This window comes from Nomascus leucogenys, chromosome 19, assembly GCF_006542625.1.
Source record: "Nomascus leucogenys isolate Asia chromosome 19, Asia_NLE_v1, whole genome shotgun sequence".
NCBI classification, from domain to species: Eukaryota; Metazoa; Chordata; class Mammalia; order Primates; family Hylobatidae; genus Nomascus; species Nomascus leucogenys.
The window spans coordinates 73,379,643-73,939,415 of NC_044399.1; the positions used below are offsets into that span (position 1 = coordinate 73,379,643).

The 559,773-nt window shown below is 47.3% G+C and overlaps 7 protein-coding genes, 1 non-coding gene and 4 pseudogenes across 26 annotated transcripts in view; 7 read left to right on the top strand and 5 right to left on the bottom strand.

Annotated features, from left to right (window-relative positions):
* The window catches only part of SPNS3 (sphingolipid transporter 3 (putative)), a 54,931-nt gene extending 33,436 nt beyond the window's left edge, over positions 1-21,495 (bottom strand). For both annotated transcript variants that reach the window (XM_030799810.1, XM_030799809.1), the window contains exons 1-8: positions 21,016-21,495; positions 15,349-15,414; positions 9,903-10,039; positions 8,856-9,007; positions 8,095-8,161; positions 6,747-6,895; positions 5,656-5,808; positions 1,349-1,538 (exon numbers count right to left, since the gene is read on the bottom strand). In XM_030799810.1, the coding sequence (XP_030655670.1) occupies positions 1,349-1,538; positions 5,656-5,808; positions 6,747-6,895; positions 8,095-8,161; positions 8,856-9,007; positions 9,903-10,039; positions 15,349-15,414; positions 21,016-21,214 (1,113 nt within the window). In that variant the 5' untranslated portion in view covers positions 21,215-21,495. The remainder of the gene's footprint in view (positions 1-1,348; positions 1,539-5,655; positions 5,809-6,746; positions 6,896-8,094; positions 8,162-8,855; positions 9,008-9,902; positions 10,040-15,348; positions 15,415-21,015) is intronic.
* A 62,173-nt stretch (positions 21,496-83,668) lies between these two features.
* On the top strand, positions 83,669-180,967 carry UBE2G1 (ubiquitin conjugating enzyme E2 G1). The gene is made up of 6 exons (XM_030800357.1): positions 83,669-84,076; positions 142,621-142,723; positions 153,018-153,115; positions 161,007-161,185; positions 167,295-167,418; positions 177,710-180,967. Exons 1-5 carry the CDS (start codon positions 84,031-84,033, stop codon positions 167,379-167,381), a joined length of 513 nt encoding a protein of 170 aa, XP_030656217.1. The 5' UTR covers positions 83,669-84,030; the 3' UTR covers positions 167,382-167,418; positions 177,710-180,967.
* On the bottom strand, positions 146,523-148,244 carry LOC105738600 (annotated as a pseudogene). The gene has a single exon (XR_004027059.1). The product of XR_004027059.1 is annotated as a major facilitator superfamily domain-containing protein 1 pseudogene (transcript).
* On the top strand, positions 168,366-168,536 carry LOC115831674 (annotated as a pseudogene).
* A 5,624-nt stretch (positions 180,968-186,591) lies between the features above and the next one.
* Positions 186,592-290,895, top strand: ANKFY1 (ankyrin repeat and FYVE domain containing 1). 5 transcript variants are annotated; one of them, XM_030800358.1, is made up of 25 exons: positions 186,598-186,639; positions 208,340-208,532; positions 215,208-215,326; positions 234,665-234,800; positions 241,542-241,665; positions 243,386-243,535; positions 244,908-245,073; positions 255,833-256,037; positions 259,066-259,134; positions 259,357-259,556; positions 264,485-264,582; positions 269,162-269,390; positions 270,303-270,401; positions 270,666-270,819; positions 271,916-272,087; positions 272,901-273,019; positions 274,387-274,543; positions 275,209-275,409; positions 277,243-277,419; positions 280,759-280,906; positions 281,371-281,461; positions 282,142-282,284; positions 283,925-284,071; positions 285,484-285,574; positions 286,807-290,895. In XM_030800358.1, the coding sequence occupies exons 1-25, from the start codon at positions 186,630-186,632 to the stop codon at positions 286,937-286,939; spliced, it is 3,531 nt and encodes a 1,176-aa protein (XP_030656218.1). In that variant the 5' UTR covers positions 186,598-186,629; the 3' UTR covers positions 286,940-290,895. The 5 variants fall into 5 exon arrangements, with proteins under 5 accessions (XP_004091602.1, XP_030656218.1, XP_030656219.1 ...); XM_030800359.1 differs by having other exon boundaries at positions 271,919-272,087; XM_030800361.1 differs by having other exon boundaries at positions 271,919-272,087; positions 282,142-282,266.
* LOC105738601 lies at positions 226,647-229,175 on the bottom strand (annotated as a pseudogene).
* Positions 266,439-312,540, bottom strand: LOC100596045 (neuferricin). Of its 4 annotated transcripts, none has more exons than XM_030800362.1 (4): positions 311,703-312,307; positions 305,648-305,788; positions 299,666-299,852; positions 266,439-266,658 (listed from the first exon to the last, which is right to left on the bottom strand). In XM_030800362.1, the coding sequence occupies exons 1-4, from the start codon at positions 311,950-311,952 to the stop codon at positions 266,556-266,558; spliced, it is 681 nt and encodes a 226-aa protein (XP_030656222.1). In that variant the 5' UTR covers positions 311,953-312,307; the 3' UTR covers positions 266,439-266,555. The 4 variants fall into 4 exon arrangements, with proteins under 4 accessions (XP_030656222.1, XP_004091604.1, XP_030656223.1 ...); XM_004091556.3 differs by lacking the exons at positions 266,439-266,658; positions 311,703-312,307 and adding exons at positions 296,819-297,656; positions 312,397-312,540; XM_030800363.1 differs by lacking the exons at positions 266,439-266,658; positions 311,703-312,307 and adding exons at positions 296,826-297,656; positions 312,460-312,514.
* A 155-nt stretch (positions 312,541-312,695) lies between these two features.
* On the top strand, positions 312,696-448,846 carry ZZEF1 (zinc finger ZZ-type and EF-hand domain containing 1). 4 transcript variants are annotated; one of them, XM_030799531.1, is made up of 55 exons: positions 312,696-313,165; positions 330,525-330,669; positions 337,199-337,393; positions 339,910-340,081; positions 341,577-341,776; positions 344,514-344,724; positions 348,525-348,641; positions 349,517-349,695; positions 351,896-351,994; positions 357,603-357,694; positions 358,341-358,489; positions 363,481-363,592; positions 364,611-364,826; positions 365,955-366,055; positions 366,827-366,996; positions 367,631-367,764; positions 370,952-371,022; positions 371,968-372,082; positions 375,472-375,631; positions 376,535-376,656; positions 376,765-376,887; positions 377,764-377,930; positions 378,015-378,096; positions 378,845-379,046; positions 380,434-380,582; positions 382,269-382,509; positions 385,980-386,059; positions 386,701-386,794; positions 388,747-389,215; positions 390,690-390,854; positions 394,262-394,381; positions 395,401-395,562; positions 397,222-397,351; positions 399,381-399,519; positions 401,447-401,612; positions 402,557-402,819; positions 403,734-403,885; positions 409,198-409,348; positions 411,000-411,139; positions 419,100-419,377; positions 420,402-420,576; positions 421,136-421,268; positions 428,221-428,420; positions 430,519-430,638; positions 432,065-432,256; positions 433,608-433,708; positions 435,403-435,538; positions 435,645-436,004; positions 436,907-437,050; positions 438,820-438,988; positions 439,167-439,265; positions 439,739-439,904; positions 443,563-443,716; positions 444,366-444,437; positions 446,324-448,846. In XM_030799531.1, the coding sequence occupies exons 1-55, from the start codon at positions 312,812-312,814 to the stop codon at positions 446,402-446,404; spliced, it is 8,889 nt and encodes a 2,962-aa protein (XP_030655391.1). In that variant the 5' UTR covers positions 312,696-312,811; the 3' UTR covers positions 446,405-448,846. The 4 variants fall into 4 exon arrangements, 3 of the variants coding, with proteins under 3 accessions (XP_030655391.1, XP_030655392.1, XP_030655393.1); XM_030799532.1 differs by having other exon boundaries at positions 419,154-419,377; XR_004026947.1 differs by lacking the exons at positions 444,366-444,437; positions 446,324-448,846 and having other exon boundaries at positions 435,645-435,798.
* LOC115831659 lies at positions 339,673-339,773 on the bottom strand. The gene has a single exon (XR_004027178.1). It is a non-coding gene; the product is annotated as a small nucleolar RNA U13 (small nucleolar RNA).
* LOC100595692 lies at positions 447,394-448,850 on the top strand (annotated as a pseudogene). The gene has a single exon (XR_004026948.1). The product of XR_004026948.1 is annotated as an uncharacterized LOC100595692 (transcript).
* Positions 448,851-489,408: 40,558 nt separating this feature from the next.
* Positions 489,409-527,519, top strand: ATP2A3 (ATPase sarcoplasmic/endoplasmic reticulum Ca2+ transporting 3). Of its 6 annotated transcripts, XM_030799999.1 has the most exons (23): positions 489,409-489,692; positions 500,035-500,052; positions 500,314-500,396; positions 502,064-502,168; positions 502,358-502,496; positions 502,964-503,044; positions 503,139-503,224; positions 505,866-506,330; positions 508,548-508,636; positions 508,828-508,930; positions 510,120-510,251; positions 510,903-511,028; positions 511,981-512,199; positions 512,336-512,671; positions 515,996-516,216; positions 517,157-517,359; positions 518,357-518,442; positions 520,952-521,085; positions 521,847-521,964; positions 522,546-522,663; positions 523,018-523,118; positions 523,307-523,364; positions 525,952-526,102. In XM_030799999.1, the coding sequence occupies exons 1-23, from the start codon at positions 489,575-489,577 to the stop codon at positions 525,969-525,971; spliced, it is 3,159 nt and encodes a 1,052-aa protein (XP_030655859.1). In that variant the 5' UTR covers positions 489,409-489,574; the 3' UTR covers positions 525,972-526,102. The 6 variants fall into 6 exon arrangements, with proteins under 6 accessions (XP_030655859.1, XP_030655864.1, XP_030655862.1 ...); XM_030800004.1 differs by lacking the exon at positions 523,307-523,364 and having other exon boundaries at positions 523,033-523,105; positions 525,952-527,519; XM_030800002.1 differs by lacking the exons at positions 523,018-523,118; positions 523,307-523,364 and adding an exon at positions 526,592-527,519 and having other exon boundaries at positions 525,952-525,997.
* A 7,784-nt stretch (positions 527,520-535,303) lies between these two features.
* On the top strand, positions 535,304-556,549 carry P2RX1 (purinergic receptor P2X 1). Its single transcript, XM_003277847.4, has 12 exons — positions 535,304-535,708; positions 547,212-547,359; positions 547,650-547,721; positions 548,176-548,245; positions 548,559-548,655; positions 548,952-549,032; positions 549,240-549,381; positions 552,756-552,883; positions 554,115-554,205; positions 554,592-554,657; positions 555,032-555,133; positions 555,263-556,549. The coding sequence occupies exons 1-12, from the start codon at positions 535,572-535,574 to the stop codon at positions 555,326-555,328; spliced, it is 1,200 nt and encodes a 399-aa protein (XP_003277895.2). The 5' UTR covers positions 535,304-535,571; the 3' UTR covers positions 555,329-556,549.
* The last annotated feature ends 3,224 nt before the right edge of the window (positions 556,550-559,773 follow it).

Here is a 559,773-nt window from a genome sequence, read left to right on the forward strand (position 1 = left end):
GGACCAGACTGTTTAGTTCATGTGTGTGACTGAAGAAGCGATGGGCTCTGGCCGTGGGTGGGAGATGCAGCCAAACTAGTGTGAGGACAATAAAGTCGTGGCTGGTTTACTTTTCCAAAGTCCAACCTGGTTAACACGTGCAAGCGCATCTGTGTCTGCAGCCACAGGGCCCAGGGCCATGGAGCTGGGAAAGGAGGAGAGGTCTAGCCCCTCTGCTTGTGGCTGGGCTGGCATCATCTTCCCAGAATCAGTGGCCCTTTCCCATGTTGGGGGACAGGCAGGGCTGGGGCTCTGGGGAGCCAGGGACACGGCTGCACACAGGGACCCTCTGGCTCTGGTCCCACCCTTTGGGCTCCCTGTCTGTGGGCAGGCCCCATAAACCTCGGTGCCTCATGGGACCCAAACAGGTGCTGAGCCCAAGTGGGAACATGAATTCTGGTGTGAGGATAGAGTGGTAGGGGAAGGCTTTTGGAGGAAGCGGACTTTGAGTTGAGTCTTGCAGAAGGAGGATTTCAGGATGCACAAAAGAGGAACTGGTGCTCTTGGTGGAAGAAATGGGCACGTGCAAAGTCTGGGAAGTGTGTGTGCCCACACAGCTGGCATAGCCAGAGTGTGAGGCCCATGAAAGGGTGTGATGGGATGTGGATTTGGAACACTTGATATTACCATGATTATCGCCCTTAAAGCAGCATCTATATTGGCCATAAGCAATCTGGGCCTTGCTTCCCTCCTCTGTAACCTGGGGAGAACTGCTCTATTTTTTCTTGGGCCCACAATATACCCTGGCAACAAATGAGTCCTATTTTCTCAAACTAACACATTAACCCAATGCTCAGAGGACACCTTTTACAGTCAGAAAAGCTCAGGCTCAAATCCCAGTTCTGCCCCTTCCTCACTGTGGAACTCCTGGTAAGCTTCTCTCTCTTTTTTTTCCCCCAAGATGGACTCTTGCTCTGTCGCCCAGGCTGGAGTGTAGTGGCGCAATCTCAGCTCACCGCAACCTCTGCCTCCTGGGTTCAAGCGATTCTCCTGCCTCAGCCTCCCAAGCAGCTGAGATTACAGGTGCCTGCCACCATGCCCAACTAATTTTTTGTATTTTTAGTAGAGATGGGGTTTCGCCATATTGGCCAGGCTGGCCTTGACCTCCCAAAGTGCTAGGATTACAGACGTGAGCCACCGCGTCCAGCCAAGCTTCTCTTTCCTGATCTCTAAAATGGGGATAACAAGCTCTACCCAGAAGGAGTGATCAACAGAATGTACATAAAGGCCAGGCACAGCGTGAGCCTGTGGAAACAGGAGTTCCTCGCCCCCTGACCCTGTCCCCACCTCCAAAGAGGCTCTCACTTACATAGGAGGCCAGCAGGGTGGTCGGGGCCAGGACGAGAGCCAGGTAGAGGCAGGGGGCTGTGGCAAGCAGGCTGGAGGCGCAGATGAGGGGCTCAGCTCTTGGAATGACTTTCTTGTACCTCCTCGCAGCTTCTGCCCCCAAGATGACCCCAATGACGCCGGTCATGATGGTCAGTGACCCAAAAATCAGGCTGATGGGGAAGAGCACAGAGGGGTTGGTCAGCTGGGTGAGCTCAGCATAGGGACCCTTCACCCTGCTCCCAGCCCCAGGTCTAGCCTCTCGGCTCAAGTGCATGATCTGGTGTCTACAGGGAATATGGCTGTGGGCCCCTGACCTGACCGAGACCTTACCCACCCTCCTCACTGATGCTCCCAGGGCCTGGGGACCCTGACCAGGGACCAATGTCCCACTGCCCTCCCCCACCCCCTTTCCTGCCTCATCCCCTGTCTCATCCTGGGGATCCCACTGGCCATGTGGGTGATCACCCTGCACCCCAGGTCCCAGCCTGCCTCATCTTCATTGACCCTTACCCTTTCACCCCCCAAAACTGCCCCACTCAAAATCTGAATTCCAGGGTCCCACCCTGGCCCCAACTTTCTCTCTTTCCAGCTCCCAGTACTAAGAGGAATGGAGGGAAGCGAACACGTATTTACTGAGCCCCTGTGATACACCCGGCCCTTGTCTGGGCCCTCTACACGCCCTCCCTCCTGGAATCCCATCCTTCCACTCCCTGTCTTTGAACCCCTCTCAGGCAGCCCCTACCTGACTTCCGTCCCTTTCCCACCCACTTTTAGACCCACTTCTACTCTGTTTGGCTTCCCCTTGTACATCCTTCCTGTGGAGACCTGTCCCTCCAAAATAACCTCCACACAGGCTCCCCAAGAGTGCATTCTATAGTGGCAGGAGATCTGTGGTGGGAGGAGTTCAAGATCAGAAAGATCTTGTCTCTACAAAAAATTTTTAAATTATCCAGCCTTGGTGGCATGCACCTGTAGTCCCAGCTACTCAGGAGGCTGAGGCGGGAGGATCACTTGAGCTCAGAAGTTCGAGGCCACAGTGAGCTATGATCATACCACTGCACTCCAGCCTGGGCAACAGAGCAAGAATCTGTCTCTAAAAATAAAATCAAAAACACAGACCTGACCATGTCCCCGCCCACCTCCTGCCTAAAATTCTCCACCAGCTCTCAGACACCCACTAGATTTGTCCACAGTTCCATATGGTGTACATTGTTCTTCGTGATACGACTCTGGCTCACATCAACCCCAGGTCCCAGCTCTATTGTCTTCCCCCAAACTAGTTGCTCTCCCCTCCCGACTGCCCTCCACATACTTTCATTCCTCTGCCTAGAACACCCTTCACTAGTCTTTGACCTATCAAACTCCTACTCATCCTTCAAGACCCAGCACAGCCTACTCGGGGATGCCCTTCCTTTGTTCCCTTGCTGATCCCTTCACTCCCATCAGTTCCCACAGCACATTCTGCGTCTGTCATCAGATTCATTCACTGGCCTGGGAATCCCTAGAGAACAGTAACAGGTTTGGTTTCCTCTCTTGACTGTCTGCTGGACGCATAGAGGCCGGCACATGAGAGATGTGTGTTGAGCAAGTGAACTCACTGATTCCTCCTACGATTCGCAGATGGGTAGGTGAGCAAGGTGAGGCTGAGAAAGGTCAAGGCCAAGATTACCCAGCTGGTAAATTACAGACCAGGATTTGAATATACATCTTCACCCTCCTGGTCCATTCTGCAACCTCCAGCCCCCTTTTAAAGGAGCTCAAAGGGGCCAGGTGAGGTGGCTTACGGTTATAATCCCAGGACTTTGGGAGGCCAAGGTGGGTGGATCACTTGAGGAATTCAAGACCAGCCTGGCCAACCCAGCAAAACCCCATCTCTACTAAAAAAAATATATATATATATACAAAAATTAGCTGGGAATGGTGGTGGGCACCTGTAATCCCAGCATACTCGGGAGGTTGAGGCAGGAGAATCACCTGAATCCGGGAGGTGGAGGTTGCAGTGAGCTGAGATCGCACCACTGCACTCCAGCCTGGATAAGAGAGCGAGACTCTGTCTCAAAAACCAAACCAAACAAAACAAATAAAGGAGCTCAAAGGGAACGCTGAGACTGTGCCCAGCATGAACTCTTGAAAACACCAGTCTAACTAGGGTCTCTCCAGCCCCTCAGCAGCTCCCTGTTGCCCTCGGAGCAAGCTCCTGACCAGTGCTGATGGCTCTGTGGGACTGGTCCATGCTGACCGACGTAGCTTGCCCTCTCTTCTCCCACCCTCGCTTTGCACAAATGACCGAGAATTCTCTAAATCTCTACCAAAAGTACAAAAATTAGCTGGGCATGGTGGTGCGCACCTGTAGTCCCAGCTACTCGGGAGGCTGAGGCAGGAGAATCGCTTGAACCCGGGAGGCGGAGGTTGCAGTGAGCCGAGATTGTGCCACTGCACTCCAGCCTGGCAACACAGCAAGACTCTGTCTCAAATTTAAAAAAAGAAGAAGAAGAAGTGCTTTCCAAACCTTCGCAGCCTTCCACGCTGTGCGAGGTCTGGCTCAGCCCAGTCAAATGACCCAAATCCTGGGTGTATGCTGGCTGCCTCTGAGTCCTGGTCCGAGCTGACCTTGGCAGGTTCTCGAGTTATTCGTGAGACTTAGGATTGATTATTTAGACAGGCTGCCCGAAAAGGCACCCCCGCCAGCCCCTGAGTGGGAGGTGCAGCCAGAGGACATGCCCCAGCTACCAAGCCCTTCACGTTCCCTCTATCCACACAGGGCCTTCCCAGCATCACAGACTCACAGCCAAGAAAGCCCTTAATTATCTGTAAGTTCAGCCGGGCGCGGTGGCTCACGCCTGTAATTCCAGCACTTTGGGAAGCCGAGGCAGGCCAATCATTTGAGGTCAGGAGTTTGAGACCAGCCTGCCCAACATGATGAAACCCCATCTGTACTAAAAATACAAAAAAAAAAAATTAGCCAGGTGTGGTGGCACATGCCTGTAATCTTAGCTACTCGGGAGGCTGAGGTAGGAGAATCACTTGAACCCGAGAGGTGGAGATTGCAGTCAGCCAAGATTGTGCCATTGCACTCCAGCCTGGGCAACAAGAGTGAAACTCTGTCTCAAAATAAAATAAAATAAAATAAAAATAGCCAGGCATGGTGGCGTGTGCCTGTGGTCCCAGCTACTTGGGAGGTTGAGGTGGGAGGGTTGCTTAAGCCTGGGAGGTCGAGGCTGCAGCGAACTGTGTTTGTACCACTGCACTCCAGCCTGGTGACAGAATGAGACCTTGACTCAAAAAAGAAAGAAAAGAAAAGAGAGGGAGGGAGAGAGAGAGGAAGGAGGGGAGAGGGGGAGGGAGGGAGAGAGAAAGAAAGAAAGGGAAGGAGAGAAGAGGAGAAGAGAGGAGAGAAGAGAGAAAAGAGGAGGAAGGAGGAGCAGGACGAGGGAAGGAGAAGGCAGGCGTAGGTGCAGTCAGCAGAGGATGAGTGTCGCCAAAACCCTGGGGGAGGATGGGGCTCCAGGGAAGAAGGCACCATCCCCAGGAGCCCCCAGGACCCACCAGGACAGGGTCAGAGAGGAGGAGGGGACCACAAGGAGGCTGAAGAGCAGCCCTGGAAGCAGGGAGGTGGCTGGGGTGAAGGGTTCCGGGAGGAGGAGGAGAGAAGGAAGGGAGGATTGAAGGATGTCCTTGATTCAGCATCAAGTGGTCACTGGAGCTCTTGGAGAACAGGGTCAAAGGTGACAGGAACAGAAGCGGAGCCCAGCCGGGCAGCAGACAGCCAGGCAGGAAGCGGGAGATGGCGTGCCCTGAGGGCAGAGTGCCCACGCCTCCCCTCCCAGCAGCCTTTTCACACACATAAAATCCCAAAACCGCTAAGTGACGAGGCCTCCCAGGCCCCAGTTTGCCATCTGTAAAATGGGATGCCCTCACAGAAGATGCTACGGGCCCCTCTGAAGGGTGGCTGCCTAAAGTTCCTCTCATCCCACAGCCCCACACAAGCTTCACCCCCGTTTCCCGCCAGTGCCTTCTGGAGCCCACAGCAGCCCCAAGAGTGGGGAGATGGGGAATTCAGCCCAGAGAGGACAAGAGAGCTGGCCATGGGCACCCAGAGTGGCAGAGGCTCAGCCAGGGCCAGAGCCAGGCCTCCTGCTGCCATCTGGGTTCTGAGCTCCACTGTCTTCACACAGCACCACGTGCCCCACCCCAAGAAACTGAATTTTGGAGCTCAGAACCTCAGAATGTCCTCAGCAAGAGCCCCCAAGCCAGGCCAGGTGCCCCAGGGCCCCCGGACGCCCTCACCTGTCGGGGTTGCTGCACGGCTCCTGGAAGCAGGGAGGCTGCAGCCCGTGAACCATGCGCGCCTCGAGCAGAAACTTGGGGGCCCAGAACCCCAGGGCTCCAGTCACAAAGGCCATGGCGGTCACTCCGAGGGTCGACCACACGAAACTCCAGCTGCAAGACGAGGTGCCCCAGCTGCAGTCGGGAGAGGGCTGGGGCTGAAGGGGCCTGTCCACTCCTCCCCACTCCTGGGCAGTCTAGAAACTTTCCCATCTTGTCTCATTACCTTCAAGATTCCATAGGTAGCATTTGCTACCCCCTCTTTACAGATAGGCAAACTGAGGCTCCGAAGACGAAGACACTCAGGTTACCCCAAGCTCCAGCCTCCAGATCCTTCCTGGCAGCACCCTGAGCTCCAGCCTCCCCAACATTTCTGAGACCCCCCACCCACACACCTTGGCTCTCCTCCCTCCCTCCTCTCTGCAGGACCAAATCTCCCATCCTGAGAGGCCCCCATCCAGCATCACATTCTCCAGGAAGCTGTCCCTGCCTGCCCCATCTTCCTCTGAGCCCTCCCGACCAGTTTCACAGCTCAGTAACAGAACCGAGTCCTGTCCATGCCCTGCCTTACAGTAAATCATGAGGCCTGGAACCAGCAGTTGACTCCTGCCTGCCTCCCCCAGCATGGCTGGCACAGAGGATCACACATGCCATGAGGCTTGGAGAGGTGAGTGATGAATTCCCAGCATCCTCCCAGCAACTCGGAGAAGGGGGCAAGGCTGGAGAATTCCATCCATTCAATACAAAGGACAGTGAGGCTCTGAGTGCCAGGGCCAGGTTTTGGGCAGGGCAGCAGCAGAGGAAAGGCTGGGGCTCACGCCATCTCCCTCCCTCCCTGTCCATATTTCTGCCACATGGCAAGGTGATGGAGGCTGAGCCCTAAGGGAAAGAGGGGCACTTCAGTTGGTAAGTGCGATCTCAGAGGAAGAGGAGGGCTGTGAACACTGGGACAACCAGGGAGGGCTCCCTGGAGGTGGAGAGAGGGGGTCAGTGATGCTGGGGCAGACAAAGGGGTTTTTCCGTGCCTTGCAGGGGGTATCAGGGACACTCACTTTTTCCCCAGGTATCTGACGTCCTCACACCAGCTGCTCCTGGAGGCTCCCGCGACCCCCTCCCCCTGCGTCTCCGCAGCTCCCCGGGGTGGGTCTGGAACCAGCAGGATAAGCAGGATCAAGGCCACGGCCTCCAGGCAGGGCATGACCTGGGGACAGGAGGGCCCAGGAAGCTCAGGGCCGCATATTATCACGGCCCAAGAGACCCCCGGGGGCACCTGGCCACAGTATCAGCCAGTGGCTGACCTCTGGGGTCCAAGCCCTGGGGGTAGTGGGGGTGACCTGATTCCTGGATGCTGGTATCCACAGAGCAGGACGTACCACTGTTTCTCAGCCCTCACCACTGCAGCCTTCCCGGGGAGTGGAGTCTCTTTGGGACTTCATGTAACTCCCATCTTTCCAGTACAGACACCACTCTTTTGAGGTTAGTGGGCCTGAGATGGTTGAGAACAGGGACCCTCGCTACACTGGCCCTGCCTCCTGAGTACTTGCTGCCCCTAGAGCTGACCTTTCCCTGGCCCAGGCCTCCATCTGCCACACAGTCCTGCCCTGGCCTCCTCTCCTAGCGGCCCCTCTGCTCAAACCCCAAAGATGGGGATCTCACTACCCACCTTGGGGTAGTTTTCAAACAGCTCAAACCATGAGAAAGTTTATTCAAGCCAGGTCAGACCTGCCTCCCTGAAGCCCACCCCACCCCCAAGATTCCAAATCTGGCTTCAGCACTTCACACGCCAGCTCCCCAGCTCCCCAGCACTGGGCTGGCTCCACAGAGGTCTGAGTGCAGCCTGCATTCCCACCAAGCTGCGCTCCTAGAGCTGAGCTCAGCACCCTCCACTATGGAGTTCCTTCCTCTTCAGAATGGTCCCTCTCCGTGCCCATGTTGGAAACACAAGGGCTGCAGCCCCAGCGGGGCCTGCCCGGCATCTTCCTCAGCATCCTGCTCAACTGCTGAGCGAGCCTGGCCGCCAGCCCTCAGGGGCCTACTCTACACCCTGACCCTGCGGCTTGCAACTTCCATCTCTCATCTCACTGATCCTCGAGATGCCTTAGGTAGCATTTACTACCCCCACTTTACTGACAGGCAAACCGAGGCTCTGAAGGAGAAGGTGACCTGCTTGAGATCACGCAGCTGGTAAACTAAGCAGCCAGCTTTTGAGCCCAGGGCCACCACTTCCACAACCCATGCTCCCTGTGAGGCCCCAAATGTCCAAAGCTGCCAATGCCTGACCACCACCCTGCCCCCACAATGGCGCCGGGTGCTACGCCAAGTGGCTAAGGTCACCCAAGGCTGGAAAGTCCCTGCCGGTCCAGAGGGAAAGCAGAGGGAAGAAAAGGAAGCTGGACTCACTCGGAGGGCCCAGCGCCAGTTCCCAGTCAGCATCGTCACAGCCGACCCCAGCACGTAGCCCAGACCACTGCAACAGAGAGGCAAGGGCGATGGGCTGTGAGGGGAGGGAGGCAGAAGGCAGACCCCACCGCCAGCCTGACCCAGGGTTCCCCCCATGCCCCAGGGAGCTGGCTCTCTGTAGACTCAGAGCTGTTTCACTGAGGAAAGTAAGCCACGTGAGGCCCAGATGTCCGCTGCCCTTGGTCAAGTCACCAATGACCTCTGGCTCCTGGCCCACCCCCAGCACCACTCTCTCCACCTGTGGAAACACATACCCTCCACCCTCCTGCCCAAGGCTGGGCCCTGCTTGAGTCAGGCAAGTTCAGGAAACCTGGGTCAGAGGCCAGGGTCCTGACTGCAAATCCTGCTCCAGCCTAGCCTGTTGTGGGGTGCAGGGCCTGGCCCTGACACGCTTCCTCACCTTACCTCCCAGGGCCGGCCCCTCCCTGGGCGGGCCACACTGCCGAGTGTATGAATCCGTAGGGCACATCCTCATCACCTCTACTCCTCCCCCAGCCCATCAGCTGGTGTCACTGCCCCCGTTTACAGATGAGGAAACTGAGGCTGGGAGAGGTAGACTCACGTGGTAAGGAAGGGGTAGCATTGGGACTCAAATCCCAGCCCTCCTGGTTTGACCTCTCCTACCCACGTCCAGCCCCTGTTCTGACTCCTTTGGGCCTCAGTTTACCACCTGGGGAAGTAGACCCATGGGTGATACCAACCTTCCAACGGGGATGAAGATGTAGAAGATGGCAAGCACGCGGGTGCGCTGGTCCCTCACGAAGAGGTCGCCCAGGACGGTGGGCGCGATGGTGGAGTAGCTGGCCGAGCCAGTGCCCACAACGCCCCGGGACAGGAAGAAGAGCCAAGAATACTGGGCGAGCAGGCACAAGACCATGTGAGTTCCAGAAATCACCCACAGGGCTAGGGACCTGAGTGAGGGTTTGTCAGAGGAGCCAAGGGGACCTCATGACACAGGACCCCAGAGGAGGGAGAGGGGATCGGGGCTACAGACACCTCTCCACTCCAGGTTCCCACAGTCACACGTGTGTACCCTGCAGCTACCACCTGCACCCCTGCCCAGGGGACCCCTTTTCCTGGGTCCCACCATTGCTAACCAGGCCACTTCCCCAAGACAGCAGCTGTTACCCCCAGCCCCACCCCCAGCAGAGTCGGGCAGAAATGAAGCTGGTGTGGCAGTGAGAGGTAGGAGAGAGGAGGCCTCCTGTTAAGAAAGTCCACCGTTAAGAAAGTCCATCGGCTTGGCCGGGCACGGTGGCTCACTCCTGTAATCCCAACACTTTGGGAGGCCGAGGTGGGCGGATCACCTGAGGTCGGAAGTTCGAGACCAGCCTGGCCAACATGGTGAAACCCTGTCTCTACTAAAAAATACAAAAATTAGCTGGGCGTGGTGGCGCACACCTGGTATCCCAGCTACTCTGGAGGCTGAGACAGGAGAATCGCTTGAACTCGGGAGGCAGAGTTTGCAGTGAGTCGAGATCGCGCCATTGCCCTCCAGCCTGGGCAACAAGTGCGAAATTCTGTCTCGAAAAACAGAAAAAGTCCACCAGCTCTGCCCTATGCAGACTCAGGCTGGAGACTGGAGACTGTGCCCTCACCTCCTCTCCCAGCCCTCAGTGCAATCCCTGATCCAGTCACAGCCAGGAACGGAGCAGAATTGTCCCCACGCAGCTCTAACGGGGCTGGATCAGGGAGGAAGCAGGTGGGGTAGGGGCCTCAGGGGCCTGGGCAGGGGTATGGACACCTACCCGGGGGGAGATGAAGGAGCTAGAGAGGCCAGCTCCTGACCACAGCAAGATCCCGAAGCTCATGGTGGCCTTGCGGCTATGTCGGTCGCCCAGGTAGCCAAACACGGGTGCAGACAGCAGCAGGCAGCTGATGAAGACTGGAGGAGACACACAGGGGCAGCCTGGATCCCCCCATGACCGTGGCAGGGCAGACGGCCCAGCAGGCCTGGGGAAGGAGCCTGACTCAGTTGCCACAAGCTGGCATCTTGGCAGCGGGCCCAGGGTATGAGGAAGAAAAGATAAGGTGAACCTCACGGTGCGTGGCCAACATGCAGCCCCAGCCCAGAGTGTGGAGGCCTGAATCTGGCCCCAAACCCAAAGCCTGGCCAGCTCTGCCGCTTGCTCTGAGTGTCACCCCAACACTGGAGAGGTCACCATCCTCTCCCAGGATGGTGAAGGTGAGATGGGAAGTGAATGTGGAGGGTCAGGCATGGAGCAGATGCCGGTTTCCTGGCTTTACAAACACACGTGGCCCCTGTGAGCCTGGATATGGGGACAAGTCTGATTTTTCGTTCATGCATCTACTGGTGCAACGGGGAGCCGGGAAAGAGGGAAGTCAGCCTGGGCCTACTCTGAGCAGCAGATGAGGACACTTTAGAATGAGCACATCGGGCCAGGCGCGGTGGCTCACACCTGTAATCCCAGCACTTTGGGAGGCTGAGGTGGGCAGATTGCCTGAGCTCAGGAATTCAAGACCAGCCTGGGCAACATGGTGAAACCCCGTCTCTACTAAAAAAAAAAAAATACAAAAAAATTAGCCAGGCGTGATGGTGGGCGCCTGTAATCCCAGCTACTCGAGAGGCTGAGGCACGAGAATCACTTGAACCCGGGAGGCGGAGGTTGCAGTGAGCCCACATCACGCCACTGCACTCCAGCCTGGGTGACAGAGCAAGACTTAGTCTCAAAAAAAAAGGAAGAAAAAACAAAAAAGAATAAGCACATTGACTGTGAACTAGTGATGATTCCAGGAAGCCAAGAAAGAGTTGGTTTTCCTACATAGGTAAAATGTTCCCTGGACACAGCTGCATTTATACTTTTATTTTATTTTTTGAGACAAAGTCTCACTCTGTCACCCAGGCTGGAGTGCAGTGGTTCAATCTCAGCTCTCTGCAGCCTCTGCCTCCCGGCCTCAAGCCATCCTCCCACCTCAGCCTCCAGAGTAGTTGAGACTACAGGCACGTACCACCACACCTGGCTAATTTTTATAGTTTTTGTAGAGACAGGGTTTCAGCATCTTGCCCAGGCTGGTCTCAAACTCCTGGGCTCAAGGGATCCACCCACCTCGGCCTCCTAAAGTGCTGGGGTTACAGGCGTGGGCCACCACGCCTGGCCCACTGTCCATTTTTCTGTTGGGCTGTTGTTTGTTAATATGTTTGGGAAATAAGTTCCCATAGTCTTTTATATTTGTTTTAAGAATTAAAAACGCAACTTCTGGGACTAAGTTGGCTGAGTTTAAATCCTGGCTCGCCACTTTCTAGCTATGTGACCTTAGGCAGATTCCTTAACTCTTCATATTCCCCTTTCATCAGCAGTGCTATTCCCTCGTTTGGTTACTGAGAGGATTAAGTAAAATAAAGCACATAAAAGTTATCTGCATAACTTCATGTAAATGTCCAGTAAATGTTATCTATTATTATTACTGATTGCATAATTTCAATCACCATCATACAGAAGTGTTTAGCTTTGATGTAGTCAAATTTATTACTCTTCCAGAGGGGCAAGAGTTGTTCATATCTTGTTTATGCATATCTTCTTTATCCAAAAGTTATAAAACTATTTCCCAGCCAGGCGCGGTGGCTCACGCCTGTAATCCCAGCACTTTGGGAGGCCAAGGCGGGTGGATCACCCGAGGTCAGGAGTTCGAGACCAGCCGGGCCAACATGGTAAAATCCCATCTCTACTAAAAATACAGAAATTAGCTGAGCAAGGTGGCAGGCGCCTGTAATCCCAGCTACTGGGGAGGCTGAGGGAGAACTGCTTGAACCTGGGAGGTGGAGGTTGCAGTGAGCTGAGATCACACCACTGCACTCCAGCCTGTGTGACAGAGTGAGAGTCTCTCTCAAAAAAAACAAAAAGCAAACAAACAACAACAAATATATATATCCCCATATTCCTCACATGCAGGGATCACTTGCAGGCTGTTTTAAGTGCCTTAAACCTGCAGATGCTCTGTGAATCTGCAGATGCCCTTCCCAAGGGGAAAACAGACGCTCTTCATTCCCAACATCTCCTAATTCAAATCATTTCTGTGACATAGTGGGTGAAATGAATGCCCCCAGAGTTAAAAGACAGACTCTGGAGGCACACTTCCTGGATTCAAATCCCAGCTTCAGCAAGTCTCATAACTTCTCTGAGCCTCAGTTTCATCATCTGTAAAATGGACATAATAGTAAAACCTGCCTGGTGGGATTGTCGTGAAGATTAAATAAATTGATATTTAAAGCACTTAGAATCGTGCCCGACATGTGGTAAGGGCCAAGTCAGTGTTAGTTTTAAATATTATTAATGAATGAACTCACTCCAGCAGCCTCTCTGTCCCATGGGTGGGTGGAGGGAGCCTGACCACAGCCTCTTCTCACCTTCCACCCCTCTCTCTTTTTTTGTTTTTTTTTTTGAGACAGTCTCACTCTGTGGCCCAGTCTGGAGTGCAGTGGCATGATCTCAGCTCACTGCAACCTCCGCCTTCCGGGTTCAAGTGATCCTCCCGCCTCAGCCTCCCAAGTATCAGGGATTACAGGCACCTGCCACCACACCTGGCTAATTTTTGTATTTTTAGTAGAGACGAGGTTTCACCATGTTGGCCAGGCTGGTCTCAAACTCCCGACCTCAGGTGATCCACCCAGCCTCCCAAAGTGCTGGGATTACAGGCGTGAGCCACTGTGCCCAGCCCAACCCCTCTATCTCTTCACCACCCTCTCCCTCAGTCATCAGTTTCCTCTTCTTAGCAGCCCTGTGGACAGACAACAGGCTGGGTCTAGGGCCATAGCATGGCAACTGGAAAAGGTAAAGAGACTCATCTGAGGCCACCAGAGACCAGCCTGGTCATCAGGCCTCCAAGCCCACTGTCCTTTCATGAAATTTTTGAGCTGCTTCTGCAAAGATGACCCTTCTCTTCACCTACTCCCAAACACACACACACACACACACGCACGCACACACACACACACACACACACGCACGCACACACTCTTCTCCCTCTGTGGCCCAGGACTTGTAGTAATAATCTTGACCACTATGGTAAGAACCATATTATGGTAAGGATCAGTGTGGTGGCTCACGCCTGTAATCTCAACACTTTGGGAGGTCAAGGCTGGTGGACCACCTGAGGTCAGGAGTTCGAGACCAGCCTGGCCAACATGGTGAGACCCCCCCACCCACCATCTCTACTAAAAATACAAAAATCAGCCTGGCGTGATGGCAGGTGCCTGTAATCCCAGCTACTTGGGAGGCTGAGGCAGGAGAATCACTTGAACCCAGGAGGCAGAAGTTGCGGTGAGCTGAGATCGTGCCATTGCACTCCAGCCTGGCAATAAGAGTGAAACTCCGTCTCAAGAAAAAAAGAAAAAAAAAAGAACCAGTGAAGGGAAATGTTGACTAAACCACCATTATCTATTCAATCGAGAAGGTTGTGGGTGTTGAACCAAGATGGTCTCACTTTGGCTACAGATATGGCTGGAAGATCAGCATCAGCTGCTGCCTCTTGGCCACAAGATTGATGCACGTTCTAAAGCCATGACCTTCTAACTCTTGCTCACGTAACTCTTTTGTCTTTTTTTTTTCCTTTCTGTGGAGAATGGGGTCTCACTATATTGCACAAGCAGGTCTCGAACTCCTGGGCTCAAGCTATTCTCCCGCCTCTGCCTCCCTAAGAGCTGGGATTACAGGCGTGAGCCACTGCACCCGGCTCTCATCTCACTCTTAAAGAAGTTTCTAGAACTATGTACTCCTCCACACATTTTCAGCTAACGTTCTTATCCCAAGTTTGAATCGTTGCCAAGGGTGGGATTTCCAGCGTTGTTGTGTATTTTCTTTATCTGTATTTTCATCCAAACTCTTGGAGCTACAGGGTCGAGTTTATTCAGTTTATGGGAAATGTGTACAGTAGAATCTAAGTAATAATGCCTGTCGTCTTTTGCCAAAGCAATTAGACAGTCAAACTGATTATGAGAAAAATGTTGGCTTCATTTTCCTTCATTGAAACAAATGTGTTGACATGCATCCCTGAGACTGCTATCTCACTTTGAATTCTAATTCGTAGATAAATAGTAGACACTGCACACAGGAACAGCTAGATAAGGCTTGGCTCCTTGCCTGCGCTTGTGGCCTGGGGCAAATCTCCCCAGCACGTTTCTCCTGATGCTCTCTGCTTTGCTCCCAAGGTCCCTCCGGGAGAAGCCGAGCATCCACATGGGGGCCTCTGTTTGATACCCCGGAGGTTTTTACACCCAGAAGCAGCACATCCAGGATGCAGAGAGGAGTCCCTTTCTGCTTACCATGGTAGATAGGGAATTGTACAACAGAAGGAGAGGAAGGAGAACCACAGGCGAACCACAGGCCGACCACAGGCTTCCCCTCAGGCAGGTCATTTTAGGAAAAAAACATACAGGCTTGAGGATCTAGAAATAAATCAGTCTCTCAAAACTCTCTGTGTTCATGTAGCCCCTGGAAAGTGACTGTGTATCCCCAGGGACCCCTGTACCCCAGTTTGAGAGCCATGTTCCAAAGCCCTGAGATGACGGACTGTGAGGACCCTCAGTGCCTGCTGGTTACAGCCTGGGTGTGTGCACAGGCGTATCGTGTGTTGTGACCATGTGTGTGCACATGTGGGTGTGTGGATATGCACACTGTGGGTGTGTGTCACCATCCAGGCATCCACAAGGGAAAAGCTAATGCCTCATGACCCCAACCGCTCTGATGTTGTGATGGAACGTGTGGCTGCTCCCTGCTGCTGGATGTCAGGCTCTGTGTGGGCCCAGAGTCCATCTGAGCCCATGCGGGGGGATGCGTCTGTGTCTGTGTCTGTCTGTTGGACTTTGTGTGTCCCAGTAGTCAGATTTTTCAGGTCTGTGAGAGGAAAGCACACATCAGGATTTCTCAAACCCCAGCAAGCCTCTGGTGCACAGCTGAGCCTCACCCACACGAAAGGAAGGAATGACCAGCTCTACAGCCAGGACCTGAGGCTCAGGGACCTCTCCCAGCCCCACCTCCCCCTGCTCTCCTGCGGCACCCTACACTCAAACTACCGCGGCTGTTCCAGCCGAGACTGTCCCTCAGACCCACACCCCACCCACTCTCTGTGCCAGGGGACCCAGTGGGGCTGGATCTGGGCACAGAACATGAACCACAGAAAGAGCCCACCCCAGCATGAACCCAGGGCCCCGGCTGCAGAGCCAGGGCTCCTCCTTACCAGTCTGAAGCAAACCAGCATGGTTGTCACTGATCTGGAAAACCTCCTGTATATCCAGTAGCACTCCTGCAAACAGAGGGACAGTGCTCAGGAAACAGGAAGTAGCCCTCCTGGCCTCGAAAGGCAGCTGCTCCAGGTTTGGCACAGGGCCACAGCTAACCAGCACAGCACAGGGCATGGCACCCAAGCCCACTGTTCTCTCCCCCTCTCTCCCACACATGTGTACAACCACACACACAAGAACAGGCACACAGACAAACGTGTGCATTTCAAACACTCAAAGAAACAAGCATCCCTTGGCCGGGCGCGGTGGCTCACGCCTGTAATCTCAGCACTTTGGGAGGCCAAGGCGGGCGGATCACCTAAGGTCAGGAGTTCGAGACCAGCCATGGTTAACGTGGTGAAACCCTGTCTCTACTAAAAATACAAAAAATTAGCCGGACGTGGTGACGGGCGCCTGTAATCCCAGCTACTCGGGAGGCTGAGGCAGGAGAATTGCTTGAGCCTGGGAGGTGGAGGTTGCAGTGAGCCGAAATCGCGCCATTGCACTCCAGCCTGGGCAACAAGAGCCAAGCTCCGTCTCAAAAAAAAAAGAAAGAAAAAGAAAGAAACAAGCATCCCAAAGGCACAGACATTCACACACACACACCAACACACAAGCACGCAGCCACACGGCTCCTTCCCTCCTGTTCATATGGGAACACAGATATAAATAGATACCAACAGGCATTCCCAGAGAAACACACCTGCAGAGGCACAAATACACACACACACACACACAGGAACTCACACTCACAGACATGTACACCCAGACTCATACACCCAGGCACACAGACACATATGCAGTGAGATGTACCCATGAAGACACACCCAGAGGCCTGCCCGTGTATGCACAGGCTCAGGGCTGCCATCCACACTGCAGTCAGAGGGGCGGCAGCCTCCTGTCGCTGCGCAGTGCACAGCCCTTTACTTAGGCCGCTGTGTAAACACAAGTCCCTGGGGCTGTGCAGCACAGTGGCCTCACTCATGCACAGACACTGGACATGCACAGATAAACATGTACATACAAAGACGAACGTGTCCTGGCTTGCACACATGCACACAAGCCTGTTCTTCCAGAGGCACAGCAGTGGGCACCCAGCCTAATGTAGAGAGAGAAAGTGGGTCTCCCAGACACCAGGGCCTGTTTCCTGATAGCCTCTTGGTGTCTCAGAAAGGGTCTGGGTCTGCAGCACCTGCTCACGTGAGCCATGCGGCTCTGGCCCTTGTCATTATTATGAAGAAGACCAATCATCACTTTCATGAGTCAGGAGGTGACTGACAGCCAGGCCCTGAGCTGTACACTCGCAGTTGTCATCCTAAAAGGGGGGGACTCTCATTGCCCCCATTCTACAGATGAGGAAACAGAGGCTCTAGCGGCCCCAGGTTGCCCGTCTGAAGCTGGGGGAGCTGGGGCTCAAATCTCAGCCAGAGGCAGCCTGTCCATACACCCAGAACCACAGAAGGGGAGCAGAAGCCCCCAAGTGGGTCCCCGCAGAAACACCCACACCAAGAAAGCCCTGCGTGCGCTCCTCCAAGACCTGCCCCATGCACAAGAAGATCAAGGGATCAGAGGAGCAAAGCAAGAAATCTTTGTTTAGGGCGGGACGCGGTGGCTCATGCCTGTAATCCCAGCACTTTGGGAGGCCGAGGCCGGCACATCTTGAGGTCAGGAGATCAAGACCATCGTAGCTAACACAGTGAAATCCCATCTCTACTAAAAAACACAAAAAATTAGCCAGGTGTGGTGGCACAGGCCTGTAGTCCTAGCTACTCAGGAGGCTGAGGCAGGAGAATCGCTTGAACCTGGGAGGTGGAGGTTGCAGTGAGCTGAGATCGTGCCATTGCACTCCAGCCCTGGGCGGCAGAGTGAGACTCCATTTCCAACAAAAAAAAAAAAAAAGAAAAAAAAAGAAATCTTTGTTTAGACATTTAATTTGTCCCCACTTGCCACCACAACCTGGCAAACTGGTATGTCTTTTCCCCCTTTTAATATTTTATTTGTTTTTTTATTTTTATTTTATTTTATTTATTTTTATGAGACTGAATCTCACTCTTTCATCCAGGCTGAAGTGCAGTGATACGATCTCAGCTCACTGCAACCTCTGCCTCACGGGTTCAGGCAATTCTCCTGCCTCAGCCTCCCGAGTAGCTGGGATTACAGGTATCTGCCATCATGCTGGGCTAATTTTTGTATTTTTAGTAGAGACGGGGTTTCACCATGTTGGCCAGGCTGGTCTCGAACTCCTGACCTCAGGTGATCCACCTGCCTCGGCCTCTCAAAGTCTCCCTTTTATTATTTTAAATACAAAAAGAAGACAGTCATTGGAAAGAAAAAAAGTAGACAAGACAGGTAAGCAAAATAAATAGCTAAATGAAAACGCCCCAAATTGTGCCCATCTTCCATTTTCAGGAATGAGGACTCATCCCCTTGTTTTATCTCCTCCTGGGCTCCTCCCAGCCCCATGGTGCTCTAGAGGTGACCCAGAGCCAAGCGTGCACCCACCCTTGCTTTCACCTGTAGCCTACCACCCTGGCCCCATAAGAGCTGTTTCCTGCAAGAACCTTTTAGCTGTTTACCCGCACCAGTTCCCAGATGCCCAGCACAGTTTCACTTCTCCAGGTCTCTATCCCCACAGTAACCACAGCCCCCTTTCTTGCACATACAGAGGAAGTGCTGATGGGGAAGGGACCCGGACAGGCAAGACTCAGGGTCTTAGGGCCCAGCCAGGGACCTCCAGGGCTAGCGGCAGAGATAGTGGGTCCCCAGGCTCCTGGGTTCAGGGAGCTCCCCACTGGTGATTCCTGGCTCCCACCCACCTCTTCCTCCTTCCCGCCTTTGCGCGCCCTCGGCCCACACTCCAACTCAGGCCTCCTCAGCTTTGGCCTGACCCACTACAGCAGCCCCTGAATGGACTTCCTGGCTCATTTTGCCTCCATCAGGGCCTCAAATCCAATTATATGGCTCCCCATTGCCCAAGGCAGAAAGTGCAAGCTCCCAGTCTGGCACCCAAGCAGCTCTGCTCTCACCCTATACACCCCTTTGGGGTATTTTTGTTTCGTGTATTTTGTTTTGGCTTTTTGTCTTTAGAGGTTTGGGATAAGATCTTGCTCTGTCACTCAGGCTAGAGGGCTCACTGCAGCCTCAAGCAATCCTCCTGCTTCAGCCTCAAGCAATCCTCCTGCTTCAGCCTCCCGAGAGGCTGAAGACATCACTGTCTTCAGCCATCACTATCCCTGGCTAATTTTTTTAATTTTTTGTAGAGACAAGGTTTTTCTATGTTACCCAGGCTGGTCTCGAACTGCTGACCTCAAGTGAGGAGGAGAAGCTCCTGACCTCTGAGCTCCTCAAAGACCATGACCAGGTCTGGAGATGGCTCTGCAGCCCCTAGAGTTTCATGATTCCACAGCCACTCTCTGGCATGCTGAGCTGGTAACTGACAGATCGATGTCCAGGTCTCAGAGATGCCTGGCGGCTGCAGGCACCCTCCTGAGCTCCCAGCCCGGCCTGTGTCCCCCCCTTGTCTGGCCACACCTCTCTGCCTCGCAGGACTGCCATCAACCAGCCTCTATCTCTGCCCCATGAGATGGTCATTCTTGAGTTCAGGAACTACAAGTCCCATTTCCTCCCTGGGTCCGCAGCAGCCACCAGGGGGTCCTGCCCACAGTTAGTGCTCAGTTGGCCTTGAATGAATGAGTGAATGAATGAATGAATGAAAAGAAGAGCCAAGTGGAGCCTCAATCAGTTGTTGTCGTTATTGTTGCTGTTGTTGTTTGAGACAGAGTCTCGCTCTGTTGCCCAGGCTGGAGTGCAGTGGCACGATCTCAGCTCACTGCAACCTCTGCCTCCCGGGTTCAAGCAATTCTCCTGCCTCAGCCTCCCGAGTAGCTGGGATTACAGGCGCCCGCCACCACGCCTGAGTAATTTTTGTGTTTTTAGTAGAGACGGGGTTTCACCATGTTGGCCAGGCTGGTCTCGAATTCCTAACCTCAGGTGATCCACCCACCTCAGCCTCCCAAAGTGCTGGGATTACAGGCGTGAGCCACCGTGCCTGGCCCCCAATCAGTCTTGAATGAATGAATGAGTGAGTGAGTGAGTGAATGAGTGACAGAAGACCGAAGCAGGTTGAGCCCTGAGGCCTGCAAGAAGGAAGGCAGGATGTGCGCGGTTTGTGAGCAGCCTGTTGTCCCAGAAACACAGCCAGCAGGGGCTATTCTTGCCTGGCCCAGGCTCCCCTGTCCTCCACCCAGAACCTCGGGGCCTCTGCCTGGAAGTCCTCCCTGCTGTCCTCACCCACCCACCCCTCATTATGTCTCTGGCCCCACCCCCACTGTGCCCTCTCTTAATTTTTAAAAATATTTTTTATTTATTCTTTTTTTTTGAGACAGAGCCTTGCTCTGTCGCCCAGACTGGAGTACAATGGTGGGATCTCGGCTCACTGCAACATCGACCTCCCAAGTTCAAGCAATTATCTGCCTCAGCCTCCGCAGTAGCTGAGATTACAGGTGCCCGCTACCATGCTCGGCTAATTTTTGTAATTTTAGCAGAGACAGGGTTTCACCATATTGCCCAGGCTGGTCACAAACTCCACACTTCAAATGATCCGCCCAGCTTGGCCTCCCACAGTGCTGGGATTATAGGCCTGAGCCACCGCACCCGGCCCTAAAATATTTTTAATTTTTTAAAGAGACAGAGTCTCGGCTGGGCGCAGTGGCTCATGCCTATAATCCCAACACTTTGGGAGGCCGAGGCAGGCGGATCACCTGAGGTCTGGAGTTTGAGACAGCCAGGCATACACGGCAAAACCCCGTCTCTACTAAAAATACAAAAACTAGCCTGGCATGGTGGTGTGCGCCTGTAGTCCCAGCTACTCGGGAGGCTGAGATAGGAATCGCTTGAACCCAGGAGGCAGAAGTTGCAGTGAGCCGAGATCACGCCACTGCACTCCAGCCTGGGCAACAGAGTAAGACTCCATCTCAAGAAAAAAAAAGAAGGCCGGGCGTGGTGGCTCACGCCTGTAATCCCAGCACTTTGGGAGGCCAAGGCAGGCAGCTCACCTGAGGTCAGGAGTTCGAGACCAGCCTGACTAACACGGTAAAACCCCGTCCCTACTCCTCTACTCAAAATACAAAAATTAGCCGGACGTGGTGGTGCATGCCTGTAATCCCAGCTACTCGGGAGGCTGAGGCAGGAGAATCACTTGAACCCGGGAGGCGGAGGTTGCAGTGAGCTGAGATTGTGCAACTACACTCCAGCCTGGGCAACAGAGCGAGACTCTGCCTCAAAAAAATAAATAAATAGAGACAGAGTCTCACTATGTTGTGCAGGTTCGTCTCAAACTCCTGGGCTCAAGCAATCTTCCTGCCTCAGCCTCCCAGAGTGCTGGAATTACAAGCGGGAGCCACCACGCCCAGCCTGTGTCCCCTCTTAGTTGAGGCTGGATTGGGAACATCAGTTGGTCCTCCCCGATTCGGGCACAGCTGAAAACCACCTCCAGAAGTGAGAACACCAGAGGCGGGCCCAGGAGCAGAAAGATGGGTGATGGCTGGAAGGCCACCGCGGATCTGCAGCCCCTGGCTGGCGGGCAGAGCAGCAGGTACTGCCCAGGGTGGCCGTCCCCTCCTCACCTGCGATGATGAACCAGTTCATGTAGTTCAGGAGGTTGATGTAGCAGAGCACAGCGGCAGCCACATAGGCCCTCCACCGGGGCAGGCTCCACGGGGCGGGCGTGATGGGAGGGGGACACTGCCTGCCTGGCCCTGGGGACTGGCCCTGCAGCCCTCCTGGCCCAGGCTCAGGGCACTCCGCTGACATCCCCCCAGCCATGCTAACCTGCAGCTCCTCGCCTGAGACCGGCGCCGGGACGAAGCAACATCAGCTCAGGACCAAGTCACTTCCTGTGGGCTCCCAGGCTCCAAACCTCAAAGCAGCTGCCCTAACTGTTGGGCATCTTATCGCAGGTTCCTCCTGAGCCCACGGCAGGCTGACCAGTGCGATTTCCCCATTGTCAGCCTCTGAGACCTGCTACGGAGGAGAAGGGCTCCTGGCACCCCCACCCTGGGGGACTGGACAATTCTGTGGTCCCCTTGATCCAGCCTGCAGCTGCAGTGGCTGCAGTGAGGAAGGGAAGCTTCCAGGGCAGGAAATGAGACAAGACTCCCAGAATGCTGCTTGCTGTGAGATGGTCTAGCTGCCCCCATACAGGACTGTGAACCAACGCCTTGAAGCCGGGGCAAATGAGGAAGGCTGGGCGTTGGCCAAGACAGAAGCATTGCACTCGACTGCCAGGCAGGACGAGCACCTACCCAGGATCTAAGGTCCTTCCCGGAGAAACAAAGATAGCAGAGGGGGCTGCCCACAAGAAGACAGGCTGTGTGCAAAACTCATCAGTGGGGGCTAAATCTGGGGGGAAGACTTCAGCAAAGGGCTGGGTGTCAGCATGGTCACGAAGCATCTCTTGATAGATTGCTTATTAGTAACAAGAGGAAAAAGAGTAACTATACAGTAGAGGAATCAGACATCTTGACCAAGGGGTTAAAATAAATCACCTGTGAGAGGCAGGAGGGTGTCATGTGCCTCCAGATGTGAAGGTCTTCGCAGGTCACAGCATCATCTATGTGGCATTCCAGCCAGGAAGGCACAACATGAATCTCATCATGAGAAGACGTCAGCCGGACGCGGTGGCTCACACCTGTAATCCTAACACTGGGAGGTCAAGGCAGGAGGATCATCTGAGCCCAGAAGTTTGTGACCAGCCTGGGCACCATGACGAAACCCCATTGCTACAAAAATACCAAAAAAAAAAAAAATTAAAAAAAAAATAGCCGGGTGTGGTGTGTGTGTCTATAGTCCCAGCTACTTGGGAGGCTGAGGCAGGAAGGATTGCCTTAGCCTGGGAAGTCGAAGCTGAAGTGAGCTGTGTCCGTGCCACTGCACTCCAGGCTGGGTGACAAAGCAAGACCCCATCCCCCAAAAAAAATTTTCTTTTAATTTTTAAAACGACAAAACATCAGACAAGCCCAAATTGAGAAACACTATTTCTTTAAAGGGACTGTGTATTCAAAAATGTCAGAGTCATGAAAGACTAAGACAGACTGAGGGAGCCGAGCGCGGTGGTTCACACCTGTTATCCCACCACTTTGGGAGGCCAAGGAGGGTGGATCACCTGAGGTCGGCAGTTCGAGACCAGCCTGACCAACGTGGAGAAACCCTGTCTCTACTAAAAATACAAAATTAACTGGGCATGGTGGTGCATGCCTGTGATCCCAGCTACTGGGGAGGCTGAGGCAGCAGAATTGCTTGAACCCAGGAGGCAGAGGTTGCGGTGAGCCGAGATCAAGCCATTACACTCCAGCCTGGGCAACAAGAGCAAAACTCTGTCTCAAAAAAAAAAAAAAATTCTGAGGGGCTGTTTTGGATTAAAAGAGACATAAGAGACAAGACTGGCTGGGCTCAGTGGTTCATGCCTGTAATCCCAGCACTTTGGGAGGCCGAGGCGGGCGGATCACAAGGTCAGGAGTTCGAGACCAGTCTGGCCAACATAGTTGAAACCCTGTCTCTACTAAAAATACACAAAAAATTAGCCGGGTGTGGTGGTGTGTACCTGTAATCCCAGCTACTCAGGAGGCTGAGGCAGGAGAATCACGTGAACCCAGGAGGCAGAGGTTGCAGTGAGCCAAGATCATGCCACTGCACTCCAGCCTGGGCGACATAACAAGACTCTGTCTCAAAAAAAAATAAAAATAAAAAAGACAATAAGACAATTAAGGGCAGCACAGGATCCCAGCCTCGCTCCTGTACTACGTCAATTGATAAAACCGAATCAGGAAGAAATAGCATATCAGCATCCGTGAACTACGGTTATGTAAGTAAATAAGTAAATATCCTTATCTGAAGTATCTAGGGGTACAGGGCCGTGATGTATGCCACTCATTCTCATATGGTTCAGGAAAAAATATTAGCTATGTATAGTAAGAAAGCAAATGGGGCAAATATTAATAACAGATGAATCTGGGTAAAGATTATAAGGGTTTCTTCGTACTATATGATAAACTTTCGATAAGTTATAAATTATATCTAAACAAAAAGTTAAAGCATAAAATGACAAACCAATTTAAAAATGGGTGAAGAGCCGGGCATAGTGGCATGGACCTGTAGTCCCAGCTACTCTGGAGGCTGAGATGGGAGGATCACTTGAGCCTGGGAGGTTGAGGCCACAGTGAGCTATAATCGTGCCACTGTACTCCAGCTTGGGCAACAGAGTGAGACCCCACCTCTAAAGAAAAAAAACATCAGGGGGACAAAAATGGGCCAAGGAGTTGAATAGACATTTCTCTGAAGATATACAGGTGACCGACAAGCACATAAAAAGATGTTCAGGCCAGGCACAGTAACTCACGCCTGTAATCCCAGCACTTTAGGAGGCTCAGGTGGGCGGATCACAAGGTCAGGAGTTCAAGACCAGCCTGGCCAACATAGTGAAACTCCATATCTACTAAAAATACAAAAATTAGCTGGGCGTGGTAGCATGTGCCTGTAATCCCAGCTATTTAGGAGGCTGAGGCAGGAGAAATGCTTGAACCTGGGTGGCAGAGGTTGCGGTGAGCTGAGATCACACCACTGCACTCTAGCCTGGGTGACAGAGCGAGACTCCATCTCGGAAGAAAAAAAAAAAATGTTCAACACTGCAAGTCATTAGGAAAATGCAGATTGAAGCCACCATAAGATATCAGTTCATACCCACTAAGATGGCTATAATTTTAAAAAGAGAGAGAGAGGAAATAACAAATGTTGATGGAGAGATTGAAAGCCTCATGCATTGCTGGGAATGTGAAATAAGGCAGCCACAGTGGAACACAGTTTGGCAGTTCCTCCAAAGGTTAAACATAAAATTACCATATGGCCCTGCAATTCCAATCCTAGGTATATATCCAAAAGAACTGAAAACAGGCCAGGTGCAGTGGCTCACACCTGTAATCCCAGCACTTTGGGAGGCCGAGGCAGGTGGATCACGAAGTCAGGAGTTTAAGACCAGACTGGCCAAGACAGTGAAACCTCGTCTCTACTAAAACTACAAAAAAATTATCCAGGCATGGTGGCAGGCGCCTGTAATCCCAGCTACTCGGGAGGCTGAGGCAGGAGAATCGCTTGAACCCAGGTGGCAGAGATTGCAGTGAGCCTAGATTGCACCACTGCACTCCAGCCTGGGCAACAGAGTAAGACTCTGTCTCAAAAAAAGAATTGAAAACAAAGACTTTTCTGGGCCTCTAATCTCAGCACTTTGGGAGGCCGAGGCGGGCAGATGACAAGGTCAGGAGATCGAGACCATCCTGGCTAACACGGTGAAACCCTACCTCTATTAAAAATACAAAAAGTTAGCCGAGCATGGTGATGGGCGCCTATAGTCCCAGCTGCTCGGGAGGCTGAGGCAGGAGAATGGCATGAACTCAGGAGGCGGAGCTTGCAGTGAGCCGAGATCACACCACTGCACTCCAGCCTGGGCGACAGGGCGAGATTCCATCTCAAAAAAATAAAAAGAATTTGAAATCAACCTGACCAACATGGTGAAACCCCGTCTCTACTAAAAAATCCAAAAAATTTAGCCAGGCCTGGTGGCGCACACCTGTATCCCAGCTACTAGGGAGGCTGAGGCATGAGAATTGTTTGAACCCTGGAGGCAGAAGTTACAAAGAGCCACGATCAGACCACTGTACTCTAGCTTGGGCAACAGAGCAACTTTGTCCCTTTGTCTCAAAAAAAGAAAACAAAAAAAGAAAACAAAGACTCAAACAAATACTTGTACATAAATGTTCATTGCAGCACTGTTCATAACAGCCAAAAGGTGGAAACAGCTTAAACGCCCATCTGATAAATCGGTCAAGAAAATGTGGCATAATCATACAATGGAATAGTATCCAGTCATAAAGAGGAAGGAAGTACTGATTCAAGCTACAACACACATAGACCTCAAAAACATTATGCTGGCCGGGCACGGTGGCTCACGCCTGTAATCCCAGCACTTTGGGAGGCCGAGGCAGGCGGATCACCTGAGGTCAGGAGTTCGAGACCAGGCTGATCAACATGATGAGACCCCATCTCTACTAAAAATGCAAAAATAATCCGGGTGTGGTGGCACTGCACTTGTAATCCCAGCTACTCAGAAGGCTGAGGCAGGAGAATCACTTGAACCTAGGAGGCGGAGGTTGCAGTGAGTCGAGATTGTGCCACTGCACTCCAACCTGGGCGACAGAGTGAGACTCCGTCTCGAAAAAAAAAAAAAAGAAAACGTTATGCCAAGTGAAAGACACCAGACACAAAAGGCCACATATTGTATGATTCCATTTATAGAAAATATCCTGCATAGGTATATTCACAGAAACAGAAAGTAAATGGTTCCCAGGGGCTAAGAGGAGAGGAAAATGCTTAATGGGAAGAGAGTCCCCTTGGAGATCGATGAAAATGTTTCACAACTAGATAGAGGTGATGGTGTCACAACACTCTGAATGTACTAAATGCCACTGAATTATATCCTTTAAAATGGTTACAATTTTAAGTAATGTAATTACCTCAACTTTTAAAAAACATTAAAGGAGCCGGGCTTGATGGCTCGTGCCTGTAGTTTCAGCTACTTGAGAGGCGGAGGTAAGAGGATTGCTTGAGCCCAGGAGTTTGAGAACAACCTGGGCAACATAGCAAGATCCTATTTCTTAAAAAAAAAAAAAAAAAAAGTTAAAGCAAACAAACAAAAAAGTAGGAGCTTTACAGTCTGACCGGCCTGGATTCAAAATCAAATTTTGCTGTTTTCTAGTTGTGTGCCTCAGGCAAGTCTCTAACCTCTCTGAGCCTCAGAGTTCTCATTTGTTTTCTTGTTTAGAGGCAGAGTCGCCCCAGGCTGGAGAGCAACAGTGCAATCTCAGCTCACTGCAACCTCCGCCTCCTGGGTTCAAGCCATTCTCCTGCCTCAGCCTCCCGAATAGCTGGGACTACCGGTACGCACCGCCATGCCCGGCTAATTTTTTGTATTTTTAGTAAAGACAGAGTTTTGCCATGCTGACCAGGCTGGTCTCAAATTCCTGACTTCAGGTGATCTGCCTGCCTCGCCCTCCCAAAGTGCTAGGATTACAGGCATGAGCCACCATGCCTGGATAATTTTTTGTATTTTTAGTAGAGACAGGCTTTCACCATGCTGACTAGGCTGGTCTCGAACTCCTGACTTCAGGTGATCTGCCTGCCTCGGCCTCCCAAAGTGCTGGGATTAAGGCATGAGCCACTGTGCCCAACCAGCGTTCTCATCTGTGATAGAGAACAATAAGATGGGTTGGGTGTTGTGGCTTACGCCTGTAATCCCAGCACTTTGGGAGGCCAAGGCAGGCAGATTACCTGAGGTCAGGATTTCGAAACCAGTCTGGCCAACATGGTGAAACCCCATCTCTACTAAAAATACAAAAAATTGGCCGGCGTGCTGGTGGGTGCCTGCAATCCCAGCTACTCAGGAGGCTGAGGCAGGAGAATCACTTGAACCCAGGAGGCGGAGGTTGCAGTGAGCCGAGATCGTGCCACTGTACTCCAGCCTGGGCTACAAGAGCAAGACTCAGTCAGTCTCAAAAAAGAGAATAATATGATGGTGTTTCAGGGGTTAATTGTGAGGATGAACTAATATAGATATACATACTGTTTCCAACATAGAGCCTGACGTGATAAGCACGGAGTGTAGAGTATTGTTATTGTGGTGGTGATAATGATGACGATGTCCTTGGCACCCACTGCCTGGTTCAGCCGCATACCATCTCGGCGACCACCCACATGGGGTCTGCAGTTGGTGAAAGAAGGGGAAGTTCAAGATCATCCATGTGCACATGCAGGCGGTCTCACATCCTGCTTCAGATCCTGTCTCCGCAGCTAGAATGACTGCTCACTGGCCATAGGATCTCAGGCAGATCACCCAACCTCTCTCTATCTCAATTTTCTCACCTACAAAATGGGGATGGCCAGGCACAGTGGCTCGTGAATGTCATCCCATTACTTTGGGAGGCCGGGACAGGCAGATCGCTTGAGTTCAGGAGTTGGAGATCAGCCTGGGCAACATGGCAAAACCCCGTCTCTACTAAAAATACAAAAATTAAGGCCGGTCGTGGTGGCTCAAGCCTGTAATCCCAGCACTTTGGGAGGCTGAGATGGGTGGATCAGCTGAGGTCAGGAGTTCGAGACCAGCCTGACCAACATGGTGAAACCCCATCTCTACTAAAAAAAAAAAAATTTTTAATAAAAATACAAATACAAAAATTAGCCAAGGATGGTGGTGCATGCCTGTAATCCCAGGATCACCTGAGCCCAGGAGATCAAGACTGCAGTGAGCTGTAATCGCACCACTGCACTCCTGCTTGGGCGACAGAGTAAGACCCTGTCTTGAAAATAAATAAATATAAAACAAATAAAATGGGGATAAAAATAGTACATACCTCATGGGACTGTTGTGGCTTGAATACGCTGATGTTTGAAAAGTGCCTAGAACTATGCTTGGTATGGAGGAAGTATTGTGAGTGTTAAATATAACGGGGTTTTCCCCAGCACATGTAGATGAAACTTTGTTCTCAGCCCCTGCCCTCAGAGCCAGAGTAGTGTGCAGAGCTATATCCACAAGTGTGAGTGCATGAGGAGGAGGTGGGCACACAAGCACCCACACCCCTACTCACACACACTCATGCAAACCACACAGCAGTGAGGACCTTGGCAGCCCCCACCCAGCAGCTGCTGCCCCAAACAGGACCTTTCCAGGGTCCAGCCCTCACCTTTACCCAACAAGAAAGAGACGCTGTGGTGGTTTTCAGAGCCAGTCAGGGACTAGGGAGGGGTTCGTGAGGCCAGAACTCCCAGGAGTTGGGCAAGTCAGGGAGGCTGGGTGTTAGCCAGGAGAGCAGCATTAGAATATATACAACTGGCCAGGTGCGGTGGCTCACACCTGTAAAACCAGCTATGGGGAGGCTGAGGTGAGGATGGCTTGAGGCCAGGAGTTCGAGGCTGCAGTGAGCTATGATCATGCCACTGCACTCCAGCCTAGGCAACAGAGCAAGACCCTGTCTCCAAAAAAAAAAAAGAAAAAAAGCCATCATGCTGAGTGAAATTACCCAGATGCAAAAGACAAATATTGATTGTATGATTCTACTTATATGAGATTTATAGAATAAGTGAATTTTTAAATTATTTATTTTATTTATTTATTTATTTCTTATTGAGACAGAGTCTCGCTCTGTCGCCCAGGCTGGAGTGTAATGGCATGATTTCAGCTCACTGCAACCTCCACCTCCCGAGTTCAAGCGATTCTCCTGCCTCAGCCTCCCGAGTAGCTGGGATTACAGGCACATGCCCCCCACGCCCAGCTAATTTTTGCATTTTTAGTAGAGATGGGGTTTTGCCATGTTGGCCAGGCTGGTCTCGAACTTCTGACCTCAGGTGATCTTCCTGCCTTGGCTTCCCAAGGTGCTGGGATTACAAGCCTGAGCCACCACACCTGGCCATTTATTTATTTATTTATTTATGAATGACAAGGTCTGGCTCTGTCACCCAGGCTGGAGTACAGTGGCACAATCTCAGCTCATTGCAATCTCCTTCTCCCAGGTTCAATCCGTCCTCCCACCTCAGCCTCCTGAGTAGCTGGGACTACAGGCACATGCCACCATGCTGGCTAATTTTTGCATTTCTTGTAGAGACAGGGTTTCACCATGTTGCCAAGGCTGGTCTCAAACTCGTGAGCTCAGGCAATCTGCCCACCTCAGGCCTTTCAAGGTACTAGGATTACAGATGAGAGCCATGGCGCCTGGACTACAATACGCGAATTTACAAAGACCAAAAGTAGAAGAGAGGTTAGGAGGGACTGAATGGGGGCGAGTGAGAAATTGGGTTATTGCTTAATGGGTACAGAGTTTCAGTTGGGGGATGATGAAAAAGTTTCACAGATGGAGGGTGGTAATGGTTGCCCAACAATGTGAGTGCATTTAATGCTTCTTAGCTATACACTTAAAAATGGTTAAACTGAGGCCAGGCGCAGGGGCTCATGCCTGTAATCCCAGCACTTTGGGAGGCCGAAGCAGGCGGATCACCTGAGGTCAGGAGTTCGAGACTGGCCTGATCAAAACGGTGAAACCCCGTGTCTACTAAAAATACAAAAATTAGCCGGGTGCGGTGGCTCACGCCTGTAATCCCAGCACTTTAGGAGGCCGAAGTGGGTGGATCACGAGGTCAGGAGATTGAGACCATCCTGGCCAACATGGTGAAACCTCGTCTCTACTAAAAATACAAAAACAAAATTAGCTGGGTGTGGTGGTGGGCACCTGTAGTCCCAGCTACTCGGGAGGCTGAGGCGGGAGAATGGCGTGAACCTGGGAGGTGGAGCTTGCGGTGAGCTGAGATTACACCACTGCACTCCAGCCTGGGTGACAGAGCGAGACTCCATCAAAAGAATATATATATATATATACAAAATACAAAAATCAGCTGGGCGTGGTGGCACGCACCTGTAATCCCAGCTACTTGGGAAGCTGAGGCAGGAGAATCGCTTGAACTCAGGAGGCGGAGGTTGCAGTGAGCCGAGATCGCATCACTGCACCCCAGTAAGGGCGACAGAGCGAGACTCTGTTTCAAAAAAAAAAAAAAAAGGCTAAATTGTAAATTCTATATTATTTTACCACAATAAAAAAAAGTAAATGGGGTTATTGTAACATCAAAACAGTGGCAACATTCCAGATTCCCAGCTTCAAGGGCTGGTTACATAAATTATGGTACCTCCAGGCCGGGCGCCGTGGCTCACGCCTGTAATCCCAGCACTTTGGGAGGCCGAGGCAAGTGGATCACCTGAAGTCGGGAGTTCAAGACCATCCTGACCAACATGGAGAAACCCCGTCTCTGCTAAAAATACAAAATTAGCTGGGCGTGGTGGCGCATGCCTGTAATCTCAGTGATTTGGGAGGTTGAGGCAGGAGAATCACTTGAACCTGGGAGGTGGAGGTTGCCGTGAGCTGAGATCCTGCCATTGCACTCCAGCCTGGGCAACAAGAGCAAAACTCCATCTCAAAAAAAAATAAATTAATTAAATTAATAAATAAACTATGGGACCTCCCTACACGAGGCACCAGACAGCCCTGTGCGTGATGTTAGTCTATGTTGATCTGAAAGGCATTCAGAATTTGATGGTGAAAAATAGACAAGAGCCTCCAAAATCCATGTCCAGGATAATTCCATTCAGGTAAAAATAATAAAAATACATAAAAGAAAAACTTGTGAACTGGCCAGTCATAGCTTATTTGGCTGCTTTTTCTCGTGAATTCTGATACAGAAGCTTATTGGGGGCCAGGCACAGTGGCTCACGCCTGTAATCCCAGCATGTTGGGAGGCCAGGGCGGGCAGATCACCTGAGGTCAGGAGATCGAGACCAGCCTGGCCAACATGGTGGAACCCCGTCTCTACTAAAAATACAAAAAAATTAGCCGGGCATGGTGGTGGTGCCTGCAATCCCAGCTACTTGGGTGGCTGAGGCAGGAGAATCCCTTGAACCCAGTAGACAGAGGTTGCAGTGAGCCAAGATCGCACCATTGCACTCCAGCCTGGGCAACAAGAGCAAAATTTCATCTCAAAAAAAAAAAAAAAAAAAAAAAAGCTCATTTGAGATGATTTTTAGTGGAGACCCTTCCAGAGTGGCTCCCATTAGAGTTTAAATTTATGTCCTTCTTTTTTTAACAAAAGAAATGTCCAGCCTCACAGAATAGGACGTGACAGGCTGGACACAGTGGTTCACAGCTGTAATTCCAACAGTTTGGGAGGCCAAGGTGAGAGGATTGTTTGAATCCAGGAGTTTGAGACCAGCCTGGGCAACATAGTGAGACCCTCATCACTGCAAAAAAAAAAGAAAAAATTAGACAGGCATGGCGGTAGTGTGCCTGTGGTCCCAGCTACTCAGGAGGTTGAGGCAGGAGGATTGCAGGATTGCTTGAGCCAAAGAGGTTGAGGCTGTAGTGAGCTGTGATTGTGTCACTGTACTCCAGCCTCAGTGACAGAGCAAGACCCTTACTAAAAAAAAAAAAAAAAAAAGAATAGAAGGTCACAGGAAGTCACTCAGGAATCACATTTTTTTTCTTTTTGAGACGGAGTCTCACTCTGTCGCCCAGGCTGGAGTGCAGTGGCACGATCTCTGCTCACTGCAAGCTCTGCCTCCCGGGTTCACGCCATTCTCCTGCCTCAGCCTCCCGAGTAGCTGGGACTACAGGCGCCCGCCACCACGCCCAGCTAATTTTTTGTATTTTTAGTAGAGATGGGGTTTTACCATGTTGGCCAGGATGGTCTCAAACTCCTGACCTCATGATTCACCTGCCTCGCCCTCCCAAAGTGCTGGGATTACAGGCGTGAGCCACCGCACCCGGCCAGGAATCACTCTTCAGAAATCCCCAGAGAGTCATCTTTTATGTGATGAATCAATAAGGATGCTTTTGGCTGCAAGTAACAACAGAAGTAACAGCAGCCAAACCAGGACATTCATTCATTCTCTTGCACTGCAAATCAAGAAGTAGGCAGTTTCAGGGTTGATTAACTCAGTGGCTCCATGACATCATAAAAAACTCAGTGTTTTTCATCTTTCCTCTCTGAAATCTTTATCGTGTTGGCCTTTGATTACTTAATTAATTGCTATAAAACAAATCCCCCCCAGAACTCATGGCTTTAAACAACAGTAGTCATTTATCTCTTGCATTTTTCAGTGGTCAGGAATTCGGGAGCAGCTGAGATGCAGGACTATGGCTCAGGGTCTCTTGTTGCAGTGAAGGGCTGCAGTCCCCTGAAGGCTTGACTGGGGCTGGGAGCTCTGTTTCTAAGGGGCCTCACTCACATGGCTGGCAAGTTGGTGCTGCCTGTTGACTCCTGTCTAGATGGGTCCCTCCACAGGACTGCCTGAGCATCCTCACAGTATGGTGGCTAGTTTCCTGCAGGGGGAACAATGCATTAGGGACCAAGGCAGAAACTGCAACATCTTTTTTTTTTTTTTTTTTTTTTTTTTGAGACAGAGCCTTGCTCTGTCACCCAGGATATAGTGCACTGGCACAATCTGCACTCACTGCAACCTCAGCCCTTGGGTTCAAGCGATTCTCCCACCTCAGCCTCCTGAGTCACTGGGATTACAGGTGCATGCCACCACGCCCGGCTAGTTTTTGTATTTTTAGTAGAGACAGGGTTTCACCATGTTGGCCAGGCTGGTCTTGAACTCCTGACCTCAGGTGATCCACCTGCCTCGGCCTCTCAAAGTGCTGGGATTACAGGCGTGAGCCACTGCGTCCAGCCTGCATCTTTCCTGAACTGGACTCCTAGGTCTGTACTCAGCTGTATTCCGTTGGCTACACAGGCCAGTCTGTGCTCTGTGCTCCCACACTCTCTGCTGCCCCTCCGCGTGGAAGGGCATGAATACCAGTGAAAGCCTGCGGGAGATCTTTTAAAAAGAAAAGATTTATGTATTTTATTCAAGCCAATTTTTGTTTTGTTTTGTTTTTGAGATGTTGTTTTGCTCTTGTCGCCCAGGCTGGAATGCAGTGGTGCAATCTCAGCTCACTGCAACCTCCGCCTCCCGGGTTCAAGCAATTCTCCTGCCTTGGCCTCCCAAAAGTAGCTGGGATTACAGTCGCCTGCCAGCACGCCCAGGTCATTTTTGTATTTTTAGTAGAGATGGGGTTTCTCCATGTTGGCCAGGCTGGTCTCGAACACCTGACCTCAGGTGATACACCCGCTTCAGCCTCCCAAAGTGCTGGGATTACCAGCCTGAGCCACCACGCCCTGCCATGAGATCTTCTTGCAGGCTGGCTACCACAGTCTCCGTCTTGAGGCTTGTCGTCTCACATATAAGAAGGTAGGAGATTCATCCTAAAATGTGTTCATGTGTACTTATTAGAGAGGAAAATCTGTCCTAGAAATTCCCCCGCTGGGGCTCCCTCACAGCCCACTGGCCAGGTTGAGTCACACGTCGGTGCCACGTCTGCAGGAGAAGCTGGGAAGGTGGGTGCCAGGGAAGTCCACCTCTGTCTCTGAGGAAGAATGGGAAAGAAAGGGGCCACGGGGTGGCCAGGCACGGTGGCTCACGCCTGTAATCCCAGCACTTTAGGAGGCCGAGACGGGCGGATCACTTGAGGTCAGGAGTTTGAGACCAGCCTGGCCAACAAGGTGAAACCCTGTCTCTAGTAAAAATATAAAAATTAGCCAGGCGTGGTGGCAGGTGCCAGTAATGTCAGCTCCTTGGGAGGCTGAGGCAAGAGAATCGCTTGAACCCAGGAGGCAGAGGTTGCAATGAGCCAAGATTGTGCCATTGCACTCCAGCCTGGGGAGACAAGAACAAGACTTTGTCTCAAAAAAAAAAAAAAAGAAAGAAAGAAAGAAAGTGGCCACGGGATAAGAAGACCATGTCTTCGCAGATGGCTAACCACCTCCCAGCCTTGATGCTTGCAAGGCTGAAACGAGCTCCTGGTGTGGATTTCCAAAGAGGAAGGGAAAATTTTAAGTTCTAGATCTAGAAGGTGGCAGATGTCAGAAGCTGTCCTAACCCAGGCCTCCTGGAGCTAGGAGTCATCCTAGGTGGTGGAAAGTGTGCAGGAAATAGAGCCGCTGAACCCTGAGAACAGCAAGCTTGACATCTCAAGCCTGGAACCCTTCTCGCTGAGGTTAGCACGATTTCAAAAAGCATCATTACCACCAAGTCCTGGGGACTGGTTACAACCGGGCTTCAATGGCGACACCATGTGGTCACGATGGGAAATAGCAGTCATGACCTGTGCCCCGCATGGTGTGGGCTCTCAAAGCTCCTGGGTGATACAGGGTGGTCGCAAGATCCTGAATGGTTTTTGTTTGTTTGTTTTTTGAGACAGGGTCTCACTCTATCAACCAGGCTGGAGTGCAGTAGCAGTGATCACAGCTCACTGCAGCCTCTATCTCCTGGGCTCAAGCGATCCACCTGCCTTGGCCTCCCAAAGTGCTGGGATTACAGGCGTGAGCCACCACGCCTGGCCCTGGATTTCTTTTTAATAAGGCATACACAGGCCCGGCGTGGTGGCTCACGCCTGTAATCCCAGCACTTTGGGAGACCGAGGAGGGCGAATCACGAGGTCAGGAGTTCGAGACCAGCCTGACCAACATGGTGAAACCACGCCTCTACTAAAAATACAAAAATTAGCCAGGCATGGTGGCACACGCCTGTAGTCCCAGCTACTTTGGAGGCTGAGGCAGGAGAATTGCTTGAACCCGGGAGGTAGAGGGTGCAATGAGGCAAGATTGCGACGTTGCACTCCAGCCTGGGCGACAGAGCGAGACTCCGTCTAAAATAATAATAATAATAATAATAAGGCATACACAAGCATGAACAATCAATTGGGAAAATTAGAGTTATGATCATATTTTAGACCACGTTGTGGAACTGACCATATTTATAAAGTATGTACATATAGCGAAAGTGTGGAAGGCTATATCTCAAAGGCTTAACAGTGTACTTATCTCAGGCTCATAGAACTATAGGTAAACTTTTTTCCTTTATTTCTTTTTTCTATCACTACATGCCAGTAATAATAATAGCAAACACTAACAGCGCCTGTGAATTGGCAATGATCATTATGCTGGCCGGGCGCTGTGGTTCACACCTGGAATCACAGCACTTTGGGAGGCCGAGGCAGGTGGATTACGAGGTCAGAAGTTTGAGATCAGCCTGGCCAATATGGTGAAACCCCATCTCTACTAAAAATACAAAAATTAGCTGGGCTGGGTGGTGCGCGCCTGTAGTCCCAGCTGTTCAGGAGGCTGAGGCATGAGAATCACTTGAACCCGGGAGGCGGAGGTTGCAGTGAGCTAAGATCATGCCACTGCACTCCAGCCTGGGCAACAGAGCAAGACTCCGTCTCAAAAAAAAAAAATTGGCCTGGCGCGGTGGCTCACGCCTGTAATCCCAGCACTTTGGGAGGCCGAGGCGGGTGGACCGTGAGGTCAGGAGATCGAGACCATCCTGGCTAACACAGTGAAACCCCGTCTCTACTAAGAGTACAAAAAATTAGCCGGGCGTGGTGGCGGGCGCCTATAGTCCCAGCTACTTGGGAGGCTGAGGCAGGAGAATGGCGTGAACCCGGGAGGCAGAGCTTGCAGTGAGCCAAGACTACACCACTGCACTCCAGCCTGGGCGACAGAGCGAGACTCTGTCTCAAAAAAAAAAAAAAAAAAAAAAAAAAAACACCACAAGACAGCAGTGTGGAAAATCTCCCCTTTCCTTTGGAATCTATAAATACAGGGACCCACGGTTATTAGGGACCTAGCTTTGGTGAACAATGGGCCAAAACTGGGAACAGAGATTGGAATGAGAGGGCCTGGCAAACTGAGGGGAAGCTGGGAAAAGAGAAGCAAGGAAAGAAAGGGAATAGGAAAGAGGAAGTGGACAGAGATAGATGAAAAGGAGGAAGAGAATGCTCCAAACTCCCTCCATCCCCAGCTCTCTGAACTTTCAACACTCACCCCATGGGCCTGTTGATGCCACTTCCTACTGGTGCAAACTTCAAGCATCACCTCCTCCAGGAAGCTGCCAGGTTTGGCTAAGCCTTTTGGCTTGGCTTATCTTTATTACGATATTTGCTGCTCATCATTAGGGTTTTCTGTGTCCTCCACTTGTCAGTGAGGCTCTCGAGGGAAAGGAGGCCTTTCTGCCTCCCACTGGCCCAGGCCTTGTCGAGAGCAGGAAGACAAAACAGGTGCTCTGAATGAGTGAATAAATCTAGCTTCTCAGGCCATCAGCCTCACCAACCTGGGAGTAATAGTAGGCTCTGAATTTCGACAAAGGATGCTCTGGCCTACATCAGTAAAACAGCTAGAACTGTATCCTCATTCAAAAATATGGGCTGGGTGCAGTGGCTCACTCCTGTAATCCCAGAACTTTAGGAGGCCGAGGAGGGCAGATCACGAGGTCAGGAGATCGAAACCATTCTGGCTAACACGGTGAAACCCCGTCTCTACTAAAAATACAAAAAAAATTAGCCAGGCGTGGTGGTGGGCGCCTGTAGTCCCAGCTACTCGGGAGGCTGAGGCAGGAGAATGGCATGAACGCAGGAGGTGGAGCTTGCAGTGAGCCGAGATCACACCACTGCACTCCAGCCTGGGCGACAGAGCAAGACTCTGTCTCCAAAAAAAAAAAAAAAAACAAACCCCCCCCCCACCCCACAAAAACTAGCCAGGTGTGATGGCATGTGCCTGTAATCCCAGCTACTTAAGAGGCTGAGGTGGGAGAATCGTTTGAACCTGGGAGGTGGAGTTGCAGTGAGCTGACATCGTGCACCACTGCATTCCAGCCTGGGTGGCAGAGCAAGACCGTGTCTCAAAAAAAAAAAAAAGAAAAAGAAAATCTTGCCTTCGCGTGGAATAGTCTTTCAAATGCATGGCCCCGGATGCTCTCTGTACACAGGGGCATCTCTGTGGAGCAGCCAGTGTCTTGCAGGGATCCAGGGTTGTAGTGTTGACACCCCCTCTCCCTTTCCTTAGACTAAGGACCAAGGAGCAGAGGACAACCTGCGTGGTGGACCAGTGCTACAAACTGCATCGCTCTGCTCTCCAGCACCAGAGGTTTGCACCAACCAAGGCTGAGGGCCTCGCTCTCTCCTTATTTAGGGTGAATTCTTGGCAACCTAGACCCCTCATGTGAATAGGCAACGTCTGTTTCCCGCATATACCTAACCATAAGTGAAGGCCATGGGAGGGCACAGCTGAGACTCCAGCCTCAACCCTCACTACCAAGGAAAGAACTTCAAGATCCAGGGGACGAGCTCAGGCTTTATCCCAGCTCTGCCTCCCTATGCTCCTAGCTGCAGCTGCAACACCCATTTCACCAGACAGAAGAGGGAGTCCCTGGCCCCAGCTCCAGGTTACACCATCTCACCACAAGCCCCTGGAAAGAAAAGGCCCTTACAGCCAAGAGAGCAGGCCCCAAGAAGGCACCTGCCTCTGTCTTGACTACACTCACCTGGGAGCTAAGGAAGCAAGGCGATGGCCATGGCCCCGTAACGGGCAGCTTGAGCTAGTTGTCTATTGCTGCGTAGCAAATTACCCCAAAATTTAGGGGCTTAAAACAATAATAAGAATTTTATTATTATAAAAATGATGCACCTGGCCGGACGCAGTGGCTCGTGCCTGTAATCCCAGCACATTGGGAGGCCGAGGAGGGTGGATCACGAGTTCAAGACCAGCCTGACAAACATGGAGAAATCCCGTCTCTACTAAAAATACAAAATTAGCTGGGCGTGGTGGCACATGCCTGTAATCCCAGCTACTAAGAAAGCTGAGGCAGGAGAATCACTTGAACCCAGGAGGTGGAGGTTGCAGTGAGCTGAGATCATGCCATTGCACTCCAGCCTGGGCAACAACAGCGAAGTTCTGTCTCAAAAAAATAAAAATAAAAATAAAAAGATATACCACAGGCTAGGCATGGTGGCTCACGCCTATAATCCTAGCACTTTGGGAGGCTGAGGCGGGTGGATCACCTGAGGTCAGGAGTTTGAGATCAGCCTGGCCAACATGGTGAAACCCCGTCTCTATTAAAAATACAAAAAAATTAGCCAGATGTGGTGGCGGGCACCTGTAGTCCCAGCTACTCAGGAGACTGAGGCAGGAGAATGGCATGAATCTGGGAGGCGGAGCTTGCAGTGAGCCAAGATCATGCCACTACACTCCAGCCTGGGCGACAGAGCCAGACTCCGTCTCAAAAAAAAAAAAAAAAAAAAAAAAAAGAATCCCTTGAACCCAGAAGGCGGAGGTTGCAGTGAGCTGAGATCCTGCCATTGCACACCAGCCTGGGCAACAAGAGCAAAACTCTGTCTCAAAAAAAAAACAAAAGGATTGTAAATTATATACCTGATAAGGGACTGGTATGTATTATCAATAAAGAACTTTTACAACTCAATAATAAAAAGAAGCTGGGCGTGGTGGCTCACACCTGTAATCTCAGCACTTTGGGAGGCTGAAAAGGGCAGATCACCTGAGGTCAGGAGTTTGAGACCAGCATGACCAACATGGTGAAACCCCATCTCTACCAAAAATACAAAAATTAGCCAGGCGTGGTGCCGGGTGCCTGTAATCCCAGCTACTCAAGAGGTTGAGGCAGGAGAATCGCTTTACGCTGGGAGATGGAGGTTGCAGTGAGCTGAGACTGTGCCATTGCACTCCAGCCTGGGCAATAGAGTGAGACTCCATCTCAAAAAAAACAAACAAAAAAAAATGACCTAAGACAAGCACAATGAGATCCCGCCTCACACTCACAGGACAGCTAGAATCAAAATGACAGAATAGCAAGTGCCAGGGGAGTTATGGGAATTGGAAGCCGTGTGCATTGCTGGTGGGAATATAACATAGCGTAGCTACTTTGGAAAATGATCTGGCAGCTTCTCAAACAATAAAACGTAGAGTTACCGTATGACCCAGCAACTCCACTCCTCGGATATATAACCAAGAGAAATAAAAATATATGTCTACATAGGCCAGGTGCAGTGGCTCACGCCTGTAATCCCAGCATTTTGGGAAGCCAAGGCAGGTGGATCACTTGAGGTCAGGAGTTCAAGACCAGCCTGGCCAACATGGTGAAACCTCATCTCTACTAAAAATGCAAAAAATTAGCTGGGTGTGGTGGTGCACACCTGTGATCCCAGCTACTTGGGAGGCTGAGGCAGGAGAATCGCTTGAACTAGGGAAGTGGAGGTTGCAGTGAGCCAAGATTGTGCCACTCCACTCCAGCCTGGGTGACAGGGCAAGACTCTGTCTTAAATAAATAAATAAATAAATAAATAAAATAACATAAAAATATATGTCTACATAAAACTTTGTACACAACTGTTCATAGCAGCATTATTCATAATTGCCCAAAGGTGGAAGCAACCCAAATGTCCATCCATGGGCAAATGAATAAACAAAACATGGCATGTGCATACAATGGAATATCATTTGAAAATGAAGGAATGGGCCAGGCGCAGTGGCTCATGCCTGTAATCCCAGCTCTTTGGGAGGCCGAGGCGGACAGATCACAAGGTCAGGAGATCGAGACCATCCTGGCTAACACGGTGAAACCCCGTCTATACTAAAAAATACAAAAAATTAGCCGGGCGTGGTAGTGGGCGCCTGTAATCCCAGCTACTCGGGAGGCTGAGGCAGGAGAATTGCTTGAACTCTGGAGGCAGAGGTTACAGTGAGCCAAGATTGTGCCATTGCACTCCAGCCTGGGTGACAGAGTGAAACTCCAAAATAAAAGAAAGAAAGCAGGAAGGCAGGAGAGAGAGAGACAGAGAAAGAGAGACAGAGAGAGAGAGAAGGGAGGGAGGGGTGAGGGAGGGAGGGAGACAAACAGAGACAGAGACAGAGAGAAAGAGGAAGGAAGGAAGGGAGGGAGGGAGGCAAAAAAGAGAAATAGAGAAAGAGAAAAAAGAAAAGAAAGAAAGAAAGAAAGAAAGAAAAAGAAAGAAAGAAAGAAAGAAAGAAAGAAAGAAAGAAAGAAAGAAAGAAAGAAAGAAAGAAAGAAAGAAAGAAAGAAAGAAAGAAAAAGAAAGGAAAGCAAGCAAGCAGACAGGCAGGCAGGCAGGTCGGCACTGAGGCTTCTCCACGGCATGCAGTGATGTGACTGGACAAACTCAAGTTTCTGGCAGCCCTCAAGGCAAGTCCCAGGTCTGATACCCAGTGGCCACCAGGTGGCGCTGAAGGCTAAGATGAGAACATTCACTAAGGGGCCGTTCCGTGGCAGGGCCCAAGCGTCCATCAAGAGACTCCAAAAACACTTGGCTTCAGCGTATGTCTTCTAGGGGCGACCTTGAAGTGGGGGGAGGGGTCTCCAGTGACAGGCATCAGGCATAGGACCAGGGGCTGGACCCTGCGTTGTCTCTGGCCTCAGTCTTCTCATCTGTCCATTGGGTGTGGATTCACAGTCCAGGTTTCTCTAGCTTAGACCCTTCCTCTGTGGGCAGAATCACGGCAGGAGGAAGGCGGACGGAAAAGGGGAAGAGGCTCAACTTTCCTCCTCTCTTCTGCTCTCCAGGGCCCTTCCCTTGGGGCAGGGACATGTGGCTTCCCGGGTGTGTTCCTGGTGCCCACACATCAAGAACTCACCACTGACAGGCTATAAGCATTATCATTCTGCTGTGATGAGGTGGAAACAATTGTATCCCCATCGTCATCTTGCAGGGCTCGGGGAACTCGTGGAAGAGGTGGGGAGGTGGCAAAATGTATCTTTTTTATTTTTCTTTTTTTCTTTTCTTTTTTTTTTTTTTTTTTTTGTGAGATGGCGTTTCGCTGTTGTTGCCCAGGCTGGAGTGCAATGGCGCGATCTTGGCTCACCGCAACCTCCGCCTCCCTGGTTCAAGTGATTCTCCTGCCTCAGCCTCCCAAGTAGCTGAGATTACAGGTGCCTGCCACTACACGCTGTTAATTTTGTATTTTTAGTAGAGGTGGGGTTTCTCCATGTTGGTCAGGCTGGTCTCAAACTCCCGACCTCAGGTGATCCCCCCGCCTCGGCCTCCCAAAGTGCTAGGATTACAGGCGTGAGGCACCGCACCCAGCCGGAAATGTATTTTTTTAAACAAACAAATGTTAAAACCGCTATTAGGTCAGGGGCCAAAAAAAAAAAAAAAACAGGCCATTAGCCATGCTTCCAGCAAGCCAGAGTTCACAGACCCTTGATAGAGAGGAAAACTCATGATAAGCCACTTGGGATCCCAAGTATTCATTTAAGAGAGGAGACTCAGGGAAAGATGCTGACCCATGAAGGTCATCACTTTCCTTCCTTAATGCAAAACACACACGTACAAAAAACACGGTCCACCATCTGCTGCGCATGCGTCCAAGGGTGAGATCTGCTTGGCCCAGACACCCAAGACCGCAAATCACCAGCAAGAATGCATTTTACTGCACACATCAAAGGTTGAAATGGATAAAGTTGGCCGGGCGTGGTGGCTCACGCCTGTAATCCCAGCACTTTGGGAGGCCGAGGCGTGTGGATCACTTGAGGTCTGGAGTTCAAGACCAGCCTGGGCAACATGGCAAAACCCTGTCTCTACTAAAAATACAAAAGTTAGGCCAGGCGCGGTGGCTCACGCCTGTAATCCCAGCACTTTGGGAGGCCAAGGTGGGTGGATCATAATGTCAAGAGTTAGAGACCAGCCTGGCCAATATGGTGAAACCCCGTCTCTACTAAAAAAAATACAAAAATTAGCTGGGCATGGTGGCGCACGCCTGCAATCCCAGCTACTCGGGAGGCTGAGGCAGGAGAATCGCTTGAACCTGGGAGGCAGAGGTTGCAATGAGCTGAGAGCACACCACTGCACTCCAGCCGGGGCAACAGAGAGAGATTCTGTCTCAAAAATAATGATAATACAAAAATTAACCAGGTGTGGTGGCAGGTGCCTGTAATCCCAGCTATTCAAGAGGCTGATATGGGAGTATTGCTTGAGCCCAGGAGGTCAAGGCTGCAGTGAGCCATGATCACACTACTGCACTCCAGCCGGGTGACAGAGTGAGACCCTGTCTCAAAAATAAATAAAAATAAATTAGCTGAGCATGGTGGTACACACCTGTAGTTCCAGCTTCTCGGGGGACTGATGTGGGGGAATTCCTTGAGCCCAGGAGGTTGTTGAGGCTGCAGTGAGCCATGAGACTCGGTGACAAAGCAAGATCCTATCTCAAAAAAAAAAAGTGGAAGCACCTCGTATGCCCAGCTGAAGCATAGATAAACAAATTGAGGTGCTTCTGATGTATCCACACAGTGGAGTGGGCGTAAAAAGGAATCAAGTACTGCAACATGCTACCACTTGAATGAACCTTGAAAACATTAGGTGAAGTGAAAGAAGCCACTCAGAAAGGGCCAGATTATTATTATTATTTTTTTTTTTTTTTGAGACAGAGTCTTACTCTGTCACCCAGGCTGGAGTGCAATGGCGCAATCTCAGCTCACTGCAACTTCCCAGGTTCAAGTGATTCTCCTGCCTCAGCCTCCCAAGTAGCTGGGGTTACAGGCACGCACCACCATGCCCGGCTAATTTTTGTATATTTTTTAGTAGAGACAGGGTTTCACCATGTTAGCCAGGCTGGTCTCGAACTACTGAGTTCAGGTGATCTGCCTGCCTCGGCCTCCCAAAGTGCTGGGATTACAGGCATGAGCCACTGCACATGGCCAAGGCCAGATATTATGTGATTCCATATATATATATATATATATATATGTCATATATATATATATATATATATATATATATATATGTCAGCGTTATTGAAATACAATGTGCATACAGATTCCTTTAAGGTGTACAATTCAATGTTTTTTGGCATACTCACAGATTGGTACAACCATCACCGCAATCAACTTTAAAACATTTTCAGCTGGGATCGGTGGCTCATGTCTGTAATCCCAGCACTTTGGGAGGCCAAGGCAGGTGGATCACTTGAGCTCAGGAGTTCGAGACCAGCCTAACCAACATGGTGAAACCCCATCTCTACTAAAAATACAAAAATTAGCTAGGTATGTTGGCGGGTGCCTGTAGTCCCAGCTACTCAGGAGGCTGAGGCAGGAGAATCTCTTGAACCCGGGAGATGGAGGTTGCAGTGAGCCAAGATCACGCCACTGTAATCCAGCCTGGGCAACAGAGTGAGACTCCATCTCAAAAAAAAAAAAAAAAAAAAAAAAATTCATCACTCAAAAAAAACCCTGTGCCGCAGGCGCGGTGGCTCAAGCTGTAATCCAGCACTTGGGAGCCGAGCGGGTGGATCACGAGGTCAGGAGATCGAGACCATCCTGGCTAACACGGTGAACCCCGTCTCTACTAAAATTACAAAAAAATTAGCCGGGCGTGTTGGTGGGCGCCTGTGGTCCAGCTACTCGGGGCTGAGGCAGGAGAATGGCGTGATCCAGGAGGTGGAGGTTGCGGTGAGCTGAGATCGCGCCACCGCACTCCACCTGGGGACAGAGAAAGACTCCGTCTCAAAAAAAAAAAAAAAAAAAAAAAAAAAAAAAAAAAAAAAACCCTGTGCCCATTAGCAGTCACTCTCTACCTTCCCCCAACTTTTCCTCCCTCCCTGCCCCTGGCAACGGCCAACCTACTTTCTGTCTCTGTGGATTTGCCTGTTCTGGACATTGTATATCAATGGAATTATACAATATCTGGCCTTTTAAGAGTGGCTCCTGGCTGGGTGTGTGGCTCATGCCTGTAATCCCAGCACTTTGGGAGGCCGAGGAGGTGGATCACCTGAGGTCAGGAGTTCGAGACCAGCCTGACCAATATGGTGAAACCCTATCTCTAATAAAAATGCAAAAATTAGCCGGACATGGTGGCGGGTGCCTGTAGTTCCAGCTACTGGGGAGGCGGAGACAGAAGAATTGCTTGAACCTGGGAGGCAGAGGTTGCAGTGAGCCGAGATTGTGCCACTGCACTCCAGCCTGGGCCACAGAATGAGACTCCGTCTCAAAAAATAAAAAATAAAAAAAAAAGAGTGGCTCTTTTCACTTGCCATCACGTTCTCAAGTTTCATCCATGTTACAGCATGTCAGTATGATTCCTTTGCGTGGCCTAATCCTATTCCACTGTGTGGATACACCGTAATTTGTTGAGCCATTCTTTTGTTGGACAGATGAGTTGCTTCAATTTTTTTGCCATTACGAATAATTGCTGCTACAAACATTCACGTCAAAGTTTTTGTGTGAGCGTGTGTTCAATTTACTGGGTATATCCCTAGAAGGGGAATTGTCAGAGCAAATGGCAGTTCTACATTTAACTGCTCAAGGACCTACCGGACTATTTCCCAAAGAGGCTGCACCTGTTTTGATTCCCACCAGCAGCCTGCGAGGGTTTTGATTTCTTCAAATCGTTGCAATCATTTTAAAAATTATTTCTTTTTTATTCTAACCATCCTAGTGGGTGTGAATTGGTATCTCACTGTGGTTTTGATTTGCAGTTCCCTGATCATTTATGATGTTATATCTTCTTCAGAAAGAAACGTCTATTCAAGGCCGTGCGTGGTGGCTCACGCCTGTAATCCCAGCACTTTGGGAGGCCGAGGCAGGTGGATCAGGGGTCAGGAGTTCAAGACCAGCCTGGCCAAGATAGTGAAACCCCGTCTCTACAAAAAATACAAAAATTTGCCAGGCGTGGTGGCGGGCGCCTATAATCCCAGCTACTCAGGAGGCTGAGGCAGGGAATTGCTTAAACCTGGGAGATGGAGGTTGCAGTGAGCTGAGATCGCAGCACTGCACTGCAGCCTGGGTGACACAGCGAGAGTCCATCTCAAAAAACAAAAAACAAACAAACAAAAGAAATGTACATTCAAATATTTTGGCCATTTTTAAATTGGATTATTTGGGTTTTTATTGCTGAGTTTGAAGAGTTGTTTGTTTTTTGTTTTTTTTTTTCCTGAGACAGAGTCTCGCTCTGTCACCCAGGCTGGAGTGCAGTGGCAAGATCTCAGTTCACTGCAACCTCCGCCTCCCAGGTTCAAGTGATTCTCCTGCCTCAGCCTCCCAAGTAGCTGGGATTACAGGCACATGCCACTACGCCCAGCTAACTTTGGTAATTTTTGTAGAGATGGGGTTTCGCCATGTTTGCCAGGCTGGTCTCAAACTCCTGACCTCAGGTGATCCACCCACCTCAACCTCTCAAAGTGCTGGGATTACAGGCATGAGCCACTGTGCCTGACCAAGAGACTTTTTAATATATATTCCAGATACACATTTCTTATCAGCTACACGATTTGCAGAAATGTTCTCCCATTCTTCTGTGGGTTGTCTTTTCATTTGATATTTGCTTTATATGTGTTGAACATATATTATTAGATAATACATCTTGAGAATTGTTTCACCTTACTTTCTTTTTTGACAGAGAGACACGAGGTCTCCTTATGTTGCCCAGGCTGGCCTTGAACTCTTGGCCTCAAGCAATCCTGCCTCGGCTTCCTAAGTAGCTGGGACTACAGGTGTGTGCCACTGTACCCAGCTGAGGTTGCTTCAGCTTAGTAGGTTGTTCCTGTAATTATGATGTAAACACTATTGTTTTCCCTGATAACTATTTTTTGTCTTAAATACTATTTAGTTTGATATGTATATAGATACACTAGCTTTCTCTTGGTGAGTATTTTCTAGCCATTGACATTCAGCCTTCCATATCCTTGTTCGATGTGTGTCTTTTATAAACAGCATGAATCTAGATTTTTTTAAAAATCCAATCTGACAGCCAATCTGGCCAAGTTGGTGCATTTGCAATTGCCGTGACTCAGGCTAACCAGTGGCGCCTGCAATCTGCCATGGGCCAGACAGGAGGAGGGAAAGGAGCCGTCATTTGTCAGTTGTTGGTTTTGTGACACGCCTTGTGCGACATGTCCCACAGATGGCCTTGCTCAGAGCTCATGCTGTGTTGACATAAACATCATTGCCGTTTTTATTTATTTATTTATTTATTTTGAGACAGAGTTTTGCTCTTGTTGCCCAGGCTGGAGTGCAAAGGCACAATCTCAGCTCACTGCAAACCTCCGCCTCCCAGGTTCAAGTGATTCTCCTGCCTCAGCCTCCCGAGTAGCTGGGATTACAGGCATGTGCTGCCACCCCCGGCTAATCTTTGTACTTTTAGTAGAGTCGGGGTTTCACCATGTTGGTCAGGCTTGTCTCGAACTACTGACCTCAGGTGATCCATCTGACTTGGCCTCCCAGAGTGCTGGGATTACAGGCATGAGCCACCCCACCCAGCCTTAATTTTTTTTTTTTTTTTTATAGAGACAGAATCTCACTCTGTCACCTCATCCAGAGCACAGTGGCACAATCATAGCTCGCTGCAGCCTCAAACTTGTGGCCTCAAATGATTCTCCTGCCTCAGCCTCCCAAGTAGCTAGAACTACAGGTATGTGCCAGCATGACAGGCTAGATTCTTTAATTGTTTTGTAGAGACAAAGTCTTGCTATGTTGCCCAGGCTAGTCTCAAACTCCTAGCCTCAAGCCATCCTCCCACTAGGCCTCCAAAAATGTTGAGATAACAGCTGTGAGTAACAGGACCAGCCTGGGGGCTGTTTCTAAAACTGAATCAGAATATGGACTTGTAAGTGGAGATTTTTTTTAATGTAATGCTTGAAAATATCCAGCCAGGCGCGATGGCTCACTCTTGTAATCCCATCACTTTGGGAGGTGGAGGCTGGAACATCACTTGAACTCAAGAATTCGAGACCAGCCTGGGCAACACAATGAGACCCCCATCTCTAAAAATTAAAAATTAAGCCGGGCGCGGTGGCTCATGCCTGGAATCCAAGCACTTTGGGAGGCCGAGGTGGGTGGATCACTTGAGTTCAGGAGTTCGAGACAGGCCTGACCAACATGGTGAAACCCTGTCTCTACTAAAAATAAAAAAAAATTAGCCGAGCATGGCAGTGCACGTCTGTAATCCCAGCTACTCGGGAGGCTGAGGCAGGATAATCACTTGAACCCGGGAGGCGGAGGTTGCAGTGAGCTGAGATCACGCCATTGCACTCCAGCCTGGGCAATAAGAGCAAAAACTGTGTCACAAAAACAAACAAACAAAAAAACTCTGGTCTTCCACACAGCCGGCTTTGGGTGAATTACTCTTTCTCCATTGCAATTTCCCCGTCTTGATGAATCGGCTGTCTAGGCAGCAGGCAAGGTGAACCCATTGGGCAGTTACACAACCAGCTTTCCATTTTGCAAACAGTCTAATGATCTTTACTTAGATTTTAAAAATCCAGTTTGACAATGATTATCTAATATATTTTTTTCATATCAAACATTTCTATCCAGCGGGAATCTTTGAACTGGATTTTTCCAACATTATCTCCCTTTGCAGCAAATTTGAAATAAAAAATTTTAACCTGTGGTCATATGTCTTCTCATATCCTCTCTTCCCACCACTTCTGACACATACCTACACTTTTATTATTATTATTATTATTATTTTATTTATTTATTTTGAGATGGAGTTTTCGCTCTTGTTGCCCAGGCTGGAGTGCAGTGGTGCGATCTTGGCTCACTGCAACCTTCACCTCTCAGGTTCAAGCGATTTTCCTGCCTCAGCCTCCCAAGTAGCTGGGATTACAGGCACCAGCCACCACACCCGGCTAATTTTTGTATTTTTAGTAGAGATGGGGTTTCAGCATGTTGGCCAGGCTGGTCTTGAACTCCTGACCTCAAGTGATCTGCCCACCTCAGCATCCCAAAGTGCTGGGATTACAGGCGTGAGCCATCTGCCCAGCCAGAACTACACTTTTAGAGAGAGCCACTCACAAGAGAAAATTGGGCAAGAAAAAAAACTAAAGTTTTCAATGAAGAAACTAGAGGGTGGGGGTGCGGAGGCATATCCACAGCCTTATCTTTTTTTAAATATTTCTGAAAGATCCCCCAATGTTCCTTTAACAGTTTCCTGGCACTCCTTAAACCCTGGTGGCCTAAGGCCGGGTGCGGTGGCTCATGCCTGTAAGTACAACACTTTGGGAGGCCGAGGTGGCAGAACACCTGAGGTCAGAAGTTCGAGACCATCCTGACCAACATGGTGAAACCCCGTCTCTACTAAAAATACAAAAATTAGCCGGGCGTGGTGGCAGGCATGTGTAATCCCAGCTACTCAAGAGGCTGAGGCAGGAGAATCGCTTGAACCTGGAAGGCGGAAGTTGCAGTGAGCCGAGATCGTGCCACTGCACTCCAGCCAGGGCGACAGAGTGAAACCCTGTCTCAAAAAAAAGAAAAAAGAAAAGAAAAGAAAAATGGCCAGGCACGGTGGCTCATGCCTGTAATCCCAGCACTTTGGGAGGCCGAGGCGGGCGGATCACAAGATCAGGAGATCAAGGCCATCCTGGCTAACACGGTGAAACCCCATCTCTACTAAAAACACACACACACACACACACACACACACACACACACACACAAATTAGCCGGGCGTGGTGGCACGCACCTGTAATCCCAGCTACTCAAGAGGCTGAGGCAAGAGAATCGCTTGAACCCCGGAGGTGGAGGTTGCAGTGAGCTAAGATCGCGCCATTGCACTCTGGCCTGGGCGACAGAGCGAGACTCTGTCTCAAAAAAAAAAACAACAACAAAAAAAACCAGGTGGCCTAAAGGGCACCCCACCTCCTCCCGCCCCCTGCCCCACATGGCACGTAAAAAGGGGAAGAAAAACTCAAAAGCCCAAGTATTCAGCAGTCTCTGCCAATGGCATATCAAAAGAGAGGTAAAAGATCCGCAACCAAATGAGATTTGATTTACATAAGTCTCATTTTGATCATATTTTCTCCAGCGTCTTACCCCACCCTGGACTCCCCCGGCAGGTATCCCAAGCCCCTCCCCTCCAGTTTACCCCTAACCCACCTTGAGGGCCTGGGCTCCCGGTTCCCTCCCTCAAAGGATCCGTCATCTTTCAGACCCTCCCTGAGAGCAGAGACTGCTTTACACCGCCTGGAATCCAGTCCAGCAGGTGGTGTCAGGAACTATAACCGATGGCATGTTCGCCACCACTGGGGTCCTGCAGGCAGAGCCAGAACCGGCCACTGGGACCCAAGCCCTCTGCGCGCCGCCCAGACCCATGCTGAGAGCCTGTAACTCCAGGACCCTCATCTAGAAGCTCCTGGAAGTTGGCCCAGAAGCGTCTGCCCAGCACCCACCCACCGACCCCAGCCACGTCCAGTGGGAGCACAGGAAACGTCCCAGGGTCTGCGGAGAGATCCTACAGATCGTTTCTCTCTCCCATCTGCTTTCTTTTTTTGTTTGTTTGTTTTGTTTTGTTTTTTGAGAGGGAGTCTCGCTCTTGTTGCCCAGGCTGCAGTGCAATGGTGCGATCTCAGCTCACTGCAACCTCCGCCTCCCGGATTGCAGCGATTCTCCTGCCTCAGCCTCCCGAGTAGCTGGGATTACAGGCATGTGCCACCACACCTGGCTAATTTTTTGCATTTTTAGTAGAGATGGGGTTTCACCATGTTGGCCAGGCTGAGCTCCTGACCTCAGGTGATCACTTGCCTTGGCCTCCCAAAGTGCTGGGATTACAGGCGTGAGCCACTGCCCCGGCCTCCATCTGCCTTCTTTGTCATTGTCATTAACTGCTGAGGATACCTTTTGTCAACGGTAGAAAGTTATGCAAATAACCAAAGCTGGTATTGTTATTACTAAGAGGCGCTTGGTTTCAAAATCACTTTGAATATTCTAGCACCGAATCTTGTCTGTCCTGTGCCTGGGGGCCTGCACACTCTGTCTTTTTCCTCCTGTGTGAACGGCAGGGTTGAGGCCTTCCTGTTCGCGAAGTGAGTGGTTTGCCAAGCTACCTGGAGTGTACATAGAACTTGAACTTTGGAGTCAGACTGGCAAAGGCTGGCTGCTTCCCCCGCGCCTTGGTTACTGTTTGCCCTTACGCAAGTCATTTGGCTTCTTAGAGTCTCAGTTTTGTCATTTGTGGAAGAGGAGTGAACACCCTCCTTAGAGACAGCTGCCATGGTGACCATCTGCGAGCTGATGGAGGTAGAGTTCCTGGGGCCCTTTAGGGTGGCAATTGTGCCGGTGCTCCAAAGGACCAGGACCAGGTGGCCGTGGCTGTCTGGAACTGCTACGGAAGAACTGGCAAGGCTGCCAGATTTCACAAATAAAAATACATACACACGGTTAAATTTGAATTTCAAATAAGCAGCTAAATTTTGTTGTATAATTATATCCCATGCAGTATTTGGAATATACTTATACTGAAAAATTAGTCGGGCGTGATGGCTCATGCCTGTAATCCCATCACTTTGGGGGCCCAAGGCGGGCAGATCACCTGAGGCCAGGAGTTCGAGACCAGCCTGGCAAACATGACGAAACCCTATCTCTACTAAAAATACCAGAATTGACCGGTGTGGTGCCGCACATCTGTATTGCCACCTACTTGGGAAGCTGAGGAACGAGAATTGCTTGAATCCGGGAGGCAGAGGTTGCAGTGAGCCTCGATCGTGCCACTGCACTCCAGCCTGGGCAACAGAGTAAGGCTCTGTTTCTAATCATAATAATCATCATAATAATAATTCCTTATCTGAAATTAAATTTAACTAAGTGTCCTTTTTGCTTTCTTTCTTTTTTTTTTTTTGATACAGAGTCTCACCCTGTCACCCAGGCTGGAGTACAGTGGCGTAATCATGGTTCACTGCAGCCTCGATCTCCTGGGGTCAAGTGATCCTCCCATCTCAGCCTCCCAAGTGCGTAAGACTACAGGTGCAAGCTACCATTCCAGGCTAATTTTTTTTTTAAATTTTTGGTAGAGACGGGGTTTCACCGTGTTGCCCAGGCTGGTAACTGGTGTTACTGTATTTTATCTGGCAATCCTAAGAAAAGAGGTTAAAGTGCTTACAGTGGGCGTTCTTGCTGCCTCTGAGAGATCTCTTCATTTGGGATTGGGAACTCTGGGAGACAGAGGGCAACAGCCACTGGAAGAAACATGGGCCAGGGAGGCCGAGGCAGGAGAATCGCTTGAACCTGAGAGGCAGAGGTTGCAGTGAGTCAAGATCGAGCCACTGCACTCCAGCCTGGGTGTCAGAGCGAGACTCTGTCTCAAGAAAGAAAGAAAGGCCGGGCGTGGTGGTTCAACACCTGTAATCCCAGCACTTTGGGAGGCTGAGGCGGGAGGATCACAAGTTCAGGAGATCGAGACCATCCTGGCTAACACAGCGAAACCCTGTCTCTACTAAAAATACAAAAAGTTAGCTGGGTGTGGTGGCGGGCGCCTGTAGTCCCAGCTACTCCGGAGGCTGAGGCAGGAGAATGGCGTGAACCCAGGAGGCGGAGCTTGCAGTGAGCTGAGATCACACCACTGCACTCCAGTCTGGGTGACAGAGCAAGACTCCGTCTCAAAAAAAAAAAAAAAGAAAAGAAAAGAAAAGAAAAGAAAACATGGGCCAAAGGAGGAGAAGGAGAGAAGGATCTAGAATACCAAGGCCTGGAGAAGGCAATGACCTCCTGGCCTGGTTCACTACCTGCTGATCTCAAGCCAGCAGCAAACACTCTGGAAGCCTGGATGGGGGCTAGGCTTAGCTGGACCCAGCTCTCCAGCCTCCAGCCTACATACTGCCCCTTCCATCAGTCAGGAGCCTACTCCCCAGCCCACCCATCCCTGAGCCAAGAGACAGCATGGAAGAAGCTACACCAAGGTGGGAAACCTGGAGCAAAGCTAGCTCTGTGTTAATTAGCCTCCAAGGAACCAGATTGCAGGAGGCCAGGAGCAGGACACACCCCAGAAGTAGTTTAACTTGCTGTGGCCAGACTGGCCACATTCACATCCTGGGTTGGACATGTGACTACTCCATTCCTTTAGCCTCTGGGAGGACATTCATCCAACAAACATTTCTTCATGTCCTTTGTCCATCCCACAGACCACCTCCAACTCACCCACCATCCCCCTGAAACTCTCCCCCCTCTCCCAGGGGTCACCTGTCTGCTTCTCTCCCTCTTCTACCTCACCCCATTGTCCCCAGTGGGGCCACCTCTCAGGATCTCTGGGTCCATCCCACTGCTCGGCTCACTCATTTTCACTCTCCCGACCTGCTGCATCCTCCTCCCCACTCCCCATCGGTTCCAGCTCAGTTCCAATAAAAGCAGGTCTCATCTTGCCATTCCCCTGCTGCAAATCTGCCCGTTTTGCATTGGAGGGTAAGTCCCAGCCCTCAGGGAGAGAAAAGCAGGACAAACCAGGATGTCTGAGTAAAACATGCCTCTTCCAGTCTCCCCAGACAAATGTTACTCATCCCAGATGAGGGGCTGCGGGAGACAGCTCCTGGGAGGGCCGAGGGTCCAGGCTGCCAGGCCATCTCGTCTGCAGGGTGGGGAGTAGAGACACAGTGCCTCAGCCTGGGGCCAGGGCCGAAGCCACTCCACTTACAGACTGGTCTCTGGGTTTCTATCGCAGACGCTCAATCTGGTTTTTTTGGGGATGGAGTTTCACTCTTGTTGCCCAGGCTAAAGTACAGTGACTTGATCTCAGCTCACTGCAACCTTCACCTCCCCAGTTCAAGCGATTCTCCTGCCTCAGCCTCCTGAGTAGCTGGGATTATACGTGTGTACCACCATGCCCGACTAATTTTGTATTTTTAGTAGAGATGGGGTTTCACCGTGTTGGTCAGGCTGGTTTCAAACCTCCGGACTCAGGTGATGCACCTGCCTTGGCCTTCCAAAGTGCTGGGATTACAGGTGTGAGCCACTGCACCTGGCCAATCTTATTCATAATATGAAAAATGTATATTAAGGGGGAGGGGGATGTTTTATTTATTATTATTATTATTATTATTTTATTTTTTTTTTTTTTGAGACAGAGTTTTGCCTTTGTTGCCCAGGCTGGAGTGCAATGCAATGGTGCCATCTTGGCTCACCGCAACCTCCACCTCCCAGATTGTTCAAGCAATTCTCCTGCCTCAGCCTCCCAAGTAGCTGGGGTTATAGGCATGTGCCACCACATCTGGCTAATTTTGTATTTTTAGTAGAGACGGGGTTTCTCCATGTGGGTCATACTGGTCTCAAACTCCCGACCTCAGGTGATCTGCCCGCCTTGGCCTCCCAAAGTGCTAGGCTTACAGGTGTGAGCCACAGTGCCCAGCCTCTTATTTTATTTATTTATTTATTTTGAGATGGAGTCTTGCTCTGTCGCCCAGCCTGGAGTGCAGTGGCGTGATCTCGGCTCACTGCAACCTCCGCCTCCTGGGTTCAAGCAATTTTTGCCTCGGCCTCCCAGTAGCTGGGATTACATGTGCCCACCACCATGCCCGGCTAATTTTTGTATTTTTAGCAGAGATGGAGTTTCACCATCTTGGCTGGGTTGGTCTTGAACTCCTGACCTCATGATCGACCCCCCCCCCCCCCCACAATTTTTGTATTTTTAGTAGAGATGGGGTTTCACCAAGATGCCCAGGCTCGTCTTGAACTCCTGACCTCAGGTAATCCGCCCGCCTCGGCCTCCCGAAGTTCTGGGATTACAGGGGTGAGCCACTGCACCCACCTGGGGGATGTTTTTAAAATGTACATTAAAACTATGAGCAAGAACATTCCACTTATCAGATTGGCAAAACAAACAAAACAAAATCATTCAAGTGGGTGAAGGTGTCTGTTCTTTGTTTTTTTGTTTGTTTGTTTGCTTGAGACAGGTCTCCCTCTGTCACCCAGGCTGGAGTGCAGCGGCACAATCATGGCTCACTGTAGCTTGAACTTCTGTGCTCCAGAGATCCTCTTACCTCAGCCTCCCGGGTAGCTGGGTAGCAGGGACCACAGGCGCGCGCCCACCACGCCCAGCTAATTTTTGTATTTTTTGTAGAGATGGGGTTTTGCCGTGTTGCTCAGGCTGGGGATGAAGGGTGTCTGAAACAGGCACTGCCACACCTTGTTTGTTGGTGGGAAAGTTAATTGGTACATGGGGCAAACTGGTAATATCTATCAAAAAATGAAATACACAAACTCTTTGTTCTAGTAATCCCACTTTCAGAAATTTACATTACAGGTACACAGGTAACCCAAGATATATATAATATGCACCAGGACAGTCATTGCAGCTGTTTTCTTTCTTTTTTTTCTCTTTTTTTGAGACGGAGTTTCACTTTTGTTGCCCAGGCTAGAGTGCAATGGCGCGATCTCGGCTCACTGCAACCTCTGCCTTCCGGGTTCAAGCGATTCTCCTGCCTCAGCCTCGCGAGTAGCTGCGATTACAGGCATGCGCCACCACGCCTGGCTAATATTTTTTTTTGTATTTTTAGTAGAGACGGGGTTTCTCCATGTTGGTTAGGCTGGTCTCGAACTCCCGACCTCAGGTGATCCGTCCACCTCAGCCTCCCTAAGTGCTGGGATTATCAGCATGAGCCACCGCTCCTGGCTGCAGCATTGTTTTTTGTTTGTTTGTTTGTTTGTTTGTTTGTTTTTTCTGAGACTGAGTCTTGCTCTGTCGCCCAGGCTGGAGTGCAGTGGTGCGATCTGAGCTCACTGCAAGCTCCGCCTCCCGGGTTCATGCCATTCTCTTGCAGCATTGTTTTCATAGCTAAAGTTTGGAACTACATGGCAGCTGGTTAAATAAATTATGCTACAACCATCCAATTAAATATTATGTACTATTACAAAGAATGAGGCAACTAGGTACTAAAATTAAGTCATCTTAGTTAAGATATATTATATGCAAAAGTAAAGTGCCAAACAGTAAATATAGCATGTAAAGTTGGTGATTTAAAAACAGGTAGGGGGCCAGGCATGGTGGTTCATGCCTGTAGTCCCAGCAGATCATGAGGTCAGGAGTTCGAGACCAGCCTGGCCAATATGGTGAAACCTCGTCTATACTAAAAATACAAAAATATTAACCGGGCATTGTGGCATGCACCTGTAGTCCCAGCTACTCTGGAGGCTGAGGCAGAAGAATCACTTGTGCCCAGGAGGCCGAGGTTGCAGTGAGCCATCATGCCACTGCACTCCAGCTTGGGCAACAGAGTAAGACTCCGTCTTAAAAAAACAAACAAACAAAAAAAGCATGTGACTGGGCACGGTGGCTCACACCTGTAATCCCACCACTTTGGGAGGCAAAAGTGGGTGGATTGCTTGGGCTTAGGAGTTTGAGACCAGCCTGGGCAACATGGTGAAACCTTGTCTCTGAAAAAAAAAAAAAAATTAGCCAGGTGTGATGGTGTGCACCTGTAGTCCCAGCCACTTGGGAGGCTGAGGTGGAAGGATTGCTTGAGCTCAGGAGGTAGAGGTTGCAGTGAGCCAAGACTCCAACCTGGGTAATAGAGCAAGATTCTGTCTCAAAAAAAAAAAAAAAAATTATAGGCTGGGCGTGGTGGCTCATGCCTGTAATTCCAGCACTTTGGGAGGCTGAGGCAGGTGGATCACGAGGTCAAGAGATGGAGACCATCCTGGCCAACATGGTGAAACCCAGTCTCTACTAAAAATACAAAAATTAGCTGGGTGTGGTGGCACATGCCTGTAGTCCCAGCTACTCGGGAGGCTGAGGCAGGAGAATCACCCGAACCCAGGAGGCAGAGGTTGCAGTGAGCCGAGATTGAGCCACTGCACTCCAGCCTGGTGACAGAGCGAGACTCTGTCTCAAAAAAAAAAGTTATACACACACACACACACACACACACACACGCACGCACACACACGTAAATGTTACATATGTATAAAATGTCTCTAGAAAGATAAATAAGAAAGAGGTAACAACAGTGTGTGTCCTAGGGTGAAGTACTGTGAGACCAGGGATAGCAGTGGGAGGGAGACTGACTTTTTGGTGCCTTTTGACTTTTATGCATATATCTCTTATATATACATGAAATATGTATTTCATATTTTATATGTAAAAAGTATATATGCATATGTAAATAATTTTTTTAAAAGCAAGCAACTTTTCTCCCGCAGTGTTCCACTAGAGAAGGTGATGAACATATTAAATAGCTGCATGGCCCTGGGCCAGGTCCTCCCTCTCCCTGGACCTCAGTTTCTCGTTTAGACAATGGGAGTTTTGGATCAGGAGACTATTCCTACACTCTTCCTAAATTTTACTTCTAATCAGCCAAATGAATACTTGTGCAGTGACCATAAGATAACATTTGGCCAGGCGCGGTGGCTCACGCCTGTAATCCCAGCACTTTAGGAGGCCGAGGCGGGCGGATCATGAGGTCAGGAGTTCGAGACCAGCCTGGCCAACATGGTGAAACCCCGTCTCTACTAAAAATACAACAATTATTTGGGTATGGTGGCATGCTTGTAATCCCAGCCACTCAGGAGGCTGAGGCAGGAGAATCACTTGAACTCAGGAGGTGGAGGTTGCAGTGAGCCGAGATTGTGCCACTGCACTCTAGCCTAGGCGACACATCCAGACTCCACCTGCGGAAATAAAAAAAAAAAAAAAAAAAAAAAAATGCCGGGCGCGGTGGCTCACACCTGTAATCCTAGCACTTTGGGAGGCCGAGGCAGGCAGATTGCCTGAGCTCAGGAGTTCAGACCAGCCTGGGCAACACGGTGAAACCCCGTTTCTACTAAAATAAAAAAAACCTAGCTGGGTATGGCGCTGTGCACCTGTAGTCCCAGCTACTCGGGAGGCTGAGGCAGAATTGCTTGAACCCAGGAGGCAGAGGTTGCAGTGAGCAGAGATTGAGCCACTGCACTCTAGCCTGGCGACAGAGCGAGATTCCATCTAAAAAAAAAAAAAGAAAATATTTGATGGCATGCAGGGGGGATAATATAAAATGACATTGTTCAAACCAGGATGCAGTGCCCATCACCTGAGGGACAGGGTCATTTTTCTGGCCTGAAGCAGGAGCCCATAGGCAAAGCTGCATCTGCCTGGGCTTGTGGAGCCTGCCGGGGCCCTGCCAGCTCCTGTCGGCTCCCCAGGCCTTGGCAGCTTCTCCTGCCTCTGCCCACTGAGGCCCTAGGCTGGCCCAGGGGCGGAGCTGAAGCCTGGCCTGTCTCTGGCTTCCTCCTTACTCTATCAGGCTCTGCCTAGTTTACCTGTCTGCCTGGACTCTCCTCCCCGCCTTCCTTTGCCCATTCAAAGGAGGTAGCTCTTGCACCATGCTAAAGCTGGGATCCTACCCAGCTCCTTTCCTGAGCCAGGTCTATGCAGGTGGCTGGGAGACCCGAGATGCCCGGCCACAGCAATCAGAGGCCTCAGAGTACACACAAGACCCAGCCTCAGCAGGAAGCCACCTTGTTCCAAAGTACCGGGTCTTCCTCTTAATATAGTACCGGGTCTTCCTCTTAATATAGTACTGGGTCTTTCTCTTAATATTTGAAGCCAAAGGAAAAATACATGGGAATCAGAGGAGTCAAAACTGGACACATTTCTTGCTCCTCATTCCCCCTTCTTTTCATCCTAAGTTTGGAATCAGGACTTGAGTTCTTGTCCTAAATTAGCCCTGGCTCCCTGAAGAAGTCACTCCCCTTCTTGGGGCCTCATCTGCAAGAAGAGGGGCTTGGGCCCAGACAGCTACGTATTAACAGATGTCCCCAGGTGGTTCCAATGCAGCTCCTCAGTGACAGGCTTTTTTTTTTTTTTTTTTTTTTCCAGACGGAGTCTCGCTCTTGCGCCCGGCCGGCGTGTAGTGGCGTGATCTCGGCCCACTGCAACCTCCACCTCCCAGGTTCAAGCAATTCTCCTGCCTCAGCCTCCTGAGTAGCTGGGATTACAGGCATGCATCACCACGCCCAGCTAATTTTGTTTTTGTATTTTTAGTAGAGACGGGGTTTCACTGTGTTAGCCAGGATGGGCTCTATCTCTTGACCTTGTGATCTGCCCGCCTCAGCCTCCCAAAGTACTGGGATTGCAGATGTGAGCCACCACGCCCAGCCTCTAGTGACAGGCTTTAAGAAGCAGCTGCGGCTGGGCATGGTGGCTCACACCTGTAATCTCAGCACTTTGGGAGACTGAGGCAGACAGATCACTTAAGGTCAGGAGTTCGAGCCCAGCCTGGCCAACACGGTGAAACCCTGTCTCTATTAAAAATACAAAAATTAGCCAGGCGTAGTGGTGGGCGCCTGTAATCCCAGCTACTGTGGAGGCTGAGGCAAGAGAATTGCTTGAACCCGGGAGGCGGAGGTTGCAGTGAGCTAAGATCATGCCATTGTGCTCCAGCCTGGGCAACAGAGAGACTGTCTCAAAAAAAAAAAAAAAAAAAAAAAAAAAAAAAAAGATAAAGGGCAAAAGGGCAAACCCAGTGGGTTGCAACAACTGGAATAAATCTTAAAATAATTATGCCAGCTTGGGCAACATAGTCAGACCCCTGTCTCTACAAAACATTTCAAAATTAGCCAGCTGTGGTGGTATGTGCTGGTAGTCCCAGCTACCTGGGAGGCTAAAGCAGGAGGATTGCTTGAGGAATGTGAGGCTGCAGTAAGCCATGATTTTACCACTATACTCCAGCCTGGGAGACAGCAAGACTCTGTCTCAATAATAATAATAAATTAATTAAAAATAAATAAATGGCCAGGCACAATGGCTCACGCCTGTAATCCCAGCATTTTGGGAGGCCAAGGTGGGTGGATCATGAGGTCAGGAGTTTGAGACCAGCCTGGCCAACATAGTGAAACCCCCATCTCTACTAAAAATACAAAAATTAGCCGGGTGTGATGGCGAGTGCCTGTAGTCCCAGCTACTCAGGAGGCTGAGGCAGGAGAATCGATTGAACCCGAGAAGCAGAGGTTGCAGTGAGCCAAGATTGAACCACTGCACTCCAGCCTGGCAACAGAGCGAGACTCCATCTCAAAAAAAGTAAATAAATGAACTACAAATAAATAAATAAATACAATAATTATGCTGAGTGAAAGAAGACCAAAGAGAGTACATACGTTTGCTTTCATTTACAAAAAATTCTAGAAAGTGACAGAACGGGGATCAGAAAGTGGCTGGAGTGAAAGGAAAGAGAGAAAGATTACAGCAAGGCACAAAGAAACTTTTAGGTGTGATGGAGAGGTTTATTATCTTAATTGAGTGATGTTTTCATGAGTGTTTACATATGTCAAAACTCATAAGTTGTATGTCAATTATCAGGTCATTTTAAAAGGTGATTATTAATGAACATGTGTTGAGCATACCCTAAATGCAGCCAGACACTGAAGTTGCTTGTGGAAATCAACTGGATGCTTTTTTTTTTGAGTTGGAGTCTTGCCCTGTTGCTCAGGCTGGAGTGCAGTGGCATGATGGCTCACTGCAACCTCTCCCTCCTGGGTTCAAGCAATTCTCCTAACTCAGCCTCCCAAGTAGCTGGGATTGCAGGCACTCACCACCACACCCTGCTAATTTTTGTATTTTTTGGTAGGGACGAGGTTTCACCATGTTGGCCAGGCTGGTCTCAAACTCCTGACCTCAAGTGACCCACCAGCCTCGGCCTGTAATCTCAAATCGGCTGGGATTACAGGCATGAGCTGCTGCGCCTGCCCGTAGATGCTTTTAAGAACAAAGAAAAAGGCCGGGCGCGGTGGCTCATGCCTGTAATCCCAGCACTTTGGGAGGCCGAGGTGGGTGGATCACGAAGGCAGGAGATCAAGACCATCCTGGCCAACACGGTGAAACCCCGTCTCTACTAAAAATACAAAACAAAATTAGCCAGGCATGGTGGCGGGCGCCTGTAGTCCCAGCTACTCGGGAGGCTGAGGCAGGAGAATGGTGTGAACCCCGGAGGCGGAGCTTGCAGTGAGCCAAGATCGCACCACTGCACTCCAGCCTGGGCGACAGAGCAAGACTCTGTCTCAAAAAAAAAAAAAAAAAAAAAAAAAAAACCGAGAACAAAGAAAAGAAAACCCAACTTGAAGTGAGATAAACAATAATAAAATGTACTATCTCATCTACCTGGAAAACCAGAGGCTATAGGTACAGTTTGACTGCTCCCCTCCTAGTACCAGACCCTATATTGAGCTACATCATGGAAGCCTCATAATTGTCAGGGAACTTAGCTACAAATAACAGAATCTACTCTAACTAGTTTAAGCAGCCAAAAAATGTTATTTAAAGATATAAATGACTCACACAGTCTCTGAGAGGGATAGAGAATCGGGCTTGGAGGCTACTTGGCCAGGAACAATACCCAAATTTTGCTCCTGGACTTTATCAGCACAGCCTCTGCTTTTTGCCATCAATAGGCATTGCAGCTCAAAAGTGGAAAGAGTCTCTCTACTCCCGGGGCCTCCACTCCCACTGCCCTCAAAAGCTCTGTGCCAGCTGGGCGCGGTGCCTCACGCCAGTAATCCCAGCACTTTGGAAGGCCGAGGCGGGTGGATCACAAGATCAGGAGATTGAGACCATCTTGGCTAACACAGTGAAACCCCGTCTCTACCAAAAATACAAAAAATTAGCCAGGCGTGCTGGTGGGCACCTGTAGCCCCAGCTACTTGGGAGGCTGAGGTAGGAGAACCGCTTGGACCCAGGAGGCAGAGGTTGCAATGAGCCAAGATCATGCCACTGCACTCTAGCCTGGGTGATAGAGAAACTCTGTCTGAAAACAAACAAAAGAAACAAACAAAAAAACCTCTGTGTCTCTACAGCATTCTCATCCTCGTACAGCTCACCTCTGAATGGATATCAGCTGCATCTGATTGGATGCGCCTACACTGTATGCCTGAGTGCTAGCTACCTGGGAAGCTACGTACAAGAGTCTGTCTTCTACCTTGGGGAGGCAGAACTCATCATGTCTTGACATAGAATGGGTTTTCAAAAAGATTCTAAATGGCCAGATGTGGTGTCTCACACCTGTAATCCCAGCACTTTGGGAGGCAGAGGTGGGCAGATCTCTTGAGGTCAAGAGTTTGAGACCAGCCTGGCCAACATGGTGAAAACCCATCTCTACTAAAAATACAAAAATTAGCTGGGCGTGGTGGCACACACCTGTAATCCCAGCTACTCAGGAGGCTGAGGCAAGAGAATCCCTTGAACCCAGGAGACGGAGGTTGCAGTGAGCTGAGATCGCACTACTGCACTCCAGCCTGGGCAACAGACAGAGACTGTCTCAAAAAAAAAAAAAAGATGCTGGGTGATGATAATATTAAAAAGGTCCACTATAAACCCTATTACAGATTATCCCAGCCTGGGCAACATGGAGAACTCCATCTCCACAAAAAATACAACATTTAGCCAGGCGTGGTGGCAAGTGCCTGTAGTCGCAGCTACTCGGGGGACTGAGGCTAGAGAATCGCTTGAACCCCAGGGGGTCGAGGTTGCAGTGAACTATGTTCCTGCCACAGCACTCCAGCCTGAGTGACAGAGCGAGACCCTGTCTCAAAACAAAACAAAGAAAACAAAAAAAAAAGAAAGAAAAACTAGGTAACAAAGAAAAATCAGAATGATGTACCTCTTAATGGAAGTACCCAATACCGCATATGAAAGAGTCTAGGAAGAAAATCAACCCCAAAGGTGATCAAGCTGCTAGATCCAACTACTGCTTTACACGAAATAAAGAAAATAAGAATGTTAAATGATACCATGAGGGCACAATCAGTAAAACCCAGATTCTATTTGTTTTTTTCTATTTGCTTGTTTGTTTTCTGAGATGGAGTTTCACTCATCGCCCAGACTAGAGTGCAGTGGCGCCATCTCGGCTCACTGCAACCTCTGCCTCCCCGGTTCAAATGATTCTCTTGCCTCAGCCTCCCAAATAGCTGGGATTACAGGCACCCACCACCAAGCCTGGCTAATTTTATGTATTTTTAGTAGAGATGGGGTTTCACCATGTTAGCCAGGCTGGTCTGGAACTCCTGACTTTGGGTGATCCGCCCACCTCGGCCTCCCAGAGTGCTGGGATTACAGGCGTGAGCCACCACGCCCGGCCTTAAATCCAGATTTTAGGAAACTGTATAGGAACACATGACAAATATTCTTTAATAAATTGCAAGGAAAACAGAAAGATTTTAGAACAGGAAACCTAGTGATTAAAAGAAACTTAAGAGACATATTAACCAACCAAAACATATGGATCTTTTTTATTTTTAATTTTCTGAGATGGAGTTTCGCTCTTGTTGCCCAGGCTGGCGTGAAATGGCGCGATCTCGGCTCACTGCAACCTCTGCCTCCTAGGTTCAAGCGATTCTCCTGCCTCAGCCTCCTGAGTAACTGGGATTACAGGCAGCTGCCACCACGCCCGGCTAATTTTGTATTTTTAGTAGAGATGGGGTTTCTCCATGTTGGTCAGGATGGTCTCAAACTCCTGAACTCAGGTGATCCACCCGCCTCAGCCACCCAAAGTGCTGGGATTACAGGTGTGAGCCACCGCGCCCGACCGATGGATCTTTTTCAGATCATGATTCAAACAAACCGTAAATAGAATGATGATGACGATGCTGAGACAGTGGGAATATTTGAACACTGAATATTTGATTATATTAAGGAATTATTTCACACCTGTAATCCTAGCATTTTGGGAGGTCAAGGCACTTGAGCCCAGGAGTTCAAGACCAATGTGAGAAACATGGTGAAAACCTATTTCTACAAAAAATACAAAAATTAGCCGGGTGTGGTGGCATGCACCTGTCGTCCCAGCTGCTTGGGAGGCTGAAGTGGGAGGATCATTTGAGTCTAGAAGGTGGAGGCTGCAGTGAATTTTGATCATGCCACTGCACCCCAGCCTGGTTAATAGGGCGAGACCCTTTCTCCAAAAAAAGAGATAGAGACCAGGCCCGGTGGCTCATGCCTGTAATCCCAGCACTTTGGGAGGCCAAGGCAGGAGGATCATGAAGTCAGGAGTTCAAGACCAGCCTGACCAACATGGTGAAACCCCGTCTCTACTAAAAATACAAAAATTAGCCGGGCATGGTGGTGCCTGCCTCTAATCCCGGCTACTCAGGAGACTGAGGCAGGAGAATTGCTTGAACCCGGGAGGTGGAGGTTGCAGTGAGCCAAGATCATGCCACTGAACTCCATGAACTCCAGCCTGGGTGACAGAGCGAGACTCCATCTCAAAAAAAAAAAAAAAAAAAGAAGAAGAGATGGAATTTCTGGGGGCTGGAAGAATGGAAGGATATTACTACTACTCCCTCAATTCTTACAATGCTGGCAAAGCCGACTCCAGCCCGAGAAAGCTGTTGCCTTCAGAGAGGTGCAGAGGGTAGTATTGACAGCAGGGCACCTTGGTAAGCCTGGGGCCATGCGTCATTCGCTGCAGTTCCTTTGGAAGAATTAATGTTATTGCTTTGATGATATGGTTATATCAACATACACATTTCCAAGGCCAGGCGTGGTGACTCATGTCTGTAATCCCAGAGTTTTGGGAGGCCAAAGTGGGAGGATAGCTTGAGCTCAGGAGTTCAGGATCAACCTGAGCAACACAGCAAGTCCCCATCTCTAAAAAACAAAAAAAAGGAGGCGGGGCACGGTGGCTCACGCCTGTAATCCCAGCACTTTGGGAAGCTGAGGCAGGTGAATCACAAGGTCAGGAGTTCGAGACCAGCCTGGCCAATATGGTGAAACCCCGTCTCTACTAAAAATACAAAAATTAGCCCGGCATGGTGGCAGGCGTCTGTAGTCCCAGCTACTCACGAGGCTGAGGCATGAGAATTGCTTGAACCCGAGAGGCAGAGGTTGCAGTGAGCCAAGATGGCACCACTGCACTCCAGCCTGGGCAACAGAGTGAGACTCTGTCTCAAAAAAAAAAAAAGGCCAGGCGTGGTGGCTCACGCCAGTAATCCCAGCACTTTGGGAGGTCGAGGCAGGTGGATCACGAGGTCAGGAGTTCAAGACCAGCCTGGCCAAGATGGTGAAACCCCGTCTCTACTAAAAATACAAAAAAAAAAAAAAAAAAAAAATTAGCCAGGTTTGGTGGCAGGTGCCTGCCTGTATTCCCAGCTACTTGGGAGGCTGAGGCAGAGAATTGCTTGAACCCAGGAGGCGGGGTTTGCAGTGAGCTGAGATCGCACCACTGCACTCCAGCCTGGGAAACAGAGCAAGACTCTGTCTCAAAAAAAAAAGAATTAGCTAGGCGAGGTGTTGTGCACTCACATTCCTAGCTATTTGAGAAGCTGAGATGGGAGGATCCCTTGAGCCCAGGAGTTGGTTACAGTGATCCATAAGCACACCACTGCATTCCAGCTTAGGTGACACAGCAAGACCCCATCTCTAAAACAAAAATAATACACACTTCCAAAGTAGAGCTAAACAGAATAACCAGATGTACTTACGCTTGTTGGGGGGTTGGGGAAGGACATGGAGTGTTTATGGGGACTCTGTCAAAGATAAATAGTCACGGGTTTGCTCTTGTGCAATTCAACACGCCCTATTCAGAGTAACGCGCCGTGCGGGAAACACCATTCAACATAAGCCCTGCGGAAGAACTAAAGTACCGGCCGGGCCCAGTGGCTCAAGCCTGTAATCCAGCACTTTGGGGGGCCAAGGCGGGCGGATCACGAGGTCAGGAGATCGAGACCATCCTGGCTAACATGGTGAAACCCCGTCTCTACTAAAAATACAAAAAATTAGCCGGGCGTGGTGGCGGGCGCCTGTGGTCCCAGCTACTCGGGAGGCTGAGGCAGGAGAATGGCGTGAACCCGGGAGGCGGAGCTTGCAGTGAGCCGAGATCGCACCGCTGCACTCCAGCCTGGGCGACAGAGCAAGACTCCCTCTCAAACAAACAGACAAAAAAAAGAACTAAACTACAGTTTCTTTCTTTTTTTTTTTTTGAGACGGAGTCTTGCTCTGTCACCCAGGCTGGAGTGCAGCGGCGCGATCTCGGCTCACTGCAAGCTCCGCCTCCCGGGTTCACGCCATTCTCCTGCCTCAGCCTCTCCGAGTAGCTGGGACTACAGGCGCCCGCCACCATGCCCGTCTAATTTTTTTTTTGTATTTTTAGTAGAGACGGGGTTTCACCGTGGTCTTGATCTCCTGACCTTGTGATCCGCCCGCCTCGGCCTCCCAAAGTGCTGGGATTACAAGCGTGAGCCACCGCGCCCGGCCTTAAACTACAGTTTCTATCTCAATCAGAATCTCTAAGGCAGTGGGTTAAATGCCTTTGATTTTCTTCAGGAATGACAGCTGCCTCTTAAGGGCAAGATTGCAAGATTTTTATGTCTTCATGTAGGGCAGGAAATTAGGTCCTGAATGCTACAAGATTGCCTGTCACTGCCAGCTTTTTCTCATTTGCACATACCTGCTGAATGAATGTATGAAAAATAAGTGAATGAATGAATAAGCAAATGATTGTCTGAAGGAGCAAATAAGTGAATTTTTAACCATATCAGGAATAAAATGGGGTCATTACATATGGGCTCCTTTTGCTCCTCTGGGAAGAAAGCAATTCTTTTTTTTGAGATGAAGTCTCGCTCTGTCGCCTGGGCTGGAGCTCAATGGCATGATCTTGGCTCACTGCAACCTCCGCCTCCCGGATTCAAGCGATCCACCTGCCACAGCCTCCCGAGTAGGTGGGACTATAGGCGTGCGCCACTACGCCCAGCTAATTTTTGTATTTTTAGTAGAGACAGGGTTTCACCACGTTGTTTGGCCAGGATGGTCTTGATCTCTTGACCATGTGATCTGCCCGCCTTGGCCTCCCAAAGTGCTGGGATTACAGGCATGAGCTACTGTGCACGGCAGAAAGCAATTCTTTAAAAATTGGACCTGGCTGGGCATGGTGGCTCATACCTGTAATCCCAGCACTTTGGGAGGCCAAGGCAGGCAGATCATGAGGTCAGGAGTTCGAGACCAGCCTAGCCAAAATGGTGAAACCCTGTCTCTATTAAAAATACAAAAATTAGCTGGGCATGGTGGCACACACCTGTAGTCCCAGCTACTTGGGAGGCTGAGGCAGGAGAATCACTTGAACCCAGGAGTCGAAGGTCGTGGTGAGCCAAGATCCCACCACTGCACTCCAGCCTGGGCAACAGAGTGAGACTCCATCTTAAAAAAAAAAACAAAACAAAAAAAACTAGCCAGGCGTGGTGGCTTGCACCTGTGATCCCAGCTACTCAGGAGGCTGAGGCAGAGAATTGCCTGAACCCAGGAGGCAGAGGTTGAAGTGAACCAAGATCGTGCCACTGCACTCCAGCCCGGGTGACAGAGCAAGACTCCATCTCAAAAAAAAAAAAAAAAAATTGGACTCGATGGCCAGGCGTAGTTGCTCACGGCTGTAATCCCAGCACTTTGGGAGGCTGAGGCGGGCAGATCATGAGGTCAGGTGATCGAGACCATCCTGGCTAATGCGGTGAAACCCCGTCTCTACTAAAAATACAAAAAATTAGCTGGGCGTGGTGGTGGGCCCCTGTAGTTCCAGCTACTCGGGAGGCTCAGGCAGGAGAATGGTGTGAACCCGAGAGGTGGAGCTTGCAGTGAGCCAAGATCAGGCCACTGCACTTCAGCCTGGGTGACAGAGCGAGACTCCATCTCAAAAAAAAAAAAAAAAGCTGGGCGCGGGTGGCTCATGCCTGTAATCCCAGCACTTTGGGAGGCCAAGGTGGGCAGATCACGAGGTCAGGAGATCGAGACCATCCTGGCTAACATGGTGAAACCCTGTCTCTACTAAAAATACAAAAAATTAGCCGGGCGTGGTCATGGGCACCTGTAGTCCCAGCTACTCGGGAGGCTGAGGCAGGAGAATGGCGTGAACCCGGGAGGCGGAGCTTGCAGTGAGCCGAGATCCTGCCACTGCACTCCAGCCTGGGTGACAGAGCGAGACTCCATCTCAAAAAAAAAAAAGAGAAAAAAATGATCTGCTGCTTAGAAATGTTAAGTTTGGCCAGGTGTGGTGGCTCACACCTGTAATCCTAACACTTTGGAAGGCCAAGGCAGGCAGATCACTTGAGGTCAGGAGTTCAAGACCAGCCTGGGCAACACAGTGAAACCCTGTGTTTACTAAAGATACAAAAAATTAGCTGGGCGTGGTGGCTAGCACCTGTAATCCCAGCTAGTTGGGAGGCTAAGGCAGGAGAATCGCTTGAACCCGGGAGGTGGAGGTTGCAGTGAGCTGAGATGGTGCCATTGCACTCCAGCCTGGGTGACGAGAGTGAGACTCTGTAAAAAAAAAGAAAGAAAGAAAGAAAGAAAGAAAGAAAGAAAGAAAGAAAGAAAGAAAGAAAGAAAGAGAGAGATGTTAAATTCAGAAGGCACAGCTCTCAGGATTTGAACCATTAAGGAATCAGCTCACAGCCTCTTCATACTCATCAAACTGTGGGTTCCTTTATCCTTGTGTATTTGCATGGGCCCCTGTAAAGAATGGGCAAGGGCGGGTGCCGTGGCTTACGCTTGTAATCCCAGCACTTTGGGAAGCTAAGGCGGGTGGATCACATGAGTTCAGGAGTTCGAGACCAGCCTGGCCAACATGGTGATACCCCGTCTCTACTAAAAATACAAAAATTAGCTAGGCATGGTGGCACACGGCTGTAGTCCCAGCTATTCAGGAGGCTGAGGCAGGACAATCGCTTGAACCTGGGAGGTGGGGGTTGCAGTGAACCAAGATCTCACCACTGCACTCCATCCTGGGTGACAGAGTGAGACTACCTCTCAAAAAAAAAAAAAAAAAAAAAACAGCCGGGCGCTGTGGCTCACGGCTGGGCACGATGGCTCACGCCTGTAATCCCAGCACTCTGGGATGCCGAGGTGGGTGGATCACCTGAGATCGGGAGTTCCAGACCACCCTGACCAACATGGAGAAACCCCGTCTCTACCAAAAATACAAAATTGGCTGGGTATGGTGGCCTGTAATCCCAGCTGCTTGAGAGGCTGAGGCAGGAGAATTGCTTGAACCCAGGAGGTGGAGGTTGCGGTGAACCGGAGATCGCACCACTGCACTCCTGCCTGGGTAACAAGAGCGAAAACAAAAACAAAAACAAAAAACAAACAAAAGAATGGGCAAAAGGTCTTGGGATTCCCGAAAAGGGCTGATTTAGGTCTAGGTGGGGTGAGGTATTAAAGGAATTTAATGTATAAGATGATATCTGTGAGGCCCCTGGCTCTACAAAAAAAAATCTAAAAATTAGCCAGGTGTGGTGGCGAATGGCTGTAGTCCCAGCTATTCCAGAGGCTGAGGTGGGAGGATCGTTGGAGCCCAGGAGGCCAAGGCTGCAGTGAGCTATGATGGTGCCACTGTACTACAGCCTAGGTGACAGAGTGAGATCGTGTCTCCAAAAAAAAAAAAAAAAAAGACAATATTTATGTTAAGCCTTAAAGGACAAAGCAAGAAGGGAATTTCTGAGCTACTATGGCATGCCAAGTATTCTGCCGAGCCTTTGTCAGCATTTTCTCATTTAATCTTCACAGTAATCCCGTAAGGTTGTATTCCCCTTTTATTACATGACAAAGCTGAATTGGCAGGCAGGAAGTGAGGCTGTCAATATTTCAGAGCCAGCCTTTAGTCTCAGCGCTGCCATTTGGGGAAAGGAGACTGGTAAATTGGCAATTTCCGCACAGGTACTGTTTCTCACCAGCCAGTGCTGGGCAATCAATGAAAAACCAGAAACCTGTTAGCCCCAGCAGGGACCGACCCCCTGTGCCAGGAGGCGGAGGAAGCCTTGGCTGTCATCACAGCAGCCAGAAAGGGCACCACCACTCTTCGGCTTCTGCAGTCTGGGCCGACACCAAGAGTCTGGACTTCTCTGCTCACAGCTTGTCTATGAACCTGGAAGAGTGGCGTCAAATGCCGACGTCCTGAGCCACAGGCTCAGGGCAGTCCCAGGCTGGGGGATGCCATTCCCACATTGTGACTGCTTTTTTTTTGAGACAGTTTTGCTCTTGTTGCCCAGGCTAGAGTGCAACGGCATGATCTCCGCTCACCACAATCTCTACCTCCCGGGTTCAAGCGATTCTCCTGCCTCAGCCTCCTGAGTAGCTGGGACTACAGGCGCCTGTCACCACACCCGGCTAATTTTTTTTGTATTTTTTAGTAGAGACAGGGTTTCACCGTGTTGGCCAGGATGGTCTACGATCTCCTGACCTTGTGATCCGCCCGCCTCGGCCTCCCAAAGTGCTGGGATTACAGGCGTGAGCCACCGCGCCTGGCCTTTTTTTTTTTTAATTGAAAAAGTATGGCTGGGCATGGTGGTTCATGCTTGTAATCCCAGCACTTTGGGAGGCCGAGGCGGGTGGTTCACGAGGTCAGCAGTTTGAGACCAGCCTGGCCAACATGGTGAAACCCTGTCTCTACTAAAAATACAAAAATTAGCTGGGCATGGTGGGGGGCACCTGTAATGCCAGCTACTTGGGAGGCTGAGGCAGGAGAATCGCTTGAACCGGGAGGCAGAAGTTGCAGTGAGCCGAGATTGCACCACTGCACTCCAGCCTGGGCAACAGAGCTAGGATCCGTCTCCAAAAAAAAAAAAAAAAAAAAAAAAAAAAAAGTATAAACGAAGGCCGGGCACGGTGGCTCATGCCTGTAATCCCAGCACTATGGGAGGCTGTGGGGGGTGGATCACGAGGTCAGGAGTTCTGAGACCAGACTGCCCAATATGGTGAAACCCCGTCTTTACTAAAAATACAAAAATTAGCCGGGCAGCCGGGCGCAGTGGCTCATTCCTGTAATCCCAGCACTTTGGGAGGCCAAGGCAGGTGGATCACCTGACGTCAGGAGTTCGAGACCAGCCTGGCCAACATGGTGAAACCCACCCCCTCCAACTAAAAATAAAAAATTAGCCAGGCATGGTGGCACATCCTTGTAATCCCAGCTACTTGGGAGGCTGAGGCAGGAGAATCACTTGAACCCGGGAGGCAGACATTGCAGTGAGCCCAGATCATGCCATTGCACTCCAGCCTGGGCAACAAGAGCGAAACTCCATCTCAAAAAAAAAAAAAAAAGGCCGGGCGCAGTGGCTCACGCCTGGAATCCTAGCAGTTTGGGTGGCGGAGGCGGGTGGATCAACTGAAGTCAGGAGTTCGAGACCAGCCTTACCAATATGGTGAAACCCCGTCTCTACTAAAAATACAAAAATTACGGGCTGGGTGCGGTGGCTCACGCCTGTAATCCCAGCACTTTGGGAGGACCAGGTGGACGGATCACGAGGTCAGGAGATCAAGACCATCCTCGCTAACATGGTGAAACCCTGTCTCTACTAAAAATACAAAAAATTAGCCGGGCATGGTGGCGGGCGCCTGTAGTCCCAGCTACTCGGGAGGCTGAGGCAGGAGAATGGCGTGAACCCAGGAGGCGGAGCTTGCAGTGAGCCGAGATTGCACCATTGCACTCCAGCCTGGGTGACAGAGCAAGACTCCATCACAAAAAAAATAAAAATAAAAATACAAAAACTAGCAGGGCTTGCTGGCGTGCACCTGTAGGCCCAGCTACTTGGGAGGCTGAGGCAGGAGAATCACTTGACCCGAGAGTCGGAGGTTGCAGTGAGCCAAGATCGCGCCACTGCACTCCAGCCTGGACGGCAGAGTGAGACTCCGTCTCAAAAAAAAAAAAAGAATGCCTGAGCTACCAAGACAATTAGGCTAGGAGGCTCTAAACCTGTACTGTTCAGCGTCATAACCACTAGTCACGTGAGCACCTGAGATGTCCTTTTTTTTGTTTATTTTTGACATAGAGTCTGGCTCCCAGGTTCAAGCGATGCTCCTCCCTCAGCCTCCCGAGTAGCTGGGATTACAGGCGCCCACCACCACGCCTAGCTAATTTTTTGTATTTGTAGTAGAGATGGAGTTTCACTAATTTGGCCGGGCTGGTCTCCAAGTCCTGAGCTTGGGCAATCTGCCTGCCTTGGCTTCCCAAAGTGCTGGGATTACGGGTGTGAGCCACCACACCTGGCCTATTTTCCTTTAATTATTATTATTATTATTATTATTATTATTATATCTACAAAAAGTTAGTAAAGTTAATAGAGGCTTACTCTGTGGTGTCAAGAACACAGAATAAGCCTCTGTTAACTTTACTCTTTATTTTAGATTAAAAAAAAAGAACGTGAGGCACACTATTTGGTACTACCCTCTGCCAGGTACACAAACTCAAATACCCAAATTACATAAGCAGAGTCCTATACTTATCTGGGAGAATTACCCTGTTATTAATTTTTATTTATTTATTTTATTTTATTTTATTTTATTTTATTTTATTTTTTTGAGGCAGTGTTTTGCACTTGTTGCCCAGGCTAGAGTGCGATGGCGTCATCTCAGCTCACCACAACCTCCACCTCCCGGGTTCAAGCAATTCTCCTGCCTCAGCCTCCCAAGTAGCTGGGATTACAGGCATGTGCCACCACGTCCGGCTAATTTTTTTTTGTATTTTTAGTAGAGATGGGGTTTCTCCATGTTGTTCAGGCTGGTCTCGAACTCCTGACCTCAGGTGATCTGCCCACCTCGGCCTCCCAAAGTGCTGGGATTAAAGGCGTGAGCCACCACGCCCGGCCCCTGTTATTAATTTTATAGGATTCATGAGTTCATTCAAGAGATATTTGTTAGGTGCTACTGTATAGCATCATTATATTAAGCTCTGAGAACAAAGACATGAAAGAGAGTCCCACCATCACAAGCTTATACACAGAAAAGAAAAATAATCAATTGCAATCCTGCATGACAAATGCTAGGATAAGAGATGTAATACAAGCTGGAAGTAGGAAACAGCGAAGATAAGATTAGTTTAGAGATTGCCGGAGGTATTCTGGAGGAAGTTGCTTCTTTCAAGGATCTGAAAGATGGATTTGTAGGTATTAACCACATACAGACTGGGCGCGGTGGCTCATGCCTGTAATCCCAGCACTTTGGGAGGCCGAGGCAGGCGGATCACGAGGTCAGGAGATCGACACCATCCTGGCTAAAACAGTGAAACCCCGTCTCTACTAAAAACACAAAAAATTAGCCGGGCGAGGTGGCGGGCGCCTGTAGTCCCAGCTACTCGGGAGGCTGAGGCAGGAGAATGGCGTGAACCCCAGCGGGGGAGCTTGCAGTGAGCCGAGATCGCGCCATTGCACTCCAGCCTGGGCGACAGCAAGACTCTGTCTCAAAAAACAAAAACAAAAACAAAAAAAAAACACATACATCTAGCAGAAAAGAGTGCTATTTGTTTGTTTTTGAGACGGAGTCTCGCTCTGTTGCCAGGCTGGAGTGCAATGGCGCGATCTCAGCTCACTGCAACCTCCGCCTCCAGGGTTCAAGCGATTCTCCTGCTTCAGCCTCCCGAGTAGCAGGTGTGTACCACCACGCCTGGCTAATTTTTGTATTTTCGGTAGAGACGGGGTTTCACCATGTTGGCCAGTATGGTCTCCATCTCTTGACCTCATGATCCCCTGCCCCTGTCTCGTCCTCCCAAAGTGCTGGGATTACAGGTGTAAGCCAGCGCCCCTGGCCCAGAAAAGAGTGTTTTAAGCTATTGGAACACCAAATGGAAAGACCTTTTGGGGGAAGGAAAGAAGTGTAGTGTGTCAGAAGTAGAGTGTGTCAGGATGAGGCTAGAGCATCCCTGGAGACTAGGTTGTGAAGGGCAGGCATTTAAACCAAAATGGGGTCAGGCGCGGTGCCTCACACCTATAATCCCAGCACTGTGGGAGACTGAGGCAGGCGATCACTTGGGGTCAGGAATTCGAGATCAGCCTGGCAAATATGGTGAAACCCTGTCTCTACTAAAAATACAAAAAATTAGCTGGCCATGGTGGCGGGCGCCTGTAGTCCCAGCTACTTGGGAGGCTGAGGCAGGAGAATCACTAGAACCTGGGAGGCGGAGGTTGCGGTGAGCCGAGATCCTGCCATTGCACTCCAGCCTGGGCGACTAAGTGAGATTCCTTCTCAAAAAAAGAAAAAGAAAGAAAGAAAAAAGAAAAGAAACAGGGTTTCAACCGGGTATGGTATGGTGGCTCACACCTATAATCCCAGCACTTTGGGAGGCCAAGGTGGGTGGATCACAAGGTCAGGAGTTTGAGACCAGCCTGGCCAACATGGCGAAACTCCATCTCTACTAACAATATAAAAATTAGCCACGCGTGGTGGCACCTGCCTGTAGTTCCAGCTACTTGGGAGGCTGAGGCAGGAGAATAGCTTGAACCCGGGAGGCGGAGGTTCTGGTGAGCCGAGATCAGGCCACTGCACCACTGCACTCCAGCCTGGGCAACAGAGGAAGACTACATCTCAAAAAAAAAAAAAAATGGTCAGGATGGGTGGCTGGAAACCGAGAATTGGGGTGTGGTGTGGTTTTGGGTGACAAGACTGTCTCATGGGAGAGGCCATGTCTCATAGAGAGGCCAGCTGGTGGGAAGGGGAGGAGAGGAAGTCAAGTGGTGACAGGCAGGGGTACTGGATGGGTCATCCACGTGGGTCATTAGGTCCCCAAGGCAGGAAGGGCTGGAGTAGAAGGAAGAGAAGGGCTGTGAGGCAGGAACCAAAGTTTGTGATGAGTGTGTCTGCAGGTCACAGCACCAAAGGGGAGTAACAAGTGCTGCAGCTGGATGGCATTAACCTCAAACGAGCTAGGGGCTGGCTGGGCTTGGTAGATCATACCTGTAATCCCCAAAATTTGGGAGGCCAAGAATGGGCAGATCGCTTGAGGCCAGAAGTTCGACCAGCCTGGCCAACATGGTGAAACACCGTCTCTACTGAAAATACAAACATTAGCCATGCGTCATGGTGGGCATCTGTAATCCCAGCTGCTCGGGAGGCTGAGGCAGGAGAATCGGTTGAACCTAGGAGGCAGAGGCTGCAGTGAGCCAAGATCGCGGCACTGCACTCCAGCCACAGTGACAGAGTGAGACTCAGTCTCAAAAAAAAAGGTCCGGGCACGGTGGCTCACGTCTGTAATCCCAGCACTTTGGGAGGCCGAGGCGTGCGGATCACCTGGGATCAGGTGTTCGAGACCAGCCTGGCCAACACGGTGAAACCCCATCTCTACTAAAAATACAAAAATTAGCTGGGCATGGTGGTGAGTGCCTGTAATCCCAGCTACTCAGGAGGCTGAGGCAGGAGAATCGCTGGAACCCGGGAGGCAGAGGCTGCAGTGAGCAGAGATCATGCCACGGTACTCCAGCCTGGGTGACAGAGCAAGACTCCATCTCAAAAAAATAAATAAATAAAAATAAAGGCCGGGTGCAGTGGCTCACGCCTGTAATCCCAGCACTTTGGGAGGCCGAGGCAGGCAGATTACCTGAGGTCAGGAGTTTGAGAGCATCCTGGGCAACATGGTGAAACCCCAACTTCACTAAAATACAAAAATTAGCTGGGCATGGTGGCACACGTCTGTAATCCCAGCTATTTGTGAGGCTGAGGCAGGAGAATCGCTTGAACTCAGGAAGCAAAGGTTGCAGTGAGCTGAGATCACGCCACTGCACTCCAGCCTGGGTGACAGAGCAAGACTCCATCTCAAAAAACAGAAACAAACAAAAAAGCAAGGGCCCAGGTGCAGTAAACCCAACACTCTGGGAGGCCGAGAGGGAAAAGATGGCTTGAGGCCAGGAGTTTGAGAACCTGTTTCTTTTTTATTTTTTTATTTTTTGAGACAGAGTCTCACTCTGTTGCCCAGGCTGGTGCAATTTCAGCTCACTGCAACCTCCGCCTCCTGGTTTCAAGTGATTCTCCTGCCTCAGCCTCCAGAGTAGTTGGAAATACAGGTGAGCCACCACGCCCAGCTAATGTTTGTATTTTCAGTAGAGGCGGGGTTTCACCATGTTGGCCAGGCTGGTCGAACTTCTGGCCTCAAGCGATCTGCCCATTCTTGGCCTCCCAAATTTTGGGGATTACAGGTATGATCTACCAAGCCCAGCCAGCCCCTAGCTCGTTTGAGGTTAATGCCATCCAGCTGCAGCACTTGTTACTCCCCTTTGGTGCTGTGACCTGCAGACACACTCATCACGAACTTTGGTTCCTGCCTCACAGCCCTTCTCTTCCTTCTACTCCAGCCCTCCTCCTTGGGGACCTAATGACCCACGTGGATGACCCATCCAGTACCCCTGCCTGTCACCACTTGACTTCCTTTCCTCCCTTCCCACCAGCTGGCCTATGTTCACATGAGACAGTCTTGTCACCCAAAACCACACCACCCCCTGATTCTCAGTTTCCAGCCACCCACCCTGACCACCATTTCTTATCCTTCCAGCTTACTTGATTTAGTGTTCACACCACGCAACTCTTCCACCTCAACAGGACCCCGTTCTGTGTACCATTTTTCACTATCCATCATTTCCCTTCTGTTTTGTCTTCCTTCTCTTCCAAGCTTAGAGAATAGTCCATTACTACAACCCTTCTCTGCATACACCCTCAACCAACTCAGTTGTTTGTCTCCCTCTCTCTCCATTTTACTTGCCTGGCTGATCCTCAAGCCTGAATGAACCCAACTACCAGTCATAACTGCACCTGAGCAACTGAACATTACTGGAAAAAAAAATAAGAAAAACCTCAACTGGACCTACAGGTTGCACTTTCAGTTCATGACCACAAACCTCAAATAAACTCCCAGCATTGAAACCTCCACCTCCTTGCCTTATACTCAACCTTCAGCCTACGCTGCTCTGACAGCCCTCAACACTGCTCCATCAACAACCTCCATCAGGGTCAGCAGCAACTTCCCGGTTTCAGAAGTCAGAGCACACCTCTCAGCCTTCGTCTTTCTCTACTTCTCAGCAGCATGGAGTTGTTGATCATTCCTTCCTTCTGGGAACACTTTCTCATCTTGGCTTTTGGGAAACCACACCAAGTTTCTCTCCTCTTTTGTCTTTTCTTTCTCAGCCTCCATTGCTGGCTCCTTCTCCATCTGACCTCTAAATCTTGGGGTGCTTCAGGGCTAATTTTTAGGTCTTTTTATTGTTATTTTTTATTTTATTTTTATTTATTTCTTTATTTGTTGGAGACAGAGTCTCACTCTGTTGCCCAGGCTGGAGTGCAATGGCGCGATCTCAGCTCACTGCAACCTCCGCCTCCCGGGTTCCAGCGATTCTCCTGTCTCAGCTTCCTGAGTAGCTGGGATTACAGGCACGTGCCAACACACCTGGCTAATTTTTGTATTTTTAGTAGAGAAGGGGTTTCACCATGTTGGCCAGGCTGGTCTCGAACTCCTGACCCCAAGTGATCCACCCACCTCAGCCTCCCAAAGTGCTGGGATTACAGGCGTGAGCCACAGTGCCCGGCCTATTTTTTATTTTTTATTATTTTTATGTTTTTTGAGATGGAGTCTCGCTCTGTCACCCAGGCTGGAGTGCAATGGTGTGATCTTGGCTCACTGCACCCTCCGCCTCCCAGGTTCAAATGATTCTCTCGCCTTATCCTTCCGAGTAGCTGGGAGTACAGGCGCCTGCCACCACACCTGGCTAATTTTGTATTTTTAGTAAAGACAGGGTTGCACCATGCTTGCCAGGCCTGTCTCGAACTCCTGATCTCAGGTGATCCACCTGCCTCAGCCTCCCAGAGTGCTGGGATTACAGGTGTGAGCCACAGCACCTGGCCTATTTTTATTTATTTATTTATTTTTTTACAGATATTGTCTTACTGTGTCACTCAGGCTGGAGTGTGGTGGTGCCATCATAGCTCACTGTAGCCTTAAACTCCTGGGCTCAAGCGATCCTCTTGCCTTAGTCTCCTGAGTAGCTAGGACTACAGGCATGCGCCACCATGCCTAGGGAAATTGTTTTCATTTTTTTGTAGAGAGGGAGTCTTACTATGCCACTATGTTGCCCGGGCTGCTTTTTTGTTTTGTTTTTAAACATCATTACACATTCTCCCCAGGAAACCTAACACTGACCTCTACAAATTTATGTCTGTAGCTTTGGTCTCTTCACTGAGCTTGTCTTATTAGCATATGCTAATTTGACACCTCTGATTGGACGTCTAATAAACAGACAAAACATAACTCATCCAAAATAGATGACTTGGTATCACTCCAAACCCTATTCTCTTCCCCATTTTGAAATCAAACCAGTTATTCCAGAAGTCATAAACCCAGGAATCATCCTTGATTCTTCCCTTCCCCACCACCCACATTTATTAGCAAGACCTTTCCATTTAAATTCAAAGCAGTATTTCAAATCCTTTCCCATTCCACTCTCCTGACAAATTTTATCATCCTTGCCTCTATTCTGGTTCAAACCATCAGGAACTTTGCCTCATCTTCTGTGATAGACTTCTAACTCGTCTTCTAGCAATCTTTTTTATTTTTTTCCCTCTTTTTTTCTTTCCATTTTTTTTAGAGACGGGGGTCTCACCATGTTGCCCAGGCTGGTCTCGAATTCCTGGGCTCAAGCACTCCTCCCACTACAGCTTCCCAAAGTGCTGAGATTACAGGCGTGAGCCACTACAACCCGCCCTCTTTTTAATAAATAACAAAATGAGATTTAAAAAATGTAAATCTGGTGGCCAGGCGTGGTGGCTCACGCCTGTATTCCCTGCACTTTGGGAGGCTGAGGCAGGCGGATTATAAGGTCAGGAGATTGAGACCATCCTGGCCAACATGGTGAAACCCCGTCTCTACTAAAAATACAAAAATTAGCTGGGTGTGGTGGTGCATGCCTGTAATCCCAGCTACTTGGGAGGCTAAGGCAGGACAATAACTTGAACCTGAGAGGTGGAGGTTGCAGTCAGCACCACTGCATTCCAGCATGGCAACAGAGCAAGACTTCGTCTAAAAAAAAAAAAAAAAAAAGGCCAGCACAGTGGCTTACGCCTGTAATCCCAGCACTTTGGGAGGATCATGAGGTCAGGAGATCAAGACAATCTTGGCTAACACAGTGATACCTCGTCTCTACTAAAAATACAAAAAAAAAAAAAAAAAAAAAATTAGCCGGGCATGGTGGCGGGCGCCTGTAGTCCCAGCTACTTGGGAAGCTGAGACAGGAAAATAGCGTGAACCCGGGAGGTGGAGCTTGCAGTGAGCCAAGATCACGCGACTGCACTCCTGCCTGGGCGACAGAGCGAGACTCCATCTCAAAAAAAAAGTAACTCTGGTGGGGCACAGAGACTCACGCCTATAATCCCAGCACTTTGGGAGGCTGAGGTGGGTGGATCACCTGAGGTCAGAAGTTCGAGGCCACCCTAGCCAACATGGTGAAACCCCGTCTCTACTAAAAATACAAAAATTAGTAGGGTGCGGTTTTGCACACCTGTAATCCTAGCTACTCAGGAAGCTGAGACAGGAGAATCACTTGAATCCAGGAGGCGGAGTATGCAGTGAGCCGAGATCACGTCATTGCACTCCAGCCTGGGCGACCAGAGTGAAACTCTGTCTCAAAGAAAGAAAGAAAAAAAAGTAATCCAGATCACTGTCCTCCCAAGGCTTTTATTTATTGCAACTAAACGAAATTCTGAACTCTTCACTGTGGTCCACAGGGTCCTCTGAGATGACACCTGCCTGCCTCTCCAACCTCCACTTGTAGCCGCTTTTTCATTAGGCTGTAATGGAGCTGCCCACCCATGCTGACCTCCTTTCTGCCATTATTATTATTATTATTTTTGAGATGGAGTTTTTGCTCTTGTTGCCCAGGCTGGAGTGCAATGGCATGATCTCGGCTCACTGCAACCTCCCCCTCCCGGGTTCAAGCGATTCTCCTGCCTCAGCCCGCCGAGAAGCTGGGAGTACAGGCACGCACCACCACGCCTGGCTAATTTTGTATTTTTAGTAGAGATGAGGTTTCTCCATGTTAGGCTGGTCTCGAACTTCCAACCTCAGGTGATCCGCCCACCTTGGCCTCCCAAAGTGCTGGGGTTACAGGCGTGAGCCACTGCGCCCGGCCTTATTTTTTTTAATTTTAAATTTATTTTTTATTATTTTAAAAAATGAGACGGCTGGGACTTACAGGTCGCAGGGGAGAGGGTGGGATGGGTCTCACGATGCTGCCCAGACTGGCCTCAAACCCCTGGGCTCAAGAAATCCTCCTGCCTCAGCTTCCCAAAGTGTTGGAATAACAGGCTTGAGCCACCGCATCCCACCCCACCCTTTCTAGTCTTTCTTTGTAGCAGCTGATAATTCTCAATTGAGAGTCTTTCCTACCAGTGGGCTTTAGCAGTAGCCATTTCCTCTGACTGGAATGCTCTTCCCCAGAATCATCAAATGGCATATCCTGTTTGTAATCCCATTCCAATTAAAATCTTTTCAAAAGCCTTCCCTATTTTATCTAGAACAGACCCTATTCCTCAGTTGTTCACTCACCCTATTCATTTCCATCTTATCACTTATCATAATCCAATGCTGATTTTTTTTTTTTTGGAAACAGGGTCTTGCTCTTTTGCCCAGGCTGGAGTGCAGTGGTGTGATCATGGCTCACTGCTGTCTCAACTTCCTGGGCTCGAGGGATCTTCCCACCTCAAGCCTCCTGAGTAGCTGGGATTACAGGCATGCACCACCATGCCTGGCTAATTTTTGTATTTTTAGTAGAGACGGGATTTCACCATGTTGGCCAGGCTGGTCTTGAACTCCTGACCTCAGGTGATCCACCCGCCTTGGCCTTCCAAATTGCTGGGATTATAGGCGCGAGCCACCACGCCTGGCTGTTGTTTACTTTTTGACTGTTCTGTCCCATTAGATGTTAGTGTCATGAGGTAGGAACCTGGTCAGTGTAGTTTACACCTAGACCTCGAGTCCTAGGATTGTGTCTAGCTCATAGTTGTTGCTCAGTAAATGTTTGTTAAATAAAGCAATACAGTTAGACAGTTGGGTGTGCAGGGGTTCATTCAGGCTTGAGGATCAGCCAGACACTAAAATGGAGAGAGAGGGAGACAAACAGCCAAGTTTGTTGAGGGTGTATGGAGAGAAGGGTTGTAGTAATGGACTACTCTCTAAGCTCAGAAGAGGAGGAAGAGAGAACAGGAAGGAAATGACGGATAGTAAAAAAGTGGTAAACAGGGCCGGACGCGGTGGCTCACGCCTCTAATCCCAGCACTTTGGGAGGCCGAGGAGGGCAGATCACGAAGTCAGGAGATTGAGACCATACTTGCTAACATGGTGAAACCCTATCTCTACCAATAAGACAAAAAAAATTAGCCAGGCATGGTGGCACGCGCCTATAGTCCCAGCTACTTGGGAGGCTGAGGCAGGAGAATCGCTTGAACCCGGGAGGCGGAGGCTGCAGCGAGCCGAAATCGCGCCCTGCACTCCAGCCTGGCTGACAGAGCGAGACTGTTTTAAAAAGAAAAGAAAAAAAAAAAGTGGTACACAGAATGGGGTTTTGTTGAGGTGGAAGAGCTGCGTGGTGTGAACACTAAAGCCAGTAAAGCTGGAAGGATAAGGAATGGTGGTCAGGGTGTGTGGCTTGAAACCAAGTATTGGGGTGTGGTGGAATTTTGGGTGGCGAGACTGTCCTACGGGAACGTGGAGAGACCAGCTGGTGCGAAGGGAAGGAGAGGAAGTCAAGTGGTGAGAGGCAGGGGTACCGGTTGGGTCATTCACATGGGTAATTAGGTCCCCAAGGTGGAGGGCTGGAGTAGAATAAAGAGAAGGGCTCTGAGGCAGGAGGAAAAAAGTCTGTGATGAATGGGTCTGCAGGTCACAGCACCAAAGGGGAGTGGCAAGTGCTGCAGCTGGATGGCATTAACCTCAAAAGCGATAGGGCCCAGGTGCAGTGGCTCACGCGTGTAATCCCAGCACTCTGGGAGGCCAAGGAGGAAGGATCGCTTGAGACCAGTTTGAGACCAGCCTAACCAACAAAGTGAGACCCACTCCTCAGACTTGGTCTGTCATACCAATGGCACCCAGTCACCTGGGTCAGGAGAGTCACCTGTTGTGCTCCCCGCTCTTTCCTATATCCGATAGATCACCAAGGCCTAGTCTTTGTTTTTTTGTTTTTTGTTTTTTTTTGAGATGGAGTTTCACTCTTGTTGCCCAGGCTGGAGTGCAATGGCACGATCTCAGCTCACAGCAACCTCCCCTTCCCGGGTTCAAGCAATTCTCCTGCTTCAGCCTCCCAAGTAGCAGCTGGGATTACAGGCATGCACCACCACGCCTGTCTAATTTTGCTTTTTTTTTTTTTTTTTTTTTTTGAGACAGAGTCTCTGTCGCCCAGGCTGGAGTGCAGTGGTGCGATCTCGGCTCACTGCAACCTCCGCCTTCTGGGTTCAAGCGATTCTCTTGCCTCAGCCTCCCAAGCAGCTGGGACTACTGTTAGCTGGCCACCAAGCCCAGCTAATTTTTGTATTTTTAGTAGAGACAGGGTTTCACTATGTTGGTGAGGCTGGTCTTGACCTCCTGACCTCGTGATCCACCTGCCTTGGCCTCCCAAAGTGCTAGGATTACAGGAGTGAACCACTGCCCTAGGCCCTAATTTTGTATTTTTAATAGAGATGGGGTTTCTCCATGTTGGTCAGGCTGGCCTCGAACTCCTGACCTCAGGTGATCTGCCCTCCTCATCTTCCCAAAGTGCTGGGATTACAGACGTGAGCCACCTTGCCCGGCCACCAAGGCCTAAATTGTTTTTTTTTTTTTTTGAGACGGAGTCTTGCTCTGTCACCCATGCTGGAGTGCAGTGGCGCGATCTTGGCTCACTGCAAGCTCCGCCTCCCGGGTTCGCTCCATTCTCCTGCCTCAGCCTCCCGACTCGCTGGGACTACAGGTGCCTGCTACCACGCCCAGCTAATTTTTTTGTATTTTTAGTAGAGACAGGGTTTCACCGTGTTAGCCAGGATGGTCTCGATATCCTGACCTCATGATCCACCCGCCTCGGCCTCCCAAAGTGCTGGGATTACAGGCGTGAGCCACCGCGCCCGGCTGGCCTAAATATTTTTATGGACACTCCTTAATCCAAGTCTTAGTTACTGCCACAATCTCCATAAGGGTCTCCAGGCTTTAAAAATTTTTATTAAAAAAAATACTTTGGGATGGGCATAGTGGCTCATGCCTGCAATTCCACCACTTTAGGAGGCTGAGGCTGCTGGATTACTTGAGCCCAGGAGTTCAAGACCAGCCTGGCCAACATGGTGAAACCCTGTCTCTACTGAAAATACAAAAATTCTCCAGGCATGGTGACACAGGCCTGTAATCCCTGCCACTCAGGAGGCTGACGCATGAGAATCACTTGAACCAGGGAGGTAGAGGTTGCAGTGAGCTCAGATTGTGCCACTGTACTCCAGCCTGGGTGACAGAGGGAGACTCTGTTTCAAAACAAAACAAAACACACTTTTTTGTAGCGATAGGGTCTTGCTCTGTCGCCCAGGCTAGTCTCCAACTCCTGGCCTCAAGTAATCCTCCTGTGTGGAGTTTCCAAAGAGCTGGGATTACAGATGTGAGCCACCACAGCCTGCAGGGCACTGGTCTCGACCCTCCCTTCCTCATCTATTCTCTGCAGCCACAGCAAAACATTCAAAATGCAAGTCTGCTATTTTTCTACTCCTAGTTAAAACTTTTCAGGGGCCTCCCACTGTTTGAGGATTAGGTTCAATTTCCAAACCTTTATCCAGCCCTGATCTTTCACCAGATTTGGAAATTATTACAAAAAATAAATCTTTTTTTTTTTTTTTTTTTTTAACAAAAAATAAATCTTAAGAAACTAGGAATAGGCCGGGCACAGTGGCTCTCGCCTATAATCCTAGCGCTTTGGGAGGCTGAGGCAGCCGGATTGCCTGAGCTCAGGAGTTCAAGACCAGCCTGGGCAACATGGTAAAACCCCATCTCTACTAAAATACGAAAGAAAATTAGCCTGGCCTGGAGGCGTGCGCCTGTAGTCCCAGCTAGTCAGGAGTCTGAGGCAGGAGAATTGCTTTAACCCGGGAACCTGGGACGTGGAGGTTGCAGTGGGCCAAGATGGCGCCACTGCACTCCAGCCTGGGCGACAGAACAAGACTCTATCTCAAAAAAGAAAGAAAGAAAGAAAGAAACTAGGAATAGAAGTAAATTTCCTTGATTTGCTAAAGTGAAACATCAAAATGGTCCCTTTGGTCTACCCGATAGGGGGCAGTGGTTCACACTTGTAATCCTAACACTTTGGGAGGCCGAGTTGGAAGGACTGCTTGAACCCAGGAGTTTGAGACCAGCCTAGGCAACACAGAGAGACCTCTGGCCCTTTTTTTTTTTTGAGACGGAGTCTCTCTCTGTCGGCCAGGCTGGAGTGCAGTGGCACCATCTTGGCTCACTGCAACCTCTGCCTCCCAGGTTCAAGCAATTCTCCTTTCTCAGCCTCCTGGGTAGCTGGGAGTACAGGCGTCTGCCACCAGGCCGGGCTAATTTTTGTATTTTTAGTAGAGACCAGGATTCACCATGTTGGCCAGGATGGTCTTGAACTTGTGACCTCAGGTGATCTGCCCACCTCGGCCTCTCAAAGTGCTGGGATTACAGGCATGAGCCACCGTGCCCCATCGAAACCCCCCGTCTCTATAAAGCAAATAAAAAAATAGCAGGGCATGGTGGTGTGTACCTGTAATCCCAGATACTAAGGAGACTCAGATGGGTGGATCCCTTAAGCCCAGGAGTTCCAAGCTGCAGTGAGCTATGGTCACTGCACTCCAGCCTGGGCGACAGAGAGAATTGCTGTCAATAAATGATAATAATAATAATAACAGGGCCGGTCGCGGTGGCTCAATAATAATAGGGCCGGACGCGGTGGCTTTTTTGGTGCACTCTTCATGTAAAGAGAATTATCATCATATATTGCCTCTATTTTGATGTTTGGTTAAAATGGGGCACACCAGTACTAACTTCGGCTTTCTAACAATTCCTACTTCGCACACCATGTGGCAGTGTTAGATGGCTTTTGGGCGCTCGCCAACGACTAGACATCTACCACTTCTTCTGGCCTCTTCGCTCCTACATCCACTGCTTTAATCCAGAGGCTGTATCTGACCCTCCGCGACCTCTTTGTCATGGCGTCCGCGGGGCGTCTACCAGTGGAGGCTTGGGCTGGCAGCCGGGCGTCGACCTTCCCAAAATGGCGGCGGCCGAGACAACTGCGCTCAAGGGGCGGGGTTCCGCCGCCGGGGGCGGGGCGGGAGGCCGAGGGGTCGGGCTAGCGGACGGGACGCTTCCCAAGTCGGCAGTCTCAGCGCGCCTGCGCTGAACGGCCCTGCGCGCAGTGAGGCAGTGGCGGGGGAAGGCACCGGTGGGGCCGACGGGCGGGTTGAAGGAGGGAAGCGGGCGAGCAAAGCCCCAGTGCGCGCCGCGGCAGCCCGGGCACCCTCCCCTTCCGGGCGTGAGTCGCTGTGAAAAGAGCTGAAGCGAACAGACTCGCACCGGCAGCGAGCCGCCGCTCCCGCCGCCTGAGCCCGGCCTCCCTCGGCTCCGGCGCTCCGGTCGCGGGGCCCGGGTTCCTCGGCACACCCCGCTCCAGCCGCCCCCAGAGCCTGTCCCCAGCCCTTCGGAAGCCCCGGCGCCAGCCCGGGCCCTCGGCAGGGAGGATGACGGAGCTGCAGTCGGCACTGCTACTGCGAAGACAGCTGGCAGGTGAGCAGGCGGGCGGCAGGGCGCCGGGCCCGGCCGCGATCGCGGACAGCCGCTGCCCAGTCCCTCTTCTCCTCCCCGGCCAGCGGCCGCACGGCCGAAGGGGCCCGGGCCTGCGAGGGTGGGGACCCCGAGGCTCCGGTCCCGGCCGGGCCCAGCCGTTCTCGCCCGGCTCTCGGAGGACATTGGGGGCGGGGACGCGACCCAGCTCCGGCCCAGGGACTGGGCCTGGCCCGCAGGGGGTCGGAGAGGAGGAGGCCCCCTCCCCCACCGTTCTGTTGGACGTTGCGGGGGAGGGGCTGTGTGCGGGTCCCCAGGCCGGGGCCGCCAGCTTGGAGGGGCGGGTCCCGGGCTCAGGTGCTGCTGGGGCCGCCGGACCTTCGGGGCTGGCTGGAGCGTCCGGACCCAGCACGGCTGCGAGTCCCAGGCTGGGTGTCTGAGCCGCGGGGGGCGAGGGCGGGCGGAAGGGACCGGCCCTGGCGCGATAGGTGAGGCGCACAAAACTTCTCCCCGGGCGGCGCTGGGTCCGCGGAGTTGGGGCCGACAACAAAAGCGCTGGCTTCGGCGGCCTCCACGCGGGCGCGCGGGTGCCGGAGACCCTGGCGGGGTGCGGATCGCCGCCTCGCCTGCCTCCGCCTGGCACGGGCTCCGGCTGCGCCGCCCGGCTGGGGGAGGGTAGGAGCGGGCCGCGGGGAGAGCCGCTCGCTGGCCGGCTCCGGGCTTTGTGCTCGCCGCAATTCCGGCTCCTGCGCAGGCCCGCAGACCCCGGAGCTGCGCCCGCAGGCTCTGGCCCGGGGCGGCGGCCGGGTCGGCCTCCCCGAAGAGCCTGCGGCCCCCCTCCCCCATTGTCCCGGCCTCCGGCCGTTTGCGGCTTCCAGGTTGACTTTTTAGGGGGTTGGCTCCTACTCTGCTAGGACTGTGTGCGCAGAGCATGCGCACTGGAGACGTCCGTGTGCGGAGTGGAAGGGGGGAGGCGGGTTGGTGGCTTCACAATGCAGCCCCACGTGCTGCCAGATTTAAAGAGAAATGAACCAGCACTTACCCCTGCTGTACAACGCCCGGCGTGTGTCATTTTCAGTTCAAGCGATCTTCCCCCTACCCACTCTAAAATCAGTAGCCTCTAGCCCTCAGCAGAAGCCAAAGACTGGAGTGATGAAATCTGTCTTTGAAATACATTTACTAAGAGTTTGAGGTGTTCGTTAAATCACCTTTATGGCTTCTTGAGGAAAAGGTTGTCAGGGGTTCTTACAGATTGTATAATTGGGTTTATTATTAGACCATGAGCAAGCAGGTTTGGACAAGTATTAAAGTTCTAGATGCTCAGGGGGAGTTAGCTTGCAGTGAATGGAGAAGTTCTAATGATACTACAGGATACTCATCAAAATTATGTACTGGAAAGGCACTGAGGCCAGGCGCGGTGGCTCACGCCTGTAATCCCAGCACTTTGGGAGGCCGAGGCGGGCGGATCACCTTAGGACAGGAATTCAAGGCCAGCCTGGCCAAAGTGGTGAAACCCCCGTCACTACTAAAAATACAAAAAATTATTTGGGCGTGGCGGAGGGCGCCTGTAATCCCAGCTACTCGGGAGGCTGAGGCAGGAGAATTGCTTGAATGCGGGAGGCATCGTTGCAGTGAGCTGAGATTGCGCCATTGCATTCCAGCCTGGGCAACAGAGCGAGACTCTGTTCAAAAAAAAGAAGGGCCGGGCGCAGTGGCTTACGCCTGTAATCCCAGCACTTTGGGAGGCCGAGGCGGGCGGATTACGAGATCAGGAGATCGAGACCATCCTGGCTAACACGGTGAAACCCTGTCTCTACTAAAAATACAAAAATCAGCCGGGCGTGGTGGCGGGCGCCTGTAGTCCCAGCTACTCGGGAGGCTGAGGCAGGTGAATGGTGTGAACCCAGGAGGCGGAGCTTGCAGTGAGCCGAGATCGCGCCACTGCACTCCAGTCTGGGAGACAGAGTGAGACTCCGTCTCGGAAAAAAAAAAAAAAAAAAAAAAGAACTTTATTGCTTTTTTTTTTTTTTTTTTTTTTCTGAGGCGGACTCTCACTCTGTCGCCCAGGCTGGAATGCAGTGGCGCGATCTCGGCTCACTGCAACCTCCGCCTCCTGGGTTCAAGTGATTCTCCTTCCTCAGCCTCCCGAGTAGCTGGAATCACAGGTGCGCGCCACCAAGCTCGGCTAATTTTTTGTATTTTTAGTAGAGACGGGATTTTACCGTGCTGGCCAGGCTGGTCTTGAACTCCTGACCTGGTGATCCGCCCGCCTGGGCCTCCCAAAGTGTTTTTTTCTTTTCTTTTCTTTTTTTTTTTTTTTTTTTTGAGACGGAGTCTTGCTCTGTCGCCCAGGCTGGAGTGCAGTGGTACAACCTCGGCTCACTGCAAGCTCTGCCTCCCGGGTTCACGCCATTCACCTGCCTCAGCCTCCCGAGTAGCTGGGACTACAGGTGCCTGCCACCACGCCCGGCTAATTTTTCTATTTTTAGTAGAGACAGGGTTTCACCGTGTTAGCCAGGATGGTCTGGATCGCCTGACCTCGTGATCTGCCCGTCTCGGCCTCCCAAAGTGCTGGGATTACAGGCGTGAGCCACCGCGCCCGGCCTCTCTGAATTCTTACATAATGGAAAAGATAAACATTTAAAAGGTGTGAAAGAAGTTATGCATTACTAAGAAAGTAAAATAAGATAGAACAATGTCAGCAGCAGCAATGTGTGAAAGGATTTCCTATCTGTGATTTTGATGGTCACTTGGTTCCGTTTTGCACTCTTTTTTTTTTTTTTTTTTTTTTTTTTTTTTTTTTGACTTCCTGTCCCCACGATCATCCTCTCCCCCCCCCCGTTCCGCCATCTCCTCCCCCCGATACCCCCCCACCCCGGCTAATTTTTGTTTTTATAACGGTCACCTTTGCCAATGCTCATCTCCTGTGATCCCCCCCCCCCCCTGATTACTTGACCCCCCCCCTGCACTCTTTTTTTGACAATGTATATAGCAAATATTAGTAAAACGTCCCAAAGCTCTTTCTTAGTGATTGACTTTCTGATGGGGCATACTAAAATACACTTTAAGATAGAGGAGAGAACAATTTAATTTGTATTTTTTCAGGCCTCATTGTAAAGTTACTTAGCTGCAGATTTAAGTTTTCCTGCCTTCTTGATCAGAAACAATGGGATTGTTTTTAATAATTTTTTAAAAATTTGAAGCATGTTAATTAACATGCTCAAAATGTACAAAGTAGTAGGGCAAGGCAAATGAATTTTAATTGAAATGTAAACATACCAAATTTATTGGAAAGATTTGATAACTACACACGGTGAAATAAAAGCCTTGTTTTATTTTATTTTTGAGGCAGAGTTTTACTTTGTTGCCCAAACTGGAGTGCAGTGGCGAGATCTTGGCTCAGGACAACTTCCGCCTCTGGGTTCAAGTGATTCTCCTGCCTCAGCTTCCGAGTTGCTGGGGTTACAGACGCCCACCACTGTGTCTGGCCAATTTTTGTATTTTTAATAGAGACAGGGTTTCACCATGTTGGCCAGGCTGGTCTCGAACTCCTGACTTCAGGTGATCCACCCACCTCGGCCTCCCAAAGTGCTGGAATTACAAGTGTGAGCCACCACCACCTTTCACCCAGGCTGGAGCGTAGTGACATAATCTCAGTTCACTGCAACCTCTGCCTCCCAGGTTCAAGCGATTCTGCTGCCCCCGGCCCCCGGCCCCCGGCCCCCAGTAGCTGAGATTACAGGCGTGTACTACCACGCCAGGCTAATTTTTGTATAAAATCTCCAAAAACTTAAAACAACAATGGCTACATTTATTGAACCTCTAGTCTGTCAATCCTTAAGGATTTAAATTAATTACTTGGTAGAATGTATCGGGTATGTTTTGTTGATAACTTAATCAAGAACCTGGTTACTTTCAGAATTGAACAAAATGATTCCTTGGGTTGTGGAGTTTCTCAGTCTTGGCGTTACTGACGTTTTGGGTTGAGTATTATTGTAGGGCCTGTTCTGTGCATTATAGAATGTTCAGCAGCATTCGTGGCCTTCACCCACTAGATGCCAGTAGCATACTCCCTTAGTTGTGACAACCATAAATGTCTCTATTGCCAAATGTCTCCTGAGGGACAAAATCATCCCAGATTGAAGATTACTGAGTTAAAATGTTTCAGAGAAGATCATTATGGCTAATTGTTAAGCAAATAAAGACACCTAACAGATTCATGAAATCAGATAGGTTGTATATTTCTCTGTGGATATTATTAGACTATGACTTACTCCTTTGCAAATTCAGCGGTGGCAATTCAAGTTTTGCAGTGCCTTATGTTAAACACTAAGAAATCCCTCAGCACAAGAGATACTTTTAAAACATTTTATCTTTTGAAAAGGTATTATAAGCATTGGTTAAAAATGCAAAGAGTACAAAAAAACATAGTCTTTTCATCCTGGCCACAAGTTTTTTTTTTTTTGAGACAGTCTTGCTCTGTCGCCCAGGCTGGAGTGCAGTGGCCCAGGCTGGAGTGCAGTGGCAGGATCTCCGCTAATTGCAACCTCTGCCTCCCAGGTTCAAGTGATTCTTGTGCCTCAGCCTCCCAAGTAGCTGGGATTACAGGTGCGTGCCACAATGCCCAGCTAATTTTTGTATTTTTTTTTTTTTTTTTTTGAGACGGAGTTGCTCTGTCCCAGCTGGAGGCAGTGGCCGATCCGCTCCTGCAAGCTCCGCCTCCCGGTCCGCCATTCCCTCCCCCTCCCGTGCTGACTCAGCCCCCCACCCCGGCTTTTTGTATTTTAGTAGAGACGGGTTACTGTGTTAGCCAGATGGTCTCGTCTCCTGACCTCGTGATCCCCCCTCGGCCCCAAGTGCTGGATTCAGGCTTGAGCACCGCCCGCATTTTTTTGTATTTTTAGTAGAGATGGGGTTTTTGCCATGTTGGCCAGGCTGGTCTTGAACTCCTGACCTCAGGTGATTCACCAGCCTCGGCCTACGAAAGTGCTGGAATTACAGGCATGAGCCATCATGCCTGGCTGACAAATGTGTCTTTTCAGAGAGGTTCTTGTATGTATGTTTATATAGGCTAACGTTTCCTGAGGACTAACATGTACCAGGCACTGTGCTGAGTACTTTCTGTATTTATTTTATTTTATTTTTATTTTTTTGAGATGGAGTCTCACTCTGTCACCCAGGCTGGAGTGCAGTGGTATAATCTCAGCTCACAGCAATCTCTGCCTCCTAGATTCAAGGGATTATCTTGCCTCAGTCTCTGTAGTAGCTGGGTTTACAGATGCCGGCGACCACGCCCAGCTAATTTTTGTATTTTTAGTAGAGATGGAGTTTCACCATGTTGGCCAGGCTGGTCTCGAACTCCTGACCTCGAGTGATCTGCCCGCCTTGGCCTCCCAAAGTGCTGGGATTACTGGCGTGAGCCATCATGCCTGGCTTCTTGCATTTTTTTTTTTCCCGACACAGAGTCTTGCTCTGTCGCCCAGTTTGGAGTGCAGTGGTGTGATCTTGGTTTACTGCAACCTCCGCCTCCTAAGTTCAAGTGATTCCCCTGCTTTAGCCTCCCAAGTAGCTGAGATTACAGGTGTCCACCACCACGCCCAGCTAATTTTTGTATTTTTAGTAGAGACAGGGTTTCGCCGTGGTGGCCAGGCTGATCTTGAACTCCTGACCTCAGGTGATCTGCCCACCTCGGCCTCCCAAAGTGGTGGGATTCACAGGCGTTAGCCACTGTGCCCAGCCTGTCTATTACATATATATATATATTTTTTTTTTTTTTTTTTTTTTTTTGAGACGGAGTCTTGCTCTGTCGCCCAGGCTGGAGTGCAGTGGCGCGATCTCGGCTCACTGCAAGCTCCACCTCCCGGGTTCATGCCATTCTCCTGCCTCAGCCTCCTGAGTAGCTGGGACTACAGGCGCCCGCCACCACCCCTGGATAATTTTTGTATTTTTAGTAGAGACGGAGTTTCACCATGTTGGCCAGGATGGTCTCCTTGGCCCGCCTCGGCCTCCCAAAGTGTTGGGATTACAGGCGTGAGCCACCGCGCCCGGTCTGATCGGAAGTTTTTATCAGTGCTGTTCCATTGATAGATTCTGGCCCTCATAGAAACTTCTGGAAGAAATACTGTAATGTATTGCTGTTGCTGTAGAGATGTCTACCTCTTTATAAAGTTATGTTCTAGATTTGCAACAAGCGGAAATATTTTATTTTACCTTTTAACCTTTATACCCATGTCCAGTGACTTAGAAAAACTGCTATTGCCGTATCTTTACTTTTTTTCCTTTAGCTTTTCTTATTTACTCTTCTATTGGCTCGGGATATGTTAAAAATATAAAAAACAAAGACCTTAAATTTTTACCTGGCAGCTGTTTGTTGTTTGTTTGCTTTAATCTTGTAAAACAAGATTGCTTTTAAGTAAGTTATCAAATAGGAATTTTAAGACAATGTTCTTTACGTCAGGAAACGCTGTTTTCATTTGCTTTTGAATGCACATGCATTTTCATTACATTGCATGTTCTGATGTAAGGTTTATATTTTCCAGGGTTTCTATGTTAAGACAAAGTGATGCTAGGCAAAGAGTTCTTTTTCCTTTTTTTTTTTTTTTGAGATGGAGTTTCGCTCTTGTGGCCCAGGCTGAAGTGCAGTGGCGCGATCTTGGCTCACCGCAACCTCTTGCCTCCCGGGTTCAAGCTATTCTCCCACTGCAGCCTCCTGAATAGCTGAGATTACAGGCATGGGCCACCACACCCGGCTAATTTTGTATTTTTAATAGAGACAGGGTTTCTCCATGTTGGTCAGGCTGGTCTCGAACTCCTGACGTCAGGTGATCCGCCTCCCTCAGCCTCCCAAAGTACTGGGATTACAGGCTTAGGCCACGCGCCCGGCCTAAGAGTTCTTTTTCAACTTGGTGCCAAAAGCATGAGCCATAAAAGGAAATATTAGTAAACTGGACATCATGAAAATTAAGAATTTTTACCTGTTAAGAGGATGCAAAGACAAGCTACAAACTGGAAGAACATTTGCAAATCACATATCTGGCAACTGATTGTATCTAGAATATATAAAGAACCCTCAACAGTTAAAAAAAAAAAAAAGTCAATTCAAAAAAATGGGCAAAATTAGCCAGGTGTGGTGGCTCTCATCTGTAGTTTCAGCTACTAGGGAGGCTCGAACAGGAGCATCACTTGAGATGGGGATTTTGAGGCTGCAGTGAGCTGTGACTGCACCACCGCTACACTCCAGCCTGGGCGACAGAGCAAGGCCCTGTCTAAAAAATAAGGGCAAAAGATACCAAGAGACATTTCACTGAAGAGGACATACAAATAGCAAATAAGTGAAAACATGTTCAACATTATTAGACATCAGGGAAATGCAAATTGAAACCACAGTAAGATATCACCACTTCCCTGTTAGAATAGTTCAAATTAAAAAAACTGTAACACTAAATGCCACCAGGGACTTGGAGAAACTTGAACTTTTATACATTGCTGGTGGGAATGTATAATTGTATATACACTATAGATAGAAAACAGCTTTTTTTTTTTTTTTCTTTTTTAAGAGACAGGGTCTTTCTCTATGTCTACATATATCTTTTTAAAAATTTTTATAAAAATAGAGACCGGGTCTTGCCGTGTTGCCCAGGCTGGTTTTGAACTCCTGGGCTCAAGCAGTCCTCCTGTCTTGGCCTCCCAGAATGTTGGGATTACAGGTGTGAGCCACCGCATCCAGCCTATTTTTTTTGTTTTTTTTTTGAGACGGAGTTCCGCTCTTGTTGCCCAGGCTGGAGTGCAGTGGCGGGATCTTGGCTAGATTGTCCTTCTTTATGGGTGGTCTTGGCACCTTTGTATAAAATTCTTGAAATGACAAAATTATAGTGATGGAGAATAGTGGTGTTCAGGGATTTAGGGACATGAGGGATATGTGGTATACAGCAACATGAGGGATCTTTGTGGTGATGAACAGTTTTGTATCTTGATAGTGATTACACACATCTGCAAATGTGATAAAATTGCATAGAGCTATACACACCCACACACACACCCACACACAAATGAGTGATGACATCTGAATACAGTAGTCCTCCCTTATCTGCATGGGATACTTTCCAAGACCTCCAGTGGATGCCTGAAACCACTGATAGTCCCGAACCTTGTGCTTTTTCCTATATATGCATACCTGTGATAGGGTTTAATTTATGTTAGTCACAGTAAGGTTAACGACAATAATAAAACAGAGCAATGATAACAGTATGCCAGCATTACTACTCTTGCACTTTGGGGCCATTATTAAGTAAAATAAGGGTTAGTTGAACCCAAGCACTGCTAAGTGATAGGCAGGAGGGACAGTGTGAGATTTCATCATGCTACTCAGAACAACACAAAATTTGAAACTTAGGAATTGTTTATTTTTTCTGTTATTTTCCATTTAATATTTTCAAACTGGGCTTGACCACGAGTAATTGAAAATGCCGATGGGGCGGGGGTGGGGGGACTATAAAGTATATGGATTGCACCACTGTCGATTTCTTGGGTTTGATATTGTGCTAGAGTTATACAGGATGTTAGCATTTGGGAGAAACTGGGTAAAGGTTACAGGAAACCTTTCTGCATATTTCCCCCTTGTCCTATGGGACTGTATTTCAGAATAAAAAGTTTATAAAAAAGTCACCTGTAACCATGCATTATTATCAATCCTTTTTCAAATAAAGAACTTAATATTTGTAGTTACAAACACAACTACATGGTTGCTCTATTAACATGTTCAAGGAACAGGAAGTTGAAATAGAGAAACCTGTAGTTTAAGACAGAAATTCCGTCTTAATTTTATTTTTTGTTATTTGTTACTTGATTTATTTTTGAGACAAAGTCTTGCTGTGTTGCTTAGGCTGGTCTTGAACTCCTGGGCTCAAGTGATCCTCTTGGCTTGGCCTCCCAAAGTGCTGGGATTACAGGCGTGAGCCACCATGCACAGCTACCATCTTAATTTTAAATAGCAGTCTTCATTTAAACTTGTGTGGTTGCTTGGAAAATGGAATAAAGGATCAGCATAAAAGTTTATTTATTGAGCCCTTATATGCTGTTGTATTGACATGCTGTGGGAACTCAAAGGTAATTGATGTGATATCCCTACCTTGAGGTGCTACATTTAGTAGCACTATATAAGCAAAGTTTTTTATTTATTTATTTATTTATTTATTTATTTATTTTTTGAGACAGAGTTTCGCTCTTGTCGCCCAGGCTGAAGTGCAGTAGCGCCATCTCGGCTCACTGCAACCTCTGCCTCCTGGGTTCAAGCGATTCTCCTGCCTCAGCCTCCCGAGTAGCTGGGGTTACAGGCGTGTGCCACCATGCACAGCTAATTTTTTGTATTTTTTAGTAGAGACGGGGTTTCTCCATGTTGGTCAGGCTGGTCTCGAACTCCCGACCTCAGGTGATCCGCCCGCTTCAGCCTCCCAAAGTGCCGGGATTACAGGCGTGAGCCACCGTGCCTGGCCTTTTTTTTTTTTCTTTTTTTTTAAGTGAAACAAGTTTATTAAGAAAGTAAAGGAATAAAGAATGGCTACTCTGCCAGGTGCGGTGGCTCTTGCCTGTAATCCCAGCACTTTGGGAGGCTGAGGCGGGCGGATCACCTGAGGTTGGGAGTTTGAGACCAGCCTGACCAACATGGAGAAACCCCATCTCTACTAGAAATACAGAATTAGCTGGGCATGGTGGTGCATGCCTGTAATCCCAGCTACTCAGGAGGCTGAGGCGGGAGAATTGCTTGAACCCGCGAGGTGGAGGTTGCAGTGAGCCAAGATCATGCCACTGCACTCCAGCCTGGGCAACAAGAAATTCCGTCTCAGAAAAAAAAAAAAAAGAATGGCTACTCCATAGGCAGAGCAGCCAGCAGTAAATGAATTTTTTTTTCTTTTTTTTTTTTTTTTTTTTTTTTGAGTTGGAGTTTCACTCTTGTTGCCCAGGCTGGAGTGCAGTGGTGCCATCTCAGCCCACTGCAACCTCCGCCTCCCAGATTCAAGCGATTCTCCCGCCTCAGTCTCAGAAGTAGCTGGGACTACAGGCGTGTGCCACCGCAACTGGCTAATTTTTGTATTTTTAGTAGAAACGGGGTTTCACCATGCTGGCCATGGCTAGTCTCAAACTCCTGACCTCAGGTGATACACCCGCCTCGGCCTCCCAAAGTGCTGGGGTTATAGGCTTGAGCCATTGCTCCCAGCCAGTAAATGAATTTCTAAGAAAATAGTCTGGCAGGCCGGGCTTAGTGACTCACGCCTGTAATCCCAGCACCTTGGGTGGCCGAGGCAGGTGGATCACCTGAGGTCAGGAGTTTGAGACTAGCCATGGCCAGCATGGTGAAACCCCATTTCTACTAAAAATACAAAAATTAGCCGGTCGTGGTTGCACATGCCTGTAGTCCCAGTTGCTTGTGAGGCAAATCACATCAAATCTTTGTTTTGTTTTGAGACAGGGTCTTGCTCTGTTGTCCAGACTAGAGTGCAGTGGCACCATCAAGGCCCGCTGCAGCCTCCACTTCCTCGGCTTGAGCAGTCCTCCTCCCGCCTTCGCTATAGCTGGGACTGTAGGCATGCTCCACCACACTTGGCTAATTTTTCCTTTTGATAAAGTCCTGCTCTGTCCCCCAGGCTGGAGTGCAGGGATGTGATGATGACCCACTGCAGAGCCTCAATCTCCCAGACCCAGGTGATCCTCCCACCTGACCTGCCTGAGGGGCTGTGACTACAGGCACGCGCCACCATGCTCAGCAAATTAAAACAAATTTTTTTTTGATAGAGACAGGGTTTTGCCATGTTGCCCAGGCTGGTCTTGAACTACTGGGTTCAAGCAGTCCTCCCACCTTGAACCAGTTGTCAAATCTTTTTTTTTCTTTCGAGATGGAGTCTCGCTCTGTCGCCCAGGCTGGAGTGCAGTGGCGCAATCTCGGCTCACTGCAAGCTCCGCCTCCCGGGTTCACGCCATTCTCCTGCCTCAGCCTCTCCGAGTAGCTGGGACTACAGGCGCCCGCCACCACGCCCGGCTAATTTTTTTTGTATTTTTAGTAGAGACGGGGTTTCACCGTGGTCTCGATCTCCTGACCTCGTGATCCGCCTGCCTCGGCCTCCCAAAGTGCTGGGATTACAAGCGTGAGCCACCGCGCCCGGCCAGTTGTCAAATCTTTGCCCCAGCCAAATATTTGAAGTAAATAAAGAAATTTGGGTAATTTATCTAGTCTAACCCTCCTAAATGCTGATGGAGCTGGCTAGTAGAAACAGTTTTATTTTCTGATAAAACTCGAGCCCTTTCCTTCTCAGCCTTCTCAGAGCGTATTTTTTTTTCTTTTGGGAATTCTTAACTTCCTTTGAGAATCTAGCAAGAGTTAAAAGATCTGAGAAAAGCACACATGCATAATTTGGTATGTAATTTCAGAGGGTTCTTTGATCTGTGGAGTGAAGCTCATTTATGCAGATCTAATGCTGTCTCTTAAATCAGCAAGTTTGATGCCTGTTTTGTGTGCTATCGGGATGCTGTTTTGGTGTTTCAGGAACTTGTAGTCTGTAGAAAAATAAAAGTTCCATAATACAGCTGCTTTAGGGTTGTTATTATAGAAAAAGTCAAGAGAAGCTGGCTTCTACCAGTCTGGTTCATGGAGGGCTTTGAGGAGGAGTTCATGACACTTGTGCTTGACCTTTAAAAGATCTGTCAAATTTGACACACAGAAAGAGGAAAATATTTAAGGCTGAGGGAAAAGAACAAGCAAGACAAGGTTTATGCTGAAAGAAGTTGTGTAGTTGGAGTATAGGATAAACTGAACTAGTGGGAAAACTATCTGAAAAGGTTGACATTTGTGGAAGACCTTAAAAATGCTGGGGTAGGCCAGGTGCATTGACTCACACCTGTAATCCCAGCACTTTGGGAGGCCGAGGCAGGAGGATCTCTTGAACCCAGCAGGCAGAGGTTGCAGTGAGCTGAGATCACGCCACTGCACTCCAGCCTGGGTGACTGAGTGAGACTCCGTCTCAAAAAAAAAGAAAAAAAAATTTGACTGGGCACGGTGGCTCACGCCTGTAATCCCAGCACTTTGGGAGGCCGAGGCGGGCGGATCACGAGGTCAGGAGATGGAGACCGTCCTGGCCAACACAGTGAAACCCCATCTCTACTAAAAATACAAAAATTAGCCAGGTGTGGTGGCACATGCCCGTAGTCCCAGCTACTCAGGAGGCTGAGGCAGGAGAATCGCTTGAACCCGGGAGTCGGAGGCTGCAGTGAGCCAAGATCGCCACTACGCTCCAGCCTGGTGACAGAACAAGACTCTGTCTAAAAAAAAAAAAAAAAAGCTGGGGTATGACACCATATATATATGGAGTTTCGTTGATTAACACTAGTTTATATTAGTTGATAATACAACATAGATACTTCATCACAATATTATAGACATTCTTCCCCCTTCTTACATTTTTTTTCTTTTCCATTTACTTGTTTAAGCAAGTGACGCTTGTTGAGACACCTTCAGTGTCTCATCAAGGTCCTTATTTTTTTTTCAAAGTTTTTGTTGTTGTTGTTGTTTTTGAGATGGAGCCTCACTCTGTCACCCAGGCTGGAGTGCAGTGGCGTGATCTCGGCTCACCATAGCCTCCGCCTCCCGGGTTCAAGCAATTCTCCTGCCTCAACCTCCTGGGTAGGTGGGACTACAGGCGCCCGCCACCACACCCGGCTAATTTTTTGTATTTTTAGTAGAGACGGGGTTTCACCGTGTTGGCCAGGATGGTCTCAATCTCCTGACCTCGTGATCCGCCTGCCTCGGCCTCGCAAAGTGCTGGGATTACAGGCGTGAGCCACCGCACCCGGCCACGCCCGGCTAATTTTTGTATTTTAGTAGAGATGGGGTTTCACCATGTTGCCCAGGCTGATCTTGAACTCCTGAGCTCAGGCAGTCTGCCTGCCTCGGCCTCCCAAAGTGCTAGGATTACAGGCGTGAGCCACCACGCCCGGCCTCATACTGCTGGATTCAAACATTTTCTCTGTAGGAATGGTGAAAACGTCATTATCAGGAAAATGATATAGCTGTATTATCTATAATACAGCCACCACGCCCACCCCCAAAATATTTTCTTTAATGAACAACTCTATCATGACTATAGCTTTTCTAACTCTGTATAATTTTAAAAATTACTACACAAATTAACATTGTTTTCTTTTTGGCTTTTCCTCCCACGTCTCTGAAGTCCCTGTCTGGTCCTCTGCCATAGCGGCCTTAAATTTCCTACCCAGCTTTCTGACCATAGTTTCCAAAAGAGAAAACTAAGTTTCACTTATTTGCAATAGCAGAACCAAGACAGCTAGACTTCATTAATCTTCAAACTTGTCCTTTAACAAACTTTAGGCCGGGTGCAGTGGCTCACGCCTGTAATCTCAGCACTTTGGGAGACTAAGGCAGGAGGATCGCTTGAGCCCAGGAATTGGAGGCTCCAGTGAGCCATGAGTGCATCACTGCCCTCCAGCTTGGTTGACACAGCAAAACCCCCATCTTAGAAAAACAATGTTTAAATTAGATCTACATAGAGAATGAATATAAAAATTAATGTTGATACGATGATCCCTTTTCCACTTAGGTCCTGGGGAGCCTGTGGGGTCATATGATCCTTTCATTTTGTCACTTTTTTTGAGGATATGTCAAATATATTTAAAAGACGGAGTTTCACCATGTTGGCCAGGTTGGTCTCTAACTCCTCACCTCACCCACCTCGGCCTTTCGACGTGCTGGGATTACAGGCGTGAGCCACTGCACCCGGCCAAGACCACCGCATTTTATACCACTGCACACTGTCTGTTAAACTGTGAAGTCTTTGTCACTTTTGGAAGGGGAACTAATAACTATTGGTGATGGCCACATCTGGTATTTTGAGTCTGTCTGTCATCTTTTGTGCTTTAGGATTCTAAAACTAAATTACTTAAGGTTTATATATAGAGAGTGTGTTATTCCGAGGTCTTCCTTAATACTCTTTCACCCTAGGTAAACAGAGGATTGTATTTCTCTATTTTTTTTGTATTTAGCAGTGGGTAAGGTTTATATTATCTTCATTAGTACTTTAGGCTGTGCTAATTTCTTTTTTCTGTTCATTCTTTTTTCTTCTTTTACTTGGCACTGACAAAGCTCAGAATAATTTCTGATTTTCAGACTGCTGTGAACATTTATGGTATGATAGTTCCCCCAGGAAAATACTGTATTTTCGCTGTCTTCTCTGGTTATTTCTGCATCTCTCCCTTAGGGTGACACCTTTGCTCTTCTTCTGCCCTTAGCATTTGCCAAATGGAAACAACAAAATTGTCGTTATCCAGTTTGGCTTATATTTAACTCTTGCAGGTGGAGCAGTGGCAGAGACAAGGGTATTGTGTTGCCTGCTACCCTCTTCAGCCTCTAAGCCATATGGTGTGGCTGTTGGGGAAGCAATACGACTGTGATAGGCTTTTTGTTTTTAAATAAACCTTTTTAGAAGAGTTTCAGATATACAGTAGAATTGTGAGATTAGTACAGTGAGCTTATATACCCTGCATTCAGTTTCTCTTACTTTTAACTCTTTCCCCCACCCCGCAACCCCCATGAGACAGTCTCCCTCTGTCGGCCAGGCTCACTGCAACCTCTGCCTCCTGGGCAGAGGTGATTCTCCTGTCTCAGAGTCCCAAGTAGCTGGGATTACAGGCGCGCACCACCACACCTGGCTAATTTGTTTTTTTTTTTTTTTTTTTACGGAGTCTCACTCTGTTGCCCAGGCTGGAGTGCAGTGGTGAGATCTCGGCTCACTGCAAGCCCTGCCTCCCAGGTTCACGCCACTCTCCTGCCTCAGCCTCCCCAATAGCTGGGACTACAGGCGCCTGCCACCATGCCTGGCTAGTTTTTTTGTATTTTTAGTAGAGATGGGGTTTCACCATGTTAGCCAGGATGGTCTCGACCTCCTGACCTTGTGATCTGCCCGCTTCGGCCTCCCAAAGTGCTGGGATTGCAGGCATGAGCCACCGCGCCCGGCCCACACCTGGCTAATTTTTGTATTTTTAGTAGAGACGGAGTTTTGCCATGTTGGCCATGCTGGTCTCAACCTCCTGACCTTGTGATCTGCCCGCCTCAGCCTCTGAAAGTGCTAGGATTACAGACGTGAGCCAACCTGCCCAGCCTCATACTATTTTTAAATGAGCTGGATTCAAACATTTTCTCTGTAGGAATGGCGAAGACATCATTATCAGGAAAATGATATAGCTGTATTATCTAAGAGTGATTTAAATAGATAAATTATAACCTAAATACGTCTTAAGTTGCTGGGTGCACATTTTTACAATTAGTTTAATTGGGAGACACTGTTCAGAGCCAGACGTTCTCTGAATTCTTTATTATTTATTTTGAAATGTTCAAGGTGATACTTAGTTTTAACTGCCTTGACAGTGTTGGTTTTTTGTTTTTTTTTTTGAGACAGTCTTGCTCTGTCGCCCAGGCTGGAGTGCAGTGGCACAATCTCAGCCTACTGCAGCCTCTGCCTCCCAGGTTCAAGCAATTCTCCCACCTCAGCCTCCCGAGTAGCTGGGATTACAGGCACACCACCATGCTCGGCTAATTTTTGTATTTTTTGTAGAGACGAGGTTTCACCATGTTGGCCAGGCTGGTCCTAAACTCCTGACCTCAGGTGATCCACCCTTCTCAGCCTCCCAAAGTGCTGGGATTACAGGTGTGAGTTACCACGCCTGGCCAACAATGTTCTAAGTTAGTTACATTAACCATAATATGTAAGATAGAAATTTGCTCGTTTGTATAGAAGAAGATTCTGAAAAAGTTTTAAGCACTGGGTGCAGTGACTTAACTTCTGTAATCCCAACATTTTGGGAGGCCGAGGCAGAAGGATTGCTTGAGTCCAGGAGTTTTGAGACCAGCCTGAGCAAGATGGTGAGGGCCCCTCTCTCCCACTTTGGAGGTATGCTATAAGTAACAGGCCTTTGAAACTCATTTTGGGTATTGTGAAGATGTTATATTACAGTGTCCTCTTATTTATTTAATTTGAGGTTAAATGTAATTTTTTTTTTTTTGAGACGGAGTCTTGTTCCGTCGCCGAGACTGGAGTGCAGTGGCGTGATCTCTGCTCACTGCAAGCTCCGCCTCCCGGGTTCATGCCATTCTCCTGCCTCAGCCTCCCAAGTAGCTGGGACTACTGGTGCATGCCACCACGCCCGGCTAATTTTTTGTATTTTTAGTAGAGACGGGGTTTCACCGTGTTAGCCAGGATGGTCTCAGTCTCCTGACCTTGTGATCCGCCTACCTCAGCCTCCCAAGCTGCTGGGATTACAGGCGTGAGCCACCGCGCCTGGCCAATTAAATGTATTTTATTTTTAGACAACTACGTGACGTGTTTTTCTTAAAAACAATGCCTCCATTCCAAATCAAAATAAATGAAGAGTTCAAGATGACATCACTTCCATTTGTTTTAAGTCCTGGTGTTGTGTGAATGACAAGCAGCAGCCAGTTATGATGGCAGGTGATCCAAAGTAATTGCCAAATTTGTTAACATTTTTCCATTTCTAAACCATCCTTAAAGAAAAACATATGTGGTGTCACACCATTCTCATGGTAGTCCTAGGCTGGAGTGCAGTGGTACAAATTTGGCTCACTGCAACCTCTACCTCCCAGGTTCAAGCAATTCTCCTGCCTCAGCATCCTGAGTAGCTGGGATTACAGGCATGTGCCACGACGTCTGTCTAATTTTTATATTTTAGTAGAGACAGGGTTTCACCATGTTGGTCAGGCTGGTCTTGAACTCTTGACCTCGTGATCTGCCCGCCTTGGCCTCCCACACTGCTGGGATTACAGGTGTGAGCCACTGTGCCCGGCCCTATTATTATTATTAATTAATTTTAATTTTTATTTTTTATTTTTTTTGAGACGGAGTCTTGTTGTGTCTCCCAGGCTGGAGTGCAGTGGCATGATCTCAGCTAACTGCAACCTCTGCCTCCCAGGTTCAAGTGATTCTTGTGCCTCAGCCTCCTGAGTAGCTGGAATTATAGGCACATGCCACCATGCCTGGCTAATTTTTGTATTTTTAGTAGTGATGGGGTTTCACCATGTTGGCCAGGCTGGTCTTGAACTGCCGACCTCATGATCTACCCACTTTGGCCTCCCAAAGTGCTGGGATTACAGGCGTGAGCCATTGCCCCCTGGCCCGTTTTTAATTTATTTTTAATTTAATTTACTTTTAATAGACGTCCTAATGTATATTATTTTTTCTTTACAGACAGGGTCTTGCTCCGTCACCTAGACTGGAGTGCAGTGGTGTGGTTATAGCTCACTGCAGCCTCAGCCTCCGGGGCTTAGGTGATCCTCCTGCCTCAGCCTCCCAAGTAGTTGGGACTACAGGTACACGCCATTGCGCCTGGCTAACTTTTAAAATTTCTCGGCCAGGCGTCCACTAATCTTAATCATTTCTAGCTTTTGATTTAAAGTGAGACCACTTGAACATTTAGAGGCCGTTCTAGGGTTATTATTTGACCTAATTTCAATATCGTTGTGTCTAGTACTGAGAATCAGGGAGACAGACAGGAACTGGTGGTTGGTGGAGTAGTCAGAACACACACAACGTTTATTAAGCTTGCTTTCTCATATGGGCACCATTCGTGGTGCCCCAAAACAATTACAGTAGAAAAACCAAAGATCATGGATCACAGATCATCATAACAAATATAGTAATAATGAAAAAAATTGGCCAGGCACAGTGGCTCACACCTGTTATCCTGTCACTTTGGGAGGCTGAGATGGGCAGATCACTTGAGGTCCAGAGTTTGAGACCAGCCTGGTCCACATGGTGAAAACCTGTATCTACTAAAAAAATACAAAAATTAGCCAGACATGGTGGCATTTGCCTGTAGTTGCAGCTTCTTGGGAGGCTGAGGCCTGAGAATCTCTCAAACCTAGGAGGTGGAGGTTGCAGTGAGTTGATATTGTGCCACTGCACTCCAGTCTGGGTGACAGAGCGAGACTCTATGTCCAAAAAAAAAAAAAAAAAGGAAGCAGGCCGGGCGCGGTGGCTCACGCCTGTATCCAGCACTTTGGGAGGCCGAGGCGGGCGGATCACGAGGTCAGGAGTTTGAGACCATCCTGGCTAACACGGTGAAACCCCGTCTCTACTAAAAATACAAAAAATTAGCCGGGCGCGGTGGCGGGCGCCTGTAGTCCCAGCTACTGGGGGGCTGAGGCAGGAGAATGGCGTGAACCGGGAGGCGGAGCTTGCAGTGAGCGAGATCGCGCCACTGCACTCTGGCTGGGTGAAAGAGCAAGACTCGTCTCAAAAAAAAAAAAAAAAAAAAAAAAAAAGGAAGCAATACTGTGAGAATTACTGAAATGTGACACAGAGACATCAAGTGAGCACATGATGTTGGAAAAATGGCACTGATAGACTTGCTTGATGAACCTTCAATTTGTTAAAAACACAGTAACTGAAGTGCATTAAAACAAGATGTGCCTGTGAATGAAACATAAATAAATTTTGTGTTTAATAGACTTGGGTTACATTTCCAGGATGTCTCATTATGTGTATGCAAATATTCCAAAATCTGAAATCCAGAATATTTTTGGTCCCAAACATGTTAGATAAGGGATACTCAACCTGTGGTACATTTATTATTTTTTTGAGCTGGAGTCACTCTGTTGCCCAGGGCTGGAGTGCAGTGGCATGATCCTGTGCTACATTATATCACTAGCACATAACACAATACTGGGCATATATAGATACTCAGCAAATATATTGTGAATGAATCACAGAGTTTAAGTTTCCTCTGTCTTCCTTTCTTGACTTCTATTGAAAATGTAAGCTGGAGCTGGGTGCAGTGGCTCACGCCTGTAATCCCAGCACTTTGGGAGGCCGAGGCGGGTGGATCACGAGGTCAGGAGTTCAAGACCAGCCTGGCCAACATAGTGAAACCCCGTCTCTACTAAAAATACAAAAATTAGCCAGGCATGATGGTGCAAACCTGTAGTCCCAGCCACTCGGGAGGCTGAGGCAAGAAGAATCGCTTGAACCCAGGAGGCAGAGGTTGCGGTGAGCCGAGATCATGCCACTGCACTCCAGCCTGGGCAACAGCGTGAGACTCTGTCTCAAAAAAAAAAAAAAAAAAAAAAAGAAGAAAATGTAAGCTGTATAGATGAGACTGCAGTAACTCATCTACTGTGAAGGACCATACAAAACAAGTGTATTAGCTATCTAATACATATTTATTTAGGATTATTTCGGTATAAGTCTGGATAAAGAGCAACAAAGGGTGTGGAGGGGAGGCTGTGTGGTTTTTACAGGTAAGGATTTAGGCTTTTACTCTGAGTGAGGCATTCATGGTTATTGTTAATTAGTACTAACATTTGATGTTTATTTAATTAGTATAAAAGGCTTTCAGAAGGTGGAAAGTATGAGTTAAAATTGGTCTTCAGATTACAGGTTGTAAATCAGATTGTATTTTAAGGTTAGTCATTTTTATAAGGAGGAAGTTGTTTAGCAATTCTGAATCCTATATTGTTGAAATATCAATAGCAGATGCTAGAATCCTATTAGTAATCCCAAGGTAAAATGAATTCTAAAAGTGCAATCTTGAATTATTCAACACTTGGTATCCAAATTATATGAAATATAATCATCCATTTTATGATTTTGAATAGAACTGTAGGTTGTTTTCTTAAATAAGAGTTGTTCTTCCTCCGCCTTCTCATTTTGAGTCCCTGGAATCTGTTCTATTTTTACTTGTGGATCTACATACTAAAGCTGTCTCTGATTTCATGCTCTGAAGATCAACAGGAGACCTTCTCTTGTAAGATGAGAATTGTGTAGTAGGTGACTATTAGAAGAGTAAACAACTCTTAAGTCTGTAAACGTTTTTCAGTAAATGCAGTGGAGTACCAGATATCTCTCGTTACTATGACTAAAGAAAGTTCAATGGTAAATTCGGTAGCTGTTTATTTGCCTTGATAAGTAATTGCTAGAAGTAATAGTAATTGTTTTTATAGTGTTACTGAAGGTTTATTTACTGTATGTGTGATTTTTAAAGTTTTAAAGGGATTAATGAAAGTGATATTTGTAAGTTACTGGAAATAAGCCAGGAATTGAATTTTTAAAAGTGCCTTTCAGAGTAAATTATATTTTCATTTTCTTTATAGAATGAAAGTGGAACAGTATTGTTTAAAATTCAAATTGAGCACCATTTGTACTTTTCAGGCCATTGGAATCTGCTCGAGGCTTGTGTGGGAAAGATTATTTGATGATTTATTAGATTACCTTTGGCTAAACATTGCAGAGAAGACTTGTTAACACCTTTTTCCCTCAAAAAAAGTAATAACCCCCTGAATCTAAAATAAAAGTTGGAAAAAAGTCATGAAAACTAAGTTGCTCATGAGGGCCTTGGACTTCCTTGTATTTCTGATTGCCCATTTGGTGCTGTCACTCTGCTTGTCCCTTCTGGGCTTCTTGCTTTAATGTGACATCATACCAGACTTGTAATTCTGAATTAATGTATTTGCAAAGCTCATTTAAAATTTTCAGTAATTCTGTTTGTAATTTGAAGTTTGATTCTTTATTTCTTAGCCACATAAACATTTTTGAATTTTGAATTGTGGGAAATTTCTGAAGGCAGGTAAAATACTTATTTTTTTAATACCTTAACTGTCATCCCTTTTATTTTTTATTTATTTTTTATATATTTAGGGACAGAGTCTCTGTAGCCCAGGCTGCAATGAGGTGGAACAGTCACAGCTCACTGCAGCCTCAAACCCCTGGGCTCAAGTGATCCTCCTGTCTCAGCCTCCCATGTAGCTAGGACTATACCACCACATGGTGCACCACCACACCCAGCTAATTTTTATGTTTATTTTTTGTAGAGATGGGGATTTCTCATTATGTTGCCCAGGCTGATCTCAAACCCCTGGCCTCAGCCTCCCAAAGTGCTAGTATTAGAGGTTTAAGTCACCGCACCTGGCTGAGAGCTTTTCTCTTTTCTTTTTTTTTTTTTTGAGAGCTTTTTTCATATGGAGTTTCACTCTTGTCGGCCAGGCTGGAGTGCAGTGGCGCGATCTCGGCTCACTGCAGCCTCCGCCTCCTGGATTCAGGAGATTCTCCTGCCTCAGCCTCCCGAGTAGCTGGCACTACAGGCCCCCGTCACCACGCCCAGCTAATTTTTTGTAGTTTTAGTAGAGACGGGGTTTCACTGTGTTAGTCAGGATGGTCTCAATGTCCTGACCTTGTGATCCGCCCGCCTCGGCCTCCCAAAGTGCTGAGATTACAGGCGCAGGCCACCATGCCGGGCCGGGCTTCTTGATTGTAGATTCTTTGAGGTACAGACTTACTTTGTATAACACTCAGTGTTAATAGCTCTAAGTACTTAACTCTTGATTGCTTTTTTTCTTGGTATACAGTTTATTCCTCCTGTGAACTTGCTTTACGATTGAGAATGACCTTGGCTCCTCCTTCAATAAGTGAAGGACTTAGTGCTATTAGAAACCTGTTGGAGTACCATTGTCTTTGTTTGCCTGTTTTTGTCTTTTAGCTAATAGTCATTGCTGTTTTTTTCCAGAAACATCTCCAGAGCTTTAGTCTCCAGAGTTTATACCTGTTGCAACTGAGGAGAAATCTACCAGTATAAATGTTTCTGCTCCTCTTGAAAAAAGGTTTGAAGAAGAGTATAATGAAATGCCACCCAAACCAACCTTCATATATATGAAAAGAGGGCTTGGACATTAAATTTTTTTTTTGAGATGGAGTCTCACTCTTTTCATCCAGGCTGGAGTCCAGTGTCGTGATCTTGGCTCACTGCAACCTCCGCCTCCTGGGTTCAAGCTGCCTCAGCCTCCCTTGTAGCTGGGACTACACCTCAGGTGACCCACCCACCTGGGCCTCCCAAAGTGCTGGGATTACAGATGTGAACTACCGCGCCTGGCCTGGACTTGTTATTAATATAAAATTTTAGAGCTTTTAAGCCATAGGATCATGTAAAAATTATCTTATATTGGCACTTTCAATTTAAAGTGCTGACAGATCACACGTAATCTTCAAATTGAATTCTACATTTAACAAATATTTGAGTGCCTACTTTTGTAAACATAGCAGTACATTAAAGAACAGGACATGAAAGTTTTGCTGGTACCAAGTTTTGCAGTTATTGCGGGAAGACAGATGGCAAACTAGATAATTAAGTTAAAATGTGGTGTATTAGGTAGTGATAAGTGCCCTGGAGAGAAAATAAAGCAGGGAAAGGGAATGAAAAGTTGAGGGTGGAGCACTGATGTCTTGAAGAGCTTTCCAGGCCAAGAGAAGAACAGTACAGGGGTGCTGTGGTGGGAGAGAGGCCTGGCAATGTCAGAGGAGCAGCAAAGGGTGTGAAGGGGAGGCTGAGTGGTTTTTTACAGGTAAGGATTTAGGCTTTTACTCAGAGTGAGGTAGCCGTGAGGTTTTTCAGCACTGGGGTGATATGACCTGATTTACATTTTAATGAGATCATTCTTGGCTTGCTATGCTGAGAATATAGACTGCACGGAGAGTCAGATGAGACATGATACTAGCTTGGACCTGTATTGGAGCCGAGAACAAAGTGGTTTAATTCTTGGGTGTATTTCCTAAATAGAGCTGTTGGAATTTGCTGGTGGAATAGAATTGTTTTCTTTTTCTTTTAGGCAGGATCTCGATTTGTTGCCCAGCAGGAGTTCAGTGGCACAAACATGGCTCACTGCAGCCTCAAACTCCTGGGCTCAAGTCTCAGCTTCCCCAGTAGCTGGGACTATAGGCATGCATCAGTGCGCCTGACTGTTTAATATTTTTTGTAGAAATGGGGTCTCACTTTGTTGTCCAGCCTGGCCTCCTAAAACGCTGGGATTACAGGTATGAGCTACTATGCCTGGCCTAGAAGGAACACAATATTTGGAGGGTAGTGTGTGTGAGAGAATGTGTCAAGGATGATTTCAGGGTTTTTGGCCTGAACATCTGAAAGGATGGAGTTGACATTAACTGAAATGGAAAAGAAAGACTGCAGGACAAGGAGGAGAGATTACCAGGGCCTCGGTTTTGAATATGCTACTTTTGATTCGCCTATTAGACATTGAAGTAGAGAAGTCACATAGGCAGCTTACTATATTTGATCTGGAATTCAGTGAGGAGGTTTGGCTTAGAGATATAAAGTGGGAAATTGTTAGCATATGGATTGCATAGAAACCATGAAGTTGGATGGGCTCAATAAGGGAGTAAATGTAGGTGGGTGAAGAAGATTGAGGACAAAGTCTTGGGACACACTGGCATTAAGAAGCCAGATAAGTAACCAGAAGCTAGTGAAGGAGTGTGAGCGGGGTCAGCGAGGTGTTAGAGGAGGCAAACCAGAATGCCGTGGCCTTTAAGCCAAGTGAAGAAAGCTTCAAGGGAAGAGAGATCAGCTGTGTCAAAAAAAGAGTTTGGGTAAGATAAGGACTGATCAGTGACCACTAGAGGTGAATGGTACTTTGAGAAAGGCAGTTGCACTGGATGGATTGGTATGAGCCTGAGAGAATGGAAGGAGAGCAAGTGGAGATAAGGAATGAAGACAACTCTTAAAGTTGTACCGTAAACGGGCGTTTTTTTTTGTTTGTTTTTTTTTGAGACGGAGTCTTGCTCTGTCGCCCAGGCTGGAGTGCAGTGGCGCAATCTCGGCTCACTGCAAGCTCCGCCTCCCGGGTTCACGCCATTCTCCTGCCTCAGCCTCTCCGAGTAGCTGGGACTACAGGCGCCCGCCACCACGCCCGGCTAATTTTTTGTATTTTTAGTAGAGACGGGGTTTCACCGTGGTCTCGATCTCCTGACCTCGTGATCCGCCCGCCTCGGCCTCCCAAAGTGCTGGGATTACAAGTGTGAGCCACCGCGCCCGGCCCCTGTAAAGGGGTGTTGAGAAATGGTGCAGTAACTGGAGGGCTTGTGGGCTTCATTTGTGTATGTGTCTGCGTGCGTGTGTGTGTAAAGTTGGAGAATTGCTAGTAGCATGCTTGATGCCGATGGGATTGAATTTAGTAGAGAGAAGAACTGATGACACAGGAGAGGGTAGGAATTTCTGGAGCAGTGTCTTTGAGGACATCTGAGTGGGAAGAATGAGATCAGATCTAATTACTGGCCAGTTTGGAAGCCTTATTAGGAGCAAGGGCAGTTGATCCAGAGCAACATGAGAGAAGGTAGAGAAGTAAATACATGGGCAGAGATTCAGGTTAGAGGATATGTCAGGTAAAATGGGGAGCATTTTCATACCTATGATTTTTGTGAGTATTAAGTTTAATACTTACAAAGGGATGATTACAGAACATAGTACTCAGTAAGTGTTGACTGAAATTGTTAAGTTTGTAATATTTATAAAGTTACAATGTGATTTACATGACCAGCTTCTTGCAGTGTGTGACTAATACTCTGAAAATACTGGCTTTTCATTTGAGCCAGATGGCTCAGTCAGTAATTTCTAGTTATGCCATCTTTTTTTTTTCTTGTAAAGACACGGGGCACCAAAGGTGCTACTCACACAGAACATCAACTTAAAACTCACCCTGGAAAGACAAGATTTTCATAGTTCTAATCAGAAACATTGTAATTTTGTTATGTTCATGTTATGGTTTTGAAGGTTTTGTTTTTTTGTTTTTTTTTTTTTTAATATGTGAATAAAGGGGCCGGGTGTGGAAGGCCGAAATGGAAGGGTCACTTGAGACCAGGAATTCAAGACCCGCCTGGTCAACATTGTGAGACCCCATCTCTATTTAAGAAAAAAATTAAAAAATAGTATGTTGGGTATTAGTTCGTTCTCATGCTACTATAAAGAATTGCCCGAGACTGGATAATTTATAAAGGAAAGAGGTTTAATTCACTCACAGTTCTGCATGGCTGGGGAGGCCTCTGGAAGCTTACAATCATGGCAGAAAGGGAAGCAAACAGCCTTCTTCAACATGGCGGCGGGAGAGAGAAGTGCAGTGCGAAGCGGGGAAAGGCACCTTATAAAACCATCAGATCTCGTGAGAACTCACTATCACGAGAAGAGCATGGGTGAATGCCCCCGTGATCTAATCACAGCCCATGAGGTCCCTCCCTCAACACGTGGGGATTACATTTAGGATTACATTTTAAGATGAGATTTTGGGCAGGAACACAGCCAAATCGTATCATGTGGATAAAAGTTCCTTTAGTAAAGTTGTAACATTGTCTATTGCAAAAGGGGATTTGTTTTCATCTTGGTTAGGACAAAAGTAGTAGAGAAATCACGTATTCATATATATGGTAATTGTAGTTTTAGGACCAGTTGTAAAGTTAGTGCAGATAAAGTGGGAACATTAGAAGGAGAGTTGGAACCGGGAGATACTTGGAAAATCTACTCAAACTCTCACTGGATTTAAGTATATTCCTATTTTGAAAATTCAGTAGCTATGTTCTCTAAGAACATCAGAACCTCAGTATCAGTTTAGGGCAAGATGGAGGATGGAAGGATGAAAGAGGGGATATAAAGAAGTTTTACTAGATTGGGCATGGTAGCTCATGCCTGTTACCCCAACATTTTGGGAGGCCAAGGTAGGAGGATCACTTGAGCCCAGGAATTTGAGACCTGCCTGGGCAACATAGAGGAGACCCTGTCTCTACAAACAGTTAAAAAAAGCCGTATGCACCTGTGTTCCCAGCTAATCAGGAAGCTGAGGTGAGAGGATAGCTTGAGCCAAGGCCAGGGCTGCAGTGAGCTATGACTGCACCACTGCACTCCAGCCCGTGCAACCCCAGGCTGAGAGAAGTGAGACTTCATCAAAAGAAGGAAAAGAAAAAGGAAAAGAGAGAAGGAATAAATTTTATTGTTATTTTAAGAAAATTTGGCTTTAACTTTTTTTTTTTGGTGATGCAGTTTTGCTCTTGTTGCCCAGGCTGGAGCACAATGGCATGATCTCGGCTCACTGCAACCTCCGCCTCCCGGGTTCAAGTGATTCTGCTGCCTTAGACTCCCGAGTAGCTGGCATTACAGGCATGGGCCACCACCTGCCTAATTTTGTATTTTTAATAGAGGCATGGTTTTTCCATGTTGGTCAGGCTGGTCTCGAACTCCCAACCTCAGGTGATCCGCCCAAAAGAGTTAAGAGAAGAGTTAGTTAAGAGCTTGAGCCAGGTGCAGTGGCTCATGCCTGTAATCCCAGCACTTTGGGAGGCCAAGGCAGGTGGATCATCTGAGGTCAGGAGTTCAAGACCAGCCTGGCCAACATGCTGAAACCCCATCTCTACTACATACAAAAAATTAGCCGGTCGTGGTGGCGGGTTCCTGTAATCCCAGCTACTCGGGAGGCTGAGGCGGGAGAATTGCTTGAACCCGGGAGTCGGAGGTTGCAGGGAGCCAAGATCGTACCACTGCACTCTAGCCTGGGCAACAAGAGTGAAATTCCATCTCAAAAAAAGAAGAGAAGTGCTTGGGTCTGAACCCACACATTCACACATTGAGGCTCCAGCAATTAGGCACTTAACCTCTATGCTATGTGGCCTTTCTAAAATAAAATAATAGTAAATATAACCCAAGAAGAAACTTAAAAGGTGTCAATCTTCCACAAACTCAGGTTTGATCTCTTGATTTAACATGATGTTAATGTTGAAAATAAAAAGCGTTCGTTGTTACTGTTGTTGAAAAATTTTCATAAAATGTAATATACATTCCTGATATTAAAAGGAAAGAATACTGGTAAAATAGAGGTGGATAATACCATTACTATGGTACTGTGACTGACTGAGCACTACTCCCGAGCAGTACCAGTCCCAGACATTTCCCCCGAGCAGGGAGTAGTGCTCGGTCAGTAGGCACTAGCATCGTCATTGTACAGGTCATTAAGATACTGGCCCCTTCCTTGGTTATCTAGCCGCTGAAGGGATAATTACGTTTGGCACAAAGAGGATGGTGCTGCAGCAGAACCTAGCTCTGGCGTTTTTTCGGATTGATCGGCGTCTGTTCTATACCTGCTGTTAAATATTTTGACTCTCACTCCAGATCATCAAATTGTTTTGAGAGTAAATCAGTTGAAGCATGCATACTGCCTAGCTAGACCAGTGTCTGAGATAAATATAATACAGAGTTTGCTATTATAATTTAGAATTTTTATTGAGTATACTCTGCTGTCTATGCACAGTTGGCTCAGGAAATGAATTGGGAAGCTTTTCTGTTTCATAGGATAGTTTAATAAAAGAATTACCTTTGAAATTACCTTTTACTTACTATGAAAATGTCTGGGACTGGTATTGGGAGTCAGTGGGGGGAGCTAACTGTGTAACTTATGTGAATCTTCAGAAGTCTTTGGAGTGTTTTCTAATTCTGTTAGATGCTTTTGACAATTTATATTTTCCGAGAAGATCATCCATTGTATCTGTGTTTAAAATTAAGCAGCTTAGGATTTACTGGAAATGTATTTTATACTTACTTTTATTTCTTCTCTATTATCTTACTTCCTTTTCAGTCCCTAATTTCATGTAATTGTTTTTTTAGTCTGGCTAATAGTTTTTCTGTTTTTTTCCCCCTCCCATCAAAATATAGCGCCTAAGTTTGTTTTTTTTTTTTTTTTTTTTTGAGATGGAGTCTCACTCTGTCGCCTAGGCTGCAGTGTAGTGGCGCGATCTGAGCTCACTGCAACCTCTGCCTCCCAGGTTCCAGCAGTTCTCCTGCCTCAGCCTCCTCAGTAGCTGGGACTACAGGCACGTGCCAGCACGCCTGGCTAGATTTTTGTATTTTTAGTAGAGATGGGTTTTCACCATGTTAGCCAGGATGGTCTTGATCTCCTGACCTCGTGATCCGACCGCCTCAGCCTCCCAAAGTGCTGGGATTACAGGCATGAGCCACCGTTCCTGGCTGCTCCTAGGTTTTAGAATTAATTCTGCAGGCTTCTATTCTCTTACTTGAGTAACTTTTAATTGCCTTATTTTTAAATGTTTGTTTTCTAATGTTGAGTTAAATGCTCATTTAATTCTTGCTCAGTTGAAGGTGTTTAGGCTGTGGCTCTTCCTCTGAGTATAGCTGTATTAGTGTACCAAAGATTTTTTTCTCTTCTTTTTCTTTTTTTTTTTTTTTGAGACCAAGTTTAGCTCTTGTTGCCCAGGCTGGAGTGCAATGGCGTGATTTCGGCTCATTGCAACCTCCACCTCCCGGGTTGAAGTGATCCTCCTGCCTCAGCCTCCCGAGTAGCTGGGATTACAGGCATGCGCCACCATACCCGGCTAACATTTGTATTTTTAGTAGAGTCAGGGTTTCACCATGTTGGCCAGGCTAGTTTCGAACCCCTGACCTTAGGTGATCCTCCCACCTCAACCTCCCAAAGTGCTAGGATTACAGGCGTGAGCCACCGCCCCCAGCCTTCTTTTTCCTTCTCTTTCTTTCTTTCTTTCTTTCTTTCTTTTTTACACAGATTAGTGTATGGTGGCGTGAACACGACTCATTGCATCCTTGACCTCCTGGGCTCAAGGGATCCTCCCACCTCAACCTCTCAAGTAGCTAGGACTGCAGGCACGTGCCAGGATGCCCTGCTAACTTTTTTTTTATTGTTTGTAGATACAGGGTTTTGCCATATTGTCCAGGCTGGTCTTGAACTCCTGAGCTCAAGCAGTCCACCTGCCTCAGCCTCCCAAAGTGCTGAGTTTACAGGTGTGAGCCACTAGGCCCAGTCGTACCAGAGATTTTTATATGGGCAGTTTTTATCATTGTTATTTTCTTGGTAACCTCTATTGATTTTGATTTACATTACTCCATTCAATTACTTGAAGTAATTTAAGGAGAGAGAGTACATAAATGTCAAGTCTACTGCATTAAGGGGAGTAGCTTAATTGTTTCATTGTCAGATTGTATAGGCTATTTCTACTTTCTTGAAATTTTTGAGGTGTTAATGGCCTAAATTGATGATCAGTTTTTATAACTGTTGCATAGAGACTTGATCTCATTCTTTCATATGTTCAGCCATTTTGTCGTTTATGTATTTGATCTTTCAGGAAATGATAATCCTCTTATATTCTTACTTCTGCCTAAAGGTTTTTCTTAAATTTCTTTGAAATTTTTGTTCTGGCCGGGCGTGGTGGCTCACATGTAATCCCAGCCTGGCCAAAATGATGAAACCTCCCCTCTACTAACAATACAAAAATTAGCCGGGTGTGGTGGTGCACGCCTGTAATCCCAGCTACTCTGGAGGCTGAGGCAGGAGAATCACTTGAACCTGGGAGGTGGAGGTTGCAGTGAGCCTTGCACCATTGTACTTCAGCCTGGGCGACAGAGCAAGACACTGTCTCAAAAAAAAAAAAAAGTTTTTGTTCTGACTATATATTATGAAAATTTTGGTATATATAGTTTTATAACATATCTTTATAGATTGTAATCTTGATCATTATAAAAAGTGACCCTTTTCTGCCTCCTTTAATATTCTTTCAGTTTGAATTCAACTGGTTTTAAAAGGGTGTTTATACTTGCTAGGTATACTTTTATCTAACCTTTTACTTTTAACTTCTCAAAGTCTCTATTTTAGGTTTGTCTCTTGTAGACCCTTGTAGTTGGATCAAGGTTAGTCTTGACTCAATTTGAGATGCTTTTAATCATTTACATTAATGTTATATATTTTGCTTTGCTTATATATTAGTGTATTTGTTTTGTTGTCATCTATATGTTTGCTTTTGGTTTTCTTTCTTTTCTTTTTGAGACAGTCTAGCTCTGTCACCCAGGCTGGAGTGCAGTGGCGTGATCTCGGGCTCACTGCAACCTCCGTCTCCCGGGTTCAAGCGATTCTCCTGCCTCAGCCTCCCGAGTAGCTGGAATTACAGGCGCTTGCCACCATGCCTGGCTAATTTTTGTATTTTTAGAAGAGACGGGATTTCACCATGTTGGCCAGGCTGGTCTCGAACTCCTGACCTCAAGTGATCCACCCGCCTTGGCCTCCCAAAGTGCTGGGATTATAGGCGTGAGCTACAGCGTCTGGCTTGGTTTTCTTCTTTTAAACTACATGGTTTGTTTTATTTGCTCTCCCTTCTCTCTCATTTTGTAAGTTATATACTGTATTTCGTTGTGTCTAAGATACCGTTGGTGGTTGTGTGCTTCGTTATTTTGTATACCATTAATACAGTTAAATGCTGTCAAAGAAACTATGACATCCCATTGACTGAAATATGCATGCTGATTTCAGATAGACAAAAATGTAAAAAAGGTACATCTTAGAATAGATTAAACATGGTGGTTTGTAGTTCTATGGGTAGTATAAAGCTATAGCTTTAATAGATTTAAATCTATTATGTTTATCAAATAGTTTTTTCAGGAGTGGTTGTTTGAGTGCTCTTATGTTTAAAAATGTCTGTTAGTGGCTTTCACAAGCAAAATGATGTTTTGGCTGGTTACAGAATTTTTGGGCTACATTTCCTTTTCTCTTAATACCCAGCAGACACTATTCCATTATCTTCTGGCATCTAGGGTTACTCTAGAGAAGTCTGGGGCCAGCCTGACTGTTTTTTTCCCTTTGTAGGTGACCTACTTCTGCCTGAGTATTGCTAGAATTCTTTCTTTATCCTTGAAGTTCAGTAACTTCATCAGGATATAACTCGGTCTTGATGTGATTCTCTATTACATTTTCCTGTTAAATGGTAAGCCATTCAAACTGCAGATTCAGGAATATTTTCTTATACACCTTTTAATGGGCATTCATTTTTATTTTTCTTTACTCAAGAAACATCAGTTTTATGATTGTTTATCTTCATTTCCTGTCTTCCATTTCATTACTTTTCTAAATGCTTCCTTTGTTCTTTTCTGCTGTGGTCGATGTAATTTTCTTGAGATTTTGTTTGATATCATGTTTGTTTTCATCAGTATCAGGTCGACTACTTCCTATATATGATGTGGTTTTCATTTTGCCAGTGGCTTCAGTGCTTCATTCGATTTTATATATTTATGTCTGTGAGTTGCTCTTTCAACTTGTCTCATTTATTTCCTCTTTTTAAAAAAACTTTTACTTAACAGTAAAAACAGGTAAAACCACCTGTAATCCCAGCACTTTGGGATGCTGAGGCAGGTAGATCACTTGAGGTCAGGAGTTCTAGACCAGCCTAGCCAACATGGTGAAAGCCGTCTCTACTAAAAATACAAAAATTAGCCGGGCGTGCTGGCGGGCGCCTGTAATCCTAGCTACTCGGGAGGCTGAGGCAGGAGAATCCATTTGAACTGGGGAGGCAGAAGTTGCAGTGAGCTGAGATTGTGCCACTGCACTCCAGCTTGGGCGACAGAGACTCCCTCTCAAAAACAAACAGGTAAAACCACGTTGTTTTTGAGAAGATGGGTTAAAACCAGTTACACAGTGACTAATATTAAAATTTACTCTCTAAGAAGTGATGAGTAAAATGGTTTTATCAAGTCTTGTGTTTTATTAATGGCATGAAATATAGAAAAGCAGGCTTAGAGATACTATTTTTTGCAGTTGGATAAACTTTTGTACACAGTAGAAATCTGATTTTGCCATGTGTTTTTTTGTTTATGAGGGAGAAGTGTTCAATGACTTTTTCCCAAAGATTTTTTTTTTCATTCAGTAAGTTACAAAATGTGCTAGAAAAATACAATGGAAATGTACCTTGCATGGTGGCTTATGCCTGTAATCCCAGCACTTTAGAAGCCCAAAGCAGGTGGATGGCTTGAGCCTAGGAGCCTAGGCTGCAGTGAGCCATGATCATGCCATTGCACTCCAGCCTGGGCAACAGAGTGAGACCCTGTCAAAAAAAAAAAAAACAAAAAAACCATGAAAATTATAACTGACATGTTCTGCCATTCATGTGCCACAATTCAAGACCTGCTATGTGATTTTCTCCTGAATGCCAGTCGCCTCTTTATTTTCTTCTGAAGAAATGAAGGTGATCAGTGATAAGCCCCCTGGTCTTCATTCAGGGTTGAAGGGAATAGTGAAAATTGTGAATGTGTGCAACTTGTGGTTACTAAGAGTGAGACTTGGACTGTGAATTAGGCAAAAGGTGTAAGTCTTCTACTTTTTTTTTTTTTTTTTTTTTTGAGATGGAGTCTCACTCTGTTACCCAGGCTGGAGTGCAGTGGTGCGATCTCGGCTCACTGCAACCTCTGCCTCCTGGGTTCAAGAGATTCTCCTGCCTCAGCCTCCTAAGTAGCTGGGACTACAGGCGCCTGCCACCACGCCCGGCTAATTTTTTGTATTTTTAGTAGAGATGGGGTTTCACTGTGTTAGACAGGATGGTCTTGATCTCCTGACCCTGTGATCTGCCCGCCTCAGCCTCCCAAAGTGCTGGGATTACAGGCGTGAGCCACCACACCTGGCCAGCGCCCAGCTAATTTTTGTATTTTTAGTAGAGATGGGGTTTCTCCATGTTGGCCAGGCTGGTCTCGAACTTCTGACCTCAGGTGATCCGCCCGCCTCGGCCTCCCAAAGTGCTGGGATCACAGACATGAGCCACTGCGCCTGGCCCGTCTTTTACATTTTACATATTTTAGCTGTTTAGGGAACAGGTTCTCCCATAAGTTTTTTTCTTCTCTTCTTTTTTTAAAATGATGGCTGAGATACAAACATTCTTTACATTACTTCTGATGTTAACAAAGGTCATTTCAGTAGACTTGCACATTTAGAGTATGCCAGCAACTTACTCAATATTGCAATAGGTGGAATTTACGGTCTGGCGTCTGAATTGTAGCTTATCCTCAACCATCAAAATTCCTACCCAAATTTCTTGTGTTCCAAACTTAAGAATTGTTGTGTTTCATTGCCAATAACATGGCTTTTTCCTAAAGTGATACATATTTTTAAGTAATTCATTTATTGGGCAAATATTTACTGCCAGCGACTGTCACAGGTCTTGGGGCTATATCAGTAAATAAACGAAAACCCTTGTTCTTATAGAGCTTGCTTTGTAGTCAGGGTAGGGGAGAGAAGAATTAATAGAAAGTGTAGGGTGCCGTGTGGAAACTAGAACAGGGAAAGAGGATAAAATAAGGAGTGTGTAAGGGGGTGGGGTTTCATTAAAAATAGGGTGACAGTGGACCGAGGAAGTCAGGTGAATGAGTGAATCATGCAGAGGTTAGGTAAGGCAAGCACAAAGGCCCTGAAGTGGGGCGGACCTGAACGCCGGAGGGAGGTGGCAGAGTGGTTAGCTGAAGTTTGGAGGGAGATGCTGGTTAAAGCCCCTGAGGTGGTAGAGCGGTTAGCTGAAGGTTGGAGAGAGATGCTGGTTAATTCTGAAGGACCCTATAGGCCATCACACAGGCCATTGCTCTGAGTGAGAATGGGAAGCCGTTGGTATAGTGACATGATGTGACTCACATTTTTCCAGGGTTACTTCTGCCTGCTGGGTTGAGAGTAGATACACTAGGGAAGGTATTTTCCATAGTACCGCAGCACACGCATTTTTATTAAACATTTATAGCTGAAATGAAACCTTCACCAACAATAACCCTATTTTATTTTTTGTTTCTGTTAGGAAAAATGAGTGCTGGTTATGTTCCACTAGATCTATTTCATGACTGTGTGACATACGGTTGAAAAACACTGCCAGATAGAATATAGCCTCTGACTTAGTGGACAAGAAGTAAAATTGAGGTTTGTGTATGAAAGCAAAGTGAACACAATGTAAAATAAAAAAAGAATAAAAACTTAAAAATCAACATTGTATATATGTATATATACTTAGCTTAAAAAAACCCAGATAATCAAATACCAGTGATTCAAGGGGACTAGTAGTGAACAATGCATTCAGTGAAAGGTAATGAATTCCCCAGAGGCAACTGCTTTTTAAAACCTTTTAGGTTCAGATCTCCTGGGGGCTTAACTCCATGCTTCTAAATAATATATTTATAGTGTTTATTTTTTTGGTTTATCAACTTTAGACATTCTCTGTTGACTTCTTGCTATGACAGATGTTTTCAGTCCCACTTCTCACTACTGACCTTCCTCGTACGACGGTCACTGAACTGGCGCCTCTCTGGGGTTCTGCCCAGAAGATTAGCCTTCCTCCTTCGCTGCAGCTCCTCTGTGAGTATTCTGCTCTCTGCTCCCTCCACTCTGCTTACTCAGTTCACGTTCTTCCATCCGTTTTCATCTTTCAGGGCCATGGGCAATCCACCTGGTCTTTTTAATATATTTTAAATTAAAAAGTTATTTTTTAATTTCTTTAGAAAAATTTATATAACTTCTTAGGAGGGAAGAGGAGATAAGCACACGTGCCCTCACTGACACCTTGAACTAGAAGACATGATTAGGCCAAAGCTTTTTGTTGTCAAAAGTGTGTAGTGTATGTGTTTTAAGAGGTAGATATATTCAGAATATCTTATCTTTTAAAAAATTGTAAATATTTCCCCATATCTTGAAATATTCTTGTAAAGTATTTTAAATAGATGCATAGCATTCTTTCATATGCTGGTACTATCATATTCCCCACATCTTGACTTCTGGGTTTTCAAATTATAGTTGTAAACCACTTAAATTATAATTAATGCTTCTGTGGATTTTCCTTATGAAAACATTTATACATAATCCTTGATTATTTCTCTTCGGATAAATTTCTGGTCATTTCTTAGTTAAGGAAAATAAATATTTTTGAGGTTCTTCATAAATATTACTGATCGCCTTCTAGAAAGGCTTTGCTAATTTGTATTTCCACTATTAACTGTATCAAAGTGCCACTTTTTATTGTGTTCTTCATACCACCAGGAACTTTAAAAAATGTTTGATTCTGCTAGGTAAAAGAAAATTATTTTAAAAATTCCCAAGAAAGGTGAACACCTTGACAGTTTGGAATTTGTGTGTGTGTGTGTGTGTTGTTTTAAAGGTTTATAAGAGTAATTATTTGCCTTTTAATTTTTTATGGCTATTTTGACATTTAGAAATTTTATTTTTCTGGGCAGGGCACAGTGGCTCATCTTGCCTGTAATCCCAGCACTTTGGAAGGCCAAGGTGGGTAGATCTGTTGAGGTCAGGAGTTTGAAACCAGCCTGGCCAACATGGTGAAACCCCGTCTCTAATAAATAAATAAATAAAATATATTTTATTTATTTGAGACGGAGTTTCATTCTTATTGTCCAGGCTGGAGTGCAATGGCGCGATCTTGGCTCACCGCAACCTCCGCCTCCCAGGTTCAAGCAATTCTCCTGCCTCAGCCTCCCAAGTAGCTGAGATTACAGGCATGTGCCACCATGCCTGGCTAATTTTGTATTTTTAGTGGAGACAGGGTTTCTCCATGTTGGTCAGGCTGGTCTTGAACTCCTGACCTCAGGTGATCCGCCCACCTTGGCCTCACAAAGTGCTGGGATTACAAGCGTGAGCCACTGCGCCTGGCCGAAATTTTATTCTTTTAAATCATCCAGTTAAGCTTTCCCATTTATTTATTTTTGACACTTAATGTTTTCCATTCCTAAAATCAAATAAGACTATGCAAAATTTGAAGATAGCTTTGAATTTGGAGTGGGGTATGGAAAAGCGCCTGGGAGAAACTTGGCGACAGTTGATTTAGAAACAGGTTTGGCTTGTGTTAAAAATCTGCCGATCATTTAGATTTTCGATTGTTGCTGTCTCCATGTCTCCTGTTGCCCCATACTATAGAAGGTGTTAAATTGTTAGACACTTCCATGAATGTACTTCATACGTGTAAAACTTTGTAGATGCATGACTCATGGCTCTGGGTAGTCTAGCTAAACTCGTCTTTTACGTCATACGTGTAAAACTTTGTAGATGCAATAACTCATTGCTCTGGGTAGTCTAGCTAAGCTAGTCTTTCCACTCAAAGAGCATGATACTTAAGCTTTCTCCTGGTGAGTCATGAATTGTCATCAGGGAATTCTCACTGTTTGGCTTAATTCCATTAGGAACTGCTACTGGTGATAGTTTAGTCCTTATTTAGTTTTAGTCTAAGAGAACCTTACTGACATTACTATAAATCTTTTAAAAAAAAAAAAAGCATACCTTTAAAAAAAGCCTAATGGCAATGGATTAGTCAAGATAGTAAGAAAAAGTTATACTGGAAAGAGAGAGATGGTTTATGAATTGGATACAAAAAATACATCAGTATTATTTTGAAGACAACCCTGATTTCAGTCGTGGTTGAAATCCTTAACCAACCACAAAAATGTCTTACATTTTAAATATATTAAAGTCCTTAAATAATGGAAATAGTATCTTCTAAGAAGTTGATTAATAGTGGAAAGAAGAGTCTCAGCGCCCCCCCGCCCTTTTTTTTTTGAGACAGAGTCTCATTCACCCAGGCTGGAGTGCAGTGGTGCCATCTCAGCTCACTGCAACCTCTACCTCCCAGGGTCAAGCAATCCTCCTGCCTCAGCCTCCCCAGTAGTTGAGACCACAGGCACATGCCACCATGCCCAGCTAATTCTTTTTTTTTTTTTTTTTGAGACGGAATCTTGCTCTGTCACCCAGGCTGGAGTGCAGTGGTGTGATCTCTGCTCACCGCAACCTCCGCCTCCCAGGTTCAAGCAATTCTCCTGCCTCAGCCTCCGGAGTAGCTGGGACTACAGGCACACGCCACCACACCTGACTCATTTTTTGTATTTTTGTAGAGACGGGGTTTCACCATGTTGCCCAGGCTGGTCTTGAACTCCTGAGTTCAGGCAGTCCGCCTGCCTCGGCCTCCCAGAGTGCTAAGATTACAGATGTGTCTTTTTTTTTTTTTTTGAAACGGAGTCTCTCTCTGTTGCCCAGGCTGGAGAGCAGTGGCGCGATTTCCGCTCACTGCAGCTCCGCCTCCTGGGTTCACGCCATTCTCCTGCCTCAGCCTCCCGAGTAGCTGGGACTACAGGCGCCTGCCACCACGCCCGGCTAATTTTGTTTTGTATTTTTAGTAGAGATGGGGTTTCACCATGTTAGCCAGGATGGTCTTGATTCCCTGACCCTGTGATCCACCCGCCTCGGCCTCCCAAAGTGCTGGGATTACAGGCGTGAGCCACCGCGCCTGGCCCACCATTGTCATTTTTTTAATGCAGCACAGAAGCTCATCAAGTGGCAGTCACATAATTTCCTAATTTATTTTTGAAAAAAACTTAGCTAAATTCCAATTTTCTATGTGCTTAGGTTTCTTTTATAAGTTTGAATAAATGTGTAAATAACTTCAGGGTTGTTTTATGGGTTCTTGTTACCTCACACAGATAAACTTGTAAATGGAATAAGATGTAGAGGAATGCAAAAGAAGCTAGGGAGCAAGCATGACAGCATCCTGTTATTTTATTGCCTTCTCCTCTGCAGTAGTCAGGGTACAGGGCACTGAATTCAGATCAGAATCATAGACTTTACTGTATCTCTTACTGGAGAAAATATTTAACTTATCTGACATTTACTAGGTCTATTAAATCACCCAAGGGAAGAACTTTTTTTGTATGCATAAGGTAGTAAAGGGCTTTTGCAAAAAATCCAGTATGTTGATATTTTGGACAACATAAAACAGTATGCACCTTGTACATTTACTTTAAAAATTAACTTGTGAAAAGCATTTCTCATTTTGTTTACTTAGTTTTTAAATAAAGCCAGACTAGTTTAGCTTAATATATGGGTTCTCAGCTGGGAGAACCAGATTAACCATCATTCTAGTCAAGGCTTTGAGTTTCCATTCTGTGAAATGATGACTTGCAACTTGATGGAATTTGATATTCTTTCCAAAACTAAGAAGTTTTGGTGATCCATTCGGAGTTATTTCTACTCTCTGTTTCTTTAACAGTGAGACTGAGAGTATCGGTCTACTTGCACTGCACGTGGGCCAAAATGGGCCTTTCATAGGAGAAGCTCTACACAAAGGAAAGGAGAAAGGGTTCCTGCAGAAGGAAGAGAAGGGCAGATTTGTTCTCAGAGGTCACTTAGATTAAGGCAAGGGTGGCAGATGGCTCATCATGGATTGATTTGGCGGGCGTGACTGCTGTATTGGGAGGAATCTTAAGTACGTGATAGGTTATTAATGGTGCTGTCTTTGGGTGTGGGCCACATCGAAGGCTTGAGGGTGATTCAGAGTAATGACACAGTCCATCTGTATTTTAGGATCTGCCACACAAGGAGGTAGGAATATGCTTGGCTTCTATTTGATGTGTCCCACATTTCTGATTTGTATATTGGACTTTTTAACTACTCCATTCTACTCTTCCCCCCTTCTCACTACTGTACTTAACTAAGTCTTAATAAACACACAAACCAGTAACTCCGCATCCCTCTTTATCCCGGAGTCGCTGTCAACCCCCATTCTATTTTCTGTCTCTGAATTTGATTTCTCAAGGTATTTTCTTTTCTTTTTCTTTCTTTCTTTTTTTTTTTTTTTTATTTGCAACAGAGTCTCGCTCTGTTGCGCAGGCTGGAGTGCAGTGGCGCGATCTTGGCTAACTACAACCTCTGCTTCCCGGTTCCAAGTGAATCTCCTGCCTTAGCCTCCCAAGTAGCTGGATGAGGGGTGCCCACCACTACGCCTGGCTATTTTTGTATTTTTGTATTTTTTTTGAGACAGAGTCTTGCTCTGTCACCCAGGCTGGAGTGCAGTGGCGCGATCTTGGCTCACTGCAACCTCCGCCTCCCGGGTTGAAGCGATTCTTCCTGCCTTGGCCTCCCAAGTAGCTGGGATTACAGGCATGAGCCACCATGCCTGGCTAATTTTGTATTTTTGATAGAAATGGGGTTTTGCCATGTTGGTCAGTCTGGCCTCGAACTCCTGAACTCAGGTGATCCGCCTGTCTCAGCCTCCCAAAGTACTGGGATTACAGGCGTGAGCCACTGCGCCTGGCCAATTTTTGTATTTTAGTAGAAACGTGGTTTTGCCATGTTGGCCTGGCTGGTTTCAAACTCCTGACCTCAGGTGATCCGCCCACCTTGGCCTCCCAAGTGCTGGGATTACGGGTGTGAGCCACTGCGCCTGGCCGCAAGGTATTTTCATGTAAGTGGACTCATACAATATTTATCCTTTTGTATCTGGCTTATTGCACTTGGCATAATATTTTCAAGTTCATTCATGTTGTAGGATGTGTCATAATTTCATTCCTTTTTAAAGCTGAGTAACATCCTGTTGTATGTATATACTACACATTTTGTTTATCCATTCATCTGTTGGTTGACACTTGGATTGTTTCCACGTGTTGACTGTTGTGAATAATGCTGCTTTGAACATTGGTGTACAAACATCTTGTTTGACCCCCTGCTTTAATTCTTTTGCATATATAACCAGAAGTGAAATTGCTGGATCATATGGTAATTCTAAGTTTTTGAGGACATGCCATACCGCCTTTCACAATGGTTGCATCCTCTTACATTCCCATTAGCAATGCACGGGGTTCTAATTTCTCTACATTCTTGTCAACACTTGTCATTTTCTGTGTGTGTTGAATAGCAATTCTAATTGGTGTGAAGTGGTATCTCATTGTGGTTTTGAATTTCTTCTATTATTAGTGATATCGACCATCTTTGCATTGTGCTGTTGACCAGACATCTTTCTATCTTTGGAGAAATGCCTATTCAAGTCGTTTGCCCATTTTTGCATTGGTTTTCTTGTTGTTATTGAGTTGTATGAGTTCTTTTTGTATTCTGGATATTAATCCTGTATCAGATATGTGATTTACAATATTTTTCCCATTTTTGGGGGGTTACTTTTGATGAACAAAAGTTTTAAATTTTGATCCAGATCATTTATTTTTTCTTTTGTCTCCATTGCTCTTGGTGTCATGTGCAAGAGTTTGTTGCCAAATCCAATGTCACAAAGATTTTCTCTTATTTTTTCACCTGACAGTTTTATAGTTTTAGCTCTTATGTTTAAGTTTTCAGTTCATTTAAAGTTAATTTTTGCAGATCATGTAAGGAAAGACTCCACCTTCGTTCTTTTGCTTATTGATATCCAGTTTCCCTAGCGTTGTTTATTGAAAGATTTTCTTTCCTCATTGAGTGGTCTAGTCAACCTTGTTGAAAATCAGTTGGCCATATATGCAAGCGTTTTATTTCTAGGCTTTTGTTTCATTGGTGTATATGTCTGTCTTTTTGCCAATACCACACTGTTTTGATTATTGTCGTTTTGTAGTAAGCCTTGGAATCAGGACATGTGAGTTCTCCAACTTTGTTCTTGTTTTCAAGAATGTCTTGGCGATTTGGAGTATGAATTTTAGGATGAGTTTTCCAAAAGTTGTTGGGATTTTGATACAGGGATTACATTGTATTTGTAAATTGCTTTGGGTGGATTTTTTTGTGTTTGAGGAAAAGATTCAGTTGTTTAGAAGTCTCTTAAGCTCTCTTTATTTTACTTGTCAGTCTTTCCAGCATATGTCTCTTTCATATATTCACTTATACAGAATAGTGTGTATATGTGTGATACATGCAATGTAAATATGTACAATTTTAAGAGTTATTTTAAAACAAATACCATGTAACTGCTAGCAGGTGAAGAAATAGTTGGTTGAAGTTTTAAAACTACTGAAATAGAGTTATGAATGATGAACTACATTGACACGTCATTACCCACAATCCCATCGTTTATATCAGGGTTCACTTTTGGTATTGTACATTCTATGGGTTTAGAGAAATATTTGATGTGTATCTACCATTACAGTATCATGCAGAATACTTTGATGGCCCTAAGAATCCTCTTGAGATTGGATTTTTGCAGATTTTAAACTAGGTTTTTTTTTTTTTTTTTGAGACGGAGTCTCACTCCATCCCCTAGGCTGGAGTGCAGTGGCGCAATTTTGGCTCACTGCAAGCTCTGCCTCCCGGCTTCGCTCCATTCTCCTGCCTCAGCCTCCTGAGTAGCTGGGACTACAGGCGCCTGGCTAATTTTTTTTTGTATTTTTAGTAGAGACTGGGTTTCACCGTATTAGCCAGGATGGTCTCGATCTCCTGACCTCGTGATCCGCCTGTCTCGGCCTCCCAAAGTGCTAGGATGACAGGCGTGAGCCACCACGCCTGGCCTTAAACTAGTTGTTGAGTATCCTATTCAACATGGTGGATTTTTCTAATTATTTTCTCAATCATTTAACTGGCTGGACATGGTGGCTCATGCCTGTGATCCCAGCATTTTGGGAGGCCGAGTTGGGAGGATCACTTGAACCCAGGAGATTGAGACCAGCCTGGACAATATAGTGAGACCCCCATCTCACTTTATAAATAAAGCAGTTGTTTCACTTATTTCCACATCACCTATATTTCCTGCAAACTATAGCAGTACTATCTAATAGAAACACAGGAACCACACATGAGAGCTTAATATGTGATTTTAAAATTGTAACCACATTTAGAAATGTAAAAAGATAGATAAAATTCATTTATTTAACTTAATATACCTAAAATATAATTTCAAGATGCATCCGTATAACTTTTTTTTCTCACAAAGTCTTCAAAAATCCAGTTTATATTTTGCATTTGCAGCACACGTCAACTAAGACTAGCCACTTCTTAGGTGCTCAGCAGCCACTTGCGACTAGTGGCTATTATATTAGAAAGTGCAGGTCTAAGAAGCTTGATTTGATTCAGTGTAAACATTTTGGGAGAGGGGCAAGAGTATGTCATAGATGAAGCTTGTGTATACCATTTTGTATCAAAGAAGAAGATACACATTCTTGGGTTAATGGTTCTAAATTTGAACAGTTACTTGGTGATTGCCAGATTTCTCCGTTGCCAAGATGCATTATCTCTTTGTACTGGTGAGTAATCTGTGGGATGATGCTGGGGCATTATATTCTGTTCTCCAGTGACCTTTTCACTTAATGGTTTTAGCATCCATTGATCATCCTTGCCTGGATTATTACATTAAGGGTTGCAAATGAAATGCTCTAAATATATCTATGTAACAAATTTCCACTCCTTTCTTCCATTCTATAAAGCATTAAAAATACTAGTTACTGGCCAGGTGCAGTGGCTCCTGTAATACCAGCACTTTGGGAGGCCGAGGTGGGCAGATTGCATGACCCACTTTGAGACCATGATGCCCATGGTGAAACCCTTCCTCTACAAAAAATACAAACGTGAACTGGGCATGGTGACATGTACCTATAGACCCCGCTACTCAGGAGGCTGAGGAGGATTGCCTGAGCCCAGGAGGCCAAGGCTTTAGTGAACCGTGATTGTGCCACTGCACTCCAGCCTGGGCGACAAAGCTGTTCTCTCAACCCAGTCTCCTTAGTAAGATCTAATAATTTTTCCTTTGGGAGATGACTTTCTCTAAACTTTGGAGGTCAGCAATAAATTGAAAGGGACTAGTTTCTTATCTGATTAATTCATTTTCGTTTTGATGAATTCATATGCCTTCTTAGGTTCTTCCTTAAAATCCTTAATTAAAGGAGTTTTGTCTTCATCATCACCCTCTATCAGAAACGGCATCAGTAATTGATATTTAATCTTATAGATTGTGATGAGTCCTTACTTTTCTTATACAGGTTGCTCTTAAGTATTACTGGGTTTTCAGAGTATACCAGAAAAGGCTTTAGCTTAACATCTCTCGATTTTTTAAATATAAAAGCAATGTTAGCCTGACACGTTTTCTTATCTTACAAAAGCACAAGATGACATTCTTTTTTTTTTTTTTTTTTTTTTTTGAGACGGAGTCTCGCTCTGTCGCCCAGGCTGGAGTGCAGTGGCGCAATTTCGGCTCACTGCAAGCTCCGCCTCCCGGATTCACACCATTCTCCTGCCTCAGCCTCTTCGAGTAGCTGGGACTACAGGCGCCCGCCACCACGCCTGGCTAATTTTTTGTATTTTTAGTAGAGATGGGGTTTCATCGTGGTCTCAATCTCCTGACCTCGTGATCTGCCCACCTCGGCCTCCCAAAGTGCTGGGATTACAAGCGTGAGCCACCGCGCCCGGCCAAGATGGCATTCTTTAAGAAAGGTCTATTTTTGTCAGTTATAAATTTGCTTTCCAATATTTCTATCTTTATTAGTAGTTTTCTGCAATTCATGGGGGGAAGTTTGTTGCACTCTCGCTATCAGCAGAAGCTAATTTATTTATCAATGATATTTAATGTTATGCATTTATGTACTGTTCTTAAACCTCTCAAACAATTCAAGGCTTGCTTTGCAACTCAGCTGCTCACCAAATTCTCCTGTTTCTCTCCTTTCACCTTCATAACTTTGGAGATAATAAATGCACATTGCTGTTGCCACACAGTGCTCAGTGGTTCCATGCTGCTTGTGGTTGTAAAGTTGTTGTATAAAGTATTAGTGTAATTGTTAGAAAAACACCATGCTATGCCCAAGTCATCAACATTGCCTTCATTTGTATTTCTCTTGCATAGAAGCAGTCTTATGTGTGACACAGGGGATATACTTACAGTCAGGGGCTCGGCTTTTGGTTCCCTTGCCTTAATGAACGCATTGCTTCCAATTTTTTCTTTCAATGTTTGTGCTTTCGTAGGCCTCTTACTTAGGTTCACCTGTATTTTCCCAGGACATCCCATTTTCTTAGAAGCCATTTTTACTTAATGTGGAGAAAATCATGTACAAGATGTCTTTCAGTAGAAGTTATATTTCATGCACAACATTTCTGATCATGCAGCAGGGCTCTCTTGCTTATGTGATTACAAGGAGAAGAAGCACATACAAAGAAATAGTTATTTGAATTAGAGAAATATAATCTCCTAATGCCATTTTAGGGAAGGGTTTGAGGAGGAGTTCAAGGCATGATAGGAAGATACAACAGAGAGTGAGTTAGTGTCCGTGTATCACAGGTACTTTGACGTAATCACACCTGTTGTTCCCCTTCGGAAGAAATCTTGGATTGGACCTGGCATGGTCTGCTGCTTACATTATTCTTTCTTTCTTATGTCAAGAAGTGGGTGGAGACTACTTAGAGGAATGAGGAATCAACACCATCTTAATATGTATTTGTGAGTAGAACATCTTGTATTTGTATTACCTGTTCCAGTTTTTAACTTTGTGCATTTTATGTGAATCTACTTATTATACTTGCATTAAAAGTAGTTTAATACTTGGTCGAATGTTAGAAACCTGTCATTCAGATTGTTGCATTTCAAAATGTAGACAAAGCTGTCATTCTGACTTGTTTGGCTTTTGAGTTTCATATCACACTTAGTCCAATCAAAATATAAAAGAGAAAAATTATGTTGCTAATTTTCGTTTTCAAATTTCAAACTTTTGCTTTAATTATAATAAAGTTTATAGACACATTTGAATGGCACACTAATAGCCTAGGAAAATTAGGGGTTTAAATGTAAATATTGCCTTCATCCCTTAGACTCTAAGTAATAGCAACAAACATTGTGCAGATTGGCTGGGCTCACCTGTAATCCCAGCACTTGGGTGGGCAGGGGGCGGGGGGCGAGCTCAGGAGTTCAAGACCAGTCTGGGCAACATAGGAAGACCTTGTCTCTACCAAAAATACAAAAAAAAAAAAAAAAAAAAAAAAGACAGACATAGTGATTTGTGCCTGTGGTCCCAGCTACTCAGGAGGCTGAGGTGGGAGGATTGCTTGAGCCCAGGAGGCAGAGGTCGCAAGAGCCATGAACACACCACTGCACTCCAGCCTGGGCCACAAAGTAAAACTCTGTCTCCAAAAAAATAAAAAAGGCCACAATGCTTAAAAAGCCCATCCAAATAATAAGAAAAAAGAGAATCGCTCAATGTAAAAAAAAGAGGTGGGGGAATAAAAATATATAACTGCACCAAAGATAAATTGCCAGTGGCAGAAGGATGCCCGGTGTTAGTCAGTGGTAAAAATACCCAGTGTTAGCAAGGCTGCAGGAAAAGAGTTGCCTACAATGTTTCTGGGATAATACATTGGAGTAAACATTTTGTGGCTTGATATATATGTTCCTTTGACTTACAGTTCAGTTTATAGTTTATATTCTAGATACACTTCCACAGATGTACAAGGAGAGTGCAAAGTATTCTTTTTAAATTAAATTAATTTTTTTTTTTAAGATGGGGTCTTGCTCTATTGTTCAGGCTGGAGTGCCATGGTGCGATCATACCTCACTGCAGCCTCAGACTCTCCTGGGCTCAAGAGATTCTCCCACTTCATCCACCAGAACAGTTGGGGCTACAGGTTTACACCGCCTGGCAATGGCAGCATTGTTTTTTCTTTTTATTTATTTTTAAAAATACTTTTATTTTTATTTATTTATTTATTTATTTATTTTTTGTTTTGTTTTTGAGAAGGAGTCTCACTCTGTCGCCCAGGCTGGAGTGCAGTGGCGTGATCTCGGTTCACTGCAAGCTCCGCCTCCTGGGTAAACGCCATTCTCCTGCCTCAGCCTCCCGAATAGCTGGGACTACAGGCACCTGCCACCGTGCCCGGCTAATTTTTTTTTATTTTTAGTAGAGACGGGGTTTCACTGTGTTAGCCAGGATGGTCTCAATCTCCTGACCTTGTGATCCTCCCGCCTCGGCCTCCCAAAGTGCTGGGATTACAGGCTTGAGCCACTGTGCCCGGCTTTTAAATACTTATAATTTATTTTTTTACTTTTCTTTCTGTTTTTTCACTCCTCTCACCTCATACCTAGGCAGCATTATTTATATTTGAGGGGGGGAAAAAAAGAGGTGTGATGGTGGAAACGAATTATCTAATGTTCAGACTATGTTAAGTGGCCATCAGTTATAGAAGGATGATTCCATTTCTGTATAGTATATGGTGGTATAGCCTAAATCTGAAAGAATACACAGCAAATTGTTAGCAGTGGTTGTCTTTGGAGAGCAAGAAGATAGAGTGTCTAATGCCTTCTATTTTATTTTCCTGTGTTACTTTAGGATACATGGCCTTTTTTCATAATTAAAAAAATCAAAGTATATAAAAGAGAGTTGAAAATCTTCTACTACTTAGTAATAACAACCACCACCTACAGATGCCTCCCGATGTTGGGCATCCTTGCATCTACCTTTCAGTGCATGCACGCAGGCTGAAATCTGGGGTTGTAATAGGTATGCCATTTAAATACTTTTAAGTTGCAAGTTGTGTATGAATGACAACCCAGCTAAGGTAATATTGAAGAAATTATTGACCTATAGATAGACATTTATCGCAAGAAGAGATTAATTTCTAAAAGAGCCCTAAAGTTGAGAGAAGAAAATTTATAAAAAACCTCTAAATAGTTTTGAGACTCTTGACAGAACCCACTGACTTCCTGATGTCCAGGATGAGGGAATAAACACATATGTATTCCTTAGTACCTCTCTCCCTTTCCCTCCATTCCCTTCCCGTTTTCTAACCATAAATATAGATATATTTAGTAATTTGTTAATTCTTTTTTAACGTAGAAATCCTGATAATGTAAAATTATGACAGTACAGAAAATAACAATGTAAAATCCTGACAATGTAAAAAACATATATAAATCCTGATAGTGTAAAAATAGGACCAACAGCAGCAAGAAAATAATACACACACACACACACACACACACACTTACTTGTGTGCCACTTGGCAATGACAGCATATATTATTAAATATATATATTTATATAAAAGCTTATAGAATTCATGGTGGTTTGGTTTTATTTATGCATTTACATGGGGTTGGTAACTACACTGGTCCCTTTCACCTGCATTTTTCTATTACAGAATTCTTTATTTTGATTCATTTCCCAGCATTTATTTCAAAAAGTACCATTTCTTAAGTCCTTAAAGTTTACAATACATGTGAATGTTTATTACCATCTTATTTTGACTTCCTGTTTGGACTTCTCTCTCTCTCTCTCTCTTTTTTTTTCAAGACAGGTGCCTAGGCTGGAGTGCAGCAGCATGCTTATAGCTCACTGCAGCCTCAACCTCTTGGGCTCTAGTGATCTGCCCACCTCAGCCTCCTGGGTGGCTGGCACCACAGGCGCTTGCCACCATGTCCAGCTAATTTTTGTATTTTTTGTAGAGATGGTGTCTCCCTGTGTTGTCCAGGCTGGTCTGGAGCTCCTGGGCTCAAGCATCCATTTGCCTGGGCCTCCTAAAGTGCTGGGATTACAGGCATGAGCCACTGTGCCTGGCTGCATTTCTCATTCTTTTTATCACATTCTTCTTCAGGATTCTGTATTTATTCACATCACTGTTACTTACCTACATTGAGTATTGTGGAGAAATCTGAGGCTAACCTGGTTGGTTCTACCCATCCACCTATACTGGACTTGTTTTTTCCCTTCCTGGGTATCCTTGATATTGTTTAACTTGAAAGTTCAGTGCCTCATTTGAGAGATGTTTTATTGTTTATTCTGTACCAGTTTTTTCTGAGTTGTGGGATATGTTTTCAATCCGTATATTTACTTATTATAGAAAGCTTTATAGATTTATGACATTTTAATATTCTGATCTCTTCAGGAATGCCAGTTTAGCTTATGTAAATCTCCCTTGTTTATTATCTTTACTCTTTAAAAGTATCTATTTATCTTTTCATTAGAAGTATAGTTTCTTACACTTAAAGACCATGATTTGTTTTTAGTTGTTTTTTGTCTGTTTTTCGCTTTCCTTTATGGTCTCCTGTTGCTGTATAATGTTTTCTTTCTGGTCTTCTTTTAAAAATATGTTTCTGTAATTTCTTTGAGACTGTTTTTCTGAAGTCTTTCTGGTTTTTTATATGTATTATTTGGTGGTTGAAATGAACTTAAAGTGAATTGGAAATTCAAGAATCTCATGACTGTGCTTGCTTCCTTCAGCAGCAGCATGCTTACGACTCACTGCAGTCTGAGAATCACTTTTTTGCCCTGTGTAATGTGGGGAAGGTAGAAGGACAGTTGAGAACCACTGGTGTATTCGAGGGGAAACTGATTAGGGACCAACTGGGATGTAAACTTAAAAATAGGGCTTTACAAATGAAGAAGGTGGCATTCTTAGTTGGAAGTGACAGGAATTCAACTAAAATAAATTTAGACAAAAAGGAAAACTGACTTTTAACTAAGTTCATAGAAGGGCAGGAGTAGTACCAGGTATAAGAAATCAAAACTCTGTTTGGATCTCTTCTTGTTGCTTATTCGTCCTTTTGGCTTCATTCTCCTTGAGGCTTGAATTGTGGCTATTGGCAGCTCTCAGGCCTTTATGGCACAGCTTCACCACTCTGAAAAACCAGTCCCTCCTGTGGCCTTGGGGTACCGGGGGCCTTGTTTGTCCACTAGAAACATAGTTGGGCGCGATGTTTGAAGCTGGGTAGTATTTTCCAAAAGAAGTATTTCAGGTATGGGCTTGTTGTCAAGATTCTGAAGAACACAGACGTATTCCTTTTATATCCTGTAGCCTAATTAATGAGCAATTTTAAAGGAAGAAAATGGACAACTAACATTTATTGTACCTTAAGCTGGGTCAGACTTTCGCATATACAATATCCTCTCTGTGTTGCAACGTTACCAAGGGCTTTACCGTCCTTTACTGATCAGGAAAATGAGACTCAAAAAATAGAAATGATCTGTTTAAGTTGTCCAGGCTAGTAATACATAATATCATGTGCTGTGCCCAGATTTCCAATGCGAAGTGACATTCAGAAGTCCCCAGGAATCATCTATATCAAATTTATTTGTATAAAATAGGCGAGATCAAAGTAAGCTGTTGGTGTGACCCTATAAACTAGTGTTAGGGCATAATTTCAGTATTGTGAAGAGTTCCTGCTGCAACAAATCTTGGCAGAGATGCATGCTTATGCTATTGTGTATAATTTATGCACAAGCAACAACATACTTAGGACTTAATATTGAAGAACCCTTACGCCTGTGATTGAAGAGGCTGTGATAAGCAGGGTGAAATATTGCAGGTAGCAGAATGTCAGTAAGTGTTATTTTAGGAATGTGGTCCAGAATTCTGCCAAGCAAATCCCTTTGGGAAGCATATTGACAAATTCTTTTTAAGAGATCATCTCTGATCTGTTTGGCTTGTCTGTTTCATTTTCCTTATGTTTTTGAAGCACAGTAAAATAAATTGGGTTGAATATTTTTTGTTTTGTTGTTTTTTGAGACAGGGTCTCTGTATTTCCCAGGCTGGAGTGCATTGGTGTGGTTTTGGCTCACTGCACTTTCTCCCTTCCAGACTCAAGCCGTCCTCTCACCTCAGCCTCCCGAGTAACTGGGACTATATAGGCACATGCCACCATGTCCGGCTAATTTTTTTTTTTTTCTTTTTGAGACGAAGTCTCGCTCATGTCGCCTAAGCTGTAGTGCAGTGATTCGATCTCAGCTCATTGCAACCTCCTTCTCCCAGGTTCAAGCGATTCTCCTGCCACAGCCTCCTGAATAGCTGGGATTAGAGGCACCCGCTACCACGCCTGGCTAATTTTTGTATTTTTAGTGGAGATGGGGTTTCACACCATTCTGGCCAGGCTTGTCTTGAACTCCTGACCTCAGGTTGTCCCCCCTGCCTCAGCCTCCCAAAGTGCTGGGATTACAGGCGTGAGCCACCACACCTGGACAGGGTATCACTATATTGCCAAGCTTGATCTCAAATTTCTAGGTCAAGCGATCCTCCTGCCTCGGCCTCCCAAAGTATTGGGATTAGAGGCCACTGAGCCTGGCCTTGAATTTTATTTTTTAAATTTTTTTTTACTTAAGAGATATGGTCTTGCTCCAAGCTGGAGTGCATTGGCACCTTCTTAGGTTACTGCAGCCTCAAACTCCCAGGCCCAAACAATCCTCCTGACTCAGCCTCTCCAGTAGCTAGGACTGAGTCTCTCTATGTTGCTGTTGCCTAGGCTGGTCTTGAACTCCTGGCCTTAAGCGATCCTCCCAGATTGGCCTCCCAAAGCACTGAGATTACAGGTATGAGCCAGTGGGCCTGGCCAAAAATGTTTTTGATTAGGAAATCAGCTAGTCTGTAGCCCATGTCGTGGTACAAATAAAAAATTCTAATTTTAAGCAAATTTTTAAAGTTTACCAGGAATTTGTAAAGATTATTAACTTGATGCATCTTAAAATCTAAAGAGGAAATAAACCTTTGTGATTGCTATACTTGACTTTTTTCAGTATGAATTGATGGAAGGTTGAAGGATGGGAACGTTTTTGCAGTTACTTTCGGTGACTTGGTTTGTGGCATTTTTATGTTTTAAGGTAACAGCAGTTTATTCCTCTGATAATAAGGTCAAAATTATTTTGACAAATTATCTCAATAGTTAGGAGTAATTATGTACTGTTTGGGTAAAAGGGTCTGTCTATCTATGATCTCAGAAGTTCAAAGTGAAGCTGCAGTAAAAATAGTTACTTTACAGACATACACCTTGCAGCCAACTGTGTTGTATAAATAAACTTGACAGGAACGTTCCCGGAGCAGGAGACCACAGTCACCTAGACACAAAGGAAAATCGTTACTAGGCTATAAACCTCAGTTTGTATTTGGTTTTGTAGAATCTTGGCAAAGTACACTTACAGTTAAAAGTAGCTTATTTTCTTCTTCTTCTTTTTTTTTTTTTTTGAGATAGAGTCTCGCACTGTCGCCCAGGCTGGAGTGCAGTGTCATGATCTCAGCTCACTGCAAGCTCTGCCTCCCGGGTTCACGCCATTCTCCTGACTCAGCCTCGAGTAGCTGGGACTACAGGCGCCTGCCACCACGCCCGGCTAATTTTTTGTATTTTTAGTAGAGACGGGGTTTCACCGTGTTAGCCAGGATGGTCTCGATCTCGTGACCTCATGATCCGCCCGCCTCAGCCTCCCAAAGTGCTAGGATTACAGGCATGAGCCACCGTGCCCGGCCAAAAGTAGCTTATTTTCTTAGTAGTCAAGTACAAAATGACATCTAGTTGGATCTTGGAATGTTATTCTGAGAATTTGTATTTTGCTGAGGTGTAGTGAAGGTTTCCTTTTAGGTAATGATCGACAATACTGAAAACATTATTTTAGGCTATATTAACTTTTTTTTAGATTAAAAAAAATCTTTTGAGGAAAAATTTAAATGCCCAATAATACCAAAGTAGACAGATAGGTATAATGGGCCTCCATGTACTCCCCCAGCCCCTGAAGTGATTAGGTCATGATCAGTCTCGTTTCACCTATCTTAGCCCTCTCCCTAATGACTGTGAAGTACATTCTAAACATGATCATTTGTCTGTAAATATTTCAGTATGTGTCTCTAAAAATGGTAGGAAAACCCCCAGCACAACACCATTGCCAAACTCAAGAAAGGAAACAACAATTTGTAGATATTGTCTAATGTCTCATTACTCTTTACATTTTCATTTGTGTCATAATCGTCATAAATTTAAAAAAGTTTGAATTCATTTCTCTCTTTTGTGCTCCTTGCAGTGTATTTGCTGAAGATTCTAGGTCTTGTTCTTTAGAATATCCTGCAGAGTAGATCTTGCTAATTGTGTCCCAGGGATGTCCTTGAACATGTTTCTCTGTTTCTGTTCTTTGTGAATTAGTTATTGTACTTAGGGGCTCAAACAGGTTAGGTTTGTGAGGTGAGATTACTTCATATGTGGTGGTTTGTTCATTTTTCAGGAGACTGTAATATCTGGTTGTCTTTTAAGATGCCTGGATTAAATGATAAAATGGCCAATGTTTCAGTTATTTTTCATTTTTTAGCTGGAGTATTTTTATAGAGAGAAACCTCATTTGATCAAATAGTAATTACTATTTTGCTTACTTGGTAATGTAATTTGTGTAATAAAAAAGGATCACACTAAATACTGATTCTTTCGCTTTTTGAAATTGGTTTTCAGAATAACAAAATGGTTTACCAGCATCCTGTAGTGGTAATAAATTAGTTTTTTGTTTTTGACTTCACAGTTATAAACTCATGGAATTAAACTTGCATATTTCAATCATTCATTGTTACTAACTTTATTGACACTCAAATTGTCCCATATTTGACCAATGGAGGCCTCTTCAAGCTGGCTCTTGAGTCCTTTTCACAATACCATAGTGTTACTTGATAGCTTCCTTTTTGTCTGCTATGTGTGAGATGAACCTGACATTTCTTGCTCTAGACCTCAAGTCAGCCATTTCTCTGAAGAGCCCTGGTCCGTTTAGTGATAAATTCATTTTAAGGAGACCACATTCTGGGCACTACTGGGCTGTTCATTTTTTCTAGACCTTTTCAGTGGACAGATCTGAGAACTATATATTTGAAAGCAATGCCATTTTATATTGATTCTTCCAATTCCGATTCAGAAATGCAGGGTTTTTACTTTTCATATGCTCTTTCTGTTCTGTTTTAGTCTTATTCTTGGTAATGACTCTATCTTAGCAAGTCTGCTCATGCATTATTTTCCATTACTTAACGCATAGAAATCATTACTCTCAAGGACATCTCCTTGTCCCTGGGTTTCCTTTATATTCATGACTTGTAGACCACTCACTGTGGCCCACAGTGATTTCCAGATTCATAGCATGCAAGCGTAACTCCCATTTAGCAGTCACCAGATACTCCAGGATTGACTGAGTTTTAAAAATTGAAGTATAACATGACAGGAAAGTACATACATATCACGGACAGCATGCCTCTGCCAGTACACCAGAAGTCCGTTCCATGCCTCTTCCCAGATACTACTCTCACTGCCCGCTCCAAAAGAGAGAGAGAGAGAGGGAGGGAGAGAAATACCATCATCCTGATTTGTAACACTGTTGGTTTTGCCTCCTTTAGAACTATAAACTTTTGTGTTTTAGCAGTCATGACTTTTGTGAGAAAGAGAGGTCTTTCTAGCCCTTTCCAACTCTTAATTGTGTCTCTAGATAGCATTCAGAAAATATGTTATCTTCATCTTTGGCATTCTCAAAACTCCTAATACCTTAGGAATATAAGTAGAAGGTCAAGCATGGTCACTTTTTGGTTTAGTTCCCCTTTTGATTTACAGAAGCTCTGTTTGTATTAGGAATTTTAAACTTCTCCCTATTTTGCAAATATTCTTTCCCAGTCATTTGTATTTAGACTTTATTGCTGTACCGCGCCTAAAGTATTTTGTGTAGTATTATTTGACTGTTGAGTTTTGTGTCCTGCATAGGAGGACCACCTCCGCTCAAAATGATGTGAAAAAACACAGTTCTATATTTTCTTTTAGTTAGGTTTTATACCTCTTTGTTTATATTTGTAATCTGTCTGGATTTGAATATAGTGTGAGGTATCCATATCAACATTTAAACACAGATAGGATGTTTTAACATCTTTCAGCCTTTTCCATTAAAATAAAACTTGCTTGAATTTCATTTACCCGTGAGTACTACACTTTTCCATCTACCGTCAAACTTTTTGAAAAAATTTCCACTTGGGTTTCTCCACTTCATCTTCTCTTTGTCCACTCAGCATTGCCTGCATGGATTCCACCTTACCTTCACACTGCCACTGCTTAGGCCGAGGGCAACTGTGGCGTTTTTTTTTTTTTTTTAATTGAATCCAGTGGACTGAATATGGACCCCTTCTTCCCTGAGCTGTATGTGTTTATCATCGTTGGATAGTTTCTCCTTTAAATGCATCTCCTTTAGTTTTAATAAAACGTTTTCTCGGCTTTTTTTTTTCTTTGAGATGGATTCTTCCTCTATCGCCCAGGCTGGAGTGCAGTGGCAGGATCTTGGTGACCTCTGCCTCCAGGGTTCAAGGGATTCTCCTGCCTCCCTAGTAGCTGGGACTACAGGCACCCACCACCACCCGGCTAATTTTTGTATTTTTAGTGGAGATGAGGTTTCACCATGTTGGCCAGGCTGGTCTCGAACTCCTGACCTCAGATGATCCACCCGCCTTGGCATCCCAAAGTGCCGGGATTACAGGCATGCCCGGTAGATTTCTTTTTAAAACAACGTATTTTTTGTCCCTAACAAAAGGCATTTAATACCAAGCCCATCACCATTTCTGCCCCTCTCTTGACAAACCAGTACCTCCTCCTATGTTTCTCATTTCAGTGAATAAACAGATTTCTACCCTTGCACAGAAATTTGGTGTCAAAAAAAAAAAAAAGCGGGGGAGGAATTCACATTATAGGTAACGGTGTTAAAGTGTACCACTCAGTGGTATTTAGTGTATTCACAATGTTGTGCAACCAACCACCAGCTCTCTCTAGTTTTAAAACTTTTTCATCACACCATTAAATCGCCACCCCTATACCCCTTAAGTAATTATGCCCCATTTCTCCCTTCCCTCATTGTCTAATCTACTTTCTGTCTCTCTGGATTTATCTGATACATTATATCTATTCTGGATATATCATATAAAATAAGTCATGTAACATGTGACTTTATATGTCTGGCTTCGTTAACTTAGCCTGATGTTACTGAGCTTCATATATTAGTACTTCATTTCTTTCTATGGCTGAATAGTATTTCATTGTATGTATATACTGCAGTTTATTCATTTGTCGATGGACGTTTGAGTTTCTGCCTTTTGATTATTACAGCAAATGCTACTACAAACATTCATGTACAGCTTGCTGTGTGGACAGATGTTAGATGTATACCCAGGAGGGGAATTGCTGGGTCATATGGTAACTCTGCTCAACTTTTTTTTATCATATGTCATTTTCCTTTTTTTAAAACAAAATTTATTTTTTAAACTGAGACAGGGTCTGGCTCTGTTGCCCAGGCTGGAGTGCCCTGGTGTCATCTTAGGTCACTGCAACCTCCGCGTCCTGGGCGCAAGTCATCTTCCCACCTCAGCCTCCCCGAGTAGCGGGGAGTGTAGGTGCACACCACCATGCCTGGCTAATTTTTCTACTTTGTTGTTTGTTTGTTTGTTTTTTTGGTAGAGACAGGGTTTTGCCATGTTGCCCAGGCTGGCATCAAACTCCTGAGCTCAAACGATCTGCCCACCTCAGCCTCCCAAAGTTTTGGGATTACAGCAGTGAGCCACCATGCCCAGCTCATGTCATTTTTGACTTACTACTTTAAGCCCCACTTCTTTAACATCACCAAGTTAGGTTGATTGATTCTATCTTCTAGATATCCCTGTTTTCTTCATTGTTTTGACTACTATATACTTGAGGTACACTTTTCAGGATTACTTGAATTGCTTGCTTTTTGTTTCTTTGTTCTCATCATGTCTTATTTATACAATCTTCTACATACTACAAGATTGGTTTTTGCAAATGTAAATCTCATGAGGTCACTCCATTGTTTAAAAGAAAAAGAAAAAAAGAACCACCCTTGAAAGGCTTATCATTGCCCTCTGGATAAAGTCCAAGCATGCAGGGCTTACAAAGGCCCTTTGCTGTCCAGCTTTTGCCATTCTGTTCAGTTTCAGCTGCTCCCCTGCCCCCTGCCGTTCCAGTCACATACTGATTGCCCTATTTCAAGTTTTTGTACATGCTCGTCTATCTAAAGTAGAGGTTCAGATTCTAAACCTTGAATTCCCTCACCCAAATCCTTTATTTCTTTTCTTTTTAGAAGGCTTTTCTTATTCTTCATGATTGTGTTATGTGCACTTCTTTTTGTGTGCCCTCAAATTCTTGTACTGCTGTTGGAGCACATTGTAATTGCCTGTTTACTTCTCTGGGGATCAGGAGCCGATGTTGATCGAGTGCCAGAAGATGTAGATAGACTGAAAGTACAATCAATAGGAATTTAGCAGAAGCCAAAAGATTATTTGATAAATTATTTAGGGAAGACTTCATGGAGGGGGCTAGTAATGATAGAGACCTTGAAGGAAGCATTCATGAAGGGATGGTAAGGTTCTATCACTTGAAGTGGATTAAGCCTGTTAAATATTCATGCATCTAGACCTAGGAAGATTCATGCTGGGGGCTGAAGCCATGACAAAAGTGAGACATTGGACATTTTTCAACATTGCTTTTGTATTACTTACATGGAACAAGCAAAGGACACAATTATGCCTGTAGAAGAAATGCATGGAAAGAATGGGCAAAAGATTTCAATAACTTGGGGGTTTTGACAAGAGTAAGAAGCAATGATATGCTTTATGGAACGTGTAAGGAAATTTTCAAGGGTAATTTTGACCATGTATACTAATTTCAGAGCTTACTCCACCTATATTTATAAACCCCGGACTTCTAGTGGAAAATGCAACAACTAGGTAATTTCTGGATATATTATAGAATCTTTCACAAGACTCTTGTGTACAGTGTTGTAGAAAATGGTCCAAGTAATGTAATGGTGTTTATCTAGAAAAAGGTTGGAAATGAGATCAGTCATGTAGAAAATAACTCCTCACAGTGCATTTGTGTGTGCTGCACTCTGTCCCTCAGTTGACAGGAAAGTGGGACTTTGTTTTTTAAAAGAATGTCGGCAACATAGTTGGCACTCAGTACACATACGCGTGCATAAACAAAATCACAATGAAAATGCTATTCCCTTCTTAATGTGTTTGCACTTTCAATATCTTTAAAAAGTATTTTAGGGCCGGGCGCAGTGGCTCACACCTGTAATCCCAGCACTTTGGGAGGCTGAGGCAGACGGATCATGAGGTCAGGAGATCGAGACCATCCTGGCTAACACGGTGAAACCTCGTCTCTACTAAAAATACAAAAAAAAATTAGCCGGGTGTGGTGGCGGGCACCTGTAGTCCCAGCTACTCGGGAGGCTGAGGCAGGAGAATGGCATGAACCCGGGAGGTGGAGCTTGCAGTGAGCCGAGATCGTGCCACTGCAGTCCTGCCTAGACAACAGAGCAAGACTCCGTCTCAAAAAAAAAAAAAAAAAAAAAAAGTATTTTAGATTAGCCACTTTAAAGTAAAAGTACATTTCTTGTGTTTTGAAATACAGCGCTGATTTTAACTATTTGTAAAAGTCTAGTTTCCCTGTTATGCAAAAATGTTAGACTTACACAAATCTCCCGTCAAATTTCAAGAAAAGAAGCACTTCATGTTTACACATAAATTTTTTATTTTTATTTTTGAGATGGAGTCTCGCATTGTCACCCAGGCTGGAATACAGTGGCATGGTCCTGGCTCACTGCAGCCTCTGCCTCCCAGTTCAAGTGATCCTCCTGCCTCAGCCTCCTCAAAGTGTTGAGATGACAGGTGTGAGCCACCACGCCCGGCCTAAATATGAATTTTCACTATTGGCTTTCTCATATTTTTTTTTTTTTTTTTTTTTTTTTTCACTATTGGCTTTCTCATATTTTGCTGGCATGTTGTTAAATCCTAGTTGTTGAGATAATACCATCTCTTGATTACCCCCAAAATTAATATCTCCTCAGTTACCTACACATTGGTTCAGTCCTTTGTAGCACTCTGAGTTATATTATACTGCCTTTCATCATTAGACAAAGCTGCTTGAGAATGATGGCAGGTAGCATACGAGAATTACACACCTGTTGAGACTCCCAGCAAGTCCTTTTCAAACCACTCTACTCCTGCCTGTTCTTTGTCCACACTTTCCAGTTTGAGCCAATGAGTACTCAGTTCCACTGGCCAGTAAAATGTGGTAATTTTGTGGGTGATTGATACATGCATTCACTATTGTGATTGTTGTTGTGTTGGTTCCTCTGGTGTGTATCAGTACTTATTAAATTGTGGGTTTTTTTTTATTTTTTGAGATGGAGTCTTGCTCTGTCACCCAGGCTGGAGTGCAATGGCGTGATCTTGGCTCAATGCAACATTTGCCTCCCGGGTTCAAGCAGTTCTCCTGCCTCAGCCTCCCGAGTAACTGGTATTACAGGCATGTGCCACTATGCCCGGCTAATTTTGTACTTTTAGTAGAGACGGGGTTTCTCCGTGTTGGTCAGGCTGGTCTCAAACTCTCGACCTCAGGTGATCCACCTGCCTCAGCCTCCCAAAGTGCTGGGATTACAGGTGTGAGCCACCATGCCCGGCCAAATTGTATAATTTAAGTCTGTGCAGTTCACTGAATGTCAGTTATACCTCATTAAAGTTGTTTAAACATTTCTCACATGATCTGCTCACCGTCAGTAGTAGGCCAGAACTGTATTAAAAGTCTGATGTCTCTGGAAATGTTTTGGGCTCTGTACCCCTGCTCACCTGCTCCTTAAGGTCCCTGTCTTGGCCTGTGTGCCCCCACCTTGCCAGTTCCTCGCCTCTCTTGTTTCCCACCCTGTCATCCCTTCTCCATGCCACAGCACTCTCTTTAGAAGAGGAGAACCTCACACCATGCTGCAGCCATTCCTGTATGCTCCAGCTACTACTCTTAAGCTGCTCCTCTGTCCCAGAAGCTGTGGCTCTCAGAGGGTCAACATATACAGACAAGACATATGGGACCCCTGCTCTCCTTGTGCTCAGAGATGGATGGGCACACAGGAGCACCAACTGTAGAAGCAGGTCCCCAAGACTACAGGGACAGGTCAAATAGGTGTACAAATGTTAGTATGAAGGAAAGTTATTAAGCTCACAGTACATTCCAATGAAAAGGTACGATTAGACACTCTGAAAATATACCCTAAAGACAGCAGCATAAGAATTGCCAACATGATTTGATTTCTGGGGCTCCCTCTCAATGAGAATCTCTGGGAGATGGGCCTGGATATCTGCATTTTAACAAGCTTCCTTAAAAGACCACTGTAGGGCCACCTAGAATGACAAGAGCCTGGCTGGATACCAGTAGAAGTTGATCTTCTGGATAGTTTGCTTTACCCAGGGCTTTCTTACAGTATAGACATGAAAATGTTTTGGCCATCAAGTAGCATTTTGCCTGGCAAGGTATATCTATTTAATGGTTTAAAACTTACATAAAACATGTACGCTCAAGTTCTGTAATTTATCTGTTGGATGAAAATTATGTGCTTAAATGTATTGATTAAACTTTTCTTTTTCCACAGAACTCAACAAAAATCCAGTGGAAGGCTTTTCTGCAGGTTTAATAGATGACAATGATCTCTACCGATGGGAAGTCCTTATTATTGGCCCTCCAGATACACTTTAGTAAGTATAATGGGACTGACATCTTCAAATGGAGCTCTTTTAATACATTGAATTAAAAACTATTTTGGCAGGCTGGGCGCGGTGGCTCACGCCTGTAATCCCAGCACTTTGGGAGGCCGAGGCGGGCCAATCATGAGGTCAGGAGTTCGAGACCAGCCTGGCCAATGTAGTGAAACCCCATCTCTACTAAAAATACAAAAATTAGCTGGGTGTGGTGGCAAGTGCCTGTAGTCCCAGCTACTCAGGAGGCTGAGGCAGGAGAATCACTTGAGCTCAGGAGGCAGGAGAGTTATATATTTTTTGGACATTTTAATTAAGAATGTATTATACACATCAATGTTTTAAGAAGGCTAAGGAGAATTTTCAAGATCGTCTATTTTCGTGGTTCTCTACTTGAGTCCCCACCGAATACTGGTTAGAATCTAGGTGTTCTTATTCCAAACTAAACTAATGGTCACTTTCTCCTAGTTTATTGAAAGTTATTGTTAGACTATATGATAATCCATTAACGGACTATTAATTGTTAAACCAATGGCTTAAGGAGAGACAACAATGTAGTGGTGTTAAAGAACAGTAGAAGAAGAGAAGTAGAATTTACAAATATTTCATGGAGTACATTTCTAGATGCAAAGACCACAGTCTTATTTTCTGCTCTGAGTGTTTGCAGACTAACTTAAATTTACTAGTATGTATTGTTTTGTAAGATGCATCTGCTGGCGTGGTGCATTGGCTCACGCCTGTAATCCCAGCACTTTGGGAGGCTAGAGGCGTGTGGATCACCTGTGGTCAGGAGTTCAAGACCAGCCTGGCCAACATGGTGAAACCCTGTCTCTACTAAAAATACAAAAATTAGCTGGGCATGGTGGCGCATGTAGTCCCAGCTGCTCAGGAGGCTGAGGCAGGAGAATCGCTTGAATCCAGGAGGCGGAGGTTGCAGTGAGCCAAGATCGCGCCACTGCGCACTCCAGCCTGGTGACAGAGCGAGACTCCATCTCAAAAAAGAAAACGAAACCGTCTCTGGTCTTTGGTATACATTTTTAAAAGTGTTGGTGGTCGAATTGAGATGTGAACCACAGCAATATTTCCGGCAGCTCCGCTGGACTGTGTATATGCTGCTGAGAATACTGCTGGTCACTTCTGGACGGTGCCTTCCTGGGATCAGTAGCCTTTGCTCAGGAAAGAGAGAGAGCATGTTCTAGGGCAGGACCTGAGAAAGGCAAAGGAAGGTACAGGGGAATGAAGAAAGGTTTGTTAGAAGTAAGCCTTTTAAAATGCTACCAAGAATCATGTACTTCATAGAATGCTTAAAAAATATTTGTTGTCGGCCGGGCGTAGTGGCTCACGAGGCTGAGGTGGGCAGGATCACCCGAGGTCGAGAGTTGGAGACCAGCCTGACCAACATGGAGAAACCCTGTCTCTACTAAAAATACAAAAAAATTAGCCAGGCGTGGTGGCGCATGCCTGTAATCCCAGCTACTCGGGAGGCTGAGGCAGGAGAATCGCTTGAACCCGGGAGGCAGAGGTTGCAGTGAGCCGGGATCGTGTCACGCACTCCAGCCTGGGCACCAAGAGCAAAACTCTGTCTAAAAAAAAAAAAAAAAGTTCTTAAAAAACTTCTTAACAGGAAGTAGTGAGGTTCTTGTAATTATTTCAGTGGAATGGAGAGAGTAGAGGCCATCTTGGAATTGTTTGAAGAGCGCTATTGGGAGTGAATATATATACCTTATGTATAAATAACTGCCTGTGAAGGGAAGTAGAGGCTTGTACTGGGGGGAGGGGTGTTACAGGATTGAAAATAAATTAGTATAGGCTCAGATGGTACCCAGACCTGAGTGATTAATTCACCACTTTATAATTAGATAATAGAAATACTGTACCGAAATTCTGTAAAAGCTGGTGTGATTATCTCGCTTTGCCATCATTAGCCCTCATTTAGTCACTAGAGGGCGCTCCACTCTCTTTTCAGTCTATGTGACTGATAACTGATACATTCAAGGGTTACTTTGAGACTCCTATATAGTTGCTACAAGTCTTAATTCAGTCATACTCATATTTATATAGCATTACATTTTTATTTTTATTAATGAGTCTTTCCAGTGCAGTAGTCTTTAAGGCCTTTCTATGAAATGTACATTCTGAAACTGGTGTGGTATACCAGCTGTTTTCAGACTGATTATCAAGCAGTATGGATAACCACTCATATCCACAGAAACTAAAATTTCAGGTAGAAGTGGCAATAGGTTTGTAGTACGGAAGTTTAGAGTGGGTACAGTGGCTCACGTCTGTAATCCCTACATTTTGGGAGGCCAAGGGTGGATCGCTTGAGCTCAGACGTTGGAGACCAGCTTGGGCTACATGGCAAAAGCCTGTCTCTACAAAAAAAATACAAAAATAAGTCAAGCATGGTGATGCATGCCTGCAGTCAGGAGGCTGAGGTGGGAGGATCGCTTGAGCCCAGGAGGTAGAGGCTGCAGTGAGCCAAGATTACGCTACTGCACTCTAGCTTGGGCAACAGAGCTAGACCCTGTCTTAAACAAACAAAACCAGAAAGTCTAAGAAACCTGGATATCACTATATCATTATAACATTTTATAAATTATTAATGAATGATGACTGTATAACTTTTATCTCTCTTTTCCTTTCATCACCAGTGGCTGGTCTGTTCAAGGAGTATGCCTTATGTATTTATTTTGTTTTTAAGCACTGGCAGTGATATGAAAAATTTGGAGAATCTTAAGATTATGTGTTTCGTAGTATTGCCTTGGGTAGATATAGAAAATGAAGAATCAGTTAACCAAAACTCTGAATTACATTCTTTTACAGTTGCAAAATTCTATTCCTGTTATAAATTATTTTCCAGTCCTGTGTGAGACGTAGAGGCAGAAGCCATCTCTGCTGTAATGAAGTTCTGAAGGGAATGAACCTAGTGCCTACATTGCTTAGAAATGGAATGATCAGTGGTAATGCCATGCCGTTTATCACGTAGTGTTCAAGAACATGGACTGTGGGGACTGCCTTTGGTTAGCTCTTTAACTCTACCACTCTTCTTAGTTGAGTGACTTTGAACAATTACTTAAATTTGGTCTTAGCAGTTTCATTTCTAAGGTAAAAACCCTATACTTAGGAAATGTTTCAAACGTTCAATGTTCTATTGCTTATAATAGCAAAAAAAAAAAAAAAATCTTATATTTTCCCCTTTTGCGGATTTGTTATTTATCTTTGTAAATGTCAATTATAATTCGAAGGACACTTTGTAGTTATTAATTAGACTATATGAAAAACTGTACAGACAGTTTGTACTATAATATTGTGTCCCTAAGAGATTAGGGTCCTCAGTAACAGAAGAATAAACTCAGAAGGGTCACTGCTCAGCAGTCCACATAACCACAGAGTAGAGCACAAGCTACTGGTTGTGAACAGAAAGAGACTTCATAAAAATATCTTCAGCCGGGCGCGGTGGCTCACGCCTGTACTCCATTATCTGGGCGTGGTGGCGGGCACCTGTAGTTCCAGCTACTCGGAAGGCTGAGGCCGGAAAATGGCATGAACCCGGGAGGCGGAGCTTGCAGTGAGCCGAGACCGTGCCACTGCACTCCAGCCTGGGTGACAGAGCGAGACTCCGTCTCAAAAAAAAAAAAAAAAAATCTTCACATATTTTCTAGCATTATGCCCTACCAGTAAGGGGAATGCCTATGACAATGCCATTTTTTTTTTCTGCTATAAGATAAAGAAAAGGCCGTATCCCTTAAATACATACTTAATGAAGATAATCTCAACAGAAGTTCCCGTGTTTTTCTTTTTTCACTCACTGTTCTTTTCTGAAGTTCACCTGGATGTTCCAGAGCAGTTTTCTAAACCTTTCATTGTTGATTGGCCTTTTGTAGAATTCTTCAGCAACACACAATACAGAAGACACAGGCTAAAATAGTTCTCACAAATACACTTCGAAATAGGTGTATTTGGATATAAATATAATTTGCCATTACATTATTTTTTTTTCTCATGACTAAACTCTAAATTTTTAAAAATGGAGATTTTCAAACCAGTGATGTGCAAAGCCCATTCTCATGACACAGTCATTTAAACTTACTAAGTATGGGAAAATTTTATTTCTTCCCTTTGTCTTGTGGAATAATTTAGGTTCTCACCCTGGGCATAATTCACAAAATAGAGTAAGACCACAGATAAAAGTGACATAGAAACACAGGCAATGAAGAAAACTTCTAAAAACAAATATCCCCCAATATTCAGTATCATCCGTCCCAGCAGTGATGGAAATGATGGCCCACCCAAGTTTCTGAATGGACTGCATGAAGCCATATGCAGTTCCCAGCTGATGGTCAGGAACTTCAGATGCCACTATTAGCCATAATGCACAGGCAAGCAATGAATAGGAGATTCCCAGAAGACACATAGCAACCCAAGGGCTCTACATCATAAAGGCCAGCATCATGTGGGACACAAGAGTGGCTGCGACCACACGCAGAACCCAGATGCCGTTCTTCCCCGTGTCATCCACGGGGAGCCCAAATACCAGGCGTGGGAGCTGATAAGACATATACAACACTGTTCATTGCACTTGCTGCCTGGAAAGAAAATCCAAATTTCTCTGTAAAGAAAACTTTCCCAGGTCCAATAAAAGGGAACATGGCAACACAATAGCAGACACAGATGATAAATATGGGCCACAGGGGTAAGGAGAAATCTTTCACATCAGTTAATTTAAAAACTTACCCTGTTTTTTTGTTCTTTATGAAGGATTCTTTCTGCTCTCAGATCTAAGTAAGCAAGAGCCAAGGAAGGCGCAGATTAGTGAAAGAATACATTTTATACCCCAATCTTAAGTGTGACCGCAGGGGTTGTGTGACCAGCAGAACCCCACAAAGCTTCAATCTTAGAATACAGCCAACTCATGAAGTTCATGTTTACTGTACTTCCAATTCTAGCCATGCTAAATTGTTGGAGTCCAGACACAGGTTTAATTCTTTTTCTTTAAACTAGCTCACAGCATATGTATCCTGGGCAACTGCTAAGCACTCCCCACCAATCCCAAACACAAATCTTTCAAATTCCATCAGCCAAAAAACATTAAATATTCCACCCAGAACAAAACAACCTGTCCAATGCAAATAGAACAGCTAAAAGTAATTGTGCCCCATCAGATTCCAAATACTCGGTCTTTTAAAAAGCCACCAAAGAAACACAAAACTACATTGGGCCAAGAATACCAGGCATATAGCAGCATGAATTTCATGGTGTTCACCTGCCTATTCTGTTTATCCTGAGTCTGAAGGGCAGCAGGATTATTATAGCAAAAATAGCTGCTGAAGCCAAGGAAGCACATCAATAACAGCATCAAAAGTCATAGCCAGGCGACTGGAGGCCACAGAAAGGCCAGCAGCACCCATGCTTTCTGATCCTTCTCCTCCATTGCGCCCGCGGGAGGCTGAGAGGCGAAAGGGGTGACAACTCCAGGACCTGGCAGAAAAGCAGTGCCCACGGAGCACAGCCAAGTCAGCGATCACATGACTCTAAATATCTTAGAATACTAGATAGTGAACTGTGGCGGATAAAATGAACAGACAAGAGACAGGTACAACAGGACTATAGATTAATAGAACAATGTTGAGCAGATTTCAGACGGCAGCATACAGCACGTTATTTAAATAAAATAAATATGGCAATGGTAGGATTTGATCCTTGTAAGATTTTTATAATTTAACACAAAAACAGTAAGGGAGGCCTCATGGAAAAAAATTGAACTAGGCCTGGGTTTTTAAACCCTTTCAAATGTGAAACTGCTGGTTACATATCTCTTTTTTTTTTGAAAACAGAGTCTCACTCTGTTGCTCACTGCAACCTCCGCCGCCTGGGTTCAAGCGATTCTCGTACCTCAGCTTCCCGAGTAGCTGGGATTATGGGCACCTGCCACAGTGCCTGGCTAATTTTTGTAGTTTTTAGTAGAGATGGGATTTCACCATCTCGGCCAGGCTGGTCTTGAACTCTTGACCTCATGATCCACTCGCCTCAGCCTCCCAAAGTGCTGGGATTACAGGTGTGAGCCACCGTGCCTGGCCTACATACCTCTTTTTAATATCATGGTAGTAATTGTACTATAGTATCTGTGATGAAGATAATACGTAATGAAAGATACTTTGAATTCGTTGATGCCTTTTTAAATTTTATTTTATTTATTTATTTATTATTATTATTTTTGGAGACGGAGTCTTGCTTTGTGGCCCAGGCTGGAGTGCAGTGGCACAATCTTGGCTCATTGCAACCTCTGCCTCCCAGGCTCAAGCCATTCTCCTGCTTCAGCCTCCTGAGTAGATGGGATTACAGGCACCTGCCATCACGCCCGGCTAATTTTTGCATTTTTAGTAGAGACAGGGTTTCACCATATTGGTCAGGTTGTTTTCGAACTCCTGACCTCAAGTGATCTGCCCACCTCAGCCTCCCAAAGTGCTGGGATTACAGGCGTGAGCCACCTTGCCTCGCCACAGTCACATCTTTCTATATTTGAAAAATAGTGGATATGTGACATGTTAATGTGTAGTCTACAGTGTTATTCTACTCTATGGATTTTGGGCTTTCTCTTTGCTAACTTGGCTGCTCGGTAGAAGTTTGCACTCACAAGTTGGGTACTAGTTAGTTAAGCATGAAGAAAAAGAAAAGCAGGTAGGCCAGGTGCGGTGGCTCACAAGGTCGGGAGTTCAAGACCAGCCTGGCCAACATAGTGAAACCCCGTCTCTACTGAAGATACAAAAATTAGCGGGACGTGGTGGCAGGTGCCAGTAATCCTAAGTACTCGGGAGGCTGAGGCAGGAGCATCTCTTCAACCCGGGAGGCAGAGGTTGCAGTGAGCCGAGATCACGCCACTGCACTGCAGCCTGGGCGACAGAGCAAGACTCCATCTCAAAAAAAAAAAAAAAAAAAAAAAAAAAAAAAAAGAAAAAGAGGGGAGAGGCAGGTAGAATTTCCACAGGTAAAATAGAAGAAGAGGGGTCCGCAGATAGAATAAAAACTCAGAAATACCATGGTTGCTTCAGAGTGGGCAAGGCCATTTTCAGATAGAGTGAAAATTGTGTGCTTTAAATTTTTAGGGCTACCCTTTTAGTTGAATTTGGTTGACATTTTAGAGATCGAAAACAATTTAGAGGGTCTAAGTCAGTTTTTCATGATGAGGATTCCAGTCAGCTATTATGAAGCTTTTGAGTGAATGTAACCAATCAGAAGTAAGTGACATGGGAAAGCTGACAATGTTGTCAAGGGATCAAGTGGCAAGTGGCTACCGGTAGAATCAAGTGCAGGGGCTTTGTGGCAGTGGCTTTGATGTCCTTTTACATAGACTCTCTCTCTCTCTCTTTTTTTTTTTTTGTTGAGACGGAGTCTCACTCTGGCACCCAGGCTGGAGTGCAAGTGGCACAATCTTGGCCCACTGCACCTGCCACTTCCCAGGTTCAAACAATTCTCCTACCTCAGCCTCCCAAGTAGCTGGGATTACAGGCGCACGCCACCACGTTTGGCTGTTTTCTGTAATTGTGGCTTTCAAACCCATAATTAGAAATATTTTACATCGGGCCGGGTGCGGTGGCTCACACTTGTAATCCCAGCACTTTGGGCGGCCAAGGCGGGTGGATCACGAGGTCAGGAGATCGAGACCACGGTGAAACCCCGTCTCTACTAAAAATAAAAAAAGTTAGCCGGGCGTGGTGGCGGGCGCCTGTAGTCCCAGCTGCTCGGAGAGGCTGAGGCAGGAGAATGGCGTGACTCCGGGAGGCGGAGCTTGCAGTGAGCCGAGATTGCGCCACTGCACTCCAGCCTGGGTGACACAGCGCGACTCCGTCTCAAAAAAAAAAAAAAAAAAAAAAAAAAGAAATATTTTACGTCATGACCCACTGCATACATATGTGTATATAGATTAGTGAATAAAACACATACATAGATTATATAGCTGAAACTACTTGTGATAAACTCTCATGTTTTCTATTTTTCTTAACAAAAAAACTTTGATAGTGACTCATTAAATTGCTTTTGCAGCCCTGTTTGAAAAACTAGTCCATATAATCAGTATATCCTAAGACCCATTTTGACACTAACTTACACAGAGCAACAGGGTCAGAAGATAAAGACTTAACTCTTGTTGGTGTAATGCACTCTTCACAGCAGCAATTCCAGTCTCTATTCCCTCAAGCCCCTCATGCTTCTTCCTTTCAATAGATAACCTCATCAGTTACGAAAAGTAAGGCCCTATGGTGGGCCTTACTTCATTTCTTCATTTCTTCTGAATATCTCTTAAAGCCCTTGTTTTGTACGGTTTCCCCATCTAGTCACTATCTTCAACTGTTAAATTTTTTGTATAAATTGTCCTGTTTATTTTGCTTAAGTACTTTACTACCCTATTCTTTAACTCTTTACAGCTTTTTTTCTATTGCTTTTTACTAAAAAAATTGTATTATCAAGGTCACTGACTTTTTTTACTCTGAGTCCTGTGGCATTTCCTAATTATTCAGAAATGTTTGGTGTTAATGATCTGTCTCTTTTTTAAAACTTAATCTGCACCTCCCCCATGTCTTATGATCAGAAAAAGCAATAAAAATTCATCCTTGCTTGTGAACAGTTCAAGCTATATTAAAATGAGCAGAGAGTAAAAGATCTCATAACACTACACTATTGTTAGTTAACTATTGTTATGTATTGATGTCCTGTTTCTGGACATTTTTCTATGTGTATACAAACACACCCCCAATTTTTCACTTTTTCTTTCCTTTCCTTTTTTCTTTTCCCAGGCTGGAGTGCAGTGCAGTGGCGCAATCACAGCTCTCTGAAGCCTCAACTTCTTGGGCTGAAGGGATCCCTCCCACCTCAGCCTCTCAAGTAGCTGGAATTACAGGCATGAGCCACTGTGTCCGGCCTCCCACTTTTTCTTTAAAGACAAATTAGCTTATTTTAGAAACACCTACTTTTAAAAATTTAACAATAGATTCCTCATATCATTCCATGACAACACTTACTACTGATATTTTCCTTGGTAGATATTTTCCTTCTGCCACTAAAACGATAAGCTCCACAGTGCTCTTTAATGCTTTGTTCTCTGTTGTATCCTTTTACGTAGACCAATGGTTAGAGTAACTGGGTAATCAACGTATATTTGTTTAGTGAACGAAAACCATTTAATGAGCTGAGAATTTCATTTCTCACTGATCTGAAACAACCATAATCATGATTCTAATGGTTGGACACATTGAACAACAGAAGAATCAGATGTGCAAATGGTATTGCAATAAAGAAATTTAAAGAGGTCAGTGTACTAGAGGGGACCTGGTGGCTAGTTTAGATTTTAGTCAAATAAAATCTTTCTAGAGGTAACATTTAAGCTGAGTACTGAATGGTAATCAGAAGGCAAAGAGAGAAAGGTATTTCAAACAGAGGAAACATTTAGTGCCAAGGCCACAAGACAGGAGTTTTGTATTTTTGCCCTTTAAGGCTGACTTGATCTCAGTGGTTTTAGTTAATGTATACAACTCATTGTATTGTTCTTTTGATGATTCCTTAAGAATGATTGCTAATTAAGTGTCAGTGATCTGGAGGTGCATTGTCTAAAATAGCAGTCACAGGGCATATTTCACGTGGCTGGTGGCTACATTGTTGGACAGCACAAATACAGAACATCTCCAACATGACAGTTCGGTTTTACAGTGCTGTTCTGGAAAGTCACTCTTGAGATTTTTTTCGCTGCTATACCCCTAGAGTTTGACACGTAAATGCCGAGTAAATATTTGTTAAATGATGAAATGAATAAATGGATAGATGGAGGCAGTATATCTGTTCCCAGACAAGGAAAAAGAAAATGTGCATAAGTTTTGAGATGAGAAAGGGTTTGATGTGTTTGAGGAACAGAAAGAAGACTGGCTAGAACAGAGAGGAATGATAGTTTGAAATCAACATAGAGAAATTGGTGATGTTAAACCTTCTGAATTTTGTATTAAGTGCACTGGGAAGTGATGGAAGGGTTTGTAGCATAGCAGTAATGTGATCTGATCTGATCTGGTCTGAATGTCTTTTTAGCAGATGATTTCATTTTACTGGCTCTCTTGAAAGTTTAATTAATGTGATAGCTATGACAGTTTATTAAACTACTTATTTGAGAAAGTAACTGCCTGTGGGAATCCAGATTATTTGTTTACTTCGTTTTTGGTGTTAGTGCTAGCACCCTTGTTTTGTATGTTTTAACACTTCTATACTTAAAAGCAGGAACTTATAGGCAAGAACTTCTTTTTGTTCTTTTTTCCAGTGAAGGTGGTGTTTTTAAGGCTCATCTTACTTTCCCAAAAGATTATCCCCTCCGACCTCCTAAAATGAAATTCATTACAGAAATCTGGCACCCAAATGGTAAGTTTATCTAGTTTTACTTTTACATTTGCAAATTTGATGGCCTGTCATTGAAGTGTTCAAGGTCAATAAGAAAGATCTGTTTCTCAGTGAAATTGCTTTGGCATTTTTGTACTGTGTTCATTGTGCACATGGCTGCGTACTAAAACCTTTAAAAGGAGGAGAGGCCAGGCGCAGTGGCTCACACCTGTAATCCCAGCACTTTGGAAGGCCAGGCAGGTGGATCACTTGAGGTCAAGAGTTGGAGACCAGCCTGGCAAACATGGCGAAACCCCGTCTCTACTCAAAATACAAAAATTAGTCAGGCATGGTGGCACATCCCTGTAATCCCAGCTACTTGGGAGGCTGAGGCACAAGAATCGCTTGAACCCGGGAGGTGCAGGTTGCAGTGAGCCAAGATCACACCACTGCACTCCAGCCTGGGCAGCAGAGTGAGACTGTGTCTCAAAAAAGAGAGAGAAGGAGAAACAGAGATCATGTGGAAAACGTTATTTTTTATTTATTTACTTAGTTTTCAGTTTGGTTTGAGACTCATATTTTAAACCAGAGGCACGGTTACTGAGGGATAACATCAATAGAGCTCCTATAATTGAGGGGATAATTATCAAGGTATTAGATGATTCACTGGCTATTACAAAGAACACGGAAATTGTGAAACCTGGTTCTGTAACTTAAAGTTTTTCATATTATTTTTATACTATGGACAACTCTTCTATGTATATTTGTAGGTGTAAGATTACTGGCAGTGTCATATGAAACAACATATTACATTTTTTAAGCCTGGAAATGATCTAGTATGGCTGTGCATGTAGTGATGACATTGACTTTTTTTACTTAAAGAAGAGCTACCACTTCAAATCCACATGGTGGCAGTTCTCCTGCCTAGCCAGCTGCCACTGGACTCTCTCCCCTGTATATAAGCCCCCAATAACTACGTCTTACTTAAAAATTAAAAAAAAAATTCTCTGTAAAGTAAAATAAAATCCCCAAAGTTTAAGCCAGATAAGCTGTATTTATAAAACAGTCTCTCTGAACTTTTGGCTTTGTTGTGTGTGATAGAACTTGCAGAGATTTCTTTTCTAATTATTTTGACTATGTAATCAGAGTTGTCTCTTTAGGCTATTATACTAATTTGCATTTGGCTTCTCATCATCAAGACTTCTGGGTGCAGGGAATAGAAACATACAGATTAGTTTAAGCTGGAATCAGTAAGACAGGAACGAATGATTGAATGAAGTTAAACAAGGATTTATCGGAAGGATATGGAATATGTAATAGAAGCCAAGGCTTGAAAAACAGATGGGCATTATGAGAGACCGGAACTGGCAAATGGAAAACTACTGGGAGCCAAGGGACTTAGCATATTTTGTTGCATCTAAGGCAGCAGCGATCATAAAAGATAGCTATTTTTCCTACCAGTAAGAAGGGGAAAATATTTCCAACATTTGATGGCAGAATGCATTAACCGTATTCCTGCATGATGCGGGAATGCGTGAATGGGTGACACTTGGCTCTTGTGCTTTGACTTTTCTTTTATCTCTTCCTAGGCTTTCGGCAGTTTCTTCTACCTTCACTTGCATTACTTGATTATAATAGGCAATCGTTTTGCACCTATTTCGAAGAAGATGTAACAGATTCTGAATGTTGGCTTCACCACAGACTAGCTGTGTAACTCTAGGCAAACCCTTTTGGAGCCTTAAGCTAGCTAGCTTGCCTCCCTTCCTCCCTCCCTCCCTCCCTCCCTCCCTCCCTCCCTCCGTCTCTCCTTCCCCCACTCTGCCCCTCCTTTTCCCCTTCCCTCCCTCTCTCCCTCCCTCCCTCCCTCCTTCCCCCACTCTGCCCCTCCTTTTCCCCTTCCCTCCCTCCCTCCTTCCCCCACTCTGCCCCTCCTTTTCCCCTTCCCTCCCTCTCTCACTCCCTCCCTCCCTCCCTCCCTCCTTCCCCCACTCTGCCCCTCCTTTTCCCCTTCCCTCCCTCTCTCCCTCCCTCCTTCCCCCACTCTGCCCCTCCTTTTCCCCTTCCCTCCCTCTCTCACTCCCTCCCTCCCTCACTTCCGTTTCTCCCATCCCGTCCTTTTTTTCTAAGACATGGTCTCACTCTGCCACCCAGGCTGCAGTGCAATGGCATGATCACAGCTCACTGCAGCCTTGACCTCCTGGGCTCAGGTGATCCTCCCAAGTAGCTGGGACGACAGGGACACGCCACCACACCCAGCTAATTTTTGTATTTTTTTTTATAAAGATGGGGTTTCACCATTTTGTTGGCCAGGCAGGTCCTGAACTCCTGGGCACAAGTGATCTGCCCACTTTGTCCTCCCAAAGTACTGGGATTACAGGCATGAGCTACCACGCCAGGCCTATGTTTTCTATCTGTGAAAATTAAATGGAAACATACATGTAAGCAAATACATGGGAGACTTCCCTTCTGGTAAGAAGAAAGATAGCAATCACCTAGGTAGTTTAAGAGGACAACTGATAAAATGGTGTTGTGTTTTGTTTTAAGGTTGAAGAGACTTTTTTTTTCCTTTTCGTTTCTTTTTTTTTTGAGACCGAGTCTCACTCTCTCGCCCAGGCTGGAATGCAGTGGGACAATCTTGGCTCACTGCAACCTCCGCCTCCACAGGGTTCAAGCAATTCTCCTGCCTCAGCTGCCTGAGTAGCTGGGATTACAGGTGTCCACCACCACGCCTGGCTAATTTTTGTATTTTTAGTAGAGTCGGGGTTTCACCATGTTGGACAGAGTGGTCTTGAACTCCTGACCTCAAGTGATATGCCTGCCTCAGCCTCCCAAAGTGCTGAGATTACAGGCGTGAGCCACCGTGCCCGGTCTTAGATGGAATTTTGAACAAAGATGATGCTTGGCTTGAACTTCATTCTTTAGGCTGTGAGGACTCGTTTAATTCATGACATTTAAAGCTGTACATAATAGTAAGTTGTCATGACAAAAAGAGAAAATGACAAAAAAATTAAAAAGCTATGTAATAGGTTTCTCTTATATTTTCCTTCTTGAAAGATTACACTCGTAGAAGATTGGAAGGGGAAGTCAGAGAGATAGCAGGGAGGTAGAGCATTTTAGCAATAATTTGAGTAAAAAACAATAAAAGCTTGAACTAAGAATAGTGTCGCAGGAAGGGTAATTTAGTTTCTTTGACTTGACTGCCAGAGGTGGATGGTAATGGAGAAGTAAGAGTTTAGGATTGACTGGCCATTTACAAAAATAATTACAGAGTGAAAACCATAATGAAATACCACTTTTTACCCACTAGGATTCTCATAATCAAAAAGATAATAACAAGTGTCAATGAGGAAGTAGAGAAATTAGAACTCCCATGCACTACAGGCAAGAAGGTAAATGGTGGGGATGTTTGGAGAAGAGCCTGGCAGTCCTTAAAAGGTTAAGCATAGTTACCTGTGCTTCCAGTCCTAGGAACCTAACCAAGAAAACTGAAAACACATGTCCAGAAAAACTTGAACACGAGTGTTCACAGCAGCATTTGTTATTCATAATAGCCAAAAAGTAGAAACAGCCCAAATGTCTGTCAGCTGATAAATAGAAAAACAAAATGTGGATCCATATAACGGAATATTATTTGGCAATAAAAAGAAATGAATTACATGATATTGTTTTCTAAAGAAAAGAAAGAAATGAAGTAGTGATACATGCTACAACATAGATGAACCTTGGAAACATTATATTAACAGAACAGTCAGTCGTAAAAGGTGACATAGTGTACGATTCCCTTTATGTGAAATGTAAAGAATAGGCAAATCCATAGAGACTGAAAGTGGGTTAGTGGTCCCTACTGTTGGAGGGGAAGTGGAGGTATTGAGGAATGGTTGCTAATTGGTACTGGGTTTCATTGTAGGGTGAAAAAATACTCTAAAATTGATTGTGGTACTGATTGTACAACTCTGTAGACATACTAGACAGAAACCATTAAATTGTGCTCTTCAAATAGGTAAATTGTATAGTAGGTGAATTATAGAGATGTTATAAAATTATTATAGGGGAATAGTTTTATGTGACTGACCTTACATATATTCAGTTTTTCTTGAGATATACTTGCTACATCCAGTTAGATAATTAGTTAAACCAATCCAGGGTTCAGCAATGAGCTTAAGGGCCTTGGAAGTTACTATATCAAGATGATAGATAACATGATAATGAATGGGTTAGTTTTCCTAGGGAAAATACAATTAATGTTGGAGATTAGGATAACATCAAAAGTCAAATTAAGGAAAATGAAAACTAGAAAGTGACTGAGAGAATGGTTCAAGAACCAGGGGAAAACGAGAGTACCACCGATGCCAGGGGAGGAAAATGTATCCAGCAAAGTGTTGTCATAGTATTAGTTGTCTTGGCCCAGAGGGGTGACTTCAGGTAGATGAAAGTACCCAGGAGAATAAATATGTTATCCAGACCACTTGTGGACACAGTTGTAGCATCCTGCTATGGAGAAGCCAGTTTCTAGGAGAATAAAGGAATACCAGAGTAGTGAGTAAATAGAGAAGATGAGGGTAAATCAGTTTTTCAAAATCCTAAATGCATGGCCTCAAGAAAAAGGAGATAGCTAGAAGTATATGCATTGTTTAGGTAGCTTAGTCTTGTTTGTTTGGTTTGGTTTGGGTTTTTTGTTTTGTTTTTTTTTTTTTTTTTTTTTTGAGACAGAGTCTCACTCTGTCACCCAGGCTGGAGTGCAGTGGCTCACTGCAACCTCTGCCTCCCAGGTTCAAGCAATTCACCTGCCTCAGCCTCCAGAGTAGCTGGGATTACAGGTGCGTGCCACCAAGCCCGGCTAATTCTTGTATTTTTATTAGAGATGGGTTCACCATGTTGGCCAGGCTGGTCTCGACCTGAGGTGATTCGCCCGCCTCAGCCTCCCAAAGTGCTGGGATTACAGGCCAGCCATACATTAGAGTGGGCCGAGCCACTGTGCCCGGCTCAGGTAGCTTAGTTCCGTCTCTAATGAACACTGAAATGAAAGAAAAAAGTAACAAGCGAAAATTATATGGGGAAAACTAAGAAACATTGTGGCAAGAGGAAAGTAAACATTAAGTACGTAACTGGCTAAAGGATAAGAACAGACCTTTCACAAAAGAGGAAAGACATACAGGTTATTTCCATGGAAAGTTGTCACCCCAAAAGCATTTAGAAAAGTGAATTAAACCAGATGTTATGTATGAAATTTAAACAGCATCAATAAAGGAAAATGTTCATCCTGAGGAGGCAATGAAATGGCCATCTCAGACTGCTGATGGCAGTATAAATTGATACAGTCCTTTAAAATATGGTTTGATAATAGGTATTAAGCCTAAAAATCTTCTCATTCTAAAATAAACGGTATGTTTAAAATGACATGAGAAGGTTAAAAATGTAAAAATCCTGGATTAGTGATAACTTGATTTTTTTTTTAAAAGGAAAATGGATCTTATATTGTGGTGGTAGAATTCTGTACACATACTTTTTTTTTTTTTTTTTTTTGAGACGGAGTCTCACTCTGTCGCCCAGACTGGAGTGCGGTGGCGCAGTCTCGGCTCACTGCAAGCTCCGCCTCCCTGGTTCATGCCATTCTCCTGCCTCAGCCTCTCCGAGTAGCTGGGACTACAGGCGCCCGCCACCACGCCCGGCTAATTTTTTGTATTTTTAGTAGAGACAGGGTTTCAGCGTGGTCTCGATCTCCTGACGTCGTGATCCGCCCGCCTCGGCCTCCCGAAGCGCTGGGATTACAAGCGTGAGCTACCGCGCCCAGCCCTGTACACATACTTAATAGCATGTTTTTAAAGAAAAATGACTTGGAAAAAAAATCCTTATTACACAATAAGTACAGAAAACTTTGTAAAATAGTAATACTCTATGAAATTTTTATGCTGAACTTTGTAGTGTTACAAGTTTCGATGTTATTCCTTTTTTTTTTTTTTTTTTGAGATGGAGTTTCGCCCATTGCCCAGGCTAGACTGCAGTGGTGTGATGTTGGCTCACGGCAACATCTGCCTCCCGGCTTCGAGCCATTCTCCTGCCCCAGCCTCCCAAGTAGCTGGGATTACAGGCATGCACCACAACAGCCAGGTCATTTTGTATTTTTAGTAGAGATGGGAGTCCTCCATGTTGGCCAGGCTGGTCTCAAACTCCTGACCGCAGGTGATCTGCCGTCCTCGGCCTCCCAAACTGCTGGGATTACAGGCGTGAGCCACCAAGGCCGGCCCTCGATGTTATTCTTGCCCTGATTCTATTTTAGTAAATGGATTTTACTAGCAGATAGGGATCGGTTGGGAAGAGGAACCTTAATTATAGAAAAACTCATACATAAAACATTGAAGGCACGGGCCTTGCCTGTCATATATTCACTGCTGTACTTCTCTGTCAGATGTGTGCCTGGCATGCAGTAGGCATTTAAAAAGTATTCGTCAGCCAGCGCAGGGGCTGTTTCCTGTAATCCCAGTTTGGGACCAGCCTGGGCAATATAGTAAGCCTATATCTCTACCAAAAAAAAAAAAAAAAAAAAAAAAAAAAAAAAAAAAAAGCCAGAAATGGTGCCATGTGCCTATGGTCCCAACTTACTTGGGAGGCTGAGGTGGGAGGATCGCTAGAGCCCAGGAGTTTGAGACCAGCTTGGTCAACATAGTGAGACCCCCCATCTCTACCCCCCCCAAAAAAAAAAAAGTCAGGTTAGACAGGCATCATGCCATGTGCCCGTGGTCCCAGCTACTTGGAGGGCTGAGGCAGGAGGATCGCTTGAGCCTGGGAGGTCAAGGCTGCATAGAACTGTGATCATACCACTACACTCTAGCCTGGGTGACAAAGTGAGACCCTGTCTCGAAAAAAACCAAAACAGCAACAACAGACAACACCAAAAAATAAGAATTTGTTGAATTAAGAGAGCAGTGATATTGATTGGTAGATACAAACTTTGATTCTGATTACCCAGAGTTCATAACAGCAGAAATACTGATGTTATGAAATGAAAAATAAGATTTAGCGTTATATTTATTCACAAATTTGTTAGACTTTATAGGATAAGTTAGGAATGAAATATACATAAGTATTGTCACTACTCAAATTCTTTTCTAAAATTTCTTCCTCAAAGTATGCTTTTAAAAAAAATTTACGGTGGGTAAATGTTGCCATAAAAGATTAGTTTCACACAATAGGGATTATTTATATGATGTATAAATGAATTAGTGGATTAGGACCTTTTTTAATAAGTAATATTTTACTTTTTGCCAAATCACTTAAACAGTTATGTCAATGCATGTCTCCTAAAAATAAGGATGTTTTCTTATTAAATGTGTTTATAGAAAGGAGGCCTCATGAGCATCATATATGTTGATGAGTTTTCATTGGCAGTATGGCATGTTTGTTTTGTGAATTTGAATATACTCCTTTCTCAAAAAATACAATTTTACCTTTATATGATTATAAAAATACATTTCTTAGGAAAGTCTCTGGGCCTTTGACTATCACCAATATAAGTCGGTAAGTTAGTGGAAACTAGGAGGCCATTACATAGAAACTCAGTTGCTGGTTTTTGGAAAAATATGCTTTCTGCAAATGAAGAACATATCCAGTAATTGCTATTTATTCATTTATTATGTTATACTTAGGACATGTAAATGTTAGTCACCATCTACGGGCTAGATATCTTCATGTTTTACATAAATGAAAAAGATAGCTTATATTCCTATTGGGTTTGTCAAATGGATCCTGTGTATTTAGTACAATCTATACTATAGTCTTCCTAAAAAGTCAACACATTCCATTTTGGACATTAACTTCTGTGTATATGTCATGTTTGATAAAGGTACTGTGTGAATCAGGCTCACATTTGTAATTGATATTTCATGTATAACCAAATTAGCAATATATGAAACAAGCCTCTTCTTGAATTTTGCAGTTGATAAAAATGGTGATGTGTGCATTTCTATTCTACATGAGCCTGGGGAAGATAAGTATGGTTATGAAAAGCCAGAGGAACGCTGGCTGCCTATCCACACTGTGGAAACCATCATGATTAGTGTCATTTCTATGCTGGCAGACCCTAATGGAGACTCACCTGCTAATGTTGATGCTGCGGTAAGGTGGTCACACGTCTTCCCTTCCCTTCACTGTCCCTTGTAATAAAACTTGAACTATAGTTAGTAGGTATGTAAGTATGCATGAATGTATGCATGCATGTGTGTGTGTATCTCTTTCCATAGTTCTTATTTTTGACAAAATAAATATAAATATTTATTTACGTATTTATTTTATTTTTTTGAGACAGGGTCTCTCTGTCACCTAGGCTGGAGTGCAGTGGCACAATCATAGGTCACTGCAACCTCAAACTCCTGGGCCCAAGTGGTCCTTCAGCCTTGGCTTCCCAAATTGTTCCGATTACATGTTGTGAGCCACCATGCCTGACCAAAAGTGCATATTTATTGTATACAACATGTTGTTTTGAAATATGGATATGTTGGCTGGGCGCGGGGGCTCACGCTTGTAATCCCAGCACTTTGGGAGGCCGAGGCGGGCAGATCACGAGGTCAGGAGATCGAGACCACGGTGAAACCCCGTCTCTACGAAAAATACAAAAAAATTAGCCGGGCGTGGTGGCGGGCGCCTGTAGTCCCAGCTACTCGGAGAGGCTGAGGCAGGAGAATGGCGTGAATCCACGAGGCGGAGCTTGCAGTGAGCCGAGATTGTGCCACCGCACTCCAGCCTGGGTGACAGAGCGAGATTCTGTCTCAAAAAAAAAAAAGAAATATGGATATGTTGTGGAATGGCTAATTTGTGCTAATTCACATATGCATTACCTCACATACTTACTAATTTTGTTGTGAGAACACTTAAATTCTCCTCTCAGCAGTTTTCAAGAATACTACGCGTTATTAGGATGTAAACTGTGACACCAAATTTAGAATTGGGGGTGGGATGGGCAGAGCAGAAGTGTAGTTTTTCAATGCAGTCAGATTTTTATCAGCTTAAAATGGCTTGTTTATGAAAACAATGAAATTTTTTTGTAAGCCTCATGGTAACCACAGAGCAAAATCCTACAGTAGTTAACACAAAAGATAAAAAGTAAGGAATTGGGGCTGGGCACGGTGGCTCACGACTAATCCCAGCACTGTGGGAGGCCGAGGCAGGTGGATCACGAGGTCAGGAGATTGAGACCATCCTGGCTAACACAGTGAAACCCTGTCTCCATTAAAAATACGAAAAATTAGCCGGGCGTGGTGGCGGGCGCCTGTAGTCCCAGCTACTTGGGAGGCTGAGGCAGGAGAATCACTTCAACCTGGGAGGCGGAGGTTGCAGTGAGCCGAGATCTGGACTCTAAAAACAAAAGCGATTGTCATACCTAAGACAATTTAATGCCTGATCTAAAGTTCATATTATTATCCCCAAGTTTTCAATTTTCAAAAGTTTCACATCTATAGAAAAAAATGTATTAGTTAAATGAACACCAGCATACCTTTCACCTAGGTTCACCAGTTGTAGAAATTTTGCAACTTTTTTTTCTAAACAGTTTGAGAGTAGTTTATAGATACCATAACCCTTCACCCCAAAATGTTTCAGGATCTGTTCCCTAAGAACAAGGCTGTCTTTCCATATACACAGTACAAGTCTGTGGTTGATGTAGTACTATTATTGTTTATACATATACAATCTATGTTCACATTGGATTGGCTTGTCCAGTATTCTTTATTGCTGCCACACCCCCATCCTGCAGTTTTTTTTCTTTTTAAATCCGGAGGCTAGTCTAGGAACCTCTGTTTTATTTGTGTTCAAGTTTTATTAGTCGGCTTTAATCTAGAATAGTTCCTAGTTCCTTAGCCTTCTCTCCTTCTTTGAAAAGCCCTTTGTTCTTATTCTTAGAACCTTTGTTAGTACTATATACCAAAGCCAGGGCATAAAATTTACCTTTCTTCTTAGGTTAATAACAACTTGGGTGGAATCTTATATATAGACTAAGACACTATAGATAACTCCCTTTGAAAGCTATGACTGAAATTAATAATAGAATTGAACTAAAAACTGGCAGAAAACTTTAATCAAGTATTAGTCTAAACAATGTAAGAGATGATAAGGGAGAAGGGGTGATAGTTGCATTAAAAGAAATCCTAGGGAATCATTTTGAGAGAGAACTGATGAATGTTTATGTGTTTCATGCTCAGCTATCAGCAGTTTTAATAATAAGATCAGAGTTGGCCAGGCACGGTGGCTCACACCTGTAATCCCAGCCCTTTGGGAGGCCGAGGCGGGCAGATCACAAGGTCAGGAGTTCGAGACCAGCCTGGCCATAGTGAAACCCCGTCTTTACTAAAAATACAAAAAAATTAGCCAGGTGTGGTGGCAGGCGCCTGTAATCCCAGCTACTTGGGAGGCTGAGGCACGGAGAATTGCTTGAACCTGGGAGGCAGAGCTTGCAGTGGGCCCAGATTGTGCCACTGCACTCCAGCCAGGGTAACGGTGTGAGACTCCCATCTCAAAAAAAAAAAAAAATCAGAGCTGACAAGTTGCCCTTTTTATTTTATGTATGTATTTATTTATTTTTGAGACAGAGTCTTGCTCTGACGCCCTGGCTGGAGTGCAGTGGTGTGATCTCACCTCACTGCAACCACAACCTCTGCCTTCCGTGTTCAAGCGATTCTCCTGCCTTAGCCTCCCAAGTAGCTGGTATTACAGACGTGCAGAACCACACCCAGCAATTTTTTTGTGTGTTTTTAGTAGAGATGGGGTTTCACCATATTGGCCAGGCTGGTTTCAAACTCCTGACCTCAAATGATCTGCCCGCCTTGGCCTCCCAAGGTGCTGGGATTATAAGCATGAGCTACTGCGCCCGGCCCTTTTATCTTAGAGAAGAGTAAATTAATAGCCAATAACCAAGACCATGAATATGCAAAAATTACTTTATTAACCCTTCAAAATAGCTGAATCTAAAAAGAGCCAAATGTACTGCCAGAGTAAAGTCATTCTCTTGATGCTAAACATTTTCCGAAGTGTTGAAATAGGCCTTAATGTGAGGTTGAAATATGCAAACATGAGTTCTAGTCCGAGTACCACAAATTGTGCAAAATCTATTCCTTTTTTTTCTTGAAACCCACTGGTTCTTCCTTCTGATTTAACTAGTTAGTTGTCTCATATTAAAACCAAAAACCATGACTTACAAACAGTTTACCATCCTTTTTTTTATTTTTATTTTTTTTTTTGAGACAAGAGTCTCTCACTGTTACTCAGGCTGGAGTGCAGTGGCACAATCTCAGCTCACTGCAACCTCTACTTCCCAAGTTCAAGCGATCCTCCTACCTCAGCCTCCTGAATAGTTGGAACTACAGGCACGCGCCACCGTGCCCGGCTAATTTTTTGTATTTTTAGTAGAGGTGGGGTTTCACCATGTTGGCCAGGATGGTCTTGATCTCTTGTTGTGATCCGCCTGCCTTGGCCTCCCAATGTGCTGGGATTACAGGCATGAGCCACCGCGCCCAGCCGCTTTGGCCCCAGATTTGATTGACTTTCTCAGCCTGCGGCTTAGCTGACTTGCTCAGATTACCCCTTCACTGCTCTTCTCAACTGAATCTTTTATTTCATGGATCCCATTTCTTCTTTTTCTTCTTGGTTGATTTCCTCCATCCTAGAGTAATGTCTTAGGGTATGTGGCAATTAAATCCTTAGTCTATTTATGATGTAAGGTGCTTTTATTCTTCCCTTATACTTGATTAATACTTTGTTTCTAATATTATAGGGAGAAAAAAATGTATATGGAATTTATATTTTATTATTGCTGATGCGAAAATTGATACTAGGCTGATTGTTTTCCATTTTTAGGTGACTTGTTCTTTTTTCCTTTTCTTTTTTTCCCCCATTGTATTTAGGTTCTTTTCTTTATGATTGGTCTTTGGAAGTTTCACAGAGTTGTGTGAACTCTTTTTCATTTGCCAAATTAACATTTGCTTTAATTTTAAAGATACCAGCCCTGGGAAATTTTCCTTTTAAATTATTTTGAGGCTGGGCATGGTGGCTTACGCCTGTAATCTCAGCACTTTGGGAGGCCGAGGCAGGTGAGTTACTTAAGGCCGGGAGTTTGAGACCAGCCTAGGCAACATGGTGAAACCCCATCTACAAAAAATACAAAAATTAGCCGGGTGTGGTGATGTGCACATATTGTCCTAGACGCTCCGGAGGCTGAGGTGGGGGGATTGATTGCATGAGCCCAGGTGTTGAAGCCTGCAGCGAGCTATGATCACCACTGCACTGCAGCCCAGGCAGTGGAGTCAGACGCTGTCTCAAAAAAAAAAGAAAAAGAAAAAAGAAGAGAAAAAGAAATGACAGTCTGGGGGTGGGGGCGGGGAAAGAAATGGTATTTATGTCACTCAAAGCTATATGACTATATGGATGACAAAGCAGATACTAAACTGAAGGTAAGGGTAAGGATTGGAGGAAGAGGTGTCATTTAAATTGCAAAATGAAGGAGTAATTGTTTTTGGCACCAATGCCCACACTAGCAGTTCTTTTATTTATTTTTTGGTTTTTTTGAGACAGATTCTCGCTCCGTCTCCCAGGCTGGAATGCAGTGGCATGATCTCGGCTCACTGCAACCTTTGCCTCTCCAGTTCAAGCGATTCTCTCACCTCAGCCTCCTGAGTAACAGGGATTATAGGCGCGTGCCACCATGCCTGGCTAAATTTTTTGTATTTTTAGTAGAGATGGGGTTTCACCATGTTGGCCAGTCTGCTCTTAAACTCCTGACCTCAGGTGATCCACCTGCCTCTGCGTCCTAAAGTGCTGAGATTACAGATGTGAGCCACCACACCCAGCCTAGCGGTTCTGATTATAGCATTCTTCAGTCTATTTATATAAAGTTTATAATTATTTTGGGAAAGTGTTAAAATTTTGGATATAGGTGAGGGAAAATGTTGAGAGTATACAGACTTCCAATTAATCTCTATTTTCAGGCCCCCCCCCCCACCTTTTTTTTTTTGGAGAGACGGACGCTCAGGCTGGAGTGCAGTGGCACGATATTGGCTCACTGCAATGTCTGCCTCCCAGGTTCAAGCAATTCTCCCACCTCAGCTTCCCAAGTAGCTGGGACTACAGGCGTGCACCACCACGTCCAGCTAATTTTTGTATCTTTTAGTTGAGATGGGGTTTCATCATGTTGGCCAGGCTGGTCTTGAAGTCCTGACCTCAGGTGATCCTGAGGTCCTGCCTCGGCCTCCCAAAGTGCTGAGATTATAGGCGTGAGCCACTTTGCACGGCCTCAGCCCCACTTTTTGTTCAGGCTCTTCTCAGATTTGCCATTTCCAAATTTTAGCTTCTTTAGGCCTCTGTTTAATAGACCCTTTTCCCTTTGTTTCCCCTCTCCTCCAACTCCTCTCTCTCCTTCCCTTCCCTTTCTTTCCCCTCCCTCATTACCCCACTGTTCTGTTCCATTTTTGCATGTCAGGCAGTGACAGTGATAATTGTCATATATTTTCCTCTACACTAGAAATGGTACTTAGTATCATCTCAGTATGATGCATCCCACCTATCTACCTTATGTTGCAGACACTTTTATGTTTATTTTCTGGTTGTTTCCGATAGGGAGAGTTGGTAATCCTTCAGATTACCAACTGAATGTCTTTTTTTGAGACGGAGTCTCACTCTTGTCACCCAGGTTGCAGTGCAGTGGCACCATCTCAGGTCACAGCAAGCTCCACTTCCCCGGTTCAAGCGATTTTCCTGCCTCAGCCTCCTGAGTAGCTGGGATTACAGGCATGTGCCACTACGCCTGGCTAATTTTTGTACTTTTACTTTCACCATACTGGTCGGGCTGGTCTCAAACTCCCGACCTCGTGATCAGCCCACCTCGGCCTCCCAACGTGCTGGGATTATAGACGTGAGCCACGGCCCCTGGCCTGAATGTCTTATTTGTATATTTTAGCTTTCTTTTTCAGTGTAATACAAAACTGTAAATGTTCTTTTGTGACCTTTTTCTTTTTTAAAGATAGTTTTTAATGTAGAGGTAATTTGCATAGGAGATTTCTGCCTGTATATCCTGGTTAGTGTCTTGCAAAAGTGTGTCTAACTGCTTTCTACCTTATCAACTCTATAATATTTTTGAAGTGTACAAATCACCAAGGGATTACATTCAAAATTAAAATAAATATTTGAGATTATAAAGGGGAGTTTGCATGAAATCACTTGATACTGCTTTTTTAATCTACAGAAAGAATGGAGGGAAGATAGAAATGGAGAATTTAAAAGAAAAGTTGCCCGCTGTGTAAGAAAAAGCCAAGAGACTGCTTTTGAGTGACATTTATTTAGCAGCTAGTAACTTCACTTATTTCAGGGTAAGTTTATTTTAAATATCATACTTTTGTTTTTTTGTAAATATCATATTAGTTTTTGGAAATTGTGTGATTTGGGTATTTGAATTACATTTTTTCATTGACTTCATTTTTTAATGGTATTATCCTGTAGTCTCATTCTCAAAACTACTGTATAATCTGCTTGCTTTTCTCCTAAGACACCCAGCTGCTTTTGACTAGATATTCTGCATTCATATGGTTAGTATGCTGGTGGTCTATTTCTTTTCACTGATGGTAAAGTTTCTAATGATAAGGTTCTTATTTCAGTTTAGTTTCTTTGTTTGACTTTTTGATCTAGCATCCTGATCACTTGGGCACTAATGTATCTTCATATACTGTATTATGTAGGGTATAGGCAAGACTATTAGTCATCTACCTATTCCTTTAAGGTTGGTCTTCTGGCCGGGCGTGGTGGCTCACGCCTGTAATCCCAGCACTTTGGGAAGCTGAGGCGGGTGGAACACCTGAGATCAGGAGTTTGAGACTAGCCTGGACAACATGGTGAAAACCCGCCTCTACTAAAAATACAAAAATTAGCTGGGCGTGGTGGCGTGCGCCTGTAATCCCAGCTACTCAGGAGGTTGAGGGAGGAGAATCGCTTGAACCTGGGAGGCGGAGGTTGCAGTGAGCCAAGATGGCACCATGGCACTACAGCCTGGACGACAGAGCAAGACTCTATCTCAGAAAAAACAAACAAAAAAAAGTTGGTCTTCTATCTCCTTGGTCTTTACAGATAGGGCCGGTAGTTAAAAACTTCCCTTTTATTGTATACCATCTGTCCACAGTTTTATATTAGGTCTAGAAAGGAGTCAAAGATGGAAGGCACCCATCCACCTTAGAAGAGGAAATAATATAGATTAGTTGCTCACATGTGGGTTATTTGGTCTCTTCTTTTAAAATTAAATATTGAAATGATAGAAACTGAAATGAAGACTATCCTTTCAGGGATCAATTCTATAGTTTGTTACTATAGAAGTTTTCTGAAGGTGTAGAGCACCAAAAGATACAACATTGAACTTGTTTCAAATTCAGCTGCTTTGATTCAGCAAGCTGCAACAGTTAAAAACATAGCAGAAAATTTTTATTGAGTATGTCTCTGAAAAAGGAATGGTTCTGCAAGTTGGTGAATAAGGTCTAAGAGTTGTCCAGCTACAGAAACAAGATGCCAGATGATTCGTTAAGACCTATTTGTAATATTTAAATTACTCAATAAAAGACCTATTGATTTGTGGGGGTTGAGGGAGAAACTGACATACACTGTCTGAAAAATCACAATCCATGGCACATCTTGAATCTACCTATTTTAAGAAAATGAACATTACCATTATCTTCTGTCCCCTACACTCCACTGCTTTCTTCTGTCCCTTTCTCATATTCCTAATTCTGGGTTTACTATTGCTTTTCTTCATAATTTTACCAAATTTGCATTTTTAAACAATGTATTTCATGATTTTGAACTGTTTATATGTGGAATGATAATGAGTGCATTCTTCTGTTACTTTTATTGCTTAATATTCTTCAAATTGATCTGTGTTGCAAATAGGTACATTTCACCTGTGTGCTATTACACTTGGTAAATTACTGCTTTACTCCTTATTCTCATTGCAGTTATTTTCTGAATTGGTGTAGGGGTGTTTTTTCTTTTTCTGTTATAGAGGGTGGCTATCCTTGTTTCCTGATTTGCATGTACCGTAAGAGGTTCTCTAGGGTATATACTTAGGGGTGGAATTGTTAAATCAAGGGTACACGTATGTCATTTTGACTAGATAATGCCAAATTGTTTTCTAAAGTGTTCCTTCTTTTCATAGTCCCATTGGCAAGGATAAAGATTCCCTTTGTGGCCGGGTGTGGTGGCTCACACCTGTAGTCCCAGCACTTTGGGAGGCCGAGGCGGGCGGATCACAAGGTCAGGAGTTCAAGACCAGCCTGGCCAATATGGTGAAACCCCGTCTCTACTAAAAATATAAAAAATTAGCCAGGCACAGTGGCGTGCGCCTGTTGTCCCAGTTACTCAGGAGGCTGAGGCAGGAGAATTGCTTGAACCCGGGAGGTGGAGGTTGCAGTGAGCCGAGATCGCACCACTGCACTCCAGCCTGTGCAACAAGAAAAAAACTCTGTTCCAAAAAAAAAATATTCCCAGCCGGGCATGGTGGCTCATGCCTGTAACCCAGCATTTTGGGAGGTTGGGATGGGCAGATCACTTACAAGACCAGCCTGGTCCATGTGGTTGAAACCCTGTCTCTACCAAGAAATATACCAAGGTGTAGTGGTGCACTCCTGTAGTCCCAGCTACTCAGGAGGCTGAGATGGGAGAATCACTTGAACCCAGGAGGCGGAGGTTGCAGTGAGCTGAGATCGCATCATTATACTCCAGCCTGGGCAACAGAGTGAGACTCCATCTCAAAAACAAGAAAAAAGCCCGGGCGCCGCAGCTCACACTTGTAATCCTAGCACTTGTGGGTGCTGAGGCAGGTGGATTACCTGATGATGGGAGTTCAAGACCAGCCTGGCCAACATGGTGAAACCTCGTCTCTACCAAATACACAAAAAATTAGCCATGTGCAGTGGCGCACACCTGTAATCCCAGCTACTCTGGAGGCTGAGGCAGGAGAATCAGTTGAACCCAGGAGGCGGAGGCTGCGATGAGCCGAGATCACACCACTGCACTCCAGCCTGGGCTACAGAGTGAGACTTCATCTCAAAAAAAAAAAAAAAAAAAAGTCTATCTATCTAAATCTGGATATTGTGGACTTAATATGAATTGCCCTAGTTACCAATGAAATTGCATATCGTTTCATGTGTTTGACCATTGAGATTTTCTCTGTGAAATGCATGTTCAGGTTTTTAGACTACTTTTTCGGTTTGTTGATTTGTGTACTTGTCCTTTTATTGTCTTTGGGGTGTCCTTTGGACAAATTGAGGTTCATATGTATATATAATTTTTTTTTTCTTTTGGGCAGAGTTTCGCTCTGTCGCTCAGGCTGGAGCGCAGTGGTGCAATCTCTGCCTCCCTGCAATCTCCGCCTCCTGGGTTCAAGCAATTCTCGTGCCTCAGCCTCCCAGAGTGCTGGGATTACAGGCATGAGCCACTGCACCTGGCCTGAGGTTCTTAATCTTAATGCAGGTGAATTTGTTAGTCTTTTCCTTTATGGATTTTACTTTTCGTTTCTTAGCTAGAGAGGCTGCTCTTTTTTAACCACCAAAAATCTGTTTTGTTTTGCTTTTCAGTGTTGAATCCACTGAAATTGATTTTTGTGTATGGTATGAGGTAGAGGTTGAACTTCATTCACCCCACTTTTCCCCTGATGTATAACTGTTGACTATACCATTTATTGACAAGTCCTTGCTTTCACCACTGGTGTAAAGTGCCTGGTATAAAGTGCCTGTTATGTTATACAATCAGATTTCCAACACATCAACCAGTACGTGTTGATCTGTTTTGGGCATTTTTTTTTTTGAGATGGAGTTTTGCTCTCATTGCCCAGGCTGGAGTGCAATGGCGTGATCTCAGCTCACTGCAACCTCTGCCTCCCAGGTTCAAGCAATTATCCTGCCTCAGCCTCCCAAGTAGCTGGGATTACAGGTGTGCCACCACTCCCGGCTTATTTGTATTTTTTAGTAGAGATGGGATTTCACCATGTTGGTCAGGCTGGCCTTGAAATCCTGACCTCAAGTGATCCACCTGCCTCGGCCTCCCACAGTGCTGGGATGACAGGCATGAGCCACTGTGCCTGGCCATGGGCTTTTATATTTTTCAATGGTTGGCTTATCTTAATTTTAATTTGTTGTTTTTGTGATTAAATGTATCAAATGCAAAGGTTTAAGTCAGAAGTAAAGCTAAAGTCTGTCCACCATTTATCCTGGTTTCATGTTTGATATCTCTAGTTTCTAGAAAAAATTTAGATGTGCTTTTAGATCTCCTTATTATAACCAGAAGTGCTCCCCTTTACTACCAGATACACCATGCGGTCTAAAAATTATTCCTATTTTCACCATCTTTTAAAAATCTGCTTAGGAAGTAAATGCCTCAGTAAGTACCTAAACCAACCATTAGTTGAACTAAAAGTGTAATCATTTAAAAATTGAATTAAATATACATCACACCAAAATCACTGATGTGTTCTAACAGTGGGTCTATATTTCACTCATCTGTCTGATATTCAGAGTATAGTATGCTAGCTTGTCCAGCCTGCAGCCTGCAGGCCACATGTATCCCAGGACAGCTTTGAATGCAGCCCAACACAAATTCGTAAAATTTCTTGAAACATTAAGATTTTTTTTTTCTTTTTTCTTTTTTAAGTTCATCAGCTGTGGTTAGTGTTAGTGTATTTTGTGTGGCCCAAGACAATTTGTCTTCCAGTATGGTTCAGAGAAGCCAAAAGATTGGGCACCCCTGCTGTAGACGAATCAAATGCTTAAATAAATGAGTCAGTCTTCTTTTTATTGAGACGTGCACCTAGTTTTTAAATGTCATTGCCATTACACAATTTATTTGTATTTAGCCTTTATACCATGGAAACCTGTTTTCCTTAGGCCGGGCACGGTGGCGCGTGCATGTAAGCCCAGCACTTTGGGAGGCCCAGATGGGTGGATCACTTGAGGTCAGGAGTTTAAGACCAGCCTGGCCAACATGGTGAAACCCCGTCTCCACTAAAAATACAAAAAGTAGCTGGGCGTAGTGGCAGGCGCCTGTAATTCCAGCTACTTGGGAGGCTGACGCCGGAGAATTACTTGAATCCCGGAGGTGGAGTCTGCAGGAGGCAGAGGCGGTGAGCCGAGGGAGTGAGACTCCATCTCAAAAAAAAAAAAAAAAAAAAAAAAAAGAAAAGAAAAGAAAAGATACCTATTTCCCCAAGGCCGGCTTTGTAGACTGAATAGTCAGCAGCCTCACCTGTCTCTTCTTGAAGGCTGGCTTTCCTCACAGCTTTGTCACTATGCACTTTCTGAGTATTTTTTGTGTTTTCAGTCATGTGATAGGACATAGATGTGAACGAAAACTCACTGTAAACACTTGAAAAATGTATACTCTGTCTGGGCTGAACTGAAAGTGAAATCAATTTAAGATTATTTGAAAATACATATTTATCTACATTCAAGTCCATGACCCACACATATTTTCTCAAAATGCATGGATTACTGTGGATGCCCCTTGGCCCAGGCTTTATCTCACGTTTTGTTAGTGTTTATACCTCGTCCTATATAGAGATTATTAGTACCTTTATGTTCTAATTCAGCTGTGGGGTAGGAAGAATAGAGAGGAAAAGGAAACAAATTCTCCCCTTGCCACAGATCAGAACCATGGCTACTTTGTATAGCACTGGACAGGAGGACTCTTTTCTGCATCAAGGCTAGAGGGACTGTATTGGTTCTTTATTGCTGCGTAACAAATTACTAAAACGTAGTGGCTTGAAACAACATTTATTATCTCATGATTTCCATGGCCATGGGATCTGGGTGTGACTTGGTTGACACCAGGTCTCTCATAAGGCTGTGGTCAAGGTGTTGACTCAGCTGGGGTGCATCTGCTGCCAAGCACGACTGAGTTCCTCCTCACTGCCTGTTGGCTGGAGTTCTCCCTCAGTCCTGTCTACTGAAGCCCTCTCCATAAGTCAATTCACAACATGGCAGTTGGCTTCATCAGAGGGATCAAGTGAGAGAGGGTGAGCCAGGTGTGGGTAGACTGCCTTGAGGGAGGCAGTCATTCCCAAGCTTCCGGGAACCTTGCCTGCTGTAAAGCACAGCTGAGTTCCCCTGTAGGAATCGCTGGTGCTTACCTGCATTCAGTGACTAGTGGATTAGTTGAGTGGAGTTGGGTTAGTACAAACTCTTGGTCAACTGGCTCTTTTGTCTTGTTTGGGAATTCTCGGGAAGGTCATTCTGACATAGTGTTAACCGAGGCCTTTGTTTCACCTGCCTTGAGTTAGTTCATCTTCTCCCTTTGTCTAAGCTTGCATCTCTCACTCTTGTTTTTGAGAGCACCTCCTGACAAACCTCAAATCTCTGCCTCAGAATCCGTTTCCTAGGGAACTTGACCCAGAATAAGTACTATGCATTGTGTAACTCAGCACAGTAAGGTAGAAGGCTGCCTGCCTGACTTAGTTGGAGATGTGGGGCATGAATCTATAGTTACTTCTCACTCATTTGCGAAGGCACTGTCCTCCTGGGGAAGGAAGGAACACATAGAATGCGATAGATACGTTATACTGGCCTGTAAAGAGCTGTTTGTCTAGCCAGGTAGACCAAGCATAAAATAAAGTAAGGTTAAACCACATTAAAAACTTAAGTGGAGGCCAGGGGCAGTGGCTCACGCCTGTAATCCCAGCACTTTGGGAGGCCGAGATCAGTGGGTGGGAGTTTGAGACCAACATGGCAAAACCGCTTCCTATTAAAAATACAAAAAAAAAAATTAGCTGGTACGGTGGTGCGCGACTAATCCCAGCTACTCGGGAGGCTGCGGCAGGAGAATCACTTCAACCTGGGAGGTGGAGATTGCACCACTGCACTCCAGCCTGGGCGACAGAGGGCGACTCTGTCTCCAAAAAAAGGCGGGGGTGGTGGGGGGGCTTCAGTGGGATTAGAAGCAGACCATGACTCACTTTGAGGTGGTTAGGATAGAGGTTAGAAGTAGGGCTGCTGGTGACATTGCAAGTCTCCAGAGTAGAGATGAAGATCTGTTTGATGTAGAGAGCAGTACTTACCAGGGCCAGGACAACAGCTTGGAGACTTAGGAGACTCTGCACAATTAGGGGACAGAAGGAAGAGACAGAGACTGGCTTGGTAACACGCAGCAGAGTTAGGAGAGTGAGTTCTCACAGAGAGCTCAGAAAGGAAGTCGGTGTTAGAGCTGCTCACCAATCTCGTGGTAGAAGAAGTTGAGCGGCACGGTCCCAGTGTGGGGGAAAGAGTCAGCGGACTGGTGATGGGGCAGGAGTACACTGGGTGGCTGTGTAGGGTGATTTGGAACTTTTGGAAGCATTTTTTTGTGAAGGGTAATGGGGAAAACTTAATTGGTATTGGCTGTTTTCACTTACGAGATCATTGAAACACTTAAGAGCATTGAAATACTTGCCTGTGATTGAAGAATTACTTTTATTTTTGTCATTAACATCAAAAAGTGGGTTCTATTTGGGAGCACATTGGTCTGTTTTATATATTTTTTAGATCTTTTTAAACGATTAGGTTTTGTAGCCATACGGAAAATTAAAGACTTGACTCTAGTTTTAGAAATATTAATAAATGGAATAAGACACTCAAGTTCTTTGGAGGTAAACCATCTCCGGATTTTTAGGTTAAAAAGCAGGCATAATTATGAGAAGATTTGAGGCAAATGACAGGTGCAATTGATATAATTTCAATTAATATTGAAACATAAATTCTGGGAGTGGATATGCTTAAAATGTAAATGACTTGCAAGTCAGCACCATTTATTTGCAGTGTTGTGCTGGTAATTCAGTTTCACATTTATCTTTCTGGAGAAAAGAATGATAAAACCAGCCTTTTCTGTACTGAGGCCTTGTCTCTATTTAGAATTTAGTATAACTTTTATTAAAAGGGAAGAGGGATAGATTTTCTTTTTCTTCTGCTGAACAGGGTAATGCTGTTTAAAACTGGATCTTTGCTATTAAAAGGCTAGGTCGGTCGCCTGATTTTGGTGGTTTTTTTTGTTTTTTTTTTTAAGACAGGAGTCTTGCTCTTTTGCCTAGGCTGAAGTGCAGTGGCGTCCTCCCCTGCCCTGTTCTGTTCCTTTTTCAAGACAAGGTCTCACTCTCACTATCACGCAGACTTCAGTGCAGTGGTACACTCATGTCTCACTGCAGCCTTGAACTCCTAGCTTCAAGTTATCCTCCCACCTCAGCCTCTCGAGTAGCTGGGACTACAGGCATGTGCCACCGTGGCTGGCTAATTATATTATTTACCGTAGAGACAAGGGTCTCCTGTTGCCCAGGTTGGTCTCGAACTCCTGGTGTCTGACAATCTTCCCACCTTGGCCTCCCAAAGTGCTGAGACTACAGGCAGGAGCCACTGTGCCTGGCCATCTCTTGGGTTTCAGTGTATGTCTTTTGATTTTCTAATGAAAATATGTATGTGCATATGTGTATCTGGTGAAGGTGGTATATTTGTTACTTAGTACATTTCATGCCTTGCTAAGGGCCATTTACATTGATTGGTACATGTCTTTTGGAAAGACATTTAGCAGTCGTTCTGCCTCTCAGGATCTTGTAGGGAGGTTGTCTAAACAGCTTTCTTTCTCCCCACAACAGAGCTTTTGGTATGGTTGCATTTGAGTGATTGTAAGATAGATAAATTCGGCCAGACGCGGTGGCTCACGCCTGTAATCCCAGCACTTTGGGAGGCCGAGGCGGGCGGATCATGAGGTCAGGAGATCGAGACCATCCTCGCTAACATGGTGAAACCCCGTCTCTACTAAAAATACAAAAAAGTAGCCGGGTGCAGTGGCGGGCGCCTGTAATCCCAGCTACTCGGGAGGCTGAGGCAGGAGAATGGCATGAACCCGGGAGGCGGAGCTTGCAGTGAGCCGAGATCACGCCACTGCACTCCAGCCTGGGCGACAGACCGAGACTCCGTCTCAAAAAAAAAAGGCCATCCTGGCTAACAGGATGAAACCCCATCTGTACTAAAAATACAATAAGTTAGCCGGGTGTGGTGGCAGGTGCCTGTAGATCCAGCTACTTGGGAGGCTGAGGCAGGAGAATGGCATGAACCTGAGAGGCGGAGCTTGCAGTGAGCCGAGATCGCGCCACTGCACTCCAGCCTGGGTGACAGAGCAAGATTCCGTCTCAAAAAAAAAAATTGATAAATTCATGTTGGGCTTTAGAAGGCATGCTGAATTTTGAACATGTCTGATGTGAGTTAAAATTTGCCATAACTCTTAAGTATATCTGGCTTCTCTGTGAGGAATTTAAAATTATATCCCTTGATTTCTTAGTCATCTTCTGTTTCTTTTGCCCAAAATTGTGCACGGCAATAGATTGTTTCTGAGTTCTTTGGAACTCTTGACTTAAAGATGTAATCCTAATAGGTGTTTCCTTTTCTGCTGTCCTTGGCGCCCCCACCCACCCCCCTTTCAAAGCACATATTAATATAATAAAGACTCTGAAAAGTCTAATAGTCAAATGAGACTTTTAAAGCTTTAACCACTGGGTGCAGTAGCACATGCCTGTAATCCCAATGCTTTGGGAGGCCGAGGTGGCAGCGTTGCTTGAGCCTGTAGTTCAAGACGAGCCTGGGTGACGTGGTGAGGACCCTGTTTCTGCGAAAAAAATTAAAAATTAGCTGGGCATGGTGATGTGTGCCTGTGGTCCCAGCTGCTTGGGAGGCTGAGGTGTGAAGGTCACTTGAGCCCAGAGGCTGCAGTGAGCCATGTTCATGCCACTACACTCCAGCATGAGGGACAGAGTGGGACCCTGTCTCAAATAACAAACAAAAACTTCAACCTAGTGTTTTTCTAACTTTTTGAACAGGAAACTCAGCCATTTATTGGCTACGTGAACTTAGCTTTAGAGGGGGAGACTCCTTCATAATGACGATTGTGAGCATTCGGAAAATGAGTTTGTAAAGCACTTAGCCCGCTGCTTGGCACATAAGAACTTGATGAGATGGTACTGCTTTTTATGTAGATGTGTTCTTGACTTATAGTCTAATTTGATGATATGAGGCCAACAGATTCAAAACGGTTAGAAACTGTAATTGGGATGGAGGGTCATTTGTGGCAGGCTTTGTGGAGAAAATGGGTTTGAAGGGAGCTATAGTGAGTTGGATAGAATTTAGCAAGTTGGGAAGTATGGCAATCTTAAGTTGTTTCTCTGAACATCCTCAAATGTTTGTAAATTTTCAAATCACTTGGCTTTTAAATCTTCTCTTATGGATTCTAGATTTAATATAAGCTGAAAGACATTTGAAGTATTAAAAAATCTAAATTAGCGCTGTCCAGTAGAATGTTCTGTGATGATAAAGATATAGCTATGCTGTTCAGCTTGCCAGTCACTAGCCACATGTGACTGTTGAGCACGTGGAATGTGGTTAGCATGACTCAGGAACTAAATTGTAAATTGTACTTAATGTCAATTAATTTACATTTAAAGTTAAATATACCCACTTGGCTGTGAGCTACCATAATAGATAGAAACAACGTGAGCTCAGAATGAAATTAAGGATTTGTTGCCAAATAAATCTAATATGGATAAAACCTACTTACAGTTAATTCTTTTGTAATTGATAAATTGACTATATAATGTTGTTTTTGTTGTTGTAGGTCTCCAATTGAGAAACATGGCACTGTTTTTCCTGCACTCTACCCACCTATTGCTGGACTTCTGTTGTACAAGTTGGCAAACACTGGCTGGAACTGGGCTGCAATAAAACATGCCAGTTATCAATGCTGACAAGAGCCTAACAAGTGCCAACTTACAGATGATTACGCATTTTGAATTCTAATGAACTGTTTTAACCTTCAGGAAGAATTGTAAAGACCTGTACATAGCACAACATGATCCGGATAATATATATACTGTTCATGTACATCCACAAATACACCTTGTACCAAATAATGCTTTCTTGTAGTAGAATAAGAATCGTGTAAATTCTAAAAGATTTTAGCAGGTTTTCTTTCCTATTCATTGTTTCTTATCAGTTTAAAAGGATTCCTTTAAGCATGTCAGATGAAAAGCAATTAGGATTAAAAGTTTCCATTTAATTTCCCTTAAACCATTGAGGCTTCATTAAACTCTTTTCACTTACTAAACTTTTGTATCTTCTTTGTTTTGACACACTCCCCTTTGCTTTTATCTCTTATCTGCCAGAATGTTCTCAAATGATTTAGTTCAAATACTGAAATACTTAATGAGCAATTACTTGATTTTTAATGATGACTTCGAAGGAGTCATCACTAGGTGCTTTGTCCTTTTTGTATTCTAGTTGCACCCACCTCTTGGATTGGATATAGCAATAACATTTATTGGCCGTTGTGAGCTCTTGATCCCAGTGACTACCCCCGAGAACTAAAAATAGATGGTTCTTAATTCAACTTAATGAAAATTTCCCCAAACAATAGCAAATCTGACTTTCCCCCCTTCAGTTGCCTGGTATTAAGGTTGGATAAATGAAGCATGCACAGCTACAGGCTTTCTACTTAACTTCTGGGTTTGCTATTACAAATGCTATTACTCTCATACCCTTCTTAGTCCTTCATATTTCTTTGCCTTTATTCTTCTATACTGCAGATTTTTCTCACCTATTGTACAAAGAAATTGCGATGTATATTTTCATGTAATTTGATTTTGGAATTCTGTCACCTTATGTAGTGAGTTCTTCCAAAATATAATTTTTTTTCAATAATTGTCAAGTTGTTGGCTTTTATTGTATTGAATGAAGGCTATAATACTGAATGCCAGAGAAGTGGTCTAGGAATATCTCAGGTTGATTCCTTATGCAAATGAACTTTTAATACTTGAAAATCACATGGCCATGGCAGTATATGTATTTGGTTCTATCTAGATTCTTACGTGAATCTAAAAGCATTACAGGGGTAAATGCTCTGCTACTTGACGTATAGATCCCGTCACTAACAATAGTACACTTGGATGTGATTAATGTTTGAGCTTAAATATATTTCATATCGTACAGTTTTCTAAAACAACTTGAGCAAATGGTAAAATGGACATGTGCAGTTTTAAAGGCAGGCCTGAGGCTCCTTTATGTTTGTTGTGAGGTTGTGTGTGGGAAGTAGTCTTTGGCTTATAAGGGATAGAACTTGAGACAGTAGCAGATGGGATGTGGTGTTTGATTGTGAGAATCAGTGAGAATTCATGCATCTCTGCCCTGTGGGGTTTGGAGAAACGCTTTGGCAGAAGAGTGAAAGAACTCCTGCCGAGAACCCAGACCTCTACAAACGTTGTATGTCCTTTTTAAAGCAGAAATAAAATGGTTGAGGATGTAGTCACAGGAGAGAGTGATTTTTTTCTAAATCCCTGCCTGTTCTCTACTCTGAAGCGTTAATAAAAACCCGTAAACATTATACAAACCCACAAACCTTATAAAAACTTGTGTGTTGTGACTGGAAGTTGATTCATTGGAACCCAGTTTTCTTTAAGAACTTTGTGACTTTGTTTCTTTTTTCAAAGACTCTGTAAAAATAGTTGCCCCAAAATGTCAGCACTGCACACCCTCCAGGGACTTGGAATGCAATCCTTTGTACTTTTTTTTTTTTTTTTTTTTTTAAAGAAACTGGGTCTCTCTGTCATCCAGGCTGGAGTGCAGTGGCAATGATTATAGCTAACTGCAGCTTTGACCTCCTGGGCTCAAGTGATCCTCCTGCCTCAGCCTCCTGAGTAGCTAGGACTACAGGTGTATGCCACCACGCCTGGCTAATAAAAAAAAATTTTTTTAAAGAGATGGGATCCCTCCCTTTTTAAATCAGAAATTGTTCACATGGTGGTTGCTTGTGGCAAAATGGAGTTAGAATTTTGCTCTCCTATTGCTGTAATTCTGCTAGCAATCTATTGAGGTGAAACTTGGGATCTGACTCTTCAGCAAGCAGCAAATGACCTAGTAACTCAGGGACAACTATTTTTGAACTTTAAGTGCCACTTTAATGCAGTTACTTTGATCAAACCATGTGGTTTTTTTTTAGGGCTAGCTCTACGGGAGTGGAAGTGAGAGCCAGGAATGAGTGCGTCTCTCTTCACGTGCTTTTCCACCTGCCCTGTGTTACACACTGAAACAGGCCTACATAGATGTTACGACTTCCCTTCCTCTGTCAGAGATGTCATCTGTGCCTTTCTCAGTGTTCATCTGATAATGTAAATTTAAATGCCTCTACATTTGATAGGAAACCCACACTCAGGTGACACTGAACCAGGTGGCTTTTGTTCCACCAGTGCCTCATCATTAATGTGAGGCGATTCTTCTCTGCTTTAGGAAAACGATTTTTTCCCCCTAAACTTGTGCCAACCATCAACAACATCTCCATAGATCTTATGGATTATAGAACTGTTGGCTGTTTCCTAAATTTATTCCAAGTTCTCGTAGAGGCATATAGATTTCAGTCTGTGCTCGTATGGGATAGATGATCTGAGTGGCTTTCTGGCCTCTTTTTTGAGTTTAAAATCCATATGAGGTTGACTTGTCATTCTAAGGTAACATGTTTGTGAGGTTATTCCACTAGTACTGTGATCACGTGGGTGTCAGTATCTTTAACGGCCTTCATTCTTGGTTGTGAAATTTTATTTGATATGCTCACTCACCCTCTGCAAATCTGCCCGCTTTGGGCTGTGGTGCCTGTGTATCTTTGCCCCTCTGGTCTCCAGTTGGTGGAATTACCTTTTTTGTACTGCCACTTCTCAGCATCTTTGAAATTTGACATAATGTTGCTTCATTTCAGTTTTTTTAGTTCTGTAATTTGTTGATTGTATTTAACTATGTGAGTTCTGTTGTGATGTTTACTGTATTGTAAAGCACCTCATTCATGTGATGGGTGCTCTATAAATCAATAAATGATGACTTAGAGGCTGTATCATGAGCTATTTTGGTTTTAGGATGCAGGTCTCAAAAGCAAGTTGTGGGACTCTTTCTGTATAAACAGCACATGATACCAAAGGGACCACAGGGAAACCTTGTATTTTACAAACTTTAAAGAAGGAACCAGAGAAGTTAACTTGCCTTCCAACCTGATAATGATGCTCTTCAGGTTTCCAGTACGTGGCCACGCACCATTTTAACTCAGAGTTTGTGTGCACTGTGATTTAGAACCTTCAAGTGAGCACTTATTAGAACATTATTGGGGATTTTGTCTTTGGCCTAAACTGGCTCTACCATAAAGATAAGCTAAAAGGTGAGGAACCCAGACTCAAATGTGAACTGGAAGAGACTGCAGGCACCATCTCAGTCACCACCTCTGTCCTCTAAGCAGATGGGAAAATGCCCCAATACTTGCCCAGGGGTCATTTAGTAAGTTACTGACAAAAGAGGCAAGACTGAGTCGAGGACCTTCTTTACAAGATACACAAGATACCAACATCCAGCTTTTTATCCTGAATCCTTAGAAATAGTTCATACAGAGTTAGTGTTAGGTGTTGAAAGCTTGTTTGTCCTTGATATAAATCGCTAGTGACTATTAAGGGCTCTTCCTTACAAACTCGGAGAAAGGAACATGGAGTCAGACCTCTTATTCAGCTAAATTATAAACAAGAAAATCCCCCGAGAGGAGTTTTGGGAAGATTAGGGATTATTTCTAGAGTGCAAATACCCGATAAATATATTTGGAATGAACTGTTGTGGAAGGGTCTAGACAATATCCCCAAACTTACATCAGTTTTAGACATAATCAGCTACTCAAAAGTATAGAGCCAAAATGTTTTATTTGCATGCTGCTTCAAATGCACATGAACAGGTTTTTGATGGTGTACGCAAGGCACTAGGCTTCCAGGAAAGATGGGGATCTCCCTCTCATGGGATAGGGCTAATAACCACCTTATCAAATTTAACCCTTTCTGCCTTGAGGAGGCCCAGAACCATCACTGGATTCAGTTCACAGATCAAATGATTTTCTGGGTATGGTATTTCTGGTTGTTCAATTTCGGATGTGTGTAATCTGGCTGCTGACGTAGGATTAGGCCTTTTGGCTTGTTGAGTTGACACTCCTCACTGAGCTTTAGTGAAATGATGAAAGAATTTTGAATTCTGTTGACACAGGTAAATAAACTGAAGGAAAAGCCTTTCACGAAAGGCAGCCAAACACATCTTCTAAGACATAGGAGCTGCACAGAAAGTCCTAGGCAAGAAACTTGATTTTTTTTCCTCTTCTTGGCAGTATCCAGTGTTCACAGTGACTTCCATTTATTCCCAACAAGAGCGCTGGAAATCAGGCTTTTCTGTTTGTTGAGCCTCTTTTGTAGCAAGCTTGTGCTATGTGTTTTTCCTAAAGGTGAAGCTTCCAAAGTAATCATTTCTCATGAGGAAACAGGCTCAGGTTAATTTGCCATCATAGAGCACACAAGTTGCATGGCTGGGATTCGGTTCCACCGCCTCCCTTACATACTGGGTGCTATTAGCCCTTCTTCACAGGTGAGGAAACCAGAGCTCAGGGACACCGACTTTTCTAGGGTCACAGAGCGTGGATGTGTTGAGACTGGTGCTTGAGCCAATTCATCGGACTAGCACTGGAGGTGTCCTCTTCCCGCCCTGCCATGATACCACACTGCCTCCTGAGTCTGTTCCCCTGTGCTCTTGAAGCTACAGTAGACAGCATTTATTCCCTTCCTGTTCTTCATGTTCCTTGTCTGAGACAACACCACACTAAGTTCCTCTGAATCTGACTGCAAAACCTGAAGTGGGTCTAAAATGAACCATGCTCCAGTGCTCAGCTTTTTCAAGGCGTCTGTATTTCTGGTTATAGCTAATGTCATAGCTCCATCCAAACCTGGTGGGTGTTGTAGTTTACTGAGTACTACGAGTGCTTTATTTCACAGGCTTTACTATGTTCTCTCTAACTCAGGGGTTATAGGCCAGTAAGAGTCCCCTCAAAAGACAAGGGCTGGCCGAGCGTGGTAGCTCATGCCTGTAATCCCAGCACTTTGGGAGGCTGAGGTGGGTGGGTCACGAGGTCAGGAGTTCGAGACCAGCCTCGCCAATATGGTGAAACCCCGTCTCTCCTAAAAATAAAAAATTAGCTGGGCGTGGTGGCGTGTGCCTGTAATCCCAGCTACTCAGGAGGCTGAGGCAGGAGAATCACTTGGACCCGAGAGGCAGAGGTTGCAGTGAACCAAGATTGCGCCACTGCACTCCAGCCTGGGCAACAGAGCAAGACTCCATCTCAAACAAAACAAAACAAAACAACAACAACAAAAAACAGACAAGGGCCCAAGGATACCATTAAGTCATTTCTAAGATGGGTACTTCAACCTCTGGTAGAGGGCTCCTTAGAGCGAGGTTGTGATGAAGAGGCATTCAAGCCCCTGAGTTGATCAATCCCTTCAGGCGAGTTCTTTGATCATGTGCATCTAGTCCAAGCACACTCTGAAAGGGCACACATTTGTGTGCTACTCAAAGGGAGAGGGTCTCTGGTTTTCATCAAATTCTCAAAGGGTGTCATGGCCCTCCAAATCTTTAGGAACCATGGATTCTAGTCCAATTTCCTCATCAAACAGATAGAATCTGAGATGCAGCATAAGGCTTGCAAGGACTTGCCCATCATCAACACAGCAAGTCAGCTGCAGAGCCAAACTTGAACTCAGGCCTCTTAACTCCCAGAACAGCACACCTCATCAAACATTTTGAGCGCCTGCTATATTCCAGACCCTAGGCTGGTGCTGCTGAGGTAATGACAGTCATCATGCAAAATCGGGGGTCAGCTGTGACAGTAATTTACAACAACTTTCATGTCGCTTTTACGTTATGGCCCAGGCAATATTTGCAGGGTACTCCACGATAAAAAGATGAGGCTGCTTGCATCCAGAGGAGCCTGGCCTGCCTGGCCACTCTGAAGGCCTCAAAGACTCACCATCGGGCACACCTATAAACCATTCTCAACAGAGAGGGACGCTTTGAGCGATGGCACTTCCATGGGAGGGGAAAGTTCTCCCCTGCCCTTTTTGTCTCAGTGTTGCTTGCTCAGTGCAGTCCCTCTAAGCACCTCCCTACCCACACCGTCTTCATGCCTTTCGTCTCCTGCCACAGCAAAAAGGCTTACATATTTCAACACCGTCTCTCATCTCCCAGGTACCTGTCAGCCAGAATTCCTACTCTTCCTCAAAAATTTAGTGCTTGACTCTATGTTCCCATGATCTAAGCTCCAAATTCCTCCTCCACTCCACCTCACTACCCACTAATGCTTATCCTTAACAGCACCTAAAGCTTCTCCAACTTTAAATCCTCCTTTTCGTTTCTGACACTCTTACTCTGTTCTCAGATCCTTCTTTTTAAATTTCTTATTTATTTTTAGAGACAGAGTCTTGCTCTGTCACACAGGCTGCAGTGCAGCGGCAGGATAGAGCTCACTGCAGTCCCAAGCTCCTGGACTCAAGCAATTCTCCAGCCTCAGCTTCCCAAGTAGCGACAACTAAAAGCCTGCACCACCAGGTATAGCTAATTCAGATCCTTCCTTCCAGACTTTTATCTCTTACTCCTGGCTGTCCTCCAAGGCCACCACTTTCCCCGCAATCCTGAACTATTGATGCATTCTTTTGATTCTCCCTTGAGTAAAAGTCTTTTTTGAAAAGTCTCATGCTGGGCCGGGCATGGTGGCTCATGCCTGTAATTTCAGTACTTTGGGAGGTTGGGGTGTGAGGACTGCTTGAGACTAGGAGTTCAAGACCAACCTGGCCAACACAGAGACTCCATCTCTGAAAAAAAAAAAAAAAAAAAAAAAAAAAAAGGTCTCATGCTGTTCAGCTGTGTTACTGTTTAGCCCTCCATTTTGCAATTGTCTAATTAATCGTATGATCCTCCCTACATTCACCAAAGATTTTAGCTCCTGATGCTCATTTCCTTTCCTACCTTGAAATCCCAACATCTAATTTTCCTGGCTTTTCACTTCCACTTCAGCCACTCTATTCCGTGGCTCTGTTCTGGACTTTCTTTTTTTTTTGAGACAGGGTCTCACTCTGTTGCCCAGATTGGAGTGCAGTGGCACAATCTCAGCTCACTGCAACCTCCGGCTCACTGCAACCTCTGCCTCTCGGGTTCAAGTGATTCTACTGCTCCAGCCTCCTGAGTAGCTGGGATTAAAGGCATGCACCATCACGCCCGGCTAATTTCTGTATTTTTAGTAGGGACGGGGTTTCACCATGTTGGCCAGGCTGGTCTTGAGCTCCTGACTTCAGGTGATTCACCCTCCTCGGCCTCCCAAAGTGCTGGGATTACAGGCGTGAGCCACCACGCCCGGCCTGTCCTGGACTTTTCTCATCTCCTAGTGCTACTTCACTATGAACCTGTTTGCCACTTTAACCACCAAGCTCTCACAACATTGCACTGCACTGGCTTTCAATTATTAGAGACCTGCAGTTTCGTGGCTCCTCCATCAGTCCCCAGCCAGTCTGTATCCCATGTTTGATGGCCTGGGCTGTCGTCTCATAGCACCCTCAATTTATTTTGGGCAATGCAATCCCAAGCCCTGGACAAATGCTATAATTCAAAATATCTGCTACTGCAGCCTGGTGGCTGAGTTCTAGAAAAAAGTGATCCATCAACACATACATGAGGCATATGAAACCAGGGCTTCCAACTTCAGCGTCCTCTTCCAAAGTTTCTTCGCTCTTCTTGGTCTCCTTCCTTGTCTCATAACTTCACCCATAAAATCGATGTCATCAAACGATCTCCCTGATTTTCTTCCCCCCTATATATCTGCACGCATGTTCTTGTTTTCTAACGTTTTAGTAGAATAACAGGTGACCTGCCTCTAGGCTATATTTAATCCGTTTTCCTGAGTTCTGCATCGCATGCAGAGCATCCCACCTCCCCAGGGACCTCTCCACTGGCTCCTTTCTCCCAGCCTCTCCTTTCTTTACAAACCTAAGGACCAACAAACCCCCTCTCTCGACCCTCTCATTGCCAAGCTTCTCCGGAGTAGTCTGCATTCGTTGTGTCATCCTTTTCGGTGCCCTGCCAAGGACGTGGAATATGACAGGGCTCAGTCAGTGCTTAATAAATCTCGAGCCTCGGCCGGGCGCGGTGGCTCAAGCCTGTAATCCCAGCACTTTGGGAGGCCGAGGTGGGTGGATCACGAGGTCAGGAGATCGAGACCATCCTGGCTAACACGGTGAAACCCCGTCTCTACTAAAAAATACAAAAAAATTAGCCGGGCGTGTTGGCGGGCGCCTGTGGTCCCAGCTACTCGGGAGGCTGAGGCAGGAGAATGGCGTGAACCCAGGAGGTGGAGGTTGCGGTGAGCCGAGATCGCGCCACCGCACTCCAGCCGGGGGGACAGAGAAAGACTCCATCTCAAAAAAAAAAAATAAATAAATCTCGAGCCTCAAAAACACCCGGTAAAAAGAAACCCGGCTCTCCGCTTCCCCCAGAGTCCAGCATCCCCCTCCGCTTTCATTCACCCACTTTCCGGCCCTCGGCTCCGCCCTTTGCCGCGCCTCCCGTGATTCTCGCGAGGCTTGGTGATTCCGTTCCGCACCGCTCCGGCTGAGCCGCGCACTTCTCGCGAGACTGCAGGCAGTGCCGGGCCAGACATGGCGGAAGGTAGGGTTTTTTGTGGAGCCGCGCGGGAAGACGCGGAGCTGTGGGGGCGCTGCTGGCCGTGCGAAGCTGCCGTGGGAGGGGAGGGCCGGGCGTGGTTGCATGGGGGCTCCGCGGGTCTCGCGAGCCTTCCTGTCTAGCCTCTCCTGAGCTTCTCGGGCCGGGGTCCGGAGCGCGGTTCCTATGACAACGCCCCTCCCGCGATGCCGACCCTGCGGGACTGCGGCCGGCTGCGGAGGCGGGCTGGCAGGTCCCGTGCCGGTGCTGCGTGCAGCCGCGGGGCCCCGAGGGCAGCAGGGGAGGTTCTTGATTGCCGGCGGTGCCGGGACGCCGGGGGAAGTAAGCCTTCTCCTTAGGAAATCGAAACTGCTGTCTTGGCACGTCCTGCTTCCGGAAGGGGTTCATCCCTCGCTTGCGGAAGAGCGTGGGACTCCTCGGGCTGGGGTGGGGTGAGGTGGGGTGGGGTGGGGGCGAGGCAGCGCCAAGCTTGCCCACGCCGCAGGCGGGCGCACTGGCGGCTCTGGCTCTGCAGCAACCCCTGCCTTCAGGCCAGGCGTACAGATGAAAACGGGAGGAAGGGGTTTGAGAGAAGGGAGTTGGCCAAGGTCACACTGCTCACAAGAGGGCTGCTCAAACCAGACCTCTGTGCCTTTGCCTCCCAGTCCAGTGCCTACCCTCTGGTCTGGTGCACTTTTCATGACATTGCAGCTTAAGGCACTCTGGTCTCTCAGTCTGCCTCTCTTAATGTAGCAGTAGTGAGAAGCCTTCATTGTGAAAGCCTTATTGTACACGTAGGAGGAAAGAAGGCCCAGAGACGGGGAGTTACCTGTCAGGAATCGTGCAGCGACATTGTTGGATCTGGGCAGCGTGGTTCTCCTCTTTACCCCATTATTGGAGAAGAATATTCCTTATTTGACCTTTGTTTATTGAGTGACTGCAGTGTGCTTGGCCACGACCTGTCCTGTTGGTTTTGAGCTTTGACTGAACCCGTCACTTGATGGATCTTAGATTTGGGCAGGACGTGACAGTTGGTCGGCTTTTCTCATTTGCATTAGACTTCAGATAACCTCGTGAAGGAGGCCTGGCGTGTGTATTTGCCCTTTATTGATAAAGGAATTTAGGCAAAGTTACAGAGATAGCTGGGACTGACACCCAGTTGGTTTTGGGGTGTGTGTGTGTGTTTTGAGACAGGATCTCGCTCTGTCCCACTGGCCGGAGTACAGTGGCGCGGTCATGGCTCACTGTAGCTTCAGCCTCCTGGGCTCAAGCGATCCTTCTGCCTCAGCCACCTGAGTAGCTGGGACCACGGGCGCTCGCCACCACACCCGGCTAATTAAAAAGGTGTGTGTGTGTGTGTGTGTGTGTGTGTAGACAAGGTCTTGGCCCCGTGTGGTGGCTCGCGCTAGTAATTTCAGCACTTTGGGAGGCTGAGGTGGGAGGATCGCTTGAGGCCAGGAGTTCAAGAGCAGCCTGGGCAACATGGCGAAACCTCGTATCTACAAAAAATACAAAAGTTAGCCAGGTGTGGTGGCACGTGTCTGTAATTCCAGGTACTCGGGAGGATGAGGCACGAGAATCGCTTGAACCCGGAAAACGGAGGTTACAGTGAGCTGAGATCGTGCCACTGCACTCCAGCCTGGAGTGAATGGAGTGGTGGCGGGTGCCTGTGGTCCCAGCAGTAATACTAGGGAGGTGGGAGGATCATTTGAATCCGGGAGTCGGAGGTTGCAGTGAACTGCATCAGCCTGGGCGACAGAGCAAGATCCTGTCTTAAAAAAGAGAGAGACTAGGTCTCACTGTGTCACCCAGGCTGGTCTCCAACTCTTGGGCTCAAGCAATCCATCCGCTTTGGCCTCTTAAAGTGCTGGGGTTACAGGTATGAGCCATCGCGCCTGGCAGGCAGCCAGTTTTTATCTTTGCTTTTTCTACCATATCCCTGGAGGGGGAAACTTTAGGTGAATATTGCCTGAAAGCAGAGGAGTAAGAAAAGGAGCAAAAACCCAAGGCATTCCCTGAAGTTACTTTTTGGGTAAATCACAGAATGTTGTTTTACACAGCAGACAGCTGTTGCTCACAGGAGTGAGGTGGGTAGAAAGGTTCAGGAAGGTCTTCTGTGAGGTAGTGGGTAGTCTGGCGCTTTTACACTAGGAAGGTAAGTTCGGTATTTTGGGAATACATTAACAAGGTTGAGATTGTGGAGGGCGGCTGGTTTTTCATTCAGCAGCTTTACTGAGCACGTGCTGTGCTTTGCAGTCGGGGTCCAGCCCTGAGGAGCTCATACAGGCTGAGTCAGCATACTCGTCATCCGGCAAGCGCCTTGAGAGACATCTCGCCAGTGGGGTATCTCTCCTTCAACACACGAAGAAGACATCCTTTCAGGGTTAAATTAGCAGGGGGGTAGCTAGGTAAGCAGTCATGAAGTTCTGACTTCACAGTCTTTCTTTCCTTCTCTTCCCCTTCCCTTCCTCTTTTCCTTTTGAGGGAGTCTCGCTCTGTTGCCCAGGCCGGAGTGCAATAGTGCAATCTCGGCTCACCGCAGCCTCCACCTCCTGGGTTCAAGCGATTCTCCCACCTCACCCTCCCAAGTAGTTGGGATTACAGGCATCTGCCATCATACCCGGCTAATTTTTGTAGAGATGGGGTTTCACTGTGTTGGCTAGGCTGGTCTTGAACTCCCGACCTCAGCTGATCTGCTGGCCTCGGCCTCCCAAAGTGCTGGGATTACCAGTGTGAGCCACCACACCCAGCCAGCCACAGTTTTTCTTTTACCTTTTTTGTGTCCCAACTTTTTGTTGGGATTTAAGCTTTTTAGAAACGATGTTGCAGACTTCAACTAGGAGGCATTCTGGGCCATTTAGCTCATTAACCTGAAGGTGCTTGCTATGCAAAGGAAGGCAAGATTAGGTAGAAAATGTTCCGTGGGATATTAATACTGCTTGTGTTTTAATCAGATTCTCAGAGCCTGCTATGCTTGTTTGGAGAGAGTTATTTAAATATAAATAAATAGCAGATATCTCTGTCTTATAACTTGAATGATCTGTAAACACTATGGGAACTTCCCTGATAATGGTTGGTTGGCCGTGTGAGAATGTGGGAGATAGTGCTTAGGAATAGTAAATAGGATCCTGAGAGACTGGGGATACAGCTTCTTATGGGACTTGTTTAGAGAACAACCTTCTTTCCTTCCGTCTATCCATGGCTATTCATTTGACCATATATATTTAGCTAAAGTCTGTCCTAAAATTAGTTTTATTCCCCAGCTCTACATCTCTGCGGCTGTCTAATCTAACCTTCATTTGTGGTACTTTTTTTTTTTTTTTTTTTTGAGACAGGATCTCACTCCGTCACCCAGGCTGGAGTACAATGGCGTGATCACAGCTCACTGCAATCTCCACCTCCCAGGCTCAAGTGATTCTCTCACTTCAGCCTCTCAAGTAGCTGGGAGTGCAGATGTGCATGCCACCACATCGGCTAATTTTTGTATTTTTTGTAGAGTTGGGGTTTTGTGATGTTGTCCAGGCTAGTCTTGAACTCCTGGGCTCAAGCCATTCACCTGCCTGGGCCTCCCAAAGTGCTGGGATTACAGGTGTGAGCCACCACTCCCAGCCTTAAGCTTCCTTTGTAATCCAAGTGAACTACTTCAAAAGGTTCCAATTAAAAGGTTGCTTTTAAATTTTCCTCCTAGATTTTGCTTTCTCACAGCCTAATTTCACAGTTTCTAGTGTTCCCTTTAAGACATCAGTCAGATCATGTCTCTCCCACTCTTCTTAATACTCCTGCCCCTCAATGCCCAACTCTCACAGTTCTCCATAACCTTAAAATATATTCCAATTCTCTGTTAAGTATTAACAGGGTGTGGGCCCCACTTAACACTTCGAGCTTATTCCCTACTTTCATTCACTGTGCCCCTGCCACACTGACTTTTTTCCTGTTCTTTGTGTGTGCCCAACATACTGCTACCTCTGCCTTTGTCCCTGCAGTTCCCTTGGCCTGGAACAGTCCTCCACTGTTTCTCCACACAACTGACCCACTTTATTCACTCAGTGTCTGTTCAGTTGTTATCTCATTAGAGAGCATCCCTCACTGGAATATAAATCCCATGAAGGCAGGAACTTGGTCTGTTTTGCTCACTCCTGTATCTCCCAGCTTAGAATCATGGCTGTGGTTGAAGGAATGTATGAATTTATTGAGCATCACCTGCTAGCCATCAAGAAAAGTTGCCTGGATACATCCTTAGCCTCTTGTCAAGCAAACTGGCTGGTCCACCTTTTTATTATGCTCTGGATAACATAAGTCTGCTAAGAGCTACCTAACCTACTTTTCATCTAGCCCATTTTTGTTTTAGCAACTAAAATAGAATGTTTAAGGCCGGGCACGGTGGCTCATGCCTGTAATCTCAACACTTTGGGAGGCTAAGGTGGGCAGATCACTTGAGGTCAGGAGTTCCAGAGCAGCCTGACCAACATGGTGAAACCCCATCTCTACTAAACATACAAAAATTAGCCAGGTGTGGTGGCATGTGCCTGTAATTCCAGCTGCTCAGGAGACTGAGTCAGGAGAATCACTTGAACCCGGGAGGTGGAGGTTGCAGTGATCCGAGGTCGTGCCACCGCACTCCAGCCTGAGCAAGAGACTGTCTCAAAAAATAATAATAAAAAAATAAAATGTAGTGTTTAAGAGCTCAGACTCTGCAGCTGGACATGGATTTAAATCCTAGTTTAAGCTGTGATCATAAGCAAGTCAGTTAATTGCTGTCAGTCTCAGTGTCCTCAGCTTTAAAAGGGGGATCATCTGTAGCTCACAAGTAGCTGTGGGGATGGTAGGATATTTCTCAGTTGCAGGAAGAGCCTTTTTCCACAGCGCCTAATGTTTCTTCCACAGCGACTGATGCTTTTCCCACAGCGCCTGATGCTTTCACCCTGGCGCACAGTCTTTCTCTTGAGCCTCCTCTAAAATCACTCTCCGTTTCTTTTCCTCAGTAAAAGTAAAAATTGAAAAAAATGTAATTTTTTTGTAAATTGTATATTGAACAGAAAATTTATCTTAAACTTTTGTTAACTTGATGGAATTTGATCAGAAAAATACTTTTGACAACAACCCAAGCAACATGGGGAAAACATTCCATGTCCTGGGTACTCATTGACCAACACAATAGTCACTAGCCACATGTGGCCACTTAAATTTGATTAAAATTAAATAAAATTTAAAATTAACTTCTCAATTGTGCTAGTCCTATTCCAAGTACTCTGTAGCCATGTGGCTAGTAGCTCCCCCTAATGGACAGCACAGATTAATAGAACACTTGCACCATTGCCAGAAGTGCTTTGGATAGTCCTGTTCCAGAAAATGCTTCATTAGTGGAGGTTGGTAGAAATAAGGAAAGAAGGAACTTTGCTGTTTCCACTTTTTTTTCTTTTTTTTTTGAGTCGGAGTCTGGCTCTGTCACCCACGCTGGAGTGCAGTGGCGCGATCTCGGCTCACTGCAAGCTCCCCTCCCGGGTTCACACCATTCTCCTGCCTCAGCCTCCCGAGTAGCTGGGACTACAGGTGCCCGCCACCAATCCTGGCTAATTTTTTGTATTTTCGGTAGAGATGAGGTTTCACCGTGTTAGCAAGGATAGTCTTGATCTCCTGACCTCGTGATCCGCCCACCTCGGCCTCCCAAAATGCTGGGATTACAGGCGTGAGCCACCGCGCCCGGCCCTACTTCTGAAATTTATCTGTTTATTGTTTTACTTATTGAACAGATGTCCCAGGTCATTGATAATTATATATAGTCCAGAGACCTCTCAAGGACGGTTCCTTTTATACCATTCTTTTCTTTTCTCTCCCTTTCCTGGTGACTACTGTCACCAGCTGTAGCTATTAGCTTTCTCCTTGTGAACTATTTTTACCGAGAAATAAAATTTATCCATTAGTGGATATGTCAAAGTAAAGCTACTGAATTGTGCTGAGATACACAGGATTCTGTCACTGGCAAGGTGATTTGCTGTAGGCAATTTGAGATACTATCATGATTTACAGCCTTGCTGAACAAAATGAGAAACTGCTATGTCCCCAGAATCTCCTGTTGAACCTGTGGTATTTATTGAACTCCATCTGGAGGAGGAGGAGATAACCATGGAATGGGTATAGAGGGAGAAGTAATTGGTAGTTAAATAAGAATAGCCAGAACTAAAGCTTATTCACTGGGAGTTCTGAAGTCTAGGAGGGGAGGTAAAAGAAATTGTATATGAGAAACGCCATTGTAAGGTGAAAGGTAAAAAATGCTTAGGAGTTACTTTGAAAACTCAGGGAGAGATTTTTTAAGGAAGTAATGGGGAATGTATTTTGGATAATCAGGGAAAGTCTTGTTACAGGAGACATTGCTTGAGCTGAGCTTTGAAAAATGGCCCTCCTTTGGACATGGGGACATGAGATTGAGGAGAGGTCACTGTTCTAGGTGGAAGGACTTAGTGGGATGTGAAGTTGGAAGAGTATGTTAAGGGCCAGATTATTAAGGGCATTGGTTCAGCATTTGGATTTTATTCTGAGACTCTGGAGCGATACTACTGAAAGGAATCAGCCACGGTAGCGACATAACAGGAATTGTGTGAGGCATGACGAAATGACTGCAGTGTAGAGGATGGATTGGGAAGAAAGGAAGTCAGAGAGCAAGCTGTAGCAGTTGATGGTGAGCCATTTGGTAGGGGCTGTGGGGCTGGTGAGGACTGATGGGAGAAAGACCACAGAACATATAAAAGACAGGACTTTTGAAACCTGGTTGAATGTTGATGGAGAGAATCAAACATGACTCAGGAATTCCAGGTCTGGATGACTCAGCCAAATGGCTGGGCTGCTAAGAGGTAGAGGAGGAATAGATTTGCGAACAAATATTTTGACCTCACTTTTGGACATATTTGCTTTGCCCGGTATACTTCTATGTGGTGATGTGTAAGTTAGAAGTGTTTCCAGTCAGGAGTTTGGGGTGGAAATGGCTAGTTAGCTAATATTTGTTGTGCATCTCTTATGAAACCAGCCCAATTGTCACTGCTATACAAGGTGAGCTTTTGTAAGATGTGTAAGTCATGCCACTGACTGTAATATGAGGCAGACGAACCTAACAGTTGAATTGCGTTCAGGAAAAACGTATTTTATGGTAGGTGCAAGCTACTATGCCAGAGATGACAAAATGAGCAAGACACAACCTTAACCTTAATGGAACTTGCAGAACAGAGAGGGGAAGGCAAAGTATTTCAAATAAGCATGCATGTTGTGCTTTCTAGTTATACCGGGTTTTCTTTTCTATATCCGTGATTAATGGCACTACTGTTAAGCCAGACTCTCAAGTCACTAACCAAAAAGTTATCCCCGACTCCCCCCCAGATCTGCATCAGTAACCAAATCCCCTGGATGCTGTACACCTCTCACATCTGTGCTTTCCTCTCTCCTTCATTCCATTAGTACATAGTTCTCAACCTGGAGAACTCCGCACAGTACAGTTACCTGGGAGCTTTTTTATTTTCTGGGACGGAGTCTCATTCTATCGCCCAGGCTGGAGTGCAGTGGCGCGATCTCAGCTCACTGCAAGCTCCACCTCCTGGGTTCACGCCATTCTCCTGCCTCAGCCTCCCGAGTAGCTGGGACTACAGGTGCCTGCCACCGCGCCTGGCTAATTTTTTGTATTTTTAATAAAGACGGGGTTTCACCATATTAGCCAGGATGGTCTCGATCTCCTCACCTCGTGATCCGCCTGCCTCGGCCTCCCAAAGTGCTGGGATTACAGGCGTGAGCCACCGAGCCCAGCCACCTGGGAGCTTTTAAACATCCAGATTTGTGGGCTGGGCACACAAATTGCCATTGCACTACAGCTTGGGCAACAAGAGTGAGACTCCGTTTCAAAAGAAAAAAAAAAGAAAAGTAGTAGTGGTGGTAATTAATCACCAGTGAAGAGCTTTTCTAATCTGATGCCAACAAGGAAGATAGTATTTTCTGGGAAGCTGACACTTTAATGAAATATTTTTTGTGGAAGATCCTAATATAAGCCTGGAACAAAAAATTATTCTTGTAGTTCTCCAAACAGAATGTTATCACAGCCTTTACAGTCATTTCTCTTTTATCTAATGGACAGAGTTAAAGCAGAATAGGTATAAAGTCATTTAGTCATTAAAGAATTACATGAAGAGACTGGGCACGGTGGCTTATGCCTGTAATCCCAGCACTTTGGGAGGCCGAGGCCAGGGGATCACCTGAGGTCAGGAGTTCAAGACCAGCCTGGCCAACATGGTGAAATCCTGTCTCTGCTAAAAATATAAAAAAATTAGCTGGGCATGGTGGCAGGCGCCTGTAATCCCAGCTGCTTCAGGAGGCTGAGGCAGGAGGATTGCTTGAACCCAGGAGGCAGAGGTTGCAGTGAGCCAAGATCACACCATTGCAGTCCAGTCTGGGCGACAAGAGAAACTCTGTCTCAAAAAAAAAAAAAAAAAAAAAAAAAAGAATTCCATGAAGAACACTAATTCATTGCTAAAGTTTTGGCTAGAATAGAAGAACTATAGCAGTGTAGAGAAAGAAATGCCAGGGTGGTGTTAATCTAAAAAGACTGAATACAGTGTGGGTTAGAACTGGAGTGGCCGGAGGGGAGTAGAGTGCGTTTGCGGTAGGAAATGGAAGGAGCTCATTTAATTCCTGGATTAATTAATGACTAATCTTGGTGTTCGGATATTGGAGCTGAAATCTGGCATCATGGTATTAATGGGATGGGTTCTGGCTTAAGATCACAAATCTTGAGTCTGTCTTCTGCTAATTGTGTGATTTTAGGCAACCCACTTAACCCAAGTGAATTTCACTGTTAGTATATTACTTTTTCAATATAGTTAGAATCTGAGATGATGAATGTGAAGAACTTAACTGCCATAGGAGACATAAAAAATGTTAATTCCCACTTTCTGTCTTATTGCAAAATATTACAGGAAAGTGTACATTTCCTTTTACTCCATAAAATGATGTTGACAGTAATCTAGCAAAAAGTTACTAGGGTATTAAAATCTTTTACTATACAGAATTTTTTGTTTGTAAGTATAGGTGTTTTAGTTTCATGTGGCTGCTGTAACAGATTCCCACAAGCTTGATGGCTTAAAACAACAGAAACGTGTTCTTATGATTCTGGAGGACAGAAGTCTGATTGAAATCAGTATCACTGGGCTCAAATCAAGGTCTCAGTAGGGCCTATTCCCTCTGGAGGCTCTAGGAGAAAATCTTTTTCCTGATTCTTCCACCTGCAAGAGGCTGCTGACATTCCTTGGCTATTGGCTGCATCATTCCAGTCTTCAAGGACAGCATCTTCAAATTTCTCTCTGTTCTGTGTTCACAAGACCTTCTACTCTGAGTGGGTCAAACTCCCTCTGTGCCTTCTTTTTTCTTTTTTTTTTGAGATGGAGTCTCACTCTGTGGTCCAGGCTGGAGTGCAGTGGTACGATCTTGGCTCATTGCAGCTCCTGCCTCCCAGGTTCAGGCGATTCTCCTGCCTCAGCCTCCCGAGTAGCTGGGACTACAGGCACCCACCACCACACCTGGCTAATTTTTGTATTTTTAGTAGAGATGGGGTTTCACCATGTTAGCCGGGATGGTCTCGACCTCCTGACCTCATGATCTGCCCGCCTTGGCCTCTCAAAGTGCTGGGATTACAGGCGTGAGCCACTGCGGCCGGCCCTCTGCTCCCTCTTACAAGGATACATGAACAGTTATGTGCTGCATAACGGTGTTTTGGTCAATGCAGAGACTTTTTTTTTTTTTTTTGTCATATAAGGTAACATTCACAGGTTCCAGGGATTAGGATATTAGTATCTTATGGGGGTGGGGGCATTTTTCTGCCTACCATGGTAGGTAAAGTCGTGTAATTTATTAAGTCAGAAGATTTCTGAAATTCCTCTGTGTGCAGTTTCTGAATGCTCAAAGACCATGCGTGCCACACGGTTCAAGATACTGCCAGTGAATAAGATGGTTTCTGTGCTCAAGAAACTTCTTAAGTGAATCAGAATGCCACATTAGGAAACTGGTACTTTTGTAGACAGTGGGGAACCAGCTGAAATTGTTTGGTTAGGTGAGCTGTGTTTTAGGAAGATTAATAACGATGTGTGTGGGATAGAATAGAGAGGTAGAAGGATGAGAAGGGCAACAGGAATGATGCTAAGGCCTCAAGGAAATGTTGATGTGATCAGCAAGGAATAGAAAGATGGCACGGTACATCCCAGAGGAAGGAGTTTATTGTTAGATTTATTGAGGTGTAATTGACAAACAATAAAATGTACCAATTTTAACTGTCAGTTGACAAATATATACATACAGTCATATAACCACCAGCACAACCATGCTAGAAGATTTCTATCACCGTAAAAAGTTCCCTTGAATTCCTTTGCAGTCAGTCCCATTCCCCTGGCTTCTGGCAATCACTGATTTGCTTTCTTTTGCTATAGTTTGCCTAGTATGGTTTGTTGTTGTTGTTGTTGTTGTTGTCTGGTTTTTCTGAGATGGAGTCTGGCTCTGTCGCCCAGGCTGGAGTGCAGTGGCTTGATCTGGGCTCACTGCAACCTCTGCCTCCCGGGTTCGAGCGATTCTCCTGCCTCAGCCTCCTCAGTAGCTGGGATTACAAATGTGTGCCACGCTGGTCCGGCTAATTTTTGTATTTTTAGTACAGACAGCGTTTCACCATGTTGGCCAGGCTGGTCTCGAACTCCTGACCTCAAGTGATCCTAGTTTGCCTACTATGAAACTACACTTTCATATGGGATCATACGGTATGTAGTCTTTTGTACCTGGCTCCTTTCACTCAGCATATTGCTTTTGAGATACATCTGTACCTCATGTGTCTGATATCAGTCCCTTCTGTTTTATTGCTGAGTGCTCTTCCGTTATATGGATGTGTGACAGTTGTGTCTGTTTACCAGCCAGACATTCCGGTTGTTTCCAGTTGTTATGAATAAAGCTTCATTGAACAATTAAATAGAATTCTTTGTGTTTATTTTGAGGAAATAACTGGGGGTGGAATTGTTGGCCATAAGGCAAGTATATGTTTAGCTTTATAAGAAACCATCAAACTGTTTTCCAGAATGGTCATGCCATTTTGCATTTCCATTAGCAATGTATCAGGCTTCTAGCTTCTAGTTCTCCAATTTGTTTGTTTGTTTGTCTGTTTTTTGTTACCCAGGCTGGGGTGCAGTGGTATGATCATAGCTCACTGCAGCCTCAAACTCCTGGGCTCAAGCAGTCCTTCCATCTCAGCCTCTCAAGTGGCTAGGACTACAGGTACACACCACCACATAAAATTTATGGCTAATTTTTAAAATTTTTTTGTGGAGACGGGAGTCTCACTCTGTTGCCCAGCTGTTCTCGAACTCCTAGCTTCAAGCTGTTCTCCTGCCTCAGCCTTCCAAACTTTTGGGATTATAGATGTGAACCACTGGGCTTGGCCTAGTTCTCCAAATCTTTGCCATAACTTTTTAATTTTAGCCATACTAGTGGGTGTGTAGTGGTAGTTCATTGTGATTTCAATTTGCATCTTAATTACTAATGATGCACATCTTTTCATGTGCTTATTTACTATACATTTATCTTGTTTGGTGAACTCTCCAGTTTTTTTGCCCTTTTTTATTGGGTTGTCTTATTGAGTTGTAAGAGTTCTTAATGTAATCTGTATAGAAGTGTTTTTTTTTAAGACGGAGTCTCATTCTGTTGCCCAGGGTGGAGTGCAGTGGTAGGATCTCAGCTCACTGCAACCTCTGTCTCCTGGATTCAGGTGATTCCCCTGCCTCATCCTCCCGAGTAGCTGGGACTACAGGCGCATGCCACTGTACCCAGCTAATTTTTGTGTTTTTGTAGAGACAGGGTTTTGCCATGTTGGCCAGGCTGGTCTCGAACTCCTGACCTCAAGTGATCCATCCACCTTGGCCTCCCAAAGTGCTGGGATTACAGGCGTGAGCCATCGTGCCCAGCCTTGTCTGCAAGTTTTTTGTTGGATGTTTTGTGCATATTTTCTCCCAGTCTGTGGCTTGCCTTTTTATTTTTTTATGACTTTTCAAGAACAGTTTTTAAAATTTGGTAAAGTCAAATTTAGCCATTTTTCTTCTGTAATTTTTTTTTTTAACAGTTTATCTTTGCTTAATCTGAGGTCACTAAGATTTTTTCTGTGTTTTAGTCTGGAAGTTCTGTAGTTTTTTGGTTTTTTTTTTTATTTTTATTTAATTTTTTAAAATTTTCCCTGTCAGTGATTTGAAGCTCATTTTTTAAAATTGTTGTTTCTTTTTGTTTTTGTTTTTAAAGAGATAGGAAGACAGGGTTTCCCAGGCTGGAGTGCAGTGGCTGTTCACAGATGTGATCATAGTGCTTTATAGCCTCAAACTCCTGGGCTCAAGTGATCCTTCCTCCCCAGCCTCCTGAGTAGCTGGGACTTCATCTGGCTCTAGAAAGGCTACAGTTGTAACCCCCACATAGATATGTGATTTTGAGTTAGTTTTTATATGTAGTGGTGTCTAGGAAGAGGGGTTTGCATTTTCATATGGATCTCCAATTGTTCTGTCCTATTGCTCTTTCTTCATTGAAATGCCTTCACACCATTGTCAGATCGTTTGTATATGTCAAAGTCTATTCCTGGATTCTGTTATTTTCCATTGCTCTGGATATCTATCTTGATGCCAGTATGATGCTGTCCTATTTACTGTAGCTTTATGTGCAGCCTTGAGTGAGGTAAATGCTAAACCTTTTTCTTTCCCCCGCCCAGAATTTTTTTGGCTATTCTAGGAACTTTGCATTTCCACCCAAATTTTAGAATCAGCTGCCTGTGGTTGTGCATGCCTGTAATCCCAGCAGTTTAAAAGACCGAAGTGGGAGGATCCCTTGAGGCCAGGAGTTCAAGACCAGCTTGGGCGCCATACTGAGACCCTGTCTGTGCAAAAAAATTGGCCAGATGTGGTGGTGCTCACCTGTAGTTCTAGCTGTTTGAGCCCAGGAGTTCGAGGCTGCAGTGAGTTATGATCAGGCCACTGCACCCCAGCCTGGGTGACAAAGGGAGACCCTGTTTTTAAGAAAAAAAAAATTTAGAATCATTCTTTCAAATTCTACAAACACAGTTGGCTGGGATTTTTATTGGGAAGGTATTGGATCTATAGACCAATTTGGAGAGACCTGACATCTTAACAATATTGAGCTATTGAGCCTTCCAGTCCCTGAGCGTAGCATATAACTCTCTGTTTATTTCAGTTGCCTTTCATTTCTGTCAGCAGTGTTTTATAGTTTCAGTGTGCATGCATTGCACATTTTGTTAAATTTATCTCTAAATATTTTGTATGTTTGGTATACTATTATAAATGCATTATCATAGCCTGTACATTGATAACCTAGAGCTTTGATAACATGAAATGAAGTAGGAAGAAGACTTTGATTTGAGGAAGATATGAAGTTTGATTTTGGACTTGTCGAGTTTATAGTACCAGTCAGTTATTCTTTCAGCAGGAGCTGTTGAAGGAAAGAGAGATTTGGGTCCATTTTTATAGCAGTGACAGTAAAGTATGGGTATGTATGAGACCACGTTCAAGGAAGAAAATTTAGAAAAAGTTCAGACGTAGGTCTGCACCTTGCAGCACTGTGCCGTTTTAGAAAGTGGGTAGTCAGAATAGGAGATGAAGGGTCTGTAACAAGGTTAGGAAGAAAGCTAAAGTATGGAGTTAGGAAGCCAAAACAAGAGTTTTAAGAATGGGGTGGTTGGCCGGGCGCGGTGGCTCAAGCCTGTAATCCCAGCACTTTGGGAGGCCGAGGCGGGCGGATCACGAGGTCAGGAGATCGAGACCATCCTGGCTAACACGGTGAAACCCCGTCTCTGCTAAAAATACAAAAAAAATTAGCCGGGCGAGGTGGCGGGCGCCTGTAGTCCCAGCTACTCGGGAGGCTGAGGCAGGAGAATGGCGTGAACCCCGGCGGGGCGGAGCCTGCAGTGAGCCGAGATCGCGCCACTGCACTCCAGCCTGGGGGACAGCAAGACTCCGTCTCAAAAAAAAATAAAAAAAAAAATAAAAAAAAAAATAAAGAATGGGGTGGTTGAGAGTCGGAGACTACAGAGAGGTTGAGGAGCTTGAAGAATAAGGAAAAGGTCATCAAAGTGGGTGATTTGATCATTGTGACTGTTTAGTAGAGTGATGTGGGTTGAAGCCAAGTTTCAGAAGGTTAGGGAGGTAAGGCAGGAAGTAGTGACTAAAGAGGACTCGTAAGAAATGGGTGGAGAAGGCAAAGCATATGATAGATTGGGCAGTCAAGAGCATAATTGTGTGGAAGAGATGTTTGTCTAGGGGTAGGAGGTGTTAGTGTGAGCCTGTTTCTGAGGGTGAGGAGCTAAGCTTGGAGAGAGGCATATCTTGAAGATGCAGTGGCTGCTGTTGTGGCTTAGGGTTTGGTAAGAAGTGAGAGGTTACAGAATTCTAGGCGTTCCAGATAAACTGCTTTCTTCCCTTTTCATTTGGCTCTGGGTGTCATTTTAACATCCTAATTCTTTAAAATCACCAGCAGGGGGACAGGGCTTGTATGGCCTTTCAGCCAAATCTGACCTGAGACCTGTCGACTTGTTTTTGTGCAGTCCTTAAGCTAAGAATTTATTTATATGTTATAGATGTAACATATAAAGATAACTTATAAATATTAGCTATATTTTAAATATTTTAACCTGGTTGAAGAAAAACCAATATATCATGATGTGAAAATTATATGAAATTCCATTTTCAGTGTTCATAAATAAAGTATTTTTAGGGAAACAGCCACATTCATTAATTTGTACTTTTGTGTTACAACTGGCAGAGTTGAGTAGTGCCACAGAGACTGTATGGCTCCCAAAGCCTGAAATATTTGCTATCTAGCCCTTTACAGAAAGTATGCCAACTCTTGACCTAGAAGGAAGAGTGTTCTAAAAATCATTCTTGGTTTCTCTTCTGAGTGTGCCATATAACTTCTGAAGAGGTAACTTGCTGATTAACTACTTTTTTGCAATAGACACTCTTTATTTTAGGCTATTCGTAATGAATGCAGATTTTTTTGTCTTAAGCATGTTTTGTTAACCCAAGAGTGATGAACTATCAGAAAGGATACTTATTGAAAGTCTGACCATAGACTGCACTCATGGAGAACAGATAGGTATTATTTGGAAAGAAACATGAGAAAATTGGAAGTTCCTGGCATTCTTCACTGATACTTAGCGTAGCTTTTTTGGTGAAACTCTAGGTTTTATCTATTATTTAAATTTCTAGGTTTGCTCTCCTCTCCTCTCTCCTCTCCTTTTTTGAGATAGAGTCTCGCTCTGTCACCCAGGCTGGAATGCAGTGGCATCATCTCTGGGACTACAGGCATGCGCCACCATGCCTGGCTAATTAAATTTCTAGGCTTGCTTTTCAAATGAAAGTTGGAAGGGGACGAAGAAAAAACCACGGCTGAAAACTGGCCACTTGATGAAGAATAAGTAGGCGGAGGAGTAGCAGCAGTGGTAAACCTTACTAAACCAGACACTGTTCCGAGTGATTTAACCTATCCTAATGACTTTACACATAGTTCTCTAAGACAGTGGTCCCCATTCTTTTTGGCACCAGAGACTGGTTTCGTGGAAGACAGTTTTTCCATAGATGGGGTAGGGAAGGGAGTATTTCAGGATGAAACTGTTCCACCTCAGATCATCAGGCATTAAGAGTCTCATAAGGAGCATGCAACCTAGATCCCTCGCATGCGCAGTTCACAGTAGGGTTCACGCTTCTGTGAGAATCTAATGCTGCTGCTAATCCGACAGGAGGCGAAGCTCAGGTGGTCATGCTGACTTGCCCGCAGCTCACCTCCTGCTGGGTGTGGCCCAGTTCCTAACATGCCACAAACTAGTACCCGTCCACGGCCTGGAGGTTGGGGACACCTGCTCTAAGATAATATCATTAGTCTCATTTTCCACGTGAGAAGACTGAAGCACAGAGAGGAGTAAGTAACTTGCCCAAGGTCACACAGCTAGTAAATGGGTAAGCTGGGGTCAAACCCAGTCAGTGAGGCTCTGGAATGAGTGCTGTGGGCTATCAGTGTGCAGGGAGAATCATGCAACACAGGACCGACTACCCCAGCTTGCCTTTCTAAGAACTGTAATAATAGCTAATATCTTTTGACCACCTACTGCAGGGCAGGTTGTATTCTAAGGTTATTACATGTATTAGTACTTTCAGTGTTTACAACATCCTTACAGATGAAGAGAATGAGTCACCTGCCTGAGGTGTATCAAAACTAGGCAGTAGTCAGTCTAGCCCTAGAACCTGTGCAGTGTAAATTCTCTCTCCATTATTGCTCAGAGTAATGTTGTACTTTTTCTTGTAAGAACTGTACAGCTTGGTGACACTTCAAGGACACATTTGCATTGCTGTTTGTAAGCAGACAGTATTCCCCACGGGCTGGTAATGTCTCAGCCATAGGCACTCCTCCATTATACTGTGAAATGGTATGGCAATTGAAGTAGCACTGATAAGTGCTCATAAGCTGCCTGAGTGCATTTGTGATCCTTTGGGTTTCCCCCAACAAAAGCTGCCGGGTGGGGGAGCATCTGTAATTTTGTGACTCAGAGCCCCAAATCATGCTAAAGCCCTGCTTTTATCTTGGCTCTTCTCTGCTCATTACCTTGGTAGTTTATATCTTGTGTCATTGTCCAGTCAGCTGCTACATATTTGAATCAGAAATTCTGTAGAGAGATTAGGGCTGTTGCTGTAGATTTTAGAATTTATGTGTATAACTGATATTTAAGGAAATGTGTATGGTTTCCTAGAGAGCAGAGGGGGAAGATGGCTGAAACAGAGCTTTCAGGATCTCCTCCATTTGAAGGCTTAGATAGAGGAGTCAGCAACTTTCCAGTCATTTTTTTTTTCTTTCTCTCTCTCTCTTTTTTTTTTTAAGACAGGGTCTTTCTCTGTCGCCCAGGCTGGAGTGCAGTGGTGTGATCTCAGCTCACCACAACCTCTACCTCCCACCAGGCTCAAGCGATCCTTCTGGTGCCCACCACCACCGCTGGCTCATTTTTGTATTTTTTTGCAGAGACGGGGTTTCACCATGTTGCCCAGGCTGGTCTCAAACTCATGGGCTTTAGAGATCCTCCTGCCTGGGCCCCCCAAAGTGCTGGGATTACAGGTGTGAACCACCACACCCAGCCTAGATTCCTCTTTTAACTCTTAAAAGAGGCACCTCCTAATCTGTCAAAATGCTTAGTGCATAAATATTTGCAGATTGACAGTTTAAGTGAAATGGAAATGGAAATGGAAATTCCCCAGCCAGCTATAGTCATGCTGAGTTGGAGTTCTTGAGGAGCAAAAGATTTAGGTTGGCTAGAATATGGTATGATTGAAACCAAGGTTAGAGGGTTCAGGGTGCTTGTGGAAGAAAAGGTTACCACTGCGGAAACCTGGAGGCTGTCTCTTGGCAAGTGGGATACAATTTTGTAGCCACCAGGTTGAACTAGCAAGATGTGATATATACTATAGCCATCGTTTTCAGCTGACTTGCATAGCAGCTGGTGAGTGGCTGACATTATTGTCGGTGAACTCTTGGAAAAGAGGGCGAGGCTTGGGCTCATAATTATTTGTATTTCTCATAGAGAAATGTACTGTGTTTATGTACTTTGTCTGTTTGACAAATTTGTTGACTGATACAAGCTTAAAAGGAGAATCTGACAAAGAAAATAAAAGATCGAAACCTTCTCTTGCATTTTCTGGGTCCAGTATGCCACAAACAAATACAGGCTTTATTTAAATCTTTTGAAGTAAGATGCTACTTTTCTGGAACATTTTCTTTACACTAGCTTAAACCAGGAGGTCTCCTGCCGCACTCCATTTGCATCCCCTATCAGAGTGTTCTCAGGGTTCACTGCGTTGGCATAATTGCCTGTCTTCTCTATTACTCATAACTTTTTTTCTTTGTTTGGTTGTTTTTTGTTGTTGTTGTTGTTTGTTTTTTGAGACGGACTGTCCTCTGTCACCCAGGATGGAGTGCAGTGGCACGATCTCGGCTCACTGCAACCTTCACCTCCTGGGTTCCAGCGATTCTTCTGCCTCAGCCTCCCGAGTGGCTGGGACTACAGTTGCATGCCACCACACCCAGATAATTTTTGTATTTTTAGTAGAGATGGGGTTTCACCATATTGGCCAGACTGATCTTGAACTCCTGACCTCATGATCTGCCCGCCTCAGCCTCCCAAAGTGCTGGGATTACAGGCATGAGCCACCAGACCCGGCTGGTTGGTTTTTTTTTTTTTGAGACAGGGTCTTGCTCTGTTGTCCAGGCTGGAGTACAGTGGCACAATCTCGGCTCTTTGCAGCCTGAACCTCCTAGGCTCAAGGGGATCCTCCTGCCTCAGCTTCCCAAGTATGCACACCTCTGGTCCTAGCTACTCTGGAGGCAGAGGCAGGGGGCTCGCTTGAGCCTGGGAGTGTAAGGCAACATAGCCCTGGCAACATAGCAAGGCCCATCTGTACAAAAAACTTAAAAATTTATAGCCAGGTGTGATGGCACACACTTGTGGTCCCAGGTACTAGGGAGGCTGAGTCAGGAGGATCACTTGAGCCCAGGAGTTTGAGACCAGGCCTGGCAACATAGTGATACCCCATCTCTACAAAAAATTCAAAATTTAGCTAAGCATAGTGGCAAGCACCTGTAGTCCTAGCTCCTCTGGAGGCTGAGGTGGGAAGATCACTTGAGTTCAGGAGTTTCAGGAGTTTGAGTTCAGGAGTTTGAGGCTGTGATGAGCTAGGATTGTGCCACTGCACTCCAGGCTGAGTGACAGAGACCCTATTTCTTTAAAAAGAAAAAGAAAAGATTGGGAAAGGATGTAGGGAAGCATGTGAAAGAGACAGAGAACCATAATCAGAGGATGGTATTGTGGTTGCTGAAATAAGAGAAGGGATGGACAGCAGTGTGATGTGGTATCAGAGGTCTAGGAGGAGAACCACTGGCAGGAGTCCATTGGACTTGGCAATTAGAAGGTCATGGGTGAGAGGAGTTTCAAGGGGATGGTGGGGACAGAAGAGGGAATGGCAGGTGAGACAATGGTGTATGGTAGCTAGAGATGGTGGGGCTGAGGATTTCAGATGTGATGTGGAAGTAGGGTGCTTTAATAGATAAGAGACTTAAACTGGCTCATATGCTGACTAGAACCACCCAGTTGAAAGAGACTGGAATTCGGAGATGGGGTGGTTGATGATAAAGCAAAGATCCTGAGGAGCAAGGAGAGTGATGAGATTTAGGGAGCACATAGGGGGATTACACTTGGGTAGGAAGGAGATACCCTTTCTGAGGAAGCAAAGGGGAGATGGGAACCATTGCTGGGACGGTGGGAGTTATTGGCAGTAGCTCAGTTTTCTCAGGGTGTTGGCATGGAATGAGGCAGGTTGGATGGGAGATGGACTTGAGGGCAGTGTCAAGAGTTGGAATGTCTGTGATGTGGAAGAGGGAGGGGTGAAGGGACCAAGGCCCAGAGGATGATTGTAGCAGCACTGTGGAGCCATAGAGACCTTGATTGATAAAGCTGCCAATTTGCATGGTTGTGTAAATCCCCTATCTCATCCATTCTCAAGACTCCAGGGCTCAGGCGAAGGAGAAGTTTCATGACTGCTTCCTCAGGGAAGCCTTTCCCAACCTTTTCAGTTAACTTGCTTTCTAGGCTCTCATAACTGTTTTTACCTTCTAGCTCTCTAATGTAGAGTTGTAGTTTTGCATTTGACTGTTGTAATTATTTTAATTATAAATTATAACAAAAGTTATTTGACTTATGGCTGGGCATGGTAGCTCATGCCTATAATGCCAACACTTTGGGAGGCCAAGGTGGGTGGATCACTTGAGGCCAGGAGTCTGAGACCAGCCTGGCCAACATGGCAAAACCCTGTCTCTACTAAAAATACAAAAATTAGCCGGGTGTGGTGGTACCCACCTGTCATCCCAGCTGCTTGGGGGGTTGAAGCAGGAGAATCGCTTGAACCCAGGAGACGGAGGTTGCAGTGATCCAAGATTGTGCCACTGCACTCTAGCCCAGGTGACAGAGTGAGACTCTGTCTCAAAAAAAAAAAAAGAAAAGAAAAAGTATTTATCTTTGTTTTTCTGAGTAACTCAGGGCTCCGAGGACAGGTATGTCAGAGTGCGCTTACCATCGTGCGGTGTCCAGCACCTAGTGGGCACTTGATAAATGCTTGTTGAATTTAATTAATCAAATACAGTGGTTCTCAACCTTTTAACCTGCCCCAACGCACCTGTGGAAGATGGCTTTCCTCCATCTGAACCATTACTGACTGCCCTGATCCTCACCTGAAGGAGGATAGGTGCCAGGGTTGGGGAGCGTGGTTAATGTGATTACAGGCCCTGGAATAAGAATGTTGGGCTCTTCCCATGTGCAACCTTCCTAATATGTTTGATACGCATCTTTTTGTTTGTATGTATTTTTAGAAAATGTTTATTGTTTTGTGTGCAAAAAAAATTAATAAAAATAAAAAATAAATAAAAAGAATGTTGGGCTCAGATCCCAGCCTGTCCTCTCACCAGCCTTGCAACCCAGGGGAAATCTGTAACCTCTCTGTGCCCCAGTGTCGTCCTCTATAAAATGGGGCTGGTATACAGCAGTACCTGCCTCATAGGCTTGTCATGAAGATGACATGAAGCTGGGCCCAGTGGGATGTGCCTGTGGTCCCAGCTGTGGGAGGCTGAGGCAGGGGGAACAGTTGAGTCCAGGAGTTTGAGTCTAGCCTGGGCAACATAGTGAGACCCTCATCTCTTTAAAAACAAAAAAAAGAGGCTGGGCGCGGTAGCTCATGCCTGTACTCCCAACACTTTGGGAGGCCGAGGTGGGTGGATCAAAAGGTGTGGAGTTTGAGACCATCCTGGCCAACATGGTGAAACCTCGTCTCTACTAAAAATACAAAAAATGAGCCGGGCATGGTGGCATGTGCCTGTAGTCCCAGCTACTCAGGAGGCTGAGGCAGGAGAATCGCTTGAACCCAGGAGGCGAAAGTTGCAGTGAGCCCAGATGGCACCACTGCACTCCAGCCTCATGACAGAGCAAGACTCCGTCTCAAAAAAAAAAAAAAAAAAAAAAAAAGAGAGATTAAATGAGGGAATTTATGTAAAGCTTTTAGAAGAACATGTGAAAAGTAGGAAATTGTTATTACTATTAGTGGTTTCAAAAAATCTGGGTGATTTTGGTAGCCTTTTCTCCTGGAGAATTCCTGGCTTTATGGTAAAGGATTTGCAGGGCAGGTGCCTGTCAGCATCTTTAGGTACATCTCTTCATTGTCATATACTGTATAATATTGAGCTTCTGAGAGGAGAAATCCCTGTAACCATGATGGTCTTCTTGGTTCAGTGACCAGCACCCTGAAACAAGGCCATTCTTTTTTTTTTTCTTTTTAATGAATATTTAAAAACATGGAGACAGTACATTGCCCAGGCTGGTCTCGAACTCCTGGGCTCAAGTGATTCCTCCTGCTTTGGCCTCCCAAAGTTTTGGGATTACAGATGTGAGCCACTGTACCCAGCCATCAAAGCCATTCTTGATCCTGTAGGACTATCACTAAGAAATAGTAGAACTGTCAAGTGGCCGATCACTTTGGGAGCTTTCCCATCTGTGGGATGAGGGACTAGTGAATGTCGCCTGCTTTACACCAGCCACGGTAAACTTGATTCCTTGTTTTCCTTACAGAGGAGGTGGCCAAGTTGGAGAAGCACTTGATGCTTCTACGACAAGAGTATGTCAAGCTGCAGAAGAAACTGGCAGAGACAGAGAAGCGCTGCACTCTCTTGGCTGCGCAGGCAAACAAGGAAAGCAGCAGCGAGTCCTTCATCAGCCGTCTGCTGGCCATCGTGGCAGCCCTCTACGAGCAGGAGCAGTATAGGTGAGCAGAGCTTCTGGATGCAGAAGGCCCTTTGGCCTTATTCCTGGGCCACACTACAGCTTTTCTCATTCACTGTCTTCCAAAATTTATTTCTCTCTAATGAGGATATTAGCAAATGTATTCCCTAGAATAGAAGCTCCTTGAGGCAAGATTTTTTTTTTTTTTTTTTTAATGAGACAGAGTCTTGCTGTGTTGCCCAGGCTGGAGTGCAGTGGCGAGATCTCGGCTCACTGCAGCCTCTGCTTCCTGGGTTCAAGTGATTCTCTTGCCTCAGCCTCCCGAGTAGCTGGGACTACAGGCGCAAACTACCGTGCTCGGCTAATTTTTTACATTTTTAGTAGAGACGGGGTTTCAACATGTTAGCCAGGATGGTCTCGATCTCCTGACCTCGTGGTCCGCCTGCCTCGGCCTCCCAGAGTGCTGGGATTACAGGCGTGAGCCACTATGCCGGGCCTGAGGCAAAATTTTTGTCTCTCGTTCACTGCTTATCTTCAGCAAAGAGTGTCATGGTGATAGCATTGCTAATCAAGCAGGAATTGGCTTTCATGTCTAGGAATTCAGAGGGCAAAGGTCCGTTTCTCTTGAGATGATCAAAGCAAAACAGTCTTGGAACTAGTTGGAGAGTGTATCATGATGGCTGAGGTTGAACTCTGGAGCCTGACAGCTTCTGTTAGAACTCAGGGCCGGGCGCGGTGGCTCACGCCTGTAATCCCAGCACTTTGGGAGGCCGAGGCGGGTGGATCACGAGGTCAGGAGATCATCCTGGCTAACACGGTGAAACCCTGTCTCTACAAAAAATATAAAAAATTAGCTGCGCATGGTGGTGGGCGCCTGTAGTCCCAGCTACTCAGGAGGCTGAGGCAGGAGAATGGTGTAAACCCGGGAGGCGGAGCTTGCAGTAAGCTGAGATTGTGCCACTGTACTCCAGCCTGGGTGATAGAGCGAGACTCCATCAGAAAAAAAAAAAGAAGCAGCTCAGCTGGCCACTTACTAGCTATGCGACTTCAATCTATATGACATACCTCAGGTTCCTGATCTGTCAAATGAGGTTACTACTGCTACTTATCTTCGGGCTGTTGTGAGGATCAAATCAATAAATGCATGTTAAGCACTTGGAACACTGCATAGCACATAGTAAGCGCTCAGTTGTTAGCTGTCGTTTTTCTTTTTAAAACTTAAAAAAATTGTTTTCACTGGTTATAGCAGCAATAGGATGTTAGCTTTTGTTATTAAGTGAGTTTTGAGGTAGATGTTAAAGGCTGGATAGGATTTAATAGGTAAAGACAGTGGTATTAGAAGTAAGGGCAGTAACTGAGAAAAGCCTCAAAGATGAGGAAATATGAGGATTTAGATGACAGAGAGGGGGCCAGTTTAGGGTACTTGCCCATGTAGAGGAGCAGTGAGAGGTGGGAAAAGCAGTGTAGATTGCATTAGGATGCTCAGGTGAGGAGTTTGGACTTGGTCTTCTAGGAAGTAGAGCTGTGTGTTTTCTAGTTTTGGGGACTGTCATAATCAGGGTGGTGTTTTAAGAAGATTAACATGTGGCTGGGCGCAGTGGCGCACGCCTGTAATCCCAGCAGTTTGGGAGGTCGAGGCAGGTGGATCACCTGAGGTCAGGAGTTTGAGACCAGCCTGACCAACACGGTGACACCCGTCTCTACTAAAACTACAAAAATTAGCTGGGTGTGGTGGTGGGTGCCTGTAATCCCAGCTACTTGGGAAGCTGAGGCAGGAGAATTGCTTGAATCTGGGAGGTGGAGGTTGCAGTGAGCTGAGATTGTGCCACTGCACTCCAGCCTGGGCGACAGAGCGAGACTCTGTCTCAAAAAAAAAAAAAAAAAAAAAATAAAGATTAACATGCTAATGTTGGCCAGGCATGGTGGCTCACGCCTGTAATCCCAGCACTTAGGAGGCCAAGGCGGCGGATCACCTGAGGTCAGGAGTTTAAGACCAGCCTGGCTAACATGGTGAAACCCTGTTTCTACTGAAACTAAAAAAAAATTAGCTGGGTGTTGTGGCAGGCGCCTGTAATCCCAGCTATTCGGGAGGCTGAGGCAGGAGAATTGCTTGAACCTGGGAAGTGGAGGTTGCAGTGAGCCGAGATTGCGCCACTGCACGCCAGCCTGGGCAACAAAGCGAGATGCTGTCTCAAAAAAAGGCATACTAATGTCATCTAGGTGAAATTGTAAAGAGAAAAGAGCAGGGTGAGCACCTGTGATGTTGCATATAGTCCAGAACAGCAATGATGAAAGACTGAATTGGGATGCTGGATATGGCAAAGAAACACAGATGTGAATATACATAAGAATGAAGGACTTGAGCCACTAGGGAGATAGAAGCTCAGTCTACATTAGACTTAGTAAAATTTTCAAATAATTATAACATTTTAAATAGATCGCTCAGACCTGTAATCCCAGCACTTTGGGAGGCCGAGGCAGGTGGATCACCCGAGGAGGTAAGGAGTTTGAGACCAGACTGACCAACATGAGGAAACCCCGTCTGTACTAAAAATACAAAAATTAGCCACATGTGGTGGCACACGTCTGTAATCGCAGCTACTCAGTAGGCTGAGGCAGAAGAATTGCTTCAACCTGGGAGGTGGAGGTTGCAGTCAGCCGAGATTGTGCCACTGCACTCCAGCCTGGGTGATTGAGTGAGACTGTCTTAAAAAAAATCAAAATTTTGAGGATGCAAATAACAATAAAATAACTCAGAATTCAAAACTGCTATCAACTTAGCCCTTTCTAAATAAAAGAATAATCTATTACAAAAAAAAGGAAATATATATTCTGAGTAAAGGATAGTTCCATAAATTGAATAGATGTAGCTTCTTGTAAAATATAATCCATCGTCTTTTTTTTCCTCTTCTTCCATGAACAAGTGAAAAGTTTGTTTCTTACTGGCCCAGGGAAGCCTAATGTTTTTCTGTTACAGACACATCTCTCCTACTCTTTGAGGCTCTTTCCTGTTAGAACTCCCATCATTTAGTTTCTCAATTGCTTATCAATTGATTAGTAATTTTATTTTGCATTCATTGTGTTGAAGTCCTTCTAGGAGACAATGGGAATGAGACTGGGCAGTTTTCTTCCTGTCACTTTTTAGCTAGTTATGGTATGATCTTAGGGCTCCCAACAAGTCTCCCTTCAGCTTCTAAAACCTGCCCTAGGCCGGGTGTGGTGGCTCACTCCTGTAATCCCAGAACTTTGGGAGGCCGAGGCAGGTGGATTGCTTGAGGCCAGGAGTTTGAGACCAGCGTGGCCAAGTGGTGAAACCCTGTCTCTACTAAAATTACAAAAATTAGCTGGCCTTAGTGGCACATGCCTGTAATCCCAGCCACTCAGGAGGCTGAGGCAGGAGAATTGCTTGAACCCGGAAGGCGGAGGTTGCAGTGAGCTGAGATCGTGCCAGTGCACTCCAGCCTGGGGGATGGAGTAAGACCCTGTCTAAAAAAAAAAAAAAAACAAGGCTGGGTGTGGTGGCTCACACCTGTAATCCCAGCACTTTTTGAGAAGTCGAGTTGGGTGGATCAGGAGTTCGAGACCAGCCTGACCAACGTGGTGAAACCCTGTCTCTACTAAAAATACAAAAATAAGCGGAGTGTGGTGGCACGCACCTGTAATCCCAGCTGCTCAGGAGGCTGAGGCAGGAGAATCGCTTGAACCTGGGAGGTGGAGGTTGTGGTGAGCCTGGATTGCACCACTGCACTCCAGCCTGGGCAACAAGAGTGAAACTCCGTCTCAAAAAAAAAAAAAAAAAAAAAAAAAGCCTGCTCTTTATCTAAAGAAGGTTGAAACTCTGTGTTATCTACGGTTGAATATCAGATGGGGAATGGAGTCTTCATAGGGGACTAAGCTGTCGAGATGTGGTAACTGAAACTGAGGAATCAATTTCTTTTTTTTTTTTTTTTTTTTTTTTTTTTTGAGACAGAGTCTCGCTCTTTCACCCAGGCTGGAGTGCAGTGGCGCGATCTCGGCTCACTGCAGGCTCCGCCCCCCGGGGTTCACGCCATTCTCCTGCCTCAGCCTCCCTTGTAGCTGGGACTACAGGCGCCTGCCACCTCACCCGGCTAATTTTTTGTATTTTTAGTAGAGACGGAGTTTCACCGTGTTAGCCAGGATGGTCTCGATCTCCTGACCTTGTGATCCGCCCTCCTTGGCCTCCCAAAGTGCTGGGATTACAGGCGTGAGCCACCGCGCCCGGCCGAGGAATCAATTTCTAAAGCAGGCATATTTTACCAACATAGGGGAAAAAATACCTTTATCCCATAACATGCATTTTGTTGAAAAATTTAAATAGTATTTTTATGTATCTCTTAGTAGCTGAAATGACTGATGTGTAGGTTTTAAAACTTTTTAAGTTGAGAAATGTGGAAGAAACTGGTAGCCTTTTTTATTTATTTTTATTTTTTTTATTTATAAATAAGAGACAGAGTCTCACTACGTTGCCCAGGCTGGTCTCAGACTCCTAGTCCTGGCCTCCCAAAGTGCTGGGATTACAGGTGTGTGCCACTGTGCCTGGCCTACATTTCAAGTTCAGGAGAACAGTTTTGTCCCATAAGGTAGTTAAAAACGATGGCTATGTGTAGTTATTTACTGTACTCATTCTTTTACCAGGCAAACCTATAGTTTTTCCTGTTGAAGTGTTTGAGAAACTAACAAGAAACTGTTCATCTCCTCTCCAGTTACAACATTCTGTTTTCCATGTTTTAAAAGGAAATACTCTTTAATTGAGTGGAATCAAGTTTTTTAAAAAAATTACTAGGTCCTTAATTGTTTCAACATAGAATCCTCATGGACGAGACTTGTCTGATTTTCTGGTTTTCATTTGTGTTTTAAAAAATTATTATTAGACATTATTGATGAAATCCTTATCTTTATTTCCCTTTGGTATGTCAGATTACAAAAGATAGAATTTTGACCTGACATTCATGAATGTGGTAGAAATTTTCTAGAAACATTAATTTTTGTAATTTTGTGGCTAAAAGTTATACTCATGGTTGAAACAGTACAGACTGAAAATCTAAGTTATTAGGATGTAATACTTTATAAATATATTTAGAGTTTAAAAATTATTTGTGCTTTGTAGGTAGCTTCTTGTTTTCATTAAATTTTTTACACTTTGTCACAGGATGTGCTGATACAGTTTGATATTCTGTTTTGCATAGAGTATTCTATTTCTTCTTTGACCATTAATAATGTTCTACTGTGTTAACAGCAGTTTGTAATAATTTGAAATAATAAATACTCTCTTAATCTTGTGATCTAATATCATTAGTTACAGCTTGGTCTTTAATAGAACTAGAATTGTTGATACTTTCAAATGATGATTAAGTGTATTCTAGACAATACTCTTGTAGCGTAGAGTGTGTCTGTCTCTGTCAAGCATTATATACAAACAATATTCTATTTGGGTTTCCTCTTTTTTTTTTTTTTTTTTTAAGACAGAGTCTTGCTCTGTCACCCAGGCTGGAGTGCAGTGGTGCGATCTCGGCTCACTGCAACCTCTCCCTCCTGGGTTCAAGCGATTCTTCTGCCTCAGCCTCCTGACCAACTGGGATTACAGGTGCCTGCTACCATGCTTGGCTAATTTTTGTATTTTTAGTAGAGATGGGGTTTCACTATGTTGGCCAGGATGGTCTCGATCTCCTAACCTCGTGATCTGCCCACCTTGGCCTCCCAAAGTGCTGAGATTTCAGGTGTGAGCCCCTATGCCTGGCTTGGGTTTCCTTTTAAGTGGATGGGTTAATTCATGTAATGGTATTTTTTTTTCTTTTTCTTTTTTTCCATATAGTGGTTTTTGTGTATTTAGTTTCCAAAGACTTTCCAACCTAGTAAATAATATGAAATATGAAAATAAAACATATAACTACAAGCAGGATGACAGTGACTTTGGATTCCTGCCAGCATAGCCATACGGCATGTGTTCATGTCAGCCTAGTGGGTCATCTTGACGTTTTTGTTAACTGCCCAGATGCTCTCCTCCGGTAGCATTTGACATTTCAGAGTTCAACATAAATATCTATTCAGGAAGATCTTTTCATATAATGACATGTGATAATTATGGAAACATGTTTTGAAAAGAAAGCTTTTTCTTCACCCCATTTTTTATAAGTAGTTGCGTAAAAAATGGTCAATATTAGGTCTGAATGTTTCTAGTGAGAACAGGAGCCCAGATACTGGGTTTTATGTTCATGACTGCTTGTTAGTTTGTTCACGGGTTTTCTGTTTAACCTTGCTTGAGCATTACTGTGGAGCATAGCAGCACTGTAGCCTCAGAGCTGTCATCACCATCTTTAACCTTTCTGTCTTTCTCTCCCTGATGGTTTAGCTTGTTTTAGTCTATATAAAATATCCTCTACTTTTTATGTGAATATTAATCATCCTACTTAACTTGTAGGTTCACCACCATAAGAATCCCATGAGAAGATGTATTTGAAAGCAGAGCATGCCATGTGAATTAAAGCCAGAATTTATCAATAGAAAACATTTCTAGCAACATATTATAAAGATGACTCATCAGAATTCAGTGCTAGCATATAGAAATAATTTTTCGCTGTAATTTTTTCTTTTGCAGATGTATGTTGATCAATACTCATGTGTTTATCAGCTATGAATCCTAGCTATACCTAGTAATGATGACATTTTTCTAATATATGTGGATCTTTTTCTTCATCAGCGATCTGAAGATAAAGGTTGGGGACAAGCACATCAGTGCTCACAAGTTTGTCCTGGCAGCCCGCAGTGACAGCTGGAGTCTGGCTAACTTGTCTTCCACTAAAGAGTTGGACCTGTCAGGTGAGCCTTTGAGTGATTAGGGACACAAAACTGCTATCGGAAGGGCTCTTGGCAGAAAGTTATGGTGTCTCATTTTGAAATATTTGTGATTTAATGAAAGTAAAATAATTTTCTTAGCAATTGGTGGCGACCACGAACTAGTTAAATAATTAATGAATCAGTAGGTTGTACTTTTAGGTACCTTGTATACCTAACTATTTAAGAGGTAATACCTGGCTAACAAATTGTAAATATTTGAGTATCTGCAGTGTCCTTATGATTTATAAAATGTAAATATTTTTCCGTACAGTCATTTCATGAAAAAGTATGCTGTAAATAAGGATTCATGTCCAGAAAAAATTTTTCCCTCAAGTCTAATAAAAAGTCCTGCTGTCAAATTGCTTAAAACTTCATACTAGATGCCAGAGGACTTTTTTTTTTTTTTGAGACAGAGTCTCACTCTGTTACCCAGGCTGGAGTGCGATAGTGATCTCAGCTCACTGCAACCTCCGCCTCCCATGTTCAAGTGATTCTCGTGCCTCAGCCTCCCGAGTAGCTAGGATTACAGGCACCCACCACCATGCCCAGCTAATTTTTGTATTTTTAGTAGAGACAGGGTTTCACCATGTTGGCTAGGCTGGTCTTGATCTCCTGACCTCAGGTGATCCACCCACCTTGGCCTCCCAAAGTGCTGGGATTACAGGCGTGAGCCACCATGTCTGGCCAAAGTACTTTTTCTAGTCTATCAGAACTGAACTCAGAACAGTTACTCCGAAGAATAACAATATTCTTTCTTTAACATCAAAGGATGACCATTAGCCTTCAGAATTTTGATAGGTATGGGTTACTGTGTGAGATGGTGGATATGTTAATTTGCTTCACCATAGTGCCCATTTTACTATATATGTATCCCACAGCATTGTGTCATATACCTTAAATATACACAATACAACTTATTTTTAAAAAAAGAATTTTAAGGCCGGGTATGGTGGCTCATGCCTGTAATCCTAGCACTTTGAGAGGCCAAGGTGGGAGGATCACTTGAGCCCAGGGAATTCAAGACTAGCCTGGGCAAGACCCTGTCTCTACAGCAAATTAAAAAAAAATTAGCTGGACAGGATGGCATGTGCTTGTAGTCCTTCAGCTGGGAATCTGAGGTGGATGGATTTCTTGAGCCAAGAGTTTGAGGCCACAGTGAGCTATGATGTCACCACTGCATTCTAGCCTGGGCAATAGAACAAGACCCTGTCTCAAAAAAAAAAAAAGAAAAGAAAAAATTAATAGCTACATTAGCCTGTTTAATGTTACTTGTTTTATATCACTTTTTTTGTGTAGGATTGAAGCAAATAGGGTGGCAAGTAGACTTGAAAACAGTCATTTTAAAAAGTTGACCTGAAGGTTGCATTTTCATTTAGTACTTGCCTGACTGCTATTGGAAAAAAAGGGGCAAAGAGCAAAATTTTAATTTAATTATAGTATTAATATTCATGAGAATTATATGGTGAGGAGAATGACAGGGATGTGTTCTGAGAATGTGTCATTACGTGGTTTTGCTGTGGGAACATCATAGAGTATAGTTACGCAAATCTACGTGGTATAGCCTACTACACACCTAGGCTATATGTTATAGTATGTTGCTTCTAGGCTACAACCCTGTACAGCATGTTACTGTGTAACCGTACAGCGTGTACAGCATTGTTACTGTGCTGGATGCCATAGGCAGCAGTAACACAGTGGTAAGTATGTGTATATCTAAACATAGAAAAGGTCAGTAAAAATACAATAGTGTAATTTTATGGGACCACCATCGTATCTGCAGTCTGTTGTTGAGCAAACATAGTTATGCTGCTCATGACTGTACTTGCCAAAGTGATTGTGTGAATTATATCTTTGTTCAGAAGGTTTGTCAGTTGAGAAGGTACTGTTTTCCATGCGCAGTGCCAGGAACACTGAGATGATTATAACACAGTCCCTGCCATACGGAGCCCATACTCTGCTGGAGGAAACAGGCCATTCACAAATCATTTCAGACCAGGGCTATCAATACAGAAATGTAGTTAGCTTGTATATAAGGTTGAGAAGAGACTAAGTTGGTGTGATAAAGGAAGGTTTCAGAGGTGGCTAATACCTGAGTAGTGTTGTAAAGGCTAAGTAGGCATTTATCTCATGGATTAAGGGGAACATATGTCAGTGTTTCCCAACTGTGAGCGAACTCTGTCTCTTTATGATAATTTCTAGGATTTAACTTGAGGTCCATAACTAAAAGTTGTAGATACAAATGCACATACACACCTACACATGTGCAGATGCCTGCATGCCAGTAACTAAAAACATCTGCCTAGGAAATAGTTTTTTACTGGGAGGGTACCAGTCCATGTGATTGAAATCGCTTTTTTTTTTTTTAAAGCATAATGTTTTGAAGCCATGTATCTTTGACCTCATATATAACAGAATTACGAAGACCTTATAAGATCATGTAGCGTTCTTCACAAAATGTATGATAGGATCTTGATTATATATGAACAGAATGTTTATGAAGACTAGAAGATAATAAATATATGGAAAATATTCGACTTTGTTAGAAAAAAGTTAAGAATAAGCTACCATCTTTTGAAATCTATATAATCAAACATTGGTGATCCTAGTAGCTGTGAGGCTTATGAAGGTGGTATTCTTGTACATTTGCCAGTGATGTTATAAATAGGTATGACAGTTCTAGAAAGCAGTTAGGCAGCTGAGCTGTGAAATATTCCTACTTTTTTTTTTTTCTTCATTATCTGACTTCTGGGGTACTGTCATAGGTAACTCAGCCAGTGTTAATGTTCCTCAGTTTTATTTTAATTGTGAAATATTGACTGCAACCAAAATGAATGAGAGTGGGAAAAATAAAACATCACTGCTCTCTGAAACAAAATGACCCAACACAGAAAATTACACTAAGAAATAAAAAACCAATTTTAACACTGAATTTAAAAATTTTGCTTTACACTGAATTTTGCTTTTTTAGTACATCCACACGTTCAGAGCTTTAATTCAGTGCTGTCTGGCCACAAGATTGCATCACTGTGAGTCAGGACATTTTCTCGAGTTTAGGAAAATGGAATGTTAATGTCTTTAAATGTCTCTAGACTCTCCTTCAGTTGTAAATAATAAGCATGTTTTGATTTTACTATAAAGTTTGCTTTCAGGAGTGATCCACTTCAAAGCAAATGGTTTTTATGGCTTTCATAGATCAGGCACCTGTGAAGATAGCAGATAGGAGAACGTAGCATTTTTACTTTTTATGACATTTTAATGAAATGTATCTTTGAAATGTGTTATGGGGGAAAGGTCCAAGGTGGTAGTGGCATGTGTGGACCTGTTCCTGTTGAATTGTGTGCTTTGCCCAGCAGTCCTGCTCATTGCCTAAACCTGGGGTTGCAGTTTCTGAGACTGCCTGGGAAGCCTGTGTGTTATGTGATACCTGGAAGCACTGACACTTCATGGCTGGCCAGCAATTTGAGGAAGATTGGAAATCGATTCTTGTAAACAGGTGTATAAATAGCATAAAAGCTATATTTTAAAGGCTTAAATGTTTTCCACAGCAACAGGCTTGATAAAATCATTTAATGAATGTATTGGTGTTTTGTTTTTTCAACATTAATTCATTCATATAAAAAATATTGAGTGGTAAGCGCTTCTCAAGGTGTTAGAGATACAAAGTGTACAAAATTAAATTCTTTTTTTTGAGATGGAGTCTCACTGTGTCGTCCAGGCTGGAGTGCAGTGGTGCAGTCTCGGCTCACTGCAAGCTCCGCCTCCCGGGTTCACGCCATTCTCCTGCCTCAGCCTCTCCCAGTAGCTGGGACTACAGGCGCCCGCCACCACGCCCGGCTAATTTTTTTGTATTTTTTAGTAGAGACGGGGTTTCACCGTGGTCTCGATCTCCTGACCTCGTGATCTGCCCGCCTCAGCCTCCCAAAGTGCTGGGATTATAAGCGTGAGCCACCACGCCCAGCCAAAATTAAATTCTTGCTTGCATGAAACTTACATCTTAAAACGTAAGAAAAACTCCACATTTTTCTTTTTGATGTTCTTGTCTAATTGATATTTCCTTCTTTTTTTTTTTTTTAAGACAGGATTTCACTCTGTCACCCAGGCTAGAGTGCCATGGTGCAATCACAGCTCACTGCAGCCTTGACCTCCTGGCCTCAGGTGATCCTCCCACCTCAGCCTCCCAAGTATCTGGGACCACAGGTGTGTGCTACCATGCCTGGCTCATTTTTTGTAGACATGGGATTTTGCCATGTTGCCCAGGCTGGTCTTGAACTCCTGGACTCAAGGAATCCTCCTGCCTTGGTCTCCCAAAGGCCTGTTGGGATTACAGGTGTGAGCCACTGCACACAGCCTTAATTATGAGAATTTTAGCATATGTTGATGAAATACAACAGGCATTATATACACTTTAAAGGTGTTTGGATATATGAATCATACCTTGTTCAAAAAAGTGAAATGTTTGTACCTGATGTGATCCACTGATGAAGGCACAATCACTTCTGTGGGGTTCTTTTTTGTTTTTGAAATAGGGTCTCACTGTGTCACCCAGGCTGGAATGCAGTCACAGTATCGCGGCTCATTGCAGCCTTGAACTCCTGGGCTCAAGAGATCCTCCCACCTCAGCCTCTCAAGTAGCGGGGAGTACAGGTGTGCACCACCGTCCCTGGCTAATTGTTTAATAGAGATGGGCTCTTGCTGTGTTGCCAAGGCTGGTCTCAAACTCCTGGGCTCAGATGATCCTCCTGCCTCGGCTACCCAAAGTGTTGGAATTTCAGGCATGAGCCACTCTGCCTGGCTCTCGTATAGGATTTTTGCCATTAATGCATAACCTCAGTCTAATCAGGAGAAAACATCAGACCCAAATTGAGGGACATTTCTCAAAATAATCAGCCAGAGTGTTTCTGAAACATGTCAAGGTTATGGAAAACAAGAATGGTTTAGGGAGGATTGCAGATTGGGTGAGGCCAACGCTGAATGCAGTGTGGAATCCTCAGTTGGATTCTGGCCATACAAAGGGTGTTACTGATAAAATTGGCAAAATAGGGCCTATAATTAGTTAATGGTATTGCTATTGTATGTATTACCTAGTTACCTAATTTTGATCATTGTACTATGGTTATATAAGCTGTGTTAATAATAGGGGAAGATGAGTAAAGGGCATATGGGGATGCTCTGCAGCTTTTCTCGAAGTATGAAAGTATCTGAAAATGTAAACAAAGTAGAAATTTGCTTTTTTAGTTCTTATTAAGATATCTTGAAATATAGGAAGTGATAGATATGTTAATTAGCTTATAACCATTTCATAGTGTATACATATATCAAAACATGTCATACATTAACTCTATATAATTTTTGTCTATTAAACCCTAATAAAAAAGAATAAAAGATAAAAGTTTATAAAGATACTGATTGACCAAGTGGGAAGAGAAAGAATATGACTGTTAGCTCAACAAAGCATAACAAATCTGAGTCCAAGGAAAGTATTATATTTACTTCTTGGTGAAGTAAAGCAGTTTGCTTCTAGCAAAATGATCTGTTTATGGCCTCTCTGTAGCACTTTACCAGTAGCAGCTGACACGATGAGAGGTTCCAGTGGATTAGAATGGCTGTTTTGAAGCTAGAGTTTGTTGCATACTTTCTCAAGCAAAGATCTTAACAGTTCCTTGGCATAAGGGCTCAGAGTATGAGTCATTCAGCTCTCCTGGAATGTGTCCTGGATAGTGTTAAGCCATTCCAAACAGCAGAAAGCATCCTTCTTTATTCCTTTTCACTCTGGTTGGGAAAGCTGTCCCCTGAAGCACCATGTGGAAAGCTTGCACTCTGCAATGGAAAGGGCATAGTTTCCCAAACTGTGTACTCGGGGAGCTGTGTGATATTTAAATTTTTAAGAGAAGCACAGCAATATTCAACGTCTGTTGGCTACTATGTGAACTACTAGGTTAAGGCTGTTCAGTTTCAGTGTTAAATCATACTGTGTTCCTTCGATGACATCCACGGGAAGTTTAGAATATGCTCACAAAAAAGAGTAAAAAAGAATATGCTCACAAATTCTTTGCTATTTCTCCCTTCAAAGGTGGATTCAAATTCTCCTCTTCAGTATAGGCTGATTCACCTCTAATGAATGGAGTGTGGTAGAAGTGACAGCATGTGACTTGAGAGATGGCTTCATCGAAGGCACTGTGGCTTCCTCCTTGCTCTCTCTTTTGGATTGCTCACTTTGGGGGAACATTAGCAGCCATGTCATGAAGACACTCAAACAGCCTTGTGGCCTCCTGCCAGCAGCTGAGTCCCATGCCCAAAGATTCTCTTAGAGCTCAAAATAATCTGTTTTATCTGTGGTTATATGCTTTACTTAATCCTGATACTGCTTTTGGGTTTTTCTCACCAATCTTTGGTTATGTTAAGTTTGTGTTGGTGTTGGCTTATTGCAGATTTGGTTTAGGTTCATTGTTCTTTTAATTTTTATTTATATTTAGCCAATTCAGTAATTTATTTTTATCTGTATTAAATCTTTCTTTGAAATTCCTTTGAATTATTTTTTCTTTTTGAGTTGAATTACTATCTTTTATCTCATTTTCTTTTTTTTTTGAGACGGAGCCTCACTCTGTCACCCAGGCTGGAGTGCAGTGGTGTGATCTCAGCTCACTGCAACCTCCACCTCCTGGGCTCAAGCGATTCTCCAGCTTCAGCCTCCTGAGTAGCTGGGATTACAGGTGCCCATCACCACGCCTGGCTAATTTTTGTATTTTTAGTAGAGATGGGGTTTTGCCATGTTGGCCATGCCGGTCTTGAACTCTTGACCTCAGGTGATCCACCCACTTCGGCCTTCCAAAGTGCTGGAATCACAGGTGTGAGCCACCGCGCCTGGCCTCATTTTCTGATAAGGTTAAGACTATGACTTTTTTTTTTTTTGAGACGGAGTCTTGCTCTGTGCCCCAGGCTGGAGTGCAGTGGCGCGATCTCGGCTCACTGCAAGCTCCGCCTCCTGGGTTCACGCCATTCTCCTGCCTCAGCCTCCCCAGTAGCTGGGACTACAGGCGCCCGCCAACACACCCGGCTAATTTTTTGTATTTTTTTAGTAGAGACGGGGTTTCACTGTGTTAGCCAGGATGGTCTCGATCTCCTGACCTCGTGATCCGCCCGCCTCGGCCTCCCAAAGTGCTGGGATTACAGGTTTGAGCCACCGCGCCCGGCCTATGACTTTTTTTTATAGTATGAATCTGGCTACATCGCAAATATTTTGGAAGGTACTGTTTTCATTGTGATCAATTTCTAAATAGTCTCTTGTAATAATAGCAAGTTTTTATATAGCAGTTACTATGTGGTGGTGGTGTTTTGAGTGCTTTATTATATATTAACTCCACACAGTTAGCAAGGATTGGAGCTGAGATTTGAACCCTAGGCAGTTTGGCTGCAGAATTTGTGCCATTAACCACAGTGCTGTGCTGCCTCTCAGTTTGGTTTCTTTTTCCTCCAAATTGAGGTGTAATGGAAGTACAGTAAACTGCCCACATTAAAAGTGTGCAATTGGATAAGTTTTGACATATGAATACACCTGTAAAGCCACCGCCACAATCAACATAAACATTTCCATCCTTGCTGGGTGTGGTGGCTCATGCCTGTAAATCCAGCACTTTGGGAGGCCAAGTTGGGTGGATCACTTGAGGTCAGGAGTTCGAGACCAGCCTGGCTAACATGGTGAAACCCCATCTCTACTAAAAATACAAAAAATTAGCTGAGCATGGTGGCACATGCCTGTAATCTCAGCTACTTGGGAGGCTGAGGCAGGAGATTGCTTGAACCTGGGAGGCAGAGGTTGCAGTGAGCTGAGATCGCGCCATTGCACTCCCGTCTGGACGACAAAGTGAGACTCTGTCTCAAGAAAAAAAAAAAAAAGTAACAAAAAACATTTCCATCCTTAAAGCTTTCCTCATGTCTCCTTGGAATCCATCCCTTTTGCCATCCACTTCTGCAGCTAAACGCTGATCTGCTTTCAGTCATTATAGATGAGTTTGCAGTTTCTAGGCTTTTATAGAAATGGAATCATAGAGCATAGAGTCCCTTTTGTCTGGCTTCTTTCACTTCTTTTAGCATATAGATTTTGACATTCACCCCACACCTTAGTATGTTGCTTTGTGTTTTAATTATTCATTCCTTGTTATTGTTGAATAGTATTCCATTGTATGAAAATACCACACTTTTTTTTTACGTTTACCTGTTGATGGACATTTGTGTTCTTTCTGGGTTTTATTAGAAAGAAAAGTACCAGCGTTCAGTTGTGTAAGGCCTTTGTGTAGACATGTTTTTACCTCTCTTGAGTAAATATCTAGGAGGGACTGTTTAATGTTAAGAAACTACCAAACTGTTTTCCAAAATGGATGTACCATTTTACATTCCCATTAGCCGTGGATATGAGAGCCCCGAGTGCTTCACATCCTGACTAATGCTTGGTGTGGGCAGGTTGTTTTGGTTTTTGTTTACAATTTTAGCCATTCTAATGGATACAGAGTGCGTGGCAGTTTTATTTTGCATTCCCCTGATAATGAATAATGCTGAGCCTTGTTTGTGTGTTATTGACAATTTGTATATTTTCTTATAAATTATTCACATCTTTGGCCTTTTCAAAACGTGGCATTGTATTGAGTTTTGAGTATTGAGTATTAACAGTTCTGTAGATAATTTAGATACAAGTCATTTGTCTGAAAGCAAGCATCCTTACTTTGTTCTTGATCTCAGGGAGACACAATGAGATCTTTTATCGTTTTGTATAGATCAGTTGTAGGTTTTTCTTGGATACACTTTATCAATTTGAATATTCCTGGTTTTCTAGATAAGTTACCTGAATTGGTTTTTGAGTTTTGCCAAACACTTTCTTTGACATCTATAGAAATGATTATATAATTTTTGATGAATTACAAATGTTAAACTAAGATTGCATTCCTGGGGTAAAACCTATTTGGTTATTATATATTACCCTTTTTTATGTATGTTGTTGGATCCTATTTGCCAACATTTTGTGAAAAATTTTACAACAGTAATCATGAGGGATATTGGTATGTAATTTTTTTTAATGTCTCTATCAGATTTTACTATTAGGGTTATATAGGCCTTATGTGATCCTTCATTGTCTATTTTCTGAAAATGTTTTCTAAGATTGATGTTATTGTTTATTTCTTGGATGTTTGGTAGAATTCACCATTGAAGTAATCTAAGTCCAGAATTTGCTTTCTGGGACGCTTTTTGAAAACAAATTTTTAAAATATGTATTCTATATAGATACAGGACTATTCAGATTTGTTTCTTCTGTGTCAGGTTTGGGAAGTTTTGTTTTTCAGAAATATGTCTATTTAAGTTGTTGAATTTGTTAATATGAACTTGTTTGTAGTTTTCTCCTTTTAATGTCTGTAGCAATAACACCTTTTTCATTCTTGGGTATTGGTGATTTATGTTCTCACTCTTTTTTTCTTGATAAGTCTATAGAAGTTTGGCATTTTTATTATCTTCTCAAAGAATGAGCTTTTGGCTTTGTTAATTTTCTCTATTGGTTGTTTTCTACGTTAGTGATTTCTTTTTTTTTTTTTTGAGACGGAGTCTCGCTGTGTCGCCCAGGCTGGAGTGCAGTGGCGCGATCTCAGCTCACTGCAACCTCTGCCTCCTGGGTTCAAGCAACTCTCCAGCCTCAGCCTCCTGAGTAGCTGGGATTGCAGGCATGCACCACTGCGTCCAGCTATATTTTATTTATTTCTGTCCTTTTTTTCTTTCTTTGGATTACTTTGCTCTCCCGTTCTCCTTTTTTCTCCCTAGTTTCTCAAAATTGTGGAACCTGAGATAATTTATTTTAGATCTTCTTTTTTAATACAAGTATTTAAAGCTTTGAATTTCCTTCTAAGCACTTCTCTAGCTGTGTCCTCTGAATTTTATAGTAGCTGGGACTATAAGCGCATGCCACCACACTCGGCTAATTAAAAAAAATTTTTTGTTGTAGAGACAGGGTCTCACTGTGTTGCCCTGGCTGGTCTCGAACTCTTTAGTCTCAAATTATCTTCCCACCTCGACCTCCCAAAGCTCTGGATTCACAGGCCATATTCACTATACATAGCCTAGTTCTATCAATTCCTTAAAGGGGAGTGTTAACATTTACTGTAATTTTAGAATTGTCTAGTTCTCCTTTTAATTTTTGTCAGTTTTTCTGCATATATTTTTAGCCTCTATTATGTACATTTACATTTATAATTATGACTTCCTAATGAATTGTTGCTTTTATCATTTTAAAATAATTTTTGCCAAGTGCAGTGGCTCATGCCTGTAATCCCACACTTTGGGAGGCTGAGGCAAGCGGATCCCTTGAGCCTAGGAGTTTGAGACCAGCCTGGGCAACATGGCAAAACCCCATCTCTTCCAAAAATGCAAAAAAATTAGCCAGGTGTGGTGACACGCACCTGTGGTCCCAGTTACTTAGAAGGCTGAGGTGGAGGATCACTTGCGCATGCAAGGCAGAGGTTGCAGTGAACTGAGATCATGCCACTGCACTCCAGCTGGGGTGACAGTGAGACCCTGTCTCAAAAAAAAATTATATAAATATAAATATATATATATACACACACACACACACAACAAAGCCATAGGAGAGGAACAAAAAGGGGAAACTCATCCCGTGCAGTTGCTGCTTCAAGTTTTGCCTCTCTCTCAGTTCACCTGCTCTGGTTGCCTTTTCCAAATCTTTAGGTCGTTGTTTTGTATTCTGTCCAGAGTTTTTAGCTATAATCAGTTAAAATGGGCTGGGTTGTTCCACTGCCGTAACAGAACTAGAACCTCTGTCCTTTTATTTCATTTTGACTCAGAGATTATTTAGAAATATGGTTTGAGGTTTAATTTTATTTCCAGGAGGTTATATTTAAGGATACATCCTTAAATTGACTAAAGAGGATGTTATTTATTGATAAAAATGATATGATCTACCAAGATTTTTTAATTTTATGAAGCAAAAACTTTTTTTTTTTTTTTTTTTGAGACATAATCTTGCTCTGTCCCCCAGGCTGGACTGCACTAATGTGATCTTGGGTCACTGCAACCTCCGCCTCCCAGCTTCAAGAGATTCTCCTACCTCAGCCTCCCGAGTAGCTGGGATTACAGGCGTGCACCACTATGCTCGGCTAAATTTTGTAGTTTTAGTAGAGAGGAGGTTTCGCCATAATTGGCCAGGCCGGTTTCAGACTCCTGACCTCAGGTGATCCGCCCGCCTCGGCCTCCCAAAGTGCTGGGATTACAGGTGTGAGCCACCACGCCCAGCCTAAAAACTTTTTTTTTCTTAAATATAAAACAAATCCTTTAATTTTTCAAGTGTTTAAAAAAACAATTTTATACTTAAGCCAGCCTTGAAGATAAGCACAAAATTTACCAGTTTACTTTAAAAAAAAAAATGACAACTCAAGCACCCACTCTGTGCATAGCACTATGCTAGGTGCAATAAAAGGGAATCTTAACCTTAGAAATATGAGTCCACTTTCTGGAATTGTATTATCTCCTTTCCCAGAGAGTAAAAATAAATAAAATCACCATTGTTTACTACAGATCTGCCCCAAACCACTTCTGGTTCACAGAAAAGCTAATTTCTGCCAAATTAAAGATGTAATAAACTCAGTTCCTGCTTTCCCAAAAATACGAAAGCAGAATTCCTTTTCACTAAAAAAAATAAACAGTTTTCCATGCAAGGACAGTTTGCTTCTAATAAGTATTAAAAAAAAATTTTTTTTTCCTCTAGCTTTTCTTTAAATTTTCTTCCTCTCATATTGCCTTTTCTTGTACAAGGCAAACCAGGTATCTTTTTATGCTGTTTTTCCTTTCCTAAGAAAAGTATTGCATCTTGAAGACAGGCCATTTCCAAGAGTAGTGATAAAAAATAACATTAAAAAAACTTCAAAGGTGAGTCACTTACATCACCTTGATGAAGTAAAAAAAATAAAAAGCAGATGGTACTAAGATAGCTAATTCCAAATATCTGTGTCTGAACAATTTTAAAAACTGTTTATTTTGTAACAGTGTACCCCTAGTCCAAGGTAACTACGTTTTAAAAAATTTTGGCCAAAAAATTTACAAAAACCCTCTCAGTTCAACCTAATAAAAGTGATATCTAGAAAATATGCCACATTATTAAGTCTGTCTTAAAAAGTTCAGATTCTAAAGCATTCCTGAGGCACAGTGTTCTGGAAGACAAATGTGCTTCTATTGGCGTTGTGTTAGATACAAAGCATCCGTGACAGGTACCTTTCTCCTGATGCTGTGGGATTGCGAGAGAAGAGTCAGACGTAGGCCCCCAGGGCTGCATGAAACTCTGTGAGACACTGTACCAGCTGCTGAAACTTGGGCCTCTCCCCTGGATCTAAGGCCTAGCAACAGGCCATCACAGCAAATGGCTCATCAGGACAGTCGATTGGCTGGGCTGTTCGATAACCATCTTTCAGGTATGCGGCCATCTCGAAGGGGTCAGTGTCCACGTAGGGCGTCTGGCCCAGAGTCATGAGTTCCCACAGCGTCACTCCAAAGGCCCACACATCACTAGTGCTAGAAAACTCGTTATTAACCAGACTTTCAAGAGCCATCCAACAAACTGGCCTGTTTTCATTGTCCCCCAGACAGTGATAGTCCATGAGGAACAAGTCTCTGGAGAGGGTGTTGTCCGTGATCTTAACTTGAAGTGTGTCATCAGTGATACAGTTCCTAGCAGCCAGGTCTTTGTGGATGACTTCTCTTGAGGTAGCTCATGCCACAGGCAATCTGAATAGCCACGTGTACCAGGCCTTATTGAGAAATTGCCTGTGGATTATTGGCCTCTACTAACTTGCACTGCCGTAAAAACAAGTTGAGATTCTACCAGTGCATGTAAGGCAATGTCACCATGGGCTTTTCTCTTTCTATACACATGAGTCATAGGAAGAAGATTTCTGTGATGAAGACCTCGCAGCTTATGACTTTCAGTGAGCATCATTGCCACCTGCATTTCAGAAGCTTGATCTTTAACTGTTTTGACAAATGCTTGTTTTTCTTTATTTGGATCTTTTTCATCTATTAAAATCCCATGGAAAATATGTCCAAGAGTACCTTCTTGGAGTACATCTTTTAGAGTTATCCTCTCCCTGGATATTGCTATATCCTTCACCTTGGCTTTGGCCTACAAAAGAGTGACACTTCTCAAGTCATTCTTCTCTATCTGCAAGGTAGGATAACCTGAGGAGCTGGTGATAGGAGTTGGGATTGTTGGGCGTGTCAGCTCTCGGATACTGAGTCGTCTGGGTGGATGGCTGAGACGGCCCTTGGGAACTACTGCTGGCACTAATGCTGTCATCCAGTTCAACCCTTTTCATACTATGAAGGTGCAAAACAGCTAATGTGATTGCTACGAGAAATATTAGTGCACAAGAAACCCTACCCTAATATAAAACACACACGTAGAAGTGGTTGGAGCTGCGTGTCAGGGCCATTTTTGGTGCACATTTTCCTTGGTTTAAAATTTAAGACGGTAAAACTCTTTGAAGAATTTACTACTGTCAAGTTGAGCTGCATTAGTATTATAACTTCAGAATCTACTTTGCCAGTACAGGAAAGCTCTACCCGAAACACTGTAAAGTGCGTGGAACTTCCCCCTGAACAGAAATGTTGCCCTGGGGCATGTCCATTGCCAAAACATTGTCCGCTTGGAATCCCAGCTTACATTCAACCTTGGACTTCGAGTGCCAGGTGAAGTGCAGTGTCTCACTGGGTACTAACAGATTAAAGGACAGCGTAGTGAATAAGATCATTTCTCACATAATAAAGTTGTGCATCAAGACCGATCCGCCGGCGCACCTCGTCCTCTCTCAGGTAGAGGCTCACGCTGGGCCCCGCGGCCGCGGACTGCAGCTCCAGGGGCCGCGGGGTGGTGGGGGCAGCAGCGATAGCAGCAGCAGGGGCGGCGGGGCCCTCTGGCCGCGGGGGGCCCCAGCCGCGCCTCCCCGCGCCTGGCCGCCCGCCGCACCGCTGCCTACCCCCGGCCCCGAGCCGCTCACAGCCCTGAGCCTAGGGCGGCTGCCCAATTCATCAAGCCGCTGGCCCGTGGCAGCCAGCAGCGGGTTCAGACCTCCAGAGCGCGCCGCCGCCTCCTTGGTGGCATCGTCCGGAGTAGGGGAAGCAAAAACTTTTATGTGAAGTAGATTAAGAAAATAATAGGGCTGGGCATGGTGGCTCACACCTGTAATCCCAGCACTTTGGGAGGCCACAGTGGGCAGATCACCTGAGGTCAGGAGTTCGAGACCAGCCTGACCAACATGGCGAAACCTCATCTCTACAAAAATACAAAAATTAGCTGGGTGTGGTGACGCACTTCTGTAGTCTCAGCTACTTGGGAGTCTGAGGCAGGAGAATCGCTTGAATTGGGAGATGGAGGTTGCAGTGAGCTGAGAATGTGCCACTGCACTCCAGCCTGGGTAACAGAGTGAGACTCTGACCCAAATAAAAAGAAAAGAAAAAAACAGTTGGAAACTCAGAGAATTTAATTAAACCAGAGTCATAATAGGAGATTCAAGACACCTTTCTCAGCTTTTTACAGATTAAAAATAGAGGATTTAAAAAACAAAGTCAGCCAGGTGCTGTGGTTTATGCTTGTAATCCCAGCACTTTGGGAGGCCAAGGCAGGGGGATTGCTTAAGGCCAAGAGTTCAAGGCCAGCCTGGGCAACATGACGAAACTCTTTCTCTCCTAAAAATGCAAAAATTAGCCAGGCACAGTGGTATGTGTCTATAGTCCCATTTACTCGGCAGGCTCAGGTGGGAGAATTGATTGAGCCTGGGAGGTCGAGGCTGTAGTGAGCTGTGATTGCACCATTGTACTCCAGCCTGGGCAACAGTGGTTCTGTCCCTAAATAAATAAAGTAAAAAACAAAGTCAGTTTACCCAGTATGTTTCATTTAATGGTTAATTGCATACAGATCAGTTTATTCCCATCCATTTCAGATGTCTTGGAAAACATTTATTTAAAATTCAAACCAACACAAAAAACTAGGCCACACAGAAAATCCTAAGGTCTCCAAAGTATATTTACATGCATCCTGGACTGCAGTGAAGCAAAGTCAGAAGTTTCAGTGTTATTTTACTTTTCATCCTTGAAGTCAGAGATTTTTCTGGCTTGCATGCTGGGCCTTCTGAGAGGATGATTACCTCCATCACGCAGGACTCGGAGGCCAACTGCTTTCTCTTCTGAGTCTACTCCTTTTAGAGAGAACTCCTGCTTTATGCAGTCATCTGACTTTTACAGCCACTTGCTTAAGTAGATTGGAAGCAGACAGTCTGGACGATTTACTCAAAATTACACAGTTGCAGCACACACCGTCCTTCCTGATCATTGTTCTCTGCCTACCCTTATACCACTGGCTGCTTCATCTGAGTCACAAAATGAATTTATTCTCAGTGTATTTTGTAGATGAGGGGAAGAGTCACGGCAGGAGTGGGAAAGCTTGTAAATCACTTGAACCTCATTTTGTTTCAAATATCAAGCCCTCCCAGGAAATCCCTACTGAAAGTAGTTACAACAATTTTTTTAATAATCTAGGTTTTTGTTTATTACTTGTACAGGTCAAGATTAACTGGGCAAGTGTGCAAATAGTATTTAAGAAACTGCTACTGTAGGGAAGGTGTTTGAGGGTGTTGGTGCTGGGGATTCTCAGCAGATAGGAACGAGCTGTCTTCGAGATCAGGCCATGTGAGAGTAGTAGGATGTGTTTTGGCATTTTTGGTTGCTGTGGACAAATCACATGGCCTACTTTTTTTTTTTTTTTTCATTAAGATGACTACTGAGGTATTGAACCCAATTTACAAAGCCTGCTTAAAAATTTGGCCTACTTCCAAGATCTACTGTGGTGATCTTAGCTGAAGCACCTCCTAAGTTGTTTAAATAAATCTAATTAGCTTTCTGTCTGGTGTTAAAATGTTTTCTCTTTTAAAACATTTTAAAAGTGCTATTACTGGCTGGGCATGGTGGCTCACGCCTGTAATCCCAGCACTTTGGGAGGCTGAAGCGGGTGGATCACCTGAGGTCAGGAGTTCAAGACCAGTCTGGCTAACATGGTGAAACCCCATCTTAACTAAAAATACAAAAAAATTAGCTGGGCATGGTGGCAGGTGCATGTAATCCCAGCTACATTGGGAGTCTGAGGCAGGAGAATCTCTTGAACCCAGGAGGCAGAGGTTGCAGTGAGCCCAGATCGCGCCACTGCACTCCAGCCTGGGTGAGGAGCAAAACTCTGTCTCAAAAAAAAAAAAAAAAAAAAGGTGCTATTACTCCATTATTCAGTGAGAAAAAAGAAAAACCTTAACATAGTAACTACAATATTATCATTTTAGTTTATTTCACTTTTTCTTTTTTCTTTTTTTTTTTTTTTACTTTTAATATCTGGTTGTTTTAGGAGATGGTGAATTAACCTGGTTGCAGGTAAGTCGGGGTCTTCAAGTCCACTCACTTGACATTGCCCCCTTCAAGCTCCTCCTTCCCACTTTAGTTGGAAAGGAGATTAATCAGAGCTAATGAGCCGATTCCTAATTATGAAGTTAATAAGGTGTTCCTGGTCCTTTTTGTACCTTTCCTAGGTAATCAAGAATCAAGTACAGTTTCTGAAACCTTAGTGAGCATCAGAGTCACATAGAGGACTTGTTAGGACACTTGCTGGGCCCCAGCTCTGGTTTCTTATTCAGCAGGTCTGGGGTAGGACTGAGAATCAGATTTCTAATCAGTTCTCAGATGAGGCTGCATCTCCTAGCCCAGGACAACACCGTGAGAATTACTTGCATTGACCATGATTTTAAGTATTCCTCTGACCATCACTCTTCTTACTCTGACTAATCAAGAGTTAACTCTGGTTGAAATAATAGTTTAGATATTTTATACTATGATTCTCATCCCAAGCATTTCCCCAAGTTGCTGTACAGTCTTTATTTTAACTTAAAAAGATTGCACAAGTAATGCATGCTCCTTAAATAAAAATAAAGCTAAAAGTAAAATTAAGCTAAAAGAAAAATTAGTTATAAATTCCACCTGGGTTGATATTTTAGTATATATCCTTCCAGTCTCTTGAGAGACAGACACACAAAAATGTGTGTCTGCCTCTCTATGTGTGTAGTGTGTAGTGTGTGTAGGTATTATATATATATGTATGCATGCATACACACACAAGTGTATCTTAACAAAAAGCAAGACCTATTTTTTTTGTTTTTTGTTTCTTTTTTTTTTGAGACAGGGTCTTGCTCTGTCACCCATGCTGGAGTGCAGTGGTGCAGTCACGGCTCAGTACTGCCTCAACCTCCCAGCTCAATTTCTTTTCCCACATTGGCCTCCTGAGTAGCTGGGACTACAGACACATGCCAACACTAATGGCATGTGCCCAGCTAATTTTTATATTTTTTGGTTTTGTTTAATTTTTTCTTATTTCTGTAGTTTTTGGGGAACAGGCGGTGTTTGGTTACATGGCTAAGTTCTTTAGTGGTGATTTCTGAGATTTTGGTGTAATTTTTGTATTTTTTGTAAAGATAGGGTTTCACCATGTTGCCCGCACTGGTCTTGAATTCCTGGGCTCAAGCCATCTGCCCACCTCGGCCTCCCAAAGCATTGAGATTACAGGTGTGAGCCACTGCACCCAGCCAATGAGATCTTATACAAGTGTTTTTAGCCTACTTTTCAAAAAGCCTATGTAGTAAATATCTTATGTTGAATATATATCTATCTAGTTTTTTTTTTTTTTTTTTGAGACGGAGTCTGGCTCTGTCGCCCAGGCTGGAGTGCAGTGGCGAAATCTCGGCTCACTGCAAGCTCCGCCTCCAGTGTTCACACCATTCTCCTGCCTCAGCCTCCTGAGTAGCTGGGACTACAGGCGCAGACCACTACGCCCGGCTAATTTTTTGTATTTTTAGTAGAGACGGGGTTTCACCGTGTTAGCCAGGATGGTCTTGATCTCCTGACCTCGTGATCCGCCCGCCTCGGCCTCCCAAAGTGCTGGGATTAGAGGCGTGAGCCACCGCGCCCGGCCATATCTATCAAGTTTTAATTGCATTTTTTCAGTGTGTATGTATATTGTAATTTATTTAATTAGTTCTCCATTGTTGGACTCTTAAGATTTTTGTTCTAGTTCTTCATTAATAATATTGTGCTGAACATCTTAGTACATTTTTCTATATCTGTCCAGTTATTTTCTTCAGATAATACCTACATATGTAGTTGCTGCGTGAAAGGTTATTTTCTTTAAAAAATCTTTGCTAGTCTGAGAGATAAAAAAAATGTACTCTGGTTTCAGTTTGTATTTGGTTATCAGTAAGGTTTATTAGCCATTATTTATTTTTGTGAATTACCTATTTATATCCATTGCCCATTTTTCCATTGGGTGTCCATCTTTTTATTTTTATTTGTAAGGTCTTTTTATTATAATGAATGTTAACTCAGGCTGGGTGAAGCAGCTCACGCCTGTAATCCTAACACTTTAGGAGGCTGAGGCAGGTGGATTGTTTGAGCCCAGGATTTCAAGACCCGGGCAACATGGCGAAACCGTCTCTACAAAAAATATAAAAATTAACCTGGCATGCTAGCACGCACCTGTGGTCCCAGCTACTCGGGAGGCTGAGGTGGAAGGACCACTTGAGCCCAGGGAGTTCGAGGCCTCAGTGAAGCATGATTGTGCCGCTGCATTCCAGCCTGGGTGACATAGTGAGACCCTGTCTCAAAAGAAAAAAAAAATAATGTTAACTCTTTGTCATATGTTTCAAATATTTTCCCCAATTTATTCGACATATCTTGAGTAGGTTTATTTCCTCACTCACTGCCCACTGCGAAACTTTAGAGTCAGATGCTGCCCAGACTGCTGAGTGACCTTTTTTTTGAGACGGAGTCTCCCTCTGTCACCCAGGCTGGAGTGCAGTGGCTCGATCTCTGCTCACTGCAACCTCCGTCTCCCAGGTTCAAGCGATTCTCCTGTCTCAGCCCCTGAGTAGCTGGGATTACAGGTGCGCACCACCAGGCCCGACTAATTTTTTTTGTATTTTTAGTAGAGATGGGGTTTCAGCATGTTGGTCAGGCTGGTCTTGAACTCCTGACCTCGTGATCTGCCCACCTCGGCCTCCCAAAGTGCTGGGATTACAGGCGTGAGCCACTGCACCTGGTCGAGTCCCCATTTTTAATAACTGTGTAATACTCCTTTAAGTTGGGTATACTGTCATTTACTTTATTAGCCTCAAATTTTAGGGATCCCTTGAGAAAGTTTTAAGCATGTCATTCTATGCCTTTTCAGTTGTTCTCTCTGCTTTCTTTAACCAGATGCTAACCCTGAGGTGACGATGACAATGCTTCGCTGGATCTATACAGATGAGTTGGAGTTCAGAGAGGATGATGTGTTCCTGACTGAACTGATGAAACTAGCAAATCGGTTTCAGCTACAGCTCCTCAGGGAGAGGCAAGTCACAGCAGATATATTCAAGCACCTCAGATGGTGGTGGCTGAGCTTTAATGATGCCGAGCTCTGGGAAAACAACTTCTTCTGCTAATGTGAATAACTTGGCAAGGTGTTCCTTTAAAGGCGATGCTGGGGACGGAATTTGTTACCTCCCTTGCTTTGTGTTATCTTGTAGCTAAATTTTGCTAAAGCTTTTGCTATTCTCTTTTCTTTCACTGGTCTGTTACCTGAAATTACATAATCTTATAAGCTGAAAAATTAAATATGAAATAATATAATCCAGTGTCCAAACTTTGAGCTTTCCTTCCCTTTCTGTTTCCCTTGACGTTTTACTCTATTTTCTGATATATCAAGTTGAATGAAATCCTTAATCATAGTCTCTTTGTTGGAAACAATGAGTGCCTAAATGAATATGTGAAAACTTTGTCCAAATAAGTGTCATAGCCGGTGTCCCAGAGATCTCACTTCATTTCAGTTACTGCATTTTAGGTTGTCAAGGAGATAGCATGCTGGGTTTTTATATTATATTTTCTCTGTTGCTCTCCCAAGTTGGCATTTTAGAACAACAGAAAACAAAACGTTCACTAAATAATGTCAGACGAGATGTCCGGGAGCGTCTGTCTATTGGAGCTGTGGCTCTTGGTAATCAGCTTGGTGATGGAGTGGCTTTTTACAGCATTTAGCGATCTTTTGTATTCCCTTGGGTGCGTAGAGGAATGGCTTTTCTGCTGGGTGAGTGAGGGGATGGTTTCAGTCATCAGGAGGCACTCCACCTGTTGCTGTGTTTTCCCCAGAGAGACTTTGCTGCCTAGAGCTGCTTGCTGTTTTTGTCTTGGGCTGGTGTTTTCCCAGGAGGGCTCACTGTGCCCCACATGAAATCAGTGGACGGCTTACTCCTGTCTGTTATTGATGTGGGTTTGAGTGCATTTTAATATCTAAATCCTATAAATAAAAAACAAAAGCAGGTCCACAATCTGTAGGCGCATACAGCATTAGGTTATTAGCAAAGCTGATTTCATTATTGAGGCCATTCAGTTAAGTCTTTCTTTCATTTGTTTGTTTGTTAATTTGTTTTGGTGAGTTTTGTTGAGAGTGAAATGAGACTGATTTTAATTAGATTATAATTTATGTCTTTATATTTTTTCCAGACTTCCTGAGCTTTCTCCTGTTGACCTTGTCAAACTTGCTTATGTAAATTAAATTGCTTTTGTAAAAATGTCTTGGGGTTGGAGTAGTTTAGATAATTGTAATCTGTGTAATGGATTCTTTAATTAAACTGTTTGTTGTTTGTTGACTGTAGGCTTCATAACTGTCATCATTACCAGATGCTTAATTTTGTATTGTTAGATATGAGTATTGAGTTATTATCTGTCATGGCTTTCTTAAGAGCTGGAATGGAAGACACCAGGACTGGAGTCAAGTGTTGGCTTTTAAAGGGTCACAGAGTGGCCCCTGCTGTCCTTGGAAGGAATTACATGCTGGAGATAAGGGTGCTAGCGACGGGTGCAGTTCAGTGTGAAGCAGTCGTTGCTCTTTTTGTAATATGGGGATCTCGCTGGTTTTGGAATGCTAGCACTAATTTGATGAAAAGGAAGATTTTATAGTAAGCATCAGGAAAATACTTTTTTTTCTTTTTTTTTTTCTACCATGGAGGGCACACTGAAGAAAATACTCTTAATTTTTTTTTTTTTTTTTTTTTTGAGACAGCCTCACCGTGTCACCCAGGCTGGAGTGCAATGGTGCAGTCTCAGCTCGCTGCGACTTCCGCCTCTAGGTTCAAGCGATTCTCCTGCCTCAGCCTCCTGAGTAGCTGGGATTATGGGTGCACGCCACCATGCCCGGCTAATTTTTATATTTTTAGTAGAGGCAGGGTTTTGCCATGTTGGCCAGTTGAACTCCTGACCTCAAGTGATCCTTCTGCCTCGGCCTCCCAAAGTGCTGGGATTACAGGCATGAACCACTGTACCCGGCTGTTTTAATTTTTTGTTTTTTGAGACAGAGTTTCACTCTTATCGCTCTGGCTGGAGTGCAATGGCACAATCTTGGCTCACTGCAACCTCCACCTCCCGATTCAAGCAATTCTCCTGCCTCGGCCTCCTGAGTAGCTGGGATTACAGGCGCCTGCCACCACGCCCGGCTGATTTTTCTATTTTTAGTAAAGACGGGATTTTTCCATGTTGGCCAGGTTAGTCTCAAACTCCTAGCCTCAGGTGATCCACCCACCTCAGCCTCCCAAAGTGCTGGGATTACAGGCGTGAGCTACTGTGCCTGGCTAATGTTTTTATTAATGTATACTAAAAAAAATGACAGTTAATTTTTTTCTCCTTACAAAGGTATAATACATGTTCAGTGTATGATATTTGGAAAATACAGAATGATATAAAGAAAAAAGTCATTTGTAACTAAATCATTGTTTACCTTCTGTCATTTTTCTTTTCAGTAATTTTTTTTCCCCCACATCCACTGAAGAGTGATATGAAAACTAGACAGGAGTTTGTGGGACGTTTAAATATATACTTGATTTTATACTTTAAAAGTCGCCAATATGGTGAAACCCCGTCTCTACTAAAAATACAAAAAAATTAGCCAGGCGTGGCGGTGGGCACCTGTAATCCCAGCTACTCGGGATGCTGAGGCAGGAGAATTGCTTGAACCTGGGAGGTGGAGGTTGTGGTGAGCCTGGATTGAGCCTTGTTGCTCCAGCCTGGGCAACATGAGTGAAACTCCGTCTCAAAAAAAAAAAAAAAAAAGATGTATTGTTTTTGTTTGTCTGTATCCTTTCTGTACTCTAAAGTTAAAAATAACAAAAAATTCCCTTCGGGTGAAAGTCTGTCTTGCTGTTTTCAAAGAGAATATAGGAACTGAGAATCTAAATTTCTAAATAAGATTACATGTTCTTTGGTTGTGTAAATCATGTCAGTTACTATTTATAATCTATCCAAATGGCACTCTGGAGATCCTAGAATTGGTGACAGTGAAATGTCTGCCAGCTTTAATAAAAGATCTGCCTTCATGAAACATATTTGAGTCCCTTGGCACAATGTCATTTGACAGTGAAAAGGAGGAGAATGGAATTTTCAGGTTCTCAGCATTTGTCTGTAAAAGTGCTTTGTAAAGTGCTCTACAAATGGGAGTTATTACTTCCTGAGATCATACTGTGTATTAGGCTGCCTGGTGTCAGGATGTTAGGAAGGCAGATTGAATATTAGTTGTAAAAATGGTAAAAGCTTCTGAAAGCTATCTGAAAACAGGTTTTTTTTTCTCCTGGAATGCTCTGATTTCATAGCTGAGGTTAGAGTGACTTTGTCAGACATTACTGTGGTGTGCTACAGGTTTGGAGAAACCAATGGTACAGAAAACTGAGGCTGAGAAATATAATGCTGTTGACTGGGTGTGGTGGCTCACACCTGTAATCCCAGCACTTTGGGAGGCCGAGGCGGGCGGATCATGAGGTCAGGAGATCGAGACAATCCTGGCTAACATGGGGAAACCCCATCTCTACTAAAAAAAAATATATATAAAAATTAGCTGGGTGTGGCAGCACGTGCCTGTAATCCCAGCTACTCGGGAGGCTAAGGCAGGAGAATCGCTTGAACCTGGGAGGCGGAGGTTGCAGTGAGCCAAGATCATGTCACTTCAGTCCAGCCTGGCGACAAAGCTAGACTCCGTCTCAAAAAAAAAAAAAAAGTGTGTTCTGCATTCTGCCCAGGTCTTTCTCATGACCGTCCTTCTTTCTTTTGCCATCACCCATTCCCATGGTCTTTTTCCATGTCTGTTACCTAAAGCCCATCTGTTAAGATTGGGAATTATCTGCTAGCTAGTTACGGTTAACAGTACTGAAATCCACTAATGTGGGTTATTAAAATTATGTGATTTCCTTTTGTGCTTTTTCCTTAGTAAAGGAATTTCAGGTTTTAGAGAAGAGAAGGGCTAGGAGAGGGACCTCAAACTTCCGAGCATATTTACTACATACCTCAAGCTGTGCTGAGTGTAACTAGTTCTCCATCTTGACAAACACACAAGTATTCCTCAAATATCTGAAGCAGAGTAACATCTTTATTTTACAGAGGAGGAGACAGGGGCACAGAGAGCTCAAGTAATTTGGCCCCTAAAATTTAATGGGTCTCCACTCAGGTCTTTGTTACCTCATTGTTTGTTTGCTCTGTCCACCACATTCTGTCTTTGTGATTAGAAAAGAGTTTTGGTGGAGGCTGCTGGCAGGGAAAACAATGGTGGGTGTCAGGAAGTCTCGTGAAACCATACTAGTCCTCTGTGACTGCCCTTGGAGGTGAACCTGATTTGGAGGGAGTTGTGGAGGCCAGGGAGGTGAAGGACTGTGCCCTGGCCGCCTTTTCCCCATGGGCCTGGTTTCATGGGAGACTCCCTAAGGCTTCCAGGAATTCCAGCACAGAGAAAGTGTGGTCTTTCCAATGCCGTATCTTCCAGACTACGATGTGGTCCTGCTTTTGCTACCAGAGACCTATTTGCCTGCCTTCAGCTCTCTCTTCTCTGATGCTCTTTTTTTGTTTGTTTTTTTTGAGACAGGGTCTCTGTCTGTCATCTAGGCAGGCGTACAGTGGTGTGATCACGGCTCACTGCAGCTTTGAACTCCTGGGCTCTCACTTCAGCCTCCTGAGTAGCTGGGACTACAGGCACATGCTACCATGCCCGCTTAATTTCTCAATTCTTTTGGTAGAGACAGGGTCTTGCTATATTGCCCAGGCTGGTCTTGAACTCGTGGCCACAAGTACTTCTCCTGCCTTGGCCTCCCAGAGTGCTGGGATTACAGGTGTGAGCCTCTGCACCTGGCCGTGTTTCCTTATTAATAATTCTGAAAGAGTCTTGTTTTTGTTATTTTTTTTTTTTTTTGAGACGGAGTCTCGCTCTGTCACCCAGGCACCCAGGCTGGAGTGCAGTGGCCCGATCTCGGCTCATTGCAAGCTCCGCCTCCCGGGTTCACGCCATTCTCCTGCCTCAGCCTCTCCGAGTAGCTGGGACTACAGGCGCCCGCCACCACGCCCGGCTAATTTTTTTTTGTATTTTTAGTAGAGACAGGGTTTCACCGTGGTCTCGATCTCCTGACCTCGTGATCCGCCCGCCTCGGCCTCCCAAAGTGCTGGGATTACAAGCGTGAGCCACCGCGCCCGGCCTTGTTTTTGTTATTACGTGGCTTTATGAGGACATCCATTGTAGCCAGTTTTTCTCTATTTTGGTGGACCGTGGTTTTGTTGTTATAGTAGAAATCTGATTTTTTTGGTGTGGGGGATTTACTATGATTTGGCTTTTTTTTCCAATTTTTTTTTTTTTTTTTTTGAGACGAGTCTTGCTCTGTCACCCAGGCTGGAGTGCAGTGGCACTGTCTCAGCTCACTGCAACCTCCGCCTCCCAGGTTCAAGCGATTCTTGTGCCTCAGCCTCCCAAGTATCTGGGACTACAGGCACACGTCACTACGCCCAGCTAATTTGTTTTTGTATTTTTAGTAGAGACGGGGTTTCACCATGTTGCCCAGGCTGGTCTGGAACTCCTGAGCTCAGGCAATCTGCCCGCCTCGGCCTCTCAAAGTGCTAGGATTATAGGTGTGAGCCACCATGCCTGGCCGATTTGGCTATTTTTTTCTAAACATTATAGATATTTCAGGTGGGTTTTTTCTTTCTTCTTTTTTTTTTGTTGATGGAGTCACTCTGCCGCCCAGGCTGGAGTGCAGTGGCGCAATCTCGGCTCACTGCAATCTCCGCCTCCTGGGTTCAAGCAGTTCTCCTGTCTCAGCCTTCCAAGTAGCTGGGACTACAGGCGCCTGCCACCATGCCTGGCTAATTTTTGTATTTTTAGTAGAGACAGGGTTTCACCTTGTTGGTAAGGCTGGTCTCAAGCTCCCGACCTCAGTTGATCCTAGGTGGGGCTTTTAAAATATAGCTTTATTGAGTTATAATTCACATATCATACACATTCATCTTATGGGGGAGTTTTTTTTTTGAGACAGAGTTTTGCTCTTGTTGCCCAGCCTGGAATGCAATGGCATGATCTCAGCTCACCGCAACCTCCGCCTCCTGGGTTCAAGCGATTCTCCTGCCTCAGCCTCCCGAGTAGCTGGGATTACAGGCATGTGCCACCACACCTGGCTAATTTTGTATTTTTAGTAGAGATGGGGTTCCTCCATGTTGGTCAGGCTGGTCTCAAACTGCCGACCTCAGGTTATCCACCCACCTCGGCCTCCCAAAGCGCTGGGATTATAGGCGTGAGCCACTGCACCTGGCCAGGAGAGCTTTTAAGGAGGTGTTAATTACTGAGCATAGAGCCTCGTATTTGAAACTATTTCTAAGACACACTGTTTGCATAATAACAGTTGTGCTAGTGGGAACTAAAGTGGTGTTCCATACAATTAAATTTTCTTTGAAGGACAGAGGTTGATCCATTTTGTGCTTGATTCGACAGTTATCTATGTGATCAGTGGGTGTCATATGTGTACTGTTAAGGCAGTTAGGGTTTTATGCCTAATCAGTTTATTTGCATGTTATTTTGATTCTGACCAGAACGGAGCAATGAAATATTAAATGAAATTCTAGTACTTTTTAAATATGGGAGACCAACTGTAATTTATTCATAACACTTTGCTTAACCTTACTTACCCCGTAGTGTTATTAATAGGACATAGCCAGCCAGTATGAAGATGATCGCTTTGGTTTGTTCGTTTGTGAATATATTTGTCCAGTAATATTGCTCATGATGAATACTCTCTTACAGATGTGAGAAGGGTGTTATGTCTCTAGTGAATGTCAGGAACTGTATTCGCTTCTACCAGACGGCAGAGGAGCTGAATGCCAGCACGCTGATGAACTACTGTGCAGAAATCATTGCAAGTCATTGGGTGAGTGAGGTTGAGGGTGTCGACAAAGCACTGTAGCTGGCAGTCAGGAGACCGCGGCTTGGGACGTAGTTCCATGGAAAGTGACCTCTTTGGCACCTAGTTTTCTCTTGTTACACAATTGAAGAATAGTTTGATTAGATGATCTATGAGACTCTTTTCACCTCAAAATCTGGTAGTTCTGTGATTTCAGAGCCGAAGGACAAAAGATAGCTCAGGTCTGGCCAGGCGCAGTGGCTCACGCCTTCAGTTCCAGCACTTTGGGAGGCCGAGGCGGGCAGACCACTTGAGGTCAGGAGTTCGAGACCAGCCTGGCCAACATGGCGAAACCCCATCTCTACCAAAAATACAAAAATTAGCTGGGCTCAGTGGTGCATGCCTGTAGTCCAAGCGACTCAGGAGACTGTGGCAGGAGAATCACATAAACCCGGGAGGCGGAGGTTGCAGTGAACTGAGATCGCGCCACTGCACTCCAGCCTGGGTGACAGAGCGAGACTCCATCTCCCGCCCTGCCAAAAAAGATAGCTCAGGTCCAGAAACAGGCTTGGAAGCATCGCCTGCCTTCACCCTCCATCTGTGGAAGCTACTGCTAAGCTGCAGGAATAGGGTGTGGCTCCACGGCCAGCAGGCCCTGCCGTTTCAGCAGTACAGTTTCAGAGCTTGCCCTTGCTCTCCTAATCAGGCGGAGAGCATCTTTCAGTTTAGATTTCCCTTTCTTAGGTTGTTTCATCATAAAGAACAGTGTTTACATTTTTTTTTTTTTGAGACTGAGTTTCACTCTTGTTGCCCAGGCTGGAGTGCAATGGCACGGTCTCAGCTCCCTGCAACCTCTGCCTGCCAGGTTCAAGTGATTCTCCTGCCTTGGCCTCCTGAGTAGCTGGGATTATAGGCATGCAGCTCCACGCCCGGCTAATTTTGTATTTTTAGTAGAGACGGGGGTTTCTCCGTATTGGTCAGGCTGGTCTCAAACTCCCAACCTCAGGTGATCAATCCGCCCACCTCGGCCTCCCAAAGTGCTGGGAGTACAGGCGTGAGCCACTGCCCCCGGCCAGTGTTTACATTTTGTTGTTGTTTGCAGTTTTAGAAAATTAGGGCTGGTGCTACCTTTTGCAAATTAGTTTCTGCGAATTGTTTGGTATTCAACAACACTGTGGGAAAAGCCTTAGAGTTTCAGAAAAGGCGGCTAAAAGAACTGGATTTTAAGGAATTGAAACAGGATTGGTAACCTTTCTTTTAAAATAGGTAGAAATATAGAGATCTGCAATAATAGGGACCAGCTGCGACTCAGTGGAGTGACTTGTTTGTGGAAGTTGGAATTGATTTTGTAATTGCCGTCTTTCGGGGGGTGGGAGGAGGACTCCCTGCTCTCATGTGAGGCTCCCTCGGGGTGCATGCATGGCTGGTGTTTTGCCACCTCACTGGGAGGCACAGTAGTGCTGGAGGAGAGTGAGGCTCCGAACGTCAGCCTTCTGGTTCCCCAGCCATTTAAGGACTGTCTGAACTTGAGCAAGTTATCTAATCTCCTTATGCCGTAATTTTTTCTTCTGTAAAATGGGGATGTTCAAGTACTTACCTCATTGGGTTTTGGGGAGAAATAAATGAGTTGGGAAAGGTTAAGCCCTCAAAGAAGGGCCTGACTGACGCATTTTAAGGGCTTACTAAATGCTGGTTGTGTTCATTGCCTTGTATCTGTTCTGCTTTTTACTGTGTTGTGAATTCTTAGGACGACCTGAGGAAGGAGGATTTCAGTAGCATGAGTGCTCAGTTGCTGTACAAAATGATCAAATCCAAGACGGAGTACCCATTACATAAAGCCATCAAAGTGGAGAGAGAAGACGTGGTCTTCCTTTATCTGATTGAAATGGATTCCCAGGTACTGTAGCTGCCTTTTCCATTCTTCATTTCCCGAAACTCTAACGCACTTGTCCTTCTCCATGGTAGTTCCCACTTCCTTCCGAGCCATGACTGGCACAGTCTTTAACGTACGGATTTCTACTAAATAGTTTGTTCAAAGCAATCTGAGCTTTTTCTAACATGTTTCTCAAAATTCTTCCAGCCTTAGCCCATTGCCCAATTTAAAAACCTCTTATATGCTTTTAGGTAGTTTTTTTTTTTTTAAACGCTTCTTAACTTCTAGGTGCCAAAATCTGTGTTGGTTTACTTTTGCTGCTATAATAAATTACCATAAACTTAATGGCTTAAAACAACACAAATATATTGCCTTACAGTTTTGTAGGTCAGAAATCCAGGACAGGAATCACTGGCCCAAAATCAAGGTGTCAGCAGGCTCTGCTTCTTTCCAGAGACTCAAGAGGAGAATCCATTTCCTGCTTATTCGGGTTTTTGGCAGAATTCAGATTCTTGCACTTACAGGATCGAGGTCCCCATTTTCTTGCTGGCCGTCAGCTGAGGGCCATTCCCACCTTCTAGAGCCTGCCACACATTCCTTAGCTCATAGCCCCCGGCTTTTGTCTTAAAAGCCAGCAGTGGTGGGTCAGGTGCTTCTTATTGTCACATCTCTCTGACTTACTCTTCTGGTTCCCTTTTTCACTTTGAAGGACTTGTGTGGTTAGATAAATCAGGCCCTCTGTGGTTAGATAGGTCGGGCCCTCTGTGGTTAGATAGGTCGGGCCTCCTGGATAATCTGGGATACTCTCCCCATCGCAAGGTCCTTAATCACATCCTCAAAGTGCCTTTTGCTGTGTAACGTGGCATGTTTACAGGTTCTGGGGATTAGGACATGTCCATCTTTGGGGGGCAATAATTCTGCCCACCATATGACCTTGAAAAAAATGTAATGACTCTTGACAGATGGGAGCGAAGTATGTTTTATCCCGGGTGTCCAGTGTATGGGGAGACATTAAACTGCTGGGAAGAATGAGATAGGAATGCCACCGCCTTTCCTGAAAACATTAGCTGTTCACCGTAAAACTCTCTGAGCCTCTGCCTGGCACTTGTGCCCCACAGCACTCTGTCCACATTTTCCTGGTGGCCCTTACATCGTCCCCCACGTTGTTTGTGTTGGCTGTGTGATCCCCATTAATTCTGTACTCCCTGAAAACATGTACCCTGAGGAAACCTGATAGAAGTTTGTCAATAAAGTTGAATTTGGGGAGGAAGCAGTGTTGGAGCACTTAAATTTGACATTTGTATAAGAGATGATATTTAAGGGTCAAGGTAGGAGAAATTAAAATAGGTCGTATTCTTTACTCACTGGGCACTAATTTACAAACTTGTTTGTGTAGCTCCCTGGGAAGCTGAATGAAGCGGATCATAACGGAGATCTGGCATTAGATCTAGCCCTTTCACGACGACTGGAGAGTATTGCCACCACGCTGGTTAGTCACAAAGCTGATGTGGACATGGTGGACAAGAGTGGCTGGAGCTTGTTACACAAAGGAATCCAAAGAGGTAGGAAGAAGTGTATATTTTTCCCTGCAGGCAATTTTATTTTTATCCGAATAATTTTTGAAGACTTTCTGACCTTGTTCCCCAAATTCTCAAAGCCTTCTGTAGTCTGTACTTACAGGCTACATGATTTAGAATTTGATCATTGGGTCAGAGGAAGCGCTCAAGAGCTGTTGCCTATGCCTTGTTAGTTTGGCCATTCACCATGCCAACAGGGCCCCAGGAAGAAAGGCTACGAAGATGGTACTTGTGTGAAGTACCTTTTACTTGTAAGCACTTGATATGTTTGCTTGTTCAATAGATCGCTTTCTACAGGAATTGTGCTAGGAAGGTTTTGCTTTTGTATCCTACCACAGATACAAGGATAGTAGCAAAACCATGTATGTTGAAACATGTTCTTAGCCTCAGGGTTTTCACTTTAACAGGCTAGGCCTCTATTATGATAAATTGATAGAGTTTCATTTTGTTCTAGCAGAGTTATTTGAAATTGTAGCTATACTTTGAATGCATTGTTAGTAGTTGGAAGAATACAGAAATGATAGACTTGAGAACAAAACATTTAAATGTTGTTTTTTTTTTTTGAGATGGAGTCTTGCTCTGTCGCCCAGGCTGGAGTACAGTGGCGCAATCTGGGCTCACTGCAAACTCTGCCTCCTGGGTTCACGCCATTCTCCTGCCTCAGCCTCCCCAGCAGCTGGGACTACAGGTGTCCGCCACCACGCCCAGCTAATTTTTTGTATTTTTAGTAGAGATGGGGTTTCACCGTGTTAGCCAGGATGGTCTCCATCTCCTGACCTGGTGATCCGCCCGCCTCGGCCTCCCAAAGTACTGAGATTAGAGGCGTGAGCCACTGCACCCGGCCAAAATATTTTAATATTAATGAATTAACTTGTCAAAGGAAAAAAAAATACTAGGTTTTTGTTTGTTTTTTTTCCATAGTCTTACTAATTGATGAGTCCCAAATGGATCCTGGCTGATTTTGCTTTGCAATGGTCATTTTAGACAGAGTGAAATCTGTATAGAGGTAGAGTTCCAGTGAGAAATGAAAGCTTTCCAAAGTGTCAAAGCGTTAGTTTTGTGGAGGGATGGTTGACTTGATTGAAGTACATTGCCATGACCACTTTTTTTTTATTTACATGTAGACATCAAAGAGCGAATCTGCTCGTGTTGTTCCATCTTAATCATCTATATTTTCCCTTTTTGATGATGCATTGTTATACCATTATTGTCTATGCTACATTTTTGCCGTTCACAAATTGCTCCTAGTTGGTGGAATGTAGTTACATCAAGTTGTGGTCCTGTGCCAGCTTTGTCTTTTTTGGGCCAAGGTTTTAAGACAAGTGTCCTTATAAGCCATGTGTTGGAGTGCTGAGCTTGCTGGCGGGTAGAGAGGAAAATTTTGCTCATCACTGGGTAGGAAATCCTTCGAGTATGTCAGTGTCAAGAGCAGATGCATTTTCCTCAAGCACCGTTATGTGCTGTGTAAAGCCAGTGGGTGCTTAGCACTGAGTGTTATTCAGTGGAGAAGTCTCCACCACGTAGGAAATGATTCTTTCCCACACTGTTTCGTGTCTGAGATGTTTATTTTGGAAACAGATACCCTGTTACTAAAAAAAAAAAAATCTGAGAATTTTGTTTCTTTCCTCCTAGGGAGTTAATTCTTATGTTTGATGATAAATCATCTTTGAGTTATTAAATATTTTGGTGATTGCTTAGCTACCAGAATTCCCAAGAATTAGTGATACATTTTTGATGTTTATTTTCAGATGATTTAATCTTCCACTCTGAGTTTATTAATTGCTTGCAAGTATGTGGATTACAGTGTGGGTATAATAAACTTGATTTTGCTAACTTTAGAGAGTGTTGCATATTACGGTAGACAGAGCACTGGCTTTATGAAGCTCGTATTTACCAAGGTTTGAATCTCAGCTCATCTGCTTACTCTGTGGCGTTGGACAACCCACATTCTAAGTCTTCCTTATCCATAAAGTGGGAATTACTTTTGCTTTATTGGTTTGTTCAGAGAATGCGAGGCAATGTTATTAGTACACCCAGCAGTGATTACCAGGGGAATGGCGGGGTCAACCCTGCCATTCATCCCTTGCCCCTGCATTGGAAATGCCATAACCATGTCCAGTTCCTGTAGGAGTTTTTTTCACTTTAACTGTTAACAGTGAAAGTCTTTAATATATGAGATTTCGGTTTAGTCTGAGCACACATTAGACTCTGTCAACAAAATAGTCAGTGATCATCCTAATAACCAAGTATAGCAGTCATTTTATCTAAAGAGTGGAACAGACAGGCAGTGTCTCGGGGGAGTCCACAGGGGGCACATGTTTGGCCAGAGGGATGCCATCTCCTTGGATTAGCCTGATTTGAGCAAGAAGATGAGTCTTCACTTTATAAAAACAGTTCTTCCTGAACTTTTTTACCTTAATAACCAACATCAGTCGGTGGGTTTCTTTTTTCTTTCTTTCTTTTTTTTTTTTTTTTTGTTGAGACAGAGTTTCGCTCCTGTCGCCCAGCAATGGCTCAGTCTCGGCTCACCGCAACCTCTGCCTCCCGGGTTCAAGCGATTCTCCTGCCTCAGCCTCCTGAGTAGCTAGGATTACAGGCATCCGCCACCACGCCCGGCTAATTTTGTATTTTTAGTAGGACGGGGTTTCTCCATGTTGGTCAGGCTGGTCTCGAACTCCCAACCTTAGGTGATCCGCCCGCCTTGGCCTCCCAGAGTGCTGGGATTAAAGGTGTGAGCCACTGCGCCTGGCTGACGGGTTTCTTCAGTAGGATGTTCCTGTTATTTTTAGTAAATTTGAAAATGATGCCACCAACTGGAGCAGCATGAAATATGGTTTGTATTAATTGAATAATGAAGGTTACTGGCTGAATAAAACTGTCAAGAAGCTGCACTGAAAGAAATATTATATATGGATTTTTTTAGTGTGAAGTTTTTTGTTAGGAATATTTTTATGTGGATGGATTGTAATAGTCATGCCTCATTTACCTGGCAGTGTCAGTGAATGAGGTGATGAAGTAACTGAAACTTTTTTTTTTTTTTTTAAATGAGAGAGGGACTTTATATGGATCAGTGATAACAGCTCAATCCTCCATTTGACAAAGAAGAAGGAGAAGGAAGAGGAAGAAAAAGAAAGTGGGATAAAGGATCAGAAAGAGAGGAAAATAGAAAAAATTAGAGTATGACTCCAGGGTAGACCTGTTTTGTTGTCACTGGGTTGGTTGGTTGGTCTGTTGTATTTTTCATATGTTTCGCCATGTTGGCCAGACTGGTCTCGAACTCCCAGCCTGAAGTGATCAACCCGCCTCGGCGCCCCAGAGTGCCGGGACCACAGGCGTGACCCACCACGTCGAGCCCCCACATTGCTTCTGGCCTCCGTGGTAGACCTCCCAGACGGGGCGGCCGGGCAGAGGCGCTCCTCACTTCCCAGACGGGGCGGCCGAGCAGAGGTGCTCCTCACTTCTTCCCAGACGGGGCGGCCGGGCAGAGGCGCTCCCCACATCCCAGACGGGGCGGCCGGGCAGAGGCGCTCCTCACTTCCCAGATGGGGCGGCCGGGCAGAGGTGCTCCTTGCTTCTTCCCAGACGGGGCGGCCGGGCAGAGGCGCTCCTCACTTCCCAGACGGGGCGGCCAGGCAGAGACGCTCCTCACTTCTTCCCAGATGGGGCGGCCGGGCAGAGGTGCTCCTTGCTTCTTCCCAGACGGGGCGGCCGGGCAGCGGTGCTCCTCATTTCTTCCCAGACGGGGCAGACGGGCAGAGGTGCTCCTCACTTGCCAGACGGGGCGATCGGATAGACGCGTTGCTCATTTCTTCCCAGACGGGGCGGCCGGGCAGAGGCGCTCCTCACTTCCCAGACGGGGCGGCCGGGCAGAGGCGCTCCCCACTTCTTCCCAGACGGGGCGGCCGGGCAGAGGCGCTCCCCACTTCTTCCCAGACGGGGCGGCCAGGCAGAGGTGCTCCTCACTTCCCAGACGATGGGTGGCCGGGCAGAGGCACTCCTCAGTTCCCAGACGATGGGTGGCCGGGCGGAGGCGCTCCTCACTTCTTCCCGGACGGGGCGGCCGGGCAGAGGCGCTCCTCCCTTCCCAGACAAGGGTGGCCGGGCAGAGGCGCTCCTCCCTTCCCAGACAATGGGTGGCCGGGCAGAGGCACTCCTCACTTCCCAGACGATGGGTGGCCGGGCAGAGGCACTCCTCACTTCCCAGACGGGGCGGCCGGGCAGAGGCGCTCCTCACTTCCCAGACGGGCGGCCGGGCAGAGGCGCTCCTCCCTTCCCAGACAATGGGTGGCCGGGCAGAGGCACTCCTCACTTCCCAGACGATGGGTGGCCGGGCAGAGGCGCTCCTCGCTTCCCAGACGGGGTGGCCGGGCAGAGGCGCTCCTCACTTCTTCCCGGACAGGGCGGCCGGGCAGAGGCGCTCCTCAGTTCTTCCCGATGGGCGCCGGGCAGAGGCGCTCCTCACTTCCCAGACGGGGCGGCCGGGCAGAGGCGCTCCTCACTTCCTCCCAGACGGGGCGGCCGGGCAGAGGCGCTCCTCACTTCCTCCCAGACGGGCGGCCGGGCAGAGGCGCTCCCCACTTCCCAGACTGGGCGGCCGGGCAGAGGCGCTCCTCACTTCCCAGACGATGGGTGGCCGGGCAGAGGCGCTCCTCACTTCTTCCCAGACGGGGCGGCCGGGCAGAGGCGCTCCTCACTTCTTCCCAGACGGGGCGGCCAGGCAGAGGCGCTCCTCACTTCCCAGACGATGGGTGGCCGGGCAGAGGCGCTCCTCACCTCCCAGACGATGGGTGGCCGGGCAGAGGCGCTCCTCACTTTCCAGATGGGGAGGCCGGGCAGAGGGGCGGCCGAGCAGAGACGCTCCCCACCTCCCAGACGGGGCAGGGGCTGCAATCCCAGCACCCTGGGAGGCCAAGGCAGGCGGCTGGGAGGCGGAGGCTGCCGCGAGCCAAGACCACGCCACCGCACTCCAGCCCGGGCAACACCGAGCACCGAGTGAGCGTCCGTCTGCAGTCCCAGCACCTCGGGAGGCCGAGGCAGGCAGAGCACTCGGGGTCAGGAGCTGGAGAGCAGCGTGGCCAAGATGGCGAAACCGCGCCTGCAGCCAAAGGAGAAAAAGCAGGCAGCGGTGGTGGCGTGCGGCAGCAGTCCCAGGCAGTCCGTGGTGCGGGGCAGCAGCGAGGCGGGTAGATTTCAGCCTGGGCCACAGAGGGAAAAGAAGAAAGAAAGAAAGAAAGAGAGAGAGAGAGAGAGAGGGAGGGAGGGAGGGAGGGAGGAAGGAAGGGAGGAAGGAAGGAAGGAAACGGAAACTTTTAAGCACCAGTTTTTATTTTAACTGTTTCTGATGATTTGAAATATTTCTAAAATGTGTTAACCATTTTCTTATTGACAGAAACCTTATAAACGGTGCTTGTGACATTTTCTGTTCCCTCCCTTTGTTCTGCTCTTCTGATATCAGTTGTCCTTTTCCTTTATGTACCCTCTGGGCTGACTTTCTTTTAATGTAAAACTTTATTCATTTTCTATTTTTAGTAATTTCTAAATAGCTTCTTTGTGTGGGGTGAATATATTTATATATATGTGTATGATTATAAGTAAAAAGAACTTTATATTTAGGTCTTATTAATAAAGTAAATCTGATCCAAAGTCTGTAATTCTTCTAAGAGAACTTAAGGATTTAAGATATAACATTTTTTTAATCATGCTATCCATCTGAATCCAATCATTCATAGGTTTTCATATACCTGTGCAGTATTGCCCAGTTTATCTTCTGTATGTTTGGTGTATTATACATTTTTCATTAACCTATCTTTTCTTAGCTTTACTGGTATTTATCTCTCTCTTTTTTTTTTTTAAGACAGAGTCTTGCTCTGTCGCCCAGGCTGGAGTGCAGTGCTGCAATCTCGGCTCACTACAACCTCTGCCTCCTGGGTTCAAGCGACTCTCCTGCCTCAGCCTCCCTAGTAGCTGGGATTACAGGCACGCGCTACTACGCTTGGCTAATTTTTGTATTTTTGTAGAGATTGGGTTTGCCATGTTGGCCAGGCTGGTTTCAAACCCCTGGCCTCAAGTGAACTGCCCGCCTCGGCCTCCCAAAGTGCTGGGATTACAGTCAGGAGCCGCTGCGCCCGGCCACTATGTATTTGTGTCTTAGTTTGGAATATATTTTAAGCTTAAAGGTAATGAAACTGCATTGCCCCTTCTCCCCTGAGTATCTCATATTTTGGACTTTTCATTAAGGCCCTTTGTCCTAATAATTCTAAAGTTTCTTTCTACTCCCAGAATGTAAGTGGTCGTCTCTAGGATATTTAGTTGTATTGCTAATATATTGTTGTCTTTATGTATTTTCTCCTATACCAAATCCATGTGGAGTTTGTTCACGCTACAGAGTAGGACTCCCTGTGTATATGTATAAATGGATAGCAAAGGCCTGACCTAGCCTAGCCCCCTATATACGTGTTACCTGCTGCCTGCAGTGCTTTACTGCCTCTGTACTGTGAAGAAATCTAAGCTTTGATACTGGTAAAGATTGCACCCTTCCGCACCCCTTACCCCACCCAAAACGGGAGCAGAAGAATGAAAATATTTCAAGAGAAGGGACTTACTGGAAAATTGTTAAGTTACCTGAAGTCATAATTCATTGAAATAAGAGCCTTTCTGGAAAAGTAGAACCCAATAGCCCTAACCAGTCAATCCATTTTCTTCCCAAACATTTCCCCAGGGTCTGTTTTGTATAAGACAGTGTGAATACCAAAAAAAAAAACAAACAAAAAAAAAACAGACACAGGCCAATCTAGCATCTGAGGCTTCTTGTCTGCCCCAGTACCAGAGCCCACATTCTCTAGCAAGATGGTCCCTTGGAAGAAAGCCTAGAGCAGATGGGAAGTGCTGAAACACAGACAATCGGCCTGGGTGCAGTGGCTCACGCCTGTCATCCCAGCACTTTGGGTGGCCAAGGTGGGAGGATCACTTGAGGCCAGGAGTTTGAGTCCAGCCTGGGCAACATAGTGAGACCTCATCTCTACAAAAATATTTTAAAATGAGCCAGGCAGGGTGGCATGCGCCTGTACCCCTAGCTACTTGGGAGGCTGAGGCAGGAGGATTTCTTGAGGCTGGGAGGCTGAGGTTGCAGTAAGCCATGATGGCACCACTGCACTTCAGCTTGACCAACAGAATGAGACCCTGTCTCAAAAAACCAAAAACCAAAACAAAAGCAAATGATTTTCTAATTTCATGCCCACTGAGAACCAGATGAAACCTGTATATTCAAATGAAAATGTGCACAGGAATACAGGTAACGGACCTGACAGAGCTTTACCGTTCCTGAAACCCCATTCTAGATATTCAGACTGTAGATATGTAGTAGAAGGAGATGAAATTATATCGTAAGATATGAAAGGAAAACTTTGGAAGAGAGAGAAAATCATCGTCTTGAGTTGTGATTCAAAGGAGTCTGCACTCACAATTCTAACAATTAGGAACTGAAGTGTCCTGATGCAAAGACAAAAGCAGATGCTGTGGAAAGAACACCATTGCCTGCGATCTGTAAATTAAAGAAGTTCCAAGGCAGCTTCGACAATCTAGCATTCATTGCAAGGTCACCCACACATTTAAGGAGTATAGTCAACTCTCATGGGACCAGCAAATCAAACTCTAGGACGTTGTTCTGTATGTTGAGGATCATCCATCTGAAGAAGGATGTGATTTGCAAGAAATTCATCCTGTAGATGAACTTGGTGAAATGGAGACGGAATCTGCAGAAAGTACCTCTGAATCCCAGCTCTTGGGTTAACTTGCTATCACCCATCAGAGTCACACATGGGGACTTCAAGTTGCAAGTTGCAGATGAGTTTGATTTGGAAGATGTTTAACTGAACCCTTGAAAGTCTCTCCAGGCCAGGCGCCGTGGCTCACGCCTGTAATCCCAACACTTTGGGAGGCTGAGGTGGGCGGATTGCTTGAGCCCAGGAGTTCAAGACCAGCTTGGGCAATGGTGGCAAAACCCATCTCTACCAAAAACACACAAAAATTAGCTGGGTATGTTTGCGTGCACCTGTAGTCCCAGCTACTCGGGAGGCTGAGCTGGGAGGATCAACTGAGCCCTGGAAGTTGAGGCTGCAGTGAGCCGTGCTGATGCCCCTGCACTTCAGCCTGGGTGACAGGGTGAGACCCCGTCTCAAAAAAAAAAAAACAAAAAACCCCCAAAACCCAACTTTCCCGATATGAGCTCATTGGTGCCACCTGGAGGCTACTGAGAGCAATTGCTTTCACCCAGCAAGGCGTGATGCCAGGTTTCTGTTCTGTGTGTTATGATGCTTTGCTATTCTTGCCTTGTTTTCTTAAGAAACATAAATTTTATATATATGTAGTGTGTTTGCATGTTTTAAATGTTAAATATAACTAAATCCAAGAAAGACTGAACTTTTAATCTTACAACAAATTTAATTGCTTAATCCTTGTCATCCTCCAAGTTAACTTGACAAGTATACTTTAACTGGTTTTTCACAAGTATTTTTTGACACTAAATAGCCACTTGTCAGATTGCTTAGTTCTGAGTTTAACCATGTATTTGTAGAACCAATCTAGAGTCAATTTCTCTTTACTAGTGTCTGACAAAGTATTTTCACAAATGTATACCATTAACATTTTCATCTTAAGTCTTGGCCTTTTGTCAACATGTCAAGGTAGTTTTTTTCACTCTTACAGAGCATAAATAGTCAAAGATGGTAAATGAAACTATTAAAATTAATGGATTTTGGCCAGACACAGTGGCTCATGCCTGTAATCCCAGCACTTTGGGAGGCTGAGACAGGTGGATCCCTTCAGCCCAGGGGTTGGAGACCAGCCTGGGCAATATGGTGAAACCCCATCTCTACTAAAAATATAAAAAATAAGCCAGGCATGGTGGCGTGCGTGCCTGTAGTCTCAGCTATTCAGGAGACTGAGGCAGGAGAATCCCCTGAGCCAAGAAGTTGAGTCTGCAGTGAGTCGTGATCATGCCACTGCACCGGCCTGGGTGACCGGGGTGCGACTTTGTCTCAAAAAATAAGAAGAAGAATGGATTTTCTGTAAGTTATTCAGCCTTTGTTGAGTCAGGATCTCTGTCTGTCACCCAGGCTAGAGTGCAGTGGCACAGTCATAGCCCACTGCAGTCTCGAACTCTGGGGCTCAAGCAGTCCTCCCACCTCAGCCTCCTGAGTAGCTGGAACCACAGGTGTTGTCACCACTCCTTGCTAAGTTTTTTTTGTAGAGATGGGGTCTCCCCATGTTGCCAGGCTGGTCTTGAACTCTTGGGCTCAAGCGATCCTGTCTCGGCCTTCCAAAGCCCTGGGATGTTATTCAGTCTTAATTTGATGTTTGTAAATTGTCCTAGGTAGACTCTTTTACCTGTAATACTCCAAGAGGTAAGTCAATGGAAGGGATTTAGAAAGAAATTTTGTTTCCACAACAAGGTTATTTACCATGTGAAAATTTTGTAAATAGTAATGTGTACAGATACTCTGTTCAAATATTTCATTGTAAACTTCTTGTTAAGTCAGTTATGCGTATATAATGAGATTACAAAACTAAAAAGAGGCCGGGCGCAGTGGCTCACATCTGTAATCCCAGCATTTTGGGAGGCTGAGGCAGGTGGTTTGCCTGAGCTCAGGAGTTTGAGACCAGCCTGTACATCATGGTGAAACCCCATCCCTACTAAAATACAAAAAATTAGCCAGGTGTGGTGGCACATGCCTGTAGTCCCAGCTGCTTGGGAGGCTGAGACATGAGAATTGCTTGAATTTCGGAGGCGGAAGTTGCAGTAAGCTGAGATTGCGCCACTGCACTCCAGCCTGGGTGACAGAGCAAGGCTCTGTCTGAAAAAAAAAAAAAAACAAAATCTAAAAAGAAAATAAATTTTATAATAATAAAACAGACATGGGATTACTCTGAGTAGGAACCTGTATGCATGTACAGCAAAAACAGACATGGGATTACTCTGAGTAGGAACCTGTATGCAAGTACAGCAGAATGGGGGTAGGTGTTGCTTAGTTAGGTACAAGCTGTGGTCAGGAAATAAGAAAGAGAGAGAGAGAAAGAGAGAGAGAAATTGTGTGGGGAGGGATCCTGGAAACCCTTTTGAGAGATGACCAAAAGAGGCCTTTGAAGAATAGAAGCCTAGTATTCTTTTTTTTTTTTTGGAGACGGAGTTTTGCTCTTATTCCCCATGCTGGAGTGCGATGGTGCGGTCTCAGCTCACTGCAACCTCCGCCCCCTAGGTTCAAGCGAATCTCGTGCCTCAGCCTCCCAAGTAGCTGGGATTACAGGCATGCACCACCACGCCCGGCTAGTTTTGTATTTGTAGTAGAGACGGGGTTTTTCCATGTTGGTCAGGCTGGTCTCGAACTCCCAACCCCAGGTGATCTGCCCGCCTCGGCCTCCCACAGTGTTGGGACGACAGGCGTGAGCCACTGCGCCTGGCCTAGCCTAGTATTCTTAAACAGTGAAAGGATACTGAGGTGAGGAGGCAGGACAAGTGATAACATGTAACCAAAAATTGAGCAAAGCCTTTTGAATTCGTCTGTAACTCCATGATCTTAATGATGAGTTTCCACTTACAAATGCCCCAAGAGGTTCCTTCAGACACATCTAGTTATCGCTCTCCTTTGTCTGCAGTCATTTTCTGCTGCCTCTTGAGGAAGCACTGGCCAGAATACTTTGCCCTGAGTGTTGTCATGTGTTACTGTTTCTTCTATTATTTCTTTTCAAGGAGATCTCTTTGCTGCCACTTTCCTCATTAAGAATGGGGCCTTGGTCAATGCTTCTACACTGGGTGCCCAGGAGACACCATTGCACCTTGTGGCCTTGTACAGTTCAAAGAAACACTCAGCAGATGTGATGTCTGAGATGGCGCAGATTGCAGAGGCCCTTCTGCAGGCTGGCGCCAACCCCAACATGCAGGACAGCAAGGGGAGGTAAGCTGGGGAGCAGACACTGTGCCCTTAGCACTGTTCTCAGACGATTATCTTACAGTAGCATGTAATTGGCATGTGGGGTGTTCATGTTCTTTAGTTTGGCATTATTCAGTCTTATTTTTATTAAAGTCACAGACATTGATGTGTAGTAGTAGTGTCACTACTAAATCCAGAGGCATTTGGGGAAAACATTTCTATCCTGGGTAACTGAAGTCTTCGAGGTTTTTTTGTGTGTGTTGTTTGTTTTTAATTGTGTCAGCATCTCACCCTGTCGCCCAGGCTGGAGCGCAGTGGTGTGATCTTGGCTCACTGCAGCCTCTATCTCCTGGGCACAGGTGATCCTCTCACCTCAGCCTCCTGAGTAGGTGAGACTACAGGCACACGCCACCCCCCCCACCTGGCTGATTTTTGTATTTTGGTGGAGACAGGGTTTTGCCATGTTGTCCAGGCTGGCCTTGAACTTCTGAGCTCAAGCAATCTGCCCACCTCGGTCTCCCAAAGTGTTGGGATTACGGGCGTGAGCCAGTCTTTGAGCTTTTTTTTTTGAGATGGAGTCTTGCTCTGTCACCCAGGCCGGACTGCAGTGGCGCTATCTTGGCTCACTGCAAGCTCCGCCTCCCGGGTTCACGCCATTCTCCTGCCTCAGCCTCCCGAGTAGCTGGGACTACAGGCACCTGCTACCGCGCCTGGCTAATTTTTTTTTTTTTTTTGTATTTTTAGTAGAGACGGGGTTTCACCGTGTTAGCCAGGATGGTCTCAATCTCCTGACCTCGTGATCCGCCCGCCTCGGCCTCCCAAAGTGCTGGGATTACAGGCGTGAGCCACTGCGCCTGGCCCAGTCTTCGAGCTTTTAAGCAATTTGTATCTTCATGTTTAAAGGAACCAGAATGGTCATCTACTCCAGTGCCTCCAAGGAAACCTTGTAGCATTTCTTAGAGTTGCTTGGATAGTTTGAAGAATATTGAGGTCTAATTGTTAGAAAATTCTAATTGTTAGAAAATTCTCTATATTAAACCCAATTTTACCTTCTCATAAACACTCCCACTTTATCTGCACAGCTTGCTACCTTTGTCCATAGCACAGCCCTTTGCATCTTTAACAATATTTACTGTGTTCATTTTGCCCCTTTCCAGAAATACTTAGTTGAGGATTCCTTGTGGTAGGATCTGAGAAAAGGCTACTTGTCTTGGGACAGTGGTGTGAGGGGCTGTGAAGGACAGTTAAGTCACCTGAATCACTGACCACAGTTGGGACCCGATTGTCATTAGAACATTCTCAGTATTTTATACCTTTGAAAAACCTCTCAAAAAAAAGATTTTTTGTAAAGTTTGGTTGTCAGATAGGAGAATGTATTTATGTGATAGATAAGTACGTAAATAAGATGTAGCTTCATGAAATCTCAATATCATGTGATAATTACCTTATTTCCTAAAATAATTGCATTCATTTCCCTGCTGTTGATTCCTTTATTTTTTTCCTCCAACGGCAATAGACTCGCTGTGTGTGTGTGTGTGTGTGTGTGTGTGTGTGTGTGTGTGTGTTAGATGCAGCCTTGGGCCCTGACTCGCAGTGTGTGTGTGTGTGTGTGTGTGTGTGTGTTTGTGTGTGTGTGTGTGTGTGTGGTAGGTGCAGCCTTGGCCTGACTCGCTGTGTGGTGAGTGGTGTGTGGGTGTAGGTGCAGCCTTGGGCCCTGATTCCCTGTGTGTGTGTATGGTAGGTGTGTGTGTGTGGGGGGGTAGGTGCAGCCTTGGGCCCTGCCTCGCAGTGTGTGTGTGTGTGTGTGTGTGTGTGTGTGTGTGTGGTAGATGCAGCCTTGGGCCCTGATTCCCAGTGTATGTGTGTGTTTGTGTTTGTGTGTGTGTGTGGTAGATGCAGCCTTGGGCCCTGACTCAAAGTGTGTGTTTTTGGGACGGGGGTGGGGGGGCGTGTGTGGTAGGTGCAGCCTTGGGCCCTGACTCGCTGTGTGGGTGAGTGGGTGTGTGGGTGTAGGTGCAGCCTTGGGCCCTGATCCCTGTGTGTGTGTGTGTTTGTGTGTGTGTGTGTGGTGCAGCCTTGGGCCCTGACTCGCTGTGTGGGTGAGTGGGTGTGTGGGTGTAGCTGCAGCCTTGGGCCCTGATCCCTGTGTGTGTGTGTGTTTGTGTGTGTGTGTGTGTGTGTGGTGCAGCCTTGGGCCCTGACTCTCAGTGTGTGTGTGTGTGTGTGTGTGTGTGTGTGGGGTAGGTGTGTGTGTGGGGGGGGTGGGTAGGTGCAGCCTTGGGCCCTGCCTCGCAGTGTGTGTGTGTGTGTGTGTGTGGTAGATGCAGCCTTGGGCCCTGACTCAAAGTGTGTGTTTTTGGGGCGGGGCGGGGGGCGCGTGGGTGTAGCTGCAGCCTTGGGCCCTGACTCGCTGTGTGTGTTTGCGGGGGGTGGGGGTAGATGATGCAGACTTGGACCTTGACTCACAGTGTGTGTGTGTAGGTGCGGCCTTGGGCCCTGACTCGCAGTGCGTGTGTGTGTGTGTGTGTGTGTGGGTGTGTGTGTGGGTGTGTGTGGTAGCTCTGCAGTGCCAGTCTCTCCTGCAGGGCCCCCGAGTGCTAAATGAAAGCAGTGAAAGGGGTTAAATGCAGCTTTCATCAGTTCTTTCCTGTTGCTGCTCTGAGTGTGTTTGAGAAGAACAGAAAATTGTGGGGGAGAGTTTCTTTTCAGAACTGATGGAGAAGAGATGAGGGAAAATCTGCACACCTGTGGCAGAAACTGCTGTTCTCAAGAAAACCCTTCTATGCCTTCAGGAAGGGGTCGGGATTGAGTTGGGGAGTATTTGAGATCGCTTCCTTGAGCTGATTCTTGTCCATTTTGGCCACTGAATAATGGTCACATATAAGCAGATCTGTTTTCAGGTTTTGATACTGGGTCATGGTTTTAGAAGCCTTGTAGAAATGTGGGATTTCTTGTGGGTGGTGATTCTGCCTGGGATTCTGGTTGCCTCTTGCCGTGAGTCGTCCTGAACAGGCCTGTCCTGAACTGACCCCAGTTCTTTTTGATCCTGCAGGACTCCTTTACACGTGTCCATCATGGCCAGGAATGAATATGTGTTCAGTCAGCTGCTGCAGTGTAAACAGTACGTAGGGAGACATGCACAAGTGAGAAGGCGGTTGTGAGGGGGGGATTGTGAGTGAAAAATCATTCTTTTTAAACATCTTTAGTGTTGCATATATTAAGAAATTAAAGTGAGCTAAAAATGTGTCATTGAAAAAGGATAAAGAGAAAGAACAAGGTTGTTGTCAGTATAGAGTGTCTCAAAAAGATTGTATGTGCTGTTGACATTGCTTCTGCTTTTCAGACTAGATTTAGAACTCAAAGACCACGAGGGCAGCACTGCTCTGTGGCTGGCAGTGCAGCATATCACAGTGTCTTCTAACCAGTCTGTGAACCCCTTCGAAGATGTCCCTGTGGTAAATGGGACTTCATTTGATGAGAACAGCTTTGCAGCCAGACTTATCCAGCGTGGCAGCCACACAGACGCACCTGACACGGCGACAGGTAAAGCACATGCCTCCCTAAGGGGCGACGCTGGGGTCTGCAGGCGCCAGGAAATGGCGTGTAAATGCTTTCACCCCAAATTTAGAAACTGAACGGCATACTATGAGGATAATTATTTTGTACTTAATTTTAAATGCAGTAAAAGCCTGGGTTGTCATTTTTAAAAATCCTGTGCTTCAAACAGTTGAGCAGCATCAAGTTCCTGAAACTAAAACTTCCATTCATTTAATGCGGTGACTCCCAGACTCTTTGGACTCAAGAATTTTTTTGACCGTCTTAAAAGTTGTACCCCAGAGAGCTTTTATTTAGGTGGGTTATAACTTCAGTATTTACCATATTAGACTACACTTTAGAACACTGTTTTAATGTATTTCCTTGATCTGACTAAATAAAATAACAGGGATATTTTAAGGAGAGAGATTTGGTGTAATTCAGTATTGAGTACTAGCAATGCATAAAACATGGGTAGGTGTCACTCACACAGGAAGAATTGACCAAAAAAAAAAAAAAAAGGATATTAAAACAGCCCTTTCCCTAAAGAAGTTAATAAATAAAAGTTGGCTGGGCGTGGTGGCTCACGCCTGTAATCCCAGCACTTTGGGAGGCCCAGGTGGGTGGATCACCTGAGGTCAGGAGTTTGAGACCAGGGTGGCCCCTTTAGAGACTGAAACCTGTCTCTACTAAAAAAACAAGTATCAGCTGGGCATGGCAGTGGGCTCCTGTAATCCCAGCTACTCAGGAGAGGCCGGAGAATCGCTTGAAACTGGGAGGCAGAGGTTGCAGTGAGCCGAGATCATGCCATTGCACTCCAGCCTGGGTGAGGAGACCGAAACTCCGTCTCAAAAAAAAAAAAAAAAAAGATAAGGCCGGGCGTGGTAGCTCATGCCTGTAATCCCAAAGCATGGTAGTTCACACCTGTAATCCTAGCACTTTGGGAGGCTGAGGCCGGTGGATCACCTGAGGTCAGGAGTTCCAGATCAGCCAGGCCAACGTGGTAAAAGCCTGTCTCTACTAAAAATGCAAAAATAGCTGGGCGTGGTGGCACGCACTGTAATCCCAGCACTTTGGGAGGCTGAGGCAGGCAGATCACCTGAGGTCAGGAGTTCGAGACCATCCTGGCCAACATGGTGAAACCCCGTCTCTACTAAAATACAAAAATTAGCTGGGCATGATGGCAATGCCTGTAATCCCAGCTACTGGGGAGGCTGAGGCAGGAGAATCGCTTGAATCCGGGAAGCGGAGGTTGCAGTGAGCCACGATAGTGGATTGCACTCTAGCCTGGGCGACAAGAGCAAAACTCCATCTCAAAAAAAAAAAAAGAGTCGCGTGGTGGCTCATGCCTGTACTCTGAGCTACTCAGGAGGCTGATGTGGGAGGATTGCTTGAGGCCAGGAGTTGGAGGCTGCAGTGAGCTATGATCACTCCACTGTACTTCAGCCCGGGTGACAGAGCAAGATCCTCTCTCTTAAACAACAAACAAAAGGCTTGAATGTTAGGCTCTTACGGAACTAGTTTTTATAAAAGTCTGACATGTGCTTGAAAAGAATATGCATTCTTTAATTGTAAGATGCAGCATCTCTATGTGCATTAAATCAAGCTTGTTCATTATGCTCTTCAGATCTTACATATTCTTATTAACTTTTGGACTGCTCAATCTGTCAGTTTCTGAGAGGTATATTAAAGTGTTTCATTGGTGATGATTTTGTCCATTTTTCTTGCCGGTTCTGTCAGTTGTACATGATAGAGTTTGAACTGTTGAGTCTAGACTCAGGATCGTTTTCCTATTGATAGGGTTCATTTTTTATTTTACGTGTCATCTTAGTCCACTAGTTTTTTTAATTTTTTAATTTTAAGGCTAGTCAGGTGAAGCAGTGGGAGTGAAGAAGGAACAAAGAAATCTGTAACTGGTTTTGATGAGTTGTAAACACCACTGCACCCGGACCAGCCAGTTCGTCCACTCGCTTTTAACGGTTTAGTGATGTTCTGGCAGTCACGGGTTATCTTTGTTCTATTGGGAAGTATAGAATTTAAGTCTTGTGTACAGTGGAATGACTGCAGGCATGAACATGGAATTCGGAGTCTCCAGATTAACCATCAACTAGGAGTCTCCAGATTAGAGCAACCATCAACTAGGAGTCTCCAGATTAACCATCAACTAGGAGTCTCCAGATTAGATTAACCATCAACTAGGAGTTTCCAGATTAGAGCAACCATCAACTAGGAGTCTCCAGATTAACCATCAACTAAGAGTCTCCAGATTAGAGCAACCATCAACTAGGAGTCTCCAGATTAACCATCAACTAGGAGTCTCCAGATTAGATTAACCATCAACTAGGAGTTTCCAGATTAGAGCAACCATCAACTAGGAGGCTCCAGATTAACCATCAACTAAGAGTCTCCAGATTAGAGCAACCATCAACTAGGAGTTCCAGATTAACCATCAACTAGGAGTTTCCAGATTAACCATCAACTAGGAGTTTCCAGAGATTAGAGCAACCATCAACTAGGAGTTCCAGATTAGAGCAACATCAACTAGGAGTTTCCAGATTAGAGCAACCATCAACTAGGAGTTTCCAGATTAGAGCAACCATCAACTAGGAGTTTCCAATAGAGTCTCCAGATTAACCATCAACTAAGAGTCTCCAGATTAGAGCAACCATCAACTAGGAGTCTCCAGATTAACCATCAACTAGGAGTTTCCAGATTAGAGCAACCATCAACTAGGAGTCTCCAGATTAACCATCAACTAGGAGTCTCCAGATTAACCATCAACTAGGAGTCTCCAGATTAGATAACCATCAACTAGGAGTTTCCAGATTAGAGCAACCATCAACTAGGAGTCTCCTCTCCAGATTAACCATCAACTAAGAGTCTCCAGATTAGAGCAACCATCAACTAGGAGTTCCAGATTAGAGAACAAACAGATCCAATAGAGAACCATCAACTAGGAGTCTCCAGATTAACCATCAACTAGGAGTTTCCAGATTAGAGCAACCATCAACTAGGAGTCTCCAGATTAACCATCAACTAGGAGTTTCCAGATTAGAGCACCATCAACTAGGAGTCTCCAGATTAACCATCAACTAGGAGTTTCCAGATTAGAGCAACCATCAACTAGGAGTCTCCAGATTAACCATCAACTAGGAGTTTCCAGATTAGAGCAACCATCAACTAGGAGTTCCAGATTAGAGTAACCATCAACTAGGAGTCTCCAGATTAGAGCAACCATCAACTAGGAGTCTCCAGATTAACCATCCCAGATTAGAGCAACCATCAACTAGGAGTCTCCAGATTAACCATCAACTAGGAGTCTCCAGATTAGAGCAGCCATCAACTAGGAGTCTCCAGATTAGAGCAGCCATCAACTAGGAGTTGGATTCCTGTCTCTGAGGGATAGGGAAAAACATGGTATGAAAGCAAAGTAGTACTTTGTCCCATTTCTTTTTGTTTGTTCGTTTCAAGACAGTCTTGCTCTGTTGCCTAGGCTGGAGTGCGGTGGGACTATCTCAGCTCACTGCAACCTCTGCCTCCCAGGTTCAAGTGATTCTCCTGCCTCAGCCTCCTGAGTAGCTGAGACTACAGGCATGTGCCACCAGGCCTGGCTAATTTTTATATTTTTAGTAGAGACAGGGTTTCACCATGTTGGTCAGGCTTGTCTCGAACTCCTGACCTCAAATTATCCACCCACCTCAGCCTCCCAAAGTGCTGGGATTACAGGCATCAAGCCACCGTGCCCAGCTGTCACAGTTCTTTATCTTGTTTTCCGTCCTGGTGTTTATTTAGAATTTCAAATAGTATAGCTGTTGACATGAGAGAGTTTGTTCATTTTTGGAAATGGATTTTAAAAGGCTGAGAAACACTGTTTTAGGGCTAAAACCATTTAGAGAGAAAAAAAAACTCATTTTTTTTCTTTCTAAGGTTTTTATTTAGAAAAGAGTGACAGTGCTAAGGAAAATATTTCTGAGCCAAGAACAAACATATTTAAAGCATTAGGAATAAAACTGAAGTATTTAAGGGGCATTTTCTAATAGGACTTAAAATGTTTTCAAAATGGTCATCCAGCCAAGTGGTTTTCAGCCAGGCACAATCCTGCCTTTACTGCCTGAGAACATTTGTCAACAATTGACAATTTCTTTTTTTTTTTCTTTGAGACAGAGTCTTGTTCTGTTGCCCAGGCTGGAGTGCAGTGGCACGATCTTGGCTCACTGCAACCTCTGCCTTCTGGGTTCAAGCAATTCCTGTGTCTCAGCCTCCCAAGTAGCTGGGATTACAGGCGTGCACCACCACGCCTGGCTAATTTTTGTATTTTTAGTAGAGACAGGTTTTCACCATGTTGGCCGGGCTGATCTCAAACTACTGGCATCAAGTGATCCGCCTGCCTCGGCCTCCGAAAGTGCTGGGATGACAGTTGTGAGCCACCGCACCTGGCCAACATCTATAGACATTTCTAATTGTCTTCAGTTCAGAGGATGCTGCCCAACATTGTGCAGTGTGCAGAACAGACCCCACAACAAAGAATTTATCCTGTCCAAAATGTCAGCAGCACCACTGTTGAGAAACCTTGCTCTAACCCACCCTCAGCAAGGAGACAGAACTTCCTTCCGGTCCTGGGCAGTGGCTAGTGGGAATCCCAGGGAGGAAGTGGATGTTCCAGCCCGGGCGTTTCCTAGCCTCTGTGTCCACATACAGAGAGTACCTGTGTGGACTTAAATGATACCTACTGTCTGGCGTGGGCCTACTGTCTGGCGTGGGCCTACTGTCTGGTGTGGGCCTACTGTCTGGCGTGGGCCTACTCTCTGGCGTGGGCCTACTGTCTGGCGTGGGCTTGCCAGTCATAGGGTGGCAGGGAAGAGCAAGGTGTTGTGCAGCGTGCAGCGTGACCGCATTTTGATGCAAACAGAAGAATCAGCATGCCCATTTTCTTCTAGGAAACTGTTTACTACAGCGGGCAGCTGGAGCAGGAAACGAGGCAGCAGCTCTTTTCCTGGCAACCAACGGTGCCCATGTCAACCACAGAAACAAGTGGGTAAGTGTGACGGGGCAGCCGGAGAAAACGGTGTTGATCTATGGAAGAAATGGCAGTGGTGGATATGTAGGAAAAGGGGGAATAGGTGTTTTTTTTCAGTTTTTATCAGAATAATACATGCATATCGTTAAAAAGCCAGAGTGAAACAGATTATTTTGTGTTTCTTCAAATATTGGTTGATTGATTCATTCAGCAGCCATTTCCTAAGTATTTGTTTAGGAAACAGTGCTTGTTCAGGTTATCAGGCCCTGAACTAGATGCTATGGACTTTAATAGAGGTTAGCAAACGCGTGCACAAACCTACGGCGATAGCATTTGATTCTTGATAACACTTCACATTTGCTTGGGTTTTCCTCTGTGGATTGTCATGTATGAGTCTATATCACACGCTAACAAGGTGGAATGTACGGTGTTATGAATAAAAGTGTTACCTTTGCGGTTGGACGTTACTGAGTTTACCAGCTTTCCCATTTCCTCCCTATGCAGTCTTCTTTTTTTTTTTTTTTCTTGAGACAGAGTTTTGCTCTTGTTGCCCAGGGCAGAGTGCAGTGGGGCAATCTCGGCTCACCACAACCTCTGCCTCCCAGATTCAAGCAATTCTCCTGCCTCAGCCTCTAGAATAGCTGGGATTACAGGGATGCACCACCACGCCCGGCTAATGTTGTGTTTTTTTTTTTTTTTTTCGTCAGAGATGTGGTTTCTCCACGTTGGTCAGGCTGGTCTCGAGCTCTCGACCTCAGGTGATTTGCCCACCGCGGCCTCCCAAAGTGCTGGGATTACAGGCACGAGCCACCATGCCTGGCCTATGTGGTCTTAATTTTAGTTTCCTCATCTATAAAATGGGGTTAATACTGATTTCATAGGGTGTGGTTAAGATGAAAGTAAATGATATAATTAAGTGCTTATTAGCATAATATCCGAGATATTAGGTACTATTTGATAGTTATTTTTACTTTATTATTTTCAGACCAGGAGGATGTGCTTGTCTTCAAGATCACATGTATTTTACAGTCACTTTCTGCTAGCAGCTTTAAGGCTATTATCTCTTTTAATTTTCACAGTGGACCTGGAAGCAGCATGTATCGTTAGGATTGCAGAAGCCTTTCCCACATCAATCAATTCTCTGTTTTGGAGTCAAGGACCTCGAGGTTCTGAGAGGTTAAGTGGCTTATAAATAATGAGGTGTTCACATTAAGACTCCGGCACAAGGCTATCTAGTTGCATACTCTCTCGACAGCACTGGGCAAGGCAGTAAACAGTGAGCTTGGTATCTGAGCCAGATGAGTGTCTCTTGGTACAGGACAGAGGGCAGTGCCATCCTTTCCACTGCTGACTCCACCGTGTGTCTGCACACAGCCAGCTCTCCAGCCAGGGTGACGGCATGGCCCTGTGCGCACCGGCCACAGTGACGGCATGGCCTCGTGCCGACCAGAGGCTGCTGCTTGTTTTGGGCTCAGCATCTCGTGCCCTCTCACCTTCTCCACGCCTCTGCTCTCGCCATCGTGTGTCTCTCTTTCTTTTCCTCCTGCATCATTAGCTTTGCCCACTATTCATTTCTAATAGCATAGAGACATGCTCTACTATCTCCTAACTTAAAATCCTCTGCTGGGTATGGTGGCTCACACCCGTAATCCCAAAACTTTGGGAGGCCGAGGTGGGCGGATCACCTGAGGTCAGGAGTTGGAGACCAGCCTGGCCAACATGGTGAAACCCTGTCCGTACTAAAAATACAAAAATTAGCTGGGCGAGGTGGCGGGGGCCTGTAATCCCAGCTACTCGGGAGGCTGAGGCAGGAGAATCGCTTGAACCCAGGAGGCGGAGGTTGCGGTGAGTGGAGATCACGCTGCTGCACTCCAGCCTGGGGGACACAGTGAGATTTTGTCTCAGAAAACAAAAAACAAAAACCTCCCTTGGGCCCACATTGTCTACCCGCTGTTGTTCCTTCTCTGAATACCCTTCATAGCAAAACTAGGTCAAACCCAAGCTGTAGAGACACGGGAGGACTCACTTGAAAGCACTGGAGAGCAGCACTGCAGAAGGGCCTGGAACACTGGCTTCCGCTGTGTGGGCTTTATCCTGTGGGGACAGAAGAGCCATTGGAGGGTTTTGGGCAGAGAAGTAGTGTGATTCTTCTGGAGCTGAGAAAACTGCCTGGGATGGCTGGCATGGTGGGCGTGCCGTGGAGTCCAGGCTGCAGCCAAGTGGGAATCATCTTGACAAGCAATGACCTGTCCTGTCCTCTCACACTGCATTTGGATCCAAAGGAACAGGTTTCACAGGAATTGCAGAATCAGTCTGTGACATGCATGCTTGAGGCTCCCAGAAGCGAGGGCAAGAGAGCTGTTAAAACTGCCGTGGTGCAAAAATGACATAATGGAATTTGGGAACTCGGAGGGGAAGCTTGGGAGGGCGGTGGGGGATAAAAGGGTGATACTGGGTACAGTGTAAACTGCTCAGGTGACAGGTGCACTGACATTAAGAAATCACCACCAAAGAACTTACCCGTGGAACCAGAAACCACCTGTACCCCAAAGACACTGAAAGACTAATTTTAAAAAAACAATTGTGGTGAACCGATGGAAAAAAACAGAGGAAACTGGCCAGAAGGAGGAACCTGTGTGGAGGGAATAAATTCCATTGTGATTTTTGAATTTCTACACATTTAGGTAGGGATGTCTAACAGGCAGTAGGAAAATTAGATGCAAAAATGGGGCTGGGGACCTGGGTTTGAGAGTCTCTTCCTTGTAGATAATGGCAGAAGCCATGGAGTAGATCAGCACACCCAATGAGAATGCATAGGAAGAAGGTCTGGAACAGAAGACAGCCCCGAGGAGGAGGGGGAGAAGGGGGAAGGGGGAAGGGGAAGGGGGAAGGGTAGAGGAGGGGGAGGAGCGGGGAGGAGGAGGAAGAGGAAATACTTGGGAGGGCTCACACTACAATTACATTTCCCCTGTGTGGGGAGGATTTGGGATGGGAAGCGCGCACTGTGGGTCAAGGCGTAAAAGCACTCAATCCTTATCTGCCACAGTGGAAAGTCCCACAGATAATGTTCAAAGCTGGAAAATCAAGAGGCAGCAATAAAAACATGTTAGTTAGAAATATGGAGAGTTACAAAACCCAGCTGGAAGAGTTAAAAGTGATTCCTGCTGGGAAAGGATAATTTTTTTTTTTAGGCTAGTCAAGTGAAGCAGTGGGAGTGAAGGAACAAATGAATCTGTAACTGGTTGTGATCAGTTAGTTGTAAACATCACTGCCAGGGATCTTGCTGATTTTTACAGTAAGCCTTGGAGAGTTCTTGCCTCTCTAAGTAATGATGATGTATAACTCTGATGAGGGCAGGCACCTTATGCAAGCGCCATACTGCAAGCAGAGTGGTACGTTCCGTTCATTTCCACTTGTTGGGGTGAAAACACTCCAGTGTGTGTTTTTACATACGGACATACACATAGACACGCCCAAATGCATGTGTGTGTGCATACATGTATTTTCCTGGGAGGATTCTGTCAATGGAGAGAAACATGAAATTGGTAATAATGATTCCAAATGTGAGGGGAAACTTCTTTTTAAATGCTGCATCAGGTACAGGTAATACCAATTAAAAATATTTTTAACTTTTAAAAGTAGGGGAAGGAGGTCTTGATCAGAGTTCAAGATGAGATTGATACGAGCAGGCCACAGAGACGGAGTGCAAGTGGGGCGCTAAAGAAGAAGCGACGGCCACAGCGTTAAGGCTGCTCATTGCTGGGGCTTAGCTCCGGGCGGTGGCTGCACGGCTCTCCCATTTGTTGTACTGTTTATTTTGGTGACACTTGTAGCTTGTTACTGTTCTGTTGTAATAAGCATATATTATTTTTATAATTATAAAAAAAGAATTATAAAACAAAGCGAAGGGTGGTTAAGGAGGACCTAGGAGGTGAAGTCAAGAAGCCAGTGCTTTCGGAAGATGCTTGGGGAAGACACTGAAGAAACTAAGGGTGGAACCAGGCGCAGTGCCTCTCGCCTGTAACCCCAGCTATTTGGGAAGCTGAGGCAAGAGGACTGCTTGAGGCTAGAAGTTTGAGTCCGGCCTGGGCAACACAGCGAGACTCCACCTCAAAAAAAAAATGGGCTGGGCACAGTGGCTCACGCCTGTAATCCCAGCACTTTGGGAGGCCGAGGCGGGCAGATCACAAGGTCAGGAGTTCGAGACCAGCCTGGCCAACATGGTGAAACCTGTCTGTACTAAAAATACAAAAATTAGCTGGGTGTGGTGGCATGTGCCTGTAATCCCAGCTACTCAGGAGGCTGAGGGAGGAGAATCGCTTGAACCCGGGAGGCGGAGGTTGCAGTGAGCCGAGATCTTGACGCTGCACTCCAGCCTGGGCGACAGAGTGAGACTCTGTCTCAAAACAAAAAAATAAAAATAAAAAAAAAGAAAAAGAAGATACTGAGAGTGATGGCTCAGGAGAAGGAGAACAGAAGTCAGGAGGGGCAGCTGGCGGCAGGATGAGCCAAGGACCCGAGGTTTTGCACTTAGGCTGCCACGCTCTTTGTGAAGGGAATTCCTGTGAGTGCTCAGGTTTTGGCCGTTTCCATTCAGGGAGAAACCCCGTTGCACACAGCGTGTCGGCATGGCCTGCCCAACCTCACGGCAGAGCTCCTGCAGCAAGGCGCCAACCCAAACCTGCAGACGGAGGAAGCTCTGCCTCTGCCAAAGGAGGCCGCATCCCTGACCAGCTTGGCGGACAGTGTCCATCTGCAGACACCGCTGCACATGGCGATCGCCTATAACCATCCGGACGTGGTGTCTGTCATCCTGGAGCAGAAGGGTAAGTACGTGGGAATACTGTCCATCCTTTTGACTTGGGGACAGCGGTTTAGGATCGTTAGTTACAGAGCTGATGTTTCTTTTGTTGGTGAGTTTTGTGTAGTTAGTTTCTTACCCCCCAAAAATCCTTTCAGGTCAAACTAGAGAAGCATGTAGTCTGGCTCTTGACTACTGCTTCCATGTGTGTGTTTTCAGGATGGGGCCTGCCCATTTCACTTGTTAGGTTAAGCTGGTAGTAATGTCTGTCCTATTTGAGTATTTCTCCAGGCCGTTTAGTGTAGGTCAAGCAAAGCTGTGCCTCGGTGTGAGCACTGTCTTTGAGAACCCTGCCGTGGCAGGCACCCCATGAGAGAGGGGCCAGAAAGAGGGGCCAAGGGCAGCCCCTGCGGGACAGAGGGCTGTTTCCCTCAGAAAGTCTCCCTCACGCCTTCTCTTGCCTGTCGTCAGGTTTATTTTGCTCTTGCCTCAATCCTTGTTAAGGACAGTGTTTTTTAGCATTGTCCTTCTGGAGGGAGGTTGGGTTTTAGGTACTGTGTGCCTGTTTTTTGGTCCTCACAGAAGTTTTAAGACTGTAGGAGGGAAAGTTTTAAGATTGTGTATTAGGAAACATCGTCAGGGTGTTGTTTTAGTCTTTTTAGTAATCAAGCGTGTTTCCGTAATGGAGTCCGTTTTCCTTATGTGAAGAGTCAGTGTTTTAAGCTTTAAAAAGATTCATTTTCCCCGTAAGTTTTGCTCCAAAATATCAGATTTCTGGGCTTCGAGTCCTGACAAGATTTATCTACTCTCTTTTTGTAGCATTGATCATATTATACCCAACAGGCAGTTTGAAACTGAGTTCTTACTCTACTGAATGCTTTAAATGTGATCCACAGATGGTGAAATCAAGTGTTCTTTTACTTTTTAAAACATTTAGCCAATGCTCTTCATGCCACCAACAACTTGCAGATCATTCCAGACTTCAGCCTCAAAGATTCCCGAGACCAGACTGTGCTGGGCCTGGCATTGTGGACTGGTAAGGCTGTGCCGGGGCCGCTGACGTCTGCAGACAGACAGCTGTCCAAAGTGGGGCCGGGTGGGAGAGAGGGAGCGAGAAAGAAAGAGGAGAGTGGGCTAATCATTTGGTTGTAAAATAACCTTTCTGTTTGAGTTAAGCCTGTTAGATCCAGTGGAAAACTGCTGGCTTTGAGAAGTTGGGAGGGTCTGGCTGTTGTAGTAAGATGTTGAGGAAGCGGGAAAAGCTGAACCTGGATTAGATCGGGGCTTGTTTGTTTCCCAGGCATGCACACGATCGCAGCCCAGCTGCTGGGCTCTGGAGCCTCCATCAATGACACCATGTCGGATGGGCAGACACTACTGCACATGGCCATACAGCGGCAGGACAGCAAGAGCGCACTCTTCCTCCTGGAGCACCAGGCAGATATAAATGTCAGGTAGGACGAAGCCGCGCTCTCCACCTAACACCAGGTAACAATTAATTGAGATGTCAAAAGCACAGCCTCGCTTGTAGAAAACTGTTTTTGTTTCATATTAGATAGAGGAAAGGAAACAGTAGCTCTAAAAACACACAAATGCGGTGTCGTCACTGCATATCATCAAAAGACTTGATTGTAATGGAGAAAAGGAACTGTCTTTTGCTCTTGTTTGAACCTTTCAGGACCAGTGCATAGTATTGCACAAGTCTCATTGTAAAAAACAATCTAAAATCAGAGTTTTTTTCCTTTGAGGCAGGATCTCACTCTTTTGCCCAGGCTGGAGTGCAGTGGCGCAATCTCGGCTCACTGCGGCCTCCGCCTACTGGGTCCAAGTGTTTCTTGTGCCTCAGCCTCCCAAGTAGCTGGGATTACAGGTGCCCACCACCACGCCCGGCTCATTTTTGTACTTTTAGTAGAGACGAGGTTTCACCATGTTGGCCAGGCTGGTCTCGAACTCCTGACCTCAAGTGATCTGCCTGCCTCGGCCTCCCAAAGTGCTGGGATTACAGTCATGAGCCACTGCGGCCACTCTAAAATCAGTTTTTAACAAGGAATTTCAGTTACAATGAAGAATGTTCCAACAAATGAGCCACCAACAAGGCTTGAGGGGGAAAAAGACATGGAGTCAAATTTTTATTGTGGTTGTATTTTCAAAAGAACTTACCTTTATCTCCAAATGACTGAATGACTGAGTGGGGGAAGGAAGGGTTTTTTCCTTTATCTCCAAGTGACTGAATGACTGAGTGGGGGAAGGAAGGTTTGTCAGGAGGGTTCTTGGAGTGGCATTTTATTAAGATGCTACAAAAAGTAATTATAAGATTTCAACACGCTGGGATGTTATCTTTGAGGGCAATAAGGTGACATGGTTATGTGTTCTAAAAAGGCAGAATGGACAGACACTATTTTCACATTTAATTTCCCTGAGAAAATATTTAATGAATGTGAGTGAATATGATTAGGGGTACAGAAGATTCTGGGCTCTGGAATGCCCAGAAGGGCACCTTCTGTGCTTTGAGTTCAACCACAAACGTTGGTTTGGGTGTGCATGTCCTAGCAGGACTCAGGACGGGGAGACAGCCCTCCAGCTGGCCATCAGAAACCAGCTTCCACTCGTAGTTGATGCCATATGCACCCGAGGAGCTGACATGTCTGTGCCAGATGAGAAGGGGAACCCCCCGCTGTGGCTTGCATTGGCAAACAGTCTGGAGGACATCGCATCCACTCTGGTGAGACGAGCACAGCATTAGCCTCTGTTTACAGATGGGGATATACTGTGTCAGAGATGGATCTGGTGCCTGCGTAGCTGTCACAGGAGCAAGAATCTGTCAAGTAACATAGTGGGACAAGGACAAGCAGGTGAAAGCACGTTAAAGAAACTTGCAGTTCAACATGGTCTTGGCCGACCTTTTGTTTTTAGGTCGTCTTTACCAAGAAAACTACCAAGAAGCAAGGGAATGCTGGCATTTCCTCAGGAGCCTTCTCCTGGGGTTGGTTGATTTGCTATGGGGTGTCCTCATTATCACCATAGTGATAATTTCCTCAATCTTAGGTTTATCTCCCTTGTTTGCAAGACAGGCAGGCCCCAAAAGTGAAGGCAAACCTGCACGTTCTCATTCAGCTCTCTGAAGGGCCTGCAGTGTGATATGAAGGCATTGTGCACCTGGAGGTTTCACCTAGTTGTTGAGATTACCTGTTAATTACAGGTGTGTGTTACTGAGGACCCGTTGGTGCATGTGTACACAGACACTTTGTGTTTTCTGCCCCTTCTAGAACTCAGCTCTAAAGGACACAAATTAAACATAACTTGTTTATACTTCCCAAGTCTGTCCCACAGGACCTAGTGCAAGAACTTGCACACAGCAAATTTTAATTAGTGTTTGTAAAATAATGAGTGATACAGACTAAAGTAATTATCATTTAATTATCAACCATAACTTATCTGAAAATGGATTTAATGCTATACATAGAGCTCAGACTTGGTAATAAAACTGTTTGCCTTTGTTCAGCAGTGTTTGTGAATAATCTATGTTTTTCTGCAGGTCAGACATGGCTGTGATGCCACATGCTGGGGTCCAGGACCTGGTGGGTGCCTTCAGACGCTCCTTCACAGAGCCATTGATGAAAACAACGAGCCCACCGCCTGCTTTCTTATTCGCAGGTCTGAGAGTCCCCAGTATCTCTCCACAGCTTTTTAGTGAGCTTGTTGCAAACTGGCTCTTTCCTTTTAAATCCGTATACAGTCTTGGCATGACAGTAGCCAGCTTGACTTTCACAGTTAAGGTTATCAGAGAGTGATATCAACAGTGGTTCTGTCATATCAAGTCAGCCAGGAGCCAGGCTCACTTGTGACAGGAGGAGCTCACAGGCCTGGATCAAAGAATCTGAAAGCTTGAGTCAGCGTCCTGCTTTGGGAGCTGCCTGAGCTCCTGTAGTCACGGCAGACCAGTTCAGACTGTGAAGCAGGAGGCTGTGGCTGGGGAGACCAGATGGTCTCTGCAGGACCCCACCGCGATGTGTGAGTCGTAACAGGCTCTATGGCCCCCTTGGAGTGTGGGATGTGTGGGAGCCAGGGTTATTCAGGAAGCCTTTACAGCAGTGGTTCTCAAACTTTATGGTTTTTTTTTTGTTTTGTTTTGTTTTTTTTTTTTTTTGAGACAGAGTCTTGCTCTCTCACCCAGGCTAGAGTGCAGTGGTGCCATCTCAGCTCACTGCAAGCTCTGCCTCCTGGGTTCATGCCATTCTCCTGCCTCAGCCCTGGGACTACAGGCGCCTGCCTCCACGCCCGGCTAATTTTTTTTGTATTTTTAGTAGAGACGGGGTTTCACCGTGTTAGCCAGGATGGTCTCGATCTCCTGACCTTGTGATCCACCCGCCTCGGCCTCCCAAAGTGTTGGGATTACAGGCGTGAGCCACCGTGCCTGGCTCAGACTTTATGGTTTTCAAACTTTCTTTTTGTATTTTCTAGTTTTATTTTTGAGATGGAGTCCCACTCTGTTACACAGGCTGGAGTACAATGGCACCATCTCAGCTCACTGCCACCACTGCCTCCTGGGTTCAAGTAATTCTCCTGCCTCAGCTTCCTGAGTAGCTGGGATGACAGGCGCGCACCACCACACCTGGTTAATTTTTGTGTTTTTAGCAGAGAGGGGGTTTCGTCATGTTGGCCAAGCTGGTCGTGGACTCCTGACCTGAGGTGATCCACCCGCCTTGGCCTCCCAAAGTGCTGGGATTAGAGGCATGAGCCACCGCATCCGGCTGGTTCTCAGACTTTAAATATACGCATATCCCCTGGGGAGTTTCTAACAATTCTGATGCCCGGGTTGCCCACCCCCAAGACCAGTCACAGAAGAATCTATGGGAGTGGAACCCCGACTCTGGTATTTGAGACCAGGGACCAATGACAGCAGACCCGGCCACAGCAGACGCTGTTGGATTGGATGAGGCTCCTGCTTTACATGTGTAATCAGCATGCCTATAGGCCACGTCCAAGCGTGGCGTTTTTTAAAATGTCCCCATTCCTTTCAGTGGCTGTGATGTGAACAGTCCCAGACAACCAGGCACCAATGGAGAAGGAGAGGAAGAGGCTAGAGATGGGCAGACCCCTTTGCATTTGGCAGCTTCTTGGGGGCTGGAAGAGACAGTACAGTGTCTTCTGGAGTTTGGTGCCAACGTGAATGCACAGGTGTGTCGTTTCTCTTTTCCAGGGAGACAGATGTAGCCCCAGCATGAGGGAAACCTCCTTCTGTGGCAAAGGACCTTGCACAGTCCCCAGTTCCAGGCGCTGCTGCTTCATGAACACACGGCCTCCCTAGCAACATTCATGATTTCAGGCTGACTGTGCTTCTCTGTACCTTTGTCCTTACTACAACAGGAGGAAGATTTGTTTCAGCCCTTTCTCTTTGCCTCCTAGTTCCCCTTAGTTACAGATTTCCTCTGAGAGTTCAGTCCCAAATTGCATACTGTATTTAGGAAAACATCCCAGTAGCTCACTTGAGCACCCGTTAGTTACGCCCTTTGATGCCTTTCAACATTCGAGCCTGTGCAGATCTCTATATAAGGCCCTGTGGCCAGATAAGGAGTGGTGGCTTAGAGCGGAGACTCACTGCAGATGTGTGAAACACGTGTTTGTGCCAGGCCCACGGCCACCACTGGGTCACTGGAACGTGGTGTAACAGGAAGTGACTTCCAGTCGTTTCTCTTTGGCCTCTTCAAAAGCTGAGTCACACACAGGGTGGTAGTATTGATCGATTCTCATAACTGAAATTTGATTTACAAGTTCTCCCCTTTCATATTTTTCCTGAGTTGTATCTTGCAATTGAACATTAAATTCTGTGCCTTGTTCCATAGGATGCAGAAGGAAGAACCCCCATCCACGTGGCCATCAGCAGCCAACACGGCGTCATCATTCAGCTGTTGGTTTCTCACCCCGATATCCATTTGAATGTACGAGACAGACAAGGGCTGACCCCGTTTGCCTGTGCCATGACTTTCAAGAACAACAAGTCAGCCGAGGCCATTCTCAAACGAGAGTCCGGGGCTGCTGAGCAGGTGAGTGAATAACACCTGACATTCTCCACATTGTCCTGGGCATCGCGGAACCTGGAGACTAGACAGATGTCACGACTAAACAGGTCTCCTCATGGAAAGAGCTTTGTTTTAAAATTGTACTCCTGTCCTAAAATGTGGCTGTTGAGATGTCCCATCAGTGCAGGATGAGATTTGGCTCCTCTGCCTGTATGTCAGTGCCTGACAATGCCAGCCTTAGATGGAAGCAGAGGCAGTGGGCTCCATCGCAGGAATTCTGTGGCATGTACAGTTGAGCTCATTCTTTGCTTTTGCTAGGCTGGTTAACTGTCCTAGTAAGGAATGTCTTTTAAAGAGCTTGTGTTGTGATGTTGGACTTGCTGAGTGTTTCCGAGGAGTTCAGTTACTCAGCAGGCTCGGCTGTCCTTGTTCTTTGTGGTTCTTTACCAGCTGATTTTAAATCTGGATGGTGAACTGTTGATCTGCAACAACCAGTTGGGTGGGAAATGACAATAACAACTGATCTGAGTGGGAGGGGGTGGGTTTATCACGTCAGTCCCACAGGAACTTGGCTCTCCAGCCAGCACCTAGAGTACTGGCGCGTTTATCAGTGGCATTCATGAAGGTGAGATGGAACTTGGGACTCGCATGAAGTGAGATCCTCATGTGGGTGGAGATGATTGCTTGGTGTCTTAGGCTTCTGTAACCACCATCTTCAGCATTTTCCCAAGTGTGACTGGATTGCATAGTTGGTGACCTCATGTTTGCTCAGGTGGTGTGAAATGGCCTCTCCCATTTCTTCTCTCCAGTGTGAAACTGAACTGCTGATGAAAGCGCTTTGTAGATCCACTGCTTATGAGACTGGCACGTGCCGTGGATGTGTGGGCCTGTGAGGCGGTGTGCCGCGTGTAGCATTGGGGTCTCCCTCACTGCCGCCTCCACACTCATGCTAAGACGGCTCTGGGAACTACAGTAGACAGTGTGGTTTGATTTCATTGAGCTCTGTTGGCTTTCCATCAGTGGAGCAAAGCCCAGGCCCTGCTGTTGGCTCCCTCCAGCGTTGTGTATCCCTCCCGCATTGTGTATCCCTCCCGCATTGTGTATCCCTCCCGCGTTGTGTATCCCTCCCGCGTTGTGTATCCCTCCAGCGTTGTGTATCCTCCCGCATTGTGTATCCCTCCCGCATTGTGTATCCCTCCCGCGTTGTGTATCCCTCCCGCGTTGTGTATCCCTCCCGCATTGTGTATCCCTCCCACGTTGTGTACCCCTCCCGCGTTGTGTACCCCTCTCGCATTGTGTATCCCTCCCGCGTTGTGTATCCCTCCCGCATTGTGTATAGAGCGTAGCTCAGTAAGAGGAAACTTGCTCCATGTTTCTGAACCCTTTGTTTGACTGCTCGGGTCAGGCCAGCAGTGCAGCTGGGGCATCAGGATGCTGGGTGCTTGTTTTAGCCAAAGCAAAGAGACTCCCAAGGCTTGTCTCCATTTTCCCTCTCCATGAGTTTCCTGATATCTTGGTGCTTTTGTTTCCCTATCCTTCAGATTGTCTTTTTCTTGGTTTTCCACATCCCGTTCCTACTGCAGGAGGCTGCCAGGGCAGTGTGGGTTACTGCAGCGGCTCCCTTCTCCTGACCACGTCGGTGTGGCCACGCACACCTGGTTCTGTGCACAGATGTGTAGAGCGGGTCTGTGGGTGGGTTGGGGGATGGCGTTTCGTGTTCATTCTTGGAAGAGGGTTTCCTAAGACTGAGGGAAGGTCTCCATCATGACCTCTCCAGTGGTCAGTTCAGCTTGAGATGAAGCTCAGGAGGTACTCTGAAAAGGGAACTAATATTTTGCTTTGCACTTGTTGCTGTAGGTGGATAACAAGGGCCGGAATTTCCTTCATGTGGCAGTTCAGAACTCTGATATTGAAAGTGTGCTGTTCCTGATCAGTGTCCACGCTAATGTGAATTCAAGAGTCCAGGATGCCTCCAAGTTGACCCCCTTGCACCTCGCTGTTCAAGCAGGCTCAGAAATTATTGTCCGCAATTTGGTAAGTGACACAGAAATACTGCGTGTAATAATATGTTGTCAAAGCATATTGTAGAGCTTGTGCAGAATCTCATCACAGGTGCTTTGCCCGGTGTTGTGAAAGCACCTGGGGAATCTGGGGAGCGAGGCTGGTGTACTCAGGAAAATGGTGTCAAGGGCTGCATGTCCTGAGTGCCCCATTGGGCTGCATGGGCTGCCAGATGCTATATGGGGCCCTGCCAGAAAGCAGGATTTCAATGGCAGAGGCAGGGCGGGAGCACAGAGGAAGTGGAGATCCACTTCTGTTCTCTGTCAGGCATTCAACTGGGACTTTGAAGTGAGCTGTCTCTCTTAATTTTCAAACCCACAGAGGGGTATGAGAAATGGTTTACATTTTACAAAGGAGAAAATGTAGGCCAAGAAAGAATTTTACCCCCCAAGGCCATCTAAGCTAGTAGTGCTGGATTTTAGCCTTTTCCATTGGATTCCAAAGGCTGCTTTTTCCACCTAGGCCGGGGAGGGTCTCAGCAAAGATGTGGAGATTGGGAAGTGCATGTGGTGTGTTTATGTAGGAAAGTTTCGTTGAAGTTTTAGTAGAGTTGAAAGAGCTGTGGTTAGAGGGGCAGGCAGAAAGCAGATCGTGGGGTGTCACATTTCAAACTGAGAACTGTGGGCAGCCAGTATCTTTTAGGCAGCGGAGAAACCATTGTAAATGTTTGAGCTGAGAGAACAAGGCCCAGAGCTGAGACAGGGCCTCATCATCTGGTCTGCTCCTCAGAACCAGCTGTCGCTGGTCCCTCCCGTCAGCCCCAGACACATGCTGCAGAACTGGCCGCCAGGGCACCTGAACAGCCTTTGGCGCCTTGGTGTAACTGTTTCTGAAAAGTACTTTTTAGAGAAGCCTTGTGACTTGATTGTGTTTGAGCTGAGGCAGCATTTGAAGAAGGCGCCTTGGGAGTGAGGCACACAGGTGTGGGGCGGGCTCACCAGTGACGAGACCGAGGGGAGGCCGTGGCAGTGAGTGTGAACTGAGGAATGAGGAGAGGTGGGTCTGATGGTGCCAGGAACAGACTGGATGTGGGGGAAACAGCCAAGGAGGCAGAGCTGAGTCCCAAAGTCGTAGGGAATTGGCCTCGTGTTCATCAGTCTTTATGCCTCTGTAGGGCTGGAGAAGGTTACGGTCCCTGACTAAGGTCCCCGCATTCCTGGGGCCCGGCATGACAGATGATAGGATTGCCCAGAAACCTAGAAACAGCAGGTCTTCCAGTGTCTGTTTGCTCTTTTCTCTTTGAATTGATGCTGCATCATGTTTGAACCTGTTCATACTGAAACCCCTTCCCCACCTCTCTCCTCCCAGTTAACCAGCTGTGGGGCCAGTTATGATCCCTAACATAGCACCAGGGACCATGAATATACATCTGTGAGACGTCCTGTATGGAGATTCCCATATCCACGCATATGTCTTATCGATCAGTGATTAGACTGGGCGCCCAGAGTTCTGGGGAGGCTGAGACTTAGAAGTCAGGGTCCTAACCAGAGCAGCTAAGCAGCGCCTAGATTTTCCCAGAGGCAGTGCCTGTACACACAGAGGAACCAGGGGTGGCCGTACACCTCAGCAGCGGCAAATTGGGTTCTGACTACAGACTACAGGTATTTTCTGTTTACAGCGATTGTTTTTTAAACTTTGTCAGAGGATGATGAATTTCAAATACTAAATGAATAGGTATTTTGTAAAGGTCCCTCCTGCTGTGTTGATTCTGTAATTCTTTGTGTCCCTTTTTTTCTTTTTCCTTTTTTTTTTTTGAGACGGAGTCTCGCTCTGTCACCCAGGCTGGAGTGCAGTGGCACGATCTCGGCTCACTGCAAGCTCCGCCTCCCAGGTTCACACCATTCTCCTGCCTCAGCCTCCTGAGTAGCTGGGACTACAGGCGCCTGCCACCACGCCCGGCTAATTTTTTGTATTTTTAGTAGAGACGGGGTTTCACCGTGGTCTCGATCTCCTGACCTCGTGATCCGCCTGCCTCGGCCTCCCAAAGTGCTGGGATTACAAGCATGAGCCACCGCGCCCGGCCTTCGTTTTTCTTTTTTGAGACATGGTCTTGCTCTGTTGCCCAGGCTGGAGTGCAGTGACCTGATCACAGCTCACTGCAGCCTCGACCTGCCAGGCTCAATCAATCCTCCCATCTCATCCTCCCGAGTAGCTGTGATTACAGGTACACACCATTACACCCAGCTAATTTTTAAATTTTCTGTAGAGACGAGGTTTTGCCATGTTACCTAGGTTGGTCTGGAACTTCTGGGCTCAGGCAGTCCACCCGCCTCAGTCTCCCAAAGTGCTGGGACTACAGGCCTGAGCCACTGCACCCGGCCTGTGTTCTTTCTTTTAAAAAACAGGCCGGGCGCAGTGGCTTATGCTGTAATCCCAGGACTTCGGGAGGCCAAGGTGGGAGGATCACTTGAGGCCAGGAGTTTGACACCAGTCTGGGCAACATAGCAAGACATTGTCTCTACAGATTTTTTTTTTTTTTTAATTAGCCAGGTATAGGGCCACATGCCTGTGGTCCTGGCTACTCAGGAGGCTGAGGTGGGCCAATCATCTAAGCCCAGGCGTTCAAGGCTGCAGTGAGCTATGATGGTACCACCGCACTCCAGCCTGGGTGACAAAGCAAGTTGCTGTCTCAAGAAATAATAAATAGAAAACAATAGTGAAATAGTACATACTCACTGTGGAAAAACTCAAAGCACGTAAGGAGGTGAAACAGATAGTGTCTCCCTTTGAGTCCCAGCTCTTCCGAGTATGGCATTTATGCCTTGAAACACCTTCCAAGTGCCGGTGTGCCTGCATGCTTGTGTGTACAGAGCTCTGTCTTCCCCAGATGGAATCGTACTATCTTCTAATTTGCAAGGTTTTTTAAACTTACGTGTCATCAACATCTTTCCATGTTAATCGATAAATATTTATCATCTTACTCTACTGTTTGTACCTATTACAATTTTTACAACCAAACCCCTTTGCCTTCAGGCTTTCCTACTCCAAGCAGTAGACACCCGTAGATAGTACAGCAGCCATCACTGCAGTCCTGCACAGCTTTTATACACGAAAGCCTTAGAAGTAGAGTTTCTGCATCCCAAGGAATGGCTCTTTAACATTTTGATAGGTAATTGCCAATTTGCCCTTGGCACAGGTTTTGCTGGTTTCTGCTTCAGCAGGAGTGTGTGTGAAGCTCTCACGCTCCCAGCTTTGTCAGCAGGGCAGGCCATCAGCCTCTGTGGGTGTCAGAAGACAAGCAGGCTTGGCCCCCATAAGGGGGATCTTGATTGCGGCAGAGAGACTGACTGTTCGTGTAATGAACTTCAACAGCTTCTTGCGGGAGCCAAAGTGAATGAATTAACCAAGCATCGCCAGACTGCCCTCCATCTTGCTGCCCAGCAGGACCTGCCCACCATCTGCTCAGTCCTCCTAGAGAATGGCGTGGACTTTGCTGCCGTGGATGAGAATGGAAACAATGGTAACTCCCGGTCATTCCTTAGTGGCTTGAACTATCCCTCCATTCTAGGGGTGGGGGTGCAGCGCACCCTTGGGTCTGCTTCCCCCTGGGGAGGTTGGCTTTTACAGGAGCAAAGCTGTGACAGGAAGTGCTCTGGGTAGGGCATCCAACCTGTGATTGCCCAGGCCTTGGGCAGCCTCCCCATCTGAGTGGGAGCCCTGGAAGCCTACACTGCCTCCTTGGGAAACTATTAAATCTCACCTTTGGGTAACTGCTGAAGCAGAAAGCACAGCACACAGCAATCATGAGATTGCATTTGTGACGCATTCTTGAGGGTGGTGAAGACCAGAAAGGATGGCTCTGTGCATGGCCAGTCGCTGCTGTGGCCGGGTGCCATTTACAGAGAGGTCTGTGAGGGTGAGGAGGAGTGGAGGTTTTTCTGCATGTGCTTCTGGGCTTGCATAGTAAGAGGATTTACTTCCCAGCTCTTCATCTTGCCGTCATGCACGGCCGGCTCAACAGCATCCGGGTTCTCCTGACAGAGTGCACAGTGGACGCCGAAGCCTTTAATCTCAGGTGAGTGTGTTGGGCCCGAGCAGGCCCCACGGCACCTGGCCTGCTGCTCAGAGCTGCTGGTTGCTGGTGTCTCCCATCAGCCCCAGGGAGGGGCTGCAAAACCAGCCTCTGGGGCACCTCACCAGCTTCGGGTACTTTATTTTGGTACTTTTGGTACCGGTATTTTTGTTTTAATAAAAAATGCTTCCTAAAAAAAAGTTTTTGCCGGGCGCAGTGGCTCACGCCTGTAATCCCAGCACTTTGGGAGGCCGAGGTGGGCGGATCACGAGGTCAGGAGATAGAGACCATCCTGACTAACACGGTGAAACCCCGTCTCTACTAAAAATACAAAAGATTATCTGGGCGAGGTGGCGGGCACCTGTAGTCCCAGATACTCGGGAGGCTGAAGCAGGAGAATGGCGTGAACCCGGGAGGCGGAGCTTGCAGTGAGCTGAGATCGCGCCACCGCACTCCAGCCTGGGCGACAGAGCGAGACTCCGTCTCAAAAACAAACAAAAAAACTTTTGTTATGCATACACTTAGGTTACAGTAAAATACAAAATAAGAAAAAGAAAAACTTTTGTGACCTGTTATGTGTCTTTTAGATTTAGCCACCATCACAGAGTTCAGAAAATTCTATTTATTTTGTGTGTGATGGCCATGGCAGATACATTCCTAACTTTTCCAACTTGTTTTATCAGAGGCCAGTCACCACTGCACATTTTGGGACAATATGGCAAGGAGAATGCAGCAGCCATCTTTGATCTCTTCCTAGAATGCATGCCGGAGTATCCTCTGGACAAGCCGGATGCAGACGGCAGCACGGGTGTGTACCGAGGGCTGGGTATGTCCCGTCTCACTTGCAGGCCCTGTTGTGGAGTCTGGAGTGTCTGATTTTAGTCACTGTCACATCTCATGGAGTCTGGGGTGTCTGATTTTAGACATTGTCACATCTCAAGTGCATCTAGCACTCTGAAACCATCCATACCCTTCTCCAAACAGGCCTGTCCACCTGTTTTTATTCCTCTCATTTGCCTTTTGTCCAGTCAAATAGGGCCCTACGCAAGCTCCCAAATTCTAGCAGAGGAAGAAAATGTAAGCATCTCACAGGATCTTCAAAAGGAAGAGATGTGCTAGAGTGTGTGTCGGCGTGCTCTGAGAAAGTGGCAGACTACCCAGACACACGGGGTGCCTTCTTATGCAGAGGGCTGCAGGACTCTCATGGCTGCTCTGGGTACCCGTGATCACTGTTCATTCGTGTGGCCCTCCTAGCTTTTCCGGTGACTCTCGCATTTGTTTTCTTGCCGAGGACTCACGGCAGCCCCATAGGGGAAGCAGTGCACATAGTTGTATCCCCGTTTTTCGGGTAAGGAAAAGTAACCCCATAAAACAAAACCAGATCTCTCATCCCAGCCCAGAGCCCTCTGCGCAGCTGTGTGGCTGCTGCATTCCCATTCACTCACCCGTTCTGGAGAGAGAGCCTCTGTGCTCTTGGCAGAAATGGAGTCACCATGGGGTTTTCTGAACCTTAACATGGGACCACAGATTTTATCACCATTTTCTCTTGGTCTTGAGAGGAGTTTGTGGCCTTTGCTACGTGCGCATTGTTTTTTAAGCTTCGGAGGAGTCAGCCCCTGGGAGGGAGTGAGCAGCACATACTCGGCAGCACCTTGCCTGGGAGCAGGGAAACAGGAACAGGCAGCAGGGAGGGGCTCCATGTCGAGGCCCCCGGTTTACAGAGACCTGGGTGCAGATGCCTGGCCCTGTCGCATTCTAGCAGGGTGACTGGGTGCATTCTCCCTCATAGGCCTGCTTCCTCATTTGATAGTGGGAAGAATAATCCTCATCTTACTGTATGATTTTCAGTTAAATGAAAGAAACCCAGGAAACCCGGCGTCTGGGAGAGGGAAGCAAAGGCAGCCGCAGTTGGCTGTAGTTGTTCACAGGGAAGGCCAGCAGGTTGGCCTGGCCAGAGCAGGGGTTCCCACGGGCTCCACGGGGTGGAAGAACTTTCTGGAGCATGTTCCTAATACTGATTTTTCTTCTCCATGTGTACGCAACTTGTAGGTTTAGATTTAGTTACATTGGGTGAAAAGCGCTTTGTCCTTTGTGGAGAAACCACTGTTTCATGCCAGAGGAAGGCAACTGAGACCACAGTAGATGATTCCCTCTGTGTTGAATCCCTCCTCACCTGCACGACCTCAGCTCTCTTGCAGCCCAAGCTCTACGTGGGAAAGGCTGCGTCTTGGAAACTGCAGCTGCTCTAGAATTCTTTGGCTTGTGGCCACATCCTTTATTGGAAGATGCTACAGGTTGTCCACAGAGTTCTCTCCAGAGCCTCGGGGCCCCTGTGTGTCTGTGGGGACTTTGTGAACAGATGTCCTCCCAGCGGTCTGTTCTGCCCTCGGCTGTCCTCCGCCCTCCGTCTGTGGCTGCTGGGCTGGGGTGGGTGGGAAGTAGCCCTGTGCGTGCTTTGTTTTCCAGTGCTGCTCCTGGCATACATGAAAGGGAACGCCAACTTGTGCCGCGCCATCGTCCGGTCAGGGGCTCGCCTCGGGGTGAATAACAACCAGGGAGTCAACATTTTCAACTACCAGGTCGCCACCAAGCAGCTTCTGTTTAGACTTCTAGGTGAGTGGCCTGCTTTCCGCTCTTACGGTGCAAGCACAGTCGCAGGGTTATTATCGCGATGTACTGTATTGGTGATCTTTCAATCTCATGATGCCTTCAGATCGGAACTGCTTGTTTCCTGGCAGTAGCTGGGACCATTTCTCTGAATAAGTGAAGGACTTTTGAGCAGTGTTGGGAAGGTCACTGTGAACAGTCTCTTTTCAAAGCACTCTGCCTTGTTCGTTTCCCACGCCCCACAACCTTCTAGAAATGCCGAAGCTCCAGGCAGGCCACCCTTCCTGTGTGTCCTGGCCACTTAGCTGCACACCTGTCCTCCTGAGACTGACTCAGATCCTCCAGAACCTTCAAAATGGCCTACTGCTCCAGCCCCTATCAGCTCTCCCTCCCCTGTGTCCCTTTTGTGGAAAGGAGTGCTTCCCTCCTGATTTCATGTTTGTGAATCTTTCCTCTTCCCTGCCGAGGTGACAGAAAGAATCAGAATGTCTCGAGTACCTGTGCTGTGTCATCACCCACAGTGGGGAGAGACAGGCAGGAAAACAAGCTGAGACATCCCTGGTAGCCATGTGATGGCGATGCAAAGGACCTGCCCAGGGGGCACAGCTGGTCTGTGGCAGAGCCGGGTTGAAGGACAGCATTTGTGACATCTGGTCTACTGCACCGTCCCTCTACCATGCACTTAGCATTTTAAAAGCTCAGCACTGGTGCCCATCACAGGGCCGGCAACACACACACATCCCACTACTCAGAAGAAACTGACGGGTTCACATGCTGCTCCGTCTCCATGAGCTCAGTGGACCTCTCTGTGTAGAGCAGTCAGACAGTGCCTGGCATAGAGAGTTCAGCCAGTAAATCCAAGTGATTGTCATTCCTGTCTGCACTGGTAACTCCTAACCTAGATGTGAAAACTTACTTGTTTCTCGTAGGTCGCTCTGCCCATGGTCCCACTGCAGACCCAGGCACTCTCTCCGGAAGCCTGGAAATCACCCGCGTCTTCTGCCTGCTCCCGCTCTCACTTCCCACACTTGTGTTCACTCACTGAGTTCAGATTCTGCCTCCTCAGTTTCTCATGTCTTAGTCCCATCCTCTGTCCCCCTGGCCAGCTTTTCTAGCTGTGTGGTCTCTGTAAGTAAAGCCATCCCTTACTACGTGTTTCCCCCACAGACACCACACTGGTTCACGTTGTTGACCACTGTTTCCTTCTCCCCAAGTCTCCCGGGCAAGGGCTGATTCTCCAGTCTCCTCGCGGAAGCTGGCCCTGAACCACTTAGAACCTATTGCTCCTTCGTCACCTATGTCACGTGGCAGTGTGTTGCCTCACTTACTGGTCTGTTTCCCTGCTCCCTCTAAGCCCTGGGGCTTGCCTGGCGCCGTCGCTGTTTGACGGGACTAGTCCTCTCCCCTGTGTGTTACAGATATGCTGTCCAAGGAGCCCCCATGGTGCGACGGCTCCTACTGCTATGAGTGCACTGCCAAGTTTGGAGTCACCACTCGCAAACATCACTGGTAAGACCCCAGCGTCACTGTCAAGGAGTGAGGGGACTTCTGCTGATGTCAATGCTTCCCCCCTTCTCCAGGATAGGCCAGGAACTTGCCTGGGTCCTGCACATTCATGGGCAAAACTTGACCAAATGGAGGGATGAGATGAGCACACCCAAGGATCTTACTGAGGAGAGATGTAGGGAGGCAGGGAGCCTGCAGACGGGTGGCTTTCCTGCTGGAAGCTGAAGGTGCACAGTTCCCAGGCAGCCTGCCAGGGCCGTGCCATCCTCCCTGACTTCCTGCCTGCAGCAAAGCTGAGATGAGCTACTGCCCTCGTGGTGTGCCTCAATATGGGCCACTTTGCCAAGAACTAAGGGGCTGTTCCCATTCAAATGAGATAGATAGGTCGGGTGTGGTGGCTCATGCCTGTAATCCCAGCACTTTGGGAGGCAGAGGCAGGCGGATCGCTTGAGGTCAGGAGTTCGAGACCAGTCTGGCCAACATGGCGAAACCCTGTCTCTACTAAAAATACAAAAATTAGCTGGGGGTCACAGCGGGCACCTGTAATCCCAGCTACTTGGGAGGCTGAGGCAAGAGGTTGCAGTGAGCTGAGATCACGCCACTGCACTCCATCGTGGGTGACAGAGCGAGACTTCATCTCAAAAAAGGAAAAAAAAAAAAGATAGTGCTGAGCTGCTCTCTTTTTGTTTGTTTTTGAGACAGAGTCTTGCTCTGTTACCCAGGCTGAGTACAGTGACACGAGCTCGGCTTACTGCAATCTCCACTTCCCGGGTTCAAGTGATTCTCATTCCTCAGCCCCCTGAGTAGCTGGGATTCAGGCATGCGCCACCACGCCTGGCTAATTTTTGTATTTTTAGTAGAGACAGGGTTTCACCATGTTGGCCAGGCTGATCTTGAAACTCCTGCCCTCAAGTGATGCGCCCGCCTCAGCCTCCCAAAGTTCTGGGATTACAGGTGTGAGCCACCATGCCTGGCCTGAGCTGCTCTTGATCTTCCAAAAAAAAAAAAAAAAAAAAAGCCTTCTTCAGTATTAACATAATGATTGACTAGAGTTTGGTTTTCGTAGACTAAAAATTCTACATGAATTGTGGTAACCTGGCTGGCAGTTGGCAGAGTTGCCAGAGTAGCATTGCAGGCGCCTTGTCTGCCAGGTCCTGCTGCGGTTGTCCTCACATGCCAGGAAGCAGAGTCTGTCGTTAGCGCTCCTCTCATACTTCCTTTCTTTGCTTCCACAGTCGTCACTGCGGACGTCTTCTTTGCCATAAATGCTCGACCAAGGAGATTCCTATTATAAAGTTTGATCTGAACAAGCCTGTACGAGTTTGCAACATTTGTTTTGATGTACTGACTCTGGGTGGGGTCTCTTAGTGAGCCCCCCGGAGGGTCCAGGCCATGTCCTTGGTCACCTCCCCAGCAGCTGCTCTGCTCACCAGCCTGACCCCACCCAGAGCAGGAGCTGGCGGGTGTCTTCCTGCGGCAATAGACTGGAACGATTAAGGACCATGGTGTGATAGATCCCATTTCAAATTATTCCGTATGATTGTCAGTGTGTGTGTCAAGACTGTGATCGATTTCACTAGATGTCTCACTAATCGGACCAGGCCATTTGGCTAAGTGGTAAATGTGATTAGGAATTAGACCCGTCCCCATTCTGCTAGCAACATACAAGGACACTTGGAAAACCATTTTCCCTTCCAGTAGCTTGGTGTCCATCCCAGAGCATTCATGAAGTCTTCCCGCCTGGGCTGACTGATGAGGCAGAGCCTCTCAGCGTAGGAAGCTGGCTACTTAATGAGCTGGTTTTACTCTAGGGTAAGTGGCTGTGGACTTTTCTGCACAGTGTTTTCATAAAAATAATAGGATCCTCTTGCCCTGAAGTCTTCTTTTCTTTTTAAGCTAAGCTGTATTTTTAGTGAGCTACCCCTTTTAAAAAGGTGAAATCTTTCTTAACAGGGTTCAAAGATGAGAGCTGAAAAATCGTGGCCTTAACAACTGAAAGCTTTACAGTGTTCATGCTACTGAGGTGTCAGGAGTGCAGCTGGGCCGCTTGACACCTCGTAGCAGCCGTCTCATTCTCTCGTCTTGCTGCGTCCTGTCTGTGGAGTCCTCAGTCACTCTGCCGCTGGAGGGTGCTGCAGGAAATGCACTTTTATTGTGCTGCACTTTTTATAGAGCTGCATTATTGGTGATTCCAATTTTAAAATCCATATTCAAAAATACTCTCACACATCCCTGCATCAGTGATTCTAATGATCAGCTTTGACTGGACCTCAGCTCACAAGAATCTCCAAGGAAAAACTCTACAGAGCATCTTTTAGAGCAAGAGGTTCATACAGGCCAAGTGATGAGAGGGGGAGTCACCAAGGCTTCAGCCCCAAGGGCATCTCCAGCCTCAGGCCGGCAGGTCCTATGTCCTTGACACAAACGCTTCTTGCCGAAATCCTCCCTAGTGATGCTGTGAGTGCTGTTGGTCCCAGTTCTGTGTAGCTTGCCCTGCCCCGTGAAGGGCCACCAGCCAAGGGCCCTGGCCACGTGTGCGCCACCTTGGTTTGGAAGTCTCTGGCTTGTGTGCTGGATGAGGCTGCCAGAACTTGTTGGGCGTTCGTCGCTGTTAGTACATATATTAACCGTGAGGTGTTAAACTTTTCTTTTGAAGGTTTGGCGAGTTTCTAAAAAAATGCACATTTAAAGAGAAGCATCTACCACTGCTTTAAAACAAAACACCTCTGAGATGAACAATATGTGTTATACTCAGAGGTTAACAATCTCAATCATACATACTGATTCTTTCAGACATTTAATAACCACTACATTTTTTTGCATTAATGAAGTTTGAATATATGTGTAAAGGGACTAAATATTTTTGCAACAGCCTGTTTTTTGTTCATTCTTTTCTGGATAGTGTGTCCTCTGTGTTGCAGTAGATTTATACATTCTGTTGCCTAAATATGTGTGTAAAATGAGCTGATAAACTGGAGTACTACTTTAAAAAAATTTCTGTGATTTATAAGATATATATGCTTTCTATGTTACTATAAGCTTGTGCACAATGTTTAAAAGAAAAAAAATGAATTAGAAGAGTTCCCCTGTCCCCCAGTCTGACATATTTCATACAGAATGTTTAAAACAAAAACTCTGCTAGTCTTGGCAAACATTTGGCCATGTGAGGCATGTGGTCAATTTCCATTTTCTATTACCTGAAAAGGGCCATAAGGAAGCAGGCAGGGCTTAGGTAGCTTGGCTACCTAAGTTAGGAAGTAGGAAAATCATGGTTCGGATATGAATTGAAGGGGTTGGTACATGGATACCTGTTCTTTAAAAGGAATGTGGGAGATGAGTCAAGGGTGAGGCCGACTGTTCTGCCCATGCCCTACCATACCAATTTCAATAACAATCTTGCCTATCATTGCACTTAGAATCTTAAGATCATGTTTAAAATATGTTGATTCAGCTTGTTTCTCAGCCTGAATCCAGGGATAGCAATGGTACTGACCAGCTCTGGACTGGCAGAACATTGAGTCCTGTTATCATTGGCTTCAGGGTGCATCCATGTCGATATAGGAAAAGCCTCTTTGCACAGACTTAGGCAGCCCCGACCACGCGGACACTCGCTGGGCTGCACTCAGCAGGCTCCTTGAGTGGGAGCTGTCCCAGTGGACTCCAACATGCACTGCCCTGGCTGGGACTAGGCATGCCTCCAGCCCTTCCCGTGCTCTCCCTGCTGTCAGCACTTGAGTACAAACCTTTCTAGCTGTTGTAAGTTTTCATCAGTAGCTTAAGTACTGGTAGCAAAAACTTAAATTCATTCAGAAAGTTGCCACTTCTGAATGAGTACAGCAGGAAAAATAAACTTTACTGAAACATAATTTGCTGCACCAGTCAACATTGTTATGCTGAATTTGCTCTTAACTGCCCTTTGCTCATCGCCAGATTTATTATCCAGTGTATTCTTAACAGTCTTTTGTTGTTGTTTTTAAAACAAAGGTACGGACCATGTGCTATATATAAATTGAATGGCTTAAACTAATTTGCTGTGATCCTGTAACACCTAAATTTCCCATAAACTTAAGTGCCTACACTTAGGACTTTCGAACTTTCAGTCATCTTTTTCGTGGTGTCTCACTGAACGATGTGTTAGAACATGTGTTCCATTTGGAGTTTTGGGCCTGTGCACAGTCAACCCCAATTACCAATTTAGTTGAGGCTGGATTCGATTGCTCAGTTCACCTGCCACGTTCTCTCCAAGGAGTGGGGTCTACATGACCTTTAGTCCTCTACCTCAGAGCCCCAAGTCATTTCTCACCACCCCGTTCTGTGTCCTCACTCTTGTCCCTGAATGGGTCCCTGTGTGGATCTCAGTGTGTGTGTTTTCTCCACTCCTCCCCGCTCATGTCCCACACCTGCCATATTGAACCGTTTCTGCACTAATCTTGTCCATGGGCACGGAGTGGAGGGAACGTCTTGGGAAAGGGGAGAGCCTTGACCTCCATCTAGGTTTCTTTTATCTGGAGAAAAAGAACACTTTTGAACTATGTAATGCTTGGCCCTAAAAGGCAAGCTAACTTCCCAGGTGACAGTAGCAGGAACAAGTAAGGGTAATACTTCCATGACAGACACTTGCTTCCCTTGGGACAAGTCCCAGAAGAACTACCTGAAGCACCAAAGCTCCCCACCCCAGCCTGGTGGCAGAGGAAGCAAGCGGCACCAACTCGCCAAAGGAACTTGGGAGCCACCTTCTCACTCTGTGGAAGTAATTTAGTGAAGAGCTGACTGGCAAGATAAAAACCCTAAAATTTCCAGAAGTTACAGATGCCTTAAAGACTTTCTTTGGAAGATCATTGCCTGTACAATTCCTTTTTTGTGTGGCATAAATAATATATTAACCTGTTACAACTGACCACATTGGTTTTCTGCAGCTAGGGAGTCTGGAGTCGACACTGCTAGCCTTGATGACTTGCCCTTTTTTGGCAGATGTGTGGAGTTGGCTGTTACGACATCCCTGTGTGATCCCAGAGGAGGGGCAGTAGCTGGGCAGGAACTGCAGGCACACATTTGGGTGGATCACCTGGCTTCCAGCCCCTTCGGGGCGGTGCTCAGTGTGGGGTGATGGTATCATAGAGGACCATGGCGCTTATCAGCATTGTTTCTTTGGAGTCTGTGTAATGGAATGTATTTTTCAAATACCGGTATTTGCATTTTCTGTAACAATTCCTTATAATAAAATGAAGTAAAATTGTGCATTTAAAGTGGAAACTTTAATAAGACATTTGTAGTTACTTCTAATACAGAAATACCAATAAGCATTAAAAACAAATTTTAGAAAACTCCTGACATGTGAATAAATTTCTTGACCAGCTGCCCTCCAGGAAAGTTTGAATTCCAACATTTTTCAGGAACATGCTGTTGACAGCGGTAAAAGTAGCTATTTTATGTATTTATTTTTAATTTTAAAAAGTTTCAGTAGGTTTTTGGGGTTCAGGTGGTGTTTGGTTACATAAAGTTCTTTAGTGGTGATTTCCGGGATTTTGGGGCACCCATCACCCAAGCAGTGTACACTGGACCCTTTTATCCCTCACCCCAACCCTTTCCCCTGAGTCCCCAAAGTCCATTGTATCATTCTTATGCCTTTACGTCCTCATGGCTTAGCTCCCGAAAAGTTATTTTAAACATAGTAGCTGCCTGAACTTACTGTGCTCTTAGCCCAGATTTCAGCTCATGGCACTGAGCGGGATCACTGAGGCAGTCTCAGTCACCGTCACCATCACCTGACCCCTCTGAAGTTCTCAAGAGGATCCACTCATGATGAGCTTTCTGCTGGCCAAGGCGTGAAGGGCGACTGGCACTGTGGGCTTCAGAGAATACTAAGGACGGTTTCAGGGCTTGCAAATTAAAATCTAGTGACCCATAAAGCCCCTGTACAAATCGTTACCAATCAAGCAGCTCACGTGGCCCTCACGCTTTCCTGAGCTAATGTATTCCCTTTTTCCTGTCTTCCATTTTGCCTACCCCTAGGTCAGACTAGCTGTGGTGATAGAGCTCATCAAGCTCATTCTCCAGTGGCTTTTCTCATAGTTAATATGCACTGTTAAGTGTTTCCACATGACAATCCCAAGTAATCCTCACAGCTACCCTTGAGGCAAACAGTGCTAACCACACTGTCACTGGTTATGATAAGCGAAGCACAAACAGTAACCAGGCACATCAACTTCCACACGTTTGCCCAGCCACAGAAAGCACTGGGTTTATCAACTTCTGCACGTTTGCCCAGCCAGGGAGAGCACTGGGTTTTAGTTCTGCTTTTTCATTCATTAGCTGAGAGTTCTGGGCGAGTTTCCTAACTTCTTTGTCTCTGTTTCCCTATCTACATAATGGGGGCGGACTGTAGTCCTTAACTTACAGGGTTGCCTGGAGGAAGGTGATCAGTAATGTGTCCTTCTCATCCAAGTACCCAGATTCTGGTGTGTGCACCGCAGGCTCTTCTGGCAGTATCTGCTGCCACCAGAAGAAATCTGGGGGCTCTGGCAGTAGCAAGTACTCTCAAGGGTAGGGTCCAGCCTGGGGTCGTTGCTCTTCTCTGAGGGGCACCCACAGACTTCTGAGCAGGCACAGTCCTAACCTCCCCACTGGGGCCAGCTTTCAGAGCACAGCTTTGCCTAGAGCAAGGTGAGTGTGGGGCGGGGCGGAGGTCACGCAGTGGCTCAGCTGTGACCAAAAAACCTCAGACTCTTCACTCTTAGATGTTTATAGAAAACTGTAATCTCAGAATGAAAAGGCAAATGTTGAAACTTCCTTCAAGATGACTATTTTTGGGTTTTGTTTGTTTTGGGACAGAGTCTCACTCTGTCGCCCACGCTGGAGTGCAGTGGTGTGATCTCGGCTCACTGCAGCCTCCACTTCCCCAGTAGCTAGGGCTGCAGGTGCGCACCACCACACCCAGCTAATTTTTGTATTTTAGTAGAGATGGGGTTTCACCATGTTGGCCAGGCTGGCCTCCATCGAACTCCTGGCTTCAAGAGATCCGCCCACCTTGGGCTCCCAAAGTGCCGGGATTATAAGCACCCGGCCTCCTTCACAGTGTTGGAGTGGAGTGCAGCTGCAAAGGCTTTGCCTTGACACTGTGCCCACTGGTGTGGCAGAGATCAGACTCGCATCACAAAGCCCAGCTCTGTCACCCGACGGTAGATGTGACTATTAGAAGAGGGGGAGAGATTTATGCCCCTTTTCTGGGCCATAAAATGGGAACTTCTCAAGGCAGACATAGAGATTAAATGAGAACAAGGTCTGGCCCAGCATAGTTGCCCAATATGTATGTTTTCTCCTTCCCTTCCTTCTGCCAGCAAGTCTAACTGCATGGTCAGCCTAAGCTGAGCTTCTCTGTGGCTTCCATCAGGGCCTTGCCCTTCCTCCCCCACGGTTTTGCTCAGGGCCACCTGGACTGGAGAGGGAAAGGCCAGGTGTTTCTCCAGTAATTACCAGCTTCTCATGGCTGAGCCCTTCAGGCCATTAAAATGACAACCTATTCTTGCTGAATCTAATTCTTTGCTGAATCCTTTGCCCTGACATGAGAGATGTGTTACCAGATTAAGTAGGAAGGTAAGTACCATAAGGTAAGTATCAAAAAGGAAATGAATTCTCAACTGAGCCAGGAACTGAGCAGGCTCCTGAAGCCAGCCAAGTCTGTCCCGGGGCCTGCGCGCAGGGGTCTTGCATCAGCCAGAGATGAGGTACCCTCTAGGCACGGCCAGAGCCCGCAGCTGGCTGGAATAACTAATGCTCCTTTTTGTTTGTTTTTTGAAGGATCAGAACATCTCCGGACCTGGCCCTCACACTCTCCCTGCATTCCTACCGCAAGGACAGCCTCTGGCTGCTCTACTGGGTTTATTCCACCATACTATAAGCCCCCTGAGGTCAGAAGCCTTGCTTCCTCCACCCACCAACCCTAACGTGATGCTTGGCACATAGTGGATGCTTGGTAAGTTATTTGCTGAATGACTAAGGAGGACTAAATCAGGGGCAGTAACTAATTTCCAGTTAGCCTGGAGTTGGGGGCTGTTTCTGGTTAATAGAGAAGTCTCAGCACTGAGCTCAGGGACTGCCTAGAACTCAGAAGAAAATCCTAATTTCAGCTCTTCTCCTTTCTGTCTGCTCCTGGTCCTGCCCCAGGGAGGGCAGAGACATACAGAAATATGGAGGAGTGAAAATGGCACCGAATCAGGCATCCATAGCTTTGAGTTCTAGGCTTAGCTCCATGCTCAGTGACTTAAGTTCTATGTGCCTTTGTTGCCTTATCTCCAAAAAGTGCGGTGGCTCATGCCTGTAATCCCAGCACTTTGGGAGGCTGAGGTGGGCAGATTGCTTGAGCCCAGGAGTTTGAGACCAGGCTGGGCAACAAGGTGAAACCCCATCTCTGCAAAAATAAAAAACTAGCCGGGCATGCTGGTATGTGCCCATAGTCCCAGCTACTCGGGAGGCTGAAGTGGGAGAATCTTTTTGAGCCTGGGAGGTCAAGGCTGCAGTGAGCTATGATCACGCCACTGCACCCCAGCCTGGGCAACAGAGTAAGACCCTGTCTCAAAAAATAAAAAAGAAACAACTCTGCACGAACTTCCCACATGCTAGGCGCGGTGACATGGGGTACAGCGCTGAGTAAAGTGGATTATAAGGGTACGGAGCTGAGTCACGTGGATATAGGGGTACAGCACTGAGTCACATGGATATAGGGGTATGGAGCTGAGTCGTGGATATAGGGGTATGGCACTGAGTAAAGTGGATTATAAGGGTACGGAGCTGAGTCATGTGGATATAGGGGTATGGCTCTGAGTCGTGGATATAGGGGTATGGTGCTGAGTCATGTGGATATAGGGGTATGGAGCTGAGTCACGTGGATATAGGGGTACGCACTGAGTCATGTGGATATAGGGGTATGGAGCTGAGTCATGTGGATATAGGGGGGGGTATGGGAGGCTGAGTCACGTGGATATAGGGGTATGGAGCTGAGTCACGTGGATATAGGGGTACGGCACTGAGTCATGTGGATATAGGGGTATGGAGCTGAGTCATGTGGATATAGGGGTACAGCACTGAGTCATGTGGATATAGGGGTATGGGCTGAGTCAGTGGATATAGGGGTATGGCGCTGAGTCATGTGGATATAGGGGTAGGGCTCTGAGTCATGTGGATATAGGGGTATGGTGCTGAGTCACGTGGATATAGGGGTATGGAGCTGAGTCATGTGGATATAGGGGTATGGAGCTGAATTACACTGAGGCTCTGTCCTCAGAGTGTCTGAGGTCCAGTGCAAGAGGCTGATAGGAAGTTCATGGTAAGAGCCCACTGTGGTATGAGCACAGTGCCATGGGAACAAGGAAAGTGCCTCTATAGCTCACTGCTGGCCCAACAGTTAATGAAGGCTCCCAAGAGGGGCCTGATTGAGCTGAATATTGAAGCAATACGGGGTGGATTAATTCAACGGAGGAAGAAGTGTCATTCCAGGAAAAAGAAACAGCTTGCGTGAACGCACTGCAGACGTAACGCAGTGAGAGGGAGGCTGGACAGGAGGTGCACATGGGAGGAGATGGGAAAGGTACAGGCCTAAGAGGAGAGAGGCCACAGAAGGGCCTCGTGTGGCACACAGCAGAGGAGCTGGCACTCAGTCCTTATAGATAAGGGGAGCCCCTGAGGAGGCTTAAATGGGGGATCCTTGATCATCTTTAAGAAAGACAGCTTGGCCAGGCACGGTGGCTCATGTGTGCAATCCTGGCACTTTGGGAGGACAAAGTGGGCGGATCACAAGGTCAGGATTTCGAGACCAGCCTGACCAACACAGTGAAACCCCGTCTCTACTAAGAATACAAAAATTAGCTGGGTACAGTGGCACGTGCCTGTAATCCCAGCTACTTGGGAGGCTGAGGCAGAAGAATTGCTTGAACCCAGGAAGTGGAGGTTGCAGTGAGCCAAGATCGTGCCACTGAGGTTGCAGTGAGCTGAGGTCGCGCCACTGCACTCCAGCCTGGGCAAAAGGGCAAGACTCCATCTCAAAAAAAAAAAAAAAAAAGAAAAAAGAAAGACGGCTCCCAGCAGTGTGGAGGAGGGATTGAGGGACTGGAGGGAGGGAGTACAGTCAGGATCCAAGTGAGAAATGACAGCCTAGGCCAGAGGAAGAGTACTAGGGACAGATAAGAGGGAAGGGAAAGGAGAGAATTAGGGAGGCAGAGCTCCCAGGACCTGCACGCGGGTTAGGAGGAGGGAAGGGAGGATGGAGTGTGGACTGCTGCTCGGATTCCGACTCTGCGTGTCGCTGGTGGTGCCGTTCACTTGGAGAACTAGAAGCAGCATGGGAAGGAAGAGGAAATGCTCGGGAAAGCTGCCTGGAGTAGAGGTGCAGGTTTGACAGTCTAAGTAACTGCCGGATTTGGAGTAAGAGGAACCAATGGGAAGGGGTTTGTGGAGGCAAAATGGGGTTCTCAAGGCAATTAAGAAGGAATGGGCAGAGGCAAAAAGGGAAGCAGGACAAAGCCCAGTGAGGGTTTCATGGAGGACCCCATGGTCCACAGTGTCCAGTGTGACAAAGCTTAGGTAAGAAATGGATGTGACCACGGGATGTGCCAATGCAGAATTTCTCCTGATTTTTAGAGCAAATGGGGCTGAAAAGCAAAGCTAGTGAGTATAAGCCAAAACTGGAGTTGAGGGAGTGTTTATGATGTGAGAGAAGTGAGCTGTTTGATGCATACCTGGGGGAAGATCCAGGAGGCGGGGAGAGGTTAAAGGTACAAGAGGGGCAGGTGAGGAAGATGGCGGGGGCAGGCAAAAGGAGCCATGAGCCAGAGCCCAAGTGTAAGGAACAGCTGTGGCCATAGGGGCAATGAGCCCGGGTCTGCCAGTGAGGGGACGGGGTAGTGATATGGGTCTGCCAGTGAAGGGGAGGCAGCCTCCATTTTCTAGTCTGTGAATCTGGAAAGCGATTTAGTGAAATGAATGATGGAGAAAAAGGAGACAGTGACAGAGAGGGAGGAAGCTAGTGGATGTTGAGGGTGAGACTGAGCGGGAAAGGGAGCTTGGTGGAAGCTCTGATGAGGTGATGCACAGAGGCCGTGGTGCTGTCTGTGGTAGTGCTGGTCCCACTTCTCTGTCTGAAGTAGGAACACTCCTTGCCCCCATCTACCTTAACAAGTAGGCAAGAGGTAACAGGTATGACATTTGCCAGATGACCCTGGACATACAAACCACTGGACAAGCAGCAAGCCCAGCCACCTTCAGTTTGCAGCCTTGCCCAAACTTTAATGTCATGCTAATCAGTTACCTTGTTAAAGCTGGGAAACCACCTTTTTTGCTCAAAATGCAGACTTCTGCCTTTGAAAACACACCACACCTGATTTTAAGTGCTTAAAGGAGAGAAAATGTAGTTGCTTTAAATTGTTGCTTTGTTCAGAGACATCTGGATTTGGTGTATCCATACAAGCAAAAGCTTTTCCAATTCCAGAATCAACCCACGCTAATTTGTTATTGCCTCTTACTGTGTTGGCCCAGCTGTAATCAACTCGGCAGGCTTTTGGTTGTAAATTCAAGTGGAAATTGAGTTGGTCTTATTTGTGCCTGTTGATATCTGAGGGCTGTGAGGAAGATGGCCAGTAGGTCAAAGGGAATAGTGGTGAAAAGCTGACCAGTACTGGGCAGGTGGCCGGCTGTCCCTCAGGCACCACAACGCCGAGCCACGGTAAGGGGCATGAGTCACATTTGCAGAATATAGCCAGAGTCCTTCCAGACCCTCCTGATTCACGCCAGGGGGCATCCCAGGGCACACAAGTGTCAAGGGCCTACTCAGGTGCTTGGCAGAGCTCTCTGTGTGTTATCAACAGAAAAGGCTACGACTTAGAGTGGGAAGGAGCATGTGATGGCTAGCGGTGGGCAGCCTGTGTACTCCGCCAAGTTTGGGTGGTCCAGGTCCCCACGATTTCTGTGTGGAGGGTTGTCCGGCATCTGGTCACTAGGGGGGCCGGTGGTTCTCACACACACGCAGCGGGGCTCCTTAGCACCTGGCTTATAAAGCTTCCTGGGGACGCCAATCCAGTCTCTGCTCACACCTCCACTAAGGATAGACGGAAAGAGGACTTCTTAAATGTGAGAACTCATGAGTCTCTGGGAAGGGGAGAGCAGGAAGCAGTGAGCCAGGCCTTCTGAAAAGTAGAAGCCTCCCAGAGTGTTTCCCAAGGCAGCAGGCTACAGCGCTCAGCCCCTGAGCCTTCATGCTCTCTCCTAGCATCCTCCAGCTTCCCCTGCAGGGCCAACACCACCTTCCCCAGGCTGAGGGCACAGTCCATGGTTCCTTTCACTGTGTTCCCCAGCCCCTGCCCTGCCCCTTCTTAGGAGGCAGCACCACGTTCCTGCACTGGTGGTTACAGCTGTGAAAGGGCTTCCCCTGCTGGCCTGTGAGCTTCTCAGAAGCAGTGTCTGGATGCGACTGTCCTCTTCCTTCCCCACTACAACCCAGCACAGGCCAGGGTCTTCACCTTCTTCTCTGGGGCACTTGGGTGGGGGTGGGCAATTGGCCACTGGCCCTTGGCCACCTGGGTCGGCCTTCTCTGGGAAGCCCTTGGCATAGAGTGTCGCTGCAAGCTGTCCCGTGCCCCACAGGTCCAGTCCTTGATGGCACTAAGGCTTCAGACATGGAGGATTCAGCTCTGGCCCAACAACCTGAGCAACCTCCTATCTTGGGCAGAGGGACCTTGCCCATCTCAGGCTACTGAGTTCAGTCTCTGATGGACTCACAGGCCTTGCAAAAAAGAAACTCAGGTTCTTGGAACTGATAGCTCGGACAGTTTCCGGTGCCTGTTGTCAGAGAAACTGCCACCCAGTGAGAAAACATCCTACTTCTAGCTTACCAAGAATAAGGCTGTCACCCAAATGCCTCCCTCTTCCACCCAGCCTCCATCCCATCACTGGTGATCTGTACTCCACACCTTGTCCCTGCCTTCGGCACTTGTTCCTCTCAGTCTAATGGGAGACACACACAGGTGAACAGAAAACAACAAACTGAGCTGAGGCACAGGGATAGGGCCCCTCAGTTCACTAGGGTGGCCCTGGAAGGGTTTTGGGGGGAAGGCAGAGCCTGAACTACTCAGTCATGAAAGCAAGAAGAGGTTCAGGAGACAGAGGGGAAGGCTGTGGGGAGGGAAAAGGAGGCAGGTCCCAAGGAAGCAAAGTCAAGCATCTGAACGCACGCAGGCCTCCTGGAGTCTCCTCCTCCTGGAGTCTCAGAGACCAGTGCTCTCTGAGGCTACCTGCATTCAGGCCTGTCACAGGAAGGCCCACACCTATCTTAGCTTCTCTCCATAAAGTGAGCAGGCCAGGTTCTCACAGTCCCCACTTTCTTGAGATGACACTGGAGAAGCTGTCTCTTCAAAGCTAGTGGCCAGGAAAGAAGGAGCTTTCCTTCCTGCTACCTTTGCCCTTGCTCCCCTCATTTAAGGCTGAGAACTCTGAATTTGCAGTGGTTTTTTTTGTTTGTTACTGTTTTTTTTGTTATGTTGCCCAGGCTGGACTCCAACTCCTGAGCTCAAGCGACCTGCCTGCCTCAGTCTCCCAAGTAGCCAGGACCACAGGTGTGGCCCACAAGCCACCATGCCCATCTCACCTGTTTTTAAGACAACAGTTGAAGCCATCACTGCATGTATCCTCCCCACCTCCTCGTCCCTCTCCTATAGATAGGCATGATTTGTGCTGTCAAACAGGAAACCAAAGCCCGTGGGTGGCTGAACAGGGCAAAGCAAGCAAGAAATCCTGCTTGTGCCTTCTCATTCCCGGGCCGAGGTTGTGTCAGCAGGATCTTTGGAGAATTTGGAAAAAATAAAAAGATGCCCAGGCCTCAAGTCCAAGTCTCAACCCATTCAGTTGAGTGGAGTGAGGTCTGACCATCCGTAATTTTGGCAATTCCCCAGAAGATCTAATATGCAGCCAAAGTTGAGAATTATTATCAGTATTTTTAAAAAGCTCCCCAGGGTTAACAATCAATTCCTGAATTCACTGAATACCGCAGGCAGGATGGCCTAGAGTTGGATTTGGGACAGGCAGAAAGGAGAAGAAGGGGAGCCTGCTTACCTCTTCTGAGAGCACCAGAGCCGGCTGCCCCTGGCTGAGCTCCACTCCGCGTTGCACGGCGGGAATGTCTGCTTCTCTTGCAGTTCTAGTTTGCTGGCCTCCAAGCCTCTGGTGATCACAGCTTCTACCTGGGTCAGTGCCAGGGTAGGCAGCCCATCCTCTCCATAGAACCGTCCTATCACCCTTCCTGTGATGACAGGAAGGCAGATGTGAGTGAGAGTGAGGGTGAGAGTGAATGGATACTTAGCTGCTGAGGCAGGTGTGGGAAGGCACAAGTTCCCAGGGTTTCTCACTTCAGTACTGCTGGTGCAGGTTTAATAAGAACTTCCATTGCAGGCACTCCTGGTGCCTTGCACACCAACCTTGTAACATCCTACAAGACCCCACGTGACTGCATCCCTGTTCTAGCTGTAGAGTCCTTTAGTACAGAAACTAGCAAACCTTTCTCACTTCCAGACAATGCTTCCCTGAGGGCAGAACCATGTGTGATTCATTTCTTGATGCTTCCATGTGCCTGGAGCACACGCTGGGTATTCAATTAATGTCTGATGAATGAATGGCTTATTGGCTAACATTTTTTAAATGTTTATTATAATAGAGATGGGGTCTCACTCTGTTGACCAGGCTAGTCTTGAACTCCTGGGCTCAAGTAATCCTCCACCTCAGCCTCTCAAAGTGCTGGGATTACAGGCATGAGCCACCATGCCCAGGCAGGCTAACATTTTTGCAGCTCCGTTTTCCCCAATATCAAATTATTTTGCTTTATACGGGTCATTTGTTGAACTCAAAATGTCTGGCACTATACTAGCATTACATATATATATATATATATATTTTATATTTTTTTTTTTTTTTTTTTTTTTTTTAGACGGAGTTTCACTTGTGTTGCCCAGACTGGAGTGCAATGGCATGATCTTGGCTCACCACAACCTCCGCCTCCCAGGTTCAAGCGATTCTCCTGCCTCAGCCTCCTGAGTAGCTGGGATTACAGGTGCCCGCCACCACACCCAGCTAATTTTTTGTATTTTTTAGTAGAGACGGGGTTTCTCCATGTTGGCCAGGCTGGTCTCGAACTCCCCACCTCAGGTGATCCACCTGCCTTGGCCTCCCAAAGTGCTGGGATTACAGGCATGAACCACACTGCTCCTGGCCACCAGTATTTTTTTACTCCTCCCAACAAACCTATGAGAGAAATAATTGTTCCCTTATTTGTAGGAGAGAGACTGGGAGGTTAAATAACTTGGGGTGGTCTACAAAGCTAGCGAATTAATCTGGCTCCAAGCCCATGCTCTCCCCTCCATTGCTCTCTTCTGGCTCAGTCCCTCAGGGGACATAAGTGAGTAAAAACTGGTTTTCCTTTAAAATGCCTATCAGAATGTTGCCTTATAGATGAGTCTCGCTCTATTGCTCAGGCTGGAGGGCAGTGGCTATTCACAGGCATGATCACAGCTCATTATGGCCTTGAACTTCTGGGCTCAAGCAATCCTCCCACCTCAGCCTGTTGAGTAGATGGGGATACAGGTATGAGTCACACTGTGCCCGGCTTTAAAATGCCTGTCAGAATTTGTAAAAGTCTAAGCTATGGCAGCAGCCAGCAAGTGGTCCACCAGCCTACAGGCCAGCAGGAAAAACAGGTCAGTTCTCTCAGTCCAGGGGTCCTAACGTAGCCCAGTCCTGAGGTGCAAATGGCCTTCAGAGGCAGCACCTGCCACAAGGCAAGAGAAGCAGAAAGGAAGCACTTGAGGGAGGTGCGACCGAGGAGGGAGCAACCCCTAAAAACTAGCTTTACCTTCGATTCTAGTGGCGCATATATTCAGCGCATCTGAGATTCAGCTCGTCTCTCAAGTCCAACGCCCTCCCTGACTTTCCCAAATCCATGTTGCCTCTAGCCTGTGACCTGGATTAGGAACCTGACTCCTCCTCCTCTACATCCACATCATACTCCCTTCCTTGCTGTCTGATCGGGTCCATCAGAAAACCTTGTCAGTCCTACCTCTGAACAGATCCTGATTCTGTTCACTCCTTTCCATTCCCACTGCCATCACCCTCCTCCAAACCACGGACTGTGACAGTGGCCTCCTAACTGCTCTCTGGTCAGCTCATGCCCTCCTAGAGTTCTCTGTCCATAAAACAACTAGGGGATCTTTTAAAAACATGAATCATACCATGGCACTCCGACGCCTGATTAAAACCCTTCAATGGCTTCTTAAAGCAGACAAAAATGCAAATTTCTTATCAAGACCTCTAAGGCCCTGTAACCATTTAACTGATTTGCTTCTTCAGCCTCTTACAAGCTATGTCCCCCCTTGTTCACTGGGGGCTCCAGCACACTGGCTTCCTTTCCACGTCTTGGCCATGCTTCCCCACTCCCCACCTTCGCACTGCTCTTCCCTGACCTGGGACACTCTCCTCAGGTCTCGGTGTGACTGCCTCCCACTCACCTGCCCAGTCTCAGCTTAACGGTCATTTTCTCCAAGAAGCCACTCCTGAGCATCTGCTCTAAAGGAGCCAGAACTCCCAAACATGTATCACATCACAGTTTGATGCATAGTCCTATCTGGAGTTGTTCAATCTGTTTACTTGTCTATGATGGATCTCTCTACTAGTGAGGCCCAGTACTCAGAACAGCTTAGCGCCGGGCGCAGTGGCTCACACCTGTAATCCCAGTACTTTGGGAGGCTGGGCCGGGCAGATCACTTGAGGGCAGGAGTTCGAGACCAGCCTGGCCAACATGGTGAAACCCTGTCTCTACTAAAAATACAAAAATTTGCCATACATGGTGGTGCATGCCTGTAATCCCAGCTACCCGGGAAGCTGAGGCAGGAGAATTGCTTGAACCCAGGAGTTGGAGGTTGCAGTGAGCCGCCATTGTGCCACTGCACTCCAGCCTGGGTGACAAAGCAAGACTCCATCTCAAAAAATATATAAATAAATAAAACAGCTTAGCATAGAGCATTCATTTTAAATACTTATTAGATGAATAAAGAAAGGAATCAGGGCCCGAGTCACAGGCCTGCAGTCTATGAGTTGGCCTGGCACAGAACTTCCCACTACGGGGGTTGGGGTGTCTGTGTTATATGGTGACAAGCCTGTCTTCAGTGAGTTTCTGACATGAGACCCAAAGAGAGGACAGTAGTAGCAGAGGCAACAGAGGAGGAGTCCTAGAATCTGTGTCATGAGAATGGTGATCACCAGTGGCTCCATCTCCAAGCCAATCCTGTATCCACAGCATAACCAAGGGCATCTTGTTTTCCCTTGAGGCCTGGCCATGTTGGCTGCCAAGATGGCTTCCTGGCTGTCCTCACTTCAGTATGTACCCTTACAATAAACCTTCATCCACTGATGTATCCTGAGGGTTTCTGGTAACCTGAAAGAGCCTAACATGGCCCCTATCCTACAGAATGAGCTAACAGGGGCAGGAACTGGACTCAATTCATCCCTGGTCCCCCTGAGGATGGAACCCGTAACTTATGAGTAGTAGGTATTCAATAAGATCCTGACAGCAACTCAAATCCTTCTGAGGCACTTCTCACCACATGCCCCACCCCATCCTCAACACATTATACATCATTCAAACAAGACCAGTTCACTTGTCACACCAAACACATCCAGAACACTTCTAGTGTGCTCTCAAATCTTAGTATGAAGTATTTGGCCTGGCATTCTTTGCCCATTTACAGGACTCTGTTCTTTTTTTTTTTTTTTTTTTTTTTGAGACAGGGTCTCACTCCGTCACCCAGGCTGGAATGCAGTGACATGATCTCAGCTTATTGCAACCTCTGCCTTCCAGGTTCAAGTGATTCTCATGCTTCAGCTTCCCGAGTAGCTGGGATTACAGGTGTGTCCCACCACACCCAGCTAATTTTTTGTATTTATAGTAGAGACATGGTTTTGCCATGTTGGTCAGGCTGGTCTTGAACTCCTGACCTCAGCTGATCCGACCACCTTGGCCTCCCAAAGTGCTGGGATTATAGGCATGAGCCACCGGTCTGGACTCCATTCTTATTCTTTTCTTTTCTTTTTTTTTTTGAGACGGAGTCTCACTCAGCCACCCAGGCTGGAGTGCAGTGGTGCGATCTTGGCTTACTGCAACCTCCGTCTTCAAGGTTTAAGCAATTCTCCCGTCTCAGCCTCCTGAGTAGCTGGGATTACAGGCACCCGCCATCATGCCCAGCTAATTTTTGTATTTTAGTAGAGACGGGGTTTCACCATGTTGACCAGGCTGGTCTTGAACTCCTGACCTCAGGTGATCTGCCCACCTCGGCCTCCCAAAGTGTTAGGATTACAGGTGTGAGCCACCACTCCTGGCTCTTATTCTTTTCTGTTGGGGTTTTTTTTTTTTTTTTTTTGAGACGGAGTCTTGCTCTGTCGCCCAGGCTGGAGTGCAGTGGCATGATCTTGGCTCACTGCAAGCTCTGCCTCCCGGGTTCACGCCATTCTCCTGCCTCAGCCTCCCGAGTAGCTGGGACCACAGGTGCCCGCCACCATGCCCGGCTAATTTTTTGTATTTTTAGTAGAGACGGGGTTTCACTGTGTTAGCCAGGATGGTCTCGATCTCCTGACCTCGTGATCCGCCCGCCTCGGGCTCCCAAAGTGCTGGGATTACAGGCGTGAGCCACCGCGCCCGGCCAGGTTTTCTTTTCTTTATTAACCCAGTAATGTTTCAATCTTGGTTTGGCAACTTCATTGGGAAAGGGAAGAACCCAGCCCTCTGAAGCGCAGGTGAGTAGAGGTCAGTACCTTCAATGGTAGACAGGGTTGTGGTCTCAAGACTGATCTTGGGCAGATGAGAGAAAATGAAGAAAGGCGTGCTGCAGAGGCCCACAATGGATGGACACAAACTTTAGATACTATGAAAAAGCCTTGACTGATTGGATGTGGAGGGAGCTGAGGTGTTAATAAAAATGCCAAGGTTCTCAGAAAAGGTAACTCAAATAGTGATGACAGAAGCAGAAATTCGGAGGCATTAAGGAAAGAATTCTTCCAAGTTAGACCTGTTTCGATGGGGAAGTGACAATGGTGTTCCTCAGGAAGTCAGTCATGCCCAAGTAGGACTCCAGTGAGAGGTGGGGGCTGCAGATAGATAGGAGAAAGGGCTACAACCATCCCAGTTGTCAGTACTTGTGAAGCAATCTAGTGTTTAGTGTCTTTCGTTGAGGCTGGAGTGCAGTGGCGCGATCTCAGCTCACTGCAACCTCCACCTCCTGGACTGAAGCGATTCTCCTGCCTCAGCCTCCTGAGTAGCTGGGACTACAGGTGCGTGCCATCACGCCCAAGTAATTTTTGTATTTTTTAGTAGAGACGGGTTCACCATGTTGGCCAGGCTGGTCTTGAACTCCTGACCTCAAGTGATCCACCCACCTCGGCCTCCCAAAGTGCTGGGATTACAGTCGTGAGCCACTGTGCCGGGCCTAGTGTTTAGAGTCTTTAACACTGCTTTAGGACACAGTTTGGTGTCGTCTCATTTGAGAAGCAAGTCCCTTATGTAGCATCAGTAAGTAGCAAGTGCAGTACCCTACACAGTGGTTTGATTAGCATAACTACCACCTGGGAGACAGCTCCCTCACGAAGTTTGTCTCCTCCAAGAGGACCAAATGAAAGGGAATTTGTCGAAACATAAATTCAGGCTTCAAGCCTTTCTGGCTGTGTGCTGAAGCCAGATGCATAGAGCACAGTGAGACAGGGAAGCTGCCCTTCTGGAGCTGGTTGTCAAGGATGGTGCAAGCAACCACTGGCTGTGGCGAAACTGAGGCCAAAGCAAGCAGCTTAGTAATCCTCTCCCAAGACTAACAGTGGGGGAAGCAGGTGCCCATCCATCTCCTTCTGGGCGGCTCATCCCTATTCTAACAACCAGAATTTAAAGTAAAACAAATCCATGGCTGTTTTTCAGATTTTAACCTTGAACCCAATCCCTAAAAAATCTCAGTCCCCTAAAAACACTGCAGACAATCAAATGATATGTATGACCTGTGGACTACTTACCAACGCATACATAATTCTTCTCATAGAATGAAAGCCAATTTTGAAGTGTCAGCATCTCAGCGGCTGACAAATCAGATATATCATCCACAAGGCCTGCTTCAGAATAGTCCCCAGTCACAAATGCTCTGGATGCATCTCGGCCTGAAAGAGAGAAGTTTCCATCAGATCCAGTTGTAAATGACTGATACTATACCCACTCAAGAATCTATTTTCTTTCTTTTTCTTTTTTTTTTGAGACGGAGTCTTGCTCTGTTGCCCAGGCCAGAATGCAGTGGCATGATTTCAGCTCACTGCAACCTCTGCCTTCCAGTTTCAAGCGATTCTCCTGCCTCAGCCTCCAGAGTAGCTGGGATTACAGGCGCCCGCCACCATGCCCGGCTAATTTTTGTATTTTTTTAGTAGAGATGGGGTTTCACCATGGTGGCCAGGCTTGTCCTGACCTCAGGTGATCCACCCACCTTGGCCCCCCAAAGTGCTGGGATTACAGGTGAGCCACCGCGCCCAGCAAGAATCTGCTTTCTGAGAAACGTCTCTTGACAGCCCTACTCCTTATCCCCAGGGAAATGGGGTCCCCACCACCTCCTCTGTGAAAGATGCTCCTAGACCTTGGACACACATCTCTTTGGCATTGGTCATATTCTTTCATTTACCTTCGGCAACACTTAACACAGCTGACCACTTCCCTTGGCCTGATTTGCCTCCTACTTCTCCAGCTCCTCACTGTCTACTAGCCTTAGGGGTCAATTACCGTCCACACCCTCACACTTGACAATCTTATCCACACCTGTGGTTTCAAAGCCCACCTACAGGCAAAGATAGCCACATCTGTATCTTTAGCTCAGATGTCTCCCAAGGCTCACTCACACCTGTGTATCCAACACCACTTAGATGTCTTACAGACATCACAAGATCAAAATGTTCACACTGGCTGGGTGTGGTGGCTTATGATCATAATCCCAGCTCCTCAAGAAGCCGAATAAGGAGGACTGCTTGAGCCCAGGGGTTTGAGCTATGACCATGCCACTTTACTCCAGCCTGGGTGATAGTGTGAGACCCCATCTCTCTTTAAAAAAAAAAAAAAGTCCACATTGAAATAATGATTATCAGCACCCTCGCAGCCAGGAAGCCTGTATCTACTCCAGTACTGCCTGTCTCAGTAAATGCCAACCAGTTGCTCAATCCAGGAATGCAGTTCTTTTTTTTTTTTTTGTGCGTGTGAGACGGAATTTTGCTCTTGTCGCCCAGGCTGGAATGCAAAGGCACAATCTTGGCTCACTGCATCCTCTGCCTCGTGGGTTCAAGCGATTTGCCTACCTCAGCCTCCCGAGTAGCTGGGGGGACTACAGGCGCACACCAACATGCCTGGCTCATTTTTGTAGTTTTAGTAGAGATGGGGTTTCACCATGTTGACCAGGCTGGTGTGGAACTCCTGACCTCAGGTGATCCACCCACCTTGGCCTCCCAAAGTGCTGGGATTACAAGTGTGAGCCACCACATCCAGCCTGGGGAAAGAAGTTACTATTTTTTTGAGACTGAGTCTCGCTCTGTCGCCCAGGCTGGAGTGCAATGGCGCAATCTCGGCTCAATGCAACCTCCACCTCCCAGGTTCAAGCCATTCTCCTGCCTCAGCCTCCTGAGTAGCTGGGACTACAGGTGCCCGCCACCACATCCAGCTAATTTTTGTATTTTTAGCAGAGACGGGGTTTTGCCAAGTTGGCCAGGCTGGTCTCGAACTCCTGACCTAAGGTAACGTTCCCACCTTTTTCTCCCAAAGTGCTGGCATTAGAGGCGTGAGCCACCATGCCTGGCCTGCAGTTCCTAACACTTCCTTCATTCCCTCACATCCAGTCTCCAAGTCCTGTTATTTTCTGCCTAAGTAGTGTTCTTGTGTCAGTCTGCCTGTCTCCACCCACATATAAGCAAGCCCAGGCTGCCATCCTTTCTCACCTGAACTCCTACAGTAAACCCCAAGGGAGACCTCCCCGCATTCATTCTTGCCCCACCAACCTGCTCTTCATACCACACTCAACTGATATTTTAAACACAAACTGATCACGTCATTCTCCTGCCAAAGAATCCTCAGAGGCTTCCTTCTGTTCTACGAGAATGTCCAAATTCCTTAACACGTCATTCATTGTCTTGCACCAGCTGCCACCAATGCTGCCTTGCCACATTTTTGTTTGTTTGTTTGTTTTTGAGACAGAGTTTTGCTCTTGTTGCCCAGGCTGGAGTGCAATGGCACAATCTCGGCTCACCGCAACCTCTGCCTCCTGGGTTTAAGCGATTCTCCTGCCTCACTCTCCTGAGTAGCTGGGATTACAGGCATGTGCCACCATGCCCGGCTAATTTTGTATTTTTAGTAGAGATGGGGTTTCTCCATGTTGGTCAGGCTGGTTTCGAACTCCCGAACTCAGGTGATCCGCCCACCTTGGCCTCCCAAAGTGTTGGGATTACAGGCGTAAGCCACCATGCCTGGCCATTCTTTATTGTTCACTTTGCTCCCTTCCTCTCCTCTTCGAATCGGTTACAGCCTCTGGTAACACCAGTACTTTTCCTTTTAACACTTTTCACCAAAATAATACATTAATTGTGTCATATCTATTTAATATCTATTTAATGTCTGTCTTTTCTACTAGTAAGTTTTATCAGGTAAGACAACACACCAAACTCATTTACTATGGATTCCCCAGTGTCTGGTACTGTGCCTGATCTTTAGTAAATTCCCAATAAATATCAAATGAATTAAATACATAGATTTTTTTCTTTTTTGAGATAGAGTCTCGCTCTATCACCCAGGCTGGAGTGCAGTGGTGCGATCTTGGCTCACTGCAACCTCTGCCTCCTCAGTTCAAGCGATTCTCCTGCCTCCACCTCCCAATTGGCTGAGACTACGGGCACGCACCACTGTGCCCAGCTCACACAAACATTTGTACATGAATGTTCATAGTAGCATTATTTATAACAGGCAAAAAAAGTAGAAAGAAACCAAAAATCCATCAACTGATAGATAAAATGTGGTATATCCATATTATTAGAATTATAATATCTATAGAATATTCTTCAGCCATAAAGGAATAATGCACTGCTACATGCTGATACACCATGGATGAACCCTTAAAACATGATGCTAGGTCAAAGAAGCCAGACACAAAAGGCCACATGTATGACTCCATGAAATGCCCACAATAGGCCAATCGACAGGAAAAGAAAGTAGATAGTGGTTGGCAAAGGAAGGAATGAGGAGTGACTACTAATAGATAGGTTTCTTTCTGGGGTGATAAGAATGTTCTAGAATTAGTGGTGACATTTTTACAAATTTCTGGCTATATTAAAAAAAAAAAAAACACTGGGCCAGGCGTGGTGGCTCAGGCCTGTAATCCCATCACTTTGGGAGGCTGAGGCTGGCAGATCACCAGATCAGGAGATCGAGACCATCCTGGCTAACACAGTGAAACCCCGTCTCTACTAAAAATACAAAAAATTAGCCGGGTGTGGTGGCGGACGCCTGTAGTCCCAGCTACTCGGGAGGCTGAGGCAGGAGAATGGCGTGAACCCAGGAGGCGGAGCTTGCAGTGAGCCAAGATCACGCCACTGCACTCTAGCCTGGGCGACAGAGCAAGACTCCATCTCAAAAAAACAAAAACAAACACAAACCAAAAAAACCACTGAATTTTGGTTCATACCTATAATCCCAGCACTGTGGGAGACCGAGGCAGGTGGATCACCTGAGGCCAGGATTTCCTGTCCAGCCTGGCCAACATGGCAAAACCCCATCTCTATTAAAAATAAAAAAAATCAGCCAGACATGGTGGCACACGCCTGTAAACCTAGCTCCTCGGGAGACTGGGGCACAAGAATATTGAACCCGGGAGGCAGAGGTTGCAGTGAGCCAAGATTGCGCCACCGCACTCCAGCCTGGGCTAAAGAACCAGTTTATCTCGAAAAATAAAAATAAATAAAAAGGCTGGGCGCGGTGGCTCACACCTGTAATCCCAACACTTTGGGCAGCTAAGGCGGGTGGATCACTTGAGCTCAGGAGTTCAAGACCGGCCTGGCCAACATGGCAAAAACCCATCTCTACAAAAAATACAAAAATTAGCTGGGCATGATGGTCCACACCTATGGTCCCAGCTACTTGGGAGGCTGAAGTGGAAGGATTGCTTGAGCTTGGGAGGCGGAGGTTGCAGTGAGCCGAGATCATGCTACTGCACGCCAGCCTGGGTGACAGAGGCAGACCCTGTCTCTAAACAACAAAAAACCCCACTGAATTGTATACTTTAAAGGACTTTACATCACGTGAATTACATCTCAATGAAAAATAAAATACTGAATAAACGAATAAGTGGACATAACTGCTTCCCAACTAGACTGTGTGGGCGGTGGGGAGCATGTTGCAGACATCTTGGATTCCACAGCCCCTGACGCAAGGTAGGTAGTGGTAAAGATGGTGAATGAATACCAGGAACACAGGAACTCAGTGGAAAACAGCACTCCAGAAATCGAAGGTTTTATGCCCATACCTGTACAAACATCCAACGACAGCTCCCATAGCACGCGGCAGGGCAGCGCAGCGAAAACTGCCTTCAACTAGCAGCGACAAAACACCTTGATTCCAGTCCCAGCTCTGCTTCTAACTCACTGTGTAGCCCTGAGTAAGTCCCTTCCCTTGCTGGACTATCTCAGGGGCTTTGCGAGACCAACTGGACTTCATTCCTTTTCTGTCAACCTTTGTATTTCTTTAGTACTCCCTAGACAGGGGGAAGTGGCTTGTATTTTAAGTATTAGAGGCAGCTTCCCAATTCCCCTAAGATAATGACAAGTGGAAAATGCTTATTTAATATCAGCCTAGTAGCCGATCTTAGGCTTGCCCTGCACTTGTTTTTTCTTTTTAAATTTTGGAGGTCAGTCCCGCTGGCTGGCAAGGCAACATCTGTAAAAAAGCACTAGGCTGGCCGGGCGCGGTGGCTCACGCCCGTAATCCCAGCACTCTGTGAGGCCGAGGCAGGCGGATCACAAGGTCAGGAGATCGAGGCCATCCTGGCTAACACGGTGAAACCCCGTCTCTATTAAAAATTCAAAAAATTAGCCAGGCGAGGTGGCGGGCGCCTGTAGTCCCAGCTACTTGGGAGGCTGAGGCAGGAGAATGGCGTGAACCCCGGAGGCGGAGCTTGCAGTGAGCCGAGATCGGGGCCACTGCACTCCAGCCCAGGCGACACAGCGAGACTCCATCTTAAAAAAAAAAAAAAAAAAAAAAAAAAAAAAAAAAAAAAAGCACTAGGCTGGTGGTCCGAGTCCATGTTCTGTCAGTATTCAGGTGTGAGGGTTTTAGGCAAATCACATCCTTTAACCCCCTCAGCTGTGACACAGGGACACCAGCATAAACTTAATTTGACAAACGTTCCTTGAGGCCTAACATACGCACAACTTTGTTCTACGTATCAAGGACTGTAAAGGTGACTGGACCCCTTTCCTGTGCCCTAACCTTCTAAGGAAGGCAAACAGGTGCATCTGTACTAGAAGCAGGAATGACTCAGACCAAATGTACTATATATGACAGGCCATAAAGGAATAAAGTATTGATGCATGCTCATAAACCATGGATGAACCTTTAAAACACAACGCTAAGGGGTAGGGGGAAGAAAGATTATTTCGGACCCGGGCATAATGAAGAGATGGTTGGAATTAGTAAGGAAACTGTGAGGGTAGGGGCGGGGCGGGATCTCATTTATCTGTGCCCTAAGAGCCCCCACAAAAGTCTGGCACACAGTCCGTATCCTTGGGCTTCCGACGGTGGGTAATGGGTAACGAGAGAGAAGACATGTTTCTCCAACATAAGTCACGCAGGGCGGTGGTGAATGACAGACCTGGCCCACAGTCCCGCCAGAGCCAGAAAGCCTAGAAGGATGGTGCATGCAGCTCGCCCCGCCCGCCGCGCGGGTTTGATGGATGTGGGGTGGGGTCGGGGGGGAAATAGATGAATGAACGAACGAACGACGCGCAGGCGGCTACTGGCTCGCGCCAGCGGAGGGAAAGGGGTAAGCAGCCTCGCTGATACCTGCGAAGCCGCTATAGTGGGACCCAGGCTCGTAGTGCCTCCGGCCGGAGGACACATCGTAGACGCGGCCGAGCAACGCCAAGTAGAGGCCCGGGTCCCCTGGGCCGCCGCGGTAGCGAGACAGCTCCTCCGGTATGAAAAGGCGAAAGCCAGCGCGGGGACCCCACCAGCCCATAAGCCGTGCTGCTATCACCGCTATTACGGCTACAGCCAGGCCCAACAAAAGCCCACGGCCTCCGAGCCTCAGCATCTATATAGCCGCACCCGCTCCGCACTTCCGAAGTTGCCGCCTCAATCTACAGCTAAGATGGCGGAGACGCCGAGCGTGACGTCATCGGCGCGCGCGCTCTCGCTCTCTCCCTCTCGCGCTACTGCGCGCGCTCCCTCTCTTAGTTTCTCTCGTTCTATCTGTATTCCTGGCACTGGCGAAAAGCTCGCCGTCTGCGACTTTTTCCTTGTACTTTTTTTTTTTTTTTTTCTGAGACAGAGTTTTAGCTCCTGTTGCCCAGGCTGGAGTGCAGTGGCAGAATCTCGGCTCACTGAAATCTCCGCCTCCCGCATTCAAGCGATTCTCCTGCTTCAGCCTCCCAAGTAGCTGGGATTACAGGCACACGCCCCCACGCCCGGCTAATATTTTGTATTTAGTAGAGACAGGGTTTCACCACGTTGGTCAGGCTGGTCTCGAACTCCTGACCTCAGGTGATCCACCCGTCTCGGTCTCCCAAAGTGCTGGGATTACAGGCGTGAGCCACCGCACCTGGCCCTTCTCGTACTTCTTGGCTTGCAGGTTGTCAGCCCTAACAAAGATGGCGGCAACGGAGGCTGCGGAATGACGTAGGTGTTGAGACAGACTCGTCCTCTGGGAAATCAAGGTTGCACACTTTGAGGGGGCGCTCCCCGCCTAGCTGTCGTGAGTTGGTAGAGGCCGCCTATCTACGTGACGGCGCCTTTGCGACAGCGGTCGTCGCTTGACGGCCAGGAAGCCGGAAGCCGCAGAGGCCGCCGTCGTCTCCTCCCCGTCCCCGCCCGCCGGCTGCTGTCGGAGGTTGACAGGTCGAGGCGGGGAGGCGGCGGCGGCTGCAGAGCCAGGCGCCCAAGACGGAGACCCCATGGGGAACGCTCCGAGTCACAGCAGTGAAGACGAAGCGGCAGCTGCCGGGGGCGAGGGCTGGGGCCCACACCAGGACTGGGCCGCGGTCTCGGGCACGACCCCCGGCCCGGGCCTCGCGGCTCCAGCGCTACCACCCGCCGCGGCGCTGCTGGAGCCGGCCAGGCTGCGAGAGGCTGCTGCTGCGTTGCTGCCCACACCCCCCTGCGAGTCGCTGGTGTCGAGGCATCGCGGCGCGTTGTTTCGCTGGCTGGAAGAGCGGCTGGGCCGCGGCGAAGAGTCCGTCACTCTGGAGCAGTTCCGGGAGCTGCTGGAGGCTCGCGGCGCCGGCTGCTCCAGCGAGCAGTTCGAGGAGGTCAGGGCCGGCAGGCGACTGCGGGGGTGGGGCAGGGCGGTCGCCCCCAGGGGACTGAAGGAAGAGGTGGGCATTTGCTTTGGAGAGGCCAGGCGGGGACGTCTATGAGGTGTTTCCAGCTTTTTACCAGGCGTTTGCTTCGTCTCTCTTTAACCTGTGTTAGAGGTCCGGAATGCCTGCATTAGGCCGTCCTTGCTCTGAAGAGCTGGACAAGCCCACATGTGTCTGTATGTTGTAATGCAGACCTTTGTGCAGTTGATTGACGCTACTCTCTGGAGATCTTTTATCAGGTTCTCGAACAGTTTGGAGAGAAAAGAGATGTAAGGATAGGAGGAGTGGCGCTGAAAACCATTTTTTATATTGTCCTGTCCAGGTTTTTACACAGCACCTTCCGAATTCAGTGTGGGCACCGAATAATTGTGGAAAGACAGTAGTAACACGCTGGAAAGGCTCACATTCTAAAACCTATCCTCCTCATGCAAAAACTAGCTTTTCCAAAATACATACTGGTTTGTAGATCCTTAAAGAACCATATATTAGACTCATTTAAACCTTCATAGGATCTGAAACTGATAGGCAAATACCAGGTTTCCTGTGAATACTTGTAATTATACAGTTCTTCATATAATCACCAAGATCATGTCTGCTAAATCATTAAGAGAGCAAATTGATTTGGCAACAAAATATTTTCCTTGCAAGGCATCTTGGGAGTTTATTTACTGGGCGCTTCACTTCGAGTTAAGAAGACTGATTCAGGGTTACCCAGTCAATCATTAGTAAAACAGGCTATCACCTAGATCTCTTGTTGTTTTTTTTTTTTTCTTTCTTTCAACTTTTATTTTCAATTCAGGCGTACATGTGCAGGATTTGGATTTGCAGATTTATTACATAGGTAAACGTGTGCCATGGTGGTTTACTCCACACATCATCCCATCACCCAGGTATTAAGCCCAGCATCCATTAGGTATTCTTCCTGATGCTCTCTCTCCCTCCACCCCCACCCTATTTTTTGTTTTTAATGTGTCACTACCTCCTTCCTGGGATCCTCTTTCTTTTAACTCCACGGTATAACCAAAAAGGTACTTATTTTGTGAAAATGAGTCAGCCAGAAACTTCAGTGGCCGTGAAGGGTGAGTACATAAAGCAGTAAACCAGCGGGTACTTGTAATGCCTTTAAAAGGTTCTGTTCATCTTAAAATCAGAGGCTTTTAAAATATTTTAAGAATGTCTTCCTATACATGGCCAGAATTCAGATAATGTAGTTTGTGTGTTTCTTACGAAAAAAGTACCTTTAAGGCATCCCAGCCCTTAAAAATAATAGTCATGGCCAGGCGCGTGGCTCACGCCCGTAATCCCGGCACTTTAGGAGGCTGAGGCGGGAGGATCATCTGAGGTCAGGAATTCGAGACCCGCCTGGCCAACGTGGTGAAACCCCATCTCTACTAAAAATACAAAAACTAGCTGGGCATGGTGGCGGGTGCCTGTAATCCCAGCTACTTGGGAGGCTGAGGTGGGACAACCGCTTGAACCCAGGAGGCAGAGGTTGCAGTGAGCTGAGATCACGCCACTGCACTCCAGCCTGGGCCACAGAGCGAGACTCTTGTCTCAAAAAAAAAAAATTCATATTAGTTAATGAAAGATCTTTTTTTTTTCCAAGAATACACATAGTTCCTTCCCTCTAGTATCTATGCGTATTGTGAGAATATGAAGTGGTAGTGGGAAGAACCATGCAAAACTGTTGAAGGAGCTGGCACTTTGCAGATTTGAGCAAAGGCAAATGGAGAGAAACACTGTTGACATTCTGAGAGTATCTGACAGAAATAGAACTTTATAGAGTTCATAGGAGTCCCTTAATAGAAGGTCAAGAAATACTCGAGGTGTGGTCTAGAAATCACTCAGTGGTTGTGGCGTTATTGTTCACTGAGCAAATGTTTATTGGGCGTATATTGAGTGCCACTCACTTGGATGACAGTGGACAAAGCAGATACTTGCTCTTAAAGAGTATGTAGTTGTGGTGGAAGAGACAGATATTAACCCAGTAATTATAAGATTTGGTGAGTGTTAATGGAGGGAAGGTATAAGGAATAAATAGCAAGTGTATTTAACCTCACTTAGGGCTCAAGCAAGACTTACCCGAGAACGTAACATTTCAGCCCACAGGGGAATGGTGAAAGCAGATAGTATTACAGGAGGTAGTAACAGCGTTTCAGGCAGAGGAAATTGTATCCACAAAAGTCCAAAGTCCGGAGAATCTGGAAGAAGTCTGGTATGGTGTATTAGGGATACACAGAACTTTTTCAAGGGACAGAAAACCTAATGCATCAGTGGTTTAAACATAAAAAGAAGCTACTTTCTTAGGAAAATGTCCAGGTAGGCAGTCCAGGGTTGATGTGGCAGTTTTATCATCATCAGGGACCTGGCTTCATCCATCTTGTGCTGTCATCCTCCACGGACATCTTCCACTTAGTAATTCTGTTGACTCCTGCCATCATTTTCCACATTCCAACAAGCAAGAAAGGGAAAAGGGAAGGAGAAGGAAGGAGCCATGCCCACTCTCTTATGGGCATAGCTTACATCCCATAGGCCAAAATTCAGTCACATGGCTGCAGTTACCTGCAGGAGAGGCTGGGAAAGATTCTTTTTCCATGGCCATATATTCAGCTAAAAATCAGGACTTAATTATTGAGGAAGGGGAGAGAAAATATTGAGTTATATTTGGCAGTCTTTGATTGACATAGCCAGGTCATAAGAGTTCTGTGAGTGAGGCTTAGCCAAAGTTTAAAAACCTGATTGTGATAATCTCACAGTGGCCACCCTCTCTCATGATAATCTCATGATGGCTGCTCTGTCTGTAAGGACTAGTAAGTTAGGACTAGCCAAAGAAGATAAGAATTAGCCATGCATTTGATTCTGTGCTTTAAGAATGTCTATCCTTAGACTTGAATAAGTATATACTTTTGTGTATACTTACACAGTTAATTCTGCGTTGTTAATCTACATCTAAGCTTTTGAGAATATACTGCTATATTTTACCGCAAGATGAACAGCTTGTGAAGTAATGTCTTTATAGTAGCAACTAAAATGACAACTTGTTTCCGTCATTCGTTTTTATAAGAGCTAACATTGGTAAAACAGATTGCCACGGGTGTGCACGGTTTATTATAATGCTGAGAGTTTCCAAGTGTTACATGTTTCTTCTTTGGCTTCCCAACCTACGCTGCCATTCGTGTCCACGCAGCTGTCTTGCTTTCACATTCCTGTGACCTCAGTTACTTGAGGAGGTGTTATAAAGAAGTTCTTGGAGTTGGACCATGGACCAAAGTCTGAAACATTATCATTTTATAGTACAACACACCTTTTCTCATGGTAGGTGTGGTCCAGGGAGAAGGGACTCTTTAGTTTGCTCACAAGGAGCAATATTTAATTGACTGCCATGTAGAGGGGAAATAGAATTAAAATTAAGTTCTTATTTCACATTAGAGGTTATAGATTAGATATTTATGCTCTTAGAGCATGATTCTAGAAAATCTTCTAGGGCAGAAAAACGTGCTGAGCACAGGATGATAGCAGATGGCCCTAAAGTGAAATTTCATAGGAATAGGTTGTATTTTATTAATTTGCCACATAGTTTTGGTGCCTACTTTGTGAAATTCGTGGGGTGGTAAGCTCTAAGGGGAGGGCCTTTTTGATTCATCTCTGTTCATCATCTTAGCACAGGCCTGGGTGGTTGCCAGTGCCCAGGTGCTTTGGGAGACTGTAGAAGTCGTAGTTCCCACACACTCAAACCTCATATTTTATATTCAGCCTGTAACCTTTTAATATTTCTTGACATTGAAGGAAACAGTTAAATATGTTTTTGTGAAAACTTTAAAAGGTTCTTAGTCACTTGGGTTTACAGGAAGTTTGTAGAAAAGCCCTATGTCCATCCTCATATTATTATGTGAAAAGTATTAATCAACTAATTTAGAATGGCTTTGAACCCAGGAACTGTGCCCGTAGGAATCTGCAGATGTGGTTATCTGCCCTTTTAAGACTATCGACTCTAAGAGCTGTGTGTGTGCACCATAAAGCAGCAGCAGGCTGCCAGCTTTTCTTGCCCTCAGCCGGGAGCCCTCTGCTCTCCACTACCCAAGGGACCAAATATGTATTTGCCTGAATCGGTTGAAGCCCACACATCAGCCTAACTCTCTCACCTAATTTACCTTTCCCCCACCTGCACCAGCCCTGTGCTAGCTAGTGGGATGCCTGCTTTGTTCCTAACTCCCTTACCTAATTTATCTTCCCCCCCGCACGAGCCCTGTGCTGGCTAGTGGGACGCCTGCATTGTCCTGTATGGACCTTGCTATCAGTTCTTGAAGATTCCCCACCTTGGCACTGTCACCTGGTCAGCACCACATCTTCTATGGCATGATTCAGATAGTGTCTCCATAATGGTGTTTTCAGCCCTACACCTGAGGCTCCTGCTATCTGTTCTGTACAGATCCTTTGGCACTTAGAGCATACCGTCTGGCCTTGTTATGCAGCTAGGCTGTGAGGCTGCCAGCCACCTGCCTGCACTACCATTGTACACAGGTGGTCTTTGGTAAGGGATGGCTGGCTGTGGATGGTGATGAGGCAGTACAGGAAAGATCCTTGGTGAGTGGAGATGATGATTATTATTATTTTGAGACAGTCTCTGTTGCCCAGGCTGGAGTGCAGTGGCACAATCTCGGCTCACTGCAAGCTCCGCCCCCCGGGTTCACACCATTCTCCTGCCTCAGCCTCCTGAGTAGCTGGGACTACAGGCGCCCACCACCATGCCCGGCTAATTTTTTGTATTTTTTAGTAAGAGACGGGGTTTCACCGTGTTAGCCAGGATGGTCTCGATCTCCTGACCTTGTGATCCGCCCGCCTTGGCCTCCCAAAGTGCTGGGATTACAGACGTGAGCCATCGTGCCTGGCCGAGTGGAGATTATTTTTGCTTACTTTGGCTTTGTGTGCTTTGTTGTGGGGGAGTTAATGGTATTGGTTTCTTTGGAGAAATTCATGACCTAGGAGAGCTATGGAGGAAAGGCCACAGCTCTTTTGTCTCTCCCTGATTTCCAAAATACCACCTCACCATGGTACTGCCTTGCTTTAGAAACTTCAGTGGCTCCCCATTGCCTTCAGAATCACATCTGACTAGTGGAGCAGCCTTTACCCTCTTATACCTTCTACCCTTGTCTCCCAGTGCTTTTTAAGCAGCCACTTTATTGTCCCGTTTCCCACGTATGTGGGAATTTTGTCCTTTGCTCTCCTTCTCCTCCTGTCTGCTCCCTGCTCCATCCTAAGCCCACTCCAATTTCAGGGACCACAGAGAAGCACTTACCAGCAGCATGGAGTTTGAGAAAGGCTTCACCAAAACAAGGCTTGAGAGGCCGGAAGAATTTGCCTGGCAAAGGAAGAAAGAGATTTTCTGTTTGAAAGGCACAGCATATGCAAATATACTGAAGTGAGAGGGCATGGCCCATTTTGGGAATGATACTTCAGCACCTAGTCTAGAGTCTGAACCGGCTGGGACCTTGGTACTCATTGCCTGCAAGCTGTCCCCTCTGTTCCCCCGAAAAGGGACCCCTTTCATAACAACCTGACGGGTGTGTAATTAGCCTGTAACAGCATCAGTGGGTATGCCATGTTATGAGTCTGCTCATTCTGCTGTTCTTTAAACTGAGCTTGGGAATTGGGCCTCGAGCCAACCTGCTTGTGAGCAAGTTCTAGTTCCACCATTCTCAAGCCAGATGACTTTGGTCAACTTACTTGACCAGAGTGTCTCAGTTACCTCACCCATAAAACCAGCTCACCTGCTCAGTGCTCAATAAGTGTTGTAATTGGTAGTGTTACTGTTTTCTATGGTTGTAGTTCAGTTCCAAGATGTTTATTCTAGCCTCTATAATGTCTTTTTTTTTTTTTTTTTTTGAGACGGAGTCTTACTCTGTCGCTCAGGCTGAAGTGCAGTGGCACAATACCGGCTCACTGCAACCTCCGCCTCCCAGTTTCAAGCGATTCTCCTGCCTCAGTCTCCCGATTAGCTGGGATTACAGGCACCTGCCCCCATGTCTGGCTAATTTCTGTATTTTTAGTAGAGACGGGGGTTTCACCATGTTAGCTGAGTGTGGTGACGTGCGCCTGTAGTCCCAGCTACTCGGGAGGCTGAGGCAGGAGAATCGCTTGAACCCGGGAGGCAGAGGTTGCAGTGAGCCGAGATCGCACCACTGCACTCCAGCCTGGCAACAGAGCAAGACACCGTCTCAAAAAAAAAAAAAAAAAAAAAAGAAAAATATCAGAGTACATTGTAACTGATGAGAAAAAGTATTACATTGTTTCTTGGATCTTTGATACCAATTATGTGTATACTAAGTCATGACGCAAAATATATTTTACTGGATCAGCCAATAAAAGTTGAGAAGCACTTGTTCTGAAGTTTATTGACAAACTAGAGGGATCCCAAAGGGGACAATCAGGATGGGAATGAGACTGAGACCATAGCAAATGGAGAGCTGGTGGAAAGAATGGAGAAGGGTTTGGTGGGAACTCTGAGGACCTGATCACTATTATCAGTGATCTGCAGGCTGTCTCTGGGCAGAAGGAGTAGATGTGTTCTGAATGGCCCCAGGGATGGTCACTTTGAGAAGGCAGGTTTCAGTTCACTAGAGGAAGAGAGTTACTGTCAGAACTGTCCAGAGGAGATGAGCTGGAAAGCATCACAGATGTGTGCAACAGAAGGTGGCTGAGCACTCTCAGAGACACTGGAGAATGGATTCAGGCTGTACAGAGGCACCTTTTTTTTTTTTTTTTTTTTTTTTTTTTTTTTTTAAGATGGAGTCTCACTCTGTTGCCCAGGCTGCAGTGCAGTGGTGATTTCAGCTCACTGCAACCTGTGCCTCCCGGGTTCAAGGAATTCTCCTGCCTCAGCCTCCTGAGTAGCTGGGACTACAGGTGCCCCTCACCATGCCAGGCTAATTTTTTTGTTTTTAGTAGAGATGGGGTTTCATCATGTTACCTAGGCTGGTCTTGAGCTCCTGGGCTCAAGTGATCCGCCTGCCTTGAGCTTCCGAAGTGCTGGGATTACAGGCATGAGCCAACGCATCTGGCACAAAGGCACATATTTTAAGAGATTTGTAGGTCCCACACATAAGAGAGCTTATGCAGATCTGGGGTGATCAGTGCCCTCCACCCTCAATAGTCTCCAGTGGCCCCATGGTGCCCTTACTGTAATAGCGGAACTCTTCATCCTGGGTCTGCCAGGTTCTTTTTATTCTGACCTCTAGCCCTCTCTTCCTCACCTGCCCTGTTGCTTTCCAGCCACACCAGGCAGGTCATAGTTCTCACTATCTGCCATACAGTCTTTATGTATGCTGACACTCTGTCCCCTCTACCTGAGATTGCCTCTCCCTCGCCATATACTTTCAAACTCCTAGTTATCCATTAAAGCACAGTTTAAGGGTTGTTTCTTTCTGGGCCATTTCCCCTAACGCCCCTCCCTGTCTTGGACTTCTCATCCCTGGAGTGTCTGTTGGCCCATGGTATAGTGGTTAATAGTGGCATCTGGAGTCAGTCCAGGGTTCAAATTCAAAATCCATCATGTACTAACCATATGCCTTAAAAAAAATACTTAACCTCTCTGTTCGCCACCAGCAAAAACGTAGTACCTACCTTTAGAGTTGTGGAAAATATGAGTTGATCCATGTGAAGGGCTTAGAACTCTGCCTGGTGCTCACTAACACTGGCTGTTGTAAATAGTTTATACTCTTACTTCTCGCATTGTAATTGTCTAGCCTGGGTGGTAGATAAAGACCCTGTCTCAAAAAGGAAAAAAAAAATAGCAAAAATGTCACTATTTTTATAGCCTTGGTTATATAGAATTTTTGTTAGCAATACACAGCAGGAGTTGTGTGGGAAGTTGGAGGTGCAGGGAGTGCTTGATTTGTGGAAGTTTTGGTGGAAGTGGGACTTGAGTGCTACCTTGAGATTTAGAGGGAGTGAGTCTCACTTCTAGAGTTGATAGGCGTTCACCTGGACAAAAGGTGCTGAAAGCAACTTTTATAGATGGAGGAAAGTAATGGAGCAAAGAGGTTTTAAGCATTTGGTCTCCAGATGGTAAGGAACTCCAGGGGTTATCTGGTCAAAGGAAGGGGAAGGGAGTTGTGGTGAAGAACATGAACCCTGAAGCCTTAGATGCAAACACTAGCTGTGTGACCTCAGGCAAGGTACCTGACCTCTCTGTACAACTATAAGATGGGGAGGTTAATACTACTGTTACTGTTATGAGGAATAAATGCCATTATAGCATATAAAATGCTCTGCTCAGTGCCTGGCATTTAACAAGTGCCCAAATATTGATTCAGACTTTCCAGGTCTGTGTGTCATTCCCAACCGAATGAATGATAGCTGTGCTAATCTCCTCAGACCTTGAGTCTTACAAATATCATTATTTTCTCAGTATGCTATAATGTGAACAAGTTGGGAAGTAGCTATTATCTGGTAGTGTAGTGTTCCCACCGCGGGGCCTCAGAGAAGATGAAGCTATGCTCTGTGCCACCTCCTTCTTCCCCCACCTGCTGCACTTTCTTTTTGAGATGGAGTCTCTCTCTGTCGCCCAGTTTGGAGTGCAGTGGTGCGATCTCAGCTAACTGCAAGCTCCGCCTCCTGGGTTCATTCCATTCTTCTGCCTCAGCTTCCCAAGTAGCTGGGACTACAGGCGCCCGCCACCACACCTGGCTAATTTTTTGTATTTGTAGTAGAGACGGGGTTTCACCGTGTTAGCCAGGATGGTCTCGATCTCTTGACTTCATGATCCACCCGCCTTGGCCTCCCAAAGTGCTGGGATTACAGGCGCCCACCACCACGCCCGGCTAATTTTTTGTAGTTTTAGTAGAGACCGGGTTTCACCATGTTAGCCAGGATGGTCTCGATGCCCTGACCTCGTGAACTGCCCGCCTTGGCCTCCCAAAGTGCTGGGATTACAGGCCGAGGCAGGTGGATCACTTGAGGCCAGGAGTTCGAGACCAGCCTGGCCAACATGGCAAAACCCCAGCTCTAGGAAAAATACAAAAATTAGCCACGTATGGTGGCGCATGCCTTTAATCCCAGCTACTTGGGAGGCTGAGGCATGGGAATCGCTTAAACTCTGGAGGCAGAGGTTGAAGTGAGCCATGATCGCACCACTGCACTCCAGCCTGGTGTCTAAAAAAAAAAAAAAAAGAAAAGAAAAAAAAGAAAATTTAGACTTTTATTTTTATCAGTTGGACATGCACACGGTATATAGCTGACAAGACTTGAACAAGAAACAATGGTTTCCTGCTGTCCTGTCCCAATGTCTCGTTCCCCAAGAACAATTACTTTTCAACTCTAGCTGGTTCTTGAGTGTTTAACTCTGTATTACCAAGTAATATGTTTATGTTCTTTGTGATTGTTTTCAGTTTTAGGCTTTATCTATTTTATTTCCACCATCAGTGATGAGACTTAAGTTGTCTTTCACCTTCCTATCCTTGCCCATGCATGCACGTCCCCTGTCCTCCTTCTACAATTCTGTCCATTTTGTTTAGATCACGCTTTGACCTTTACCTTATTATGATTACATAAGTTCTTTACATTGCTGTGCCATGTAGTACCATGTGTTTTTTTGGGTTTTTTTTTTTTTTTTTTTTTGAGACAGGGTCTTGCTCTGTCACCCAGGCTGGAGTACAGTGGTGCAACCTTGGCTCACTGCAGCCTCGACCCCCTAGGCTCAAGTGATCCTCCCACCTCAGCCTCTCGACTAGCTGGGATTACAGGTGTGTGCCACCATGCCTGGCTAGTTTTTGTATATTTTTGTAGAGTGGAGGTTTTGACACATTGCCCGCACTGGTCTTGAACTCCTGGACTCAAGAAATCCACCTACCTTAGCCTCCCAAAGTGCTGGGATTACAGGCATGAGCCACTGCATCTGGCCTTTTTTTTTTCCTATACATCTTTTTATTTTCTTTGGAGTTAACAATTGAATAGGTACTTTTATTTTCCTAATTTCGGTCTTTTATAATTAGTTTAGTCCCAGATTCTCTGCCAGTTGTCTAAATCTCCTCTAACAGAGACGTTCAATATGTTTAAACACATGAGCATTCTATCAACTTCATCTTCTCAAGGAAGTATTTCCTGAATCCTTCTGATCTGCTTTAATCTAGATTTGTTATTCTCTAGGTCGGCTGTGCGGATGTCATCTGAGAAGCTCCATCATCCTGGGGATTCATTTTCTCTTGTTTGGATCCCATTCTTCTCCTGTCTTGGCATATTTCTTCATTCCGGTGGCTGTGTCCTCTAGTAGCTTTCTGAAAAAGGGAGGATTGAGTAGTTCATCTTTTGAGAACCTTGCATGTGTAGGAATGATTTTCTTCTGCTCTCTCACAGTTGATGGGATTTGGGCTGAGTATTGACTTCCGGGTTAGAAAGGGCACGCCCCAGAATGTGGCAGTCACGGCTTTCATTGCCTTCTGGGCTTCCGTGTGACTGCTGATTGAGTCCCATTCGGAATCTTGACCTTTGACATAGAAACTGTTTCTTCTCCCTGGAAGTAGGACTTCCCTTTTTCCTCAGTCTTAAAAAATTTCACTGTGATGCACTTTCATCCCGTGTGTAGGGTAATCAGCCCCTGCAGTCACCGAACTCATGTCCTTCAGTTTGGGGAAATGATCTTGAAGCATAATGATAGTGGTTTCCTCCCCTACGTTTTCTGCATTCCATCTTTCTTAAACTCTTGTTTGGATGTGGGACGTCTTGAACTGGTCCCCTGATTTCCTCCGCTTTCCTCTCCCGGTTTCCATAGCTTTGTCTGTTGGCTCTACTTTGTGGGCACTTTGGTCACTTCACTTCCAACCTTTCCTTGGAGATTTTTGTTTTGTTGTGATATTTTCATTTTCAAGAGCTTTTTATTTTTATTTATTTAGTTTTGCTTTTGAGATGGAGTCTCGCTCTGTCGCCCAGGCTGGAGTGCAAGGGCGAGATCTCGGCTCACTGCAAGCTCCACCTCCCGAGTTCAAGCGATTCTCCTGCCTCAGCCTCCCTAGTAGCTGGGATTACAGGTGCCCACCACCACGCCCGGCTAATTTTTGTATTTTTGTAGAGATGGGGTTTCGCCATGTTGGCCAGGCTAGTTTCAAACTCCTGACCTCAGGTTGATCTGCCCGCCTCAGCCTCCCAAAGTGCTGGGATTACAGGCATGAGCCACTGTGCCCGACCTCGTATTTTTATTTTTTAACTTTTTAGGTTCGGGGGTACACGTGCAGTTTTGTTATAGCGGTAAACTCATGTCATGGGGGTTGGTTGTACACGTTACAACTAAGCCAGTACCCAATAGTTATTTTTTCTGCTCCTCCCTCCTCTCACCCTCCCTCCTTAGGTAGGCCGCAGGGTCCATTGTTCCTTCTTTGTGTTCATGAGTGCTCATCATTTAGCTCCCACTTGTAAGTGAGAACATGCAGTATTTGGTTTCCTGTTCCTGCCTTAGTTTGCTAAGGATAGTGGCCTCCAGCTCCACCCATGTTCCCACAAAAGACATGATCTTGTTCTTTTTATGGCTGCATAGTATTCCATGGTGTATATGTACCATATTTTCTTTTTTATTCTTTTCTTTTTCTCCGCCTTCTGGGTTCAAGTGATTCTCCTGCCTCAGCCTCCCGAGTAGCTGGGACTATAGGTGCCCACCACCACACCTGGCTAATTTTTGTATTTTTAGTAGAGATGGGGTTTCACCATATTGGACAGGCTGGTCTGGAACTCCTGACCTTGTGATCCATCCACCTCGGCCTCCCAAAGTGCTGGGATTACAGGTGTGAGCCACCACGCCCGGCCCTCTTTTTTTTCTTTTTACCTTATTTATGTTGAAGGACTACACATTTTCTTCATCCAGTCTGTCATTGTTGGGCATTTAGGTTGATTGCATGTCTTTGCTACTGTGAATAGTGCTGCAGTGAACATTAGTGTATATGTGTCTTTATGGTGGAATGATATCTCTTCCTCTGGGTATATACCCAGTAATGGGATTGCTGGGTCAAATGGTAGTTCTGTTTTTAGCTCTTTGAAGAATCACCGCATTGCTTTCCACAGTGATCGAACTAATTTATACTCCCTTCAAGAGCTTTTAAACATTTTCTCAGTATCCTGTTTTTAGTAATAGTATCCTGTTCTTTCATGATTGCAATATCTATTATGAGAGTAGTGGTTGCACAACTCTGAGTATACTAAGACCTACTGAATTATACACTTTAAAAGGATGAACTTTATAGTGTGTGAATTACATACCTTAGTAAAGTTGGTATTAAAAATGTTTTTTGGGCCGGGTGCAGTGACTCACAGCTGTAATCTCAGCACTTTGGGAGGCCGAGGTGGGCGGATCACGAGGTCAAGAGATCAAGACCATCCTGGCCAACATGGTGAAACCCCATCTCTACTAAAAACACAAAAATTAGTTGGGCATGGTGGTGCATGCCTGTAGTCCCAGCTACTCGGGAGGCTGAGGAAGAATCGCTTGAAGTCGGGAGGTGGAGGTTGCAGTGAGCCGAGGTCGCACCACTGCACTCCAGTCTGGGCGACAGAGCAAGACTCCGTCTCAAAAAAAAAAAAAAAAGAAAAAAGAAAAAAAATGTTTTTGGCCAGGTGTAGTAGCTCACGCCTGTAATCCCAGCACTTGGGAGGCCGAGGCAGGCAGATCACTTGAGGCCAGGAATTCAGGACCAGCCTGGCCAACATGGTGAAATTCCATCTCAACCAAAAAATACAAAAAATTAGCCAGCGTGATGATGCATGCCTGTAGTCCCAGCTACTTGGGAGGCTGAGACAGGATAATCACTTGAACCTGGGAGGCAGAGGTTGCAGTGAGCCGAGATCATGCCACTGCACTCCAGCTGGGGTGACAGAACTAAACTCTGTCTCAAATTAAAAAAAAAAAAACAAAAAAAAACTTTAGAAAAATATTTCTCTGAAGATATTAATCATCTTTTTGAAGTTTAATTTTCCCTGCATAGTCTGTCTTTTCTCCTAGTTGTCTTTTTTTTTTTTAAGACAGAATCTGGCTCTGTCACCCAGGCTGGAGTGCAGTGGCGCCATCTCAGCTCACTGCAACCTCCGCCTCCTGGCTTCAAGCGATTCTTGTGCCGCAGCCTCCTGAGTAGCTGGAATTACAGGCATGCGCCACCATGCCCAGCTAATTTTTTTGTATTTTTAGTAGAGACGGGGTTTCATCATGTTGGCCAGGCTGGTCTCAAATTCCTGGCCTCAAGTGATCCGCTGGCCTCAGCCTCCCAAAGTGCTGGGATTACAGACTTGAGCCACCACACCTGGCCTCTCCTAGTTGTTTTTTCTAAGTTTTATATTAAGGCTTTACTCAAATGTCCAGGTGACCTGGGCTGTCCACTCATTAAAGAATGGGGGACTAAAAAGCTGGACGCTCTTTGTGTCTGGCTTGTCAACTGGTGGACTCACAGCGAGATGAACTGGCTGGCCGTTTCGTTGGGAGATCCCCAGTGTTGGCGGCTATAGGTGTGTTCCCTGAGCTTACCAGGTTACCCAGAGACTACTTTTCCATTCATCTGCCTGAAGGATATGAGGCTATGGGGCTAGCTGCCAGCTTTCTGAGAAACCTGGGGGAAGATTGAGTCTTACACATTGAGCAAGTAAACATCGGTGTCCCTATTCTCAGTGTGGTATTCTCACTTTCAGTTGTGCCTGGTATTTTCTAGTCCACATGCCATACTGCTCTCGAGAGAATACACCCCCAGATTTCTGCCAGGATTGGGGGTATCTGGCTTTTTTTTTTTAGTAGGAAAGTTTTAAACATAGGAAAGTAGAAATAAGAGTAAAATTAGCTAGTTTCAACAATTACCAGCTTAAGGCCAATTTAATTTGTTCTAACCTGCCCCCTGCTTTTTCCCTCCCCTATCCATATTATTTTTAAGTGAATCTTGACATCATATCATTTCATCCATAAATATTTCATTATGTATCTCTACAAAATAACACTTTAAAAAACACATGCAACACTGCTGTCGCCCTTTTCTCCTCAAAGCAAAACAAAAAGTCCAGTTTCTCCTTAAGATCATTTAGAGCCGGGTGTGGTAACTCGCCTATAATCTCAACTCTTTGGGAGGCCGAGGTGGGAAAATCTCTTGAAGGCAGAAGTTTGAGACCAGCCTAGGCAGTAAAGTGTGAGACCCCTTCTCTACAGGAAAATTAAAGGATCAGCCAGGTGTGACACAGGCCTGTAGTCCCGGCTACTTGGGAGGCTGAGGCAGGAGCATCTCTTGAGCCCAGGAGTTTGAGGTTACAGTGAGCTGATCGTGCTACAGCACTCCAACCTTGGTGACAGAGCAAGATTGTTTCTCAAAAAAAAAGCATTTATCCAGTCAGTTATGCTTTTTGTTTTGTTTTGTGTTTGTTGTTGAGACAGGGTCTCGCTCTAGCACCCAGGCTGAAGTGCAGTGTTGCAATTTTGGCTCACTGCAACCTCCACCTCCTAGGTTCAAGTGATTCTCATGCCTCAGCCTCTGGAGTAGCTGGAATTACAGGTGTGTGCCATGATGCCCAGCTAATATTTTGTAATTTTAGTAGATACGGAGTTTTGCTGGCTTGGCCAGGCTGGTCTTGAACTCCTGGCCTCAAGTGACCCACCCTTTTGGGAGGCACTTTGGCCTCCCAAGGTGCTAGAATTATAGGCATGAGCCAGCACACCTGGCCCAGTTCTGCTTTTTAAAATAGGCTTTTTACCACTTACATCCACTTTCCACAGCATCTGTTACTACCAGCCCCTAAGTCTTTTTGGGCCTGCAGCATGGGGCAGCTTCCTTCTCAGCCTTGCCTACCCAGATTAGAATTCCACCTTCTTGGATCAACCAACCAGGTACTACTTAGCCATCTGTTTCCAAGCTTCCAAAATTTTGTAGCTGTTGCATCTTGTATTCTTTGTGTGCTTAAAACACAACACACCCCAGGATCTCTTGATAATATTGTCTTAGTGGGTTTAGGGAGGGAACAGAGGTAAATGCATTTGTTTAGTATGACTTCTTTTGAACTATGAACACTCCTGATGGCTGGTTGTCCAGACACTGCTCTGAAGCCTTGAGGGATAGGGTAGGCATTTTTTCCCAGAGCCTCCTAACTCATCTTTTTTTTTTTTTTTTTTTTTGAGACAGTCTCGCTCTGTCACCCAGGCTGCAGCGCAGTGTGTGATCTTCGCGCACTGCAGCCTCTGCCTCCCGGGTTCAAGCAATTCTCTGCCTCAGCCTCCCAAGTAGCTGGGATTACAGGTGCCTGCCACCATGCCGGGCTAATTTTTTGTATTTTTTGTAGAGACGGAGTTTCACTATCTTGGCCAGGCTGGTCTTGAACTCCTGACCTCGTGATTCACCCACCTCCGCCTCCTAAAGTGCTGGGATTACGGGTGTGAACCACCGTGCCCGGCCTCCTAACCCATCTTTATACCCCATGACAACAGACAGGTCCACCTTTATCATGAGCATTTCCCTCTGTCTTCTATCCAATGACATGAATTTTAACTGCAGCTTCCCTCGTTCCCATTACAGCCCATCAGGACTGTGTGACTCCCAGGCCTCTTTTCTCTACACTTAAGATTCCCCCAACAGGGCACAGTTTCTAGTCTTCTCTCTATCATGGTTTCTGTCCTCTAATCTCTTCCATTCATTTCTTTTTGGTGTGTAGCTTCAAAACCAAACTCACCTTTCTTGATTGGGTCTAGTCAGAGTAGAAAAAGATAATACCTGCTCTCCTTTTGAATGTTCCACCTTGATTAGTGTAGTCTTTGATCCTATTAACTTTTTGTATAATCTTGCAGGTTGAATAGAGGCAAAAAGAGTGCTGTGATCTTTTCCATGCTGCTTCTAAGATTACTGTCCCCCTTACTGCATTTATGCCTATGTTTTTTGGACTCAAATACAGGAATTTGCATTTGTTCCTCTTAAACGCTGCATTGTTCAGAGGTCTATGATGGAAATGGGATATTTATGTTAGTCATGAATCCTCTGTAGGATGTTTTCCTATTTCATGGAGGAGAGAAATAAGAAAAAGGGGCAGGAGTTTTAAGAAAGAGAGAGGGTTACTTGAAAAGGAGGCTTAAAGACTCCTGAAGTATTGCATGGTGAGGGCGATGTGTGAGTGAGAGTATCAGCAGGAGGACAGAAGGCATTGTTGAGGAAGGTATTGAAATCTGGGGAGAGAGGGCAGTTGCTAAGTGAGGTAAGTCTTGTAGGATGGAAGGGAAGGGGGTCAGGGACACCAGAGGGTGAGGTTAGAAAGGTGAAGGGGAACACTGCAGGACCGATGTGCTTTCACTGTACTGGGTTCTGTTCAAATGTTGCTTAATCCAGGCAGCAGCCTGTGAGTTTGACGATATTTGCTCCATCTTTCAGATCAAGAAGCTGTGGCTTATGGAGGTAAAGAAACTTAGGTAAGGTCACATAGCAGAGTAGTGATAGAGCAGATTTAAACCAAACTCTACTGTACCAGGTTCCCCAGATGGCCCAACATGGGCAAGAGGCAAGTTAGATTACAATTAAAGGTTGGTGAAAACAGGGCTGTGAAACAGATAAACCAAATTAGCTCTTGTGTCCAAAGAGTGTTTAAAAGAAAAAGCCCAGGCAGACATGGTGGCTCACGCCTGTAATCCCAGCACTTTGGGAAGCTGAGGTGGGTGGATCACCTGAGGTGGGTGGATCACCTGAGGTCAGGAGTTCGAGACCAGCCTGGCCAACATGGTGAAACCCCATCTCTACTGAAAATACAAAAAAAAAAAAAAATTAGGTGAGCATTGTGGCAGGCGCCTATAATCCCAGCTACTCAGGAGGCTGAGGCAGGAGAATCGCTTGAACCTGGGAGGCGGAGGTTGCAGTGAGCTGAGGTCGCACCACTGCACTCTGGCCTGGGCGACAAGAGCGAAACCGTGTCTCAAAAAGGGAAAAGAAAAAGCCCGGCTAAAGTCGAGGTGCTATTCTACGCCAATTCTTTATATTCTGGCACTTCGCAACCAGTTGAAAAACTTTATAGTGGCTGCTTCCTTCTGAAATTATTTAGTGGGGAGGAGACTTACTACATAATTACTCACTTGGGTTACTAAATGGTTACTCTCTTGGAATATAGATTGGAATACAAACAAGATGATAAAATTGCGTGTACATGTGTACTTGCATACATACATCCTACAAAGCACAGTGAGTTCCTGTTCTAAATTTATCTTTGGTTGATGTATATGGACTTTTCTCCCTGCAACCAAAAATAAATAAATCACTGGTCTTGAGAATTTTAAATAAAAGAAACAGTTACTTGAAACAGCCCTGATTTTCTTGCATCTCTTATCTTGTAGGCCTTTGCCCAGTTTGATGCCGAGGGTGATGGGACAGTTGATGCCGAGAACATGTTGGAGGCCCTCAAGAATTCCAGTGGAGCTAATCTTCAGGGGGAGCTGAGCCACATCATCAGACAACTGCAGGCCTGCTCTCTGGTTCCAGGTGAGGCTTCCATCTAGGTGCTGTCTTAGAGCCAAAGTGAACTTTGCTATACTACTGATTGAAATTAGGCAAAATTGTGGCCACATGCAGTAAACTCCCCTAACAGTGTTCATTAGGCACGTGATCTGAATTAGCATTTCGTTTAGTCATCTCCTTCATCCCCCAGTGCGGTGGTGGCTAAGCAGTTCTACCATTTTATAACATGAACCCTTGTCATGTGGCCGCTTTCCTTGTTGGATCTCTTTATTTCACTACAGAAGCCCTCCTTGGCCTTCACTGTTCATTCTCTTAGCATCTTGCATTCTTTTTTGCTAACATACTACCATTGTAATTGATCAATTCATTATTCAATTATTAGTAAAGTGTTTGTCTTCACTCCTGTACTATAGTTCCATGAGGGCAGGGACCTTCTGTCTTATTTCTGCTCTGTGCTCACATTTGGGGGCATTTTTCTTGGCATGTGGTAAGCACTTAGTGGTTTTTAGAAAGCTATTACAGTAGTCCCTCCTTACCCATGCAGGAGATGTTCCAGCACCCCAGTGGGTGCCTGAAACATCTGGGGTACTATATAGGATAGTACCCAACCCTATATATACTATATATTTTTCTGATATATATATACACACACTTATGGTAAATTCTAATGTATAAATTAGTCAGAATAAGAAGAGGTCAGGCTGGGCGTGGTGGCTCACGCCTGTAATCCCAGCACTTTGGGAGGCCGAGGTGGTTGGAGTTCCCGACCTGAGGTCGGGAGTTCAAAACCAGACTGACCAACATGGAGAAACTCCGGCTCTACTAAAAATACAAAAATTAGCTGGGCGTGTTGGCGCAAGCCTGTAATCCCAGCTATTCGGGAGGCTGAGGCAGGAGAATCACTTGAACCCCAGGAGGTGGTGGTTGCAGTGAGCTGAGATCACACCATTGCACTCCAGCCTGGGCAACAAGACCGAAACTCTGTCTGGAAAAAAAAAAAAAAAGAAAAGACATGACCTGTGTTTTTGTGTTTTTTTTTTGGGAGCTCAGACTTACACATAAAGACAGAATCATAATAAAATTAACATTTGTTTTTTCCAGTGAGAAGACAATTGTGTTTGAAAGAGAAAGAAACTTTGTACACTTTCCTTTTAATCTTGGTTTACTTTACCTCAGCACTTTTCCTGCTCTGTGCACTTGGTGTCATAATACTTAGGGTCACTAGGGCAGCAATGGAGGTAAAATAGATTTGATAGACACATAAATGTAAATCTGATTGCTCTTGGCCCCTCTGGATTACTTACTGCTGAGTGATGTATTGAGCTAGGGAAGGATAGTTTCCATATATTAATGAAGAATGTATATTTCCAGCCAGACATGGTGGCTTATGCCTGTAATCTCAGCACTTTGGGAAGCCGAAGTGGAAGGATTGCTTGAGGCCAGGAGTTGAGACCAGCCTGGGCAACATAGTGAGACCCCATCTCTTAAGAAAAAAATTAGCAGGTCATGGTGGTATGCACCATTGCTCCCAGCTACTGGGGATGCTGAGGCAGGAGGATTGCTTGAGACCAGGAGGTTGAGGCTGCAGTGAGCCGTGATCACGCCACTGTACTCCAGCCCTGTGATAGAGCAAGACCCCATCTCAAAAAAAAAAAAAAAAAAGAAAAAAATGTGTATTTCCATTCTCCCTCAGGTTGTCTTTAATTATGTAATTGTATACATGTTAACTTTTTCCCTAGTCTCATGGCAGTTAAAATTATTATTATTATTTTTCTTTTGAGACAGAGTCTTGCTCTGTCACCCAGGCTGGAGTGCAACGAGATCTCCATTCACTGCATCCTCCACCTTCTGGGTTCAAGTGATTCTTGTGCCTCAGCCACCTGAGTAGCTGAGAGCACAGGCACCTGCCACCACATCCAGCTAATCTTTATGTTTTTAGTAGAGATGGGGTTTCACCATATTGGCCAGAGGCTGGTCTTGAACTCCTGACCTCAAGTGATCCACCCATCTTGGCCACCCAAAGTGTTGGGATTACAGGCGTGAGCCACTGCACCCGGCCTGAATTATCTTTAGCTAGCTTTTATGTTAGCGTTTACATATTACTTCACTTTTGCATTACCAGCATGTGGATAGCATCAGGAGCTTTGTTTGGACACCTCAGACAGTTTTGGGGAGGAAAGCAAAGGGATTGAGACCAGGGAATCCACCAACAGATAATTTGTAGTGCACTGTTGTGCTGGATGACTGCTGAAATGGGGGATGAGATTGAGAAAACATCAGGGTCCAAATCTCAAGGCACTTACATAGCAGGCTCATGACTTAGGACTTCCTACTCAAAACTTTTCGTCAGCACCCAATTCATCAGTCTTGGAGTGAACCTTTGTAAGCTGAAGTTGCTTTGGTGGTGGGAATTTTTAGTTTCTAACCTTCGTCTGCACTAAAACTAGTTCCTTTTGTATCTCATGGTGTTGGTGATTAAGCGTTTAAAAAAAGAGAACAGTACCTTTTCCAATTTCATTAGGCTTGGAATTCATTTACTGAAGGCTAAGTTAATTTACCAAATGTTTCAGCATATGAAAACACTTTTTCCATTATATGAACGAGTTTTTGTTTTGTTTTTAACATAGATACAGCGTTTTGCCATGTTGCCCAGTCTGGTCTTGAACTCCTGAGCTCAGGCAATCCACCTACCTTAGCCTCCTGAAATGTGGGGATTACAGGCGTGAGCCACTGCACCAAATCTGTTTTTTCACATAGGTTTTGAGCAAATCAGTGCAGCATCAGCAGTATCCCAAATATGAAGCTCAGGTATTACAGTGGAGTCAGCCAAGAAAAAGACTGAGCCACCCCTGGCTTCCTTCTTCCTCAGCTTTCAGACAGCCTGTCATGGGACTTTACCTTGTGATTGTGTAAGCCAATTCTCCTTAATAAACTCCCTTTTATATGTACATATATCCTATTATTTCTGTCCCTCTGGAGAACACTGACTCATACAGATTTTGAAACCAGAAGGGGTTCTAAAGGAACATTTTTTTTTTTTTTTTTTTTCTGAGACGGAGTCTTGCTCTGTCACCCATGTTGGGGTGCAGTGGTGCAATCTTGGCTCACTGCAACCTCTGTCTCCCGGATTCAAGCAATTCTCCTGCCTCAGCCTCCCGAGTAGCTGGGATTACAGGCACCCGCCACCGCGCCCAGATAATTTTTGTACTTTTAGTGGAAACGGGGTTTCACCATGTTGGCCAGGCTGCTCTTGGAACTCCTGACCTCATGATCTACCCGCCTTGGCCTCCCAAAAGTGCTGGGATTACAGGCATGAGCTACTGCGCCCGGCCTTTGAGGAACAGAATTTTAAGGATGGATTCCTTTAGTTGGTTTTGTAGTTTTGGGAGTTGGCTGTTTAATCTGATTAGACCCAAAAATGCTAAGGAGTCTACCTCTAATAGTATGGAGAATGCTGATAGTCCTTGGCATGAACTGTTAAGAGAGTTGTGCAGAATAAATGCACCTGATATTCCCGATTCACCTCTCTTGAGAATCAAGGAGTTGAGTGACTCCACACATGATACCTTTGGCCGTATATGGAGAACCAAGGACTATAATGAAGTTGGTTGGTGCTCCTAAGTTTGCTGGACAAAGTGATCAAAGAAGAGGATGAGCTCAGAGATTCTGTCTCCAGAAATGCTTACTTAGCCTCACATATTCCAAGATTGCCCTGGGTGAGAGTCTTACCTCTTTAGACAAAGGGCTGAAACTGTAGAAAATCAGATACAAGCTCATATCATGTGAGTGGCTGACCTCCAATGAAAGGTGCATGCTCAGCCTCAGCAGGTGTCTACTGTTAAAATGAGGGCATTGATTGGGAAAGAATGGGACCCAATGCATAATTGGAATAGACATACTTAGCATCTGGCAGAATCCCCAGGTTGGCTCCCTGACCAGTAGGGTGAGAGCTGTTACGGTGGGAAAGGCCAAATGGAAGCCATCAGAGCTGGCTCTACCTAGAAAAATAGTAAATCAGAAACAATATTGCACTCCTGGAGGGAATGCAGAGATTGGTGCCACCATCAAGAACTTGAAAGATGCAGAGGTGTTGATTCCACCATGTTCCCATTCAACTCTATTTGGCCTGTGCAGAAGACGGATGAATATTGGAGGATGTCAGTGGATTATTGTAAGCTTAACCAAGTGGTGACTCCGATTGTAGCTGCTGTACCAGATGCGGTTTCATTGCTTGAGCAAATTAACACATCTCCTGATACTTGGTATGCAGCCATTGATTTGGCAAATGCCCTTTTCTCCATTCCTGTCCATAAGGCCCACCAGAAGCAATATGCCTTCAGCTGGCAAGGCCAGCGATATACCTTCACTGTCTTACCTCAGGTACATCAACTCTTCAGCTTTGTGTCATAATACTGTTTGCAGAGATCTTGATCACTTTCCCTTCCACAAGATATCACACTGGTACATTACATTGATGACATTATGCAGATTGGACTCAGTGAGAAGTAGCAAACACACTGGACTTATTGGTGAGGCATTTGTGTGCTAGGGGGTGGGAAATAAGTCTGAAATAAATTCAGGTACCTTCTACCTCAGCGAAATTTTTAGGGGTCCAGTGGTGTGGGGCTGTCAAGATATTCTTTCTAAGATAAAGGATAAGTTGCTGTATTTGGCCCCTCCTACAACCAAGAAAGAGGTACAACACCTAGCAGACCAACCTGGATTTGGGGGCAATGCATTCCTCATTTGGGTGTGTTACTCTGGCCCATTTATCCAGTGACCCGAAAGGCTGCCAGTTTTGAGAGGGGTCCAGGACAGGAGGTAGCTCTGAAACAGGTCCAGGCTGCTGTGCAAGCTGCCCTGCCGCTTGGGTTATTTGACTCAGCAGATCCAATGGTGATTGAGGTGTCAGTGGCAGACAGGGATGCTGTTCGGAGCCTTTGGCAGACCCTCATAGGTGAATCACAGCAGAGGCCTTTAGGATTTTGGAGTAAGGCCCTACCATCTTTTGCAGATAACTACTCTTCTTTTGAGAGAGAGCTCTGGGCCTTGGTAGAAACTGAACATTTGACTATGGGTCAGCAATTTACCATGTGACCTGAACTGCCTGTCATTAATTGGGTGCTTTCTGACCCATCCAGCCTAAAGTTGGGAGTGCACAGCAGCATTCCATCATCAAATGGAAGTGGTATATGTGTGACTGGGCTTGAGCAGGTCCTGAAGGCACAAGCAAATTACATGAGGAAGTGACTCGAATGCCAATGGTTCCCACTCCTGTCACCCTGCCTTCTCTCTCCCAGCCTGTACCGATGGCCTCATGGGGGGTTCCCTATTATCAGTTGACACCTTGATGTGTCACCTGAGCCTCATTTTCCTCAGTTGTTAAAAAGGGTAGCTGTACCTTCTGTGCCTCCCCCTCACCTTATTGTGAGGATGGAATGATATGATGTATGTGGAAGCACCTTATTGGTTGTAAAATGCCGTTGGAAACTGTGGTAATGGTAGTGGTTGTATTGTCATTATCATTGTCTTAGTATCTTAGTATAAAAGCAGTTATGTTTTTACTCTTTTTTTTTTTTTTTTTTGAGACGGAGTCTTGCTCTATCACCCAGGCTGGAGTGCAGTGGCCCGATCTTGGCTCACTGCAAGCTCCGCCTCCCGGGTTCACGCCATTCTCCTGCCTCAGCCTCTCCGAGTAGCTGGGACTACAGGCGCCCGCCACCACGCCCGGCTAATTTTTTTGTATTTTTAGTAGAGACAGGGTTTCACTGTGGTCTCGATCTCCTGACCTCGTGATCCGCCTGCCTTGGCATCCCAAACTGCTGGGATTACAAGCGTGAGCCACCGCGCCCGGCCATGTTTTTACTCTTAATGCACTGAACTTTATTTCTACCTCGTATTCTATATGTAAGACTTCCTTAAAAACGTCTATTAGTGTTTAAGTGCTTATACATTTTTGAAGTTTGGATTGAAACAAATAATCATTATTCTAAGTCTTCTAAAATTCTTTTTAACTAAAATTAAATTAATTCTTTTTTTTTTTTTTTTTTTTTTTTTTTTTTTTTTTTTTTTTTTTGAGGTGGAGTTTCACTCTTGTGCCCAGGCTGGAGTGCAGTGACGTGATCTGGGCTCACTGCAACCTCCACCTCCTGAGTTCAAGCGATTCTCCTGTCTCAGCCTCCCAAGTAGCTGGGATTACAGGCGCCTGCCACCACGCCCAGCTAACTTTTTTATATTTTTAGTAGAGATGGGGTTTCACCATGTTGGCCAGGCTGGTATCGAACTCTTGACCTCAGGTCATCTGCCTCGGCCTCCCAAAGTGCTGAGATTACAGGCGTGAGCCACTGCACCCAGCTAAATTAATTCTGAAGTTCAGAATGCTACTGGTTCATTTCTTTAAAACTTAGATTTTTAAACAATTAAAACTGAAAATATCAATGAAGATTGTTAATGACTGCTTTTAATTTAGCCAATTCAGATAGGCCACCAGGCAGGGGATGTGGAAACTACTGTGGCTTCCCCAAAACACCAAAAATGGATTTTATCTGTTTAGGTTTCACAGACATATTTTCGGAGTCGAAGGAGGGCCTTGATACTCACTCGTCAATGATACTGCGCTTCCTGCACCGCAATCGGCTCTCCAGCGCGGTGATGCCCTACCCGATGCTGGAGCACTGCAATAACATGTGCACCATGCGGTCTTCCGTGCTGAGGGAGTCTCTGGATCAGCTGGTACAAAAGGAGAAGGGTATGTGTGTGGGGGGGTTCTCCTGAAAATACTCTGATCATTTCTTCTGTTTTGTTGGTAAAATGAGCCAATTCTTTTCCCTGCCTTTATTTCTGAAAATACAGAGTCATGAGTTTGTAATGTAAGAATGTGATCTTTCTCCTCATTCCCTTTCTTCCTAACACAGCTGGTTTCTCATCATTCAATTCTCTGCTCAGATGTGACTTGAGGGATGCCTTTCCGCTTTATCTAATTAATACCTCCCCTTCCCCCCACCTTCTGGTCAGGGTCACCTTTGCAGGTTTAATGGTGGAAATCGTGCTTATTGTTATCTGAAGTTGTAGCATTGTTGATTCACTTGTGTGTTGTCTGTCTTGTCTGCTTCCTCATTCCTGCACCATGCCTGTTGCATGGTAGGTATTCAATGAGTATTTGCTGGATAAATGAAGGAAGCCACCACAGACTCACTTGCAGATGGCAACAGAAGTTCATGATGTGTATAGATAGGTCTGTGGAACATAACAGAGCCCAGGCATAGTACCCGATATACATGTGAGAACATAGTACCAAATAAAGTCAGCGTTATAAATCAAGATGGAAAGGTGAACTGCCAACAGATGGAGTTAGGGCATCTAGTCAGCCATTTGAAGAAAAAATAAAACTGGATACTAGATTTTTTTTTTTTTTTTTTTTTTTTGGAGACTGAGTTTCGTTCTTGTTGCCCAGGCTGAAGTGCAATGGCGTGATCTCTGCAGCCGCCGCCTCCTGGGTTCAAGCGATTCTCCTACCTCAGCCTCCTGAGTAGCTGGGATTACAGGCATGTGCCACCACACCCAGCTAATATCTGTATTTTTAGTAGAGACGGGGTTTCACCCTGTTGGTCAGACTGGTCTCAAACTCCTGACCTCAGATGATCCACCCACCTTGGCTTCCCAAAGTGCTGGGATTACAGGTGTGAGCTACCACCCGGCTGAAACTAGATTCTTAATACATTCCATTCACTAAAATAAATTTCAGATGATCAAAAAGTTCAACTAAAAATAAAATGCTAAAAATATTGGAAGAAAATAGTTCTACCTTGTAAAATATGGAACAGCCTTTCTAAACAAGGCATGAAACTCAGAATCTATGAAAGAAAAGATTAATAAATTAGTCTGTATGAAAATTTAACCTTGCTCACAGCAAAAAAATATATCATAAGCAGAGTCAAAAACAAGTGACATTCTGGGTAAGAAAAATAAATTTTGTAACATATTAAAGACACAATTGACTGAATTTTTTAGTAACTCTACCCTTGGGCAATTATTTAACTCTGTGTTCCTTAGTTTATTTATTTTATTTATTTTTTTGCGACGGAGTCTCACTCTGTCTCCCAGGCTGGTGTGCAGTGGTGTGATCTCAGCTCACCGAAACCTCCGCCTCCCAGGTTTAAGCAATCTCATGCTCTAGCCGCCTGAGTAACTGGGATTATAGACACGTGCCACCATGCCTGGCTAGTTTTTGTATTTTTAGTAGAGATGGGGTTTCACCATGTTGGCCAGGCTGTTCTCGATCTCCTGACCTCAAGTGATCTGCCTACCTTGGCCTCCTAAAGTGCTGGGATTACAGGTGTGAGCCACTGAGTCCGGCCAGTTTCTTTATTTTTAAAATGAATTAATACATAAGGAATGTATAAAAAGCGCATGGCCAGGCACGGTGGTTGATGCCTATTATCCCAGTACTTTGGGAGGCCAAAGTGAGAAGATCACTTGAAGCCACGAGTTTGACACCAGCCTGGGCAACACAGGGATGACCCCATCTCTCCAAAAAATTTTTAAAAATTAGCCAGGCATGGTGGTGCATGCCTGTAGTCCCAGCTACTTGGGAGAGTGAGGCAGGAGGATCACTGGAGCCTAGGAGATCGAGGCTGCAGTGAGCTGTGATCACACCACTGCACTCCAGCCTGAGCAACAGAGTGAGACCCTCTCAAAAAAATCTCAACAAAAAAAAGCACATGGGTTATAGTAAACACTCAAGTAAATGTTAGCTATTATGTGTATGTTTATATGTACATTTGATCATGTATAGAAAATGTATGAATTAACCCAGAAGAACATGGAAGAGGGCAGGACCAGACTGTACTCAGAAGCAAGCAGCTTAAAAAGTGTCACTCATTATTTAAAAAATGTAAATTCAAACCACAATTTACCATTTTCTTCTCGGCATGGTTTTGCAAATATATCAGTGATTAAAGAATTGCACTGATATGAGATGATGGGGTAATCCTTGGCCACTGGGTTCTTTGGAAGGTGACATATGATTTTCACGTTAGGTAATATGCCAACGACATAACAGTTTGAGGGAGACACATTTGACACGTGCTTGAAAACCCACTCATGACACTGATGAACTACAAAAGGATCTGGAAGGAGATTTCAAGGAAGATTTGTGTTTCTAGGGCCAGAGTACCAAGCGTATTTCTGTTAGATATTTTAAATGACTCTTTTTTTCCCTTTGTGAAAGGGATGTCATATAATCAACTCTGGTTTCCCCTACAGAAAGCCCTGGAGATCTAACTAGAAGTCCAGAGATGGATAAACTCAAGTCAGTAGCAAAGTGCTATGCTTATATAGAAACATCCTCCAACTCTGCAGACATTGACAAGATGACAAATGGAGAAACCTCATCCTACTGGCAGTCAGATGGCAGTGCCTGTTCACACTGGATTCGGTGGGTGGTATATAATACTTTTTTATTTTTTTAAATTTTGGAATGTTTTCTTCTTAACTGCCTACTCTTTGTGTTTTAAGTGGCTGTCTATGAAGATGCTTTAAGAATCAAGTAAAATGAATCATGTAAGATCATGTAACCTGGCTTATATATTCATAAACAGATAATTTCCCTGGTATTTTAAAGGAGGAAATAACATTTGATTAATTTTAGATTAGTACTGATTTCATATCTTTTTTCACTAGTTTCTCAGGAAAATTAATACCACAAAGAGCAAGTACTTACATGTGATTGTATTTTGAAATATCCTTTCTCTACTTTTTTTTTTTTTTAAGACAGGATCTTATTTTTGTCACCCGGGCTGGAGTGCAGTGGTGCAGTCATAGCTCACTGTAACCTCAGACTCCTGGGTTCAAGCAGTCTTCCTGCCTCAGTCTCAGTAGCTGGGATTTAGGCAGGCACCAGCATACCTTGCTAATTTCTTTATACTTTTTTGTAGAAATGGGGCCTCACTACATTGCCCAGGCTTGTCTCAAACTCCTAGCCTTAATCCTCCTACCTTGGCCTCCCAAAGTGTTGGGATTATAGGCGTGAGCCACTGCACCCGGTCGCTCTCTATACTTTTTTTTTTTTTTTTTTTTTGAGATGGAGCCTTGCTCTGACGCCCAGGCTGGAGTGCAGTGGCATGATCTCTGTTCACTGCAACCTCCATCTCCAAGGCTCAAGCGATTCTCCTGCCTCAGCCTTCTGAGTAGCTGGGATTAAAGGTGCCTACCACCACACTCAGCTAATTTTTGTATTTTTAGTAGAGACAGGGTTTCACCATGTTGGCAGGCTGGTCTCAAGCTCCCGACTTCCCAAAGTGCTGGGATTACAGGCATGAGCCACCGTGCCTGGCCTCTTTCTATACATTTTTGAAATTCACTGTATGTAACTGAGTTGGTCACTTTAGGAGAAGAAATGGTATGGTCAGGAATCCTGGAGTGGAGCTGATGATAATAAACAGTGGTATTTCTGGAAGCTCTGAAGCTGTTATTGAAATTTTTACCTCTCCCCTCAGAAAACAGGCTAATTCCAATGGGAAGAATTAAGTGCCAGAAATAATAGTATTGTTTTCTCTTAGAGGACACATTTGACCGTTAGACATCTAATTTATAGATGAGAGAATACACTCAGTTTTTTGTATGCAGTTTACAATTAGCTTTTTTACCAGGTAAAGGGATTTTGTTAGAATGTTCATATTGTTCTTTCTTCCTGTACAAATAGCTAAAAAGGAATAATAAGATTAATCTTGAACTGAAAGGTCTTTTAAAAATGTGGGAAAGTCAAGGTCAGAAGGACTTTGAAACTCATAGCCAGCATTTCAAGTTAGTTGCTGTTAGGAAAACCAGTCTTTGGGTATATCAAATGTAAGCTCTTTGAGATGGGACTTCTGGATCCTGTCAGTTCTTGACTCCTATAAACATTTGTAATTTCTGCTTTTTGTGTTTTCCAGTTTAAAAATGAAGCCAGATGTTGTGCTTAGGCACCTGTCCATTGCAGTGGCTGCCACTGACCAGAGCTACATGCCACAGCAGGTGACAGTAGCTGTGGGGAGGAATGCCAGCGATCTTCAGGAAGTCCGAGATGTGCACATCCCCAGCAATGTCACTGGCTATGTGACGCTGCTGGAAAATGCCAACGTCAGTCAGCTCTGTAAGTCCAGCAGAACTGAGGGGTTAGGGAAAAGCAAGGGAGTAATATTTTTTACTTTGAAGTGAAGAGGCTGTTAGTTTTTGAGATTCGGTTTGCTTCTTAGGGCGTATACAAAAGTGGTCATTATTTCATTCATTAAGTGTTGTAGAAATTATAGAAAAGCGTCAGGGCATGCTCACTCACGCCTGTAATCCCAGCACTTTGGGAGGCCAAGGCAGGTGGATCACTTGAGATAAGGAGTTCGAAAACAGCCTGGCCAACATGGTGAAACCCCATCTCTACTAAAAATACAAAAATTATCCAGGCGTGGGGGTGGGCACCTGTAATCCCAGCCACTTGCGGGGCTAAGCAGAAGAATCGCTTGAACCCAGGAGGCTACGGCTGCAGTGAGCTGAGATCATGCCACTGCACTCCAGCCTGGGTGACAGAGCAAGACTCCATCTCAAACCAAAAAAAAGAAAGAAAGAAATTATAGAAGAGCAGTGAAATCATTTTTTTCATTAAAAACAAAACAAAAAACATATATATATATATATATATTTAGACAGGAACTCTTTTTGTCACCCAGGCTGGAGTGCAGTGGTACAGTCATAGCTCATTGTAACCTCAGACTCCTGGGTTCAAGCAGTCTTCCTGCCTCAGTCTCAGTAGCTGGAATTTAGACATGCACCACCATGCCTGGCTAATTTCTTTACACTTTTTTGTAGAAATGGGGCCTCACTGCGTTGCCCAGATTGATCTCAAACTCCTGGCCTTTACCCTCCTACCTTGGCCTCCCAAAATGTTGGGAATATAAATATATATATATAAACCTATATATATAGATAAAATCATATATATATAAAATATGTTTTTATATGTGTTTATACATATTTATATATTATGTATGCTTATATGTGTAATATATATGTTTTTTCTATATATTTTTTTTTCTTTTTTTTTTTTTTTTGAGACAGAGCCTCGCATTGTCACCTGGACTGGAGTGCAGTGGTGCAATTGCAGCTCACTGCAACCTCCACCTCTGGGGTTCACGCAATTCTCCTGCCTCAGCCTCCCGAGTAGCTGGGGTTACAGGCGCACACCACCACACCCGCCTAATTTTCTGTATTTTTAGTAGAGATGGGGTTTCACTATGTCGGACAGACTGGTCTCGAACTCCTAACCTCATGATCCGCCCGCCTCAGCCTTCCACAGTGCTGGGATTACAGGCATGAGTCACTGTGCTGGCCCATTAAAAATATGTTATTCCCATTTTCTTATTGGAAAATTAGAAAAATATAAACAAAAATACTCAAATCCTACTACCCAGGAATTGTTACTGTGACTGCCTTGGTGTGGATCCTTGCAGACCTTTCCGTGTGTTTGTGTATGTGTGTGTGTAAGTGTGGGTATGGTTTACATGCACACACATATATGCACACATATATACACACCTTTTTTCCTAAAAAAGAGCTGTATCTGTTCCCATATATCTATACATATCTTTTTACAAAAATGTTGATAGTCTTTGCATGTTCTTTTGTAATTTTTTAGAGTGTATTATAGTCACGAACACCCTTATTTAGTGTTGTAAAAATATGCCGTAATTGGCCGGGTGCAGTGGCTCACACCTCCAATCCCAGCACTTTGGGAGGCTGAGACATGCAGATCACTTGAGGTCAGGAGTTCTAGACCAGCCTGGCCAACATGGTGAAACCCTCTCTGTACCAAATACAAAAATTAGCCGGGTGTGGTGGCGCATGCCTGTAATCCCAGCTACTTGGGAGGCTGAGGCAGGAGAATCACTTGAACCCGGGAGGCAGAGGTTGCAGTGATCTGAGATTGTGCCATTGCACTCCTCCAGCCTGGGTAACAGAGCAAGACTCCATCTCAAAAAAAAAAAAAAAAAAAAAAAGCCATAATTTTAACCCACCCCTCATTCTTGGACATTTAGGTTGTTTCCAATTTTATGCCATTATAACCTTGCTTTACACATAGCATTTTGGAAATAATCACAATTCTATGATTGCTTTCCGGGCTTATTTCATTCAGGGAGCTGGAATGCTTCATGTTTTATCTCATTTCTTCTAATGCTTTCCTGGGCCAAAAGAAGTATTCTTTGCCCAAAGGAACTGAGGCCTAGGGAGGTAGAGTCTTTGTGTCTCACCCCTAGGCAAATAAGTAGTTAGGCCTGTGGATTAGAAGCTTCCTGTCTTATATTGTGATCTTTTCTCTAAGTTGTGTCCTTTTTAACTTCTTACCTTCTCTCCTCCGACCCAAATAAGAAATTGTGACATCTCTTAAAAGTGAGTCATGTCTGTGTCATCTGTTTGGATTTGATTATTAAAAATAAATTCTCACAATTGCTTGTAAGCCAGCCACTGTTCTATAACTTAATCCAAATTTCAGAATCCTAGGAAGAATTCTAGAAATGTTCTTACCATGTATTCAGACAGGCTTGTTTTAAAATGTTCTTTGTGTAGTTTTTTCAGGACTCCTAAGTTCCTAAGAAGTTTTGTTGTAAAGACTTAAACCACCCTTAATTTTACATATTATTATTATGATTTCTTAGATTTGTCAAAGCTTTTTGACAAATTATATACCAGTTCCATTGCACATGCTATTTATTTCTGTCATCAAAGTGTACCTTCAGAATTTTCTTTTCAAAATGTCTATTACTATTTTGCTTTTTGTTGGGAGCCCAGCATTTGCCTAAAGAAGTTAATCCAATACTGAATTTTTTGTTTGTGCTCGACAGATGTCCAGATTAACATAAAGCGTTGTCTTAGTGATGGCTGCGACACTAGAATTCATGGTCTCAGGGCTGTTGGCTTTCAGAGAGTTAAGAAGTCTGGGGTCTCAGTCTCAGATGCTTCTGCAATATGGTATTGGTCTCTGCTGACATCTCTGGTGACGGCTTCTATGGAGACAAATCCCGCCTTTGTCCAGACAGTGCTGCACAATACTCAGTAAGTCATTCTCTCTATGTTCCAGCCCCCTCAACATGCCCTTATTCTCCCGTCATCCTTTAGGGCGTATCACTGAGCAGCCTTCCGTCATTAATCGTTGTGGCTCAGTCAGCTCGGCCTCAGGTGCCCTAGTGTTTCCTGTTCGTGCCTCTCAGCTCCACAGTGTTTCTCTCTTTGATTGACGTTCTGACTTTACAGACTGAAAAAGTGCCCAATCCACCTTCCTGCTCCTCCTCACACAGTTCCTACAGTGTTCTTCATCAGCTCACTAAGTGGACCAGTCTTGTGAGGAGGTCACTTATGCTGTGCCTGTTCCTTGTCCATTGGGAAATAATTGCTCATGTTTATATAGGATTTGATGTTGGATAAAGCACTTTCAGATGCAGTCTATTATTTTACCTACTGACACTGAAATGTACCTGTGAAAATTACCCCATTTTATAGATGCAGATGTTGTGACCTTTCCTGAACTCACATGACCAGGCTGCAGTAATGGATCAGTTGAGGGCTCTTTCCACGAATGAGTGAAATCTTTTTAGGGGTACTAAAGTAGTTTGTTTTGAAATGTGGAGTACTTTTGAAAAAAATCATTAGGGCAAAAAGACCAAGTAGTAACATATAAGACAAATACAACCAGCTATAGCAGCACTGAAATATTAGTATTGTGTAGATTCAGTAACTGATAATAGGTACCTATAGTGTAGGCGGTGAGAGTATCAGCCAAAAAGAGATTGCTAATATTTTGTTCTCTAGACATCTTTTGAGATTTGTTAACACTATTGAGTAAAACTGTTAGCAAATAACACTGCTGCTCTGAAGGGTAATAGTTGGCCATACCTTGTTCTTTCTTCCTGTTGTAACATGTATTCTCACTAAATTATTTCATACTGAGAGAAGCATTGCAAGTTTACATTTAACAAATAATTTTTATTTCTTCCTCAGTCATTAGAGAGTAATTTGCCAGCCTGTGCCCCGTCGTTCCTGCTACTTTAGTGTGTATTTCCTGTAAACAAGAACATTTACTGACAACCATTGAAATCAGGAAGTCCACATTGGTGTACATTGCTATGTTGCCACCATCTCATCCTTAGACTCCCTTCAAGTTTTGCACGTTGCCCCAGTCACGCCCCTTACAGCAAAAGGATCCAGCGAAATACTCTGCATTTCATTGTCAGATCTCTTTAGTTTCCTTCATTCTGAAACAATTCCTCAGTATTTCCTTGACCCTGATACTTTTGAAAATTACAGGTCAGTTATTTTGAAGAGTGTCCTTCAGTTCTGGTTTATTTGATGTTTCATCGTGATCAGATTGAGGTTTTGTTACCTGTCTCTAGCAAGAATGTCATAGAAGTGATGCTTTGTTCTCATTGCATCCCGTCGGGTTGCACACAACTTCAGATAGTCCTCATTCTAGTGCAGTCTTGTTAACTTTGATCACTTGATTAAAGTGGTTTTTGCCAGACTTTTCCATTATAAAATAAGTATTTTTCACTTCATAATTAATAAATATGTTGAAGGCGGTACTTTGAGACTATGTAAATATCTCATTCCTCATCAAACCTTTTATTAGTGGATTCCTGTTTTATGTACTAGATTATAGTCAGCCACAGTTTTGATGCTTATATTATCCTGGAGCTGGCTGGTGGCAACCCGTTCAGTCTGGCTCATGTGTCCTTTTGACATGTCCCGTTATTCTTAGAATGCTTCCATATGTTCTGACACAAGATATTCCAGGCTTATCTTGAATGTTCCCTGCGTTAGTCTTGGAATCAGCCATTTTTCTGAATCAGGGGCTCTTTAGATGGAGATCCGCCCACCTCAGCCTCCCAAAGTGCAGAGATTACAGGCATGAGCCACCATGCCCGGCCTGTTTCTTTATTTGTGACTCCCTTCTCTGATACTAAGAAACTTGCTTCCCATCATCCTTGATACATTTTTGTACTTACTCAGTTTGCCTCTATGTAACCAGTGTCCCATTGCCCTGCCCTTGCATGGACACCCTCCCTATCCCATTCCTTCTCCGGCATCTTTTGCAGAGCTGCTGCTGTGGCCACCCTTGCACAGATACCCTTCTTCCGTGAGTTCCTATACCCTGTGCCAGGCCACCCTTCTTGCCCTACTTGGTGCCTGCATTCCGTATCGGGCCGTACCTTTGTGAAGACACCTTCCTCACCCTGCTCAGGCTCTAAAACCTCACTGTAGGCCACCATGACTACTCCCCCGTACTACCCAGACACATACAAATGCATACGTTGCACAGCCCCATCTTACGGACTGGATTTTCAGGAAAAGGAAGAGGTTTCTATATTATTTTTTTGAAGATGTGGCAAGTGGTTGAAGAATGGACAGATTTTAAAGTTTGTGTCCCTGCTCAGTTTTACTAGTTCATCTGCAATGATATTTTCATGCACTAAAAGATGAGTGATCTAAATCTATTTTAAAATTAAAGATTTATTGAAAAAAATATAAATGAGGAAAAATAGGTAAGGAAAAGAATATTTTGGGACGGAAGTGTTTGCCTATATCAGTGGAAATAAATTCAGTAAATGATTGCATGCTACTTGTGTGCATTAGACCTCACTGATCAGCTGCATCTGTGTGTAGCTGCCATGTTTGTGCAACCCCAAAACGGCTCATTGTGTAGACAGGAACAGAACTAGGGCAGAGTGCGAGCCGACACAGTGTTAGCTTTGCTGTATTGTCTCTATTTTGAAATGTAGAAATGAAATTGTTCAGAGATTTTCACATTAAGTGACTATCAGTTGTAGAATTTTGAGTTATTTTTGATACATTCACAGAATACCTTGAAATTTTTCATGGTACACTCACTCACCTAGCACAGTTGCTGGCACACAGTAGGTCTCAGAAGTCATTTGTTGTGTAAATTTTTGATGACTGCTAATCTAGAGGAGGTAAAGCTGTTGGGGGATTCAGAAAGATAAATGTAAGTGAAGACAAGAAAAGGGAAACATTAAAACAGACATTAAGGTGGAAAGGCCAAGAAACATGGCAGGAATGGAGACGGTGATGTGCTGATCTGTTTAAGAGAACATAAAATTCATGACACATCTTTAGATACCATAGATCTTCAGATCCTAGGTATAAAAATTTTTTTTTTCCCTGTTGCTGCTGAACAAATTATAAAATAAATTTTCTACTGAACCTCAAGCTGCTCTGCCTCTTGGGTCAGTTTTTCTAGTACTACTTAACATGAAAGCTGGATTCCAGAGAGTTGAATAAGTTTTATTCAACAGAGGAGGCAGAACTCCTAAAAGAAAGAAAGAAAGAAACAAACAAACAAACACAAAACCCTATTAAACTATTTAGCACTGTGACTCCTGGGCAAAAAGGGATAGTTTAGGCCGGGCACGGTGGCTTATGCCTGTAATCCTAGCACTTTGGGAGGACGAGGTAGGTGGATCACGAGGTCAGGAGTTCAAGCCCAGCCTGGCCAAGATGGTGAAACCCCGTCTCTACTAAAAATACAAAAAAATTAGCCAGGCGTGGTGGCGGGCTCCTGTAATCCTAGCTACTCAGGAAGCTGAGGCAGGAGAATCGCTTGAACCTGGGAGGCGGAGGTTGCAGGGAGCCGAGATCACGTCACTGCACTCTAGCCTGGGTGACAGAGCGAGAATCCGTCTCAAAAAAAAAGAAGGACCAGTTTATGTTGTGTGCCAGCTTCTCTGTGGGAACACTGTCTGTTTATAAGAGATTAGTCAAAACAAGCTTCTAACAGTTTATTTTTTGTCTAAATTTGGTCTGGTTTTGTTCTGATTACATTTTACGTTTTCCTCTTCTAGGAAGGCGCTGCGGCACATGCCTCCACTCTCTCTCTCACCAGGATCTACAGATTTCTCAACTTTCCTCTCTCCTAATGTGCTGGAAGAAGTGGACAGTTTCCTCATAAGGATAACTAGGTAAAATCAAGGCTGATGAGGGTAAACTCTGTGAGGAGTGGAGTGCATATATGCTTGTTAAGTCTTTAAAAAATATATATTAATCTTTTAACAATCACCACTAAAAATGGTTGCTTTTTAGCAGCTAAAGAGAAAGTGACATAATAGTTCACTCATCTAAACTCCATTATTTAGCAGTATCACCTGACCTGAAGAATTGGGGAGGTTGGCGAGGAGTGTTTCAGGGCCCAAGGGGAGTAGTCCTGTGATTCTGATAGAACAGGTGTCTCAAAGTCCAACTGGCATAGCCTTCCCTCAGAACCTGCTGACCTTCACATGCAGGTCCAGGGAGCCTGATTACCTATAGAACTGGGAAAGGGCGCCTGGATAGCTTGATAGAAGAAACCACTTTGTGTGGGGATACTCACTTCTGCCTCAGAGAGCCCTGAGGACATTACTGCATTAGAGGACAAACCAGTCCCTGAGCCATCTAGACAGTTTTTAACTTCAGTATAATGTGTTTAAATTAAAGGCAAAGAAGTGTAATTCAGTGTGATACATTTTTTGTGCTTCAGACATAAACCCTCAACTCTCTGGTCAAGCCAGCTCATTACCCAAGGCTTCTTAATAGCAGAGGCTTATTACAGTAGCTTATTGGTATTATTTAATATTTAAAGATTAAAGATTATAGAAGTGAGGCTTTCATTCCCTGGCTCTCTGGATTGATTTAATTTTTCCTTAGGTTGTCTTAAGGATTTTGAAAAATATTTCGGATAAACCTGTAGAAAGCACATGGCAGGTTAATGTTACTTGTGGTGTTCACTTACATGGGGTTTGAGCTACCTGGATTTTTTCATGTTTTTAAGAAGTGAAAAGTTTTTGCTCTTTGCTTATAGCTGCTGTTCTACCCCAGAGGTAGAACTGACTCTTCTGGCTTTTGCTCTCGCAAGAGGAAGTGTTGCCAAAGTGATGAGCTCTCTATGCACCATCACTGACCATCTGGACACACAGTATGATGCCTCATCCCTCATCTTGTCCATGGCATCAGTCAGACAGAACCTGCTCCTCAAATATGGTAAATATGGTAAAACATGGGGGTGATAGAAATGTCAACAGTGGACAAATCATAAAGCCGTTCTTTGCCATGTGACCTCCTGGTATCTTCTCATCTTTTTGGGTTGTTATAGTTACACCATGATTCCTGGATGAACGTGTCCTTTGAGTATCAGACCTTACTAGGATTGGCAGGGAGAAGGGGGATTTTGGTTCATTTATGTGATGGCGGTATCACCAGAAGAGGACACTTGAGTGTCCACAAGGCTGTACTCCCACGATCTGCTTGCAAAATTACTCAGGTCTGGTGGCCATTTGAACACAGCCATCTTTGGTGAAGTACCAAAGTGTCTCATTGTGTAGGCCAAGAGGGTTGGAGTAGTTCTTGCCTGTTGGAGGGAGGAAGCTAGCCAAGATACGGTGCAAAGGGATCTTTGTCTTAGAGTGCATCCCTCTGCATTCCCGTGATAGCTGCTCTGAAGTATTTGGACACCTGTCTGCCACTGCTTCCCCCTCTTGGGCCTAGCAGTAATTCATATGAGCACTTTTCTACTAAACCAGGATGGGGCCTTATCCTTCTCAACACAGGAGCCCATAAAGTTACTCCTAAAAGACTGCAGTGCAGCACTTCCTCTTGTGAGTGCAGCCTTCCTGGACTCCACAATATACGGTATTGGGATATTTCTACCATTTTATTTATTTATTTATTTATTTTGAGAGAGAGTGTCTTGCTGTGTTGCACAGATTGGAGTGCAGTGGCATGATCACGGCTCACTGCAGTCTTGACGTCCCAGGCTCAAGTGATCCTCCTGCGTCACTCTCCCGAGTACGTGGGACCACAGGTGCATGCCAGCATATCTGGTTAATTTTTTAAAATTTTTTGTAGAGATTGGGTCTCACCATGTTGCCAAAGCTGGTCTTGAACTCCTAGGCTGAAGCAGTCCTCCCACCTTGGCCTCTTAAAATCCTGGGACTACAGGCGTGAGCCACCACACCTGGCCTCTGCCGTGACATTTCTACCTTTGTCTTAATATGACTGACTTAATGGCTTCTTTTTATGTTTATGTTTATTTTTATTTTTATTTATTTATTTATTTTGAGACGGAGTCCTGCTCTGTTGCCCAGGTTGGAGTGCAGTGGCATAATCTCAGCCCACTGCAACCTCCACCTCCCAGGTTCAAGTGATCCTCTCGCCTCAGCCTTCTGACTAGCTGGGACTATAGGCATGGGCCACCACACCTGGCTAATTACAAAAATTTTTTTTTTTAGAAATGAGCTCTCCCCATGTTGACCAGGCTGGTCTCAAACTCCTGGACTCAAGCAATCCTCCCACCTCAGCTTCCCAAAGTGCTGGGATTTAGAGGCATGAGTCACAACGCCCAGCCTGTTTAATTTTTTTTTCCTCTTGCCTGTTTAAATTTTTAAGTTAGACAATTGATGTCCTGTAAATCTAGTTTCCTCCTTAAATTTTGAAAGGTTATTTTCTTGGGTGGTTGGGGGTTGCACTGGTGAACAGCGCAGAGCAGCCATGGCTGGATAGAAGGGATGGTAGGTAGTGTCTGGAAGCTGGATAGAATTTAGATTAATGGTTGTCCGGGCAGGGAGAAGTGGATAGGAAGGAATGGGGTAATGTTCTAGTTCTAGGTCATATCATAGGTGAACAGGTATTCATTGTATTATTAAAAGGGAAACATTTTCAGATCATCATAGCAAAAGTTGATTTATATGTATATATAAATATATGTTTTTTTGCCAAAGCCAAGTGTTCTGAAAAAGTTGGTTTTTCTAATTCTTGAAACAGAAATTTTGCCTGAAGAGATGATTTAAAGAAACGAGACCTAAAATATTTTATATTTAAATGCAATTGTAATAAAGTTAATTATTGGCTCCAAAACAGTATCTTAGGAATCACCCCCCCAAATATGTTCAATCTGTGTTATCGACCTATATCTTATAATGTCCTTTTTTCAGAACAATGAATTGTTCTAGAAAGCTGTCCTTGGAATCACTCAGGGACATAGCTGTACTTTGTCTTTTTCAGGAAAGCACAAAGGGATGATGCCAACTTTTGTCTAATATCACTGCTCTATTTCAGCTTTTAAACAGGGAGATTTTTATTTAGCAGTCCGGGTAGCCACAGGACTCTATTTCCACAGATAGGCGTGCTGGTTTCCAGTTCTTCATATTTTGGCTTACAGCTTGCTCTTCTTTTCTTTGGTCAGGTAAACCTCTCCAGTTGACTCTTCAGGCATGTGATGTCAAAGGAAAAGAAGATAAGTCTGGACCCGAAAACCTCCTTGTTGAACCATGGACAAGGGATGGTGAGTGGTGGGTCTGTCTGTTTCTAGTGTGCTTGGTAGACAGGAGTCAGCTGTGTGAAAGCACACTCCGGGCTTTGAAATGTTTGAGGCGTGCAGTCTTCAACTTTAGATTGTTTCTGAGTTGGCAGTGGTTCCTGAACAATTTGTGTGGTTTAGTTGTAATCTGTCTAGGTGTCAATGACCTATAACAACTTAGAAGTATTTGAGAGCCTGAGGTTTTGAAAAGCAAGGATTTTTTCTCTGGGAATATAAAAAGTTACTATTTTTTAAAATTATTTTTTCAGTTCCAATTGTCTTTCCATTGTGTTATCTTCAGGTAGCAGGAAACTCAGCGGATAAATAGCACTTTACTACTGACTGAAAACATAGTTTAAGAAGGGTATTTCCAGGCCGGGTGCGGTGGCTCACACCTGTAATCCCAGTGCTTTGGGAGTCCGAGGCGGGAGGATCACTTGAGGCCAGGAGTTCAAGACAAGCCTGGCCAACATGGTGAAACCCCATCTCTAATAAAAAACTACAAAAATTAGCTGTTGTGGTGGCAGGGCACCTGTAATTCCAGCTACTTGGAAGGCTGAGGCATGAGAATCACTTGAACCTGGGAGGTAGAGGTTGCAGTGAACTGAGATCCCGCCACTGCCTTCCAGCCTGGGTGACAGAGCGAGACTCTGTTTCAAAAAAACAAAACAAAATAAAGAAGGGTACTTCCAGACACAGCTGATCTAGTATTTGCGTGTCTAGAGGAAGCCTCACTCTTTTCCTAGTGTCAACATAATAATTGCTGATGTGCTTTTCAGCTTTGCTGGAGGCTCTTTCCTTATCTCGTGATAAGGTGTTTGTGAGTCGCTCTCATTCGTCTTGTTGGCCGCCTTGTTATTGTCCTCTGTGTCCCTTTTTTCCTCACTGGACTGATTTGAATCTTGCTGATTCACTAGAGAAAGTGGAATGTTCCAGCAATGAACAGACATTGAAAGGGACTAGCCTTGCTCTTTGTGTCTGGTTCTCCTTGGCTTTCCTTTCAGCAATGAGTCCTCGTATATTCTCAGTGGTTGCCTCTTCTCTGTCCTGTTTCCCGTATTCATTCTCAGCACTGGTGGAGTCCAGACCCTAGGAGAACATGGGTTTCCCAGCTGCACCTCCCCTCCTCAATGCTCCTCTTCAGCAGTAGATGCTTAAACCAAATTGTTTCCCTATGGTCTTCCCTGAGCAGATCAGCCTCTGCAGACACGTTTTCTTTACTGCATCCATCTCCAGCCACACTGAAGGCCATGGCCGGCTGTGAGGCTCCTGCCATCCAAAGTGGGTGGGGCTGGGAGGAGGTGGTGTTAGCTCCTTGTCCCTTTTCCTTCCCCTCACCCAAGAAAGCCAAGACCACCCTTCCAAAGGCCCTCTGCATTTTTCCTTCACTTGCTGAAGATTTGGAATTTTTGTTCCTGGTGCATGTGAGGAAGTGGATTTTTTATTTCTTTATTTTTATTTTTTTTTGAGACGAAGTCTCACTCTGTCGCCCAGGCTGGAGTGCAGTGGCGTGATCTTGGCTCACTGTAACCTCTGCCTCCCAGGTTCAAGCCATTCTCCTGCCTCAGCCTTCTGAGTAGCTGAGACTACAGGTGCATGCCACCACGCCCGGCTAATTTCTTGTATTTTTAGTAAAGATGGGGTTTCACCATGTTAGCCGGGATGGTCTCGACCTCATGACCTCGTGAGCCACCGCGCCCAGCTGGATGTGGACTTTTAACACTGTTCACGGGCATTTCTCCTGGTAGTAGATTTTGCCAGCTCTTGTGCCTGGTCTGATTTGAATATTTTGTTATTTTCTCTGTGTCTTTTACCTACCTAGTTCTCCTTCCTGCTTTTTCCCCTCCTTAGATTGAGTGGATTTTAAAAATGTAGCTTAGTTTGTGGATTTGTTATTTTTGCCATGTGCCTGAGAAGCACACGGGTGGGATGTGAATGGGTGTGGGGAGCACTGGGTTCCTCCTGCTCACTCCCTTCAGCCATCACTATCTATTGCTTGTAATTCAGGGTTGATGTCGGTCTTTCTTGCTGCACTGCAAAAAGTAACCCTTAAGGGACAGACAAGAGGAAAGTACTCATGGCCAGAACTGTTGGGTTTGGGGGTGATTATTTCTTCCCCTTATCAGAGTAAAAGCTCTTCTCATGGGTACACGTCTGATTCTCCAGCTGTGGGGAAGTACCACTTTTGGACAAGTGTCACTGCAGGGCCCACAGAATGCCCAGAGAACTCAAATGCTGATACTTCAGGGGGCTAACATTCCTGGCAGTCACCACTGTCACTTGATCAGGTATTTTAAAGGAATACTGGGTGCTACTGATAGGAACAGAAGTGGTAGATGTATTAAATCCTTTAAATCTGATTGGTTATTTTTTTTTCCCTGTTATCTAAAAAGAATAAATTTGGCAGGTGGAGGGCAGGGTGTCAAAACTTGTAGATTTAAAATATCACAGTTCAGCCGGGTGCAGTGGCTCACACCTGTAATCCCAGCAATTTGGGAGGCCGAAGCAGGCAGATCACCTGAGGTCAGGAGTTCGAGACCAGCCTGGCCAACATGGTGAAACCCCATCTCTACTAACAGTACAAAAACTAGCCAGGCGTGGTGGCAGACACTTGTAGTCCCAGCTACTCGGGAGGCTGAGGCAGGAGAATTGCTTGAACCTGGGAGGTGGAGGTTGCAGTGAGCTGAGATTGCACCATTGCACTCCCATCTGGGTGACAAGAGCAAAACTCTGTCTCAAAAAAAAAAAAAAAAAAAAAATCACAGTCAAATCTGTGAGCTAGGCTGGACACAGTGGCTCATGCCTGTAACCCCGACACTTTGGGAGGCAGAGGTGGGAGGATTGCCTGAGGCCAACAGTTTGAGACCAGCCTGGGTAACATAGTGAGACTCAGTCACTACAAAAAATAACAAAAAATTAGCTGGGCATGGTGGTGTTTTCCTGTGGGCCTGCTTAGGCTGAGGCAGGAGGATTGTTACAGCCCAGGAGTTTACGGCCATAGCGAGTTATGATTGCACCACTGCACTCCAGCCTGGGCAGTAGAGCGAGACCCTGTGTCTAAAAAACAAAAGTGAAAAATGAAAAAAAAAACACATGAGCTGGTTTCTTAACCAAGAAAAGGAAGCACAGAAGTTTTATTTATTTTTTTAAGGTTTTGTTTTTGTTTTGCCTTTCTGAAAAAATGTCATTGCATATTTGGTGGCAGTGTTATTTTAAAAGAGTCTATCTGATTCTGTTGACTTAAATTATTGCTTCTGCCACTACATTGAGACTAATTAAAATTGCTGATTTATCACTTAACTTTTAGACAATACTTTAGCCTTTACATAGATTTCTTTTAAATAGAGACATCCAGGCCTCTGGGAAAAGGTGACAGTTCAATAATTGGTGTAGTTTTTAGTATTACTGTCAGTGGAGTTGTGTGAATTTTTGGTAATATGGATTCTTAAAATTTCCCGTAGAATTGCTCTTTCATAGAACTAGATCATAGAGCTTCTGTATGAATTAGAAAAGGTTCCTTCGGATTTAATTTTCTTAGTTTTGGTGACACATTTTGCACGTTGTCTTTATAAATTTTTGTTTTCTTGAACTCCATGTAATGAAATAGGAAGCATGAAATTGGTTTTAGTCGTGTAATTTTGATAGGCAGAATTGTTGAGAACAATTCAGAGTCCCAGAAAAAAAAGCTTATTTAATGCTGAGTTATATCATTTACAGAAGTTTGAAAGAGAAAGGCAACCTTGGGTCTAGCAGAAGACTTTTTCGTGAGTCGTTAAAGGATAATTACCAACAATCAAAAAAGGAAAATAGTGACTGTCATACAGATATAAGTGAACACATTCATACTTTTAATTTATTTACTTTAATTTGTTTATTTATTCATTCATTCATTTGAGACAGGGTCTCATTCTACTGCCCAGACTGGAGTGTAGTGCTGTGATGATAGCTCACTGCAACCTCCACCTCCCAGGCTCAAGCAATCCTCCCACCCTGGCCTCCCAGGTGGCTAGGATTGCAGGTGTGCACCATCGTGCCCGGCTGATTTTTTTTTTTTTTTTTAAGATGGAGTCTCAACTCTGTCACCCAGGCTGGCTGGAGTGCAATGGTGCGATCTCGGCTTACTGCAACCTTTGCCTCCCGGGTTCAAGCGATTCTTCTGTCTCATCCTCCTGAGTAGCTGGGATTACAGGTGTGTACCACCATGCCCAGCAAATTTTGTGTTTTTAGTAAAGACAGGATTTTCACCATGTTGGCCAGGCTGGTCTCGAACTCCTGACCTCAAGTGAACTGCCTGCCTCAGCCTCCCAAAGTGCTGGGATTATAGGCGTGAGCCACCACACCCGCCTTGATTTTTTTTTTTTTTTTTTTTTTTTTTTTTTGGTAGAAATGGGGTCTCACCATGCTGCCCAGGCTGGTTTTGAACTCCTGGGCTCAAGTGATCCACTGGCCTCAGCCTCCCAAAGTGCTGGGATTACAGGCATGAGCTACTGCGCCTGGCCCAGGCTTTTTATTTAGCTCATTCATTAATGAGGGAACCAGTAAGATGTTACAAACAGTTCTAAGAATTCATAAAATACATATAGACTAATAGGAATGCTAAAATTAATTTACAAATAAGTAGAATATTGATCAGTATCCATAAGGAATAATCAGCAACATTTCCACAGAACACAATGTTCTGTGGACAAGAATCATATGCATCACTACCAGTGTTCTGCAACTTATAGAATTGGTAAAATAGCTTAGAGACCATAAAAGACAGAGACGATCCAAAGAGCGTGGTGGCTAGGACACCCAGTGATTCTTTTTTTTTTTTTTTCCATTTCAAAGCCTTTCATAAACTTTCCTGACAAAGTGTTGTAGAAGCTAACTGATCCTCTTCTCAGCCACTAAGCCAGTAGGCTTTATCAGCCCAGCCAGCCATCAGCCATGGTTGTAGGTGTGGCTCAGGAAGATGATTGATTGTCCAGTCTTTTGTCGCTTTGGCTTAAATGTTTTATAAACATTTATTTTCTTTTTCTTTTTCCTTTTTTTTTTTTTGAGACGGAGCCTCACTCTGTTGCCCAGGCTGGAGTGCAGTGGCACAATCTCCAAGGTCCGCCTCCCAGGTTCATGCCATTCTCCTGCCTCAGCCTCCCGAGTAGCTGGGACTACAGGCGCCCACCACCACGCCCAGCTAATATTTTGTATTTTTAGTGGAGGGTGGGGTTTCACCTTGTTAGCCAGGATGGTCTCGATCTCCTGACCTCGTGATCTGCCTGCCTTGGCCTCCCAAAGTGCTGGGATTACAGGCATGAGCCACCACGCCTGGCCTAAACATTTATTTTCTTATTGTTACCTCAGAGCAGGGCTCCCTGTGAGGTGGAGGGGATTGTGCCCCGAGAAAGTCGAACCTGCTCAGTTCTCTGCTTACCTTGGGGTTTATCATTGGGGTTGCCTCTGTCCAAAGAGGAAATTTTTCTCTAATTTTCATGAAGATATCAGACCAGTTACCCCCCCATACCTCAGAGGATATGGTTTGTTTTTGTTGATCTTAGTTCTTAGGGCTATAAAAATGGGTGAGTTCCCTAACTTGAGTTTTTCCTTTTTTCAGGTTTTCTTACAGAGACTGGAAAAACCAGAGCCAGCACTATTTTTTCTACCGGAACTGAATCTGCCTTCCAAGTTACACAGATAAGAATTATGGTAATTCTCGTGCTACCTTCTTTAAGCAATGTTACTACTTTTGTTTTGTTTTTAATTTTTGTGGGTACATAGTAGGTATATATATTTGTGGGGTACAAGAGATGTTTTGATACAGGCATGCAATGTGAAATTATCATACGGAGAATGAGGATGAGCTATCCATCCCCTTAGGCATTTAGTCTTTGTGTTATAAACAATCCAGTTACACTGTTTTAGTTATTTTTCCATGTACAATTAGGTTATCATTGAATATTACCTTTTATTACATTTCAGAAGTCCACGTCATTGGTGTTTTGCTTTTTTTTTTTTTTTTTTTAAGTCAGTCAGACCTATGGCTGACCATGTCATTGGTTTTTCATTGAACGTTTAATGATTATTTACTCTGTGTCAGGCGTATAGCAGAGGGCAGGGACAGAAAGATGGACAGATTGTAAAGTCTTTGAAATGGTGAGAATACAAGGATTGAGAAAGTTAAGGAACATTTCTTGGGAAACAGCTTTCTTATTTTTTCAGGGCTTAATATATTTGAAATATTGTTCATTGGTCTCGTTTTGTTTTAACCTGTTTGAATTTAACCATTCTGGAAACAAAATGGCCACAGAACTTTTGCCCCTTTGATAGACTTCATCCTAATCTCTGTTTCCAGGTTCGACGTGGTGGCATTGGTGCCCAGTGTGGGTTGGTATTTGCCTATAACTCATCTTCTGATAAATTTTGTGCAGAAGAACACTTCAAAAGGTTTGAAAAATATGACAAATGGAAGCTTCAGGAGCTCAGGCAATTTGTAAAAAGCAGGTAAGAAGGTAAAAAAAATCTTTGTAGAACAAAGATCTACAGAACAAAAATCTTTGTAGTTAATAAGAATGCATTCATGCTCACTGGTGAACTATGCTTGCTTGTCTTTATAGAAAAGTTGTCGCTAATCCATCTCAGTGGCCATAAGCTTTCATTGCTTTCTAGCAGCATATCTGAAGATGTGTATGTTAATTTGTTCATAGCATGTTACTCAGTCCCTTTTGTGACCAGAGGCACACATCTTCACAATGGCTGGGTAATGATCTATCTGTGCCTGAATTGTGGACAGCCTGTAGTCTTCAGCTGTTGCCCCAACCTCCCTTCTCCCATTTCTGCTTTTAACAAAAATATTTATTAAGTACCTACTATGTGCCAGGCCTGATGCTAGGTGCTGAAGATACCGTAATGAGGAAATTGGCTCCGTTCTTGCTTTATATGGCTTACTGTTTAGCTCAGAAGACAGGTAAGAAAACTTGAAGTATCAACAGTGTTATGAATGTTCTGTAGGGGAGAAAGGGAGCTGTGGGGACACAGGGCAGAGCAGCCCTCCTGATCAGAGACATCTTTCTGGAGCAAGTGTTGTTATGCTGTTTATGAAGGATGAGTTGGAGTTGATCGGCCACTGGAAGGAGAATTTCCTAAGCAGAGAGGGCAGCTTCATGGGCCCAGAGGTGAAGCATGGCACATTGAAGGAACGGGCAGGTCCCACGTTTTTGAGGGATACTCAGAGGGAGGGTGGTGAGAGATGCATCTGGAGAGCTGGGAAAGGGCAGGGCATTCAGGGCTTTGTCTCTGTTTCAGGGTTTAGACAGTATCCTTAAAGCATCGTGTGAGGGGAAATGGCGGGGGAATGTGTTGAGGCATTTCCAGAAGCGAGGGGCTCAAATGCATGTTGTAGAAGCACTGCTCAGGATCATGTTGTGGGTAGTGTGGACTGGAGGAGAGCAAGTCTGGAGGCAGCTGGGTTGGGAGGAGGTTGTCACTTACTGCCTAGGAAGCCAGTGGGTGACCCCTGCTGGAGCAGCAGCAGCAGTGGAGAGATGTAGACCAAGAGACCACTAGGAGAGAGAAGCGACAGGACCTGGTGATTGACTGAATGTGGAGCAGGAAAGGGAAAAAAGCTTCATCGGCAGTGAATCCTGGCTTTTGGCTTGAGCAGGTGGGGAAATTGGTAGTGCCTTTCTTACCCTGGGGAAGAACAGGTTTGTGGGGAAGATAATGAGCTCAGATTTTGTTCTGTTGAATTTGAAGTTCTGAGAAACCTTTGAGGTGTTTGGTAGCCAATGGATAAACAGGTCAGGAGCCAGGAAGAGAAGTTTGTGCTGAAGATACAGATATGAGAGGCATTTAAATGATAATTTAAAATGTAGAAATAGGCCAAGTGCAGTGGCTCATGCATGTAATCCCAGCATTTTAGTAGGCCAAGGTAGGTGGATTTTGAGCCCAGGGGATTGAGACCAGCCTGGGTCTCACATAGTGAGACCCCCGTCTCTAAAAAAAAAACCGTAAAAATTAGCTGGCCATGGTATTGCATGCCTGTAGTCCCAGCTGCTTGGAAGGCTGAGGCGGGAGGATCCCTTGAGCCCTGGAGGTTGAGGCTGCAGTGAACTATCTTCACGCCACTGCACTCCTGCCTGGGTGACAGAGTGAGATCCTGCCTCAAAAATAAATAAATAAATAAATAAAATGTAGAAATGGAAGAGATCATTCTGCAAGAATGTGTGAACTGGGAAGAGAAGAGAACTTAGGTCAACATGAGACACACGAGGCTTTAAGGGGCAACAAGGAAAACTCAGCCAGACAAGCAGCAGGAAAGCCAGGGCCTCATGAAGGAAAGCTGTGTCCTCATGAAGCCAAGGGAAAATAATGTTTGAGGGAACGGGCAGTGGTGTCAGATGTTACCCAGAAGTCAGAAGGTAAAGTCTAAAAGTGGATCTGTCAGATGTAGCCACTGGTGCCCCCTTGGAGAAGGTTACCTCCCTTATTGTTACTAGTGAGTTAAAATTCAAGAAGCTAAGACAAGAAAAAAAAAAAAACTCAAGGAGCTGAAACCCTGAACTTGCCTACATTATTTCATGGGTAGTGGATTGATGGTGTTAATAGAAGCCTTTCAATACCATCCATTGCAGTACTACTTGAGCTTCAGTGTGCATACACATCAGCCAGGGAATTTGTGAAAATGCACATTCTGATTCAAGCACTCTGGATGGGGTCTGAGACTGATTCCTAACAGGCTCTTGGGTGATTCTGGTGTTACCTGTCTGTGGACCATACTTGAAATCGTAAGGATCTAGAATAATTCGCTCTTCTTGCTGCAATTCCTTTAGCAGCATTCCTGACAAAGATTCGATCAGCCTCTCTACAATACTGTTGATGGAAAACTCACCACGTATCAGGCACTTCAGTAATCAGAATTTGTTCAGTCGAAATCCACATTTGTAATGTCTCTTCGGTGGTCTTCATTTCAGCCCTCTAATGAATTTGAACAAATGTCCTTCACTCCTAAAATCTCCCTTCCGTTACACGTGTATGCCTTTTTAAACACAGCTTTTCTTTTTAAATAATGGCTAGAGATGCCACTGGGTTTCAAGCAGCTATGTGCTACTCTTGGGACAAATTAAAATAGGTCAGTTCCCCTAAACCTGCTGTTAAACAAGGTCTTTTACATCTTATACAGGATGATTTTTTTTTAACCTAAATACAGGCCTATTCACCACTCCCTTAATGATTTTAGCTCCTGATTCCAGCCTGAATGACTCTTAAATCCTGATTTTGTTGGCCTACATATTCACCAGTCCCTCTCCAGTTTGGAAATCAAAATATTAATGTGCATGCATTTTCTTTTTGTCTTTTTTTTGGTCATGTCGTCCTGGTCAGGCGTTGGTCAGTCAGCATGCTCCAGGGTCAGCAGTTGGTGCTGTGCCTACGTAAGAGGACTAGTACTCACCTCTCTTCCATCTTGCCTACTGTGTAGTGCAGAGTAGGGAACACGATTGCTTCTCTCTGTTCTCTGACACCCTGCCAGCTTTCTGTATCTCGAAGGTTTCCTTGACAACTCCCAAAGAGTAGATTAAAAAATCTTCAAGCTTATGATATTGATGAAACTCATTGACATGGTTTTGGGTTAAGAGAATACTGTTTCCCATTAGGGTTAACTGTGTCATGAAAGGTTTATGCCAAGAAAGACTTACCTTCAGAAGGGACATTTTGCTGGGCACTGTGGCTCACGCCTGTAATCCTAGCACTTTGGAAGGCCGAGGTGGGTGGATCACTTGAGGTCAGGACTTGAGGTCAGAAACCAGCCTGGCCAGGATGGTGAAACCCCGTCTATACTAAAAATAGAAAAAAAAATTAGCCAAGTGTGGTGGTGGGCGCCTGTAATCCCAGCTACTTGGGAAGCTGAGGCAGGAGAATCTTTTGAACCTGGGAGGTGGAGGTTGCAGTGAGCCAAGATTGTGCCACTGCACTCCAGCCTGGGACAGAGCAAGACTCCATCTCAAAAAAAAAAAAAAAAAAGAAGGGACATGTTTTCTCTTTGTTATAGAACCTACTTTGGATTGTCTTCTTGCCATAATTCCCTCTTTTGGTAGTTTTACCCATATAAAATACTGATGTGTCGCCACCTTGGTAGCTATATCACAGACTGAATAAAGTTTTAGGAATGTTACTTGAAAAAACTGCTCTTTTTCTCCTTCATATATATATATATATATATATATATATATATATATATATATTTGAGGTGGAGTTTTGCTCTTGTTGCCCAGGCTGGAGTGTGGTGGCGCAATCTTGGTTCACTGCAACCTCCGCCTTCTGGGTTCAAGCGATTCCCCTGCCTCAGCCTCCTGAGTAGCTGGGATTACAGGCATGCGCCACCATGCCTGGCTAATTTTGTATTTTTAGTAGAGACAGAGTTTCTTCATGTTGGTCAGGCTGATGTCGAATTCCTGACCTCAGGTGATCTGCCTGCCTCAGCCTCCCAAAGTGCTGAGATTACAGGTGTGAGCCACCGTGCCTGGCCTTATTTTTATATTTTTTTGAGATGGAGTCTTGCTCTGTCACCCAGGCTGGAGTGCAATGGCGTGATCTCAGCTCACTGCAACCTCTGCCTCCCGGGTTCAAGTGATTCCCCTGCCTCAGCCTCCCGAGTAGTGAGATTACAGGTGTGTACCACCACGCCTGGCTAATTTTTTGTATTTTTAGTAGAGACGGGGTTCACCATGTTTACCAGGCTGGTCTCAAACTCCTGACCTCAAGTGATCCACCCGCCTCAACCTCCTAAAGTGCTTACAGGCGTGAGCCATCATGCCTGGCACGTCTTAGTTATTTAATTCCTGAAAAGGGAGTAGCATTTAAGTATTCAGCTTTTAAAAAGAAGTGGCATACAGTTGTATCTCTTCAGCATCAAGGCCAGAATGTTTTTCTGAAAGGACTTCTTAAGAAACAGACAAGAATACGTAGGCCTATGAAGGCTGGGGTTTTTGTTTTTTGGAGCTCCAGGATGTGAAAACCCTCAGACGTTTACCCATTAGCTATTGCAAGTGGCCCAAACCTCAGGCTGGTCATAAACATGTTAGCCAGACCTAGGGAAAGAAAACCAAGCCTGCCTCTTTTCTGGCATCTTCCAGAAGTACATGCCAGCTGTTGCATTGGACCTTATTCCTGAGTGTCTCATCCATGATGCCCGACTTTCTGTCTCATTCTTCAGATGAGCCAATTATCTGGAGAAGCAAACTTTCTCCTTAGTTCCCAGATTATATTTGGGGCTGATGTAGTTCCCAGTTCATAGAGAAGGAGACTGAGCCGTGGAAAGGCAATACTACCAACTGTCTCATGTGCTCACAGGGTACCAGGTACCATACTCAGCTCTCGATTGTTCACTGACAGGCTACAGATACAAGTTACATGCCACTTAGATGATACCTTATTTGTTAGGCCCTTGAGAAGTTTCAAAATAAGAAAATGTTTTGTGAATACTCTTGTCTTTACAGGATTGGTTGCTCATCTGATGACCTTGGAGAGGATGATCCTATTGGCTGGTTTGAACTGGAAGAAGAATGGGATGAAGCAGATGTGAAGCTGCAACAGTGCAGGGTTGCCAAAGTAAGCATTCGTGAGTCGTTTGCCCACTCCCCTCCTTTTATTCTGTGTTGAATAGTGATTGTGTATCAGTCCTGTGCCAATGCTGGAACCCCAGAGGCGAATCTACCTTCAGGGAGTTCTTACTCTGTGAGAGAGACAGATGTGTAAGACAGTGTGATACAAGCTATGATAAAAGGAGAAACAGGGGCTGTTGGCAACCAGGGGAAAAATATTGAACTCGAAAGCTTCTCCGGAAAGGTGGTGTGATGCCACATGTTGATTAAGTTATCATCTTTAGCCAGGCTGCAATGTGTGGAGGAAGGCATCTCAGGCTGAGAGAATAGTGAGAACACAGACATCAACTCAAGAGAGATGTGTTTCCATAGGAAGGACCAATCATTATTTGGCTATTTAATTTTTTTCTTCCTTGGATGTAAATCTCAGGCTTAAATAAGAGAATTAGGAACTCTCTTAAGGGCACATAATAGTAGGTGCTCAGTAAATATTTACGCAGTTGAGTAGTGTGTTCTGAAAGGCCCTTAACAAAGAGCTCTCGCTGTAAGAAGCAGGTAGTTTGCATGAAAGTTGGGTTTGGAAAATGGCCCTAGATTGGAGTAGACAGGACTGTTTTCCGGGGTTTCTAGCTTAGGGGTTGCATATGTCATTCGGAGGCTTTGAGGTGGAGAGCATTGACTGTCTTCGTCATATATCTTATTTCTATTTCAAAATGACTGCCACAGAGCAAACGTACTTTGCCTCATCCTCTCTTTTCTGGTTTTTGCCTCAAAGAGGGAGTAATGATGCAATTTTCCTTACTGTAATCTACCCAAACCTGACTTTATTCAACATTTGTATTGTCTTTTTTTTCTGTGTACTGTAAATGCTGGACTTACATTTTGTGTCCCTAGTGCTGAGCATAGTGTTTCCTAATAAATTAGGAAAATCATAGGAAAACCTTCCCGGAAAGGCCTTTTTCCCTCTTTCATCAGTATTCAAGGATTCTGAGTTCTTCTTTTGAAATCTCTCTTGTCCTGTCCAGTATTTGATGGTGAAGTTCCTTTGCACCCGTCAGGAGTCAGCAGAGCGCTTGGGAGTGCAAGGCTTGAGCATCAGTGGGTACCTCCGGCCTGCAAGAACAGAAGCAGAACAGAGCATCACCTGTGCGCACTGCAGAAAGGACACAGAGGAGAGTGTCTGTGGGGCCACGCTGCTCCTCAGGACCCTTCAGTTTATCCAGCAGCTCGCCCATGACCTGGTAGGGCTTCCTCAGTTGTTAGACGGCATTCCTTTAGGAAAAGTGAATGACAGTATTCAGAGAAATGAACACCAACTGATAAAGCCTGGCCCTGCGGAAGCCAATAGGACAGGCATTGTACTGCTGCAGGGACATGAAAAGCTGAGGAAAGTGAGCTGTTGGGCATTCATGGCATGAGTCAGTGAAGTGGCCTGTGAGTCAGTGAGTGGCCTGTGGCCATCATTGTGGCTTCTCCCAAAGTAGACCTACAGACACATCTTCAAGAGCCCTGGCCGTGGCTGCCATGGGGAAACAAACAGAACAGAGTTCATGGGATTTGCATCTTCTTTAAGTCCTAGAAGAATTATAACTGAAGTCTAGGTGAATTCTCATTATTTACTGAAAATACGAAAATAATGGCAGGATTTCGAATCAAAAATGATTTTTTGATTTCTAACTTTTTTGATACTGACTGTTATAGTCAGTAATATAACACAGTGACAACTCACTCAAAGGAAGATTCTTACAGCCATCACCACAGCCTTGGGAGTTCAGTGGATGGGGCCCTCGCATGTGTAGTGTACAGCAGTGTTCACTCTTGATCCCCATTCTGCCTCAGGGCACATTCAGAGGCTGGTGACTCAGTTCATATAAGGTTTGTTTGGTCTTTGTTATTCAGACCTCCTATCACAATAGAAAAGAGCAAATAAGAAGGAGATGCCTGGAAATAACAGACATGCTTACGGAAGGATTGATGCCTTTTAGCCCACACACGGGGAAGGCGTCAGTATATTGTTGTACAGTCCTGGACAGTGATCATCCAGGAAAGACTGGCTTATGTGCTGGGTTAGGAAGTCAGGAGTGTTCATGGATACGTGTGTGTGTGTGTGTGCGTGTGTGTGTGTGTATATATATATACACTTATATACATACGTACATACATATAACACACACATATTTTAGAAAGTTTCAAACCAAAAATAGTTGTTGGCAAACCTTTTTGTAGTTAAGAGTAAGCATCAGTAATATGAAAGTCTCACTCATGTAGAGCCACCTCATCCCTTTACAATTAGAAGTAAATGAGGCATTATAGTATTTCTCTAAATGCATTTTTCAATTTTATTTATTCTGATCTTTATAATTTTTTAGGTGCAGCAGAAGGAAAGTGGCTTAAAATATAAATCTTTTCTGGACTTCGCGGGTCTTGATTTGCAGATCTTCTGGAATTTTTACAGTAAATTAAAGCAAAAGTAGGTCAGAACTTGTTATAAGGTGATAATCTCATAAACTGAAAACACTGAGTTTTGCTATTCTAAGTGGATTTTTTTTTCCTAATTTTTTTTACTTCCTACCAGTGTTTATGGTTTGATTTAAAAGATATGGTTATTATTGAAAATAACACCTCAGATTTCTGTAAAATATTTAGGCAGTAGTAAGCAGGTCAAGCATTACAGTACTGTCCTCATTTTACAGATGAAAAAGTAGGATCAGAAATGAACTTCCTGCCTGGGCGCGGTGGCTCATGCCTGTAATCCCAGCACTTTGGGAGGCCGAGGCAGGTGGATCACAAGGTCAGGAGTTTGAGACCAGCCTGGCCAATATGGTGAAACCCTGTGTCTACTAAAAATACAAAAATTAGCTGGGTGTGGTGGTGGGCACCTGTAATCCCAGCTACTTGGGAGGCTGAGGCAGAAGAATTGCTTGAACCTGGGAGTCTGAGTTGCAGTGAGCTGAGATCGCGCCACTGCACTCCAGCCTGGGAGACAGAGTGAGACTCGGTCTCAAAACAACAACAACAACAAAAAAGAAATGAACTTCCTTCCCCACAGTGGGCAGAGTCCGATGGGATCTGTTTCCAGACATTTAGTACAGTGTTCTTTCTGGTCCACCCTTCTTCCTCTCACTTGGCATTATTTTCATCGAGCCTGATGCCTAGAGGAAAGTCCTTTGACAGCTATATGGCTTTGGAGAGTAAATGCAACTTGCCCTTTTGCTCTCTGATGTTCTTTGTCTTTCTGTAGCCCGAGGGAAGAATGCATCTCTGCCCAAACCCTGCTTCTGCAGCTCCTCCAGAGCTGCTTCTCCGTGCTGCAGGGAGATGTACTGGCTGCTTCTGAGGAGGAAAAGACTCCAATCCAGAGCCCTAAAGGAGTAGAGGCTGCCAAGGAGCTCTACACACACTTGTGTGATGGTAGGGATTTGGGTTTTTTCTTTAATACAACCCTGTGTAGGTAGCCTGGAGGGCCTCTTGCTATAGAGAAGAGGGCTGTCCTATGATGATGCGAGCCACAAAGGGATTGCTGCTGTGGGAATCCCCCAGAAAGGGATTGCTGCTGTGGGAATCCCCCAGAAAGGGATTGCTGCTGTGGGAAACGAGTGTTTCCTCTGATGCTCTTTTGAGTTCAGGATTTATTCCTTCCTCAACTGACTTCTCTTCCTCCTGGTTTCAGATCTATAGCTGTGTTATGTTGAGAGTCATTACTGTCATACTATTGAGCCTTAACTTCAACTAAGTCACTGAGATGAGGTAGATTGAGGGGGAGTGAAACACGTGGCCATCTGAAGTTATATTTAAGGCTTTGCCAAGTTGTGTCTCAAAAGGACAGGGAAGTAATGACATAAAAACCGATACATACAGTCTTTGTTTTAGTTAAATGAAAGCAAATAAAAAATAATTTTTTATACTGCCTGGCCTGTACAGAAATACTTCTTCACGCTGGTATTAAGTACAAAATGGAGAGTAGTGAATTTATAGGCTAGTTATAGCGATGTATAAGTGAATAGATGGAATATATGAAAGCTGATGCCATTGTTCATTTTATCAGTGGTAGACAAGGTGGATGGAGACTCTGTGCCCATGGAGATACTAAAACAGGAAGTCAGGAATACCCTTCTCAATGGGGCTGCCATCTTCTTTCCTAATCGACAGACCCGACGGAACCATCTCTTCACCATGATGGTAATTATTACTAAAAGTCTGGATTCAATGTCTGAAGTCTGTGAGGATGAAATTTACTAGGCTTTGTTATCTCTGAATATATTGTCTGTTGCAACGTCCCAGATGTATATTAATATTATATGTCTTAGATATAGACAGATATCTAAGGACATGGCAGTCTGCTCACAGTGGGATGACACATATTCTGAATCTGTGTTTCATGATCTGATGTCTCACAAAGTGACAGGGTAGTCTCCTTCATCTTTGTGACTTGCCTACAACCATCCTTTCTTTTCAACATTTTACCTTTGTATTATAGGCAAATTCAAAACAAATACCAAAGCCAACTAAATAGTATAGTGAATGCCCTGTCCCCCAAATGTACCTGTCACCTAGCTTCAACAGTCATAAACTCACGCTAATCTTGTTTTACCTACAGTGTACCTCACCCCCACTTTCCCCCTTTCCCCACTGCCCATTATTATTTCAAAGTAACTTCCTGACATTTGATTCATAAATATTTCAGTATATATCTGTAAAACTAATACCACCAAGTTTTTGTGTTTGTTTTTAGATAGGTTCTTGTTCTGTTGCCCAGGCTGGAGTGCAGTGGTGTAGTCACAACTCACTGCGTTCTCTATCTCCTGGGCTCCAGCAATCCTCCCACCTCGGCCTCCCAAGTAGCTGGGACTACTGGTGCATGCCACCACGCCTGGCTCGTTTTTGTATTTTTTGTAGAGATGAGTTTTGCCATATTGCCCAGGCTGGTCTTGAAGCCCAAGGCTCAAGCGATCAGCCCACCTCAACCTCCCAAAGTGCTGGGATTACAGGCGTGAGCCACTCGCCAGGCCAGTATCACCAAGTTTTATTCCTCAAATGGTTCTTGTCACTCTCCTAGACCACTTCTTCATGTTCCTCAGACATTAGTACTCGGGGTGAAACATGCTTTTAGTATCTGTAAGCACTGTGTTACCAAATGGAATATCCTATGCAAAGATCCAGGTTTTTAATTCTGAAGGAAGTATTTCTATATGAAAATGAGTATGATACATGAAAAAATGTAAAACAAAACAAAAATTTTTCTCTCTAGGCCATATCAAAAACACCTAGATAGGGGAACTTTAGAGGTTCCTGTGTTACAATGATGGTAAAACACAGGGAAGTATAAGTATACCAAGGGGACAGATTAGAGAAATGTGTACAAGAAAGCAAAATTATAGGCCAATCTTACTTATGAACATAGTTAGAAGATCCCTAATGAAATATTAACTAACCAGTCCAACAACATATAAACAAAATTATGGCCAAGTTGGATATATGCTGGAAATCCAGTGATGGTTCAGCAGTAGAAAATCTGTAAATGAAATCAGAGAGGAAATAAAAAACATCACTAAATGCAGAAAATGTTTTAATAAGATTAAATTCTGATGATTAAAACAGTGAAACAATATGTTTTCATTAGCAAACTCAAAAGTAGAAGGAAACTCCTTTAATCTGGTAGAGGGTATGTATCTAAAACCTACAATAAGCAATGTATTTGATGGATCACTGGAAGCATTCCTTTCAAAATACGGAATAAGACAAGGATGCTCACTGTCATTGCTTCTCTTTGATGTTGCATTGGAGGGCCTGGCTAGTGCTGTAGGACAAGGGAAAGAAGTGTTAAAAATAATAGAAAGAATAAAACAAATATTTGTTTTGATATGATTATAGATTACTTTTTATTGTCTGTGTAGTCAAGCAACTAATAGAATTATTTAAAAGAATTTGACAAAGGAAACTAGATACAGCATTTTAAAAAGGCGTTTCTAATGCAACAACCAATGAGCAGACATAAGAAAAGTGGTCTGTGCGATGCACAAAGGCCTATAGAAATAAGGGAGGGAAGCCGAGCATGGTGGCGCACGCCTGTAGTCCCAGCTACTTGGGAGGTTGAAGCAGGAGAATCTCTTGAACCCGGGAGGCAGAGGTTGTGGTAAGCAGAGATCACGCCTCTGCACTTCAGCCTGGACAACAGAGGGAGATTCCGTCTCAAAAAAAAAAAGAAAGAAAGAAGGGAGGGAATAAAAGAAGCATAAAAAGTGTTCCCTGATGGCAAAGGGCTGCAATCTAATTGGGGACACCTGCCACAAGGAAAAACTTATTCCATATGCAAGAGGAGAATCATGTTAAGGCTAAGTGATTGCGGAAGGTTTCAAAGAAGAGGAAGGAGATTTGTTTGTGTAATTCTGGCTATATATAAAATTTGTGTATCAACTTGAGGAATCACTTCTCACATTGTGAGTTACATAACCTTTGACAGCATCAGCTGACCTGACCCACTGGACTGTGGGTGGGTCTCTATGCTACTTGTTTGGTGCAAGTATTTACCAGGTAACTGAGCAAATGATTAATTTCCTAGCATGTGTCCTACACAGAAAATAGAAACAGGACATATGACTTTTTGAATGACATTGGTGTCTTCTCATGCTGAGAAGTTAAATAGCACTGCCAACCTTTTATATAGTGCTAAGTGATTCTCTCTCCATCAGGTACCTCCTCAGTATCTTCAGATACCATACCCTTAAGAGATGTGATTGCTCTTGGGATGGCATGTCCAATGGCAAAAAGTATATATCAGCTGGGCGCGGTGGCTCACGCCTGTAATCCCAGCACTTTGGGAGGCAGAGGTGGGTGGATCACCTGAGGTCAGGAGTTCAAGAGCAGCCTGGCCAACATGGTGAAACCCCGTCTCTACTAAAAATACAAAAATCAGCCAGGTGTGGTAGTGGGCTCCTGTAATCCTAGATGCGTGGGAGGCTGAGGCAGGAGAATTGCTTGAACGCGGAAGGCAGAAGTTGCAGTGAGCTGAGATCGCACCATTGCACTCCAGCCCGGGCAACAAGAGTGAAATTCCGTTTCAAAAACAAAAAACAAACAAACAAAAAAAACAGTATATCTCTTTTTGAGGTCATTTCCCTAAGCAGGAAACTTGAACCTCCTGTTGACTTTGGCAGTGAACCAAGTGCACCTACCACCTTGTGTTTAGATGGGTGGTTCTGCTCCATCTTAGCACTTGAGCAGGTTTTAGTGGGGTGCTGTGAGGTAGTCTGCTGGCCTGGCGTTCCTCATACTTGGGAACAGTGGGGTGGTGATGTTTCATTGCTGCTCTAGGTCTCTGGAATGTCATGGACTAGATTTTCTGAATATACAATTTCTGGTTTTCTAGAAGAATGTCACCGAGCAGGAGCACAAGCAGTCCCTGCAGCTCACTTTCCGTTCACTGTGCACGTATTTTAGGTAAGTTGATTGTTCTTTTTAATTGTCAGATAACTCAAATCTTTGCAAAGTTGTTTTCTTGAGCTCGCCCTTCCTTTCATGTGCCTTCGAAGTAGTACTTCCTTCCACTCAGTTAGAAAGCCGAGTTTCTGTGGGTGACCCAAATAGTGGTAAAATAATAATCTTGTTGACAGCCCAATCCAGTTCCCATCCATTTTAAGACAATTTCAGATTGAGCCCGTTGAGGGTCTTTTTGAACACTGCAGTTTCCAAGTGATGTTTAACAACAAAAACTGAAGCCAAAGGAGTGTAGGGTCCTGTATTCGTATCTACGTTAAAACCAGCTACAGAAGCCCAGAATGATAGTTTGCAGAAGGAAGTGTGCTGGGAGGGGAGGGCTTCAAGATTTTTGCCTGTTTCAGCTACCAGAGAAGCTAAATGGGCCTGTAGGCTTCATTCCTAGAGGTATCGACTCTTGAAGGAGGAAGGGAACTAATATCCTGAGTGACTGCCTGCAAGTCAGACTATACCTGGTATGGATGCCAGACTTAGAGGGCTGTCTGTTTAAAATGTGCTCAGGATCAGGTAGCAAGGATGCTGAAAGGGCCTGGGGCTGTCCTGTGAAAACATTTGAAGACACAAGGAACATTTAGCCAGGACTTTCAAGCTAGCAGTCGTGAGATGAGGTGTATTTCACATTGGTGGCCAAGGTGATTTATTCATCAGCCTTTTACCTCAGGGTCTTTTCCAGGACTGGAGGATTTGTGAGTCTGTGCTAACGGAAGCACATGTGGACGGACAGCGACACAGCCCCAGCTAGTTCCACGGCCTGTATTCCCAACCCAAACTCCTCCCGTCCCGTGGAACTGACACAAACCTTTCTGCACTCTGTTTTGGAATCTTTTAAGATAGTATAAAAATCTTTCTCCTGAAGCCAGGTGTCATGACTAATTTGTATCCTTTCAGTGACAAGGATCCAGGCGGCCTTCTGCTTTTACCTGAGAAGAACGACCTGGCCAAGATGAACATCAGTGAAGTCCTGGCGGTCATGGACACTCTCCTCTCTGTTGCTGCTCGAGAGGTATCCAGTGACTGCCTCCCTGTTTTCTTTGTCTCATGCTTGTGGGGGCACATGATGTGGCAGTCTCTTGTGCCCCCCTTTGCCTCTTTGCAGTATGAATGTACTTTGTTGTGGTTTTTTCTGTTGTGTTGTTGTTTTGAGATAGGGTCTTGCTCTGTCACCCAGGCTGGGATGCAGTGGCACAATCACAGCTCACTGCAGCTTCCGCATCCCAGGCCTAAGCAGTCCTCCCACCTCAGTCTCCCCAGTAGCTGGGACCACAGGCACACACCACCATGCCCAGCTGGTTTTTAAATTATCTGTAGAGACGGAGTCTCTCTGTTGCCCAGGCTGGTCTTGAACTCCAGGGATCAAGAAATCCTCCCACTTTGGCCTCCCAAAGTGCTGGGATTACAGGTGTGAGCTACTGTGCCTGGCATGAATGTACTTCATTACTTGACCCTTACAAATGATCACAAAGGTTTCCCAGCCAGCCCTTGCCAACGAGTGAGGGCATGTTACGGTTCTTGGTAGTCAGCAAACAATAAAAACTCAGAAGTGTTTGATAATACTTCCTGTGGAAAAAGAGGAATGGATTTGTATCGAGTCCCCTTGTAGTGGTTGTCAGTGAGCCCAACACATAGTTATGTGTTGTTAGCGGTGTGAATTTTCAGGAAAACTACTTGGACTTTAAAAAAGAAATTCAGGGCCGGTCACAGTGGCTCATGCCTGTAATCCCAGCACTTTGGTAGGCCAAGGTGGGCGGATCACCTGAGGTCGGGAGTTCAAGACCAGCCTGACCAACATGGAGAAATACAAAATTAGCTGAGCTAATTTAATTTTTAATTTAAAATTAGTTCCCTTTCTACTAAAAATATAAAATTAGCTGGACGTGGTGGCACATGCCTGTAATCCCAGCTACTCGGGAGGCTGAGGCAGGAGAATCGCTTGAACCCGGGAGGCGGAGGTTGTAGTGAGCCGAGCTTGCTAGGCAACAAGAGTGAAATTCTGTCTCAAAAAAAAAAAAAAAAAAAAGAAATTCAGATTTCTTAGCAATTTCGTGGACTAATCAAATCTCAAAGTATATTATCTTTTTTCTGTGTTAATGATTTTTTTAAATTTGCCTTTTTTTAAAATATAAGGGATTTTCTTTCTTAAAATGTAGTTTATGCTCCAAATGGATCAGTCACTTGGGATATTTGACAGAAAAAAGATTTCTGGATCCCACCCTAAGCTACTGATTCAAGATCTCTAGGGATAGGGCATAAGAACCTGCATTTTTCTAAGCACCCCGAGAGATTCTAAAGTGATAGCACCCCTGTACTAGGAGACCAAGAACTACCTCTTTGGGCTAAACGTGGGAACCAGAGAGTTGGAGGAGATTTTGTGGTAGACTAGTCCAAACCACATCCTTGAGGTACCTAATGATGTGGACTTCAAGATAACTTCTTTTGTGACTGATAACTTATCTTGTATCTTTTGACTGAACTTAGTGTCTTTAAATCTCTTATATTTTTGCGGGTGCCTTACTGGTTTTTTTTTTTTTTTTAGAGACGGAGTCTCGCTCTGTCGCCCAGGCTGGAGTGCAGTGGCGCAATCTTGACTCACTGCAAGCTCCGCCTCCCGGGTTCACGCCATTCTCCTGCCTCAGCCTCCCGAGTAGCTGGGACTACAGGCGCCCACCACCGCGCCTGGCTAATTTTTTGTATTTTTAGTAGAGACGGGGTTTCACCGTGTTAGCCAAAACGGTCTCGATCTCCTGACCTCGTGATCCGCCCGCCTCGGCCTCCCAAAGTGCTGGGATTACAAGCGTGAGCCACTGCTCCCGGCCTCAACTTTGTTTTTAATAAAAAAAACTATGCTCTATTTTTTGCTGTCACATTAATTTTCTCTTACTTTCTGCTTTCTGGCTTATTTCCAGACTCTTCTGCCCATCTCTGAGTCTTCCTTAAAAAACTCACTTCAGTCTACGGCTCATCAGTATGTGTTGTCGGCCCCAGTTAGCCGTGGCTCATTCAAATCTCCGTCCTTACTTCTGCGTTTCCCATACCTTCCCTTTCTTCTGGAGCTCATCTACATTCTACCTGTTTCTCAGATCCCTGAAGCCTGAACTGAGTTCTCCCCCTCACCAGTCTTTCTTCTGTTGTTACATCATCAGTGCCATTGGGCAGAAAACTTCAGCGTTCTCACCTGGTTCTCATAGGCATCGATTCTGCTCTGCATGTGAGGAGTGGGTAGGTGCTAGAGCCAGGACTGAAACTGGGGCCATTTGACTCAGAGTCTTGTCCTCTTTCCACTAGGTAAGATAGGCCAGAGTTATTTTAAGATGTACGTGGAGAAATGAGATAGCATTTGCCCAAGGGAATTTCGCATAATCGTATACCATTTGGAGATCAGATATGTGTCTTTTCTTCTCTTTCACTTACCTGTGGTACAAAAGAAGTTACAGATATCATTGAACCTCCTTGCTAGAGATGCAGCTATTAATGTGTTTCCTTGAATTATCTTTCAGTAAAAGACACTTATGGTTATACTAAAGAGTTAGGGTTCAATTAGGAAAAAAAAATTAAAGGTGATCAGAAATGTACCTGGTCTGAAATTTTTCTCATGAATCTGTCAGATTCAACAAATATCCACTGAATGCTGTGTGCTAGGTCCTGTGCTAGGAACGGGGGATACAGTGATTTTAAAAAAGCACAGTCTTGAGGAGCAAATATGTAATCAGGTAGTTGTAGCAATGCAGCAAGCGTCTCTTTTAAGGACTAGACATTCCCAGTATCTTTGAGTCCATTTCCCTCCATCCACATGCCTTTTCATGGCTCACTCTCTTCCTGCCTTGCCAGACGTAACCATCATCCTGAAGTTTATGTTCACCATTTCCTTGTTCTTCTTTCTGCTTACTCCTACATAGCACATCTGTATTGCCTGGGTTTTACCTGTAATGGAATCATATAGCATACAATCTTCTGAATCTGGAGGTCAGATAACCCTTCAAAGAAACTTTTGAGAACAAAGGTGATGGTTAGAGAGCCATAGAGGCATGAAAAATTATTTTTTTAAGGTGGGAGAGGTTTGATTAAAGGCTCGAGGGAAGGAGCCAGAGAAAGGAGATTTTAAGATGTAAGAGAAAGAAGAGATACCCAGTGGGGTAAGGTTCCTGAGGTGGTAGAAGGAGATGTCATGTGGAATAAAAAACCTTTGTAAAGGTTCCGAAAAGCTGGAGGGAAAGAGGGGAGTTTTCGTAATACCATCTTGCTTGGTCACTGCTGGGTTGAAAGGTGTTTCATGACTGTTTTCCATAGCTATAGTTTGTTTTTGCTGGTGACAGCTGCTGCTTTAGAGGATGCTCTTGGCTATGCTCTGTGAATGGCCTTGTCATGAACACTTTCTGTTTGTTTCCTCCCTTGTAGTGCGAACTGTTAATGCTCAGTGGGGCCCCAGGGGAGGTTGGCTCTGTGCTCTTCTCCCTGTTCTGGTCCGTCCAAGGCAGCCTGCTATCCTGGTGCTACCTGCAGCTGAAGAGCACGGACTCTGGAGCCAAAGATCTTGCTGTGGACCTTATTGAAAAATGTGAGTTTCAATATAAAATCCATGAAAACAGATGGCGTTTGGGTTTTGACTCTGAGTATGTTCTCTTCTTTAGTAACTCATGCATTGAGTATGCATATGGCTTTCTTCATTACGATTCAGATTCTTGGACTGGTTTGCTCTAATTAAAATAGAATTCAACAGCATGTCTTTTTGTCCAGAGTTTCCTGTCTGAGCGTAGTGGTATGCCTAAGTATTTCTGTTGTAGAATTAGATCATTTCACAGCCTAAACATTGCTTTTGCAATCATATAGCACTCTTATGTGATGTCTCACTGTTCAGGAGAGTCTATCCCTGTTTTAAAAAATCAAGTCATCTAAAAATGAAAGTCTTGAATTTTAAAAATGTAAGGTGTGCGAGCATTGCTGTGACCGTTGCTGATTACTGAGAATAATTAGATTCATGTTCTTTAAACTCACAGGAAATTATATGAAACCCAACGGGTGCTGACAAATTACACGTGGAAAATTTAGTACCATCAAACTTGGTCCCAGCAGCTGTGACGAAAACACTTATATTGGGTCCTGCCACCTAGAGCTTGGCCTGTTAGATTGGTATACCTAATGCATGGGCTCATTGTAAACAGAAGGAAAAGGAGAGGCTGACAGCTGGGTTAGTCAGGCATGTAATTTCACTTCTACAAGTGCTCCTCCACTTCATCAAAAGACAAAAAAAAAATCCCTTTAAAAGTAGAGTCTTTTACTGAAATCCGCACTGCTTCTTCCTCCGAGAGGAATCATTAGGATGGCACTTGATGGCCTTGTGGTCTTCGCTGTGGAATCCCCTCTGCAGCTTCTGGAGTCTCTTTATTCTTGTCCGTGGTGATAACTAAGCATGTGACATTTCTGCCGTATAATATATTAATTATTTTCTTTGTTTTGGTAGATGTGGGACAGTTTCTGGCAAGCATGAGAGTGATTTTGGAATCCCTTTTGTCACAATATAATGGAAAAACCATAGTAGAAAGATTATGTAATTCAGTATTTTCAATGGCAGCTCGTCAACTGGTAAGAAAAACTAGCAGCTATTTGTAAAGAACCGGAAGGGGGTTGGGGATCTGCATCCCCAGGCTCAGCCTAAGGTGGATGCTGAGTGCTTCATCCATCTTCCATTAGGTTATCTTCCTGCTGGACTTCTGCACTTTAGACATCCCACACTGCGTACTCTTGAGAGAGTTCAGCATCCTCACAGAACTCCTGAAGAAGCTCTGTAGTGGCCCCGAAGGAGGACTGAGGAAGGTAACTTGAGTTGGCACTTGAGCCACCCTGTGTTCTCTCTCAGGAGTGATGGGACACACTTAGTGAAGTGGACCACGGACTGCAGATAGGCACAGCTGAGGAGCCTCTAGAAGGCTCCCTTGATTTTATCAGCGGGCTTGCCAACAAGGCTGAATGCCAGCCCAAGTTGATGTGGCCTGGTCAGCGTTAGAAGGGAGACACAGAGAAAAAGCTGTAGAGATGAACCTCATCATTTTATAGTTGATGAAGTTATATAAAAACCATGTAAGTGAATGACAAAATTAAAGTCTAGAAGAGAAAATGTATGTTGAAAGGCAGATTAGAAGGTTTTGTCTTTAGCAGAAATTTCTCCCTTACTTAATTTTACATACAGAATGTTTAGTCACTGTCTTGTGTGAGCTTCATAACAACTCTGTGGCAGTAGAAAAGGCATTTATATTTAATAGGTAAAAAACCAAAGCCCCTGCCGCCCTGCTCAAAAAAAAAATAAAAGGGTAGGAGAAGAAGGGAGAGTAGATCCAGATTTGCCAGTGTCCCAAGTAGGAATGTGAGGTCTTTAAACTCCTCATTCAGTATTTTTTCCACTGGGGATTCACATTGGTGATGATTTGTAAGTAGTTCTGTCATAGTTAAAAGGTACAAGCTGGTCACAGTTTTTGTGTGTAATAAAAGCACATCTGCTCGGCTGCATGGTGGATGTGTGTTGATCTGTCTGTGAAGATGGGAATGTCAGGTTTGTCTTCGAGCCCGCCTGCTGGTTTGTGCAGGGCTATCAAGCCCGTCTGCCGGGAGCACTGATAGAGAAACAGTCTGCTGCATGTGGCTAGGTGTCGAGTGATAGAACCTTTCTTTCCCCCGGCTCATTTGTTATCATAGCTGGATGTTGAGACCTGGCAACAGGAACAGCCTGTGGTGTTACATACATGGACTAAGGAATCTGCCCACAACTATGAAAATAATTGCCATGAGGTATCTGTCTTTGTTAGCCCAGGGGCAACCTATTTTGAAGTGGAATTCGATGACAGGTGTGAAACTGAAAAAAGGTAAGACCTCTATGTTCTTTCACCCCCAAGCGGTAATAGGTCAACAATGAGAGAAGGAAGCTAATAGAGGTTATGCTTTCACAGGTATGATTATCTGGAATTTACCGACGCTAGAGGTCGGAAAACACGCTATGACACAAAAGTTGGCACTGATAAATGGCCCAAGGTGAGTGATAGTCCCAGAAAGAGGTACCTACTTCTGCACCAATGCTTTTCCTTTTGTCAGCCTTCAGGGGGCAGTAGAGGTAAGGTTTTTGAAGGGAGGGAGGCATTTATGTTACACTTTTGTGAAAGGAAGGATTTATATCCGAGTTTGACCAGCTATAGTCTGTCACCTGTTTTGTAAACAAATTTTTTTGGAACACAGCCATGCCTGTTTATCGTTTATAGCTGCTTTGGCACTGCAGTGGCAGAGTTGAGTAGTTGCAGCAGACAGCGTTGCCTAGAGTAGATGAAGAGCTTTCATCCTTGGCAAGAAGGGCTGATGGGTCTAGGAGGATGGTCCAGACCATGTGATGGAAACCAAGAGTCTGCCTCACAGTTAGAGCTGCTTGAGCTCTTGGGTTAGAGGTTTGTGCTGCCTCAGACTGTTGACCTGCTCTCCGTGGTCAGTGGTCTTGGCAGGAGCAGAGGCATGGAAACGTGACCACTGGCTGAGTAGGTAGTGGACAGATGGTCACCCCAGGTGTAGAAAGCTGAGCAGCAGTATTCTGCCAACTCTCCTTCTTCATGGGGTGTGGCTGTGCACGGTCTGTTTCCGTCACCCCCTTGTACGTTTCTCCGTTAGTCATTTTGGACGTGTGGAAATAGAGATCAGTTTTAAACTGAGATGTGTCTCATCATGAAGAGCATGCTGATTTCTGAAGCACTCCTCCTGTAATCTGCCTGACCACATGATTTCTGTTCGTCTCTAGAAAGTGACCTTCAAGGCCGGTCCTCGGTTGCAGTTTCTCTTTCACTCTGACAGCAGTCACAACGAATGGGGCTACAAGTTCACCGTCACTGCCTACGGCCTGCCCGATGTTGCCGTGTCTTGGGGGCTGGATTTACAACTCCTTGTCTCCCGGTTGATGGGACGCCTGGCTTCCCAGTGCATGGCACTCAAGTCTGTGCATCGTAAGTCCACATCCCTGTTCCTTCCCTTCTTACAACCATGGTGAAGTGCAAGATGCGTGCTTGCCCTCTTGTAGGTCGTCTCCACTTAATGGCAGGGGGTTAATAATACTCCCTTTCAGTTTCCTTTAAACCAAAAGAATAAAGTGTCCACTCAACACCATTGTCATGAAGCTCTTTGCCTTAGACTTTGGAACATAGCACGAAGGATCCCATGGGTTCTCTGTCTATGGAGGATAACGGCTTTTTTTTGGCAACATTGTCATTTTTTTGTAAGTAGGTGTAGGTATAGTCCAACCAAAAGGCAGGAGTATAGAATAAGTTGATTGCATATCCTTTAAATGTGTGAATATTTATGTAAATATATGTAGATATGTGACTATGGATTTTGTTTTAAAGTGATTCATTCAGGGCTGAGCAAAGTGGCTCATGCTGGTAATCCCAGCACTTTAGGAGGCCAAGGTGGGAGGATTTCTTGATCCCAGGAGTTCAAAACCAGCCTGGGCAGCATAGTGAGATCCCTGTCTTTACCAAAAAAATGTAAAAATTAGCCAGGTATGGTGGCACATGCCTTTTGTCTCAGCTACTTGGGAGGCTGAGGCAGGAGGATCACTTGAGCCCGGGAGTTAGAGGCTGCAGTGAGCTGTGATCATACTGCTGCACTCCAGTCTGGGTAACAGAGAGAGACTCTGTCTCTTAAAACAAAAGGAAAAAGATGTGTTCAATTTAGTTATTTATTTAATTCTTCCAGGGAACAAGAATTGCAGAGTAAAACTTTCTACTGTATTTTATTTATTTATCATTTCTTGAGTTTTTCCAATTTTAGACGTAAAATACAGAAAAATTACATAGTGGAAAAAAAACAAAGGAAAATAGATCATACTTAATCCTAACACTCAGAAGTAACTAATTTTTTTTAATATTTCTCCAAGAAAGAAAGAAATAACTATTAGCATTTTTATTTCCACCTATTCTTTTCTCTATACCTATTTTAAACACATGTCTGCTGGATATTTATCATTTGCTACAGAATTAAGTTTACAAATTGTGAATGTTTTTCCATAATTAAGTGTTCCTGAATGGCCTCGTGTTATATGCCAGAAATGGTTCATATCCTGTTTTCAGCTCACTATAAACAGATTAGTCATTTCAAAGGTACCTTGTAACTGAAGGTGTTCCACAGAACCGCAGTATTTCAGGACTTGCTGCTTTAGTTTAATCTGTGATATGTGTTTACAAAGTATCACAATTACATTCTGGTACGTGGGTAAATTTTCTCTAACTTTTAATAGTATCTGTGTTTTTTTTTTAACCCTTTCTTTCTCATTTCAAAGATTCTCAATATATTAAGGCAAAAATAGAACTCTCATATGTCTTCTTCTCTTTCTAGAGTTAGGAAGTAACATGGTAGTACCTCAGGCAAAAATGGCATTAGTCCTAAGCTCCCCGCTGTGGAAACCTGTCTTCAGGCATCAGGTTTGTCCAGAGTTGGAATTAGAAGCAAGCTGGCCCACTCACCCACACCGGAATAGTAAGGAGGTATTTACTCTTCTATTCTCTTTCTATTTAGACTGGAAACTGCCTACAAGTATTTATTAGTTTAAGTTATAAACACTTGTGTTTCTATCTTACTACCCGTATTAAGCAGTTAGCTCCTTGAGGTCAGAAACTATACCTTGTTAATTTGTTAACGCCACTGTGTCCCACAGGGGCCAGTGCGCAATATGTGTTCAGAAATACGGAATGTGTGACTTAGATGAAATGTAGGAGGTGCTCAGGAAATCTCTGTTGATGGAGTTATCAGGCAAACAATTGAGTGTACTTCTAGTGCCTGCTGAGTCAAGCTTTAGAGGAATGATTTGTGCTATACCTTTTGTTCTCCTTAGAATTACAGCACATGATTTAGGTGCATAAGATTTTAAAAACTAAAAAGTTTGCCCTGTCTTTATTTTTCACCTCTCCTTTCCTCTATTTCTGTATTCTACTTTTCTTCCTTCCCCTCCCTGTCCTGCCCCATGTTATTTAGTAGTTAATTGCCAAATCCAGTGGCTCTTCCTCAGCTTCTGTTCTCCTTGCCTCTGTTAAATTTGGCTCCTTCAGACCCTCTCTTCTTTGGATCCATGCTAGTCCACTGTCTTCTCTTACATCTGACTGCCCACCTGCCTCCTTCATTGACTTTTCATATTCCTCCTTCCCTAAAGGGTAGGCTTTATTCAGGCTTTCTTCCCTTCCCCACGGCCCACCAAGACTTCATCCTCTCCACTTTCTTCTCCTGTCACATTGCGGCACTAATTCCTAATATCAGTCTCCAGGTCTGGTTTTCTCCCCGCTCCAAGTACCTGTTTCCATCTTCCTGTGAGGCATTTCCATTTAAATGTCCTGACGCCCCTTAACTCAGAAGTGTAAAACCAAAGACTGGTCACTTCTGCGATGGTCATTGTTTCCCCAGGCCTGAAGCCACTGCTCCCCAGCATCCCCTGTCCTCACCTGTCTCCCCATTCCTGTCCAGTCAGCTTGCAGGTCCTGTGGATTCTTCCTCATGATGTTCATCTCTGTCCTGTCCTCTGTCTGCATCTTTATCCGGGCCCTCATTCGCACCTGCCTTATGACATTGGTACCTACCAAGTTTTTTTTATAATCACTGCATTATCTTGTCATTCCACTGCCAAGCACCATTAATGGCTCCCCATTGCCCACAGGGTGAAGTCTAACTCCTCAGTGTGACAGTCAAGGCTCTCTGCAGTCTCCTTTCACCTTACCTATCTGACTCTAGTTCCCATCACTCCCCAGCTGAGACTTCAGGCCAGGTCAGTCTCCCCACTGACTCGTAACCTCTGCTAATGGTTATGTTCCTCAGAGCCAAATCTGCCAATCCTTCAGGGTCCAGGCCAAAGCCCATATCCTCCAGGAGGCTTTTCTTAATTACTTTAACCTGCCAGGATCTCTCTCCTTTGAATTCTCAGCACTGGGTATCCCTTCTAGGCATTTGGCACTTGATAATCTTTTGCTTTACGGGAATGCTAGTTCTAATGCTTTTAATGTTTTATTTATGTTTATCTTTTTTTTTTTAACTCATATCTCTGTCTGGTCTTCCTAAAATAGATTTAAACTTCCGGAGAGTGTTCACTGTGTTTTATACTTCTGCTTTGGCCTAATAGTTTGCTCAATAAGTTTTATTTTTTGAATGAATGTGTTAAATGTGATGGGTTTATTTTTTGTTTCCAGGTTAAGAACATTCCTGACGACCCCTGCCGCCATTTTCTTCTTGATTTTGCCCAGTCAGAGCCTGCTCAGAACTTCTGTGGGCCATATTCAGAACTTTTCAAAGGATTCATACAGGCATGTAGAAAACAGGCCCCAAAGACAGATATAGTTGCTGGTTCCACTATTGATCAAGCTGTGAACGCCACCTTTGCTGCTCTGGTGTATCGCACTCCAGATTTATATGAGAAGCTGCAAAAATATGGTAACTTTATTACAGGGAATATTTTTGATCTGAAGGCTAATTGCTAAGTTTTAAGAAAGCCTATCTTAAGTGAACATTTAAAATATTTTAAAATATAAACACATTTCTATAACTGTAAACACCATCTTGTTAGTCCTACTTTGCCTATTAAAAGATGCATGGCCAGTTTATGGTTAGCAGATTGTAATGTGTGGCACCTAACCTTGAGTTGCAAAATTAGCAGGTAAATTATCTTTATCCAGAATTCCATTTCCAATGGAAAACTGCCGAGAAATTTAATGGAAAGAAACCTTAACTTGGGTCCTGGTCCCAGTGCAAAAACTCAAAAGTTGTGCGGCTTCAGGTTAATCAGACGACCTTTCTGCACCTCAGTTTCTTTATCTGTAAAATTGGTTTAAGGGTGATTCGCTCTAACATTCCAAGAAATTCCAGTTAAAACCACAAATGTTTAAGTTCTTGAATGTAGTAATAACCAAGGAGGAAGCTGTAGGTATTAACTATACCTTTAGCTAGCTTGCAGCGTCTTCGTAGCATCACCCCGCTAGGTTTCCTTTGCTGATAACCTCCTCGCGATCTCTTTTCCTCATGTCTCTTAGGGATGCCATCTCTGTATTTACCCTGCTTCCCTGCCGCCTAGCAGGACCCACATGGAGGGAGAGTCTCTCTCTACCTTCATACTTATTCAGGGGAAAACTGTTTCAAACCCCACTTAGAGATAAGGCATGGGTTTCCCTAATCACCTGGCAGGGTGTGTGTTCTCCACGCAATGCAGGTGAAAGAAGCAAAAACAGAGCTTCCTTCCATAGAGTGGGTAATTGTTGCTCATTTTGTTTTATTTTATTTTATTTTTTGAGACGGAGTCTCACTTTATCACTGAGGCTGGAGTTCAGTGGTGCGATCTTGACTCACCACAACCTCCACCTCCTGGGTTCAAGTGATTCTCCTTCCTCAGCCTCCCGAGTAGCTGGGATTACAGGTGCCCGTCAACACGCCTGGCTAATGTTTGTATTTTTAGTAGAGACGGGGTTTCGCCCTGTTGGCCAGGCTGGTCTCGAACTCCTGACCTCAGGTGATCCGCCCGCCTCGGCCTCCCAAAGTGCTGGGATTACAGACGTGAGTACGGCGCCCAGCCTCATTTTGTTATTATTGATATTTTTATTCCTACCACCTTTATTGCTCAGTTCTTTGGATCTCACATTGCAGAATTTATTTTCTGATTGTTAAAACATGTTGATTACATCCCCAAATCTTAATATCTCCTTTAAAAAGCTGCTCAAATCAACAAAACTGCATTGAGACATGAGTGATTTATGGAGACAAATGTCATATGGAAGAGTTTTTCTCTGCTGAGGAATCGAGGGGGTGATGTAACCTGTATGATTTTGGCGGGGGGAAGTCAATATGTATTATTGTAATCAAATTATAGTAAGAAAGCTGGATAATCTTTTTACTTGAAGGAATTTTCAGTAGAGGGATAAAAGCCTGTGGGTTAAAAGCTGAGAAATGGAAGGCTTCCTGCTGTGGGAAAATTCAGGCTGTGTTCAGATACCACATACCTGTTTGCAGAAGAGAAAACGCATAGTCAATTGTGGGAACTCTACAACTGTGGGAACTCGGAATGTCTTGCTGTATGCAGGTTGTTTCTAGAATGCCTGCCATTGTTGGTTTGAAGGAGGCCGGGCTTGTCTTAGTTCTTTCTGTCTCTGCCTTTATGATATAGATATTGATATAGATATTATATGTCTAAGGACTATTTCTGAGTTAAGTCCGAACTACTTTGAGAATGGTCTTTGTCTAGCAAATTTGCTCATCTTTGTCTAAAAATTAGTCACTCTTTGGGGTTAGAAAGGGTGGGGAGGAGTTTTTCAACTTGAATATAAGCTGCTTGAGGGCAGGAACTTCATCTGTTTTTCTCAGCATAGTATTCCCAGTGTCTGGTGCAGCCCTGGCGTATTCCAGGGCTTCAGGAAATACTTACTGCATTGTAACATAGATGCAAAAGAGAGCTTCACGCTGTTCTAGTATATTATCTTTTGGGTTTTAGCTGAAGAGAAGGGGCAAGCCTCATAGATCTTTCTTTAAAATTTTTTTTGTTAGGCTGGGTGCAGTGGCTCACGCCTGTAATCCCAGCACTTTGGGAGGCCAAGGCAGGCGGATCACCAGAGGTCAGGAGTTTGAGACCAGCCTGGCCAATACGATGAAACCCCATCACTACTAAAAATACAAAAATTTGCCAGGCGTGGTGGCAGGTGCCTGTAATTCCAGCTACAGGAGAATTGCTTGAATTGCTTGAACGCAGGAGGCAGAGGTTGCAGTGAGCCAAGATCGCGCCATTGCACTCTAGTCTGGGAAATGAGCAAAACTCTGTCTCAAAAAATATATATATATATATATTATTTTTCTAATCATAAAAACCTGTTTACATAGAAACCTAAGTCTAGAAAAGCTTAAAATAATTATCAACTAGTCTCACCACTTAGAACCTTTATGAACGTTTTTCTATTTACCTGGACTTTCATGTAGGTATATTCATATGTATGTATATTTGTGTATATATATATATATATCCATACACATTTTATTTTTTTGTTTGTTTTTAGAGACAGGGTCTTGCTCTGTTGCCTAGGCTAGAGTGCAGGGGCACAGTTGTAGCTCACTGTAACCTTGAATTCCTGGTCTCAAGTGATCTTGCTACCTCAGCCTCCCTAGTAGCTAGGACTACAGGTGCATGCCGGTGTGCCTGGACAATTTTTTATTTTTTTGTAGAGACAGAGTCTTGCTATGTTGCCCAGGTTGGTCTCGAACTCCTGGCCTCAAGCAATCCACCTTTGGTCTCCCAAAGCACTGGGATTGGAGTTTGAGGCTGCAGTGAGCTATGATGGTGCCACTGCACTCCAGCCTGGGTGATAGAGTAAGACCCTATCTCTTAAAAAAATTTAAACAATAAGAATAATAAAAATAAAAAGTGCTGGGATTATAAGCGTGAGCTGCTGCACTTGGCTTCCGTGTTTTAAATATATAAACTCTCTTTAAATAAGATCATTTTGTTTATACTGTTTCATAACCTGCTTTTTTACTTAATATACCATGAGCTTTCTTCCATATCAATAATTACTTTTTTACTCACTGTTAATATTTTAAAATTTTTACTTTTAGTATTTTTTATATCTTTTAATATTTTACTCACTTTTAAAATTATTTCCATTTTAGAAATTATTAGTTTGAAAAAAGTTAGTTTGAAATAACACAAGAACCCACACAGGTATTTGTGGCTTAATTGAATATTTTTTTCCCTAAGTCTCTCTTACCATCGCCAATGTGTGATTGTCAGGAGGACTTTTTCTGTACTTCAGCAGATTTAGATTTTTTGTGCTTAATGTTGCAGTAGTGAGTCGTGTCTTTTGTGCTTAATGTTGCAGTAGTGAATTGTGTTACCTGAATGTAATCTCCATCTCTGCTTCTTTCCCCAGTCAACAGTGGAGGCAGAATAGCCCTGAGTGAAGAGTTTGCCCAGGTTTATTCCTTGGCAGATGGGATTCGAATATGGATGGTAAGATTTTCCTTTGTATGTGATTTTGCTATATTTTAGGTTTTCTACCGTGATATCATGGAATTAAGATGAATTGTTCTCTTCTCAAGAATATAGCTTTAGGATTTCTGTTAAGCTAAAGTTTAGTGACATGAATAGATATAAAATAATTTAAAACCCTTGAAATTATAGTCTAGACAGTTGAAAATAGAGGAAACAGGATTTAGTTGAGCCCTCTTTACATCCCTTCATGGAACTCCATGGAGTTGGAGGAACAGCATTGCTTTAGATACTGGGTAACCGTGGCCAGTTTTAGGTCTCAGCATCACGTAGAGATGTCCCCTCATTCAGAGTAGAATAGGATGAAATTTTGGTTCAATCTGCAGCAGACTGGGTTTATGACCCTAGTAAGACTCTTCATTTCTCTAGATCTCAGCTGCTTCTTTATCAGTACTAGATAGGCTTTAGAAAAAGCCCCCTGCAGCACCAGTGTTCTAGAAATTTTTAAGTAATAAGGTTGTGGGTATTACAAACCCCTCTAAATGGTACAACTGTAAAGTACTCTGTGGTCTCAGTGCTGTGTGCTTTTGAAGTAGTTTGCCATGGCTGTCCTTGCTTCCCTGCCTGGGCAGCATAATGACGTGGCTCAAATTCTCCCCTAGTTAGAGATGAAGCAGAAGTCCCTGATGAGCCTGGGGAATGAAGCAGAAGAAAAACATAGTTCAGAAGCTACTGAGGCGAACCCTGAGAGCCTGGGTGAGTGTGCTAACACCAGCTGTTGTCCCTGAGCCTTCTGTTTTCCTTTTAGAGCCTGGAAAACCAATTACTCACCTTCTAGATTATCTTAATTGAGGCCGTGTTGACCTAGGGAAAGTAATACAGGTGCTAAATATAGTATCCAAGAATGTATCATAAATAGAGAAAATCCCAAAAAGGAGTAATGTTTTATTGACCTGCTCCAAATGGAACATCTTTCTAATCACTTCTCTTAGGAGGCATCAGGTGCTTTTTGAGCTACATCTTTTTTCTTTTTTGAGATGGGTTCTCGTTCTGTCTCCCAGGCTGGAGCGCAGTGGTTCAGTTATATAGCTCACTGCAGCCTCCCACTCCTGGGCTCAAGCAATCTTCCCGCCTTAGCCTACCAGGTAGCGGGGGACATCAAGCAGGTGCCACAACACCTGGCAAATTTTTTTTTCCTCTTTGTATCTCCCTTGTTAAGCAATTAAAGACATTTCTTTTTTTTAGAGATGGGGTCTCACTGTGTTGCCCAGGCTGATCTCAAATTCCTGGCCTCAAGTGATCCTCCCACCTCAGCCTCCCAAAGTGCTGAGATTATAGGCATGAGCCACTGCACCTGGCCTTGTTATGATTTTAAAGTGTGCTCACACTGAATATTCAGTGAAATTAAAGAATTACTATTTTTTTTTAATATTATGGTGGTTTTTTTTTTTTTTTTTTTTTTTTTTTTTTTTTTTGAGACGGAGTCTTGCTCTGTCGCCCAGGCTGGAGTGCAGTGGCGCAATTTCGGCTCACTGCAAGCTCCGCCTCCCAGGTTCACGCCATTCTCCTGCCTCAGCCTCTCCGAGTAGCTGGGACGACAGGCGCCCGCCACCACGCCCAGCTAATTTTTTTTTGTATTTTTAGTAGAGATGGGGTTTCATCATGGTCTCGATCTCCTGACCTCGTGATCCACCTGCCTCGGCCTCCCAAAGTGCTGGGATTACAAGCGTGAGCCACCGCGCCCGGCCTATGGTGGTTATTTTTTAAAACTCATATATTTTTAAGAGAAATATGCTAAAAATTTTTACAGATAAAATAGTGTGGTGCTGGAATGTATGTGGAAATAATCCAGGGAGTGGGCAGTTGGTGGGGGTGAAACAAGATTGGCCGTGAGTTAATAATGACGGAAGCTGAGTGACAGGTACATGGAAGGGTCCTTATGGTATTTTCTCTAGATACATGTTTGAAAACATCTACAATAAAACTTTTTTTAAAAAGTGTGCCGATAGTCCTGGCGAGATTTTGATTTCTGTAATGAGATAAAATTTGATTCTGTTCTTCTATTCTGTCAGTAAATATGTGTATCACTTTCTCGTTTTTTGGTTTTTTGTGTTTTTTTTTGGAGACAGTGTCTCACTCTGTCACCCAAGCTGGAATGCAGTGGCATGATCTCGGCTCACTGCAGCTTCAACTTCTCAGACTCAAGCAATCCTTCGGCCTCAGCCTCCCAAGTAGATAAGATTGTAGGTGTGTGCCACCATGTTTGGTTAATTTATTGTATTTCTTACAGAGATGGGGTTTCACCATGTTACCCACGCTGAGGTATCACCCCAAGTGATCCTCCTGCCTTGGCCTCCCAAAGTGCTGGGATTACAGGTGTGAGCCACCACACCAGGCCTATATCTCTTTATTCATGAAGCTGTCTCTTGCCCTAAATTGTGACATTTAACTTATTTTCTCTCCAGAAGTAGGCAATAAATTTAAACTGTTTTTTTTTTTGTTTTTTTTTTTTTTTACTTTAAATTCTAGGGTACTTGTGCACAACGTGCTGGTTTGTTACATATGTATACTTGTGCCATGTTGGTGTGCTGCACCCCATAACTCGTCATTTACATTAGGTATATCTCCTAATGCTATCCCTCCCCTCTCCCCCCTCCCCCATAATTTTAACTTTTTCTTTTTCAATTATGATTCTTGTTTGCATCTAGCAAAAGAGTGTATTGAGAAGAGTCTTCTATTACTAAAATTTCTGCCCATGGGCATAAGTTCAAAAGAAAGCTGCGAAAAGTTGGAGACTGCCGATGAAACCAGTCATCTCCAGCCACTCGACAAGCGTCAGAGGACAAGCTCTGTGGTGGAAGAGCATTTCCAAGCCTCAGTATCTCCCACTGAAGCAGCACCCCCTGCCACAGGAGACTGGAGTCCTGGCCTGGACACCCAGCCAAAGCTGCCATCCAGCAGTGGCCTTCCTGCTGCAGACGTGTCCCCTGCCACAGCTGAAGAGCCCTTGTCACCTTCCACACCTACCCGCCGGCCTCCCTTCACCCGAGGGCGACTCCGGCTGCTCTCCTTTCGATCCATGGAGGAGGCCAGACTGGTGCCCACAGTGAAAGAGAAATACCCTGTGCTGAAGGACGTCATGGACTTCATTAAGGATCAGTCGCTCTCGCACAGGAGGTAAGCCAGTCATTACCTTCCTGTCGCTTTGTCTTTTTAAGCCTTGGGTACCCAGTCTAGTCGGAGGCTTGAAGTTCATGTTAAAAACGAACAAATAATATTTAGGATAGATTAAGACTTGTTTTAGAATATCCAAGAAAAGTTTTGATTTTTTTTTTTTTTCTTTAAAGAAGTAATTTTTGGGTGGGCACGGTGATTCATGCCTATAATCTCAGCAGTTTGGGAGGCCAAAGTGGGAGGATCACTTGGGGTCAGGAGTTCAAGACCAACCTGGGCAACATAGTGAGACCCACCCCCCACACACCCCGCCATCTACAAAAAATTTTTTTTAAAAATTAGCTGAGGCTGGGCGCAGTGGCTCACACCTGTAATCCCAGCAATTTGGGACGCTGAGGCAGGCGGATCCCCTGAGGTCAGGAGTTCGAGACCTGCCTGGCCAACATGGTGAAACCCCGTCTCTACTAAAAATACAAAAATTAGCTGGGCATAGTGGTGGACGTCTATAATCCCAGCTACTCAGGAGGCTGAGGCAGGAGAATTGCTCTAAGTTGGAAGGCGGAGGTTGCAATGAGCCGAGATCACGCCACTGTACTCCAACCTGGGCGACAGAGCAAGACTCTGTCTCAAAAAAAAAAAAAATTACCTGAGTGTGGTGGCACCTGCCTGTAGTCCCAGCTACCTGGGAGGCTGAGGCAGGGGGATCACTTGAGCCAGGTAGGTTGAGGCTACAGTAAGTCATGATTATGCCACTTAACTCCAGCCTGGGTGATAGAGCAAGACTGTCTCAAAAAATATATATATATTTTTTTTCATGTAAGGTTTATGTATTATACTGTTTATAAAATGTATCTCAAGAATGTACCATTAGAATTTTAAAAGGAAGCATTTTTTTGGTAGCTGCCACTTATAAAATTGTCTTATTTTAACCCAGGGAGAAATTTGGATTTGGTATTTTCTAGAAACGTGGCTGCCCTATGTTACCCAGGCTGGTCTCGAATGCCTGGGCTCAAGGAATCTTTCTGCATCAAAGGGTTACAGGCATGAGCCACCACACCCAGCCAGGATTTGATATTTTCCAACCAAATTATTTGTTCATAGGCCTACATCTCTGGAAGTCTTGCATGTTTAAGTTAGTGAGGAATTTCCTGTCCTAAGAATTAAGGCTTTGTCTCTATGGAAAGTGAAAATATCAATGTTCCTTTTTAATTCATTAAGTTACTGAATAACTTAATGAATTAAATGAATAATGAGTTGTTGGACTTCTGGACAGTTGGCATGAACTGATTTGTAGTGCTGCTGAGTGATGACTTAAAAATAGTAAAGAGGTATTGGTACTCCTCCTACATGGTGTTTGTAATACCTCACAATAGTATTTCCTCTTTGATATATGGCATCAGGGCTTTGGGGGGGATATTGTCCTTCTGCCCCAGCTGAAGAGTTTTCTGGGTGTTCCTGACTTGCATTGTGTCTCCAGTGTTGTGAAGGTTCTTTCCCTGAGGAAAGCCCAGGCCCAGAGCATCCTGGAAGTCCTGAAGATAACTCAGTACTGTGCAGAATCCCTTGGGCAGCCCCACTGCTTCCATCCACCTTTCATACTTTTCCTGTTGGAGCTTCTGACCTGCCAGAAAGATTTTACCAAGTAAGTACAAAGGACAGGTCCAGAAGGAAAACAACAAAGATCATTGTAAATAAATCCTGATTGTCTTCTCTAATTAATAGCGGCATCATTTCTATGTAGGATACAAATGTACATTTTTGGTTAATTCATTCTCTCGTTCCAAGGAAACATGGGTTGTATCCTTTTAATATGTAACTGCCGGGAACATGTTTATTCCTCCTGGTGAGTTGATCAGCTTTACTTTACCAGGTGGTGAGAATTGCATTGCTCATATACTCATGCATCATTTGGCTCCTGGAAGCTGTGAGCTAAATATAAGGCTTACAGAAATGATATTAATCTGAGTACCTCAAAAGGTGGTTCTTAAGATTAACTCAGTAAATACCTTTTGAGTGTCTAGTGTGCTAGAATGTCTTCTGGGTGTTATGCAGCAGTAGACAAGGCAGATTTTACATTATATTGAGGGGAGAGAGAGACAAAAAAACAAATAAATGAAAAAATACCAGATAGTGATATTGTTATGTGGTGATTAATACAGTGACCTAGTTTGGATGGTCAGGGAAGGCAGGCTGAGGAGATGAAAGCCAAGAGGTGAATGACCAGCTAAGATCGGAGAGAAGAGCCTTGAAGGCAGAAGGAACAGTGCAAAGGCTGCAGAGATGGGATAAGGTCAGAAAGGCAGGACCGTTATCACTATAAAGTATTTCAATTTTATACCAAGTTGTAGTTGGGAAACCACTGGAGATTTTAAAGCCCAGGAGGATCACACTTTGTTTTATATTTATAAAAGGTGCCCCTGGCTACTGTGTGAAAAGGGGTGGAAATAAGAAAAGCAGTTAGGAGTCTGTGGCAGTAGTCCAGGCAAGAGATGATGGTGGTTTGATCCAGAGAATAGTACTGGAGATGGGGAGGAAAGGATGAGATTCAGAATGTATTTTAGAGGTAGAATTGTCAGGATTTATGGATGGATAAGATGGAGAGGGTAAATGAAGGAAAGGAATCATGGGAAACTCCTAGGATTTGGGAGTGAGCAGCTGGTGGATAGTGATGCGTTTTACTGAGGGAAAGAGTATGGAAGAAACAGATTGGAGTGAAAATCAAAAGTTTTGTTTTGGCCATGTTAAGCTGGAAATCTTTTTTGTAAAGATACCAAGTAAAGATATTGAGAAAACAGAGGTCAGCGTTTTAACTAAAGTTACGGAAAGAAGTCAGGACTAGGGATAGAATTTGGATGCGGTTGGCATGTAGATGACATTTAGAGCCATAAGACCTCCTAGAAAGAGTGCAGAGATGGACAAGAAGGGGCCTAGGACTGAGACTTAGGGACACTTTTTTACTTAGAAGTCAAGCAGAGAAAGGAGTGTCAGCTAAGGAGATCGAGAAGCAGTGGCCAGTCAGGTAGATCAAAAACCAAGGGATGCTGTTGTCCCAGAAGTCAAGAGAAGAATGGATCTCAAAAGATAAGAATGTCAGGTGAGTGCCCTTCCTGGGGAAAAAAAAAAAAAAAAAAAAAAAAAGATAAGTGATCAGTTGTGTCAAATGCTAATGTGAGAGTTCGAAAGAGATAAAAATACACTGGATTTGGCAGCAGTCTTACTGGAGCCTTTGGCCAGAAGGCCAGTGAGAATGAGGGTGATAAAATGGAGAGACTACAGATATTTAGTTTAAGAAATTTGGCCTCAAAGGGAGCAGAGAAACGGGGAAGCTTTTGGAGGGCGATGTGAGGTCAACTGAGAGTTTCAAAGAGATGTAAGAGTACTTCTGTATGTTGGTGGGAATGAATCAGTGATAAGGAAACTTGATGCAGGAAGGGAGGGGATAATTTGCAGCAGCAGTTGTATAAGTTAAGAGATTGGCCTTTGATTGAACCAGGGAGGCTCTATCTGTAGTAGCGGGGGAGATAGGACACACAGTGTCCACAAGTTGGCTGGTAGATATTTGGTGGTGCAAAGGTAAGGGAATTCCTATGTGATTGTTGCTTTTCTTTCTCAAGATACCTGTTTCTCTTTTAAAAAATAAAATATAAGGATAGTCATCAGAGAGAATGGAAGGATGAGAAGGAGGTAGTGGTGGCATCAGGAGAAGCAGGAAGGGGTTTTTTGGTGGGGGTGGGGAGTTGGGTTTTTTGTTTGTTTTTTGTTGTTGTTGTTGTTTGTTTGTTTTTTGTCTTGAGACAAGAGTCTCGCTGTGTCGCCCAGGCTGGAGTGCAGTGGCACGATCTCGGCTCACTGTGGCCTCCGTTTCCCAGGTTCAAGTGATCCTCCTGCCTTGGCCTCCTAAGCGTGTGCCACCACGCCCGGCTAATTTTTGTATTTTTAATAGACACCGGGTTTCCCCATGTTGGCCAGGCTGGTCTTAAACTCCTGACCTCAACTGATCCGCCCGGCTCAGCCTCCCTAAGTGATGGGATTACAGGTGTGAGCCACCATGCCCGGCCTATGGGAAGGTTTGATAGTAATGAAAATTGAGAAAGCCAGTCTACTGAATTGCCTGACAATTTTGAGGGCTTATTTGATCATTATGGTTGTAAATTTAAAGTCATACTAGTCAGCTTGCTTGTATGGTGTTTCCTCCACGACATTCAGCTGTTTTGATATAGGTGTAAGATTTCTCAGGCAAGTACATGGAGGAAGGAAGGGACACGGGAGTTAGTGTTTGCTAAGGTATGATTATGGGCCATGGAATCTAAGCTGAGAAGGGAGCAGAGAGAAAGCACGGCCGCAGTAGTAGATGGTTAACATGAGGCAGCGTCCTGTGCTGACGCCGCCGGTATTGAAGAAAGGGCTGCTATTGGAGTCCTACCTGGGTGAGCAGGAGAGCTGGGGTCAGAGTAGGGTGCTCTGGCATCAATGTATCAGAGATGATGTCATCACATGATAACAAGGTCTGGGAAATGACCATCAAACTGGGATGGCTAAGGGCGTGGAAGAGAAGATCATTGGAGATGCAGATGGCAGAGAATTGAGGGAAAAAGGAATGGAGACATCATTTTCATGGATGTTGAAGTCACCAAGATGGCCAGGATCATGGTAGAAAAGACAGTGAGGTTGGTGCCAAAGTCATCAATGAAGGGAGGCAGAGGGGTGAGCATGATTGTGTGGAGAGGATCAAATGAGGTAATTTGTGAAAAATACTTAACACAGTATCTGGCACCCAAGTAGTGGTGGGAGGGATGGGTTTATATTCACAAACAAGATAAATAATCTCATCTCCATGTTTCTGGGTAACTCTCTTGAGCCAGTCAAAGGGATTCACTTGCTGTTTTGTGCGTTACCTTCTATAGGTATTATATTTGTATTTACTTAAGTTCCTGTGCCGCTTTGTTCAGCTTACTGCCACTTGCTCTTTTTCATGTAAGAAATCATGATTATTATTAAGAAAAAGATGTTCCGGCAATTAAGTGAATTAGTGATTTCCTCTGTTTCTAGTTATTTTGGACACCTGGAAGGCTGTGGTGCTGATCTACACAAAGAAATTCGAGACACTTACTATCAACTTGTTCTGTTTTTGGTCAAAGCAGTTAAAGGATTTAGTAGCCTAAATGACAGGTACTGGATAACTTTATCATTTCTAGAGAAAAAAAATGTATTTTTTTCTGATTATAAAAGAAATATATGTTCACTGTCAAAAATACCAAAAAGCACAAAGAATAAAATAAAAAAACCTCTAATGTTACCACCTAGAGAGCTAATCACTAACGTTAACTTATTCGTATATTTTCTCCCAGTCCTTTTTCTGTCTGGTGTGTATATTTTCTTTTTAAGGGGTTGAGTCTGGGTTTTTCTAAGAATTTATAGCCTATTATTTTCTTTTTTGGTATATTAGGGTTTTTTTGGTTTGTTTTGAGACAGGGCCTCATGCTGTCACCCAGGCTAGAGTGCAGTGACTCAATCGCGGCTCACTGCCGCCTGGACCTCCCAGGCTCAATTGATCCACTCACCTCAGCTTCCTGAGTAGTTGGGACTACAGGCGCATGCCACCATGCCCGGCTAATTTTCTTTATGTTTTGTAGAAACGGGATTTTGCCATGTTGCTCAGGCTGGCATTGAGCTCTTGGGCTCAAGCAGTCTGCCTGCCTCAGCCTCCCAAAGTGCTGGAATTACAGTCGTGAGTCACCACGCCCAGCCAGTATATTATGTATTATGTGCAGTTTGAAAACTGGAGTATAAAGCCATTTCCCAGTCCTCTTAGTAAATGGTTTAGACATAAGCCTTAAATCAAATGATTCTTCTGTAAATCTAAACTGCATAACCTTGGCTAATTTGGAGCTGGCCCTGATCTTGCAGTTTATCAGAAGGTGATTTTTACTTATCAGTTCTTTACCATAACATACCCCTATGGTGGTCGTGGCAGGATGGAAACCTTACTTTACACCTTTCAGAGTTATTTTGCTTAAGCTTTGAAGAATATTTGTGTGGAGTATGAGGAATTTCAAAGGAACCCAAATCGGCAATGTGAATTTCCCTTCTGCTTTCAATCGCAAACCAGGTTACCTACTTGAGTTGCTTCTGTTGCCTCTGTTGGTAATAAGCAGCTCTGCTAATGGTCACTTTCATGGCCCCTTTAGGTCCTTGCTCCCTGCCTTATCCTGTGTTCAAACAGCCCTGCTTCATCTTTTGGATATGGGCTGGGAACCCAGTGATCTCGCCTTCTTTGTTGATATTCAGTTACCAGATCTCCTCATGAAAATGTCACAGGAAAATATAAGTGTCCATGACAGTGTGATCAGGTAAGAGCACGGTCCTGCGCTCTGCAGTTCCTAATGTAGGTTATGAAACGCTGGGAACGTAGTGGGGGTGTTAAGAGCACAGACTCCGGAGCTAGACTGTCTGTGTCACATCTTGGCTTTGCCACATCCTAGCCAAGTGGCCTTGCGCAAGTCGTATGATCCCTCTGTGCCTCAGTTTCCTCATCTTCAGAGCTGGAGATAACAATGGTGCTGCCTCCGAGGCTTGTTGTGACGAGTACCCGAGTTATATATTTCAGTGTTTAGGACCGCGTCTGGCATGCGGTAGAGCTGTGTACATTGGTGGTGGTCATCTCGTGAACTCTGAGGCTGAGAACCCTCTGCATTTTGGTGATCTTAGTACAGCTTGTTGCATTGGGAAATCCTTTTCCATAATTTTTGTTACATGTATCTGTTATGTTAGCCACTCTAACTTCTTGCACATTATAAGGACCTCAGTTAGAAAAAAATCGTGTAGGAACGGTTTTTCCCTCCGATTTGGCCCGTATCTCTCTTCTCTGCTCAAATCCACTTCCCTATTCGTGGCCATTCATGTGTAGAAAAGAAAGAAGAGGAGAAGGGGAGAGGGAGTGCGCTAAGAGGAGAGAAGTGGGAGGAAGTAAATGAATGAGTCAACACCAGGACAGTCTCCACTCTCTTAGGAGAGCTGTTCCAAGGGAAAAGGGGACAGAATTAGAGCTGTCTCTTTAGTTCACGAACCTCAGCCGTTGCCTCGCTGTTAGAACTCCGTTGGTAGAGACGGGGCAGCACTGGGGGGCATCAGCTTGTGGATCTTGGCTGTGGGCCTGCTCGCAGTTTCTCACTTTGTCTCCCTGCATGCCACAGTCCTCAGGGAAGGAAGCACGCCCTTTACAGCAAGCCCTCATAGCACCTAGCGCAAAGCTTAAGTATGAGTATAGGCCTAAAACCATTTTGTTGGAATGCATGAATGAATGAATGTGTATTTATAGCTTGGTAAATATTTTGTATTTGCTATTAAGCAAATCTTTTTCTGTTTAAAGTTCTGTTTGTTAAAACAAGCTGTAAACGGAAATTACGGAAATTTACAATTTTGCATCCGAAAGGAACTTATAAGATTATCTACCTGAAGCGCTTTATTTGAAATGAGGAAACTGTCTATGGCCATACCACCCTGAATGCACCTGATCTCGTCTGGAATGGGGAGACTGAGGACCAGGGCTGAGTCATGTGTCAAGGTCTCACAGCAGCTGGTGGTAGAGCTGAAGTCACGGTGTCTCCTGATTCCCTTCTCATACTGATTCCACCAGGATATGCTGAGCATGTCTAAATCAGACTTAAAAAAAAAAAAAAAAAAATAACTTTATTTGGCCCTAGTGCCTGGCACATAGTAGGTTCACCATAAATGATTGTCCAGTGGAATTATGCCATGTGGTACAGCCTTTCAAACTCTTAATCTCTCACCCCTTATCGTCTACTCTGGAAAGGGCTTCTCCTTCTTTCTTGGCATATATCTGCCAAATATTTGACAAATCCTGGGGCTTTGAAAAGCAGTTGACCTTTCCCTCTCAGAAGTTAAAAAATGCCCAATATAATAGACCTATAGACACAGAGTCTGCTAACCGGTACTTTCCTTGGTGATTGGGAGAGGCATGCTTTTCTCTCTTTATGTCCTTCTTTCAGCCAATGGAGTGAAGAAGATGAGCTTGCTGATGCCAAGCAGAATTCAGAATGGATGGATGAGTGTCAGGATGGCATGTTTGAGGCCTGGTATGAAAAAATAGCCCAGGAAGATCCAGAGAAGCAGAGGAAAGTAAGACCTCTCAACTAGAGTACTCTGAAGTGATTTGCTAGGAGTTTGGAGAGGAGAGTTTGCCTGGGGGGGTGCTGGCAGGCTCTTTCCTGAGAGATCTGCAGGTGGCATTCAATACCCTAGTGAAGGGGTCCCCAACTGCTGAATGCAACCGAATGCAGGCTAGTGAGCAGCGGGCAAGTGAGGGAGGCTGAGCTCCGCCTCCCGTCAGATGAGCTGCGGCACTGGATTTTCATGGGAGCATGAGCCCACAATAAACTGTGCATGCGAGGGATCTAGTTTGTACGCTCCTTATTAGAATCTAATGACTGATGATCTGAGGTGGAACAGTTTCATCCCAAAACCATCCCCCACCCGGTCCTGTGCAGAAATTGTCTTCTACGTAATTGGTCCCTGGTGCCAAAAAGGGGGATTGCTGCCCTAGCGTCTGGTGTTTAACCTTTAACCTGAGGGGCTGTAAATCCTGATTTGACTACACTCAGAGTGGCCCCCTGCCATAGAGCTAGACTCATTGGAAAATTGGCTCTTAAATCTGATGTACAATATGAGGTGCCAATTTACTAATTTACAGTGAGAAATAGAATTGCTGGAGGGCCTGGGCTCTAGTGTCCTTGGAGCAGCACATTCTCTTCCTGTGGACAAGCAGCGTGGGAAGCCACGTTTCCATCAGAAGGCTGCCTGGTGAGCATGGGAGCAGCCGTATATATAGAGAGGGCATCAGAGCTGCATGATTCAGATGTGCAAAGGCTCAGGCTCAGGTAGCCCACTGTGTCCATCTCCACGTCAGGTGTTAAATCCATCGCTACCACATGTGCCAAGCATCTGCTGCCTCAGATTCATTCATTTTCTAAGTATCGAGTGCCTACTATGTGCCAGCCACTTTGTTCACATAGCACCACTGTGGTGCTTGGACGGAGCTTGCCAAGTGGGCCTTTGTGGCTTTTTGTCTCTCACACGTTAATACCTTTTGGGAGTTCTGTAGTTCTAAGGTGACTTGGCATATTTGCTCTGGTCTACTGTATGACCTACTGATTTAGATCCCTCATTTCCAGGCCCTAAAGAGAAACAATACTGTAGTCCAAGCACTTTCCAGTAAAGCAATTTGTTTGCTCATTAAACAGCACCCAGACTATCCCTGCAGAAAGTTTGCCTGTAAGTGCCAGGGACGATACTCCTTTTGCAGTGTTTCCTGTATCTGTGAACACTACCATTGTCCAACCACGTACCCAAGCCAGAAACTTTCTTCCCTTTTACTGATCCCCATATCCAGTCAGTCACCAAGGTTTCCCACTTCTGCCTCAACACCTCAAATCTACGCACCTTTCACCATCCCGCTTACTACTCAGTCCCAGCCCTTATAATGTGCCATGGGGTTCCTTTAACACTTTGGTCATGGTCAGTCTCCCTGAGTCCAGGCTTGCCCCCTTTGATCCATTCTTTCCTCAACTTCCAGAAGAACCATTAGAGCACTCCAGTCCGATCACATTACTCTTCTGTCTAAAAACAATCTGTAACTCCTAAGACTAACATTCAAGGCCCTTTGTGGTTTAACCTTTCTCTCTTCATCTGACTATTCCCCTCTGTACTGTATTCGACACACTGAGTCATGCCAATTTCATAAACCCGTCTCTCGTCCCCTTTTTGCTGTCTGTCAAATTTGCTATTCCTATCTGACATGCCCACGTCCCTTACCCCCACCCATCTAGTACCTGTTTGTCCTTTGGGTCTCAGCTAAGGAATTATCTCCTTTGGAAAACCTTCTTTGGCCTTCCGAATACCCATTGGTAGCCATAGTCCTCTGTCCTCTAAGCCTCCTGCATTTTCCTGTGAAAGCACTGGACATACTAAATGGTCATCACCTCCTTGATGGAATTCCCAACTAGACACTGAGGAGCTTATTCATCATCAAATCCTAGCACCTAGTACAGTGCCTGAAACATCTTTAGTACCTATTGAATGGAGGAATTGATTAGTGAATTGTGGCCACTTAGAAAATCTATCAGTTAATTGTATTTGTTTGGCCTTACAGATGCACATGTTTATTGCTCGCTACTGTGACCTGTTAAATGTGGACATCTCTTGTGATGGGTGTGATGAGATCGCCCCCTGGCATCGATACCGCTGTCTGCAGTGCAGCGACATGGATCTCTGCAAAACGTGCTTCCTAGGTAAATTTCATGAACTGAGTACGCCGTATCCAAAGGCAATATCACTTCTAATTTCTATGATCTTGTCATTTTTAAAAACTCTCAGTGTGCTAAATCAAAGTACTGCCCAGTGGTAGTTTCTCTGACTTCTTGGTGAACATGAGCCTTATCTCCTCAACTAAATGAAAAGCTCCACAGCCCTAATATCTGTCGTGCTTCCTTCTTCTATCATGCTGGGTGTAGCCACTTAATGTAACACTCGGGGCAAGTGTATGTATGTTCAGTGGAGTTTTCAGGAAATAGTGTTTGCTTCTGAATCATGCAGTGTTTACATGTAGCAAAATACACACACACACATAAGCAAGCTTCAAAAATCCTCTCACACACTTGACTTGTAGGTGCTGAGATAAAACAGATGCACAGTAGTGCACACCTGAGTGGCCTTTTTGCGTATGGCCCAGTGGTAAAAGACAGCCCTTGCCCTGGAACCATCTACAGTCCAGCAGGAGGACTGGACAGATCCACAGAATGTCTATTCCAGTACAGGAATGTGTATGCTGAGTTATAAATGAGGGTACAGATTGTTTCTGGAAAAGTTTAGAAGCAGTAGCAGCATTGCTGCAGGGAAGGATTTTGAAGGGGGTGGAATGAGAAGTGGTTTTTGAAGAGAGTTAGAACTGGATGATATGTAGGAAACGTTGGGGACGGTATCACCATCAAGGGCATAGCAAACCCTGGGACAGAGGAGTGTCTGTAGTGACTTTAGATGGACGTGCTGAAATGTTTGCCCAACTAAGTGATGGATTAAGACAGGTGGGGTCCCCAATTGTGGGACCCCGAGATACTAGGCTAAGGAGTTTGAATAGTCTTGAGACAGCGGGGAAGGTTTTTGAAGTAGATATTATTAATAACATGATGAGAGCCATGCTAGAGGAAGGTGATTCTGTCGGTGTTAAGAGTCTCCTTTAGGAAATCAGTCACAGTATTCACACAGGAGTGGGAGCCTGGACTGGGTTCATGGCAGTGAGAATGAACAGAAGTGGGCCAGGTGCAAGGAGCATTCTGCAGGGTCCATGACAGAGCTTAGAGTGAGAAGGGCCCAAGGGCCTTAGAGTGAGAAGGAGACCAGTTCAGCCCATCTCTTTCCTGACTGTTATTCTCTCTCACTCACTGGGTCTGGGTCTGGTTTTTTTTTTGTTTTTTGTTTTTTGTTTTCCCGAGACAAAGTCTCACTCTGTCACTCAGGCTAGAGTGCAGTGGCGCCATCTCAGCTCACTGCAACTTCCGCCTCCTGGGTTAAAGTGATTTTCCTGCTTCAGCCTCCCAAGTAGCTGAGAGTACAGGTGCCTACCACCACACGTGGCTAATTTTTGTATTTTTAATAGAGACGAGGTTTCACCATATTGCCCAGGCTGGTCTTGAACTCTTAGACTCAAGCGATCCGCCTGCCTTGGCCTCCCAAAGTGCTGGGATTACAGGCATGAGCCACAATGCCTGGCCCTTTTTTTATTTTTTTATTTTTATTTTTTTATTTTGGAAGTCTCTTTTCATTTGTGATTCTGGAGTGAAAAAGGAAGAGCAAATATCCTCATCAGTCCTCAGTCCTTGTTAACAGGAATACATCAACAGAGGCTTACTCTTTGTTAGTGGAGGGGTCATAGGAGATAGCTCACAAATTAACATGTGGACTTGTTTCCACCAAACAGCAGTCCTGATAATATATTTGATCTCACTGTACCATTGCCAAGAAATTCTGTGCCAAGAGTCTCATTCGTATGCCTCGAGCCACCCAGGCAGAGCACCCTGTCTCCAGAGAATGCCTGTGGGCCCTGTATCCCTGAGCAGTCACTTGGGAACGGCCCTGGTGCTGGGATTGGTTTGGGTTTGGAAACTAGCCCATCTAGGAGCCCTCTGCCTCATCCCCTCACACTGTTGTGTTTCTCCCCAGGTGGGGTGAAGCCTGAGGGCCACGGAGACAACCATGAAATGGTCAACATGGAGTTTACCTGTGACCACTGCCAGGGTTTGATCATAGGCCGGAGGATGAATTGCAATGTTTGCGATGACTTTGATCTTTGCTATGGATGCTATGCAGCGAAGAAATACTCCTACGGGTATGTCTCAAATGACCGTCGCCATGAAGCCTTTTCTTTACATGTTCCTTCACTTGAAAAGGGACTTCTTTCTTTTTATAAAAAAAGGTTTTTTTATTTAAAAATTTAAACATAACCAATAGTAAAGAGACTAACACAGTGAACCTTCATGTACCCATTACCCAGATTCAGCAGTTAGGAAGATTTTGTAATGTGTGCTTAGTTTATTCCTTTTTTTTTTTTTTCTATGTTAAAGTATTTTAAAGCCAATTCCAGGACTGGGCTTGGTGGCTCACGCCTATAATCCCAGCACTTTGAGAGGCCAAGGTGGGCACCATCACTTGTGATCAGGAGTTCGAGATCAGCCTGCCCAACATGGAGAAACCCCGTCTCTACTAAAAATACAAAAATTAGCTGGGTGTGGTGGCGGGTGCCTGTAATCCCAGCTACTTGGGAGGCTGAGGCAGGAGAATCGCTTGAACCCGGGAGGCGGAGGTTGCAGTGAGCTGAGTTTGCACCACTGCACTCCAGCCTGGGCGACAGAGCGAGACTCCATCTCAAATAAATAAATAAATAAATAAATAAATAAATAAAGCAAATTCCAGGCCTTAAATTATTTCCTTCCTACATACTTTATACCCCCTTTAAAAATTATGGGTTTTATTCACATTACCAAAATGCTATTACCACAGCTTCCAAAATCACAATAAGCAATTCTTCCTTAGTCCGGTTTCCACAGACAACCTCTGGGGATTGTGAAACCCTGAAAGGCATGTTCTGTGTTTGTGTTTCTTCATTTTTCTGGGGAGAGGGCCCACACCTTTCTTTACATTTTCAGTAACCGCATCCTATAGATGACTAATGCCCAGTTGCGACCACATGCTCTCCTGAGGCCCTGTGCTCCTGTTTGGAGCCACGTAAGCTTTTGGAGGGTTGTAAGCTTTACATGTGTCTTGCCTTTGCAGCCATTTGCCTACCCACAGCATCACGGCCCACCCAATGGTAACCATTCGGATCAGTGACCGGCAGAGGCTCATCCAGCCGTATATCCATAACTACTCCTGGCTGCTGTTTGCTGCCCTGGCTCTCTATAGCGCCCACCTGGCCAGTGCAGAGGATGTGGATGGGGAGAAGCTGGACCCCCAGACCCGCAGCAGTGCCACCACCCTGCGGAGCCAGTGCATGCAGCTCGTCGGGGACTGTCTAATGAAGGCTCATCAGGGAAAAGGTGACTTCCCAATGCACAGAAACCAAAACCAGCCCTCAGTTGCTGGTGACAAAAAGCCTTGGCAGATGTAAAATACTAAGCTTAGTTTACAGGTGACAAAATCCAGTTTTCCACAAAAGGGGCTTACCCTGGTGTGGAATTTAATTTTTAAGTTCCCCGATGGATTTTAGAGAAATGTTGGCATTGAAGTTCAACATTTTTCTCTGAAACTAATATTAATTAATACCTCAAACTAATCTTAAATAATAATTAAAACTCTTTATATCTGTGGATGCAGTCTAGTATTTGAATCTACCAAACTTTGCTGAAAGAATCCAGGCTTCTTAACCCGGAGTGTGAATCTGCTTCCACACAAGTGTATTCCAGATGAGAGCTGTTTACAAGTAAAATAGTTTAACAATATATCGACATGAATCTGACTTGACCAAGGAGTGGTGGGAAGCAAACAACTTGAAAGTTAAACCTTGGAGACATCTAAGTTCCTTCAGATAATGGCATCCCCATTCTAGTCAACATTAGGAAACCAGGCCTGTATGAGATAGCACATGGGTAACACCAGCACCTTAGAGCAATTCCCATACCCGTTTGCCAGTGAGAATTGAGTAGTCTGATCGTGTGGGGCTACTATAAAAGTATAATGTTGATTATTTTCTAAATAGACAATCCTGTTATATGTTTTATCTTCTGTTGTTAATGAAGTGCAGGTGTCCCTTGCTATTCAGCCTCTCACCATCTGAGATGAGGAGCTAGGTAGATTTAGACAGCGAGGGATGTTCATGTTGAGTCCTCTAGGATTTGTTTGTGCAGAACTCATTCATCTATTTCTATATAATGGCAAAGTAACTTATGGCACTTGCTGAAAAGAACTCTCGTTATAAAACTTTTAACCATTCTCTGATTTGCTTCCCACATAGGCCTTAAAGCTCTAGCTCTGCTGGGTGTATTGCCAGATGGGGACGCGAGCCCAGAAGATCAGGCCCTACCAGTCACTGTGCCCACCCGAGCGTCAGAGGAGCAGCTAGAGAAGAAAGCTGTCCAGGGTGCTGAGCTGTCAGAAGCAGGCAATGTAAATGACGATTCTTTACTACACAGAATCACAGGTTGAACTCTAGAGAGAGCCATTCACTCAGTGTAGCATAGCAGAGAGGTTAAGAGCACAGACTCCTAACCCAGACTGCTGGATTCACATGCCTGCTCCATCAAACCTTGGGCATGTTGTTCTCATCTCTTCAGTGTTTGTTTTATTTTCTTTTGTTTTGTTTTGAAACAGGGTCTCACTGTCGCCCAGGCTGGAGTGCAGTGGCGTGATCTTGGCTCACTGCAGCCTTGACCTCCCCAGGCTGAAGTGATCCTCCCACTTCATCCTTCTGAGTACCTGGGGCCACAGGCATGTGCTACCATGCCTGGCTAATTTTTGTATTTTTTGTAGAGACAGGGTTTTGCTATGTTGCCCAGGGTGGTCTTGAACTCCTGGGCTCAAGTGATCTGCTGGCCTTGGCCTTCCAAAGTGATGGGATTATAGGCATGAGCCACTGCACCCAGCCTGCCTCAGTTTTCTCATCTGTAAAATGGGATGATGATAATAATACTTGTAACATAGGCTTATTGTGAGGAGTTGTATATATTACGTACTTTGAGCTAGTGTATGTCAAGTGCTTAGAAGAGTTGGTAGTAAGTTCCGTATCTGTGTTAACCACTCCCATTACCTGTCTCCTAGTAGTTTTTATAAGAATTGAACAAGATTATGCACCTAAAGAAATTAATTGGCCAGGCATGGTGGCCTGTAATCCGAGCACATGGGGAGGCCAAGGTGGGCAGATCACGAGGTCAGATGTTCGAGACCAGCCTGGCCAACATGGTGAAACCCTGTCTCTACTAAAAATACAAAAAAAGAAAAAAATTAGCCAGGCTGGTGTCACGCGCCTGTAGTCCCAGCTACTCGAGAGGCAGGGGAATCGCTTGAACCCGGGAGGCGGAGGTTGCAGTGAGCCAAGATGGCTCCACTGCACTCCAACCTGGGCGACAGAGCAAGACTCCATCTCAAAAAAAAAAAAAAAAAAAAAGTCATTCCTAGCCCATGGTGTACATTGTATCTGTGTAGCTGTATTTGTATTCAGTCAACAATTAGGTATTACTGAATGCTTACTGTTTACCAGGTAGACACAGTAATTTACACATAGTTGCATAAACAGAAAAGCCATTCTGGATCCAGGTATAACCTGTGATAATGGCACTAAAGATTGTTTTATGGAAGAGCACGCCATTTTTTTCTATGATGCTGCCTCCAGAGCTTGAGTTTCTGCTGAAAAGGCCCTTGACTGCCACAGGGGTCGTTGATGTTGCTGTCCTCTGTCTGTCGGGTTGCTAGTTCAAGGATTCCCCCATCTGGTGGTTGTAGCTCATCAAGGTCCCATTCTCATGTGGAGGAATACAAAAGCAAAACTGGCCAGCAGAAACATGAACATTTTTATTATTTCCATTCAGCCAGAGAGTTAGTAGAAGACCGGCCACATAATCATCAAGCCTGTCTCTCAACCGTCCACATTTTTTCCATGAAACCCCTTCTGTAGGCAGCACTTTAACCACCCACGGATTGTGATGGGAACAAAGAGAACATTGTTAGGAGAAATGGGATTAATCAGTAGTCCTCACCTTCGAGCCTGGGAATATTTGTATCTTCTTGTGAGCCCTCAGCATCTTACAACTAACCTTCCATCCATAAGCACTGTGCTTCCCCGTTTATCCTTTTATTTATGTCAGAATGGGCTCATAGGGTTTTTTTTTATTCAATGGATAAAAATCTATTACTTTTCTTATTTTTTTTGAGACAGGGTCTCGCTCTGTTACCCAGGCTGGAGTGCAGTGGTATGATCTTGGCTCACTGCAACCTCTGCCTCCTGGGCTCCAGCGATCCTCCCACCTCAGCCTCTCGAGTAACTGGGACTACAGGTGCATGCCATCATGCCAGTTAATTTTGTAGTTTTTGTAGGGATAGGGTTTTGCCATGTTACCCGGTTGGTCTCGAACTCCTGGACTCAAGCAATCCATCTGCCTCAGTCACCCAAAGTGCTAGGATTACAGGCCTGAGCCACTGTGCCTGACCCATTATTTATTTTGATGCTCAAATTGTCCCATGTTTGGGCAGTGGAAACTGCTCCTCCGTGGCTTTTGTGTTCTTTTGATATGTTGCCATATTTTTTGAACAGTTCCTTAATTTTTGATAGAGAAAGATGTTTCAGGCTCTTCTTAGGCCTTCCCTGCCTCAGGATTGAAATGGGACTTTTTCCAAAGAGGTCCCAGGGCATCGTTTTTATTCTTGAGCCATTCCCACCTTTTGAGTCCCCTTCCCACCCACCAGCAGCCAGGTGCACCCAGAGTGTCCTGCCTCTGGCTCATCCTCTTAGTCTTCTAGTAAAGCTGCAAGCGATTTCCAGCACTGTCCCCACAACTGAACCTGAGTGTTGCCACTACAGTGGCCATAAGGACCGTATCCCATTGGGGCCCCTAGGACAGATCACTGTTTTTCAACTCTCACATGCTTCTAAGCAACCCCAGGGCCCTGGTAAGGGTATTTACCTTTTCTCCCTCCAATGACTAGAGATCCTTTTTGTTTTGAGCAACTGAGAAACCAACCTTAGCCAGAGGCATCATCCAGAAGATTCTGTCTACAGTGTCCTGTGATAACAGGAAAAAAGATAAGTCATTTGTCACAACTTGGGAATTATATTGTCTTCACAAGTGACATATGGTACAGGCAGTATGGTGTCAGGTCTTTTCAGAGGGTACATTTAACAAAGCAAGTAGCTCTCCCAGTTTCATTCCTCTCTTAGGACAGTCTTACAGTCACATTTTTCTCAGAAAGAGGTTGAAGGTAGGATTAATGTTGAGGTTACATATGCAGAGAGGGGAGGATGAGTTAGGTACCCCTTGGAGACGGCATGCCTCCTCCTGAATGTTTGGTGTTGAATCACACTCCACCTTTGGCCGCAAAGAGTGAAAGTCACGTTTGGCCTTCTCAGACCTGAAGCTGGGGAGCCTCCACCATGCACAGAAGACTTCCCATGTAGCCACAGTTCCACACATAAGCCTGTGTGACAATAGGGAAAGGCACCCTGAGGGTCCCAGGAGTGCAGACAATCACTGGGGAGATTCTGAGTGACTTCTCAGGAAATGCAGCTGACAACTGTCACCTCACCCATCTGGGCAGCTCACTAGACGCCTGATTCCAGAAAAGTCTCCCACCTCCAGGGAGGGCCCCTTTAACAAGTCTCATTGCCAAAATGGGGTTCTCAAAAGGGCATCAAAGGTATGTTTATTCTGTTTTTTAAAATAAAGACGCCGGGCGTGGTGGCTCACGCCTGTAATCCCAGCACTTTGGGAGGCCAACGTGGGCGGATCACAAGGTCAGGAGATCAAGACCATCTTAGCTAACATGGTGAAACCTCATCTCTACTAAAAATACAAAAAATTAGCTGGGCGTGGTGGCGGGCACCTGTAGTCCCAGCTACTTGGGAGGCTGAGGCAGGAGAATCACTTGAACCTGGGAGGCGGAGCTTGCAGTGAGCCGAGATCGTGCCACTGCACTCCAGCCTGGGCGACAGAGTGAGACTCCATCTCAAAAAAAAAAAAAAAAAAAAAAAAGAAAAGAAAAAAACAGCAGCTAGGAAAGAATGCTAAAACCTGGTAGAAAGGATGTGATTAGTTAGGTTTAGGAGTAGCATCCGGTTTTGTTTGATCAAGTGACGTGTGTGGCTGGCTTTATGTACACCTTCCATGCTAATTAACAAAGGCAAATTCTATAGAAAACTAAGAGAGGAAATATACACAACCCACAACTCTGTCCCGCAGCCCACAGAATGCCAGTTTCTACAGCAATAAAATAGCTTCATCTATGGCAGTGAAAACAATGTCATATTTCTAGGCTACAGAATTGATGTAGTCTTATCTTCATCATATTAAAGATAATGTTAGATATCAAGAATTTTCTAATTCTGTAATTAAAGATTTGTTTGGTCTTCTTTTTTTTTTTTTTTTTTTTGAGATGGAGTCTCACTCTGTCGCCGAGGCTGGAGTGCAGTGGTGTAATCTCGGCTCACTGCAAGCTCCGCCTCCCGGGTTCACGCCATTCTCCTGCCTCAGCCTCTCCGAGTAGCTGGGACTACAGGTGCCCGCCACCACGCCCGACTAATTTTTTTGTAGTTTTAGTAGAGATGGGGTTTCACCGTGGTCTCGATCTCCTGACCTCGTGATCCACCCGCCTCAGCCTCCCACAAGTGCTGGGATTACAAGCGTGAGGCACCATGCCCGGCCTTGTTTGGTTTTCATACTGAAGAAAACAAAGTACATTAACGATAGTCACCAGAATGTACTAGAAGGGAAGTCACAACTTTTTATACTCACAGAGTCAAAAGAAAAAGAAAGAAAGAATTTCACAGCTTTGTTGTTTTCCTCAGGGAACAACTTTCCGTACTTGGTTTCTGGAAGCTAAATAGAATGTGTGAGAGGTTTTTAATAGAGCCATTTCTTATGGGACTGCAGGCTCTGACAGAGGGACATTTGGAAGGTGGGGGATGCGATGCAATGGTTACTATCTTATTTTTTTTGAGACAGAGTCTTGCTCTGTCGCCCAGGCTGGAGTGCAGTGGTGCAATCTCGGCTCACTACAGCCTCCTCCTTCTGGGTTGAAGCGATTCTCTGCCTCAGCCTCCTGAGTAGCTGGGATTACAGGCGCACGCCACCACGCCCAGCTAATTTTTGTATTTTTAGTAGAGATGGGGTGGCCAGGCTGGTGTTGAACTCCTGTCCTCAAGGGATCTGCCCGCCTTGGCCTCCCAAAGTGCTGGGATTACAGACGTGAGCCATCACGCCCAGCCCAATGGTTACTGTCTTAATTAGAATATAGATTTATCATAAGAAATGAGTGGCATAGGCGAGGTGTGGTAGCTCACACCTGTAATCCCAGCACTTTAAGAGGACGAGGTGGGCAGATCACGAGGTCAAGAGATCAAAACCATCCTGGCCAACATGGTGAAACCCTATTTCTACTAAAAATACAAAAATTAGCTGGGCATGGTGGCGTGTGCCTGTAGTCCCAGCTACTCAGGAGGCTAAGGCAGGAGGATCACTTGAACCTGGGAGGCGGAGGTTGCAGTGAGCCAAGATCGCACCACTACACTCTAGCCTGGTGACAGAGCGAGACTCTATCTAAAAAAAAAACACACACACACACAAAAAGAAGAAATAAGTGGCATTTTCTAATGGCATTCAAAAGGTTTTTAGTCTATGAAGACTGGCTAATCATTAAAAAGTTATCATAATCATGCAGCAAACTTTGTTGTAAGAAACCTTAATTGTTTTACACTTTTTTTTTTTTTTTAGGGAAAGAGAGCTGTTCATGAGGAAGTCAGACCCGTAGATTTCAAGCAGAGAAATAAGGCAGATAAAGGTGTATCATTAACGAAGGATCCTTCATGCCAGACCCAAATTTCAGATTCACCTGCAGATGCTAGCCCACCTACAGGACTTCCAGGTAAAGACTATTTGACCATTATCTTGATCTCTTTCATCTTAAAATGCACATATACCCATCCCTGAGCTGTTTGTGGCACACAGCTTGACATTGGCTAGACGCCAGGGGTGCGTGGTTTCTCAGTTCTGTTCAGATGGTGCTGATGACACTTCGAACGTCATCTTTCTTCACTTTGACGGCTTTCCTACCTTATTTATTTCCTGTATTTACTAAGTGCTTTCTATATGCTAAGCACTGTGCTAGACCTTGGGGATGAAACAGGGACTGAATCAGACAGATAGACACGTGGTTCCTGCCCTCGTGGAACTCACAGTCCAGGAGGGCTTAAGACACAGGTGCAGGTAACTGTAATTTGAGGCAGAATGAGGTGTAAGTGGGTATTAACAGTGATTGGTGTCTCTCTGGGGCAGACTGTATCCTCATAAAGCTTTAGAGAGGGAGAGATCTAGGGGACCCTGAATGTGCTAGGATCTGCAATAGGGATGGGCGTTCAGAGAAGAAAGGACAACAGGAGCAGAGGCCCTAAAGTAAAGAAGTCCCTCTTGGCAGGTGTGTAGGGTGGAGTGGAACACTAGAGGATGATAAAGGAGAGATGCTGCTGAAGGCTTCAGCCTGCCAGAGGATAGCAGCCCCAAGGTCAGAGCTGGCTTAGGAGGATTGAGGAGCATGCTGTGGGCTCAGGAGACTGGAGGCAAGTCCCAGCCTCCTCTTTATGGTGGCCCGGAGTGCAGGATTTTCCCCACCTTCCTGCTCTGTGATGGCAGGGTGAGCACGTGGCATTCTGCCCTCTCTGTCTGATGCTCATCTATGCAGTGTGTATAATTCTGAGTTCCAGAAAACAGTCTGACACTCCACATCAATCCAAATCATCAAAATTCACTGGGGTCTCATTCCCCTGAGGATCAGCATCCTGGTTCATAGGCAGTTTATTCATTCATCAAGTATTAAGTACCTGCCATGCTCCAGAAACACCTCTAGGTGCTTGAGATACATCACTGAAAGAAACAAAAATCTGAAAGAAGGCAGACAGTAAACAATAAATATAAATTATGTGGAATGTGAAAAGGTGATGAAATGGTGTGAGCACAGCAGAGCAGGCTCAGGGAAATGAGGAGGGTGGGGGTAAGAGAGCTGGGGGAGGACAGTCTTTCATTTAAACAGGGCTCAGGCAGGCCTCCTGGAGAAGGAAACAGCTGAGCGCAGACATGCCCGCCATAGGCTTTTAAAATCCCAGCTTTAGGCCAGGCGCAGTGGCTCACTCCTGTAATCCCAGCACTTTGGGAGGCTGAGGTGGGCGGATCACTTGAGGTCAAGAGTTCAAGACAGCCTGGCCAACATGGTGAAACCTCGTCTCTACTAAATATACAAAAATTAGCTGGGCAAGGTGGCACATGCCTGTAATCCCAGCTACTTGGGAGGCTGAGGTGGGAGAATTGCTTGAACCCAGGAGGTGGAGGTTGCAGTGAGCCGAGATTGTGCCATTGCACTGCAGCCTGGGCAACAGAGTGAGATTCCCTCTCAAATTTAAAAAATAAATGAATAAAATCCCAGCTTTATTCCGTAGCAGCACAGGGGGCAGTGCAGTGTTTTACTTGCCTCTTCATACATGTAGAGACGCAGGCAAATTCTGAAAGTTTGTTTTACCACTTAGATGCTGAAGATTCAGAAGTGTCATCTCAGAAGCCCATAGAGGAAAAAGCAGTTACTCCAAGCCCTGAGCAAGTGTTTGCTGAGTGTTCCCAGAAGAGGATTTTGGGATTACTAGCAGCCATGTTACCTCCCTTAAAGTCGGTAAGGGCAATTTATTTTTAAAAGAGGGGGTGGTGGTATGCATAGAAAAAGGTTTTGGAAAGCCATATACTGAAACAAATGATGACAATCATCTCTGTATCCTTAAGGGTAGGATTAGAAGTTATAATTATTTTCTTCTGACCCTTTCTATATTTTGTAACTATGTGTGTGTGTGTGTGTATAAAACAATATATTTATATATATAATGCTTATAATGATTTTTTCTACCTTTTTATTTTGAAAAGTTTTAAGCTCATAGAAAACTTCAAAGAACAATGAATGAAGATCTTCACCTAGATTCACCAGTTGTTAATATTTTGCTTTATCTCTGTTTATATTTTTTTCTGAACTTTTGAAAATGAGTCGAAGCCATCATTGACACTTCACCCTCAATACTTCTCTCCTTAAAGTACATTCTCCTATATAACCACAATGTCATCATTAGCTTACAATTTTTAGCATTGATAGAATAGTTTTATACATATAGCCTAAATACAGATATTCCCAATTATTCCCGAAATGTGCTTTACAGGTTTGTTTGTTTTTTTAAAATCAGGATCCTCTTAAAAATTCCATTGTATTTAAATGTCATGCCGATTTTGTCTTTAATCTGCTTCCCTTGCCTTTTTTTAAACTTTCAAAACATTGACATTTTAAAGACTCTGGACAGTTTAGATATGCCTTCATTATTCTTTTTCATAATTTTCTAGACTGTTCCTGTATATATATTTTTTCCATACGAACTTTAGTGTCATTTTTATCGTATTAAAGAAAAGATCCTGTTAGCTTTTTCACTGAGCCGATAGTGAATTTATTTATTAATTTAGGAATCGCTGACAATCTTTACAGTGTTCTCCCACTTTTTCTAGTAAACAGAGAGGAATCAGAGACAAAGCTAGCAGGCTGCCGAAACAGGATTTTCCAAGTTGGCAGGGCTTTGGAGAAGGGAAGGTGCCCGCAGGACCCAAGGTTTGGTCCTCAGATTTTTGAGTCCAAGGACTCTTTTTTTTTTTTTTTTTTAGCAGTTTGCCAGGAGATGCTCAGACTCAGAGGAATGAACTTTTACATGGGAGTTGAGGCTGATTTATAAATCAGTCACAATTCACAGGGGTATGTGTCTGGCAGGAAAATCAATATGTGTTCCCTCTTGGTATGGAAATCCCTCCTGAAGACCACACTAGCTCAGAAGGTTGTATGGTGCACATGGAACCAGAATGAGGAGAACAGGATATTTTGAAGATGTGTTTTTCTTCACCTGGATGAACTGGCTGCACCTGTCTAGGTAGCTGGTAATTCACCTCTGAAATCAGTACCCTCAGGCTTGGACAGTGCAGTCACTATCCTGGTCTTTGCCTGCCCTCCCCAACCTTTGGAGGCTGAGCAGGCACATCAGCCCAAGCCTTTCTTCTCTCTTAATAGCCATGACTGATTTCTGCTAACTTTAGCTGCCTCCGTGTCAATTAGAGCTGCACCTTTTCCATAGCTCACTGGGTAGCACGTTGAGCAACCGTCTCTTGGGGTAGGGCCCTTCTGCAATTGGATCTTAGCCTTTTTATGTTGATTTTACCAATTTCACTGTAAGAGTGACCTTTTCCTGACTGGGTCTCAGCTATGTTATAACCATGTGTGTTACGGGCAGCCAGCTTACTTCTGATGGGATCACCTGGTTAACTGCTCTGTGCCAGCTGACTGTCCCCATCCCAGCCCTGCTCCAGTGCACATTTTTGCCTGCCCTTTCCTAAGTTATTTTCTCTTTTTTTTGTAATCATTCATGAAGTCTGTATCATATTTCTTATAGAAACATGGTTATAGTTAAATTTTTACCCACTTTTTTCAGCCTGTATTTCTCTCTTAATTAACAGTGTAACCTTTTTACCTTCTCTTCCAAACAAAGTGAGACCTTTTATTCCTTGACAAGATAGAGATGCTTTTATTTCCCTCATCATATCCCAAGTGTGCAAATTATCTGTAATTTTAGCTCTGGATCATTTGGTTGGTTGGCTGCTTTGGAGTTTTTTGTTGTATCTTTTGGGTTTTGCCTCTCTCAAACTACTTTTAGAATTTTAGACCATATGGTAATTAATTATTGATAGTTACAGTGTTGGCTGCATGTGATTTATTAGTTACTATTTCTTCCTTCTGAATTATTTATTCTAATTCATGTTTTGTTGTGCTAGAATACTTCCTCAAATGCTTTTTGAGGAAAGGCTACATGTAAATATGGGAAGACAGTCTGGGTGTGGGATTACAGGGACACAGTCCTCATCATCCAGACCTCTGTGACATTGCTGCATAGTCTTCCACCATCTAGAACAACCGATGAGAAGTCCAGTATTAACATGATATCAACTGACTTTTTTTGCCTAAATATTTTCTTTTTTTAACCCTTGGAATTCAGACGTTTCATTAGACTGTGACAAAATAGGTATTATCTCTGTGAGAAGGGTTTTGTAAAATAATTTTTAAAAAGATATTCTCGGCCGGGCACGGTGGCTCACGTCTGTAATCCCAGCACTTTGGGTGGCCAAGGCGGGCAGATCACGAGGTCAGGAGATGGAGACCATCCTGGCTAACACTGTGAAACCCCGTCTCTACTGAAAATACAAAAAAATTAGCTGGGCGTGGTGGCGGGCGCCTGTAGTCCCAGTTACTCGGGAGGCTGAGGCAGGAGAATGGCATGAACCCAGGAGGCGGAGCTTGCAGTGAGCTGAGATCGTGCCACTGCACTCCAGCCTGGGCAACAGAGTGAGACTCCGTCTCAAAAAAAAAAAAAAAAAAAAGTTCTCTTTCTGTGTTCCTTCCCAGCATCATTTGCTTTTCTGATTAAAAACTCCATTTTTACTTCAGCTAAGGAAATGCCTTTCTGCCATTGTTTGGCTTTGCTTCTGTATCTGCCCCATTCGCATCTCCTGGATGCAGGGTGGATTTTTTGTTTGTTTGTTTGTTTGATCTCACTCTGTCCCCCAGGCTGGAGTTCAGTGGTGCGATTTCAGCTCACTGCAACCTCCACCTCCTGGGTTCAAGCGATTCTTGTGCCTCAGCCCCCTGACTAGCTGGGATTACAGGTGCATGCCACCTCGCCCAGCTGATTTTTGTGTTTTTTTAGTAGAGATGGGGTTTCACTATGTTGGCCAGGCTGGTCTAGAACTGCCGAGCTCAAGCAGTCTGCCCACCTCAGCCTCCCAAAGTGCTGGGATGACAGGCGTGAGCCACTGCGCCTGGCCAGGATGGACCCCTTGAATCTACCCTCCATCTTTTCTTCAGTTTGGTCGTATTTTTCAAGTTTATCTCTTGTTCTGAGAGATTTCATTAAGTTGACTTTTAAAAATCACCACTGAGGTTATGTTCCCCTAATAATCTTTTTTTAAGCAGGCACTTTGGAGGGCAAGTTATTAGTTTTATTTTAGTGTAAAAAGTGCCTAGATAGAGTCCTATAAGGAATACATAAAGAACTCTTACAACCCAGTAATAAAAAGACCTCTGTCACCATAGGTTAGTTTTGCTTGTTTTGAAACTTCGTATAGCTGGAGTAAGTCGCTGCAGTGGAGCAATCTCGGCTCACTGCAGCCTCCGCCTCCCGGGTTCAAGTGATTTCTCGTGCCTCAGCCTCCCAAGAAGCTGGGACTACAGGCATGTGCCACCACACCTAGCTAATTTTTATATTTTTAGTAGAAACGGGGTTTCACCATGTTGGTCAGGCTGGTCTTGAACTCCTGGCCTCCAGTAATCCACCCACCTGGGCCTCCCAAAGTGCTGGGATGACAGGCGTGAGCCGCTGTGCCCGGCCTGTGTCTGGCTTCTTCTGCTCAACATTATGTTTGTGAGATGCATCCGTGTTATTGTGATTAGTTTCCTTTATTCATTTTCACTGTTATCCAGAATTCCATTATATGAATATGCCATAATTTTAAAGTTCACTTCACTATTGTTGAGTGTTTCCAAACTGGAAATTACTCCAGACGGTACTATGAACACACCTGTCTGGCTTTTCATGAGCATCTGAATGCAGGCCAAACTTGGCCTGCCAAACAGTTTCTGCCATGTTTGTACCACTTCACACTCCTGCCAAACAGTTTCTGCAATGTGTGTACCGGTTCACACTCCCACGGCAGCATATGAAAGTTTTATTTACTCCATATCCTCTTGAATTTAGAAATAATTACAAACTTATGTAAAAGTTAAAAGTAGTATATAGATAATTTTGTGCCTGAAAGTTGCCAAGTTCATGCCATATTACTTCTAAATATGTTAGTGTGTGTTTTCTACAAACAAGGAGATTCTCCTGTGTAACCAGACAGCAGTCATCAAAGTCAGAGAAATTAACATCAGTACATTGCTACCATCTAATGCTTACTCCCTATTCAAGTTTCGCTAGTTGCTCCAAAAGTGTCTTTTATGGCAGGAGGATCAGAATTAATGTATAGTCCAGGCACAGTGCCTTGAATCTGTAATCCCAGCACTTTGGGAGACCACGCAGGAGGGTTGCTTGAACCCAGGGGTTCGAGACCAGCCTGGGAAACATAGCAAGACTCTATCTACAAAAAATAGAAAAATTAACCAGGCATGGTGGCACACACCTATAGTCTCAGCTACTTGGGAGGCTGAGGCAGGAGGATCACTCGAGCCCAGGAGGTTGAGGTCATAGGGAGCCAAGGTTGCACCTCTGCATTCTAGTTTGGGCAACAGGGTGAGACTCTGTCTCTTAAAAAAAAAAAGAATGAACATGTAGCAGTTTGTTGTCATGTCTTTTAATCACCTCTAGTCTTTAACAGTTATCAGTCTTTTCTTTCATGATCATGACGCTTTTGAAGATCACAGGCCACATATTATGTGGAATGTCCTCCTCTTTGGGGTTGGAGTTATCAGATATCTCCTCATAATTAGATTCAGGCTTTGCCTCTTGGGCAGGAAAATCACAGATGAGATGCTGCATTCTCATTGCAGCCTGTCAGGTGGAACACAGTTTTGATATATTTCATTACTGATCATGTTTACTTTGATCACTGGATTAAGTGGCGTCCGTTAGCCTTTTCTACCATAATGTTTCCCCTTTTGTTATTAGTAAATATTTAGTGGGGAGAGTCTTTGAAACTATGTAAATACCCTGTTTCTCATCAAGCAATTTATTTAGTTATATCAGTATGAGTTCACGGTTTCCTGTTTTACTCCGTTATTCTAATTAATTATTTTGACCAGTGGGAACCCATTCAGGCTGACTTCTGTGTCCTTTTGACATATCCCCATCATTTCAGGCACTTCTTAAGTTCTCCCTCCGCTAGCCCTAGAATCAGCCATTTCTCTAAGGTGACTTCATTCCTTTTGGTAGAGGATAGTATTTAGAAATGGCTTGAGCACTAGATGGGTTCATTGCTAACAGGGTGTCACTGCTCCCAAGTCTTCCCAGTGCGGGGGTGCGGGGTGCGGGGTGGGGGGGGAGAGAGAGAGAGAGAGTGTGTGTGTGTGTATGTGTACTCTATATATTTATTTAGAGCAGTGATTCTCTTTTTTTTTTTGAAGAGGGAGTTTCACTCTTGTCTCCCAGGCTGGTGTGCAGTGGTGCGATCTCTGCTCACTGCAACCTCTGCCTCCTGGGTTCAAGTGATTCTTCTGCCTCAGCCTTCCTAGTAGCTGGGATTACAGGCATGTGCCACCACGCCCGGCTAATTTTTGTATTTTTAGTAGAGATGAGGTTTCACCATGTTGGCCAGGCTGGTCTTGAACTCCTAACCTCAGGTGATCCACCCACCTCGGCCCCCCAAAGTGCTGGGATTACAGGCGTGAGCCACCACGCCCGGCCTTAGAGCAGTGATTCTCAAACTGAAGATATCCAGTTTGGCTATTTGACAATGCCTGGAGACATTTTTGACTTGTCACAACTCAGGGAATGCTCCTGGAATTCTGGTGGAGTCTCGACTATAGGGATGCTGCTAAAACATTTTTAAATGCACAGGTGCCACTCACCCCCCACACACATGAGAATTATCAGACCTAAATTTCAGTAGCACTGAGGTTGAGAAACCCTAATTTAAAGAATCCAGTCTTTAACAGTGAGAATCCTGGATCCCATCATCCTTCATATAATTACCTACTGGATCAGTCTCCCATCTCTGCTGCTATTCTTCTTTTGAGGTGTCCTCTCCTTGTTTCAACTCTTTTTTTGTTTGTTTGTTTGAGAGAGAGAGTCTCGCTCCATCACCCAGGCTATAGTGCAATGGTGCAGTCTCGGCTTGCTGCAACCTCTGCCTCCCCGGTTCAAGCGATTCTCCTGCCTCAGCCTCCTGAGTAGCTGGAATTACAGGCGCTCACCATTACACCTGGCTAATTTTTATATTTTTAGTAGAGACAGGGTTTCACCATGTTGGCCAGGCTGGCCTCGAACTCCTGACCTCAGGTGATCCACCTGCCTCAGCCTCCCAAAGTGCTGGGATTACAGTGGACTCTTGACATGGATACCTCCCCGCCACACTTGGGTCTGTCTCTCTAATCCAGGTTGCCCCCTTGCGGTGAGACCACCCTCACCCACAACAGGCTGCTACTCAGTGGCAACACTCTGCTTATGCTGTTTGGACTCTGAGCCCCTGTGTGAGGCTGAACTCCCCACGCAGATGCCCTCACCTCTCCACTTAGGTTCAGACACTCACATCAGGCTGCCCTTCTGCGTTTTTGCCCTCCTCACCCCACTCGGAGCCCAAGCTCCAACTCCAAAGGCCTGGGCATTCCTGGGCTTGGGTGACTTCCTCACCCACCTGTGCCGACTCCCCTGCCAGGCCTTCTTCATGGAAATTGCATACCCTGCTTGGGTTCTGACACCGTGTGGCCTCCACCAGACCAACCCCCTGCCTAGATGCCTTCTGAGTTCTTCTTGGACTGTGACACCCCTACCAGGCTGCTGTGTCAGAAAGATGCCTTCTTGAGAATCACTTTTTATTTCCAGGAACTCTTTGTTCTTTGATTGCTTTGTTTTCATACTATGGATATAGTGCCCTCTTGAATCACACTGAGGATAACAGCTCAGACATTGTAAAAGCTTTCTTCAATTTTGTGCATTTTTTTCCTGTGGAAAATAACAAATGGTATAAGTATAGAAATGTTTGTACCAGGCCGTTTAGCTGAATGGTTTTTATAATAACGAAGAACTGGAAACAAAGTATTAATAAGTTGCAAGACACTATTTAAAGAAAGAAAAACAACTATTTAAAATTTTAAATTTATTTTACATATACATATACACACACACACACACACACACACACACACGTTTGTTTTTTGAAACGGAGTCTCGCTCTGTCGCTCAGGCAAGAGTGCAGTTGGCATGACCATGGCTCACTGCAGCCTCCACCTCCTGGGTTCAAGCAATCCTTTCACCTCAGCCTCCCAAGTAGCTGGGACTACAGGCGCGTACCACCATGCCTGGCTAATTTTTTGTAGATACATGGTCTCACTACGTTGCCCAGGCTCGTCTTGAACTCCTGGGCTCAAGTGACTCTCCTGCCTTGGCCTCCCAAAGTGCTGGGATTACAGGTGTGAGTCACTACGCCCGGCCTATTTTATATATATCATGTGTAAATATGCATAGAAAAAGGTTGAAAGACTATTCATCAAACTTAACAGTTGTTATCACCTGGCCATGGTTGTGGGGAGGGGATTTAGGGGAGCTTTAACCCTTGCGTGTTTCTGAATTATTTAAATTATTTTACAGTGGACATTTTGAAAGGTGAGGAGGAAACCAAGCATTTTAAGTTTCTTTTTCAGGGTAAAGAAATATTAGAAGTAGGATTGTAAGATGAGACCTGAGGATGTTTATTTTGTAAGTGATTATACTTACGGCATTTATGAAAGCCACAGCATGATTCCATTAGCACTAGGCCAGTTGTAAATAAGGTAGGAGGGAGGTATAATATTTAGCAGGTTTGGTTATGTGGGTTTTGTACTGAACAGATTTCTCTCCCTCTCTTGGCAGGGCCCCACAGTTCCCCTGATAGACCTGGAGCATGTCCTTCCACTCATGTTTCAGGTTGTCATCTCAAACGCAGGCCACCTGAATGAAACCTACCATCTCACCCTGGGTCTTCTCGGCCAGTTAATTATCCGTCTTTTGCCAGCAGAGGTAGATGCCGCAGTGATCAAAGTCCTCTCAGCCAAACACAACCTGTTTGCTGCAGGGGACAGTTCCATTGTGCCAGATGGCTGGAAAACCACCCACCTGCTCTTTAGCCTGGGAGCTGTGTGTCTGGACAGGTAGCCTTGGTCCTCGCTCCTCTAACCACCTGCCCTCTATCCCACCTTGGTGTTTATTTGTTTAAGTTGAAGTTCTGGCTGTTGATTAATTTCAGTGTGCTACACTTCTGTTGTCTGAGAGTTTTGTGGAAATAGAATTAGGTTCATGAGCAATGCTGTCAACCCACATTAAAACTGCTTAACACCAACATTAAAACAGCTGAGCAGTCTCGACACTGGCTGCTGATTCAACTCTCTAATGAGGCATATTCTGTTTTTTACGAGCAGTAAGTGTGGACCTTGAGGTTGAAGCAAATAAATCTATTTTCATTATAAAAGTAACATAACCACAACACCAAATTTGGAAAACAGAAATGAAGGAATAAGCTGGGCACGGTGGCTCACATCAGTAATCCCAGCACTTTGGGAGGCTGAGGCGGCTGGATCACAAGGTCAGGAGTTCGAGACCAGCCTGGCCAACATAGTGAAACCCTGTCTCTACTAAAAATACAAAGAAAATTAGCCAGGCATGGTGGCCTGTGCCTGTAATCCCAGCTACTCTGGAAGCTGAGGCATGAGAATCGCTTGAACTCAGGAGGCAGAGGTTACAGTCAGCGGAGATCATGCCATTACACTCCAGCCTGGGCGACAGAGCAAGACTCCATCTCAAAAAAATAATAATAATAAAAGAAGGAAAAAAGTCACCCTGACTTGTACCATTTTAATACATCTGGTGCTATCTCACTACATTTTCTTCTAAGTTTTTCTTCTGTGTTTGAATATGAGTGTGCATTTGCACACACATAGGTGACTTTTATAGAGATTTTTGGAAACATAACCGTAGGGTGAGTATATAAGTAACAAGTCTTGATTTTGTTTGCTTTTCTGCTCACCATTATACGAAAAGCGTCATTCTGGTAGTTTTTAAGCTAGTTATTGAATGGCTCTTTGAAGGCCTCTGGGTCTGCTTTGGAGTGTAGTGAGCTCTGATGAGTTGAGTTTGGAGCCCTGTGTACTGCCCCTAATGGAGCCTCTTGCCTTCCAGCCGGGTGGGCTTGGACTGGGCATGCTCCATGGCAGAGATCCTGCGGTCACTGAACAGTGCCCCACTGTGGCGTGATGTCATTGCCACCTTCACAGACCACTGCATCAAGCAGCTGCCATTCCAGCTGAAGCACACCAACATCTTCACCCTGCTCGTGCTGGTTGGCTTCCCCCAGGTACCACACTCTGAAGGCCTGAGGGCCTGGTCACCCCTTCCAGTCTTCACTGTACACACCAAAGCCTCTGTGGCTTCTGGATATATAGGCATAGATCTCTTTGGAAGCTTTTTCCTTTGCCTGTACACCTTGCTTTCACAGTATTGAAGTATTGTCAAGATTATGGATGGTTTATTCAACTTGCATTTTTAACAGTTAAACATTTGACTCATTTATTAGCCAGTAGTTGGCTTTGAATAATAGGTAACTGTAATATATCAAATTACAAAGAAAATTGTCTTTCATTTTGGCATTCATCTTGACCTTATTTCTCATCTTCATGTCCCTCAACTGATCAGGACAAAGGGGGCTGTAAAAACATGGCCTCATCCAGCAAGGACTTAAACCAATTCTGTGCCAGCCTGTGCCAGACTCTTTGGACTTAGAGATAGGAAGATCCCTATCCTTGTGTGCTTGTTGAAATCAGAGGCACAATCAAAGGCGGCTGGGCGTATGCCTAAGAATTCTTTCTTGTCTCCATGTTTGAGTTGCCTTTCTCTGTCTGTCTACCATGTTCTAGGTCCTCTGTGTGGGAACCCGCTGCGTGTATATGGATAATGCCAATGAACCCCATAATGTGATCATCTTGAAGCACTTTACTGAGAAGAACAGGGCTGTGATTGTTGATGTCAAAACTCGGAAGAGGAAAACAGGTACCATGCGTAATTATTTTTTTCTAAGAATGGAAGAAAAATGCTTAATCGCTGCATACCCTAAAATCAATGAAATTACCTTGGCTCTTGGCCTGCGTGTGATTTTTTTTTTAAGAGCAAGTTATAGCTCCCCGAGCTGCTTTTTCCTTATCTCTGAAATGATGTGTTGAATTGGGAGAATTTCAAAGGCCCCTTTCCATGCTGTCTTTTTGTGTATATGGCTCTGTGTTTTTTGGTTGGCTAGATGTATAGGTTCTAAACATGTAATTTCTCCATTTGCTGGTATCATTTGCTTTCTGTGGGTAATTTAAACATTATGGAGTCAGGTGACTACATGGAGTCAGGTGGCTGCACTTAAAATAATTGTATTGGCATTCATGTAACTTTCCATTTTGTTTTATAAGTATAACATTGAAAGTATTACATCACAAATGCCCTTTTGACTTAGTTTGCCAAGCCCCAGGCAATCTGGAGTATCTACCCATTACATTCCCAGTTCTGCTCGTGAAGCAGTCTGCATTTTTACTAAGCGTCAGCATTAGGCAGTGTCTGTGCTGTTTTCCTGTATGTAAATGTCTAAGATCTTTTCTTTTGCATATGAACATCCAGTTGATCCAGGACCATTTGTTGAACAAGCCATCCTTTCTCCATCCAATTATCTTGGAATCTTGTTGAAAATTGACACACATGTATCTGTGTATTTATGGATTCTATTATGTTTCATTAATCTGTATGTCCTTACTTTAGTATTATACTTTTTTTACTATTGTAAATTTATTTATTTATTTTATTTTTTTTGAGACCAAGTCTCACTCTGTTGCCCAGGCTGGAGTGCGGTGACACGATCTCGGCTCACTGCAACCTCCGCCTCCGGGGTTCCAGCAATTCTCCTGCCTCAGCCTTCCAAGTATTTGGGATTACAGGCACGTACCACCACGCTTGGCTAATTTTTTGTATTTTTAGTAGAGATGAGATTTCACCCTATTGGCCAGGCTGGTCTCAAACTCCTGACCTCAGGTGATCTGCCTGCCTCGGCCTTCCAAAGTGCTGGGATTATACGCATGAGCCACTGCGCCTAGCCTAACGTTTGTATTTTTAGTAGAGATGGGGTTTCACCATGTTGGCCAGGCTGGTCTCAAACTCCCGACCTCAAGCAATCCACCTGCCTCGGCCTCCCATAGTGCTGGGATTACAGGCATGAGCAACCACATCTGGCCAGACTATTTTAAATTTGTATAAAATTTTGAAATCAGGTGTTTCAGCTTTGCTCTTTTTCAGAATTATTTTGACTTCTAGTTTCTTTGCCTTTCTGTGTAAATTTTAGAATCAGCTTCTATAAAAGAGTTTCTATCAGTTTCTATAAAAGAGCCTGCAGGAGCCAGGCGCAGTGGCTCACACCTGAAATCCCAGCACTTTGTAGATACCCCCATCACTACATAAAATAAAATAAGTAGCCAGGTGTGGTGGCATGCTGTAGTCCCAGCTACTTGGGAGGCTGATATGGGAGGATCACCTGCAGTGAGCCATGATCTCCACTATAGCCTGGGCAACAGAGCAAGACCCTGTCTCAAAAAAGTATATGGCCTTCTGGGATTTTGATTGGCATTGCATTGAATCTATAGATTCATTTGGGATGATATCTTAACCAAACAGATGTTCCTTAGTCTGTAATGGGGTTATGTCCTGATAAACCCATTATAAAGGTTGAAAAATCATTATGTTGAACCATTGTAAGTCAGAGACTGTCTATATTGAGTGCATGGTACATCGTTCAGTTTATTTAGAGAATAAATTTAGGTTTCTTTAATTTCTCTCAGCCTGGCATATTGGGATATTAGCCGTCTTCTCTTATTTTCTGATTGTGGCAATTTATGTCTTCTCTTTTTGTTTCCTAGATAGTCTAGCCAGAGATTTATCAAGTTATTTGATCTTTTCAAAGGACCAACTTTGGTTTCATTCAATTTTCTTTTATTTCTGTTTGCTGTTTCTTTGATTACTGCCCAGATAAATTTCCTTATTTCTTCTGGCTTTGTGTTTAATGTGTTGTTACTGCTTTTCCAGTTTCTTTTTTTTTTTTAATAGACAGGATGTCACCAGGTTGCCCAGGCTGATCTCAAACTGCTGGGCTCAAGTGATCCTCCTGCCTTAGCCTCCCAAAGTGCTGGGATAGCAGGCATGAGTTACCCATACCTGGCTGCTTTTCTGGTTTCTTTCTTTTTTTTTTTTCTTTTTTTTTTTGAGATGGAGTTTTGCTCTTGTTGCCCAGGCTACAGTGCAGTGGCACGATCTCAGCTCACTGCAACCTTTGCCTCCTGGGTTCAAGTGATTCTCCTGCCTTAGCCTCCTGAGTAGCTGAGATTACAGGCACATGCCACCGTGCCTGGCTAATTTTTGTATTTTTAGTAGACACAGGGTTTACCATGTTGGTCAGGCTGGTCTTGAACTCCTGACCTCAGTGATCCCACCCGCCTCAGCCTCCCAAAGTGCTGGGATTACAGGTTTCTTAAGGTAGGAGTTATCACTGATTTGAGACCTTTCTTCCTTGGCAATAGAAGAATTTTAATGTTGTACATTTCCTTTTAAGTATGACTTTAGCCACATCCACTATTTTTTTTCTTTTTTGGTGTCCCTTGGATTCAGTAGGAATATCTCACAATTTTTTTTATGATATAGGGGAATATCATTTTCATTTAGGTCACAATATATTTTCTAATTTATCTTGTGATTTTTTTTTCTTTGCTCTGTGGATTATTTAAAAGTTTGATATTTAGTTTCTTAATATTTGGGGGATATCCAGTTATCATTTGGTTGTTGATTTCAGGTTTAATTCCCTTGTGATCAGAGAGCATATTTTTAATTAGTTCAGTCCTATTATGAATATTGTTACAATTTGTTTTATTGTCCAAAATTAGGTCTGTTTCCATGTACACTTGAAGAAAAAGAAAGTGTATTATGTTGTTGGTGGAGTATCCTATAGATGTTAATTAGGTCAAGTCAATGGATAATGTTATTCAAGTCTTCTGTGCCCTTACTGATGTTTTATCTATGTGTTCTAACAATTCCTGAAAGAGGACTATAGAAGTTTCTAACTGTAATTGTATGTTTCTCTTTTTCTTATGAAATGTCCCTTTTTTATCCCTAATGCTATTCCTCATTCTGAAATCTAATATTTATATAGCCTCTCTTGCATTTTTAAAAATAGCATTCGCATAGAATAGTCATCCTTTAGTATCCTCAGAGGATTGGTTCCAGGACTCCCCACAGATAGCAAAATTCGTGGATGAGTCCCTTATAGTTGGCCGTTCATATCTGTGGGTTTTGCATCCAGAGGCTCAGCCAACCTCAAATCAAAAATACTCTTGGCCCTTCATATCCATGGGTTTCACATCTTTTCACTTTAACCTGCCTGTGCCTTTACATTTAAAGTGGATTTCTTGTCTTTTTTTAAAAAATCCAATCTGATAATCCCTGTCTTTTAATTGATGTGTTTAGACCATTTACATTTATTGCAGTTATCTAGATGGTTGAATTTAGGAATTTTTTTTTTTTTTTTTTTTTTGGAGACAGAGTCTTACTCCATCACCCAGGCTGGAGTACAGTGGTATGATCTCGCCTCACTGCAGCCTCCACCTCCTGGGTTCAAGCGATTCTCCTGCCTCAGCCTCCCGAGTAGCTGGGATTACAGGCACCTGCCACTACATCCAGCTAATTTTTGTATTTTTAGTAGAGATAGGGTTTTGCCATATTGGCCAGGCTGGTCTTGAACTTCTGACTCAGGTGATCTGCCTGCCTTGGCCTCCCAAATTGCTGGGATTACAGGTGTGAACCACCATGCCTGGCCAGTATCTCACTTTTTGAAGCAAAAAAATGTAATGTATTGTGAGATTTATGTCATATAGAAGTAAAATGTGTAACAGCACAAAGAATGGAGTCGAAAATGTTGTAATGTTCTGACACTATATGTGAAATTGTATAATATTTTTTTTTTTTTTATATTTAGTTTTAGGTAATGTGCAATTGAGTTTTTAATATGTATCTGTCATGTTGATTCTGCACCATTAATCGTATTTAGCATTAGTGTATTCCTAATGCTGTCCCCCCCCCCCCCCCACAACATCCCGAGTGTATGTTCCTTGTCATGATTCATTGTTCAATCCCACTATGAGTGAGAACATGCGGTGTTTGGTTTTTTGTCCTTGCGATAGTTCACTGGCCATCAGAGAAATGCCATCAGAGAAATGCAAATCAAAACCACAGTGAGATACCATCTCACACCAGTTAGAATGGCCATCATTAAAAAATCAGGAAACAACAGGTGCTGGAGAGGATGTGGAGAAATAGGAACACTTTTACACTGTTGGTGGGATTGTAAACTAGTTCAACCATTGTGGAAGTCAGTGTGGCGATTCCTCAGGGATCTCGAACTAGAAATACCATTTGACCCAGCCATCCCATTACTGGGTATATACCCAAAGGACTATAAATCATGCTGCTATAAAGACACATGCACACGTATGTTTATTGCGGCACTATTCACAATAGCAAAGAGTTGGAACCAACCCAAATGTCCAACAACGATAGACTGGATTAAGAAAATGTGGCACATATACACCATGGAATACTATGCAGCCATAAAAAATGATGAGTTCGTGTCCTTTGTAGGGACATGGATGAAACTGGAAAACATCATTCTCAGTAAACTATCGCAAGAAATGGTATAATATTATCTGAAGGTAGACTATGATAAGTTAAAGGCGTTCAGTGTAAACCCTAGAACAACATTTAAGAAATTATTTGAAGGTACACTACTGTAAACCCTAGAGCAACCACAACAAAACTCAAAAAGATAAACTTAAAGAGCCAATACTGGAAATAAAATGAAATCGTTAAGAAAAACAAAATAACCCAGCACTCTGAGAGGCTGAGTGAGGTGGGAAGATGACTGGAGGATAGGAGTTTGAGATCAACCTGGGCAACATAGCAAAATTCTCTCTCTACAAAAATAAATAAATAAATGATGATGAGGCCAGGAGTTTGGGGCCAGCCTGGGCAGCATAGCTAGACCCCATCTCTACTAAAAATAATTTTTTAGAAAGCCAGGTGTGGTGACACACACCTGTAATCCAAGCTGCTTTGGATGCAGAGGCAGGAGGATCACTTGAGCCCGGGAGATCAAGGCTGCAGTGAGCTATGATCATGCTACTGCACTCTAGCCTAGGTGATAGAGCAAGAGCCTGTCTCTTAAAAAAAAAAAAAAAAAAGGCCAGGCACAGTGGCTCATGCCTGTAATCCCAGCACTTTGGGAGGCCGAGGCAGGCGGATAACCTGAGGTCAGGAGTTTGAGACCAGCCTGGCCAGCATGGTAAAACCCCATCTCTGCTAAAAATACAAAAATATCTGGGCGTGGTGGTGGACACCTGTAATCCCAGCTAGTTGGGAGGCCAAGGCAGGAGAATCACTTGAACCTGGGAGGTGGAGGTTGCAGTCAGCCAAGATCACGTCATTGGACTCCAGCCTGGGTGACAAGAGCAAAAACTCCATGTCAAAAAAAAGAAGATGTTGGTCTGTTGTCTTCTGGCTTGTGTAGATTCTGGGATAAAGTCTGCTGTCATTCTTCTTTTGCTACATTTTTGTAATGTCTCTTTTTCCTCTGGCTATATTTTTAGCAATTCAATTATGCATGTGCCTTGACATGATTTTCTTTATGTTTCTTCTGCTTAGGTGCTTATTGAGCTCCTTAGATTTACAGTTTTCATCAAATTTGGAAAATTTTTGACCATTATGTATTCAAATATTTTTTCTGCCCCCTCCATCTCCACCAGGATACTTCCACTCTCACTGTTGGAAAGACAAAATATTCCCAGCTCTCTGTGAGCTCCAGGAATTGTTCTGTCTACTGTAGCTCTTTCTCCTGCCCCAGGTAGTTTCCTTTCACAGAAATGTGCAGGTCAGCATGCAGCCACAGACTCGTGAGTGACTCTGGATCTCTGGAGAGCTCTCCCCAACCCACCCCTCTCTCTCTGCATCTCCCTGCTCTGATATTCTGCCCTGTACATTCTAGCTGTCTTGACCTCCCTGAACTCTGATCTCTGTTTCTTTAATTCATTGAGACTGCTGGATTCTGCCTGGATGTTTGCTTCCCACTTTGCAGCTTGGAAATCGTCTGCAGATAGCTGGTGCTATTGGAGGGCTGATCTAGTTTATATCCCTTCTCTCAGGGATCATAGTCCTATATACTACCTTTTGCCCAATATTTGCAAGCTATTGTTTCATGTTTTTTCAGTGTTCTGGTTGTTTAAGGTGGGAGAGTAAATCCAGTCTCTCTTGTTCTGTCTTGTTTGGAAATGGAAATCTCATGTGTACTATTTTTTTTTTTTTTTTTTTTTTTGAGACGGAGTCTGGCTCTGTCGCCCAGGCTGGAATGCAATGGCACGATCTTGGCTCACCGCAACCTCCACCTCCCGGGTTCAAGTGATTCTCCTGCCTCAGTCTCCTGAGTAGCTGGGATCACAAGCATGTGCCACCACATCTAGCTAATTTTTGTATTTTTAGACAGGGTTTTGCCATGCGGACCAAGCTAGTCTTGAACTCCTGACCTCAAGTGATCCACCCACCTTGGCCTCCCAAAGTGCTAGGATTACAGGCATGAGCCACCACGCCCGGCCTCATATATGCTATCTTTAAGAACTTTTGTTAACACCTGTGGAGATGGCCTGCTTATGCACAATAGTAAGAATGCAAATTGTCCCACTCAGTTGCTTGATGGATAGGTAGCCATTATTATTTTTGTGTTTACCTGCAAGCTGGCTTTATTGGCTAAGACTGAGCCCGGGAGATTTGTGTTTCTGCAGTCCCTACTTTAGTAAGGCATGTTACTATGGAAGAAATAGCTGCCGGAAGCATGAACTGTACTTTTTGTGTCTTTCTTTTTCTGTCTGATGTCACCCTTCAGTGAAGGACTACCAGCTGGTCCAGAAGGGAGGAGGACAAGAATGTGGTGACTCTCAGGCCCAGCTGAGCCAATACTCCCAGCACTTTGCCTTTATCGCCAGTCACCTTCTGCAAAGCAGCATGGACAGCCATTGTCCCGAGGCAGTGGAAGCAACTTGGGTCCTGTCCCTGGCCCTCAAAGGATTGTATAAAACACTAAAGGTAATGGTGAGCTTCTCCAGTTGGCAGTGGACCTGGCTATAATTTGACATCTGCATGGGGATTAACTAGGAGGAAATGCCATCTGATTTTGATGGATGGTAAACCATAGGATCTTGATTATTTTTAGAAACGCGTGGGCTTTGCGCACAGATAACTTCAAAGAGGAAATACAGTTTTCCTGATAGTTGGCTTCTCTGTCTTTCCATTGTTTCAAGGAATCTGATGCTAATACTTCATGGGAACACAACTTTGTCAGATGAGAAGAAAAATTAACTGAAAAGTTTCTCACTTTCCTCTCTAAATGACACCTCCTGTGCTTCATCATAGACGATGAAGGGAAGATTAGAGGGTGCTAGCATCCCAGGGGATGAGCAACAGGTTTGACAATTGGAGTGGAAGGAGGTAGACAAGTTGAAAAGCTGGGCGATGGCCGGGCACGATGGCCCACAGCAGTAATCCTGGCACTTTGGGAGGCCAAGGCAGGCGGATTGCCTGAGCTCAGGAGTTCAAGACCAGCCTGGGCAACGTGGCAAAATTCCATCTCTACTAAAAATACAAAAAATTAGCCAGGTGTGGTGGTACGCACCTGTAATCCCAGCTACTTGGGAGGCTGAGGCATGAGAACCACTTGAACCCGGGAGGCAGAGGTTGTTGTGAGCCTAGATCATGCCATTGCACTCCAGCCTGGGTGACAGAGTGAGACTCCATCTCAAAAAAAAAAAAAAAAAAAAAGTTGGGCAATATTTGGCATGGAGTTGAGCAGCTGACTTACGAGAATTTCCGATACCTGAGAGGCAGTGATTGGGAGGAATGATCTTTCAAGGAAATATATGACAGCTCACTTTTAGGATCATCTTCCCAACAGAGATATCCATGAAAGGAGGAGCTCAGTTGAAGGCTGTTTAGTGGAAGCACTGATAGGGAGGTCATGGAGGGCACTCAACACCACAAGAGCTGGACTCAGTGGCATTTCAGCTCTGATCCAGCCCTGGGAGTTTGTAGTTGTAGAATTGAGACCATTCATCTGCTGTTTCTTTTGTTGTTTGGTTGATTTGTTTGTGGGTTTTCTCTGGCATTTCTTTGTTTGAGACAGGGTCTCGCTCTGTTGCCCAGGCTGGAGTATAGACCTGTGATCACGGCTCACTGCAGCCTCAAATGCTTTGGTTCAAGGGGTCCTCTTGCCTCAGCCTCCCAAGTAGCTGGGACTAACCACAGACATGCACTATCGTGCCCAGTTAATTTTTTTTTTTTTTTTTTTTGTAGAGACAGGGTCTTGCTATGTTTCCCAGGCAGGTCTTGAACTCTTGACCTTGAGCCATCTTTCCACCTCCACCTCTGGAAGTGCTGGGGTTACAGGCATGAGCCATGGTGCCCAGCCTGCTGTTTCTTTAGTTCATGACATTTATCACAATGTGCTACTGTTTCCATTGCTTACATTATAGTAGGAAAGGGAAAATAAACTCCCTAAGGGCAGCAATCATTTCTGTCTTTGAATCCTTCATTCAGCAAATATTTGCTGAGCACCAAGGGCCAGATGGAACTGAGTATGTAGTGTTGGAGCCAGAAAGAAGGTCCCTGCTCTCCTGGAGCTTGTGGTCTGACCGGCAAGAGAGACAACAGGGGGCCTGCAAGAAAAACTGCTATGGGTCAAAAAAAGCCTTTCTCTAGTAAAATTTGAACTGATAGATAAGGAGTCAGCTTTGGGAAAACTGGACAGAGCATTCCACGCAGAGCGAGTAGCAAGCTCCAGGCCTCAAAGTGGAACAAGCGTGGTTGTCAAGGAGCAGAAAGAACACCTCCCAGGCTTTAGAATAATGCAGGAAAGAGGGGGGCGCAGCCAGAGAAGCAGGCACGGACCTTGTAGGTCTTTGTCAGCCAGGATCAGAGGCTTGGATTTTAGCCTAAAGAGCACCAGACAGCTCTTGGAAGTTAGAGCAGGGGGGTGTGACATAAAATAGGCTTCATTCAAAAGTATGTGTTGAATGAATGAATGAATGAATGAAAGAAAGAAAGAGTGAATGAACAGACTGAGTTATAGCTAAGGTTGTACCTTCTTCACTCCAAGGCAGTCACAGATCATTCTTTTTCTGCTTGGCAGGCTCACGGTTTTGAGGAGACCCATGCTACCTTCCTTCAGACGGATTTGCTGAAGTTGCTGGTGAAAAAGTGCAGCAAAGGGACTGGCTTTAGTAAAACGTGGCTCCTCCGGGACCTGGAAGTAAGAGACGAGAGGGACTCCTGCTCCTCTTTCCTGGTGCAGATGTACTGGCCTAGGAGTTAGAAGCGTCAGCGAGTTCCAGCTGCTTCTGCCCTGTGCACACTCATTTAGTACAGTGTTGAAAACTCCCTTGCTTCTATATTCCCTTTTGGAAATAGGGATTATGACACCTGTCTACCCCTGTCAGGGAAAATGAATTTAATGTTTGTTCAAAGAACAGTGAAAGAGAAGCATTTTATGGAAACACATGATTAACCATTGTATCGTGGTAATAAAGTATACCCTTGAATTACTATTTCCCTTTAAAGTTGCTTTCAGCCAAAATCAGCCTCTAAATTTGTCCTCACTTATGTTTATTTGTATGTAAGATTTTAGTTGATCATTGTAATTTTATTACTGTTCCCCGTAGACCTTAGAGTTTTCTTAGCAGAACTACTGTGGTTCCCTGTGGACTTTCTATGCCCAGTGCCAGCTTTCAGCCCAGGAAAGGCTGCTGCCGCATAGGAGGGAGTGAGCAGCCATTCACGGCCCAGGAAAGGCTGCCGCTGCACAGGAGGGAGTGAGCGGTCATTCACGGCCCAGTGCCGCCGCACAGGAGGGAGTGAGCGGCCATTCACAGCCCAGCAGAGGCTGGAACCTGCAGAAACAGCTCTCAGTTGCCAGGAGAGGATTTGGTTAAGTTTAAGGAAAATGTGCTAAAACATATTAATGGGTAATTTGGGGAGTATTTGAACTTTTATTCTTAGAGAATATTTTAAATTAAAATTTTTTATTATGAGAACCACATTGCAGAAAACTTTATAAAAGAAAAAAAAAATCTCCAAACTCCATCCCAAACACAGCTGCCATTAGCATTTTGTATATTTTCTCCTTCTCGTTTTGTTTCTGTGCATTTTGTGGTGCGTGTGTAAATCTAGACTGCATCATGAGCATCGTATTCAAATAAATTGATGGCATGTGGGCTTCTTTCTAGGTTTTGATGTAGTTTTCATAACATTTTTTATGGCTGCATATAATACATGAAGGTGGCTTTCAGTTTTTTTGGTATTAGTGCTTCCCTGAGCATATTATGAAAATAACTTTGTATATTTTACATTATTCGTAACAGATGAGTTGCTAGGTGAAAGCATATGAGCATTTTCGTAGCTCTTCACATTTTGCCAAAAGAAGTTCTAAAAAGGATGATAGCAGTTTATACCATCTGTGGGAAAGTTAATAAACACAAAGGTCTCCATAGTGTTCAGTTAGTATTTCTTCAGTTACAAAGTATAATTAAACATACGTTCGTGTTTCTTTTCTGATTTCACATTCTTCAAGTAAATTCTGATGTCTTAAAAAGTTAGGCCCATATTTTCATGATTAAAGGACTGTACCATCTTCCCACCCACTAAGTGCTCACATTCAGCCGGATTTTCTTTCTGTGTAGATTTTATCCATCATGCTGTACTCCTCAAAAAAGGAGATCAACGCTTTGGCTGAGCACGGAGACCTAGAGCTGGATGAGCGAGGGGACCGAGAGGAAGAGGTGGAACGGCCAGTCAGCAGCCCTGGCGACCCAGAGCAGAAAAAGCTGGACCCCCTTGAGGGCCTGGATGAGCCCACCAGAATCTGTTTCTTGGTGTGTTCTTGAGTCATCTTGTGGCTTGGGAGGGGCTTCTGAGGGATGGCTTCTCTTTGGCCCGGGCCATGTTTTAGCCTAAACATGAAAATGCTTCTGTCTGCTGTCCTGAGAATTCACTTCCTAAAGACTCAGTCTGTGTTGTGCAGAATTGATCCAGAAGAACAGAAAAGCCCCACAGCAATAGTTCTTAATATTTTGGGTTATAAACTCAAAAGCTTTAGGTCCTCTCTCCCCCTAAAATACACATTCAAATATGTATGTAAAATTTTGCATGAATTTCGAGGGCTTACTAAAGCCGTAAGGCTCATCCATGAACTCTATACAATAGTTTCTTCCTCATAGTTTCTCAGAAATACACTGTTACCTTTCCTAGGTAATCTATTCTTCCTCAGAACAATATGAAAAGGATGAGGGCTTGGACTTCAGAAGTCGTGACTAAATGAAGAGTTAACAGAATGTAGCGTAGAATGTCAGAAAAAGCAAATCCCAGCCAGGCACAGTGGCTCACACATGTAATCCCAGCACTTTGGGAGGCTGAGGCAGGAAGATCAGTTGAGGCCAGGAGTTCAAGACCACCCTGGGTAACTTAGCAAGACCCTGCCTCTACAAAAAATAAGACTAGCTAGGTGTGGTGGCATGCGCCTGTATTCCTGGCTACCCAGGAGGCTGAGGCAGGAGGATCACTTCTGTTCAAGTTTACAGATTTTGCAGGAGAGTTTGCATCCCCTGCCACAGAGCATACATGCATTTCTGTATCCATGAATAAGTGAAAGCTATGAATCCAATTGGCAAAATACAGAAAATGATAATGTCATTGATACTAACAGAGAAACTACACTGATCAACATTGCTGACAAGTTTAAGTGCAGGTTAAAACTTGCCTTTCTACGCTTTTGGGTACTCAGTGGTATGAGCTATGATCACACCACTGCACTCCAGCCTGGGCAACCAAGTGAGACCCTTTGTCAAAAAAATCAAAAGAAAATACAGTGCCCGTGTATGTGCTAGTTGTCAAACTTGAGTGTAAAACGGTTATAGAGACGCTAGCTGTGAATACGATATGGTGAGTAAATATCTACTATCAGCATTGTATTTTGTTGATAGGATATTTCTTTGGGGTTTTAGTGTTTTATAATTTCCTTTGAAGTTACAGTCGTAATGTAGGTGTTACAGTCCATGTTTTAGTGCTTACAATCGTATATGCTTTTTAAACTACCCATATAATGTTCCTCAGTCATAACCTGTGGAAGCTTTTGCTATATTGTCTTCTCAGTTTTGAGTGCAGTTTATCAATCCTGTATTGAAGCACTTTTAATGGTTCTTGTCTGCGTCCTCCCCTGGCCTCCAGATGGCTCATGATGCCCTCAATGCCCCTCTGCACATTCTCCGGGCCATATACGAACTGCAGATGAAAAAGACTGATTATTTCTTCCTGGAGGTTCAGAAGAGGTAAGGGACATTTCAGTGCAGCTGAAGTGTGGCCAGGGAGAGAACATGTGAGGGCGGGAGGGTATGCACTTCCTGGCAGCGGCTTCTGGATCGATTGACACTCCTACAGGCCGGGAAGCAGTTGCTAGTCCTTTGTAAGGCGAGGTGGGAGGTGGCCTGTGCTACATTACCTGGATCATCTTCGAAGTGCGCTGTGATTCCTCTTTAAAACTTATGTTTGTAGTCTGCCTCTGAGAGGAAACTCATTTTATAGACACAGAAATTGGGCAGGCACCAAGATGTCTCTCGTGTAATCCCAGGGAGCAGATAGTGCAGAGCAGGAACTTTTTCTCCTCAAGAGATTTTTAAAATTAAGAACATTCCCTTTCTCTTGGCGAGGAAGTTCAGAGCTAGTTTTTGGGCCCAACTTTTTAATTTGGGTAGATCTTTACATATCTGCATTCTAGTCTCCTCCATCCCCCATATCCTAATTTTGATTTCTTACTCATTGTAAATTCTCATTTAATTTTTCTTTTATTTTATATTTCATGTTTCTGTTTTATTCGTTTCTTATATATTGCCTAAAAGCCTTTGTGAGATGAAGCAGGGTTGCATTAGTTAGGGTACAGTCTAAGCTGCTGTAACTAAGAAACCAGAAATACAATGGATCAGGGCAGATAGAATTTGTTTTTCTCTCACATGACAGTCCAGAGGTAGGCAGAGTCTGGGGTGGGTGACAGCTCTGCTCCACAGAGGGACCCAGCAATCCCAGCGTTCTCATCTGTGGAGTGAAGGCTCCCTCGGCCACCCCACCTCTCAGTTCTAGCCCAGAGGAAAGGGGGGAGGTGGAGAAGGGAGTGTGCCATTAGTCCAGTAGACTCCAGAGGTGGCACACCACCTCACTCACCTGCACTGCCCAGAACCCAGGGGCATCAGCACATCTAGCTGTTAACCATGTCTCTAGCTGGGTGACTGTGGCTCTTGTTAAAACTCAGGGAGCTTTAGAGAGAGAGAAGCGCCACCGAGTTTCGGCCAAAGTCATCCAACTGTTCAGACTACGTTCAAATAAGGCAAACACCAGGCTGTAACCATTCCAGCTGTTTCTGTACCTCACTTCTGTTTTCTGTGTGTCAGTTTCCTTTTTCTGTTCATAAACCTCCAACCACAGCAGTGGAGTCACTCTGAACCCATTCTGATTCAGGAGCTGCCCAATTCGGGGATCACTCTTTGCTCAGTTAAACTCTGTTAAATTGTCTTTTAAAAAAAAGAGAGAAGGGGAGTCCAGGCATGGTGGTGTGAGCCTGTAATCGCAGCTACTAGGGAGGCTGAGGCAGGAGGATCACTTGAGCCCAGGAGTTCCAGGCCAGTCTGGGCAACATAGCTCCAACACGTCGTCTCTAAAAAAACAAATTTTTTTTTAAAAAATTTTTTTAATGAAAATAAAACATTTAAATTAATTTAAAAAATGGGAAAGATAGAAAAGGAGAATGGATTTTGCAGGAGAGTTTGCATCCCCTGCCACAGAGCATACATGCATTCTGTATCCATAAATAAGTGAAGGCTGTGAATCCAATTGGCAAAACACGGAATATGATAATGTCATTGATACTAACAGAAAAACAACTCTGATCAACATTGCCGACAAGTTTAAGTGCAGGTTAAAACTCTGGCCTCTCTACACTGTTGGTACTCAACTTTATGCTGCCCTTCTTCAGGTTCGATGGTGATGAGCTCACCACAGATGAAAGGATACGGTCCCTGGCTCAGCGGTGGCAGCCCAGCAAGAGTCTGAGGCTGGAAGAGCAGAGCGCCAAAGCCGTGGATACAGACATGATTATCCTGCCATGCTTGGTATGTCACCCGACCTTGGACCCAAAGTGTCTGCACCCCATCCCCCTCCCCATACCGCCACTGTTAAGAAGGCTAGACCTCTGTAATGGTGGTCTTGGGTTTGCAGTCCCGGCCTGTACGCTGCGACCAAGCCACTGCTGAATCGAACCCTGTGACCCAGAAGCTGATCTCCAGCACAGAGAGCGAACTGCAGCAGAGCTATGCCAAGCAGCGCCGTAGCAAGAGCGCCGCCCTCCTGCACAAGGAGCTGAACTGCAAGAGTAAGAGGGCTGTCCGGGACTACCTCTTCCGAGTGAACGAGGCCACAGCTGTCCTGTACGCCCGCCACGTGCTCGCATCCCTGCTCGCCGAGTGGCCTAGCCACGTGCCAGTGAGCGAGGACATCCTGGAGCTCAGTGGCCCTGCCCATATGACCTACATTTTGGATATGTTCATGCAGCTGGAAGAAAAGCATGAGTGGGAGAAGGTAGTTATGCAGACTGAGCTTATGCTCACCCACCAGGTTCTTCCTCTGCCCCACAGGCTTCCTCCAGTGAGTGCTTCCTGGAGCGAGGCTACCTGTGTGGCTGTGCAGCTCCCTGACAGGTGTGAATGCAGCAAAGGTAGGGCCACTGCATCCTCTCCCAAGGATTGGGCTAGTGAGGAACTCGGGCCCTGAGCGTGAATTCTAGCTGAACCAGAAAGCTTTGTCACCATCTTCCCAGTTTCCAAGTGCAGAAATCTTGAGGCACATTTGGTAGCCCCTTTTTGATCCTGTCCCTCACCCACCTTCACACACACACACACAGTCCCTGAGGAAGTTCATTTGGCCTCTCAGCCTTGCTTTGCCCATCTGAGACCACCACCAGACCTCAAGGTCCTTTCCTGGCCTTACAGCCCTGCAGGTGCTGGCAGGCTTGCTCTAGCATATCTATCTTTCGGAAGGGACAGAGGGAGCCACCCTGCCTCTACTGGGCCCTTGCATAGGCGTGTCCTCCCCCAGTTCTTGCCACCTAGTGCTCCCAACTCTGCACCTCACTCTAGGCATGGATCACATTGTGTGGCCATTATTTATCCGTAGGCCAATCCACCTGCTTGGCTGGGGACTCCTTCAAGGACCAGGACCCTTTATGATTGGTTCAGTTAGTTCTTTCAGACCACCTCTAAGCAGTATCATTCTAAAAGGACTGCAGTGTCCTGACTGACAGCAAGAGCCTGGTCAAGTGAGAGGTGGCTGGTGGAGTTGGTTTTGGGTGGTGGAGTCACAGAGGCTCGTCCTAGGTCTAAGATGATGCCAGCACGTTTGGGTGGGTCTTGGGTTGAAGTAAACTGTCCCTTCTTCCTGATGCCACTAGCAGGCCCTGACCTTATCTGTCTGTTTCCCACCAGATCCTGCAGAAAGTGCTCCAGGGCTGCCGAGAGGACATGCTGGGGACCATGGCCCTGGCTGCCTGCCAGTTCATGGAGGAGCCGGGAATGGAGGTGCAAGTGAGGGAATCGAAACACCCGTATAACAACAACACCAACTTCGAGGTAGGGCCTGGGGCTGGCAGGCCCTATAAGGGGGACTGAGTGGCAGAGACCTCATCAGCCCCCTCCGTGGCTCTCTCCCCCTGGACAGCAGAGACCTGTCCAAGAAAGTGCTTCCATGAACAAACTGCAGTCTGCCTCCCTGAGGCCAGGGATTCTGTACTAGCAAGTCTTCTCTTCTCCGGGCATTTCTTGTTTTAATAGAAGAAAATGCGCCACCTAGCCCTGGAGGAGAGCTTTACTTTCCCTGCAGCAAGCTCCTGAGAGTGAGTCCTTGGCTTCACAGTGAGACAGTGAGTCTGAATGTGGTCCAGGTTGAACCCTCACTCTTCACCTGCCACCTAATGATCTGCCCCCACCTTGGATACTACAGCCCCTTTTTAAATTTCCCACAACTGAATCAGAGTCTCATCTTTTCCATCCTTAACTTTGTGCCTGGGCAGGGAGGTAGGCATTTTGATGAGGCAGGAATGGGGCAGCCTCCGTTATTCTCATTGACTTAAGGCCATGTATATCCCTTTAGCACTTTTTTTTTGAGATGGAGTCTCACCCTGTCGCCCAGGCTGGAGTGCAGTGGTGTGATCTCAGCTCACTGCAACCTCCGCCTTCCGAATTCAAGTGATTCTCATGCCTCAGCCTCCCTAGTAGCGGGAATAAAGGCGCCTGCCACCACGCCCGGCTAATTTTTTGTATTTTTAGTAGAGACGGGGTTTCACCGTGGTCTCGATCTCCTGACCTCGTGATCCGCCTGCCTCGGCCTCCCAAAGAGCTGGGATTATAGGCGTGAGCCACCTCACCTGGCCTCCATTAGCACTTTTAAAAATGTTAGAGAGAAAACAAATGTTGGAGTTGCCCAGGCGTCTGCTGAGTGGAAGGCACCTGCAGCAGCGAAGGTGGATGATGAAAACCGATTTAGAACTGGGTTATTGGCCAGCCGAGATTGTGTTTTTTAAAAGTATAACCTCCTGACTGTCTTCCTTCCAAGTCTCTTCTCTCGTCATGTTCCTGGGCTCCAGCCCCACTCCCTTGGTCCCACACAGGCACATGTGGTCAGCCACCAGGTTCGACCCCAAAGAGGTCTTGTCTTCTCCACTGACCCTGGACACCCGTTGCCCTTCTCTGGGGTTCCTTTTGCTGCTACTTTCTGATTTCCTCACTTTTGCCTCAGCCCAGCCTTGCTCCACACCAGCTGTCAGTGATGCTACACCATGCAAGCCTCTCCAAAGCTTTCCAGGGTTTCCCCTATTGTCCAGAGTCTGAGTGCCTCATTTTCATGCCCAGGGCCTTCAGTGTCTACCCCTGCCAGTCTCTCTGGAGTCAGGTCTTGTCCCTGTTTCTGCTTCCCAAGCATATGTGCCCATGTAGCACACCCTTTACTCCAAACACGCCAAGCTCCTTGCCATTCCCTGAACGTGCTAGACCTTCACAGGGCTGTTCCCCTGTCTGAAATGCACCCCATGCACTCAGGTCCACCTTGCCTCCCACTCCCGCCTTCTCCTGACAGGGTCCTCCTGTCCTCTTCACTCTTCACAGCAGCATAACACTCCTTCTCTGGGGCCCCGTGTCGCCTGCCCTGCTGTGCCTTCCTTGTACCATATTTGTAGTCTGTGCATGCTCCTCGCCCCAGCTGGACTCTGCACTCCTGGAGGCCAGGGCTGTGGTTCACTCATTCTCACGCACCCGGGTCCAGCCACAGGACTCGGCATGGGACAGCTGCAGTCAGTGTCTAGTGAGCAGCATTGACAGAAGTGTTCTCCATTTACCCTCCCTAGGATAAAGTTCACATTCCTGGTGCCATCTACCTCTCAATCAAATTCGACTCTCAGTGCAACACAGAGGAGGGCTGTGACGAGTTAGCCATGTCCAGCAGTAGTGACTTCCAGCAAGACCGACACAGCTTCAGCGGGTCTCAGCAGAAGTGGAAAGATTTTGAACTTCCAGGTAGTGAAACAAATACTCGATTAGATAGGTTCTTCACAGGCAGTGTTTAAACTTAATGTTGAGAAGGGAACTTACTGGAGAATGTTGAAAGGGGTTTAATAGCTTTCATCCGAAACACCACTGCTGCCATTCCCTGTTGCTCCAGTTCCTGATCTGCCTCTGATTCTTGTGTGCCTAGGAGACACTCTGTATTACCGCTTCACCTCCGACATGAGCAACACCGAGTGGGGCTACAAATTCACCGTGACGGCCGGACACCTGGGGCGGTTCCAGACAGGTGTGTGCTCTGGGCTTTGCGTTCACACCATCTGCCTGCCAGGGACACTCCATGGCTGTGGGTGCCATGATGTCACTGATCTTGGTTAAAATCAAAGCAGGTACTTGTCTCTCACACTTTCCAAATTTGTCTCACAGGCCCCAACCTGTCACTCCTGAATGTGATTTCATTGGCTAGTTGTAAACTTGAATGGCCAGCTATGAGAAGCATTCTGTCAGGACCCGAAAAAGATGCTTGTTCTCTTAGAATTTGCCAGGGCATTTTGAAAAAAGGAGGAACTGGAAATATGACCCCTGTGTTATTTTTTACAAAAGCCTTAATTTCAGCCAGAATTTAAATGATCAGAGTTATTAAAATTTGAGCAGTTTATAAAATGTAGAATTCTTAACGTACACAATTGTTATACTTTATTTAATAATAATATTACTTATTACGTATCTCTTTATATATCTGTGTTTTGGGGTGTTGGCCAGGATTCGAGATTTTGAAGCAGATGTTGTCAGAAGAAAGGGTTGTGCCTCATCTCCCATTGGCAAAAATTTGGGAATGGCTGGTGGGCGTGGCCTGTCGCCAGACTGGCCATCAACGATTAAAAGCCATCCACTTACTTCTGAGGATCGTGCGATGCTGCGGCCACAGGTAAGCGGCGTCCTGGATGGGAGCCCTTTGCCAGGCATATGTATCCCCACTCTGTGGCTGGCCCTTTCATGCTGTTAGTGGTCTTTGATGAAAAGACATTTGTGGCTTTAATGTCTTCCAGTTTTGCAGTCATTTGCTTTATGCTAGCGTTCTTGGTGTCTTGTTTAAGAAATGTTTGCCTTACTCGAAGGTCATGAAGATACTCCCTGTGTTATCTTCTAGAACTTGTTTTTCCTTTCACACTTAGAGGAATATCTACCTGGAATGCATTTTACTGTATGATAGAAGGGTAAGCATCAAGTCAGTTTTGTTCCATTCGAATCTCCACTTGACTCTATAGATTTTTTTTTTTTTTTTTTTTGAGACAGAGTCTCACTCTATCACACAGGCTGGATGGAGTGCTGTGGTGCAACTATAGATCAATTTGATGAGAATCAAGATCTTTAGAGCACCAAGTCCTCTGATCCACAGCCATTATATATTCCTCTATTGTTTAGGTCTTAGTAATATTTTATAGGTTTCTATGTAGAGGACTTAACATGTTGTTAAGTTTATTACTAGGTATTTAATGTTTTTGATACTATAATTGGTATTTTTTAGTTTTAGCTTTGTTTTTGCTGATGTACAATTAATTTTTGTACATTGCCATTATATCCAGTTACCTTACTAAATTTGTTCATTCTAAGACTATATATGCAGATTATTTGGTATACAGTCATGTCATCTGTAAATAAATATTATTTCTTCCTCTCAATGCTTAGATACTGTTCTTGCCTTTTACGCTATAGGTAGGACATACAGTGTTGAATTGGGAATTGTAGACATAATTGCCTTATTCCTCATCTACGAGGGAAGATGGTAGTGACTGTGCCATACATGTTGTCTGTCTGCTTGGCCTCCATCCTCCTTGCTCAGAACCCTCCCTGTCAGGAGCTCATTATTCCTCTTTCCTGCATTTCTAAGGCACACAGACATAGACACACAGAATGCTAGCCAGAGTGCAGTGATGATATTTGAAGTAACAGGTTGTCTTCTCATGGAATATGGAACTGTCATTAAAATAAAGGACTCTCAAAGTCAGGGGAGAGAACAAGATGGCTTGTGTAGTCAGTCCATAGACAGTGTGGAGAGAGAGGGGAGAGCTGGGCATGCTTGCTGTTACCCCCATGTCCTCATACACAGACAGGATCACTCAGCCCCACATGGGCTTAGCTCTGTTCACTTGAGCGTCGAGTCCAGTAAGAACAGTCTGGTTGAGCAGTGCTTATGAAACATGGAACATCTATCTCCATGGTCTCCTGGCTGGCGGGCACTTCTTGCCTGCAGCAGGAAGGAAGACACGTGCCCCTGCCTGCACAGTCTGCTGGCCATTGGCAACCTTCTTTCCAGTGGGGACACTCCCGCACCCTCTGTCCCGAGCTCAGAGGGAACTCCCAGCATGGCTTGCCACCCTAGCCTCTTTCATGCGTGCTCCTCATAGACTGAGAGAGGGTCCTGCCTGAGGGCTTGGCCCGGAGGCCACACACAAGGGGCAGTCCTCAGGGGAGGGACCTTCTCAGCTCACAGGTACATTGTACCTCACATGCTGATGCTTCTCTGAAAACCCAGCTGGAAAGCTATCAGAATTTTCCTGTTTGTTTTATGAAGATTTATTCCTCTGGGAGAAAGAGATTGGCTTCAAGATAACAATTAAATATACACAATAATTTTTCAAGTCATAAGAGAAAAAGCAAATTTTTTTTAAAAAAAAGCAAAATCCAATATTATACAATTATATATAGCCATATAACAAGTTCTAGAATATTATTTATTTCATAATTTTTCTTCTCCAAAGGATATTGAGTTGGAATTAAAGCACAGTCTTCCTCTGAGTAAAAACGCAAAAAAAAAAAAAAAAAAACCCTCAGTTCATTCTCTCAGCAGAGGCTCTGCTTTACTTAGGGAAAAGCTTTCTGCCTGAGCAACCTTGCAAGCATCTTCTTGTGTTTCATAAGCCGAGCCGAAAATCGTAACAATGGTAGTCATCGTTACCTTTTTTTTTTTTGGAAACATGGTCTGGCTCTTTCGCCCAGGCTGGAGTGCAGTGGCACCATCTCAACTCACTGCGGCCTCCACCTCACAAGCTGAAGCGATCCCCTCCCCTCAGCCTCCTGAGTAGCTGGGACTACAGGTGTACGCCACCACACCCAGCTAATTTGTCTGTTTTTTTGTGGAGACGGGATTTCGCCATGTTGCCCAGGATGATCTCAAATTCCTGGGATCAAGCAATCCCCCCACCTTAGCTTCCCAAAGTGCTGAGATTGTAGGTATGAGCCACTGCTCCTGGCCATCTTTTTTTTTTCTTTAATTTTTTTTGGAGGTGGGGTCTTGTTCTGTTGCCCAGGCTAGGGTGCAGTGGCACCATCATAGCCACTGCAGCCGTGAACTCTCGGGCTCAAGTGATCCCTCCATCTCAGCCTCTTGAGTAACTAGGACTATAAAAATGAGCCACCACGCTCGTCTTAAGTGTTCTTTTCTCATTATAAAAGCAGTGGGCATTGTAGAAAACCTAGAAAGCTGATAGGGTCAACTGCTGGTGGCATCTTTTGTTGTGTCTGTTTACTGTTGTTTTTCTTATGCATAGAGAAAATACTGTATATGCAGGTTATTTTTGAATTTTATTTTGTATATGTAGTTTTACATCTTGCTTTTTTTCTTTTTTTTTGAGACAGAGTCTCGCATTGTCACCCGGGCTGGAGTGCAGTGGTGTCATCTCAGCCCACTGCAACCTCCACCTCCAGGGTTCAAGCAATTCTTCTGCTTCAGCCTCCCTAGTAGCTGGGATTACAGGTGCCTGCCACCACGCCCAGCTAATTTTTTGTATTTTTAGTAGAGACGGGGTTTCACTGTGTTGGCCAGGCTGGTCTCAAACTCCTGACCTCGTGATCCGCCTGCCTTGGCCTCCCAACGTGCTGGGATTACAGGCGTGAGCCACCACGCCCAGCCACATCTTGCTTTTTTTTCATTTAATATTTATCTTGAGATGAGTTCCCACTGTCACTGGAAAGTCTTCATAACTTTTTTTTTTTAAGAGACAAGGTCTCACTCTGTTGCCCAGGCTAGAGTACAGTGGTGCACTTGTGGCTCACTGCAGCCTCCAACTCCTGGACTCAAGTGATCCTCCCACCTCAGCCTCTCGAGTAGCTGGGTGCTGTCACGCCTAGCTAGTTTTTTGTTTGTTTGTTTTTTGGTTTTTTTTTTTTTTTTTTAATTTTTTGTAGAGACAGGGTCTCGCTTTATTTCCCAGGTTGGTCTCCAACTCCTGGGCTGAAGTGATCCTCCCACTTCAGCTTCCCAAAGTGCTGGGATTACAGGTGTGAGCCACCATGTCTAGCCCATAACATCCATTTTTCAAGATGCACCGTAATCCCCGTGAGCACACTTCCGACCTCCTTTCCCTTGGAGCCTGGTTTTGAAGTTTAGGTTCTGCCCCTTTCCTTCCTTGCTGTTGGTGACTATTCGTGGCTGTTTTGTGGGGAGCATAGGTGAGACAACTTTATAATCATTTGTACCAGCTGTGGGAGAGGGAGGGTCTGAGCTGCGGTTCCTGCTAGCTGTAAGCCATGTGACCTTGGTGTGGCCCTCAGTAAACTGACCACCTCCGGGGCTCCTCCTGCAGTGACCTGTGTGACCTTGCGCTGTTGAAGCCCCTGTGGCAGCTCTTTACCCACATGGAGTACGGCCTGTTTGAGGACGTGACGCAGCCCGGCATCCTCCTTCCCCTGCATCGTGCCCTCACTGAGCTCTTCTTCGTCACCGAGAACCGTGCCCAGGTGAGGCCTGAGGTCTGGGCAGGGAGCCCGGTGCCTCCGTGTGCATTTGCTCCCTCTGCTACCCAGGGCAGAAGTCGCTGCCTCATCAGAGCCTGAGTGGCCGGGGTCTCGACAGGCCACACAGGACAGGCATGGCTGAGAGTCTGAGGCTCTCGCCTCTCCCAGGCCTGGGAAACCCTCAGGTCAGCTCTGAGATTGCTTATTTTGTCAGGCCTAGAGCCAATGGGGGAAAAATCGCCTGGGATCAGCCCTTGACAACAGTGAGTTTTGGAAAATAAAATGATAGGTTATTTCTGCTTCCTCCTCTTTTTTTCCTCCCATCAGCACAATAGACTCATTGAATGTGGGAGCTGAAAGGGCCTTTCAGAATTCTTTGGCTTCCCTCTCCTTTCACACATGAGGAAACTGGCTTGAGGAGTGGTCCCGGCCTGGTCACCCAAGGGCAGGTGGAGGCAGAGGTGGCCCCAGCACCGGGCACCTGGCTCCCGCCGGGGTTCTGAGCAAGGCAGTGCCATGCGGTGCTGGGCGGCGTGAGTAGCATCCGCCCATGAGAGGCTTGTGCTTTCGCAGGCAGGTGTCCCAGGTGGTCTGGGAGAGCTGCACTGCGCATCTGGTGCTGTCTCTCACAGCCCCTGCTCTCTCTCTGCAGGAGCTTGGCGTGCTGCAGGATTACCTGCTGGCCCTAACCACAGACGACCACCTTCTCCGCTGTGCGGCACAGGTACTCTCTCCACCCCAACAGAGCGGGCCCCCAGGCTGGCGCGCCACCATCTCACCATTACCAGGGCAGAGAAGGTCTGTTCATTGCGTCTGAGTAGGACAGAATCCACCCGGAGCTCACACAGAGCTCATTCCAGTTCAGTCACTTCCTCCTGGTGCTCAGAGAGTGCACACGAGCCCCATTTATCAGAGTCATTCACTCTAAACTGTGGGGTCAGAAGAATTTGTGTCTTTAAAACCAAAACAACCGATGCCTTAAATTTAGTTTGGCTGATTCTTGAAGTTTCCGTGGAGTTAGATTTCCCATATTTTTAGATGTGAGTTGCTTCTCTGGTAGCGGAACTCTTCTTCTGACAGCTGTTTGGTCTCAGGACGCTTCACACTTTTCACTGACTGAGGAGCTCAGAAAGCTTTTGGATATGTCTGTTATACATATATCCATATGTGCCATTAGAAACGAGATTTTCAATTTAAAAATTAAGCAAAAGTTTAAACCTTTATCAATTTATTTTTTTAAAGTAGTGAACCCATTTCATGTTAACATGAATAACACGTCTTGTGAAAAACGACTCTAACTTTTCAAAACAAAGTAATCACTGAGTGCTCTGGGACAAATAGGTGACCAAAAAAGAAAAAAGGAATGCCTGCAGAGGGTGGCGCCGTGTTCCATCCCTGCAGACCCCTCTCATGTCTGGCCTCATAGAAGACAGCTGGATTCTCATGTCTGCTTCTGCAGTCAGATCACACGTCAGGCTCTGGAACAGTCCACCATATACTCAGGAGAAGGAAAGTGAAAAATGAACCTTGCAGACCCCGAAAGGGTCTCGGGAGTCGCCTGGCCCCAGACTCCTTGAATATCATAGCATGTGTGGCCCAACACCCCCACCACCCCGGAGGACAGCTAGGGACACTGAGGCTCACAGGGTTACCCGTGGGTGGACACCCAGCCAGGACACCCAGCCAAGAGCCCTGCCTGAGCACGGCGCTCTGTCCCTTGGAAGTATTCTCCGAACACACTGCCCTTTTGCAGGAAAAGGGTCTTCTTTCCTGCCATAGGCTTTGACGTGTATGCTGGAAAGTGGGAATGCCCCAAGCCCATACCGAAGAGTTTGTGCGAATTCACCCGAGACCTGTAGGCCGAGTAGAAACTCCCTTACCCCCAACAGCTACCTACCAGCATTGCCGCCGCCACCCCAGGTTTCATGACATCACGTAACGAAATTTTGATATTTGCGCATCCTGGCCTCAAAGCTCAGCATGGTGGCTTGCCTGTGGGCGGGTCCCTGTTGCTGCCCCTGTCCAGTCTCCGTTTCCTCCTTACCCTCTTCTGACCCTCCCCACAGCCTGTCAAGTGTACTGCACCAGTGTCCCGACGTTTCTCCCTGACATCTCTCCCTGCCAACCCTCTCTTCCTCCCTCAGCCACCTCCACCCTCTTGCTGTCCAGACCCTGAAGGCCTGACGGGCCTGGCCTCGCCTCCAGGGCATCTGAGTGCCCTCCTGGCCCTGTTTTCTCTACTCCCTCTGGTCCCCAGCACTGGCTGTTCGTTTCCTGTGAGTGCCATGCCCTTCCCCACCTGCATCTTTGCACTGTTTTCCCCAGAGAGTTTTCCCAGACCTGTGCAGACAGCCTTCTCAGCCCCCACGCTGGGACTGCCCCTCTGGGCAGTGACGATTCCTACCTACATTTGGAGCTTTCATGTGCTCTTAATAGCATTTTCTCTCTCTCCACCCTGCGGGCCTCTGGGGGAGGGGAACACATCTGGTTCATCTCAGGGCCCCCCTCCTCCATCCCCACGTCCTCAGTGCTCAGCTGAGGGTCTTATCAGCACTCAGTGAACGAGGGAGTGGCTCCTGACATTGGCGACAACTCTTTTTCCCTCCACAGGCTCTGCAGAACATTGCTGCCATCAGCCTGGCCATCAACTACCCAAACAAGGCCACCCGCCTCTGGAATGTGGAGTGTTAGCCCTTGGTGGGGCGTGCATGGGACTAGCTCATCTGCCACAGGGATTTTAGAGCAGACATCTAACCTCATTCAGGAAGATTCCTGTAGCGCCAGTGCCCGGCTCTCCTTGAGCTGACTTCCACTCCAGTTAGGATTGCCAAGCCGCCACGTCTCCAAGAGCTCCCGTGCGTAGGCTGGACACAAGCACAGGCTGTAGCATGTTGAAAATAAGCCAAGCAATGCAGAATGCCTCAGAAGGGGTGGGCAGGGGGCCCTTGAGAAGGTTCAGAGACCAGCCTTCTCCAAAGGCTGTTCCTGCAGGAGCTGTGGGCTTGGGAAGACTTGGAAGCGGCCTCTCTCAACTGGTTTCTGTCTCCGTGGAGCTGGAACTGCCTGCACTTGCCTTCAGAGGGAGGCACAGTCCACCCAGATCCACCTTTCCAGCAAGACCCCCAGCAGCTGCCCAGCCTGGGAGCACCTCTTTGCTTTTCACACCAAACCAAAACTGGCGAGAGCCCCTCCTGGCCACCACTGATCCCCGAGCATCCAGTACAGAACCAGACATCGAGCTAGCTCCCTGCACGGCCGCGCCCTCCCAGAGAACTCCTTGAGGAGAACAAGTGCCCTTGGGGACAGCCGGGAGGCGTCCCTGTACGTCTGCTCACGCACCAGGCAGCACAGCCGCAGTTTCTCAGTTGTTTTGACATATTTCAGTTTCCACCTCACGTTTTTAGAGCAGAACCACACTGTCTCCCTGGAGGGGCTCGAGGGCATGACCAGGGACTGACCATTCTGTGAAAGCAGCAGAATGTGAGGAGCACGTGTGAGCTTCTGTACCTTGAAGATGATCAGAGGATATCTTATTTTAAGAGTAAAAACCCACATAATTTTATTTCTGCTTGATAGTCATGGTAGTCTGTCATACCCACCTCTGGGACTCTGCGTGGCTGTTTGGCTGTCACTTGTAGCAATAACGACATTAGTTCTAGTCAGTGCTGTTTTACATTTTTCTTTTGATGGGTTTAGTCTTGCCCTGGAGTGCCGATGATGATTCTCCCTCCAGAGCCACGCTTAGGAACATGAAGCAAGCCGGGCGCGTGGGCTGTGTGCCGGCCTTAGTGGGACCCGTGGGGTTGGAGCACGCCTTTGGGGGCAGTGTCTGGGCCCAAAGCACGTCCAACCACACAGTGCCAGAGCCAGAGAAGGGGCCCCACTACCAAGGCCAAGCTTGACCAGGTCAGCATTGCCATGGCCCATTGTGCCCCGTGTCCTCTGAAGACCCCTCTGTGCAGGGTCTGCGGGGATCTGGATTGCAAGGGCCCGAGTCTGCAGGTCTGGAAGCATCTACCTATAAGAGCACTTTCGCCTTGTGGGTCAGGACTCCAAGGTGCAGCGGGCTTCACAGCCCTACAGTTAGGTTCTCAGCTAAACCCGGAGTTCTGGTAGAACCATCCTGGGGCGGGCAGAGGATGGGATTCAAGGGAGACAGGAACACATGGGGCAGATCCTGGAACTCGGTGGCCTGAGGACTGAGGCCATCACCCTGGTGGAAAGGCCTGGCCTGGTTCCCGTGGCTTGGGACCTGAATAGGCAGGTGCTGCTGGCTCCGTAGAAACCCTTTTCCCATCTTTTGCTCTTTGCCAAACCTACCTTGCTTTGGGAGCTGCCTACACCCCCCGCAGAGAAGGCGCCACCTTCTGCACCCCTCAGACCCGAGGAGGTCTCCCGGTGAAGAGTTTCCCAAGAGGGGACTCACAGGAAACAAGTCTTGGTGCTAGGGAGGGAGGCCCCACTGCGTGCTCAGACTCACAGCCAACCTGTAAAGTAGACCAGATAGCGCCACCCACGCCCCTCCACACCCCAGACTCCCAGTAAAGCGGGCGGCAGGGTAGGAGTCACCTCCCTTGTGGCAGTGGCCACCGCTGTACTCCATCCTCCCGTCAGGAAGATCAGCTGTAAATAAACGCTGGGCTCCCCAGAGCACCTGTCCGCCCACTGCCCTTGCTGCTCTGGGATCTTCGCTGCAGTTCACGGGAAACAAGCCTGAGTCCGCCCGCACCCGCGGCTGTTCTCCCGGCTCCGCGCGGCCGCCTCTGCCTCCGCCACCGGGTGGCGCTGCCGAGCCAGAGCCGTCACGTCCCGGCGCTTTCCAGCAGCCCCAGGCCCGGAGGAGGCGAAGCCCGCACAGCAAAGGTGGAAACACGTGCCTACGCTGTAAAGAAATCCTGTTCCAGAGCATACCTGCTGTACAAAAAGACCCTGTTCCTAACGAGAGGAGTGCCGCATTTTCACCACCGTTTTTAATTTGTTTTCTTACGGGTTTACGATTTTGAATTTTTCTTATTTGGTTGAAAGAATTTTGATTCTATCAGCCTGAGTGAGTTCAGCCTGTAAAAAGGATGTTAAGCTGTGGGTAAAATATGCAAACGAAGAGAAATATATTGTACAAATTCTATATAATAAGGTACGCCTGTGTGTGGACTCGTCTCTCCCTCCTCCCTCCGCCCCGCCGTGTCTCGTGGAGCTCAGGCGTGGAGTTTACACCGCGCCCAAACGGATGCGAGGCGGAGACTCGGGAGCTCAGGGCTGAAAGAAGGGAAAGCTGCCGTAGGCCTTCCTCCAGATCATCCTCCCCCCAAGCCCAAGCCTGCAGCCCCCGCCCCTCCCCCGGCGATCCCAGGGCTTTGGTTCACCCCATCTCCGTGCGGCCGTCCGGAGGTTTCCACACACACGGCGCCGTGGGGGCCTCTGCTCTTCAGCCAGGCACCCCTGGCCGCACCGCCCGCCCTGGACCTCTCTGGTAGCCCGCAGGACACTGCGGAACCCGGAGGAGGAAGGCAGGGCCCCAGTCAGTGCGCCTGCTGCCTTCCTGGGACTGGCTGCCTTCCCGCCGGCCTCTGGACCCTGCCTCTGGCCCAAGTGTGGCCTGAGGTTTACCTGGGCCCCCGCTTCCTCCTCCTTCCAGCCTCTGCCTTGCCACGCGCTGCTCTGTCCCCTTCCCAGAGGCATTCTGGGGCTGAGGACTGTCTGGCAAATTACAGAAGAGTGCCTTCTTGGCGGGGGCTGCACTTAACCAACCTTTGAGGCCCATTTGTTCCAGCCCGACAGAGTCTGACACATCCCCCAAAGCCCCAGACTGCTTTCGGGGGAGCCCCAGGCTGGACCCAGCCTCAGCCCTCACCATCCCCTAGCCCAGAGAGAAACCTGAGACTCAGCAGTACTGGGTGCTCCCAGGCCTGTGCCGCTCGCGAGGCGCTCTCTAGGGCCTGGTGCAAATATTGATGCCCTCCCCCCCTCACCTTGTCCCGGAGCACACGGGCTTGGCGTGTCCACCTGAGCCCTGCCCGGCTAGTGTGACTAAGGTCACTGCTGAGACTAAGCCAGCACCAGCAGACTAAGGAGAAGGGCACAGACAGCGAAGGCAAGTTGAGCCCGAGCTTTTAGAACTCAAGAGAAACACAGAGTTCCACCAGCTGAGCCTCTTCATTTATCGAGAGGCAGAAGCGGTGGGAGGTCAGCCTCGAACCACGCAGGAGGTAAGTGGAGAGCCCAGGCCCCCAACCATGGCTGCAGCACAGAGGCGCTCAGTGCGCGCTCACCCGCTCAATACATGCCCTCCACAGACCTAGCACCGCAGCTTCGTGCTGAACCACCAGTGAGCAGCCCAGGCGCTCAGACAGAAACCAAGTCAAAACACGGCCCTGGCCGGGCGCGGTGGCTCACGCCTGTAATCCCAGCACTTAGGGAGGCCGAGATGGGTGGATCACCTGTGGGGAGTTCAAGGCCAGCCTGACCAACATGGAGAAACCCTGTCTCTACTAAAAATACAAACTTGGCCAGGCGTGGTGGCGCGTGCCTGTAATCCCAGCTACTCGGGAGGCTGAGGCAGGAGAATCGCTTGAACCTGGGAGGCAGAGGTTGCGATGAGCTGAGATGGCGCCATTGCACTCCAGCCTGGGCAACAAGAGCAAAACTCCATCTCAAAAAATAAAAATAAAAATAAATAAATAAAACACGGCCCTGTCGCTTCCCTGGCTACCATCTCCTACGCCTCCCCTCCTTCCCTGCTGACAAACTCCAGTTTTTTGCAGGTGGTGACTCTACATAGTTTAATCTCATGATTAAACCCTCCCTCCTCCCTCCCCCCACCCACCCCAAGTAAGCTCACTTCTGTGTCCCAGCCCTTCTTGCAGTGAGGCCCTCAGAGGCGTCTGAACCAGAGCAACTCCATTTTGAATAGGGGCTGGGTAAAATAAGGCTGAGACCTACTGGGCAGCATTCCCAGACGGTTAGACATTCTGAGTCACAGGACGAGATAGGCAGTTGGCACAAGATACAGGTCATAGAGGCCCTGCTGATGAAACAGGTTGCAGTAAAGAAGCCGGCCAAAACACCAAAACTGAGATGGCCACAAGAGTGACCTCTGGTCGTCCTCATTGCTACACTCCCACCAGCGCTGTGACAGTTTACAAATGGCATGGCAATGTCAGGAAGTTACCCTATATGGTCTAAAAAGGGGAAGCATGAATAACACACCCCTATTTAGCATATAATCAAGAAATAGGCCAGGCACGGTGGCTCATGCCTGTAATTCCAGCACTTTGGGAGGCTGAGGCAGATGGATCACGAGGTCAGGAGTTCGAGACCAGCCTGGCCAACATGGTGAAACCCTGTCTCTACTAAAAATACAAAAATTAGCCAGGCATAGTGGTGCATGCCTGTAATCTCAGCTACTCGGGAGGCTGAGTCAGGAGAATCACTTGAACCCAGGAGGCGGAGGTTGCAGCGAGCCAAGATCACGCTACTGCACTCCAGCCTGGGCAACAGAGTGAGACTGTCTCAAATAAATAAAAAGAAGTAACCATAAAAATGGGCAACCAGCAGCCCTCGAGGCTGCTCTGCCTATGGAGTAGCCATTCCTTATTTCTTTCCAAATAAACTTGCTTTCACTTTACTCCGTGGACTCGCCTCAAATTCTTTCTTGCATGAGATTCAAGAACCCTCTCTGGGGTCTGGATTGGGACCCCTTTCTGGTAGCAAGGCGGCTCTATGGCTGCATTCTCCAGAGGCTCTGGGGAAGGAGCCCTTCTCCTACACGCTCCCTTTGTGCCGAGATGAGATGCCTGGCCTCGCATACAATCTTGCCGCCATCAGGTAAAAAGCTGGAGGCTGACAAGCCAACACTCTGGGGCAGTGGGAGCAGAAAGCCAGGAGTCCTTCATTCCGTTGTTTGAGCCCTAGAACTACCCATCTCCAGGCGGTGGCAAGGTGTCCTCTCACCTCAGCGGAAAGCATTTCTGACCCAACTTTATGCAACAATTTGGCTCCAGTAGGTTGAAATAATGTCACAGCTGTCTTCTCGTTACATTAATGTGGACAGTATATGGAAAGGAAATGTAAAAATTCTGGAAATAAAAAGGCCTCCAACAGTGTCCAGTCAAGCCACAGATGGCATCCAGTTGCTCCATTACCAAATTCTTCTCTCTTGGGGTTCTTGGCGTACGTAGCTTTGCTCATGCCCAACCAACTTCTAGACTTCCTATCTGGAGGCGCTGTCCCAGGATTCGTTGGGATTTCTTCAGTTGCAAGTTAAAGACACTCCAAACTAACTTAACATGGAAATGGATTGACTTACAAAACCGAAAAGCCCGAGGGTTGCATGTAGCTCCAGGCAAAGCTAAATTCCGGGGACTCAAAGATGTCGACTCACCTTCTCTCCCTGCCCTCCATCCTGCCTCTTCCTCCTCTTCCTCCTCCGCTCATTCTCCTGCCCTGCTTCCACCTGGGCTTTCAGGCAGGTGAGGGCGAAAATTAAAGCACCAGGTGATGGCTCTCTCCTCCTTTTCCTCGCAGCCACCGACCACCGCCGATTCCCCAGTGGAGAGAGCTTCTCACTCTCTCTTCATGTGAGGCCTCCCAAGCTGTTGGCTGGTATCTTCTAGCCGTGAGTAAATTTACTGTTTTTTGTTTTGGTTTGGTTTTTTTGTTTGTTTGTTTGAGACAGTCTCACTCTGTCACCCAGGGTGGAGTGCAGTGGCGCAATCTTGGCTCACTGAAACGTCCACCTCTCGGGTTCAAGCGATTCTCCTGCCTCAGTCTCCCGAGTAGCTGGGATTACAGGCGCCCACCACCACGCCCGGCTAATTGTTTGTATTTTTAGTAGAGACGGGGTTTCACCATGTTAGCCAGGATGGTCTCGATCTCCTGACCTCGTGATCCACCTGCCTTGGCCTCCCAAAGTGCTGGGATTACAGGCGTGAGCCACCACACCCGGCCAATTTACTGTTTTAAAAGCTACCTGGGAGACCCATGAGTTTGTGTTGTCATCTCAGAATTGCTGAGCAACACGGCATCCGTGACAGTGGGCAGAAGTACCCACGCAGTCACTGGGAAGTACCCACGCAGCCACTGTGAGCCTCGTCAACACGTCAGCTCGACCACTCAGCCACTTGGCCAGGCAAGGTGCCCCCAGATGTGGCAGGCAGCTTATCCACTAGTGAGTTTAGAAATTTGCAGCAGAAGTGGAGAGACAGACATCTAAAACAACTGATCTTAAGACCAAAAAAAGGTGAAATGCAGAATGAGCACACGTCTATCAAGCAGATGCAAACAGAAAATCAGCGCTATTCAGCATCAGGCAATCTAATTTGAGACAAAATTAAACTGGGCAAGGTCAGGCGCGGTGGCTCACGCCTGTCATCCCAGCACTTTGGGAGGCCGAGGTGGGGGGATCACTTGAGGTAAGGAGTTCAAGACCAGCCTGGCTAACATAGTGAAACCCCATCTCCACTAAAAATACAAAAATTAGCCGGGCGTGGTGGCGGGCGCCTGTAATCCCAGCTGCTTGGGAGGCTGAGTCACGAGAATTGCTTGAACCTGGGAGGTGGAGTTTGCAGCGAGCCAAGATCGCGCCATTGCACTCCAGCCTGGGCAATAAGCAAAATTCCATCTCAAAAAAAAAAGAAGTTCTTCAGGCTAAAAGCAAGTTACTCCGGATGGCAATTTGAATCCACAAAAAGCACTGGTAAAAGTAATTATGCAATTATAGAAGACAGTATAAATTCATTTTTCTTCTCTTAACTGATTTAAAAAGCAACTGTATAAATATGAATATAACATATTGTTAGGCCTATTACATATAAAATGTAGTATATTTACCAAAATCAAGACAAAAAAGGTGGGTGGGAGCAAAGCTGTACTGGGCTAAGGAAATGACTCCAGATGTCACTCAAATCCATGAGAAGAAATGAAGAGAAGTAGAAATTATTTTATTTATTTATTTATTTATTTATTTATTTATTTATTTGAGACGGAGTCTTGCTCTGTTGCCCAGGCTGGAGTGCAGTGGCACAATCTCAGCTCACTGCAACCTCCACCTCCCGAGTTCACGCCATTCTCCTGCCTGAGCCTCCCGAGTAGCTGGGACTACAGGCACCGCCACCATACCTGGCTAATTTTTTTGTATTTTTAGTAGAGATGGGGTTTCACTGTGTTAGCCAGGCTGGTCTGGAACTCCTGACCTCAAGTGATCCCCCCCACCTCAGTCTCCCAAGGTGCTGGGATTACAGGCATGAGCCACTGTGCCCGGCCTAGAAATTATTTTTTTAAGAGAGAGGATTAACATAATAAAAGCTATATATACTTATTCTCCTTTTTCTCTCAGCTTCTGTAGAAAACATAAAATTATTTAAAGTAATGATTATAACAGCTTATTGTTGGGCTTGTAACATTTATAGATGTGATAGTTATAACAACAATGCCACAAAAAGGAGGGGAAGGGAAAAAAGCTATGTAGGAGTCATGTTTCTACATCTCATTAAAATTAAAGTTAATATAAATCTTAAGCTGAGGCTGGGCGCAGTGGCTCATGCCTGTAATCCAAGCACTTTGGAAGCCTGAGGCAGGTGGATCACCTGAGGTCAGGAATTTGAGACCAGCCTGACCAACATGGCAAAACCCCATCTCTACTAAAAAAAAAATACAAAAATTAGCCAGGCATGATGGCACACACCTGTAGTCCCAGCTACTTGGGAGGCTGAGACAGGAGAATTGCTTGAACCTGGGAGGTGGAGGTTGAAGTAAGCCAATATTGCGCCACTGTAGTCCAGCCTGGGTGACAGAGCGAGACTCCATCTCAAAATAAATAAATAAATAAATATAAATCTGAAGCTGATTCTAGTAAGTTAAATTGTATAGCCAGGTGCAGTGGATCAGGGCTATAATCCCAGCACTTTGGGAGCCCAAGGCAAGAGGATCAATCGCTTGAGCTCAGGAGTTGGAGACCAGCCTGGGAAACACGGTGAGACCTCATCTCTACAAAAAATAAACAAAATTAGCCAGGCATGGTGGTGCATGCCTGTAGTCCCAGCTGCTTGGGCGACTGAGGTAGGAGGATTGCTTAAGCCCAGCACATCAAGTCTGTGGTGAGCCATGATCATGCCACTGTTCTCCAGCCTGGGTGACAGAGTGAGATGCTGTCTCAAAAGAAAAAAAGTATATAAAACCCTAGATCAACAACTAAGAAAATGCCAAAAATATACTTTAAAAAAATCATTATAGAAACGTAAATGCTACCTTAGAAAATATTCACTTAATGCAAAGGAAAGCAGTGAAGGAAGAACGAGGAACAGAAAAGACTTGAGAGATAGAAAACAAAAAGTAAAATGGCAGCATAAACCCAACTATACCAATAACATTAAATGTAAATGGATTAAACAATGTAATCAAAAGGAAGATTATTGTACTGGATAAAAAACAAGATTCGACCAGGCGTGGTGGCTCAAGCCTGTAATCCCAGCACTTTGGGAGGCCGAGGTGGGCAGATCACAAGGTCAGGAGATCAAGACCGTCCTGGCTAATATGGTGAAACCCCATCTCTACTAAATATACAAAAAATTAGCCAGGCATGGTGGCAAGGGCCTGTAGTCCCAGCTACTTGGGAGGCTGAGGCAGGAGAATGGCGTGAACCCGGGAGATGGAGGTTGCAGTGAGCTGAGATCACGCCACTGCACTCCAGCCTGGGCAACAGAGCAAGACTCCATCTCAAAAAATAAAAATAAAAACACAAGGTTCTACTATATGCTGTCCAAGGAGAAACATTTTAGATTTAAAAGCACAAATAGATGAAAAGCAAAAGAATAAAAAAAAAGATATATCATGCAAAGGGCAATCAGGAGAAAGTTGAAGTGGCTATAGTTTTATCAGACAAAATAGACTTTGAAACAAAAAAAATGCTTCTAGGGACATTTTAGAATGATAAAAGGGTCAATCCATAAGGAAGATATAACAATTATAAATATATATGCACCTCGTAACAGAGCACCAAAGCACATGAAGCAAAAACTGACAGAAATGAAGCGGGGAATAGACAACTCAGCAATGACAGCTGGAGACCTCGAGACCCCACTTTCAGTAGGTGGAGAGAAGTAGCCAGGAGAGCAACAAGGAAATTGAACATCATTTATTTATTTATTTTAGAATAAGTCTCACTGTGCTGCCCAAGCAGATCTTGAACTTATGGGCTCAAAAATCCTCCTACTTCAGTCTCACAGGCAGCATGAAAATGGAAGGCTTAAACAACACTATAAACCAATTTGAGTTGATGGATGTCTATAGAACACTCTACCCAACAAAAGCAGAATATACATTTTCTCAATTGCTCATGGAGTATTACCCAGAACAGACCCTATTCTAGGCAATAGCAAGCCTCAACATATTTTGGTTTATTTTAATTTTGTTTTGTAGAGATGGAGTCTCAATATATTGCCCGGACTGGTCTTAAACTCCTCCACTAAAGCAATACTCCCACCTCAGCCTCCCAAAATGCCGGTATTATAGGTATGAACCATCACACCCAGCCCAATAAATTTTAAAAGAAATAATACAAAGTATGTTCTCCAACCAGAATGGAATGAAATTAGAAATCATTATTCTGTTGAAAGAAATTGGAGAGATTCACAAGTATATGGAAATTAAACAACACATTCCTAAATAACTAATGCATCAAAGAAGGAACCAAAAGGGAAATTAGAAAATAATTTGAAATGAATGAAAATGAAGACACAAAAATATCAAAACTTACAGGATGCAACTAAAGTAGTACTTATTAGGGAAGAACTTACTAGTAGAAGGGAAATTTATAGTTGTAAAGGTCTACATTAAAATAATGATCTCAAATCAGTAACCTAACTTTCCACCTTAAGACAATGGTAAGAGAAGAGCAAAATAAGAAAGCCTAAAGGAAGCAGAACAAAGATTAGAATGGAAATTAATGAAATAGAGAATAGAAAAATAGAGAAAATTAGTGAAACCAAATGCTGGCTCTATAAAAAGACCAACAAAATTGAAAACCCTTAGCTACATTGACCAAGAAAATAAGAGAGAAGACTTCAATTACTAGAATCAGATATGAAAGAAGGAGCATTACTACCAACATCAAAGAAATAAAAAAATTATAAAGGAATACTATGAACTATTACATGTCAACAAAATAGATAACTTAGATGATATGGACAAATTTCTAAAAAGATGGAAACTACAAAAACTGACCAAAGAAGAAACAAAATTTGAATAGAGAGAACAAATAGAGATAATCACAACACTACCCACAAAGAAAAGCTCAGGACCAGATGACTCCAGTGGGAAATTCTAACACACATTTAAAGAATAACTAAAATCCCATCACTTTGGGAGCCCAAGGTGGGCAGATCACTTGAGGTCAGGAGTTTGAGACCAGCCTAGCCAACATGGTGAAACCCTGTCTCTACAAAAAATACAAAAAATCAGCCAGGCATGGTGGCAGGTGCCTGTAATCTCAGCTACTTGGGAGGTTGAGGCAGGAGAATTGCTTGAACCCGGGAGGAGGAGGTTGCAGTGAACTGAGATTGTGCCACTGCACTCCAGCCTGGGCAACAGAGCAAGACTCCATCTCAAAATAAATAAATAAATAAATAAAGACATAATAATACCAATTCTTCACAAACTGTTCAAAAAACAGAAAAGAAGAAAACACTTCCCAATTCATTTTATGAGGGCGGTATTACACTGACACCAAAACCAAATGAAGACATCACAAGAAAAGGAAACTACAGATTGATGTTTCTTATGAATGTGGATGCAAAAATCCTCAACAAAATACTAGCAAGGCAAATTCACATCATATGAATTCTACATCATGATGAAGCAGGCTTTTTTTTTTTTTTTTTTTGACAGAGTCTCGCTCTGTCGCCCAGGCTGGAGTACAGTGGCACAATCTTAGCTCACTGCAACCTCCACCTCCCAGGTTCAAGTGATTCTCCTGCCTCAGCCTCCTGAGTAGCTGGGATTACAGGCGGCCACCACCATGCCCAGCTACCTTTTTTGTATTTTTATAGAGATGGGGTTTCACTCTGTTGGCCAGGCTGGTCTCAGACTCCTGACCTCAAGTGATCCACCCACCTCGGCCTCCCAAAGTGCTGGGATTACAGGTGTGAGCCACCGTGCCCAGCCCCGATGAAGTGAGATTTACCACATGAATGCAAGGTTGGCTTAACATCCAAAGATCAATTAATGTAATACACCATATCAATAGTGTAAGAAAAAAAACCACGTGACCATCTCAAATGATGCAGAAAATGCATTTGACAAGATCCCAAGCCCTTGGACCATAAAAGTATTCAACAAACTAGGAATAGAAGGAAGCTTCCTTAACCTGACAAAGGGCATTTATAAAAAACCTACTAACATCAAACTTACTAATGAAAAGCTGGATGCTTTCTTCCTAAGTCAGGAACAGCACAAGGATGTGTACTCTCAGCACTTCTATTCAACATTGTAGGGGAGATTCTAGCTAGGACAATTAGGAAAGAAAAAGAAGCAAAAAGCCATCCAGTTTAGAAAAGAAGTAAAACTATCTCTATTTGACAGTAACCTGATCTTCCATATGTAAAATTTTAAGGAACTCAGTAAAAAATTACTGAATTCCAAGAGGCAGGGTTCATGGGGGCATCTTGGAGGCTGCCCTCCCCAGTGCCAATTGTTCTCTTTCTTCGTGGCACTGATCACAATGTGTACATATACTGACATGGATTTTTTTATATCAGCATCCCCCTATTAAACTGTAACACTAATAAATTCAGCAACGTTGCAGAATACAAGATTAATACACAAAAATTGATTGTATTTCTATACATTTTCAATAAAGAATCCAAAAATGAAATTAAGAAGATTCCATTAACAATAGCATCAAAAAGAATAAAATACTTAGACATAAATTTATCAAAAGAAGTGCAAAACTTATAGCATGAAAACCATGAAACACTGTTGGAAGAAACTAAAGATCTGCAATGGCTTGGATGTGGTTTGTCTCTGCCAAAACTCATGTTGAAATTTAATTGCCAATGTAATGATGTTGGAACCTTTAAGAAGTAGAGTCTAATGAGAGGTGTTTGGGTCATGGGGGGGTCCACTCTCACAGGCCCCTTGGTGCCATTCTTGTGGTAGTGAGTGAGTTCTAGCTCTTGTGAGACTGGATTTGTTCTCATGGGCATTCATGAAAATGTTTGTTAGTATTTTGTTGAGGACTTTTGCAAATATTTGGCTTGCTAGTATTTTGTTGAGGACTTTTGCATCCACACTCATAAGAAACATCTGATGAGAATGTGAGAGTGGGTTGTTATAAAGCCAGGACAGCCCTCAGGTTTTGCTTCTTCACACGTGCTCGCTTCCCCTTTGACCTTCTGCCATGTTTTCTTGCAGCAGGAAAGCCCTCACCAGAAGCCGAGCAGATGCCAGTGCTATGCTTCTCGAACTTCCCAGGCTGCAGAACCGTGAGCTAAATAAACCTCTTTCCTTATATATTATTCTTTCTCAAGTATTCTGTTACAGCAACACGAAGCAAACAAAGACAATACATAAATAGAAAGAAACATCCCATATCTGTGGATCAGAAGCATTAAATTTGTTAAGACGGTAGTACTCTCCAAATTGATCTACAGAGGGAAACCCAGTGACTTCCAAATTTAGTGGCCTGTAACAACAAACATTTATTATCTCAGTTTCCGTGGGCCGGGAATCCAGGCACAGCTTAGCTGGGCTTCAGTGGCTCAAGGTTCTCACGAGTCGCAGTCATGTTGAGACTTGGCTGGAGCTAACAGATCTGTTTGCTCACATGGTGGTTTGCAGGCTGCAGTGTTTCGCAGGCTGTTGGACTGAGGGCCTCCCGGTTCTTTGCCATGCCACATGGGCTTCTCCATAAGTCAACTCACAACATGGCAGCTTACTTCCCCTGGCACAAGTGATCCAAGAGGAAGACCACCCAAACTGGAAGCCACAGTCATTTCTTTTGAGACAAGTTCTGTCTCTGTCACCCAGGTTGGAGTGTGATGGCACAATCATGGCTCACTGCAGCCTCAAACTTCCAGGCTCAAGAGCAGCTGGAACTGCAGGTACATGCCACCACAGCCGGCTAATCTTTTTATTTTTTGTAGAGTCAGGGTCTTCCTATGTTGTCCAAGCTGGTCTTGAATTCCTGGGCTCAATCAATCCTCCTGCCTTGGCCTCCTAAAGTGCTGGGATTACAGGTGTGAGCCACTGTGCCCAGCCAGCTACAGTCTTTTTATAACCCAATCTCAGAGATCACACTCCATCACTTTTGCTTTAGTGTTTGTGATCAGCAAGTCAATGAGTCCTACCCCCACACAAGGGGAAGATATGAAATAAGAGCTTGAATTCCAGGAGGCAGGGATCATGGGGGATCTTGGAGGCTGTCGTCCACAGCGCCCGTTATTCTCTTTCTTCACAGGACTGATCACAATGTGTACATATACTGACATGGATTTTTTTTTTTTTGTATCAGCATCTCCCTATTAAACTGTAAGCTCCATGGTGGCAGAGACAATATCTGTTGTGTTCATCATTTTGTGCCCAAATTAGAGCACCACGCCTGACTCTACAGGCACTTAACAAATATTAGTTGTGTCAGTTAGTTGGGAATAATAAATATATTTTACTTTTATGTATGTATTTATTTGTTTATTTATTGTTTTGTTTTTTTTTTTTTTGAGACAAGATCTCAAAAGAAAATGTTGAGATCTGTCATTCATTTGGAGGGCAGTGGTGCCACTGTGGCTTACTGCGGCCTCAACTTCCTAGGCTGAAGTGATCCTCCCAGCTCAGCCTCCCACGTAGCTGGGACTACAGGTGCACGCCACCATGGCCGGCTAATTTTTGTTGTTGTATTTTTTATAGAGACAGGGTTTTGCCATGTTGTCTAGGCTGGTCTCAAACTCCTGGGCTCAAGCAATCCACCTGCCTCAGCCTCCCAAAGTGCTGGCATTGCAGGCATGAGCCACCGTGCCTGGCAATCTTTTCCTTTTAGACAGTCTCTCCCTATTTGTTATTTAGGTTGACAGTTGAACGAATGGATTTATAAATATTTATTTTTGAATAAACATAGAAAATGTTGACTGGGTGCAGTGGCTCACTCCTGTAATCCCAGCGTTTGGGGCGGCCAAGGCGGGTGGATCATCTGAGGTCAGGAGTTCGAGACCAGCCTGGCCAACATGGCGACATCCTGTCTCTACTAAAAATACAAAAAAAAAAAAAAAAAAAAGAAAGAAAAGAAAAAGAAAAAATTAGCTGGATGTGGTGGCACACGCTTGTAATCCCAGCTACTCGGGAGGCTGAGGCATGAGAAATGCTTGAACCTGGGAGGCGAAAGTTGCAGTGAGCCGAGATCATGACACTGCACTCCAGCCTGGGCTACAGAGTGAGACTCTGTCTCGGAAGGAGGGAAGGGAAGGGGAGGGGAGGGGAGGGGAGAAAGAAGGAAGAAAGGAAGGAGAGAGAGAGAGAGAGAAAGAAGGAAAGAAAGAAAGAAAGAAAGAAAGAAAGAAAGAAAGAAAGAAAAGAAAAGAAAAGAAAAGAAACTGTCTAATAGCACAGGTGAGCAGTGTGGAGTGGTTCTGCTTGAGGAGTGGGCATGGGATGAGAGAGGAGAAAGCCTTTCTACCCTCCTCTTATCCCTCTGCATTATTGGAATCCTTAACAATGAGCAAATGTTATTTTCACAATCAAGATTTTAATAAAACAAATGATCCATAAATAACAAATAAAAATAGAAGACAAACGACAAACGAAAAAATTTACAACAAAAGGTTATTTTCTATAATCTACAAGGAGCCCTTGTACATCAATAAAATAAAGATAAACCCACTGACAGAAAAATGGCCAAGAACCAGAAACTGACAATTCCCAAAAGAAGAAATACAAATGGCCAATAAGCAGATGATCAATGTTCACCTGGAGGAGCAATCAGAGAAACGCAAGAAAAACACAAGAGGAAGAAGGAGGAAGGGAAGAGGAAGGGGGATGGGAGCGGGAGGAGGAGGAGAAAAAGGAGAAAGAGGATACAAAGAAAGAGAAGTATGAGGATGAGAAAGAGGAGGAGGAGGCCGGGCACAGTGGTTCAAGTCTGTAATCCCAGCACTTTGGGAGGCTGAGGCAAGCGTATCACTTGAGGTCAGGAGTTTGAGACCATCCTGGCCAACACGGTGAAACCCTGTCTCTACTAAAAATACAAAAATTAGCCGGGTGTGGTGGCAGGCGCCTGTAATCCCAGCTATTCGGGAGGCTGAGGCAGGAGAATCACTTGAACCTGGTAGGTGGAGGATGCAGTGAGCCATGATTGTGCCATTGCACTCCAGCCTGGGCAACAGAGTGAGACTCTGTCTCAAAAAAAAGAAAAAGAAAGACAGAGAGAGAGAGAGTGGGAGAGAAAGGAAAGAAAGGAAGGAGAGGAGGAGGAGAAGGAAAATGAGAAGAAAGAAGAAGGAGTAGGAGGAAGAAGAAGGAAACAGAAGAAATAATTGTTCACCTACCAGATTGGCAAGAATGAAAATGAATGAGAAAGCTGAGTGAGGGCGGCGTGGATCACCAGGCACCGGCTGTGCAGGTAGCGAGGGAATCTAAGCTCTTCGGTTCACTCTGTGGAGTGGCGTTGGCAACAGGGTCAGAGCCCTTTGCCCTCACTGCTCCCCTTCTAGGAATTTGAGATGAATGGAATCATTGGCCAACATGCCGAGATACGTCTTTTATAGCACTAGACACCCTGAAAACATGCGCATTACAGAATGTATTAAATGCAACTAAATACTATGTAGGTGGTTAAAAATTATATTGCACATGTATATTTACTGATGTGTAAAAATATTCACCCGGTTTGGCCAGGCACGGTGGCTCACACCTGTAATCCCAGTACTGTGGGAGGCTGAGGTGGGTGGATCACAAGGTCAGGAGTTTGAGACCAGCCTGGACAAGATGGTGAAACCCTGTCTCTCCTAAAAATACAAAAATTAGCCGGGTGTGGTGGCGGGCGCCTGTAGTCCCAGCTACTCGGGAGGCTGAGGTAGGAGAATCATTTGAACCCGGGAGGCAGAGGTTGCAGTGAGCTGAGATCACACCACTGCACTCCAGCCTGGGTGACACAGCCAGACTCCGACTCAAAAAAAAAAAAAAAATGTTCGCCCAGTATTACTAAGTGAATAAAAAGCTATAACTAATGCCAACAATCCCATTTACGTAAGAAAGGAGGATTTTTTTTGCCTATAGAGAAAAGACTGTCAAAATTTGCAATAAAATATTAAATTGGTCATCACCAGTGTTGAGATTATGGGAAATTTTCTCTCTTTGCTTATCTGTATTTTGAATTTTTTCTGCAATAAATATGTAGCACTCATATAATAAAAAAGGAAAATACAGGGTTTTTTTTTTTATGTTCTATTGTGAGAGTTGGCATTTTCAAGTTTTGTTTTTAAATTTGTCACAAGGTCTGGCTTTCTGGGCTCCAGGCTGGAGTATGTGGCGGGTTTCCTGCTCGGGGAGTTGTGTTTTTCCAGGTTGCCTGAGAGGCACTGGGAGTTTGGAACAAACAGGAGCTGCCCGTTTCTCACGGAGCCCTGACCCAGGGCAGCCCACTGGGCCTGGGCCACCGCACAGCCCTGCAGGCCGAGGCCCCGGCCAGGCCTCACGCCCACCCTACACCGAGCAGAGCACCCAGGCCTGTGCATTGCGTTCTACCCGTATCTACAGGAGCACTGTCATTTGAGCCTTGTGGTTCTTGCCATTTGTGTCCGTCCCCTGCAAGTTTTCTTCTCCCTGTGGCTCACTCCGAGGAGCAGGCCTGTGACTGAGGCCCGGCCAGTCCGAGCCTTCCACTCCCTCGCTGAGGTGATTGGCCATGGCTGGACACGTGACCCAAGTCAGCCCAGCAAGGTGCAGTCCCAGGAATTTACTCTCCTGGGGTTGCTGGGAGAAGAGAGCCTTGGCCTTCCCCAGTGCCTGTGGAGAGCCAGGCAAAGAGGAAAGTCCACTGATGCTTGCCCCTGCCACAGCCAAGCTGAGGCCAGCTACCTCATTCCCATACGCCAATACTTTCCCATTTTTGCTCAACTACTCTAAGCTGTGTTTCTGTCACTTACAATGGAAAGAGGCCCAACGGATTCCGTGAGCTAGGAACCAGGTGCAGCGGGAGGCCAGAGATCCAGGGGGTTATGGGGCAGGCCAATTTTAACCTTGTAGAGTCCTCAGCCCTGTAAGCCTCAGGTGTGCTCCTTGTGACTCACCTTGTCTCTGATCTTGCCTGTGATCTTGCCTGTGATCTTGCCTGTGATCTGCCTGTGATCTTGCCTGTGATCTGTCTGTGATCTGCCTGTGATCTGCCTGTGATCTGTCTGTAATCTGCCTGTGATCTTGCCTGTGATCTGCCTGTGATCTGTCTGTGATCTGCCTGTGATCTGCCTGTGATCTTGCCTGTGATCTGCCTGTGATCTGCCTGTGATCTGTCTGTGATCTGTGATCTGCCTGTGATCTTGCCTGTGATCTGCCTATGATCTGTCTGTGATCTGCCTGTGATCTTGCCTGTGATCTGTGATCTGCCTGTGATCTGCCTGTGATCTGCCTGTGATCTTGCCTGTGATCTGCCTGTGATCTGCCTGTGATCTTGCCTGTGATCTGCCTGTGATCTGCCTGTGATCTGCCTGTGACCTTGTCTGTGATCTGCCTGTGATCTGCCTGTGATCTGCCTGTGACCTTGTCTGTGATCTGCCTGTGATCTGCCTGTGATCTTGCCTGTGATCTGTCTGTGATCTGTCTGTGATCTGCCTGTGATCTTGCCTGTGATCTGTCTGTGATCTGCCTGTGATCTGCCTGTGATCTGCCTGTGACTTGTCTGTGGTCTGCCTGTGATCTGCCTGTGACCTTGTCTGTGATCTTGCTGTGATCTGCCTGTGATCTGCCTGTGACCTTGTCTGTGATCTTGCCTCTGATCTGCCCGTGATCTTGCCTCTGATCTGCCTGTGACCTTGTCTGTGGTCTGCCTGTGATCTGCCTGTGACCTTGCCTGTGATCTTGCCTGTGACCTTATCTGTGATCTGCCTGTGAACTTGCCTGTGATCTTGCCTGTGATCTACTGTGACCTTGTCTGCAATCTGCCTGTGACTTGCCTGTGACCTTGTCTGTGATCTGCCTGTGACCTTGCCTGTGATCTTGCCTGTGATCTACTGTTACCTTGTCTGTGATCTGCCTGTGAACTTGCCTGTGACCTTGCCTGTGATCTGCCTGTGACTTGTCTGCGAACTGCCTGTGACCTTGCCTGTGACCTTGTCTGTGATCTTGTCTGTGATCTGCCTGTGACCTTGTCTGTGATCTGCCTCTGATCTGCCTGTGATCTTGCCTCTGATCTGCCTGTGACTTGTCTGTGGTGCTTGCCTGTGACCTTGCCTGTGATCTACCTGGGACCTTGCCTGTGACCTTGCCTGTGATCTACCTGGGACCTTGCCTGTGACCTTGCCTGTGGTCTGCCTGTGATCTTGCCTGTGGTCTTGCCTGTGACCTTGTCTGTGATCTACCTGGGACCTTGCCTGTGATCTTGCCTCTGATCTGCCTGTGACCTTGCCTGTGACCTTGTCTGTGGCGACCTTGCCTGTGATCTGCCTGTGATCTTGCCTGTTATCTTGTCTGTGATCTGCCTGTGATCTTGCCTGTGATCTTGCCTGTGATCTTGTCTGTGATCTGCCTGTGACCTTGCCTGTGACCTTGTCTGTGGTGACCTTGCCTGTGACCTTGCCTGTGATCAGCCTGTGATCTGCCTGTGATCTGCCTGTGACCTTGCCTGTGATCTTGCCTCTGATCTGCCTGTGACCTTGCCTGTGACCTTGTCTGTGGTGACCTTGCCTGTGATCTGCCTGTGATCTTGTCTGTGATCTGCTGTGATCTTGCCTGTGATCTTGTCTGTGATCTGCCTGTGATCTCCCTGTGATCTTGCCTGTGACCTTGCCTGTGATCTGCCTGGGACCTTGCCTGTGACCTTGCCTGTGATCTGCCTGGGACCTTGCCTGTGACCTTGCCTGTGGTTTCCCTACCAGGCCCGCCCAGCAAGCCAGCCCTCTGGGTCCTTCTATCCACAGAATCTCTGAAGATTTTGGGAACTCTCCCACACAAGCCCTGTCACTGGCAGAATACCAAAACGTTGAACTCGCATTCCCCAAAGTGCTTGGCTTCAGATCCCAAACTTCCTAATGTCTCCCACTGTAGCCTACATTTTGTGTAAATTTTGCATTCTCAACCATTATGCTTTAACATGTAAAGAATGTTTTCTCAGCCTGGTGTGGAGGCACACGCCTGTAGTCCTACCTATTCAGGAGGCTGAGGCAGGGGGATTGCTTGATGCCAGGGGTTCGAAGTTGTAGTGAGCCATGATCGTATCTGTGAATAGTCACCGCACCCCAGCCTGGGCAACATAGCAAGACCCTGGTCTCAAAAAACAAGTTTTCTCCAAGAAACCTTTGAATAACATACACCATTTATCCTGTGGCTTTTGGAAACCAGCCCTGCAAGGATTTTTCCCCATCCTGTGGGTTGTCTTCTCACTCTTTTCATAGTGTTCTTTGATGAACAAAAGTTTTTAATGTTGATGAAGGCCAGTTTATATTTTCATTTGTTTCTCATGCTTTCAGTGTTATTTCTAAAAAACCATTGTCAAATTCAAGGTTATTAAGATTTAACCCCATGTTTTCTCTTTCTTCTTGTTCTGTTTTTTTTGAAACAGAGTCTCTCCCTGTCAACCGGGCTGGAGTGCAGTGGCACAATCTTGGCTCACTGCAACCTTCACCTCCCAGGTTCAAGCAAGTGATTCTCCTGCCTCAGCCACCTGAGTAGCTGGGACTATGGGCGTGTGCCACCACACCCAGCTAATTTTTTTTGTATTTTTTTAGTAGAGATGGGGTTTCACCATGTTGGCCATATTGGTCTCAAACCCCTGGCATCAAGTGGTCTGCCCACCTCAGCCTCCCAAAGTGCTGGGATTACAGGCGTGAGCCACTGTACCAAGCCCCCCAAGTTTTCTTCTAAGAGTTGGATAGTGTTAGCTCTTTGATCCATTTTTAGTTGATTTTTGTATATGGTGTGAGGTAAGAATCCAAATTGTTCTTTTTTTTTTTTTTTGAGACAGAGTCTCGCTCTGTCACCCAGGCTGGAGTGCATTGGCATGATCTCAGCTCACGACAACCTCTGCCTCCTGGATTCAAGTGATTCTCTTGCCTCAGCCTCCTGAGTAGCTGGGATTACAGGTGCATGCCACCACACCTGGCTGATTTTTGTATTTTTGGCAGAGATGAGGTTTCACCATGTTGACCAAGCTGGTCTCGAACTCCTGACCTCAAGTGATCCATCTGCCTTGGCCTCCCAAAGTGCGAGATTACAGGCATGAGCCACTGTGCCTGGCCAAAGTCCAACTTGTTCTTTTGTGTGTAGATATTCAGTTGTCCGAGCCGAACAGACCCCTGGGGTAGGCATCTCCCAGGTCCCCTGAGAACCTTGGGGGAGGACATGCTCACACCGTTCTGGAAGGGACAGATCCGCTAAACACCAGACCCAGTTAATGGATGGTTTGTGTCTGGGAGGGTGGGAAGGGGCTGACTGGGAGAAAGGGATATCATGGGCAGAGGCTGGGCAGAAAGAGGAAGCAAGAGGGGAAGAAACTGGGGAAGGTGGGAGAGAACTGCAAATGCGGGGACCAGGGTAGGCAGGCTGGCTAGGAGGGGAGGGGTCCGCCACTGGCCGAAGGGGAAGGGCCAGCTCCGTGAAGAGCCTTGAGGCTGGGTTTGGGGTGAGGCTGAGACGAGTCAGGAGGAAGCCTGGAGCCCCTCATCACCCCTACCTTGGATGGTCCTGGGGGACACTGTCCCTCAGAGGGCCATTGGGCTTATGGCTAACGGTTCTCAGCCCCTGGCCCCATGCCTCAGCTCAAAACAAAAAAAAGTTAGCATTTCCAGGCAACATAGTGTAGGGGTCAAGTTCACGAATTCAGGAATCCAACTCTCAATCAGTGTTCAAGTCCTGGATCTATTGCAAACAAGTGTGGGCTCTTGGGCAAGTTGCTTCACCTCTCTGAGCCTCTGAGCCCCCGGACAGTCAAAGGAGGAACACCTCAGAGGGGGATAAAGTGGGTTCAGTCATGCAACACACTCAGATTGGAGCTATTTTTAGCACATGCTGCATGCCAGGTGTCGGTGAGCAGCGCGCGCCTGGGAAAATCTGGGAGCAGGTACCCGAGATGCTGAATGACATTTATTTTCTCACTCTTTCCACGTTAGATTGTTCCCAATGGGGGTGTATCCCTTTGAGAGTAGAGAACCCAGTGACGGCTGGGATCTGTGACTCGCTGTTTTAACCCAGGTCTGCTCCTGGCCCAGGACAGGAGACCAAGGCCACACTATTGGTTTGACCTGAGTGTGGCCAGGCTGTGTTTGGCCCAGAGCCGGCTCTGGCAGGAAATGTTTGCTGCCAGAGTCCTGGACCCTTTGTGTCTGGGGCTGCTGGGGCAGGGGCTACAGAGCTGCCTCTTTAGGAAGAGCTGAGGCAGGCCCTTCAAGGTTGTGGGCTTTTAGAATCGCGTGTGGGATGCGACCCATTTCACAGCCCTATCATCATCTCAGAGGGAAAGTGACTTGCTCAGGGTTTCACGCGTTTCTGAGGATGGAACCCCAGGCCAGCCCGGCTCTCTGCACCCCCTTGCAGAAAGCTGAGGCCTTGGTCCAGGAGGGACCACGGGAGACTGAGATGCCTGGTGTCAGTGTCTGCCCCGGCTGGAAAGTCACATCCGCTGTTGGCCACAGGCGTGGGCTCTGCGGCACCTCCTTGGGGGGAAGCTGGCATTGTGTTCGTGGTGGCCGGTTATGGAAAAATCACAGAAAGCCGAGTAAACAGAGAACCGGGGGCCGCCACCATGGGAACCGCTGGGTGGAGGTGGCAGTGGAAGCTGGGGTAGGGAGGCCGTGGCTTGACCCAGGCTCACCTGGGAGCCAAGAATTTGCCAACACAGAGCCAGGGGGCCCGATGGGGCCCTGAGGGGGTCTGAAGCCCAGGGAGTTCCCCAAAGCCACCCAGCAAGTCAGGGCCAGGGCCAAGGGCTGCACCCACACCCGCCGGCTATAGACCCTCTGCTCCCTGCTCTCCCAGTCAGACAGGCTGTCAGAGAAACAGCAAGAATTTCTTTCTGAACTATCATTTTGGGGAGGTTTTGGGGACAGTCCTCATCCCTCACCTTCCAGACTCTGACCTTGACTGAGGTGCAAAGCAAGGACCCATCAATATCCAAGTGAAGGTAGATATAGTTCCACATTTTCCTCTGTGCTATTTAGTGAACGCCCTTCATAGTCCCCAGGAAGGTGTTTGCTCCTGGAAGATGTTGTCACACAGTGCATGAGTGCATGGGAGGGATGAGCACATGGGAGGGATGAGTGCATGGGAGGGATGAGCGCATGGGAGGGATGAGCGCATGAGAGGGATGAGCGCATGGGAGGGATGAGCGCGTGGGTGGGATGAGCACATGGGAGGTGTTAGCACTTGGGAGGGATGAGCACATGGAAGGGATGAGCACATGGGAGGGATGAGTGCATGGGAGGGATGAGTGCATGGGAGGGATGAGCGCGTGGGAGGGATGAGCGCATGGGAGGGATGAGCGCATGAGAGGGATGAGCGCGTGGGAGGGATGAGCGCGTGGGTGGGATGAGCACATGGGAGGTGTTAGCACTTGGGAGGGATGAGCACATGGAGGGATGAGTGCATGGGAGGGATGAGTGCATGGGAGGGATGAGCGCGTGGGAGGGATGAGCGCATGGGAGGGATGAGCGCATGAGAGGGATGAGCGCGTGGGAGGGATGAGCGCGTGGGTGGGATGAGCACATGGGAGGTGTTAGCACTTGGGAGGGATGAACACATGGAAGGGATGAGCGCATGGGAGGGATGAGCGCATGGGAGGGATGAGCGCATGGGAGGGATGAGCGCATGGGAGAGATGAGCGCATGGGAGGTGTTAGCACTTGGGAGGGATGTGTGCATGGAAGGGATGAGCACGTGGGAGGGATGAGCACATGGGAGGGATGAGCACATGGGAGGGATGAGTGCATGGGAGGTGTTCGCACTTGGGAGGGATGAGCGCATGGAAGGGATGAGCACGTGGGCAGGATGAGCGCATGGGAGGGATGAGCACATGGGCAGGATGAGCGCATGGGAGGGATGAGCACATGGGAGGGATGAGCACATGGGAGGGATGTGCACATGGGAGGGATGAGCGCATGGGAGGGATGAGCGCATGGGAGGGATGAGCGCATGGGAGGGATGAGCGCATGGGAGGGATGAGCGCATGGGAGGGATGAGCGCATGGGAGGGATGAGCGCATGGGAGGGATGAGCGCATGGGAGGGATGAGCGCATGGGAGGGATGAGCGCATGGGAGGGATGAGCGCATGGGAGGGATGAGCGCATGGGAGGGATGAGCGCATGGGAGGGATGAGCGCATGGGAGAGATGAGCGCATGGGAGGTGTTAGCACTTGGGAGGGATGTGTGCATGGAAGGGATGAGCACGTGGGAGGGATGACCACATGGGAGGTTTTAGCACTTGGGAGGGATGAGTGCATGGAAGGGATGAGTACATGGGAGGGATGAGTGCATGGAAGGGATGAGCACATGGGAGGGATGAGCGCATGGGAGGGATGAGCGCATGGGAGGTGTTAGCACTTGGGAGGGATGAGCGCATGGAAGGGATGAGCACATGGGAGGGATGAGTGCATGGAAGGGATGAGCACATGGAAGGGATGAGCACATGGGAGGGATGAGCGCATGGGAGGGATGAGCGCATGGGAGGTGTTAGCACTTGGGAGGGATGAGCGCATGGAAGGCATGAGCACATGGAAGGGATGAGCACATGAGAGGGATGAGCGCGTGGGAGGGATGAGCGCATGGGAGGGATGAGCGCATGAGAGGGATGAGCGCGTGGGAGGGATGAGCGCATGGGCGGGATGAGCGCATGGGAGGGATGAGCGCATGGAAGGGATGAACACATGGGAGGGATGAGCACATGGAAAGGATGAGCACTTGGGAGCTGTTAGCACATGGGAGGCATCAGAATCAGAGAAGATTCAGTAGATAAAGCTTATGACACACAGCCACTACTCCCTTACTAAGGACCTGTGATGAAGGACACCTTTATCTAAACGGATGATGATTCACTTTGAGAAAAGAAGTGTAAACAGAGCAGCCAGACAAGGTGGCTCACGCCTGTAATCCCAGCACTTTGGGAAGCCAAGGTGGGTGGATCACCTGAGGTCAGGAGTCGAGACCAGCCTGGCCAACATGGCGACACCCCATCTCTACTAAAAATACAAAAAATTAGCCAGGCATCATGGCGCAAGCCTGTAATCCCAGCTACTCATGGGGCTGAGGCAGGAGAATCGCTTGAACCCAGGAGGTGGAGGTGGCAGTGAGCTGAGATCGCACCACTCTACTCCAGCCTGGGTGACAGAGCCAGAATCCATCTCAAATAAATAAATAAATAATAAATAAATAAGTGTGGATTGGCTCATGATGCTTCCCCGAGTGAGAAGTAGCCACATCCCTTTGGAAGTGGTTGGACCCAGGAGCCGTCTCAGGGCTTGGGGATGAGGTCAGTTTGCTTACAGGAAGCTGCTACTTCCTGTTTCTAAGAATACAGATCAAATGGCATTTCCCCTAAGAATCTCCCAGCCACTCAGGAGGGACTTGTCTGCTGAGACCACGGGCCCTCTCCCAGGCCCTTCGTCGTCCGAGAGGCTGAGTCTCTGGGCTGCTGTGCACTCAGCACACACCCTGGGCCCTAAGCCGCCTCCCACAGCCGCCACAGCTGTGGATGCTACTTGGCGCTTGGGGCTGGCCTGGGACCAGGCACTCGGTGGCTCCTTCGCCCCTCTCTGGAGTTCACCGCAGCTCATACAGAGCTGGGTTCCACTTGGTACCCCCAGAAGGAGGTCCCTGGCCCAGCATGCTCCCTGCCAGCAGCTGTGGCCGTCTGTGCTCCTGCCTGCCCAGCACCCCTTCTTCCAATGTCTGCGTCTTGACTGTCTTTTGGGGAGCCCTCCTCCTCCCACCTCCTGCACTGACTTCAGACCACATGACTCCATGTAACCAACTGGAGCATTGCAGGGATTGGTCCAGAAATGGGCACAGAACCCATATCCTGTGAGAGCCCATTAGGAGGCTCAAATCAAAGTTTTTGTTTGTTTGTTTGTTTTTGAGACGGAGCTTCACTCTTCAGGCTGGACTGCAGTGACGTGATCTCGGCTCACTGCAACCTGCACCTCCCCAGTTCAAGCAATTCTCCTGCCTCAGCCTCCCAAGTTGCTGGGATTACAGGCAGGCACCACCACGCCTGGCTAATTTTGTATTTGTAGTAGAGATGGGGTTTCACCATGTTGGCCAGGATGGTCTCGAACTCCTGACCTCAGGTGATCCGCCCGCCTCAGCCTCCCAAAGTGCGGGGATTATAGGCATGAGCCACTGTGCCCGGCCTCAAATCAAATGCTTTTGATTAAACCATTGGCAAAGAGAATCTCCTGGTGGGGGGGGCACTCAAGTGGGATGTTGGGTGTGGCCGCTGGCAGCCATGTTACCATCATGGGGAGAGGATGCTCCTGAAAGCACAGCCACCACAGAGGAGACAGATTTCAGCTCACTGCAGCCTCAACCTCCCGGGCTCAAGTGATCCTTCCACCCCTGCCTCCCGAGTAGCTGGGACTACAGGCATGCACCACCATGCCTGGCTAATTTTTGTCTTTTTTGTAGAGATGGAGTCTTGCTATGTTGCCCAAGCTGTTCTTGAACTAGGCTCAAGCAATCCTCCTGCCTCAGCCTCCCAAAGTGCTAGGATTTCAGGCAGGAACCACTGCACCCAGCTGAGAGGTGAATTCTTAAAGATGTCACTTGTGAGCCCTTGATCCCGCCATTCCTGAAGCCATCCATCCCCCACTGAGCCGATGATTTTCCCCTTGTGCTTCAGCCCATTTGAATCAGGCTTCTGCCCCTTGCAATGGAAAGAGACCCGACTCGTCCACCACGTCAAGCTCAGCCTCTGCTGGACCTGAAGGGGCTTCTTTTTCTCTGGCAGATCCCAGGAGTGTGGTCAGCTTCCTGCTGGCCTCCCCGACTCACCCCTCACATAGGCCTTCAGTAAACACAAAGGGCCGAGGGTGAACCAGGAGAGCTGCTGGTGGCCTGTGGGTGAAGGCTGGGTGGAGGCATGGAGGCTGGAAGCAGGGGAGGGGCTGTGGCCCCAAGGGTCCTGGTGGTCCCGGCAGCCCTTGAGGAGGCCACAGGTGCAGCCGGGGGGGGGGGGTTTCGGAGGCCCTAGAGTGAGTGGACTCAAAGGGCTGGTGAGACCCTCCTTGTCCAGCCCCAGCTATATTAATAGGGTCACCAAGGCCAGAGAGGGCAAGGAATGGCCAGGGCTCCGCAGCTGGAAAGGCAGACTCTGTCTACTCAGGAGGCTCCGTGTGTGGCCGTCTGGGCCAGAGCAGCTCCCTGATTCTCTGGGGAAGGTTTCCTCTGGGCAAAAGGGTCCCCCTAAAACAGTGTGAACCACCACAGGCCTCTCGCGAGCCGCCGCACCCGGCCTGTCCATTTCGTTTATGGAGAGGGAGATCCTTTCCCATCCGAGCTGCAGCCCGCGGCCGGAGCATCTGGGGTCCGGGTTACTCCTCCGCTGTGGGCACTGGTTGAACTGGTGCCAGGTCCCAGTGTCACCGTAGGTGAACGAGAGTGTGGCTGCCGCAGCAGTACCCCCGACCCACGTGGTCCCTATGCTGTGGCTTTTCCCTGGGTGTTTACTGTAGAAAATGTCATCGCACAAGTGTGTGCCGTTTTCACTCGCCCTCGCTGGCCTCCTTTCTGAAGCACTCCCTGTCTCTTCAATGCTGTCTTCTCCTCTCTCCTTCTCTCCGCGTGTCACCTTGGGAAGCCCCTCGGCCTCCCCCGGCCTCATCTCCCACCTACACAAGGTGGCGGTTGGAGGAGGTGACTCAGAGGCCCTTTCCAGGTCAAACACTCTGGGGTCTACCCTTGTGTCATTCACAGGGTGAGGGGCAGAGCCACACTCTCTTTCCTGACAGCTTTCCAGGGTGATGGATTGGGCGATTCCTCTGTCTGTCTTGTGAGATGTCTGATGCATTGCACACTGGCTCCATTAGCACCTCACAGACAGGGCGAGACGGCTCAAGGCCCTCCCATTCCCCGTCCGCACTCTCAGGTACCTTTCACTGCATGAGGGCAGAGCTACATCACTGGTGCTTAGGACGCCTGGAGCGATGCGTTTTTCACCAACAGGCCCTGTGCTCAGTGCTGAGCGCCTCGGCCCATGAAGCCACACAACACCAGGGTAGGTGGAGTCCGGCTTTATTCCTGTTGCTCAGATAGGCAAATGGAGGGTGGGGCCTGTGCTCCTAACTTCTGCCTCTACACAGCTCTACCTCCTTGAAAAAAACAAAACAAAACAAAACACAAGTATGGAATATTTGCAACCCAGGAAGCTAAAAAAAGGTTTATGAGCAGAGACCTCAAATGTGTTTCTCTTGGTGGATTCCATCCTTGACTGTAAGTTCTGCTCCTGCCCCATCTCCACTGACATTTTTTTTTTTTTAACAACAGGTTCTTGCTCTGTCGCCCAGGCTGGAGTGCAGTGGCGCGATCTTGGCTCCCTGCAACCTCTGCCTCCCAGGTTCAAGCGATTCTCCTGCCTCAGACTCTGGAGTAGCTGGGATTACAGGCACCCACTACCACACCAGGCTAATTTTTGTATTTTTAGTACAGGCGGGGTTTCACCATGTTGGCCAGGCGGGTCTTGAACTCCTGACCTCAGGTGATCCGCCTGCCTTGGCCTCCAAAAGTGCTGGGATTCCAGGTGTGAGCCGCGGCGCCTGACCTCCGCTGACATTTCATAAGAATGCTGCCAGCTCCTGAGACGTCCTCTCTCTCAGAAGCCTGTGTTAACTCTGGGCTAGAACATTGAATGAGACACAGGAGGGTTCCTTGTAGCAAACTGTGTTCGTTCATAAATGAAGACTAATTAATCGCTGAGGCTGTAAGTGAGCTGTGTTTCTCCCTTTTCCTTTCTTTGTTCTCAGTGAGAAACCTCTGGCATGGGGTCGGCCCCTCCATCTGCCAGTTCTCCTTCAGCTGCTCCATCCAGCTGGGGTAATGAGCACCTCTGGCAATTCTGATTCAAACATGACACCAAGCTGTGTTCCTTCCAGCATTCCAGAGTCACAGCATGAGGCCCAGGAATGCGCAGAATTACCCTTGAAACCTCCAGGAAGAGGTAGGGGCACGATGCCGGCACCTGTCAGTTGCACCAGCCTCGCTGGGCCTGGCAGGTTTTGGTTTCTCCAGTGGATCCTCCGCCCAAAGCTGTCTCTACCCTCTGAGGTCCTGAGGGATGAAGGGACAGCAGGACCATGGCTCCATCACACCCACCCACAGAGTGAGATGGCAGGTGGAGTCACCCACACCTCAGACTCTTCCCTCCTCGCTTCCTCTCTAACTACTGAGCATAGAGATAAAGGCGACTATGCTGAGACCTCTCTGAGATGCCACAGCTGGCATTTAGTGAGCATTTCCCATGTGCCAAGCGTGGTGCTGAGGGCCTATCGCACTCCGGTGCATACAGCTGGAAGGAGCAGACCACCCAGAATCCAATTGCTTTGAATAATAAAGGCTTTTTTCAAATTTTTTTTTTTTTGAGACGGAGTTTCACTCTGTCACCTGGGCTGGAGTGCAGTGGCGCAATCTCAGCTCACTGCAACCTCCGCCTCCCGGGTTCAAGTGATTCTCCTGCCTCTGCCTCCTGAGTAGCTGGCATTACAGGTGCCCACCACTACACCCAGCTAATTTTTTGTATTTTAGTAGAGGTGGGGTTTCACCATGTTGGCCAGGCTGGTCTCGAACTCCTGACCTCATGATTCACCTGCCTCATCTTCCCAAAGTGCTGGGATGACAGGCATAAGCCACTGCGCCCAGCCAATAAAGGCTTTTAAGATCATCTCTCAGCCGGGCACAGGAGCTTGTGCCTGTAATCACAGCACTTTGGGAGGCTGAGGCAGGAGGACTGCTAGAGGCCAGGAGGTGTAGGTTGCAGTAAGCCAAGATTGTGCCACTGTACTGCAGCCTGGGAGACAGTGAGCTCCTGTATCAAAATTAAAAAAATAAATAAAAATAAAATAAATAAATGAATAAATAAACATAATCTCTCAGAACAAGAAGTCTGGAAGTCAGTAATCTCGGGCTATTCTGCAGCTCTGCAAAGCCCCCATCTTCCTGCTCTGCCATCCTCATTGTGAGGGTTTTACATCCTCAAGCTGGAGGCCTCTTGGGCACAAAACAGCTGCTGCAATTCCAGCATCATAAGCTCATCACAGGCAGGGAGTAGGGAAAGCAAAGGCTTCCTCCTCTGTATTTTATTCAGGAAGCCCAGCAGACTTCCTCTTATAACTCATTGGCCAGAGGTGGGTCACATGACCACCCTTAGCTGCCAGGGATGCTGGGAAAGCCAGTATCCAGCAAAGAGAAGGGCACTGCTGTCAGTGGCTTAGCCCACTCATGATTCATGCACCAGGCCTGGCACTTTTGCTACCTGGAGCAAATTCAGGCTTCCATTAGCAAAAGGGCTGTCATCTCTGTTGGGCAGCCAGCTACCACTGCCATGTATCTTCTCAAACTCACAAAGCCCACTGAGGTGGGGCCTATTATTTTTTCCATTTTACAGATGATGAAACTGAGACTCACAGATACTCTGTAGCTTGCCCAAGATCACACAGCTCATAACCGGCAAGGATCTCATCCCAGATCTGTCCCCATAGAGAGTGCTCTTAGCTACCTACCACACATGCCTAGGTACCTGCTGCCTATATACCACCCCAGACTGTGAACTTCTTGAGGGAAGAGAAGTTCTTCCCTCTCTTCATCTTCATCATTCTCTTCATATTTGCACTTCAGCAGTGCCTTGCAATTGACAGAAGCCCTGCTGAATTGATTTAAACACAAAACCATTTGGTTTTGATGCTCACTGTTTTGTAATATGCTTTAAAACCAAGAGTTTAAACTTGCCAACACTGACTTTAAAAATACGCCTCTTTTCTTTTGTATTGTTTTCCACTTACCCATGCTGGGTTCCTGAAGTCCTGGGCATAATTCCAATGTAAATATCACCAATGATGGAAATTTGGGGAAGGAGAGGAGGGTGAAAGACCAATTGAGGCCCTGGAGTGTGTCAGTTCCTCATTAACAGTGGAGCCATGGAAAATTCTTTGTTCCCGCCTGTTGGCTTCTTGCCTCCAGGATCTGGGTGGGTATTGCCTTTGGCTAGCTTCCTGCTCAGGTCACAGACAGTCTGATCAGAGCGGGAGTGTCCTGGGGAACAGAGGCCCAAAACAGGCTGGTTCCCTGGAAGTGGATGCAAGAAAAAGGTGGGCACTATGAGAATCAGTAGCCCAGTGGGCCCATGCTGGCCACTCTATGTCCACTTCTTTTTTTTTTATTGGAGACAGAGTCTTGCTCTGTCACCAGGCTGGAGTACAGTGGCATGATCTCATCTCACTGCAACCTCTGCCTCCCGGGTTCAAGCGATTCTCCTGCCTCAGCCTCCCGAGTAGCTGGGATTACAGGCATGCGCCACCACCATGACTGGCTAATATTTGTTGTATTTTTTAGTAGAGACGAGGTTTCACCATATTGGCCAGGCTGGTCTCGAACTCCTGCCCTCAGGTGATCTGCCCGCCTCGGCCTCCCAAAGTGCTGGGATTACAGGTGTGAGCCACAGTACCCGGCCCCTATGTCTGCCATCTCAGGTGGCACTCATAATGACCCTGTAGGACTGGGACCACCATGCTTCCCACTTCACAGTGAGAAAACTGAGGTTCAGAGAGGTGGAGCGCTCCTCTAAGGTCACGCAGTAGAGCTAAGACTGAAGCCAATGGACTTCTCAGGTGGAGTCCTTAACCTAGCCGAGGGTGACTGGCAGGTACCTTGGGGACCTTGGAGAGGGTACCAAGGGCATGTTGGGGGCCAAAGAGGCTCCAGGCCCATCCTCAGGACTGTCTAACTCAGCGCTCGGGAGCAGGGGCTTTGAGTCAGAACTTGCACTGCCTGGCGACCAGGGACAAAAACTCCAGCACTCTTTCTGTCCAGCACAGAGGTTACGAGCCTGGGCTCTGGGGCCACATAACCTGCAGGAAATCTCCACTGTCCCATATACTGGTCGTGTGGCCCTTGTTTCATTGGGTATAATGGCACCACTCCGAGGCTGCTTCTGAGGATGAAGCAATGCACTTAGCCCCGTGCCTCCATCAGCCAGGATGCAGTTCGTGTGAACCACGGTTACTTGACACCCTCACAGTGGAGCGGGCTGCAAAGGCCGAGGGCAGACCCCCTCCTGGTCTCATCCTTCCCTCCGCCTCACCAGCTGCCTTTGGAAGTGCTGCTTTTGGGGTGGGCTGACCCAGGAGGGCCTGGGCTGATTTGGGTATGCAAATGAGGGGATGTGGGTCCAGGGAATTAAAGACACGTGGACACGAACTTGCAAATTTGAACATTTTCCTGGAGTCTGGTTTTTGGAAGCCAGGGGACGGAGCCTAACTGAAGCTCCCTCCCACCCTGCACCCCCACTGTGTCCAGACGGTAGCTCGAGGCCCAGCAACTCCCAGCACCCAACAGCCACTCTGGGAATGACCACGCTCACCTGCCCTGCAGATCCCCTGGGTCCACTGGGCCTGCGCTGAGTGTGCCGTAAGTTATGGCTTCAGGGAGGCAGCACAGAGAGAGAGAGGGGATGCCAGGGTCACCCACAGGGCCAGCTATGGATCCGAGAGCCCCGCCTGTGCATCTGCCGCAGAGGTTGGCTGCAGCCCAGGCGTCAGGTGGCTTGGACACAGTGCCCAGCCCTGCCACGCTGGGGATCTGGGTGCCGCTGCCAACTTCCCCCACCTCTCAGGTGCCTCCCGGACCCCACCTGAGGACCTGGAAAGAACCCAGAGCGCTTAGGCCTGACCTGGCAGACGCCCGGCCTAGGCTCTGGGCCACAATGACAGGATATCTCCAGGGAGCTGGGCTGGCTGCCCACGCAGGGAACACCAGGGCGGAGACCTGGCGCTGCCGAACGAGAAGACCCAGAAGGGCATTGAGGAGCTGAGCCTCAGGGGTCAAGAACAGTCCAGGGTTATTATGGAAACCAGGACTACAGGCAGTGGGGGCAGGGAACGCTGTGCACCTACAAATAGAGCCTGTGAGCCAAGGCCAGGGCCGCGGTCTCCTGCCGCTTTATCCTCGAAGCCAGGGACCCTGCGACCTCCAGACGCTGTCCCACCCCCACTTCACAGCCACCCTGCGTTCAGAGGGGAAGGGGTGTTCCCAGACTCCCACAGCGAGGGTGGTGCCCGGGAGAACCCAGCCCGGCTTGAGGACTTGCCCAGCCACCCTAACCCAGTCCCAGGCCTGGGAGCACCCCCTGAGGTGAACCAGCAGCCCCACCCTCCAACCCCTGTACACAGGAGTCCGGCTGGCCCTCCAGGTTCAGGGCCTGACGACTTGCCCTCAGGCACCCCCAAGCCAACACCCTCTTCCCCATACCAGGGAGCAACTCCCAGATCTCAAAATACCTTTTCCAGTTGTGCCTTAAGGCTTACAAGCTCGGTGGTGTGTAACAATTTACAAGGCAAATAGGGATTTTGTGTCTTATGCACTAACAACCCACTTCCAGCTGAGGCTGTGCAGGCAGACTGGTCAGGCTTGGGCTGGGACAGCTGGAGCCCTCTCCCTGCCAGGCACAGCCTCTGGCCTCACTGCCAAGGTGCTGGTAGATGCAGCAGAAGACTGGCACTATGTATTTGTGCCCGACGTTGTGGTACAGAAGAAGGTAGCACAGAGCCAGGGAGGGCCCAACTCACTGTGTGGCATCAGCAAATCCCAGCCCCTCTCTGAGACTTAAACCCCTGTCCGTGGCCAGGCACGGTGGCTCACGGCTGTCATCTCAGCACTTTGGAAGGCCGAGGCGGGCGGATCACCTGAGGTCAGGAGTTCGAGACCAGCCTGACCGACATGGTGAAACCCTGTCTCTACTAAAAATACAAAAATTGGCTGGGCGCGGTGGCTCACGCCTGTAATCTCAGCACTTTGGGAGGCCAAGGCAGGTGGATCACAAGGTCAGGAGATTGAGGCCATCCTGGCTAACATGGTGAAACCCCGTCTCTACTAAAAATACAAAAAATTAGCTGGGTGTGGTGGCAGGCACCTGTAGTCCCAGCTACTTGGGAGGCTGAGGCAGGAGAATGGCATGAACCCGGGAGGCGGAGCTTACAGTGAGCCAAGATCACGCCACTGCACTCTAGCCTGGGCGACAGAGTGAGACTCTGTCTCAAAAAAAAAAAAAAAATACAAAAATTAACCAGGCATGGTGGTGGGTGCCTGTAATCCCAGCTATTCAGGAGGATGAAGCAGGAGAATTGCTTGAACCTAGGAGGCAAAGGTTGCAGTGAGCCAAGATTGCACCACTGCACTCCAGCCCGGGCAACAGAGCAAAACTCCATCTCAAAAACAAAACAAAACAACAAACACACACACACACACAAAACCCTGCCCATACAATGGGGTGCCACCTGATGTATCTCATGGGGAGGATGGCACACACTTATGGATGTGGGTATGCTCATCCCTTCTTTCACTTTCTAGTATTTGCACCCTTCTTCTTTTTCTTGTCTTATTGCATTGGCTAGAACCACCTTCATTTAACCAATCAATATCTTTGAGAGTCCAGTAAATTCCAGACTGGGTGCCACAAACTGAGACGCAGCGGTGTGTGCCACAGACGCCACGGCTTCTGCCCCAGGACATCCCCCCACAGAGAGCAACTTTACAATGACCTTCGTGCAGTGGGCTGGACTGTAGAGGCCTCGTGATGACTTGGATACAGCGCCTAGTCTAGACAGACACACAGTGTGGGTGCTGTGGGTGACAATTAGGAGCACACAAGCTGCTGGCTGTGCAGGAGGCACAGGCCACTGGCTCCTGAGAGATCCAGGGGGACTTCTTGGAGAAGGCAGCATTGAAGCCGGGCTTTGGAGAATGCTGAGGGTTTAGACATGTACAGATGAGAAGAACAAGTTTCCCGGGATGGGTAACAACAGACATGGAAAAGGGTTGGGAGCCGTATAGAGCAAAACAGGTCAATGGGAGGGACTCTAAGGTGCTGGGAGTGGATGTGGGAGCAGGAATGTGCGATGAGGCTGGCGAGATGGCCTTAAGGCCAAGCTGCCGAATTGATCTGAACTAGGTGACAGAGGGAGTCACTGAAGGCACGTGAGCAGGAGGGTAGCAGCAGGGCTGCCTAGGGAGAGGTGGGAGCAGCAGAGGGAGAAGGCAGGCCCACCCTCACACGGCTCGCCCCCTCTTCCTGAGGTCCAGGGGTGTCTCCATCTGCCACTGGGAGGGAGAGGACAGCTTCCTCTCCTCGGTCTGGCTGGGGAGATAACGGGGAGAGGACAGGAAGTTGCCTCAAGGAGCGGAGGAGTGAGCTGCCTGGCCCCAGGTCCCCAGCCCCACTCTGTGCAGGGTGTTCCTGTAGAGGTGGAGCAAGAGGGCAGGAGGCGGGTCCCCTTGTGCCAAAATGCAACAGTGCAGCTGTCCTGGGCTGGCTGGGGCCCTGGGTGCCTGCTCGGTCCTGCTGACCACACATCCCCACTTCCCCAGGCCCCAGAAGGCCAGAGTGTGCTCCACTCCCAGGAAGAGGCTCCAGGGTGTTCCCACCTAACTCATTCATTCAACAAACACCCCCGACACCTCCCAGGAGCAGCATCGAGTTGGGTGAGGTGGCTGCCAGACAGAGGAGCAAGGCAGACAGTGAACACCCAGAGGACCAGGTGCAGGGTACTCAGGGGGTCACAGGAGGGAATGGGAGGGAGCCCTATTGGCCTCAGGGATTGGGGGGCTTATAGTCCTTTAGGATGGGTAGGAATTAGCCAGCTGAGAGATGGAGAGGTGTTACGAGCAGACAGAAGGGCATGGGCAAAGACCCAGAGCTAGAAACTTCCTACTGTGTGCAGGAGCGGGATGTGTCTCAGTGTGGCCCCTACTGTGTGCAGGAGCGGGATGTGTCTCAGTGTGGACCCCCTACTGTGTGCAAGAGTGGAATGTGGCTCAGTGTGGACCCCCTACTGTGTGCAAGAGTGGAATGTGGCTCAGTGTGGACCCCCTACTGTGTGCAGGAGCTGGATGCGGCTCAGTGTGGGTCTCATGGGAGGCAGGAAGTGGTGAGGGTGGGGTCGGGACCTGGAGGGAAAGCCTTGAGGGCTGGACGGTGGCTGCAAGGGCAGAGCTGATGAGGTGGGGGGTGGGAGTCTCGGGGCTTCTAGGAGGGACCCATCGTAGAGCACAGAGAGAGGCTGAAGGAGCCAGGCGTGAGGTGGCTCCAGGCCAGGGGGGTCTAGGCCCAGGAGGACGGATGGGGTGCATCAGAGACTCACACAGGGGTCCCAAAGCCCAAAAGATGACAACAAAAGAACTTGGGGTGGGGCCAAGATAATGGGGGGTGTCGCCCACCCTGAACAGCTGGGAGCCAAGGTCCTCCCCTGAGGGAAGGCGGTCAAATAGGGAGCGGGGGTGGGGGCTTAAAACAGCAGACGCGATGCTCAGATGACATCAGATAAGACGAACTAACAGGTGACTCGCTGCTCAGCAGCAGGTCTTTAGAACACCTGGGACACCTGCTCACCAGGCCCAGGTGACCCCAAAGAAGAGGAAGGTGAGGTTCCCAAGCCTGCAAGGCTGTTTGCATTTTGACTCAAACCAATTTACAAACCAAAGTGGGGCAGCAGCAGGGCAACCCTGCCACTGTTTTCTGTTCTCTCTGTGGGAAGACGCTGCCCCCGCCACTTCCCCTTCACCACTGACATGATGGACAGGCGGCTCAGGCCCAGAGGCGGGCAGGCACCTCCAAGACATCACAGCCAAGTCGACCTTGCAGAGTCTGTTCCCTCAACCTGGGACATTGTTCCCTCCCCTGTGCCTTCAGATTTCAGAAGTATCCCTTCCTCCAGAAAGCCTCCCGATCTCCCTGACTGGATGACATCCGCCCTGCACCGACTGTCATGTTCTCAAGGCACCTCTGACCACACTGTGATCTGTTGCTGCATGTGGTTTTCTGGGATGAACAGCTTGCTTCTTTCTCAGGTGTGGCCATGGGGAGAACAAGGACCATCTCTCCAGGGTATGGTGCCATGCCTGGGGCATGCTGGGTCCTTGAAAATTTTCTTTTTTCTTTTTTTAGAGATGGGGTCCTGCTCTGTCACCCAGGGTGGAGTGCAGTGACACGATCGTGGTTCACAGCCTTAACCTCCCGGGCTCAAGCACTCCTCCCACCTCAGCCTCCTGAGTAGCTGGGACCACAGGCTACCATACCCGGCTAATTTTTAAAATTGTTTTGTAGAGATGGGGGTCTCCTATGTTGCCCAGGGTGGTCTCAAACTCCTGGCCTCAAGCGATCTTCCCACCTTGGCCTCCCAAAGTGCTGGAATTACAGGTGTGGGCCACCACACCCAACCGATAATTTTTTTTTTTTTTTGAGATGGAGTTTTGCTCTTGTCACCCAGGCTAGAGTGCAATAGGGTGATCTCGGCTCACTGCAACCTCCTCCTCCCAGGTTCCAGTGATTCTCCTGCCTCAGCCTCCCGAGTAGCTGGGATTACAGGCGTGCGCCACCATGCCCGACTAATTTTTGTATATTTTTGGTAGAGACGGGGTTTCACCATGTTGGCCAGGCTGGTCTTGAACTCCTGACCTGAGGTGATCCACCTGCCTCAGCCTCCCAAAGTTCTGGGATTACAGGCGAGAGCCATGGCACCCAGCCTACAAATTAATTTTCTAAGAAAAGAAGAATTAAAAATTTTAATTATTTGCATGAAATTTTTTGATTTATCTTTACTTTGTGCAATGCCCGTTTTAAATGCAAAATGAAGAGCATTTAACTCATATGTGTGATCACTAACATTACCAAGTCTTGGTGTGTAGCTTGTACGCGCACATACATTTTGTTCTGACCAGAACAGGAAAATGCTGTACAACACGAACTCGGCTGTTTCCATTTCACCTATCCATATGCATACACTCTACCAACACCCTCTGCCTTTGCTTTACTGAGGAGCAAAGAAGGGCTGAAAAGAAAAGGAACTGTGGGTTGCCTTATCTTTTCCTTTCCTTCTGTGTCATCATGTTGAATGTGAGTGGTTGTTGAACACAGGGAAGTAATGTGAGTAAGAGATGATATGATAGGGACCCCCAACCTTTCGTGTTTCTCAGAACACTACTGTCTTCTTTCTGCATGAAGCAAATTCGGGTTCAAATGGAAAGCAGGGCCTCCCGGCTGTCAGCACCCCACTTACTTAGTTGCAGATGTAACACATTCACCCTAGACTTGATTCGAGTCCACTGAACTCCCACCCACCATGAGTCCACCAGAATTGTGTGTTCACGAGCACAGTGAACGCTTTGTGGGAAAGAGATGGCATATTACACGGGCCTCTTTGGCTCACAGCCTGCTCCATTTCCCATCGGGCTTCACTTACAAAGCACAAGTTCAAAGAGAAAATTACTGTATTAAGAATTTCAAAGGGCCAGGCGCGGTGGCTCACTCCTGTAATCCCAGCACTTTGGGAGGTTGAGGCGGGCAGATCACCTGAGGTTGGGAGTTCGAAACCGGGCTCACCAACATGGAGAAACCCTGTCTACTAAAAGTAAAAAACTAGCCGGGTGTGGTGGCAGGCACCTGCACTCCTAACTACGGAGGCTGAGGGAGGAGAATCGCTTGAACCCAGGAGGTGGAGCTTGCAGTGAGCCGAGATCACAGGCACTGCACTCCAGCCTGGGCGACAGAGCGAGACTCTATCTCAAAAAAAAAAAAAAAAAAAAAGAGAATTTCAAGATGGCGGTTGCAGAGCATTAAACCAAGTGGGAGGCCGGGCGTGGTGGTGCATTCCCATGGTCCCAGCCACTCAGGAGGCAGAGGCAAGAGGAGCATTGGAGCCCAGGACTTGGAATCCAGCCTGGGCAACATAGTGAGACCCCCATCCCTAAAAACAGCCACAACAACAAAAATCAAGCAGACGGTCCTTCTGACAACTGGTGACCTGTGCAGGTTGCATGTGTGACCGCGCAGTTTGCATGCCCATGAAGCCAGCTCTGAATGGGGATAATAAAAGCCTCCTCCCAGGATTACTGTGAGGTTTCAATGGGAGTAATTTGTGAAACAAGCTTAGCATGTGGTGAATGTTCAAGTCAGTGGCTCTAATCACAGATATTTCCCTACACAGCTTAGAGGCCCCTCCCCTGGGAAGGCCTGAGGGAAACCAGGGTGCTGGGGCATGACCCTGACCCCCGCTCCATGGTCCTTTCAGCTGTGGCTCTCCCCTTTAATCTCTTCTCCATACCAGCTTCTGTGGGGGACTTTTTAGCAGGCAAACCTGACCCCATCTCTCCAATGCTTAAAAACCCTTCAGTTAGCTGGCCGGGCGTGGTGGCTCACGCCTGTAATCCCAGCACTTTGGGAGGCCAAGGCGGGCGGATCACGAGGTCAGGAGATCGAGACCATCCTGGCTAACACAGTGAAACCCCGTCTCTACTAAAAATACAAAAAATTAGCCGGGCGAGGTGGCAGGCGCCTGTAGTCCCAGCTATGCGGGAGGCTGAGGCAGGAGAATGGCGTGAACCCCCGGGGGGCGGAGCCTGCAGTGAGCCGAGATTGCACCACTGCACTCCAGCCTGGGCAACAGCGAGACTCTGTCTCAAAAAAAAAAAAAAAAAAAAAAAAAAAAACCCTTCAGTACAAAACCCGGGACATAACGTAGACAATCGAGGTCCTCAGTGTCCTAGCCCTGTCTCTCTAATCTACCCTCCTGGTCCTTGCACTCCTGCTCCCTATGATCCAGCCACACTAAGGGATCAAATCACTATCCCTGACATATAGCTGCGATTTCTCACCTTCAACTCAGGCTGTTTTTTTCTGCCTGCAACACCCTCTTCTCCCTGTGTCTAAATATTTCCAGAAAAGCTGGGCGTGGTGGCTTACACCTGTAATCCCAGCACTTTGGGAGGCCGAAGCAGGTGGATGAGTAAAGAAGGACTGAAAATAAAAGGAACTGTAGGTTGCCTTATCTTCACCATGCCTGGCCAACACGGTGAAACCCCATCTGTACTAAAAATACAAAAATTAGTGAGACCATCCTGGCCAATACGGTGAAACCCCGTCTCTACTAAAAATACAAAAATTAGCTGGGCGTGGTGGCAGGTGCCTGTCATCTCAACTGCTTGGGAGGCTGAGGCAGGAGAATCGCTTGAACCCGGGAGGCAGAGGTTGCAGTGAGCCAAGATCGCCCCACTGCACTCAAGCCTGGGCGATAGAGCGAGACTCAGTCTCAAAAAAAAAATAAAAATAAAAATAATAAATTAATAAATAAATAAATAATTCCAGGGAAGACCTCTCTTTCCTCAGGCCCACCCGGGCCCCCTCAGGTGAGGTGGGTAGATACACCTCTAGCTGCAGGTAGGTGGTATGTTCTGCCACCCTCTCTCTGGTGGAGGAGGTGGCAAAAGCCATGTCCAGGTGCCAGGCATGGAGTTCTTGGTTCCCGGCAGCTGGGAGGTGGGGAATGTAGACCTGCCCTTTGGACAGCCTGCCCGTGACCATGTCGCCCTGGCCAACAGCTGTGTGTCTGTCCGGGTACAAAAGGAGAGCATGGCAGGGAGGGACGCAAGCCACGGGGCAGGCAGCTGGAGTGTGAAATGACTGCATGTGATTCTGTGGGAGCTGGGAGGGGCACCCAGAAGTTGTGACGGGGGCAGCCGAGCCGGTGGGCATGCTGGCAGGTGTGTGAGCCTGCCAGGTGAGGGCCCCAGTTGCTGGCAACTGTTTGTCCTGCCATGGTGGTTTGAAGGTAGGGTGGGGTGGGCTGGAGAAAGGGAACATAGGCCTGGCTGCCAGAGCAAACAGTCAGGCCTTCTGGCCCTACCTTCTAGCAAATACCAACTCACAGCTGAGGGTGCGGTGGAGCGGGAGAGGCTGGGGTTAAGGTCCCTAGGGCCAGTAGAGGAGGAGTCAGACCTCAAGATGTGTGTGTAGGGTGGAGCAGGGGTTTCCCAGCGGCTTGAACACCTAGGGCTCCCGATCTCTGGGAAATAGGGCTCTAGTGGGGAGCTGTGAGGCCCTGTCCCCAGTCAAGTCCGGGCTAACATTTTTCCTGGCAACTTAGAGATACAGTTGGGATTTTGTGGACTATAGCAGTGGGGGAGAAAGGAATAGGGTGGAAATATCTGGGGATATCGGACTTGAGATCTAAAATGTCAGGCTGAGTGGGATGCAGTGGCTTATACCTGTAATCCCAACATTTTGGGAGGCCGAAGTGGGTGGATCGCTTGAGTCCAGGAGTTTCCGACCAGCCTGAGCAACATTGGGAAACCCTGTGTCTACAAAAAAAAACCAAAATAACAAAAAAACCTGGGCGTGGTGGCTCACGCCTATAATCCCAGCTACTTGGGAGGCTGAGGTGGGAGGATCGCCTGAGCCTGGGAGGCAGAGGTTGCAGTGAGCCGCGATCATGCCACTGCACTCCAGCCTAGGCGACAGAGCCAGATCCTGTCTCAAAAAAATAATAATGGGGCTGGGCGTGGTGGCTCATGCCTGTAATACCAGCACTTTGGGAGGCTGAGGCGGGTGGATCACCTGAGGTCAGGAGTTTGAGACCAGCCTGGCCAACATGGAGAAAACCTGTCTCTACAAAAAAAAAAAAATATATATATATATATATATATATATATATATATATATATATATATAGCTGGGTGTGGTGGCGGGTGCCTGCAATCCCAGCTACTCGGGATGCTGAGGCAGGAGAATCTCTGGGACCTGAGAGGTGGAGGTTGCAGTGAGCTGAGATGTCGCCTCGCCACTGCACTCTGCCTGGGTGACAGAGCGAGACTACGTCTCAAAGAAATTTAAAAAAAAAAAAAAAAAGAAAGAGAAGAAAAAAGAAAAAAAGGAAAATAATAATAATAATAATAATGAAATCAATAAATAAAATACCAGGCTGGGAGGAGCCGATATCTGGGCTCTCCTGGGCCCGGGGCGTCCTGCTTCCCAGCTCGAATTCTGCGAAGTGACTCCAGAGGGAACCCGAAAGCCTCTGAATAAGCGGGTCTCCTCTAGAGGAAAGTGCTGGGTGTTCTCCTTATTTGGTGTTTCTGATTTCTTTATTCATTTCCAATGCCCACCGACGAGGGGTGATTCCTCACATAACCAGAACCTGTAACAAGCAGCCAGTGCAGCTGATATCGGGACGCAGCTGATATCGGGGAATCCATGTGGATCACCCATCAAAAGCCCCAAAGCACCTTTCGGTCCAGCCAGTCCTCAGGGAGTGTCTTTGCTCAGGGAGGCACCGAGAGGCAGAGAGGAGGAGGGGCCCAGTCCTGTCCCAGGAGGAAGAGCACAGAAGCTGGTGGTGTGCATGATCTGGATAGGGGTCAGCAGCTCCAGGCAAGGCTGGAAGTTGAGGCTGTCAGGAGCGGGTGAGGGGCTGTGTTGTTAGGGCAGGGCACAGCTGCAGCTATCTGGGAAAGCTTCCTGGCTGCGGAGGCACAGAAGGGGTTTGGGGTTTGAACAGCCAGCTGTGCGGGCTCAATCCTGGCGTCTCTGACCCTGTGCAGCCTTGGTGGATGGCAGAGGCTGAGGCTCTAGACGGCAGAGCCCAGCTCGTGGTGGGAGGCAGATAAGGGATGGGGTGAGGCTGTCTGGGTCTCTCAAGCTGGAGGCAGCGGCAATCAGGTTGTTCTCTTAGCTCCTCCTTTTGGCGGGGCGAGTGGTTTCTGCCTTCCTGCGACTTCCTCCTCTGACCCGCTGCCGCTTCTCCTGGCCCTCCTGGGGCGGGTGGAGCCCTGGAGCGCTGGGGCGGAGGCTCATCCATCTCTCCCCTCCCTGGGCCAGGGTCAGTCCCCTGGGAGCCCTGGGCAGAGACCCCCCACCCCACCCTCTCGGACCCCTCTGGGGAGCCCCACCCTTGCTCCCTGGTTACATTTCCTGCTGGGGTGACGGTGTGAGTCTAGGGTAACGAGCCTGGTTTTCTGAACTTTCTTATGCACTGGCTGCTTGTTAAAGGTTCTGGTTATGTGAGGAATCACCCCTCGTCGGTGGGCATTGGAAATGAATAAAGAAATCAGAAACACCAAATAAGGAGAACACCCAGCACTTTCCTCTAGAGGAGACCCGCTTATTCAGAGGCTTTCGGGTTCCCTCTGGAGTCACTTCGCAGAATTCGAGCTGGGAAGCAGGACGCCCCGGGCCCAGGAGAGCCCAGAGGAGGCGACGCGCAGCCCAGAGCCGGGTGCTCCGCTGCCCGCCCCAGCTCTCGGCCAGATCCCACCCCTAGCAGCTCCGCGGACCGGGACCGAGGACCCCCGGGCCACGCGCCCCCGGCTCCCGACAGGCCCAGCACGCGCCCCAACGGCGGCCTCAGTTTCCCCTCTGCAGAATGGGCGGGGGGCCCAGGCGGTGCGCCCCGGGGCGCAGCGGGCGCAGAGGGCGGCCGGAAGGGGTGTGATGGGGGCGGGCCCCGCGCCGCCCCGCCCCGGGGAGGGAGTCCCGGGCGCAGCATCCTGGCGCGGGCCGGGGCCGCCGCCGCCACTGCCGTCGGAGAAGGTCCCAGCACGGACATGGCCTCGCGCGGCGCCCGCCCGAGCCCGAGCCCCCCGCGCCCCGCTTTGTAGCCCCCCGCGGAGAGGCGGCCTCGACGGTGCCGACGGCGCAGACGGCCGGGCGGGCGGCATGGAGGCGGCGCACCTGCTCTCGGCCGCCGACGTGCTGCGCCACTTCTCGGTGACAGCCGAGGGCGGCCTGAGCCCGGCGCAGGTGACCGGCGCGCGGGAGCGCTACGGCCCCAACGGTGAGCGCGCGGGCCGGGCCGGGGAGCGGGGGCCGCGGGCGCCGCAGTCTCAGTTTCCCCTCCTGCCTCCCCACCCGGCTCTGGGCGGGCAGGAAGCGAGGGCTCCGGAAACCTCTTCGGATGCTCCTGGGGCACCCGGCGGGGCTGCGCGGCCACCTTCGCGGGCGCCCGGGCTGGGGGCTAGGGGCTGGGGGCGGGTTCCAGCTGGGGAGACCGGACGCCTGACACCCTCTGCGCGGTCCTCCCGGACTTCCCACCTCCACCCCTGCCCCGTCCACCCTGGAAGTGTTATTCCACCCCATCCTGGACCGTATTCCACCCCCAACGCCGCGCCGCTCCCGCTGGCATCGTGCAGGTGCAGCGCTGACACCGGCGGGCGAGGGACGGCCGGAGACTCAGGCTCGGCCTCCCAGCTGGCCCTAGGGTCTCCCCTGAGGGCTCCAGAAAAACGCCCAAGGAGGTGCTGCTTATCAGCTAGCAGCCTTGGGGCCCCCACCCCCACCCCCACCCCAGGTCTTCCTCTTTCTGCGGCCCGAAGCGGATGTGGCTGGCGGAGTCGGTGGGGGCTTTGAACTGCTGAGGCGGGAGACCCACCTTCCTGGGGTGGCGGAGTCAAGGCCTCAGGGAGCTGCCAGGGAGGCCTTTCCCATCTCTGGGGAGGGAGGGAGGCTTCACGCCCTTGCTGTTCGGGTGGAGGGGTATCATTTCATCCTCACCTCCTTCAAAGGAGTGTGGGATTCTCGCTCCTGCCAAAAGGCACGTTGAGTGCCACCGGGTACTGTCCAGATGTGGCCTGGCACCTTGGAGGTCCCATGAGGGTGGAAAATACAGAGGTGCCCTCCCCACATCCCTTCCAGGCAGGACCTGCCACCCCCTTGCTCATGCCCTCAGCATCGGGCAGAGTGTGAGGGATCCCAGGAGAAATACCCTCACCATCTCCAGAGGGCAGCCTGGGTCTGCATCCTTTGGGGACTTGGAGCCTTGCCCTTTTGGGGTTCCCAGCCAGCCAGAGGGGAAGGTATTCTAGCCCTGGGATCCTACTACTCAAGGCTAGCTTGAAAATCAGGAAGAGGTGTCAGAAAAGGACTTTTGGGTTTTGTATTGGTTTATGAAAACCACCTCTTATATAAATATTATCTTTCTGGAGCAGAAATCCTTTTTCAAAAAAATTAGTTGCTATATTTAGTTGAGCTGTGGGAGGAACTGGGGAGATAAATATTATTTAATATCCCCCATTAGTGACTTGGCAGGGAGGTTGTGCTTGGCTGCAGGAGAGCTGGGCAGCATGGCCTGCCTCTGACCCTGGGGTGGGCTGGGGGCGAGGGCCGGCGCAGGCAGGTCTGGGGTCCCACTGCCTCTTTTGTGCTGCTGTAGCCTCCAGCTTAGGAATTCTGATTCCTGAGGGAAACTGGAGACGCAGCCCTTGGCCTGTCCCTGGAATCACACAAATTCTGCACCTGTGTGACCCTGGCCAAGGTCTGTCTTCATTCTGACATCACATCTTCACTGGTCCAGCAGAGGAGGAATTGACTGGGAGGGAGGGAGCCCCAGCTTTCCCCACCAGTTATTTGGTTAGATGAGGTCCTTGGGGTGCCCTGGCCACCACACACCTGTGTGAGCTGATGGGGAAGGCTGTGGGCTTGGCGTGGTGTGTAGGTCCACAGAGGGTGGATGTGTGTTGGGGTGTGATGGGAAAAGTTGGGGAGGGATATTTCTGGGCTCCCCTGGATCCTCTGGGCATTGATAGTATTAATAATAAAAGCTGATGTTCACTGAGCACTTACTATGTGCCAGGTACTATTCTCAGCATTTTTCATCTATTATCTCATTTCTTCCCCAAAACAACTCCATAAGGGAAGGACTGTTGTCATCCCCATTTTATACAGGAGGAAATGGAGGCACCTAGAGGTTAAACCACTTGCCTGAGGTCACATAGTAGGTGGTGGAGCTAGCACTGGGTACCTGCTCCTCTCTGGACCTCAGTTTCCCCATCTGTACAAGAGAGTCACAAGTTCTGCAGGCTCCAGAACCCTGGTGTCAGCGCCTGTGCTAGGAGTTTGGGTCAGCTGGCAGCAGCTTTTTCATCTTTGCCTCCAGCCTCCTCGGGTCCCTAGAGGGCTCTTCTCTCAGATCACTGATTGGGGCTGAGGGGCATTCCAGGGCTCTAGAAGTCATTAGGTGAGCAGAGGGGAGCCAGCTGTTCCTTCCTGCCTCAGGCTTGCCATGGCTTGAGGAGGAGGTGCAGATGTCCCTAGCACAGCCGCTGGGGTGGGGCCGATGAGGCTTTGAACCCTAGCCCCGCCCCTTCATAGCTGTGCAATGCTGGGCCAGCCTCTTTGCCTCTCTGTGCCTCGGTTTCTTCACCATAAGTGAGGCTGCCATAGAACCCATCTCCCAGGGTTGTTTGTGAGTCTTTAGTGAGGTCACAGACACCAAGTCATCCTTCCTTGTCGCAGAAGAGGCTGGGGCGGGCTCTTGGCCACAAGCTGGGTGGCAGGGTCGGTCAGGCCTGTGGGCAGAAGGGACACCCCAGAGATGTGTGTTCTTCCCACCCCAGGAGTCTGTGCACCTGCAAGGTCGTTATTGTTGGAAACCACAAGGAAGTCATTTGCTTAAGTCCTGAAGCTTGCAAATTCTGCCAGGGGAGGGAGGCAGCGGCTGGGCATCCCACCCCCACCTTCCCACCCTCCTCCCTCACTGCACACAGACGCTTCAGAGCTGGGGAGCCTCAGCAGCGCAGTCAGTGAGCATGCTAGCCAGGAACCCCCTCCACTCACACATAAAACACCATCTGCCCTAACCCCCAACAGGGAGTGGGTAGGGAGGCTCCTGGCCCCAGCACCTCCTGTGAGCCACCTTTGCAGGTGCCAGAGGTACCCAGAGTTCAACTTCCTTGGGGGGCTTTTACTTTTACATCTTTTTTATTTTTCGAATAAAAATGTGCACAGTGCAACATTCAAGGGGTACAAAAGGTACACAGCAAATTCTCCGACCCTGTCCCCAGCCACCCATTCCCAGTCCTCCCAGTTTCTTGTGTCTTCTTCTCAAGACAGTCCGTGCATATACACATCTGGAGCTCTGATCTTGTGATCTTTTCCCACACGGAAGCAGGAGGAGGAGAAGTGCCCTTTGTCCCTGCTTTGACCTTGACAGTCATTCTTGGAGCCCGTGCCAGGAGGAGCACGGTGGGGCTTCCTAGTGGCTGTGTGGGATTTCAGCGTGTGGCTTTTCTCTGACTTCTGGTGGACGCTTGTGTTGTTGGCAGCCTCTGCTATGACACGCAGTATTGCAAAGAGTATCCTTGTTGCCACATCATGTCACGCACTTGTGAATATCACTGAAGGACGCATTCCTGGGGGTGGAACTGTGGGGTCTAAGTGGGTGTATATTTTCAGCGTCGTCAGCTGTCAATAAACTTCTCTGTGCAGTTGTGCCGACTGGGCGGCTCCTTCTCCGCTGCCTCGCCAGTGCAGGGTGGGGTCAGACGGTTTGATCTGTGCCAGTCTGCTGGAAAAGTCCTCTCGTAGGTGTTTGCTTGGCATCTTTCTGTTTAAAGTCACATTGGGTGTCTTTTCAGATGTTAAGGAGCCACCAAATGGGCTGCCCATCTCCTCTGCTGGACTGGAGCCAAGGCAAGAGACCTGGCTGTGTTGGGCATGTCCTGCCTGTAGCTAAAGTCCCTGGAGACCCCAGTGACCTGGGAGTCGGGCAGATCCCAGGAGGTCTCCTGGGGTGGTCTCTGTTCAAGGGAGCTGGCAGGCCGGGCAGAAGCCTGCCTTCCCACGCCACATGCGGCCCATGTGCAGTGAGCGCCTTGGCCCCAGGGCTGCCAGGTGGGATGAGTGGTCCAGATTTAGACTCCCGCCAGCGGCGTCTTGGCTCTGGCCTTATTTGCTGCCCTCAAATAAGTTCCAGGCCCTAGTTGGCGCTGAAACTCGGGCAACCCATATGCGTAGCCCACGGAAACCAGGCCAAGAGGAACGGAGGGTGTCAGGAAGAGGGGCCAGCTGAGTGGCCCTGCTTGCTGGGTGGCGTTGGGCAGACTTGACCCTCCCTGGACCTGCTGCTCCTCGGGATAGCAGGGGTGGGACCCTGGGGTGCCCTAAGGGCCTTGCAGGATCTGAGAGGGTGTGGTTTGCCTGCAGCCCTTTGGAAGCTCAACGTCTTTCATGCTTCACCCTAGTTTTCACTCCCACTGGCCCCTGCTGGGCAGCCGAGGCCCCCCAGGAGCAGCATCAGGCCTGCCCAGCTGGGCCCCCTCACCCTCTTGCACCCTAAGGCAGGGCCTGTTTCTTCCCACAGCACAGTCGGGCGAGGAGATGTTGGGCAAACCCTTCATCTCCAGCTCCGGATAAGCCGGGGGTGCTGCAGCCCCTCTGCAGAGCGGAGAGCTACTTCCGAGGCCCCGCAGCGGCCCCCACAGAGCAAGGTCAGGTGTCCACTCCAGGCGGACCCCGGAGACTCAGGCAGGGCCAGGTGGGCTGGGCGGGCCTCGCCCAGCCAGGGCCTCTCCCTGACTCTGCAAGTGACGATTTAATTGCTCTGTAAATTTACCTTTGAGGAAGACCCGGGTGAGTGCTTGCCTCTCCCGGCTGGAACTGACATTTAGAAGCTGAAATACCAGTTTCCAATGAAGGAAGGAGTAGAGGGGGGATGAGGGGAGCAGGTGGTGTGGAGCCTGGGGGCAGCCCAGAGGCATCACTTACCCCCCTTCTCCCTGGCTCTGGACTGTGGGCTCAGGGCCCTGGCCTGCACCACGGAGCAACTGAGTAAACAATGACTGTAAGGATTCAGCATAAACACGGGGATGACTCAGCCCCGCCCCGCCCTGGAAGTGTTCCAGTGTGGTGGGGAGACCCCAATACTGACGACTGGTCAGAGAAGGGCACAACGATGAGGTAGGGGAGGGGCTTTCAGAGGAGGCTTCCTGGAAAGGGGGTTTGGATGAGGAGATGGGATGCTGCTGTGCACAGAAGGAATGGCACAAGCAAAACGTTGGAGGAGGAAGGCCGGGCGCGGTGGCTAGCAACTTGGCATCTCCGCACCTTGGGAGGCCGAGGTGGGTGGATCACTTGAGGTCAGGAGTTTGAAACCAGCCTGGCCAACATGGTGAAACCTCATCTCTACTAAAAATAAAAATAAAAAATTAGCCGGGCATGGCGGCAGACGCCTGTAATCCCAGCTACTCGGGAGGCTGAGGCAGGAGAATCGCTTGAACCCAGGAGGCAGAGGTTGCAGTGAACTGAGATCACACCACTACACTCCAGCCTGGGCAACAGAATGAGGCTCTGTTTGAAAAAAAAAAAAAAAAAAATATATATATATATATATATATACACACACACACACATATATATGAATGAGGAGGAGAAGGTTTTGCAAAACGGGGTTATCAACACATCACATTGGACCCCATAACTGTATATAATTATGATTTGTCGATTACAAATAAACTAAAAAACAGGGGTGGCAATCCTGAGGCTTGGCTAACAGAGGGACACATGTACATTTGGGATACAGACGTGATCCTAGAAGGGCAGGTGGGGGCAGATCCAGGAAGGCCCTGAAGCCCATGCTAAAGTTGGTCTTTATTCTGTAGGCCAAGGACAGCCACTGAAGCTCTAAGAGCAGGACAGAGGCAGGGTCAGTCATTTGTCACATATGTTTACTGAGCACCTGCTGTGCTCCAGGAGCTGCTCTGGGTGCCGGAGACGCTGCACTCAACAACATCCTGCTGCCCTGGAGCTTATATTCTAGCCAGTGATTCTGGCTGGAGCGTGTTCACTGTGTGCTGCGCATTCCAAGTGCTTTATGCATGCCATTCAATCTTCCGGCATCCTTGTGAGGTACTTACATTTATCACCCTCTTTTTGCAGATAGAGAAACAGACACAGGGGATTAGGTAACTGGCCTGTGGCCAGGAAGTACCGTGAGATAGAGCAGGATTTGAACTTGAGCCCTCTGGACCAGATTCCTTGCTCTAAGCCACAAAGCTTCTCTGATAACCTCCCTTTTTTCCCAGGACTGCAGGCTGACTCCCAGGCCTGCACGCTGGGCCTCCGTGAACACAGGCCCTCTCCGTCTGGCAACATGAGCCACACAGGGGTCACTGTGGCAGAGGCTCAGATAAGAATAGTGGCCAGCCCCACTGTGGCTCTCAGAGGGAGCGGCACCTCCTGGTCCTGTCTGTGCCCCCTGCAGCCCAGCGGATGGCACTGAGAATGGGCAGAGCCAGGGCACTCTCTCATTTAACAGATGGGACATCTGGCACTGCCAGAGGCCCAAGGCCGCCATTTCAAGGGGAACTGTCTCAGCCCCCAACATGCAGCCTGGGAGAGAGCAAGGAAGGAGCCAGCATCTTCCAGCAACGACTGGGGTGGGGGATCTCCCAGCCCTGGGCTCCCTCCATCACCCTGGGGCTCATTTATGTGAGGGGAGAATTGGGTCCTTCAGGGTTGCGTTTAGAAGCAGACCAGGCCTGAGCAGGCAGAGCCTCGTAAGCCCCTAAAACACCATCAGTGAGGCCAGCAGGGCCTTTTGGATAGGAGGATTTGGGCTGTGGACTCTCTACAGAGGGGCACGACAACTGACGGGATGAGGACATCCAGCCCAACAGTCAGGATATGGGACACCAAGGGTTTTCAGATGAGCTTGGGTGGGCGGTAAAGAGAGTGGAGGAGGGAAGGCAGGACAGCCTAAGAGTTAGCACCAAAGGCCCACAGCAGGGGGTCGAGAACCAGACTGCCTGAGCTCAAAACCCTTCCCTGCCTCCCCGGCTATGTGACCGTGAACTCGTCACTCAACCTCTCTGTTGTGTACTCTGTAAAATGGGCATAACAGTGGCATCCTCTTTCCCAGCTTGTTTGAGGATCATGAGAATAAGGCACACAAGGAGTTAGCAGGGTATCTGACGCACACCACCAGCTGCTGCTGCTATGACCTCTGCTAAGCACCTCACGTGCTCGGTCCCCAGCGTCTTCCCATTTGTTCTCTGGAGATATTGTGGTAAGGCACCTGGTGCGTGGCTTGGCAGGTGCTTGGTAGATGTGGCTCTTAATAGTAATGGTGATGACGATCATCACAGCAGGCCTTCAAGGTGGGTGTGGGTACCCCACCTCCCAAATGAGGCTCAAGGCCCCACAAGGAGCCGGCTGTGTGGGCAGGACCAGAGCTGTGCTCAGGGGCAGGTCAGGCCTCCCCAGGTGGGTGGGGTGAGAGGGGAGCTTTTCGGAGGAAGCCAGGTCTGGGCGGAGGGGGCTATCAGTCAGGTTCAGCTTGGTTACTGCAGCAATCGCCTCCGAATCTCAGTGGCTTAAAGGACCAGAGGCTCATTTCTCACCCCTGCTGAGTGCTGGCAGCAGGCTGGTCCCCGGGGGCTCTGTGCCTTCCTCACTCTGTGACCCAGGTCGATGGAGCAGACACCATCTCACAGGCTGCTGGCTGCCATAGAAGAGAGTGTCAAAGAGCTCCAGCCACTTGGCCATTTACATTTAAATGCATGAAAAATTAAAGTAAAATGCGAAATTAGTCACAGTCTCGGGGCCCAGCAGCTGCATGTGGCTGCGGTCCCGGCCAGCACAGGCGGAGGATACTTCTGCTGTCACAGAACATTCTACTGGACAGTGACCTCGTAGAAAGTCCCCCACCAAAAGTCAGTGCTCCCACCTGGCACGAATACACATCCTTCTTCTCCAAACTCACACGGGGGCCGGGAAGTGCCCTCCTCCTATGTGCCCACAAGGTGGGGAGAACCAGAAATATTTGGGGAACAATGTAATGAGCACCAAAGAGTGGGTCCTGGGTCAGGGTGGGTCAGAGCAGAGGGGAGATGATCCAGGTGGACAGGTAGAGAAAGGAGAACTGAGCCGGGTGTGGGGGCTCACACCTGTAATCCCAGCACTTTGGGAGGCCGAGGTGGGCAGATCACCTGAGGTCAGGGGTTGAGACCAGCCTGGCCAACATGGAGAAACCCCGCCTCTACTGAAAATACAAAAATTAGCTGGGCGTGGTGGCAGGCACCGGTAATTCCAGCTACCCGGGAGGCTGAGGCAGGAGAATCACTTGAACCTGGGAGGCGGAGGTTGCAGTGAGCCAAGATCATGCCACTGCACTCCAGCCTGGGTGACAGAGCAAGACTCCATCTCAAAAAAAAAAAAAAAAAAAAAAAAAAAATTAATTTAAAAAAGAGAAAGGAGAACTTGAGAGACCAGCCAAGGCAGGCAGGAGGCATCGTGGGGACCTTTGTGGGGAAGTCCAGGACTGGGGCTGGCACGTGTACCCCATGACACGCTTCCCAACCCCAGGCCTCGCCCTTGCCCAGAATAAAGAAAGATGAGGGTTACAGGCATCTGCCGGGTAGAGCCCGGCACAAGCCCACCCATGGGCACCATGAGGTTAGCGCTGTCCTGATTCGAGGCTGGGGCATGGCTGGGGCGACTTCTAAAGCACACTGCTCCATTGGAGAATTGGCCCAGAAACCAGGCCTGGCCCTCCCCCCGCCTTTCCTGTTCGCCTCAGCTAAATAGATCAGAAGGAAAAAGTCTGTTTGATTTTAATCTCGACGCAGGACACTGGAGATTACATTTTCCACGGAAAATGTCAGCCACTGCCGAAAATAGGACTTTGGAGAAAATGCTAGAAAGTGTATTTTTAGGCTATATATTTTCCTCCTGGATTCCTGCAGTCCAGTGGGCTGATTGATACTCCCCAGGGTTCAGCTGCCAGGTGCAGACCCCAAAGCTTCCAAACAGGTGGTCCGGGGAGAGGGCCTCCCGTAGGAAGAAAACGCCTGCAGGCCAAAAACAGGTGGACCGATGCAAGAACCCGTTTCCAGCGTCAGGAAGGAGGAGGTGGAAGACAGCCAGCCAGGGCCGGGGCCTCAGATTCCGCACGGCTAACGAGCTTCGGGGAGATGCCACAGATGTCCGGAGACTGTCCTTTGAGTGGCAAGGGACGAGAGGAGGCAGGGCTCAGTTAGACCGCGGCCTGGGAAGGGGGAGCTTCTCCAAGCCCACCCTCCAGAGCCCGGCTCCCGCCCCTCTCATCCCCACACAGACCCACTCACTCACTGTGTGGCCTTGCCCAAGCCGCACCTCCACCCTGATCCTCCGTGCCCGGGTCTGTGAAGCAGGGCTGGAACTCCCCACCGCCTGCCCTTTAGGCTGTAGGAATGATTCAACGACTTCAGGGACCCGAGGCACCCAGCTCTGCCTGATACAAAAGGTGCTTCCGGAAATGTTGGAGGTAAAAATCAGCACCTAGGCCTGGGTGGTGGCTCACTCCTGTAATCCCAGCACTTTGGGAGGCCGAGGCGGGCAGATCACAAGGTCAGGAGTTTGAGACCACCCTGGCCAACATAGTGAAACCCCGTTTCTACTAAAAATACAAAAATCAGCCGGGCGTGGTGCCGCGTGCCTGTAATCCCAGCTACTCGGGAGGCTAAGGCAGGAGAATCGCTTGAACCCGGGAGGTGGAGGTTGCAGTGAGGCCAGATCGTGCCACTGCACTCTGGCCTGGGCGACAGAGCGAGACTCACTTAAAAAAAAAAAAAAAAAAAATCAGCACCTCAAGTGAGGCGGGTGCTGTTAGAGCGTGGAAGCAATGTTCTTCACCAGTTGTGTGGGGGGCGACTGGGTATGGGGGGCGGGGCTGGGGGGTCTTCACTGAGCTCCATGGAGTGCAGGGCCTGGGGGGGACTGCACCGTGGGAGGGATCCTCACTGCGGGGTGCTGGCTGCTGGGTTCTGTCCAGGGGGAGCCCTGCTGTGCAGTGGGGCTCAGCAGGCCAGCCCAGCTGCAGACCTTGTCCAGCTGGTCCCAGGGGAGCAGGGATGTCAGAGGCCGGGTGAGCGGAAGGCGCCTGAGCTGGTGTTCTCCATTTGAGGGAGGGGCTGCCTTGCTGTGGGGGCGGGAGAGACTCAACAGGACTATGCGGCCATCTAAGGAAGGGCTATGCAGGGAGCCGTGAGAACAGCCCACTCTCCCCGTGACCTGGGTGGGGGCAGTGTCTCTTTTCTAGGCCTCAGTTTCCCTTCTGTGAAATGGGGCAGGGAGGGGCTGGACTGGAGGGGCTGGAAGGATCCTCTTGGCTCCATACTCATCCCAAGATGAGCCAAGTCACCCTAGATCTTCCTCAGTCTGATCTGGGGGAGGGTAGAGGGGTGGAAGCATCTGGGCTCAAACCATTCATCCTGTGGCCTCAGCCCTGGGGATACATCCAGTCCGGGGGGGGGGGGGGTCTGGGCGGGCATGGTGGGGAGTCGCTGCCAGACTCCCCGAGGCCCCCGCATGACCCACTCCTCTCTTGTCTCCTCATGGCTCCCGTGGCTGCCTGGATCCTGCAGAGCTCCCGAGTGAGGAAGGTGAGGCTGGCACCGGGATGGACCTCTAGGCCGCAGGCAGCGTCCCTGGGTCATTCTCCGTCAGGTCATGACTCCCTTCTCCCTGCTGAGTGAGGCCTTGCTGAGCTCCCCAGGATCACCCACCTGAGCCTCGCAGACCTCGGTTCTCCCCCTTCCGAGTGCAGGGAGAGAATGGGCCGGGAGGTCTCCGGGGCCATCCCAGCTCTGAGTGGGCAGGATCAGTGGTGGGGGCCCAGCCTCACGCATGACCCCCGTTCCCAGGGAAGTCCCTGTGGGAGCTGGTGCTGGAACAGTTTGAGGACCTCCTGGTGCGCATCCTGCTGCTGGCTGCCCTTGTCTCCTTTGTAAGTAGGGCCCTGCCTGCCATCCCGCGGTAGTGGGGAGCCCTGGAGGGAGAGCCAGGCTGGGCAGTGCTCCCAGGTCCTGGAGCCTAGGCCTGCCCTCCACACCCTGGGCCTGCGTCCTGGCCTTCCCTGGCCCTGCCCCGCTCAGACTTCAGCTTCCCTTGCCTGAACCCTCATGGCCCCTACACTGGGCCCCCGGCTCCCACCCGACCCCTCCAATCCATCTTATCCTCTGGCTCTCAGCGAGGTCCCCAACTCACATCTGCCCCCTGCCCCGCCCTGCTGTAGCCTAGGGTTTCTCTACCTCAGCACTACTGATAGTTTAGACCAAATCACTCTCTGTTGGGATGGGCGTGGGGGCTTTCCACTGTAGGATGTTCAGCAGCATCCCTGGACTCTACCCACCAGATGCCAGTAGCACCTCCCAGGGGTGACCATCAAAAATGTCTTTAGACAGCTGGGCCTGACATCTCATGATTGAAATCCCAGCACTGTGGGAGGCCGAGGCAGTAAAATCACTTGAGCCCAGGAGTTTGAGACCAGCCTGGGCAATACAGGGAGACCCTGTCTCTACAAAAAATACAAAAACATTAGCCGGGTGTGGTGGTGCAGGCCTATAGTCCCAGCCACTCTGGAGGCTGAGGCAGAAGAATTGCTTGGTCCCAGGAGGCTGGAGCTGCAGTGAGCAGTGATCACACCACTGCATTCCAGCCTGGGCAACAAAGCAAGACCCTGTCTCAAAAAAATTTAAAATGTCTTCGGACGTTGCCAAATGCCCCTGAGGGGCACATTGCCCCTGCCTGAGTGCTGCTGCCAGAGCCCCTTCCATGGATCCCAGTGCCCCCACATGGACTTTGGGATCTGAACCTCTTGCAGCCTCCTCTTGGCTGCTGCTTCTCCTTGCTCTTCCTCCATTCCCAGTGATGCTCCCTGGCCAATGGGCTTTGGATGCGTGCATCAGAATCACCTGGGCTTGGCTGGGTATGGTGGCTCATGCCTGTAATCCTAGCAGTTTGGGAGGCCGAGGCGGGTGGATCGCCTGAGCTCAGGAGTTCAGCCTGGGCAACATGGTGAAACCCCGTCTCTACTAAAATACAAAAAATTAGCCAGGCGTGGTGGTGCACGCCTGTAATCCCATCTACCCGGGAGGCTGAGGCACAAGAATTGCTTGAACCGGGGAGGCAAAAGTTGCAGTGAGCGAAGATCGAGCCACTGCACTCCAGCCTGGGCAGCAGAGCAAGACTCCGTCTCACAAGAATCCGTAGGCTTGCTGACACACAGATGACTGGGCCCCACCCCAGAATTTATGACTCAGGAGGTCTGGGAGGGACCCCAAGATCAACATTTCTTACAAGTTCCCAGCCGCTGCTGCTGCTGGTCTGGGGACCACACTGAGATGCTCTGCTCCAGGCAGACAGCAAGGCCTCGGTGGGCAGCCATCCAACGCCCCACAGCCTTGAAGGTTGGCCTGGGTGGGGTGGTCACTCCCGTGGGGATGGCATCTTATGTCAAAGCCTTCTCGGAGGAGTGGCCCTCTCGAAGCCAAGAGCTCCCCAGTGCTATCTCCCCAAAGCAGGGAAGCAAGCAGGAGATCCAGGGTGCCAAGGAAAAGGAGAGCAGATCTCGGCCCGCAGCAGGGCCTGAGCTCACCAGCTGTGATCCTGCAGGTCCTGGCCTGGTTCGAGGAGGGCGAGGAGACCACGACCGCCTTCGTGGAGCCCCTGGTCATCATGCTGATCCTCGTGGCTAATGCCATTGTGGGCGTGTGGCAGGTGGGAGGCACTGGGGGGTGGGACCGGGCTGGGGGTCTCCCAGCCACTAGGAGTGTCCTCCACCTGGTGCTGGTGTCCTGTAGGCTCTTCTGCATCCAGCTCCATCCCAGACCTCAGGGGAGTCACTCCAAGGGGCTGGCCTGCTGGGGGCAGCAGGGACAGACGGCCTGCCTGCCTTCTGTTCTGCAGGAACGCAACGCCGAGAGTGCCATCGAGGCCCTGAAGGAGTATGAGCCTGAGATGGGCAAGGTGATCCGCTCGGACCGCAAGGGCGTGCAGAGGATCCGTGCCCGGGACATCGTCCCAGGGGACATTGTAGAAGTGGCAGGTATGCCAGGGGCCTCCTCCTTTTATTTTATTTATTTATTTATTTTTACTTATTTTTTTTTTTTTCTGAGATGGAGTCCTGCCCTGTTGCCCAGACTGGAGTGCAGCGGCCCAATCTCAGCTCACTGCAACCTCCTGCCTCCCGGGTTCAAGCGATCCTCCTGTCTCGGCCTCCTGTAGGGGCCTCCTCCTTTTATTATGTGGGCCTGGGAGCCCCATCCCTCTCTGTGTCTCCGTCATTCCGGCTGTATATACAGAGGGGGTGGCTGTCGGATCCCTCCAAAGCCCTTTGGCCAAAACCCTGTTGGACAGATGAGACTGTGGGCCAGAGAAGCAGGGGTCCACCAGAGCGATCACAGCTCAGGCATCCGACGCCAAGCCCCAGCCTTTGGTCCTGGGAACCCTTCTGGCTTTTCCCAGCCGGTGGTGCCCAAAGCCACCCTCAGCCAAGCCATTCTCCCCATACAGTGGGGGACAAAGTGCCTGCTGACCTCCGACTCATCGAGATCAAGTCCACCACGCTGCGAGTGGACCAGTCCATCCTGACGGGTGAGGCCCCCTGGGAGGCCGGGACCTAGCGGGCCGGGACCACGGGTTGGGCATGTCTTCATGTGGGGCTTCTCATCTCTGATTCCATGAGCAGGTGAATCTGTGTCCGTGACCAAGCACACAGAGGCCATCCCAGACCCCAGAGCTGTGAACCAGGACAAGAAGAACATGCTGTTTTCTGTAAGTCCCTCAAATGTCTGGGGCCTTTGCCCAGACAATGATAAAAATAACAAGATGATGATCACGCCTGTAATCTCAGCACTTTAGGAGGCTGAGGTGGCCGGATCACCTGAGGTCAGGAGTTCGAGACCAGCCTGGCCAATATGGTGAAACCCCGTCTCTACTAAAAATACAAAAAATTAGCTGGGGGTGGTGGGGTGTGCCTGTAATCCCAGCAACTTGGGAGGCTGAGGCAGGAGAGTTGCTTGAACCCGGGAGGCGGAGGTTGCAGTGAGCCAAGATAGTGCCACTGCACTCCAGCCTGGGTGACAACAGCAAAACTCTGTCTCAAAAAAGAAAAAAATTATTAATTATTTTTTCTGGCCCTGTTGCCCATGCTGGAATGCAGTGGTATGATCTCAGGTCACTGCAACCCCCGCCCGCCATGTTCAAGCTACTCTTGTGCCTCAGCTTCCCAAGTAGCTGGGACTACAGGCACCTGCCACCACACCCGGCTAATTTTTGTATTTTTAGTAGCAACAGGGTTTCACCATGTTCACCAGGCTGGTCTCGAACTCCTGACCTCAAGTGATCCGCCCACCTTGGCCTCCCAAAGTGCTAGGATTATAGGCGTGAGCCACTGCAGCCAGCCCAACATTAAGGCTAATCAGCTAAAGTCCTACGGGGAAGAACCTCATCAATTCTTGACAATACATGTAAATTTATAGTAATAATAATAGCTTGTGTTTACTGGGGACTGTGTGCCTGGCGCTGTTCTAAGCCCTTTACACATACTAGTTTATTTAATCCTTACACCAAATCTTTGAAATAAGTACTCTTGTTATGCTTGTTATCTATATTTTCCAGCAAGGAAAGAAACAAGCACAGAGAGATTAGGTAAGTTACCCAAGGTCACACAGCCAATGAGTGGCAGAGCTGGGACAAACTCAGACATCCTGGATTTCTGCTAGGAGACCCTGCCTTCCCCTGGAGAAGGGCAGAGCCTCCCTATAATCACTCAATAGAAATGCTCTAGAGGAAGGAGGTCTGCCAAAGTGGTGGAGGATGGTGGGCACAGTCCATTCTCCGATAGGAAAACTGACCCACAAGGCATGATGCCCGGTCTACTTGGCTCTTCTCAGGGAGAGTGATGGGTTCAGCTTTGGCTGGAGAGACCTGCCTCTGTGGCCTCAGAGAAAGTTAGCAAGTGATACTCACAGCTGCCCAGCAATAGCCTGAGGCCAGCAAGGAACGTCTGGGGGCACAAGGAAGGGTCAGGCCAGTCAGACAATGGCCCAGGCCACCAAGTTATCAGGGGATAGAAAACTTCCTGGAAGGGAAGAGGGATGAAGAAAGTGAAAGTCACCCAGAACTCCTTTTTTTTTGTTTGAGACGGAGTCTCGCTCTGTCACCCAGGCTGGAGTGCAGTGGCACAATCTTGGCTCACTGCAACCTCCGCCTCCCGGGTTCAAGCGATTCTCCTGCCTCAGCCTCCCGAGCAGCTGGGATTACAAGTCCACGCCATCATGCCCAGCTAATTTTAGTATTTTAATAGAGATGGGGTTTCGCCATGTTGGCGAGGCTGGTCCCAAACTCCTGACCTCAGGTGATCCGCCCGCCTTGGCCTCCCAAAGTGCTGGGATTACAGGTGTGAGCCACCACACACGGCCCAGAACTCTTCTTGAGAGGGGCCTACCTAGCTGCATAGAAGCCTTGGACAGGATGCCTTGGGGTGGGGAGGGAAGCTCTGAGAGCCGTTGCTCCGGTATCAGCAGCTGTCACTAAGAAGCTTTGGAGGGGCCGGGCATGGTAGCTCATGCCTATAATCCTAGCACTTTGGGAGGCCAAGGCAGGAGGATCACTTGAGCTCAGGAGTTTGAGACCAGCCTGAGCGACATAGTGAGACCTCATTTCTACTAAAATTCAAAATTAAACAAAACAATTTTCTAAAGTAATAATAAAAAGAAGCTTTGGAGGAAGGTTGTCTGGCTGGGCCCTGCATGTTGGGGGCTGGAGCTGCATTGCTTAAGACAGAAGAGAGGCTGGGGCGTGCCTTCTCGCCAGCCTCAACAGCATATGCATTTGAAGGGGCACCGAGTTCTTAGCCTCCTCAGAAAAACTATCTTGGGCCTCTATCGGACCACTTTACAGAAGAAGACACCAAGCCACAAGGCTGGCTGTCCCTTATGCTAGGAATTGGGGATTTTACTGGAGCCTTGGAAATGGATGAGCTGAGGCTCAGGTCTTCTGGATTTTTCAGTAAATATTAATGGACTGTTTACTGGGTTCATAGTCGGCTGTGCTGCTGTGCGGCTATAGTGATTGTTTACGAATCACATTTTGTGGGGTTGATGCTTGTGCTGCGCTGGTTGATTATATCATCAATATCAGCCCCCGTGCCTCCTTTGTGCCCGGCCCCTGTGCTAGGCACTGGGGATACGGCGATGAACCCAAACCCTGCCTTCCTAGAGCTGACACTGTCATGGGAAGGCAGCAGGGACCCAGTGCATACATAGCTACAGGAGTCTGGAAGCACTAGCAACATGGAGAAAAGGAAAGCCAGGTAGAAGGATAAGTGCCTTATTCCGGACTGAAGGAGTCAGGGGTCCTGGGCCCCTGGTTGGCTGCTGAGCAGCTTTTTCCTTGTCCCTCCCTTGGCCAGGGCACCAATATCGCATCGGGCAAAGCAGTGGGTGTGGCCGTGGCCACCGGCCTGCACACGGAGCTGGGCAAGATCCGGAGCCAGATGGCGGCAGTGGAGCCCGAGCGGACGCCGCTGCAGCGCAAGCTAGATGAGTTTGGACGGCAGCTGTCCCACGCCATCTCTGTGATCTGCGTGGCCGTGTGGGTCATCAACATCGGCCACTTTGCTGACCCGGCCCATGGTGGCTCCTGGCTGCGCGGCGCTGTCTACTACTTCAAGATCGCCGTGGCCCTGGCTGTGGCGGCCATCCCCGAGGGCCTCCCTGCTGTCATCACTACATGCCTGGCACTGGGCACGCGGCGCATGGCACGCAAGAATGCCATCGTGCGAAGCCTGCCGTCTGTGGAGACCCTGGGCTGCACCTCAGTCATCTGCTCCGACAAGACGGGCACGCTCACCACCAATCAGATGTCTGTCTGCCGGGTGAGTGACGGCCAGCTTGGTAGTTGCTGTGCGTTGCAGAGCAGGCTGGGCTCCCTCTCTGGGTCTCTCCCCCACCTCCTTTTCAGTGAGGGATGGAGGAGAGAACCTGTTTTCACGAGATGACAGGGAGGCTATAGCAAATCATGCCCGGGTAGCCACATGTCACTGAGGCCTGTGTGTCACTGTGGGGCCCTGGCCAGGTTGCTGACAGTCTGTTAACCTCAGTCTCCTCATTGGAAGCCTGGCTGTGTGAGCCCTGCAAGGTAAACGTAAAGGACATAGGAGAGGCTCAAGTTCAGCCTTGGCATAGAAGCCAAGCGGGGCCTGGATCCGGGTTCCATCCTGCTCCATCATGACTCTGTGCAGTCAACACCTGTCACCAGATAAGCCAGCTCCGGTAACCTGGGAAGGGCCAGGGCAGGAATTATTCATTCCCTGCACTTGATCCCACATCCTGGGCTCGCTGCCCACATGGCCAAGGGATTCTGGCTGAGGCTTCAGCAGGCCCACGGGGCAGAAGGCTCCTCCTGACCCAGCAGGTGGGTGGGTGGGGAGATGGTGAAGGCTATGGGTTCCCCACCCTTCTCAGGTCCCCAGTGCCTCTCTGTCACCCCTGCTTCCACATCTGCCCACTGGGCTTGGAAACCCAGGCTCTGTATTCTGAGACCCTAAGGCCTTCTAGGAGCCCATCAAAGGCTGCTTTAGGGGAGGGGTACTATCGAGCTTTACTGTCCTGCTAAAAGCCCTCGTAGGATTTTATTTAAACAGAGTGTTTCTTGACTAATAGCGATTTTTTTTTTTTTGAGGCGGAGTCTCATTCTGTTTGTTGTCTAGGCTGGAGTGCAGTGGCATGATCTGAGCTCACTGCAACCTCTGCCTCCCAGGTTCAACCAATTCTCCTGCCTCAGCCTCCCAAGTAGCTGGGACTACAGACAGGCATGCGCCACCACACCCAGCTAATTTTTGTATTTTAGTAGAGATGGGGTTTTGCCATGTTGGCCAGGCTGGCCTATAACTCCTGACCTCAAGTGATCCACCTGCCTCGGCCTCCCAAAGTGCAGGGATTACAGCCCTGAGCCATCGTGCCCGGCCCTAATAAAGATTTTTTTTTTTTTTTGAGATGGAGTCTCACTCTGTTGCCAGGCTGGAGTGCAGTGGCACGATCTTGGCTCACTGCAACCTCTGCCTTCAGGTTCAAGCGATTCTCCTGCCTCAGCCTCCCGAGTAGCTAGGACTACAGACGAGTGCCACCACACCCAGCTAATTTTTGCAGTTTTAGTAGAGATGGGGTTTCACCATGTTAGCCAGGATGGTCTCAATCAAGCTTGACCTCGTGATCCACCCGCCTCGGCCTCCCAAAGTTCTGGGATTACAGGTGTGAGCCACCGCGCCCAGCTAATAATAAAGAGTTTTAAAGTGCAGTGTGAGGAAGTTGTAGAGGCCTTACGTCCTGGATGCTGGGCTGTGCTTGCTGGGTGACTGCCCCCAGGAGTAGGGAGGAGAGCGGGAAGGAAGGGACACTTATTATGCATCTACTGGGTGCTGGGCTGGCCCTTTGCTTGAGAATGTGCAGCAAGGCCGCCATGTCGAGGAAGCAGGAACTGTCTCCCCAGCAGAGCTGGCTGAACAGACAAAGAAATAGGCACCCTGGGCCAGGTGAGCCCCCTGTTCCTGAGGTGCACAGGTGGGGGCTGAGTGACCCAGCAGGCCGTGTGGCAGGGGCTCACTCTCTGGGGACATCTCTGGGCTAGAGGGGTCTGTGCCTCTGAGCAGCGTGTGGGTTTCCTTCCTTGAAGGCCACGAACTCATTTCCTTGAAGGCAAAGGAGGGGGCGGTTCCCGAGTTACTAGTGGAGAAACTGAGGCTCAGCTACTTGGCCAGGGGTCGCACAGTGATATGGGCAAGGACCCAGGCTTTCTGCCTAGCTCAAGGCTCCCTCAAGCTGGCAGCTGCCCCCAGAGCATTGAAGAATCTGCCATAAATCCCACAGAAGTCCAGGACATTTGGACAAACCGGAGCGGGACACATGTCCCTGCCTCAGCCTGGACCCTGCGTTCTATTTCCCTCCTGGTGGGGACGGACGGCCAGGCCGGTTTGGCTCTCAGTCGGGCAGGGGGCCTGCAGGACCCCACCCTGGGGTCGGGCTTTATTCAAACTGGCCGCCCAGGGAGGAGGGAGGCGACCCCGCCCGCCTAAGCACGCCCCTGCGCTCCCCAGATGTTCGTGGTAGCCGAGGCCGATGCGGGCTCCTGCCTTTTGCACGAGTTCACCATCTCGGGTACCACGTATACCCCCGAGGGCGAAGTGTGAGTGCGGGACCAGGGGACGCGCGGGCGGGCGGCCTGGGGGCGGGGCCACGCGTGGCGGCGCCGAGGTGTCCATGGGAGGCCCCTGGGGGCGGGTCAGGAGGCGGAGCCTCTCCCGGGGCGGGGTCAGGAGGCGGAGCCCCTCCGGGGACGGGGCCGAGGTCCTCCTGGTGACCGTCCCGGCTCTGCAGGCGGCAGGGGGATCAGCCTGTGCGCTGCGGCCAGTTCGATGGGCTGGTGGAGCTGGCGACCATCTGCGCCCTGTGCAACGACTCGGCGCTGGACTACAACGAGGTGGGCCCCACCCCCTTTCATGACCTCCCTAGTATCCAGGCAACCAGGACAGACCCTTTTCCCAGCCTTAAAGCTCCCAGGGTTGGCAGCCCTTGCCCCCTGGAAGTGCCACACCCAGGGAGCACGGCTACCGCTGCACACCCCTCTCTGCCGCCCCTCTCTTTCGTTAGACAGACTTCAGAACCCTCCCGCTGGGGCTTTTGGTCTGTGGGGGACTGCCATGGAAGGGGCTGAAGAGCTGGGGAAACCTGTTGGGGGAAGAGATTTGGGGAACAGGACTAAGAAAATGTTTAAAGCAGAAGACACAGCCCACAAAAGGCCCACATTCAGTTAAAGCCTCCTGCGACTTAGGTGTTGACTGCCGTTCACGTGGCTGGGGCAGTGGAATGGGGTATGCAGCAGGCGTCTGCCCAAAGGGAGGTCCTTGGCCAGACCCAGTCCGAGGCCAGGCTGAGGGCAGTAGAGCACCACCGAAGAGTTTTGAGCAGGAGAGTGACATGGTCAGATGTGCATTTACAGAAGATCACCGGGGCTTCCGTGTGAAGGACAGACAGACAGTAGAGGACCGAAGCCAGGGAGGCCTGTGTGGTCATTCGGGCCAGAGAGATGCGGGCTGAGCCCTGGCTGGAGCCTCGGGGAGAGGGGAGAAGGCATGGGTCAGAGACATGTAGGAGCCAAAAGTCCTGGGACTTGGTGACTGGTTAGGTGAAAGAGAGGGAGGAGGCCAGGGTGGCTCCTGGTTGCTGTGCTGTCTGGGGCCGTCACTGGAGTGGCAAATACAGAGAGTGGGAGAGGTGGCCTGAGGGGTCCCCAGGGAACGAGGTTCAGCAGGCAGCTGGACATCTGGGCTTGGGGCTCAGCAAAGGGCCCCAGGGAGAGCAGGTGGGAGGGTGGGAGCGAGCCCGGACAGCAGAAACCGGTGAAGGAGGCTGACAGGAAGTGGACAGAGATGCAGACGGAGGGCAGGGAGGGTGTGTGGCGATCAGTGCCAGTGTGGGGGGCTGAAGGTCAGTGTCAGATACCACCCCGACCCCAGGGCGGCCAGGCTGGGAAGGGCTCACAGGCCTGTGCAAAGGAAGTTACACGGAACTCCAGCAAAGGCAGCTTCAGGGGCAAGGAGTGAGTGAGGCTGGGGACACGGGCTGGAGGCTGCCTGCCCCTCACTCCCTATCCCCTGGGTCCTTGCCAGGCCAAGGGTGTGTACGAGAAGGTGGGAGAGGCCACGGAGACAGCTCTGACTTGCCTGGTGGAGAAGATGAACGTGTTCGACACGGACCTGCAGGCCCTGTCCCGGGTGGAGCGAGCTGGCGCCTGTAACGCGGTGAGCAGAGCCGGGGGCTCAGGCCTCCGGCTACATAGCTGGGGCTTCTGGGACATCTGGAGAAGGCAGAGAGGACACTGAAGTTTTTTTTTGTTTCTTTTGTTTTTTTTGAGACGGAGTCTCATTCTGTCGCCCAGGCTTTAGTACAATGGTGCAATCCTGGCTCACGGCAACCTCTGCCTCCCGGGTTCAAGTGATTCTCATGCCTCAGCCTCCCGGCGCGTGCCACCACACCTGGCTAATTTTTGCATTTTTTAGTAGAGACGGGGTTTCACCGTGTTGTCCAGGCTAGTCTCAAAACTCCTGACCTCAGGTGATCTGCCCGCCTCAGCCTCCCAGAGTGCTGGGATTACAGGCGTGAGCCACCGCTCCCAGCTGACAGTGAAGTAAGACTTAGAGAAAAGAGGGGAGAAGGCTGCGTGTGGACAAAGGTTTGGAGTTGGGCTGCACACAGCATGGTCAGGAAATGGCAACGTATTGCCATTTCTGGGGCTGGAGAGGGAAATGGAGGCCTTGAATGGCAGGGTCAGAGGAGTATAGATGTTATCCCACACAGAGCAGGAGGCTCTCTTGGAGCCAAGCAGTTGGTGGGAAGGCAGACGAGAGTTGCTGGCTCTGTCCTTCATGCCCTGAACTGCCTGGACCCTGCAGGTCATCAAGCAGCTGATGTGGAAAGAGTTCACCCTGGAGTTCTCCCGAGACCGGAAGTCCATGTCCGTGTACTGCACGCCCACCCGCCCTCACCCTACCGGCCAAGGCAGCAAGATGTTTGTGAAGGTGGGGGCCTGCCTGTCTGGCCTGGGCCCCTGTGCACCCTGGGGAACCTGGTCTTCCACGCTCCTCTGTGAGCCCCAGTCTCCCCGTGTGAATGGCAGGGTTGGGTTAGAAGTTCTCAGGAGCCCCTTTTGCCTCTAACTGGTGGTGTAGGGGTGGTTGGTGCCACCCCTGGTGCTCCGTGTTTTGGAAACTGAGTCCCAGGGAGGGAAAGGAATCAACTCCCCTGCAGACCACTGTCTACAGCGTCTCCGTTGCTGCCCCCAAACCTGAAGAGAAAAATACAGCTCTAGCTTCACCCTGCAAGGGAGGTTTAAACCCCTTTTGAAATGAAAAGGCTTCTGTACTGGGAGCTCAGGCCACTTGGAAAAGTTAGTGCCTGGGTGACCTTTTAGGAGCAGGAGAAGCCATTGAAGGAGCTTTAGAGGCTGTTCCTAGGCCCAGAGTGAGGTCTGAGGTGAGACCTGAGGCCCACTGAGGGGCCTGTCACCCCCAGACCCCCTTCCCAGGGCTATGCCCGCCACACCCTGTGCATGGCTCTATTTCTGGTCCCCAGGCAGGGCTCAGCCTGCCTCCCTGCTGCTGAGACCCCTACCAAATTGGAACCCGAGTAGCACCAGGGAGGCAGGGCCTACAGGGGATGCCATTCCCACCCCTGCCTGCAAAACGCTGCAGCACCCGAGTTGGCTGTGGGCTGGTGGGGGAAGGGCATTGCTAGGTTGGTGGCTGCCCCCACCCCAGCACACTCCCCCCGTTCCCTTTAGTTTGTCTCACAGGGGGACCCACTTGGTTCTCACTTTGAACTTTCAAAGAATGGATTCTGCTCCCTGCCTTGTGTGTGTACCCTTGGGTGGCCTTTCCCCATATCTTAGTCTCAGCTTCCTGAGTTTGGGCAGGAGGGAAAGGAGGGGTCCTGAGTGACGAGTTACCTCCTCTCCTTCTCCCGTCCTCGCAGGGGGCTCCTGAGAGCGTGATCGAGCGCTGCAGCTCAGTCCGCGTGGGGAGCCACACAGCACCCCTGACCCCCACCTCCAGGGAGCAGATCCTGGCAAAGATCCGGGATTGGGGCTCAGGCTCAGACACGCTGCGCTGCCTGGCACTGGCCACCCGGGATGCGCCCCCAAGGAAGGAGGACATGGAGCTGGACGACTGCAGCAAGTTTGTGCAGTATGAGGTGGGTGCAGGAGCCGAGTCTCCCTGCAGTACGAGGTGGGTGCGGGAGCCGAGTCTCCCTGCAGCAGCTGGGTAGGTCAGGGATGGTAGGTCAGGGATGGGCTCAGGCCCCGCTTGAATCTGCCCCCTCCCTACAGACGGACCTGACCTTCGTGGGCTGCGTGGGCATGCTGGACCCGCCGCGGCCTGAGGTGGCTGCCTGCATCACACGCTGCCACCAGGCGGGCATCCGCGTGGTCATGATCACGGGGGATAACAAAGGCACTGCCGTGGCCATCTGCCGCAGGCTTGGCATCTTTGGGGACACGGAAGACGTGGCGGGCAAGGCCTACACGGGCCGCGAGTTTGATGACCTCAGCCCCGAGCAGCAGCGCCATGCCTGCCGCACCGCCCGCTGCTTCGCCCGCGTGGAGCCCGCACACAAGTCCCGCATCGTGGAGAACCTGCAGTCCTTTAACGAGATCACCGCCATGGTGAGGCCACAGCCTGCAGCCCCAGGAGGGGGTGATGAGTGGGGCCACGGGGCGTGGAAAGAGCAAGCCGTGCAACTCTCCCCTCTGCCTCATTCTTATCTTTTCTAACATCTTATTACCAAAAAATTCCAATACAAAGAGAAATTTAAATAATGTTATTCTGGGCCAGGCGCGGTGGCTCACGCCTGTCATCTCAGCACTTTGGGAGGCGGGCAGATCACTTGAGGTCAGGAGTTCGAGGAAAGCCTGGCCAATATGCGGAAACCCCATCTCTACTAAAAGTACAAAAATTAGCCGGGCGTGGTGGTGCATGCCTGTAATCCCAGCTACTCAGGAGGCTGAGGCAGGAGAATCGCTTGAACCCAGGAGGCGGAGGTTGCAGTGAGCCGAGATCGCACCACTGCACTCCAGCCTGGGTGACAGAGTGACACTTTGTCTCAAAATAATAATAATAATACTAATTTTATTCTGAACACCTACATATCTATCATCTAGATTCTACAACTAACATTTTATTGTATTTGCTTTATTACATACCTGTCCATGCAGCCATTCTTTGCCCATCCCTAGCCCATCTTTTCTTAGGTGTATTTCAAAGTCAGTCGCAGACATTGGTGTACTTCCCCCTCACCTACTTTAGAATACATGCTAACCAGAGAGCAATGTTGTTTGTGGTTCTGTTTTTCCTTTTTGAGGTAAAATTTGCCTTCGATGAAACACACAGATATTTAGCGTATCATCTGATGAGTTTAGGAACATGCACACACCAGTGTAACTCACAGCCTTATCAAGATAGGAAAATGTCAGGCATGGTGGCTCACGCTTGTAATTCCAGCACTTTGGGAGGCCAAGGCAGGAGGATTGCTTGAGCCCAGGAGTTTGAGACCCCATCTCTCCAAAAAAAAGAAAAAAAAAAAGATATGACACATTACCGTCAACCCATGAAGTTCCCGCACACTCCTTCCCCATCTCTGTCCTTTGTCGCAAAACAGGCGATCACTGTTTCGGTTTTTTTCCACCGTATATGAGTTTTATCTGCCCTAGATTTTCAAATGAATGGAATCATACAGTATGGACTGTTTTGGTTTGGGGTTTTTTTTGAGATCTATCTGCATTGTTGTATCAGATTATTGCTTTTTTTTTTTTTTTTTTTTTTAGATGGAGTCTCGCTCTGTCATCCAGGCTGGAGCACAGTGGCGCGATCTCGGCTCGCTGCAACCTCCGCCTCCTGGGTTCAAGCGATTCTCCTGCCTCAGCCTCCTGAGTAGCTGGGACCACAGGCATGCGCCACCATGCCCAGCTAATTTTTTTATTTTTAGTAGAGATGGGGTTTCACCATGTTGGCCAGGATGGTCTCAATCTCTTGACCTTGTGATCCGCCCGCCTGGGCCTCCCAAAGTGCTGGGATTACAAGCATGAGCCACCGCGCCCGGCCTATTGCTTTTTTATTGTTAAGTAGCATTCCACTGTGTGAACATTTCGGTTTATTGAACCATTCCTCTTTGGATGGACATTTAGTTTGGGCCTAGTTTTTGTTCTTAATTGCTGGCCTATTCTTCTGACCTCAGCCTCTCCCCTGACCTGGTCTCTGTTTTTAATGCTGGCCTCCATCCTAACCCAGTCCTGTACCTTGACCTTAACCCTGACCCCTGGCCCAGCCTTGATCTGCACACCAACCTTGACTACCACTGCAACCTGGCTCTTCATCTTATCTTTGACCTCTATGCTGACTTTGTCCCTGACCTTGATGTTGACCCTCATCTTAATCTAATTCTTTTTGTGTTTGTGTGATAAGGTCTCACTCTGTTGCCCAGGCTGGAATGCAGTGGCAGAGTCATGGCTCACTGAAGCCTCAGCCTCTTGGGCTCAAGAGATCCTCCCACCTCAGCCTCCTGAGGAGCTGGGACTACAGGCATGCACCACTATGCCTGGCTAATTTGTTAACATTCTGTAGATATGAGGTCTCCTTATGTTGCCCGGGCTAGTCTTGAACTCCTGGACTCAAGCAATCCTCCTGCCTTGGCCTCCAAAGTGCTAGGATTACAAGTGTGGGCCACCACACCCAGCCTGACCTAACTATTTATGTGGAGCTTAACCCTGATATGAATTCCAGTCTTGGCCGGGCACGGTGGCTCACGCCTGTAATCCCAGCTCTCCGGGAGGTCAAGGCGGGCAGATCACCTGAGGTCAGGAGTTCAAGACCAGCCTAGCCAACATGGTGAAACCCTGTCTCCACTAAAAATATAAAAATTAGCCAGTGCATGCCTATAATCTGAGCTACTCAGGAGGCTGAGGCACGAGAATTGCTTGAACCTGGGAGGAGGAGGTTGCAGTGAGCCAAGATTGTGCCATTGCACTCCAGCCTGGGTGACAGAGTGAGACTCTGTCCCCCTCCCCCCCCCAAAAAAAAGAATTCCAGTCTTGACCTGGATCAAGACCTTATTCTCAACATTGACCTTGACACTGCCCCACCCCGCAATGTAATACTTTATGTTGACCTCAACTTTGATCTGGCCTTCAATTTTTTAGATGGAGTCTCGCTCTGTGGCCCAGGCTGGAGTGCAGTGGCGCAATCTCGGCTCACTGCAACCTCCGCCTCCCAGGCGCAAGCGACTCCCCTGCCTCAGCCTCCCAAGTAGCTAGGATCATAGGCACGCGCCACTGCGCCCAGCTAATTTTTGTATTTTTATTAGAGATGGGGTTTTATCATGTTGCCCAGGCTGGTCTTGAACTCCTGACCTCAGGTCATCCACCCGCCTCGGCCTCCCAAAGTGCTGGGATTACAGGCGTGAGCCACCGCTCCTGGCCTGGCCTTCAATTTCACCTTCATTGCAACTCCAGACTTCGTGTCACTTGACATCACTCCTCATGTGGACCTTGACTTCGCCTCTGCCTTTGCCTTGATCTTCAACTTGACTATAACACCTACCTGGCTCGTTACCCGGGCCATCCCCTTAACTTCATTCCTGACTTGACCTCAGCTTTCTCCCTAACCTCACTTTCCTCTTCTACCCCACATCCAACCTCAATTTCATCCCTACCCTCATTGCTGACTCACCGTCATCGCCATCCCCACCTCGTCGTCTCCCCTGACCTCATACTTGATATTCTCCCCAAATTTGTCCTTGTCTGCACCCCTTGCCTTCTCCTCAGCCTCATCCTCAGCCCAGTTTCTAAGTTCATTCTTGAACCCACCATTTGTTCTGTCCAGCTGTCTGCTTCCTTTGGAACATCCGCTAAGATTGGGGATGGGCTGAGTTGGCAGGAGATGGGGAGGTGGAAGGGAAGTTTCTCAGGCACAGCCCTACCTGACCTGGCCCACAGACTGGTGATGGAGTGAACGACGCACCAGCCCTGAAGAAAGCAGAGATCGGCATCGCCATGGGCTCAGGCACGGCCGTGGCCAAGTCGGCAGCAGAGATGGTGCTGTCAGATGACAACTTTGCCTCCATCGTGGCTGCGGTGGAGGAGGGCCGGGCCATCTACAACAACATGAAGCAATTCATCCGCTACCTCATCTCCTCCAATGTTGGCGAGGTCGTCTGGTGAGGCCGGGCACTCCCTCTTCGCAGCCCTCTCGATCCGCTCTGTGCTTCTGAGACAGGGAAAGTGCCTGTTCCTCGGATGGGCCGCAGGGATGGAGGGGCCTGTTCCCTGCCCTGGCTGGGGCCTTCCAGGGTCCCACCTTGGAGTGGACGGGGGAGAGGACATCTCGTCATTCTCCAGAGGCCCTGGTGACCTATGGATCATGGTCACCCCAGCACCCACGGAGGTGCCTGAAGAGTCGCCTCTCAGCCCTCCAGCCATGAACTCCCACTTGCAGATTAGCAAGATGAGAGAAAAGCCCCACCTTTAGGCATTCGTGTGTGTGTCCGTGTGCGAATGTGTATTTGTGTGCACGTGGCCTGAGTGCCTGAGTGAGAGGTGTGGGTAATGTGTATATTTTGCATGTGTGCTCTTGTGCATTTTGAGCGTGAGTACAAGCAGAAGGATTTGTGCCAGCGTGTACTGTGCACACACTCGTATTCACATGTGAGAATGCCTGTGGGGAATGGTGAGCATGTGTGTTGCTGGACATGGATGGATTCTGCATCTCTGCACCTCAGGGCAGACACGTAGGTGTTTGCTTGTGTTTGCGGGATGGTGTGGCATGTGCTAGGTTTTTGCACATGTCTGATTCTTGGGCATGCCCTCTTCGTGTACATGTGTGTGTGTGTGTGTGTGTGTGTGTGTGTGTACTTGGCCTCTGCTAGGCCTAAAGAGCAGGTATGTCCAGGATCCAGAGCTGGGACTGGGGAAGGCAGGGCTGGCCAGGCCCGAGGCAGAGCTGTGTACACACACCCTTCACATCACAGCTAGCGGAGGGAGGAGGGGCTGCCGTGGAGACAGTGGGTGAGCTCCCAGCCTTGGGTCTGAGCAAGAGCTGGAGCCTCCATCTGGCGGGGGCTGGGCCTACCGGGGCTAGAGCTCATGACTCTGTTCCAGCATCTTCCTCACGGCAATTCTGGGCCTGCCCGAAGCCCTGATCCCTGTGCAGCTGCTCTGGGTGAACCTGGTAACAGACGGCCTACCTGCCACGGCTCTGGGCTTCAACCCGCCAGACCTGGACATCATGGAGAAGCTGCCCCGGAGCCCCCGAGAAGCCCTCATCAGTGGCTGGCTCTTCTTCCGATACCTGGCTATCGGAGGTGAGTGGGGCCTGAGCCCTCCGTGGAATTCCTAAGCTTCCTAAGAGCCTTGTATCAGGCTTGCAAGCTGCAGACAGTGTGACTCAGCCTGGCTTGTGCCAGTAGAAACTGTATGAGCTCATGTAATGGCAAAGAATAGGCATGGCTGGATCTGGATCTCAGTATCACTGGCATATTTTGGCACTGCCTCAGCTTCATTCTCAGGCCCACGTCCCTCATGGTGGCAGAATGGCTGCTGCAGCCCCAGCCCTCATGCTCACTCCATTACAACCCTAAATTCAGCTGAAGAGAGAGCCTTTTATCATACTGCTCTCCCGGTAGTATGATAAAAGTCTCAGGCTTGGGCCAGGCATGGTGGCTTACACTTGTAACCCCAGGATTGGGGGAGGCCGAGGTGGGCAGATCACTTGAGGTCAGGATTTTGACCAGCCTGGCCAACATGTGGCTCATACGTGTAACCCCAGCACTTTGGGAGGCTGAGGCAGGCAGATCACCTGAGGTCAGGAGTTCGAGACCAGCCTGGCCAACGTGGTGAAACCCCATCTCTACTAAACATACAAAAATTACAAAAATTAGCTGGGCATGATGGCAGGTGCCTGTAATCCCAGCTACTCGGGAGGCTGAGGCAGGAGAATCACTTGAACCCAGGAGGCAGAGGTTGCCGTGAGCCGAGATGGCACCATTGCACTCCAGCCTGGGCGACAGAGTGAGACTCCGTCTCAAAAAAAAAAAAAAAAAAGTCTCAACAGGCCTATTCTCATCGGCCCACATAGGGTTCACCTGCTAATCTCCAACCACTGGGGCCAAGGGTATGGCAGATGCTGATTGTCCAGCCAGGGCCCACCACTGGCATCGAGGGGAGGTGCCTGCAAACCACATGGCTTAGAGAGGAAAAGGGTGGCTCCCTGCTGGGAATTCAGGGAATTATTAGGCAGGGGAAACAGATGCCAGAAAACCACCGCCATTCTCTACAGCCAGTCTCCTCCCTTCCCCGCAGTGTACGTAGGCCTGGCCACAGTGGCTGCCGCCACCTGGTGGTTCCTGTATGATGCCGAGGGACCTCACATCAACTTCTACCAGCTGGTGAGCAAGGGATGGCCAGGGAGCCTGCTGAACTTACAGCTCGAGTTGTTGGAGTTCCAGGGGAGATGGGTCCAGAGCCGCATGGGTGGCCTGCAGTGTCCTTCCCCACTCGCTATATACAAATAAACATCCCCACCTGGGGAGCCGAGCTCAGAGCCTGCGGGAAACCCAGAGACGCCAGCATGGTCCCCAAGCCGAAAGGCGCCTCCCCATCCCAGTCAGTTAGCGGGGACCAAGGGGCCTCACTGCCAGATGTATCTTACCTTTGTCAGGGAACCCCTAAAACGTTGAGGCCTCAGAGGAGTGAGCCCCTAAATGGTGGGACTTTAGGCAGAGGGTCAAACTGAGGAGAACAAGAATGGAGGGGAGGGCCAGGCACGGTGGCTCATGCCTGTAATCCCAGCACTTTGGGGGGCTGAAGTGGATGGACCACCTGAGGTCAGGAGTTCGAGACCAGCCTGTCCAACATGGTGAAACCCCGTCTCTATTAAAAATACAAACATTAGCTGGGCGTGGTGGTGCACGCCTGTAATCCCAGCTACTCGGGAGGCTGAGGCAGTTGAATCACATGAACCTGGGAGACAGCGGTTGCAGTGAGCCAAGATCACACCACTGCACTCCAGCCTGGGTGACACAGCAAGACTCCATCTCAAGAAGAAAAAAAAAAGAATTGAGGGGAGGCTAGCCATGGTGTCTGACACCTGTAATCCTAGTACTTTGGGAGGCCAAGGTAGGTGGATCAGTTGAGTCCAGGAGTTTGAGACCAGCCTGGGCAATACAGTGAGACCCCATCTCTACCAAATAAAAATTAAAAAAATAATTAGCCAGGCACGGTGATGTGTGCCTGTAGCTTCTCGGGAGGCTGAGGTGAGAGGATCAGTTGAGTCCAGGAGGTCACAGCTGAAGTGAGCCGTGATCACACTACTGCACTTCAGCCTTGGTGACAGAGTAAGACCCTGTCTCTAAAAAAAAAAGGAACACGCCTGTAATCCCAGCACTTTGGTGGTGGCGGATGCCTGTTTTCCCAGCTACTCCGGAGGCTGAGGCAGGAGAATCGCTTGAACCCGAGAGGCGGAGGTTGCAGTGAGCCAAGATCACACCACTGCACTCCAGCCTGGGAGACAGAGCAAGACGCAGTCTCAAAAAAAAAAAAAAAAAAAAAAAGGAAAAGAAAAGAAAAGAAAACCAAACCAAAGGGGGGCTTGCAGGATACAGAGAATAGGAAATAGGCAGGCAAAGGGAAGGAGTGGGCAGAGCAGTGGCCTCACCAGTAGATATGGGCTCCTCCAGGGCTTTCCCACGTGCCTGTGAGGCAGAAGCGTCAGCCCTACGCACTCTTTTTTTTTGAGATGGAGTCTCGCTCTGTCGCCTAGGCTGGAGTGCTGTGGCACGATCTCGGCTCACTGCAACCTCCGCCCCCTGGGTTCAAGTGATTCCCCTGCCTCAGCCTCCCAATTAGCTGGGACTACAGGCACCTGCCACCACGCCCGGCTAATTTTTTGTATTTTAGTAGAGACGGGGTTTCACCGTGTTGGCCAGGATGGTCTCGATCTCCTGATCTCATGACCCGCCCGCCTTGGCCTCCCAAAGTGCTGGGATTACAGGCATGAGTCACCGTGCCCGGACCTCAGCACGCCTTCTAATGAATAATTCTGGACGCCACACCGAGACCTGCGACCTGGGGAATACTGTGTGTGTGTGGCAGGTGCTTACTGGTGAAACCCAGAAGGTCTGCACTGAGTAGGGCATTTATGGCAAGAGCAACAGACCCATTGAAACATTTGTATTTATTTATTTATTTTTTTGAGATGGAGTCTCGCTCTGTCGCCCAGGCTGGAGTGCGGTGGCACGATTTCAGCTCACTGCAACCTCCGCCTCCTGGGTTCAAGCCATTCTCCTGCCTCAGCCTCCAGAGTAGCTGGGATTACAGGCACCCACCACCACGCAGGCTAATTTTTGTATTTTTAGTAGAGACGGGGATTCACCATGTTAGCCAGGCTGGTCCCAAACTCCTGACCTCAGGTGACCCACCCACCTCGGCCTCCCTGGGATGACAGGCGTGAGCCACCACGCCCAGCTGTAAATGGAATCTTAATAACAGTGAACAGGGCCTGTGTAGCCTTCATCTTCTATTCCGCAAAGGTGAATTCCACTCCCACATGGTTTTGTTGGTTGATTTTCACATGCATTTCCCTACTCAGTGATCTCCAGGGTCCCGCTAGCCTCCCCAGGCTAATGCCAGCTGTTCTCCTTCTGAGCCATTGCACTCCTGTTCCAGAACAGTCTGCCTTTCCCACACCGTGCCATTGCTTCTCCCTGGCACGGTGCAGCTCCCCCCCGCCACCCCGACCCCGCACCCCTCCTGGGATCCCCAGCCCACCCCACGGCAGTGTTTTGTGTGCTGGTTGTGCCCAGGCATGGGCCAAGGGCAGGATGAGGCTTCCCTCCTCCCACCCACCAGCCCCTCGCCTGACCTGCCACTCTCTCTGCCCTGCCACGGTGCCCCCAGAGGAACTTCCTGAAGTGCTCCAAAGACAACCCGCTCTTTGCCGGCATCGACTGTGAGGTGTTCGAGTCGCGCTTCCCCACCACCATGGCCTTGTCCGTGCTCGTGACCATTGAAATGTGCAATGCCCTCAACAGGTGGGCTGGGCACAGGGCCTGGAGCTGGGGCCGAGGAGTGGGGACTGAGGGCTGGGGGTTCCAGTATCAGTGTCTGATGGTCAGGGGTCCAGGATTGGGGTCTACAGGTCAAGAGGGTCCAGGATTGGGGTCTGATGTTTGGGGGTTTCAGGATTGGGATCAGAGGTTCAAGGGGGTCCAGGATTGGGGTCCAGAGGTCAAGAGCGTCCCAGACTGGGGTCTAGGGGTTGGAGACGTCCAGGACTGGGGTCTGGGGCCAAGGGGTTCAGGTTGGGGTCTGATGTTTGGGGGGTTCAGGATTGGGATCAGAGGGTGAAGGGTCCAGGATTGGGTTCCAGGGGTCAGGGGAGTCCAGGACTGAGGTCTGGGAGTTAGAGGGGTCCAGAACCAAGGTCGGGGGCCAAGTAGGGTCCAGGATTAGGGTCTGGGGGTCGGGGGGGTCCAAGATTGGGATCCAAAGATTTGGGGACCAGGATTGGGGCCTAAGGGTCAGAGGGGCCCAGAGAGGATTCTGAGAGTCCATGGGGACCAGAATTGGGGTCTAGGGGACAAAGAAGGCTGAAACTGGGGTCTGAAGAAATACGCCAAGATTAGGTCTGAGGGACAGAAAAAGGGGTCCCAGCCCGGGACAGGCCCTGGCAGGCCGAGCGGGCAACAGAGATGCACCACTAGAGAAGTGGTGAGGCTCCTCCCATGGGGGTGGGTGCCCAGCAGGGCCTCCCTGCACCCCGGCCTAAGGGGAGCACCCTGTGCCTTGGCAGCGTCTCGGAGAACCAGTCGCTGCTGCGGATGCCACCCTGGATGAACCCCTGGCTGCTGGCGGCTGTGGCCATGTCCATGGCCCTGCACTTCCTCATCCTGCTCGTGCCGCCCCTGCCTGTGAGTCACCCCGCCTGCCCCACTGCCCTGGTCCCCGGACATCACAGGCCCTGGGCTGGTCGCTGGACCTCTCTGGCCCCCCTGCAATGGAAACCACCTGGAGGAGAGGGAGGTGAGGGGTCTGGCCAGCCACCATCTCCAGCTGTGGCCCCACCTTCAGAAGCTCCCAGACCTGGGGGACGGAAGAGGGGGAAACCCCTTGCTGAGGGGACTGTGCCCAGGCTGGGGTGGGAAGAAGGACGAGCTTTCCCAGGGCAGAATCCTCCCGCCTCCCAACAGGATGGATGGGAGTTGGCCCAGTGGGCAAGGGCAGAGGAGGGCCCTTGAGGCAGAGGAAGCTGAGCGGACAAAGATCGGGGGGTGCAGCTGAGCAGACAAAGATTGGGGGCTGCAGCTGAGTGGACAAACATCACTCAGGGTGCATCCACTCAGGGTGGATCACGCAGGGGGTGCATCCAGGGGGTTCTTAGGAGTGCTCAAGAAGAGTCCATCAGAGCCCAGGTGGATACGGCCGACGGACGGCTGGGGCACGGGACAGCCAGTCCTTCCTTTAACCAAACCTCCCTTCCCCTCCCCGCCAGCTCATTTTCCAGGTGACCCCACTGAGCGGGCGCCAGTGGGTGGTGGTGCTCCAGATATCTCTGCCTGTCATCCTGCTGGATGAGGCCCTCAAGTACCTGTCCCGGAACCACATGCACGGTGAGTGGGAGGCCCCATCCCGCCCACTCCGCTGCCCACCCGCCTCCAGCCTGCCTCTCTGCCCACCTCTGCTCCTGGGCTGCAGCGGACGCTGTGGGTGTGGTGCGCAGAGCCTCTCTGTCTGCACATGGGGGAGGCGTTCTTGGATCACCAAGTGGAGGGTGTGAAGGGGCTCTGGTGGCTGGGACCCAAGGTGTCTGCAGGCTCTTGCACTGCAGGGGTCCTGGGCTCACTGGGCCAGCAACGGGAGCACCTCTTGGGCCACGCTGCCTCGCTGTCTTCACCTGCCACCCCCTACATGGCCAGGGCACGTGCGCTCTTCTGGGCCCCGGCCTCTGACCCCTCTGCACCCAGCCTGTCTTTATCCAGGCATTCTCAGGACAGTCTCGCAGGCCTGGAGTAGGCAGCCGCTGACCACCTCTTGGACCCCAGACCACACCGGGTTGGCCTCTTTGGTGTCACCTTGTGGGTGGGTCAAGGGGAGGGTTGTTTCTGAGCTCACAGCTCTGGGTCTGCCTTAACCCCGGAGTGGAGAGGACAGGATGGCAGGTGTCAGGCTGGAGAGAAGTGGGCTGGGACGTGGGGTCCATCCACCTGCCTCTGCCAAGTGGGCTCTGAGAGTGGGTGATTCTGAACCTCCAAGGCCCAGGGACACAGCATCATCTCGCTGTCAGAGCTGCTCAGGGAGGGGGGAAGCAGGGGCGAGCTCCCGTTGCTGGGAATTTGCGCAGAGGCAGTGGCCGTATGGCTGGACTGCTGTGCAGGGGCCTAGGTTGGGCTGGGCAGTGGCTGAGGCCTGCATTGGGGCAGCTGGGTCGTTGGGGGCCACCTCTGGTAGGAATGTGCCCCAGGGCAGGGGGTGGAGGGACTATAAATAGATCACGCGTCTGTCATTCCCTAGGGGCTGAGCAAGGGAGCTGGCCTGTCCAGGGAGTGGCCAGACACATGTAGGGGCTCACTTGAGGCTGCAGGTGGGCACTCAGCCAAGGCAAGCCTGCTGGGGCCGATGGGCGGGGGTGGGGTGAGCTGAGCAAGGGCATTCTGGCCCCTGCTTGGTTCTTTCTGGCCGATGCTCTGTGACAGCCCTGGGGAGACACTGGAAACTCCCATCCATGGGGGCCCAAGGCATCCCTGCACTGGCCGGAGCACCGGGACGGTCCGCCAGGAAATCCTCCAGCCGCCCCTGACCACACTCACTCACCTGCAGAGCCAGGAAATCCTCCAGCCGCCCCTGACCACACTCACTCACCTGCAGAGCCAGGAAATCCTCCAGCCGCCCCTGACCACACTCACTCACCTGCAGAGCCAGGCCTCTGGGGACATGACAGCTCAGGTGGCTTGTCTTCCTCGGGAGATTTCCCAAATGGCCACAACTGCCTAGGAGCTCAGCAGATTTTCTTGAGAAAACTTCAAAGTTAGAAAATTATGCCCATAGCTAAAACGTCTCAGCCAGCGGGGAAAAGCCTGTGTCTCAGGTGCCTTTCAGCATTGGCTGCTGGATGGTGGAGGATTCGCCGGGCCTGAGGAGCGAGAGGGTCCTAGCGGGAGGGGACAGGCCAGGAGGGCTGCGAGGGAGAGAATCCTGCTGGGCCGGGAGTGAGGGGGAGTTTCTCCAGGCTTTGAGGTTAAAGCAGTGGTTGGAAAGAACAGGATTGAACCTGGTGGAACAGGGCTGGGTGAGCACAGATGTTGACACTCAGCGTGCAGGGCAGAGGGGTGAGGCCCGGCAGGGGCAAGGGCCTTGAGCGCCAAGGTAGAGACCCTGGACATTGTCCTCAGGGCAGTGGGGAAGCACGGGAGGAGTGTAAGCACGGTGCGGGGCTGTGCCAACCATGGAGGACAGGCAAGAGCGGGTGAGACTAACGGGTACAGTGGCTCACACCTGTCATCCCAGCACTTTGGGAGGCCGAGGTGGGCAGATCACCTGAGTCAGGAGTTCGAGACCAGCCTGGCCAACATGGTGAAACCCCTGTCTCTATTAAAGATACAAAAATTAGCTGGGCGTGGTGGCAGGTGCCTGTAATCCCAGCTACTCAGGAGGCTGAGGCAGGAGAATCGCTTGAACCTGGGAGGTGGAGGTTGCAGTGAGCTGAGATTGAGCTACTGCACTCCAGCCTGGGCGACAGAGCAAAACTCTGTTCCCCCACCCTCCCCCAAAAAGAGGGGGTGAGAGTAACACCAGGAGGTGGGCGAGCGGCATTGAACAGATCTGGGGAGCAGGCCCCAGGCAGCACCTCCACCTCCACCTCCTTGAGATGTTGACGGTGGTCCCTGTGAAGTTTGGCTTGGAAAGGTGGTGCCTAGCTGCTGGAGGACAGACACAGGCTGGGTACCTGCGGCTCCATCTGAGGGGTGGGGTGGAGGCACCCCGAGGAATGTGCTCGCTGGAAGCCCAGACAGCCCTGCCCAGCGCCGCTGTAGTCCCTGGGGCCTCCTAAAGCCAGACAGGGCGGGGGTGAGAGAGGGACCCTTTGCGCTCCCAAGCCAGCCCGGTGGCCTTTTAGGGAAGTTTTTCTGAAGCCTGACGCTTGTGGCTTCCCTATGATTTATGTCATTTACGAGGGATGTGTCTTGGGGAGAATTTTGGATCCTGGGTCAGCCCTGGGGGCTGGGGGCGGTCCTCTTGCCCCACCTCCTGGCTCTGCCCAGGTGTGGCTGAGCAGTTGTCAGGGGAGGCCTGGAGGCTGTGGTGGTTGTATTGGGGGACAGATCTGGGAGGTTACAGGCGGGCTTAGACTTTACCCTGAGGACAGTGAGGAACCATGAAATGGGGTGTTGGGACTGGATTTTGGCTTCTGCTTGATGCCAGGGGCAGAAGGATGATGGGAAGGTAAGACTGGGGCTGGGGGCAGGGCGGCAGGCCTTGAGGCCTGGTTGGGGAAGGCAGCGGGAGAGATGAGCTCTCGCAATTTGGGTGAAATCAGGCCTGGGTGTGATGGGGCAAGAGAAGCAAGGATGAGCCTGGTGTCTGAACCTTACGATGATGGGTGGTGATTCCCCAAAATGAAAACCAGGAGAGTATGTACTGGAGGGTTTGGGGGTGTTGCTGGAACAGTGGAGTGAAGGAGGCATGGGGGACGTTGCGGGGATGTGTCCTGCAGAGCAGGATCCTGGATGCAGCTTGGGGGGTCCGGTGGGGCTGGGGTAGACTGAGGTCTGGAGTAATGGAGGCCATGGGAGCCTGGGGCTGTCTTGGGAGAAGTGGAGGATGGAAGGGGCTGGAAGGAAGCTGCCTGGATGTGTGCCCTTACACATACCTCTTAACACGCTCCCGGGTTTTCCTTCCAGAAGAAAAGAGCCAGAAGTGAGCGCTGGGAACAGAGTGGAGTCTCCGGTGTGTACCTCAGACTGATGGTGCCCATGTGTTTGCCTCCACCCCCCACACCTGCCACCACACTCGCCCACTTGCCCACCGGGTCCTGCCGGATAAATGACAGGCCCGAGGCCAGAACGGCCATCCCCGGGCCTCGTCCTGGGGTCTCTGTCCCCACTTCCTTCTGGCCTGGGAGGTCTGTAATTCCTGTCTCCTGGACTCTTCTGGGAAGTTCCCCGCTCTGCAGCTCTGGCCCAGGAGCTGCAGGCTGGGAGGGGGCAGCCAAGAAGTCGCAGCTGGCAGCACACCCAGAGATCCGGGGCCCCCCACCCCCAAATCACGAGTCCGGCTGGAGCTTGCTCCCCCTTGCTTGGAAGCTGGGCGTTCACTTGGTGACTGGTGCCTCTGCACTGACAGAGGACTCCTGGGGGTCCTTCTTACCGGCTCTGACCTCTCCCTTCGTGCCTGGTCTGGGACTGGGTCAGCCCTGGGGGATCAGAACGGGCCATCTGGGCCCAGCTGTGTGTAGCGAGGGCGGGCAGCCCCCTCCACTCCGCTCTGCTTCCACAAAGTCGGCTCCCGAGAGCTTGAGGCTGCTTCTGTTTATATGTGCAGGGCCCAGGGGGTGAAGGGTCAGAGAGACGGACACAAGGAGCCGGGTGGAGGGCGGAGCGAGGATGTCCTTTCCTGGGAGACAAGTCGGGAAAGCCTAGTTGGCCTGCGTCAGCCCCGCTCGCCTCCTGGACTCAGGGTTCCCCGCCCTGAGCACAGGAGACGTTCAGAGTCACGCTGTCACCTGGTCCGCCACACGGAGGTCCAACCCACCACCCGCGTCCCTGGCACCTGAGACCCCCGAGGTCCTCAGGTTCCTGACCGTGGCACCTTTCTACCCAGCCCAGTGTGCAGCCGCCGCGCTGTCTGTGCAGCTGGGGGCCTCTGAGCCTGGTGGGCTCTCCTGGACTCTTGGCCTCACTCCTTGCCCCCTCCACACGACACCCATGAGCCGAAAGGATGTCACTAAGGAGGGCTGATTCCCAAGGGCACCCACTCTCCCTCCCTCCCTGCTGGAGGAACGCGTCATGTCAGATGAGAGGAAGATGGCCTTTGATGGACAGAATTTTTATCTTAGCTTTTGCTACTTTGGCAAAAACTAGCGAGGGGTAGCAGAAACCTGTGCCAAGGACTGTCCCTGTGTCTTGGCCCCTCCTAGAGAGTGTGCAGACTGATGATTTTGTATGTAAATCAAGACTCACATCCCTTTCCTAGTCCCCCACATCCAAAGCCCCTCAGCCTGCCCTGCAGACCAATGGGCTCCATGTTCTGTAGCCCCCTCCCCCACGCCTCTCCCCTCCTCCCTCTCGCAGGTTCTGGCAGCCAGTGAGAGAAACGCAGTGGGGGAGGCGGGGAGTCTGGTGCCTGCAGAGATTCTCTGCTTCTTTCCTGGGGGGAGGTGGGGAGGTCTTAGCAGGAGCAGGGCCCTGTACCCACCTGCTGACATGCTGTTTGGTAGAGAAATAAAGGTTGTGTGACTGGGGGAATGGAGGATCCTCAGCGTCTGTTTTCCCGGGGAGTGGTCCCGCCATCTCCACCTACAGGGCGTCTGCCTGGGGCCCTACCACCTGCCCACACCCAGTCCAGGAAATGCTGAGCAAAGGTCTGGGGTTCACACATCACCAGGATTGCTCTCTTGGCCCCCAAGACAAGGCTCTGGAGAGCCACACTCGAGTGGCAGGTGCAGCACACGCAGAGCCTCCCAGCTTTGGGATGCTCGCTCCTCATGGGGACAGTGTTGACAATTTGTGCATGAGTTCAAAGGCCTTTCGTGCATTTTATTTTATTTATTTATTTATTTATGTATTTGAGACAGAGTCTCGCTCTGTCACCCAGGCTGGAGTGCAGTGGTGCAATCTCGGTTCACTGCAACCTCCACCTCCCGAGTAGCTGCCTCAGCTTGCAGGGTAGCTGGGAAGGCATGGGCCACCACCGCCAGATAATTTTTGTATTTCTTAGTAGAGATGGGGTTTCACCACGCTGGCCAGGCTGGTCTCAAACTCCTGACCTCAGGTGATCCGCCTGCCTCGGCATTCCAAGGTGCCGGGATGACAGGTGTGAGCCACCTCGCCCAGCCCCTTTTACGCATTGTATGATCTGCATGTCACCGCACCCCCCCTCCCCCACCGAGGACACAGGCTGGGAGAGTTCCATGATTGGGCCTGGGGCAGGGCTGGGCCTGGAGCCTGAATCTCAGGGGCCCCTTGCATCCCACAGAGGAGCCTCAACCCCAGCTCTTCTGTAGGTCCTGCAGCTCTCCTGCTTATCTCCCTCTCCTCCTCAAATCCCAGGATCCCATCCACCTCTGGCCCTTCCAAGCCCAGCTCAAATGCACCTCACACCTACCACCTTCCCAAGGCTTCCCTCAGCTCACAATACCCAGGGACCTCTGCGAGGCTACCTGGGGTGAGCCGACTTGCCCAGGTGGCCCTGCCTTCCTGCAAGCCGGGGCTCAGGGAAGGGAGTCGCCATGGCCCTCGTTTCACCAAAACCCATCATGAAGGCTTAGTATCTAATCCTCCACTCATCTGCCCTGGGAAGGAGGCGCAGGCCCTGCTCACAGTGCCAGAGGCAGGATTGTCTACATAATTCGCAGGACCCATTGCAAAATGAAAACCCGGAGCTCTTTGACCAAAAATGACAAGAATTACAAAGACAGAAGAACATTCAATATTATGGCCGGACGCGGTGGCTCATGCCTGCAATCCCAGCACTTTGGGAGGCTGAGGCAGGTGAATGACTTGAGGTCAGGAGTTCGAGACCAGCCTGGCCAACATGGCAAAACCCTGCCTCTACTAAAAATACAAAAATTAGCCAGGCGTGGTGGCACGCACCTGTAGTCCCAGCTACTCAGAAGGCTGAGACAGGACAATCACTTGAACCCGGGAGGTGGAGGTTGCAGTGAGCCGAGATCACATCATTGCACTCCAATCCTGGGCGACAGAGAGAGACTCTGTCTCAAAAAAAAAAAAAAAAAAAAAAAAAACATTAAAATTCGCCAAACCAAGTGCTTAAAATGGGTGCATTTTATTGTTTGTGAATTACACTGCAGTACAGTTTGACTTAAAAGGGAAAAAAAGAGGCAGCAGCCACAGAAGAGGTGGGTGGGCACATGGCTGGCATGTGGGTGTAGTGGTGTCAGAACCCTCAGGACCTGGGGAGGAGTGCTCAGTGTTTGAGGGGCAGGGCCAGCCCCCAGGAGTTCTTAATCCAGGTCAGAGAGAGGCCAGGAATGAGGGAAAATGGCCCCAGCACAGAGCCTTTTTGAGCACGGGGCCTGGTGCAGGTGCTTGGATCACACGTCCACGATGCCAGCGTGACGGTGGAGGCAGCCCCCACACCCCCGACCCAGGAGCTCCCAGCATGATGGTGCAGGCAGCCCCCACACCCTGACCCAGGAGCTCCCAGGTTCCTTAGCAGGGGGCCTGGGGTTGGCGCCGAGCTCACAGCAGGAGCCAGGGTAGGCAGAAGGCGCCTCCCTCCACATGGTCCACCCGTAAGACCTCTCATACCACAGGACCTTCTCATACACTTCATCTCCCGGTGTCTCCAGCCAGCCCTGGGAGATGGGCCAGGCAAGGGCTAGGGCTCCATTTACGGATGAGGAGCCCGAGGCCCAGAATGGGCAGGCCATGCCTTCCCCAAGGCCCTCTGACGATCTGAGCATCTAGCTTGTATCACGGTGGCCAGGAAGGGTGTGAGGCTCAGATGGGCTGAGGGTCCTGCGGACAAGGCAGTCGGCTCCAGTTTTCCCAGCCACGCTGCCTCCACCCCCGCCCAGGCCGGCCTGAGTCCAGCTCTGTGCAGCCCACAGCACGCAGCCGACAGGCCAGAATGGGGCGGCCAAGGTAAACAGAGGTCTCCTTACCTCACAGCTGGTCACCCAGGAGGGAATTCCGGGGCAAGCCCTGCCACGCTTCTAACTGGCAACTACCAAAATCCTCCTGGGGACCCTGCCCCTCCAGAGACCAGGACTCTGTGCTCCCCAGACCCCATGCTCCAGTCCTCACAGTGGTGGGAGGGGCCCCGGTGGGGCTGCGTTAGGAGAAATAGAGGCACAAAATCAGAGCAGGGAGGAGAAGGGAAGCTGGACATGTGCGCAAAGGCCCCCGAGTGTCCACAGCGGCTTCACCCAGCATAGGCCCCAGATGTCCATGAACACATGAAGGATAAGCAAGCTGCAGTATGTCCACGCAACCGAGAGGAACCAACCATCGATGCACGCAACTGCCACGTGAAGCCTAAACCGCCGGGCTGAGCGAAGGCGGCCAGACACAAAGGAGCTCCTCCTGCGTGATTCCACCTGCCTAACGCTCTGGACGAGGCTGCACAAATCTGCAGAGACAAAGCGGGTCAGTGATTGCCTGGGCCTGGGGGTGCTGGGGAAAGATGGACCACAAACGGGAGGCGGGAGCATTCTAGGCTGATGGATTTGGAGGGGGCTGGTGCATTTGTCAAAACTCATCAAACCATGTGCTTAAAATGGGTGAGTTTTATTATATGCGAATTACACCCCAAGACAGTTGGATTTAAAGAAGAAAAAAAAAAAGTCTGGGCGTTGTGGCTCACTCCTGTAATCCCAGTACTTTGGGAGGCTGAGGCGGGTGGATCACGAGGTCAGGAGTTCGAGACCAGCCTGGCCAACATGGTGAAACCCGGTCTCTACTAAAAATACAAAAATTAGCCAGGTGTGGTGGTGGGTGCCTGTAATCCCAGCTACTCGGGAGGCTGAGGCAGGAGAATCACTTGAACCTGGGAGGTGGAGGTTGCAGTGAGCCGAGATCGTGCCACTGCACCCCAGCCTAGGTGACAGAGTGAGACTCCATCTCAAAAAAAAAAAAAAAAAAAAGAAACGAAAAGGCAAAGAAAAAGAAAAAAAGAGGTGAGTGCCAGAGAGGAGGTGGATGTGGCCACCATGCTGGTGTAGAGGTGTCAGCAGAATTGGGAGCTGGCAGGGGGGAGGGGGAAGTGTCCCGCCTGAGAGCTCAGCACTGGGTGTTTGAGGGGCAGGGCCTAGCCCAGCTCCCAGGAGTCCTCTTTATTTTTATTTAATTAATGTATTTATTTTCAGACAGGCTCTCACTGTGTCACCCAGGCTGGAGTGCAGTAGCATGATCACAGCTTGCTGCAGCCTCCACCTTCCAGGCTCAGGAGATCCTCCCACCTCAGCCTCCCAAGTAGCTGGGACTATGGGCATACACCACCATGCCCAGATAATTTTTTTTCTGTTTTGTTTTGTTTTGTTTTTTGAGACTGAGTTTCACTTTATCCCCCAGGCTGGAGTGCAGTGGCTCAATTTCGGCTCACTACAATCTCCCTGTCCCGGGTTCAAGCGGTTCTCCTGCCTCAGTCTCCCCAGTAGCTGGGATTACAGGCTCCCGCCACCACTCCCAGCTAATTTTTGTCTTTGTAGTAGAGATGGGGTTTCACCATGTTGGCCAGGCCAGTCTTGAACTCCTGACCTCAGGTGGTCTGCCCGCCTCGGCCTCCCAGGCAGCTAGGGGCTATCGGCATGCACCACCATGCCTGGCTAATTTTTTTTTCTGTATATTTTGTAGAGACAGGATTTCACTATGTTGCCCAGGCTGGTCTTGAACTCCTGGGCTCAAGCAATCCTCTTGCCTCAGCCTCCCAAAGTGCTGAGATTACAGACACGAGCCACCAGCCCTGGCCTTCCAGGAGTTCTCTTAATCCAGGGCAGAGAGAGGCCGAGGATGAAGGGAAATGGCCCAGAGGGATGGAGGAGGACCAGGAGGGTGGGACACTTTAAACACACAGGAGGGGGGCTTCAGCCAGGTCACACCCAGAGTTGGGGGATAGAAGAGGCCTGAGAAGCAGCCCAGGTCCAGGCAATGGGAGACGCCAAACCTGGGGGCTCGTGCTGTACTCCCCAGGCCTCCCCATAGCTGTCGGCCCTCCCCCAACCTCCCCTTGACAGCCTCTGCCAGGCTGGCCCAGGGCCCTGCTCCGGTCCGGGTCTAAGGGGCTGTGTGGCATTAGAGGAATCTCTGGCCCAGATGGCGTCAGGGTTGGACTGGGGTATGGTCGCGGCATCCTCGGGCCCCTGAGTGACTAAGGAGACCTGTTGGAACCCGTGTCTCCTCCCTTGAGGGCTCCGGCCGGCCTCCAGCCTCCACACCGCACAGAGCCGCTAAATTTAGCCAGGCCGGGGAGGCTGTCCCGGGGCCGAATGCTTGGCAGCAGGGCTGTCTCCCTACAAGGTCCGGCCCAGTACCCGAGTCGGCCACCCGGTCTTTGGGCTTATAAGGCAGGACTGGCGGCTCTCGAGTGCTGGAGGCTTCGAGTGGGCCCCGGGCCAAGCCCTCAGACTTTGGGGAGCCTCCTTCCCAGCCACCAGCAGACATGGGAACTACTTACTGTGTGACCGTGGGCCAGGGACTCAGCCCCCACAGCCTCAGTCTCTTGATCTGTCAAATGTGGGCTCTAGGACCTGCCTCACGGGGCTGTTGTGAGGAAAACCCGGCCGGGTTCCAGAGTGTGGAGCTCTGGCCTCTGCCCTGCCCACCTCAGCCCCAAATGCCCAGAACAAAGGCAGGTGTCTGTCCCTGAGGATGCTGGGGCAGGGCCCAAGGGTGAGAAATCACAGCCCTTGGATCAGAAAGATGCATTTTAGAGCCAGTGAAAGAGACATTGACCCCGTCAGCTGGCTGTCGTGCTCTTGTGGAGTTATCAGCAGCAGGAAAATAAATGTAGGTCCCTGGGGTGCACTTTGGATATGATAAGATCCCCAAATGAGATGATGCTCCAGGGCCAGGGCCCAGGCTGTAACGGAAGCACGTGTGTGTGCTCCGAGCAAGTCTGTCGGTCCATCAGTCTGTCCAAGCAAGTCTGTCAGTCCCTCAATCTGTCCAAGCAAGTCTGTCAGTCCCTCAATCTGTCCAAGCAAGTCTGTCGGTCCATCAGTCTGTCCAAGCAAGTCTGTCAGTCCATCCATCTCCAGCTGAGAGAGCCTGACCTCGGAGATCCCTGGCTCTGCCACTTCTTGGTTGTGGGGGCTGGGTGTCACCTTGCTTCTCCAAGCCTGCTTCCTCGTCTGTAAATTGGGGTAATAAGGGCTGTTTCTTCTAGGTCGAGGCCTGTCAATCTGTCCAAGCAAGTCTGTCAGTCCATCCATCAATCTCTCTGTCAGCAAGTGTGGCTCCTTGGAGGAGGAGGAGGAGGAGGAGGAGGAGGAAGACATGGTGGTGGTATGAGAGGAACAGATGTAGATTGAAGAACTTCCTGACCTTCCTTCCTTCCCTCCCTCCCTCCTTCCCTCTTTCCTCCCTCCTTCCTTTTTTCCTTCCTTCCCTCCTTCCCTCCTTCCTCCCTCCCTCCTTTCTTCTTCCCTTCCCTCCCTCCTTCCTTCCTCCCTCCCTTCTCCCTTCTTCCTTCCTTCCTTCTTTCCTTCCTTCTTTCCTTCCTTCCTTCCCTCCCTCCCCTTCCCTTCCTTTTTCCTCCCTCCCTCCCTTCCTCCCTTCCTTCTTTCCTTCCTCCCTCCCTCCTTTCCCTCCCTCCCTCTCTTCCCTTCCCTCCCTCCCTCTCTTCCCTTCCCTCCCTTCCTTCCCTTCCTTCCTCCCTCCCTCCTTTCCCTCCCTCCCTCTCTTCCCTTCCCTCCCTTCCTTCCCTTCCTTCTCCCTCCCTCCTTCCGTTCCTCCCTCCTTCCTCCCTTCCCTTCCTCCCTCCTTCCTCCCTTCCCTTCCTCCCTCCTTCCCTTCCTCCTCCTTCCTCCCTTCCCTTCCTCCCTCCTTCCTCCCTTCCCTTCCCTTCCTCCCTCCTTCCTCCCTTCCCTTCCCTTCCCTTTCCTTTCCTCCTCCCTCCCTCCCTCCCTCCCTCCCTTCCCTTCCCTTCCCTTCCCTTCCTTCTCCCCCTCCCTCCCTTCCTCCCTCCTTTCCCTCCCACCCCAGCCACTCTCCAGAATGCATGTCAGGGAGAAGGGTGGCTGAAAAGGGACCCAGAATGGCCCACACAGTCTCAGCACCCACCCCACTCCCCATCACAAGCAGCTGTGTCCTGGTGCCTCCCATTCCAATGGCCACAGGGGCAGCTGGGAAAGGGACTGTCTAGGGTCAAGATCAGGCCAAGGAGAGATGTCGCCACCACAGCTCTGGCTCCCAGCATCTCTGGATTTTCTTTAGAAAAGCCCGTGATTCCCAGCCCCAGGGCCTGGCTCCCTGCCCCGAGCACTTCCAGCTCATGGCTCGCCAGGAAGAAGACTCCTTATCAGCCTTAAGGGTGGGGCGGCTCGGACCACAGGGGCGTGGGGGCTGGCCAGGGAGGCCCCTGCTTCCAGCTTGAACCTCCAGTACTACCCTGGGTGAGCTTGGCCAACTCATTTCTCTTCTCTGAGCTTGGTTTCCTCATCTTCAAAACGAGGGGTGGGGCTGGGGAGGCTTCCAGCTCTGAGGAGCTAATGTGGGACCCTCTGCCCACCCCAAACCCCTGTGTTCAGGGCCCAAGCTGGGGTGGGAAGGGAAGGTAGGGACTGCAGAGGTGCTGTGCCCCAAACTCAATGGTGGCCTCCAGTTCTCTGTCCCATGTTGCTGAGACCCATCCCCTGTGAGCCTCGACCTAGAAGAAACAGCCCTTATTACCCCAATTTACAGACGAGGAAGCAGGCTCGGAGAAGCAAGGTGACACCCAGCCCCCACAGCCAAGAAGTGGCAGAGCCAGGGATCTCCGAGGTCAGGCTCTCTCAGCTGGTCTTGGGCCCCCCATGGCACTGTGTGACAGATGTGGTGCTTGCCTTGGCTGGGCACCTGCCACCTCTCTCCCTCTGATGGTGGCCCCGGCAGGACAGGTGGTGGGAGAGGAGAGGTGGGGGATAGAGATGCCAGCTCAGCACTGAGGTTGACTGGGCACAGGGCAGGCTGGAACTCAGAACCTCCTTCCTCTCTGCCCTGCTCGCTGCAGGCCCCCAGGGACGAAGCAGCCAACCCTGGTGGGGGAGGGCGGAGGGTGGTGGTGGATGGGGATGGGGCTGGGGATGGAGGTCTGATTCTGGCAGTGGAGGGGAGTTGGGGGAGGCTCCTAACCTGAGGAGACTCCAGCTTCCCCCAGGCCCTGGCCAGAGCTCCATCTTGCCAGGTTTTGCGGGGAGGATAACTTGAGGACTCGGCTGAGAGCTTTATCTTTGCCCCTGTGGCGGGTGGCCTGTGGTTTCCTGCCAACAACTCCTGTTTCCGGAGGCCCGACAAGGCCCACGCAGAGCCAGGAGGGGCAGTGGGGCTGGGCCTGGGTGGCCCCACCAGCCCCGCCCCGTCTATCTTTGGGAATTTATTTGTCCACGGGCGAGGCTGGCCTGCAGTCTGTTGCCTTCCAGGGGCCAAGAGCTGCTCTGACCGCCCAGGGATTCTCTCTCCAACCCAAGTGCCTCCAGCTGACCTCTGCTCCCGTCCTCCGGCCCCACCTGCGCTGCCCTGCTCTTCCTAAGGGGCCAGGAAGCCCCCAGAAGCTCTACCATCGACGTGGTTGGTGGCACCCGGCTCACCCTGAGGGCAGAGGCCGTGCAGGGGGCTCGGTTCTGAGCCCCAGCCGGCCCACCATGGCACGGCGGTTCCAGGAGGAGCTGGCCGCCTTCCTCTTCGAGTATGACACCCCCCGTATGGTGCTGGTGCGTAATAAGAAGGTGGGCGTTATCTTCCGACTGATCCAGCTGGTGGTCCTGATCTACGTCATCGGGTGAGTCCGGGCCCCTCCCGCTGCCTGCACCAGCCCCTACCCCGGGCCTTTCCTGCAGACTCTGAGATCCCTTGCGTGACACCAGCGAGCCCCTCTTCCTCTCCATCCAGGAGAAGGCCTTCCTGGCAAGCCACTGTGCGAGAATAGAAAATCTTCCCACTCACTGTTGAGACGGGGACGAGGCCGGAGGGGAAGGCCTGCCCCGGGGCCTTCAGTGAACAGGAGGCAGAGTCTCTGGGTTCTGAGGAGCCGGCTCAGTGTTATGGCTCCTTTGAGTGGTTAGTGGTGTTCAGGGCCAGGGCCCCACCAACCACAGCCACTGAGTCCTCGACCTCTGACCGCCTGCCAAACCAGGCTGCCACGGACACACAGAGGCCATATCCCCAAACCCGTCACCCCATATGACAGAGGTTAGAGAGAGGCAGACTCTGCTGCCACCTTCCCTGCCTAAGCGAGGGACATCCAGGGACGTTTGAGGCCCCTGGAGCAGAGAAACCCTCACATACTGAAGACCTGGTGCCTTAGTGCCGGCATGTCAGGCGGAGGACGGAGATTGGTTCTGGTCTCAGGGATGATATAGTTCCTTTCTGGGCATCTCTGGACCTGGTCCGCCGGGCCGGGAGTGCAGAATCAGAGGCAGCGTGGGATGCTCCTGCGGTCTGGTTGTCTCGGGAGCCAAGACAGGCCTGGCAGAGGCTGGCACACTTGTGAGTGTGCATACGGAGCTCTGTGCCTATATGTGTCTGGGCGTGTGTCCCTGGGGCTGGGTGCCCACATGTGGGCACCCTCGTGTGTACATATGGCTGTGCCCATGTCTGCCCTGTGGCCGAGTGTCTGGGTGGCTGATGTGTGTCCCCTGTGTGTGATGCATCTTGTCTACTCACAGTAGAGTAGACAGTAGAGCAGAGGGCTCCTGGAGGCCCCAGGGCTACTGGAGGGGGCTCAGCCCCTGCTGGGGTCCTGGGGGTGCCCAGTAGCCCCTGCCTGCCTTTGCCGTGTGATTCTGAGAGCTCTGCCCTCCCCATTTTTACCGTGGTTCCAAACCAGAACTGCTAAATGGAGTCCAGGACAGGCTGACCCAGGGCCCAAACAAAGACCACGAAGTCCTAGTCCCCCGGAAACTTCTGGCATCCAAAAGAGCCCTCCTTCTGTCCCACCAGTCCCCAGAACCTCAAAGCTGGCCAGGTGGACCCAGGGCCAGGCCCCAGCCTTGGCCTCTCCTCTCTCTTGTTCAGAAACTAATTTGACATCTGTGATATTGTTTGAGCTTGTGAGGGAAACGGAGGCCCAGAGAGGGTCAGTGGGGTTTCCAGGTCCACAGCAAGTCAGCAGCAAACCCAGGGTTGGAGCTGAGCCCTCCTGACCCCCAGGCCTCTGCTGTGCCTTCTCCTTCCTCACCATCACAGGGGGCTGTGGGTCCTTCCTGCTGGGCACTGATGGTGGGATGCCAGGCACGGCACGGGCCGGAAGTCCACCATTAGCATCACTCCTAACCCTCCCTGGGAGAGGCTGTCTGCTCGGGCCCAGCCTACCCTTGCTGGAAGAGGCTGGGGGAAGGTCGTCCTCTCTCTGCCCCTGCGGCTCCCTAGTTCTGCTTTCAGATCTGCAGGTGTGAGGGGCACCAGGTCCCTCCTGTGTGTGGGTCACAGGCTGTCAGCGTTGGAGGGACCCACCCATTCCCAGCCGTAGCCTATGCCCCAAGCTGCTGCCCAGCCGGGAACCTATACCTCCAGTGACGGGGACCTCACTACCGCCCTCCTGCCCGTCTTCCCTCCCAAGAGTGTCTAATCAGTTTCCAAATGGATGTGGCCCTTCTAGGTGTCTGTGGGGCTCAGGGCCACAGGGATTAGCCAGGATCTCACAGCTTAGTAAGAGATTAACCAGGATTTGAACCCATCTGCATGGCTCCAAAGTCAGCCTTGATATTCTGGAAAGGACACCTCCTCAGAGAGAGGGCACTGGCCTGCCCACGTCACACAGCGGAGGGTGGAAGGAAGGCAGGTTCCCTCATCACCAGCAACCCGAGGGCTGCAGGCCCAGGCTTCCAGCGCCTGCTCAGGCGGTGGCGCCTGCTGTCTCTTGCGCCCTCGTCTGGCCACTGCTCGGTACTGCACTGACCTCTCAGCCAGGAACCCACAGCCGCAAACCCAACCCCTGACCCAGCCTGGACTTGGTCTTGGCATCTCCGGGCTCAGCTTCCTAACCGGCCCGTGGGGCACGGGTTGCAAGGGAACCCCCTAAAGTGCACTCAGCTCAGCACTTTGCTGTTTCCTGAGGAGGGCTTTGCTTTCATGTCTGATCCTGTGGGCACTGCCAGGGGGTGGAAAGGAGCATGAGAGAAGAGCCAGGCGGCCCCTGTGTCCCGGACACAGGGCAAAGCCTGGGTGGGAGATGGGTGGACACAGAGACAGACCTGGACAGAGGGACAAACGCCGGAGCACAACTCAGACGAAGGGAGGGAGGTCCCGAGACTCAGAAATGGACAGAGTTACTGAGGCTGAGCAGAAAGGCTGAGATGCCAAGAACACAGACTCTGAGGAGGGAAACTGAGGCTGTGGTCTCTGCTAGTCATGCTCCTCCAGGACATCCCAGGCAAGTGCAGGCAGCGAGTGGGCCTGAGACCAGGAGGCTGAGCTGAGCTGACCCTCTTTCAGATCCAGTTAAGATGGTCTCAGTTAAGGCTGGGCGCGGTGGCTCACGGCTGTAATCCCAGCACTTTGGGAGGCCGAAGTGGGCGGATCACCTGAGGTCAGGAGTTTGAGATCAGCCTGGCCAACATGGTGAAACCCCGTCTCTACTTAAAATAGAAAAAATTAGCCGGGCGTGGTGGTGCGTGCCTGTAATCCCAGCTACTCGGGACGCTGAGGCAGGAGAATTGCTTGAACCTGGGAGGTGGAGGCTGCAGTGATCTGAGATTGCGCCACTGCACTCCAGCCTGGGCAACAGAGTGAGCCTCTGCTGCAATAAAAAAATAAATAAATAAAACAAATGAAAAATAAAAACAGAAAAGACAAGACCTCGAATCTGCTTCTCACTTCAGCGCAGAGGCAGGAGACGAGAATGAATCGAGAAGGAGAGTCCCCATATCAGCAAAGAATGGACGCTGCATTCACTGGCAGTTTCCACCACATCGTGGGCTTGCCTTCAGAAAGTGAGAAGGTGGTGGCAGAGATGATGCCGCTGCAGAAGCCAGATGAGGGTCCAGCTGATCCTGAAAGTTCAGGAGGAAAGGATTCAAAATCAGAGAAAAACTACTAAGAACTCCTAGTACCTAAACAGTTTGATGAGGTGGGAATCCCAAACAGAAAGGAGGCAAGAAGTAATTACAGCTGGGCACGGTAGCTCACGCCTGTAATCCCAGCACTTTGGGAGGCCAAGGTGGGCGGAACACCTGAGGTCTGGAGTTCGAGACCAGCCTGGGCAACATGGTGAAACCCCATCTCTACTAAAAATACAAAAATTAGCTGGGTGTGATGGTACGTGCCTATAATCCCAGCTACTTAGGAGGCTGAGGCAGCAGAATCGCTTGAACCCTGGAGGTGGAGTGGAGCTGAGATTGCCCCATTGCACTCCAGCCTGGGTGACAGAGTGAGACTCAAAAAAAAAAAGATGGTCCAGAGCTGTCCCCGAAGAGCTGATGAGCTCTCTGTCCCTGGCGGTGTACAGGCAGTGAGCTGTTATCTGTGACCCAACAGGCCATGCTGGGGCACACTGGGACAGGGTAAGGAGAGGGGTGGTTTTGCTGTAGCATAGAGGAGCTTTCCCAGGGATTTGTGAACGTTGCTTGGGGAGGAAGCCAAGGAGGCCTTCCTGGAGGAGGTGACACACTGATGGAACCAGCCATAAGCAAAGGCCTGGGGGCTGTGGGCTGGGCTGGTCTGCTCTCAGCTTTCTCTCCAGTCCCTCTGGGTCTCTTCTCAACTAAGTCCTCACTCATCCCCTGTGCCTCCACACAGACCTCTTGAAATCACATGTTCTGAGATCTCCAAGTGGAGATCAGAGTGCACCAATCAGGGAGAAGGATGGATAGAAATTATTGCGGGGAGAAACACATCCAGGGACCGTTTCTGCAGCATCTTCTCCATGCCTGGTGCTGTGCCGGGGAACAGAGGTGGGACATGGAATGGAGAGAGGGAGAGGGAGGAACTGAGGGTAAATTAGCCAGACTCCTTTGGTTCCTGTGCCAAAAGCCCAATCAAACAGATTTAAAAGGAAAGGTGGGCCGAATGCGTTGGCTCACGCCTGTAATCCCAGCACTCTTGGAGGCCAAGGCAGGTGGATCACTTAAGGTCAGGAGTTCGAGACCAGCCTGGCCAACATTGTGAAAACCCGTCTCTACTAAAAATACAAAAATTAGCTGGGCGTGGTGGCACACGCCTGTAATCCCAGCTACTCGGGAGGCTGAAGCAAGAGAATCGATTGAACCCGGGGGGCAGAGATGGCAGTGAGCCGAGATTGCACCACTGGACTCCAGCCTGGGCAACAGAGTGAGACTCCATCCCAAAAAAAAAAAAAAAACAAATAAATGAATACATAAATAAAAGGAAGGGTGGGGGTATCCAGTGGTTTATGTAACTGAAACCGGGCTTCAGACCCGGCTGGATCCTCGGGGATGAAGACACGGGAGGAGTAAGGTTTAGAGGGGAGAGGGGATGAGGAATTCCCGCGGGTCCAGTCTTGGTTCTCAAAAGAAGCTGTCCAGGACCTGTCTCCCTTTCCTGGCTCTTCTTTCCTCTGTGGAGGCTTCATTCTCAGGCAGGTTCTTTGTCGTCATGGTGGTGACGTGACCACCAGCAGCTCCAAGCTGACATCTCACCAGCTTAGCCACTCCCGAGGCACAAGAGCGGCTCCTTCTCCAGAGCTCCAGCAAAAGTCTCAGGCTCAACCCTTATTGGCCGGGGTCGGGTCCCGTGCCCACCGCAGAACCAATCAATCATTGTGGTCAAGGAAACGGAATGCCCTGATTGGAGGAGCCTGGTTGCGTGCCCACCCCTTCCAGGCTCTCCTGTCGGGAAACAGAGTCACTGTGAACCAAGGTCTTGGGGCGGGAGAGGAATAGAGAAGGTGTCACTGGGACTAGGCTGAAGGGGGCATAAAAGGAGCCCAAGGGAGAGGATGTGAAAGGGAGAGCAGGGGCGATGGCGAAAGCCTTTGAACACCGGGCTGAGGCACCCGGATTTCTTCTGCAGGCAGAAGGGAGCCAAGGAAGGATGTCTAGCAGGGGAGGGCCTGGGGCAGGCAGGGGTGGGTGTGGGGGCCAGAGGCAGGACAGCTGTGAAGAGGCCGCAGGGATGGGAAGGGGGGACGGGGCTGGACCCAAGGCAGAGGCAGTGAGCACGGGTGACAGAGGGCGTCACCCCGGCAGGCCTCACCCCTGGGGCAGCCCCTGCTCAGCTTCTGCCCATTGTTGCCGCAGCACGTAACACCTAGCACAGCCAGAGCTTCTGACGTCTCAAGAGAAGTGGGAAGTGAGATTTATGCATGAAAGAAACCGCTTGGTTTTTAGAGGTAGGTGACGTATTCAAAAAAAAAAAATGAAAAACAGACCGGGTGCCATGGTGCACGCCTGTAAACCCAGCACTTTGGGAGGCCAAAGTGAGAGGATCACTTGAGCTCAGGGGTCCAAGACCAGCCTGGCCAACACAGTGAGGCCCTGTATCTAAAAAAAAAAAAAAATTAGCCGAGTGTGGTGGTGCGTGCCTGTAGTCAGTCCCAGCTACTCAGGAGGCTGAGGTGGGAGGATCACCTGAGCCTGAAAAGTTGAGGCTGCAGTGAGCCACGACTGCACCAGTGCACTCCAGCCTGGAGGACAGAGTGACACCCTGTCTCAAAAATAAATAAATAACAATAAAAATAAAACAATTAAAAACACAAATCGTTGGCCTGAGATTCAATTCCACATTCAGTTAGTCATTCAACACACAGTGTTTATCGAGTTCCTATTATGTGCCAAGCACTGTTCTAGACACTAAAAATACAGAAGTGAACAAAACAAACCATGATCCTGCACTCAAGGAACTTAACCCAGATGCCCCTCGACTTGTCTGTGGGTTGCATGGGGGCCTCAGGGTGGGCCCCAGTTCTGAGCACATTCCCTCCCAGGCCTGGCGTCTGCTCATGCCCCTCCCCAAGGCTGTTGCTCCCCGACAGCACACATGCCCCATCTGGTCAACTCCTGCCTGTGGCCCATGGCCATACCCTGTGTCCCACCAGCCACCTGGCTTGTCCTCCCAACCCATGCCAGAGCTGCCCCCGTACCTGTACCAGCTCCTCCAGTGTCTCAGCCTTCCCACAACCAGCCCTTCTGGGTCCTTAGATGAAAGCCGAGGGAGGACCAGAAGGACTGGGGGACCCAATGAATGTGGGCATGATGGGGACGGTGACTGTGAGGATGCTGCCCAGGTGTTGAGCCTGGGTGATAGGGTGAGGACAGCACCATTCTCCATGACGAGGACACAGGGGAACAAATTCTAAAGGGAGATGAAGAGTTCAGGTTGATCCAGTTGAATTTCTGTCTGTATAGTGGTTAGTATAGTGGTTAGTGCTTGGCACGAAATAGATTTCGTAGGCCGGGGACAGTGGCTCACGCCTGTAATCCCAGCACTTTGGGAGGCAGAGGTGGGTGGATCACCTGAGGTCAGGAGTTCAAGACCAGCCTGGCCAACATGATGAAGCCCCGTCTCTACAAAAAATACAAAAATTAGCCAGGCGTGTTGGTGTGCGCCTGTAATCCCAGCTCCTCAGGAGGCTGAGGCAGGAAAATCGCTTGAACCCAGGAGGCAGAGGTTGCAGTGAGCCTAGATCACATCATTGCACTCCAGTCTGGGAGATAGAGTGAGACTCTGTCTCAAACAAAAATAAAAGAATGTATCAGGACATCACCACATTGTAAGTTGAGGATCATCTGGACTTAGCGTGGTTTGACTTAGGATTTTCTGACCTTATGGTGGGCTTATTGGGGGTATTAAGAGCCTTTTTGACTCAGGATGGGTTTATCAGGTTATAGCCCCGTCGTAATTCGAGGAGCATCTGTATAAGACCCTTGGGTGAGAGATTTTTGCTTGTTTTGTTCACTTTTGTGTTTGTTTTGTTCAACAGTGTTTGGCACATGAATAGGGGCTGGATAAATACGTGTTTGTTTCTGTTTTTTAGTAGAGACAGGGTGTTACTATGTTGCCCAGGCTGGTCTCTAACTCTTGGCCTCAGGTGAGCCTCCCTGCTCAGCCTCCCCAAGTGCTAGAATTACAGGCCTGAGCCACCACACCCGGCTCATGTTTGTTGAATGACTGAATGTGTGGAATTGAATCTCAGGGGAGAGTGCAGTCTGGAGATAGAATTCTGGGGACACAGCACGTCTGAGGCAGCTCACTCAGGGAATGGGGGCGGATCAACATTGAAAGAGGAATTTGTGAAGGAGGAACAGAGAACAGTGAAAATGGGAGGTTTTCGTTGTATGTGCCCACTGAGTGCCAGGCACTGTGCTAATTTCCTTAAGAGGGACTCATAGAGGCCGGGCGCGGTGGCTCACGCCTGTAATCCCAGCACTTTGGGAGGCTGGCGGGGGGAATCACAAGGTCAGGAGTTCCAGACCAGCCTGACCAACATGGCGAAACCCTGTCTCTACTAAAAATACAAAGAATTAGCCGGGCGTGGTGGGGCGCACCTGTAGTTCCAGCTACTCGGGAGGCTGACGCGGGAGAATCGCTTGAATCTGGAAGGTGGAGGTTGCAGTGAGCTGAGATCGCGCCACTGCACTCCAGCCTGGGGGACAGACTGAGACTCCATCTCAAAAAAAAAAAAAAAAAGAACTCATAGGAGCTTCCCCCAAACACTTACCTAGACGCTTCCGTCTCCTGGGGCCCAGGCTGAGTTTGTAGTAGGGCCTCACTAAACACTTACTGAGTAAGCAGCACCTTTGACGTAGGTGGCGTCACCTCTGTTTCATTGAGAAAACCAGAGCTCAGAGAGGTGTAGTCTCTAGCCTGAAGCCACACAGCTGGGGAGCAGCAGGGCTGGCACCTGACCCTCAGCCACTCCACCATGTGGCCTTTTCCATGGGAAAGCCACTGGAGAGCCCCAGGACGGGGGATTGCCGATGACAAGGTAGAAAGCATGGTGAGGGTTATTTCTGGAAGGGGAGAGGCTTCTGAAAACGCCTGTGTCTGACATCAGGCCCTCTTGGTTGTCTTCCCAGGGTGGTGACGACAAGGCCAGATCAAGGCATGGCTTTGGAGGAGTGGGCCTGGCACCATAGTGATTCTATTATTACTTTTTGTTTTTTTTGAGACAGAGTCTCACTCTGTTGCCCAGGCTGGAGCACAGAGTGCAATCTTGGCTCCCTGCAACCTCCGCCCCCGAGGTTCAAGCAAGTCTCTGCCTCAGCCTCCCAAGTAGCTGGGATTACAGGCGCCCGCCACCACCACGCCCGGCTAATTTTTGTATTTTTAGTAGAGTCAGGGTTTCACCATGTTGGCCAAGCTGGTCTTGAACTCCTGACCTCAGGTGATCCATCCGCCTTGGCCTCCCAAAGTGCTGGGATTACAGGCGCGAGCCACCACGCCCAGCCCATAGTCATTCTATTATCACCAGAGTTGAGGTCATGAATGCCAGATTTGACCGACCTTTCCCTTCGACCCTCAGGACCAGCAGCTCCAAGGGCAGACACAGCTGCACGCTGAGTGCATCAGCCCCGGCGTGTGGGCTCCAGGTGGTTCTGTCTCCCCTCTGTGCTCGCCTCCTGGGAGACACGTGGAAGCCAGTGTTGCTCAGTGGAGGTGGGCTGAGTCCTGGGCTGGGTGCCTCAAGCTTGGGGACACTTGAGACCGCCACTCCTGCAGGCCTCAGCTTCCCTGTCTGTTATAAGTTGGTCTTGGGCAAAGATAGAGACGTTGCTAAGCTGCTGGGGCGGAAGGTGCCGAGACGGAGGTCAGTGCCTGTCCTGCAGAGGGGCTCAGGACATGGAGAGGCTCCTCCTCCCCCCTGCATCAGCTCCTTCTGGCTTGCACACAGAACCAGAGGCCTTCCTGGAGGAAGGGCCCAAGGAGGGCAGTGGGGGGATGGGCGATGCCCTCGCTCTCCCTGATGGGGCTGGAGGCAGCGTGACAGACTCAGGACACTGAGGATCAGAGGCCTCTGTCATGCCTCCACCTGTTGCTGTCTGGGACCTGCAGGGGACAGCAGTGACCAAGCTTAGGCTTCGGGAGCATGTGGCTTGGCCCCAGTGCCAAGGTGAGAGGGGGCTTGGAGAAGAGGTGGGTGGGCCATGAGAAGAAAGAAGAGGACATTGGTGGGTGGCCTCCCTGGGGCCTGCAGCAGGGAGAGAGGTGACTCTGGGACTAAGAGGCCTGGAGAGTTCTGTTACCAGATCTGAGCCCTGGGGGAAGGAGAAGGGAGTCCATTGCTTTGAGCTCCCCTTGGACAGGTGAGCTCGGGGTAGGGTAAGGAGTGGGGAGGGACACATCTGGCCACAGGTGCACTCACAGATTTGCCCTGCAGGTATACAGCCACACATCCCATACCCCAACACACACACACACACACACACACACACACACACACACACGTTACCCTGAATCTCCACAAAGAGTCTTTCCTTGAGGAAGGGGCCACAGCCTGGAGAAGAGTGTTATCCAGGACTATTTCATTTGCAAGCAACAGAAACCAAATCCAAACTGGCTTAAATAAAGGAAGGACATTTATTGGTTTATGTAACGGAAAAGTCCAGAAGTAGATTTTTCAAGTATGCTTCAGGTATGGCTGAATCCAGGTACTCAAACAACATTGTCAGGATTCTGCCCCTCTGCATCTCCTGGCCTGGCTTTCCTCTAGGAGAGCTTCGTTGTCAGGATTGCTCTCTCCAGAAGCTGGCAAAGATGACTACCATAGTTTTCATCTTGCAGCCGCCCTGCTTAGCCACTCAGTAGACAGGCTGTTTCTTTCCTGGCAATTCCCAGAAAAGTCCTGGCCTCATTGCTGAAACTCCTCAGATCATGTGCGTGTCCTTAGATCCGTCACTGTTACTAGGGGGATGGAACATTGATTGGCAAGCCTTGGTCATCTGCCCAACTCCTGGGGAGTTAGGAGGGAGTTTAGCTCCACGGAACCTTCCAGACTGAAAGTGGAGAATCCAAAGGAACGAGACTGCTCAATGCTGGGAAGGCAAGGCCAGAATTTCCCAAGAAAGCTGGAAGACCTCCCGACTAAGCCACTCCCACAGTGCCTCGACCGAGGGGCTGGACTCTGCAAGCCCTCCAGAGGACCACCTCCCTGCTCTGTTTTCCTCACTGTCTCCCAGGTTGTCCCAGCATAGCTGGATCATAATAACAACTAATGTCTATACTGCATTCATTCTGTGCCATCCCCATTCTGAGTGTTTCTACGTGTATGAACTCACTCACTTGATCATTACAAGAAGTACCATTGTTGGCCGGGCGTGGTGGCTCATGCCTGTAATCCCAGCACTTTGGGAGGCCAAGGCAGGCAGATAACGAGGTCAAGAGATCGAGACCATCCTGGCCGACATGGCGAAACACCATCTCTACTAAAAATACAAAAAATTAGCTGGGTACGGTAGCACGTGCCTATAATCCCAGCTACTCAGGAGGCTGAGGCAGGAGAATCGCTTGAACCAGAAAGTAGGAGGTTGCAATGAGCCAAGATTGCGCCACTGCGCTCCAGCCTGGGCGACAGAGCGAGACTCCATCTCAAAAAAAAAAAAAAAAAGAGAAGTACTGTTGTTATTCCCATTTTATAGATGAGGAAACTGAGGCACAGGGGGATTGACTAGCTTACCGCAACTTCCACAGTAAGTAGTGGAGCTGGGATTTAGACCCAGACTGTTAGGCATTGAAGACCATATTCTCAGCTTTCGTGCTCTGCTGGGACCTCCGGAAGGAGGAGCACCCTGGGAAGGATTGGGGTCTGAGAGGCTTGGCCTCCAGGCCCCAGCAAACTCTGTTCTTGGAAAAGGATCGGAAAGAGCATTTGAATCAGCAGTTTCTTTCTTTCTTTTTTTTTTTTTTTGAGACAGAATTTTGCTCTTCTCGCCCAGGCTGGAGTGCAATAGTGCGATCTCGGCTCACTGCAACCTCCGGCTCCTGGGTTCAAGCGATTCTCCTGCCTCAGCCTCCCAGGTAGCTGGGATTACAGGCACCCACCACCATGCCACGCTAATTTTTGTATTTTTAGTAGAGACAGGGTTTCATCATGTTGGCCAAGCTGGTCTCAAATTCCTGACCTCAGGTGATCCACCCGCCTCGGCCTCCCAAAATGCTGGGATGACATGCCCGTCCTGAATTAGCATTTTCCTAGTGAAAAGCACCGTGGAACTTCAGGCCCCGGCCAGCAGGGGGAGGCAGGGGAGGCTGTCCTGCCTCTAGCCCAAGGCGGGAGCTGTAGGAGCAGATGGTGGCTCAGAGGCACATCTGGGGAGGGCGCGGGAAAGCGTGTGACGGGTCCAGCTGGTGCCAGAACCACAACTCCCCCTCTGTCCCCACCCGCACAGGTGGGTGTTTCTCTACGAGAAGGGCTACCAGACCTCGAGCGGCCTCATCAGCAGTGTGTCTGTGAAACTCAAGGGCCTGGCCGTGACCCAGCTCCCTGGCCTCGGCCCCCAGGTCTGGGACGTGGCTGACTACGTCTTCCCAGCCCAGGTGAGCTGGCTCAGGGCTGCACCTTCCCCTCACAGGGCCTGTCTCAGAGCTGGGTGGGACTCTGTCCCACGTCCCTGTGGGACCAGCCCAGCTCCTCTTTCTCTCTGGACCTCTGTGAATGCCGGGCAGAAGCAGCCTGGTGATATCACCCCATGTTGGTGGCAGGGGGTGTGGTGGCTGCTGCGCGTCCTGTGGGCTCTAGGGGCCTCTGCTGGAGCAGCGGTGGGGCCCTTGGGGCTCTTCTCCCAGCTCCCAGCCCACCCCACCCTCCCCCTGCCCCTCACTTCCAGGGGGACAACTCCTTCGTGGTCATGACCAATTTCATTGTGACCCCGAAGCAGACTCAAGGCTACTGCGCAGAGGTGAGGACTTCTGCCCGCCAGCCCCCTTCTGGGACTCACAGGGGAAAATGACGTGCAGAGAAAGTCTCCAGGGGCACTGGAGAGGAAGCCAGAGAGGCTTCCTGCAGGGGCCATAGTGGTGGAAATTGGGGCACATATTCACACACAGCAACTGTCAACCCTTGCAGAGCTGAGCCTTCCCGCCCAGCACACGGTGTACCAGGCAGGGTGCCGAGACTTCATGCCCACCCCCACCGCCCAGCTGACACTGGCAGTGGGCGGCTGGGCATGAGCCCAGGGGGCGCCTCGGCAGAGCAGCGTGGGGGGAAACGGGGGAAGGAGGCTGTGAGCAGGCGTCACTCCAGAGAGGTCTGAGGCTCTGCCCCACGCTCTCCCTAGGGCCCTGGGGGCGGGAGGGGCTCTTCTCAGGACCCCACCCAAGGGGCCTGGGGCCAGCAGCTTTCGCCTCCCCCAGCACCCAGAAGGGGGCATATGCAAGGATGACAGCGGCTGTACCCCTGGGAAGGCCAAGAGGAAGGCCCAAGGTAAGGTCAGCCTCCTCCTGTCCCTCCACAGTCCCCCGGCTGTGGGCCCTGGCGTCCTGCAGGCCCAGCTTGGCGCTGACCTGCCTCTCCCCACACCCCTCCCGCCGAGGTGGCCTCCGGGAGGGACTCCCTCCTGCCCTGTCCCCTCCTCCCCGCAGGCTTGGCCTGCCCGTCCCGGACCCAGCCACGTTTCTGTCCTTGGCTCCTTTGCTTGAGTGGCCCGTCACTGGGAGCTCCTGGAGAAGGGGTCTGGGGTGGCCTCCTGTACACCCCAGTTTAGTGCAGGCACCCAGGGTTTTCTCTCTGGCCCCAGGCATCCGCACGGGCAAGTGTGTGGCCTTCAACGGCACCATGAAGACGTGTGAGATCTTTGGCTGGTGCCCCGTGGAGGTGGATGACGACATCCCGCGGTAACACTCTGACCTTCCAGGGAGCTAAGAACAGGGTCCCAGGCCAGACAGAGGGGGGCCTGGGTCTAGAAAGGATCTTTACCCCTTTTTCTGACCCCACCCTCACCCCATCCGCGCAACCTAGGCTGAAGATTCCCCTGGGTCCTGGCCACGTTAGAGCATACCCACCCCTCCACCGGCCCAGGGCTGCAGGCGGGTCCCGGAGGCTCGGCCCACCCCCTGCTATGCCAAGCTCTGTGTGGGACACACAGGGGGCCTCCTGGGGAGGGGCGGTGAGTGAGTGTGGTGTCCTCCAGCCCTGCCCTTCTCCGAGAGGCCGAGAGCTTCACTCTTTTCATCAAGAACAGTATCAGCTTTCCACGCTTCAAGGTCAACAGGTGCGTGAGAAATTCGGGCAGAAATGCAGGCAGCTGGCTGGGGCTGCTCCGGCAGCTCTCAGCTGTCTCTGTCTCCCTCCATTCCTGCTGGCATGGAAGGCATCAAAGGGGCATTGTGGAGCCTGTGAGGGGTCCCCAGGCTTTGGGGCGTGGTGGGCACCCTCCCGGATGACACACAGCTGCTGTCAACACCTTCCACCCCCATAGGCGCAACCTGGTGGAGGAGGTGAATGCTGCCTACATGAAGACCTGCCTCTATCACAAGACCCTGCACCCCCTGTGCCCAGTCTTCCAGCTTGGCTACGTGGTGCAAGAGTCAGGCCAGAACTTCAGCACCCTGGCTGAGAAGGTATGAGGCATGGTGCCAGGCAGGTGGGGAGGGCTGGGCCGCACGATCCTGATAAAGGCTTTTTAGGCCCAGTTCATCTTCCCAAGTCTCCTTGGTGAGGGCTGAGTATATGTATGGGTCTGTCCCCTGATACTGGGGCCCCCTGAGGGTCGGATCTGTGTCTTCAGCAGGTCCTGGCATGGAACTGGCACAAAGGAGGTGCTCAGAATGAATGGATGTGGGCAGACCTTGTCATCTGGATGTTTGTTGATGTCCTGCTTTAAAAAAAAAAAAACTAGATAAAAGCAGCTTGGTCAGGTGCGGTGGGTCATGCCTATAATCCCAGCACTTTGGGAGTCAGAGGCGGGTGGATCACTTGAGGCCAGGAGTTTGAGACCAGTCTGGCCAACATGGTGAAATCTCCTTCTCTACTAAAAATGCAAAAATTAGCCAGGCATGGTGACGTGCGCCTGTAATCCCAGCTACTAGGGAGGCTGAGGAAGGAGAATCACTTGAACTCGGGAGGTGGAGGTTGCAGTGAGCTAAGATTGCACCACTGCACTCCAGCCTGGGCAATGGAGCAAGACTCCATCTCAAAAGAAAAACAAAAACAAAAACTAGCGGGGCGCAGTGGCTCACGCCTGTAATCCCAGCACTTTGGGAGGCCAAGGTGGGCGGATCACCTGAAGTCAGGAGTTTAAGACCAGCCTGACCAGTATGGTGAAACCCTGTCTCCACTAAAAATACAAAAAAATTAGCCAGGCGTCGTGGCATGCGCCTGTAATCCCAGCTACTTGGAAGGCTGAGACAGGAGAATCGCTTGAACCTGGGAGACAGAGGTTGCAGTGAGCTGAGGTCGCACCACTGCACTCCAGCCTGGGGGACAGAGCAAGACTCTGTCCAAAAAAAAAAAAAACAAAAATTATCTGGGTGTGGTGGTGGGTGCCTGTAATCCCAGCTACTCAGGAGGCTGATGCAGGAGAATCGCTTGAACCCAGGAGGTGGAGGTTGCAGTGAGTCGAGATTGCACCACTGCACTAGTCTAGCCTGGGCGACAGAGTGACTCCGTCTCAAAAAAAAAAAAAAAAAAAAAAGGCAGCTTGAATCCTATAGCCTATGGCCCTGCGAAATCCTGTGTCCTGGCATCCTCGCAGTCACCTGGGATTCTGGAGAAGCAGTCCCTATGAGCACAGAACTAGCTGACTGGGTTCAAATCCCAGCTCTGCCCCAAACGAGCAGTATGAACTCAGACAAGTCTCTTAACTTCAGTGGGTCTGAGTTTTTGGACCCACCAAGGGGGGGCAATAATGGTGCCAATCTCGTGGGGTTGTCCCGAGGGTCAAGTGAGTTGACGCAGTATGCCTGGCGTGCCTCACTGCCTGGCACGTGGGAGGCCCATACACCTGGCAGCACGTGTTCCTTATTAGTCCTGCCCTTGCAGTTGCCTATTCAGGAACGAAATCAATCCCTTTTCTGTGATGTTACCGAAATAACCCACCACGACACATTTGTCTGTCTACAAGGGAGGTCAGCAAACTTTTTCTTTCAAGGGCCAGATAGTAACTATTTTCAGCTTTGCCGGCTATATGGGCTCCGTGCCAACTACCCAAGTCAGCTGTGGAAGGGCGAGAGGGCAGCCACAGACAATATGTGAACAGTGGACCTGGCCATGATCAGGCCCATGGGCCTCAGTTTCCTGACCCCTGGAGGGGGTTGACGCCGGAGCAACACACATGCTGAATGTTAGACCTCCCTGTTCCTAAAAATCTCCGTCATCAGGGCCGGGCGCGGTGGCTCACGCCTGCAATCCCAGCACTTTGGGAGGCCAAGGCGGGCGGATCACGAGGTCAGGAGATCGAGACCATCCTGGCTAACACAGCGAAACCCCGTCTCTTCTAAAAATACAGAAAATTAGCTGGGCGTGGTGGCGGGCGCCTGTAATCTCAGCTACTCAGGAGGCTGAGGCTGGAGAATCGCTTGAACCTGGGAGGCAGAGGTTGCAGTGAACCGAAATCATGCCACTGCACTCCAGTCTGGGTGACAGAGCAAGACTCCGTCTCACAAAAAAGAAAAAAAAAAAAATCTCCCTGCCATCTTCAACTTGGAACTTCTCAGTAACTAGGCTCCTGGCAAGTTGCCCAGCTCCCTGCCCCCTTCTCCGGCCACCCCTTCCAGCTCTTCTCCTGTTGCTCAGCCTATCTCCACCTGTCCCATTACTTGCCCCGCCCAGCCCAGAGGAGCTTCGCTTTCTCAAACATTTTCTTCCCAGTCCAGGTCTTTACAGATTCCTTCTTTAATTAATGCAGTAATTGCTTGCTTGCCTCCCACACCGTGACCTGTGCCAGGAACTCAGGAGTTGATGATGAATGAAACAGATAGCTTCGTCCTCCTGGAGCTTACGGTCTTGGAGGAGATGGGTTAATACATAATCACATTAAATAAACTTATGATTATAAAGTGAGAAATGTTCTCAAAGAAAACACACGAGTGAAACAGAAGGGAATAACCAGGACATATCTGGGCTACAAGAGCAGGGCGAAAATAAATAAATAAATATGAAATGGTCAGAGAGCTGGAGTGTGGAGGGTAATGGGAGGGAAGGCTAGTGAGGGTGACAGGACCTCTACCCCAAAACAGTTTCTCAGTATCTTTTCTTAAATAAAAAATGTTCAGTTTTTTTTGTTGTTGTTGTTGATTTTTTGAGACAGTCTTGCTCTGTTGCCCAGGCTGGAGTGCAATGGCGTGATCTCGGCTCACTGCAACCCCTGCCTCTCAGGTTCAAATGATTCTCCTGCCTCAGCCTCCCAAGTAGCTGGGATTGCAGGCGCCCGCCACCATGCCCAGCTAATTTTTGTATTTTTTAGTAAAGACGGGGTTTCATCATGTTGGTCAGGCTGGTCTTGAACTCCTGATCTCAAGTGATCTGCCCCCCTCAGCCTCCCAAAATGCTGGGATTACAGGCGCGAGCCACCACACCTGGCTCCAAAATGTTCCGTTCTTGAGAGAGTGCTAGTACCAGCTGTGAGATGGGTTTTTTGTTTGTTTGTTTTTGTTTTTGAGACAGAGTCTGGCTCTGTCGCCCAGGCTAGAGTGCAGTGATGCATCTTGGCTCACTGCAACCTCCGCCTCCCAGGTTCAAGTGGTTCCCCTACCTCAGCCTCCCAAGTAGTTGGTATTACAGGCGTGCGTCACCACACCTGGCTAATTTTTGTATTTTTAGTAGAGACAGGTTTTCACCATGTTGACTAGACTGGTCTTGAACTCCTGGCCTCAGGTGATCCACCCACCTCAGCCTCCCAAAGTGCTGGGATTACAGGTGTGAGCCACTGCGCCCGGCTGAGACAGGAGTTTTTGATCCTGAAATCCCAGATCTTAACTACTTGTGTTCCTGGCAGGGTGGAGTGGTTGGCATCACCATCGACTGGCACTGTGACCTGGACTGGCACGTACGGCACTGCAGACCCATCTACCAGTTCCATGGACTGTACGAAGAGAAAAATCTCTCCCCAGGCTTCAACTTCAGGTGTCTGCCAGGCCCCCAGCAGCACATTCTTCCTTGTAGTCCTGCGGGCTTTTCTACTCCCAGAACACTTCAGGCCTGAGAAAGTGTCCCCAGAGGAGAGCAGAGGGTCCTGGGCAGCTCTCATTCTGCCTGGGTGGCCAGGCAGGAAGCCAGCAGGAAGAAAGATATTGAAGTCTGAAATCCCCTGTCCCTGGGTCTCAGACCCCTTCAGGCCCACCCAGCCAGGACTAGCTGGGGAAATTGCTGACACTGGGAGCTGGGGCAGTGGCTGAGCACAGCAGCCCACTCCTGTAATCAGGCATCTCGGGAGGCTGAGGTGCGATTGCTTTGAGACCAGGAATCTGAGGCTGCAGTGAGCTGTGATTACACTACTGCACTCCAGCCTGGGTGACAGAATGAGACCCCATCTCTTTTTTTTTTTTTTTTTGAGGCAAAGTCTCGCTCTGTCCCCCAGGCTGGAGTGCAGTGGCGCAATCTCAACTCACTGCAACCTCCCCCTCCTGGGTTCACACCATTCTCCTGCCTCAGCCTCCCGAGTAGCTGGAATTACAGGCGCCCGCCACCACGCCCAGCTAATTTTTTGTGTTTTTGGTAGAGATGGGGTTTCACTGTGTTAGCCAGGATGGTCTCGATCTCCTGACCTCGTGATCCGCCTGCCTCAGCCTCCCAAAGTGCTGGGATTACAGGCGTGAGCCACCGCACCCAGCAGAGACCCCATCTCTTACAAACAAACAAAAAGGAGTTGGGGCCAGGCGCGGTGGCTCACGCCTGTAATCCCAGCACTTTGGGAGGCTGAGGCAGGCAGATCACAAGGTCAAGAGATCGAGACCATCCTGGCCAACATGGTGAAACCCCGTCTCTACTAAAAATACAAAAATTAGCTGGGCATGATGGCACATGCTTGTAGTCCCAGCTACTCGGGAGGCTGAGGCAGGAGAATCGCCTGAACCCGGGAGGCGGAGGTTGCAGTGAGCCGAGATCGCGCCACTGCACTCCAGCCTGGCAACAGAGCGAGACTCCGTCTCACAAGAAAAAAAAAAAAAAAAAAAAAAGGAGTTGAGGCAAGAGTTGAGTACAACTTCCCTAGAATGAGGCCTGGGATCCTGCCCAGGGTTGGGGATGGGGCCGTATTCAGAGACCATTAAACCTCCTGCATCCCTGATGCACTAAGAACTCCAGACCGAAGACAGTCCCCTCCATCACCCTCCTGCCACCTCATCCCTTCCCCAAGGTTTGCCAGGCACTTTGTGGAGAACGGGACCAACTACCGTCATCTCTTCAAGGTGTTTGGGATTCGCTTTGACATCCTGGTGGACGGCAAGGTGAGTGTCCAGCGTGAGGGTGGTGGCAGCTGAGACACATTCTCAGCTCCTGTGAGTACCTTTGGGCATCTACAGTTACAGACAACCGGAAGTTGGGTGGGTTCATTCAGCAGTTTTCCTTCTAATAACAGATGGGGCATGGGGCATGTCCAGGGCAGGGCTTTGCAACCTGTGGCCATGCCTCCCCCACAGTCTCCTTGGGCCCAGGGAGGCAGAGCCAAGGTCAAAACCCAGGTCTACTGACCAGCAGCTGGTGCCCCACGTGGAGTCCGAGGCGGGGACAGTTCACAGCCGAGAGTGGGGAAGTCCCCTTGTCCCAGGTCTGGCCTTTTCCAGCTGGGCCCCTCCTGATGGTTAGCCCTTCTCTCCCTGGGTCCTGTCACCAGGCCGGGAAGTTTGATATCATTCCCACGATGACCACCATCGGCTCTGGAATTGGCATCTTTGGGGTGGTAAGTGCTGGGGTCACCGGCTCACTGTGCTGGGGTCGGCCCCTCCTCTTCTGCAACTCAGTAGCAGCAAGACGTCCCTCACCCTAAAACTTGACCCTAACTGTCTATCATTTTTGAGCCAGCAGCTGCCTACCCCACCACCTACAGTAGATCTAAGAAAACCAAGGCCCAGAGCTGGGGCAGGACAGAGTTGGGGTGGAACCATCTTGGTCCCCTGAGAGTCCTGAAGGACCTCATCCACCCTCCAGGAAACTGGCCTCCAGCGAGGTCAGATCCAGCCAGGGCCACAACACCAGGGACTGAGGTGGGATGTGGAGGGCTCTGTACCCACCCCCGGATTCCCACGCTGTCTCTGTGCCCTTCCCTGACCCCAGGCCACAGTTCTCTGTGACCTGCTGCTGCTTCACATCCTGCCCAAGAGGCACTACTACAAGCAGAAGAAGTTCAAGTACGCTGAGGACATGGGGCCAGGGGCGGTAAGAGAACCCCCTGAGCCAGGCCCTTCGAAGGCCTCCGGCGCGTGTGTCTGTGTTGGGAGGGGGGGCGTGGGCAGCTGCTTCCCCAGCACTGACTTGTATCCCCCAACCCTTGCACCACATACACAGGATGAGCGTGACCTCGCAGCCACCAGCTCCACCTTGGGCCTGCAGGAGAACATGAGGACATCCTGATGCTCAGCCCCTGACTCCTGACTGGGTGCAGCGTGAGGCTTTAGCCTGGGGCCCTGGTGGGTCCCAGCCAGGGCAGAGGGGCCTCCTCAGGAAGTCTCCTACCCTCTCAGCCAGGCAGAGAGCAGTTTGCCAGACGCTCAGGGTGCATACTCGGAGAGACCTGTGCAAATCTGAGCTCTGGCTCCAACTCCACACCCCCTGAGGGAGCCCTACCGTAGCCTCAGCTGCTCCTGGTGGGGAAGGGCTGGGGCTGGGCAGGACCCTCCCACACACCTGTACCCTAGCTTCGTGCTTCTCTCTCTGGACTCTCATTATCCAACCCGCTGCCTCCATTTCTCTAGATCTGTGCTCTCCAATGTGGCAGTCAGTAACCATAGGTGACTAAATTAAACTAAAATAAAATAGAATGAAACACAAAATTCAATTCCTCAGTTGAACTAGCCACATTTCAACTGCTCAGTAGACACATGTGGTTAGTGGCTGCCATACTGGACAGCTCCGGGCATTTTCACCATCGAAGAAAGTTCTGTTAGGCAGCCCTGCTTGAGCCCTGTTTCCTCCTGGCCTTCGGTTTCCCTGGGGAACTTATCAACAATGAGAGCTCCTGGGCCCACCCCAGACCTCCTGAACCGAAAGCTCCAGGGCTGGCCATAGCATCTGCATGGATGGCAAACTCCCCAGGCCATTCTGGGACCTAAGTTTAAGAAGTGCTGTCCTCGAACTTTCTGACTCTAAGCTCCTGAGCGGGAGTCAGACTTAGCCCTGAGCCTGCACTTCCTGGCAGGTGCAGACACTGGACAGGGTCTCAAACACCTTCAGCGTGTGTGTTGTGTGCTCACGTGCCACATGGTGTCTCAGGCACACAACCCAGTGTACACACCACCTACGTGCACACAGCATCCTTCCACAGTGTGTATGCGAACAGCTTGGGCCCTGCAAACACAACCATCTACACACATCTACACCCCCAAGCACACACACATGGTCTGTGCCATGTCACCTCCACAGGGAAAGGCTTCTCTCCAAGCGTGCCAGGCCAGGACAGCCCTCCTAGCCATGAATCCTTACTCAGCTACCTCGGGTTGGGGTGGGAGCCCCAGCCAAATCCTGGGCTCCCTGCCTGTGGCTCAGCCCCAGCTCCCAAGGCCTGCCTGGCTCTGTCTGAACAGAAGGTCTGGGGGAAGCGAGGGGTGGAGTACAATAAAGGGAATGAGGACAAACCTCTGCCGTCCGTGCTTTCTTTCCAGACCTTTCTGAAACAGTGTGCTCGTCTGTGAAATGTGGGGCTGAGCCGGGCAATCTCTGAGATCCCTCTGGATCTGCCCGTGGGGACCAGTGAGCCGACTCATACGCCCGGAGCCCAGCAGGGTCAGCGCTGGGTGGAGAGGTCAGCTCACCTCTGTCCACGGGTTGCCATCTTGGCACATCCCTGAACACTGGCACTCTTCCCAACCCTCCACAGCTGTGAGAGGCCTGGCAGTGGGACAAGTAGAGAACCCCAGGAGTGGCCTCGTGAAACAGTGGGGAGGAAGGGGCTGCCTGTGCCAGGAGGGAGATCTGGGGGAATCCCAAAGAGGGGAGGAGGGACTTGACTGAGGCTGTGTGGAGAGCCCTGCTGTGGGCATGACCTCAGGCCTGGATTTATAGCCAGGTAGGATCTCTGGGCAGCGTCCCCCACCCAGTCACCATGCTCCATCTAGACCAGTGCCGTCCCGTAGAACCTTCTGGAATGATGGAAACATTCTCTATCTATGCTGTCCAATAGGGTACCCAAAAGCCACAGGTGGCCTCGGTGGAAATATGCAGCCAAGGAAATGAAATTTGTATTTTATTTACCTTTAATTAATTAATCAATTTTTTTTTGAGACGGAATTTTGCTCTGTTGCCCAGGCTGGAGTGCAGTGACACGATCTCAGCTCACTGCAGCCTCCAGCTCCTGAGTTCAAGCAATTCTCCTGCCTCGGTCTCCCAAGTAGCTGGCATTACAGGTGCCCGCCACCACGCCTGGCTAATTTTTTTTTTTTTTTTTTTTTTTGTATTTTTAGTAGAGACGGGGTTTCACCACCTTGGTTGACCAGGCTGGTCTCAAACTCCTGACCTCAGGTGATCCACCTGCCTCAGCCTCCCAAAGTGCTGGGATTACAGGCGGGAGCCACCATGACTGCCCAATTTACTTTTAATTAATTTAAATAGTTACATGTAACTAGTGGCTACCAGAATGGACAACACAGGCCAGCCCCTGCCATCTGCCTCAGGGCCTTGGCCTTCTGCCCTCTTCCCCAACCAAGATCCATCACTTAGATTTTATAAGACTGGAACTTCCTCTTCTGCCCCCCTCTTCTTTCTCCAGACACACCTGCTTTTGCACTTCCTGCCCCCTTCCCTTCCGAGTGAGCAGAAAAGGGTCCCTCCTCTGTATTCGCCTCACCACCCAGCCCAGAGGCTGCCCAGCAGAAGCCACCTCCGTTCTCCTACCCCTACATCTGTCCCCCTCTCCTGCCTCCTCCTGGCCCAGGTTCCCCAGCAGCTCTGCCCCCTCTCCCCTCACTGCAACCCTTCCAGAAAGACCAGTCCACACTTCCCTCTGCAATTGGCCTCCACCCCAACCACTTCTCCTAGGTGCCCTTGCCAAGGTCACTGGCAGTGTCCTGGTTGCCAGGTCTAAGCAGACACTTGGGCCCCATATCCTGCTTGGCCTGACAGCTTCTGACATTGTTGTCCAAGCCCTCCTTGTCAACGGATTTCCTTCCAGCAGCTCCTAGGACACACCCTTTCCTGACTTTCCAGCCTGTCTGGTGGGCAAGGAGAAGACAAGTTTCAACTGCAGCTCTGCCACAGTTCACTGTGTGTCCTTGGGGGAAGTGGCTTAACTCTCCAAGCCTCCTCTGTGAGTCAAGGATAATAACAGCTTTTTTTTTTTTTTAATAGAGACAAGAGTTTCACTATGTGGACCAGGCTGTTCTCAAACTCCTGGGCTCAAATGATACGCCCCCACCTCAGCCTTCCAAAGTGCTGGGATTACAGGCATGAGCTACTGCACCCGGACAATAATAGCTTTTAGCAGGGTTGAGGAAAGACCTGTAAACAGCGCCTGGCATACAGTCGAGCTCTGCCCCTCAATCTATCCACCCTCTCAATGGTGGCGTCCACTAGTTGTTCCGGATATCTGTTCTCCCTGTAGCAATTCAGTCCTTGGTTCTTGGTTGGGCATGTGGCTGCCCAGAATGGAAGTTGCATTTCCCAGCTTCCTCTTGCAGCTGGGTCTGGTCACGTAAGTAAGCTCAAGTGGTGTATGTGAAAGTGCCATGTGGCAACTTCTGCGAACTTTCCTGAAAAGAGAGCTGGTGCAGACCCTCTGCCCTCTTCTTCATCCTTTTCTCCACTCCACTGCCTGGAATGCGTATGTGATTGCTGGAGCTCTAGCTGCTATCCTGAAGTATGAGGTCAAAAGCCACACCCAGAAGTTGCTGGAATTATTCATTCAACAAACACCCATTGAGCACCTATGCCATGTGACAGGTTGTGTGCTGGACGAATCAGGCACAGTGCTTGCCATTGAGGAGCTCCCAGTCCTGATGAGGAACAGGCAGGTAAACAGATGCCAGGTACAAGGAAGTACCTGTGTGGGGCCACTAACCCATGCTGGAAGTGGGGAGGTCATGGAGAAGGTTTCCAGGCAGAAGTAGGATTGAATTGAACCCTGAAAGACGAGTAGGCGTTAAACAGGCAGGTGGTTGGGAGTAAGGTTATACAGGGCTTGATTAGACCTGTTCTCAGGGTAAGCCATAGAAAATGCCTCTCAGTGGACTTGTGTTCCTGAAAACTTGCTCTGGCTGCCAGGTAGAGAAAGGCTAGTAGGAGGTGAGACTGGATGGGGCCGGAGGCCAGGGAGGAGGCTGCTGCAGCAATCAGGGGCAAGATGGTGGTAGCCTGAGCTAAGGGAGTGGAAGTGGGGTGGAGAGGAGTGGGCCGATTCCAGGGATAGTTAAGAGGCAGCATGGCAGGGCCTGGAGATGGACTGGTTGGAGCAGGAAACAGGGAGGCAGCAGGTGACTCCCAGGCTCCTGGCTCCACTTCGAGACAGGGACACAGGAGGTTAGGTTTGGGGGAAGGATATGGGGCAAGTGGTGGTGCCAGAGGATTCACACGCGGAGGCGTTAGGGGAAGAGGTGGGGGCAGAGTCCCCAGGAACAGCCACAGCGAAGGTCATCTCACTGTCCTGCTGAGTTCCCTCCACTCCCTCGGCCCTCGCTAGGCCATTCCTGTCGCCGGCTCACCGAGCAAGCACTTCATTCTATGCTAAGCCACCTCTCGGCCTCTCTGCCCCCGCCCCGCAGAAGCTACACTCCTGGGCCTGCCATTCAAGGCCTTCCTCCCCGGGCCTCGCCCCTCCCTCGCACGCACCGCGCCTCGCCCGGGAGGGAGGGGCGCTCTGGCTCCCGCAG

Excerpts from the sequence above, each read along its gene's own strand:
- P2RX1 (XM_003277847.4), top strand. The coding sequence starts at position 535,572 with ATGGCACGGCGGTTCCAGGAGGAGCTGGCCGCCTTCCTCTTCGAGTAT. Across the intron at positions 535,709-547,211 it reads GTCCTGATCTACGTCATCGG|GTGGGTGTTTCTCTACGAGA; the intron begins GTGAGTCCGGGC and ends CCACCCGCACAG. Across the intron at positions 547,722-548,175 it reads CTCAAGGCTACTGCGCAGAG|CACCCAGAAGGGGGCATATG; the intron begins GTGAGGACTTCT and ends CGCCTCCCCCAG.
- LOC100596045 (XM_003277848.3), bottom strand. The coding sequence starts at position 311,952 with ATGCTGAGGCTCGGAGGCCGTGGGCTTTTGTTGGGCCTGGCTGTAGCC. Across the intron at positions 305,789-311,702 it reads CCACTATAGCGGCTTCGCAG|GCCGAGATGCATCCAGAGCA; the intron begins GTATCAGCGAGG and ends TCTCTCTTTCAG. Across the intron at positions 299,853-305,647 it reads GAAGAATTATGTATGCGTTG|GAAGGGTGATAGGACGGTTC; the intron begins GTAAGTAGTCCA and ends CTGTCATCACAG.
- ZZEF1 (XM_030799531.1), top strand. The coding sequence starts at position 312,812 with ATGGGGAACGCTCCGAGTCACAGCAGTGAAGACGAAGCGGCAGCTGCC. Across the intron at positions 348,642-349,516 it reads TTCCTCATAAGGATAACTAG|CTGCTGTTCTACCCCAGAGG; the intron begins GTAAAATCAAGG and ends CTTTGCTTATAG. Across the intron at positions 430,639-432,064 it reads GGCTCCTCCGGGACCTGGAA|ATTTTATCCATCATGCTGTA; the intron begins GTAAGAGACGAG and ends CTTTCTGTGTAG.
- ANKFY1 (XM_030800358.1), top strand. Across the intron at positions 234,801-241,541 it reads CTACAGCTCCTCAGGGAGAG|ATGTGAGAAGGGTGTTATGT; the intron begins GCAAGTCACAGC and ends ACTCTCTTACAG. Across the intron at positions 241,666-243,385 it reads AAATCATTGCAAGTCATTGG|GACGACCTGAGGAAGGAGGA; the intron begins GTGAGTGAGGTT and ends GTGAATTCTTAG.
- ATP2A3 (XM_030799999.1), top strand. The coding sequence starts at position 489,575 with ATGGAGGCGGCGCACCTGCTCTCGGCCGCCGACGTGCTGCGCCACTTC. Across the intron at positions 502,497-502,963 it reads GGACATTGTAGAAGTGGCAG|TGGGGGACAAAGTGCCTGCT; the intron begins GTATGCCAGGGG and ends CTCCCCATACAG. Across the intron at positions 508,931-510,119 it reads CGGCGCTGGACTACAACGAG|GCCAAGGGTGTGTACGAGAA; the intron begins GTGGGCCCCACC and ends GGTCCTTGCCAG.
- UBE2G1 (XM_030800357.1), top strand. The coding sequence starts at position 84,031 with ATGACGGAGCTGCAGTCGGCACTGCTACTGCGAAGACAGCTGGCAG. Across the intron at positions 84,077-142,620 it reads ACTGCGAAGACAGCTGGCAG|AACTCAACAAAAATCCAGTG; the intron begins GTGAGCAGGCGG and ends CTTTTTCCACAG. Across the intron at positions 142,724-153,017 it reads GGCCCTCCAGATACACTTTA|TGAAGGTGGTGTTTTTAAGG; the intron begins GTAAGTATAATG and ends TCTTTTTTCCAG.